General features: G+C 39.0%; 6 protein-coding genes and 2 long non-coding RNA genes across 28 annotated transcripts; 5 read left to right on the forward strand and 3 right to left on the reverse strand.

The window, feature by feature from the left end:
• Window positions 1-35,896: 35,896 nt before the first annotated feature.
• Window positions 35,897-118,764, forward strand: CHD9 (chromodomain helicase DNA binding protein 9). 8 transcript variants are annotated; one of them, XM_048958062.1, is made up of 41 exons: window positions 35,897-35,936; window positions 45,526-45,603; window positions 46,845-46,933; window positions 51,423-53,026; window positions 73,317-73,654; window positions 81,179-81,290; window positions 84,345-84,491; window positions 85,140-85,208; window positions 85,295-85,350; window positions 86,538-86,655; window positions 87,121-87,207; window positions 88,660-88,797; window positions 90,474-90,595; window positions 91,480-91,723; window positions 92,793-92,969; window positions 93,814-93,957; window positions 94,405-94,660; window positions 95,444-95,654; window positions 96,877-97,072; window positions 97,600-97,767; window positions 98,341-98,520; window positions 99,246-99,356; window positions 100,043-100,239; window positions 100,823-101,022; window positions 101,523-101,682; window positions 102,424-102,513; window positions 103,550-103,653; window positions 103,773-103,890; window positions 104,521-104,578; window positions 104,896-104,938; window positions 105,097-105,316; window positions 105,412-105,614; window positions 105,868-106,776; window positions 108,642-108,805; window positions 109,043-109,315; window positions 110,087-110,255; window positions 111,099-111,238; window positions 111,714-111,935; window positions 112,518-112,646; window positions 113,696-113,800; window positions 115,307-118,764. In XM_048958062.1, exons 4-41 carry the CDS (start codon window positions 51,590-51,592, stop codon window positions 116,168-116,170), a joined length of 8,679 nt encoding a protein of 2,892 aa, XP_048814019.1. In that variant the 5' UTR covers window positions 35,897-35,936; window positions 45,526-45,603; window positions 46,845-46,933; window positions 51,423-51,589; the 3' UTR covers window positions 116,171-118,764. The 8 variants fall into 8 exon arrangements, with proteins under 8 accessions (XP_048814019.1, XP_048814022.1, XP_048814016.1 ...); XM_048958065.1 differs by lacking the exon at window positions 35,897-35,936 and adding an exon at window positions 38,561-38,664 and having other exon boundaries at window positions 110,114-110,255; XM_048958059.1 differs by lacking the exon at window positions 35,897-35,936 and adding an exon at window positions 38,562-38,664.
• A 3,365-nt stretch (window positions 118,765-122,129) lies between these two features.
• RBL2 (RB transcriptional corepressor like 2) lies at window positions 122,130-142,597 on the forward strand. 2 transcript variants are annotated; one of them, XM_048958471.1, is made up of 23 exons: window positions 122,130-122,408; window positions 123,091-123,221; window positions 124,661-124,861; window positions 126,755-126,819; window positions 129,351-129,479; window positions 130,289-130,449; window positions 130,543-130,607; window positions 131,235-131,421; window positions 131,740-131,906; window positions 132,548-132,657; window positions 133,373-133,476; window positions 133,830-133,967; window positions 134,456-134,620; window positions 135,132-135,243; window positions 135,865-136,137; window positions 136,547-136,818; window positions 137,393-137,569; window positions 137,718-137,789; window positions 138,153-138,270; window positions 139,215-139,417; window positions 139,825-139,989; window positions 140,701-140,866; window positions 140,995-142,597. In XM_048958471.1, exons 1-23 carry the CDS (start codon window positions 122,214-122,216, stop codon window positions 141,075-141,077), a joined length of 3,459 nt encoding a protein of 1,152 aa, XP_048814428.1. In that variant the 5' UTR covers window positions 122,130-122,213; the 3' UTR covers window positions 141,078-142,597. The 2 variants fall into 2 exon arrangements, with proteins under 2 accessions (XP_048814428.1, XP_048814427.1); XM_048958470.1 differs by having other exon boundaries at window positions 122,131-122,408; window positions 140,701-142,597.
• A 3,099-nt stretch (window positions 142,598-145,696) lies between these two features.
• Window positions 145,697-157,788, reverse strand: LOC125699190 (AKT interacting protein). Of its 4 annotated transcripts, none has more exons than XM_048958474.1 (10): window positions 157,767-157,788; window positions 153,936-154,049; window positions 152,564-152,769; window positions 150,642-150,706; window positions 150,459-150,559; window positions 149,088-149,176; window positions 148,917-149,015; window positions 148,593-148,700; window positions 148,179-148,239; window positions 145,697-146,636 (listed from the first exon to the last, which is right to left on the reverse strand). In XM_048958474.1, the coding sequence occupies exons 2-10, from the start codon at window positions 153,975-153,977 to the stop codon at window positions 146,526-146,528; spliced, it is 882 nt and encodes a 293-aa protein (XP_048814431.1). In that variant the 5' UTR covers window positions 153,978-154,049; window positions 157,767-157,788; the 3' UTR covers window positions 145,697-146,525. The 4 variants fall into 4 exon arrangements, with proteins under 4 accessions (XP_048814431.1, XP_048814430.1, XP_048814432.1 ...); XM_048958473.1 differs by lacking the exon at window positions 157,767-157,788 and adding an exon at window positions 156,714-156,806; XM_048958475.1 differs by lacking the exon at window positions 157,767-157,788 and adding an exon at window positions 156,241-156,598 and having other exon boundaries at window positions 145,697-146,633.
• Window positions 157,789-192,980: 35,192 nt separating this feature from the next.
• Window positions 192,981-252,588, reverse strand: RPGRIP1L (RPGRIP1 like). Of its 5 annotated transcripts, none has more exons than XM_048958916.1 (24): window positions 252,144-252,588; window positions 248,752-248,801; window positions 247,802-247,940; window positions 244,051-244,346; window positions 242,516-242,615; window positions 241,621-241,764; window positions 236,533-236,638; window positions 233,722-233,868; window positions 232,972-233,045; window positions 230,147-230,412; window positions 227,401-227,507; window positions 225,901-226,080; window positions 225,116-225,233; window positions 223,755-224,207; window positions 222,525-222,676; window positions 220,112-220,475; window positions 218,542-218,756; window positions 217,953-218,036; window positions 215,376-215,538; window positions 214,137-214,234; window positions 206,502-206,685; window positions 201,598-201,682; window positions 198,958-199,091; window positions 192,981-195,752 (listed from the first exon to the last, which is right to left on the reverse strand). In XM_048958916.1, the coding sequence occupies exons 2-24, from the start codon at window positions 248,792-248,794 to the stop codon at window positions 195,649-195,651; spliced, it is 3,756 nt and encodes a 1,251-aa protein (XP_048814873.1). In that variant the 5' UTR covers window positions 248,795-248,801; window positions 252,144-252,588; the 3' UTR covers window positions 192,981-195,648. The 5 variants fall into 5 exon arrangements, with proteins under 5 accessions (XP_048814873.1, XP_048814870.1, XP_048814869.1 ...); XM_048958913.1 differs by having other exon boundaries at window positions 214,137-214,231; window positions 248,713-248,801; XM_048958912.1 differs by having other exon boundaries at window positions 248,713-248,801.
• Window positions 252,589-252,687: 99 nt separating this feature from the next.
• On the forward strand, window positions 252,688-477,233 carry FTO (FTO alpha-ketoglutarate dependent dioxygenase). Of its 6 annotated transcripts, none has more exons than XM_048958922.1 (9): window positions 252,688-252,822; window positions 291,569-291,646; window positions 296,696-297,356; window positions 302,867-303,010; window positions 310,016-310,095; window positions 311,693-311,836; window positions 317,588-317,707; window positions 348,434-348,558; window positions 470,478-477,233. In XM_048958922.1, the coding sequence occupies exons 1-9, from the start codon at window positions 252,784-252,786 to the stop codon at window positions 470,617-470,619; spliced, it is 1,533 nt and encodes a 510-aa protein (XP_048814879.1). In that variant the 5' UTR covers window positions 252,688-252,783; the 3' UTR covers window positions 470,620-477,233. The 6 variants fall into 6 exon arrangements, with proteins under 6 accessions (XP_048814879.1, XP_048814880.1, XP_048814881.1 ...); XM_048958923.1 differs by having other exon boundaries at window positions 296,699-297,356; XM_048958924.1 differs by lacking the exon at window positions 470,478-477,233 and adding an exon at window positions 381,747-381,785.
• Window positions 252,835-283,698, forward strand: LOC125699410 (uncharacterized). The gene is made up of 3 exons (XR_007379548.1): window positions 252,835-253,239; window positions 280,228-280,283; window positions 281,477-283,698. It is a non-coding gene; the product is annotated as an uncharacterized LOC125699410 (long non-coding RNA).
• A 16-nt stretch (window positions 477,234-477,249) lies between the features above and the next one.
• LOC125699413 (uncharacterized) lies at window positions 477,250-484,444 on the forward strand. The gene is made up of 4 exons (XR_007379551.1): window positions 477,250-477,339; window positions 478,029-478,488; window positions 479,553-479,668; window positions 484,262-484,444. It is a non-coding gene; the product is annotated as an uncharacterized LOC125699413 (long non-coding RNA).
• An 88,049-nt stretch (window positions 484,445-572,493) lies between these two features.
• On the reverse strand, window positions 572,494-575,222 carry IRX3 (iroquois homeobox 3). The gene is made up of 4 exons (XM_048958929.1): window positions 574,999-575,222; window positions 573,661-574,756; window positions 573,266-573,332; window positions 572,494-572,870 (listed from the first exon to the last, which is right to left on the reverse strand). The coding sequence occupies exons 1-4, from the start codon at window positions 575,218-575,220 to the stop codon at window positions 572,816-572,818; spliced, it is 1,440 nt and encodes a 479-aa protein (XP_048814886.1). The 5' UTR covers window positions 575,221-575,222; the 3' UTR covers window positions 572,494-572,815.
• Between the last annotated feature and the right edge of the window lie 1,494 nt (window positions 575,223-576,716).

Consider the following 576,716-nt stretch of genomic DNA (forward strand, 5'->3'; position numbering starts at 1 on the left):
GAAGTGGCAATGAATCTATGCTATCACAATATCCGATGTATAATTTGTGAAAGAGATTTCCTACCTCAGCTGGTTATGAATCAAGTCTCAAAGATTCTAATAGATCTGACCCAAAGTATGTTCTTTTACCACTTTATTCACTGCTAACAAATTATTTACCCAGGAAGATGAGAAAAACACTTCATTTCCATTCTCCAGTCTTCCCATTCTTGAGAAGGGTTGTCAGGCTAAGAAATAACTATGGACAGCCCCCTGTTAAAATGCTAGCAGTGATAATACACATTAATTTTCACCACTGTCTCATGAGTGTCTCCATGCTGAGCAGTGAATCATAGTTTACATATTGATGAGAACAGCATAAAGATACTTCCCTGTAGTTTCACACAGGCTGTATACAAGAATAGGACTGCAGGGTTCCCAAACTCTCACCTGAAGTTTCTGTACAAAAAGCAACACATTTATAACCCCCTACTGCTACAAAGAAGCAGAAAATAATCTGTTCCCCATGCCCATCCTGAACAGGACTAGTAATGGGTTTAAATTACAATGAGAAAGCTTCAGCTTCAACATGAACAAAAACCCTTCTATTAGTAAAGACCAGAAGAGATTGCCCGGGGAGATGGCAGAAGCTCTATCATTTCTAATCTCTACTAGCAGCTTAGAGAAACATCTGTCCTAAATCTTGAGCTTTGAACTGTCCAATACATTAAGCATGGCAAGGGTCCAAATAAGCTCTCGAAGTGGATGAGCTGTCCTACAATTTACATATGCACTGCATTTCAAGCCACATTAAGAACTACTCAGCAGCAGGTACAATATTAAAATCTGCATTTTATTTTAATCTCATTCCTAAAGGATCCAAAAGGCCTAAGAGATACAGTAACAGCATCATGAGTTTGATTATTAACAAACTAAGATCTATTTAACTTCCAGAATTCTACCTATGAGTTCAGTACCTATGAATCGTACCTACAAACTCCATACTGTTAAGTGTATTTTGCTATCAGTTTAAGGATCCTGAGTTTGACCTATGACAGTACCATAAATGTGACCATTATATTGAACTTTCAATAAGTGCTTTAGATGAAACAAGATGAATTCACTGTTTAAGTTAATGTTGAGAATTTGACTAAGAAATGTACTTTGTATAAGCAAGAAAGCAAAGAAAGAAAACTTTAAAGGAAGATTTAAAAACCTAATGACTTGAACATTTGGATGCTATTGTTTCTCTCCATAGCCTATGGCAATAGCATAAATCAGTAGCTACCTAACTGAAATAGAACACGACCTCTCCCAGTTGATTTTCATTTCACATCCCAATCACCCCACTGAATCTCAGCATGAAAGTTTTTTTAGTCAGATATTTAGCAATTTACTTATAACTATTAGCTAGATGACAGTTATGGAGCACAGTGACAAACTCAAACCAAAATTCAATATTATAATTACAAGTGGAATTCTGAAGAGCACAAAGTAAATGCTTGTGTTCAGGTGGTGCAAGACTTGCTAACTGTAGGATGTTGTGTTGTTCCATTTGATCACTTCATTTTCCTCCAGATTGGTTTAGTTTGAGGAGAAAAAAAAAGACACTACATACAGGGACATCTGGTAGCATCATCATGCACTGGGTACCAGAGAAGTAATGGATTGGGGTGTAACTTACTAAGATGGCTTTCTTTCAAGAGATTTTTCATTCACCTATCTACTGACAACAGAAACAAACCCAAGGATAAAACCCAAGTGTGAGGTTCTGAACACATCTCTTTTTTGTCACCTTGACTGAGATCACTGTTGCATTACCCTGAAACAGCAGTTCTTTAATTAGGCTTTGACAAAAAGGATGTGTATAAGTTAATGTTATCAAAACTCCATACCAGCTCATTACAGAAACACACCAATGTGTATATGCATATGCATGCATTACCAGCTGAACATGACTGAAAGACCTGGAATTTAAGCTGCTTCAGTATTATCACTGTTACTTTCAAAGAAAAACAAAAGGAAATTGATAAAGATAGTAGTATTCTTCAGCAAATGCTTCTCTTCAATTAATCTATCATACACAAAATCATACAAAACTGCAGTTAACAGAGCACAATGATCTAGACAAAGTACCATCTTTTCTATGCAATTAAGAACTGCTGCATGCACTGACAAAAAAAATCAAGTTTACATATACTCTTGGAAGTATAGTCCTCCTCATATGAACTTTCCATTTAGGAATTAGGAAGCTAATAGGACTGGTCAAAATACACCAACACATCTATCCAAATCAATCCATCACATCTGAGTTCCTAGACAAATAGGGCAACATTCTCAATCCTTCTGTTGAAATTGTGTTTTGTCATCAATTTCAAATTGAAAACAAATGCCATTCAGTCATCACTGCAGATTCCAATAGCTCACATAAATTGCAACCTACCACTGCATCATATCCTTTTAGGAAAGCTGTCAACATTCTTAGCATGTAAAACTATGTGTTGTAAAATTATTTCCATGTTACTTGTTACACAATATTTGACATGTCCTCCTTCCTAAAATGGTCTTTTTCCACGTCTCTGTTCTAGATGCAGCTCTCATTTGGCATTTAAGCACAGTTTCAGGTGAATTAAAAAGGACAGATATGGCAGCCCTAAAGTAATATATGAAAGTCTTATTGTATTAGTCATTTTTCCTGTCATTTTGTATTAATGTCATATTAGTCTAATGCAATACTAACATGATACTGAAATGTTAGCATATTACAGATTACTCAGTGTGTCAGGTTTGAGTCTGATCACATTACTTTGCTGTGTGTATTTCAGTGATGAAACCCTTCCCTCCCACCCCCTGAAACTCTGCGGGACTAACAGAAAACATAAGGCACAGGCTTGCAGCAGCTTAAGACTTGCATGATAGATATTAACATCTCTTTTGCCAAAAGCAAGGACTCAAGAGCAGGAAAAACGACAACATTGGTGCAGTTTAGATATTTGTTTGTACAGAACAGATATTTCTTCTCACTTTAAAAGGATTTAAAGTCTCTCTGTACACGCTGAAAAATTACCAGCAAGGTAGCATTTGGAAGTATTCTCATGGTACAGAAAACCCAATAAAGAAAAACAAAAGCATTGCATAGATGTTAGATAGAGTCTTATTTACATTTAGACAGGAACTACTAGTTTTGCTAATAAATAAAAATTGCAGTTTTCTCTGAATATATTTTCATTCTAGTGACCTAGCATCTAGCATGAAGTCAACCATATAATAGAGTCCTACAGAGGTGTAACTGGCTGCTCCTGGTCATGCCCTAGAAAACCCCAACTACAAAAACAAAAATACCAAAAATATTGGCCTGGCTAGTGATCATACTGAATAACAGCAAACAAAACAAGAACAACAAAATTCAATCAGTTCATGTCATCATTTTCTTTCATGAAAAGTATTAAAACTCTGTTCCTGGAAATGGTATTTGAATGACTGAAGTCACAGGTGAAGGGATGTTTGCAAGACTGGATGATGATAAACACCATGTATGTCACTTCCCCTTCCGATAAATTTTAAGCTACATTTCTGCTTCAGAGCTTCCAGTCATTCCCCATCGTATTTCAATAACTGAAATATTTTAAATATATGAACATTAAAAGAACTTTAAACAAAAGACATTTAAATAAGGGCATATTGGTAACAAATGCAGAATCCAAGAAAGTAGATTTGCATCTTAAAGGCCTTAGTTAGACTTGATAACATTTACTGCTTTAAAATACCGTATTATTCCAGAACTGTTATGTATGGAAGCTTCCAAAAAAATATCTTTTCTGCACTCAACTACATGTTGTGGTAAAAACTTTTCCATATATAAAAAGTTTAACACTCATATCTCAACTCAGTTCAATTTAAAATGATAAAGAAATTACTCTGAGTATATTAGAGATGTACAGACAGTGGTTAGTTTATTGTTTTTAAATATATATCTCCTCATATGTACAAACCTGCTGGTATATGAGGGTTGCTCTGAAAGTAATGCTTCCTATTGTATTATGCCAGCCTATGAGATGAGAGAGATGGTGGTGGGATGACAGTAGAGGTTGAATCTTCCCACCCTTTACATTTTGTTGCCATGTGACAGATGGCAGCAGAGGGGCAGTCTGATGGAATGGTTTCTAACAAGGGAGCGTGGATGAAGCAAAGGTGTGCCACTGAATTCCTCAGTGTGGAAAAATAGCACCCACTGACATTCATCAACACTTCCTGAACATTTGCAGAGACCAAAAAGTGTCTGTGAGCACAGTGAGGCAGTGGGTGGTACATTTCAGCTGTAACTACTGGTCACTTCTGCTGGCGCAGATTGTTACAAGCACAGCATGCAGCCCCTTTTTCTTTGCTGTCAAAAATGCATAGTGCTAATGGTGGAGATTATACTGAAAAATAGTGTTTTCTAGCTGAGAATTTGCTGTTTCTATGGAAATAAATAGGAGGCATTACTTGTATGTGCAAACTACATACAAGCAAGAATTAACACCTTATTTACGCATACAGTTTCCTAGCTATCCCAGACATAGATGGGATATTGTTCATAAATACAGCAGATGAGGAGTGTAATGCTATATTGCACAGCAGCAACAGTGGAATGACAAAGTAATGGGTGCAGCAAGTGAAAATATGATCAGTGCAGCAACTGTGGACACTAAGGAAAAAAGCTGCTTACCTTTGAAAGCCTTCAGGTAGGCAGGGATCTCAAGAAAGATCCCCTCACCTCCACTGCCAACCCTTAAATGAGGCCTGGGACTAGTCTTTCCATCTCAGGTACACTGCATACACCTGAGCTCCCCTGGCTTGGCCCTGCTTTCCCACCAGGTGCTCAGTCACTACTTCAAGCCCTGACTTTGCATTCCTGCTACAGAGGAGACATAACAGAACTATGCTATTTGGGCTTCAGAACTAAGTGATTTTAGCCTCAATTTTTCTGCAAGGAGTAGAAAAGGAAGTTTTAGTTTCAGTCTATAGCTTTAAGTCAAAACTCAAAATATTCATTTTTATATACTCAAACACCACAGGAAGCTAGACTACCAGTTTAATGTTGTTTCAATAAATTGAAAGAATTCTAAGCATATGATTTGATAAGCAGAGTTTCATTGAATTTGGATAAATATTTAAAGCTTTTCAGAGTCCCATGTAAAATCCAATAACTACATATTTGATCAAACTGCCATCTGCTGGGTATTCTTGGGATTTAAGTGGCATAGCTGAACACACATGCACACAGTTCTGTGTCTTAAAATATTCCAGCAAGAGCCATGAAAAAATATTTCCATTTTCGCCACGTGTTTTTTGCAGCTGGGCTGGCAATAAGCAACTGCACTCATTCCAGCAGCAGTAGTTTCAGCACCAGGGCATCTTGCAGACATCCTGCTCACCCTGTATCACCTGCTCATCATGCTCACAGCAGCACTCACTCAGCTTCACCAGCACCTATGCAGCAATTAAACAGAAGGGGATGTGCAATAAAATTCACATTGCCTGAAGCAAACATGTCTGATAACATGAGAATTCAGTAGATATGCTGACTGCCAGGTCAGAAGGACACAAGGAAAAAAGTGAAACAAATCCAGTGACAAGAGAAGCAAGAAACATTAATAAAGGAGTAACAGATTTGAACTATCTGCATAGAAAAAGCCATCTGTAACATGGGAGCAAGTTTCTGATAACTATTTTTTAGGACTTCAGGGAAATATTTCTCCTTGAATGCAACGAAGTTCACAGCCATCAAGAAAGAAAGCTATGCTGACAGTGTGCTAGGAAAGTCTAACAACCAGGGTCAAGCAAGTGCAAACAGAGCACTCCCAGAAAACTGAAACAAGAACTAGCAATGGTATGCTCAACTTTCAAGTGAGGTTTGCAATTAGTTAAGTTGGTCTTGAAGGCAGAAGAAAAAAAAAAAAGTGAAAACTTGAGGCTTCCAAAAAAAAAAAAAAAAAATAATAGCAAAGCAAGCACATAGTACAGAATTAATATCTACTGTATTAAACTTCCAGCACCTCCTGTAAGGAGACAGCAAAGGAAAACTACTGAATACAAACAGAGTCATCATCAATTGAGCTGATGTGACAGGCTGCTCCAGAGGGGCTCACTGAGAGGTTTCTTGCAACTCCTCCAAAGCATTTCATTCTAGGCACTGAGGCTTATCTGTTTTGCAACTCCATTATTTCACCTGTTGTTTCTTTCCTTGAAGTCTGATTACATTTTAAGTTTCCTAAACCACCTTTCTGAGCACCTGTTTCCAGCACACTCAGTGTGCTGTACAACTGCAGGTACCACAGTTCCTACAAAAAAAAAAAAAAATGCCTCAGGAGCATTGGGAGAAGATAGTGCACAGCAACACAAGAATAGGAGCTGTTTGGGGATTTGGTTTTAGAAGAACTAGTCGGAAAAAAAACAACCCAGTGTTTCAGTCCACTCCGCATATTCTAATGTTCCACTCAAAGCAGGACTGCTAGGTTAGGAGACTCCATCTAGCTGACAGATCAGAGGATAAGGAGATATGCATTTAAACATGCAAAAATCTTCATGGAAAAGTGTGCAGCTAGCTATGGTAACTAATGCCTGGGGATCTTCCTAAGGCAGGGCATCTGATGAGATGTACAACAGATGAAGAACCTCTAACAGACTATAGCAAAAAAATAGTCTGCAAGATTTTTTAAGAATACTCTGCAAATAAACATCTTTCAGTCTTCTGTATGGTTACTGTTTGGGTCTGCATGAATTATTAGCAAGACATGCAAGTTTCCCAACTTGAATGCTTCTGGTAAACAAGTATTAGTTGTACAATCCAGGGATATCAGGGTAGAGCAGCAGAGCTCAAACTTCAAGTTTGGGTTCTCATAATGTAACTTTCCACGCAAAAAAGTCAGAAGGGGTAAAATAAGGCTGCACAAACAAATTCAGACAGGTGCTGTTATTTCTCTTTTGGTCACAGGCAGAATTTGAGGAAACCTGAGGAATGCTGCAAAAAACTTGGGTTCCAGCAGATGGCCTGTGCTTCCAAAACAGGGAGATGTTGCCCTTCCTTAGCAAGGCTTGGAAGTTATGCTACTTTAACAACACTTGGAGCATGTCAGGCACAAACCCAAGTGAAGTTATTTGCTTATTTAAGCAAAAACTTGTGTAATTAGATTTCCTATGAAGGAAATGATATATGAAAATACATTCTAGCTTACCACCCTCACATACTTGTATAACTGTTTTCCTGAGAAGATGCATACAATATTCAGTAAAAACACTCATCAGCACAAGTGAGGGTAAGAATAGTCATCACATTACTACAACACAAAAACCAGGTGTAAACTGAACCAAAACAATTCAGGAGGATTCAGAAAATGCAATCAGGCTCTGGCTTTGTGCAATTAAGGTTAAAATCCTTACTACTCAGGGAGAAAACTGATGACATGACCAGTAAAAGACAGCCAGCCTGTTGTGAAAATAGAATATAAGAGACACATAACATCAGGTAGGTGAATAGGGTTTGCTTATTAACTACAGCTTCTCCCTAAAACCTTAAATTCACCTGGATGAGATGCACAGCAGCTATCACAGAATCATTTTGTTGAAAGGGACCTCCAGAGATCGAGTGCAACCCCAGCCCCATCTGACTTTGAATGCCCAGGCAAAGCACTGACCAGAACCTCTTAAAAATTTCCTGCACATTTACAAGCTCTGACTCCTACCAAGTATCCTGAGAAGAGCAGCACCACTAGCCAAACCATCCTGCACAGATTTCTAAGATAAGGGCCATAGGCAAGGAAAAGGGAAAGAGCAAGTAGGAAGTATTTTATTTTTCTGTTAAAATTCTCCATATTAGGAAATGATGGGCAAAATGGAATGGTTGCTATGGAGACCACAAGTTTCTCATTAGTGAACACACAAATTAGCTGGAAGCACTAGAGAGGACAGATGCTAAATATGTTCTTTCAGAACTCATTCATATTACTTCTCATATATTTTTCTTCCTCGTCTTCCTTCCTGACTTACACATGCAAATCTCTTCAACAGGTACCAAGGGTATTACTCAGGTCTAACACAGAGCATGAAGGGCTTTTTGATTTAGTTTGGAGGGCTTTGTTTTTTATATGAAATACATATAAAAATCACATACTAAAAAATAAATCTCGATTTATTAAACACTACAAGGGAGCTGCAACTTCTATGCACAAAGCTAATCAGCTTATTTAAAATTTAGGTAAGAGTCAGCATACTGTAAACTACACAGGTAAAATAACACATTGTTCTCTCTATTAATCTTGCATGTGTTCATGAACTGGTGGTAATCCCAAAATATTGCTGGGTGTTACTGACTGGTACAAATCAATGACGTCACAGAAAACTCAGTCAAAACTTGCACTGCAGAACCATTATGAGCTCCAGTATGAAAGGCCAATAGAAATCCAAGCATGCTAATTTCACTTAACCAAGTAGGGTCTAAACTAATACAACCAACATCAGAATACATATTACCCAAAACTGAACCAAAGGGCAATGAGACAGTGCAACAGAAACATCGTCTTCACCCTCAGTAAAACCCACTGATTTGATTTTGATTCATTTCTTTTCAAATATACAGAAAGCTTAACAATCAATACAGGTTGTTAAACAAAGGGACCATGCTGTAACCTGCAATTTCCTATTGCCTTTATGAGATAGTATGAAAAGATTTTGACAAGAAACAAGGAAATAAAAGATTATGTAGTGCAACGTTCCTTGTATAAGCCTGTATAATGCAGCGTATATTGAAGATTCAGAAAGTTCCACAGCACATACCTGAAAAAGAGACAGCTCAAGCGTTCCTGAGAAGCTTACTCTTTCTGAAGAAAGCAATCACATGCAACTTAATCCCTTAAGTGTTTGATTTTTATTTTTAATTAAAAATAAGCAGTTAAATTTTGCATAGAGAATTTGCACAGTTATCAGGCAATTTCCACTGAAATGCTTTTCTTAGGATAAATACTTGGAGAAACACAGTTTACCACCTTGTCTTCAGTAGCAAACTAAGGATAGAGATTATGCTACCTCTGTACTCCTGCCTTCAAGTTAGAGTTCTACTAAAAAAAATCTTTTAAAAAATTACTTGAATAAGAAATTACATTTTAAAGTCCTGTTTAGAACATTAATACTAGGACTTAAGAACTTCTCTAACACTTAGCTTAATAAAAAGTCCTACCAATAATTGAATAAACATTATTTAACAGCATTTAGATAGTGCTCAGAAAGCTACCTCCTAGTTTATTTTCTTTCCAACCCCAGTCATGTTTTACTCTTCCATGCATAGATGTAAATAGGTGAGGCAACAAAACCATTTTATTTAATAAAAGTGAAAATTAAAAACTACTTTTGCTTTTTTCCAAGAAATGATTCCTAATATCCACACACTAAATTACAACTCTTTGGTTGGGTAAGTTACAAAGCGGAGAGTCAGTTTCTCTGAACTAATAGTTATTAATAGCTACATTCAAATTTGTTATCCTGAACGGGGATATTTTAGAGAATGTTCTACTGATGTTCTTATTAGAAGTAGAGAAAATTTAAACTGAGATAAGCACCATCTTTTACAAAGTGGCTATTCATTTGAACAAGCAAGTTTATCACCTAACAGCATATGGCATTAAGTGTTAATTGCATGTGTAACCAATAAAGGAGGGAAAAATAAGTTAAGAAACCCAATTTGGGCTTTCTAAAGATATGGAACATAGAACTTGAAGTGTATTTTAAATATCATTGTTTTATCTTGCATGAGTGACCTCAAAATTTTATCTCATCTGCTTCAATACAAAGGTGATACTTCATAGTATGAAACATGGTATAACATCGGACAGATTTTTCCCACATGTCTACTATAACAAGGAACACTATTCAAGTTACTGTGCTTGGAAAAACTAACAAATATAGGGGCAAGGTGAGATTTCAGCTAACTTTGAGTACCTTAAAGAGCATTCCACCATACCACTCTTGAGTGAAACTTTGGAGTCTTTAACTGAAGAAATTTTTCCAACACAGCTTCTTAATGAGCAGCGCACAGGGATTAAACACACCAAAATCATCCATATGGAAATTCAACACTGCACAGAATATAAAATTACCCCTGGCCTCAATTCTGGGGATGAATTCCTCGCACAAATATTTTTTCTGCTGCTGAATTAAGTAAAAACCCTGCTCCTCAAGCTGCACTAACACTTCGCATATTCACATTGCTTTACATCTTTGTCAAACTGCTGCATTTCCAAAACATTTCTTTGCATTGTAGTTTTTAGCTACATCTTTGTTTGTTGGTTTTTTTGTTACATTTTAAAATTTTTCAAGAGCATTATCCATACAAGTGATTCTCTCAGTGCTGTAAAATCAGTATTCCTGTTTTCAGCATTTTTAACTGCTCGATGAAGGTAAAAAAATTTTATTCACTTATCTTGATAATTTGGTTCTTAGTATTTGCTATTACACATATTTACTATTATGTTCACACATCAGATGGAATTGAATGACAAGACTCATTTGTTTTCTTCTCCATTTCTGCCACAGAATCCAATATGACAGTGAACAAGCAATTTCATCTTTTTTAATGCATCTGTCATTTCTACAGTGCGCTCTTAAAAAAAAAACAATCTGTAGAGCTAAAAAGGTAAGGGTAGTATTTTATTCCTGCTTATCTGGAAGAAGGAAGAACGCAGGCAAAAAACTGTTCAAAGAACCTTGTGTCAATTTCCTCTTTCAACCACGTCTTTCTGGATCAAAATCTTGCCTTTAAGTATTTCAGCTCAACTTTCTGCTGATGTTCTAAAGCAAAATATCTAAAGCAGAATTTATGAAAAAGGACAACTGGTAGCTTGGATGAGAAACAAGTAGTTGCCCATTTTGGACATGCGAGATCCGTAGGAAATCTGTTCCAGAATGAAAAATTTACTGCTACACATGTTTAGCCAGCAATCAGCTAACATCATGATGCACAACAATGATGCTGCATTGTAAAATACCACTGTGGTCATGATTTTATGCCTAGTGCTGGAGCATTATAAAAACACAAGGGTTACAGAAACTTTGCTACAATTTTCCCCAATCTCAGTTTAGAAAACCTGTAGAAAAATAGCACTAAAGCTACAGAATTACAGAATAGAAACAGATTGACACTGGGACAACGTGAATCACAGTATTGTGCATGATGCCTACATAAATAGGAAAAAAATCTGTACCCTCAAGATAACAGCTACTAGGGGTCATCCAAAAGTCTGGCCTTAATTATTCAAATGGAAACACTTCAGATCTTTTATTCAAAGATTTTGACTCATTCAATTTTTGCTTTTGGTTAGATTGCTATTGTTAAGTCCATTAAACTGCAGTAATCTCAACATTGAAAATTCACAATTAAAAAGGTTAATAATGGCCATATACATTTACTCAAATGTAACATTCTTTCCATAATAACAAAAGGCAGAATGACAACCAGAAATGAGAACTATTCCTCACCTCAACAATAAATGTATTTAAAGAGTACAAAGACAGCAAAATTTTGAATTAAATAACTTCTGAATTTAAATTAGTATTAGGTAATAATTAAATTCTTAATAGACTTATTAGGCTTATTTCTGGTTTTGATGTCATTTTTCCTTCCAATTAACTCAGCTGTTAAGATTAATTTCATATAACTAGCAAAAGCAAAGATCAGAGCCAAGATTCACACCACATCATCCAGCATTAAGTGACGACTTCCACAGCACGAATAAAGATTTGCTGTCCATTCGTATTCATACAACAGTAACTAACAGTCCTATAAAATAATGTTTCCTAGACTAAGCGGAATCTAATACAAAGCCACTTAGAGGGGCCTAATGGTTTCTTTCACATCCTGCTTGCAAGGTATAAATAGATGGACACCTTAACTAGTTGAAAAAAAAAGAAAATCAGCAAAACATTCTACAACATTGCATTAGCATTGGTCTGTGAAACTGTAAAAGTATTCCAACTCCCACCTTCTTGTTACTTGATACTAGAATGGGATCTACAAAGAGAACCAAACTAAGGCAAGATGTAAAAAAAAAAAGAAAAGATACCTTACTTCTGGGGGGAAAAAGAATGATAATTAATTATGGGTCTCTGGAAGTAATACATCTTTAAAAACACATTCCTACTGCCACATCAACTGTCAGAGGAGTAAGAGAGTAAAAACAATATCTGAAACCAACAAAATTCAAAGACGGAAAGAAAGCAATTCTTTCACCTGCTGCTTCGAACTTGAATATAACTTGAAATCAGCTGTGAAATACATGAAATCTATTGACATGTCATTTCAATAAACCAAACGCTCCTTTTCAGTAGAACAAAACATTTTAAAGACACTGCTAATATGTATATTTCAGATAAAATTCACTGCTAGGGACAGACTGCCTGTTATGCACTCACTCTGCCCCTCATCCCTTAATACAAATGCAACTTTGTCTGAGACAGCTGAGAATAGCAGTATATCACCAGAGAAGAAAGTTTTTTCTTCCAAAGCAAGCCACTTAACAACTGAACCACGATACTCAGGATGAAACATGTCAATAACTATTTTGTTTTACAAAAGCCTGATGCTGTGAAGTTCTGAGCACTTCCAACTTAAATTCATAAGATCAATGCCAAAATGTTCAGTTGAAGGTTTAAGTGTGGGTTAGTCCAACTGTTTAACAGTGGTTGTTTTACCAACTTGGTAGCTGAACAGTGAGATTCAAGCACTTTTGTCCTACATACACAAAAAAAATTTCAAGTGAGAAGGCAGCATCTTCAGACATTTAGTGCCTTATGACCAACAGATACCTGTACTACACAGAGCAGTTCAGTAAGTTCATATCCTGTTTTCACAAGAATTTGAAGTACAATGTGTTCACTAACATTTCATTTGAAATGGCAACAGCACACTGATTGTCTTGAAGTGTAAAAGCATTACATTAACACCTTCAAAGACAGGGACAAATAAAATTCTATTGTAGATCTTCAGAATTTAAACATTTTCCATTCCAGATTTGAGACATCAGAAAGATAAAGACCATGAGGTAAAAGGAAATACATGTTGATATTCAAATCTACCCTAATGTTCAAGTAGACTTTGCATCCGTCAGCTTGATATCAACGCAGTTCTCTTACTAGCATTTAAAATCAATTTGGAGTTGTATGAACATAAATATTTTTGAAATACCAAGTCACACAAATTTTATTACATATCTGAATATTCTAGGAAACTCGTGCTTACTGTTTCTAATACAAGTTGAGGTTGCTTTCTGTTTGGTCTTTATGGGTTTATTGTTTTGTTGTTGTTGTTTAAAGGGAAACAGCAACAACAAAAAATAAACATTTGTTCCTTGTGCTTAATTGAACAAACAGAACCCAGAATAACAGCCTAGCCTAAGTGCTATAACCCACCTACAAGCAATGTGACCAAGATTGTTCAGACTCAAAAGTCACGCGCATGATAACCTGATTAAAAAAAATGGGATTTTCTTTTACAAAAGTAAAAACATCTAGTCAACAGGAACAGTAATGGCACAATAACAGATTTCATATAGCTCATGTTCCCATATTATCATCAGGACTCCTTTGTGGTTGGGTAACGCAGTCACGTTCCTTGAGAAGTCTGATTAGATGTTATTGGAGAGGAAGGAGCAATTTCACATTCCTTATGTTCAAATACATTGCAAATCCAACACCTAACAGCAAAATCAATACAACAAACCTTGTTTAGGATCCCTGTCATATCCTAGTGTCAAATATAACAGCAGACAGCTGATCGGTTTCTTCGTTGCTGTAGATACAGATATTGCTACACAATCAGAGAATAAAAGTTGCCAACTGCCAAGGAATAAACTGACAAAATAAGTAGCAAGATTTACCAGTTCTTCTATTCAAGCAGGGCATAAATAGTGTATTTGGGTGATATTTTAGAACTTACATGCATATGCAAATATGTGCATGGGTACCAAAAAACACTGGGTTAGCTCAATTTCTTTACATCATAGTGGCACAAACAGCGACTTTGTTGAACCATAGCATTCAGATAACTATCACATTTTTTGACTAGAGTTTGCATGAAATCAAAAGTAACACCACAAGATTTGTACATCATAATTCATACTTATTCCTTACATTTTTAAGCTACAGCAGTGCTTATGATTTCCACACATATAGTCTTCATGAGCAAAAAATAAAGAGCATTTTAAATATTAAAAAAGCCTCCAGTGAGCTATCAACTAACAGAGCTAACTAAACACCTTCAGTTTGTTCTTTCACTTTTTCTTTTTTTTTTAAAGCTAAATTGAGTTCTGATCTATTCTGCTTTAAAGAAAAAAAGTGTTGGTCTGATCTTGTCAGAAACATTAATGGAGCTACCAGGAGAGTAACCTGCAACTTTCCACCTGCTTAAAAGCACTATTAGCAGACAACCTCAGAACTGTAAGTTTACAATACCTCCTTCTTAATTACTAATTAGATCTTTTACATAGGAACAGCACACATCTGCAATATCAAAACCACTGAAAATGGAAAAAAGCAAGGAAACACCACTTTTCAGCATTTTGTTTTAGCTCAGAGGAACATAATCAGTTACTCCACACAGGCTTCGCAGCAGGGAAAAACAAAACATTTACAAACAACAGAAGCATAGAGAAAATAAAGATTAAAAGAATAAAGTTCTGATGCTTCCTCCCACCCTCCAGTGTAGCTCCCTAACTAATTCTTCCATAACACAAAGTATGAACTAGTCAGTTGCTTCTTCAGCTGCTTGAGAGATCAGCATAAAGATATAGATGGTGAGAACAAACTTCCATGTAAAATGAGAGCTGAAAGAATATCAGAAACTGAGAAAGTAGACAAAAAGAAGAAGAGGACAAAGAAGAACATCAGTTGTATATAGGAGATAAATCAAATAGGTAAACAACTTCTATCTTAAGGGAAGTCCACGTTGACTATCCACAACACTACAATGTGATGGAAAGTACAGCAATGATAGCAGAGCAGCAAAGACTTCAGCAGCAGCAAATGAGAACAAGTCCAAATGCAGCAGCCACGAAGACAAAAATGAAGGGAAAAGAAGCTACTTAACTCTGGAAGGTCTCAGGTAAGCAGGGATCTCCATTGAGATCTCTTTGCCTCCACTGCCAACCCTTAAATGAGGTCTGGGCAGGGGCTCCACCCCTTCCAGTACTCAGGTCCACTGCATGCACCTGAGCTCCCCTGGGTCAGCCTTCCCACCTCATGCTCAATCACTTGTTCAAGCCATAAGGTATCATTTTTACTACATTATCACAACTTGACATTGTCATCTTTCTAAGGTTCTGTCCAAACTAGTCATTCAACATAGTCAGCTCTCACCTGCTGAGTAGTAAATCTTGCCTTTCTTCTTCCCTGAAGTCTTCTTAATTCAGTACTTATTATCAGTCCACCTGAAACATCAAGAGAACACACAGCTCAAGTATTGACAAAAAACTTCAAGTGTGCTTATTTATATCTTATTCCCTTTTATGAAAATCAACAGGTCCCAGAGATCTGTTAACTTTTGTTAGTGCAGTTAAACACAAGCTTTAGCTAGTGCAAATACTTTTGTCATCACTATTCCCATACTTGAAATCTAACCTTATACCATTTTTCTATTTCAATCAAGGTGGTCTAAAAAACAACTGCAGCTGGTGATTCACAGAATTTAGACTTCATTTCTGCCATCAGTTTCACACTCCTTCTCAAAGTCTGATTGATAACAGTGGCAAACATCGTAGGAAATAATTTGCCTAACTTAACTATCAATCACAAGAGATTTTTAGCTATCACTTAAAAAATGCACTGACATTTTAACCAGTTTGTCCAGACTAGGAAAATCTTGGAGTTACAATGAATAACCAGTTGGCTGCAACGTTCACTAGGATCTGATTCTTCACTTCCTTTTATACCTGATCTGACTCTGAAACACTTCACATACTCATCACTTAATTCAAAGCTAAGAAGAACATGCAGAAAGGGGTTTCTCCAGGATTTGTTTAAAAAAAAAAAAAAAAAAATTGGTTAGAAACAAGAAAGTAGTTATTCCATAACATAGATAAATCTTCTCTGCTTAGCTTCTCTTCATAGAATTGCTTAACACACCCATGCCATGGTACAGCGCACAGAATAACATGATGACCTCAACACGCACCACAACAAAAACTCTGCCAGCATATCTGAAAGAGCACTTTGAAGGAAGATTCTGACCCGAAATCAGCAGGAAGGATCAGAATAGAATAGGACAGGAAGAAGATATTTATTAGCCCTTCAAGTATTCTGGAAGCTATATGTTCACAGCTTTAATCTATATACAACTAATCAGATCAAAGGTGTTTCTGACAATGCTGATGAAAGAGGCACCAGGTGGCTGACTAGCTCACAGCTTGTTACACAATAAACACTGAACTAGATGCATGTTGCACTGATCCTTTCACTGATGCAGTGGCCTGTTAATACAGCTGCCCGCGCTACCTATCAGGGTAGCTGCCCAGCATTTCATGTTGCTCAACATTTGAATATGGGTAAATACTTCTACTCCCCCTCTCACCAAGAATAAACTTAAAATACTCCTAGAGAGAGAAAAGGGAGATAGTGCTGCAGTTTCTGCAGAATGAGGCGCACATTCAGAAGCTCCTTTGTTTATACAGGTGATGTGCATGTATGCATATCAGAAACACCCAAAACAGAAAACTTGGTTTTGCCTAATTGCCAGGCATTTAGTGTGCTGATGGTGTTAACATGCTTACATGCCATCAAAAGTTTCTCCTCATTATGTACTTAATTCTGTGGGTGACAGCTGTGGAATTATTGGAACACCACTACCTATGAATTACAAGTTCAGTAGCATAGCAAAAAGTGACAACCCCTTTATTTTTCTAAAACAAAAAAGCTAGCCATGAATTCTGGAATCAAGGCAAATGCAAAGATCACATTCACTGCTGCCTCATTTACAATATTTAGCAGACAATAACTGTCTTCCCTTTCTCCCCCTTTTGCCAAATTTCACAGTTACACAACTATATATACTCAAATGTTCAGAATCCAATAAAGATACTAGTATTTAATACTAATACTTCCTAAAAAGACAATGAAGATGTCACATTATTTACTAGAAGACTAATTACCTTGCACAGGATATTCCACTCAGCTTTCTTTCACAGTTGTGGACTAATTTGTAATATTTAACTGTAAATTAAAGGCATTGAGCTATTATGGGACTGCCAGCCAACCTGGCCATACAACATTGTCATATTAGCATTAAAAACAAAAATGGAAGAAACAGGCAGGCATATTCTATGCAAGACTCAGTCAGCTACAGGACACTTTAATGTAAAAAGTTCAAATACAAAAAAAACAGATCAAATGTAGTACAGTGATAATGAAGCCTTAGTTTTCAGTGAAGAAGATGACAAATCTTTTGCAGATTTAGTTCTCCCTAATGATGAATACTTAGCAGAGCTAAGCGGGATGGGTAAATTAAAATCAATAACTGGATTTGCTATAGCATTTTAAAATAAAGAAACTAGGAAAAGTTACCTGGGATAATAGAATATTAAGCAGGTGTCTGCAGATGATCTGTCTAAAAAGTACTCTTACTCTATCCTACCCACAGGAGTAGGCTTCTAACAACCGCTTGGTTCTCCTGCAACAGTTAGTGTCTTATGGCTCACTAAGTTAGATAAATGGATAATTGAAAATCATGGGGACAAGCTCACTAATGATTAAAACAGACATTGAACCAGCTTTCAATGCATTTTTCTTCCCTACAGTTCAATTCTACCTGATTTAAATCTGCAGTTGCATGTTTGTGACTTATCATATATCAAAGAGCAATTTGCCTTCTTTTCAATTTCTACATTCTTCATACATGAGAAACATAACTAATGCCAGTATACACTGCTTGACAGATACCAGGTATCTGCTCCAATAATGGACAGTAAAACCAATGTTTCAGCAGTACATCACATTTCTCAAAGATGAGAGCACTCTGGAGAAGCAAACAGGTAGTCATACTGACACGCAGTCCTATAAATTGTGAAGTCTCAAGTGCATCATCCATAAAAACAGTCCAACCTTAACACAGTAAAGGTGCTGATACAATGGCAAGTCTTCTATTGAATTTTTTTTTTTGTAACTGAAAGTGCTGATGAGTTTCTTCTAGACAAAATTGAAAACCATGAGGTTTAAGTGTCATCAGGATGCTTCTTCATCTGGGAATAATGCACGAACCTGGGCAACAACAGCAATGTTATCATAGTGGGCTTTCCAAATCAATCACATGAAAGTAATGAAGAGAAAAGGTTTCGGAAGTTGATACTGACCTAACTTCACCTTAGGTTCCCTTTTGATTATATAGTATGATAATCACCACAAAAATGTTTACAAGTACAATGATTCTAATTGCACCAGGGAAGGTGTACTTCAGAAATATTGTTACTGTAAGAACAATGTAGGTTCATCACCCAAACATTAAATCAGAAGTGAAGAAAAAATAGATTTCTAAATATTAGCTTTAATTTATGGAAGATAACTTCCAAAATTAAAGGCCTACAATGGTTCTAGATTTCCTAAGGGAATAAAAATATTGGTACCTCAGAATAGATTGCTATCCCAAAATAAAAGAAACTGAAAGTGACCCCAACCCTACATACACCCTGTGTCTAGCATCCCAGATGCACTATAAAACATAAAACAAAACTCATGATCAAGAACTGTACTGTAAATTTCACTGTAAATTTCAACCTCATCTGATTTCTAATAGCTTCTACTTGTGCAGTCAATTCAATTTTAAAGTTCACATGATCTGCTCTTTACCTGGTTTTGTGTGTGTGCAGAAAGGGGATCTTACCACTCCTCAAACCAATTTGAAGCACTTACATTCTGATTCATGCCCAAACACAGGAAGATAACTGTGTTACAAGGAAATGTAAAAACTAATTGAACGAGATATCTGTAATCAGATCATTTTGTCTTTTTGTACCCTAGAAGTTTTCAGTGGGTAATTGAAACAAGCTCATTATGGCCTTCACTTAATAATTAAGCAGAAAGTTATCTCCTACAGAAGTAGGAAAGACTATCATTCCCACTCTCCCTTTCCCTTCTCGAAAGTCTAACTATTCCAAAATATTGCTAACAAGGCATGTCAAAGGAGATAACCATACTGCCCAAGATGAATGTCAGGATCTGAGGCCACTCAGTATTTAGTAGTGCACTTTTTGTATACAAACCTATTATTCCAATCTTTAGAAAAAGCATTTGTGCACTTCTGTACCAGAAGGCCTAAATGTGGAGCCTTCCCAGCTCAAGCAGTAACATCCCTCGTAATGAAGCTTCAACGTGACCAAAAGGGTGCTGACTTCAGAAAGTGCCCATTTAAAGTTCCCAAAGCACTGAGATGTTTAAATCCACGGCAGAATTACTCATTTTTATTTTTTCCTCAGCTGCCCTCATTTAACATAGTAGAAGCCTGCTTTTCCTGGTCTATTAAGACTTCAGTAAAATCATTTATTCACAGTTAACAGCAACAGTATTCACATTTGGACCTAAATATTAATTGACTGATAATGAGATGATAAAGCTGCTTCTCTGCAGGTGTACCAATCAATTTCAATGAAACTGAAGTATTTTTCCTTACTGCATCTGAAATTAAAAAGTGATTTATGCTTTCTAATAAAGTGATTCTCATTGATCTCCTCAAAAAAGTATCTTTCCATTTGCACCTTTTTTAAATTACAAGTTTCCATTTTCACAAAAATGATTTTCCAATATTTTTTACTCATTTACATTATGATTTTCTATAACACACCTTGATAGAATTCAAAAACCTTCACACAAATTTCTAACTTATGATAAACTTGAAATTTTCCAGTCAGAATTAATCTGCTTCAAAGAGTGTCAGAATCATTTCAGCATTTCTTAGACTTCTCCATTTGCACAAACTGTTTATTGTTGTTATTAGTTAGTGCCATTGCAAAGCTAATAAATGAAAGACTTTTGCCAGCCACCACTAACAAACTCCAGCTTGCAACAATTCAAAGTACCATTATCCACTGAAATCTTCTAGCAGATGTTTGAATTAACAGAGCAATTAGATTTCACTTCAAAATTATTGTCTTTCAAGTAATAATAATTAAGGAACAATGAAAATAATGCTGTATTCTGAACACATGTTCAAATATCAGCATCAGCACAGGGACCAGGAAAATTGGGTGCAGATTCTTTGTTCAGTACCAAGAGACTGCGAGAAGAATGAAAATATGGGGTACAGAGTAACATACATATACAACAGTACAGGGCACTCAGAAACAGAACAAAAGCTTGGCCTCAACAACTATTAGCTCTGGAGGACAGACACTCACCAAGCTGCAACCCACAGCATACACAAAAAAGCAGAAATACTTGATTAAAAAGGACAAATATTTTATATCTTAGTATTTAGAATATATCATGGTGTTAATTGCAAATAAATTGGCCTGAAACAAGCAGTTGAGTTCTCTTAGCTAACAGGATCATCACCTAATAACCATGCAAATGGCTACTACTGATGCTGGAAGTGACCACGAACACCACTGCCATCTCTCAGAATTTATCAGAGCAGTAAAAAAAAGTATTTAAAGAATCACCCAGTAATCCCCACACTTCAGACACCAGAAGCAGCCTAGATAAACCACGGACTTGAAAGTCACTGCCATCCCAAAAGCAATTTTTCATCAAAATACATAGTTCATAAGACATGACCTGCTTGAGCACAGGGATTTCAGGCAAACAATGCTCACGTTTAACATTTATTTTACCAGAGATGTAAGCCTATCAGGCTGGATCTGATGTCAGTGGTTCAGGCAGCAATCATCCATCCCAGAGCAAGCCACAGTAAAAAAACATAAGCCAAAAGATGTCACTGGTCTCAAATACATACATGGAGTCTGACAGAGAGGGTCATCACAAGCTGCAGATGGTTTAAATAAAGTGAACCAGAGCTAGAAAGCAGACTAGGACAGAGCATGCACGATCAGGAATCAGCAGTTAGAGAGCCACAGGTGTAAAAACGATTCCAGGACACAGGAACCAAGACTGTAAAGCACAATCTTAGTGAAGACCAAAAGAGCAGCTGAGACACAGCACTCCAAATCTTTCACAAGTTTCTCTTGAAGGATCTGTTGAGAACATTTTTCCACTACAGAAGGGTCTAGGAATTTAACAAAGTAATTACTATAAATACTTGCTATTTATCTGTGACTCTAACAGAATAAATTCATCTGCAAGAGGAAATTTTGGTTTGATAGAAGCTACAGACTCTGAGATATCCCCAATTAACAGACAAGAAAATGGCTTTCAGTCAGAAAGTCTGCTCACAAGTAACTGTGACTTTGCGAGTTTCCTAGAGCTTCATGCATAAACTCATGAATAAAATAATCAGTAGCTTTGCTCTGGTATAAGTATTTCATTTAAATAATTTTGTTTCTTAATAGCTACATCTGGCTATACCATATTACAGTGCTTTGCAAAGTAATTTTCTTATTCCACTTTAAGAGTGAAGCACATTTCAATTAAATTCGATTTTAAATCTACATTTTCAATAGAAGCTCTAAAGTTATTAAGAATCATCACCTACAAGAGTAAGACTGCAAGTGTAAAAATACTGTATGTCCAGCATTATTCTGAATTACTATGTTTCTCTTAAGCAAAGAATAAGTACATCTCTCAGGAAAGAAATGAATTTTGAAGTATAAAGTAACCCGTCTAGATAGAGGCAGCAATATTCCCTGACAGGCCTCCAAGCAGGATCCTCCACATCACTGGCCCCACCTTCACCGCTGAGCTCCTATTTTTAAGTAGTAATTTGCACCCATTTGGAGTAATTTGCAACACAAAAGCAACTGTAGAATTTTCCTTAAGAGTTCAACGGAGTGGAGATTCACAGCAAGTAGACTCTAAACAGAGCCTCCACAGCTTAGTGTTACAGAAAGCCCATTGCGACCAACGAGTACCTGCAAAAAAAAAAAAAAAAAAAAAAACACAAACCAAAACCAATCAAATCTATAGCCTTTCCAATTACAAGAGTCAAAGCTATTTAAGACAAGCTTCTTGCATTCTTCCTCACTTGTCGCTAGCAAAAAACTTGGGTACTCATTCTCTTGCAGTCTCGGCCTCAATTCCTTTTACAACATTGCCCTCCTGTGGTATTTCTGTGGTATTTCTACCTTCTGATCTTTTCCGAAAGCAGCTCAGGTGCCCTGCTTCAGAAACTGGAAAATTCTGGAGAAAATTTAATGGCCTCAGAAGTATTTCGGTACGCATTAAAAGTCTTACAGGAAGAAAAGGAGCTGGAGGATATGCAGATAAGGCAACACTTCATCAAACTCAACCTGCTGAGTATTTCATCTAGACAAACAGCACTGTTGACATACTGGGAGGACTGTCAGCTCCAAACAATAAAATGCCCTTAGAGCTTTACCTCATTCGGACTTGTCTGCCACACGCTGAGATCAGATTAATACAATACTCAAATAACTTTTAAAGCTATTTCATTTATGAAAACAGAATTCCAAAATACATCATTCAGTTATCGCATATATATATACATATAGCACTGAATATTCGTTTGGTATTACAGAACAGTCATTCAGTTCTGTAAATGTATCAGTTACCTAGAGTTACAAACCTTGCTTATGAGAATGAGCTTTTACCCTCAAAGATGCACAACATTCAAGAGTCTCAGTGGGCAAAAACAACTCAGTTTTCATCTTCTCAGAATGAATATACAGCAACAGCCTTCACAATGCCTATTTGATGAGTAAGCTTCAAGAAGTGCCAGGCTTTTAATAAGTAACAATCAAAAGTTAAAAACCTACATGTGGGATTGTGTGCACATCTACTACAAATGATAAGAACTAAAGGAACCAAATAAGCTACAACATTTACTTGGGTTAGGTCTTCAAGAACAGAAATTGTGGATTCATATTGTTGCAAAAACATGCAAAGTAGATTATAATTGGGAATTTAAACTGCCAGGTCATTATGATGTGAGGCATTGTAATTGTAGTAAATGCAAGTGTAAAACTGATCAACTAACACATTTTTGAGACTAACTCTGTGTAGTTCAATTCCTATGTACTGAAGTTGATTTGTGTTTATTGGACAAGACTTCCAGATTCTTCAACACAACTGCTATTTGTAATTGCCATTACAAGAAAAACTGTGCCAAATAATAGATACATACACGTTTCTTAAGTTAGTTAATGCCTTAGATTCAGGTTGCACTGATTGTTATTAGGTTACTCCACAGTCAGTTTAAGTTTCCAGGAGTCAACAACGATAGCTTGCTTCTTGTGCAACACAGGTATTTTTCTGAGTATTCACACAGGAAATTAATCAATTCAGACGGCAATCACACACCAGCAGCTGTAAATGCAGATTAGGCTGTGATCCTAAACAAAACTTGCTTTCATTTCCACAGTCTGTCAGTAACAAAGATCAATCCCATCAAGAGCAGAATATCAATAATTGAGTTGCTTACTTCGTAGTTGCAGTCTGTATTTGAAGAACATCAATATCCAATTGCAACTTGCTCCGCCACAAGCATTGTCCATTATAGCTAAATTCTGGGCAGCTTCAACAGTTGTTTCTGTACAAAGGTCTTCATTTTTATTTTCACTCTCAGGCTGTCTTCCAGGTTTTGGGATAGATTCCGTAACTGTTGTGCTTTTACTGGTAATGCAGCCCATTTTGGTCTCAGTCCAAAAAGCTTTGTGGATTTTTTTTTTTTTTTGATAGAACATTGTAGGATTGAAGAACAAGGAAAGGAACTAAAGCTAAATAGCTTTCCCTGTTGTATTGCTAAGGGTGTTTGGATCTGTGACAACACGCCAATCTTGCAAATCAAGCACTGACCAGTGAAGAGCTGTAGTTTACTGCAACCAGCAAAAGGTGAGTTTTCACAGAATCACAGAATTGCAGGGGTTGGAAGAGACCTCCAGAGATCATTGTGTCCAACCGCCTGCCAAAGCAGGTTCCCTACAGCAGGTCGCACAGGTCAGCATCCAGGCAGGTCTTGAACATCTCCAGAGAAGGAGACTCCACCACCTCCCTGGGCAGCCTGTTCCAGTGCTCCGTCACCTCACTGTAAAGAAGTTCTTGCGCATGTTTGTGCAGAACTTCCTATGCTGCAGTTTCCGGCCATTTCCCCTTGTCCTGTCTCCACTCACCACTGAAAAGAGTCCGGCCTCGCCATTCTGCCCCCCACACCTTAGATATTTATAGACCTGGATCAGGTCCCCTCTCTGTCTTCTTTTCTCAAGGCTGAACAGACCCAGTTCACTCAGCCTTTCCTCATAGCAGAGATGCTCCAGGCCCTTCACCATCTTCATGGCCCTCTGCTGGACTCTTTCCAAGAGATCCCTGTCTTTTTTGTACTGGGAGCCCAGAACTGGACACAGTACTCCAGATGAGGCCTCACCAGGGCAGAGTAGAGGGGGAGGATCACCTCCCTCGACCTGCTGGCCACGCTCTTTTTAATGCACCCCAGTAAGCCATTGGCCCTCTTGGCCACAAGGGCACACTGCTGGCTCATGGCCAACCTGTCATCCACCAGGACACCCAGGTCCCTCTCCGCAGAGCTCCTTTCCAGCAGGTCATCCCCCAACCTGTACCGGTGCATGCAATTATTCCTTCCCAGATGCAAGACTCTACACTTGCTTTTGTTAAACCTCATCCGGTTTTTCTGACTATGAAACTGTTCCTTACTAGTATTTTACTCCTAATTGAGTAATTCACTGCTTTGCCCAAGAAAGCCTGTTTGATTTTAACTTTTAAAACATCCTACAGCTCACTTACTAGGAAACATGGCCTTGCTACAGGAAATATCTGGGTTGTCACAGCAGCCTACCTGAATATTCTTTTAATCCTTTCTTGTATGGTAATTTGTATTACTACATGATTTTTATATTACCAGATTAATAGTTCAATATTAGCAGGTTTTTTAAAAACAGTAAAAACCTCCATGGTTTTGCTTCTATTGGTTGAATAGCATTCAGAGCCTGAAATGTCAAGGAGATAGAAGGGGACAAGCATCAGGATCACAGCTGAAAGATTAGCACTGTGGGACTAAGTAGGCCATACAGCCATAAGATTAACTCCTGGATGTTAAACTGCATGTTTTTCCTGCATTCACTCCAGAACTTCAATAAAAACGCCTTAAGGTGAGCTATCTTTATGTGAAAGACGTTCATATTAGGGAACAAAGTCACAAGCACCTCAAACATTCAGTGAAAATAGAGGAAAACGGAGTTCTTTTGAAGCAGACTACTGAATTTGAAGCACAATATTATGTCAAGAAAGCACATTTATCCCAGATTAGAGACAATCACAGATTTATGCATCTGGAGCAATTCCAAGCAGCACCACACAGTTCACCTCCATGACTTAATGTTTTCAGGTTAGTATCTCTGCCCAGTTATCAGAGACACTAATTACTGCTATCAGGCTGACGTCTGTTTGCTTTGTTTTAGAAACAGCTGTTAAGCAAGCAGGGTTGGGTTTTTTTTGTTTTGGTTTTTTTTTTTTTTTACATCATGTACAACCCTCTACTTTATTCAAGTAGTATTAGAAACACCCACTTAACTCCACAAGCATTGATAAGCCATGTCGCAGAGTAGGAGAAAGTTCACTTACAGAATACCTGTGGAACATTAGACATAACTGATTTAGAACCTTAAAACATGCACCAATTCAGTTCTACACTCCTACATCAGTCCACATTCGCAGACTTCCTCCTTTTAACTCAGATGTGTGAAGCAGCAGAATTGTCTTCCATGTAAAGACTTGAAAGTCTCAGACAAAATTCAGCAGTCCCCAGCTGTCCTTAAGCCTACCTACATAAGCATTAGCAACTCCAGGGTCTACTGCTCATTTTCAGAACAGTCTGAAATTCCCCACTAGATGGCAGCTGAACCCTACGTTGATCATGCAATATTATACAGCCTTTAGAAGCTACAAGAGCTACATTCAAAGACTACCTTTAAGAAAAATAAAACATTAGAGATGATACTGTCTTAAATTTTGACTGACTTACACTTGACCTACATTTTGAACCAAGAAATGAAAGCCAGTAGCGTAATACCTTTGGCACCAGCAAGTCTCATGAAACGAGGCTTCATCAAAATGCCAGATCCTGGCATAAATAAGCCTTGTATACTCCTGCTGGAGATATTGTAACTACTCATGGTTCTGAAAATGAGGCAAAGAGTATCACAGGAAGTAAGAAAAAGTGTTCAGGTGGACTTGGGCATGATGAGTCACAACAATATTCAAACAGTTGAAGATGTTCTAGTTTCTCAAATCCTTCCTTTCTCAAGTCAGCAGCAAGAATTAATAGACCCCAAAAGCTCCATTCGGTAGGAGGGCATTACATTTTCTACTTCACACGTTAAGTCAACTTTGTTGTACCATACAGCAGTAGAAGTTTTGGCCCTGGCCTAAGACATCAATCTGGTTAAAAAAGGTCTAGATAAGACAGGTAACATTGCACTGTAGCCTTCCTGATGTGAATGCATAAACCTTCCAGTGATCTTTCAGAACTGGTATTCCATACCTGGTAAGAATCTTTCCTGTTCAGGCTTTACATTTAGCAGCAATATACAACCATTCTGCTCCACTCTTGGAACCACTGCATTTTAACAGATTTATCACTGACAGTTTGTGGATTCAGGATTTTTTCATAGTCCATCACTAAGTACACACACAAGTAGCTTAACTGTATCCCCCAAAGAAACAAGGAGCTTTCTGACATGAAAACAGCATCCTCAATCTAGTATTTAATGTTGTGCCTAAATCAGATATTGAGTTGTTTTTCACAATTACAGAGATGGAGAGAAAAATAGTAGCTGTTTACAAACGAATTCTTTTGTACAAGGCAAGTCTCTGCACCACCTCAACTGTTAAACTGGAAGAGTACTTGCTCATTAGTTTACAAGTTTTTACTGATGTGAACCCTAAAAATATAGATCCATTGGAAAACAATCTTGTATTAAAATACTTAATGTACTTTATAGGAAAAGTATGGATTTTATGCACAGCTTCATACTACAACTGCATTACAAAGATAACAGGCCTACAACCATTTTGGGGCAGATGTCCTGTAAGTTCTTGAAAGAAAGCCAGCAAACTTCAAACATAGCTTGAATCCCAGCACAGACACGTTTCCAATCCTGCCCCAGCAGACTGCGCACATCATTTTCTCAGCACAAATGAGAAGTGTTTGCATAATATGAAACAACTATACATTGCTCCAATGATGGTATTTACTCAGCACTAGATACTGACGACAAGGCCTATTGTGTTCAGAATTGTCTTCCTGTCATGCATTGAACTAGTACTTCTATGACTCCCCTCCTACTGACTCATCAGCAGCAAGATCCACCTGGTCAGTACTTGCAAGCAAGAAATAGTTATTCTGCAGGTAGACAATCAAAATACTTCAGTTTTGTGATTAATAAAAAATTCCTTCTCCACAACAGTTCTTTATCAGAAGATTGAAATAGCTATATATAAAAGAGACCAATTAGTTTAAATTAGTAGATACCCAGGATTAAGTTAGCAATAAGATGCCAAAGGAACGCCTATGGAGTAGAGGCTGAACATTCCCACCAATATCCCATTACTTCATTGCTGTGTGACAGATGGCAGCAAAGGGGCAGTCTGACATGGAAACACGTATGAAGCAAAGCTGCGCCATTGAATTCCTCCATGTGGAAACAAATGCAGTCATTGACATTCACTGATGTGTGCTGAAGAGTGGACGTGAGCACAGCAATGTGGTGGGTGGTGCATTTCAGCTGCAGTGGCAGCTATGTGAAAGGCAAGACATGCACAGCTACCACACCATGAAGAGTGTCTTGATCAGCTCAATCACACAAATTGGCTAACTGTGGAGACCACGGTGAAAAATAGTGTTTTACCACTGAGAATTTGCTCTACGAAATAGTGTTGTGCTTTTTATAGCTGTTTTAGTTTCCACATAAATAAATAGGAGGCATTACTTTCAGAGCAACCTAAATAATGAATGTTGGAATATTTGAGAATTTTACAGAAGCAATTTTAAGAAGTCTTAAGAGCTTTTAGAATTTCCAGTGTTAGCTATGTCACGTGCTTTTATTGTATAGTTTATGAACAGAGATTTATCTCATTGTATTGATAAATGAGAACTTCTTGCTATTTGTTAGGTGAAGGAAAGAAACAGCAAGCCTACTGTAGGACATGACAGAGCTAAGGACCAAGAGTCCAAGCTTTCTCCTGTTTCACCACACTACAGTGTTAACTGTGCACAAACAAGTACACAAGTTTCCTACATTAAATTATTCTTTCATACCTCATTTTCTGTTTCATCACCGGTCTCATTACCTACCCTGAACTGCAAAAGTACCACCTCACTACCTACAATAAAATGTCAAATACACAAATAAGGTCAAGTCAGTGCCTGGAAACAGACATAAGAACAAGTACTTCAGAAGTACTTGCACTGAAACATAAAACATGCCAATTACAAAATGAGTTTGTCTGTAACCCAGTGAAAGAGGGAGATCTCATTCCTTTAGGTACTGACATTTTTCTCCACCCCAAATTAGCAAGTCACAGCATACCAGTGTGACACCTACATTTGCACACTCACTGTGACACGCTGATGTCCATAACTCCTTACCACACAGAATCACATTTAACTTAGTGGGTCACACTTTTTCCCCTGGAAAACAGTTTCACAGCTATTATAAAGGACTCAGCCTGTCACCCAGGCTGTGTGGTATCTGGTTTTGATGCCAGTTATCTTGGCATCATTTAAGACAAATTTGTTTCAAACCTCACTGTAACATCACTGCAACTCAGGTTTAACTGACAAAAACAATTGTCACTAATTGCAGTATCAAGTTCAGTGTTTTAACAATCTCCCTTTCCGATATTTCCATCAGAACACTGAATAAAACGCAAATCTATATTCTTCAGTTGAAAACTATTCCCGAGATTCTAAATTTATTCTACAAATCTTAGTTGTCAGAAGGCTTTCCTCATAGCACTGAGACTCTACACCATTTCTTCTTCACTTCCTCAGTAACTCATTTCCTTATTAAATATTTGGATGTCTTCATTAGCTCTTACACTGCTCCACTTTCCATTTTTCACCACAATCCTATGGCACATATGCTTTTCAGAAGGGAATAATATACTCAGAACAATTTTTCCCCCAGCAGATTTTTATGACTCCATAAGTTACTCGCATAATTTGGCTCCAAACATGCCTTGCCTACTCCATAATACATGCTTTTCCATAACACACAGATGAGTTTCTGTATTAATTAATGGAAGAAATTTTAGACCAAAAGTCATTATGAGAAAATAAAACCAGCTCGTCATAACAAATCTCTTCAGCAGGCAGTCCCTAAAAACCCAGCCATTTTTGGGCTGCCAGTCTAGCAACTCCACTGAGAAATCATCATTCTAGACTAAGGGTTTAAAGAAACTTCTTACCCAACAAATGCATGGGCTACAGGTAACCTGTACAAAACAAAAGGTCTCTGCTTCAGAGTTCAGACACTACTTAAAAAGTCATGTATCATATAATGTCAGTATCAGACCTTATACCTTCATTTTATTTTAAAGGACAGGATTAAATACACTCAACAAAAAAAATAGTTGGCAGAATTAGGAACAAGTCACCCACAACAGCTAATTATTCTTTCAGAAGTCAGACCTCGAGGCAAGAGGAATGCTATCAAGTGTAAAGCCAGACACGTTCTTCCAGCTGTTTGTCATACTTATTGGACATAATAAACTGGATATGCTGGAGGCTATAATTAATCTTTACTAAGTGAACACTCCTTTTATGATGACTTGTCTACTGAGCTGTCTAATAACACTTAAGGCTTTGATAAGTAACTAAACTGGTTCATTACAGCCAATCTTCCTTTTTTTTTTAAATGAGATAATATATTTTATTATGCCATGCACTTTACTCAGTCATCACCAGTTACAAAAGTTACATTCTGAACAAAAAGCAGATATTCCACTTCCAAGTCCTACATTCAGCTTTCTCCATTACTTCAAATAATTTGAAATTCAGTTCATACAAAAAAAAGCAATCTTGAGTGGCACAAGCTTGTTTAAAAATGAAAAGGAGCCAGACAGTGGCCATGCTGTTTGTCTTTTCTTGTTAGACTCCATCACTGATTATAGCTCACAAAAGTGGAGTTGCAGTGCCCTCTTGTGAGCAGACCAACCCCAATTTTAGAGAAGCTCTAGCAGTGATCTTGGGAAGTGACAGTGTTGCAGCACTGATGCTGCTGTCACAGCCTTTTCATAAGTAGAAGCATGACAGTTGCTAAGAAGCCGCATATATATGTGTAAATACATATATACACATAAACACATTTAACATATACACAGCCTGCCAATAACGATGCTCTTATCGAGAGAAACATTTAAAATTCATTGAACTTCTAAATATGAGAAACCACTATCAACTTCTTGGAGCCATTACTCCTTACCACAGCCTTGTTGTATTAAGTACTACTGGGGTTGGAGGGGGGGGATAAGCACAGTTTTTCCCTACAATTTTAACATTAGATAACCAATGAGGTACTAGAGGAAACAACAACTATTGAAGAAAGGAGGTTTATGCTTGTCTTTTTTTTTTTTAGAAAGGAAGAAAGATGCATCCTAATTCCTTGGCAGCTATGGAGAAAATTAAAGAAGTCTGTGCCAGCAAGATAAGGTCAAATAGAATCAATACTTAAGACCTCATCTTTAGTAAACTACAATTAGTTACCTAGAAGTGAGCACTTCGTCATCACGAGATCAAATTGTCACTACACACTTCATGAAATACAAGATAGGTATAAATATCTGAAAACTCATTTACTTTCTGTGGCACCAATAGCAAACCAGTCAAGTGACAGAGCAATCAGCAGCTTTCTAGGCTGCTGAACTATTGGAACTAACACATTGGAACTAACTTTCTGAAAAGTCTGTCCTTTGGCCAATCAAAATCTTGCTAGAAGATGCAGACTTGTTTCCTTTGCATAGGCCTGGTCTAGTGTATGCACTAATAGCCAATAATGCAATAAAAACAATTGCTACCATGCTAGCGTATACATCTCAATAGTTTCCACAGGCTCTTAAGTTTAGTTTTTGCCATATTCTTGCACTTCATGACAGTAAAGAAGGTTCACAGAAATGAAAGCACAAATTCTTAAAAGTTCATTTGATCACATTAACTTACCGCTTCAAAGCTGATGTTAAATATTTGCCTTCAGCCCAGAGAGCCAAGGTCCAAAGCAGCTTCATTTGTTCAGGCACAGATCCAAAGAATTATTTCAACTGAATTTAGGTACATGGGTCAAAATTGCTGCATAATAATCCCAATTAAAACCTCTGCAAGAGACATCTCCTTTCTACCTCCAGCTCCCTCTTGGAGAGCATCAGTACAGCAGATGGGGAGAGCTGCTACTACCTGCTACTGCTCTTACGGCACTCTGGTTCTCTAGAGATTCCCTACATCACTTAGGCTACATGGCTGTGGAATGCCACACAGCTTAGCCCACATCAGTTCTCAAGAGATGTGAGAAGTTTAGTCTACAAGTCAGACAGCCTGTTACTTGTTCCATACTGAAAATCGTAGGACAGGCTCAGCAAACTAAGCCACCACTGATGCGTGCCACACTAACCAGCATGACTCCTGGTCTAGACTAGATGACCCAAATTGATTTCTGCAGTGCATGTACTTCAAGTGCTCAACTACATGGCTTACTCAACTCTGTAATATTAGCAGTTAACTCATGATATCTTGAGAACTTCAAAGACAGTGATTTGCACATGAAATATACACAGTACTAGATTTCAGATGTCTTGAACTGAAGCTCTTGCTTCTACATGTACCAAGATGAGTTCACTGCAAAGATTCAATGCATACACACAACTATTAAAGACCAGGATTACAAATACAACATTCTCACTGACAGTTTCAAGATTACTGAAGTCACTTTGGTGCAAGTTTGAGTGGGACTTAAAGTCAACACTGGCAAGTTGAAGATCACATAAGATATTTTTGAAGACATTCTAGGGGGGTCTAATGATAGAAAGCAAGCACCTGGCATTCCTCCATCCTGCCAAGTCTCCAAATGGCAGCCCTATCACTGCCATACTGCAGCTCCTTCTGACTTGGTGCATCCCGCTAGCAGTGTTTAACAGAACTAGTCCCAGCATGCATCCCTGTGGTATCCTACAATCAATGTTTGCATAGAGCATTAGCCATTGCTCCTGATCACACAGACTAACTTTTTGATGTTTTGCATTGTGGAATTTAGTATGTTTTTAAGCTTATCTGGGTGTCTGCCCACACAGAGCATGAAGCCCTTGGACATACGGATAATGCCAGGGATAGTATGAAAAGCCTTGCTAAAATTAAGATAAATGGCATATTCTGCCCGCCTGCTATCCACAAAGGTAGATGTTTATCACAGAAAAACCGGTGCATATGCTACAGCATCGAAGACTGTTGTTTATCAGGAAAAAGAGATGAAAAAATACACTTCATAGCCAAAAATCACAGCTCTGAAGCAGCATTGCTATCACAACTATCTACAGAAACACCACAAGAGGGCAGCAGAAGATTTCTACATTCGTGCGGTCTCGCACGGCAGCTCGGAGCTCCCTCCCATTCACACCGCTCCGTCGCACACAGAGCAGAGCAGATCCTCTCACTCCAGACTTCCGATGGTAGAACTTTCCTGAGGCACACTGCACCACAACACAGCACTGTACAATGCAATTCGAGCCATTTCCAGAGTTTATTTAACTGGCTTGGTATTACAGACAGTAAAAGGACATTAAGAGTCAAGAGGAACAGAGTTCCTCTGTTATTGTTATTAACAGTTTGTCATTTGTGTTGTTACAGTAGCTTTCAGATACAGTCAAGAAATAGGCAGCATTTTACACCAGGGACCAGTATTAAAACTTCATGTTTTACTTTATTTCCTGCACTGCACAGGGCTGATGATGATATTCCTTCTGTACAAGATGTATTTGACACAACTTCCAGAAGCAAGAAAACAGAAGCAAAGCATCAAACTGATCAGTAGGCTCACTGTCACCTCATAGTCAGAAGATGACCCAGAAAAGCATCTTATTAAAAACAAAAATACCACAATAGCCCCCACCTCTACATCAACCCCCCCCCCATAGGCTGTTCTTTCCTCCCCTACCATTAAAAGGAGCCCATACACAACAAATCTTAGTAATTAGACTTACTGTGAATAAATCTTACTAAAGAGCATAAGATTCAAAACAGAAATACTAGATGAAGCTCTACATTCAAAGAGCAGATAGTATATCCATTCTTTCTACTAACAGAAAGAAGCACAAACAAATTGAAAACAAAATCAGGAAAGATGCAATATAACCAGCTTTAACTGCCACACTCATTCTCAACATCTAGTCTACTAGAACGATCCAACATCTCTTTTCAGAAGAGTCAAGTCACTTTTAGACTTGCTCTAGATTTCACTATGTATTCACAATGTATTTCTACAACTATCACTATCTCCATTCTCTCACAATAACCTTCCCTGTTCAGCTCTTACAGAAATAGAGAATGAAACCTTCACTCCTGGGTTCCTCTCTTTCTAACATAAATGCTTACAAGCAGTCTTGAGTCATCCTTCCTCTTTAAGGCACAGTCTTTGCAGAATATATTTTAAAACCCCATTCAAGGTTCTCACATCAGCACAGAGATTCATAAGTTATTATCAACCTATCAAGAGAGAAACTTCTGCTCTCTCAAAGTACAACACAGCAAACCTTTGATAGAAGTAAGTAAACTTTGAAAAGTCCAGCAATGCCCTAAAAAATGAGCTTCCTTGATTTCTTAATAGGATTTAATCTAAAATACTACTACTCAAATAACTTCAGATTTTAAAAAGCTTCCCTCATATAATGCCTACATCACAGCAGATTTCACTTCAGTACTATAATGGCTTTGTCAGTTACACATATTTCTAGCTGTCATTATGGCAAGCAGATGACTAAGCTGCAGATGTAGGAGTTTGAGAAAATAGTAATGGAAGCAGCACTCTGATATCTTAACTGCAGGTTTACTCAGTTTATGGTAGTCTCCAACTACCAGCCACACATCAAGGAGATACTATCCAAAATAAAACATTTCAGCTAGCAAGAGATCCCTGTGTTCCAAACAGGTTGCTTGTAAGTATAATTAGTAATCAGATTTTGATTCAGTTATTTATCAGAATACTTCATTTCTTCTTCCTGATTGAGACCTTTGGATACAGTTATTCTTCCCCTCCCAACACACACTCTAAACAATTAAAGCTTCCCATAGCATAAAAAATTACTCATAACCATAGCCTACTTTACAGCTGCATTTTCAAGGCCAAGTAAGAAACTAACTGCTTCCATATACTTTGCATCTGCAGTGTTTCACATCTGCAGGTGCAGAGCATAGCTGCTTCTTGTAGAAGTTCCTGTGCATATTTCAGATCAAAAATTCACACAAACTGCCAGCCAACAGCAGAACAAAACAAAGACCTCCCCAGTTTGAACTGCACAGGAATCTACAGCCATCACAGCAACCAAAAAGATCAATACAGTGGAACAGCAATACAGAAAATCTAACAATAAAGGGACCAGCAAAAATAGAAAAGCAATCACCCTTCTCTGAAGATCTAAACTTCCAGGAAAAACCTCACAAAGACAAGATCTCCAACCAGAGATCCTGCCTCAGTAGCAATTAGCTCTTAAATGAGGTCTAAGAGAGGTGTAGCCAGGCTCCACCCCTGCCTATCACACAGCTGAATTGCTTCACCTGCGCTCCCAGGGCTCACTGGGTCCTTTCCCCAGGTGCTCCATCAGTGGCAATGGCTCAATAGTTCCCTAGAGCTGTAAATCTATTCAGAGGAAAAATGACAGGAGCTTATCCTCATTTCACAGATTTGTTAATAGCTCCAGAAGTAATCTAGAAGTGTTTTGCTCCATATTCATGCTGTAGGTTGTGAAGGCAGTGCACCAAACAGCCAAAACATAAGGCCCAGTTTGCATGGCTCTTCAAGCCTTCACCTGCATCAGACTCCCACGGGCTTACACTGATGACAAAGACCTACATAGAGTTGCTGTAATAGCTGCAGCCTGTACTGGCAGTCACTCTTTGCTCTCCCAAGTCACACAGAGTGGCTACTGAGAAGGATCAAAGCAGTCACTGTAGCAACAACAGAATCCCAGCAGCTGATTCAGTGCATGTGAACTTCATTCCAGGCCTGACCTCAATACCCCTGCCGCAACTTTCACGTGCAATCAAAGCACAGGAAACCAGGCAAGTACACCAATCAATTTCCTCTGTAGATTTTTTTTCCTTGGAAAATTTTATCCCACACCCAGAGCAGGATAAAAGGAGTGTGTCCTTGTTTTGCAGAGTACAAGTCTTCTTCCTCTGTAGACAACAAGGCACACAAGCAGTAAGTGCCAAGGCAGAACAAGTTTTTATAGCACCGATGGGAGTCAAGAACGTAAAAATGCATGCATAGGTGAGATATCTGAAGAAAATAGAGGAGGGAGACACAGTAACCTTCCACCTTTACCAAACTTAAAAGGCATCATCTGCATGTTTTCATCAGTCAAAGCATTCGTATGGGAACTGTTGAGTCCCAGTATAACCACTGATGGAGCACCTGGGAAAAGGACCCACTCAACCCTGGGAGCACAGGTGAAGGCAATTCACCTGTGTGACAGGCAGGGGTGGAGCCTGGCTGCATCTCTCTTAGACCTCATTTAAGGGCTGACCCCCACTAGGGAAGGACCTCTTACAGGAGTTCTCTCCTGGGTAAAGCTTTCCCCTGTGATTATGGAATAGTCTAATGCAGGTAAGCAATCTTTTTCCCTTCCTTTATGGTGTTTCTCTATTGCTCCAGTCTTTTTGTTATCATACCTTTGTTAAAATGTGTTTCCCATTGTACTGATTTGTCCAATTCTTACAGTATTACACTTACCTTGTAAAAACATAGTGGTACTGGAAAAAAAAAAAACAGTTTCTGATAAAATGTGCAACATGCTAGGAGTATGGTAGTTTAAAGTAACAGCATCATTTCTGGATAGTGTTATGAGGAGAAAAAAGTTTGTATTAAAAGAAAATTTAGCACTATGTAAAAGCTTTGTCATAGTAACTCCCAAATCTGAGTAGATACGCGTTTAAGAAAATAAAGCCCATAACATCAGTCTATATTTAATTTTTTCATCTAATTAACTAGGGGTTTCCTACCTAAACTCTAAGGTCTTCATAGTATTCAGTGTCCTTTCAGCAGCAGAATAACCAGTCCCATAATCCTGCTTTTAGTTATTCATAAGCTTTATCATTCTAAATCTACGCTTTTAACTTATGGAATTACAATTGAAACTATACTATCTATAGCTGAAAGCCCTTCACACTGCTGCAAGTGTATTTGCTAAAAAAGTACTACAATTAGCTCCTAGCTATGCTAAAAGAATAAAGGGTGTCTGCCTTTCTGGTTAAGGACTGGCTTCTTCCTCTGTGGAGGACAGACAAATGTATGTGTTTACTTCCAGAAATTGCTAAAAAATGTATGTTCATTTGTTGGAGTTCCTATTTATGGGGTGGGGGGGGAATTGCAGAGGAAAAAATCTACAGGGCTAAACAAAAGAAAGCTTGGATGGATGACAACTTCAGTGTAACTGCTACAAGGAGTGCTAGTGAACAATGTGGGAGAAGATTGAGCTTTAGCTGTGAAGAAATGAGGGAGTGGGGAGAAAACCTTGTGTTGGAAAGCTAAACCATCCATTTAAATGCTTGTTTTCTGAACAAACAGAAAATAAAACCCCATATTACATTTCTATCTCGGCAAACTTAGGTGAGCTGTTTAGAAACTCTGAAATTATTTATGGCAACACACAGTCATGTATCTACGTATAGGGGATCTGTTGTTGGCTATGGTGAGAAACACTCGAAATACGTCTTAACTGTGTAAGCAGCAGGTTGCAGAGAACTGATATGCGTCCCTTGTTCTCTTGTGCCAGGAAAAGCCTGAGGGTGAGATTTCTCCTATCCCTGTGTATGTATGTATATATATATATATATATATATACACAGGCTCAGCACTGAGGTGTGGGTAAGAGCAAAAGCTCTTGCATTCCTGTAAGACTCAATTGAGTCCTTCACCCAACTCATCCTGTTTGCTGAAGCCCTCTCAGAGCCACTACAGACAGCAGCAAGCTGCCCCTCAGGACTTCTAAGTGATCAGGGAGCTTTCCTTCCAGCTTTCTGCTGCAAGGAATGTTCTGTTGGAAACAGGTCCTGCAGCAGGAACCTGTAGCTCCACTTGCGACAAGTTACCTCAGATAGTCTGAGTGTGTTTTGTCAGCTGCTGCTTCTACAGTTTGATCTTTCAATCAATATTTAGTATGTGGGGGACTGTGTTTTGTATGAGTGAAACAAACGTGTGAAGGTGGAGGGAAGGAATACAGTTTAGCTGTAAAACTCCAGGTGCTCTGGGCCTTCAACAACCCACTTCCAAAATGGTTTTATACGGTGCAGCGCCGTGCCCGCATTTGTTTACCTCCGGCACCCCTGCGTGCTCCCAGCTCTGCGCAGTACAAGAACGGTGCTAGAAGAACGGCGAGGCACGTCACCGACAGCTCGCCGCACCGCCTCTCCTAGGGAAGCATCTGGTCTGTCGCAGACGCTGCCTAATCCCGGGCTGCCGTGTAGCGACCCCAAGCACGCCGGTTCGGGCTCCCGCCGTGACGCGCTGTGAGGCGACTCCCGGCGGCGGCGCTGTGCTGCGGCGCGAGACCGCCCGCGCGCCGTGCTGCCGCCGAGGGGCCGCGCCGCCCCCGCGCTGCCCGGGAATCCCCCGCCGCCCGCGGTGGCGCTGCGGGCGGGCGCCGCTTCGCTCGGCGCTGGGCGGCAGCTCGCCGAGGAGCGCGGCCCGGGTCTGGCCTCCGCCGGAGCCTCTAGAGTAAACGCGCCCGGGATTGGCTTCTGCCGGCGAAGGGGGCCATATTGGATGGGCTCGCCCCGCCACCCGCGCACCATTTTATCGGCTCCGCCGCCGTCCTCCCCGCGCCGCCCCCCTCCTTTTGGGGGCCGCCCCCTCCCACCGGGGCTGCGGGGTGAGGTGAAGGTGTCCCGGGGAGGAAATCCGCCCGTCGCTCCCCGCCCGCCTCCTGCGCCAGCCCCGTCCCCGCTGCCGCGCTCCCTCCTCTTCCTTCCCCCAGCCTGCGGCCCCGCGCCGCCGCCGCTCACGCCCCTCTCGCTCCCCCCCATTCCCTCCCTCCTGCAGCGCCGTGTCAGCGCGCGGCGGCCCCCGCGCCGGGCGGCCAATCAGCGCGGGGGTGAGAAATATGCAAATGCGCCCCCCGGCCCGTCCCCGCGGCTTCGCTGGGGCCGGTGGGGTCGCGGCGCGGAGCGAGTGAAACTTCGCCCCCGGCCCGGCCGCCCCTCCCGGCCTCGCTGCGCTGCGCCGCTCTGCGCGGCGGGCGGGCGGCGGGGGGAGGAGAGCCGAGCCAGTCACGCCGCGCCGCCCTCGCCCGCTCCGCCGCCGCCGCCCGCCTCTCCCGGCCTGCGCCGGCCGCCCGGTAAGTGCCGCCCTCGGCCCGCGGGAATCCCCCTGGGGGTGGGGGAAGCCGCCGCCGCTGCCGCCCCCAGGCCGCCCCGGCGGGGAGCTGTCAGGCGCGGGGCATCGCCTCCGCCTCCTCCCCGCGCGCGTGCCTCCTGCCGGGCAGCGCCGCCGCGTAATGGCGAACCCGGCGGTGAGTACGTGCGAGGGGCCGGGCCGCTCCCCGCTGCATCCGAACAGGCCGCGCTCCCGGTGCCCGAACCCCTCCCGGCCCCCGCGCCCTGTCGGCGGCCTCCCCCGCCTCTCCTCCCGCCGGGGCACGGCGCGGCGCGGCCTGCTCTCCTCGCGGCCCCGCCGCGACCCGTTTCCGCCCCTCGCACCTCGGCGGCGGGGGCGGCGGCCCGGAGCGTGGTGCGGGCGTCGGACTGCGTGCCTCGCCGCGGGGAGAGTGACGGCCGGGGGGGGGTCGGGGGAGCCGAGTTCCGAGGGGAGAGAGCGGGCCCAGCACGGGTAGCGGGGCTGCGGGATGCCAGCCGGGCGGGGAGGCGGGAGGAGGCGGCCGGCTTCTGGGGGGTCCTCGCGGGGAGGGGGCGGCTGGCCGGCCCGGAGGGGGGGGGGGAAGGCGGGTGAGGATGCGCCCGGGGCTGCGTGGCAGGAGGGATGTGGCAGCCGCCCGGGCGGGCCGGCGGAAGGTCAGGCCTGGCCGCCGCGAGGTGACAGAGGTGGGCAGGAACTGGAATCGTTTCCCGAGGCGAAGCGAGGCGGTGGGAAGGAGAGGAGCCGCGTGTGGCGGCCCGCCGGCTTGGAGCCGTGACGGCAGGAGGTGTGGGAGCCGGGAAGGCAGGGCTGGCGCTGGGTGAGGCGGCTGAGAAGGCCAGGGCTGGGCGGGCGGCGGGTCCGTGAGGGAGAGGAGCGGGGGCACGTGGCCCCGGGGCCCCCTGCGTGGGTGGGGGCTCGGAAGGGGCTCGGCTGTGAGAGCACGAGGCCGGGGCTCGCAGCTGCCGGGTTGCAGGTGGGGGCGGCGGCCGGCCTCCTCTTGGCATGACGGGATCCCGGGAGCAGCTCAGTGCGGTGTGTGCTTGGCGTAGGGTGGATTGGGGGCATCTCAATTTTAACCGAGTGGAGCGATGATCCCATTTCTTCTTTAGGCGCAAAGCGGTGAAATGTGAAAACCTCCTAATTCCCCCTTGGCATGCGTTTTTGTGGGCAGGGTTAAAAAGTAAGCACAATTCTGTCACTTGGCTGTGTGGCTTTGACATGAAGGTTGATGCATGCAGTTTCAGTTCTTAAGAAACGTTTTGTGCTCCTTGCTTTGTGTAAGTGCCACGAATCTTTAGCATCTACAAACTTCAGTTCATGAAAGTTGTTTAACTTCAGTGGTGTGAGGAAATGCATCTCTGTCTACTTCTGCAGAAGAAATCTGAGCCCTTCAGCAGTATTATGTGTAGTTACAGGGGACAGAATAACAGTCTGCATGAAGAGAGAGGGGTTTTTGAGTCTTTTTTGAGACTGAGACAAGCAGCCATAAAAAGCAATCCTCCTCTCAGGAAAGTTAGGCCCATCAGGCATAAGATCTTCTAGCATCTGTCTTTACACCTGTGTTGTTTGACACCATCAAGTTCCTATTTATAATCGTTATGCTTATAATCATTTGTATGCAGATATAAATGTGCTTAGGATTCAAGGCAGGACTTTAGCAGTCAGTCCTCTGATGATTTTTGCCTGGATTTGCCTGGCTTTGGAGTTTGATGGATTGGTACACAGGTCAACTTTTCAACTGTATCTTTTATTGGATAAGCATTTCAAAATTAATAATTATTCCTATTTTATAAATTAACTGTTAAAAAAAAAAATGAACAGCAATCTTTGGGTTTTTATCTACTCAAATAGTTTCTTCCCCCTCCTGTGTGTATCTTTTCTTTCAGGCTAAATAATGTCTTGTTCATTCTTCTTGCATGGGGCTGATGGGACTTCCAATGCACCATGGACTTACTTATGCAGATTTGTCAACCAAAGAGCAAAAGCCTTTGTACGTGTTCTTGAAAGTTAACCAATACAGGGAGCTGTGTGCCAGGCCCTATGCATCAGTCAAGGCACATGTATGGGAACTGTTGAGTCACAGCCTGAACCACCGATGGAGCGCCTGGGGAAAGGACCCGGTCAGCCCTGGGAGCGCAGGTGAAGGCAATTCAGCTGTGTGACCGGCAGGGGTGGAGCCTGGCTGCACCTCTCTTAGACCTCATTTAAAGGCTAACTGACACTGGGGAAGGGTCTCTAGTTGGAGATCATTCCTTAACGCAGCTTTCCCCTGCAGAACTAGCATCTTCTGATACGGGTGAGCAATGTTCTTCCCTTCCTTTAAAGTACCTTTCTGTCATGATGGTCTTTCTGTCATCATACCTTTGTTGTAAAGGCTCTCCCTCTTATTGATCTGTCCAACTGCTACAGCACGCAAGGAGGTTAGTGGGAAATCGTGTAGGATAGAAACTTCAGGTATCGGCTGCTCTGAAATGACAGCGCATTCTGAGCTACGTGAATTTGCTTTGCATTTATAGCGTGATAAGGACAGGCACGCACATAGCTACAGTGCGTCTGCTGGTTTACTTTGTGCAACATGGTAGTTGGATTTATAACAATTTATGCTGCTCTTTGTGATGATCAAGCTCTGTTAACTCGTATCCCTCAGATGAAAGCTGTTCTTTTTACTGGAAAAAGAACTGTGATTTTAAGCTTTATATGTTTTCAAGAATTTTGAGGAATCTCAGCACCTACTCATTTCACATGAGCTGTGGCTGCTAAATGCTCCTGAAGATTACTCCAAGAATTCAGTATGGAGAAATGTTGCTGAAAGTACAGTGTGTTTTTTAAAAACTTGTCAGTGGTGTTATCTGGAAGGTGTGACAAGATCCCCTTATAAGAGGCCACTCAAGCTCTAAAATGGTAGGCAAACTGCTTTAGCAGGACCCAAAGGACCCAGAAGTCTTTTACAACCCTTATCATTCTGTGATTCTGTATGAAACGGACATTGTTCATTTGTTTCCTTTTTTGAGAGAGACAATTTAGTGATGTGGGTAGATTAAAACAAAAGTGTTGATGTCATGCTTTAAAATTACCTTGGTTTGTGAAACCCATAAAAGAAAAAAGATGTTCTTTTATTCTAAGATGTTTTTGTCTGTCTTAGAACTTCACAATTTAAATTCTCCCAGAAATGTGTTTGCATCCTTCAAACACTTTGAAGGTAAAGGTGAGCTGGACAATTCTGCATGTGTAAGGATTCCTTGCATTGGGGAGTTTTTCCCTTTATACCAGTCTTGAAGATGTAATTGTCCAAATGTTGGACCATTGTCTTTCTTGGAAGCTGCTCATGTGATTTAGGATGAGGAAAGAAGTTGCATCTGGAGGAGTCAAGTGGCATGACGTTATTAATCTTTGGATTGCAGCATTATATTTGTTTCTATCACTCTGTGTAAAATAACTTCTTAGTAAATCTTGGTACTTCGGTTCGTAAGTTTTTCATTTGAAGAATTTTTCTTGGTTTAACTGCAATCTAGTAACTTTTCCCACTCAGTTTCTTGACCAAATTAGTTCGATGGGTACTTTAGCCTTCTTCCAGTGACCTGTTTGTATTTCTCCCTTTTATGGTCTCCATTTTGTCAAACTAAGGGACAGTGTGATTAATGAACATTTAGAAATCTCACGCTCTGTCTCATGTTATGTGCTCTTATTCCATCTTTTAGTGCTTTTCCTGTAGTTAGAAATAGTCTCAGGAATGTAGCATATCTGCAGATGTACAAACGGGTGATGGAGAAACCAGTTGCCTAGTAAGCCCAACTTTCAAGAATTGATAGTTAAAGTTGTTGGAAATATTTTAGGGTATAATATCCTCTTTCCCATTTAGCAAAGTGGACTGTTGTGCTTGGATGTATTTCTGTTTCTCATACACCAACTCCTGGAAACGGTTTCCAGTTCTTTCAATGCTGCCTTTGCTCTGTCTCAGTTGTTAAGCTGTAAGAAATAAGCTACAAGAAAGGCTGCTTTTTCATCTAGGAAGTCAGCAGGAATATATGGGTGTAGCGTGGCATCCCTCAGTGAGGCAAAGCATTGATCTTCAGCTTCATTCATGGAGGTTATCAAAGAGATGTCAACTATTAATGTATTTAGGCCATCAGTGTATGAGCATTTTACTTTTTCTTTCGGTTTTTTAATGATACTTATATTTCTTGTTGTCTTAAAACAGCAGTTAGTTTGCAACCAGATGGAAAAACATTTGCATTGCTTTTCTGAAGACAATAATTTTGCCTCTGTTCTTTATCCAAATCATATTAGAAAATATAATAACTGACTGCCAGAAGATTTCCTTTTGCGATGTGTTCCTGGGAGTTTTTCCTTGTATTGCATGAGCAGTTTCAGAAAGTTTTATCTTTTGTTGCTGGAATTGAGGAAGGCTCCCACAGTGTATTCTGCAAATGGTACCTTTACTTTATTTGATGCTTACCTCAGTAAATAAAGTTTTAAGTTTCATAGAGGTGATGTATGTATGGAGGCACAAAAAGGTATTCCGTATCCTGGAGGCAATCTGAGGATTAAATTGGATGGGTATTTTTGTTTCTCCTGTGTTGTAGTGGAGCCCTTGTAGTTTGTGATTCAAACTCAGAATATCTTTCTTAGCATATTCTTGATGGACATTTGTGAGAAATGCTTGTATCGAATCTGCTTAGATTTGTATGAAGGGAAAATTGTATGCAGCCTTCTTCCCAAAGGATACGGAGTTGTGCAGCAGATGATTCACTTGATGGCAGCTGATGAAGTATGCAGTGGCATGTCAAGGCACTTGTTCTGTTGAGCAGTGTGGTCTCATGGTGCTCATGTCCATAGTATTGTCATGTCCTCATCTGGTGTAGAGACTTGAAATTGTGTTGTTTGGTGTTGGTTTGTTTGTTGGTTTTGGGTTTTTTTTTTTTTGGTTTTTGCAAATGTTCACTGAGGTTTCTGTGTTTGTGTTCGTCTTGGCTGCTGTTGGTCTGTACTTTCGGGTTGTTGCTTGGAGTTATTTGTAAAAGAGGCATGAGCCTCTGAGTTGTTCTAGTTGGTACTCCTAGGTCATAAAATTGGAGTAGTTTGTAAAGGTGCTTATCAGACTAGAACGTGGGAACGGTTGGGATTGAGTGTGCTAACAGGCCATGAGTTGGAGGAGGGCTGTGCTGTGAAGTCCTTTGTCTCTGAAAGTTTCTAATGAAATCTTGGTTTAGGCCACATGAAACAAGAAGGCTTTCTTTTCTGGTTTTCAGCGTGTTCATTTCTCCACATCTTAAAACTGCGCTATAGTTCCTCAAGTGAGATGCTGGTGTTCAGAAATACGTCTCATGCTGAGGCTTATGGCAAAAGTAACTGGCGATTAATTAGAAACTCTATAGTGCATGCATCAGGAATCCAAAGAGCACCATGAGGATTGTTTTTAAACTTAGAAGGAGAAACTTGTGCAACTCAACTGCCTTTCCAGTGACTGGAAGTGTGAGTTACAAATGTGTAACAGAACGCTGGGAAATGTTGTGATGTGTGTTAGAAAAATAAGCAGAAACTCTTAAGTTCTGGAATTTATGAGTCTTCGCAAGTACGCTTTGGAAAAACAAAGTGGCAATAATGTTTAAAGAGCAGAATAAGTTATTGAAATAGTTTCCTTCAGTAGTCTTGTGGCAGAGCCCTTGAACTTTCTGACATTTATTTTCAGTAAAATAGAATGTGTCGAGGATAAACTTCGAGTGTTTTACAAGAAAATTCTTGGAATTTTAGTTCTCTTCCTAGCTCACAAGCTGTTGTAGTTATTCTCCTTACCTTCTTCAGTATTGCATCACTGTCGGAGTTAATGCCCACAAAACGTAAAGGAGAAAATGGTTGTACACCTCAGCCACCTCTGTGCAACATGTAATGCCAGGAGGATGGGTTAAAACTGAGTGGAGACGTGATCTACTGAAGCAGCTCAGGAACACGTATATGTTCTGCACTGCACACCAGAATCTTTGTCAGACAGGTGAAGGAGGTAGTTGAAAATAATAATTTATTAAACTCTTGCTTTTAAATTTTAGAAAGAGTATTTTCCAAAGACCAAAGATATAAAAGCACTTGAGAACTTTGTGTGAAACTTGATAACTCATTTTATTGAGATGGTGTTTTAAGAAAGAGAAATGGCAGTTAAAATAGTTGTTTTAAACTAATCAAAATGCATAGTTTAGTTCCTGTTCCATTAATGTGTATAGAAGACTGCACTTTGGTGTCCAAAATGAAAAAAGATCACTGTTGTTCAAAACTTTTCATGAGTAATAGCAGTGCTTTAGGGTTCCTTCAGGAGCATAAGAAAATCTACCTGCACGTAGGGCAATACCTGCTGTCCTTTGACTATTTTATAACAAAGCTATGTTGTTGGTTGGTGGAGGATAATTTTTTTTTAAAGCTTCTAAGACAGCTTAATATGAATGTCTCTAGTCCTGGTTTACTTTATTTTTGGTTCTGTTTAATAAAATGTAAGCTTCCTCATGTATCAGTGAATTTTCCAATTAGAGCAGAATGAAGACTGTGCTCCAGAGGAGACTTTACAGAACTTTTTTCTTTTTTTCTACGATATGACATGTAACATACATATACATGTATATCTGTGTAACTAGAAGCTTGCATACAACCCAGCCTAGCTGAGAATCTTTGGAAATAGGTCCTACTTTGCATCTTATGAAAGCTTGAAGTTCCTTCGGTGTGCTTTTTTCTTGGCACTCACTATAATATCAATGATTGTTCCTCTGTCTGAAGTATTTATTATGTATTACTGTTAGAGTAATGTATTGCAGTTCTGCTGAATATGTATTTACGTTTTTTCTTCTTTTCAACATAGGGTTTTTCAAACTTCAAAGTACTCCGCAGCAGACACCATATTGGGAGCTATTCAAGCAAGTGAGCACTGGCCTGAAGAGTAAGAAATCCGTATCTTTGTTTTAAGGCTTTCTGGAGAATCTGCTTGAGAGAGGATAAATACGTTTTAGATAGAAAAGATCGTAAGCTAGTGCTTGTATTAAATGGTAATTTCAGCTGAATTAGGTTTCTGTTTTTTTACTGCTGGGCTCTTACAGGTAGGAGAAATTACCTGCTTTGCGAGTTTTCAATCTTCCTTTCTTTTTTAAAAAATACGTGTTTTGTTGCCTCTATTCAATTGATTCATACATTGTAAGGCCTTTATATTATAGGTTTGAACTACGAATTTTTAAACAGAAGTTTAGGGATCAAAAATAGATACTGAAACGCTGTGTAGTGCATACTAGAATGAAGTTCAACGTAACAAATGTCTCGATGTGAAGAGGACTTCTGTGTAATGAGAGCTCTGTGTGACATTACATGAACTTAAAGTGTAAGAGAACCACAAGAAGCAATTTTTCTTCCTGTTCTGATACAATTGCTGCTGTATTGTGTAGACGATAAACGTAGGTCAAAATATTTTTGTCAAAAGTCTCACCTACTGGGCATGTGCATATTGTGTATGAATTTGGGGAAGAAAAAAACCTGCTTCTTAAGTGTTCCTTTTAACAGAGTGGAGGCCATGTAGTTCTGCAACCCTAGAATAAGTCTAAGTTATGGAAAAACCGAAGAAGGGTCAATGTAATAATCTGTGTACTAAATAACACTCAACAAGAATTTCTACTGGGACATTGCAGGCTTTTGATAGCTGTCATAGGCAGTTTGTGTCTTTGACATATGTTAAAATGCTGTCTTAAAAGATGTGAGTAAATAATCTATGTATTAAAATCTGCTTCCTGATGAAGTGATACATATAGCATCTTTTATTTTTTATAAAGTTTAAAGATTGAACTATTACTATTCTAGCTAAGGTGCTTAAGGGTTTGTCACAAAGATATTATTTAGGGAGAGGAAAATGTATGTTTGGACAGCCTTTACGTATCCCCCTTCCTCTAGTCTAACTTTTTAAAGAGCCATGTGGGGTTGTTTCTCTCCCCAGGACTGTCCCTAAAATATAGGCACTTCACTTACTTATTTATAAGACATTTATAGCATCATGGCTACTACTGGTTGTAAATTATTTCTGCTGCTCTTGTTTTTATGGTATCTATTACATAATTGAGTTCTGAGTAGCGTATTTGCATAATATTGTAATTTCAAGTATAGCATTTGTGTGATTGGTTTATCATGTCTCATTTCCAGGTCTCTAATAATGAGGTACCCATCTGGAGTTAAAGCGCGTCTCTGAACTTCTTAATTCTTCGTTAAAGGGATGTGTTCTGTATTCATGGGTAAGGATGATTTTGATCTTTGCTTGAACCTTTTTTGTAAATTTCTTGTAAAATGTTAGTTTAGAAAATGTTATCCACTTAGATCCTGTGGGTTAATTGCACACTTAATATGGATTGGTAGATGCATGTGTTAACTCTTTATTTTTGACCCAAGCTAATCTTTATTTCTTTATTTCTTTATTTAAGTACAACTGATTGTGGCTCAGAACTTGCTGTGTGATTTTCAGATATCTTGCAAATGTATATAGAAAATTCAGTGATACACTTTCTCTTTGGTGTGGTTTTGCTTTGTTGCTCTTCAGTAAAGCTGCCTTCTAGAAAGAAGCTGTCCCATACACAGTGCCTGTTGATGTCTTTGGTGCTGATAGAAGTTTGGTATTAATTGCACTGGAAGATATATTTCATTTACGTGTGAAATATTGTTTGTGTTGGCTGACTTGAACTTCTATGAATGACCTTCTCATTTACCAATTTTTTCTTCTAAACATATAGTATTTGTTCCCAGGGGCTACTTGCTTCAGAAGCAAGGAGGAGAGATATTAGAAGGGAGTTGTACGTATGTCTTTAAAAATAATAATAATAATTAGGTGTGTTCTCAGTCAAACAGTCTACCTAATCAAACTTTGTCTTAATTTTAGTGATAGCAGTGAGATGAAATGCATTTCTTCAATCCTTATTTAGCTATAGATGCCACAGCACTATGGCACAAATGCTTAGTACTTTGAGTTAGATAATAAACCAGTTCATCTCAATGAACGTTCAAATGTTCTTTTTTATCTTCTACACTGCTTGAATTTGGAGGCAATTGTGCACTTCCTTTGTACATTTTAATTTTAACATGCACATTGATCTTTAAAACTGTAATAGACTATCATTTATATTGGAGCAGCAGGAAATAATGGGAAGTAACTTTTGTATTTCATTTAGTTCTGCTTTTGAACACAGCAAAAGCTTTAGTTGTAATTAAATCTGACAAGTAATGATAGTGTGAATGCCATTTATTTTTATTGTTGGGGAGGTAATGTCTCTATCATTTATGAATATTATTCAGAAGTGATGGGATTTTTGAGTATTTTTTTAAGGCATTATAGTGACTACCTCTTTTCATGCTGTGTTCTACCTGCTAATAGATGGGCAAGTGGTAAAAGGCACAGGCATGTCATGCTCTTGTATATTACATAGAATTTAGCAAACAGTACTTCTTCAGTCTTTGGCAGATCTCATTTGGAAGCAAATCTGCTGTACCTTGTTGCGTTGCATTCTAAAAAAACAAAACAAAACAAAACCCAAACCAGTGTCTATACATACAATGTAAAACTCTTGCCCAGTGTTGACTCTCTGTATTTACCTCTTCTATTTCTTCTGCATGTGATCTGGCTTTCTGTTATGATGTGCTTTTATGGCTTCAGTTTTAATCTCTTCTACTAACTAGTCCCTAGCTTCATTCTGCGATGGCTTTTACTGGCTAGCCATTATTTCAGCTTTTTAAGTGAAAAAGCGTGCTTTGGTTGAGACACTGAGTTGTAGAGTTGGCAGTTTGAAAAAACTTATGTTTGAACTAGAGATGCTTTAAAATATGTGAAGATGAAGAACCTTGAAATGTTTCAGCTTGTCTGAGTAATACTGTTGATGTTTCCCATTAGCTGTTGTTCAGTTTTTGCCCAAAATCATCACGATTGATACAGAATTGAGAGGCTAAATACAAAAGATGCTTAAATACAAGTAGGAAACATTGCTAGATGTCTCTGGGTTCCACAGTGTTTAAAATAATGAAACAACGTGCAAAATCGTGGAAAACTGAAAATGTACAAAATGTCCTATAGTTGGTAATTATTGTTGAAGAACTTTATGCAGATAGGGGCAGTAACTTCTTAAATTGATGTAGAAAGACCATATGCTTCTAATTGCTTTGTCACTTCATACCTCTACTGTGATGCTCATTTTGTTTTCTATGATTTTCTATTTTGTTTGGACCAGTAATAGGAAGTAATTCTTAGGCATAAATGTTGTAGAGGGATCCTACCAACTTTAAGCTGGATCAAGATTAATGTTAAATCAATGTAGTTGTAGAGAACTTAAATGTACAGTTCGTTGATGTTCTAAAGCAAATTCTGGTTATGTGGGGGCTCTAAAATGCTAAATGGTAGTTACAGAAAGAAATCAAGCTCGAGATTTAAGTTATTTTCCATGGTGATGTGTTTTTGATGTGAAATAATTAGTTCTGGCAAATCAAATTTTAGGAATGTTGGTAGGTTTTGTTATGTTACATTCTGCCTCTTTTACCATAGTTTCCTTGGTTGAGTAAGTGTTCAAAACTAGTTTCCCTATTCTGATTAAAATGTGACTGCAACAGGAGCTTACCTTGAGTGGGAAGTGTTTGGAGACTGGTACTTTGAAATACTGTCTGTAATTGCATTGTTAAACTTGAAATTGTTAAGGCCACCAGACAAAAGTTTTCAAAATAGTTATTTCCTAGAATGCTCTTCTGCCAGCAGAAGCTTCCAGACTTCAGGTCAATGACAGATCTGTTTGGGAAGGGGAAAGGCTGGGTGGAAGTGTGCTGAAGCATAGCTGTAGCTACCATCGTTTTCTAAGTGAGACTGAAGATGGGAGGAGAAAAGCGCTTAAAGGAAGCATGTGAGAAAGGTTTCCATGTCAGAACGTTTCTCTTACATTGATTTGAATATGAGAAGATAGAAATTTTTTTTTAAGGTAGGGTCAGAAAAATAATGTTCGTGTGTTAGTTTAATTCAGAAGTGTGCCACAATTTGCTTTCGTCTGCTTTTACAGTTTGCAAGCTAAGTGCTTAATGTTTGCAAATTCAAGAACGGCAAAGAGAAACAAAAATCGCAGTTGCTAAGTAAATTTGGAGGGCTTGTTTCTCCAAATTGCTGAAGTTTCCAGGCATGCTTTTCTTCGGGCTGAAGAGATACGATGCGTTTTAGGGATGTGGAAGTAAAAAGCTGGGGTAAAAGTACTTCTCTTACTGGGGAAAAAGAGCATGCTGGTAGCATGATTTATTTTTTTAACTTTGTAATAAAACATTATCTGGTACATAACGCTCATGCTAATTCATACTTTGATACATGTGCCTAATTTTGGTGTCGTTCAGTGTGATACAGGATCCATCTGTTCTCTTTCTGCACGGACCAGAAGTTTTATATACCTCATCCTAACTTATTAGCATAAGTTAGGTTTTATTTTGACCATGGTTGCAACACATTCAGTGGACTGAAAATAGAAGCTGGATGGATTTTCATCAGTTTGTCAAGGACTGTTTTATATTTCATAGGTTCAACAGGAATCTTATGCATAGGGAGAATACTTCAGATTTACAAGGTGTCCATTTCTGCAGGATTTTGCTCACTTTTTTTCCTTGGAGAATAAATTAGTAAGGAATTACAGTTGAAATAGAGGTGAATTTTAGCAGTTGCATTAGGAATTAAAAAGTGTGGCTTTTTTTTTTTTTAAACTTTTTTTCCTTATGGTAATTAGATAAGTGTATGGACAGGGTAAAGGAATGATTATTCCTTGAAGATGCTCATTTAAAATGACTGCTTCTCTATTCTAGATGTTTTCTAGTTATTTGGGGAGATAAATTAAAAGAGTTTCTGTTCAGACATTTCCTGTTCACTTTGATCACAATATAAATGGGCAGGGTTTTATAAGAAAAGTGGAAATAACCTTCCTTCTGTGCTCTCCTTTTCTGAAATCCTTGATTGGAAACTCTAATTGGTTGGTGATCAGTGATATTATAAATGAAAAAGCAAAACAACTGATGTTTTAAAATTAGGTAATAAGTGTTCCTGAGCTGAAATTAGTTCTTATAACTATGTTTATCTTTGAATCGCTGTACTCATCGTCTTGCTTCTCCTTGAAATAAGATACAGAAAACAATCCTATTTAAGTGAGATGAAATGCTGTTTGGTTTCAGAATCTTATTTAATGTAAGAACTGGAAGAAATGTAGCATCCCAGCTTTTCTGCTGAAGCTGGGGTAACTATTAGGAAGTGGAGTTTACTTCCTCTCAGGTTTCTTGTTTGAGCATAGTATACAAAATGTGCATAATTTTCTATGGTTTCTTTCTACAGCTGCTTAAGAATGATACATGAGTGAAAAATGAATTTTATTTAGTGTTTTCTGAAAAACACATTAAAGCTACAATTTGGTAGCTTTAATGAAAGTGGCAAAGGGGAGTCTGAAATTGTGCTAAGAGAGCAAACTGGGAGATAAAACTGGAACTAGTATATTTAAAACATCACAAGTTACACTAAATACGTAATGGTTAAAAACTGAAAGAGCTGTAGAGAGCATCAACTAACAGCAAGGATAACTCATAGATTTGCTTTAACTAAATCGCCAAATTATAAATGAAATATTGAAAATCCATTTGGTATTTTAAGGAGAGGCAACATGAGGAGAGTGTTCAGATGCAAAGCAATTATGTGTAATTGCCCTTTTTCTTTTTCTTTTTTTCACTCTCCCATAGGATGTTTTAAACACCTCAAGACGAGCGTTTCATCAGAAGCACTAACGGTTGCTGGCATGCCTTGGATAAGGTGGTGACTGCTGGATGTAATTTGTTTCTGTTTACTGCAGAGAGCCAAAACTGACTCCATTTGGAGTTGACAGAAATAGCAGTGCAGACCTACCAAGATGACTGATCCTATGATGGATTTTTTTGATGATGCCAATCTTTTTAGTGAGACCTTAGAAGGTTTGTCAGATGATGCCTTTGTTCAACCTGGACCTGTTTCGCTTGTTGATGAATTAAATTTAGGTGCAGAATTTGAACCGTTGCACATAGACTCATTGAATCATGTGCAGGATGCTCCGAATCAACAAAAGTTGAGTGACTTTGAACAGCTGAATCAGTACGATTCCCTGAAACTTCACCAAGTGAATCAGTCTTTTAATAGTTCAACAGACAACGTCTTATCACCACACTCTCAGTTCAACTGTTCACCAATTCATCCGCAAAACCAGACTAATGGGATGTTTCCAGATGTGGCCGATGGTAGTCCCATGTGGGGTCATCAAACTGCCACAACTGTTTCAAATCAAAATGGGTCCCCCTTTCACCAAGGACATTCTCAGTCTATGCAGCAAAACAAAAGCTTTGTAGCACACCATGACTTTGCCTTATTTCAGGCTAATGAACCACAGCATCAGTGTGCCTCGCTACGATCGCAACAAAGCAGGAACAACACGGGGCAAGATGCTCTGAGTCAGCCAAAAGACTTCTTGGAAGTTAACGTATCTACTTCTCACAGAGTCAGTGTTAACCACCCACCTCCAGTTTCTAATCCTTCAACTTCACAGCAGCCTCTGTCTGTTCAGCCGTTTTCTCAAACTGCAAATGCTTCATTACATTTTTGTGGGAATCAAGAAGGAACTTTTGGTGGACAGTCCCCAACGATTACTCCATGTTCTGTCAATAACGGCCAACAATTTTCATCTCCTTATTCTTACTCTAATAACCACATTTCTCCTACCAGCCTTCTTCAGTCTACCACAGCTCTTTCTAGTAGCCAGCAGACACATCCAATCTCTGATTTCACTGGAAGCGATGCCTTTACATCTCAAACGGGGACCAAGCAAGACACAGCTGAGCACATGTTAAATGCTAATACACCTTTGAATTCAAATAGTTTTCAAATGTTGCATTCTTCGCATCCTCAGGGCAACTTTAGTAGTTCAAAACTCTCTCCTGTGAGTATTAGTTTTCCAGCTTCTGCTGGTTCTGCTTCTCAGATAAGCCATTTCACTGACCCTATTGAGAGCAACGGTTTTACATCTTTGGATGATAACTTACTTCATCAAGTTGACGCTCCAAACGAACCATTTACAGGACTTGACCCAGATGACCTCCTTCAGGAAGATCTTCTACCACAGTTTGATGATTCTGCGTTTGTTCAGGATAGCACAAGCCATGTTTTAGAGCATGACCTAGAAGACCACATAACCCCACATCCAGTAACACAGTCATCTGATATTGTTCGGGCACAGTCTCAAACTCAGATCCATCCCTGGCATTCTTCAGTTTCTAGTCAGCATCTGCAAGACAGAAGTCGTGTAACCTTCCAAGGACAGGTATGTAGGGGTTTTGGAGCATGCGAGTTTACCTGTCTGGTTTGATTGATCTCCTATTGGAGCTTGTACCAAAGCAGAGTGATGAAATCTCAGAGCTTTTGGTGGTAATTGGCTCTGAGGAACTGCTAGTCTAGGAGAAGGCTGTTGCAAACCTGCTTTCTCTTCTGTTGTTTGCCTGCTGTTGTAGAAAACAAGATTTATATGACCTGAGATATTTATTCAGAGAAAATGAAGTCAGTCCTACTTACTGAAGTACAGCAGAGAAAAGTGTTTTATGCTTCAGGTGCAAATACTATGATTTACTGTATTTTAAAGTACTCATAGCAAAGCATTTTTTAAGAGCTTTAATAAGACTTATTGGTGTGGCTGATTTCCTGCAAGGGTTGTACAGTTTTATTGTTCTATTGGTCCTTTGCATGGTAACTTGGTGCTCGTGCTCATTAACTATAAAAATACTTTTTGTTTGCTTTCATGTGATTAGTAGTAATAGGAGAAACTATGCCTATTTTGTGTTCTTTTGGTGTTTTTTTTTTTTTTTTGTTACTTCTGACTAAAAAATCTCCAGTTCTTCCATAGCATCCACATCTACTGCATGGAGAACATGAATGCTTAAGACTTGCCTTTTTTTGTTCTAATGGGGTACAAGAGAAATGAACTGTGGAGATGATGCTTTGCATGTTATCTGAAGGAAATTAAGATTGTATGAGCATTGAGGAGTTTAGAAAAGCAGTGCTTCAGTGACTTGAGTATTTGAAACACAGTTTTATTGATTTATTTTTGAAAGCTTTTTGTCATGAGAAAGAAGTGAATTTTCAAGTAGTTCCAATTGGTTGAAATACAAACATTACAATCATTTCTTTTAGCATACTGACTCTCATCTCCATCTGTATCACCTTGTGTTTTGTTGGAAGTGTGTACACAGTAATAAATAGAAATGTAGGCTGGTGTTTCTGGGTTGCTTTGCTCTGTTGGAAAGAAGAGGGCCCAATGTATTTCTCTGGTTCAGTAGGTTGCTGGTTCAGCACAGTTGCTGCTGATGTTCAGGAAGCAGGTAACTTTCAGTTTCTACTAGTAAAGCTTTTGTTGGTGTTGTGCTGGTATGTTGTTAATAAAATACGCATACAGCATATGGAATGATGTGGTAAGGTGTCCTCATGCCAGTGGTATCTAGCAGAGAGCAGTGTGATGGGATCTAGATGATGCTGCAAGGATGGCAGTGCCCAATGTCCCTGCCATGGAGCTGGGCTCATCAGCTGTGGTGCTGTGGCACGTGGGAGTGTGGGGTGGGTGGGATGTGGAGTCCTGAAGAAGTGGGGGTGGTGAGAAATGCATGGGGACTGTTTGTGAGCAGCGTGCAGGATACAAGTCAGGTAGTGAAAAGTGAGTCCAGTTAAACCTTTTGGTGCTACAGCTCTTGTGTTGCACACAGCACAGCAGTTTCAAGCCTGCATCAGCCTCACTGACATGGGTTCAGTGCATTGTTTGGTAAGTAGGAATAAAGCTCTGTGGCCTGCAGGGAGTGTTTAGTTATTCTGGGGATGTTGCTTTGTTTCTTTTAGTATTGGGAGAGCAAAGCGATTTGACAATATTTAAAGACTTTGTCCCTTCACTTTCCCTTTTACTTTTTTCTGGAACTTTGAAATGAAACCAACAGAAAACAGTTATAAAAGCTACTCAGCTGTTCTTTATTACTGTTTGTTGATATGCAATAAGTTGTATGAGTTGGATTCTGACCTTAAGTTTATCTAATAGAACATATGTTCAGCGTTTCCTTCAGGAACTGGTCATGCATCAGTAGCTGTCAGACAATCTCAAGGCATGTAGGGAGGACAGAAGCAAATAATATAGAAGCCTCTTTAAACCTGAAATCTACATCATGTGAATTAGTAATAGAGAAGTATAACAGCTACTGATGCTACGTGTTTCAGGTGTCCTTTTCTTCTTGCAACTCCAGGAGGAATTTTGATTCCAGTTCTGATTTCTGTTGCTTCTTTGATAACTTTGTAGAATTTTGAGTTCGAGATCAATTTCTTTCAGCTTTTTTTTTTTTTTTTCTTACAAATGTGTGTAGTTAAACTAGAGAGGGGAAAAAGTGGTGTATGGGAGAACATGGATCTTAGTGAAGCTGGTTGTGTTTAGATCAGGAGTTAAGTAGGATGGGATTTTTTTTTATTTTTTTTTTTTTAGTATTTGTAGGAAGAAGTAAAGAAATATTTACCATTTAGCAATGCTTCGTACTGGATTTTCTATCCATAGAAGAAACAGTTACTGGGAGATTTGTTTTCCTCAGTTTTACTTTGATAATGATGGAGCTTTTTTGGACGATAACTTTCATTATATGAAATAGTTAATGAACTGTAGCAACCAGAATGGACCCAATGTTATTCAACCAAAGACGTTCGAATGCAGTTAGACTGAGATTATTAAAAATCGAGAGAAAATTGAATATTTTCTGTTCTGCTATTTGAAAGGAAACACGTTTATCACAGTTCAACTTATAAAGCCACTCTTTCAATACAAATTAATTTCAAAACTAATGGCTCAGTGTAATGGTGCACAATTAAAAGCAATCTAAAATATCTTATGCTGCTGTTGCACTTTCTATGCCTGCTGTAATTAGATTATGATTGTAAATATATTGTTGCTCTTAATTTTACATCATGCATTTTTCATCATAGTTTGATTATGAGAACAAAGTGAGGAGAAATACACAGGAGATTCATGTAGTCCTACCCTCGACCAATACAAAGCTTCTGTTCTTTTTACCTCCACTTGAAACTGTTTTGCAGATAGTCTATTTGTTTTTCATAAGTTTAAAGAAGGTGGCAGAACTGCAGGCCTCAGTGTTCAGTTTAGAAGTAAAAGGAAGTTGGAACGGAACGCAAATTGACCTGAGAGAACACTGCAACCATCACTGACTGTTATTTTGTAATAAGCTTTTTAATCTGCTCTAGATACATAAATGAAAGCAGAATAGTTGAAGTTGAGCTAACAAATAATATTCCATTAATAACTTCAAGTGCTATAGCACAAGGTGGCAGTCTCAACTTTTTTATTAGAGAATCTTTTTTTCCTTTTAATTGTGATTAAATGGTTTGGCACCTAACTTGATATTTCAGTGTGTTCATGACCTCCAGCATCCCGCATCTGACTTCTGGTTTCTTTTAACACTGATTTGAAACCTGAAAGTGCTTTTTTGCTTGCAACTTCATGCTTTCCTGCTGCATGTTTCAGAGCAACAGATGACACTGTTTTAGAAGAGAACTTGTGTTGCCCTTATTGAAACCTTAGAAACATTGGCAGCTCTGTACTTCTAAGCATATATGAGTATATGGAAGTGGATGATAAGCCTCACCAGGGAGGTCTGGCAACAGGTTCCTGTCCTGCCAAGTTTGTGTCCTGCAGCACATCACAGCCTCGCCTCTGGCTGTTGGCAAGTGCCTCCTTTTTGTGTCACCTCTGAGTTTTGTACAGGTATCCTTTACATCATTTCATTTATTGTTCTGCTGTTCATTGCTGTTGTATGCAAAATCTCAGATTGTGTCTTTTTTATGGAAGACGTGGAAAACAGTGATGTGTTTCTCAGGCAGTTATGGTAGGCCCAGCACTCCAGTTAGTTGATAGGTGCTGTGATAGAGGTTGCACAGAAATTAAGGATATAGTATTTTTCAGAGTGTATGCCTTATATTCTATATAGTTCAAGTGAACTTGTAATGAGAAACATTTTCAAATACTTAGTGATTGGCCCACGTTGCTTTTCTGTGAGAAAGAATGGTTTTTCTGTGCATGGTTTCTAAGCGTTCTGCAAAACGAGATGGTAAAATTATGACACTGTTGTTTTCACTGCTTGTGAAGCAGTGGATGACAGTTTTCAGTCGGACTAAGCATAATAAAATCTGTGTCTCAAAATTTTTCCTACTTTACATTATTTGGAAACTGAAATCCAGACATCTGTTGCAGTGAAAGCATTTGTATTCGATGGGGTTTCTTTTAATCTTGAAGTGTTTTCAGAAATGTAAAATAAAGTCCTTTCCTCCTCTAAAAAAGAGCCCTGAACCCTCATCTCCTTCTGAAATGCTGTTGAGCCTATCTCATATCCATTGGATCTATACTATACTTGTTCCTTAATTATGGTTAGTTTTATGGAGGGCGTTGTCATGTTAACAAATTTAAATCTCCGTTTGAACTTGCCTTTCAAACATTTCTAGGAGTCATATCCTATGAGTTCATATCTGTCTGCAGTTTTGACCTTCCTTGCAGCTGGAGTAGCTTAATAAGTTATCTCTGCCACAGTGAGGCAGCAAAATTCAGTTGTCATCTCCCAGCACCTAACAGAAGCTTATCATGCCTGGAAAAGTAACCAAAGTAATCCCTGACTTTGTTTTTGCCATCTTTTTCTGCTTTTTGCTTTTACTCTTTTCCATGATGCCCACGCATGTAGGAGGAAGTGAAAGTGGCAAAGCTGTGTCAAGTGTCTGCAGTTACCTCTGAGCTGAGCAGTGCAAAGCAAGCAGTCTTTCCAACTGGAACTGTATGGAATGTGCTTTCATTAGCAGTCTGTGGCTTTTTGCCAATGATGTATTCATCACTGAAGTTGGTGATTTTTTGCTAGCTTTTTAAGTGAACATGTATGAATCATTTTATTTTGTATATATTTTATCCAAGCTCTAGAGGAGCGTTTCTTACATTTTGTCATCTTAAAATGAGAAATTGCTTGGGATGGAGGAAAGGAAACATGTAATCATGAGATTAGTTTGTAACACACTTACTGATGAATATTTGTTACTATTTGTAATTTACACGTTTTTCATCTGCCTTGCTTTTCCTTGGGAATTGTGGCTCTATAATAAGGAAATTGATGGAATTTTAAAAACAGGGAAAATTACCAGGGTATTCACTTTACTATTTTGAACACCTTATGAGTTTGTCAGTTATGAGTGTTTAATCATTCTTCTTGGTTTTGCATCCTTTTAATTATTAGTAGTGCTTTGCTTACGTCTCTCTGAACCCTCTGCAGTTGTTGGATACGTAGGCTGCCTGATTCTTTCTGTGTACTTCCTCTTGAAAAAGAAATTCTTGCTGTTGTAATGGTTGTTATAATTTAAGATATCATTTTTTCCTGTGCTAATTGAATGCTCATTAGATGACTGCAGTAATTGTCTCCAAAATGTGCCAAAAGAGAAAGCTTTCTGTAAAAGGCAGTTAACAGATGGATCAGCGTACAGGAGTAACCCTACAGATCTTGAGGTGAGACTGGTTGACAAAAATAAGTAAAATAAAGTTACTTAAATTGATAATGTAGAATAAGTATGAATATCTGAATACTTACTGTTTACAAATAGATGTCTTGTTAGCATTGAAGACTGTGAAGCAGAGTAATGATATAACTGTGCAAGCTCAGAGTCTGGAAGTTGTACCTAATTACAGAGCAAGAAAGGAAAAACTTGTCTTCAGTTGTTTCCAGAAGACAGCAATCTGTTGAACTGAGCAACTGTTGAAGAGGCTGTTCAGTATATGGTGAAAGTATAAAGGAAAAGGTAGAAAGGAGAAAAAGCTCCTGTTCTTCTGTCGTGTGTTAATGCATCTTCTGTGCTATGAACTGAACTGCAACACTGAGGTGCCGGGGAATTTTTTGCCTTTATTTTAGCCAGACCTAAGGGGTAAAAGTTCCTGATTCGTTTTAGTGCTTCATGTACAACATTGTGTATTAGCAGTGATAGGGAGGGAAGGAGTGCTGAAATGGGAAGCTCGTTTTTTGGCAGTACAGCCCAAGTCATTGTATGCTGCAGTCACAAATGCCAAGTGGGTGTGAGTGGGCTCATGGTGGGACTTTCCATTGGTACCAGTGGCGAGTACTGATCCGTCCAGTGCTGTTATCTCAAATCTGAGTTGTTTTTTAATGGCTTCAGACACACCATTGCCTCCACAACTTCCAGAATTGCATTTCGTCTTGAGACAGTTTGTAGAAAAGTAATGTTCCACAGAGTGCTTGGAAATGGAAGCAGAACTTTTAAATGAGTTTATGAGTACTGTGGTTTTGAAGGCAAAGAATCTCAAGTACATTTGGAATTGATGTGGCTTTTGTCCAGATGTCAGTGTGTTTTGTGCACTCATGTTTTACAGTTTCTTTTGGCTGTAATGTTAATTCTAAACACATAAATCAGAACAGCTTCCAGTGCTTTGTCCACCCAGATGCCTTGTACGGCTGAGAGGTGTTCTTGTCTTGCTAGTTCCTCAAGGTACAAAATTTGCACGAGCCTCTGGCTGCATGGATTTCAAAGACTCTCGAGAGTGGATTGAATTTGGCAGCTCTTAAGGATGATAAATACAAGTGAGTCGATTTCTTGGGTGATGGAGCTGAGAAGTCATCTGTTGATTTGAATAATTTTGATAAATGAATCTAGGAGTGTAGCTTCAGACTAGGAGCAGTTGACAAGCCTTATATTTTTGAACACAGTATAATTTGTATTTATTTTTATTTTTTGAGTGTGGCAGGCTTTCTTTTGCGTGGGTTATTTAGCTCGTGCTTGCACTTGTTCTGTCTTTTTTTGCTCTCTGTGTCTTAGTGTGAAGGCACTTCCATTTGTATCTTAGGAAAGCGTTCCCACTTGGGCGTACTGCTGTTCAGGAGTCAGTCTGTAGTTGAAGGTAATTTCAATGTTGGTAGCGTATTGTATGTGTGCACGTAATGCTACTCAGTAGCATGCTGAACAGCAAACCAGAACTAGCTTTATAGATTGATAGGAAGTCCTACGTTAGGGAATAATTGTGGCATAATTGCAGTTTGTGTGTTAGAAAGAAAAGAGCTGGCCTTTCTGTTACAGAAAACATCTCAAATATTTTTGTTCTGAACATTTGTTTGCTTTTATTACAGCATGAAACATTGTTTCAGGAAGAGAAAACAAAGTTTTTAATCTGGTTGTTTTCTTAAAATAGAGATTGGAAAGGCCTTGCTCCCAGGTTGTAGCAGCAGCAAGCTGTAGGTTGGCATGCTGTGGCTGCAGTACAAGTGTACTTGCAGGAGCAGCATCAGGGATTGCTTAAACACTGAGTGGAGCACTGTGCACACAGACCCGGGGAAGCTCTCCAAAATTTAAGTTATTAAAGCTGCTTCTGGAGTCCTAAAGCATTGCAGTGCTGAATATTTTAATAATACTTAGAGCTGTGAAACTGAAGCATGATTTTAACATCTGGTCTGTTACAAGCTACATTACAAGTGAGAAAAACACCGCGAAAGTGCCAACTTTTCTGTGGCCTCAATGTATTGTTGTGATTATTCCGAAATAGTTAGACTTGGGGCCACTGATTTTAAGTCGTGCCGTCTTGATTCTATTATGACTGTGATGGTGGATTTCTAATAGTAACTCACTGTGTGTTCAGACTGGAGAAGTACTTGTCCTGTTGAAGCTGTCATTGAGGAAGGGGTTGTTTGATGCCTGTCAGCCCTGATTATGTTCAGTCAGACAGGTGTTGCATCATCTCTTCCTTTGGGGATTTTGGTTTGCGATGAAAAGCATGTCGGAATTAGAAGGTGATTTCTAGACATACACAAGTGTGCTCTGTTGTTCTTTCCCCCACCTTCCCTGTTTTAAATGGCTTTTGATGTGGTTTTTCATATCACGCCAGTGGCAGTCACTGCAAAGAACATCTGCCCACAAATCTCAGTGGCGTGGCTACGTCATCTTATGGCACGGATATGCATACAAGGACAGGGAAAGGCACCTTAGCATCTCATCTTTGTTGATGGAATTCAGTAGAGAGAAGTTTTAAATGTACAAGCTGAACAAAAATGTTTCTTAAAGTTTGTTTTACATGAAGCAATGCTGAAGTCAGAACTTCTCATTAAAAGAGCAATTTAAAAAAAAAAGCCAAATTTATTTTGAATTTTCTGTGTTGTAGCTCTTAACTTATGTTATCCTATGGAGTATTCTTTCACCTGTAGTCATATGGTGTTACGAAATGTGATCATGTCCTGGTCCTCTACAAGAGACATATTTAATGGGGCCAGGCTGCTCATCTTTTTGGCTTAGCACACTTTAACTGCACGTATGAGCAGGCTTTGACTGACTGGGGAGGTTCTCAGAGCAGGTGAGTGACCCATGCTCAGGTGGGGCAAGAGGCCCAGAGATGTGCTCCTGCCGTGCAGTGCTGTCAGTGGCCAATGTGCCAGCTTGCTGTCTGGTGGTAGTGGTTCCTGCTGCCTTTGGTATGAAAATCATTTGTCTTGATCTTCTCACTGGGTCTAGTCCTGTCTTTTGTGCTGAAAGCCAGGTTCTGCTGAGATAGAAGATTACTGCTATGCTTCTTTCTTTTATCTGTCGATCCCTACCAGAAGCTCATGCTCCCTGCTTTCTGTGTTTTCTGTGTTTTCTGTGGCTATTCCAGTGAAGCTTTTGGATGCAGCGTTCTTAGCCTAGAACTTCTTTAGTAGACTTCTGGGAAAGAGACAGTTTAGTTTTTCCCTTGTGGGATTTTTCCTTTGCCTGAAATTGAATCCTGCTGGTCTCCAGTAGTATCCTGTGACTTGTGAGCTCTGTTTTCAAACCAGTGCCTTTTTAATAAAAGCTTTTTCTGTGGGCATGTGGTTTCCCTCCTCTACTGAGGGAGTGGGTGTTGATCGGGGTAATTCTGAAAACTATTCAATAGAAGTGTTTTTTTAGGCTTAATTTATGCTGGGGAACCACTTTGGCACTGGAGGTTGAACCCTGGCATAGGAAGCTGTCAGAGCAATTCCTTGAAGCTGGTGGGGCAGATGTGGGTTTGTTTGAATTGCAGTGGCAGATGTCTGCCCCCTCTGATTTAAATGGAAGTATGCTGTGCAGTCAACACTGGTTTTAATGATAATACGTGACTTCCTAGCTGTTAAATTGGGAAAAGTGATTTATTTTTATGTTGGTGTCTTTTAATGTGCACCGTATGCTGATACTTGTTATGCTGCGATTAGTGACATTGAAGACCTATAAAAAAAAAAAAGCTATGTTCACAGGTTGGTTGAACTTCTACACTTATTTGCTTTTAGTGAATAAAAGTAAATAAGGAGATCTTGCTTGCAAGTCCTTCTGAATACATAGCTTATTTTGATTTAAAGATAGTTATTGTCTTCCTATTAATGGGATCATAGCTCTTTCACATCTGTTGTCTTCTTTTGTTGCACTTCATTGTTTTGCCATCAGCAGTGAAAATATATGCTAGTTTTTAACTTTCTGGTTCTTATTTTTTTTGTAAAGAGAGTGCTTATATCATAGAATCATTGGCAGGCATTGCCCAAGGCTGCAGCCAGTCACAGCACTCTGTTCCAGCAGCATTCATACTTCGAATAAGCTGCTTCACTTCACAATTTCAAAAGTGAAATTTACAGTTGTGAATTTACAGAAATTTCAATGGAAGTTGATAAATTATGCTGCTAGAAGAAGTTATAGAAGAGAACCTGTGTCTGTGTTCGTTTGAATCTGTTGTCGTTTCTCTGACCTGGCCCAGCTTGCCTTATTGCTTTCTGTGGGTAATTGCAGGGAGGTGCAGAGCCCAGAGGTGGGCAGGTCGGTGCTAGTTGTGCACTGTTCTTGCCTGTTTGCCCATAGCTTTCTTCCCCTGTGATGAAGCAGCTGCCTGGAAGGAGCAGGGTGCACCAAACTGGCCCACAGATGGCTCAGCATCTTGCAGCCCTTCCTGGCTGCTGTGGCTGAAGGAGTTGCAGGCTTCAGTCTGGGGCAGAAGAGAAGCTTGAGAGTTTGGTGGAGAGTATGAGGAAGTTGTGACAGTAGTGAACTTCACGTGGATAAAAAGTGCAGAAACATGGTGGCAGTTTGGGATGTGAGCCGACAGGTAGCAACTTCTTCTGCAGGATTTTGCAGCAAAATCTTGGTAATTTTACACTAAAGTCAACTTTTTTTTTTTAAGGGTTCTTTCTCTTGTATTTAAAAAAATAATAATGTAAAAGTAAACAAAATATCTTGATTTAATACTTTGGAAAGTAAACAGTGGCCAAAACCTGAAAACTTTTGAAGTAGTATAGAAACTCAGGGCTGTAAATCTGAGTATTACTTATGTTGGGAAAAGGGCTGGGTGTGCAGTGAATCAGTCAGATGAAAGCTGTCTCACATATTCAACTCTTTTGAGTCTATGCAGCTTTCTTCCTGCTTCTCTCTGCAGTTTTTTATGTGAGGAAGTTTTATACGTGCAAAAGGGGGGTGATCTATAATGTATGTAGTCAAGTGCAGGTAGCTGTAATGATCAAGCAATATTGCCTTGAGTTTTCATGGTGTTTGTTTCACAGTGTGCATCGTGGCTGGTGTCCGTTTGGGTATCAGGTCATTGACATGGATACTATTACTGCGCTGTCTGGAGGATGAGGGCACTCAGATATGATGGGCCAGTACTGCTGTTCTGTTGGACGCGTGGGGTGGGGATGCTGCTCTTGTATCTGGTGCACCTGTAAGTTGGGCTGTTAAATAACCAGCCTGCATCTACTGGGTACAGCCTCACTGCATACATTTGTATACTGAGCTGAAGGTAGGAACAGTTCCAGTAGGTCAGTGATAGCATGTCTGAGCTGTTGTAAAAATTATGCTTAAAAAGGGATAAAGCTTTTGGTAGAGAGTAAAACTTAACGCGTTCAGTAAGTTCTGTGTGCAGCATCTCTTTCTCGTGTCCTTATTATGAATGGAGCATATTTAACTTCAAGTATTAATTTTTCCCTATTTCTGATTACAGATGGAATTAATAAATGTAGTTTCTGATTACAGAATACCACTGGTTCTCTGGGTCTCCAAGCAAAAACAAGCTAAGATTTTTGTTCAGACCTTCGCTTTGCTTTTTGATCATTCTTGCAGTTTTGGAAAAATGCAAATGCTTAGCTAGCTTCCTCTTGTGACTCATAAGGCCTTCAAGTAAGCTGCTGTATTACTGCAGAGCTTGTTCCCTTCCAGACAGGCAGTTTCTGAAAGAATCTTTCCCATTAGAGGCTGCCTTGCTTCTTGTCAGTGAAAAGCTGATGTTTTAGACCATCGTATCGGATTTGTTTCTGTACTTAAATCTGAGCGTGTGAATTCTTCTTGACTTCAGACAACTGAACTTGCAGATTTGTCTTTCTTTTAGGATGGAAGTTTGAGCACATCAGAAGAAAAAAAAAGTAGAAAGCAGTAGTTTGTGAAGTTGATGGTTAGAAAGCTAACTACAGCAGTCTTCTGTTTTGTTTTTGTTAGACACAGAATTGAAACAGGTTTGAGAAATCAGAAGTACAGTAATTAGAGGCTTTTCAGGATATGTTACTCTAAATTATAAATGTGCTATATTAAACTTCTTTGAAAAAGGGAAGATGATAAACCCCGAGTTTCTGTGAATATACAATTTCCTTAAACCTTCAAAATGAATGCATTCTAATTTGTACATCAAAAATTTCCCTTTCAATCATAGTTCAGTACAATATTGTGCTTAAAATAATCCTGTAGTACAGGGAAAATGGAAAATTGAATGCCATGTGACACTAAAGCTAGAATAAAAATAGGTGTGAAGGATGGGTATTTTGGTCACTCGTACCAAATACCTTCTGAAGAAATAAGGATTACAGTAGGGTTTCCATGGTTCTTTGGCTTGGTTGTGCCGGGATGCTACGAGGCAACAGAGGGAGCTAGAGAGGCTCCTGCTTTAGCTGGAGGAAGTTAAGGATTTCTTTTGTGGGAGGATAAAATGAAAGAATGAGTATGTGATGATTTGGTGTCCAAGTGGTGGATTTTGCAGCTGGTGGCCACAGTGGTTGTAGCAGTCTTGGATTCTTGGAGGCCTAAGAAGGAAGGAGGTTGTATTTCATTTCCCCCACTGAGATCTCTACTGTCTACTTCATGGCATCAGAAGGGGCATTTCTGAGATGTCTGTTCTTCTAATTTATCTGAAGTAAATTAATGACTTAGAAATTGTGGGGAAGTTGGAAGCATAAATGTGCCAACTTGTCTGACGTAGTTGTGCCGCCTTGCTTTTTTTGCAGCAAGCCAGATAAAAATTGAGCAGCTGTCACTTGAAGTTTAATATGCATGCATAACTGTAACCTGAGAGCTTAGCTGTGTGTTTTAAAGCTAAATATTTCTTTTAAGTCTGTAGTCAAAGGATGGTGTGATTATCAAAGCTGCCTTAATAAGGGGCAAAAGCATTCCTTATTCTGTCAGTTGCGGAGGGCGTTCAGTGTATCTTCCTGTTGGTCTGGACTGAGCAACATGGCAAACAGGCCAGCCGGGTGAAGGTATTAATAATGTATTGCCTTGGGATAGCCAGTGGGATATGATGAAGTTGTAGTGGACAAACTTAGCTACGTATCATGTTATACTTAGCTAAGTTATCCCTGACTGTAAGCACATGAGGATGTCTTACATGTCCAGTTGTGAAGCATCCCATTGGGTGATGGTAGTGGAGGAATGGACTGCTACTCTGCACTGCCATCTTAAGTTTCACACTGTGCCTCTGTGCTGGTTCTGGTTGCTGTAGGGATGCTTCAGATTGAGGAGCTGTAAAAGCAAGCTTGCTGATGACTCAAAGCTGCTGTGAATGGATGTGGTCCACAGTAGTGATAGCGGCACTTTTCTGCTCGCCTTATCCGTGTTGCTCTCAGTGTGCTCTTTTAAAATTCAGCACATAGTAGCAGGAATAGAAAATGTTGCCAACAGTAAGTTTTACTTGCTACATTTTGTTACTATGTGTTAGATTTTCCAGAGACCCTGTGCTCACAATGCAGGAAGATAGAATACCGAATCATTTTGCAGTAGGACAACTTGCTCTGCTTGTGTTTCTATTTCGGTGGTGATTGTTCGTGTACTTTTATAATAAATATTTGAATATTTATCACTTAATCTTCAGATAAGTCGTATTGAGATTTCCTGTTGTTTGCTTCTATTTTATGTTGTGGTTTTGTTTTCAGTATTAGAAACGTTAGGAGGTAGTGCCATCTTAGTCTTATTCTGGCATTTTTCTAAGGGAGAACAGGCTTAGTAAGTTTTCTTGCTTTTGAAACCTGAGGAGTTCAGGAAAGACACATCTTAGTATTTTTGTCTACAGAAAAGCATATGTCCTGAAGTGCAGTACGAATTATTAATTACATCCCTAGTTGTACTTTACATTTACATTTGGTATCCCTTCAAAGAGTCTCTTTACTTTGTAGTTAAAACATAAAGCAAAAATAAGCCAACTGAGAGAATACCAAGTTTCCTACAGAACAGAGCAAAATAAACAGCTTATCCCACTTGGCTCCAATATTGTTATTGATCAAGTTCTAGCACTGTGAGAGACTACTTCAACTGATGTCTGTTCAGCAGTGAAAGACTGAAAATTAGTGCTGTTTCAGTTAGTGTTGTTATTTCTTTGGAGTTCAAGAGGCCTTCAGAAAAGAAGCTTTGCAGCATCCCACTAGGGACGGTTATGGAAGCTGTCTGAACTTCCTGACCTGTTAAACAGAAGTTTTCCTATTGTAAAAGCAGGTTTACCAGTAGAGGATAACTTACATGTACATTCTAAGACTGCCTTTGTTCTGAGATTTCAGTGGATCAATATATTTGTAGGGCTTTGTTTGGGGTTTTTGAACTCTGATGACCGGTCACTTCAAATCGGAACTGTGTTCTTTTCTTGTCCATAAGTACTTTGTGAAATATCTTGTGCGTTTACCTGACTTGTTTTGTAGAGTATTAAGTCAAATGCTGGTTTGTTAGATGGTTGGGTTTGATTTCTTGTTTGTTTGGCTTTGGAGTTACTTAAATGTTGGCAGGTAAAATCATTCAGAACTGTAGAAAAGTACCACAGGTAGCGGTGCTTTTTTTTTTTTTCTGGATCTGTTTGTGTGTTTTTGGAAATAAAGCTGAAACTTCTGGATCCATAGGATAGGCAGTAGAGGCTTTGCAAGATCTGCAGCGGTATGGAATGACTCTACAACTGATCTGAACCCTGGTAATTCAAATCTGTTGTGCATCCACAACTCCAACTGACTTGGATGTGATCATTGCGTTTTCTTCAACAGCTTTGTTTCATGTCAAGTGTAGCAGTACTTTCTGTGGGATACCCAACGTGCAAAAGTGCGCAGAGTTTTGGGCTAAGGTCAGTACAAGTACTCGGTGTTACTGGTTCTTCATGTGGAAAAGCAGCAAGGGCACTGGGACAGCTGGTTGTCTTTTTATATTTTGTGCTGTCATCCACATAAATGTAATATTTGGTTGAAGCCTTGAGGTAAACGTGCTTTAACTTATGGACTACGGTAACAAAATTTACATTCTGAGGTGACTGTTACACACAGATTAAACAGCTGCACTGACACTTGTTTATCAATGTAATAAATAAAGGAGACAACCAAGGTAATTTTTTTTCCTGCTCTTTTATCTATTTGTAACACTTAATTTCAATTAGGTTTCAATTGTCTATTTCTTAATTCTCTGTCCCTGAAATAGATATTTATTAATGACAATAATAAGAAAGAGAAGAATGAGTAATATTATCAGTATATTGCAAGAACCGCAGCTTAGAATGGTTCATTTCTTAATTGTTCCCCACAGTTGTTCGTAATATATACCTGCCAAAAGAAAGGAAAATGGTAAAACCCCATGGACAGTGCTCTTTGCTTGGTAGGTAGTATGGGGCAACTGCTGAAGAAGAGACTTAAAAGTCAACTCTTTGAACTCTTAAGAGTTCAACTCTTTGAAAGTGTAGATAACAGCAGGACAAGGGGAAATTGTTTTATGTTGAGGAAGGGAAGATTTAGGTTGGATGTTAGGGGGAAGCTCTTTACTGTAGTGTGGCGAGGTGCTGGAACAGGCTGCCCCGGGAGGTTGTGGATGCCCCGTCTCTGGAGGTGTTCAAGGCCAGGTTGGATGGGGCCCTGGGTAGCCTGGTGTAGTATTAAATGGGGAGGTTGGTGGTTCTGCATGTGGCAGGGGGTTGGAGATTCATGATCCTTGAGGTCCCTTCCAATCCGGGCTATTCTGTGAAAAGCTTGAATGAAAATTCTGAAGGGAAGTATGATAGCTTAAAGCATTTGCAGTTTTCAAATTCTGATGTGATCACAGTGTGAAAATAAATGACAATCTGATTTGGGCAGAAGCACAATACTGATCATCGTTTAGGTGATTCCTGTATTTGTGGTGTAGCTGGGATATTGATATTATTTCAGCGACTTGACATGCACAAAGGGATTCCTTGTTTATGAATTAACATGGACAGAGATGATGGAGTGGCAGTGCAAGAGGATCAGGTTTCCAGGTGGCTAATTTTAGCTGCTTTCAGCGTGGTTGGATGTCAAGGTCATCTTGTTCTGCCTCAGGTCCTGGTAGATGAGCAAGAACTGTGTTCTCACTCAGGACACAAAGTACTTAGTGGTCATGTCTTCCTGCTGATGCCTCCTACTACTAGAAATAAAAGAATCTTCAGAGGCACTGCAAGTGTAAAGCTCAGCTTTTCTGTTTTCTACAATAGGTAGAATCATTATTTAATTCTTAGCTAGTATTTCGATGAGCATATGCATGAGTGAGACCCTTTTAAAAAAATATAAATATGTGGAATATAATTAAGTCAGGAATGCATGATACACTAAAATACCAGGGAAAGGCATTGCAGGTCCTCAGAGGATATAGAGAATGGATGCAAGTCAATAAAGAGACTTGACCATAAAGACTGTGCACGGATAGAGTTGAAAGCAGTCCTGCTCTAGCATGAATGGCCATGGGTTCTGGCAAAAGCAGAAGAGATGTTTTGTTCATGGAGCAGGTAAGGCAGGATCTGGGAGGATTTCCTAGGAGATGGTAACTTCTTGTATGTTAAAAACATTTTCTTCCTAGGGCTTCCTTTGAAGTTGATACACGGGATGTGGAAAAACTACTTAATGTTGTAGGACAAATTTGAAGCGCGTTTGGGTTTTCAAAGGAAAAGAAGAAAACTGTAAGCATTCATGGCAGTGGTTTCCCCTTGCTGTGGGAAGTACTTTTAGGCAAGTGAAGTGCCTGTCTTGCAAATGCCATGCAGGTGTTGCAGAAATACCTTTCTGCAGAACGCCTTCAGCAGAGTACTGGTAGGAAATGGGATGATCAATGACTTCCTCTCTGGATATTGTCCAGTAACCTGATTGTTTTGACGTTAGTTTAATTAAGATACCAATCTGATGTGTAATGTACCTTCTACCTCTTATAACTGTTCGAGTCTTTGAATGCTGCTTATGTACTTTGAATAGTGGTGCTCACCATCTCCTGTGAATGTGAGGCACGTGTGGTGAAGTCTACAGCTGTTGTCTTACTTGTTCCACCCTTAATATCCCTTAAGGATAGCCCTTCAGTGTGAACAGCAGCACAGCCCATACGTGCTGCTCCTAATGGCTTTTGTGGGTGGCAGCAGCATGAACCTGATACAGAGCTGTGGTTCTTGACACTTCCTGCTGCCCACAGGACTCAGTGTAGAGCGGGCAGCTGACTGAGCCCCAGTAGTGCCACTGGCTGCTGTTTGCTGAAGCTGTTAGCAGCAGAAGATACCTGGAGCTGTTCTGAATCACTGCATTGTTTAGTGTTCAGCTATATTTGGATGACCATCTTCGCGACCATGAAAACTAGAAGCTTGTTTTTACAAATAAAATGCTCATTTTGTAAATGCGTGACTGCCTTGGGGCTTTCCTTTCCACTTTCTCCTACATCATCTTCAGTTAAAAATTCCTCTCAGTGCTGATGGATGGAATAGGTTTGTACGCTGCTGGCAAAAGGATGTGCACCTGAGGTTGTCTGATTTGTGTCCCTTCTCAGTGATGGGAGGGTTTTTTGCTTGGCAGAAGACTTCGCCCTTTTTGTTGTAGATTGTGCAGCTTTTGGGGATTTGTTTCCAGTGTACATGATAATTTATAACTGTTTGTTTATGACTGTACTTTTTTAAAATATTTAATCAATACTCAGAATAAAAGACCCCTGCAGAATTAGATCCTTACGTTGCTTTGATTGCCAGGTACATGCAGATACTGTTCTTTGTAAAGCAAGGGTATTTCTGGTTCTTGTAATCTCAAAACAATTGTGTTGCTTTGTGATTTTGTTTGTGTGTGTGACAGTGGTGACTTCCCTGATGCAGGTTTCATTACAGCTTTATTTAGCTTGTGATAGCTGGCTGGTGTCATCCTCCGTCTTCATGGATGTTATTCTCATATGGTAGAAATGTTCGTAGCAAAACTGAAAGAATATGTTTTCAGTTTTCTAACAAACAGCTTAGTGTTGCTGGTGTGCAGGACATGTAACTTAATATAGAAGCTATAGTATGGCCCAAGAAGTAGTGGGTGAGCCTCCAGGTTAAAACAGCCAGTCACCTCGACCAGTATGCTCCCAATTCTACATGAGGGAGGTAATAGAAGCTGGTGAGGAGTAATGTGCGGGGCAGCTTTGAGTAGGTATGTCATCAGAAACTTCTTTTTAAGGCAACTAAATGCTTAGGAAGATTACTTCAGAAAATTGCCAAAAAGCTACCATTGCCATTATTACCCACTAATTAATTTGGCACTTTTGTTTGTTTGTTTGTTTTTCTCAGCCCCAGAATGGTTCAGGAAAGTTTCAGTGTATGTTTAAAATCCTCTGATGTTACCAGCTTCAGTAGCTGGTGGCTGAAAGATGAAATTATACTGAGAGTGCATTAGGAAACTTCCTTTATTTTATTTAGCTGATCTCAGAATGCTAAAATAGTACATTATTTAGCATTTTGCTAAGCTATGAAATTGTAACCCTGAGAGATAAATGATTGCAATTTCTGTTATAGGTTGGATAACCGTAACATCAAAGTGTCTTTGCTTCAGTTCTAAAAACTAAAATGAAAATTTGATAGTTGTCCTTGTAGTTAAGCTGCATGTTTGCAGAAATATACTTGAAGGTAATGACACTGAGAACTAAAAAAATTCATCCCATGTATCTGTACCACTGAACAATGAAGTTCATCTTGAAATAAGGCTGAAGAAGTGAAATCCCAATCAAGTCATATTCTTGAACAGTCCCAAAATCCTAAGAGAAGTCATATCCCAGTCTATTTCCTGATTCTTCTTAAATGGGCTTCCAAGAAAAGCAAGGATGTTGATAGGGAATAGCAATGATGTCAAAGTTTCTTATTTTTCTAATGACTTTAAAAAAAAAATAATCAGAAAACCATACCAGCTGCTTGCTTCTCTTTGATACGTTGACAAGAATAGAATGAAAACTTATTGAGTCTATTAGAATAGCATCTTAAAGCCCTTTTGTTAGGCAGACATTATCACCTGGCCGTGTCCTGTGTGATCGAGCAGGCCTTCATCACAAGGTGTCTGATGGTCTGGGCAGAGGGGGGATGGGGAAAAGCAGGGTATGGGTTTCCTCCTTGTTCTGAAAAAAGCTGTGAATTCTGCAAAAGGACACTTACGTAATCGCTGTTGCTTGTTTGGAGTACAGAATTCAATTGCAGAAAGAAAAAAGTAAAAGATATATTGCAGGACAAAACATGTTTGAGGCCACAGCCCAAGGTTTTAATGCCTGTGTTGCAGCTTCTCCATCTCGATGCGAGACTCGTCATGTTGCAGGGAAGCCTTGGCCACAGGAATACGCAGTTCCCACAGTTTTCAGCTTAAGAGAAAATAGTATTTGCAGTTTTACAGCAGGAGATGGAAGAGGAAGAGTTAATCCCGATACCACATGTAGGGAAGAGCAGTCCTTTGGGGGTTAAATTGCAGAACCTAATGGAATAATAACTGGTAGCACCATCTGCTGGCCTACTTCCGCAGAAGGAGTCAGTATTTTTAACGACATCTCTAATATTCATGCTGATGCATTTTGATGCTTTGTGCATTCATTTCTTTCTGTGCTTTGTTGGAATCTGGCTATCTGCTTACAGCTGTGTTGGAAATCCTGCTCTGGAGGGGCGGCGGGCAGGCTCTGCCCTACCTGCGCCAGGCGATCAGCGGCTGTGTGCTCACCAAGGGAGGAATATGTTGATAAATCACAATGTGCGTATGTGGAGGGTTGTGCATATCTTGGCTGCAGCTTGCTAAATAGGCCATTTAGCAATCTTCTTTCAATGCTTTTCTCTTGAGCACTGCCTGGGGTGCTGAAAAAGCAGAGGGCAAGCCTTTGTCTGACGCCAAAAATGTCTTCAGTGAAGAGGCCAAGAGGAAGGGTAAGTGAAAGCCTGAATGAGTGGGAGGAGGAGGGGTTCTTTGGGCTAAAAGGCTAATGGGATTGAATAACCTTCCTTATTACTGGCTGCTGCGGCGGGAGCCGTGCTGCATCGCCATCTTGAGCTTGTTGCTGTTTGCTCGAGCCATGGTTATTTGTTAGAGCTTGTAGGCCTTGAGGTGGCATTTCAGTGATCCCGCGCCGGCCTCCCTCCCTGCCGCAGCACCGCTCTCTGCCTTTGATGAGGCGCGGGTAGAAAATGGATCCAGTGAAGTGCACTGGATTCAGCCTGGAAATGTGTTTGGAAATTCCTGGTGGCTTTTCTTCGTGCTGTAGTCAGAGGCGCCTTTACGGGTGAGAATGTAACATAAGTGTTATCTGCCGGTTTTTGTCTGTTTGAATAGGAAATTCTTTCCATTCCTTGGAGGGGGAGGGGAAGAAAGCAAAAACATGTCTTCTGGTCTGTGAAGAGCCTGGTGGTTGGGGCATTGCACTTGCGTGTAAACAGCCCCGCATTGGAGAAATAGCACTCAAAAGCCTGAAAATCAAAACAGGACGTACATTTTCTAACTCAGATACTGGCGCTATGTTGGTCGTAATAAAAATACTGCTTTCTGATCCTTTTATCAGGGAGAGCAGTGTAGGCTTGGTTTTGGATTGCTTTTTAAATCTTGATTCTGTTCTCATGATTCTGTTTAGCACCGCTTAAGCCTTGTGGATATGATGCTTGCTCTGAGGTATTTGTGCCCCGGTATCTTACCAAAGAAGAGATGCTAATGCTCTTACTTTGGGGAGGTCTTGGTTTGTTCCGATTTTATGAGGAGAATATTTTCTGGGGATGTTGGAGATGTGCATCAAATGTATGGGAATGCTTGAAAGGCTACGGATCGGTGTGAGGAACTACAGAGAAGGAAAGAATGCTCACAGAATTAGGGGAAGATTTTTTTAAAACTAATTTTAGGACATAGACTGGTTGTTTAAAGTCAACAATTGATGTACTTATTCTGAAACCCACGCCATTCTGTGGTAAAAGCAGAATTCCTTCTTTGTTGTGTCTGTATGCGTCTCTGCAAGTTTAATCCCGGATTTAAAAAGCTTGCACTTTTTCTTCTAAGAAATATTTAGTATCTTAAAATAAGGGTTTTTTGTTTACTTTTTGTCTCTTGCCGCAGCCTCCTTCCTCCAAGAAGACTGATGGTTCAGGATCACATACCAAGTCACAGAATACCCAGGTGAGGGCAATGTCTGAAAAGAAGCAGAGGAAAAAAGCAGACTCTGAAAGTAAACAAGAGAAGGCAAATCGCATAATATCTGAAGCGATTGCAAAAGCAAAAGAGAGAGGAGAGAGAAACATCCCACGAGTAATGAGTCCAGAAAACTTCCCCAGTGTTTCAGCTGAAGGAAAAGAGGAAAAGAAAGGTAGAAAAGTTAAATCGAAACCCAAGGACAAGGAAAGCAAAAAGCCAAAAACTGGTTCCTCATCCAAAACTAAAGAGAAAACAAAAATTGGGTAAGTAGGTTTAAATGTCTTCTTACTTCTCTTCAGATTTCTCAAATCTGTGATAAAAGTGCAAACTGCTTACTGATAATGTTCTCATTTACTGCCTACATAGAATTCTTCCTAATGAAGTCCATGTGTGGACTTTCTTGTTCAGGAACAAGAGTGCTTTGTTTTCTCTTCAGCTGAAATCATTTTAAAGCTGTCCTTTGAAAGGAATGGCTTCTGTATTTTAGATTTATGCCAGCATTACTTTATACTTACTTTGAAGCATAGACAGCACCAAATTATCTTTCATCTAGTGTTGTCATCTGTTCTGACTCCAAATTAAGTTTATCTGATAATATAAATGCTGTGTTTGTCAATTCTGGCTTATATTTTCGATGTATGGTGAACTGCATAGGACGAAACTGGAAGTTTAATGAACTTGCTAGCAGATGAATGTTCTTACAGATATTGTGTGCTGTATCAAAAATACAATGCATATTTGTATTTTAAGTATTTTGTGTTCTTTAGTAGTATCAATTTAGTGTGTCCTGTTAAAGATTCAGGATACAGCAGACTCAGCTGTATTGAGCTGGGCTCATACCGTGGGGGTAAGAAGCCTCCAAGAAACATGTTAGATGTCAGAGAGCTGCAAGGAATTCCATACCTGGCACACTTCTGACTGCAGAGCTAACCTAGTTCTCCAGGATACTTTTAAAGGAAATAATGTGATTTCCGACATGAAGCTTGTCAGTCAGGACTTGAAACAGAAACCTCAGCTATGGTTCAATTCTTTTTTGAAATCCTTTGCCCTTCCAGTGATAACAGAAATAGGAACTGGCATATCTGGCTAGATTGAAATGCCTCGTATGCATATTTCATGTTTAGACAGCATAAACGAATGCTCTTTTAATCAGCCCTTTTCTCTGCATTTCTGCTTTTATTACTAGTGTGATACTATTCTTGTATGCTCCAAATAAACTACTTCCTTGAGAATTAGTCCGATATTATAAAGGTTACTGTTCTAAATGTTACATGATTTTAACCAGAACTTTACTGGTCTTAATTTTTCTGTTTGCTTATGGATTTGCAAATGAATGCTGCTTATGCACCTGAGCATTTCATCACAATTCCTCCTCGATTCCCCATACCCCATCTCTTCTAAAGTTGAGTTTGGGATATATACTACCAAAGTTGCTTTCATATTTATTTGTGTTGTACAGCAGACATTTTGTGGGTCGTTCTAATCAGGAAGCTTACACACTACTGTTGGCTAGTGTCGTTTTCTGGAACCTTGGCGTGTGTTGCCCTAAGTATGCTTTGTAGCTGTTCATCCAAATAATTAACAGAAGCTGCTGAAAAATAATCCTTTTGATATGCTACATAATTCCAGTAATATTTTTTAATCAGAATAGTCAAATCAACTCTTCCCTGCAAGTAACAGTTCAGCATTCAGTTTCGTCTTCATGAAATGCTTAGCTGTGCACATCAATTTGCATCCGTTTTCTAGTTGTCACGCAGCAGTATCAAATGACAGGTAGACATTTGTCAAAATGTTTTTAACAGGGATGCTTGCGCTTGATCTGAAGTTTGTAGACAGCCTCCCATTTACGTCAACTTTAGGTAACTTGGCCACAAGCTGTGAAGGTTTGCATCCCCATTATTTACCACCCCAACTGCCTAAAGCTCCAGTAGTATCCTGTTGGGCAGTGTGATCAAGTAAACAGTGTGGGACAGGTAGATGAAGGGTCGATACTCAGAGGCTGTTAGAGAACTGTGAAGTGAGTCTTCTGGAGCTACTTATTACAAATTGTACAGAATTTACATGGATGCACAGCTGTCCAACAAAGTATATTGTTTCTGGACACCCACGTGCATTTTTTTTATATGAGTACTTTCACGTGGTGTTACGTTATGTTAACTCTATTTTATATCTTATATAATGCATGCATTTTTACAAATAACATATCAACTGCTTAGCAAGAGTATGTACTGCAGTGATTTTGAAGAGCACTAATTGCAAGAAGACCTTGACGTTTGTTTAAAAATAATCCTGTGAGTGTTTACTATGTCAATGTAACTATTGATCTTATGTAAGTAGAGCACTTACTCTAGGATGGCTAAAAACTGCCTATTCATAGAATAGAACTCCCACTGAACCTTGAAAGAGTTTTATCATGTTGAAGTAATACGTTAGAAGGCAGAAGCACCTTATTAGGTGAGAAGAACTTGAGAACGTGAGAACTTGAATTTCGTGAAAACCTTGGGCTTTCTTTGGGAAATAAAACTTCTGTAAGCTGTAGAAACCTCAAAGGAAAAGATATTAAAGGGGAAGACACAACTAAATTTTACATGCAACTCTTCTTGCTTAAATGCAAGCATAAAACCTGAAGACAGTAAAAAAGTCATTAAAAATAATAAAAAATAAGTTTATAGCAGTTGAAAGTTGTTTATCAGGTACAGCTCTTTAATGAGCAATGAAACCATCAGCTTTACAGGCAGTGAAGGTGTACACTGAAGAAACAAATGAAGTGTGCGTTAGGCTGTAGTGAAGAACTTGTGTAAATGCATCCGGCTTTCCTTTTAAAGGCAGTTGGGCTGTGACACATCCATCCCTGCAAAGTGCCTTGCTGCCCGCTGGGCCATCTCTCTGAAGGCGCTTGGAACTGGCAGTAACGGTTACAGCTCAGCTCCGTTGGGATGCTGGGAACCAGGCTGGGGGAAGGAGCTGTGCCTCTCAGAGGGGCTGAAGTCAGGCTCGTTGTTCAGGTGACCCCTGCTTGCTTTTAACTTGATCTTTCGCATCCCCTCTGTTATCAAACAGGGCCTGAGTGTGCCTTCTCTAGTCAATACTCAAACAGCAGGTTGTTACCTGGATTACGCTCGCAGGCACTGCTAGTGTGTAATGTGGCCTGTGCTGCTCCTGAGCAGGATTTAGAGTTAGTGATCCAGCTGTGAAAAGGATATGCTCTGCCTTGCTGAACTGGCAGAGTGGAACTGGCATGCTAGTTGCTGAACAGACTTTTATAACATTGCTTGTGCGCCAACGGTTTCTATTTAAAAAGAAAAAGTCTGTGTTTAGATGTAATGCGACACAGCTTTGCTGGCACTGAGCAGCCCTCGTCTAGGGTCACGTTTTGGCTACTGTGTGCTTGGGCACAGGGGAGATGGCATGATTTCAAACAGACCTTTTCTCACTAATTAAATTGGTTTGTCGTTGGGGACTTCATGTTAACTGTTCACATTTTCTGTCATGATTCCTTTGAGATCTGCATGTAGAGAAAATTTATAGTGTAATTCTTTCTGGTGGATCACAGTTAGTTATGAATTAGTAGCAATTATTTTCCAGGCAGGCTGTATTTTCTTTCTGAAGTCTCTACTTAAGATTATTAAACCTCTGACCTGTTTAAGTTGAAGAAGCAAGGCCTGTGGTTTCAGCCCACTGGTTTAGAACTGGATCCAAGAATTAGTAAAGTTCTGTGCCATAAAGATTGGTAAAGATAAATGAGTAAGTTTTTTTTTTTTTTTTTTAATTACCAAGCGTATGACAAGCTATTAGCAGTGTAAGAATGCGTGTATAATGTATTTAGGGTTACCAAATGTGTCACCAGTTACCTTTGGATGTTGATTACTGATCAACTTAACTTTACAATTAAGTTACTTTACAATTTTTGTGAGGACTTCAAAGCCACCCTTCATATGCTGTCCATTCAGCCATCTATTTAGGAACCTAAACACTTAATGTTTTGCATAGAGCTCCTAATGACATGCAAGCTTTTAAAATTGTTTGTGATTTCAGTTCATCCATTTAAGGTGATAGAATTTTTGGTTTAAATGCGTCTTTTACCACTTTATGTAAGGGATTGAAGAGTTATAAATTTGTGAACATTCTGTTGTTCAGAAAAGTAGATTGGCATTTAGATTATATCGCTCTCAAGTATTCCCACCTACTCAAACACAAAATTAAATATCACGGCCCTGATGAAAAGCAGCAGCTCTGCATTAGTGATATAAAGGGTGATATCATTAGAGTACCTATAACTAAATAAATCCCCCTCAGGCCTTAGGAATTAGATGTAACAGAATTAAATCCGGAGTGGTAGCCCTTAAATTCCGAACTACTGTCATTTATCAGAAATAGTTTCATCATTTAATGTGCTAAAGGAGTAGTTGTGGACCCTGGTAGAAAGTCTTTATATCCTCTCTTGTTGATGTGGTGCTGCTGAGGTGATCTGAGTCCTTCCTAACACCAGTTCACAGCACTCCTGCTACTGTGAAGGGGGAAGGAAAAGGAAACCATTCACATTATGCTGACCTTGCATCATTTAGGGCTAAATACAAGAAAGTCTAGAGAATTTCCTAGCAATCAGGCATTGTGAATTCTCTTATTGTATAATTTGTATAAGTCAGACAAATGCTGTTTAATAGGTCTGTGCACTAGTGGAAGAGATCTCGTTGAATCTTTTTATTCCACTCGATAGTAACCCTGTTTTTTTCATGCCTTTAAAGGGCACGAATGTAAAATTTCATCATCCTCCTGGGATGTGTTTGCACATACTGAGCCACGACTCCTTGTCATAGTTTCCTCTGCTTCCAAACTCAAGTTTTGATGCATCATTTGTGCTTAAGTGATGTATTCTTAAGTCTGCTAATTACTGCAAAATATTTGAATGCACAACACTATGGTCTTGTCAGGAAAATAACTAAACATTTTTTTTTTCTTGCATTATGATTCCCATTCTGTATGAGCTTGAAATGGCTGCTTGTTCCAAGTAAGACTAGATGAGTGCTTAAAAAAAAATCTGTCTGCAATCCAAAAGTTATTAATTAGAGATATATTTGGAGGAGGAGATAGTGGGTAACATGGTGTTAGTATTATTTATTAAACATATGCTGAAATGAGGAGAGCAGCTGTTTTTATACTACCAGTACATCTCCCATTTGAAGAAGATACGCAATCTTATCAAGGAGATATCTGCTTTGTATTTTGCTAATAGAATTTTTAGCAAAGGTTGTAGTGATTAAAAACACTAATGCTGTAGTTCTATTACTAGTAATTAAATAAAATACTTTGACTACAGATTAAAATACTTGGAAGGTGGCTTTTCACATACTAATAACCACTTATTTACTGCTTCTGTGTTTTAAGAATTAAAAGTGATGCGTTAAAGGTATGCTTTGAAAGTCAGCAGTATTGTGCTGTTTCTTACATGCCTAATGTATGTTTGCTGTTTTCTTTCTTTTCTAATACCTCTTCACGTTCAGTGTTTTAAGGCTTCTTCATAATTTTAAAGCTCTTAAAAATGCTGACAACTTTGCAGTGGCATTGTTCCCCTATCAGGAATGAACCAGGTTCTAACCGGCTGTTAGTTTGTAAGGAAGAAGTTGCAGCATCCAGAGATCTGCTCCTCAAATGGTGGTACTTTGAGTCGTAGTTTTGTAGACATAAAACACTTCAGGAGTTATGTACTAAGGATGAAAAGTAATAATATCTCCTGAGATGGCTTCTTTCTGGTCTCTTCCACTGTTGTGAGTTTCTCATCATTTTTATTTTACTTTGTTGATAAAGAAGAAGGAAAAAAAAAAGTGTTGAATTAATCTACCTTGCCTAATCATTTTATTTCTCTATTACATAATAAGATACTTTAAAAACACAAGTGAAAGTGAAATTGGAATGGAGTCTAGTGATATGATTTATTCTGAGTCTGCAGAGTGCTGTTTCCTTTTCACAGAAAGATAGTTGCTGTTCAGAACAGTTTGTTTCAGCTTGGCAGAAGGGATGGTAGCCAAGTATCTTTATGCTTTCCTGCAGAGATTTACAGACTGGCAAAGCAACTTGCTCTCAGTCAAAAAAAAAAAGCCTCAGAATTGATCCAGTTTTCAGGCTTCTGAAAATCATTGTTTTCACGTAGCACATTTTCTAATAAGTTTTTGGCCAAAATATGAACAGATTGCATTTTTACTAATAGAAATGCATGACTTTAGCACCATGCTGTCAATCAGCAACTTATAATATCAAAGAGCATGGTGGTTCTGGGCACTGGATCAGAAGGAAGCGAAACTATGCATATATTCCTCTTGTTGGCATCATATCCACAGAAAAGAAGAAACATTCAGAGCAGTGACGTGCAGGGAAGATATTAAGAAAATATCAGGAAGATGCACTTGAAGACAAGTACTGGGTGTAGGAAGTGGAAGATAAAGAGAGACAGATAAAGAGGTGAACACCAGGGACCAGAAGTTGGCTTTGAACAGGCAGCTCTGGAAACAGATTTGTCATCGTGCTTCTCGCACATTCATCGTGTGTTGCCAGTGAAGTTCAATTCATACTGAGTCAAAAAAGAAGTAGATAATGCTTTTTTTTTTTTTTTTTTTTTTTTTTTTTTTTTTAAACTGAATGTAACCTACTGGCTAACAACTGAAAACATTGTGACAACACTCATTTTTATGAAGGTCTGTAATCTTTTTGTCTGCCATGTTATTTTATCTATCCCTAACGTTTGGTAACTTCATTTTGTTTGTGGACTCCTAGTTTGATTGTCATAAACATCTGATGATTCTCCTAGATAGACTCTGCCAAAGAGGAGCAAGTGAGGAAAGTGTTTCAGCCATCACCTTCTCTTTGATGGCTTTCCAGGTGGACAATATTTGGTACCATTTTGGGATCAAACACATCAGTTATCTGTATAAAAGTTAGTGTCTTGTGTTTAACTGGTTCTGTAAAATGGCAGAGACCGTTTGTGTGTTGTGTCAGTTTTCTTATTTCTGTTATGCAGAAGTGATAATTAGATGGCATGTAAAATGTATTTTTAAAGAGCAGTGGTTGGCACATCTTGAATATGGAAAAGGAAATATTTCGACTCGTTAGATAAAACATTACTTTGTCATAATTTCTAGCATAACCTTTCAGTCTGTACTGATAAATCATTAGTGCTCATTCTTTAGAATTGATTTCTTTAGTACAGTGCTCTTAGAGAGAAATCTGTGTTTTGAATATGGATTATTATGGTGTTTTTTAAGACAAACAGATTGGTACAATTTCCTCTTATCTGTTCAGTGACAGACTTATACATACAAGCTACGCATGTCAGGCAGCTTTGAATCATTTTAGATTGTTGTCCAGGCAATTTTAAAAATATAAATGAGAAGAAATTTTACAATTAGAAGCTATTTGAACTAAGTTATTTACTGTCATCATCTGCAGATGACAATTATACTAATTTTATCTTCGTAGTTTCTTATTGTCAGTCTGGATTTTAGATTCATCTCAAATATTTGTTTATAGATGTATAGTATTTGATACAGAGAACTTTGAGATGAAGCTAACTGCTTACCTGTACAGAAACTCACTAACAGGAGTATGAAACATATTATCAAGTCGTACCGTTCTGTTCTGTGAAGTGCTTTGCATTCTTAAGGGTGTGGGGCTTTTTGATTTTTATAGTAACAAGAATTGAGGGTATTGGTTATAGATTTGGCACTGTTTTTAAGCTTGAAGTAAACTAGTATATAGCGTTCATTTAGATGGTTTTATTTGTTTTCCCCTAACAGAAAGCTAATCATCACGCTGGGTAAGAAACAGAAAAGAAAAAATGAATCTTCAGATGAATTGTCTGATGCTAAGCAGACTCCACAGAAGTCATTGAAAGATGAAGATTCACAGGTAAGTGATCAGAATCGTTCCCCCTTAAATTTGTATTTGTCTATAGGTTTTCTTTTTGAATTAGTTCTTTTCATACAGTGGCAGTTGACTGCCTCTTTCTGTCACTCATGTCTCTCTCTCATAGATGACAATCTTTATGCTATCATTTCAGCATGCTGGTAGGCTCTAGTTGTATCTATGAGGACTGTTCCAAAAGTAATGAAACCTATTTTATGATGTTGGCCCACAACATCAGAGACAGGTGTTGGTGGTATGGCAGTAGAGGTTCAATCTTCCCGTCGATATCCTGTTACATTTTGTTGCCTTGTGGCAGAGGGGCAGTCTGAGAAAATGATGTCTGACATGGAAGTGTTTATGAAGCAAAGATGTCATTGAATTCCTTTATATGGAAAAAATGGCGCCCATGATATTCATTGACACTTGCTGAATGTTCATGGAGACCAAACAGTGGGTGTGAGCACACTGGGGTGGTGAGTGTTGTATTTCAGCAGTGGTGACAGTGATGTGAAATACAAGCTGCGCACTGGATGGAAATGGAAACCTGTCACACCACAAAGTGAGGAGTGTCACACTCAGCTCATCTGAACAAATCACCTGATGGTGGTGCCTGTGTGGAAAAATAGTGTTTTATAGGTGGGAGTTCATTCTATCACCTAGTGTCATTGTTCTCTTTGCAGCTGTTCTAGTTTCCATGGAAACAAATAGAGGAGGCATTACTTTCAGAGCAACCAATGTAGAACACAGCTGAAGGAAGTGCAGGATTGAGGGCTGAAGTGGTAGTCATTCTTTTCAGGAATCTCTCCCTTTTAACTGTATTCACTGTTTTAATAGATAGCCCTGATATATTCATTCGCAAAATTCATGCACAAGGAAGTATGAACTGTGTAAGTGATTGTATCTTATTCATATGCATATTAGTAACAGAATTGTAACTCTCTTCCTTTGGGCAGATTCCATTAAAATGTAACATTTCATTCTGAAAATGTGCAGGTTTTTATTCTGTGGCAGTTTCATTGAAGGAGATGTAATCAGTATTTATAATAAATTGTTGAGTAAAAATTAATTGTATGATCTGATGATAATGTCAGAAAATAATCATCAAATGCAGAGCTGACCTTTAGTATTTTGCAGATTATAATGATAGGGGGGAAAAAGGGATCAGAAGCCATTTCCAGGAATGGTTTTCTATTAAAGGTGATAAAGTGCCTTGGGTAAATGTTACCTGGAAGGGAGCATGGAATGATTTATTCCTCAGGGTGTTTGTCTTAGTGTGGAAGGCCTGTTTAGTAGATGTAAAAGGAAGTAAAAAGTGGTTTGATGTTCTGAAGAACTATAGGTTAGTGATTAAATTCCTGTCATCGCATGAATATAAACTTGTGGGTCAACAGCTGTAATTCAGAAGACTGGAGACCTTTTCTTTTTGGTTATTGGTTCGGGCTTTTTGCTATTTTAGTTTTAGTATTAAATAGTTCTTGCATGAAGGGAAAGGAGTGGTGATATTGAGTGGTGTCATGGAAAGGAAAGAATTGTGCTGCTGAATGCCACATAACGCTGCTCTGGTAACTGCAGAGGAGTTGGGGAGAGGCATAACAAGAAGAACGTCCATTGCTTCCCTTCATCTCTGCTCTAATTCATTCTCTGTTTAATTTTTCAACATGGTCATAATTTTCTTTTCCTATTGCAAGTAGCTTTCTATTTCTAAGCCCATGGGAGCAGTAATTTTAGGTTATTCTCCCTAGTTCATTTGGTATGCTTAGTTTCTCAGTAAGTGTATTCTTTAAGTATGTTGATTTATTTTGTGCATCAGATGTTTATATTTATTTACTTGTGACCATATTTCTCAGTGCAGGGAAGTAATACAGCATTTCTCAAACAAGGGAGATTATATATTAACATTGGAGAGCGTATGTCTGCTGATGTTTTATTAATCATTTCATACATCAAATAAAGACATACTGAGAAAGCCTGAAAATGCTTTTTAACACCTCAGTAGGTTTTGAAAACTTTAACTACTTAATGAATAAAATGTAGCCCTTCAACCTTTTTGCTCTTAATTCCTACATCATTTTGCATAGCTCCTATTAACTAGCATTTTTAATAAGAATGTTCCTATGGTTGTTTTAAACTGTAACGTGACAATATGTTTTTTTACGTTGTTTTAAACGTTTTTATACATAAACGTAACGTGACAAAAACGTGAAGTTCCTTTTTGTGTTAAATTCCCCCACCACACCTCCCTCCCCTCAGCCTCCACACACACACTTTTTGTTGATAAATAGTTATTTTAGCTGCTTTATTGTTGAAAGCTGATTGTTTCACTGTCCGAGCATCTCCAGAAGAGCGATCTGATGCTCATTCTTTGATAAATGCTGTGTTGTGCATACTTCACTACTTCTCTAACTTACCAAAACACTTCAGAAGTTGTCCTGAAAGTATAGCAAGGCCTTTACCATCAACCAGCCAGACCAAGGGTTGAACTTAACAGCCAGGAAGAAAGTTCTGGTTCTGCAATCATGTTGTTACTGAATATCTGCTCTGCAGAAGCTTGTATAACAACAGGGATGTTGGGTTTTGGTCTGTTCACAACTTTTTCTTCTTCAACTGACTACTGCACTGTACTGAAATCACCGATGGCTTTTCCTAAATAAAAAAATTGCTTTGCTGTGTAGCTCACTATAATGAAATTAATTCAAAGAAACTCATTTACTTTGCTGATTTTATTTTGGTGATGATCAGTTCTCTGAAACTATTGAAATTGAAACTATTGATGCTGTCTTATTGAAGATCTGCTATATATCCTGATGTTCTGTGATTCCTTTTGAACTCTAAAAATAGAAGTATCGAACATTCCTATGAAAAACATAAGGGAAAAAGGTAAAGTTTAGTTGTTTGAAAATAATATTTAGTGGCTATTTTTTCTGTGATTCACATGCTTCATATGTTCCATCAAATTTTGGCCTTCGGTTTTGGTTTAACTTAAATATTCTGAAATTTGCAATCCATGTAAGAGGAAGTGTTTGGTAAAGCTTCTTAGCTTTCTTCTACTCCATGCAGAAGAGAAGATCAAATCGTCAAGTTAAAAGGAAAAAGTATGCTGAGGAAGGAGAAGGAAAACAATCGGAAGAAGAAGCTAAAGCTTCTGCAAAAATCAAAAAGAATTCTGCTCCTTTACCTGCTGAGCAGCCTTTACAGTTATTTGTGGTGAGTAAAACCCGCTTTAGTGTTCAGTGTAAATCTACGCTTGACTCATGCTGCACTGCTTTCATTTTACTTACGTGTTTAACATGTCTGCCAGAGTTGTTGCTTCTCCATCTTTGTGTAATGAAGGTCACAGTGTGTCTACTGCATCAGAATAATTTAGCAACAGAAAAACAATAAGTCTGTTTTTGGAAAGCATTGGAATCACCACTGCTTGTAAAGGAAATTTATATGACAATTGTGTATGGAGTCTGATGCTTTTACCTGTACTTTTGCACGTAGTTCTCTCTATAAATCTACAAAGCCTTCATTTTAAGGTTAAATGTCTGGAAGATTTTGGTTTAGTATGGGAATGTATTTTGCAGCCTGAACAGTAGTAATCAAATATCAATTGAATGAAAAAGACAATCGTATTCAGGTACTATTTTTTCCTTAAAGCAGACGTGTGTATGTTCAAGGAAGAGTGGAAATATTCACTGTGTGCAAAATTTCTCTACTGGCATGATAGACTGCTGCCTTTGAAAGTTGTAGTTACCTTTATTGTTGATCTTTTAACAAGCCACTCTTGTTTATGAAGCTTTTAAGCCTGATATGGTTGAAAAAAGAGCATTTACTGCTATTTATGATAGCATTGTTTTCCTATGTTTATAGGAGAATCCAAGTGAGGAAGATGCAGCGATTGTAGACAAAATCTTATCCTCTAGGATAATAAAGAAAGAAGTAAGTGATTGTCATTGGATGAAATTATATATTTTAAAATATGTTTCACTTCAGCATTTTACATTTCCTCTAAATTTTCTTCTTAGGTATCTGCTGGGATGACAGTAGAAACAGAAGAGTTTTTTGTAAAATACAAGAACTAGTAAGTATTACCATATTGTTCAGTTGAAGCTGTTGACTGAAGTGTGGAACCATATTCATATACCAAAGTTTTGTGCTACTGGAGGATGGCTTATGACCAGTTTTTGTCATTTTTCAGATTTCTCTTTGCAAACTTAAAATTGCTAAAAATCTTTGTTATGTTATGAATAATAATTGGCAAGTTAACACTGTTTTGAAACCTGCTTTGACCAGTAAGCTGCCAGCTGTGGTTGCTGAAAGAACAGAGTTTTTTGAAAATGTTTATTTATTAAATTCAGCAGGGGCAACGTTGCCTGAGGCTAAGTTTAATTTCATGAATTTAAATGAGCTGCTTTTAGATTTACAGTGTCGGGCATTTAGGAGAGGCTGGCGTAGGTGTCACTTTCTGTTTGGAGAAGAAAAAAGCTTTTCTAGTTATAGAAATGAATTTACATCAGAAGCAGGAAATAAGGAATGAAGAAATGGCTTTTTCCATATTGTCTTTTTCCCCATTTCATACCTGTCTTCTGTCCAGCTACTAAATCTGACTTCAGAAAAATTCACTTGAGGTACAGTTAGTTGGTATGGCTACCATTGAAATGGTGCTCATTCTTCTTTCTTCTTCGACCCTGCTTCTTCATGTCTCTCCTCTTAAAGGATCTGATTGCATTTTCCTTTCTGATGTGGGCTCTGCTGCTGCTGCTTATGCCCCTCACTGATTCTTTAGATTAGTTTAGCTATACTGTAGTACACTTGAAGAGATGCTCACGTTAAGTACGTGAAAAAGCTAGGCCCAGTTAAGTTTTTCAATCTCTGAAGGATATTCTTAGTTCTTTTTTTGTTGTTGCTTGCATCTGTGGATTTATGGATATTCTCTGATAAAATGTCAGAAATTGAACTTAAGCTCACTTTTAAATGTGCTTGCTTTTCCTCTCAGGCCACTTGAAAGAAATCTGTGAGTCCAGAGAGTTCTATGGACAAAGAAAAAATACTACCTTAACTTGATGCATGTTTGGAAGATAATAGATGATACAGTTATTTGGAAGAATAAATCTTTAATTGTTGCAGTGAATTCTGTCTTAAATGATGAAATATGTCCTCATTTGAATGAAATTTTGGTTTATAAACTGAATTATTTTAACTATGTTAAAAATAGATAGTAAGCCATGGCTTACATTAATATATTAATGTTAATCTCTGTAATTTCAGCTCTTATCTCCACTGTGAGTGGGCCACAGAACAGCAGCTTTTAAAGGATAAAAGAATCCAGCAGAAAATAAAACGGTTCAAACTAAGGCAAGCACAAAGAGCTCACTTTTTTGCAGATGTGAGTATGAAATACTCAAAATAAAAGTTATGATGAATATTTGCTATTAAAATGCAGCAGCTGAATGCTAAGAAGTAAATTTAGCCATTAGGACTGGGTTTGCATTGCAGCTGGGGGTTGTTTGTTTAACGTAATTGTAAGAGCAGGCCTTCTGGAGTCACTGACCTAACCTGGCTTGAATGGCTTGGAAAATATAGGATCATTGGGGTAACTACTTCCATGTGAGAATGAGGGAAAGATTATTTTTGTGTGGCTAGGTTCTCCAATATATAAACTTCCCAAGACAAAACTTTATGGCTAAATAAATAGTTTGGGGTTGTGGTTTGTAAAGCATCAGTAGTTTCCAATTATAGAATTCATTCATTCTTGATCAGATTTTGTCTGTGATGAGACCAAATCCCAGCATATGCCAGCTTTTTTGCTTTTTTTTTCCCTTTCAACTGATGTATTATTCTTACATCACAGATGGAAGAAGAACCTTTTAATCCTGACTATGTTGAAGTAGACCGGGTATTAGAAGTCTCTCTTTGTGAAGATAAAGACACTGGTGAGGTAAGTGTATCTTAAAGCATGTCAGGATGATGTACCTGACTAGTAATAGTATTTCTAGCAGATTTTAGAGTTAACACATTCATGATTTCATCATGATTTTAGTCCTCAATAATATTTTCATTGATCCACATCAATCTTGCCATTACCTTGCATTACCATGTTTTTTTAAAATAGAAATCGCAGCTCAATGGCTTTTCTTTTTACTAATACGTAAAAGAAGATGCTTACGGGGTTACTGATGCAAAGGTGGTAATTACCATGTGAGTTGAGACGGAAAACTGATCCTGTCTGTCAGGTAGTGACAAGGAGTCACTGTGGTAAAAGGCACAAGAAGGCAAGCAATAAATGTCTCAGATGGTGGTTCTCTCTTCTTCTCTCACTCTATCCTCAGGCTTTTGACAGTCAGCAGTTGAGATGCTGGCAGTGGGCTCCTTCCTCAGTGTTTAACAACGCTCTTCCTGCACCCAATATATGTTGGCTGCTCCAAAAGTAATGCCTCATATTTTATAGTTTTGGCCCAAAATGTCTAAGGTGGATGTTGATGGTGTGGCAGTAGTTGCTGAACCTTCCCATCAGTAGTCCATTACATTTTGTTGCCATGTGAGACATGGCAGCAGAGGGGCAGTTTGACCAAATGGTGTCTGACATGAAAGTGCAGATGAAGCAAAAGTGTGTCATTGAATTCCTCAATGCAGAAAAAATGGCACCCGCTGACATTCATTGATGCTTGCTTAACGTTTATGGGGACCAAACAGTGGATGCACCCAGCACTGTGGGGTGGTGGGTGGTGTGTTTTGGCAGTGGTGATAGCAACATGAAAAACTGGTCACATTGCAGACAGGTGAGCAGTTTTACAATCTCAGCATGTAGTCAGTCTCTTGTTCATTGCTGGCAAAAATGCGGAGCTAATAGTGGTGACTGTGTTGAAAAACAGTGAATTGTAGCTGAGAACTTACCCTGTCAAATAGTGTTACCGTGCTCTTTGTATCTGCAGTTTTCATGGAAATAGGTAGGAGGCATTACATTTGGTCCAACTGTTGTACCCCACCTGGAAAGCTATTGCAGAGCAAGAAAGCGAGATTTAAAAAATGGCTTAAGTAGCCTGATTTGAGAATGAAGGATATGTTCTAGGCAGCACATCTGTTACATTCTTTTGGGTTTTTTTGGTCATTTCTACATTTACCAGAAACATAGCAATTCATTTTCCCTAAGACTGACAGTTACATGTGGGTAAGCAGGATTAAAAAGTACTCTGAAGTTCTACAAGAAGAGAAAAAAAATTAAAAAAAAAAATGAGGAGCCAAGGATAAGTACACAGATTGCTCAGAAAGTATTAGAAATGTATTGTTCTTTCCAGGTATATCCCATAAGTTAGCTCCCCATATAGTAAGGTATATTAACAGTCTGTATATTAAACTGAAAGCTGATAACATTCAGAATTTTCTTCTGCAGCCTGTTGTTTACTATTTAGTAAAATGGTGTTCGTTGCCATATGAAGACAGTACGTGGGAGCTGAAAGAAGATGTAGATCAAGCAAAAATAGAAGAATTTGAACAATTGCAAGCTTCCAGGCCTGACTCAAGGAGATTGGTAAAATTATGCCTATTTTACTTGTCTGTCTTGGCAACTTAGATTTTATCTTCTCCACTGTAAACTTCTGTGTTAAAATGTGAGACTTACTGACATTCTGTGTAAAGGATTTGTGAGCTTATCTAAGTTACCTAAGGATAATATTTTCATCTAAATTGTAACTGTTAAAAAGAATAAACATTTGGAGAAAATATGAAGCATTACAACTTTTTAAGCTTTTAACTAAGTGATGAGCAACACAGTGAAAACGGCTATTATAGAATCTAAGCACCATTAAGATGAGGAGAAAACAGAGTAAAATATATTCATTCTCTTGTAGAAACCCAAGTGAAGTCTGGTGCTTTAGCACTAAAGGAAGTTGACAAGCAGGCCTGTCAAACAGATTCCATAATTACTTCCTGCTTTCATTTTTCTTCTTTTAATAACGAGATAGCTGAAAGGAAGAAAAATACATGTAACAAGGAAATGTGTGTTGTCTTTAAGTTATCAATCTTCTGTCTCAGAGTAGGAGGGGAAAAAAATACTACTTCTATTTAAAGTCCTGTATATGTCAGTGTCGTTGCTTACCCTGACTTAAGACATAGGAGTGGTACACCACACTTGCTCTAATTATTTTTTTTTATGTAACTGAATATGCACAGTATTTTAATTTGTAGGATTTTATTTTAATCTTCTTTTGTCTACAAATAATGACAGTAGTCATGGCTAACCTCTTAAGATTATATTTTTCATTTTTACGGTATTTATTTAAAACCCTGCTATTTTGGCATTTGAGAAGGCCTTAATAATATACATCTCTGTTACTGTATTTGACTTGGAGAAAAAGAATTATTGAAGTGCAGTGTACTACTGATAGCCATGACAGCATCAGCAACAAGTATTTTTTGTTCCAGGCTCCACCACGTACAAGCAAGTATTTGCTGAGTGCAACCCTGCCAGCGGGAGCGTGGCTCCTCCTGGTGTGGGGATGTGGGCAGATGCTTGCTGGTGGTGGAGGGGAGGAGGCAACAGCAGCTGCTGGGAGGGGAAAGCAACCCCTGCTTGGGGAGGGGGTGCCAGAGGATGCTGACACTGGAAGGACAGAGTCACGGAATTCAATTCCGAGTTGCCAGATAAGGCTACATGAGTCAAGAGTAAATACAAGCTTTCATAAACCATGGGAAATGTGAAAACTGCAGCTGATCGTACAGCTGATCAGAAAACATCTTACTAAAACTGTTTTGCTTGAATTTGTGAATTTCTTCAAGCTGTAACATAGAGCTTGTTGAAGGGTGTCTCGTGCAGAATCCTACTTAGTTGCAGTAAAACAACTTCATGGTTTCTTTGTTAGGTTGCCTGCTATAATTTAATTGCCAGTCTGTTGAGTACCCAAGCTTGGAGCCAGGGAGATTAAGATAACATATTTTGATACTGTTAGTCTGTTGTTTTGTGTCCTTAATATTTTTATAGTATAATCTCTAATTTTAAAAGTATTAATTTAAATAGGCAAATATAAATTTCAGTTTTCCACAGACTGGCCATTAGTAAGTAATGTCAACAGTGACAGCATCCCAGTTTAAAGGCTAAGAAATTTCCTTCTAAATTTGGGTGGCTAGGCTTGAGAAAAAGTGAGTAGAACTGTTTTGGGGGAAATAAAAAGGTACGTGCTAACTTTCATACTCGTTTTTCTTTTAAAGGACCGACCACCTCCAAACTCATGGAAGAAGATAGAACACTCAAGGGAATATAAAAATGGCAATCAGCTCAGGGAATATCAACTGGAAGGACTTAACTGGCTTCTATTCAACTGGTACAATAGGTAAATGCATGGATTTTTTGTTAACATAAATGTTTTAACACAGGGAGTGAGTGTTATGAGGAATTAATACTGTTTTAACTAAATTTATCTTTGTTTCTCTGCTTAGAGCTGAAAAGATACAATGGAAAAAAGGAATTGCTCTTCCTTTGAAACTTTGAAAACTATGTTTTTATCAACAGGAATAAAAGAAAACAAATCAAAAAAGAGTCGAATTCACTGAAGATATATTTTCAGTCATAACATTTTACTGCATAGTTGCATGGTCTACAAAAAAAATGTTTTCAATTCTCAATCATGCTCTCCGTAGCTGTATGAGCATGCATGCTAACAGAGTGAAGAGCTGGAATATGTGGCTGAGCATGAGCACCCAGTGGTTCTTTGCATAGTTGTTTGATTATATGCCTCAGTTTTGGTTTTGGAAATTCAGGGGAAGTTTGGCACTGATGCTTTGTTTCATCCTGTTTGTGTAATGGTAGCTGGGATGCTTTGTATTTGTGACTTGTATGGAGATTATTGATCACTAGAAGATTCATTATGGTGGGCGTGCTTACAGGAAAACTGATTGATTTGAATTTCTTTAAATTGGGGCAGATGTGGTCCCAAAAAAATAACCTCATGATATTTTCTCTAAGGCAACCTCATGGAACCTTCTGTTCCAAGGTTTTGCCAGTGCTAAACACGATTGAAAACTGTGGTTTTGTGCATTAACTTATTCTTTCACCTAAACCAGTGAACGTATGAGTGTCTGTTGCAGTACCTCAATTCTGAATATTGTTTTGAGCCGTTATATTTGAGCTTTGTTTTATAAATTGTCCTTTTGAGAAACAGCTTGAGCACTGTACTTTCTTTGACCTGAATAACAAATAAATGTATTTTACTTTCAGACGAAATTGCATTTTAGCAGATGAAATGGGTCTTGGCAAAACCATTCAGTCAATTACATTCCTCTATGAAATCCTCCTGTCTGGTATAAGAGGGCCTTTTCTGATCATAGCTCCGCTTTCCACTATAACAAATTGGGAAAGAGAATTTCGCACGTGGACTGACCTTAACGTTGTAGTGTACCATGGAAGTATGATCAGCAGGCAGATGATTCAGCAATATGAAATGTACTTCAGGGACTCCCAGGTATCGTAACATCACTTACGTGCACTGTCTTTCCCAAGCTACATCTCAGCTAGTAGGGTTGAAAAGTTCACTTCATATTAGCTGTACATATGTCTTACAGAAAGCCTATTTACATTCCCATTGTGTTTTTTTAAGCTTTTTATTTCTCTAAATCTTTATCATATTCTTACTGAGTAAATTTTGTGGAAGTGGTTGCAGCAAGATGTATGATGCTTTGGTATGCTGAGAGGAGTTCTTCAATCAAAGAAGTGATACAGATAACATGTGGAGATTAATGTGTATGCAGATAGTTGCAGTTGGAGTCTGAATGAGAAGAGCAGTAAGAACAAAAATAGAGCTGATTAAACTGTTTCCTTTATATAGCTGCTATTTTCATTACTAGCCTTGCTTGTGTACAGTTTGCTTTTCTCTTATTACTTCACGTTAACATTATCTAATTGGATTTCATAGGTTTTTTTTTAGTCTTCTTGTGCCTCTTTTATATATTTTACGTAGGCAGGTATTAAAAAAAAAAAAAGAATCATCACGTTTCTATATTACTGGTAAAGCAGAAACTTATTTTTAGGTAGCTAAAATTAATAAAAGAATGTTTTCCCTGTGAATTGCTGTGTACTATCTGTCATATTGAATGCCTTCTGTATTCTTTATCAGAGCAATGTAGTTGATCTCGCTAGGTTAGAAGTGTTTGTTTAGCTGTCAGCTGACATTTTTTCGTACATAACTGTGTGAGTGCTAACTGTCATATTGCTGTCACATTTTGATGGGTTGACTCATTTTTTTCTGTCAGCCTTTCAGATTTTTACAGGATTAAAAATGTCGTATTATCTACATGCATCCTCTGAAACTATTAGAAATTCATAAGTGGTTAGAAAATACTGTTGGTTAGATAATACTGAATTCCTATTGATGTTATGTAGATACAAGATCTGCGCAGTTAACGTCAGCCTAGGCTGACAAGCTAAGTTATAATATAAAATCTGGTATCCAGCTTAGAGTAAAATGTCAACAAGATCTTTAAATTGACTTGATTCAATGTAACATAACAAATTTTGCATTGATGAATCTCTAGGGACGTATTGTTCGAGGTACCTACAGATTCCAAGCCATTATCACAACGTTTGAAATGATTCTTGGTGGCTGTCCAGAGCTAAATGCAATTGAGTGGCGATGTGTTATTATTGATGAAGCCCACAGACTGAAAAACAGAAACTGCAAACTGTTAGAAGGACTAAAATTAATGAACCTTGTGAGTACTGCTTTTCACTTCTGTTGTTTAATTCCACTTGTTTTCTGTAAAATGATGCAGAATATGATAAATCACAAGATTGTTTACCTGTCAGAAAAGACTTTTTAAGCAGTCTTTCTGTGAAGAGGCAGGTTCCTGAAAGTCTTTTCAAATGTATGTGCTATTGAGACCTGATGGTTGTGTGGTTTTGACGGGTAAAAAAAAAAAGAATGCTCAGCTTTAACTGTAAGCAGAATCTATTTGTGATGATACTGTTCTGAAGCCTGTTCTGATTACCATGAAGGCTTCCTTTAATATGGTCTCCTTAATCTTAAAATAGTGCTAAGCAACTCCTGGAATTTGCTAAGGCAGGCTTATTATCTAATCCTGCAGTTTGGATTTTGCTTGATACTCTGGGAGCTTTACAAAAAGCAACTACTGCTGTGAGTCTTAGGATTTTTGGAGCATTGCTACAAGGTGCTCCATGACTGGGTTTGGATTGTTCTTTTCTCCAAACTTGACTTATTTTGATCTGCTCATCGCTATGTGTTGTCAGAAGTTATTTTGCTTTCTGATATATGTTTAGTGTTTATTTTTCTCAGTGTGCAGAGAGGGCGATTATATTTGTATGAAAATCGTGGGCCAAGTTGAAGCATTCATTTATTCATTATGGATGAAGGAAGACAAGATTTAAAGAAAAGCTGGTTGAAAATACTTACTATTCATCTACTACTAATCCATCTATCTCTGTATTTAGTGTTTAGTAAAATACAGAGCTGCTAATGTCAGGTTATGACACTCAGACATGATAACTTCGTAGCAAGCGTTTGCATGTAATTCATGTAATTTTTGTTTCCTTTTGTAGGAACATAAAGTGCTGTTAACTGGTACACCACTGCAGAACACAGTAGAAGAGTTGTTTAGTCTTCTTCATTTTCTTGAACCATTGCGTTTTCCTGCTGAATCAACATTCATGCAAGAATTTGGAGACCTTAAAACAGAGGAGCAGGTTTGCACGTTGAATTAGTTCATCTTGAGCTTGAGTATTTGAGCATGTGACTTGTAGGAGAAACTGTTAGTTTGTATATTAACCATTAATGCATTAGCAATAGTTAGAAACTGACATTACTTGGAACAATACTCTGATAAATTTTAAAGCGGAGTCTAAATTGCAAAATTTAAGTTATTTTCACCTTTTTTGGATAGATTTTGTAAATATAGCAAGTGAATAGGGAGAAGAATAAAACCTGAGATTTTCTGGCTTCATAGGCAGTTTGTAGGCATGATGCTTTTGAAGTGTGCCAAACATTTCTTTAGTAATCTGAGGTTAAAAATAAGATGACATCATACCTGGAAAACATTTTATGTAGGGATGGAAATAAAAAGCAGTGTAAGTTTAAAATTTTTTTGTATTTAACTACAAGTTGTGTGTCCAAAAAACTTTTGTTTCACTCAGGTTCAGAAATTACAAGCTATCCTGAAACCCATGATGCTCAGGCGATTAAAAGAAGATGTAGAAAAAAAGCTGGCTCCTAAGGAAGAGACTATAATTGAAGTAGAACTAACTAATATTCAGAAGAAATACTATCGAGCAATCTTGGAGAAAAATTTTGCTTTCTTATCTAAAGGAGCTGGGCAAGCAAACGTACCAAATTTGGTTAACACTATGATGGAACTCAGAAAATGTTGTAATCATCCTTATCTCATCAAAGGTAAGTACATGAGAAATCAAAATGGAATTCAGTTCTTGAATTTGAATTTCTGTACTTGATTTAAACTACTTAAGAGCTGTCGGATGAGGTGGAAACATTTTTGACAGACATTAGGCAAAGTGTAAGGCAGTTGTGTGTTTGAGACCTGAAATGTGAACTTTTTTTGTATGGTTTCCCAAGATACTTATAATTGATTATGATATGGAAATGTTATACCTCTTTGAAAGCAGCATTAAGAACAGCATCAAGAGTGAACTTATTAAAAAAATATTCTTTTACAGATTGTATCATCTGTGTCAGTTTTTGGTGCTTTTCTCACTTATCTTTTTCCTACTTGCAAGAAAATGCATCTGAACTTCTTAGAAATTTTACTGTGCTTTCAGTCAGATTGGGACTTCAGAAAAGGTCTTCAAAATACCACTCAAGACTCGTGTCTTATTTGAAATATCTCAGCTGTAAAAAGGGCTTTTTAAATGACTTTCTTATCCAACACTGAACAAGTTGTATTTTTCACTTTGCAATTTAGAGATACTCAGTTTTAGATGGTTCTTTTTTACAGTGTTGTTCTACTTAGGAGTGTAAGACTTCAAAAAGCATAGAAATAGATGCTCTTAATAGACATCAGGTCCATCCAGACCTATTATGTCTCCAGCAGTGGCTAACCAGGGCTATATAGAGTATATAGAGGCATTGTTGTGGGTTTTTTGGTAGTTTATTCTTATATGTATGTGAACAGATTTCTGTAGCTTATGCCTGTAGGTACTAAGAGGTACTCTTTGATAGGTGCTGAAGAGAAAATCCTTGGAGAATTTAAAGAAACTTACAGCCCAACTGCTCCAGACTTCCATCTACAAGCAATGATCCAGTCTGCTGGTAAACTGGTTCTTATTGATAAACTTCTTCCAAAAATGAAAGCAGGAGGCCACAAGGTCCTTATCTTCTCTCAAATGGTGCGCTGCCTGGATATTTTGGAGGATTACCTCATACATAAAAGGTAATACTGTGCATACTGTGTAGTTTATTGGTCTCAGTATTTTTGGATGTTATGGGAAACAGCATACCAAAAGCAGTATTTCTGTGTTAACTGTAGGTAATCTGTGATTCTGTGGTTTGGTTTCATAAGGCTATTTACTTGAACTGAGCTAGCATTTGGTATTTTGTATTTTATATTTGTGTTTAATATACTACTCTTAACTTTATAGTAATATTTAACAATACAGCATGAAATGATTCCTTTTTCTTTTCTAATATAACTAGATCTAGACTAGTATATCATATCTAGAAGTACAATCTTCTGAAATCCACAGAAACTGAAACTTGCTTTATGCTACTGTTTGATTAGAAATGTTAGCGGGTAAGACTTCATATTTAGCAGAATTAATGACTGTAGGAGATGGCTGCCTGCCACATAGCCTGTGGTCCTGTAGATTATCTGCTGTCCCATTTTATGCCTGATTAGAAGAAAAATGGTTGTAAAGCTTTTTGACTAGTTGATACGTGTTCAGCCTCCATTTACAATTTGTGGAAGGTACTTACTCCGTTTTTTAAGCAAGACAGGGGCGTTTTATTTGATATCTGAAGTTTTATTGGAGTCTTCCTAATTATTAAAGATAAGAGAAGTGGTATTTTTACCTCAGGCTTCTAATTTTGCCACTTTTAGTTGAGGAAGTCATAAATTCATTGATGCCTTGATAAAAGGCAGCGAGAGGTACTGTGAAGTTCTTTTTGTTCTATTTCTCCTGCTCTTGACAAAATCCATGTGTGGTTTGTTGAATGACAGCTCACCAAGTACTTCTTTGTAAAGGTTACTCAGTTACCCCTATCAAGATCAGACAATTTGGTATATAATACAAAAGTACACTGCCTGCTTCTGTACCACAAGCAGTGATTCAGAAATAGCACATGAAAAACTTCTAAATATATGTGTTGGCCTCCAGTTTGTAGTGCAAACTAAATGCCATGGTAATACATGTCTAAAGGTATGTGTTGTCAGATAATTGCTCTGATGAACAAAGAACTTTTCTTAAATATTTGATGTTAGAGCTTCCTGATGTGTGTTAGTAGTACAAATAGGCAAGCTCCATTCTGACTTCTGATAATAAAAGTTAGCTCATGACTTTTATTCACTGTAAAAATAAATATGCAGGCAGGAGATCTGTTCTACTCTTTAAATTACACAAATTTTTGCAATTTTCCATTTGTATGACAATTTCCAGATACTTATATGAACGAATTGATGGACGAGTACGAGGCAACCTCAGGCAAGCTGCAATTGACCGGTTCAGCAAACCAGATTCCGATCGCTTTGTGTTCCTTCTGTGCACCAGAGCTGGTGGTTTGGGGATTAATTTGACTGCAGCAGATACATGCATAATTTTTGATTCAGACTGGAATCCTCAAAATGATCTGCAGGTAAATGCATTGAACATTGACCTGCGGAGTCAAACTTGGTTGATATGAATTTGATCTCTTGGAGTATTCAGTCTTTATTTCGAACCTGCATCATTTTTAAACATTGAAGTGTTCTTAAGGCACGTGTTTAATGTTTACTGACGAGTGCTTTCTGCCTACACAGATGAAACCCAGATGACTTCATCTGGTCCTGACTTTCTCTTTTAAACTGACTACTCTTTTACATGTACAGCACAACAGTGTCTGAGTTCATAAAGATTTTGATGACATGAAAACCAAGACAGCACTAGATTTGGATTCTGCATATACTGAGTAATATAGAAATTAATTATGGTGTATGGCAAAGCAGCAAATCAAGTTTAGGAATTTAAGTAAATGGTCACTTGACTTCTTTCTAAGCTTGTACTGTTATTTTTAAGATTATGCTCGAACATGATAAACTTCTTGAATCTTATGCTATTCTTAAATAGTGTTTTTTATTCTTAAATAGTCTAATTTCTTACTGCTCTTTACCTTTCCTTCAAAAGGCTCAAGCCCGTTGTCACAGGATTGGTCAGAACAAAGCAGTGAAGGTCTACAGACTGATAACTCGTAACTCGTATGAAAGAGAGATGTTTGACAGAGCAAGTCTGAAATTGGGACTGGATAAGGCTGTCTTACAGAGTATGAGTGGAAGAGAAAACAGTGTTGGTGGTGTATGTAGACTTGTTTTCTAAAAAAATTAAAAAAAAAAATTTTTGTAGTCACGTGGGGCCTACTGTAAATCATAGAAGTTGGCATTTTTCTACTGCCTGCCTCTCTGCCGTCCTTTTTAATATGACTAAAAATAGTTGATATGACTTATAAGTGTTGTAGTGGTTATTCTGGAAAGTCTTTCCCTATTTCTTGCCTCTTAAGTTATGAGGTAAATAATGACTAAGTTAATACAATGGGAAAAGTGTCTGTTTGTATCCCTTTGTCTCCCTGCATTAATATGTGGATCTCCAATAAGATGAGTTGTATCTGGTTTAAAAGGGTAGGTTTGAAACCTTCTGTTCATCACAGTATTGAGTATAGCTACAACCAGAGACAGGTGCATGTAAAAATAAATACATAGCAAAGTATTTCAGCTGTTAACTAGACTTACCTGTTAATGATTAATAATTTAGATATTTAATTTAGAATATAAAAGCTGTAGCTAGGTTGCAGAAGCATTGCAATGAAGAAGAAATAAATATCACTTTGGGGGGATTTTCCTAGGCTTTTCAACACGTGTTTTATTTATGCAGATCCAACAACTCTCTAAAAAAGAAATAGAAGACTTGCTTCGAAGAGGTGCATATGGTGCCATTATGGATGAAGAAGATGAGGGCTCCAAATTCTGTGAGGAAGACATCGACCAAATTTTGCAGCGGCGTACCAAAACTATCACAATTGAATCAGAAGGAAGGGGCTCCACATTTGCCAAGGTATGGAAGCAGCAAGTTGGTCTTTGACAATATAGTTCTGTACGTGTTAGGAAAAAGAAAAGGGCAGACAGAAAACAGTTTTAAAAATGTGTGTAGTTCATACATAAAAATGTGTTATTTAGGATCTCTTGTATCTTGCTAATCATGGATTAAGTAAAAACCTAAAGAACCAATTAGGGGAATGTGATCATCTCTATCTTTTCATCACAAGAGTTGGAAAAAAGAATCTTTTTTCCTAAAAGCAGGGTGTTAGTTTTTTTAAGACCTTCTGAAACGTGGCGTATTCCATGCTCTCATGCTTTGATTGTTGGTAGTTTAAATAATCATTTGAAATTTCCCTCAAGCGAGTAATTTTGCATGAGATTAAATCCCCAAATGCTGATAAGCCTCTTCAAAAGATTCTACTTTTTTCCATTCGAGTAATTTAAATTCAAACTTAGAAGCAGAATAATCTTGCTGCTTAATGTTCTTCTCTCCCGGTAGTACCAAAAAGTTCATTCGATTTTTCTCATTCATTATAGGTCAGAATTGAAAAAATTAAGGGGGAGGAGAACTTTTGAGTTACTTCGCACTGTTAAGTAACTTCTAAAAGCTTAACAGCAACTCAGGAGGTTTTGTAGGAATAAAGTTACGCAGTCTTCTCAGTACTGGGGCGTTCAAACCCTACAGACTTCTCATGTATGCTCATGTATGCTGCTAGTAAGATTGAGTTTAATGTTTTGCAGGCTAGCTTTGTTGCATCTGGAAACAGGACTGATATTTCTCTAGATGATCCCAACTTCTGGCAGAAATGGGCCAAAAAAGCAGAAATAGATATAGATGCTATCAGTGGCCGAGTAAGTACTGTCATATTGCAGTTTTTTTCAAGTATGTCCTTGCTGTTTAATTCTTAGTTAGCAATGCAGAATTTTTGGTGTGCGTCTTTTTTTAATACTTCGATGTGAATTTGTTTCTGTGGTGGTTAGTTTCTGCATAGGAAATCAACCACCAATAACTTCAGTAATTTCCTAGCTCCCTGTTGTCCCAAAAGACTTTGGGCATTTCTGATATATTATATATATATTTATTTTTTTAAGTTCTGAAAACAATTAGAAGATGTAATTATTCTGATTATTTTCTTTTCTGACTGTGAAGCTCGTTCTGGAATCTGGAAAATAGCTCAGTGAAAGGCATAATGTCTTTGCTGTGACTAATGCTTGAAGACATTGCCATGCAGTCAGTTCCATAAAGGTTTTGTTGACCTTTTTTTACTGATAGAGGGTAACATGTAGTGTAAGTATTAAGCTCAGAGGAGGTATTGAGTATGGTTTGTAAGCAGCATGCTGGCATCATGGTACTAAACTTTTTATTGTTGTTATCTTAAATACCACAAAATATTATATGTGCTATACACAGATATCTTCAATGATGTGCAAAAGACCTATTTGTAACTTTAGAGACTGTTCATTTTTAAAGTAAATTCACCTACTTAAGCAAAACTTACCAACTGTTTCTCTAATGAGATTTGCTTGAAATTTTACAGAACAGCCTGGTTATTGATACCCCACGAATTAGAAAACAAACAAGGCCCTTCAGTGCTACGAAAGACGAACTGGCTGAATTGTCTGAAGTGGAGAGCGAGGGGGAGGATAAGCCCAAACTCCGCAGGCCTTGTGACCGTTCCAACGGATATGGAAGAACGGAGTGCTTTCGGGTGGAGAAAAACCTACTGGTCTATGGGTATGGCATATAGCATTCTTTGTTCTGGGAAACAATAATCATTTTAGAAGGTGCTTATATTTATGGAGTGACTTACACTGGCATAGATCTTGACTGGTTAATAAATGTGTGTGCATATTCACTTTGTATATAGCCTCCTTACTGTCTGATGTGATCCTGAGCATTTTAAGATTTACGATGTTTGCAAAAGTTCTAAGTCTTGCATTTCAATGAAGTTTGAATAGGAACTGAAAATCTAACCAGTCATTTCTAGTGTACTTAAGTCATGTGTTAGTTTTGTAAATAAAATCTTAGGTCTTCTCTCACCCACCCCCTCACCCATTCCCACCCCTTCGGAAAGATAAATGACTGTGATAAATGAGACTAAAACTATATTTTTTTCTTCTAAGCAGACTAATTTTGTTTAGAGCAATTTCAAACAGTTTGTTGGGGACACTTCTTTCATATTTCCACTCAGTAAGTTAAACAGAAGAAAAAAGTGGAATTCCTCTAGGATTTTTTGCTTTCCTTTTCAAAAAATAAGCCTGCAGGCTTCTGTAGTGTATGAATTTTAAGTGCTACTGTGTGTTTTTCTTTGGACTAGGTGGGGTCGATGGAGAGAGATTTTATCACATGGTCGCTTCAAGAGACAGCTAAATGAACAGGATGTGGAGATAATTTGCCGAGCTCTCTTGGCCTATTGTCTTGTTCACTACAGAGGGGATGAGAAAATAAAAAGTTTTATATGGGATCTGATTACTCCAACAGAAGATGGGCAAACACGAGAGTTGCAGAATCATCTTGGTAAGGTATTTTTTGCAGTTAAATAGCTTCACGTACACTTACCTCTGAATACTGCTGTAATCAAAGCTAAAAATGCTGCCTGAAAGTGTGCTGCTTGAAATGTACAGAACTTACTCCAGATACCTACATCAATTGATGGAAAAAGAAGTTTCACTTCTGCTTTGCTTTGGTTTTGATGGCAAATCAAAGTGCCAAATGGGTTGGTATACTGTGTGTAAGCTTTCTTTTCATTTCAATTTATAAGAACCTGCTCTTTGTCATTGTAGTTGACAACAGATTATTTCCCCCACTCCTTGTTTGTCTTGAGTTTCTGAAATGTATTTGAGAGATGCTCTCAGACAAGAAACAAAGAGGAAATGCCTCCTATTGAGATGCTGTGAGGATAGTGTATTCTCTGTGTTGCAGGTCACAGTATTGCAGCAGGATTTAGTAACAGTAACTGTCACAGGAGCTCTGTGCCTACCTATTGCTGTTACTGTATCATGTTTTAAATTATACAGGCCTGTCAGCACCTGTGCCTAGAGGAAGAAAAGGAAAAAAAGTGAAGACCCAGGCTAGCACTTTTGATATACACAAAGCAGAATGGCTTCGAAAGTACAATCCAGAACATCTGTTGCAAGATGAAGGATACAAAAAGCACATAAAACACCACTGCAACAAGTAAGCAGCAGTTGAAGTGTGAATGGTTTTTTTTGTTCTTTATGTGCAGATTTTTTCTTCTTGTCATTGTCTTCAACTTCAAGATGCTCCTTGTTTTGCTATGAAGAAACAAATTTTTATGGTGTTTATTAGATTAGGTGTTCATGTTTAAATAATTCTGTTTTCCTTTAAAAAAAATACATATATTTCAATGGCGAGGGGCTAGGCTGCTGAGAATGTGAGCTGGCTTGCTTGACTAGTAACAATGAATGAGCTTATTTTAGGTAAAGGAATACTCTATAAGAAAACTTGTCATACTCTGCTTGCAAACTTCATAGCTGTAGATATGAAGATTGTAGCTGTAGATATGTAGATGAGATAAAACAAGGAGAAGCCACATTAATTAAATTCCTAAGTGAGGAGGAATGAAAAGGAATATGAAAGATGTTTATTGTCAGCTCAGTGAAATATTTCTAAGGGAATCTTCTGAATAGGAAAAGGGAAATATTGTTTTTGTTCTTAACAGTATTTTATGAAGCAAGTGAGGGGTATTCTGCTTGATGAAAGGTTCTTTGTTTTGGTTTGTTTTTTGTAACGAAACACCAGCAATAAAGAAGTGCAAGGTGGAGGAACTGGAGCTTGTCTCCTCTCCTAACTGAAGGAAGTGTTTGAAAGTTTTGCGGTGTTATTTAAAAAAAGACAAAACAACAAAAAAAAACCCTTTTAGAGTACTAATACATGTTTCTTTTTTTTTCCCTTTAGAGTCTTGCTTCGAGTAAGAATGCTGTATTACTTAAAACAAGAAGTGATTGGTAATGAATTTCAAAAAGTGTTTGATGGAACTGATGCCAGGTGAGCTATATGGAGGCTTTTTTTGCTTGTTCATTTTAAGTGTAAACTTATGAAATGAAAATGAAGTCTTTCCAGATCTAAATAAGAGTAGTTGTGAGGAAATATTTGTGTATTTAGGCTCTGGGAGAAGTGCTTTCATTTGCTCTGTCCACAAAACAGTTTGTATCTACTCAATGTGGAGAAGTCTTGACTACTATGAAATGGGAAACCTATCAATGTATAGTACTATTAAAATAAAATAGGCTGAAAAAGTAAGTGAAAGATGAAATTATATACCTTACGTGCTAACTGGTGGGTTTTTCCTTGCATCTTTCTGCACACTTCTGGTTAAGTGCTGCATATTTCGTTGTTATTTTTTATTTAATTGTGGAAGTACTTCTGCCTGGGAATTCTTGCACTCAAAACTTCAAGAATTTGTGGTGGATATAAAGTTTTAATTTGACTCAGAAAGCTGTTATAAGTATTCACAAAGAAGTCTGTCTCATCCCATTGAACACAGAAGCAGATAATTTTTGGCTTCAAGTTTTGTAAACTCAAACTGCCAACCCAAAGTTGGCAGAATATTCAGAGAAAAATTATGATATGTTGTTTCTGTCTCAATACTCTTTCTCTCTTACTGGTCTCTGTCAAATATAAATTACCAAACTATGTGTCTTGTGTTACTGTTTTTATTGATTATAGAAGTGAAGAAATGCATTCCTCAGTTTCTTTAGGTTACCAAAACAATTTTTAAAGCTGAGCTACACAGTATAGCAATATTGTATGTACCTCGTAGCAGCATGGCCTTACATTTGTTAACTCTTAGTTGCTTTTAAATACCAAAGTGAAATCAAAAATTTAACTTTTCAATCCTGAGAATCTTTACAGTCTTCAAAACCTTTGAATTAGTTTGTTGGACATGGAATGTGTTATGTGTATTTGAAGAAGGTAGTCTGAAAACCCTGTATAGCATACAAATTCCAAAGAAGAAAAAGAAATAAATGTGTTGCTCCCTCTGAATTTTACTGATGTTGGTGCTGTTGGTGAATCTCCATAGTGAAATTGATGTTTGGGTCCCTGAGCCAGATCACTCTGAAGTTCCTGCTGAGTGGTGGGATGCAGAGGCAGACAAATCCCTTCTAATTGGAGTTTTTAAACATGGTCAGTAACACGAATGACTGCATGTGTACTCCCCTCCTCCCCCAAATACAAATGGCTGTTATCGTTTTTTTTTATAGTCCACTTTAAAAATTGAATTTTTGCCTTTTTTTCATTTATAGGTTATGAAAAATACAACACGATCAGAGCAGACCCGGCACTGTGCTTCTTGGAAAGGGTTGGCAAGCCAGATGATAAAGCAGTTGCTGCTGAGCAGAGAGCAAATGATTATATTGATGGGTAGGGGTACTTCAAACTGGGCATGAATGCTTTGAGTCCGTAACGTAACAGAGACTGAATTTGTGTGTCATCATTCTCTTCTTAGCTGGCTTTATACTAGTTTGGTGTCATTGTTCTGAAGAATACTACATTGAGCAGACTTAAGAAAACCATAACTGAACTATTTAAATTGGGAATTTCACAGTTAAGGAAAAATATAGCAACCAGGTGTTGAAAGGACTGTGCTTTGTGCTGCTGAAACAGAAATATCCATTAGGTTGTGAAGTTCAAAAGCTTTCAGAGGCAGAGTATTACAGATCTATTTCAGGTTGATTGGCTTGGTGTAGTATTTTTGTGCTGTTAACCAGTGACCCCAGTAGATCCATTTGAGTACTACTGATCAGTGCAGGAAGGGAGACCTTCCTTTGTTCCTTGCTTAATCAGTGATACTAGCAACTGTACTCATAAGGAATAACTTATGAGAGAGGAAGCAGGTTTCAAGTCAAAGTTCTGTGGAATGTTTTCCTTGCTTCAAATAAAAGATTTAACACAGTGTGTGTAACTAAATTTAAATGAGTTTTGTTTGTGACTGAAAGAGTGTAAGCTTTTCAAAATATTAAAATAGTTTCTTTTCTCTTGAAATTTTAACAGGGACGTCGAAGATCCAGAGTATAAACCAGCACCAGCAATGTTTAAAGATGACATAGAGGTATAGTAGGCATCTATTAATAGCTCCTTTTAACACATTAGGATGTAACATTTCCACCTTTTTTTGAGCAAATCAGTACGTTTTTCTATATTTGTCTGAATTCACAAGCCTTACTTCCTGTTTCTCTATATTTGGGCATGGAGAACAGGAGAAAATTCTTGTAGAATTGTGTTGTGTGCCTCGTTAGCCATTTAACCAAAATGCACGTTACTGTTGTTCTTTGTCATATTTGTTAGAATGAACCTTTTGTGGACAATTATCAAAATCCCTGGGGACGTATACGTTTTTTACTTTATTTTGCTTTTGTTTTTCTACAGGATGATGTTTCATCCCCAGGTGATCTAGTAATAGCAGATGGAGGTAAATAGACACAACTTGAAATATCTACACTTAATTTTTAATTGCTTTTTAATTCCCTTGGCTTTTAGCTAAAGTGTATTTAGATTGCCTACTGTAGAACCATAGGCAACAGCAACAATTAATTTTTTTCTTTCTCCTGCCACTCTGTTTTACTATAGATGGGCAAATGATGGAAGGTGACAAAATCTATTGGCCAACTCAGTCTGCCTTAACAACACGTCTTCGCCGCTTGATAACAGCTTATCAAAGAACAAGCAAAAATAGGCAGGCCCAGCAGATCCAGCCAGCATTCCCAGTACAAACTAGTATGATGCAGCCTCCGTATGAAGAAGTTACTCTAAATCCAAAGATGGCTGCCAAAATAGAAAGACAGCAAAGGTATATGCGTTACACAGTTAGAAGAAATAATAGCTGCTAACTGAATGATACGGTGAAGAAAATTACAGTATTTACTTTTTTCCTTGCTGGTAAAGGTGGACAAGAAGGGAAGAAGCTGACTTCTACAGAGTTGTGTCCACATTTGGAGTGGTATTTGATCCTGAACGGGGACGGTTTGATTGGACCAAATTCAGAGCTATGGCTAGGCTGCATAAGAAAACTGATGAGAGCTTAGAGAAATACCTGTATGCATTTATGTCAATGTGCAGGAGAGTCTGTCGTCTCCCCTCAAAAGAAGGTGGGTGTGTGCTTTTGTATCTTTAGTTTTCTCTTCAATTTCTGTTGCTAGTGTTTACCTTGAAATCACATGTTCCAGAATAAAAATGGAGGAAAAGAAAATAGGGAAAGATCTTAAGTGAACTGTAAAACTGAAAGCTTACAAAGAGCAGTATATCAAGTTACTTAAGCCATGTACTTGTGGTGTTGATTTGTGGTTGTATTTCTTTGGGTTTTTTTGGCCAGATTCTCATCTTTGTTTTGCTTTATTATAGAACTGGTAGACCCAAGCATTTTTATCCAGCCAATTACAGAGGAGCGTGCCTCTCGGACTTTGTATCGCATTGAGCTTCTAAGGAAGGTGCGAGAACAGGCTCTTAGACATCCACAGTTGTTTGAACGACTAAAGCTATGTCAGCCAAACCCAGACTTACCTGTCTGGTGGGAATGTGGGACTCATGACAGGGATTTACTTATTGGAGCTGCTAAACATGGGGTGAGCAGGACAGATTATCATATTCTTCGTGATCCTGAGCTCTCATTTATGTCTGCGCAGAGGAACTATAGTCAGAACAAAGTGGCACTGTCAAGGACTTCTACTCCACTCTTACATCAGTATCAGATGGCATTATCTGCTTCTCCTCTTACACCTCAGTCAAGATTGCCAGATGCTAAAGTGAATACTCCTGAGGACATGAAAGTTAAAACTGAAAATCTGAAAGAGGATGCTCAGTCATCTGAAGAGGAATCTATGTCTACAGAGGAGACGCAGACAGTAATGAAATCTGAGCCTCTGAGTCCAAAAAATGGCGCACCAGTACAAAATACAGAACACAAACCTAGCATGAAGATTGAAACAGACAGGCGCATGGTTGCAGCAAGGACAGAGCCTCTAACTCCAAACCCAGCTTCCAAAAAACAGAGAGTCAGCAAAAGAGGATCAGACTCTAGCTCTGACTCAGACTCTGACTCAGATAGATCATCCTGTTCTTCCAGGTCATCTTCTTCATCCTCTTCATCTTCCTCATCTTGTTCACACTCTCGATCAGGCTCTAGTTCTTCGTCATCTTCATCTTGTTCTTCAGCATCTTCATCCTCATCGTCTTCATCCTCATCATCGTCGTCGTCATCATCGTCATCGTCTGAAGAGAGTGATAGTGATGAAGAGGAGGCACAAAAACGTGGTATGTGTAGTCTTATTTCTGAAGTATGATTTTCAAACTGAACAGGTTGACTTGTTATGGAAAAGGTCCAAAAAAATTCAAGTGAGCTAAAGAATTTCAGATCAGTATTTTATTTCTTATTCGGTGCCTTGGATTGAGGTAGTTCAGCTTTGTTGACCAGTTAACTACACCAGCATACAGTGCATGTGGCTCACGTATGGGAGGAGAGTTGAATGGCCAGTGTTTTCTGGAAGTGTATTTTGTGTATGTTCCCTGCTACTGTTTCTCTTTCTTGCTTAATGCAGAGATTCTTTCGGTTTCCCTGTTGTTGTTTTTCCACTCTTGCTTACCTGTCTCTGTAGCTCCCTCATTGTGACTCTAGGAAATCTGCAATAATTCTGTACAAGTTAAAGAGTGATGTAAGCTATATTTTCTTGTAAGTTGGATGTAGCCAAGCAGTGTACTTATGCTGAAAATCTACAATTTAACACATTACTTCTAGAGATGCTACAAGCTGTACTCTTGCCATGTTCAAAATTAGAATGTGAAAAGCTTTCTCTACCCTGTGATAACAAACGGTAATAGGAAAGTAAAGAGAACAAAGTTAGGCATGGCATTACAGTATGAAGTAAATACGCTACTTTTTTCCTGGTAGCTCAGGCAAAATGATGTTGTGCGGTTAGATGGATCCTTATGTTTGAGGAAATCACAGATGGAAACCTTAGAGTTTAGTTGTTGGGAAAATGATTCTTGGGCAAGTGACACTTAGACAAAATGATGAAGGTGCTGCCTGTAGCAGTGGAAGGTTGTATTCAGAGGGAACAGTTGTATGAAATTTAAAAACAGTGAGAGAAAAGGAAGGAGTAAATGACATAGCTATTTCTAAATGGTGAATACTAAAACATGTGCTGCAAGTCAAAATATTAGTCTCACTTTCTGCCAACTCAGTCTGTTTAAGCAAGCAATCATGCAATCTTCAGATTGCAAAATCTTGTAAATCAGCCTTCCTTTTATTTTGGTTATTTTATTGCAAATTGGAATTGAAGAGATTGGAAAATGTGGGAAAACTTTTCTCAGTTTCATCTGAACTTGTTTTAAGCCAGGTTTTGTGGCATAATATTCTATGATGGTCATGGAACCTTTGGCTTATTTTCTATATTGGAAACATACTTTAAGAGAGAGTTTAAAAAAACAAACAAACACGATTTGATACATTGCCATTCCAAAGGACAAATTTGAGTTCTGTAGACTTGTCCCTCAACACTCCTGCTCTTTTTGCAGGGTTAGTATTTACCTTTTCTGGAAGCACCCTCATTCAGTTCAGCTGTTTTCCCATGTCAAGTGAAGCTTGCATTGTCTGGATGGAGGAAGAAGAAAAATAATTATGCGAATTTAAATGAAGTCTGTGGACATACTGGAAAGTTACTAAGGGAAAAAATGTCTGTGATTAAAGTGATTCAATTCTGCAGAGGCAGTTTTCAGGATGTGTAAAGTAGAGCATCTAGTGTTACATCCAATAACAGAAATGAGGGCACTTTTATAACTAGTATCCCAACAGATTTGCCACATTCTTGTCGTAGACATCTTTCTGTTCAATCTGATTCTCGCTTGCAATTGAAATACAGTACAGTAAGTAAGGACTGCCTTTCAACTTATTCTGTAGTGTGCCCATTTTCATTTTTATGTTCTCAAAAAGTTAACAGAAATATGTAGGAAGTGCATATGCTTGGACAAGTATCAGCAGTCCTACTCAACTCACCAGTTGTTGAGTATAATTATGTTTGGTCTTTCTCTGAACCTTGTTTTACGTGTTGTTCACCTGAGCTTCTTACTATGAGTGTTTTTTTTAACTTCCAATATGAAGTTATACTGGTGGTTTTATTTAGCAGAAGGAACCCCTCATATAAAAGCATATGATGAAGAGAGTGTAGCTTCTCTGAGTACAACACACGATGAGACGCAAGACAGTTTCCAGATGAATAACGGGACACCAAATTCCACTTACCTCCTACAAGGTGGATACATGCTGGCTGCATCTTACTGGCCAAAGGCAAGTTTATCATATTTGAAAATGAAGCATATAGGGGAAGGTGGGCTGTCACACCACTCTTCAGTTGAGTATGATAAAACCGTATCACAGAAGCTGTGGGAAGATAACTGGAGGGGGGAGCGGATTTTCATTTGAGCATTATTGTGCTCTTTCGAGCTGTTTTTGAATAGTCAAAATCTGTGGAGTTTGATCTCTAGTTTGCATTACTCTTGTAAAAATGCTTTCTCTCTTTTTTAGGATCGAGTTATGATTAACCGGCTTGATAGTATTTGTCAAACAGTGCTGAAGGGTAAATGGCCTTCAGCAAGAAGGAACTATGACAGCAATACAGTGGCATCTTTCTACACAACCAAACTTCTGGATAGTCCAGGTGCAGCTACAGATTACAGTGAGCCCGGTGCACCAACACCCCCTCTTGCAGCTGTTAAGGAAGAATATGATCAGTCACCACAGATGTCAAAGGTGAAGAAGCATGTACGAGAAAAGGAGTTTACAGTGAAAATCAATGACGTATGTTTATTTTTATTGCCCTAGGACCTGATTGCGATTGTGGTGTGCGGCATGCTTTACCTGCAAGTGGCTGCCTGCTCTTACTCTCACTTCCTTCACACACTTGTTTGTGGGTATTTGGGTCTGCTTTTTCTGGGCATTGAGTATTTGGGGTTTTTTCAGTTTTTTTTTCTTTTCAGTTTTCAAAACCTCTGGAGGGAAATTTTCATTATTCTTCTCTCTGAATTGAATTAAAATTCTGCTTCCTCAGCCAGCCTGTTTTATGCCATTTAAAAAAAAAAAATAATAATAATATATGAACAATATTTCTGCTTTTTGCCTTTTTTTTTTTTTTTTTTAACATTTCAGCATATCCTATTCAGCAAGCACTTTCTATTTTTCATGGATGTTTACAGGTAAATTTTGCACTTTAAAATGTAGGCTAGATGCTTCAAACATTTTTTTTTAAACCTGTATTTTGTGACCTGTTGATAGCACATAATACAAGAAACGTCCCCTTGTAATTGAATTTGATGCTTATTTAGAGAGTTCAGCATCTGCATTTTTTCAGTTAAGTGGGCAGGTAACCTAAAATTTATAGGCAATTCCATGAAGTTTCTGGTCAGCTTCCATCATGTGGAGGAAAAGTAGGACTAGTTTTAAGGCCTGGTATATGGCTTTTCTTCTTCCTCAGCTCCTCCGGTGTAAGCATTTGTATGTGAGAATCCTCATTATGAAGTAGTCATTTCTGCTTCAGAAGAGACGCTTCTAACCCTGGGATTTATTTAACAGGAAGGTGGTTTGAAATTGACTTTTCAGAAGCAGGGACTGTCTCAGAAAAGGCCATTTGAAAGCGAGGAGGGTGCACTGGGACAGCAGCAATACCTGGCGCGGCTACGTGATCTCCAGAATGCTTCAGAAACCAGCCTTGTCAACTTCCCAAAATCGCTTCCTGAATCAGGTATGTACTGTGAATTCCCAGAATGTCAGAAGGGCATAAGGATTAGTAATAAATCTTCTGTTTTCTGCTCTTCTGTTGATCTGCATGTATAGGCAGTGGAGAGAGATGCTGGCTGTGAAATGTATTCAAAACTACAGTGTAGAGCAATTGTGTGCAGGTTGTTAGGGAGTCTAGGCACCTAAGTTGGAGCATGGAATTGGACCACAAGTACTTTCACAGTCAGTTTTTGTGACGTTCATTTAGTTGAAGGATGCCATTATGTATAATAAGTCCTCCTGTAAGAAGACCTTAAGTACTGTAAAGCACGTCACTGTGTGCTGTAAGTGATCAATTAGTCAGAACATACTGTGTCTAGTTTGGAAGTGAAGCTGTAAAGTTCCAGGCTTATGCCTCTGTTATTTGTTTTGCACTCTTCATATGATTTCTTGTGTCTCATGTAATGAAAAAGTTGAAGGCAGTAGTCTGAAACAAGTTATTTGGCTTACAGCCAAACATTCAGAAGTTATTTTCATAATAAGCAACAGTAAGTTGACACTGTCAGTGTAAAATGAGCTTGAATCGAGCAGTTAAAATTTGGATTAAAATATTTGTAGCATTTGTGCTGGGTTTTTCCTTTAGGTCAGATGCTGATCAAATGGCTGTAATTCATTGAGTTAGCATTACATATGCGTACGGAAAGTCTCTAAAAATATCATCCTTCTATTTGTAGTTTTTTATATATTACATGCAGAAATTATCTGCCCTAGTACTGTATCAATTTCATTTTCTTTCATTATTCAAATACGCTCATTATTATAAATAATTTAAGCATCTGACATAAATTTTGCTGTGTAATTTGGTTAGGTACTTCCAGTCACTTAACAGCCAGCGCCAATGGAGTGATAGTTGATAGTCAACCTGTACTCAAAAAGAGAAGAGGGAGAAGGAAGAACGTGGAAGGAGTTGATGTTCTCTTTGTAAACAGAAATAAGCAGCCCAATCATGTAAGTAAAGTTAAATCTTTATCCAAAAATAAGATCCAGATAGCTGTTAATTCCTGAACTGCACGTAACTGTCAACATTCAACAAAAAGGTTTTTTTCTCAACTGTTTTTTTCTGAAATTGTTGTGAATTTTGTCTATTGCTACACAAGTAAGAATTGGTGGAGTTTTACTAAATGTAAAACAAATAGCAAGTAACAATAATCTTTTTTAAAATAGTATTGTTAAGCTGTAATTAGCAGCATATTATTAGAAACTCAGTGTATGGCATAGCAACACTTTTTACATCCTTTCCTGTGACAGGATCTGGTCTTATAGGGACTTAAAGGGAGCTATCTTCATGTGCATGTTTAGTTTTTCTGAGTTCTTCAGGTTGTGTTTAATGATCTGCAGGATGCTGGCCTTCATTGTATCGTAAATGAAGTAATTGTGATTGTTTTCTGTGGAACATTTAGAGCCATGTTTTGAATTTCTCCAGGTAAATCCAGGTATTAACTCGTGTCAGGTTGCTGCTGGAATAAGCCCAGCACTCAATTACACGCAGTCTCAAGGCATGCTTGATGCAGAGAGTCCAGTTCCTGTTATTAACCTAAAAGATGGAACGAGGCTGGCAGGTGATGATGCTCCCAAAAGGAAGGATTTAGAAAGGTGGCTGAAGGAACATCCTGGCTATGTTGAAGATTTAGGAGCTTGTATTCCTGTGAGTATACTCTCAGATCAACTAATAGCAAAATGTATCACATAAAATGTATTTAAGTTGATAATGCATTTTGCATGGAATTATTCTTCATTTGCTCTTTTGTATTGATTAGGAAGGAGAAGGTTGTTTTTTTTTTCTTGAGCAATTTGATTTTTGCCAAATACATTACAGATATAATTGCTAAGAAAGGTAACACTAAGCGAAGATTTGATCCTTGTCTAGTTTTACATAGGATTTCAAAAATATCTAAGAAGCCTCCTATTGTAGTGAAAATGATTAGTTAAGTAGAAATTATAGGAGCTGAAAAATAACATTACAGCATAGTGATACGAAAGATTATTTGTTTGAAGAATCTCATTACCTACATTACAATGGTACGATAGTGATGTTGTGAGTATGACTTTCTCATGTTATTTCTTAATTAAAACTTGGTTAATGTGGCACAGAACACAAGGAAGTATTATTTATGACATTCTCTGTTGGACAAAGCTCTGAAACAGAAAAATATTTCTGAAAGAACTGTACTGTTTTAAAAGCAACTATATCAGAAAAATAATTGACTTTTTAATTGCTTTATAACAGAGGATGCAGCTGCATGAAGGGAGGCCCAAACAAAAACGACACCGTTGTCGAAACCCTAATAAACTAGATGTTAATAGTTTGACTGGTGAAGAACGTGTCCAGCTCATAAATAGAAGAAATGCAAGAAAGGTATTCATATTAACTGTTTCCATTCATATGTCTTCCAAATGAAAAGTTACCTGAAATGACAAACTCCTAATATTTTAGCAAGTGTAATACTGCGTACAAGTAAGAGGTTTTGTGTACAGCTTTCTTGCAATACAAGGAGGGCAGCATGGAAGCAGGAAGGGGATTTTTGTCTAAAATCTTAACAGTGGAGGATAGAAAGTCAGGTGCTTAATATAGGTTTTCAAATAGGTGATTGAAGTTTGGGAATGGCATAATTCATTTGAAAATAGGATTTCAGGAAGGCTGAAAGGCCATATTCAAGAAAAGCATATAGAACATTGCTGTTTATGGAAGAAATGCAGAAAAACATATGGGATGGTATCTTTGAATGTCAATGGTAATCCTAGAGGAGCAATCCAGTGAGAGTCTTTGAGGTATTGCATTGACATCTGGAGCATTTTCTCCTGTTATGCAGCTGGCTTGTTTTTCTCTTAGAGAGTAGTTGCAAGAAAAGCAGTTTGTTTTTTATGCTGCTGTTAAGGTCAGAAGCTTTGGCACCTGTAGAGGGAGGAGAGGCAGAATTGGAGTCTTTAATCTCTTCAGTGCATTGAGATAGTTGCTCTGAGAAGGATCCTGTACAGGAGCTAGTCTCTTGAAAAATAGACACTTGACTTTTCTATAGTAAGCTATGCCCTGAGGAGTCTTCAAAGTTGATGATGAATAAATGAGAGATTTGATCTTAGCTTGCTGTAAGAGCCTGTTTTCATGCTGGCTTTTTGTTCTAATAGATTTCCACACCTTAGGTGAAACACTTCCTCTCTGTTATGTTTTTATTCTCAGTTTCCTCAGTTATAAGCTGCCCCCAACTTGTCTGCATCACCAAAATCTTCAAAACTCTACTTTGCATAAACCAACAGAAATCAATTAAATGCTGCATTGATAATTTTAATTAAGACTGTGTATGCCATTTTATGTAAAAAGTGAAAAACAAAACAATGTCAGTTAGGATTCTTGCCTTTCTTCCTTTTCAAAAGAGAAGCATTTACTGACTTCCGTCTTCTGTTTCCCAGGTGGGGGGTGCATTTGCTCCCCCTCTGAAGGATTTGTGCAGGTTCTTGAAAGAAAATCCAGAGTATGGAGTGGCTCCTGAATGGGGAGAAATTGTAAAACAGTCTGTGAGTATTTGCAGAATGAGATATTTGTGACATGGTGGGGGAAGGCAAGGCTTTCACTTCTGATATTAAATTCTGTTAAATGTGGAGTATGAGTCAGTGTTAGCTTTTTTCAGCCACCTTGGCTCCCGAGAATGGTGTGCTGGCACAGCTGTGAGTAGGAGGAAGAGAAGGGACAGTAACTGTTAACCCTAAATTAGAGATCAGAGATTTAGTTCAAGGTGCTATAATGCTGTGACATTTTAATCTTTTAAAGGTTACTTTGAAAGTTGTAAGAACGGTGTTTGGCTCACAGAATATTTTCTTATTCTTAGAGACAAGAAGATAAATCTGATTTTAAATATGTACTTTCACTTTTTAGTTGGTTTGCTTTTAAGAAATTAATATCACCATACAGCTATTTCCTTCTTAGCATTTCACTCTTCCTAGAGATTGTATTATTAGCTAGAAACTAATGCTGGGATTCCAGTAGGAGGAACCAAGGTTAATATGTGAACATGCTGTTAGGAGTAGGTCTGTACAACAACTTCAGTTTTGGCCACGCATTCCTTCTGTATGGATTATCAGTGGTTAGTGGTAAGAGCAGCACACTGCTTGGTTGTCCTACCCAAGTTTCTCGCTAGTAGCAAGATGTATTCAGTGAGTGGCTTTTTCCCAGATGCTTGAAAAAAGTGCATCTAAGTGTCTCAGGTTTGTAGGCAGATATGACCTCCTATGCATATTTGTACATGCACAGTGTTACATTCAGACCATGGTTAACATAGAGCTTACAGAAATGTGTGCATTTACGGACAGAATTTCTGCATGTTTGCCTAGGTCAAATAACTGTGCAGCTGAATGTTAAGTCTTAGGCCATGCAACCATAGACATATAAACAAATCTGTTACCGTATTCATTTTTCATTTTCAATCAATTGTTAGGGACAAATATGGAAAACTGCTACAGAGGAAATAATACATGTTTATGCAGTGCTTACATAAGGAGGGCATACGGAGGTGAGGTAAATACTATGAAATCCTAAAAAAGAAGCTATCTGAATTTCATTTTAATAGAATTGCACTTGAGTCTCTATTGTTCATTCTTGGGTTAACGGATAAGGTGAAGTATGAAGACATTAAGCAGCAACAAGCACTTTTTTAATGAAGCAGTGGCAAAAGAGATGATTGGAACGTGATCCGACTGCAAAGCAATGCCACGCTTTAGATCTTAACCTAAGACTGCTCCTCTGATTAGCTATATGTGATTTGATCTGGACGTAATCCTCAGGTGTTGAGTAAGCAGTGTGTCTGAAAAGGTGCCTCCTTTCTTCCCACTGTTGAACCGGGACTTTAAATGTTGGTGGTAGCACAGAGCCACCTCCAATCCCAGTCCAGAGATGAAGCTGCTTTGCTAACCACAAGAAAATTCTTTGACACGTAGCATGTGCTTGGTTTTTGTGGGCTGTTTTTCTTTAACTTCGACAACCTTACGCTTTCAAATTACTAAAAATTCACACTGCATCTCTTGCAGGGGTTTCTTCCAGAAGGTATGTTTGAGCGTATTCTCACCGGGCCTGTTGTGCGGGAAGAAGTAAGCCGGAGGGGAAGGCGCCCCAAAAGTGAGATTGCTAAGGCAACAGCAGCTGCAGCTGCTGCCACTGCTGCAAGTGTATCAGTGAACCCTCTGCTCACCAATGGATTGCTTCCAGGAGTGGATCTGTCTAGTCTTCAGGCCTTACAACAAAACCTGCAAAACCTGCAGTCACTGCAAGTAACGGCAGGATTGATGGGAATGCCAGCTGGCTTAACTACTGGAGGAGAAGCTAAGAACATGGCTGCCATGTTCCCCATGCTGCTGTCAGGGATGGCTGGATTACCAAACTTGCTGGGCATGGGAGGACTTCTGACAAAGTCTACAGAATCTATTTCAGAGGATAAAAAGGGAAGTGATTTGAAAGAGGCGGATATAAAGAAAGAAAGGACAGAAGACCAAAATGCAGATACTGGTGGTGAAAACTCTGTTTCAAGCTCTCCTTCAACATCCTCTGCTGCTGCAGCTGCCAATCCTCTCTCTCTTAACCCATTACTTTTGTCCAACATACTTTATCCAGGGATGCTTCTCACTCCAGGCCTTAATCTTCATATCCCAGCTTTGTCTCAGTCTAATATTTTTGATGTACAGAACAGTGAAAGTAATGACACAGGCTCAGCCAAGCCTACGGAAGAAAAGGAGGAAAATTCTCGGGTTAGAGATCAGGAAGACAAAGGGGGAACAGAGCCAAGCTCTCACAATGAAAACAGCACAGATGAAGGTTCAGAGAAAGCAGATGCTTCATCTGGATCTGATAGTACATCGTCTTCATCTGAAGATTCAGATTCTAGTGATGAAGACTGACCCCAGACTCTGCACTTAAATTATGAACTGATTTTGAATTTATTCTTTAATTATTTCATTGTAAATAACCCAGTGTTGAGTGCATCAATGATTTACTGACCGAACATTTCAGTATTTGTTTAGAAGTGCAAACTGCTTTCAGAGACGTTTTGCATGTAATATTTCCTGAAGTTCATAAGTTTCTGAACTTGTATGTACTATCAAATACACAATGGTGTAAAATTACAACAAAAGGCATTATAATTTTGTTGGGGGGTTAATTTTATGAAAATAATGCTCAAGAAAGAGCTGTATATTTAATATATTTGCAGTGAACACAGAATACTTTATGCATATTATTGATTTAATTTGAATATAGTTTTACAGCCTCCTTGACACTTATAATTTACAGATCAAAACTCAGCAATAATTTGGGCAGCTAATGAATGTCATGAAAGCTGTAGAATCTACATCACCATCCATTGCTTTAATTACATGAAAATGCTCTAGTGTTGTGATGCACTGCTGTTTCCAATTCAGGTACAAGTGTGTTTAAAAGAAGATAAATTTTTCCCAATCAGCCAATTAAACTGGCTACCTGTTACCTCAGCTGAGTTAGTTTAGGAAGTTTACATTGGTTTCTATTACTTGTTTTCAGGTTTTGTTTTGTTTTCTAAAGACATCTTGTATATCATGTTAAAATCTGAGTTGAGATAGGACTGTTAGTGGGGTTTTTTTCCCCTCACTGTGACCTGTTCTCTTTGACAGCAGTAAGGGGAAATCAAACCAAAAATGGTCTTATCTCATGCTACTTGGCACCATGTAGATCTATTTAGTTTACACCTTGCAAAGTTTTGGGCTCCCTCTGCAGAATTAGAAGTCCCAAAATGAGGAGTAGTTGCCCCAAGACTCAGAAGAGGCAAACTGTCATAAGTGCCACTGAAAAGACCTTTCAACACTGCATACTTCATGTAAAAATTGTTTGTTTGCTTTGTTTGTGTAGATTTCTATTTGTGTTTTATGTCATAAAACCTCCTGGAGTTACCAGTTAATAATGGTAAATTAAGTATAGATAGTTTTGAACTCCTTTTGAGTTTAAACTTCTCTGCAGATTTAAATCTGACTAAATATTAAATATTACCCCAAATCATTATTGGGATATCACTTCATATGTTATGCTGAGTTACCCACTAAAAAAAAAAAGCACTTTGAATAGTAAGGAAGACAAATTATTCCTAGAAACCACAGTAACAGGGCATAAGGCATCTGTTTGAGTCCAAAACCTTAAAACCCTTTACTATATAAAATCTGTCTAATATTTGATGTGTGATCTGATTCCTCCTTCTTTTTAAGCTGCTATTACTGTGACACAGTAGAGGCCCAGATTCACATTTGCAGAAGTTCTGAACTGACTGAGATTTCAATTGACCCTTGTTACAGCATTTGCGATCCAAGAACAGGCAAGTGTTAAGAGAAAACAGATACAGGTACTAGTAGGAGTCATTGAAAAAGCTTTACAAAGGGATAACTTTAAAAATAAAAGCAAAACTGTATATTTTGATATAGTTCTGTTGCTTGCTTGTACAGTAAAACAACTGTGTTGTTTGTTTTTTTTTTTCTACCAAGAACTTTACCAATGAAATCTAAGTTTGTATGTGCGAAATAACCCCACGATTAGAAGCAGTGTTACATGTAATACACAATTTTACAAGTACCATTTGGATTGTGCTGGTTACGTATTTTCCCAAATAGCATTCTGATTTTTGGCCCTTCATGCAGTGTCTTAGCAATAGTGAAAATTCAAAACTGCCAAGAGAAGGGGGTAGCAATTCTTCATTGTGGGGGAAAAAAAAAAGTATTGCATATTTAATACTTTGCCCTTTGTAATATAGCACTTTTATTTAACTAGGATGATCTATGAAATAGCCAAAGTTTTACAAACAGTTGTTAACTTAGTTTGCTGATGGAGCACATCAACAATACCATCACTTCCACCCTTACCCCACAAAAGAAATCTTAAATCTTGTGGCTAAAACCTAATTTATATCAGATTTATGAAATAAAGTATTTTCCTAATTATGCTCAAGTGAGTTTGGTTACCATTCTAGTGATTCTTTCTATGTAATAAGGCAATTATAGTTCCAAGTAATGAAGGCTGGTGTAGACTTGAACATAATATATTGGGTTTATTTTTCATCAGTTTGAACCAGAAGGGGAAAAATGTCCCACTGTCAGCTAGACTATATGCAAAAACGGTTGTATAAAGTTAAGGGTTATAAGGAAACCTCAGTAGAATTACACTAATACTGAAGTTAAGATTAAAAGGATATCCAAGGTGATGATAAAGTGTGTGTTGGTAGTTACTAAAAGAACCTTAGCTGTATTGCCTTGTATTTCTATCCCTTGTTTCAAGCTTCATGATCCAAGTCTTAGTCCAGTTTTTCTTTTGGACATTTGCAATATTTGCCAGTTGTGTTCTGTGTAGTCTGAATTTGCTTTCTGTAGTTGAACAAGCGTCTTAAAAAGTCATTTGTAATTTATTGAATTACTTTCTATGATGTTCTATAGAGCAAATGGAAGTTTAATTATTTTTTATTAAACATATTCTTTGACTACCCATGATGTCAGCCTCAATATGTAAAAAATAATGCTGTGTAAGGATTAGATATGCATCTTTGAGCAGCTAAAGTTAAGTTTCGGTGTTAAGGTCTAGAACAGAAGTTACTCTCAAGACCTTAAGAAAGTCAAGCCTAGGATGTCTATTTTTCTGCAAAACAATATGTTTTACTTTGAGTATCTTTTCTGGGAATCAGTTTCAATCAATTTCCTGTAAATTCTGTTGTCTTAGAAGCAAAAGGAGCTGATGCTGCAGCTCTTGGGTAGTTGTGGCGAGGGAGTAGTGTACAGTCATGGTTCTGGTAGAATGCTGACTTGATATGAAATAATGATGCATGTAATGTTCCAGGGTAAGCATTCTGGAAGTGGACTTCCTTTTTGTGTTTTTATTTTCAAAAATCTGCTTTACTTTTTTACATGTTTATTGAATCTAAGTTTGGGCACAGCACTTACTGTTTGTCATTTATTTCATACAGGGTGTGGATGCTTCCCCCGAATGCAGATTATCTCCTGGTTGTCATTATCTGCTGTTGTTTTCAGTACATCATTGCGCCTCAATTGTGGTATCCTTCTCACGTGTTTCTTTATAAGTCCTTCCTTTCTCAAATTTGCATGCAGGTGATAAAAATGCACGTGTGTATATGTGCCCTGTTCTTATGTTCTTCCTCATTTATGTTCTCCTTAAAAGCCCTGCAGAACACCTAACAAAATTGTTTTTTCATTTGTTTTTAGCAGGTCTATCAGACAACTGTCACAGATTTAAATATATATGATTTATTTAGTGATTTATTTAGCTGTGTGTATATATCTGTAAGTACTAGTGCAGAGGCAGCCATCCTAACAGATATGTATGTTTGCTTTGTTAACTTCTTAGGGTTTGTGCAGCTTTTTCTCCTGTGGTACAAGTAGGAAGTTTCTGCATAAGCCTTTGAGAAGAAAGAGATGATCGAGCCTGTTAAATTTCTGTTGCTTAATTAGATCAAATTTGTGAGTAGTAAATGGGAACTTCTTACTGAAGAGAGCTTTTCCTAGCTTTTAGTTAATAATAGTAATTCTAGATTTTAGCAATGTTTGAGCTATCATTTGAAGTCATAACTATTTACATAAAGGAAGGGTGTTGAAATGTATTATAACTTAGTGGTGTCAGTAAATTATATTTATTACTGCTGAAATTCTAGCCTGCTGGAAGCAATGAATGGTATTTTGATTATTTTTAGCTCAGTATTTTAAGAACATCTAATTGAAATAAGTACAAAGGGTTAGGGAAATTTTTCCATAAAATAAAGTAGAGTGAAGCCTCAAAACTGAGAAATATGTAAATGTGAATATCTCAGTTTGGAATTTGGTCTCGTAAACATGTTATGTATTCTCATGTAAGGGGTAAGTTAGCTAATATTCACATATCTTTAAAACAACAAAACCATCTGCTTAAGATTAACTGCAACATTTCTGTTCACAAAGAAGCAGGAGCACTTTTTACATAAGGCAATGAAAACTATTTACTTTTTCTTAACCCTCCTTTCAAGCTCTCTCAGTAGACACCACAAGAACGAAAGTAAGTTCAGAATTCTCATTGCTGTTCAGGTAAGGACTCTTAGGCTATTTCTGTGTGTGAGGGAGGCTGATTTGGGAAATATTTGGGATCTTAATGTCAGATTACAGTGTTTAGTACTGGTGAAAAAGATTGAAAACCTCACAGCATGTCCTCAAGCTCATTCCAATTCTCAAAGCAACTTCAGACCTGGTAATTATTATCTCTTCCACTTTTATCCTAGTTCATCTGTTATGCTGCTGAAGTAAAGCAGGTGGTCTGAGCTTAGCTTTCTGCTCCTGTAATGGAGGGTTTCTAACTCCTAATCCCAGGAAAGAATTGTCTATATATGCTGCTATTTTTTTTTTAACATAGGCACTAATTGTGACCTGAATAAATAGAAACTTTGTCTTTTCAGTGTTGTTTCTGAGAGTCATGAGGGGAAGATGTTTTTTCCTTTTCGGATTGAAGCTGAAATCTTCACATTATCACTGGTCTTCATCCACTGAGGCTGATAGTGAAATAGCAAGTATTGGAAGATTCCTGGTAAAGTTTTGCAAGTTGGCAAAAAGGCATCAGAAGTATCAGGAGACTGCACCGGGAAGATCCCAGGGAGAATACTGGAAGAAAGGTTTCCGTGATGCATATTGTTTCTTCCTACACAAAGATTTCTGAGATTGTATAATCTTGGACCTCTCTTAATAGGACAGCAGGCTTTGGTATCTAGTCTTATCTGGGAGTGCACCTTATTTCTCAGGAGTTAAACAACATTAGCCACTCCTAGTGAAGGTGACTAAAACTTCTTATTTGGGGCCAACATAGTTAGGGCCTGTGCTGTTACTACAGTTGTTTTGCCTCAATATTTGCTACACTTTTCGTACATTTTGGTACAAAATTTATAGCTTCTTATCCAATTACCAGGGTAGAAGTAAAATGGAATCCTGTAGTGAAAGTGATTCAAGCAATTAACATGCCAAAAAAAAAAAGATACCTCTTGCTTTCATCATTCACGTTGTGTACTCAAGACACCAGTGGTGTTCACAGTTCTTGTTGCCATTGGTGCTCCCAGCTGTGTGACAATGTGTCAAGTCCTCAAGCTAGAGCCTTGTTCTTTCTTTTTCCCCCTCTCTGAAACATTCATTATTGTTGGTTTTGGAATGGTGGTAGTAAAAAGGCCAACAGGCATTGTCAGTGACTCAGTACAGTGTCTGAGGGGTGTCTGTATTCCAAGTACCCGCTGAGGGCTGACCCAGCCCTTCAGGTGCTTTTGGGGACAGCCCTGCTGTTGGGTGTTTGCTGTAGGAGCTGTGCTGTGTTCTTTGGGAGCTGCCATCACTGCGGCCCTACACGTGCATCTTCCCGTGCAGCTGTTTGCTTTCGCACTACTCGGACGTTTTTCAAGCTGCTGTTCTTATTTGGTGGTCTGAACTTGTACAACTCAAATATATGTCGCTTGCTTTTATTTCAAATGTAGTGTGTCGTGTGCTTGTTCACTAGCACTGTTCTGTTATACTCACTGATTTCGTGCGGTAATTCTGCCCCGTATCTAGATACACGGCTGTGCCCTGGGCTCCCGCTGCCCCGCTGGCTTCCCCCGCCCCGCCGCCATTCCGCGTCCCGCGCTGCTGACGCCGCCGTGGTGACGCTGCAGGCCGCGGTGCACCCTGGGATCGGGGTCATAGGTCGCGCCGTCGCGGAGTCGTGACGTCACGTGAGCGCGCTGCGCCTGCGCAGAGCCGCAAAGCAGACGGGTCGGGCTTCTTCTCGCCATCCAATCAGAGGCGGCGGCTCGGCGGAGGGCGGGGGCGTGGCTCGGCGCCGGGGTGTTTGGATTCGAACGCGCGTCGCGAGCCCCAGGGGCGGCGGCGCAGGCGCAGTGAGCGGCGGGCGCGCTGCCCCCTAGCGCCGGGGCGCGGGATGTCGGGCGGGGAGGAGGCCGAGGCCGAGCCGGGGGCCGGAGGGGCGATCCCCGCCGCCCCGTCCCCGCCGGCAGAGGAAGGGGAGACGCGGCAGCGCTACGAGGAACTCTGCAGCAGCCTCAACATGGACGAGCGCGCCCGCTCCGAGGCCTGGCTCAGCTACCAGAGCATGAAGCGCAACTACACGCTAGAGGTGCGCGCGGGGCCGGGCGGCGGGGCTGAGGGCGGGGGGCGGCATCTCCTCAGCGCTGAGGGAGCGCGGCCCGCCGTGCGTATGGGTGGGGAGGAGGGGGTCGGGGTAACGGCCTCGTGCCGCCACGCGCGGCCGCTGAGGGGCAGCAGGGCGGGGCGGCGGGGCGGGGCGGGAGCGTGAGGCGGCCGATGGGGGAGCGCCGGGATGGCGTTGTTCCTCAGTGCGAGGGTCGGGTTGGGTACGGCTCGGTTGGGATCGGCTCGTGCGGTCAGCCGCCGAGCTGAGCGACCGTTGTGTGTGAGAGAGAAACGTGGGAACCATGCTTGTGCCGTCCCACAGACGAGGGCAGAAGGACGTTTAGATGAAATGGAGCGGTGGCTGTCGTTATTTACGTCTTCTCTATACACCGAACTGGTACAGAGCACCGTCACTTCACGGCCGATCCGTGGGGCAGTGGGGTCATTTCCTGCCCTACCTCACTGCTCTCACTGCTGCTTGGTGACGTGCCGACTTCTGGTAGCTGAAAGCACGGCACAGCTGTAGGGATTTCAGAACAAAAATGGTGTTGCTGGTGCAGCACATCCCATCTGTGGCACTGTCTTCATGTCTTGGTGCAGGGTGCAGAGCTGCAGGTGCCGGCAGCTCGGAGGGGGCTTGACATGCATTGCGTTCTGCTTCACAGGGCAATGAGCTGCACTGGTTGGCGTGTGCCCTCTACGTGGCCTGTAGGAAAGCCATCCCGACCGTCAGCAGGGGGACGGTTGAGGGTAATTACGTATCCCTGACCCGCATTTTGCGCTGCTCCGAACAAAGGTAACTCAGTTCAGACAATTTAAAGCACCTTGAAGAGTGTAGAAATTAAGAACAAAGTCCGTATGTCCTTGTTAGAGATAGAATTTATACTGCAGGGATCTTTGTGCTGTAGCTCATTGCCACACAGGTAGGGTAGTTTTTCATTCATGAGTTCTAAAATTCATAGAATCACAGAATAATAAAGTTACAAAGGGCCTACAAGATCATCTTGTCCAACCGTCCTCCCATCACCATTGCTACCACAGGCCTCTAAACTGTATCTCGTAGCTCCGCACCCAGACACCTCTTGAACAGGGATGGCGACTCCACCACCTCCCTGGGCAGCCATTCCAGTGTCTGACCAATTTCTGAGAGAAAAATTGGAGAGTTCCTATGCTCAAAAGTGAGAGAAGGTGACCCACGAAGAACAGTCTGCTTCTAAAGAGTGTACAAAGTGTGGGTTTCTCATGTGGATAGATGCTTTTAATTGGCTCTGAAAATGTAATATTTCTCATTTTGGTGAGAAGATTCCACTTTTTGTCCTTTAGTCTTTTATGAGACAAAAGTAATGCTGGATTCTGATGAACTTTTATCAAATGATTGATTGCTGTGGGCAGCCTGGTCTGGTGGTTGGCAACCCTGCACGTAGCAGAGGGGCTGAAACTAGATGATCATTGTGGTCCTTTTCAACCCAAGCCATTCTATGATTCTATGATTTTGTCCATTGAATGATGAAGAGAAAATTCCTGAAACTGATGACAGCAGTATGGTTGTGTGGTAGCAATTCACCAGATTGTCAGAAACTGGAATGTTCATATGAACGTGGAGTTCTCTTCCCCTTACTGTTGGAGTGCTGCTGTTTGTTGAAACAATCCAAAGAGTTACTTTTAAAATATCACTTTGCTAATTGGAGGTTCAAGGAATTGAGTACAGCGGAACAGTTTCTGCATTTTGGGTTACAAAAGACTGTTAAAGTTGAAAAAAATACGGGTAGAAAAGCAGTGAAAAGCAGTGTAAGCCAACTTTACACGTTGTTGGTACACTTCCTTTGTTTTTTCACACTTTGCAGAGTCTTTTTAGTGTTCGGCAGAGTTCAGATTTTGTTTCACTTAAGTTACTTATTCAGGAATCTGACTTTATAGTAACTGGGCTGCTGGAGAGCTGGTTGTGTCCTTGTGAGGAAAGCCAAGAACCGCAACATAGAGTTAACACAGTCATCAGCAGGGGCTGGCAGCGTGCTGTGAGTTGTCTCAGCTCTTGTTTGTAAATGAGGAGCTGGCTCTGAGCACTTAAAACTATTACTGTCATGTTTGCAATGTTGCTGTTATCAGTAGTTTGGAAAGTATAAGTTGTACTTTTGCTGTAAATAAATATACAGTTAGAGCACGTTTCTGCAAAACAAAGTGAAAACAGAAGCAAACAGCCAACCCTCTGAGAACTAATCTGTTTGATATCTTCAGCTTGATTGAGTTTTTTAACAAGATGAAGAAATGGGAAGACATGGCAAACCTACCCTCCCAGTTCCGAGAAAGGACTGAAAGACTGGAGAGAAACTTTACAGTCTCTGCAGTAATTTTTAAGAAGTATGAGCCCATTTTTCAGGACATGTTCAGATACCCTCAGGAAGATCCACCCCGTCAACAGAGAGGAAGAAAACAGAGGTATGGTTCTGTTATTGACAGACTGATGTTTGACCATTGCAGTTACAAAAACATGATGAAGTTGTTTGGTTGTTTTAATTGTATTTTAACTTATTTTCATAGTAGTTCTTTATGGTACCAGAGGTTGGGCCTTGCTTACAGTGATTTTGGAATCTTGTTTCTGGTCTGTCAGATCTGACAGGGTGCACGAAGCCCCAAAGCTGATAAGCTTGTGTGATCCGGGGAGAAAGATAAAAGGGAGGAATGAAAATCAGCCCTTAGGTGAAAGAAATGCTATTGTAGGGTGGAAAAGAAAAGAATATTGTAGGCTGAAAGAATCAGATCCCTTTATGATCTGTGCAGCCTCAGTAGAATGGCTTAGCATGGTGACCTGCCTATTAATTCCTGTACTTTTCTTTATAGAGACAGATCTTATGCATATTTTACTTTGTAATTGTAGCTTTATTTCTCTATTTCTCAGTTTCTTACCGTGTTTTCTTTTTGGCTTGATTGTTTTTGTGAGCATAACATGGTGGCAGTTGTGACCGATATTGAGTTGCAGATATATTGAGATGAGCACACGATGTTGAAATTATAGCACGTGTGCAGTTCTGCAGCTAGGAGAGAAAGCCCTGCAAGTTTGTTTGGATAGCAAAGTGTGAATTTGTTTTGAAGATTAAGTCAGAGGGTAATTCCAAGTTTTTGTGTGAAATGTGCATGCTTTTAACATTTAACACATAACCTGATGGAGTAACCAAAGAAATGAGTTCAGGCTGACAGAACTACTGCAGAAATTGAGATCATGACCTTGCTGTGAGTGAATTTGGCCTGAATGAAAGAATATTTTCCAGCTTTGGTATATAGTGCTAAATAAAATAAATAATAGTAAAAACAGAATTATGGAGCAAATGGTGCTTCCAGAAACAGAGAAAACCCAATAAAGACTGTTTGCATCGTGCAAACTTTTAGCTTTGAGGCTCGCACCTGTCTTATGGTCTAAACTGGTAGTGAGAATTAAAATAGAACTAATTCTAGAAGGACTGTGATCATACCGGATAAAACATATCTGCTGCCACCTTCTTGTCCATACGTACTGTCTGGAGGCTGGGATGTGGTGTGTGAGATAGCACTTCAGGTATGTGCTATATGGAAACAAGCAGGGGTGTTGAACAAAAAGGGGTGCTAGAGAAGGGTGGGGGCTGTTGCTTGTTTTTAAATGTTCCTTGCAGTAAGTATGTACTGCAAATGAGTAAAATAATACTAGTTTAGATGAGTTGATTACTGTGCCAGGATTTTCCTGTTTCCAAGTGCAGTGGCTGAACTTACTAGCCAGAATTATGAAGTTAAATGTTTAGGATGGGTGCTGAGGAAAACTGGTGTAAGTAGCAGAACTAAGAAGTAAATAGCCCCGGGTCGGTACAGAACTCCTGATGGACAGAGGGAAGGGCCTCATGAATGGCAGTCAAAACTAGTAGAACTTAATGTTAGTAAACCCCTGTATTTCAGAATTCTCCATAGTGTGTAAAATTCTACGGGACAAAACACTTTACCAAAGTATGTAGGTGAAGTCTGTGAGCAAACAGCCTGTTAATGGCAGCATGCTGTGTAATGCATGCCTTGCAGAACATACACACGTGCTTACATTGCTCAGCAGACTTCAGAAGGCATTCTGAGTGTGGTGCTCTGTTGGTGTCGTGCTGTTTGAATCGCGTGCTGGCTGAGGCTGGGGTTTCCGCTGTGTCTGCTGTAAAGCTCTGAGCAGCCACGGTGTTCCTTCAGTCCTTCATGTTTTCTGGGGGGAGGGCCATGGTTTTAGCTGCTCTAAGGCAAAGCTGGACTTTCTTTCAGAATGCTGGAATGTCTGTCGTAATTCACTGAGCTTTTGTGTCTTCTCGCTGTGTTTTTCCCCAAAAGGCGACAGCCGTGCACAGTGACCGAAGTTTTCCAGTTTTGCTGGGTGCTGTTTGTTCATGCAAAAGGTAAGAGATTGGAAAGAGACTGAATACTACAAAAAACTGGTCTGTATCAGTCTGTAAGCATGAGATAGCTGCAGGCCCTTAGTAGAAAGAGCCTTCTTGGAGCAGCCTGAACAAATGCACTTAGATTTCTGCAGCGGTGTGTTTTACCACGTGTCTGAGGTAAGCAGTGTGTCCCAACACGTCGGTAGCTTCAGCTGAAATACTGCTCCTGTGTTCCTTGTGTTTTGGCAATTTAGGCTGTAAGGGAAAATTAGCTCAGAGTTTTAGTGAATTCATATTTAGACAGCTGTAATTAATATAAAGTATTGTTTTATGGACAATGATGACTTTAAATTCCTTGTACGTTACCAGCAGTGGTGATAATGTGTAATGGATTTTTTTCTGTAACGTAGCAAAGATGTGTCATGAAACTGTAGCTGAGGCTACTTTCATGGCATTGTCACAGGTAGCATTGGGATTTTTTATCTACCCCTGCTCATACACACCCTTCAAAAATGTGCATACAGTAATTGTATTGAATAATCATATGCATTACTAAGTAGGTCTGCATCTTTTTCACAAGGGTGATTATCTCTTGCTTTTTGGACACGGCAGTAGGTATGTAAGTGGCTGTCTTGCAGGCTCAGATTCCCTTGGAATATACACATGGAAATGCTGTGTTAACAGGCTTCCATGGAAACAAAGCAGGGAGGAGCCAATATATTGCCATGCATCTATTGCCTTTATTGTAAAAGCACCCTTAAAGCTAATACAAATAGCAGAGGATTACAGTCATTTTTCTTCTTGATGACTGATTGGAGAAAAAGACAGAAGGGAGCAGAAGTAAATCCTTTTGCATGAGGGACAGTGAAGCCCCCAAAATTTTAGGCTTCAGTTGTTCAGCCATACAGCATAATTTACAGTCTTTCATCAGTAGGAATTGATTCTGGTACAGTAGGATGAGTTCACTGGGAATTCTTTGAACATAAGTTAGGTAGTATTCTGTCCCATCTGTAATTTCCAGAGAGTTCTTCTGGGAGAAGGATTGTTTGGGATTGCAAGGTCAGTCAGTGCAGGTGATGTGTCTCACTGGTTGTTTCTGAGGATAGACCACAGTAGGTTGTCTCAGTATGGAATTTCTGGCAGTAGCTTTGTCCTGTCCAGCTTAGCCTTTCTTCTCACCACAAAGCAGAGGGTTGCCAGCAGGCTTCATTTTGGAAAAGTTACTGGCAATACCCCTGGATCTTTGCAGGAGTATAAAAGGTGCTGTACCAAACAGCTGTCCTGTATGGAAGCTGCTGCTTCTGCACAGGCTGCATGCTGCTCCTGAACAGGAGCAGAGGGTCTGAGCGGGTCTTGTTCCTGCTGAGTTATTGCTTGGTACGTTTGAGTAGGTCACCATTAACTGCTTGTTGGTTGGCAGGCAGTTTCAGACGTACAAATTAACTTTGTGGACTAGAACACAGTGTTGATAACAGCCCATCAAGTTTTACAAGACAGTTTTTTTACATTACTAACAGACTGCAGAATTAACAAGTGACTAGTGGTAAATGCGTTAAGAGTACAAGACTGTGTATGAAGTGTATAAAGCAGTACAAAAATACAAACTGAATGTATACCACCGGAGGAATGAAATATTCCCCATTTGTTTGCTGTGTTTTGAGGGCTGGCAGTAATCCTTATCATGGCAACCACACATCAGCAGCAAGTCGAGGCTTGTCACCATGATCTTTCTGCAAGCTTCAGCATCTTGTGTTTGGTTTCACAAGTGCAGAAAGCACAAGACTCGTTCGTACGTTTGGTATATGCTGCAAAGTAAGGTAGTGACCTTCATAGCCATAGAGCTGCTCTTGTGTGCTGCTTTCATGAATTTATTTGTAGACTCTGTAACATTGTACTTTCTTTAAAATAGAAATTTAAAAAAGATCTCTTTTACATCAATATGACTGGTTTGTATTATTTCATGCTTGGCTGTGGAAGGGAGCACTGAACTGTTGTTTGGAATGTCACTGACTTCACACATTGTTTATGAAACTACTGGCTGTGTAGAATGAGATCTATTTTGACTTGGCTGTCAGTAGCTACTGCCGTGCCAGACTTCATGCTTGTGAGATCCTGTTACGGCATCACTTCGTTAAGGTATTAATTGATTGACATTTTGCTGTTGTATTTGTTTAGGACTTCGATTTCTGTCATGAAGATGTAATGGTGTGGAAAGAACTGATGAAAGTGTACAGTTAATACAAATTACATTTCAGCTTCATTATTTTAAATAGCTTCAATTATCCACATTGAAATTATTGTTTCACAAACATGGAATCAGGAAACTGAATGTAAATGTGAACCAAAGCAATTATATGTGCTTCATTTTAACTATGTGTCCATTTACTTCCTGTGTTTCTATCCAGATATTGACAATCTAGTCACCAAAACCTGTGCTTAAAATACTCCACTGTTGATTGGAAATACAAGTCTGGATAGTTTTGTTTTGCAAAATAATTTCAAATCGATGCTGATTTTAATTAATCTCATTTATCTTTCTTGTACCAAAGGTAATTTTCCCATGATCAGTGATGACTTGGTCAATTCCTATCATCTCTTGTTATGTGCTTTGGATCTAGTGTATGGAAATGCTCTCCAATGCCCTAACCATAAAGAACTTCTGAATCCCAATTTTAAAGGTATGTTGGAAAAAAAAAGAAGTCTTTATCTAAAATCTGCATGAACTTCTAAGGCAGTTGAAATGGATATGGAGATATGTAGTAGAGGGAATTATTTTCTGTCTGACTGTGCAGTTTTATTTCTACCAGCGTGACATAGGAACACAGAATTGAACTCTGTCGAGATCTCAGTGAACTATGGAAGTACCACTGAAGGACTTCCAGAGGAGAAGTGTTGTTAATGATATGTTAATGGCAGTGAAACTGTGTAATGACCCAGTCGTTGTGGGACAGGTCACATTGTAGAGATCCCAGGCAGCAGTTTGGGAAGATCCTGTGCTCAGACACAAAGCAGGTACCCTGACTGTTTCTCTCTCCCTTTTGGGTTGTTCCTTATGAAAAGAATGGAAGCACAGGCTGACTTGGTAACTGAACGCATGAGCGGATGGCGAGAAGCTTCCTCTGAACCTGGGTGTAACTCTTTCAATGCTTACGCCTCATTTTCAGTATCCTGTAGTATTCACTATCTTGTGGTGGCTTGGATGTGAGCAGGGACCATTATCTCCAACTTGAATAAATACTGCCACTCATAAGTGCTTCATCATTTTTCTGCTAGAACTGATATTTTCTATCACTGAATATCTCAGCTTTTTAGGTTTGTCACTTGAAAGGCAGTTTTGATAAGATGATCCAATTGAGGGCACACTGCATTTCTTTCAAGGACACAAACTTCATGTTTTAATTTCAGACTGCCTAGGCCACATAGCAAAGAGTTTGAGTTTAGTAAGGTATGAATATAAGAAATTAAACATCACTATTTGTACTTATAGGTCTGCCTGAAGACTTTCATAGTAAGGACTATAAAGCATCATCTGATCCTCCCTGCATCATTGAAAAGCTGTGTTCATTACATTACGGATTGGTTTTAGAAGCAAAAGGCATAAAGGAGCATTTTTGGAAGCCATACATTCGGAAACTTTTTGACAAGAAGGTTGGTCAGTGCATTCAGGATGCAGAAAAATGTTTCCCTCCTTGTTATCTTCAGAACTTTAACAACTGAAATGTCCTCTCTTTGCTCTTACAGCTTTTAAAAGGAAAAGATGAAAATCTGACTGGATTTCTAGATCCTGGAAACTTTGGAGATAGCTTGTGAGTCAGCCTGTGCTTTGGTCTGCATCTGTATCCCTTTGGGTTATTACCTGTGTCTTACCACTATTACTTTATATACATATTGCTGTTCATATATTATACTAAAAGGTGTTTCAGCTTTTTGGTGGCTGAGGCATTTTCAATATAGCATTGCTTAATGTCTGCTTCTGTTTATGTTTCCATGTTTTTTTCTATGTAATGTAAAGTGTTTGGAAGAAAAGGCTGTGGGGCACACTGAGTGGGGGCAGGGAGGAGGGAAGAACCAAGTGTGGTAATGTTTCATGCTTTTTAAACCTAGAGGTACTGAGCTGTGCATTTAAATGGCACAGAAATGGCAAGTGCAGTGTATGGCGATGTGATGCTGCATAAGTTCTGAGGAGTTTCCAGCCAAATGCCACCAGTTCTCTGCATTGTATTGCATTCCTCCTGTTGCCATATGAAATGACAGGCCATCAATTACAAAGGTAGAATAATGCCACTGTCATGTTTAAGGTATTGTAGGTTTTAACTGAGGCTAAAGTTTGTTCTGAGGCAGCCTTCTGACAGGGCAGAGGTGTGTTCAGTCAGAAAGCAGGTAAAGAAAGCACTGTCTAATTAAAGGGGTTTTCTCTCTCTTTTCCTCCATAGCAAAGCCATCAACAAGGCCTATGAGGAGTATGTCTTGTCAGTAGGAAATCTCGATGAGCGAATATTTCTCGGGGAAGATGCAGATGAAGAAATTGGAACTCTCACACGGTGCTTAAATACACCCTCAGGAGTGGAAACAGCTGAGCGAGTACAAGTGAAGCATAATTTACAGCAACACTTTGACAGAGTGAGTCTGACACGGTCCCTTGCTGGTTTTGTGGAGAAGGAGTTGTCCAGTTCTGGTGTTTCAGTGTGAGGTCATTTTGTCACTGCTCAGACATTTCTACATGAGTATTTGACACTAATATCCAGGTGACAGATAGACCTGTGGCTGCTGGCTGTTACTGAGAGCGAACTGGTTTGGGTTGTTTGATTCCTGCTCCCTTTTCCCAGATATATATTATAACCAGTTAAGAAACAATGCTAGCACCTGCCACCTCTAGGTCTCTCAGAAGCTCTACGTTTTGTAATAATGTACAGACAGAAGCTTTTTTTTCCTTTTTAGTCTAAATCGCTTCGGATGACGACCCCCCTCACTGGCCGCAGGTACGTGAAGGAGAGCAACCCCTATGTGACACCTGTTTCCATCGCGACCTACAGCTTGAGCCGCCTTCACACCATGCTGGCAGGGCTGAAAAATGCCCCCAGTGAAAATCTGGAGCAAATCTTCAGGTAAGCTTGATGCGTAGCTAACAAAAAAACTCATTTAAAGGTGAAATTATAATAACAAATGTTACTGTTAAATAGTGTGATTTAAGTTCTGGAAGTTTGAAGTGAAATAGGAGCCAGAGGGACATTTAACTTCAGAGAGACTCTTGTCTTTATTTCTACACAATCCTTGAGAGATTGACAGCTGTAAGAACACACAGCGTTCTCAACCCAACATTCTGAGCTTCCCTAACAGCAAAATGCAAATGCAACTGTTTCAAGATGTTTCTTATTAATTAGCCAGTTTCATTAACCTGGCAACTCACTCTATTCTGTAGGAGATCAAAAATAATTTCTTTTTCTCTGTGTACATAAGTCTTTGGCTCAGGTACAGTATGTTACAAAGCACTTGTTATATCACATGGAATGTGTTTAGTATTAAACTCTTAAGAAGAGCTGACACTCACTGAAGTATAATATGCTGTGGCTGTCTTGTAGTACGTGTGCAGCAAGGCTTGTGTGGGTGTGTTTGCGTCGCTATCTATCAAAGATATTTCACAGCTTCATGCTTTAATTGTATTGTAGGTCTTTTTGTTGTTGGTTTCTTTTGTGTGTGTGTATTTGTCTTAGCAGAAGTAGGACACTGAAACAGCTTGTATTTTCAGGGCATGTTCCAGAGATCCTTCACAGTCTATTGCAAGCAGAGTAAAAGAGATGTGTGAAGTATACTGCCAGAGCATGCAGTCTGAAGAAGAATTCAGTAATTTGACCAAAGGTGGGAAACATTTTACTTACATAAATTGGAATTTATGTGCATTTAAAAATACTGATCTCTTCTAAGTAAACTTTGTCTTATGTAGACACTGTGCTTTTGCACAAGAGTCTTTTCTATTTCTTTTCCTGCTAGTCTTCAGATAGAGCAACTTTCAACCCTGTATAAACTTTCATAATCATACTTGGCATAAATTACTGGAATTTGATATTCTTATGTTCTACAAAAGGGAGGAAAGAAAAGCTCTCAGAACTGTTTTTCTTCTCTCAAATCTAAGCGTGCTTTTCTGTCAAAAAAAGTAATTAAAATTTTTTAAGAATAGGTGCTTTGTACTTTGTGCTCATCAACCCAGTTGTTCACTTTGTCTTGCAGAGTGCTTGGATCCCCACAGAGGTTTTTCCAAACACAGTATTTTCTGATCTTGAAATACTTTTTATTTTAGCAGTAATAAGGGTTGTTCTTACACATGGTGTTTTTTTACCAAGTTCTGAGTTCAGTACGAAGCTGCTGTGCTCTGCAATCACATTTCAGTGCAGTAGAGAGATTCCATGGCTAACATTAACCCTTGAACATGAGTCCCGTTTAGTCCTGAAAGCAGCGTAGCCACAGCTGCACAGAAATCCACGCAATAAGCTGTTGTTTTAACTCTGTAGATTAAGATAAATAATGATTCTTTTATCACAATTCACAATATTATTTCTGTTGAAAATTCCTGCAGATGTGGCCAGCAAGCATTTTCGTCGTGCTGAGGTACTCTACTACAAGGTTTTGGAGTTGGTCATTGAGCAAGAGAGGAGGAGACTGGGAGATGCAGACTTATCTGTAAGGACAACTCCTCCAATTGCACCTTGTGTTTAAAGTTGGATCTGCAACAAAGAAAATATTTATAGGACAGGATAATGCTATTTTAGATGAGTAAATCTCTTGAGTAGTTGGAAGGCATTCCTGAATGGAAGAAAAGCTGTCCAAGAAATTATTCACCTTTGCGAACAAAAAGGATATATAAAATCTACAAAGAATAAGGATGTCTTAATTTGGATTCTGTCCCATCATGTACAAAAGCAAATGTCTAGTTAAAAACCTTCTAATCTCACTGTTGAGGCAGAACAGAAAGCATCATGCAGTTCTATTGTTACACTGTAAATGAAGCATTAAATTGGGCAACTCTCTTGCAGGCAGTACTGGAGCAAGATGTGTTTCATCGCTCCCTGCTGGCGTGCTGCCTTGAGATTGTCACCTTCACGTACAAGTTACCTGGAAGCTTTCCCTTCATCACTGAAATATTTGACATTCCAGTTTATCACTTCTATAAGGTAAAGTAAGAGCTAGAAATGTTGATCAAGTCCTGTGTACTCTTGGCTTATATTAAATAATCTCTTTACCTAAATGTGTATTAACTCTTCATTCTTAGCATTGCCCCTTTCTGTCTTGAAAGTATTTTACAGCTGGTTTGGGCATTTAAAGATCAGACTACTGGTAATCAGTTTCACAGAGGAGCAGTGTGCAAGTGACTAAGGATTGTCATTTATCTTGAGCTAGTGACCAGGGATCCTGAGCTGCTGCTGCAGCTGTTCTGCATTCACTGCTGCTGTGGGAAGATACACGTACCTGTCTTCTGATAAACTTGCAGCCCACCAGACAATCGAACCGTACTGACACAGTCAAATAATTGTACTAGTCTCTTCCTTGAAAATTTAGGATCTAATTTCACTGTAAGAAGAAATACATGAAAACAAGTATATTATACTCAGTCACTGGTTTATTCAGTACCACAAGGACTTCACTGCTCTCTGCATTACAGGTAATTGAGGTTTTCATTAGAGCAGAAGATGGCCTTTGTCGGGAAGTTGTAAAACACCTTAATCATATTGAAGAACAGATCTTGGAAAGCATGGCCTGGAAACAGGAGTCCATACTGTGGGACAGAATCAGAGATAATGACAACAAAGTTCCTAGCTGTGAAGAGGTGAGCACATCTCTGTACCCCTAACACGTCTGTTCAAACAGAATGGTGGAGAGTGGACATCAGCATTGTATGCCCAGAGTTCAGTTTCTCCCTACAAGCTAAGCGGGGCAGAGAAAGAGCTGCATGTGTTTGTGTGTGACCTGTTACCACTGTAGAGATGTCCAAACACAGGCATCCAGCTGATGTGATTCTCGCTCTGTATTTGCTTAGAGTAGGAGCACGGTGAATAATGAACACAGAGGAGGTATGAAACAGTCACACTTGAGAAGACTGCTGCAGGAGTCTGGTTAAGAACAGACTCTTAATTACAGTCACAGAATGATTATTACAGGATTGTATTTTCTAGAGTAGTACAATCATTACAAAGTTTTTAAGTTAAGTTTACAGTAATTTTTCAATGTTCTTCATTTTTCTTTTCCTCCGTATAGTTTCACTGTTCAACATTCATAGACTGGTAGTTCTAAAAATCATTTGTGCCACAGCCACACTAATAACAGTACAACTATTTCAGGTCATGCCACCTCAGTATTTTGAGAGATCTGCTGCCAACAGTGTTGTGGGTTCTCCACTGACACCAAGACGACTAAACGAGGTCCGAGCTGAAACCGGAGGCCTGGGAAAAGGTGAGCTGTTTTTTAAGCACAGTGTATTTATCACTCTTACACCATGCCCTGTATTTACAAATCTGAATGGCGTACAGAAGGAAGCTGCTCTAGTGGTTTATGTACAATTGTGCATGAATTAGGCACTTGTAAATGCTATTTCTGTTGTAACTTGCATAGTCACATTAGTTGTCTAAGACAGAAACATTCGTTATTTCAGATCAAAACAGTCCTGTGTCACTGGTTTCAGGAGCTTATATCTACAAACGACATCTGTGTACACACATGTATGTGTTTAAATAAGTACATCTGTTCTGATCAGCAGCACCCGAGCAGCTTTTTTGTTACACCAGATTAGAAGCTCCAATGTGTGTTTAGTTCTGTGAGGCTTTAGGCTTTTTCTGGGGAACTAAAGCATAATACAGTCTCTGAGGAAAAGATATTCAGTACAGTGTTATTTGAGATTGTCATCTCATAGATGTCATCTCAGAGATCAAGTCATCTCATAATCTGTAAGCCACAGATGTAGACATTAATTTTAAATGCTTCCAGTTGTCACATTTGGGGTCTCATCACATTTTTTTAAATCTATTTGTATTATAAGGGATTTTAAAATAAGATTTTGTTTTTTTAAATCCACAGGCATTTCATCTTCTCCTACTACCCTGTATGACAGATACAGCTCTCCTACAGCCCACCCTACCAGGAGAAGGTTGTTTGTTGATAACGATAATACCTCTGACAACGGAACTCCAGTCAGAGTTTCCCAGCAGCCTGTGGTAAATACCGTGCCTGTGCAGAACGTGAATCCTGAAGCAGTGTCAGTAACTCCAGTGCCTGGTCAGACATTGGTTACAGTAGCAACTGCCACCGTAACAGCCAACAATGGGCAAACTGTGACCATTCCTGTACAAGGTAAGAGAAGAGCTGCTGTCAGATGAGGCCAATTTCTGTCCAGATGTTAGTATACAGTCAGGGGATGGGGGGAAAACAGCACACCCAGAGCAGAAAAGCAGGCTTAAGAATTTATAGTGGGGAAGAACTGTATCAGTGGAATTTAGAGACAAGACACAGGGCACAAAGATGTTCACTGACTGTGGATTAGCAACTTGGTTACTGCAGTGACCTTTGCTTGAAAAGTTAAAAACTTAGAAAGTTGCAAGTACTTTCATAAAACATTTTGTCTCTATAGTATGCTACAAACTATAAGCAACTAATTTAAGTGTTACTGAACTATTAAGAAAAAGCTCTAACAGGAAACACCATCCACACTAAACAAACCACCCCACCTTGCTCTTATGTCAAACTCTTCCTTAAATTACAGGTATCGCCAATGAAAATGGAGGAATAACTTTCTTCCCAGTGCAGGTAAATGTAGGGGCCCAGCCTCAAGCTGTCTCTGGCTCCATTCAGCCCCTCAGTGCCCAGGCTCTCACGGGCACTCTGAGCACTCAGGTGTCAGGGGCAACGCTGCAGCTCCCAGGACAGGTCACTGTTCAGCACATCACCTCTGGGGAGCCAAGGCCAGCCCAGCACCTCACTGCCACAGCCGCTCGCTCCCGGAAGATGGGCTCGCTTTCCCTCTTCTTTAGAAAGGTACTTTTTAGCCTGCTTAGTTTGTATTTTGGTAGCTCTTCTGTGATGCTGAAATATTTCCTTACTTCTAATATTAATAAGAGAATATTTAGTTTCCAAGCTGACGTTTTGTTTGTTCAGCTGCATACCTGAAGGGTTGGTTTCCTATACAGAAATTTCTCACTGTCAGAGTAGCTGAACAGTACAGCCGTCACTAGCTGAGAAGTAGATTTACAGCTGTGGCTAGCAGCTGCTTAAACATGTCCATCTTCTTTAAGGCTCTTAAAGAAAGAATTTCACTTTTGAAATATTCTTGTTTATTCAATACAGAGGTTTCTATAGGTGCTGTTTTTGTACTTCAAGAGTATCTTGAAGAAATAATCTGGAGAATTGCAGAATTCAAAAACAAATGCTTTTTTAGCATTAGTACCAGTATAATAGTGTCTGTTTCTTGTAAGCAGAAGAAGATAGTTTCAGTATTTGTCATTAGCTTATCATCTGCACAAGTTTCACAGAGCACACATGTCCAAACTGCGCTCTAACCTGGATAAGAAGCAGTGCTGACGCGGTCCCTGCACTGTCTCTCTTCCATCAGGTGTATCATTTAGCAAGTGTTCGTCTGCGGGATCTCTCTGTCAAACTGGATATATCTGATGAGCTGCGGAAAAAAGTCTGGACGTGTTTTGAGTATTCCCTGATGCACTGCCCTGAAATCATGATGGACAGGCATCTGGATCAGCTGCTGATGTGCGCCATCTATGTAATGGCCAAGGTAAGCTGAACAAAAACACACGTTTTCTGAGGTTTGGTAGTTCAGAGATTGCTCTAACAACCCTCAAAAACAACCTCAGCAAACCAAATGGTGGGGGAAGAAAACAACCAAAAGCTACCACAGGAGGTCTAATACTCACTATTCTTAGGTTACAAAGGAAGACAGGTCGTTCCAGAACATTATGCGCTGCTACCGGACACAACCGCAAGCCAAGAGTCACGTAAGTACAGTTAGAAATCTCCTCGTTCCCGAAGCAGAGCTAAGGCATTTAATAAATGACATCATCTAATAAATATTAAATGATGCATTCTCAGAGCCACTGTCCTTAAAAATAGCAGTCGCACCCAAATCTTGCACTAGTGAAAGCTTTTTCTGTACCTGTAATTTAACTTATCTTCGCTTACAACCTCCATCAACAGTACCTACTGGATGACAGGTAGGAAGCTGCCTGCATTTTCCCCTATAGAAAACAATGTGATGTCAAACAGTGTTCTAAAAGCAGATGTATGGTGCAGACTGTTGCTTCCAGCCTGTGCAACTGCGCATCACTCACAGGTGCTGTGCTGCTCTTGTCTCCCTGCAGGTGTACCGGAGTGTGCTGATAAAAGGCAGGAGACGCCGCCGCCAGTCTGGCAGCAGTGACAGCAGCAGCCAGCAGAACTCCCCTACAGACAGAAGTAAGGAGAGAAGTAAAGAAAGAAGTGAGTGTCTCCAAATTCCAGATGTTCATTTTTAATCCTATTTTCAGAACAGTGTAGTTAGGGTACAAGTTGGATTTTGTGTCACCCCCCACACCAAACAGTTCCTTCTTAGGTAAACTTAGCTGCAATTAAGAACATACCAACAACGTGCAAGAGTTGTTTTGCAAAGTGAAGCTTAGCATTGCACCTCCTGTGACAGTGCAGTTTTGAATCTGTCACTGCATGTGTTTACCTTAAGTGTACTCCTCAGGTAAGTTTGGACACCAGAGAACATGATGTAGAGTGAAAGTAGCATGTCCACAGCAGTGCCTTTTAATAGTTCAGCAGAGAGGCAGCAGCTGGCTGGCTTCATAGATAAAAACCACCAGCAGCCCCTCCCAGCATCTGGTGCAGCACGTCTCATGTCTCTGGAGTGCGGACAAAGATTCTAGCCTCGATACCTGAATTAACACATTTTTCCTTGACTGAATTTTGCATAAAAAAGCAAGTAAAAGTGAGCATGCACATTCTTACAACCGGCTTTCAAATACTTGACAGTACAACCGTACATTTTAATGTTTTCTGTCACAGAAAGGGGACAAGGAGGGGAGGGACAAAAATAATGTATTCCACAAATTCCCACATTAAAAAAGCAAAAGTACCACCAAGGCAAATATTGCTACCATTTGCCGAAAGAAAGACTGACGTTCCTCAATTGAAGTTGGGCCAGCTGGCAACAAGGCAAATTACAGGGGAAATGCCTGAGAAATGGAATTTTAGCTCAGCTTCTACAGAAAAATCACTTTCAGCTCATGCACTAAGCTGTTAGAAATGAAGCGTTCCTGTAGCAATACTCAGCATTTCGCTGGCCTGCTGTAAGGGAGGGTGCTGAGCAGGATCGCCAGCACTGAGGGCAGGCGCCTGTGCCCTGCTGGGGATTGAGGAGTGTGCGCTTCTCTCCTCAGCCAGCAGAGACTCCAGCCCCGTGATGCGCTCCAGCAGCACCCTGCCTGTGCCCCACCCCAGCAGTGCTCCTCCTACTCCCACCCGCCTGACCGGAGCAAACAGCGATACTGAGGAGGAAGAGCGAGGAGACCTCATACAGTTCTACAACAGCATCTACATTGAGCAGATCAAGGAATTTGCCCTGAAATACACTTCAAATGGGGTGAGATAGCACTGTGCTTCTGTTAGTAAATAGATCTTATTTTACTGTGCGTGCAGTAGAGTACCCTTAGCTAACCTCATCTTAAGGAAAGCAAGAGTATTCATGACAAAAATTCCAGTTCAAGTATATAATCTGGTGCTGAAAGATTAAACCCTTTTGCTGCCTATTTGTTACTTCCTCTTGCTGAAATACACGGCACCAATGAATGTCATCCACCAGCCTCAGATACAGTTAAAAAGTAAAATACTAATATTTCCTAGATGTACAACAAATCCTGCTGTGTCCTAAGGAAAGCTGTGAGAAAAACATCTGAACTGTGCTTAAAATGACCAGCTTACAACAGCCTTGCTGTAGATACCTTACTGAGATTACATAGCAGCTGAGTGTTTTTTTTTCCTCCTGAGCAGACGGACTCCCCTCCGCTCTCACCCTACCCCTTTGTGAGAATTAGCTCTCCTCGCAGAGTACAGCTGACTCAGAACCACCCGGTGTACATCTCACCCCACAAAAACGTGTCTGCTCTCTCTCATCGAGAGAAAATATTCTATTATTTCAGCAGCAGCCCATCTAAGGTAAGACTAAAGGGGTTTAGTTTGGTTTTATAAATCCTGAATTCTGTCATTTACATTGGGATGTGATGGTAGAGAATACTGCACAACACTCCTTCTAGTGTACATTGTTGAAGATGTACTCTGTCACCAGATTGTCTCCAGATTGTCAGTCTACAGATCTAAGAAGCTGGAGAGCAATGAGGTATCCAAGGCACTTGTGTACTTTTAAATCTGCCCTCTGTAACAGTGCACGTACATCAGTGACACCACAGGATGGGGTGTTTGGCATGGAGGCTCAAACATGAACCACAGTCATTCCCTCTTATCTACTTAGTGAGGAAAAATGTCTCTTAGCACAAAAAGACTTACCAGGCGAACATGGAACAGGCTGAATCCTGTCATCTCCAGAAGCAGAAGCCTTCTCCAAGCAGCACCTTCATTCAGGATAGGAATTCTGCACCTATGGTGTAAGATAACATGCCATAACTACAGCTGGAAGGCCTTTCAGCTCCACATGCACCTGCAGAGCATCAAAAAACTTACACAAAAGGCTTGCTTGAGAAAGACTCTGGAATACAGTAATGAGACCAGCACAGTGGTTAAAAGGGTTAGTTTGTTACAGAAAGCTCCAAAACTGAGGCATTTGTAAGCCTAGAGTAATGGGACTAGCAAAAACACTGCTTTTTTTGTTGCCACAATAATGAGAATTTTTTTCTTTCCACCTCTCCCCAGAGGCTAAAGGAAATTAACAGCATGATTAGAACAGGAGAAACGCCAACCAAGAAGAGAGGCATTCTCTTAGAAGATGATAGTGAAGCACCAGCTAAAAGAATCTGCCAGGAAAACCACACTGCTCTGTTACGCCGACTGCAAGACGTAGCCAACGACCGGGGGTCCCACTGAGCGCAGGGGCTCAGCACAGGTAGGCCCTCTCTGCTGCTGGCAGCTCAGAGCATGCCATGGACTCACAAAGCCGTGCAGGCATCGGGATGCTCCTGCCAGCCCGTGGTGACCAGTCCCTGCTGGGCTGTGCCGAGCCTCTGCTTCCCCAGTGCCAGGGACGGGGAGGATGCGTTCTGAACTCTGCAGCTCCACTCTGCCTGTCATAAAGCTGGTCGGAAGGCAGGTGACCTAACTGCAGCCTTTGGCTGCACAAGGCAGTTCAAAGCTTTTTATTGCTTGGAGAACGCGTCCCTCGCACAGCTTTCTACCTAGCAGCAGGTATTTGCATCTATTTGCTCAACCAGTCTACTTACAGTGTTTTCATCAATGCTTGACCATTTTCAGCTTTGTAATAGGAAGTTGCATATGTATCAAACATGGGAGCATTGTACCAAGGCGCTCGTAGCCAAACGTGTCGTTCTGGGGAAAAACAAAAAACAAAAAAAAGGAAAAAATAAGCATTAATGACTGCCATAAAAATAATCATTTATAAGTAGTAGTCTAGCAATGTCCAGCCTTTTCTGCTTGGAAAGGGAAGATAGGAATAAGCTTTTTGAGAGCTGAAGGAAGCTACCTGTATGGATTCTGTATGTATCCGGGATGCTTTGTGTGCCACCAAATCCACCACGCTGTTTTGCTGTAACATCTGGGCACCCTGTTGTATAGAAGTAGCTAACTCCACTTACACACTGTTGTTAGCTGTGCAATGTTTTAAAGTGAACTCGTGTTCAAAAGGTGGCACTTTTGATAGGGCTGTGAAGCATTGGTTTTAAGGCAGATGAGTTTTGCTGTATATTTGCAATGGCACTTTCTAAATGTGAATATCTTTCTCAAGGCTGACTTCAGCCATTTTTCTTAATGGAAGCAATCCAATTTTTGTATTTATTTTCAAATTGACATCCCACAGCTCTCCTTCAGCAAACGGCATTAAATTCATTTTAACGTTACATGCATGCAGTAACAAATGCAGGAGGTCAGGGATGTGGGCTTTGGTCAAGAAATTTTATACGCTTGCGTTGTTTCTTCAGATTGCTCTGCTTGAGAGTCAGGAATCGGCCCTCACTTCCTCAGTAGAAGGAAGGTGGCCTCGATCTCTTAAAGATGCACACTGTGCTTTTGGAGTGGTTTTAAAGGACAGAGAGAGAGGGGTTTGGTTTTTTTAATGGACAGAATCAGGCTGCCTGGGAGAAATCTCTCTCCTGCTAATGGTATAAGAAAGCAATGCATATATTAATTAGATCTACTAATTGTTTTCATTTAAATTAATTCTAAAATACCAACCTTGTTGGTATGCTCAGACCTTTCCTGATAATTAGTGTCCTATGCCAGCTTATTCATCTTAAGGACAACTGGGGACAATGTTGTTGTTCTTGTAAAATTCAGCACACACAGATGCTAGAAGGTTTTATAAGGAAGCAGAACTTGAAAGCTCAGTGTTCTCATTCATCCCCGCTCCTTTGAATAACGGGAAGATTTAGGACTTAATTCTGCAGTAAAATCAGTTAAGGTAAAATAAAAGCGTCTTTTGTTCTTACCTGTGTAAGAAGGCCTGAAGTCAAGCAGTGGTGTAGATGTTCCTGTAAAAATATTTATGAACTTGTCTGACAATTCTTGTTATTCTGTACCATTTACATTAATTTGTATGAAAATATTGCAAGTGTATTTTTCAATAAAGAACTCATAATAAGGCTTGTGTGAAGAAAGCTTCATACGGGCAAAGCTTCCCCCAGTGTGCATCTGTCAAAGGCTGCGCCGACGGCACAGACACCAAAATAGCACGAGGCTGGGTGCTCCCAGGCACACCATGTACTGAATCACAAGCAGCTCAGTCAGACATCAGCACTCAGGGTGTCAGGTAACAGAGTGATGTTGCATTAACTACTCAAAAAAAAAAATTATTCTTGCACAGTTTAAGTCGTAGTTTTAAAATGTTTCCTGCTAGCATAACTTCCATTGCTGAAATATTCTTTACAGAAATCAGAATTGTAAGCATTACACTTCTGAGTGCTGTTAAAATCTTATTTCAGCCAAGTATTGACAGAGACTGCAACATTTTCAGTCCGTTTTTCATGAAATGACTGACAGCTGTAATAGGAAAGATAACAGCTGAGTGCTGGAGAAAAGCATTTGGCACCAAAGTGCAGTTTGGGTGCTGTCTGCCTGCCTTGCTCCTGGAACAGCTCCTTTTTGAGCATGAACTGCTTACAGGTGATCTGTTATTCTTCCCTTTTTCAATCTAAAAAAAAAGAGATGATGCCATTTCTTAATTTTGAACTAGAAATAAATTCAGCATTCTTTAAATATATACAATTATTTTCTCATAAGTAAACTGCTATTAACATGGGCTTCACTAAGAAATCCAGACTGCCCTCAAAGAAACAAAACTTGCTCAAATAACCATTATTTCAGCTCCTTTCTTGTTATTGCTTTTCCTTTAATTGTGGTCTTTTCTAAACCCCAGCAACAATCAGACAAACAATTGTACCACATCTCTGAATTGATGGGAGATGGTTACAGCTGTTCCGTATGGCCATCAATTTCCTGCATGCATTCCCTGTCCAACCCCACGGTAACTTGGTGTTTATACACCATCAGAATTAAGCTTTCCCTGCTGAAATGACAGAGCATCCCACAATTAGAAGGGATTGAATTTCCACACAAGGCCTTCAGTTAAGCAGCTTAGGAAATCTGTACCCAAATAACGATCAAGGTAACTAAAAAGGAACACTGCAGTTCCGTACTCTGCTTCTGGCTCCCTGCCTCACTGCTCCATTGCATTCAGTCCAAATTCTAGGCCCATTTTTTGTTCCACAGGAGTCCCTGCTTCACTAAATATCACAAATACTGAATGTGAAGCATGTGACTTTCAGCCTTCCCAAGAAAAGAGAACTAAGAGCAGCAGGAGAATGAAGGTTCACAGTATTTGAGTAGCTACACCACAGGCCGGTACAGTAGAACCCTTCACAGAAACCTTTTCTTGAAACAAAACCATCACTTAGCACATAATACAGCTCACCTTTCAGATCAGTTACTCCACTCCTGGCTTCCAGTGGAAGTTCCCAAAGGTCTTCTGGTGGTTCCAACACGCCTGGTGCTCCCCTGCCCCTTCAGACACAGGCCAGCAGAGCTACTGGAGGAGAAGTCTTAACCATGGTGAGTGACACCAGGATGTCTTTTCCTTCTGCACCAAGTTAGAAGGTTAGCCGTTCCTTTCTCAAGTCCAGCGCTGCTTTAAACTCCTCTTCAAGTACACAGTACTCCATTCTAGAGACTTCCCTAGCAGAGAAGCTGCAGGACAGCAGTCGTGCTTCACTGCCTGAACTGATTTGTTAGAAAGGGGCACACGCATACTTGTTACAAGGTACATATGCAATAGACCAGTGTGAAAATGAACAAACACATCTTTAGTACTATCAGGCATTTTCTCCCTGTAATGCAAATAACAACAGCCAGAGAAGTTCTCCTCACCCAGCACGAAAATCAGCTGCACTGCAATTAAAGAGACAGGTTATACAGCAACGAAACATTTTCCAAGCGTTAAGCCAGTTGTCCATCAGTTCAACCTCCAGTCCCAGAAATAATCTCCGATTTAAACTGTAGCTGCTGTGAGCACTGTGCCACACACGGGCTGAGAGAACACCCGTGTCTGCACACTGAAGTGCTGGAAAGGCACTAGGTGGACACGAGCTACCTCTTACTCCCTTCCTAACAATACAAATTACAAAGCATGGCAGTAATTAAGAGATACTAAGATACCTAAAAGCACTGCAGAGATCAAGACCAGAGAAAAGCTGAGCTCCCGCTCAGTGAAGATCCTGGGGAGCAGCGACCACAGCCATGTTGAGGTGACCCAGGAGCTGCACAGGGGACACCACAGCTGCCACCAGCACACACAGCCAGTGCTGCAGTTGGGGCAGGTGCTCAGCCTCCCAGACACAGGATTTTCAGTACAGCTGAAACATCACTATCAATACAGTTCCCGATAAAAAACCCACCATGCATTTGCAGCCATTAAGGATATTGAAGGCAGCTGTACTGATTTACATGACCAGAGTCCTCTTCACCACAACAGGAATTCCAGAAGTACAAGAGACATCCCAGCCAGCCCCAGGAAAGCACTGCATCTCCAAGGCAGAACCTTCAAAAGCCTCAAAACAACACACATTAAGACTTTTGTGCCTTAATTCGTACATCCTTAAGTGCTGTGCAGAAACCGCACACATCACCCTTTGGCACTATTAAATTAATCACTTGGGATATGATAGTATTTCACCTGTGCAGTCATTATACGTTTCCTTAAAAGCTAAGAATCTGTTCTCTAAGATAGAAAGGTTGTTCTAGGACACGCAGATTTAGTTTCTGTAATACAAAAGCTACAAACAAACCCAAAAACTTATACCATGACTACATACAAAGTCACCAGACCTTGTTTCTGGTCAGCAGGGTTTGCATTAATACCAAACATACGGATATGAGCATGACTTAAAGAAAAAAGGCACAACAGTGACAGGCTAGCACCACAAGTTCTGGATTTTAGAGAAATCCCGCTTTGCAGCAATAAGAGCTTATGCTGGATTAGGATATCAGGAGGACTCTCATGCAAAGTAGAAAACTTTGCCCTGAACTCACACCAGCTTCAGAAAGCTTCTCCTAGATGAGGAACAAAACCATTCAACCAGTCTCTTCAGCACACAACAGGACACCTACAAACACTTCTGTTGCCAGGCACTTCCAGCCCAGTTCCAGGCTTTACTGGGTGTCTAAAACACAAACAGTTGGACAGATGCAAAGTGATGATTCCATTTTATTTTCTTAAGATGTCACCAGTAACACACATTAGTCAAGCTATTCTATTTAATCCCTACAGCGTAGACACCTAGGGAATCTAAAATCCTCTACGATTTTATTAGCTCAAGAGACCACCATTAAAACCTTTGATTTTAGTGTTTATGTAATAAAAGTCTATTAAGCCTGACATTCTTCTTCGACCCTGTCAGACTAATGTGTGCTTTAGTGACAGCATCCATTTACAAATCAATAGTACGTCATCCACTGAGGATCATCCTCAGCTTTATCTCTGGAAAGTGCTAAATGGAGTCACTGAACCATCTATTTACAATTTCAAATCCTATCATATTTACAATAGAAACCAAAGTATTTAAAACCATTAAATATATTGTTTAACTCTGCTATATTAGTTTACATGAACACAGCTTACCTCTGGCATTCTGGCATCATATTTCCTGCTAGTGTTTCTGCCAGCCATTTAAAATTTAGGAAAAAAAAAACAAAAGCCATTTCCTGGAGGGAAAAAATAAAAGCTTAAAAGCAACCCCAAACCTCCAGGCATGTCAGAGCCCTGAGGAATTACCCACTCTAGACAGTCTTCAGATTGAAGTACTGCAGTGTTCAGAGATACTTCCAAACTCCAGGCAAGCCTTTAAAACCTAACGCATATGGGTAAAATGCTGACACTGAGTAATCCAAGCAAGTTTACTGGAGTCACTGCTGCAGTTCAGTTCTTACTAATCTGTAAACTGCTGCTTTGCTGTTTCTCCCTCCGTTACATTCCCTCCACCCATAGAAAGTGTTCTGTGCACCACAGTCCAGAAGAGCTAGGTAGGCATTGTCTTCTCCTCTTTGCTGAAAGGCTGAACTGAGCCAGGCTTTACCCATGACAGGCCAGAAACATGCATGCTTTTGCAGTGCTGATCTTCTGGTTTCTTCTAGGTAGAAGAAAATTGAAGTCAGAATTATTAGAAACCCTCTTGCATACCTTCCCACACATTTTCACATTGACAATTACAAGCAGAAATGAGGTCAGTATCATCTCCTCTCCTCAAAGAGAAACAGCTACTACTTTAATTTCTGTGAGTACACACGGCACGTGTAGATCTACACTGAAACTACAGGAGAGTTTTAATGACTTAGTTCATGTACAGTCACCCAATTAAACTATAAAGATTAAACAGATACTCCTTGGATACAGCATTCTGTTTGGAGAACGAGGCACAGCAGCACTGCACTGCTGTTTGCCAAATGTCACAGTTGTACAGAAAGAAGAGTCCATCCAAATCAAAGCACTTATATCATTCACTTGCTGTTAACAGCTCCAGCACAGCCAGTTGTTTCTCAGCACACAGAAATTATGTGGGTAATAAACAGGGTTGCAGCAGAAGGAAAAGAAGGCAGGACTGGGGAACTTACTTTTACAGGGAGGGCAAACAACTGCACTGGCATTTTGGAACAAGTCTCCTAAGGCACAGAAGCCTGAGCACTCTTGCTGTCATCAAACAACTCCAGCAAATAAAGCACCACATGTGCAGTTTGAAATGACAACACTGACAGTGCAATTTTTTGCCAGTTCAACACAGATACCAGCCACCATCTCAGAATCCTGAGATGCTGCAAGTTGGTTCACTTGTCATGCTGCTCAATGCAGACTCAGAATTGCTGCGTGTCCATTCCTGCCAGGTACTAGGAATCATTTAAAATTAAAAATAATAAACTGAATGAGAGGGAAAGTGTGTTTTCAGATATTTAAAGACTTAAACTCTTCAGAATGAAGGCTCATCTCTTTTGAATCTCTCCAAGAGAGAGAAGAAAGCCTCTTCCAGTTTTTGTATGCATTGCTTAGCTCAAAAGCCATTAGAAAGCTATCTTCACTCCTTCACATTTCTAGAGCAGGTAAAGGCACACTCAGCATCACTGCACTTTGTGCAAATACTGAAGGTACTGCTCTGTTGAAAACTGTACAAACAAACACACTCTTGCTGTATCCGAGTGCTCTGAGGCAGAAGTAACAGTCCCCAAAAGGTTTTCAAATTACAAGAAAGCCCTGAAGTTTTGATTCAGTCATTAAATATCTTTCACAAGAACAGAAGAAGAAAGTTGGAGGTTGTGAGGTTATGCAGCAGTACCAACCATGACAGGACAAGCTAAAAAAAACAGCCAGCAAATCTCTCCTTTCTTTTTCCTTTCCATCTCTAAATAAAAAAAAAAATCTGCCAAATTTACTAACAATTGTACTCAGCCTAACAAAGCATTCTACCCTGCTGAATGATTAATTGCTTAACACAGTGAAGTTAGAACAGCCACACAGCCACTTAGTTAGGACATTAATTCAGTTCCAGCACATCTCCAGATCCAGAAGAGAAGCAGAATAAAGTCTGCCTGGTACATGCTCCTCACAAAGAGACACAGAGCATTTCCTTCCTTTATCAGGCAATAAATCTTTTCTATAGGGAAAATCTGGACTTCATTCATACCTTCTGAGTCAACATCTTCTCTCTAGCTTCATCATGTATTGCTGGATTCCAAGGAGAAAAACTGTGGAGAAAATACAGTTCTATAACTCCACATTTTTGCAAGCACACTGAGAGAAGTAATACAGGAAAAAAAAAGCACTTTTACTTGGTTTAGTTTGCTTAACTTCAAGTCAATTACAAATCTGGAGTTTTTGTAAGAAGAACTTAACTACACATTGACATGGACCTCTTCCAACAGAAAAACACAGTGTTGGATAATCTTAGATTTATTCAAGGTACTCTTACATGGTATTCTTACAAAATAACAGGTCATCCAACTTGAATGTATTGGAAGGGAAAGGCTTCAAATAAAAAACAATACCAGAACTTGTTGTCAAAGCACAGAGATGTTGTCGATTCGCTCGCGGTACTCACACGATTGCATAGGGATCCTCTATTTTGGGCTGATCAAATAAGTGACTGCTGCATAGTTTGACACTGTCTACCACCTTACTTTTGAACAGTTGAATATCTTTTTCATACCTACAACAGAGAAATAAGCCGTGTCAAATACCTGCAAAAGGAGGTACAGGTTTGCCCTGGAAGCACAGACAGGCTGGGCAAAGCCTCAGCAATGGTTTGTAGCACAACGAGCTGCAGACATGGAGCTCACAAACAATTATACAGATCTCTTGATTCTGTACTTCTATGCCAAAGTCTCTTAAGAAATCACATCTTAAACACCTGGAAGATACTTACAGCACTGCAGCCTCGGGGTTCAGAGGACTGCTTGTATCAATCTTGTAAAAGACTCTGCGAGCATACATGAGCACTTGCCATATGTGATTATGATTTCGCCTAAAAAAGAACAAAACGAAGTGAAAAAAGGAAAGAACCTTCCAAACTGCATGTCGATATGTTGCCACTAACCTCCATTTTGCAAATGCTCGTTTCACGTCCAGCTCCCCAGACAAGGGATCCACCAGTGGATGGAAGACGGGCAGATCAAAAACCAGGCGCTGTGTTGGAAACAAGAAAACCCCAACGTTAAAGCAGTGGGTGAGGGGGCTTCAGGTCTTTTGTGTTTCATTGGTGAGTGAGATGTTGCTTCCAAATATCAATTAATTCCCACTATACAACAACAAAGCAACTGTGAAACTGTAACCCAGCACACCCACGTTACATGCAGGGCCCTGTCCTCTCGGACATTCTTAGCACTGAATCAGGAGACTAATCCAGCTAACAGCACAAGTACCAGTGCCAGCACAGGTAACAACATCAGATAAGATCAGATTAGGCCAGGAAAAAAAAAGAAAAAACCACAAAAAACCTTCAGCTGAAAGTTCTTTACATTCTTGAGCTACTATCTGTAATTTCCTTTATCCTACACATTTTCTAAGGGCCTTCAGCTCTGTAGTTTGTTTCTTCTTGCATTTGTGCATTCCTCTAAAAATAACAATAGTTAAATTACTTTCAACAGGAAGGCTTATAAAGTCCCATGCTAGCACAAGAATGATGGATATGTCAGAGACATTTAAGACTGGTCTTTGAAATAAACTGTTTTATACTAATTCTGTCCCTGTAAAGCTTTACACAAAGCTAGGTGCCAAACAGGGAGCTTCCTGACACAGCAGCTCAATCTCAGCTACAGCAGCTACGTACACCCACCCCCAACCTTCCTCTTAAATAAATCTGGCCAAGATGACCGGATGCTCTGCTCTGGAGAGAGTCACACTGCCACAAATGGCAGGAAAGGAAAGTAGTAACTTGGAAACCTTTCCCTAAAAGGAAAAAGAAAAACAAAGATCAAAGGTAACACCATACAACCCATCTCCATTTCGTGCTACTTCATCAGCTTTCTCCTCAAACTCTCTTAGTGCTTTGTTTCAATGTATTTAGAAAAGATACAGGCAAGAAATCCTGCAGTACAACACTGGGTACAGCGCAAGCATCTGGATTTCACATTCCATCACAGGCTGCTCAGGATTTGGATACATAAATGCTTAAACTTGAACTTCTTTGGCAAGAAAGCAACAACTCGAGAGTTGAGGTAAAGAACTGCTGGACTGCTTAATGCTCCAATGTATCAAACTCTGCACCAGCCTCAGTAATAAAAGCAGCAAGCTCCCTCCATTGATGATAGGAGATACGTACAGGATGCATCACAAACATGCCCAGCCAACTAAACAAAACCAGTTCAAAGAAGTGAGAAGCCAGCTGTTACACTGGCTGTAACAAAGAGCCAAACCTGAAGCAGCAGAGCAGAAGAAAAACCCAAGACACACAACCAGAGCCACTTACCGGGCAGTCTCCATCAGGGTAATTGTCAGGAATATAGACTGTAAATTTGAACACACCATCCTGGTACAGCCCGTGTCTTATGAATATCACTCCAAACCACACTGCAAGTGAGAAAGTTTTCTTGAGCAGAAGAATTTCAGAACATGAAATTATTCAAGTTTTCAAAGTTAAATTTAAACTTACTCAGTGCTGATCTGTAAGATGGCTGCACGTAGACACCTGGCAGCTTCTGCTTCACGACCAACGTACTGCAATTAGAATCAGCATTTAGGAGAGCTCCACAGCCACACTACTCCTACAGCAAGGTGACAGTAGTAAGGCCAGAATGTACTGCCAGTAGCCATACAGGAGGCTGTCCATGAACTTACACTCTGCTTTTCCTAGCTCTCCACTCTCCTACAAGGAGGAAACATCATTTCTCCTGAGAAAACTGTCAGCAGAAAAGTAGATATAAGTTCTTTCTCCAAAAGATGTACATAATGCCTTTATACTTCTCTGCTGAATGCCCAGTTTCCAAGTAAAGATGGAAAGAAGGGATGCAATTAAGAGATTCTGAATGCAGTTTTAGGCTTGCAGTTAATTCCAAACTTTTATCATAGCTTTAACTCAAAATTCTGAACAAGAACCTTCTCAGTTTAAGATAAGACTATGCTGCATGACAGACAAGAATCATGCTGGCGCAGAACAAAACCAATTAACAGAGAATAAAAAGGACAGGTGGAAAACAGAGCATGGTGGAAATCTACATCAAGCATTCTGAGCATCTCATAGCCAGGACGGACCAACACATTTTCCCATGCTAGCATTTATTTGCTATTTCATTTTTTGTGCTGATGATCAAATCACAACCGTCAGTCACCAGAGAGCAGTGAATTACATAAAGAGTTTCTGTTTCTTCCTTAACCTTTTAGGAAACTCCACTTCATAACCAGCACTCCTCCTGCAGAGCTAAAATGCGCTACTTCCACTGTTTTCAAATTCACAAACACAAGAATTCCCAGGAAGTTTAACCAGCTATAGTTGTAAGGCATGCAGATTCTACTGAAAACTATACATCATGAACTGAAATATTCATTTCATAGGCTTCCCAGTTAGTTGCTGTACAGGCCAATTAAATTGAATTCAGCGTGGTTGCATTAATAAACAATTAAAAAAAAAAAAAAAAAAAGCAGTAAGACATTTCTCTGCTAACAACTTTCATACTATATATGGATCTGTCCAGCCACAGGAACACCAATGCATTGTGGCACGCTGCAGAAGAAAACCATCTTTTGTGAATTAAGAAGTCAGCCTGAACAAGAAGATTCAATGTTTTGACTACTCACTTTCAATGCAAGGGTTAAATGCAAGAACTGAAAGTTAGCATTGCATCAGGACTCAAGGGATTTCATTCCAGCAGGCACTGAATACTTGAGAATCCAGTACATCTATTGCAGAGGAAGTCTTTCCAGCTTCATAGCAGAAAACAGCTTCAGTAACTTCATAAAACTAAAAGCTTTGCACACGTATAGGTTTGTATGTTGCACACTCTGCAAAGCACTAGACTGGATCAAAGCAACTGACCCAACAAAGGCACTTTAAACTGCAGTAACTCCTCCCTCTTATGATTCATTTTAAATATCACAGAGACAGGAAAGGATTGTCTCCCTAATACCCACTTAGCAAGCTGTATCATCAGGAAGCACTCAAGTGTTCCACATTTGAACTCCACTATCTGGTGGACTACAATCATAACCAACTTCCTACTAGACACCTGTTTGCTTCTAATTTAATAATGGTTCTAAGAAGTAGCTATTTCTGAAAAAAAAAACAAAACAAAAACAAGCTCTTGTCCAAAGGCACAAACATAAAATATATTTACTTAGAATGAGAAATAAGAATTCAGAAAATCACATCCAAACACATCCCATCTTCTCCTCAGCAATCTCTAGAGCGAGGTTGCTGCTCAAGAAAAACAATCTGATAGAACAGAGACGTTTACTGTGTTGTTCAGGGCAGAGACACCAGGCAGAAGCAGATCCCTGTGCGTTGCTTTTTCCCCCCGCTCAAGCATACGTTCAGTAACCCAAGAGAAGCTTTTCTTTTTTTTAACTGTGAAAACTTACAACTCTGCAAGGAGGGAATACTCCAAATAAAAAGGCCCATAAGAAGCATGTGTTCCATTTGTTGACTGGGACGACATGGCAGGAGAGGCAGGCTTGGTAACTGGCACAGCATTTTTTGGAACAGAAGGCAACTGTTTCTTCACAGAAGCTCTTGGAGGACTGCTTCTCAGCTCCCCACTCAAAGTTTTCTCATCAGCTTCAGGTCTCTGTTAGATTTAAAATAAAACCATGACAAAAGAGGTTGAAATGAAAAATATTTAACATAAGAACGTGTTTTAACATAGGCTTAAATCCTATTGCACTACTTACAAGCGTGGCCAACAAACTTTATGTTGGGTTGTTTTGGTTTTTTACTTTTTTTTGGGGGGTGGGAGGGGAGGGCATTGAGGTGTGTGCATCTTTATAGCTTTTGTTTTAACCCTAGCCTACAAGCACAAAAGTAACCAATGGTGGATAGGAAATCTGCAGGTTAAGATTGTATTTTTTTAAGAAACTTGAAGCAGGTAATATAAACCATCAGCTCAGAAGTCAGACTATTGCCTGCACGCAATGTATCAAGGTAAATCACTTCTCCACTGACAACCATCCTCCCATTCTAGACTTAACAAGTCTCTGAAAAGTAACATAGGAAAGCTGAGATGGGAACTTTCTACAGAAAGCTTCCTATATCTCACTTCCTGTCTATGCTAGGACAAACAGCCCCCTGCACACTGGGCACACAGCCCACTCCCACTGCGGGACAGTCGCTGTTTGACACCGACACCAAGACCAGTTCAAATGGTTTTGTTGTAACAACCTTTCCAAGCCCACTAACAAGAAACCTTGTACTTCATTTGTCACCCTGCACAACACTGCATTACACACAGATCTCAAAATCTTTCCACAAGTTGCCCAGACAAACCTGCAGGTTACAGAGTCGGGACTGGGCAGTGGTGATTTACAGTATGGCACTGTGAAGGGCTTGAGACCTGCACTGGTAGCAGTACTCTGGTCACAAGCACCATCAATGAAGTCATATATAACACTGAAAATTCTGAGAAGGGACTAACCCTACAACAATCATGCCTTTAGATACAATAAAATGTAGAAACTAACAATGTTATCCATGCAGCTTTGCCAACACTTCACTGCATACACAACATCCAGCTGAGGTTTATAGGAGATGGTTCTTACGACACTTGTTTATTAAGTCTTTCAACTATTTGAACAAGCTTATCTTCCATTCTTGAAAATACTTCAGATAACCCATTACAGCCAATTCTGAAGTAGAGTTCCTCCACATGCACATTCCAATTAATGCAGCTGACCCTTTGATGAACACAACCCAGCCCTCCCGATGCCAAATTGCAGTGGCTATTCACTACATCTCTACCTTGCGCCCAGAAGCTGCAGACATGCTCCAGAAAGGGTTCATAACGAGTATTTCAAATCAAAGTCCACAACTGTTCAATATCTTCTGTTTCTTCACACTTCTCTGGTTTATAGCCTGAAAATACATAGAATGAGTATGCATCCTCACAGAAAAGCAGGACTCAATATATCAGATAAAATTCCATAACCAGCTTTATATTCCTGTAAGAAATGAGAACTCGTAGTTAAGAATAACAGCTAAAACTGCCAAACCTCTACTATTTATTAGACTTCAGTACAATATACAGCTGCCTACAAAATATTCTTGCACTTAATCTCCTGCATTCTATTAAAAAGATGAGAAAGATTCTGCAAACTGTTCTTCATCTTGCCAAGCAGAGAAAAGACCATCTATTGGCTGAGCTCCGTCAATGAACATCTTCTGTGAGTACCATACTAAAAGTTACCACTTCATACTCATACCCAGCATCAGACAGTACTACAAGGCTTACTCTTGCACTCTTGTTAAGTGCTGTGCCTTGCATACACTCCAGACTTGGTGCGTTTCCGAAGCACTCCAGTTCAAAATAATCTCTGCCATCCCCAGTGAAAGGGATGATCCTCCCATTGAGTTTGCATCACAAAGATGTCATTTTGCTTTCAACTATGCTGGAACCCCGCCAGGAAGAGACAAAGCCACAGAACACGAATGATTTTCTGTAGCTATTTAATGGGTTCATTAGGAGCGCTAAGGCTTAGCACCCATTAGATCAGCAATTCAATAACAAAGACTTCAGCAGTATTCAGAGCTCCAGCGTTTTATCTACTGTCTAAATAACTCACACTGCTCCTCTTCATGTAAAGACCTTCAGCAGCATTTCTGTTCATTTGTCTTTAAAAAGTCTTGTTATCGATAGCACAAGAACTCTCATCTCTACAACCTCATGTCTGGCACTGTCCCCCTTTCCTCCCCCCCTCCCCCCCTCCCAGCCTCCAACATTCCACCCCTCCCCCCACCCTTTGGTGGTTACATTAAGTTTTCTGACAATTCACTTTGCTCAATTTCTTTAATAGGAAATCGTACAAAACTGGCCAAGGCAATTCAGAGAATGTGGCAAACTGAGAGAAAATAGCACAGGTCCTACTGTGGTCAACACTACCGTTTATTTCCTACAGTAAACAAGCTGCCACCTGTTCACACATTGCTTTGACTAGTTCCTAGAGAAAACGATAAGACAAGGAACAGAACTCTTCCCAAATAGGCAGTAAACGCTTATCTTGTTATAAGGAAAAAAAAAATAAAAAAATAAGCCAGAGTATTTACCCAGCAGGAATGGTTTAAAAGAAACCCTGATCTCAAACCGTCTAACAGCCATCCAGTCTATAGAATGGACCAGCATTAAAAAAAAACCAACAACACAAACACGAGCACCTTTCAGAAAAGTGATGCAAACTAATTCATTCTCCCAGCCCGAGATCATCTCAGGCAAACATTCCAGCACACAGCCCCTCCAGATATTTTTCCTTCTCGGCAGCCAGAGTCCCATCAGCCGAGGCAGCGCCAACAGCCGGCAGGGCAGCGCCAGGGCATGCTGTGGGACAGCAGAAACAGCCCATCTGTTCCTGCCTTTCCCATCTCCTATCTACAAAGCAGAGCCCTGCCAGAGGGATATGCCACAGGCCCTTCCTCTTATGTGAAACCTGGCCAGGCTCAAATAGCAAGATGCTCGCCTAGAAAAACACAAGGCATTTCCTCAGGGAATTTTAGGGTAACCAGAGAACGAAGGAACTGACATACGAAGAGCATCTGAGCGCTATGGCTCTGACAAGAGAAAACTTCAGGAAGCTGAGGTGCAGACTTGGAAATGATTAGCTGGACCCCAGGGTGCTTACTTGATAAGTTTGAGATGAAACATTTCCTGGTTGTTGGGTTTTTTTTTTGAAAACATAGGTAATATAAATTGCACTACCACAGAATAAGAGATAGGAGACACAGGAGCTGAAGAGGACAGAAAATGAGGTAGGAATGCACAGAACAGCCCAGCCTGTCAGCGGGAAGGGAGCTGCTCCACGAGCCGATCGCTGCTGCGGAGCTCAGCTGCCGGCTCCAGCTCGGAAGGCGGCTGTGCAGCTCAGCACACTTCCAGCTCAGCTGAAAAGCTCGTCGTCTCAGAGACACCTATTTACAAGCTATTAAGAACCGGTTTCGTCACCAAGCGAGGCATATTTTAGCCCTCATTAAACGACAGGAAAGCTTCTAGACGTTATTCTGCACCGAGATCTCACGAGGCGCTCTCCTTAACCTATCCGGCCGCCCCCAGCCTCACCTGCGACAGCGTTACATTCGATGGAGAACCGACGACCCCGGAAGAAGCAGCAACAGCAGGCGGGGCTCCCGCACAGTTCAGTCGGCCGACCCTGCGGCCACCGCGAGGCTCTACGGCACCGCACCCACACAGCGCTGCCCCTCCTCGCCACCGGGAACCAGGCGGCGCCCCGCATCAACCCTCAAAACTGACAACTCCTCCACAAGCGACTCCTCAGGAGTCACAAAACGCAACATTCGCAGCGCGCACCAACGCGGCCGCCTATGCTGCAGAATCGCTCCCAGCCGTCTCCGCTCAGCCGTGCCGCCCCACAGCACGGGGCTCCGACCCCAGCCCGGCCCAGCCGGCCCCCGGCACCTGCAGTCGTGGCGCCACCTCTCCTCGGCGCGGCCCTTAACGGGCATGCACGTGACTCCAGCCGCGCGCGTGCCACGGCCCGCCCCCCCCGGTATCCCCCCACGCCGTTCTCTCACCGCGTTCCCGCCGCACGCGCGGCCCAGGCCCCGCCAGCCGCCGTAACCACCGCCGCCGCTCCTCTCCCCCCCCGCCGCTGCCCCCATTTAAAGCCCGCCCCCCGGACTCGCACATCCGGGCCCGGCCTTCCCCGCAACCAATCGTTTTTCCGCTAGGGCTCGGCGGGGCGGGGCGGTGAGACAGCGGCTGACCGATCACGGCCGTCGTTCGCGTGGTGATGCGGTGAGGCACGCCTCTCCCCTCTCACGCCGCGCGGCTGGCGGCCGCACAGCCTTGCGTCCCAGTGCTGGGGATTGGCCCGAGGACACGTCAGTCTCCGGGAGGCGGGCCAATGGGACGCACCGACGCACCTGTCACTCCCTCTGCAGGAAGAAAGCACCGGGGCGAGAAATGAGAAAAGCGGCTCTCGCTCATTGGCTGGCTGCTCGGAGCGAGGAGGAGCGCGATTGGCCGGGCCGCGGACAGGGGCGGGGCCCGTGCCGTCTCACAGCAGGGCACACCGCGCTCAGTCCGTCCCTCCGCCCCCTCCTCGGCCGTGTCGCCATTGCGGCCCCGCAGCTCCGTGCTGAGGCTGCTCAGCGATTTCCGGCTCCGCGGCGTTGGGTTCCGGTTGCTGATGTCGTAGCGCTGAGTTACCCCCCGCACGGTCAAGGAAGGAAATCAAAAGCCACGGATTTCCTTAGAATGCAGCATCAAGCTTGCTGAGCGGCGCTGACAGCTGCAGCGTGACAAAACTGCTTTGTTCTGAAACACAGAGTGCAGCCAGACGGCTGTCCTCGGTGCACTCGGTGCTTCAGCACAGCTTGTTTTTCTCTCTGTCCACCAATTTCCATATCTGGTCACCTGCTCGAGGCTGTCTGGGCATACCTGCGTGTCTTTCACACAGAAAGCTAAATACAGTAAGGAATTTTTATTTAAATATTTATTTATATATATAAATAAAACCTTCAAATTAGCATAGGAAAAGGGCATCGGCCACGATTTTCCACACTACATAATTCATATACCCCAAAATCTCATATCCTCATAAGCTAAAATTGCCAAGCACCTACCTGTGTCTGCTGAGGAAAGAAGGCCACGAAGGCCACATCGTTTGAGGGACATTCAGTATAGCCTTTAGGTGTGCAGAGACTCCGGGGAGTTCTGATCGAGTCCGGAGCACAATTTCACCTCGTGGTGGAGCAGTTCTGGGAAATAATCCCAACTGGAAGAGCCACGAGGAAAAGTTGTGTATTTAATTAGCTGGAGGGGACGTTCGGCACCACTAGGTGGTGTTCTGAGGCTGCGGTATTCGGGTATGGCGAGGCATGGGGCAGTTGAGTGATGGAAATACTCGACTCTGAAGTAGAGATCAGGGCTGCCAGCCGCGGATAAACACGTATGCTTCACTCTCCCTAACGTGCTCAGAAATTCTATAGGGAGACCGACAAACGAATTTTGAAAAAAATACCCTGAATGTAATTACACAAAATATCACCTTATTTGACAACTATCAGTATTAACACGACAGTTTTTTCCCCACTAAAAATGCAAAGATGAAAGATGGTGTTTTCTCTTTCTCAAAGCCAACAAGTGGAATTACAACCACACTTAAAAACTTGTAGCCCCAAACATTTCTCTTGTACTTACAAGTGCAATTCCTCTGTGATGTGAATACGACAAGAAGCATTATCAACGCTATAGAAAACTAGAAATACAAGCAGTCAGGAAGTTAGTGTGGGTTGTCTTGGGTTTTGTTTTGAAAATAGCACACATCTATTTCTTGGTTATTTTAAAATTTCCCCATACTGATCTCTGTTTAATTACTGAGCGGCAAATGTGGAAAGGGCACATCTTCCTGTAAAACAAGAGCCACTGAATGCCTCTGCCCTTCTTTGCTAGGTATATGCCAGACAGGTGTTCAGTCTGTGAATGCCTCATGAAAGCTTGTTACCCAAAATACTGGTTCCAACACAGGCCATTAGAGCTGGACAAAAACTGCTGCAGTCTCATGATTCCTTGTAACACATCCTGAGTTTTGGTTCTCCTGAGCTGCTTTGGCACACTGCTCCATCTGGATTTAAAAAGTGTAGCATTTTTCTCAGTTTCAAACAGATTTACTTTAGCACAAGAAAAGCCTGTTAACAAAGCATAACAAAGAAAATATCAAGTTAGTAAAATTTAATTAGAATTTAGGGGCTACTTATCTTCAAGAGTAAAGGCAACGGAGTTCAGGTAACGAACACTTCTTTAGCTATTACTGTACTTCAAGCACTGTTCTTCCGAAGGGTTGCCCTACATCTTCAAAGAGAGGAGAGTAATGGTGATCTACACACAAATTCTCAGTTCCCTCAATCAATATTTTTTCACTGCAGAAACGCAGTACCCCAAGCACTACCAAGGCAAAGGGAAGAAGGAATGAAGTCTGAATGCCCGACTGAGGACTTTTGCAGTTGGCAGTTTTAGGCAATTAGGCAGTGTGACTGGCCAATGTACAAAGGAACTGCAGAGTGGTGTAACAGAAATATTTCCTTTACATATCAAATTTGTTAAGAAAATGTTTCTGCCAAAAAGACTAGGCACTGACGTTTCCTGGAAGACAAGCATACACTGGAAACTTTATTTTTTAAATATAGTAGTGTCAGTTAAAGGCATTTTTCACTTTTTCCCAACAAGTTTTTTTTTTTTTACAATGAAGTTGTTAGAACAGATGTAGCTATGGATGCACCTGCATGAAAATGCCTTTGATAATGTATTTCCCTTGGGGAAGAGATAAGAAGGAACAGTCTTAACTGCATCATCAAAATCTGTTACTTAGTTTTTAGGCTAGAATTGAAGAATCTCTGTGCTGTCAGCAGCAACAGTGTAAAACTTCAACTGCAAACTCACTATTTTAACAGAGGGTCGGAAATATGAAATATATTTCATATATTTCCCCATGGGAAGCCTTTTATCTTCTTAGACTCACTTCATATAAAAATATCTACACGTATGTAATATTCAGACTCTTTGGTATTTGAATGGCTGTTGATTTGACTGCTGGGGAGACTGGCTGTTCCTGAATAGCATTAGCTATCAATGACTAATTAAAGACCACATCACATTGAAGATAGCATAGCTTGAAGGCTATGTCTCATTGTGGAAATTCACACCTATGTATATCTATGGATGAATTACAATTCCTCATCTTAGATTTTGAAAGCCATTTTTTTAAACTATTTTTAAAAAGGTGCTAATTAGATACAGCAGTAGCTGCTATTTCCTTTTGGACAAAGTAATTTTGTTCTTGAAATACCTTCCTTATGTGGCATATTTGCATCACAATGATGTGAAACATGCATTCAAGCAGATATGTACGTAAAGTCACACTGAAGAATAACTAACGATTACAGAGTAATCAGATTAAAGAATCCTTTTTGAGAACTCAGTTTTGCAGAGAATAGTCATTAGAGCGCATCTGTATAAGACAACATGGCAAATCAGTGAACACAGTCCATGTAAACAACCTTTGATCAGCAGTTTCCACAATATCATTATGAACTCCAGTTTTTGCTGTAATGGTATGATACGATCAGTGAAAACCCAACCAACTCATAGCTGTGATTTTCCGGCTGAAAATTAACTTGTTGACTGAAAAATACCTACATAATTTCAAAGATAAGACATAATAAAGTAGGACTATTTTTTTTTCCCCTCCACTCACACCTGGAGCGAGATTTTTACACAAAAGTCACTTTCCTCCTTTCATCTTCTTATTACTTTCTGAATAAAGTGACATATTAAGCAGGCATGTAAGTGGTTGGTTATTTTAAAAAGATGCATATTTTAAAAACTTAGCATATGACTGATCAAAGAACTGAATATGAAGAGTAAGCTGAAGAGTGAGCGTGAATATGCAAAGGAAGCTATCATGTTCAATGAGAAACAGCTATGAACAGCTACCCAAAGACTGCACCTATCCCAACTAATACAAGTCCAAACTGAGATGGTTTACAGCTTTTTGGTCCAGAACAAATCTGTAAAACTTCACAAGATCCAGTTTTTAGAGAAATAATGCAGAATGCCCTCTACATACAAGAGAGAATATCCATCACTGACAAGTTCAAGCTCACAGCTCAACTATGAGAATTCAGAATTTTATTCCATCTTTCTCTTCAGGTAGAAAAACAACATCTCAACCACATGAAGCAGTACTGGGCTGCTTGCTTCAAAGGGAATAAGAAAAGGCAGGATATGAATATGTCACCTAGTAAACCTCCATGCAGAAAGAGATGTGCTTAATTAAATAGCATGCCACTTAGCAGCACCTCATATCCCATGCTCTCAACACATGCCATAATATCCTGTCTCTTTAGGGCTCACCCCATTCTTCCATGAGCTTATCTTACCCTCGTCATGCACTCTGCTGTGGAAGCTTGGTCACCTCTGTGTTCAACAAGTGACAGGTTTATGAGAAAGGTTGCTTCTCTTTCCTCCAAATAAAAACTACAGCCAACACTACCTTGCTCAGAGCTTGGAACTGGGGATAAAGAAGTTATCACTTCTCTATTACTTTTTTTAAACTGCTTTCTGTATTCAAATTTATGGCTTAAACTAAACAGAAATACCATAGAGAGTATACAAAGAAAACAGTTACTACATTGAGCACTTTCTAAAGCTGAACTAGGACACTAAACACTTATGTGAAAGGAAGTAAAAGACTTACAGCCAGCCTAACATCTTCCTGCAGACTGCACATCCTGATGTTTGGGTAGAAGTAAATGTGGTTACAGTCATACTTCCACTGGAAACAGGCATGTAGGAACTCTGTTATGTCTTTCATTTCCTCTCACCCTTTTAGCCAACATAAGCCGAGCTGATGAGTGGGGTGAGGAAGTACAGAAACATTTTGGTTCCACTGCAGATGGATCCCCTGCAGTGAGCAAGAGAGAAGCAAGGAGAACACAAGCTCAGATGAGTGGATATCTTAGAAATGCAATTGGATTCTGAATCTGTCTTCAGGTACTGATGAAGATCCTCAGAAAAAAAAAAATTAAACATCAATAGATGGAAAACCAAATGCCTGCTCGATAGGAAGCAATTTAGAGTCAAATAAGGTTTTTCTTAGCTTCTGCTACAGAATGACCAAGATACAGAAATTTCAGTCTGCTTGCCCAATTCTGACTATTTACAGCCAGCTTTGACCAGTCACAAATTCATGTTTTTAGGGATCCATATTGCAGATCAGTTAAAGGTATTGGCAATATATGGCTAACTCCAAAAGGATTTGAAGATGAGAAGAAAAGGATGATGAAGATGAAGTTGAGATTCTTCATCTACAAAGAACTTACTTTGGCCAAGAATTCTCAATGGAACATCTCTACGTCTGTTTTATGTACTTTACTTTTATTTCCATGCCAACTGCAGCTTTTTTTCATTGGTTAGTTGAAGTTTTTACTTCTCATTTTGTTCTTTTTATTTCCTCGAGGTACTGTGATTTGCATTTCATTCAGTCCTATCTTCTGTTTCTTTGAGAGTTACCAAAATCACTGTGTGAGGAAGATACATTTTTTTTCTCTTTTAAAGGAACAAGTAGAGTCTCTTCAGTTTTGAAGCATGGCTTGGCTGTTTGTGGTTTCCTTTTATTACGTATTTCATTCTAAAAAGCAAGAGTGTGAACTGAGATTAGATTTAAACCAAGTATTTCCAAACATCATGAGAATTCCTCTATCAAATAAAACTTTCAGCTTAATTATCCTTAATAATTTCCACTTTGCAAATCTAAGGTCCCCTAATGCCTTTGGAAAATGAAGATCATGAGAAAGAGACTATAAGAAGATAATTATGTCTCATTTTGCAGAATTTTAAACACCTTCTTCCAGATAGTAAATCTAACGTTAATTAATAGCAGGGTATAATATTAGATTCATCTGTCTCTTACGAAAATCCTGGATAGAATGTCCCCCGATGTAGTATCCTCTATGTTGTTTTATATATTAATTCCAATTTATAGCAAAACAAACTGCTAAAATGTGTCAGGGAGCTAAGAATTAAATAGCAAAACAAAGAGCTACTGTCATAATTGAATTAATTTTCATTATTTCATTACAAAATGTATAATTCCAAATTGATTTTTCCTTTCAGAGCCTCTGAAAGTCCTGTCCACATTTCTTTTTCAGTCTTTGGTCCAAATTATAAGAAGACTGATTTTCTTTATGAGTATAAACTGATATTAAACCATATACTACCATTAAAGATATTTATTTGAACTCTGTTACAAAACATCAATGGGTCTTGAGTTAAAAATGAAAAAGGATGTTGAATTGGCATCTGACTCTTATTCTGTGCTGAATATTTGGTTAGAAATTATTAGTAAGATGTTTTAACACTAATACATTTTTTAATGACTTTTCCTCTATTTTATTAAAACTTTTCCTCTATTCACTATTTACTTCCTCTATTTTATTGACTTTTCCTCTATTCACACAAATCATTAATACGTAGGTATGTATCATTTTCATACAGTTCTGCCTGTGCAATATGGAGGAATTTGTTTGTTAAGCTTTGTATTTTCTGGTGTACATGACCTGGCTTTAGTTTCTCCCACAGTTCTGAATGATTCACAATGATCAGAGGGCTGGAGCACCTCTCCCATGAGGAAAGGTTGAAGGAACTGGGCTTGTTTAGCTTGGAGGAGAGAAGGCTGCGGGGAAACCTCATTGTGGCCTTCCAGTGCTTGAAGGGAGCATATAAACAGGAGGGAGAATGGCTGTTTATGAGGGTGGATGGTGATAGGACAAGAGGGAATGGTTTTAAACTGAGACAGGGATGTTTAGGTTAGATAATAGTAGGAAGTTTTTACACAGAGGGTGGTGAGGCACTGGAACAGGTTGCCCAAGGAGGCTGTGGATGCCCCATCCCTGCAGGCATTCAAGGCCAGGCTGGATGTGGCTCTGGGCAGCCTGGGCTGCTGGTTGGTGACCTGCACATAGCAGGGGGTTGGAACTGGATGAGCATTGTGGTCCTTTGCAACCCAGGCCATTCTAGGATTATACGATTTTTTAGGAAACATGCATTAATACTTTTACAAGGTTTGTTTTGTTTGCCCAGCCCCCAGCTTATCACCAAGGAAATGATACAAGAACATATCAATAATATTGAGACTATATATAAAAAGAAGAAAGTGAGCCAACATTAAAACAATAGTAACACAGGAGCTACTCTTCCACCTGAGAAAACCATTATGCATATAATAGTTAACATCTCTTCCAAACGCTCATCACATTTCATAAAGCCAAATCAGACAGCACGACAAAATAACCTCTTTTAGAATTAAGATCTTCTTAATATTAGAGATTAGAAAGGATCAACAGCCACGTAAGGACAAGAAAATGAAACTCCTTCTTTCCTCTTAGTGACACTTGTGATTAATCCAAAGGAAAGATTTTATTTCAAAGCAGTCTTAGGGGATTCAAGTTTTCTGTGACTGATTTAAATCAGTCTGATTTAAATCTGATTTAAAACCTAATATTTACTAGCATAAAATATTTTATTCTTTTTCCATTGAATAAAATTGCACAGCATCAATGAGTCCTAGAATTAATTAAGTAGATCTGTATGTTGCAAGCAACGAACAAATAACCAACAATAACCAAGGGAATCAAGCAAAACAAGATTTTTTACAACTGCTAATGCAGGTTAAGATTATGATTGTATGGCACTTCTGCATCCTTGTATTACAGACTCACACAAAAAGGATCAAGTGGAAAGGGTCCTCTCAGGTTCACTGAGCCCAACCTCCTGCTCAGGGCAGGACTGGCTGGAACAGACTGCCAAGGAGCACATCCTGATGGGTTTTGGATATCTCTAAGGAACACTTTCTGGACATCGTGTTCCAGTGCCTGGTCACCCATGTCTACTTTTGGGCTTAAAACACAATATGAAAGGAAAGGTACATCATGGAAGTATAACTACCTAGGAAACTGATGTGTCTTTACCAGTCTCCTGTGATCTTTGATGAACATTCTATTACTCAAAAAAAAAAAAAAAAAAGAGAGAATAGAGAATGAGAGTTAGAATAAATCTGCACTGCTATATATTATGTACATATTATAGTACAGAAGTACAAACAGCCTACTCAAATAACACTGTTCGGCATCTGGCTGGAATGTGTTTCTGACACCTAAGTTTGTGTTTGAATATCTTCATATTACCCTATAACAACCATGGATACCAATGGTGGGCTGATAACAGACCTGATACAGTTTTCCCTAGGAAACTGAAGTTTCAAGCCGTAGCATACTTGGGTAATACAATTTCAATCCATTCCACAGTGGTATAGATTGACCAAGAGACCTAGTCAAAGGATGATCCCCTTCACAGGTATGCTCATGCAAACAAAATGCAAGCTACACACCAAATGCTCTAGCAAAGGCAAGTGGAAATACAGTCCTATATTATATCTACGGAAATGAATTAAATTAATGAAGCTCAGAATCAGCTGCCCATTACAACTGCCATGCCTCCCTACCTCTCCAAAAGCGAAGATAAATGTTAATACCAAACATGGCTCAGATATCTGATGTCATCACTTGTATCAAAAACAGATGAAGAGCCAAGTACACATAAAAATCTGGTGAAATGTCCTGTTAATTTTGCCAAAAACTACAGAGAAAGAACTCCATTAAAGAGGAAAAGAAAACTGGGAGAAAACACTGAGAGATAAACAACTTTTTTGTCTAGCATAGAAAGCCATAATTAATTTCAAATCAATTTCAAAAAGTAATTATATAAATATTTTAAATATTTCAAAATGAGTTTGAAAGACTCAGAGCTATTTTACTTAGCTTCTGGTAACATTGACTGGATGAAATGTACTGGCCTAACACAAAGTCTGGAGGTGACTTTATGGTCCTTTTGCGACTTCTCGTTGATAACAGGCTTTTCTGTTTAAATAAGGACTTTCTTTGTTCAGACAGAGAAAGAAATTATCCTCATGTTAACACTACAACAAATCACTACCTCTTTCTGTATCTGAAAACTGTTAGATTGAATTCACACAAGTAGAAATGATATTTTCAGGTTCAACTGCCTTAAAATATCAGTACTACTTCTGACATGCCAGCAGAGCTGTGAATAAATATGGCTGTATTCTTTCATAGGCAGTTTCAGTCCGGTGCTTAATTTTCAACATTAAGTACTCACTGTTTGGAATACATCTACAGAGAAAAGTATTTAAGTCTCCTATTTTAAGCCACTGAGACGGAATCATCCCCAAACCATGGGCTCATGATTGTCATCATATGGCAGTTACTGCTATATTAAGTGCACAGTGAAGGAGTGAAGGCTTGCGTTACAGACTCCTAATTTTCACTCCAATCATCCATCACAGCAGAATCTACTGGAAAATGGAGTACAAATCACCCCAAAATTTACAACAGTAAGTTGAGCTGGTTCTGTGCTCTATCATTTCCAGAAGTGGATGCCTTTGTTTTGCACCTCTAGGGCTGCTCATATGCATACATTGCTGCCTTTCTTCTGCTTCTGAAGCACAGTGTCCAGCCAATACAAAAACCATTACGAAGTATGAAAACTGCACATATTTCCACCACAGAACAATAACAAGATCTATACTTTGATTTCCTAGGAAATAAAAATTGTAGCTATACTTCCTGTCAGCCCATTTCTTTGAACATGTTCTCTTCATAATTTGGGTTTTGAATCTAGTTTAAATGGCAGTTAAAAATTGTATGTGGCAGTACACAATGAAATTTAGCTTGACAGCTTGGACATCAAAACTAAAAATAAATGACTTCACATCCAAATAATAAGTAATAACAATGTTAGCCTGCATAAGAATAGCAGGACTGGATTCAAATACAATATTAATTTTAGGGATATGAGTGACTAGGGAGAGACAGAGGAAAAGAAACAAATCCTTCATATAGCAATAGTCTCTTCTTATCCCCCAGGCAACTGGCTGCCTTTCACCTCAGCGGCAGAGCAATTATGTGGCATAATGACTGCAGTGCAAATAAGCAGAGAGATTTTATTAAACCAAATGAGCAAATCATCTGCGTATTATTGCGATTTGATTGACAGTGACAAGTGTCGAGCAGACACGGATGTGAATATGATAAAGAAGCTTGCAGGAAAGCTCTTGATAATGTTACTCTTGATAAAGTTGCTCGGCAAACCTCTCTAAGTAAATAAAGGGGAAAGAATATGATGCATATTAATTCACATAGTTTGCAACCTGCCACAGGACTAGAGGAAAAGTTGCAATAGGTTCAGCACATGGCATTTCATATGAATTCTAAAATTGCATTTATGAGTCTCATAGACTTTACAATAATATATTAATATTAAAAGTAAAGGTCATTCCACATAACAGTTAAGCTGCCTGAGCTTCAACCTTTATATCAATAACAGGCTCAGGCTGAGGGCAAGTAGAAAAAGAAAACAAGAAGGAACGATCTGAATAATGTAAAATGTTACTTTGAAGGACTGCTGCCTTTTGCTGGGATGTCCGTTTGCACACTTGTACTTTCAGTGGACATCTATGTTTCTAACTGGCCTACCATCAGATGGATTAAATCAATACATTTCATGCAGAGGTAATGTGACAAATTGAAATGGACCTTCACGCTCTGCAGAAGCTGCTCTGACTCAGTGGCTCCTGATGACATCAGAGGTGCACAGATTCTGAAGTCTCACGTCATAGCAGTCAGCACGGAGCTCAGGATAACTACTGGCACTTGCAATGGATTAACCAAGGTGACTGGGAAGCTTTGACAGCAACAGCTGTGGAAAAAAGCAGTAGGAATAAATGACAGTACTAACATCATCAATGGATTCAGGCTTACGGGTTTAAATTGAGCTACTGGATAAAATATGATAAATAGTTGGTTGTTGCTTACACCATTTTTTAGTTAGGACAGCATTATGCCCTTTGGTTAGCATTCTTTTGCCACTGAGATGAAGATTTTCAGCCTTGGAGAATTGTATCTGAGAGAAAATATTCTTGTCATTATAAAGCACACTGTAAAAAATGTAGAAAGCATTTCTTATTCTTGTTTCAATGCTGTTTATTATTAGTTATCATTATCATATTCAGAGTATCTATATGAATGCATTCCGAAAAGATTTTGCAAAGTTTTGTAATCTGAACTGGTTCCTACAGATCTTATGCTGTATTTTAACTATGCAGGTAAAATTCAGCAGAGGCATTCAAGAGCTGACATACACAGAACAACAAAGGCTTGATTAAAAGTGAAAACAACAACATTTGATCCTTCTACAACTGACTTATGCAAAAGATATCTCAGATACATGATGTGAGCCCTCTGATTAACAGTCCAAGTGGCATGAACAAATAAATAAATAAAAATAAAGACTTATATGTTGTGTAATTTATTTTTGTAATATTGTACTTAGACAAATATTACTTAACCTTCAAAAGCACAAGAAGACAAATTCCACAAAAAAGTAGAAATTTCAAAAAAAAACAAGTTAATGTACTAAAGTAACTCTTCCATTAAGCCCTACTGCTGGAGGTGATTTACCAATTTGTGGATTGTATGAAAAATCAGAACGAAGTTTCATGGTTTTAACTGGAGTAAAATGTATTTGAAGTATAGAAATCACTCTCTAGACACCAGGAAAAAAACTGTTCAGATAAAAATTTTCAATGCATTGAAATTGTTAGTGAGTTGTCTGTTTTTCTTTCTTATTAAAATATACTTTGAATATTAACTTTTTCTTCATTCTTTCTTTCTTTGAAGGTAGACAGGTTTAAGAAGTAGCACAACCTATAAAACTTTGGTGCACCCAATATTCTTCAAAGCCATCCAAGTTGACTCACTCTGGTCATTAAATATAAAAGTAAATATTCTGATTACTTTCAAAAACTAATTACCACTACCCAACATTTTTAACCTTAAAGCAGTTAAATATATACTTAAGTAAATAAATGTCCAAACACTAATTCTGAAAATTAAATTTTCCTCTAGGAAGAAGTCTTAGACTTTACAGTGAAATTCATTTTTAGGTTTTAAGGTTTAAACATGAAGTAGATTGTTTCAAAGTTTAAATTTAGCAATAACCAATTGAAACAACTACATGAGTTTTCTTGAAGTTTTTGTGAACCTTCTAACACAAACTACAACCACACCATTACTGCCACTTCAAAAATAGTGCATATTATGATGTAAAGTGCAAAACGTCTGTTAAGAGAGAGCACAGAACATCCAGCCATTAAAAACAAAAATACTAATCAACATAACATTTTCTAGAACTGCAGAAAATTGGTTTAGAAAATAGCCCTAATCTCTGTTAATTTTACTGAGATGTTGCGAACGGTGCTCTGAAGGAAATCATTTAAAGTGATAAAAAATTTAAAAATATGATAATTTAGGAAATCACACTGATGTATTCACCTCTTAACATCAGCACGCAGAGGGAGATTTAAGCTGGAGTATTAGAGAATTTCAAGACTTTCCCAACCACGGCAAAAAGGAGAAAGAAAATATTCAAACATCTCTTACTAAAGTTATTGACACTTCCATCATGCTTAAAATAGAAATGAAAATAAATTCTTCTATTTCTGTGAACTGAATGTGTTGAGAGTGGTGAAGCACCACCTTCCACTTCTAGCATCTGACTAGAACTTCTCCACTCTCTCCTTAGCCTTCAGATTCCCTTAGCAGTGTCAGCACAATGATAGGTGAGTGCATCCTCACTTTAAGTTCTAAGTAACTCACATCCACAAAACTACTGCTCTTCCAAAACTTTAGGAGAGAAAACCTTCCAAAGTTGTTTGGCACAGCACATTAGAAAAATGAATGCTGTACAACTCCTACTTGAAAAATTATTTTGACTTTCTTTTATTAAAAAAATAAAAATCACCTCTGTATATTCCATGCAAAAGAAGTATGGATATGCAAGAGTATAAGCTGAGCAAAAGCAGCTTACTGGTTGGTAATTATTGGGCAGATTGAAACGTTGACTCACTCAGTAGCCTGTCATTAAAATCTTATCCATCTTACTACTTTAACACAATATTTAAAGGTTACAAAAATTTGCAAATAGTCCATTATTGGAGTATTAAGAGAAACATTTTATACCTATTTCCTTAAATACTATTTTTTAAATTATTTAAAATTATTTCAAGAGATGCTTTGAGGGAGGTAACTTGTGGTGTTTACCCAAAATAATACTTCAAATCAGAACTGCAACTTAAATAACATCTGAACAATTGTGCCAAACTGATTTTTTTTATATATATTTTATTAAATGTCAAATAACAGCATTTTCAGATGCTTCGGTTTTCTAAAAAAGTTCAGTTGATATGCTTAAGAATGTATAATAATTAAGGACTTAAAAAAATACTTAGATAGGTCATAAGGAGAACGGAAAAAGTAGCATACTTCAAGCCACTTTTGCATCATACTATCCAAGTTAGCATCAGCCATAACATGCAGTAACTACATATGACAACCCTTGTCATCTTTCAGTGTTGTTTGTAAGAACTAAGTACTGTGTGCATAATGACAAGTTCAAATAACAACTTATCACAACTTACTAAAAATCATCTAGAACCTTTTAAACCAAAGGACTCAACCGCACTTAAGAAAAAAATAAGAAAATACATACGGAGAAGGCGCTGACATGACTCTCTCTTTGGGAAGGTTGATAACATTTGTTAAATTAGGACACATTTCAGAATGAAAAAAAAATAAAACATGGCTGAATTACAGGAAACTTTAGGCAAGTCTGTACTCTGAGAGCTCCAACTCACCTCTGAGCAGTCCAGTGAGAAATAACTCTGATGACAAGAAATCATGATTAGTTTCTGTTTCATGTGAGAAACTGAAAATCAGTAAGCGAAGCACTAGGGCTGAGTGTCACCTCCCAGAGGTACCACTCAGCATCGATCTGGTGCCACCTGTTAGCACCTGAATTCCGACAAGAGCAAGATAAGGCAGTATGACAGGCATTCAGCCACTGTGCAGTCAGTGAGCCTAGAGGAAAGGGTACTTTTCTGAAGCAGATCGTGTGGAGGTCACAGAATTAGCTAGTTCAATCACATTGGAGTAAACCCTGTGCAACAACAGAACAATTTGTAAAAACTGAAGGCAATCACAAAACACAATCAGTTTTCATCTCAACCCTTTCATGCTTTCCAGTTAAATACGTCTTTGATGTGAGAATCAGCATTGAGAAAACGAAAGCCAACTAAGCCCAATTACATTAGTTGCCTTGCTAGAATTTGTCAGTTGTTTCGGTACTTTCTATGACACTGACACTAATAAACTATAACCAAGATAGGAGATTGTTTTTTTTTAATTTTAGAAAAGTGCCAGATTAATGCACAGAACTTGTGAGGAAGGAGGAAAGCTAAGAACTGCACAAAATAGAAATCACCATCGCTCTTTACTAAACAAATCAAGTTTATAAACACTGGGGAAAAGCCCAGAAAAACAAGTGAAGGAAGATGTGGCTCAAAAGTGGCATAAGAAAGTACACAGAACAGATATTCATTATCAATATTCTATTACCAGCAAAAAAAAGGGGGGGGATTATTTTGAGAGGGAAGAAAGCAGAATGGCCACATCTGAGTGTCAGCACTGACCTTGTGCCCACACACTGGTGCACAAGTAGAGTCTGTTCCATGCCCAGCATCCCAGTCACATCCCCAGTCACCAGGCTGCTGGATGACATCCCAGACAAGTTAATCCTATTTATCTGTCAGATGATTTCATGTCAGCATGTTAAACTTGTGTTCTACACCAAACCCCCGAACTGTTACCAGGAATATCTCAAAAGGACTGAAGTAGGAGGTTGACAATAACACTAAAAGGGGATTTTTTTTCTCCCCTTTCTTTAATTCAGACACTCAGAGGAAGAAAAACATGCCTCCAGACCAATGAACATGCAATTTTATGAGAACGAGCATATGCTTAGCCAGTGGATGCATTTCTGTCGCTCAGGGTGGCACCAGAAGTTACATGCTATATTTTTCATTCTCTTCAGTGGTAATTTCTTGGTCATTTACCTCCTCAATAATAATGTTTAGCAGAGTAAAATAATGCTTTAGGCTTTAAGTCTTAAAGGTTCTTCCCCCGTTGCCCTCCTCAGTAGGATGACTGATTTCAGCCCTTTAGAAAAATAAGCTTAGTTATGAGACATTAGTGGCATTATTGCCTCCTTTAATATTCGTGACAGTCTCCCACAAATGTATCACAAGTTGGCATTTATTAGTGCTAGGCACAAGTAAGGGGCATGTTATTTGATTTGAATAACAGCTTGGAGCTACAGTTTGAGTCCAGAAATATATTAGTCAGAAACAATCTCATTTAATAACACAGAAACTAATAAAAGAAAAGTATTCCAACTGATTCAAAATTGAATTTATGAATATTGCTTAGCAGGATTAATGATCAAAAACTGAACCTGTTTGTCATGTTATAACAGACTTTTCGATTTAAATGCAAAACTAGAAGTCAATGAGTCCAATGGATTGTATATTGCTTTGAAGAAAACCAGTTCATTTTACACATAAGCTTTGAAATTGGCAATAAACTTTAATTACAGGGTCAGATAATCAAATTATAATCAAATAGCCTCACATAAAATCTATGTTTGAAATTAATGAGATACAATTCTACCAGTCTGTAATATTGTACCTCTGAAACTTACTAAAAGACATTTCATTTTCATTTAAAAGTCACCTTAAGGACTTTTCCCTCAATTTCTTGTGCATAGCACAATTTTATTTGGAAATGTCTCATTTTTAGACCACACAGTTCTAAAGATTTTTGCATATGGAAAAATCGTTTGTTATTCCAGAGGGTTTTTTTATTGATAACAAGAATTTTAATATAGCAACATTAGAAATCTTTCAAGTAGACGCATACTTACACATTTTTAGAGAAAGCCACAGTTCAAATAATAAAGCTGTATAGTTGTTCAAATGCACATACTTATTAAAATTTCCATTTAAGATCAAATTTTTCATGACTGATCTTAACTTGCAAATGCAAACACACACACTAGTGTGCACTACTGCATCATCTCTTTCTTTTCTGGTGTATACAACCATGATAATTTCTCCCTAAATGCTTTACCTAATTTGGAAGAAGAAATCTCTCTTATATTCAAAAGAAAAGATACAAAGAATAAATCCAAACTCACTCTGGCTTTCTCCAAGACTTGCTGCGTGGCTTCAGGCAAGTCACATTGTATTTTATAGCTAAGCTTTCTCAAGTGTAAAATGGCAGCTTAGCACACTTCTGTACAACTTCATTGGATTTATCATGGGACCTTATTAAATGTACTACCATCTTCAAAATGGAGATGCAGCATTTAAGGTAGACATTGTCAGACCTTCTTAAACATACAACCGTACAAGCGCAGAAAATGCCAAGTAGTTACCAATCAATCTACTCAACAACAATAAAAGTGCTTCATAGCATGTAATGTAATTTTTAAAAACCTACACCACTATCAGAAAATAACTTATAGCAGAAGTGCAAGATTCTACTATAAAGCAAAATATTTGTACTTTTAAAACATCAAGTTATTACAAGTTAAGAATTAACAATTATCAAAAATACTCTCCAGAATTAGTCACTTACTTAGGTGGACCACAGCAAGGAAAATTAGATGCATTGCCAAGAAAATCGCTCCTCAGTAGACTTGGATGCGAACATATAGTAGTTAACGTATCACATCTCGCTCAGGTTCCAATAGGGCACTGCAGTCTCCCTCATCTCCTAATTTACGGAGAGAATATCTCCCCCAGATCTTTATTCCAGGGAATCATTATAAAAATTGTTCAGTAATGAGGATTCTTTACCTTCATATGTGAAATTAATCTACAACTTTACATATCTCACAATTGCAAAGTTTATTATCTTTCCTAACTACTTTCCCTCATTCCCATCACTTTATGGTGATCATCTCTGATGCTCACACAAGCCAAACGTTAGCTCACTTCTGTTCTACCACATACAGCTATCATTTAGGCAAGTTATGCTGGCTAACATATTTAAGTCAACCAAGAACCAAACTGAAAACAGACACAAGCATTGCTAAAAGCAGAGCTGCTGCTAAGTGAGGTTGAAACTGTTCATGTTTTACATGGATCTCTGTCTGCCACGGACAGAAATGTCTCACAGTTTCAGTCATAACAAACTCATATTTTGTTCTCTTTGTTTTCTGTACAAATTCTGTACAATATGTACAGATTCTGTACATATCTTCATGCAGAAAAAATATATTACAAGTAACTTATTTCTGCAATACCTTTCACTGGGAAGTGAACACATGTGAATGCTATCGTTTTCCTTTCATTATCAATATACATTCCAAGTAAAAATATCAAGCCCAAACATTCAACAGCTCTAATTCCATCTGCATTCTGTACATCCTGACTTTTTTCCTCCCTAATGTAATGTTTTACAGCTACATGTTTCTCTATCTCAACCAGTTTCTCAGTGTTTTGGTCCCTCACATAGGACAAAAGACATGGGGACAAATATAATTCACCTAGTAAGTATCTAGAAACATGCAAGCAACTTTAATTGAATCTGGTGTTTGAGTACTCCCAGATCACAAAAGAAAAGAGAAAGTCTATGATTGACCCTTGTAAATGAGAACTTTAAATGCATTTGTACAGCAGCAGTTCTGGATGAATTACAGAGTGGAGCTTTACATGTCAAGACCTTCTTCAGATAGAAGTTTTGCACTCTAACAGTGACAAGGTAGAATGATTTACTCCTCTTTGAATGCAACACAGAGTTTTAACTGTTGGATTATTACCCCCAGGTTTTTTTGCCTGAGTTTTGAAACAAACAAACAGCACCACTGCACTCAAAAGCTTACGAAGCTTCACTTCATTTCCATTTGAAAAGAAACAGATGTGGAAATCAGGTGTTTCCTTTAATCCTGTGTACCTATAAAGAATGTAAAAAATATCTGAACAGATGGAAATTGTTTCTTTGCTTCTTTCTTCAAAGTCTTCATTAGCCATAATCATTATATTGAGGCAATTATGCTGAAATCCTCGTTATTACATCATTTATTTGCTATGAACAACTCTAAGTCTGTGGACCCAATGCATTCTGTTCATTATTCCTTATATATGTATTATTTTTTTATTGGATCCCTGAAAAGAATCCTGCTTTCTTTTCTCTTAGGACTGGACACCCTGTGAAAAGGACATGTAAGTGTCCTTACCTTCTAGAGTTTTTAAACATTCGCAGAAATTAATATGATTTCTTCTATGTATTTTCTACTTCATATAGGTTTCTTTAATTATTATTTAATTTTTAGGAACTTCGTGCAAAAGAATTAGTATCACACTCAATTCATAACAAACACCAAATGAAAGCACTTGAGGCTATTTTTAAAGGTTATGCTTAACCTACAAGTCTAAGCTATTGTTTTCTTTCAATGGAGAGAAATGAATCCATCCCAAGTGTACCCCATGAAGATTTGGTTAAATTCCTGATCTGAGTTACTTTGCAAAGGAATCTGTCTTTCTCTGCAGATCAGACAACTTAACAAACTTAGTAAATGAATTTAGATTTTCAACCTTAGCCCAAGTACAACTAGCCTCTCCTTCTAGCCAACCTCTTGGTTTCTTACCACCCACTTCATGAAAATGCTCAGAGTTGCTGAATTGTGAGAACCTCATGGCCAAGCACAAAATGCAAAATACCAGCAGCAAAAAAACACTTTATCAGCTGCCTGTTCACCTTTGGCACAGGATTCTACTTTCAGCAACTCACGGGACCAGAATATAAATAAAAGCTGTTATCCCCAAGTTCACTCGTTCCTTTGAGCAACCAATTCCCTACTGTCATGTTTATGGAAATACTTGCAAGTAGCAATCAAAATGCCATATGAATGCATCAGTGGCTTTGCCAAGATCGCATTCAAGTCTGTGGCATGCTGCGGTAGATCTGTAACTGCCTGCCAAGTTTCCCTCAAGATACCTGAAACGACCAAATCACTGAATGAGATGCACGTTCTGTCCTGATCATAAATTTCCAACTACGAATATAGTCTTTAACCATGAGCTACTTTTGCAATTATTTGTCTTCGGAAAACTCTTACCCCTCCATGCCCTCCCCCTGACCTCCCACCCTGGCAATAAGCTAGCAATATCTCAAACCCTTTGTGTTCCTGTGTCAACACTATCCCCAAACTGTAAGTGTTAGCAGCTGTGCTCGATATGAAAGGGTTTTTGAATCACAGAGAGAGTAAAACAGGAGCAATCACAAGAGCCTCTTTGACTCTCAAAATATTAAATCACGCACTGCTGATCACTGAAATGGTTTCCTTTTCTTACCCAACTTATGTAGTGGTTTTGCTATTTTGGCCAATCTACAAATGAACCTTTTGTAATAGGAGGCCTAAAAACTCTAAACATATGTGTGCATCCAAAGAGCTGGCAACATTTTGGACAGCCTCAGCTTTCTTCTCATTGCAAAAGTTTATCCTCACTGATTGTATACTGAAAATAATTCACTTGTTTTAAAAAGTGTTCACGTTACTTTGGATTAAGTTTTAAATTCATGCTGTAAAGTTACTGTGTTTATAAATATACCAGTTCCTGCCCACCAAGATCTTACCTAAATCAAAATATAATTAAGCTAGGCTGAAAATGAGAGCAAAAGTGGTGTGTCAGCCTGTAAAACATGGTGACGTGCCAAGAAAGACAAAACCATCATCTCAGATGATCACAGACCTTGTCCTTCTCTTTAACTAGGCTTCCTTATGTGTTTTTTTTTCTTCAGTTTGCCACTATCTCTGCTACATGAGAACAGCACAAACCTGTCACAGCATTAAAGGAATTATGTATTCATGAGAGATATAAAAAGAAAAACAAGAGAAACACCGTACCTTGAAAATTTCCAAGTATCTAGTACTGCATCTATTTTCTTTAGTCAAGCAGCAGGCCAGGCTGAGGAATTTTTATGTCTCTCTGCTTTATCTTCTGTAGGAACTGTAAAGAAATTTCCCTTCAGCTTACTGGTAACTGGTGAGGTGGGCATATTAGCATTCATTTTCCCCCTATTTTAAGTCTTTTGTTAGACCAGTCTTGTTGATTTGGAGCACCATTCCTTTTATCTGGATAGTTTATGTATAGTTCTTCTGTTCATCTAGTGAAATTAGTTCAGAGGCATAACGTTTGCGCTCACCTCCAACTGTCTTATCTTGACAGTGTTTTCCTATGGGAGCTAGGATTGTTTGTTCTCCTTTTGCAAACGTTGTTTCTTTTGTTAATATTTCTTCCTTTTTACAGACATTTAGGAAACAAGCAGGGATCCATTCCAACTTCTGTTACCAGAGGCTACCATCATCTGCTTCACAGTAATTACCTGTGTGTGTTCTCCTATGGCACACTACCCTGTTTACTGCAGTTAACAGCTCTTGAGTTATTGGAAGCATCTTAAGTTACCCCTCAGTAGACAACCATTGCTCAGACTTTTGCAGTTGTGTGGACAACAGCTGCAAATGGATGAAGAAAAAGCATTCACAATGTAAAGACCTTTATTTTAGAAGAAAATTGAGAACTGGGATTTTTGTGCACCAGTTATTAAACATTTCTCAACTATTAAAGAAAAAACCCACAACACTATTTATTTACATTATTTTAATTATCCAGTCTTCCTTTTCTATTTAGAATCTCGTGTCCAACATTAGTTACCAAACAGTTGCCCTGCTCTGACAGAATTCTTTTTAGATTCTTATATATTTTTAATTTCTTGTTAAAACAATCACCCCCTATTCTGTATACTCCTTGGCCACTATTTTGCAGTCAGTAGCTAAACTCTCATAAACTGTCCATACGCAAGAACTAAGAACTAACAACTTTTTATTACCATTTATCATATTTAAGTCTTTGCCCTGCTTTTTGTGTTATTTTCTACTTTTCCTGTTCTGTAAGCAAACAATTATTTTTTTTTTTTTAACCCACATAAGATCAATTATTTGAGAGAGTAGCATTCAGGCAGCAGTAGAACTTGCACTTACTAATCACTCAGTTTCCATTTTGCTCACAAGTGGGTGTTTACTCCTCTCACTGACTATTCCAAAACATGGAAAACCTGTGTCAGATTCCAACTCACATCTGAATGGCAAAAGAATGTCAAATGAAATAGCACTGTGTCAGCTGTCTAGTCACATAAATAGTGTAACTCTTTCTAAACTTCATCTTAATATTAGGGTAAGGACTACATACTATCTGTTTAAAATTAAGCTGCGTTAAATCAAAATAAAAGAAAGCCCATTTGTACATTTAAATAATGAAATGGTACTCATCATCTGAGGAATAACATGCTTAAAGGGCCTCTCAAACAAGAGATAGGGAGTAAAAATCTTTACTATTATTATTTTTTAAAGGAACTCGATAAATATATAAGGTGATACGATAAAATTTCTGGTGCCTTTTAGCCTTTTGCTGATAAAAACTACCTAACCATACTAACCATTTAAGCTAACCATACTAGGACATCAACACACATAACCTTATTTGTTGCTTTTCTGGAAATAATCAGAGATTGGGTGCTTCAACTTGGACTGAAACTCAGTTTGAAGTATGCTGACCCAAATTAAAGGAGAGAGTTTATGATGTTAAACATGGCAAATGAGTGGAGGCCCAGAATCAAGACAGATGCCATCAACAAGATTTTCTTTCTCGTGTCTGTAGGTGGAGCCATAACCTAAGTAAATACGCTCTTGGCAATGCAAGTTTGGAATTTTGCAGAATGTACTTGGAGGCTTTTCAGCATTTTTACATTATTGAGGTTTTAATTTTCAGTACAAACAATGTGTGAAGCCCGCTGTTTTCCTGGTTTCTCAATCTGCTGAGCCAATTCATTTCTCCTCAAAAGTCCGGAAGGAAAGAAAAACTGTTGTTCAACTTTTATTCTGTCCAGCAATTATCACCTAATTTAAACTTCTCTAACAATTCCTCTGCTTTAGGGCACCTCCAGGGCTGCCAGTCCAGCTGAATTCATTTAGAAAATTAAATCCAAACCTGACTATTCTTATTCATCCTCTACACCAATTGTTCCTTTTATCATTTTGTGCTACTGTACTAAAAGGAAAGGCAATAGCACATTTTGTGGATTTTATTGTGTTACATATAAAACATACTGCTGAAATACAGACCGTAGAGTCTTAGCGAGGAGAGAGGGAACACCATCTGACTGAAAGATGTTAGATAAAAGGGTAGCTATTTATAGGAGTAAAGTATGCCTACAGTTACCACTGTGACTAACAATACATGGCTCATGACTATAATTAATCCTTTCCTTCCTATGCCTCACTTATTCAAAAACCAAAGTATTGATTCCATGCAGCAAAGCAGCAAAAAAAAACCTCCATAAAACCAAGAAATGCAGAATAACTACTTCCCAACTATTTTTTGTTTATTTTTTGCTGCACACAAGAAGCAATTAATATCACTAATGTTCCCTGTTCAGGGAGTCAGAACATATGAAGATTATTGATAATGAATTGCTGGAATCAGGGTATGGGCATGGAAAGCTGCAATTACCAGAAACACTTTTAAAATTATTATTATTATTCTACAAAGTTAAGGGATACTCTTCAGATCACTTTAGATCGCACTTGGCAAATCTGCCTGGTTCTAAACACTGCATACCGAAGAGTTTGCATGGCCAAAAGTCACTCTCAAAAGAGCCAGAGAGATCAAAAAGATGAAACTATATAGCTCACACATAAAAGGTAGAAATAAGGACCTTGCACTGCACTGTTGGATTGAAATGGTGCATTTCACTCCCTTTAAGATTCGGCAGCTCAAGGAAACTGCAGGCCCACGTGTTGCCTTCTGTAGTCACAAGAGGGTTTCCTAAGCCACGCTCAAATGCGTGGGAACTGCAGATGATTCAAAAGCTATCAAGCCACCGCAAATCTTTATATCCCTATATTTATGTGAAACAAACAGGTACAGGAGTTTATTTTCAGACTGAGGGTAACTTCTGGTAAACGTTTGTGAAACTTCTGGTTTTACAAGCCATAACTATGCAAAATTATGATTTTTTAGTTTATGTTTATGAAAGTTATTTTCAGATTGTATCATAAATTTGTACAATTGTCAGTTCATGTTACTTCGCTCAGTGCTGGGACAATCACCACTTGAACTAGCCAGTACTTCCAAGTTCAACATATTTAAAGTGATTACAGGCTCAGAATTTGAATCAAACTTGAACTACTGATTAGGCAGGTCAATTACACATCCTATACATTTCATATAAATTTCACATTTAATGCCAGTAATAGCCGTGAAGGTGATTATCCAATTGAAACCTATTTGCTGATTCGGTTAACATATTATGTCAATAACAAAAACACTTGGGAGTATCCAGGTTTATTGCAAGGTAGTGGATTCTCAGATTAAAAATACCATTTTTTTACCTATGCTATTTATTACAAACTATTTTCTTCAGGTGGAACTGAGCTTTATAGGCACATAAGTTTAAGAACATATTGTACTGAATTGCATTGTATCCTTTTATTAATTTCTCTCATTTTGAAATCAGTTGTTTCATAGTCATTTATGAAATGCAAAATTGTCTATACAGAGATTTTTTTTTTTAAGCCAGTGAGCTAACAGTTACTTTCTTATCACTCAGAAAATTATCCTAAATGATTGATAATAACCCTCACCAGCTACTTTAAAGACATTAAAGTCATAAGACAGAGGGTAGCTGGTAATTAATGCATATGACTTTCTCTGTGCAAGGGAAAGCTCTCCGTGCAGATGAATGATATTAAATTTAGCCTGCCCAAATGCTGAGATGTGCTCCAAAATACGTTGTATGAAATATCACAGAAGCCTGTGTGCTCTAATTAAATAATAAAAAAAAAATCATACTCTGCCTAAATAAAATAAGATTAAACTGCTTTTAAAGGCTAACAATCCAAAAGATGCCCAAAAAACTCATCTGTGAGCTATTATTATTTTAATCTGTAATCACATGCACAATACAATCTAATAGATCTAGATATTATACAATGTTGAGAGACGTATGTATCTCTCTCTGTGTATAAGGATAAATAAAGAAGAGAGAGAAAAAAAGAGAAAGCATGTCAGTTCTGTACTGTAACTAGCTGCAGGGATAGTTGCTAATGTCCTCCATAAGTGCCTATCCTAAATATATATGTGTGTATATGATCACATACATATCTTTCATATGGGAATGCATAGCCTAACTCATGTGTCTGTAAAAATATCTAAATAGATCAGTACTAGGGCCAACTTCCTTAGATGAGCAGGAGTTGTGCTACCATTTACAATGGTGACAAAGTCAATATATTTAAAGCAGCACAATGTAGTTCAGAAACTTTTCCTTACAACTCTGGTGTTTGAAAGCACTTACTTTGAGTTTTCACTTCATGGTTTGGATCACAGCTGTAAAGAAATGTGATTTAACTGGGCAGTATATCTTGGGGTGCCTGGCGGATCTCAGACTGAATCACATATCTGCAGGTCCTACACCCTGAAAAAAAGATGTTACATAATTAGGTGAAACAAGTTAATTTCATATTTGAAGTCACTCATTAGCTAAACCAAAGAATCTTCCAAAATAAAACAGCTTTAGCAATTCATTTTATTAAGGTCAACACTTCAAAGCATTTATTTATTTAATATCTGCACTCTTTCTTTGATATATGGCAGTAGAACTTGTTTTCTGGTATTCTGGCTTCCATTAGATAACCTTTTTTTGATTTTATGCAAGACACATGGAAAAATTCATTACTGATTTACTGCACATTTCCACACAGAGTCAAACTAATATCTGATTACTGTTGAAGAAGTGAAACCCTGCTTGGCAGTGAATACATAAGCAAATTTCCAAACACGAGGATGTACGCTGCCTTGTGCAAGCAAGTCTCTGACAGTGAAAGTACAAAACATTACACTGCAGTATTTACTGTAAAAGGTAATAGGAAAATTTAAATTGAGGTTTCTTTTTATTTCAGAAACTACTACAAGTGAAACAGGCTTTGCAATAACAAACTAAAACTATTGTAATATATATTTCCAATACTTCATGCCACTGAGTTTTACAATTTATGCATACAAAAACAATTTGGGAGCTTTTCCTTCTTCTCACTAAGTGGAGAATGCAGCAGTTTATAATGTTAGTCATGAAAGAGAATCTCTAGTTATCAATTACATACTTTTATTTCCATTACTAGGTGTCAATTTGCAGTTGTCCATATTGCTGCTTCCAAGAATAAAAGCTATTTAGTATGCTCAGTATTGTGTACAGCTTTCTGCCCCAATCTACTCTTTTTTGAATTTCACTTAGGCCAGCAAGACTAGTTTTAGTACCTTCACAGCAGATGGGATGAGCTTTACCTCATTCCTGTTTTACATGTTTCTTTTGTAATTTCTGAGCCTATAGTAGCAATATATCACAGAAATTTGTCTCTTCTAAAAACCAGATTTAATTGCTCTCATATTTTGTTTCAGACAAAGCTAGTAATTAGAAGGTATCATTTCACTTAATCAGAAATCCACTCTGTGCTTAAAGACTTTAAAAAATAAAAACATAAAACAAACAAAACAAAACTTTGACCAATAATGCTGATTTGGAAAGTGTTTAACTACCAGGCATGGCTCACACATGTCTTTGCATCCTCAATGGCTTTATGGGCAAGATAGTTAACTTTGATGATATGAAAATGTCAAAAAGAATCATCAGAGAGAAAAAACTCGGGAAGATTTTTGAGGTAGTATGGACATAAGGAATAATCTTTTTTTCAAGAAGCAATAGTAAGTATAGCCATTCTCAATCAGCAGATGGTCCCCGTGAGTAAAAAGACTCTACTGGAAGAAAACAGAGTATTTGAAAGGGAAAATCATGCCTCTTGCTAGATATTCTGTCATGTGCACAGAGTAGTTAATCCATCTTTTAGCAAGATTAGCTGTCAGATTAACACATTATCCATGTGAGTCACAGTTAGTCGAAACCAAGGATGTGCTTGAAGAATGATGTGCACCCACATGAAGGAAGGTTTATAGAGGCAGACTTACAACAGCACTGTGGAATGCAAACCCAGCATTTTTTTTTTTCTTCTTCATTTTTTTGTTAATGCTGGCCAAAGCTCTGCAAACAGCCAGTTTCAACTGCTGCATCATGCTGAGCTGATACAAGCCTTGATGTGGATATGAACATCCTCATGCAGGCCTTGCATCTGCCACACACATATATGTATTAACTCCAAGATGCCTCTATTGTACTAGACAACAGATATTAAAAACATTAAGGAATTTACTTACTCAGAGTGCTCTTTAAATACATGATTTGTAGCCATTCAGGAGCATTCAAATTCTGCAAGGTCAAATTTAAATCAATTCCATTTAATAACAGAACAGGATGCAGTCTGTGAACAGAATGTGTTCTAGTATAAATCAAGGAAGCGCAAATCAAAGTTTGCACAAGCAACTGATGGGTGTCAACAGCTCTTTTGAAAACCACAATCCGAATATTCCTTCCTATTGTATCTGTCTCAGATACCAGGGTATGAAACTAAATGATAATTTCATCTCAATACAACAGTAACCCATTTGGAAAAGCCAGCTTCTGGAAACATTATGCTTTAAAAGATTGCACTGTAGCATGTGACTGCAGCTCAGAGCTAAAGATCTTTCCCTCACCAACATTCTGTTCCGCAGTTTTATTTTACTCTCCACTCTTTTTCACTGTGCCTTTATTTCTCACCCTTCAGGAGGCCAACAAAGCCCCTTTTTTGAAGAGCCTGCCTCTGTATCTTTTCTTAATCTTCCTAAGTTAATAACCAAGCTAAATGAAGACAAAGCCTGCTCTGAAACAAGCTTTGTTCCAATACATGAAGGTTTGGCAAGAAAAAGAAGCCTTCTTATGGAAGCTGCTTAGCTGACAAGTCACAGCCAAACATTCCAAGTGGTTTCAGAAGCAGCTGAGGCTTTTGTGCTGAGTCAGTATTTGCTGTCTATATGAGCAGCTAAAAGCAAAGAAAAAAAATTTCCCACTATCTTGCTTTGGCTCTCTCAATTGGGTCATGAACCATCTAAAGAGTCCTGACTTGATCTGCAGGCACGTGGGACAGCTGGTCTCTATAGGCAACACTACATAAGCAACTGAACACAGTTCAGAACATGAATGCTGCATATTTATCTTCTAAGGACACCCAGCTGCTATTTAAATATAGCCAACAACCACCTGTGATTAGACAAATCTGTACAAGTCAGCAAATTTCGCTCAGAAAACCCACCACCAAACCAGCAACAAAGAACACATACTTAAAACTGTACATAGAACAATTAAGGAATTGAATTCACTCAGAAGTGAGCAAGTGTCAGATCTCAGACCAAAGAGATAAGACAGAACAAATGATTGCATGCAGCTTTTCTCTTTCAAAACAAGCGTGAGACAATTTACTAATTCAAGTCAGAAAAAAAAATCTAAAACTTATTGCAAAATATTTGAGGGAGAGAGCAATTTGCTGAACAACAATTGTTTGAAAGCAGCAACTCATTTTGTTCTTCAAACCAAGTGGGCAACATGAACCCAACATGTAATATACTTTGTCCAAACAATGCAACTTCTGGTTTCAGGAGAGTTTGCATAAACCAAGCGTCTCCTTAATGTCCTTTAGAACAGTACAGGAAGAAGCAAGGACAATCCCAATTAAGTATTATTCTAATCATCCACATCCAGTACACTGCAATAAGAAAAAGGTGGAGTAACTGTCAGAAGCTGTGTACCTACAACCTCGCTCCTGAGAGATTATCCAATATATTCAGCCAGCTAATACAGGTGTCCCACCTATTTCTTTTTCTTCTCCTCTCCTCTCCCTCAACATCTGATAGTCAATAAATTCAAAAGTAGGGAGCGAAGCAACAAAGAGGGACACAGTTTGTGACTGAAGACCTCCTGAACTCACTGGGAAACCAAAATCATTCTAAGTCCTTGTTCAGGCCATTACTCAGTATCACTAGTAACTCCAGATATTCAACTTACTGGTGGCTCCTCCCACAAGCATTTATCTCCACGGAGAAAATATAATTACTAAAAATTTTTATTTTTTTATTTTTAACTGAATGGTTGACATAATTATCCTAGTAAAGAAAGATGTTTCATATTGATAAATGATGGTAATTCCCATCCCTTTATTTTATCTTAAATGAATCAGTGCAGGGGTTAGAAATCATTAGTTTAATGTTGATGGCAATGAAGTAGTAGAGTAAAAGGTGAACACTGAAAACAGGTTTTATATGTTTGAGGCAAGGGATATTTTTTTCCTCTGCTAGGAACATTGTTTGACTTGTTTCCTCTTATTTCATTCTATATTTCAAAACAGCATACTTTTCTTAGTAGACAACAGGAATGAAAGCAAGAAACTGTATTAAATAAATCTCCAAAGTCTCTCTAACAGGCTTCAGGCAATGCTGTACTTTTTCTTTCAAATATTTCCATGTAAAATCAGATGTTAACTCTCTGAGTGAACCCATGTGCAAACTCTTTATTCATCAGATTAATGGCTGTGGAGCAACAGGCAACAACACATTCCCATTCACATAAGGTATTCATGGCTTTCCAGAAAACTTCACGTTATTGCAACTACTTTTCAGTCAAGTATGTTGCACTTAGTGAAGAAAGAAAGAAATTATTAGAATGTTTAATGGGAAACTGCAGTAGATGTATTGACACAGGGAGGAATTTGTTTCTTTTTAACCAGCACATGTCTATTAATTTGACAGATGGATTTTTTCCTTGCCATACATTTAGGGAGGTGTTAAATACTTTATTTTATTCTCTACTCATTTTTTCTCTTTCTTTCCTCAGAAATACTGTCAGATACCTGCTTTTGAAATTGATCATCCAACATCTTCTCAGATATACTCGATCACATCCGTTGCTTGGTCTGTCTCTGTGAATGCTTACAAACATATTTGTCATGTTTTTTAATTTAATACAGATAAATTTACAGTGTATGTTCTGTTTACAGTGAAATCTTGTTAAACCAAATATTTTGGAGCCACACCACAGTTCAGATGAGAGGAAGTTCATACTTGTGCAACACAGCAGTTGCTTGTTCAAGTATATATTTTCATATCTACTAATGACTTCAAAGCATATGCACTAAACCATACATTCTTGAAATTATGATAGTGGCTGGAAAAACAGAAATAGGGGCAAATCAGCAAACCACAGAGTGATAATGTCACGACTGCATTACAGAATAGTTCAATTCCACTGTTACCCCAAACTTAAAATTGTGTACAGTTCATGGTGTCTGGCATTCAAGGAAGTCAAGAAAAACAAACCTCAGTAATTAGAACTCACAGCCTGTACCGTGCTCCATCTTTCATAAGGTCATTTCATTTTCCATTTAAAAGCATCTGCTATACTGCTTAATGTGGTACATGCTGAAGAGTTCCTTTGGCAACAAAGTAGAAACCCTGATGATGCAGGGTTAAGGAAAAGCTCCATGTCCATCTCTTTGACTATCCTGAATTCTGCAGTGTCTAAGTGTACCTAAAAAAATCACAACAGAGCAAGAATATATGGCACATCCCATTGACATTTTTGCACCTTCTACCTATTTTCAGCTCAAGACATTTCTGAGCCACAAGTGGCTTTAAAGTGTTTAGTAAATACTTTAGGATTTGTCTTACTTGAACTTGTTCAGTTGTCCCGTGCAGGCGTGCAAAATGTTTAGCATTGAGAGCAATGCTGAAGAAGCTGCCGCCATCTCCTCAACAGTACCAATGAATCTTCAGAATTAGAAACAGGTCTTATACTGCAATTAAGAAGCATAGAGCAGAGCAGCAAGGGGTACGAGGACTTGGAGAAAGAGAATATGTCACTTTCACTAATACACCACCGTCCCTGCAATTTCTGTCCTTGTACAGTCACTTGCACTATGCTATTAATGTGTCCTCAGCCCTCACCAACTGTAGATATGCATTTTCTCCTACTTTTTTTCCTTTCAAAATAATGTTCTGTGCTACCATTTCTAAAATGTGATAAAGATTCCTTACAGAAGCTGTAAATCAAGGACTAGATTTGAGAATACTATATTCGACAAAAATGATGTTTAAATGTTAATAATAACAATGTGGTATCAGTTATCATGTGCTAGAGAGTTTGGCATTTATTACTGAATAATTTAAGATCCTAACATGCAAATTGTTCAGACAGACATAATTTGAAAACAAACATTGGCATTTGTTTTGTTACCACTGCTGTTGTTCTCAAGCACAATGTTTGCAGTATAAATAAAAGCATATATTGTGACTAGGACAATGCTGTCTACAAAATTCCCAGTGGTTTGGCATTTGTGATTCATTTAACTTCCTTCTTTAAAGCATTTATGCATGTAACGGTTTTGAATTGTTAGCTCACTTGTAATGTTGACAAATTCTTAGTAAGCATCCACAGATTATTAAGCTGAACTTTCTACTGCTATTTAAAGGATCAACAGAATGTCAGTTTACAGTTTTCTGAAAAGGCATGTTTTAAAAACAAAGAAATAAATATAAAAGCTTTTACATCCACAAGATTTGAACATACAAAAATTATTGGAAGTCAGAAAATCATAGAAGAATACACTGTGGTCATCATATAAAAAAATCAGAGGTCAGAAAGGAGAAGTCTAAAAGAACTAACTAGAAACCAAAACCCTTTAAAAGGTTTGTAACACCCAAAATCGATACAGATTCCCTCAACATTATATATAAACTCCTACCGTGTGAAATCTCACAAAATTTATACTGCAGTAAACAAGTAGGAAAAAAGAATAAGATAATTTCAATTCTAATGCCTCCAATTTTTTATGCAATCACATGAACATCTGAACTGCTTCACACTCAGGTGTGTCCCTAAAGAGAACTGAACTGCTCCCTTAGTACTAATCAGCTTTGTGCTGCCTGCTGGTTTTCACTGGTCTTCGAATGGAGAAAAGACCGCAGTACATTTCAGATGCTGCAAGGCCATGCACACTGCTATATAGAAGGTCTAAGTTACTAAAAATCTTTGAATTCATTTTCCCCCCTTAATGTCATCTCCTCTTGTATGCACCATAACTCCATAAGAAATGTTATAATTTAGAATTAAGGTATGTTCTTTAAAGAAGCAGCAGGAAAAATACTCACAAATTTTATTGGGAAATTCCTGTTTAGTATGCAAATATCCTATCAGACAGTAGGGGGCAACTTTAACCCACAAGTCATACTTCATGTGTTCTGCTATATAAGGACATGAAGTAGGTACTTTCAATATTTACTTAAGTTTGTTGTGTGGTCTGTATTAATTTTGTAAAGCGTAACGTTTTGGTTTTTAACCCCTGCTCTGTTCTCTGGGCAGTATGCTGAGGAAATATCTGGTTTATGTAGCAGACAAAATGGTGCAAGATAAAATAAGCACTCAAAGCTGTTGAGAAACTGAAAGACAACTATATTCAACTGGCTTATTGTCACAGGGTTTGTGAGAAACCAATCTCAGAATATTTTTCCACACTTGCAATGTGATAAGCAATGCTTTCTTGGTGAAGCAGTTTATAGAAGTAATTTAACAACATAGAAAGTAGAGCAGACAGTAACATAAAAGCTATTAAAACCAGCAAAATATTCATTAATGCTGTTAACATGCAAAATTAACTGTGTTTAAAAATAAATTATTATTATTATTTAAGGATAAACCGATGTTCTGTGTTATGTGCCATGTTTTATATCACCTGAAAAATAGGTTTTGTTCTTAATTTTCCTGGACAGCAAATGCTAAATACAAAGGCATGACATCAGAGGGTATAAGCAGTCAACACAGTATTTTTTCATTGCATAACTATGACTTGTGGATTAGAAGAGTATAACAGTTATGGAATTTAATATGCAGTTAATTGATTTCCCTTTAATGCCAACTGTTAAAATTATCAGATTGGTGAAAGTTAAGAAGTAGGGTGTAGAGTGAAAGTATTTTCACATTAAATCCAGCCAATGGGAACATCTAAAAACCCTACAACCCAGAGCTAGTCTTGATAGAAGGTTCACAAAACGAAGTGGTTGGGACTGGAGTGAGATTTAGCAAATTTGGGGCAAAATCATGATTTCAAGTAAGGGATGTCAAACACTGGAAAGCAACTCATACAGAACTTCATGCTCCATTTAAGCTTCAAACATGAGGGTAAAGTACACTGGATGACAAGCTACAATAACAAAGTAAGAAACTGATTGCAGACCTTTCTTCTGAAGCGCCCTGAGACCCTTCAATAACACAGTACAGATCTGCTTTTTTTCAGCAGTGCAGCAGCTAGCAATTACTTCTCTGAACACAACCCCACCTTAAAACACAAAACTTCTGTTTCGGTTAGTGCGCCTTAGCTGTATTTTTCCTAATAGACAGAGCATAGCATAAACAAGGATTACAAGATGTGAAAAACATCCACCCTCCAGCATTTCCTGACATGAACTTGCATTTCATGTTAATACTCCAAAAGCATATGTGTAACTGGTACTAACCGTACTGCTTTAGAAAGAAAACTAATCATTAAAAACACAGAAACAACAACAACAAAAGAAAACAACCACCAAGCAGACATTTTACCACCAGACATTACTACTTCATGATCCTATAATTTGTGCCCTTTTACAACTTACTGTTTGGGGCTTTCTTTTTTTTCTTTTTTCTTTTTTTTAAACCCTTGGCTGAGAAACATCTTGCTATTTTACTGTCTGATGGGACTGAATGCCAGGTGAAACCAAACCACTGAGTTCCATTCCTTTTTCATTAGGAAATGAGGAGGTGCAATTCCACTGGCTGAGAACATGTCATCCTGGAGGGACAGCCTGCCAGATTGTGCTAGGTTATTCTGAAATGAGGGAAGAGAAAGCACACACCCATTACACACTTGCTTCTGCTGTAACCCTGGTTAAATATGTCCCATAAGTAAGGTGACAGCAGAGGTTTTTCAAAACATTTTCCTAATGTAAACACTTTAAACAGATGAATGGACAAACAAAAACGGACTCACAGAGCTCAGTATCAAAGCTCACTTCATCAAGAAAACTGTTTTCTTTACAATGTTTGCTTTTCAATTTGCCCTTTCATTTGTTTATGTTATTTTTTAGTCTCTCTGCATTACCCAGCATGATTGCAGTGTGATTTTCTCTGCCTCAGGCTCATCCCCCAGTTTCCTTGCACACAAAATAATCCATTTTCCTCAGGCACTGAATAGCTACCAGCCACTTCACTTACTCTAGGCATACTCAGCTCCAAGGTCTTTGACGTCCTCTCTGCACTTCCCTCCTCTCTCCACTCGCCCCAGCAGCAGCCAAGCTATTTATTGGTGTGTTCTGACCTCAACCTGAGAGAGAAGAAAGCAGCCTTGCTGGCAATGCTGAAGGTACCTCTGCTCAGCAATGGTCACTCCTCAGTGGAGGAAAGCCTCAGTTTGAGCTGAATCAAGGCAAGTTATGAAAGCTTGCCAATCCTTTCTGTTTTCTCCCAGATGACGGGCACTGATGTGTAGAATTAGCTTAAACGATCATTGCTTTCCACAACATGTGGGATCCATCAATAGCTATGCAGAGGTTATGTTGCAGGATTCTGTCCTATTTGTCAGATCCTGTGAATGCAAATGTAATCTCTCGTTACTCTTACCAGCTTATATGAAAAGCATGGTCACTTAAGACTTGACACAGATAACTGCAAATTGGTTTCTGAAATAAATCACTACCTTAACTTTTTTAGCTTAACTATAAATTGGCAACAAAAAGAAAAAAAAACCACCACAAAGACATATGTTCTTGCTCAGATTATAATAATATAAGCTAATATACACATGACTGATAGTGCTTTATAAATATTTCTACATTTCATCTATAAATTACACAAATTATACGAATTATACCACTGACATTATCAATTCACTGGAAAGTTTCCAAATGGGTCTAGGTTTGGTATTCTATGGTAACTGCTGATAACACATCCTGAGGAAGAACTCAACAAAACTACTGCAATCACTATTCACTTTTGAAGCAGGATAATAAGTGGTGTATCCTTTCATCTCTGTGGGAAAATTACCCTACACATAGTAATGCATTCTCAGTTATTCATTATCATTGAAGTCAAAGGCCATTCATTTTTGCAGCAATATAAGCTTACGTGTAAGTAGCCAGAATACTCACTGCATGTGAGCTGCACGATAGTTCTTCAGAAATAGACAAACTTCACATTCGCAGTATTTTGGGTGGGGTTTTTTTTTTTTTTGTTTCTTTGTTAATGCTTCTTCATTTGCTGCTGTTGTTTTTTCCCATTTTTTCCTTTTTTTTTTTTTTTCCTCTTTTTCTTTTGTAGTAGAAGCACAGTTGACATTTTTCCAATAGTTTTTCAAGGAAAGCACAGTTCTTGCAGCTTTAGTGCAGAAATCATTTGGCATTCAACAAGAATGCTGGTTTGTCTAAACAGAACAGAGATTATTTTCCAAATCTAAAAAAAAAACAAAACATTAAATAACTCATAGTTAGATTGCATGCAAGACCTGTCTTGCACTGTTGCAGTTATTGATGTTGGATTACTGGAGTAATACATATTTTGATACAGGGAATGGGTATGGGCAGAGTTTCCAGGCTTAGATTCTTGTTTCTTACAGCTCATGGAAGAAAGTTTCTCTGTAAATCTAAATTCCATTTGTTAAGCATTAATGAAAGAATGGCAAGAAGAACGTAATTTCAATGCAAGTATGGTCTTGTTCAGTTTATCTTGTTTATCTTAGTCTTCAAATAATCTAACACAACAAAACCAGGAATAAACCACAGTAAAACCAGAAAATATGTTACAATTACAAATCTAAAGAAAAATATCCAAGCAAACCAAATTGTCAGCAAAATCAGCTAGTTTCTGTCAGCTGACTAACAGGCAACATCTTTAGAAAGGAAGCTTTAATATCTCTAAAGCCTATGGATTCAAGATTTACTGTGAGTTTGGTGCTCAAAAAATTAAGACCCAGGTCTTTACTTTATATGCGACTTTCACAGTTTTGTCCTGTGAGTCAAGATTACATTGCAACATGAAAAAACAACCCTAAAAATAAAAAAAATCAAATAATTTGCTTGTATAATTACTTTGATTAAATCCACAAAGTTACCCCAGCCCAAATGAAAAGATGCATAGATAATCTAAAAATTTGCCAAAAATAGTGGAAAAAAACGAACACAGCATAATACGTTGAAAGCAATTTTTATCACAAGCAGAAACATCAATGTGGATTTATATTCTGCAATTAGTTTCATACCTGCATATACACACATCCAATTTAATATTAGCTGAAGGACCTGTACTTAGTCCAATTACCAAAAACTGCATAACCACAGTAGTGTTAAGAATCTCTTATTAAAAAATGGATCGTGTTATAAAATACACTGGGAAAAACTGATGGAGGATTCATTACCATCACCTACATTAAATCTAACCCATACGTAATACATTTCTCTGGCTTCAAAAGATGCAACACGAAGCTTATTGCATTACTGTTAAGTCCTAAATTATTTCTCAGTTATGATAGAAAACAAGAAAATGAAATTCAACAGCTCATTCTTAGTCTTGATATTTTTTTGTGACCTCCTGGGTTACAACACTGTATTATTATGCCTTGAATCAATAAAGAACATTTTAAAACAATATTATTAACATAAATACTGATCTTCAGTTGTAGAGGTTCTATCATAAGCAAGTTATTACTGTCATTTTGTTGTTGTTAGGTTATATTTACTCTTATAAGCCTATAATTTGATAAACTGAGATTTACTATACAGCAAAATTGATGCACAGATGTTACCTTGTTTCGTGATGTACTTGCTTTTATAATGTTCACCCTTAGGTTATAGGTTGCAACAGGTTAAAAGCAACATTAAAAAGAGAAATTTTGAGCTAAATTTAAGTTTACATCTCACATACCTTGGACATCATGAGAACAGAGGAATGGGAAGATGCCAGCAAAGCTAAAAGATGTAACAGGTAAAGGCAAACGGTACAAAACCACAAAACAGAGATTATCTAACCCTGCCCATATCAGTTTATAAAGGAACACTGTTGGCATCTTTACTCAACTTACACTTCAAAATAAATAAATATGTGGTACAAAAGTATTTTAATTAAATAGCATTTTAAAATACGGCAGTACCCAGCATCAATCAGGTTTCTTAAAATACAAAAAGGAATGTGTTCATTAACAATTTGCACACATTAAAAAAAAAAGATTTTTTTTTTTTGCATTAGTCATATATACAGATATATTTTTTTCTGCAAGCCATTCATAGCTAAAATCTGAGCAGTACTTGATTACATCAGCTTCCCCTGTACAGCACAGAACGTGGCCTTGAGGTGTAAGAGCATGTTGGAAATACAGACTACTTAACACAAAAACAAAACTTTCTCGTAAGCTCACGTGCTTATGTCACATAAGATAATACAATCCACCTGTTGGATAGATGCTCACTGAATATATCTTGCTTAGTAATAAACATGAATAGAAATAAATTTAAAGAAAAAAAAAAACAAAATAAAAAACAAACTTAAAAACCCAGATAATAGTGAGCTTTACCAAGAAACATGCTTAGGAATCTGAGGCAAATTATACTTGTTAATGTTGGAGTCACTGAGAACAGTTAACACAATGTCACCAAATGTCAACTGGAGTATTTTGCAGTAACTTACCAAAGAGGTCTGTGTTTAATGAATATACGAATGCTTGATTTCTCAGTTTTCAGCTTCAGATGGTGAAGATTAAATGCTAAGGGTGTTACTGTAAACGTTTAAGTGAGATGAACATCACTGATTTTCTAATTTTACCACATGGTTTGTTTCAGAAGAAAACAAGCACCACTTACATCGCTCTCCTGCAAGTCAGTAAACAGGCACACACAAAAAAAACTCAAGACAATTTGCTTCTTTGTTTACGTGCAGGATATTTAGTTTGGTTTGCAAAGTATGAGAAGAATAATAAGAACCTCCTGGCAGAATACCACAACTAAATTTCTAAAAAGCCACTCAGTTAATCTCGGTGTTGAATCTAGCTGTTTCGAATTACTGTGATGTATAGTAACAGTCTTATTGACAATATAGATGTACAGAGCCAAAAAAAGCTAGAAATAGTGGCCAAAAATGATGAACTAACAGCCAGCCCAAATGACAACAAACATATGGCCATTAACCAAAGAATGGAGGGGTTTAGGAATGCAGCTGTCTGTGGTCTCCCAAAAGCTCCAGAGGAATGAAATACTGCAAGGATTGGCAAAGTCTGGATGAGAAGTACTACTCCTGAAGATAGTAGGTCCTAAAATGGAGTCAACCATCAGTTCACGGTGGAATTTAGAGATTTCTGTGGTCAGAGAATATTCATTCCAATGGCCTCATAATGTACATCAACAAATTAATATTGTATGGATGTCATTTCAAAGCCTACTGAAGATGAAGAGCCATTACTGAAGCCATTAGAGCACAGATGGTTCAAACTATATGCAGATATTCATACTTGCATTTCTGCATTATAGCTGCTTTTTTTTTCCCCTCCTGTTGAACTGTAATGAATTGTCTCATAATCTATTCCATCTTCTTGCCATTAGCAGGCTTTGAATGTTCACAAATAGGAGCAAAGAACTCATTTTCCAGAGCTTTAATCACACAAAGAGGGAATGCCTAATTCTCTAAATGAAATGGTCTGTGATCACTGAAGCAGAGATTTAATATATCACGGCAAATTAGGTAGATTTTAATAAATTACTTATCTCCCTGAATACTTTACATATGCTTATGAAGAAACATAGCCTGTTTGCAAACAGTGGAAATCCACAGCACATAAAATCCTTTGAAGAAAATGACAAATAAAAAAGTAAATTAAAAAATGAAATGTATTATATCCTCGTTCTCAAGAGACAATCCTTTTGCAGCACTGGTTCACAGCTCCATTAAAAATATCAATTAAATCCTTCAATGAGATTGGTTAAAAGCTAGAAAATTAACTTTCCAAGATAGACACTGGTTATTCAGATACAACAATTCATTCCATGTCTGATAGAAGTTCTGAAAGTGATAGAAAACAAATGAAATCACAGTTGCTTGTCCCTACAGCTCAAACTAGGTGAAGCAAAATCTGATGCTTTATGGCTTCTTTTTGTGCTTTGACAGATGTTGGCTGAAAGTAAATCTTTTACTGTATAGAAAAATTATTGTGCCTGCCCTCCCCCTACTTCAAATCATGATAATCATAAACAGCTGATTATAATGTTAGCGGAAGGGCAAAAGTTAGTGAAAAAAAGGTTGCTGTAATTTAATAAGTCTTCCAACTAGCTTCATTTTTTATATTTAATTGATAGGAACTGTATGCATCAAAGAAAACACATACTGAGATTTAATGTGCATAAAATGGATATTAGCATTTTAAAGAGGCAGATTAACACATTAATCCAAGTAATTTTCATATATTGCTTTTAATAAAATCTTCACAGTATAAAATTCTTAATGAGGCTAATCACAGGCATTCCATTTAGCGGGGTGATTAGGGATAACATAAAAGTATTTTTAATCAGTTTTCTAAGGCTTATGGGTTTTTTTTTATTAAAAATTAAAAATTTGACTTGCATTTTTATTACTGTTTTATGTAGGAAAAAATGTTGAAAATGCAAATAAAGCACATCATTCAATCATGTAGGTATTAATTATTCACAAGGCGCTGTCCACTGTGGGGAGATACTCAGCCTTAGGGGGGAAATATAAAAACAAACAGACCGAAAAGTTTTGTAAACTTTATTATTATAAATTAAGAGTTCTTTTTGTATAAATTATACATTAAATATATTCTAAGAATTGTGAAGATCTCATCTTTGAACACTGTCAAGTATGTATTTGCAGAAGAAACTTCTGTAGGCAAACTTCCCTTCCATGCCTCCTAGTCATCTTCGCATTCCTCGTAGACTGAACGCAGTGCATGGAGGGCTTCCACTGTTACTTTAAGCTTACCAATTATTGCACTATCATCCTGCGAATCAAAAACTAGAAAGGAAACATCAGAAAACAGCATTAGTAAATTAATCTAAGGCTTTGGTTTTGTTCCGATAATTTTGCTTAGGATTTGGATAGATTAAATGGCACCTAGCATGTGCTGAAAGAACAAAAAAATAGCTTCCAGTTCTGGCACTCAGCCCTATAGGATTTATAAAGAAAGCTCTCAGCCAACTTTCTCATTAGAAGTAGGACCTAGTACTCAGCCTACTGGAACCTGTGCACCCTAAGAACTACAAAGTTCTTCAAACAAAAGCATTTCCATTGGAATTAATTTTCAAGTAAAGAGAACTTCCTGTATGAAAACTGCTTATGCAAATTGTTTATTTTCCATAATTCACAAATACAGATACTCAGATATCAGAATGCAAGCTATTAGAGACATACCCATGTATGTAAATACCACTGAAATGTAAAAAACATGCAGATGGATGTATTTTGTACAGCAAGTATATACATTATACAGTGCCTAGATGACCAGGACAAATCAGTTTGGGGAGCTATCGGTACTTAAATGGTAAACTGCTACTTTCCATCTGGTGCAGTGTAGGCTTCTGTGTGCTGTAAAATAGCAAAGAGTAGACAAGGATGGTGTTTATCCAATATACCTTCATCTTTGTGCATGTGTATTTTAAAGCAGTATTTAAAATTTTTATTTTACAGAAATTAGCTAATGTGATTTACAATTGCACTCTTCTACAGTATCTACATAAGCCCTGAGGGCCACATTCTCTGCTGCTTTGATTAAAAACATGCTAACAGTCAAGAATGAGGTTACTTCCCATTCCTGCATAAAAAGTAATGAGGCTGTCTAACATGACTCTAGGAGGAATTGGACTTAAACCAAATAATCTTGACAGCACATCTCCTCAAAGCTATGTGTACAGCAAAGAAACAGCAAGGTTATGTATTTACTAAAAAGATTGGGATAAATACTTGGGGAACACGCAGTGATACCGTGTGCTACAATGCCCAGGCTGCTGGGACAGCCAGAGTTAAGTTCAGGGAAAGAAAAACAAAGGATAAATGTTCCATCATTTACCTTGCTGACACAGCTATTAGAGGACAGACTGGATGCTATTCTTAGAGATGCAAACAAATTTTATGTATCTTTGGACAAAATGCCAATCTGAAGAGGAAATTTCAGTGGAAATCATTCTTTTCACTTATAAGAATAGTAGGGTAACTGATTGAAAATAGAAAATATTAATTAATTTCCCTCAGTTTTAATATTGTCACGTTATCCCCAAGACATACTATCATATGCCGTAGTATATGCTCATTTTCATCCAGTCCTCAAAAAGTATAAAAGAAGTTTAGAGCATCTAACTTTTAAAAGAAGGATTAGAATGACAGTGTCACATTGCCACTGGCAACAGCATTACCGTAAATCCATATGAAAAAGATACTAACTGTCAAGGGTGTGTTTTAACTATCAAGAGACACTAGAAATCTCCCTCTTGGAATAATCCAAACTTTTTATGGTGAAAAAGAAGCCAATATATTTTTTTATTTTTTAGAAAATCCAATCCATTAGATAAACTTTATAAGCTTCAGTAGTGTTTTACTACGAAACAAATTAGTATCTGCAGGGATGGGGAGATAAGAGCAAGAATAATTGCATTTGTATACAGTACTATTGCTTTCACAAATATGATATACATAAAGTTAAACAAAATAGTTTGAATACCTTATGACTGTAGGAAATATTCCTCTCAACAGTGAAGTAGCTGGCATTACATAATAATGATTACCTAAGACAACTAATACTAGTGTTCTTCTTATTCTAATAATTATCTCAGATGATAATTGAGAGTTTTAAGAGTTTTGTAAAAGATGTTTTTCAACACAACAAAATAACTTTTATGTCACTATTAAATCTTATCAAACAGGAATGGTGACAAAATGACGATAAAATCCACAACAAAGGCAAGTTTCCAATGAGAGACTATGAAACACCTTTTTGGAAGAGATACAATGCCTGTATAACTACTTGGAGAAAAATGACTGGTGGAAAAAGAATTAAGAGGTTCAGTCACAGAAAGAACTGCATCAAATCTGTGTATTATTTTTCCAGGATATGACAATTTAATTCTTCATAGAATTCTTATTGTGCTCCTTGAACTTTGATAAATACTTTTGGTATTTTAGTAATTGCACAGATGCAAATCATGCATGATAATAGGAATGGATAAGAAACTATTTCTTTCCCTCACTAATCAGCCCATCATTCGAGGTATGGTAATCAGACGTACGAGTGTAGAAGAATTAGTGCAGCTTCTGACCAGGACTAACAGTTCTTGTTGTTAAGAGTGATTTGCAAGCACAGGCACACTACTGGTAATCATGCTGCTCACTTACCTTTATAGGAGATTAACTGTTAACAGATACACTCCCAGCTTATTCTTTACTTAGCTTTACATATTGGAGAATGAGAATGGAGTGGAGCAGGTAATGACAAAAACAACAGATAGTCCTGTTCCTGCTACCCTGGAGATCAGAAAGGGCCAAACCAGACACCTTGCTATAAAAAGACCAAATAACCTTCTCTGCTTCATAAACCTGTTATCATAAGACACAGGAAACAGAAGGTTCCACATCTACTCACCTCATCTTGCTTTAATAAGTCACAGTGAAAGTTCAGTCAGTCTGTTACAGAAGAAATCTTACTTTAAACTGTTAGACCTAAACCAAAGCCACTGGTATTTCATTTTGACCAGAGACATGTTTTATACAGAGAATGCAAACTTAAGGTAAATCTGTAGATTACAGAATTACTTTAAGCACAATACAGAAATTAGCAATGCAGTATTTGTTAACACAAATTTTAATAACAAAGTTATATATATCTACAGTCTTTTTGAATGAAGCATACTGTACAAAATAGAGTCATAGTAAGCAGGCATGTCCTTAAAGTTCTTAGGTTTTATCAACTGATTATTCTGAGCTGAGTATGCTATTTTTCACTTCCTTTTCTTTTTTCCTTCAATTTGCATTCTAAGTAATAACAAAATGACACAGCTTTGAAAATTTTGTAAACTAATCGGGAGATCTCTAGTCGATATTAAGAAATTTCTTATTCAGACAACGTCAAACAGCTACTTAGACAATACTGCTTGAATTTCTTATGCAAAGAAGAAATTCAAGTAACTGCTGGTTTCAGTAAGGTAACAGTAAAATAGCCTCTAGAACTCACCAAAAATATCTTGCTCGATGACATCCCTTCCTTTCTGAAATATCTCTCTCAAGCTGACATAAGCAAAACCGATATCTTCACATTCAAGATCCTGTTTGTCTTCTGGGGGATCACTGACCACTGTAAACAGTAGGCTAAGCAAAAAAAGAAAGGGAAAAAAAAAAAAAAAAAAAAAAGGATTTTTACCTTCAAAAGGGCTTAAAATCAACTCAAAAACATATGAAGAAGGCAAAAAGGCTCTACATTACCAGTTAAGCATAAACCAGATCTCTCTATTAATGATGTGCAATGTTTTCAACAAAAACAATAGTTTGAGAGACCCTTCCTGTCACATTATCCCTCCCTCTTTACCATTATTTAGCAGTAGTAGTAGAAGTCACTTCGTTTCTTTGCACTTCTTCCCAAAACCAAGTTTATACCTACGTACTTTCAGGTATTTCAGAAAATTAATTTACACAACATTTAAAAGTAGTAAGGGGTATTTTTGTTTCTTTTCATTTTTCACACCACTGTCCAACACCATTCAAGCTGTCTGATGTGAAGAACTAAAAACAACCGAATGGCAATAATACTTAGTTTAGATTAAATGTCATTTATGTTGCATTGGCTAAAATCTTTGATAGCAAAGCTTGTAAGAGAAGTTCCACTACTTCGGTTCAGTCAGGCCACGCTTAATGAAAGTGTCTGGGCTTGGATGTATGTATTGCTTGTTATGAAGTAAAACTTTTCAGCTGTCCCCAGTTACAGTTCTTTTGTTTGCAAAGTAGTCTTGGAACTTGTTAACTGGATTCTTCTTGTAATGGTCAAAACCAGACGTGCTCCAGAAGTAGCCCTGCAGCATTCTGCTGCAAAAAGACAGTCAGTCAATAGGATCAGCTAGGAGTATTATGAATTATGAAAATCATCCCAAAATATGTACAGTGAATATCAGACCATTAGGAACAGACACATTGCTCTAGAGATTCTCTCCCACTGCCAGATAATACAGACATAGCCTTACTAAGTTCTAATCCATGCGTTTTTTGATTTTATAACAAGTGGTGTGAGACATGAGATTGCATGATCACATGTAATGCATCTATTTATGTTCTAATATGGAATTAATCATTACAAGCATCATTTCTAGCTACATTTGTGACAGTGAGTTCACCTGAAAACATACTACACAGTTCAATACACTTAATATACTATCACTGCTCCTGTAAGATGGCACAGTACAAACATCAATAAAGTGTCAGGCTAAAGCGCACTGGGGCAGCTTTCAATGATATTTACATCCTTGATAACTTGGTTTCCTGAACTTTAAAGCTCAAATGTAAAGTTCAGTTCCTGCATCAGCTGAAAAAACTCTGATATTAGTTTTGTAAGGCCTGTGATAGAAAACGTGTTGAAGATACAATTTGGCCAGGTTTAAAAATGCACAGAACTGAAAAGATTTGGTGTATAACAATCCTTTCATAAATTTTGTTGCTTGGTGGTACTCTTGCTAGGCTGAAGTAGGGAACTAGTCCAGTGATGGACTTCTTGCCTTGCTATCTAGTCAGCACAGAACCTTCACACAGTGAGAACAAATAAAACAACCTATGTATGTAACATTACTATGATAGTGACAATAAAAGATGAATGCTTCTTTTCTGGAAAAAGAGTTTTCTGCTGTTGTTGTACCTTAATTCATAAACAAAAACAGTCTGAACTTTTCAACTCAATCAATCTACATTAGATTTGGTAAATAAAAGACACTGCAGTATTTATAGGTGAAATTGTAGCCTAAAAGACTAATTAGTTTTCTTCACTGAATTATTTCCAAGGGGACAAAAAAAAGAACATTCAGTCCTCTGTTTCATTAAATTCTTAATAGAGCACATTATCCACTTTCCTATTCTATATGATAAAACCAGCCTTCTGCTTGCTTATGTCTTTTGCATTTCCAAACTTCAGAATTCTTTTTGTGATATTTTCCATTCCCACAAGGATCTTTTCATGGAGTTTCGTGCTCCATTTCAATAAAATCTATTTCCTGTCAAAGTCGTGAAACTTTGCTTTAGAAGGGAAAAAGAATGAAGAGGGATCACCCTACCCTACTATAAAAATAAATAAAAAGTATTTTAGAGATGGACAACTAACCCTACATTTCAAATAGAATCAACAAATGTTCTCTTCTGCAAATTAAATTTATATATAATAGCCAACCGTGGAATCAAATTATAAATAGGTTTTTGGAAATTCAAGGGCTAAAGAACACTTTCTAAAGCTTTCAAACTCTTAATTCTTTAAATTCAGAAAGCAAAAGCTGTACTACTCTGCTATACGCAGTTTTAAAATTCAGTGCTGATGAAATGCTGATGATAGACTCACGCTCTTGCAAATCAAGATTGTTAACAAAAATCTCAAAACATAGAACTAAACACGTAACACAGCAATAAAAGAGACAGTGATGTCCCACGCCACACAAACCTACTCCAGGGAAGAAACACGTATCCATCACCACTGCAAGATGTAGGTAACGTTCCCAGCTGAAACAGAATTCTCTCTAGTTCATTAGATATGTCAGTATAGTCAAGGAACAAGACAAGCCAAAAGGCAAACCTTAAGCGCTCTTTATAAAGACCTTTTATGGAGTTTTTCTGTGCTAATATGTACCTGTCAGTTTTTAGATCTGGCTTTTGAAGTATAGACTTGAGATACTCTCTTCTTGCGCGATTATTTGCCTTATCCACATGTATCACTGCAAAGCAAATTGGAATTAATATAATTATTTAAGACTATTTTTCATCTTCTACAAGAAAGATCATGAAGAAAAGAACAAAGAAAAACAAACATCTAATTCCCTTGTCTTTCCTAAGGAAAAGCAATAATGCCAGAATCAAATTTGAAAGGTCATGTGATCTAATGGCATGTCACTGGCAGGTTTATGTGCATACTGTCAAAAAAGATACAAGCAGCATCTAAGCATGCCACATAGCTGTCATTTTCTGTTAATGGCAATAGCAGTCATGATTTTAAAAGCCAGTGGTCTTTACTGCTTTATATTTGAAGGGATTTACTGTATTTTCTTCCACTGAGGAACCTAGTGATAATGATAACTTATGGCAGAATGCTTGTCCTTTTTGACAGCCTCAGTAATTTAATCCTCCTTTCCTGCCACAATATTTCAATAAGAGGAACAACTAGACCAATGGACTGAAGAAAATCCACAGCCTGAGGAGTATGTGTGAACGCTCTGAAAGCCATCCAATGTTTTCCTTTATGAACCAGCATTTCTTCTTTCCTTTTTTCTTTATTATTTTTTTTATTATTACCATTAATATGACCTACAGCAAAAAATAGACTTGCTTTGGAAAAACAGTAAAATAATAAAAAACAGAGCTCTAGGAAATTTTTAGGACTTTTTTGGGCATCTTGTATTAAGAAAGTTGCTCATTTCTTGCACATGCTATCAACCAACAAGTATTACAAGAGCTTAAACTACTCCAGAAGATTATTAAAAGCCTGTATGAGAAAACTGAAAAATCAGTATTAAAAGAACTAGTAAAGCAGTTGCAAAAATGTTTGAGGACAGAAGTAGCATGAATGCAGCTCTGAGTCATAAACACAGCTCCTAGGAACTTGGTTTATTTTTTGTTTTTGTTTTTGAAGGCAGCAGGAGTTAGAAATTTGTCTCTTTTTAAATTCCATAATCTTCACTATTCAAGAGCCTCATTTTCCTCTAGTAACTCTTAAACTACATTTTTTGCTTTAAAAGCAAAACAAGAAAAAAAAACCCCAAAAAACCAACCCACCTCTTTTTCCTTCTCCACATCAAATTAAGGTTTATTTCCCTAAATATTTTTATAAAGCTTTAAATTATTTCATGCTCTCGTATGTTATCCAAGTAAATTTATTTGTTTAACAAAAGTCAATAATTTTACCAAGGGGCAGAGTAATGGAATATAGATATACAAAATGGAGATAAGAAGGTTCATATTAATTCCTTGCAAAGGAATTTATTGAGGGTTATACCCCAATCAAAGAGTTCTTCTAGGAAGCACATCTTATAGAGCCACCAGTTTTCCAGTTTTCTCCAAAGCTGCTTCTCAACTCTTAGGTAATCATTACTAGAAAGTAGTTACTTAGAGAAAATAGCCAGCACTTGAATCATACAATGAAAGAAATCTACAGTTCAGCACCTTTTCCCCTACCAGCAGGGAGCAAAGCATTGGTGCTTGGATTCCTAAATTTCTACCCACAACATGGTGAATTTCTTGGACAGGCTAAAAGAAGCTGTTACTGCCATCTGCTATTCTTCTGGGTAAGCGCATGACTTTCCACACGTGCTAGTGACTCTCATGGCCAAGTACACTTGGGGCCATCACAGGAAACGATGGGAGGCAGCAGGGAGACAGATGGACAGCCAAGGAACTTCAAAGGAGCAGCCACATCAACAGATTCTTCCTTTCCCCAGAAGAATTCAAACTGGAATTTCCTAAGTTTGCTAATCCTGTATCTAAAATAATTTTGAAATGGAAGTCTGTTCACAAATCTAAAGAGTTTGAACTCAGTGGAACTCAGGCTAGCAAGTAAAATATTCAACACAAGAACTTTTTCCACATCTGGGGAAAAAAGTGATTAACCATAGCAAAAAGGAACTTACATTTTTACGTGGTGATGAATAACTTGCTTTCATACCACCCCATAATACTGCTTGAACTTAGCATTATAAGATTGCTCCAATGCACAGAACATCTTCTGTTTCTATCCAGTTAATTGCAAAAATCATTCAACATTAACTTGTGACAGTTTGCATCTAAAATTATCATTTCTAAGTTCATCCTAAAGAAGCACCACAATCTGAAAAACTACAGCATCCCTGAATCTTACCAAAAATCACTGCAATTCTAAATAACAACATAGTTGGTTGTGTTAGAGAATACTACTTCCGTAATGCAATTTCTAACAGAGCTAAATGTGCACGTGATGAAGCAAAGAGTTTATCACAACGATAAAAGAATGCCTCATATTGTGTTGAGCACTAATGGAAAAAAGGAATCATCACTGGGAAGCACGTCTACATTTCTGTTACGAAACTTTAACGCTCCTTTGGTCTTTTTATACTCGTACTTCAAGGTTGTCCATATAATCACATGTTAACTGAGAAAGCATTTTGATCAATGATTCGATTTTTGATAAACCTTCTTGTACAAACTGTTACATATGAACCAACAAAAGCAAAATACTTGAGCTGCTCACATAAAAAATAAAAATATTTATAATTAATGATTTTGGAATACTTACGGATGCACGTATTTTTTCTATGCAAAACCTAGAACACTAACTTTCCTTCTAAGTGCAAAGCACGTTTCTTTCTCCTGATGCAAATCTCATTTTTATTAAAGAAAATATTCAATTAATTTCAAATATTCAACATGTTGAGTTCTAACTAGATGTAAGAGAGAACTAAACAAATAAAAGATGCCGTAAAGCTACAGTAAACACACACAAATTTCATTTCTGTTATCTTGCTGGCTTTCCAACTGACAACATCAAACAGTAGACTCACCTCCCCTCCCTACCCCCACCACGTGCAAAGCTAATTTTAAGCAGAAATTGGCAGACTAACATGTAAACAGAACTCCACAAATAACAACCATATTACTACAATACTGTGGAATATAATCCTGGAGAAACTAAGACCAAAACCACTTTCTGATATTTATTTGTCAGAAAATTTTAAAGTTTAAGCAGTTCTACAATTGCAAATAGAGTAGCAAATGAAAAAGCAGTTATGAAGCCAAATTTTGACAAGCAGAAATAATACAATGTAGCACTACCAGTTCAGAATTCATTAGGAATTACAGACTCCGCAAAGCATGATAGTGTCTTCCAATATCACAGCTTGAAATATCTTTAAATTTCATAATTGTCTGAAAGGGCTGTAATTTCATTATTTATTCATCACTGGTTCTTCTTTCCCACCTTTAACTTATCTGTTCTAACTTTATTATGTTTTGCTAGTTGTACTTTGTGGAGCTGATAATTAAAAAATCTAATATTATGCTTAGATCATATCCAAAACACATGACTCTGGGTAATAACTTCTTTTTAATACTGTCTGAATGTTTCTTACATGCCAAACAATGATAACTCTAAAAGGAAGAGAAATCGAGTGCTAGAATGCTTTTGTTGGCTTATTGTGTTATTTCAATGTGGTTTTATAAATTTCATTTCAATAATTGCTTCCTGTCTGGCATATTTGGATAATTGTTTACAGCAGCTAGCAAAACGAACACTGTTAAACTAGAAGTTCTTATTTATCTGATGCCTTACTCATATTTCTCATATGATGACAGGACTCCCATTTGTTTAAATGGAAGTAAGCCTCAGCAAATGAAATGCAGTTTGTAGTGTTCTCTACTTTTTGGTGTTTGTTTTTCCTAAAGCCATACAAAGATTAGTGTCTTCCTCAAAGTTACAGAAATTAAAGCATTTCAAGCCATCCTATATTTTCCCTCATATAAGCATTTGCACAATAGCGAAGAAAATTCTCGATGCAACATCTACAGGGGTTACAATCTTCAACTTGGGGGTAATTCAATAGTTTGTGAATATTAGAAGGATATAAATTAATAGAAAAAAAATCTTTGCAGTCTCCTTCTAAAAATCAGAATTATGGTTTTAAAGATCTGACTGCAATACGATTTACAAAGCCATTTAAGAAAAAAAACTATTTTCAAAAGAATCCTTAATACAAATGTGTCTAATAGCGGTGTTTCCAAATAGCAAAATGATTCATCTTCTCCAAGATATTCTAAGTTAAAAATACATTACTTAATTAATGCTCAAGACAACACGAAGCACCCGGACCGACTCTTAAATGTAGTAGAATTTAATAGCAAAAAATTAAACAAAATGTTAATGAATAAGTAAATTGAAATACCATGGAATTGCTGGAAAAATAATTAATAGAAGCTGTTTCTCAATCATTATAACATTACGTATTTCAGGTGCTTTTCAGAAAATAGCATGGAGGATGCAAGATTAAGTAATTTGAAGAATACAACAAGGTATTAGCATTAAACACTGCTGAATAAACCACTTCAAAAAGTCCATACTAAGGGACTACTGGATAATACCAAGCAATGGTCAAGTCCTCTTTCTCTTTTGAACTGTTTTAGTTGTGTATAGTTATAGGGAATGCTCATCTGCTGTGTCATCAGGTACCAATAAAGACATCAGTTCGTTTTTTTTATTCAGAAATACCTAATTTGAGTTATATGAAATCTATTTTTGAAAATTCTAGACTAACAGTATGCTTACGTATGCTGTACTATCATTATTTCTTACAGAAACATAATTCAACAGTTTATTTTTTATTAGCTAGTTGCAACCCTAGCATTTCTTGAGAAAATTTGTAACAGTTCTGAAAATATTTGGGAACCAAACAAATACAACTGGAACACAAATAAATCCAACTACCATATAAAGGACTTAGACTTTACTGATAGGCTTTGATTTAGAAGAAAATTTAAAGAAGAAAATAAATCTGATTAGAAATTCATTACACTTACCACTGCCATAGTTATAGTGAACCCTGCGTCCACTTGGTGGTTTCGGAAGTGACACTGGGGTCTCGTGTGCAGTGAAATTGTAAAATCTGCATTCTACAAACAGTTGTTGTATTGTTTCATCTTCTACAATTCGTGACTCAAAAAGACAAAACGATATAATTTCAATCCGGATTTTTTCAGTTGCCTGTTTAAAGACAAAACACAAATACGAATTATTTTTCTTTTCTTGAAGTGCTAACTGAAACACAAACATACACGTGTAAAACATTGGGTGCTTTGTATGAACATTTACTGATTGATTTTGACATGGACACAATGAGATTCTAAAGCCCTAGGGTTTGAAGTTGAGAGTATTGCTGGAACAGATACTGATTTACAAGTGGTGTTGAAAACACTTTTTTTTTAATAGTCATACTCTGCTGGAGAAGGATAAGGTGGGGCTATCTTCATACATTAATTATATCTGAACTACGGATTTCAGTTGCCATTATTTATAACGATAAACAAAGTCATCTGTAGCTTCTTCCCACAGCCACCTGAAATAGGCTCAGAAATACGAGGTAACAGGAATTTGCCAGTGAAGGAGAACTTTTAGACTTCCATGCCTATTGCAGACTGTACTACAGTTAGTTCAATAAAATGACAAAGTCAAATCACAAAGTACTTGGGCATATTAAGTAACACTGTACATATATGGAATTCAATTTCACACACTGAACTTGTCTAGTAAAATCAAATACCACTAAATGGTAAAATTAACAATATGATAATAAACTATTCCAATTGGTCTCCATCAGCACCTTTAGCTAAAATGACATTTTTTTCTATTGCTTATAGAAATTGTTTCATATCACCTAGCAACGTCTGTATTATTTGCTTACAAGTATATTTTAATAAGTATTATTGTCTTTAAGTAGAAATGTCAGATCTGACAGGTAGAGTCACAGCTATTTCCCTAGGTAACTGTGATTTAAAAATTAAAAAAAAAGAAAAAAAAGCCACTACAATTTCAAAGTTGAAGTACATAGATGAGCATTCAAAGATGAGAGTCTTCAAACAATAAACAAAGCTCCTTGCAGTACAGAAGCATTTAAAAAAATACATTTATATTTTCTTATTTTTTTCTTTTCATCTTCACAACTTTATTAGAAATATTTCCCCTAGTAAATATTTCAATGAGACCTTATGGTAAACGTAGGTCATTTGAAGCAAAAAATTTTATTCAAAAGATCTGCATTCTAGATTCAGTGTCAGAACTGCAAATCAATGCACTAATTTATTATGGAGATAGCCTGTGTTTTTCCAAGCAAATTATATTATTAATCAAACTGAAAAGCAGGTGTATTCTATTGTAAAAATATCCATCATATAGAACAATTTCCATTGCTGTCAAGCCCTTTCAATATTTGATGAAGTAATTTTACCCCCTCCTTTCAAAAGACATTTCCTTTTATTATGTATCCTAAGACACTTTAACTAAAAACCCAAATCTGAATATTTCAATAAGGTTGTTTTATTATTCAGTAGATTCATGGAAATTTTACTAGGATGACAGAGAAAATTCCACACCATTCTGTCTCCACTAATCCAGGTACATGGCTTCAGCTGGCAATATTACTAGGATTAGCATAGAATGATGAAATATTTAAAGGAAATTTTTTTTCTAAAATCTAATAAATCAAATGACTGCCAAATGTCATTAAAGTGATGGTCTTTGACTTGAATATGCTTTTCATATTCAAATTTGAAAAGAAAGAGATGAAAGCCTGGAAAGGTTACTCAGTTTCAACTAATAACCTCAAGCACTCTACATTCACATGCATAAAAAATGAAATTGGCTCCATTGTCTAATCTTACTTCAGAAACAACTCTTTTCTTCTTGCACTGAACAGATGTATTAGCATCTGTATTTTAAGTGATATGTTGAGGTTTGTTTGCCCCAAACTATTTAGCAGCTACATCAAGCTAGTTTGTACAGGCTGTAGTTTAGGAATCAACTCCAAATACCATAGCCTATATTATTAACTGGTTCTTTTACATCACTTGAACTTGTTTGACATAATTAACCCTTGTAATTGCACACTGTAAGCAAAAAATGTTATAGTTTTTTTTAAGGAGAGCAAGATAAATCCAGGTATTGACAGTACTGCTAACTCAGAACAGAACAAATAACTCAGTCATACTATTACAAAGTTGTAACTATTACAAAGTTGTCATTATTATTACTTCTGTGGTAAACACACAAAAAACAAAGCCCTCATTTTATTAATATTAAGCACAAATACAGCATATATAAAGGAGAACAGAAGCTGACTTAAAAATTTGCAAATAAAAATGCAGGACTGATAAAGAACAGCATTGCTACTATGTCATATTTCACTACTAATATAAATCAGTTATATTATGTGGCCTGTGGAAATATACATATCATGCAATATATGATAGGAATTAATTTTTAAACAACTATTTACACTTATATGATGTAGACTGAAGTATTTCAATTTAAATCTTTAAGGTTTTCTGCTTCGTTTTGCTTCTTCTTTTGCCTTGGTCTTATTAGTTACCATTCAAGTGAAAAATGGACAGCTTGTCTTGATCAGTGTTTTGCACAGTTATATTTTGAAAGGAATAAAATTCTTCTTCAAATATTTTAAACAGAAGTCTAGTAAGAAATTTCCTCTAACAGAAAAATTGGATATACCTATAAAAATAAAAAGAATTCCAAAACAAAACTTTCAATGATTACTTCTGAGAAACTGGTTCAGTATGAGGGAAAAGAAATACAGGCAAGATTCTTAGTCTATGGCAATATTCCTTCTTTCTGTACCATTTTTCATGTCAAGATGAACATGTATTTTCTTATTTTTCTCATAATCGTGTAGATGTGAGGAAAGAAAGTAGGGTACAGCAATACTCCCTTTTCATTCTTCTAATGGATAGGATTACAGAAGTGCACCCACTTCAGACTCTCTTAAACATGGAGTGACCACTTTGTCACCCGTTTAATAGCTGTTTTAGAGTCCAACTTGCTGTTGAAGAAGGGAAAGGCACACACAGCCCTTGTAGGACCTCCAGCCTTTGCCATGTTTTATGAGTAGAACGCAGCACTATGAAATTGGCACAGCACCAAGGTTCAGTGCAACCCAGCCACCCCTATGAAAGCGGTACTGTTGCAGTCCTGTACCAACCTATAGCCATCTATCTATTGCACTCCCTCCAAGACACTTCCTTTTTTTGTTTTTCCTTCAGTGTTTCAACACTCCAACTTTATGCTACCAGATAACTGAGTATCAAATACCAATAGGATCAAAACTGGAAGCCAGTTAGCTACACATTAGTAGCAACTGGTCACAAAACTCCCTAATTCCAGTGCTCTGTAAAAGCCTTAACACATCTTCAATTTGTGAAGCATGATCCTTAGCTAAATAAGCATAAAAGACAAAAATGCTTAACAAAAAGAGCACTTATTCTATACAGTTCAGCTGTGTTCCTACTCATCAACATTTAAACTACAGAAATAAGATTAAACAAAAAGTAACAGTAATATGTAAAAAAAGCCTACAGAAAAACAAACATGACAGGATTCTGGCTTCTATATGCTCTCTTTATGTGGATCATAGACTTTGATTTGATTTCAATAATACATTTTTTTTTTTAAATTTCTATGTGAAATAAAAGCCATTTAGGAAAAAAGCCTGGTAGGAATGAAGTATCAGTATAGCTTTTCCATTTGCTAAGAGGGAAGTTAGAGTGACAAAATACAACAGATGGCATATTTTTAATAAAGTTATTCTTTAATTAGATGCTAAGACATTACATTTGTGAAGGATCCCCAATCTCCCATTATGCTCTTGTTTGAAGACAATATAAAAATTAATGGAATATGAGTCTCCCTTACACTACCCACAACATGAAAAAAGTTCTTGCTAAAGTATTCCAGATAATGAAAACCCAAATTTAGTTTCTAATCCCATGCAATGCTCAAGCTTTATCAGCAAAAAACACCAAGTTCTGTCCTGGATTATTTCTCTTTTTGATTACAGTTCCTGTCTAACAGTGACCATAGTACAGTAGGACCAGAATACAGCCCACAGTGATCTTAAAAATGGAGAACAGCTAATGCTGATTTTTCATTTTAGACCCATCGGTTCACTTTGACAATAGTGACTACAATGCCTTAATAAATAACTCACACTTTGCCTCAATAAACAGTTCTGCTTCATGAGTTCTAGTTCTTGTTTTGATAAACTAACTGCTGTAGTTATCAGGAAGTCAAAGTTTAAAATAGCAAATGATGCCCAAATCACCTTTTCTTCAATGAATGGAGATATTTCACAGGAGTAAGTGCAATATTTACGGAACTGTACAAAAAAGGCACAATAAAAAGTATTTATAGCTTTCCTATACATAAACTTCGTTTAAATATTCCCAACTTTCCACAACCATTGCATTGCACAGATGAATCACAATCAATTGCTGATGCTTGTTAATAGCTTTTAAGAGACTTCAGTATCTAAATGAAACCCAGAGATCTAAAATGAACCAACAATGACAACTTTCAATAAACCTCTGAGTGCAAGATAATGCACTCTCAGTATCTGCAGTGAAATACAGAGATGTAAGCACACCTAAAGAAAAAAAAAAGTGGGACCACCACCAAATGAACTGGTTTTGCCAGTAATTGCCTTATGGGCATATTTTAAGTTGGAAGCTGACAGCAGTAAATTATATTGTGATAACTGAATGCCGTATTATCTCCTCTACAGATTAAGTGCAGACATAGGGGTGAAAGGGAGGAGGAGTGAATGCGAAAAGAGGTTTTTTTAATATAAAGACCATGCCAAAGAAAATGCAAATTTCCAGTTTTGATGTCTATTTTGAGGATCTGAAACAAGGCTTTTAATCAACGTATTATACATCAAATTGATAATGTTAACTTCTGATTATTCAAATGTATGAAATATTCATAGAGAACTGTCCAAACTTTTACATTTCTCAGACTTCTTTTCTCTATTAATTATCATGCCTGGAAGCTTTTCAGTAAAAGCAGCAGCCATCAGCCTGACTGAACCTGACAAGCTAGCAAGGCCCAATTACACTGGCACTCTCTGGCACTTTGATGTGCTGGAAACGAAAAGAGATAGGGGCAAATTGTATAGCACATTATGTTAATGACTTGATTTAATCCAGCCACTAAACTTTATGTAGCCTGTTAAAAAAGATGCTAACACTAATTACACCACTTTGGAAAGGAAAGAAGGGGACAAGCATTTCATACCGACAAAGTGAAGCTCATAAATGTTGTAAATGAAATGAAACAAAATGAAGTAATCTATGATTAATTATACATCATAGACAAGAAGAAAAGAGAAAGAAGCAAGTGGTACAGCTAAGTAGTGGAAAATCTGTTAGATTCCCTTTATGATCAACATCTCTGAGAAATAACCATGAACTGTCTAATTTGCAACATGCAAAAAAGAAACAGTATGATCTTAAGTAGCTTAAACAGTTTGGCATACAACTTAGATTCATAGGATAATTAGCATAACAATCACTTAAAATCACAAGACTTATTTACACTGTTTGATTACCAGCAGGATACTTATCTCACAAGATAAAAGGCATTGGTTTTTAATCTTTTTAAAAATATGAATTAAGTACCAACTTTCACATGCTGCATTTGGTAAACTAGAAATTTCAAATACATCGATGCCTAATTTTAAAATCAAATTTGTATCGTGTTGCCTTCATAACCTATAGCTTTAATTTTATTATCCACTCTTCTTGCACTTTGTTACCTGATGAACAGATCTACAAAGAGGGAAACTTGAACTCTCTACTCGCTCAGAAATGTTTTCCCATGGTTTTGATAACATGAAATAGAGGATGATAAGGAATGCACAGATAAACCCTATTATTGTTTGACTTGGTACAGATGAGTAGCAGTCATTTAAGTTCTCAAAGTTACAGATGGAAATGCAATGTTTATACATATGTTTTTAGAATGTTTCATTTTCGAAAATACCTTCTTAATCTCCCTCTAGCTGATGTAACTGGTGACATTTAGCATTTCTAAAACCCTTCTACAATTTAAAAAAAAAAAAAAGCAATATTTCTCCTGAGAAACATTGCCTAAAATTGCTACTTACTTGGCTAAATTTCAAGAGCCTTTACTTAAATAACAAACAGAAAAATCAAATTACATCTAGGCTGACAGGATATAACAGTATGGCATATCCTTACTCCTATAAAAGGAGACTAGGACAGTCCAGAGAAGTCTTAACTATTAGAAGTACTGCAATCAATTTCAAGTGCTAGATGCCTGCTTTTCAATATTGTTTGGTGAACATTGCATAAATTATATTATAGAAGTACTAAATGGTCTCATCTTTATAAAGAACTATACTACTGAAATACTGTTTGAAGTACATTTTCCACAATGGTATTATGTTGTTGTATTTCATATACATGACTCTATGCTCATTAATTGCAGGTTTTTAGGACAAGCCAAAAGAATGCTACATTTACATGCACACAAATGGAAGCACAAAAAATGTGCTCTGAAATGATACTGTACCTGCACAAACTTTTTTGAAAACCAATCTTTAGTTTTTAAATTATTGTGAAGTCAAAGAAATCTATTTGGCTGCATTGGAACGCATGCAAGGTTTCCACACTATTAACAGCCTCAAGCTTATGCAATTTTAACAACATTTAATCAAATGAATATACTGGGATGAGTCAGTAGATGTACTACAGACTGTGACCAATTATTTTTTTTTCCCTTCTCTAAAAGCACCAAAAGTAAAAAAACACACATTTTCTTAAGTGTGGCAAAGACAAGACTGAAGGAGGACTGAAGAATGAAATAAAGATCTTCAGACATTCATATTAGAACATGCTTAGGGAGATTTTGTCCTTACTAAAATTTGATCTCAGATTTACACTAATTAGAAATCTGTAGTTCCAAGGTTTTGTTGGTCATAACAAATGCAGCACAGAAAGATACCAGTAATTATTAATAAATCTCCTAATTTTCTACAGTTTGTTTTTGGTTGACTCAACACAGGGAAGGATAATAAATGGAAATCCCAGACATGGGAACCAAGGTTTTTCTGGCAGCAAAAATCAAATTGCAACACTGGTAACAATGACAACAAATCAGGTTGCTAAAGAACAGCAAATAGAGTTAAAGGAACCAAAATGTTCAGAAACATACAAAAACAAATCATGTCATAGAATAGAACAGTTAAACTGTATGAGACCTTCAAAGGCCATCTAAGTTAAACTGCCTGCCCACATCAGGGCTAATCAGAAGTTAAAAATACCAGCGCCTTTCTCTCCACTTCCCATCCTCAGGAGGATGCAGAGAGCAATGAGATAACCTGCAAGTAATGTTTCCTCCAGAAAACTCAAGTGAGCCACTCCTCACAGGAAGTGCCTTCCAGCCCTTTTATGAACTTTGTTGCCCTCTGGATGCTTTCAAGTAGCTTAACTTCATTTATATATATATTATGGAATCCAGAACTGCACACAGTATTCAAGGTGAGGCCATACCAGTGCTAGATATATAGTCAGGCTTGACTTTTTTTTTTTCTTAGATTTAGCAGATCGCCATAAAACACTCCAACTGACCTGTATAATATTTTTGGATATTGGACTTGTAACAATACAGTCGTCGCTGTCAGTTTCCGATTCAATGGAATCATTTGTGTGTCTATCATCTTCATCTGCTAAAATAAATAAAAAAATGTAGTTAAAAAACACTGTGTCTGTAGTGAATCTGAGATTTGCTGGAAAACATGACAGTGATATATTAGCTACTCCTAATAAACACTGTACAATGGTGTCCAGTAAAGCACTTCCTTGCGGAAGGCAGGAGTGGCAAACTGACAAACTATTAATGGACTACATTGTTGTTGCCTGTTCTTCTTGTTTTCTAAAAAAATATGAACGTTTCCAAGATTAAAGTTAAGTTGTTAAGTAGTTGTTTACTTAACTAGAGTTAAGTAAAGTATCATTTTTAAGTACAACGATACAAGTCCTGTGAGGAACTTAAGTATAAATATCAGTTAGCTTAAAAAAGGACACGGCCTGAATTTTTAGCTCTTCTATGATTAGGTTTTATACCATACACAGCCAAAGAAATATTCTTTTTTTCTTAAATACAGTAATTCTGTAATGCAGGTAATTATTTTCTAGAGCATTCAGGCCCCTCCTTTCTGAAACAAATTACTTAAAAACGCAATAGGGATTCAACACCTTGATTTCCAATTTTACTAATGAATTCTTATGCAGAAGCTGTAAACAGTAATGTTAAATTTTAACATCCTGTTTGTTTCCCTATTTTAGATATGGCTTATTTTACTAACACACAGTTTAGCTCAAAGGTGGAACCAGTGACCCAGCTGTTATAATCTTGAAATAAATCTGCTTCTTAACAACTTTATGCCATAGATGTGATAAGGCAGACTGTCCTTTCACAGCCTGAAAGGGTTTCCAGTATCAGCACCGGCTGTTAGCTGCAGACAAAAGGAGCCTGTTCATTAAAACAGTCTTTATAACAGTGTAGTTCTAAGAGAGAATACGAAGACATTCAAAATAGAAGCCAGCTTTCTTTTAATTTTTTATGAATCTGGGTCAGATACCAGATTTTTGCATTCCATTACAATACAGTTTCCATTTGGGATGAAAATAACACTACCATATCCACCACCCATCTACAGCTAAAAGTACACCAGAATATCATTTCTGTCATGAACCTTCTCATAATGAGGCAGCTCCCACTGCTAGTAAGAAATGAGAGGGAAAAAAAAGAAAGAGACAGATTTATTAAGGAAATATAGCCACTTATTCATAAAGAATGAATTCTACCTTCTGATTCCAGTTCTTCAGATATTTCTGTCTCATTTCCAGAGGTAACTGAGCCTTGGCCAGACAGCTGCTCTTCTGGCAAACATGAATGGTCTTCTTTCTCTTGTTGAATTTCTTCAACAGTCTCCTCCACCTTAACATCTGCTAGATTTTCTTGTTTAACCTTACATATTACATGCAACATAAGAATAAATAACATCATAAAACATATCTTGAAAATTATGAAGGTTTAAAACATGAAGATTTGTCACTCACATTCATTATATTTTATGCCTTTTAAACAACTATATTGTTTTGGCAGTATAAGAAGCAATGAAGTTTTCATGTGCAGTAACAAATAAATGATGCAGAAGACCTACAATTCTCAAAGGAGAGGCAGTAAAAAAAAAAACAAAAAACAAAAAACATTTTGCTACACCACTGGAACCAAAAGCTTGCCAATTTCCCACAAGAATTTACTCTCACAATCAATTGGACTAATGCAGTATCTTCGCTCTTGGAATGCTATGTATTCAGCAATATTCCAAAGTCACTACTTTTCTGCTTCATTTCCCACCCCATTAAATGATGATAATTTTTTAAATCAAAGACAAAAGCTTTATCCAGACGTAGAAGGAAATGAGTAGATATGCCTGTCTTTCTAATGACCAAAAAGAAAAAGTCACAAGAAGGGATCACTTTTTCCCCTTCATATTTCATGTCTGACTTATGAGATAATCCTTAATGATAGCACAGTTTTTAATGTACGACTGAAGAGATAACGTAGATATGAAATTCAAAGGCAACATATTAGAAAGAACTGCAAAAATGGAATAATTTCATACCTCCAAAGCATTTGGACCAGTTAGATACTATATAATTAAAATATATAGGTATGAATTTACTGGTGGAGAAATATTTAGACAGGAAATTACATCCTCCTTTGCTTCTCCGCATTAGTATTGCTGTTCCTACTTTCTGCTACAGCTTCTATCTAAAACACTGGAGAATTCTTACAAATGGTTTGGGATTTCAATGGAGATAAATCATTCATCCAATTTTTAGTAAATCCTCTTTCCTCATAATTATGTGCTTAAGATCACAGAATCGTCTGAGTTGGAAGGAATCCTTTCAAGGTCATTTAAGTCCAACTTCCCTGCAATGATCAGGGACATCTACAGATACAGGTTGCTTAGCCTGACCTTGAACGTCTCCCAAGGATAAGGCATTCACCACTTCTCTGGACAACCTGTTCCAGCACCTCTTCATCCTTATGATACAAAACCTTTTCCTTATGTCCAGCATAAATGTCCTGTTTCAGTTTGAAACTTTTTCCTCTCGTCCCATCGCAATAGACCCTGCTAAAGAATCTGTTCTCTTCTTTCTTACATGGCCCCCCTTTAGATACTGATCTGTTCCATTTGTCTTGCATGAATACATTCGAGCAGAGTCACCACAAGATTCAGACTTCAGAGAAAGTCCAAATACTTTGTGACTTAGTATTAAGTACAGAACTCTTGTCTGTAGCCAGACACTGAGACTTGCTTTTTTAAAGCCAGGACAGCTGAGCACCCATTAATGAACAACTCTTGCTAGAGATCAAATAGCTAAATCTCTGCCTTAGACAACCATACTTTGTGAAAAATTATCAAATTTTAAGAGACTGCTGTTCAGATAGCTGAAGGTGTTGTGCCTGTAACCATACATCTGACATCTCAGTTGATTTCTCTCATATTGTACTTCATTCATATTTCTAGTCTGTGATATGAAGCTCAGAATAAAACTCTAGTCATAGTAAACTAAGCAATAGCAGAAAGAGCTGTGAACAGAAAATGTATGTTACAACTGAAAAATAAATTCAATCAAGGTATTTGCAAATGGAAAAAAAAAAATCTTCACAGCAAATTTTTAAGAATGCATAAGTTACTTGCAACGTAATATTAACAAAAATACTCATAACATTTTAATCATTAACTGTTAGAGAACCAACAATGAATGAAAGGATGTGATTAATACAGTCAGTGCCCAGCTAAAAATCAAATAAAAATTTAAAGCATGTTTGAATTACTTCCATGCAGATCCTTTTAGACTACAGAAGGATGTGCAAAAGACACTTTACTGCATGTCTTGAAATATAATTGTTTCCATAGCATGTGTAGTTGCAGCTGATAAAACTTGTTGTGCAGAAGTGACTATGAATGGTGTCAAATTTTGTATCCTATTGGTACAAAACTTCAAATTGGTTTCAATCAACTTAATTTCTACAGTCACTTAAATGTTTGCGTGAGTGGTTAATAGAAGTCACTTTAATAATCTGGAGAGCTAAGAAACAGTGCAGAGACTGTTAACCAGTCCTGTGGGAATCTGCTATAAACCCATGAAAATGGAAGCTCAAAAGCTGCAGAAGACAGCAAGCAATTTTGAGGAGCCTGTATTGTTTTCTAACCTCTATGCAGTACTACATTATCATTCACCGCCTTGGACATGCCACCTTTTTTAGCTGACTGTTCTCGATTACTAGCTCTACACTTTGTGCACACTGTGACCTAAGAAGGTCTCCTTGCTTCAATATGCACAAACATAATACATTAAACTTACTGTCACCTGTACTGAACTGGCATTCACAAATGACACTTTCTTGTCTGTTGGAGCTGTACGGCGTCTTGGTTTCGGTACGGGTACCTATAATATAAAAATAAAGGTGAAGTTCATTTATTGGCATATTTGAATCATCTTGAGTAAATTCTGAGAGACCCTAATTTTTCATTTTAGACAAATGAAATGGTCCTAACTTCAATTCTAAATAGGAGAGATGATGTAGTTTTTCTTTGAATAATTTCCCCAAAAACTGAGATCTCTTCCAGAATTAAGCCACAAATAAGTGTAACACTCTACAGAAAATCTATGGAATGCAAAGTGAGTTCCATGTGAGAAATTTTGTAGGACTATCCTAAGCAGTATCATACATCTGAAAGAATGAGTTACTACTGCTTATCTTCAAAAAGTTCTGAATACAAGAAAGATTTTACTTCCCAATGGAAGTCCAAGATGGAAGTTACATGAAGCATTTGTACTACGCACTGTTTTACAGTAAGGACAAATCCTGGTCATCAGAGAAGATCTAAGTGATCTGCTGCAGTAGGTCTTTCGTATCTCTTAGCTTTTTCAAGTTTGTTACACTACTTACTGTCACTGAAGAAGTTAAAGAAGGAGAGACGGTTGGAGGTTGCGTTTCTTCTTCTGAAACTAATTTAGGTGCCACTGATTTCTTAATCTGAATGCAATTCTCTGAGTCTGAAGCCACTGCGGCTCCACTCGGTGGCTGGTAGGCAAACTTCCACTTTAACATAACTCTGATAGCACCAGTAAATCTTCTTTCAGAATCTGTTATTTCAAATGTACCTGACAACAAAAAGTAAATTTCATCTGAATAGGCCGGATACAGTGAATTGCAGTGCAAAGCAAAACATGATTCAAGCACAACAGTTTTTGCAGTCCCCATTTTACTAAGTATTTCGTTATTGGAATAAAGCCACAATATTGTGTTTTTTTAGAGTCAAGTATACCTAATTAATATTAAAGATATTCAGAAATACAGAATTTAGTATGAACAGGACTACTACATCCTTTCAAAATGTCTTGTAGGTTCTCTGGTAACCTAATACAAGATAAGTATTTCTTACTAACATGGTTCAAAATTTTTAACTTAAACATTCTCATTTTCTACTAATACTTATTTTTGTTAAATAAATAAATTGAATTTTAAAATCCATCCATTGCCAAATATTTATCAAAGATGAAACATTAAATTCACTTGAAATTTTTTGCCTATTTTCCCTTTCTGTGGAGGTAATTATAAATTACATTTTACAGTAATCATATCGTAAAATTTTCAATAAACAATTCCATATGCATCTTATAGTTGGTAATCAAAACAATCATTAAGCAGGTTTTGCATTATATATGCCACAGCAAATTTGTAAATGATATTAATTTGTGGGTGAATTTCACACAGAATGGAAAAATGGGCCTGACAGTCCTGAAGTTTTATGATAGCAAAGGCAAAGTCCTGCATCTGCCCCAGAATATCTTCAAGAAGCAGTAGAGGCTGGGGGTTGATAAGCAACAAGCAGCCTTCCTTGCAGGGAAGAGAAAAAAAAAAAACTGGTCCTGTTTTGAGTAACATAATAGGAGCCAGTAAAGCTGTGTTTTTGCAACAATGAAGACCAACTGCACTCCACATTCCATCAGCCAGAATTCTTACTCTATTTAACACCTATGAGATGGCATCTGGAATACCGTGGCCACTCCTGCACAACAACAGACATTGACACATTTGAGCAAGTCAATTGGAGGACTACCAAGAAATTCAGGGAGTTGGAGCACATGACATAGAAGAGCCTCAAAGAAGTGGATTTGCTTGACCTTCAGAAAAGACAGCTCTGACTGGAGGTATGTTATTGCTGTCTGCAGCCACTACTTGTAGAATGTAGAAAAGATGGAACCATGGGTGCACAGCAGGAAGAGGAGAGCCAACAGTTAAGTTGAAATATTGGAAAGAAAAAGGTGCTTTCCTTCTTTTTATTTTTTTTTAAATCACAGAAGAAGTCAAACACTGGAACAAGTGCCAACCTGACAGTAGATCTCTATTCTTTGAGATACTCCAAATTTCACTAGGCGAAGTTCTAAAGATATTTAAAAGATATATTAAACAAGAAGTGAAGATTTTGTTAGGTTTGAAGAGATCAAATTCTTACCTGAGATAGATCTGTTAGATGCTAAGGGAATAAGAGGCACATTGGCTTTCCCTAAATAGCCATCTTCTCCCACTTCGGCATCATCAAATACATAAAATGTTAAGGATTCCCATTTCAAGTATAGGTCTAACTCTGCAGTCATTGGCATTTGGAAACACATACAGTCATCTATTTCTGGGTTGCTGCTGCTAGGAATGATGCGAGTATCATGGTATGCAAAATCGAAAAACTTGTAGACAACATACGAATTTGGCTGAAGATGTTTCTTTTGGGATTGTAGACGGTTACAACATTTTATTGTAACAAGGAGCTCATTTAAATCGCCATCTGTTGAAGTGCTGACTTGGTCAGTTCTGGGAATTGGCTGTTTTATATGAAAAAGAAGTTGAATTTAAAAATTAGAATTCTTATGTCGGCATACTAAGAGATACATAAATAGAACAAATAAGTTATCTAGATGACATCCAACTACTGTTTAACTTTCTATGCCAAAATCTAATTCATTCCATAAATTCAACTACAACCCTCTTTGATTGCAGGTGTAAGGAGATAAGAGATTATTCCCTTCAAGAATGTGATTATTTGCCTAATTCTTCTAAAATATTGTGACCTCTTTGCCATTTGATTATCATGGTAGCAAAGTGTTAAGGATGATTCCACTTTAAGTGGAATGATTATGCCACTTTAAAACCACGGAGTCTGATTTTGAAAGCTACTCTGTGTCAAGACAAAAAGAACTGCAGTTCTTTATACATGTACTGTTCAATAATTAAAATAGCACAGCAGATTTGCCTTCCCTTTTCTTTCTCCAAAACCTTTGTATTAACTAAGAAATGACAAAAATCAGCACACAAACAGCAAAAATATATGTTTGAAGTGGAATAAGAAAATGGGTAAATTAATAAAAATTAAAGAACAGCACAAAAGCCCAAATCATACAACTGTCTTTAAAGAAGCAATCCCCAACTACATTCACCCCATAAGGCTCTGCTTTCTTTTATGCTAATGTGTCACAGCTAATTTCATTCTTCGTACGTAATTATCTGGCTTACGGAACTCAAGAGTTCTGTCTTGTGGTATTTGGGGGAACATGAATCAATTTGATTTTGCATGATAACATGGTAAATATTTTTATTAAATAACCCACAATGAAATTGGTAGAGACAGCCAATCATGATAGTTTCAGATTTTCCTGAATGTGTAACATTTTACACTATTATTTCTAGGCTACAAACAGAATTGGGAAAAAGAGTCTTTATAGCAGTTTATGTATAGTTCACATTTCCATGATTTCTGCCACTCATAAAGGACGGAGTTTTATATTTATGTGTTTAACTAGTGAAAACCTAAATTTTGGAACACACAACTGAAGGTATTTCTGCAGCTCCAGACTAATAGAAACTGTAACATAATGTAACCACCTACACCATTTCTACATGACTTTCAGTTTCTGTATGAAGCATCTCTGAGAACTGCAGTGTTTCAAACATCTACTTTAAAAACTGTTCATTTCTGCAATTTCTCCTGTTCTATTTCCTCCTTAACAACCAGCATATTTCAATTGCTTGAATTTCCAGTTTTAGAATAATTACAACAAAATGCTCTGCTCCATGTGCCTTATCTTCGATCTGCGTTTGGATTTGTAACGTAGCTAGAAATAACAATAAAAAAAATAGAGAAAACTACAGATTTGAGCATTTCACAATGGCCAGATTTTAAGAGTCAGTTAAAAATACCTTGGAGTTAAAAATACCTTTGAGTAAAAACTGATTTAAAGCAAATGTTACACTGTTGTCAAGCCCAAAGATACTCTGAAAATACCTACACTGACCCTTCACAGAATTTGTACATCATACTTCCCAGCATACATTAGGGAATCAGTACAGATTTTGGTTCAATATAAACTCACATGGTTGTATAGTAAAGAACATTAAAGTCATGCTAGACATAGAGTTGTTTTTCTCAGTTAGTTTAGCAAATAAATCACTACCACATAAAGTTTTATATCACGATAATTCTCTTCATCAAGTAATAAATGAAATAAAAACAAAAAGTTTATTATCTCAATGTCAATGTATGCAAACATTATGAACTTTTAAAACTTTCTGAACAATTGCTTCATCTGTAATACCTCACTGAGACCTGGCTGGTTTAACATTCCTGAATAATCCACTACGATACAATGTAAACAAAATCTGGCTTTTACAGGTTAAGAAAAATAAATACAATATTTATGTAATAATTTCAAATGTTCTAATGACAGTCTATAAAAGCAACTGAAGTTTAAGACTTTGCCTCTTCAGCAAAACTCCAGCTGTGCCAATGTGGAAAAAAGAAAATGCAATGGGGAAAAAAAAAAAATAAAAAAATCCAAGAGTTAATCCAAAGCTACGTAATACAAAACCAAGCATACCTGGAATGGTGATCCGTCTTCCCTCAAACTGGGTGTTATATACCCTCGAGCTTTGGAGTTCTCTTTGTAAAGACCAATGGATCGATCCATAGGAGCTCGTAACCGGATCCAGTATTCTAAAGTACCAAAACCTTCGACATTTCCATTCACTCCTAAGGAAAGATGGAATCACACTTTCACTTCATCTTAGAATGACTTCAAAACAATGATTTAAATTAAAAGAAACAACAACACATCCCAAAGCCAAACCAAAACCCCACTGTAGATCCTACTATTTGAAGTATTTTCTACTGTAACCAGACCTTTTCTGCCCTTTTGATGCTTTGTGAGTATTAATTACAAGCAGACCTCTTACCTCTTCAGCAGACTTAACAGTTATAACTACAACCATAATTTCTTCGGTTACATATTAATGAAGGGTGAGGGTAGATAACTATGACATTTGGGCCAAGTATCAAGCACTGATATTTGACAGTCTTATAAAGCAGAAACATTTTAGGTTTTCATGCATATTACACTCATCAGATTAGTTATATATGTGAGAGTAAAATAATTTAGTTTCATTTAAGCTCATTACAAGATCTGATTGAAATTATTTTTTCATAGTTAAGTAAGTAGTTAAGTAAGCCACCTTGTACAAACAGTGATCTTAGAGAATGAAGGAAGCCTGCATTAAACAACTAAACCACAAATAACATATAAAGCAATAATGAAAAATGAAAGAGAATGTCAGATTTTGAAGATCTTCTCTGCAGTGTTCATAGAAAAACAGTGAAATATGAGTAGTACAACAGTGCAAACAAGAACATTGCTCTAACTACTTTTCTCCACGCTGTCATCATATAATTATATTGAGAAATGTAATACTATCTTAATAAAATCACCTTTACTTGTCTAATTACACTTGGTAAGTAACTTCTGTACAAGACAAAGAATCTCCTGCTATTTTTAGACAAGATTCTCTAATGCTATTTTCAGCATGTAGTAAACTTCTAATATGTCACATCAGGTAATTTTATTAATGTCATCTTTGTACTCATTGATTATTGGTAAAATTGTACCTGTCTGAAGAGCTAGAATCAACAAAAATGCTGCACATCCAATGTAAAAGTTTTTTTAATCCATTCCTTTTTCTTTTTAAATAGCAATACATAAATTAATTGGTGATCAAACATAGATTACTGGTCACATCATCACACCAAACAAAATACTTTTTCATATGTTAATTACCGACTAAATCCCCCGAGCCGTAGATCCTCCCATTCTGTTCCAGGGTTTCATGGAGGGCCACCTGGCATATTGCTACTGTTTCATGGTCTCTGCCATATGCATGGTGAAACTCAAGAGTGATACTGTTACTCCTCAAGTAGTTCAAGAAGCAGTCATCAATCTTCACGCGATGCTGAGAAGTGAAGTGATATAACTGGGTATTTCCATACAAAACAGGAGTTGTTTCAAGTTGGAAGTCATAAAATGTAAAACAACAAAAAGTTGCAGGTTCACGGTCACCAAAAGCATGCACAGCTGCAGAAGACAGAGTGATCTTGTTGATATGAAATTCAAAAAATCCCTGTCCTCTTTCTAAATGTAGAGTTGCATCAGATTTATTCACTGGATTGACTGGCAGTATTTCTGGTCTGGGTTTGTACCGTTTAGTACTGTAGACAACATCTCTCAGTTGGGCTGCAATAAAGAAAATGGGAGCTACAACATGACTGTTTAAAAATCAAATATAATTCATGCTTGCTCAGAGAAGTAAAAGTATAATTCAATTATATTAACAATATTAAATTCTTAAATAAAAAACAAACAACCGACACAAATTGCACACTTCAAATCAGACATCCATGGCTAGCTTAGCATGCTGAAAATACTCACACAATGCAGTTGCATCAGTATAACACAGACTGCTAGAAATTAATAACAGTAAAAAGCCAAAATGCAGAAGCCTCATATGATGATCAAAGTAAGTATTTTTATGCTAAAATTCAGCAGAAACTTAGGAAGTGTATTTTTGAAGGGTTGAACTACAAATTATATCACGTGCTGAGGAAAGAAAGAATAAATGGTTACGGAATTAAGACATAAATCATCATGCAGTCCTTCAGCACAGAACATGCAACTTGGAGACAAAATATGATGAATGTTGTTACATTGAGCTTAGTGAGTTATCCCGTTTTGGGCTTCCATTTTCTATTTATACTATACAATAAGGTCATTAAAACAATTTCAGATTCATGATGTTAAAATATTCTGTAGGCATATTATGCCATAACTTTGAGAGGTTTTGCAACACACAAAAAATTACGTAATTACTGAACAGCTAAATAAAAAAATTTGACCACAAACACATAATTTACCCATAGAGGCTTGGCCACTTATACTGCAACAGTTGCAGCATATAAAGCACCTTCTTGACTTTTATTTAATAAGTAACAAGTCAATAAAACATCATATAGATAACGGGCCATGGAGGACCTGATCTTTCTGTTAGTTTCAAGAATTAAAAGGCGTTTCACCCGATGAACAAGCTTTGCAATCTAAGAACAGTAAAAAAAAAATTGAAGGAATTAAATATGATTCAAAAATACCTTCAAGGTTTTTGATGCATTCAGCCCTATTATCAAGAAGATGGACATACTTTTCTATTTTTAACTCATAGCCTTTCTGTAGACTTTCCATCTTCTGCGCCATTGCCTCAAATTCAGTCTGAAAAAAAAAATTACATGTGAAAAGGACCACTGAAGCATATCTACATTGATATTGCACACACTTTTGGCTACAAAAGAGAAAATACAGTTAGGTTTAAGAATTTGCAGTAAAGAAAAATAGCAAATTTTAATTCAACACCACAGCAATCAGTTCTAATTTTAGCAAAATCTAAAATTATTATTGAGGAAAACTGACTAGTGATTCATTCAGAATAATATTCCTAATAGTTTTTGTAAAGATTGTATTATTAAACCTCAGATGGATCAAATGAAAACCAAAATATCATCTGCAATAATCCAGCACAAGAGGCTGAAAGCAGAGCGCTGTGGAAAAGGAAGCTTCATAGATAAGTGTGCGTACTGTTTTTCCTGTGTGGGCCTGATAAGAGCTCTGAGATAATCCCATGAAACCAAAAGCTTAAGGGCTCTAAACAGGGTGAGTTAAAAGATTGAAATTGCAGTTATTTGGATCTTGTGGTTTTTGAACACTTCTTTCAGCATGAACAAATTTTATGTTAGGTTACTTCATAAAACAGACTGGCTTGGATGATGAATTTGGAAGCTTGAATTATAACTTCATTTTTTCACGGTGGAACAAGTTCCAGTGCTACAGATATTGAAATGTTATCATTGTGTTATCTACCACTATGAGTGGAGTTTAATACCTTGTAACCTTTGGTAATCTTATGCTGTACAACTAACATATTCCTTGTCTTTTCAAGTTCGTGCACTGTTTCCACATGTATTAATTGCAGCTTCTTCATGGAACGTTCCAAATCTTCAGGGCTACCATCACCTTCTTTTTCCAAACATAAAAGGTCCTCATTCTGCTGCTGCTTTCGAACCTAGAGCAAATTTTAAAAATTACTAGAGAATTACTCTTGCAAAATATCTAGATGTTTTTGTGCATAGTTTAATATAGCACTGAAAGGAGGACACATGGTAACACAATAAAAATGCCATGGACCTGCACCCGCCACAGTTTTATTTAGTAATGTAAACTTCCAATTGTTGTACATTTCAAATGTATGAGATATTCAGAAGCAATCACTCTTCTCAATCCACCTCATTCATTTACCTTCTATATACTCGATAACTACGCTCCAGTGAATGCCCAAGCCTACATTACTGCTATTACTAATACTGATGTTTCATTTTTGATCTTCTTGCTTTACTTCTTTTGTTATCATTACAGAATTATTAGCTTTCAAGTAGCAGTAAGATTATCGTAAACTTTATAAATTTCAGTAAACATGGTTTAAATTAAATGCAAGTCTTCAAGAACAGTGGAAACTTAAAGCACTCAATTCTTTCCTGCTCACTTTCAATTCAGTTCTGACAAAAAATAAAACTACAACTTATGAGCAAGAGAAAAAAACCCAGCTTTTTCTATGTATTTCTCTATTAGTAAACATAGACAGGGCAACTAGTTAGCTGTGAGGTTGCTCTAGCACTTTTTCAGAGCAACAGTTAGAATGTGCTCAAAACAAATGAAAGAATTAAAAAAAGAAAATGTTTTTAATCAACATTACAGGAAGAACAAGATAGTGTGATTGCTCATTTAAATGAGAAAGAGCAAGTTTTTCAGAAAACACTACAGAATCTGGCTTGAATTCCCCTTTAGCGTTATTGCAAATCCTACACAACTCTAGGTATGAAATCCTAGTGAAATCTAGGTAACTTTAAATTTCATTCTCAAAATTTTCATCTTTCCTTTTGCTTCATTGTAACTGAAAAATAACCTGTGCACACATATATGCAGGAAGCATGAACTACTGCAGAAACAATCCAGCCCTTGAGAACCCAAGGCATTGTGTCCAAAACAGGTAACAGGAAATAGTGAACCAAGAACTAAAACATTTTTAAAAATGAAGAAGAAAAAAACAAAGAATTCTTTGCAAGTTATCTTTATGAGCAAGAGAGCTTCATTGAGTTCTGTTGCATCAACATCAACATAACATTCCTGAAAGACAAATACTCAGTGAAGAGGTGGTATCAGATGTGAATGAACATTGAAGAAATACATTCAGGATAACAAGATGCATTCTCACAAGACCACTAGACATGATATTTTGAATATTATTCTTTTACTTTCAAGAAGTATTTGCACTACAAATAAAGCACAGAATGTTTTTCTTGGTCGTTTTCTAAAAAGAAGATTTTACCTTGGTCAATGAATTCATGCGATTTTTCAGTTCATCTAGCTCTTGCTTACTTTCCAGGTAGCGTGATTGCAGGTCTTTGTTCTCCTGCATCAGCTTTTCCTTTTGATCTGAACATGGGGAAATAACAAAACATTGCTTAACTCAACTATAACCAAAATCAGCTTGCTTTTTCATATTACTATATGCATTAAAATGACACTGAAAGATGTAGAAACTACATCTACATTGAAATACATTCTACATTGAAATCTTATACTAGCAGCAAACTAGGAGGGAGCTGGGTAGGAACCTGCTTAGGTCTGGTAGATGTGTACAGATTAAAAAAAAAAAAAAAAAGACAACCTAACCATTCTTACATTTATGAGGACAGACCAATAGGCAAGGCTATATAGTATGACTTCACTGGGTTTTTGCTTTTGGGGAAGGTTGGGGAAGAGAAGAGTCTGAGTTCTCAGTCTGAATAACTTAACACAATTTCACTTCTGAGTCAATGAATAAAGAGATTTTCTATAAATACCCACTAATGCAGAGCTATTTCCACACTGACTTACCAGGAGCAACAGGAAGAAATTTGTTTTGTGATAGAAAAAACATCAGGATTAGAACAAATAATTTAGCTATAGCAGCCTGCGTTCTTTCACACAGAAAAGTTTTAAAAACACAGAAGCTTCTAAGGAACAAGTAGTACTTTCCTGTACGCTCTCCTCTCCAGTTAAGTTATTCTCTTGAGAACAGTGTATTTTCACCTTTTTTTTTCTGCTGCATTTTTTATATAATGCATTGAAATACCATGAATTCATATTCCAGATCAGAACGATAGAAACGTTAACTGTCAGCTTGACAGGCAAGCATTAGCTGTTGTAACTCCCATCTGCACTGGTGGGAGTTGATGGGTATAACATTACACACTTAGTTGAGAATATATACTATAGCTTTCAACAGATATTCCACAATATCATTTTAATGCTGGAATCTTTTCCCGTTGACCTTCAGGGCACGAAGCACAACTTCACTATTTTCACAGAATAGCTATTCAGTTTTGAGTATTGAACTCAGCAGGAAACAGGTGGCTGAAATACTGGTCTCAAGGGGTTGGGCATGTTTCAAAAACTGACATCAGGTTAGTTTTAATTTTGCAGAGTTTATATATCAAATGACATCTTCACTAAAAATAAATCATCTGTAGAACCATTCATTGATCCTTTACACAGTAGTCTTCTCACCCATGCATGCTGGGAGTCCGCAGGAGCCATTTTCAATTCAAATAGCAACTAACCAGTAAAGCTTTAATTCTCTGCAGTCACGAGAAAAAAGCAATGTATTTGTACATCTGAGAAGAGACTACACTAAGCTCAAAAAAAAAAAAAAAAAAAAGCTAAAAATAATCAAGTATATAAGAAAACAGTTAAGCCTTCTGATAAATACAGGAGTGAGACAGCAGTGAGGGTGGTAACTTGTAGACTCTCAGAAGTAATATATTCAATGGCTGTTGGGTGGGGGGTCTCTCACAGGAAAAAAAAGAATCTCCCATGCTGATGTTGTTTCTTTTTCCTACATTATAAACTGAGATCTGAGCTGGAGCTTTTTTCAGGAATGAGGAGACAAGATATTCCTCTTCAAGCACTCTTATCAAACTGTCACTGATTTTCTGTCGTTTTCTGTCCACAGCAGCAATCTTAGTTCACTGCTTTTCTAATAGCCCCAGTGAAGGTTTTACAGATATTTTTAATATGGCAAACTATTAAGGGTAAGCATGAGAGAAGTTTTGCATTAGTTCTAGGCATCCAGTTAGGACAAAAAGTAATTCAATTCTTCTGCTTTTAAAAATGATGGCATTGAAGACAGATACCCCAAAATATTACACTGCTTAAGTTTTTCCAAAGACAAAAATCCTATATATATATATATATATAGACCTTGAAGGGTGTTAGAAAATCCACTTAAGCTGTAGCAAATTCAATGCAACAGAAACTGAAAACATAGTATCCTGTTGATCTATAAGCCCTGAAGGCCTATTTTGGGAAGGGCTGGTAAAGGTGAACACGAGCCATAATCATACAAAGTACTTACAAGTTCTCTCACTTCATTCTGTTAGACTGACCACAAGTGTGCTACCTCTTAAAAATACACACTTAAGGAAAAAAATCTGTAGAGTATTTGGTTTACTTCCTGTCCATTCTCTTTCTGTAAACTTCTTGTTGGCACAATATATCACAATATTGAGATAACAGATTGCTAGGTTCTAAAGATTCCCTGAATTGTTCTACATCACAGGAAAAACACATATGAAATCAGATTTTGAGAACAAACCTGTTGTTACTGTAAATGTACACAACTGTGAATAAAAATGTGTGTACACTCAAAATACAAAAATAATCTAAATTCACTAAATTGAAGGGTCTATATAGATTTCATGTACCATTTATTGTACTCACACAATAAATGAATTTAGACTAGTGGCTTAAAAGTGGAAAAAGACTGTCTTCTTGCCTATAAGGGGGAAAATATTGACCCACTGAAGAATTAATGCAATTGGAGTTTAAGAATCTTCATTCAACACATAACCTGTATTAAGTCAATTTCTGTACTAAGGATAGTCATAACTTAAGCACGCTTTTCCACGTCCTTGTAAAAGTCAGCTTTGAATTCACCGCTACTAAGAAACTACATTTTTCTGCAGAATATATCCATACTCCAACACCAGAGAAATTCACATCATGAAAAAACAGTTACTTCAAAAATGTACCTCTCTCTACTTTGAGCTTGTCAAGGATTTCATCTTTCTCTGCTAAACTAGACTTGATAGCAGTCTCTAGTTCATTTTTCTCTGCTAAACTAGACTTGATAGCAGTCTCTAGTTCATTTTTCTCTGCTAAACTAGACTTGATAGCAGTCTCTAGTTCATCTTTCTCTGCTAAACTAGACTTGATAGCAGTCTCTAGTTCAGCAATTCGCAGTTTCAGTTGCTCTTCCTTTAATTTCCATTCCTGTTCACGGGTCACACTGAAGACACTGCAATAAAACATGTGGCATATGAAGAACTTTTCAAAATCAACTTCAACAGAAAATAATAAAGAAGAAAGCCTTTTGTGGCACAGAGACCGCTGTCATCATGTCTTAGGAATTAAGTAAACATATGCTGGTCTGCTGCTGTTGAAACCAAGGCGCCTTTCTCAGGCTGTGGTTAAAAAACATGAAAGAGTTTGTGGGATGAGCAAAGGAACTGGCCTTAATTTAGAGCTCCAAAGTCAGAAAAGTTGGCAACACACAACATTTGTGGGACTAGAGAAGGAATTCAGATGCGTATTCCAGAGTAATCCACAGCTTCAAACCTCAGCAACTGACAACTAACAAAACCATTCTTTCCGCATACAAAACCTCTTAATGCAGAGAACTAGGATCACCCACCTGATTTCTTTTAAATCTGTGAAAGATGCAGAGCCTAAAGTCAGTTGCCTGTTCAAAGAAACGCTGACCACAAAGTGACAACAGCTTTCTCATAATGTAGAACAACAATTCTGATACCGATTAAGAAATAATAAGTAATCTTTCTTCCACTTAAAGAAATAAAAAACTGAGGTGGGCAGACATTAGAATAATTATTTTTCCTGTAACACATTATTTACTTGTAAACTACCAATCTGGGTGTAGTAAGGATTGCATAGACACAGAATCAGAACTGCTGAAACCACAACAAAATGTGCAGTTAAGACTGAAATATAAGTAAAGACGTTACCTAATTTACAGTACAACTCCCAGGGGGTAAGAAGACATAGTAAATGCTGTGTTTTCTTGTAATTTATACATTGAGTACTATGGTCTTCATGTTATTATTATCAAGTAGTTTCATTATTGACCAGAAAAACGCCCTTCATCTTGAAAACAGTCATAAAGCAGTTTACTGACAATAGTATTCATTAATAAGTGAGTTCTCTCCACTATGCACTTTGGTGAAGCTATCTGGTTAAAAAAAATAACTTTTCTTTTTGTACTTCTGCCATACAGGTATTCATCGATCTATCCATTCATCTATCTATTCCAGAATTTCACATAACAAAAGCCACAACTGGAAAAAAAGAAACAAAGAGAAGAAAGAAATAGGGCAGAAGGGACAGCCCACATAGTTTGGAAGACTGTACATGCTGACTGAATAGCAACTGCCAGTTTTGAGGGCAATGACTACACAAAGTGTTTGTGAGTACATAAAAATGAATTTATACCTACAGCATATTTGAAGAATGACTTGAAGATTAAAGAAAAAATGTAGCTTGAATTCTCAGCTCCAACACCTTTAGCAAGAGTTTACATTCTCAACTCCCAGTCTTCATAAAAATACTTTCATCACTCCCTAAATTCTTTTTCTCAACCCATACCCAATCTCTATTTGGATTGAAAAAAAAACCCACCTATTTTTTGAGACAGTTCTCTAAATACGTACTGTCATACAGGATGATAGTGCCTCTCACAGCACGTGTGAACTTAACCAATGATTCCAGTCCTACAATAACATATACTTAACCTTGCTGTGCCATAGTTTTGAACATAGTATGCAGTAAATACAATGCACAGAACCCACAATCACTTTGGTAGGTAATGTTACACAGCTGCAGAAAAGACAGCATGGTTTACAATTGCTTAGACTTACCACTCTTCGAAGTGTGACTGGCTTTGATAAGGAAAGAATAAATCTTAGCAAGATAAGATATAAAATATCTTTAGTTTTCAAACTTTTAAAATTTTTGAGTTTTTTTTTTTACCATTGTGTCTAGCTATACATGCATTCAATATCTTTATGTACACTTACTTCACATAAATATGCAGCTACACATTACTTCAGTTTTTCAAAGATTATGCTGTCACAAAAATAAACAACACAGTAATGTTATTTTCTGATAGTAGTTCAGCATTTAGATATTTAAATGAACATCAGTTTGGCAAGAAGCCTATATAATGCTAATATTCATGTCCCTTTGAACAGAGCCCACTTCTGCTGTTTTCTCCCTTTGAATTTTAAGATTACTGTTACTTGAATTCATGTGCAATTTCTTTGCACAGTTACTGTATTCGACTGGAGACAGAGCCATCTGGGTAACTATAAATGGTCAACCACATCTGGCACCGCTTCCTTTGGAGAGAGTTTAAGCATTTCTAGATTTGCATTACAAGGTCATATGAAAACAATTCCTTCCAATCTTTAATCCAAATGAATTGTTTTCTTGCATAGTGACTACATAATAAGAGTCAACTGACAAATTCATACTTGTTCTTTGTAAACTTTTCAGATCTAATTTTCAGCCTTAGTCTTGGCAAAATTCCCATCAACTTTGAAAGGAGTTTCCAATAGAATGACATTTTCAAGAAAAGGGCTCGTCTTTTACAGCCCTTGTGAAAAAACAAACAAAAAACAACATCAAAAAAAAAAAAACACACGAGGAAACATTAATAACCTGGCACTTGTGGACACTGGCCTGCCCACAGCAGGCAACAGGCATGCTCTAATATGCTTGCATTGTTCTAACTGGCATCAGAAAAGGTTGTCCATTAAACAGTAGATTTAATTAAATGATTTACCTGTTTGATAGCTTATCATAGCTTTCCTTCAAGACTTCCTTCTCTTGCTCTAGATCATTTATTCTTTGCTGTAACTAAAATGAAGAAGAAAATTTTAAACGCAAAAAGATAGTAAGGAAATATCAAACAGTAAACTGTAAGAATTTAAAAAGATGATTACTTAAAACTTGATATTGTAAGTATTGTCAGGAAGTCTTACTAGTCTTTTTCATATAACCGTGTCTAATAAGCTACAAAATACTTCAAAAACTTTTTTCCACCATATCACGAGCTCTCTCATAATCCTCATGTGAGGTTGTGAGTCAGCATGCATGAGCTGAAGAACAACAGTATCTAGTTATTTTTTTGTCTTAAGCTGTAGAATTTATTTTTTTTTCTTTTGCATTAGAAATGCTTAATTCACTAAATAAATAGCAAAATACGATCAACGAGTCAAGTATTATGATTGCTTCTCCTTAACATACCACTTGTTAAGTATTAGAATTGCTAACGAAATTCTGTGCATTTCTTCAATGTCCAAACACTGGTGCAGTGATTACGCAGCTTGGCTGACAAGTATGGTTTGCAACTTTATGAAATGCAAGTAGCAACCATGGGATTTTCTCTCCAATGTGTTAGCTGTGGTATGATCAGGTCAGTCTTCTAAATACATTTGAAAAGTCTATTTACTCTTCAGCAATGAAAAGGTAGTTTCCCTTATCTGTGTATATCACCCAAAGCAGTTTCTAGCCATCTTGGACACAATCTCACCTCCTCTGTCCTTTGCTTGCTAATAGTCACCAACTGCAATTCGTTTTTAAGACGAAGGCACTTTAACTGCTCTTCTTTAAGCCGGAGACTCAGCTCATCACTTTTTGCTATTAACTGATCATGGCTAGCCTTCAAATTCCTCTCGTTCTACGAAAAAAAAAGAAAATCATGGGGAGGCGGAGTCAAAAAATATGCAGAATATTGTAACATGTTATCACTGTAATCAGTGATCATTGTAATGAGTGATTTTCTAACAGTGTTCCCTCCTGGCAGCATTTGATACATATTCACAACGTAGTCAATAGGAGACACTCTTGAACTAAGAAACTGGAAAAAAATTCAATTACACATGGCCAAGAGAAGGTAGCATTCTTGTTGCCTTCGTGAACGTTAAACCCCCCATTTAGTCATAATGAAAAGAACCAAGATATACATCTGTTAAACAATTAAAAGATTTTGCTGTGGTTACAGTGGTTAGACATGCTGACCAAAAACACTGCAGTAGCAAGCAAAAATGAATGCTGACCACAGTTATGTTAATCACAGAACTTGCCGCAGATCTGTTAACCCTTAGATGTAGATACATAACTGTTTCATAATCCCAATATACTAGGCTGTATTTCATCACTAGCAGTAATTTAATAAAGGACTTGTGATTTCTTTTAAGTTTTAATTTAGTCTAATTGTTACTATTAGGGCACATTTAACCAATTTTTATATTAAATGAAGGATACTGATAGAAACTCTATTTCCAGAATATTAGTTAATGTTACAGTGTCTGCATTTCATAATATTTAATAATACCTCATAAAATATTTTCATGTAAAACACATTTGAATTATGACTTGGGGGGAAAAAAAAACACCCTAAAAGCCAATCTCCTGTTTAATAAAATGTCTATATGACAAATACATGTGTAAGAACAGATAATGTTCAATGGTTATATACAAAAAACTGTAACCTTCGTGTTTTCCTTAAAATATTCCTAAAAAGTAATTAAATGAAGAAGCTGAATGCAAATCCAATGCAGATTGTTTAGGTTCACATGAAATACAAATATCTAGGAAAGAAAAAAGACCACAGAAAACCCAGTCAATGACCATATCTTTGGCCTCTCACATCTCATTTCTACATAAGAACAATCTGAAGGAGAACAAACAACAGTGGCAGACTCTTCCAGAGTGAGATAAAATATACAACTCATCAATTTTTAATAGTCCTTCTTCAGTGCTTCTCTTGCTCTGTCCTATATCTGTGAACTGCCTTTCAATAACTTCAAAAAATGGCAGCTTAAAAATCAGTCATCTACAGCTTTTCTCAGTTCTCTCCATTTTTTTTTTTATTTTTATTTTTATTTTTTTTTTTTTTGGTCCTTGAAATCACAAGCCTTGAAGATTCTTCTGTTTCCAAGTGTCTAGGTGAACTTGTCTTTCCCACATCTCATTCAGTTTTTTCATAAGATCTTTACCATTTCAATAACTCAACTCACTACACGTACAGGAGGAAAAAAAAATACAAAAGAAACCTTGGAAAAGCTGCCTTTCCCAGACCACTTCACTCTTATGTCTTCCCTTAATTCCAAAAGGGTTGAAAACAAATCCAGCAGTCAAGGTCTTGATTTCTACTTCTAGCTGATTCTGAATCTCCTCACTTATCAGTTCTCAATCTACTTATTTTTTTGAAACTTCTCATGAAAAGCTCTGAAAATGTCCTCCAGTAAAATCTCCTTGCTTCAACTTCATTCTTCTTCTGCATCTGTGCCTCTACTGATGGTTTTGCATTAACTTTCTTCATAAACTTTAACTTCCCTACTCCTCCCTCTCAGTGCATTATTTTCTTGGGTATTCTGTACCTGACAGTGCTGTCAGCATTTCGCTTTAGATGACACCAAAGCTGTTTTCTATTTAGTTCTCCTTGAAAATATCCCATGATTCCAGTCATGGTAACAACTGGGATGATAATTTCAGGTTTAATGTTCCTAGTCTAAAATTGCATTCCTTAGGGAAACGTACCTCAATATGAAATAAATCCTTTACAGAGAATGAATATATACCCCCCAGAAATACCGCACAAAAGAAACAGTTGTACTGATTGCCCAAGAGCATTATCTCTTCATAGTACTTGAATTTTAGTTGCATTGATTAGCATATTCCACATTACAAATCATGAAATCCTGGATGGTCAGTCTGCAATCAATTATACGATGGTGGTGTTCAGAGACATGATTCATCAGTGTTAAAGTTAGGGTAATACGGTTAGGCTGTGGTTGGACTTGATGATTTTGAGGGTCTTTTACATCCTGAGCAATTCTGATTCTATGATAATCAAGCATTTAAGTCAGATAGTTTCAGAGTCCTTTGTTCTTGGATGAAGATTACTAAATTTCCTTCATTCAACTGGTTACATTAAAATTCTTTAACAACAAAACTGCAAAAATGTTTGGTAGCAACTTCAACTTAAATATCACTACACGGAAAACAATTTTAGGCTCTTAACATCCCACAGTTTCACAACTTTTTGGCTGATTCAAGTTTAAACAAACTTTTAAGCAAACAGATATTATTCAGCTTTACCAATTGAAATGTGTATACAAACAATCATGAACTCCCTGCAAGCATACACAATTCTGCTAGCACATTTGTGAAGAAGCAGAAAAATATCATATCACTAGGATCCTGCATTTTCTGATGATGTTCTCATAAATTTTGTGTATTCAGCAATAACTTGGAATCAAGAGATGTGTATACTTATCTTCCATTAAAGCACGATCATATGAGAGTAATGCAATGTCACTGTCCAAATCGTAATTACCTCTTGAAGCTGGAGAAATTTGATTTCCAGATTTGAAAGAGCACTGCTTTTCTCAAACAGCTGTCTGCGGACCTTAATCATTTCCACATTGTCTCGAATGTTTGACCTTCAAAATCGTATTAAAAAGAAACACATCATGAGCTTGAAGATGACAAAATGACTTGTCCCATTATTTTTGTCTTGTTAAGTTGATATCGTGGAAATCAACTTTCTACAAAACATTTGGGAGAAGATCTAGCATGTGGTAGCCAACTTAATTTTGCCTTCTATGATTTACGTTACAGAATGTAAGTAATTCAGGATTCATAAGAGCAATCAATATGCAGAGATGTTGGTTTTATCATACACTACATAATAGAGAAAAAGAAAACAATCCATAACCTAGAGATTATTTGTTTTCCAATCAATTCTTTTCCACCTTTCAAAGCATTTGTTACCATTTTATGGAATTTTCTTTTACAGTTTACACCTATGAAATATTGTTAAGAAAACTGACTTAACAGAACAAATTTTGATCATTTGAGAAGTAATTTCTCATCCAATATTTATTTGTTTTAGGTATATCGGAGGAATTGTCATAGTGCCAGATTGGACCAAGAAAATAGACAAAAAAAATGTATTCATCTGTAAACCAGCTGAGAATGCAAAATACTTTCCTCTTATGCTTTAAAATAACAAAGTTCATTGTGTTCTGGCATTGCCAAGTTAATTGTCCTTACACAAGACATAAACATACTCAGAAATCCCCAAGAAACACTAACACAATGCTAAGACAATCATATGCTTAAAACATGTTATCTACATAAATTAAAGTTATGGTGAGTACAGACAGCAGCGTCGTCTCATGCTAGCTATTTAAAAGCTAATGTAGTGGCACGTTTTTATTAATCTTGTTCCACACATCAAACAAAGGCTCCGATGCCTTCAAAGGCTTTTTCTTTTCCTTCCCCCCAACCCCCTTCTTTTTTTTAAGCAGAGAGCTTTTTTTTTTTTTTTTTTTTCCTCTTTTAAGTGAAAAAAGGAGCAGATGATAGAGAAATTTATGATGTACAGATGTAAACCCCATGGCTCCTGACAATCAACATTAACTATTTTTTCAACGATGAATAAAGCACTACTTGATTTAAACAGGTTTTGGGTACTGATATTATCAGTAAATTAGTTAAACTCAGGTGAGAAAAATTACTTTTCATATTTTTATCCATTCTTAGAATTGTAACAGTATTTATCCCAGGAAGCTACATGACAAGGAGCACGCTGTTTAAGAGCAAAATAATTTCAGGTTTAGTTAAGGAAGTTAATTGAGGAAGATTATTTTGGTTTTCCATAAATGAAGTCACAAAACAGTAGAACAGAAGACAAAGTGATTATTCACACTCCCTCCCAGGTAGCTGACTTATTTTGCTCCCAGAACATCCTCCCACATTTTGTAGAGTGGTTTAAAATAGGAGATAAATAAGAATTTAAAAGACCATGTTACCTTTCTCTAATACAGGTAATATTTTCCTCAAAATTTCACAAATAACCTACAAGAATAAAGCTGCACCATGATCACTCATTCAATATTTTCTCTACTGCCCTAAAAGACAAAATTTCTGCTGCAGAACCAGGAGATACAAAGGCATATCTGCAGATGAAGTCAGAAAATGAAAACAAACTGGTGCCCTTTTGTAGCAATACCCTTGATTAATGAGCACGTTGATTTATCTCTAACATACTTTCTGCCACAAGCACAGAAATATGGAATATAAACTGTCTTTCCACTCTAAACTTCATTTAAAAGCTAGATTAAAAGACTGGAATTGAAATGCAGTTAGGAGAAAGTGACTCTTTAAAATACTAGGTCTTAAGTTTGGGGTTGATATTTGCAGAACAGTGAAAACAATCTCTTTTCCAGGCCTCATATCTTTTGGATTAAAACAATAGAGTAGGATCCCAACAATAGATTGGGGAGCAGCTGTGTGGAAATGGGGGTCCAATAGCAACCTTCAACAGAAGGAAATGATTAATTAAAGAATCTTGACCAGCACTGTACAAATTTATGCCAGTAATTCCCAGATGGCTAAGCTAATAAAATTGAGGTCTAATTAAACCACATCTCTTGCATCTAGTCTTTGCTTCCATATGAGCAGGACAGTGATACAAAACCAAGATTGCTCTTAGAGAGTCCTGACAGTTCTTTCAAATGGGACTTGCAGATCTCAAACATTCTCCTAATCACATTCAGAACAAGAAAAACAAACATAAAGAATACCACTGCTACACTTTTCAGGCTCACATATACTCTGTCTGGCAAAGTAAGCAAAAGGCTTCTAGGCTAACAGTGTTTAACCACGACTACACCAAAGAGCAAGACAGGACTCCCAAGAAGAGAAGTAAAGAAAAGAACAGCAATATGCAGTACCCTTTTATTTTACAACACTTGGGAAGTAACAAAATCATATACTGACATACATTATTGTTCTTTCCCTTACCTCTTGTCCCTTAAAGGAAGTGAAAGATAAAGAGAGAAAAAACAATGACCTTTTAGTAACACCTTTACGTTGTGTAACTGAAAACATAGTTGTAGAAAACAAAAACAGTGGTATCAATAGCTGGAAGCATACATACATACATACATTACGAAGGCTACTTTAATGCCAACATAAAAGTCTGTATTTGTTTGTCTAGCTGATAGAGCTAACCCCAAATGACAAAAAACATCATGATCTTTAGGAAAATAGGTTCAGCATGAGAAATCTGATATGGAAACACTAATTAAAGTTGTTTTGATATTTGATACGATTTAGAACAGCCCTATACATGCTGCAGTCTCTCAAAACAATACAAATACAATGAGGCTAACATGTTCCACATTTTAGTCCAGGTCTGCAATGTTATAATTCAAACACTGAAGTCAGCAGTACATCATCAAATATGATGTTTCCTGTCTAGAAATCCCAAAGTGTAGCAAGTGCAACTCCAGAACAGCCTTGCAGCAAAAAAAAAAAAAAGTCAAAGGAATAAAAAACCTGACAAATAAGCATCCTTATTTTTACAAAAGAAGAAGCAGAAGTAGTCAAAAACCTAGAAAACACAAACAGATATAAATGCCAAATACCTGTTTTACTGGTGCATTCCAGAGATGGTTTTTAAAATGATTTGTGGAAATTAGCATGAGAATACAAGGTACTGAAGCTTGCTGCTCACAAACTGTGATTATTGAGACTGAAAGTTTTAACTAACACACTGTATGTCACAGACAACAAAACATAAGATTATAATGCTTTCTGGCCACTTTTAATTTGGAAACACTCAAGCTAAATGCAATTGAAGTTTGTACTTAAGAAAAGGTTTAGTCCAACAACCCACAAGTTAGAGTCAGTGTTCTAATTCAAGTTCCTTGAGTAAGAATTAAGCCAGAATTCATTTCTCAGAAACAACCCCCACACAGTCACTAATGAAATACTGAAATAAACACTGGCTGCAGATGCGTTACAATGATCAACCAAGGTGGATGCTGTGTAACAGCTAAATTCACACAATCATACAGAATTGTAGGGATTGGAAGAGACCTCTGGGAATCATTAAGACCAATGCCCTTACTAAAGCAGGTTCCCTACAGTATATATTGCAGTGTATTGTTATGTCATTCTTGTGTTGTTATATAGAAATTGTAGTCAAGAAAGCTGGGTGAGCAAAGATAGCTTTAAAATATTAATGGGCTTCCTTCACTTACAGGACTCGGAATAACAAGCATCTTTCTCCCTTATTGCTGATAAATCCATGAGTATCAACTGTAGCTGCTTTACTACATTAAAAAAATCCTTCAGTTATTCAAATCACAACAATTTCATAATCAGCTAGCAGAATAAAGAATGCTTTCCTAAAGTTTGGAAGTTACATACAGGAAAACTGGAGAAAGCATCTTTCTTTTAGCATCTCACAGTTTCTAAACAATTATAACAAATTAACTCCCCTGTGTCTGGGGAGTTAATTAGATGACAGCCAAGTGTACTCTAAGAAGATACAAGGAAAAGTTGCCAACTGTAGAAAAACTGAAAGACATATGCTATAAAAGCAAAATAAGAGGACCTTACCAGTTACCTGAATTTCCAGTTTTTCCTCATAGCACTATTCAAAAACTTGTGTTGATGCAAAGAAGATTAGACGTTTTTTGTCATTCTTGTGTTTGAGTGAAACCATTAATGCAGCCTGTTCTTAGTAACACGGGATTTTCAAGAATGAAAGCTAATGAAAACCTAAAGATAAGTTCTACAGGTACCTACAATTACACGTAAACCTGCTGAGAACAGTAGCTATGATTCACTCAGTGCAAACAATAAGACTTGAAAAACATGGGAATTAATAGCTTTCCATTAACTATTCTAGCAGTGAAATTATGGGGGACACACCCTTCTGGTTACTAATACACATTTTTCAGCTTTCTTAGTGTCTTCAGCCAGACAAAGTAACTTTTAAGAACTTAACATATCTGTTATCAAGTTTGGTTTAGGTGACATTACTGAAGCACAAAAGAATGCACACATATAATAACGTGATCCCCTAGGAAGGCAAAAGTAACCATATGTCTCCCCCACATCCAAGTAAAACTTTCATTGACATCTCATGAGGAAGGAACAGAACAGGAACCTATTTGATCCTTAACACAAAAGTACCAGGTTGAATTTGAAACAGTAGGCAAATACATCTAAAGTTACACAATTCTGCACAAATTGTTGTAAAACTGGAAGAAGAAAGAGTGAGAGAAGAGATCAAATTCACAAACACTTTACTGTGAGACATTTCACAAGAATGTTTATCTGAATTTGTATTGAAGAACTGACAGATGAACCAAGTTGAATGATCTCAACTTCAGTGGAATCTGACTCAGCTGGAAATCAATTCTCCAAAATGTTATTTGTTTGCTTAAAAGAAAAATCAAGCAAAAAACAATCATCACAAAGCATTACCATAACTTTCTCCTAGCTTAGAACTATCCACAGTCATTTGGTACAATATGATATAACTTAGTTTCATTAAAGAAAAAAGAAACGAATAGAACACATACTCTAATGTAATGATGGAGATTTTCATTTTTCACAGTACCTTTGTTTTGCTGCCTCTTGCTCTTTCATATGTAGGGCAGATTCTTCGATTTCTTTTTCTTTCTCTCTCAGCTGACTCTCAAGTACCTCTCTAAGATGCTCCAGTTTCTCAATGCGCTCCCTTTGGGAATTGATCACAGTTTCCCTGCCAGAACAAGTATACTGCGTTCCAAAATCAGGTAAGCATTTAACAAAATAAATACATATTTCTCTGTACTCTAAAGCTTTTGAAGCATAAGCTACAGTTCTTCTTTCCCTCATATGCCAATTGTAGCCATAAAAAGTATCATATACTTTTCTGGTCACACTCTTGCACTTGGCTGCTCCACCCTAAAGTTAGAGCAACTAAGGGTTTTTTTTTTCCCAACTGTGTGAATTGAAATATCTGAAAGAAATGCTACCTGAATGTTTTTGACATTTTAACACTTTTTTTTCCCCATTAGAGTTTACACAATAAGAGAAAAACTGCTGTGAACACCTAGATTCCTGGCAGTCTTAAACAGCTCTTGTTTTCTTAGTACTCAAAGTGATTAGTATAGGATAAGGAGTAGCTTCTAGGCCCTTCTATAAAGCTACTAAAGATTTTTTCATACAGCATACTAGTATATATAAAAATATCTTTAAAATAAAATCTATCTGCTCAAATAGGGCTAAACCACAGAGACTATGCTAACATCAGTGCAACTCAAACATCAGTAAATTCCATTCTATCAATGGCATGTAGCTCCATGGGTTTTAGGGATAAGAACATCAAGGTGATAAAAACAATTTTTGTTAGCACTGAAGTTAAACAATTTCATTTTCTTTTAGCTTTGGAAAAGAGTAACTTTTTCTTCAAGAAAACCATAATTTCTAAGAGTTACAATGACAGAAATGAAACAATATGAATAACATACAAATCTGTTATTTTAGCTCTTGCATCCTCAAGCAGACTCTGGCCCAAACGTCGGGGAACAGTTTGGGGTGGTCTCACTTCTAAATACTGCAGTCCCGTTCCTAATAAGAAAGAAAAGAAAGAAATTTTTGTGATGTCAAATGAAAAAGCATTTTGCAGATAAATATAATGCCTACAGTAGGAACACTTAAAACATCTCTATAGATGCCATTAAAAGCATTTTCTTGTGAAATTCACATAGAGTGATAATTAGAGTACCTGCAATCGTAGCTATTAAAAAAATCTGAACTACAGGCAACACAGTATACACTGGTAAAGAGAGATGTTAAAATAGGTCTTGAAATATTTTTCTTTGGAAGTTTAATTTGAAAGACAGAACTGAGATGGTATTTTTAAAGAACAACAATTGAAAATGGTCTTGTAATCACTTGAGTTGGATCTGTTATTATGCCAAGAGAAATCCTCACAACATAACCCATCAACACTTGCTCTTCAATCCTCAAAGCAAGTAACTCATCTTTCCCTGCTAGCATTGGGCCTCAGTAAATTTATCATGTTTCAACTCTATCTTTGCATTATTTAGAGGAGAAAAAAAAAAAAAAAATATTAAGTGTAAAAATTTTCAACTATATTATTGTATATTCCATATACTCAAATTCAGAGCGGTAGAGCTCATTGCTTTTCATTAACTTTCTAAAAACATGATTATTGTTTGCAGTTTGGGCTTGTTGAATAATTAAGATAACCAAAATGAAGACCAGTGGCAAGAAAAGCACAACATAAGTGGCCATCAGCCAAATTCATAGTCTGGGGAAGTTCAGGAGACAATTCTGCTAACTTGGAAGTTCCAAATCCAGACCAATAAATTTGCCTTTTATTAATATTTAAAAAAAAAAATAGCTCTCAGTACAACTCCTGCAAATATTCTTATAGAAACAGAAAAGTTGTGAAGTGTAATTTCCAACCATAGTTACCAGAAGTAAATAACTGAGAACGAGGCTACCATAGCAAGTCTTGAAAGTAAAAAGCATCATTAATGATGGCTGCACTGTGGTATTTGCTTTCAGAAGTCCATGCATGTAATAGATCTTTTTTCCCCAAAGTCTAGAGAGTTGTGCACACACGTATAGAGAGATGAGAACAAACATTGAAATTAAAAGGCAAATAATGTGCAAACTACAGACGTAAAACTGTGTTATGAGAATGCTAAACATTCTCATATAATACTTTTATAAGACATTTAGAGATATTATAGGAAAGTCTCTCAATTTTAACTATCAGGAAACGTTTGATAACTATTTTATTTTGAAATCTGTACTTTTGTTTCACCCCTACTACTGTGGATTCTCAAAATAAGGACTTAAAACACAAGTTATCATGATTGCTATAAATACATGAAAAGGGGGAAAACAGTGATATTTCTGCCTGCAGGTACAAATGTACACTGAAATTCAGAAAAAGACATACTCTTCTTCAGCTAAGCAATAATTGGCGTTACGTGTATAAAATACTACGCTCAGTATACATAAATTTTACCTTTCTTTGCGTGTTCCAGTGTGCCAACAGCACCACTTGCTTTTTTGAGTCCAGTGTTAACGAGAGACTGAGCATATTTGTATTGAACAGGCCTATGGCTTTGAATATGGACCTGTTTGTTTGAAATGAGTTTGCTGCGGAGGATCTCATTTTGTTTCTCCAGATCATGAACTCTCCCCTGCAACTGCTCAATCGTTCCTTCCAGCTCCTCAGTACGAACCAGCCGCCTGGGGCTGCCACCAATCTGCTCATTCCTTTTTTTGTCTTTAACAAGCCGTATTAACCTGGTGGCCATTCTGGGGAAAATAATAAAAAAGATGAAAAAGAATGTGAAAAGTCAGCATAAAAAGCATTCTGTTGAAAAGAACATAATCACTGTGAAGATTTCAGCATAGAACCTGAATAATAAATTTCAGGTTTTGATATAACTATTACTGCCTGTGAAGAACTCTTTGAAGATAATTGAAACCACTGTGCAGCAATCTGCTTTATAGCACTGACAAATAACAGTTTCCTAAGGCTTATCATTTAAGGTTAGTAAAGGGAGGACACATATTTACTCCATATGCTCCTTAAATGCAATTTTTAACGCATGACCTTATATAGGAACCTCTGCATGCTGTTAAGTAAAGTTACAGATTTGGGATGTGGTGGGCCAAACTATAAAAGCTGCAATTCCACAAGACATTCAAATATTGAAAGAATGCTAGTAATATGCAACATTCCAAAGATTGATCATTTATAGCATTTTAGGATTTACATACACACTTCAGTTCTTAAACTATTAAAATGCATAGGTGGAAATACTTAAGAAAGTACTCAGAAAAAAGACTAAATATTTGATGTTACCATACTCAATTTTACATTCAGTAAATATTACCAGTGTGCTTCAGAGAACGAACAGTTGGCTGAAGAATATAAGTAGATACAGAGGGCATGGTTTTTATTTGTCTTTAAAAGGATACAAATTTTGCTTTTGGCATCTTAAGAGTTGCACCTTTGATTTCCTTTAGTTTTGACAAACATTGGTAAGCCAGAACAAAAGGCAGAGAGGGCACGTGGAGGTGATGTAATATACAAGAACAGAAAACATACCCAACAGTGAATGGAAAAAACTTGGCATATAAAGAAAGAAAAGGTGGCTTTGATGAGAAAGACAAGTTCAAGACTTTACAGAATTGGTCACACATCTTCAACCAGTCTCTAGTTTACAGGGAATTTTATTTTTGCAGGCTCAGAAAGAAAACTGAAAATAAGGACACACTTCATTTATTTAAAGAGGCTTGTTTTATTTTGGTATACTCGTGGACAGGAGCTTCTATTTAAAAGAACAAAAGCGAAACATAAAAAACCTGTAATAACTTTAGGATGTCACAGAATATTACCTGCCTGTAAACAGGCTTTTTGGTTTGGTTTTTTTGTTTGTTTGGTTTTTTTTTTTTTTTTTTTTTTTTTTTTTTTCCCCCCCCAACTCTACTCTCTACTGCAAATTCATTCCAAGCTTCTAGATACATGAGAGATGCTGGGAGAGAAATTCAGCTTAAGGAATTGATTCCTCTCTGGTGATCAAGACAAAAACAATATTGAGAATTTCTGGACTCTTTGTGCCTTAAATTATTAGTTCAGACATTCCAATCTGGACATTCTGTCTAATTTTACCCATGCAGATGAGTGCAGTTGGTAAACCATTTAACAAAAACACTGGACATGCTGTTTGGAATGAGCAAACAAATCAGTCGCTCCACCATGTTGTATTTTATAGTAGCCTGATGAAAAAGATGGAAGTTAAGCTAGTTTATTTGATCTTGACTCAGAGACTACTGAAATCAATTGGAAAGAACCTTTCAGACATTAAAAAGGTACAAAATAATAAAATAGTCTAAAATAATAAAATAAAGGAAGCAGCAGTACCTCCAGATGCTCCTTCAGGAATTCATTAACTTCAGACCAGAAGATATCTTAGATTTAGTAAATGTTAATTATCTCAATAACAGCACAGCATGAACACAGCACAACACCACAGAGTTCTGCTGAACATAGACTGAGATTGCTTGTACAGCACTAAATTTTAGCAAATCACCTAGAAGTTGCTTGTCTATGTTTGTGTACAATGGTATCACACATGATGCTACCCAGGGCTTCAGCAAAGGTATCTCTTATCCTGAAGAAAGGATTGCCAACCATATTTATAAAGGAGCTTTGAGGTTAGCAAAATGATAAAGGTCAAATGTTACTCAGCTTCTAGGAAGACAGAGAAGGACAAAAAACAAGGAGTGGAATGTTTCTGCAAGGATCATTTTGATTCTGAGGTAAAAGTGCTGATGAATAATTAGACTTCCATAGCCTCTTCTTCAGAATATCCATCGTATGTACAAAGATAGCACTATGTACTCAAAGTACCAGCTGCAAATTGGCAAATAGAGGCACAGCTTTACAGCTTCCTAGATGGAGCTATAAATACTGCCAACCAGGAAAGCATCCCATATACACACAGACAATCAGAGATTAAAACAAAAATAAAGTGCACTAAGTGATTTTTTTTTTTTTTTTTTTTGTTTTGCAAAGGTACTGATCTTACGAATCAGTATAAATTTTTTTACACTATGATTGGTGCATAACTGGAGGCTCCAATTGTGATTTCTGGATAGCTCACTGATCATAGTGTACAGCTCTCCTTGTTTCCATCTGCTAAGAAGAAGTTAAAAATGAAGTCTTTTGTTCCATATTATCCTAGTCAATAATTTCTTCATTAAGAACTGAATGACATAGACCTCACTTCAGAATGCATCTCAATTCTCATCTCTCCAAAAAACAGCCAGAATTTTCTTCTCAGTCCATAAAGACAAGGTAGTAGTAATTCATATACCAATTTCTCTATGAACATCTCACTTGTGAACAAGATTAAGCAACTTTGCTAAGAAAACAAGTATATGGAGAGAAAACGTTGATGCTTCCATATTACTTGTTCAAAGTATCTGTTGGAGATGTATAGAAAAACCCTTTACGGCTGTAACGACAAAAACATTACTGAGATATCAGCTAAAAGCGTAAGAGACACTTTTGTACTTATGTTTAGTGCTCGGACCACAGCTAACTATACTAAGGAAGCAGTGAAACTGATTTCCGGATTTCTTTAATTGAAAAGTACATCGTCAAAACAATCCAAACTTTACACCTACGTTTATTTCTTTAATTGTCATAACACAAATTAACAACACTGAAGCAATACAAACAATACACAAGAATATCTGCTTTTTTTTTTTTTTTTTGCAAGTTCATGTCTGCTTTTGAAACAAGAGACCTACTTCCCTTTTCTTCTTCTAATAGAAATCTCATATCCTCCTAAATTCTGATTGATCTTTACCATCATTCATGTCCACCCTGTCTTTCTTCAGTATCTGTTGACAATGTTAAAGGTGAACTCTTCTTTTGACTAAACCCTCTTCAATCCTCAAGCATGTCTATAAGACCTGATAGGTTGGCACAATAACATTATTTCCAGATGTTTCATTTGAACCAGTACAATTTCCATTAATTAGGAGAAAATAGGTTCACAGAGCAAGGACTGCAGAATGCACTACATGAAGATTCCATTGGGCAGAAGGGAATATCAAGCTTTCAGAGATCACTTTAAAGAGCGTTCTGGGAAAAATCAGCACAATTGTAAGTTTGTTCACAATTAATACCTGAAGTAGCAAAACAGTTACTCTGAACTGAAATAAAACCAAAACTAAAAAAAAAAAGCTCATACCTTTTAATTGTTTCCTCTTGCTTATTTGCATGCTGCTTAAGCAAGATGTTTTCATCACGTAAAGAAAGATATTTATCTTCCAGCTCCTTCTCACTGAATTGTGTCACAGCTCGCCGAGCTTTAACTTTGCGTGCAGGTGCTGAAAATTCAACCCAAACCAACATAAATTAAGATTACTTTCAATACCTGTAATGTACTTCAACAACACATAATCCAGTCTCTCACTTTGAAATATTGAAGTTTTCAAGTTCCTGAGTAATTCCATTTTTTGCATTTGTATGAGGTTTTTTTTTTCACATTTATTTGTATATTAATTACTTTTTTCTCACCTCTGACAGATTAAAAAAGTAATTAAAATGATATAGCAAACCAGTTATCTATTGAACAACAAAAAGGAAATTGTCTAGCAAATAACATGGTACTGTCAAAGACAGTAAAATGTAAGATGACCCTGTCCAGCCCTTTCTAATGTGTTTCAAAGTAAACATATTGTTTCAAAACTTGAAAAGATTAACTCAAAATTCTGTAAATTCACTCAGACAAAAGACTGAATCCAGTAATTCCATTCTAATAGCAACCTAGTAGCATGTCAGAATTACTTCCTACTTTTGGTTCCCATTTTGTTTAATGGGTCTGGCCTTGTTCTCAATTCAGCAAAAAAGCCTTCTTTTTTTCCAGGAAGGATGAAGAATATGCAGTTTGTAACATCTTGCAGCAGTGCCTCTCTTATAACAAGTAACATGAACAAAGAATGGGTCATTGTATCTTTTACCTTTCAGAATTTAATCCAGATTTGCAATGTTATTTGAACTCAATTTTCTGAGCGTGAATGTCAGAAACATTTTCAGAAAGAACCTAAAGAAGCCACGGATCAAAGTCTGTAACAGTAATACATAGCAGCTGGTACAAACCTACTAATCCTCCAAATCTAGATGGAGCTGAACCCACGTCTCTCACAGTCAAGTCTCCCCTGGTTCCAGCTACAGCAGACATGCCTTATCTGTGAACAACAAAATTCAAATAAAATTCTTTTCCATCCATAACTTAAGCTGTGAGGCTACAATTACTTTATCTAGAAGTAATGACAATGTTCTCTTAGTCTTCTTTCAATCATTGTCATCGTAGAAATTACTTTCTAAGACAGAGATTCTCCTATGAACAATTCTCATAAATCTGAACACATTTCTTTCTCCAGGCAACAGAAAACTTAGCTACACGACAAAGTGAGATTAGGGAAGTATTAATGTGAGAAAGCCCTATGTTAGTTTCAGAGTAACGTATGAAGATAGACGTTAACAACTACTGCTGCTTCTTTTCCAGTACATGCAACTAGATGATGGCCATAAAGTCAATTCAGGCAGAAACTGCATTAAAAAGGAAGAAAAAAAATACACTGCTCTTTGTACAATCTTCCCTCCCCCCCCTGCTGTTACACACCAATATAAACAGCCAATATAAATCCATATTAAATTTAAAAAGCACTGGGAAACTAACAATGATGCTAGGAAAGATCAGCATCAGAAGACCTAAGTGACACAGTACAATCCACAGACATTCCAGGGAGTGTCTGCTAACCAAAACTGATGCTAGAGATACACTTCTCTTCAGCCAGTAAAGTCTTCTATCACAAACAACTCTCTTCGTGACTTGTCCAGAAGGAAAAAAAAAAGGATTAACCTAAATGCAGTTTCCAACAAAACTATAAAGCACAAGTTACATTGACCAAAGTAATTAAAGACTTCAAATACTACCAGTGCAAATAAATAACATTATCTAATATCACGTAAGCATTCCTAATAAACTCCTACGTTATTTCAGCCTGACAAGAAGCCATACTGTCCTGTTCCTCACAAAAATTCAACTCCTTACACCACAGTAAGTTTTTTTTAACTCAACTCTGCTTCCAATCTTCTGATTATTTTGTTAAAATTTTCAACAAAGGATTATTTCCAGCTTTCACTACTTACAACATACTGATCACATTTTTCTTATGTTTGGAGCAAATGTTCCCTTCTCATAGTGGTATAAAAGCCCAAAGTGATTTGTGATTGCAAATGAGCCAAATTTTATTTGCAGTTTCATTGCTGCTGGGCACAGAAATAACACTTCATGATACTGAGGCCCACATCACGCTGACATTTTAACCAACAGAACAATTCTAATGACATGAACTGTCAAGTAGCTCCAAAATAATCTTAGCTCCCACCAAACTTCTTTGTTATGTGTCAACTCAGTGCTATACGCAGTCATCGACTTTTCTCAATCTAGCTTTCCTACTGAGGACATTATTAGGTGTCACTGCCAACATTATTACAGAAACCTTCGACGTCAGATGATCAGTCCAAATTTGCCTCATGATGGCACCAAGGAGAGGATGCAGTCCTCACACCTCTCTCCACAATGCGATTGCCTTGGTCACAGTAACTGGTTTTATTTTTTTTTCATTTTTTTGTGGTTTCACGGAGGTCAAGAACTCAAACACTTTACAACCACCACTCCACAATGTTTGTGGTCTATTAAATCAAGCTTCAAAAACTTCAGCACAGTAACAGCCAAGGGGGAAAATCTACCTGCTATTTTCAGTATGAATGAAATCCACTCACTGACAACAAAGAAACCAAATGAGCAAACAATACCAACAACTAACCAACAACCAAACACACATTTGTTTGTTGCATAAGTAGACAAAACTGTGTCAGCAGCAATCCATTACCAGATGCAACAAAAACACAGAAATAGTCAAATTGTAAACAAAGATAACAGGGCTGTGCATGAAAGCCAGTTTTATTAGCAAGACAACGTGACTAGCAAACAAATGGCAAAATAGAGCTGTTATAAATCTAAATTCCAGTAAACTCAGGTAATATTCTCGATATTCTCATGAACAGTTAGTTCTTCCATTATGAAGAGACAGAAACAAAACATTCAGCTTTCTCCTGTGTCCAAACGCAAGTGAAAAATTTCAACCTTTTTAATAAAAGTATATTTTAGATACACATAGTTTAAACTTGTAACCTGGTTTTAGGCAAAATAGAACTACAGACATAGCATCTGACATTAAAATTCATTCTGTTAGTAACATAAAATAACTGGTGTCTCTATGTTTATTTTCTTCTTTGGGGAATACATTGAACAGCAAATCTGCCCTACAGTTACTTTGTTAATATTAACACAATCTCAGCCACAAACACTGAAACAAGTTATCTTCCTTGCAGCCTTATTTCCAGCATCATGTCTAAAAGCTTGTGAGATTTTTCCACAGAATTCCAAATGACCTCTTCGGAAAGCACTTCCTAAGTGATTAAACCTGATGGAAGCATACAGCAATATGACAAGCAACTGTATTGAAGAGCTCAGTGTTTCTTAAAGCATAACAAAGCAAGACAGATTATAAAAATACCATCTGCAACTGGATGGAGCCGTGTGCCATCCTCAACCTCAGCAACTTAACATTGCTCATTTCCAAGAGATATTTCCCTATTCAGCCCTCCTGTTTCCCCCCCCCCCCCCCCCCCAAAAAAAAAACCCACATGAAATTAACTTCACGCATAAAGAGAGGAATTTGCTCCGTGTGTCTGGAATTAAACTATGAGAATCTAAAGTAAAGAGGTTAAAGGGCATAAGCAAGAATAAAAAGGGGATTAAAGTTACAGAAACACCAACTTACAAACTACAGCAGCTACTAGCCATTACTATCTGAAAAATTACTGCAAAACAACACAAGCAAATTTGCAGTGGTACGGAAGAGCAGATAGCATTAAACATGAGTGCTTGAAGTAGCAAAGCTCATGCTATAGGCCCACGTTCTCACACAACTCACAAAGCACACTGTTCCTCTACTATCGTTCCAATGGGGCAAGAGTGAAGGGGGGAATGTGGAAACTTCCAGAAGTTCTCAGCTAGGGGTGCAATAAGGGGCACTTTCAAGTGATATCTTTAAGACATAAACTTAATTCTTTCAACAAACGTAGACCTTTGCATGCCTTGGCCACAGTTGGGATGATGCTTTCCTCACAATACCACCACTGTGCCTCTGCTAAAAGGAAAAAAGGGGAGCCCAGTCCATCACAGTGTGCTCCCAGCCTACCTGTATCCTCAGCACACTCCTAAAAGATAAACGACTACACTTTATTAGCCTTCTCAACTAAAACAGCCGCACTTTCTGCTTGTTCAGAGCACACGCTATCAGCTTTTGGGCGTCGTTACAGTGGGCTATTCTGAGGACAGAAGGTTGCCATGGCTGCTAAGCGGCGGAACGCCCCGCCCTGATGCAGCTGAGGGGAAGGGAGCTCACCGCCCTGCCAGTCCTACAGAAACACCAACACCAAAGCCCGCCTCTCACCTTCCTCGCACCGTACAGGCGCTCCTCGGGCTTTTCAGCCCTGCCTCCGATGTATCTCGAGGGGCGGAGGGACGCGGTCTTATTCCCTCACGAAGGCACAGAGCGCTCTGCGCTTGTTTTTACCCTTAGGCACAGAAATAAACCCCTCTTCAAGTCCTACAGTGTTGGCTTTACTGGTTACACGTGTGCCAGACACCACAGCTGAGAAGAGCCTCGGCTACTTCAACAGCAAAGCACAGCGCGATGTCAGCGTCTCCTCGAGGGCGGCAGGCGCAGCCCCGCTCCTCAGTTTTCTGCGCAGGCGGCACAGCGTCTCCTCAGCGCCGCTGTTCTCGAGAGCAGCCTGCTCCGTACTCACAGCTCCCGCCAAACCGCGCCGCGTCCTAGCGCTCCGCTAGCAACTACGGTTCCTAACCGCTCTTTTTCAGTTCCGGAGAGTGAGGCAGCGCACTGCCTGATGGGAATTGTAGTTCTGGGTGGGGCCGAACGGCGCGGCGTCATTAGGGTCAGCGGTAAAGCGGCGTTTCCTGCGTCCGTGCCGCGATGTGTGCCGGGAGTTGTAGTGCTCTGAAAGGCGGGAGGTGGCGGAGCAGTGCGTGGGCGGGTTGTGCGCGTGACTGCTGCGCGCGGAGGCGGCAGCATGAAGAGAAGAGCTGGGGAGCGGGAGAAGGAATTGAAGGTACCTGCGCCTTGCTTCCTGCTCCCCTCCCACCCCTAGGAAGGCAGTGAGGGCGAGCCCCTGCCCCGGTGCTGCTGCAGGAGGATGGGCAGATCGGGGTTCGCTCGCTTCCGTGTCCCTATAGCAGCAGCAACAGCGGTTCGGGTAGGAGCTGTAGGGAGCAAGGCTCTTGCTGCACGCGCTCGTCCCGCACGCAGCTTTACTCCGCGGCACTGAGGCGGGCTGTGCGGAGCGGGGCCGAGGGGGCGCGCTGAGCGGAGCGCTCGGGGTCAGCGAGCTGCTGGGGCTGAGGGTTCCGCCACGTTTAAGGAGGGTGAGCAGCCTCGCACCTCGCTAAGTGTAAGGGATTTTGCTCGTGGGGCTTTGGGTGTTTCCATTAAAAAGGAGCGCCAGGTGCCGCGTGCAGGAATCATTGCGGTAAGTGTAAAATCTTGTCGACGACGTGTTGCATAGCTACACTTCTATCAACCAACTTAAAGCACTGCTTCTGTCTGCTAAGCCCGTCCTAAATAAACCCTTCCAGATCTCCCGCGTTCACGTAGCGCCGTGACCACGCGCCCGGAGCAGCGCTGTTTCGCGCGTTGCACTGCGCTGCGATCCCCGTGCAGCGCTGTGTTTGCACGGAGCGGCGCGTGCGGGAGGTGCGAGTTTGCAAAGTGATCGCAGGGCGGTGCTGAGCGGGAGGCTCGTTCTGCTGCAGGGTTACTGAGAGGTTTCTAAGGTAACGCTTCAGCTTGCTTGCGTGGGATGCACGCTGGTTTTGGTGTTGCTATTAAAGTCTTGCTCTTAGTTATTTCACTGCAAGGATTTGGTCTCGCAGATTGCATCTAAATGCTTTAGTAAATGAAAACTAAAAGGGCCCATTTTCTAATTTGCTTCTTAGTTCTACAGGGCCAAGCTGGCTTTCTTCCTCACAGTCCTCAGCTTTCCCTCTCTGCTGAGAAGTGTTTCAATCCTATTGTAATCTTTATATATTTGTAAAAGCACACACATGTAAACTGTCCCATCTAGTCCAAGCCAATTAAACTGCAAGAAAAATAGACTTTTTTTCTTTGTACATCCAAGACCAGAATTCAACTATTATTTCAGAGTTTATCCTAAACACATTTGGGAATTAGGATAAATCCTTATTGTTGGTAGGTTCTGGGTATTCTGAAAGGGCAACAAAAGGAGCCCTCAAAACGCCTGAGAACAAAGGGTGTGGAAGCAGGAGGGGTTATATGGAAACAAATGAACCTTTTCTCTTAAGGGATCATTGTCCTCCTGCAGTAATACAGACTGGTATTTTTTTATGCTCCTTAACTACCGCTGTTATCTTTGGGCTCCTTGACACCATGCTAGGTTCTCCCTTCAGTCCCTGAGTTGTTATGTTGTCCACTAAAAAGTCATAGAACTACAAAATGTTTTGGGTTGGAAGGAACTTAAAGCCCACCTGGTTACAATTCCCTGCTGTGGGCTGGTTCCCAGCTGCTGCCCGGGATCCCATCTGACCTGGCCTTGATCACTTCCAAGGGTGGGAGATGCACACTGAAGGTAGAGGAAGTTTGTTCCTACTGCATTAGCACCGCCAGGGGTTCCATCAAGAGGTCCTAATCAAAAAATGTTCTTCGTTCGCCCCAAATATGAGTGAGGTTAACCCAACCTCTCCTGGAGAGCAGGACTGAAATGCGAGGGAAGCGGTTGGCCCAAGGGGCTGGTTGGGTTTCTGCTTCTCCTGGCAATTTTTCTTGTCTGAAGAATTAAATCTTGAATAAAAGTTTGTATTTTGCAATATTTGTGTGCTGCTAAATGCTGTCTTTCCAAAGCCTGGTAACTGGCTTTAGCTCTTTAATTACGTGATATGCTTCTTTTATATGGTAAGCTGTTCTTTCTCTTAAATTTTCATGGCTATAACCAGTTTTGATTTATGCTGTTGTAGAGGAGCATTTCAGTTCCAAGGATGTGTGGTAGGGATGTCTTCAGAGTGCAGTGCCGTTATATAGCATTTTCCACTTTGTAAATCACCCCCATTGGATTGAGTAAAATGGAATGCCCAGTTGAAATTAAACTATATGTGGTGATCCAAGCCCAGGAGGGCTCCTTCCTGTAGAAGGATGCAAAGTCATTCCTGGGAAGAGGATCTGAAAACAAGCTGGGGAATCATAGCCGGAAGTGATCTGTGCAGCTGTGTTAAGCTCCATGTGTTGGTGGGTTGATGGTTGACGGTCTTGGTGAGCTTAGAGGTCACTTCCAAGGATTTTATGACTTTCTTATTCTATGATTTTGTGTTGGGGATGGATCACAGAGCACATGTCACCTTTGGGGATGTTGCATACCGTCAAATTCTCTAGTCTTTCCCACTGCAAATATTATGTTTAGAAACAGAGCTGTTAGAGGAGATGTTACTCATTAACAGGAGACGCTTTAAAATTCAGTTTTTATTAATCACTTCATAGTTATTTTTATTCTCTTTGCGTTGTTGTCAGAGCTCTGTTCAGCTTCCAGTAAGCTTCTGGTTCCCATGTTAAACAAAAGCAAACGTAAGTGTCTTGGTGGGGAGTCTAATTTTTTCTTCTTAGACTTGGCAAGAAAGCTGCAGTGCTGTTAGACTGTTATCTTGATTAGTTCATCTGTAACACATGGCTGGTTTCAAGACTTTGGTTGTCAAAAATGCTTGAAGTAAGTTTCAGTATGATATATGCCAAGTTCTAGGAACTACATCTATATACTTCCTCTTGCCACTGTTTGCATATTAAGGCCTTATGACATTGCCGTAAGAAAAATGGGATGCTCAGTTAGTCTGGAGTATTATTTTCCTTTACTTGAAAAGGATTACATTGATGGCCCAGTTCACAATTACCTTGTGTAGCTGTTTATGCTAATTCACATTGCTGGGAAACCAAAACCAGCTTCAGAGAATTTATTCTGCAGACATTGCTGTTATATTTGTACAGCTCCCAGTGCAGCTGGGACCCCAATCCAATAAAGTTATTGCTATACAAATAATAAATGCATCAATATGCACATATCTGAATATTCACAAGGCTTTTACAAAGATATTCATGTGTGATTTCACATTTGCGAGATGTTAGACGAAGTGACAAGGCAATATAAAGCTTTAAATAACCCAAAGCTTTGCATGTGTTTTATTTACAAGGAGTAGCAGGGAACACAGTAGCTTGGCTAGATTTTGATGAAAAGTTATGTTTCCTGCATCATCTTCATTTTTACTGGCTGGAAAAGATTACTTATTTGAGATGAAATATGTTGCTTCAACATATTAATTCCAAGGGGCAAAAAAAAAGTATTCTCAGAATACTTAAGAGATTTTAGGATCAGTGATGAGAAATATTACCCAGACCATGAAGTGCATCAACTTCATCTGTTCAGAGTTTGTTCAAATATTTCATTGTTTTCTTGTTTTTTCTTATTCTGCCTTTTAAGACATAAAACATTAAATTTTCCAATTGACAGACTAAATGGATTCCTTTAGGAGTTGTATTTGGGCAAATTAAAGTTAATGAAACAGCTTAGATACAGTTAAATAAGCTTGTTGTCATGTCATATTTCTGCTTAGGTAGATGGTGTGCGGGTTTTTTTTGCAGAATCAGCAGCCAATATGCCAGCAGCAATTTTGGTGGTAATCACATTATTGGTCCATCTCATTATTAATGGCACAATAATTAAGAAATAGTGTTGTTTGTAAAATAACACACGATGTGTGTATTGGAAATGGTCAGGTAGAAACCTTGCATATGCAGAATAAAATATAAGAAAGAACGAATGGCAAATGTTCCTCGCTTTTAAATTCATCACGCTCCTGCTGCTTAAATTGCCTCAGCTGCTAATGCTGGAACCATTACAGTAATGGACTTGGCAAATGAAGGAGAACCAAGACATACACACTTTATTACTGGAGGGGTAATTTTCTCTTCATCTGTAATAGCAGCAGTGCCTAGTATTGATCGGACCATCAAGATACTAATCCTCTGTAAAATTACTTGTTATAACTGAAAATGTGTAAATCCAAATCAGTCTGTGTCCTGACTTTCTACTTACTCTGGAATCCGGAGTGGTAGATGGTTTATTTTTTGTGATTTAAGGCCTTTATATTGATGGTAGTAAGAGCTTCCTTTGCAAGAGTGAGTGCTTAATCTTAGCAATGGCCCAGGGTTGTCTTTTTGTTTTAACTAGAACATCACCCACTTAATTAAGGAGTGCGTGTCTATCTTCCTTCTCTGAATTATGTTGGTACTTAAACTCCCCAGATTTATTAAACATGTTGTTTTACATCCAGTCTCTTGTTTTTTGCTGTAAATAAGAACAGATCTATGTTTTACGTCTTGTAACATCTTGGAGCTGAGAATAAGAGAAGAGTGGATACTGAAAGCATGAATTTGTGTTTTGTTGTCTGTAGCCTGTAAGGCCATTGCATGTAAGAGGAACATCAGAGGAATCAAATGCCAGAGGTCTAAGAGGCTTCAGTTTGCTTTGATGCTGGTGGTAGTGACAAAAACTAGCGAATGGGAGCTTTTCTTAGCATGTGCTATATGTGGGTATGCCCTCTTGGGCAGGTTATTAAATTTTTTTTTGTTTTTCACCTACATCATCTTTTTTCTCATTCATAGACGTGTGTGTTAAGATTATAAGCACATGTCTGATACTTGTTACAGCCTTTAACCAAGTGAAATTTTGATTTTTTGGCTTAGTAGTGTGCCACGAGTATAATCACAGTTACAGTGTACAGCTGAACAGGTGAACCTCATAGGGCATGGCTCCATTAACCCTGACCCTTCGTCAGACTTAAAATGGATTCCTGCCACATCACAGCAATGGTAGGTTAGGGAGTCCATGCTGGAGGTTCTGGAAGTGGGGTGATAAGCAGAACTGGATGATGATTTTGAAGAAATAGGTACTGTGCCATGCATTTTAGGAATTTTTGTTTTGTAGTAGATAAAAAAACATGTTGGTTTTGCCAGAGCATTTATCTGCTTATTCCCTCTCCTTTCTATTTCTGCCTTAATTGAACTTAACGTTCTCTGAAAAGATATTGTGGTACTTTTCTGGGCAGCCCTTCTCTCTACGAGAAGTAAACTTGTCTTCTGCAACTTTACAGGCACTGGTGAGCTCTGCTTTCTGTCAAATAATAAAAGGCTTAATAGGACCTTAGCAGGTGTTTACAATCCAATGTAAACTCAAGTTTTGGTATTCTACAGTAAGAAGACAGGCAGTGCATTCTGAATATTTACTGCATTTTCTAGTTGTGAAGGGGATTTCCTTTTACCTGCCTTTAAGCAGTTGTGGGGTTGGTTATAATGACTGGTGGTATTCAGAGTCTTTCCCAAGCCCTAAGTGGAAGTGCCAATCGTGGCAATGCAACAGAAGTAAATCCAGGAAAAGCAAAACCCTTTCCTAGGTTTCTTGCAGTCTGTCAGCTGTATCTGTGAGTGGTTTCAAGGGAAGGGCAGACGCAATTCCTGAAAGATGAGATTTGTTGATTACTTTAATTCTTTGTGCCTGAGAACACTGAACTTTTTCCCCTTCAATTAACGTGTGAACTGAGCAGTAGCTGTTAGCCTAGTTTCAGTTCATGTGTCAAACAGCATCTTCCCTGTTACTTTCTAGAGTACAGCAGAGCTTGTGTGATGGTATGGTGGTTTGGAGCATTTTCTTAAATGTGCTGTTCAAGTCTTCTGGATAGAAAATGATAGTACTGTAATTAAAACAAGTGTTTTTGAAGTTATTGGAGCATTACTATGGGAGGAAACCCTTTTACCCTATTTAGTATTCACTTATTTTGCCTTCATACACATACAGCACTTTTTATAAAAGAATGACATCTATGCCTGCTAGAATTTGCTCGGTTTCACTTTGCCCTTTTGTTTGCTGCTCATCCCACCACTTTTATTTAAGACTGTAAAGTTACTTCAGTGTAACTGCGGTTGTCACCTTTGCCCTCAGCTAATCAAATAGTTTACCTGGAGGGAAACATTTATCTCCCACTTTCATTATTATTATTTTCGTAGCTGTAAAGATATATATTTTATGTCTGCAGAAGGCTGTAACAGTGAAACGAGGTATTGATCTGCTGTATTTGGCAATTTCTTTCCACCTTGCCATCGATATCATGTCAGCCTCTGTCTGTACTGTGGTTGACCTCACAAATAGCTCTTTATGTTCCCATTGGATTCAAATGATATACTATTCTCAAAACTAAATCAATGAATGATTATAAAGTTTTTAGTATTATTTCATAAGCCCCAGGCAACTGGTACTTCATGTGGTGAATACTTGAAAAGATATCTGATTAAGAGATGTTGCTGATTCTGTTCAAAGGTTTAAAATTGTGTTGAAATCAAACAACCCATAGTACTAAGTTCAGGATCTGGTTTGCATATTTCCTTACAGAAACTACTGAAGCTTCTGCCTGTAATTCACTGGAGAGACTCCAGTCTACAATGGCAGGAGATTTTACTTCAAGCTAAACCACTGCTTCTGATACGTGCTGTGATGAGTGCAAAAATTTAATGCACTGGATCTTAGCAGTCAAAGATCATGAGTGGTAGTGCACTGTATGATGTGCTTTGAGGGGGAGAAGCTGAAGTAAAGATCAGAAAAGGTTTTAGTTGCCAGAAAGTGAACAGTAGTAAGTCTAAGCAGCTCTGCAGCAGAAAGCCATTGCTCATATTGCTGTGTAGTCATACACTTGGAGTGTGCTTTTTTCTTTTTGGTACTGTGATGACTAGTTCAGTGGACACGTACCTTTTATGTATGTTCACTGCTCTGTTTTTTGCCTCTGGCATATGAAATGTATACCATATTGGTGAGACTGGTTCTTTTGTTTAGATCTTAGCTCTTTTTTTCGTAACAATGGTGATAGTGAAACATTTGGGCAGGAAGAGGACCTGGAGAAATGTTAAGTTAGCTCTAACTTCTCCCATTCCTTACAGCAGAGTCTATTAAGCTTGGCAACCTTTTCGTATATATTCTTTCATTTCCTAAACTTAAAGCTACTGTTGTGTGAAACGTAGCCCTGTGATACAGTCGCACTGACACTGTCTTCATAAATCACCTCTGTGGTAGGGAATTTTTTTTTTCCTCTACAAGTTAAAGTACAAAAGGAAGTTTAGGAAGATATTGTTATCACAAGTGAATGGATGGCTGTGGATATGTTGCTTGCATTCTTTATGACTCAGTTGTGTGTATGCAGTAACTCCTGTTCCTTTTGGACAGGATTGGACTACCTGAAGTTCCTGAATGCTGGAAAAACTTCTGAATGTGGTGAAGTATTGGAACAAGCTGCCCAGGGAGGTGTTGGAGGCAGCATCTCTGGAGCTGTTTAAGAATAGCATAGGTGTTATTCTGGGTGATATGGTCTAGAGCCATCATGGGCATGAGTTGATGGTTGGACTAGATGATCTTAGTGATCTTTCCAGCCTTAATGATTCTGTGGTTCACTAGGTGCTGAGGTGTCCATGTGATAGAAGAGTCAGGAAGTGATGTAGTTGTGCAGTAATGTTATGCTTTTCATTAATGAACAGTTAAGTCAGGATGTCCAGAATTGGGGTCTGGAAACTTCAGAAAAATGCAGAAATATTTCAGGCTTGATTTGAACCCGATTGAGAAATGAAATAGAGGAAGTGAGTGGGAAAAATAGAGATATGATAGCGGTAACCATGCAAGTCCCCTCCTGCCCTTCTGGGGTATAGAATGCCTTGATGAGATTTTCCCACATTTATTTTTGCTTTAGATAAGGCCTGCTAGCCTATCTATGTAGGAAAGCCTTGGAATTTGTCCTTTTGTCTGAAATCCATTGGATTATGATTTTATGCTTGTGGTTTCCTTAAAGCCATTCATTGTGTTCAAGAAAGGAAGTTAGTCATCACCTTTCAGTGAAGTGTTGTCTGTATGGTTTGTGCCATGGAATGTGGGGATGTCATCCCTTCCTTAAGGTTTGAGAGGTGCACGTCTGCCTACATGCCAGAACAATGGCTTTAATGCTTCACGATCTAAATGTGCTCATCCTAAATAATGAAGTTTCACTTTCTCTTCAGTTTGTAATTCAGAGCTTGTGAATACGTTCCTTAATGCATTGGTGCCATGACAGCAGTTGGCACAGAGCAGTAGTGTCACAAACGGGGTGATGCCAGTGACCCGGTGCCGAGGAACAAGCCGTTTGCATGTCGGTCTGTTGTTCCAGGGCAGTGCTTGGCCCTGGAGGTGCGGGAGGGATGGGCTGCTCATGAAGAGGGCACGAGGAGCTAACCTGTATGATCCTTTGTCAGCGTGATTAAATTGGGTGTCAAGCATGGGTTTGTATGAAAGATGAGAGGCATCACTGTTTATCTAATAATAAAAAGTGTTCCTATTTTTCCTGGAGTCTTTTATATGTTAATAGAGGCGAATGCGAATATGGGAACATAATTTAAATGTATAAGTAAAAAATATACGTCTTTACTGCCAATGAGTTAAAAGTAAGATGTATGTTTTATGCAAAATACTGCAATTTCATTGTTAATCACATTGTTCAAGCCATAACTCCACACCAAACAGTGCTTTTAAGCAAATAGAAAATACTGCTACTGGACCATTTATAACAGAAAGGCTCAGGATATTTAGAGACTGATGCAAAGTGTTTATTTGCGTGCCTTAACGTATTCCTGTGTGGCAAAATTAATATAAAATGTGGGATTACAAATCCAAGTGATTGTATTAACCCCAATTAATAAGGCGCTCCTTTTTTCTTCTAGAGGAATCGCCGTTATTTAATAGAACAAAATATTTCCCAAATTATATCCATCATAAAGGCATTGCGTGAGAACTGAGAAATTATTGTAAAATATTTGAACGTTTTTAAATATTAAAAGAAAGAAGTAAAAAAGTTTGGATGTCTTTCTCCTCTTTCCTTCTACTCTGCCAAATCTGGCTTGTTTAAAACAGCTGCTGAGAGTTCTGTTTAACGTTGTACTTTGCATGCATTTGTGATTTGAAATAAGAAAAAGAGAAATTTATGACAGACAGTTTGAATGGCATGCTGTCAGTTTGGCTCTTCATGAATTGGCAGCGGTCTCATTTAGGACCTTGAGATACGTGTCTGCCTGGACAGAATGAGAGCGCTTTGCATGTTCTGCGGAAGACAGCCACTCCTTGCTGCCTCGCAGCACTCACTGGTGCATGACAGTTGCCCTTCATTGCTGTCTGCGTGGAGCTTAACCTCTGACCGCCCACTTAGTGGCTGTGCAGCGGCTGGAGCAGGCCAGGCTGCTGGTGAATGACGGGCATCGGCCTGCAACGTGCCTGTCATTATCGGGCTGTCAGGAGTAGCCTGCCGTTGGGCTCCATCACGGCTCGAAACCCATGTGCAGCAGTCCATAGTCCTTAACTTCCAGGACTGTCAACAGAACGCTCAAATGTGCATAAAAAATGCGTATTGAATATGTCTTTGATCATAATATAGGAAGATATTTTTTGTGTGCGCTAAATGTATTCGTGCGGCTTTCACGGGGCCAAGAGGTTGAATCTGCTGCCATGGTAAGAAGTGAACTGTTGTCTCCTGTGGTCTGTTTCAAATAGCACAATTTAGATTTGAACAGCTCTGCCAGTTAAACCCTCAGCTTGTCTTGCGTATCCTATCAGCTCTGCAGCCAGCAGTGTAAGCAGCACGGTGCTCGACCAGTGGTGCCTGAGGTTAGCTGTCAAACGGCTCTGTTATTTGGGATCTTGCTGTAATGTAATAGTATAGAAGAAGTTCAGGCTACGTGATTTGTGAAGTGGTTGTGAGAAGTTAAAATGGCTGAAATTTATTTCAGGTGCCCCCCCTCGCTTTCTCCCCAACAGTGTGAGAGAAGATAGGAATTTTCATAATAAAGTAAGAAACTGAAGGCAATGTAAAACAGTCATTTTTTTTTTTTTTCTCAAGTACAGAATACAGTGAGTAAAAGAGCATCAGAATTAATTGCAAAGACATAGGAAGGATGGACTTCACTAAGTAATAAATGCCTGCTGTTGATAATATTTAACGAGCAGATATATTTTCTAATAACGAATGCTAAAGGCTTTGGGGCTGAACCTCACCCTTAATTAAATGACAGAGAATTGTAGCACTGCACTAGTTAGGAACGTAAGCTTGGTCTGCAAGTGAATCCTTTTAACTAACTATCATATAGTAACAAATACGGAGAGTGGTTTCATGTTTGGAAGGGTCATATCTTGCTTTAGCATAATATTTACTAGTCACTTGGGCAGAACAAGCTAGCTGCAGTTTATTTGTTCAGTTTCTTCAGGCATCAGATCAGTTTATCTTCTCTAAATATCCCAGTTTCTTCTCATATGAAATGTTTTATCGAAATGACATCACAGTCTATAAATATCATGGTCTATCACAATTCACTGGAGCTTTGTCATAATGGGCAACGTATCCGAAGTGCAATGACTGCATTATCTTGCTAATTGCCTGTAAGATGCATTTTTTTGCCATTTTGAAATGTTTCCGTGCTAATTAAGCAAAGTCAACAAAATCGTAGGAAGTGGTTAGGCTGGTTCATAGCCCTAAGTTTTCCTTTCATTATATTGTGCTCTCCATATATTTTAAAAACCAAGTTTGTGGTTTCTGTGCTTACAATATCACTTGCAAGAAACATCACGTGCACTGCTCTAAACTATTAGTCTTAGTTGAAATAGCATTGTTCTTTAATAGCAGTCCAACTCCTTGACTTCAGTCTTTGATGCATTAATGTGCCTCGTCTGAAGTATAAAATGTGTATGTCTGCATCACTGTGCACATGTATGTGTGCATAAAATAAATGTACAAAGTTCTTGGACAAGAAGAGTGGTTGGTTAGTAGGCATGGAAATAAAATTCCTCTAAGTAACTGAATAACAGCAATTATTTTAAGTTTTAGTTGATTCTCTCTTAAGAGATCTGTACCTATGGATTACCTCCTGGTGAAGGATAATTAAATTTAGGCTATATATACAAATAAGCACATAAACAGTGAATGCTTAAATGATGAACCACTGTATTTGATGCTGTCTCAAAAGACAGAATTCTTTGTTGGCCTACATCACTAGAAATATGTTAGCAAAACTAATAGAAAGATTGCCTGGACTTTTTCTCAAAATAGCGTGTTCTTCCCATTTCAGAAAGATGTTTTTTGTTGTTTCACTGTCCAAATCAAGCTTGCATTTCTTGTGGGAGTTGGTTATATTTCTTGTAGCTGTGTTCCTGGGGGAAAGAAAAAGCAAACACATTCTTAGAATCTTTAAGTACTAATGCACTATTTCTCCTAATCCAGGGTTGTTCTTTTGCCATTTTTGAAGTAACATTTCCTTCTACTGCATGGAAGAAACTGACCATCATTATTCAGTTTATTGCATCTTTGAAATTTGTTTGAAAGAGAAGTCATTCTGTTAGCATTGTCCACATATGAAGAACCCTGCCATAAAAGCATCTTCCAACTTTTAGATAATGGAATTGAATGTTTAAAAGCAAAGGGACAGTGAGTAAAGATAACTGGCGTTGTTTTGTTTTGCTTGTGGTTACAGTATCTGGACTGAAAGCAAAATGTTTCAATCAAGCAAAGAAGCTCCTGAAGTTCACTTTGGCAGGGCAAGAGATGAACATGGGCTTTTTATTCCTACTTCCAAAAATGTTTGGAAACTGCGTGCATGCACTTGAGAGGTTAGGCATCTGTGATCCTCTTTGGTGTTATAGGAGAAAAATGAATCCTCTAACGCAAAATAAAGGAGGGCTGGGTACCTTAAGGGAAGTGCTTTGTTGTCACCTACAATCGCTGCAGTACAAATATCAGCTTGTCACAAAGGTTGAGACCTTTGTAGTGCATTCTTTCAGGATACAAATCTTCTCTCTTCTGGCTTTAATGCAATAGCTGTGAAATATCTGTATTAGGTAAAATAGAGGTTAAGGCACCTTTAGGGCACTGAATTCTTATCTCTTTTTACTAGCAGTGGTGTCAACATGCACTAAAATGTGGTGACCTACTCTCCTCTTTGATAAAAGGAAAATGACCTGTCTACTGTGGTCGGTGATAGACTTGCCCAAGGCAGATTATATTGTCACCTTCTTTAGTATTGGCATGTAGGAAAATAAAGAAAGGCCGGGATATTTCTGTTTACTGTAGAAGTATTTGACATTTCTAGCTACTGATAAAACACACTCAAGGGTAGAAAGAGGGAACTGGTATATGCATCTAAACAAGACTGCAAAGAAATGCAGAGATATTTTTATTGTGTGAGCCCTTGGTGTCACAGGACACATGATACTTATCAAGAGATTCCTTCTTACAGCTGCAGACACCCAAGGTTCAAGTTGTGCATTTAACCCTGCTTTTTGCTTGTCTGTGGCCTTTTTGTACACAGAATGCTGACATCTCTTGTGTGGTCTTGAACTTGTGATGTAACTGTGTACTGTGCAACAGACAGAGCTTAATCATGGATGTAGCCAGTACCAGCAGCTTCATGTTTGTGATGTGGAGACAGTTGTTGTCTGATCCTGGATCATTTCTTCTGTAACACTTATAGTTTGTAACAATTAATTTAGCAGTAACTATGAATCATTGCTTGTAGCTGTGAACAATGCGATGTATAAATAATTTAGCTGGTTTAAGCTCTAGACTTGAAACATCTCAAAGCATTAAATGACTTCAACCTGTAAGTAGAAGGTCTACAGTGTTCTGTAAATTAAACGAAGGTGATCTTCATGTTAATTTAAGACTGAAGAATTCTGTTGCTCTTTTTATTGATATTTAAGGTGGAATATGTTTTAGAAATGGTTAGCACCTTTGCAAGATGGTGATGTAATGTATGAAATCCTTTTTGTGTGAGTTCCTGCATAATAATTTTGTCTTTTGTTGGGAAGGTCGAAGTTTTTTTTGTTTTTCCTGAAGTGATGAAACAGGCCCAAATGAAATGTATTTACAGCATTCTCTTATGAATACAACGTCTTCCCACCGCTTAGGAGCTTTATGGGCCCTGTACTTGAATTGGTCACTTGTATCATTTGTTACTTCTCAATTTATTGTCTCAGATGTTCATGTTTCTTAAATGAGTACTTTAACAAAGTAATGGAAAGTGTAAAGTTACTGGGAAAATTGAAAAATAAGTTATTAAGATCTGTCCCCTTCAATGAGCTAATTTGGTTCTTGCTGATGAACTAATGTTATAGGAGTGAGACTCCACTGCACAGCACATTGGCTGCTGACATACCAATACTTCTGTTGGTGCTGGTTTGAATTGCAGTACAATATAATTAAACTAGGAAGTTCATATTAATTCTTATTTAAAGCAGATCAATGCAGTGTCGTGTTTAATCCTGAAAGTTCTGGCATTTTATTCCGTTTTTGTAGCCAGAACGATGTAACTGTCATTTTCCCAAACACGAAAACAACAATTTAATCCTTTCTCCTTTCATTACAAGCATGAATTAAAATACATGAATTAAAAAGAGAAAGAACAGTGGAGATGTAAGAAACTGGATTTATCTTGTGTTAGGAGTGTTTCTAAAGGTATCCTAGGAGGTAATAACTAGACATGGCTTTGCAGAACTTTCATCTTGAAATTTCTAGATGTATATGGAACTAAATAGTACATCGAGTACCACTTTTCTGGTCCTTGTTTTATGTAACTTGATTGAAGGAGCCATTTACGTTGCCAAGTTCAGGTATTTATCGTCATTTTTTCATAATCAGTATTTTTGCTGGTTTTTTTTTTTTTTTTTAAATATTTGTGCATTACAGAAGTTACATTAAGAAGTGGAGATAATCCAATTCCTAAGAGTAATTTGGAGATTTGAGTCAGTAGCGGAGCTGGGCAATGAGCAATGAATGAGCAAAACAAAAACTACCAAATAGGGACTTGCTGGAAGATGCCAGAATGTTCATATGAGGTAATATTTATTTTGGGAGATGATTAAATAAGTGGAAAACTGACACAACTGAGTGGTGGAGAATCAATAATATGTGAATTAAAATGCAAAGCAGCTATTGGGTTCCGGTGTGATATTGTAGCACTTATTTGACTGGAATGTAAGCAGCATTGTGTAAACTATATCATAAATGCATTTGCGTGTGTCTTGCTTTTTATAAGGCTTGCTGTCACTCTGAGAAGGAGCTAGTGCTGCAGTGATGAGTGAAGGGCTCAGATGCTCTAATTTCAGTTCTGATCTGTCTGGAGTGACTGCTGTGCTGAAGAGGGCAGGAGGAACAGCTCTTCCAAACCCAGAGCAGGAGAGCGCTTCTGCTCCTCTCTTTTTCATTTTTGTCATCTGAAGTCTTATTGGAGGTGGCTTTTAGTAAAAAGATTGTGGTTATGCTGTGTTTTATATTTGCATGAATTCAGATGAGGCTATTTAGCATGTAAGTAGATGAACGTCTTTAAAGGCAACTCTTTTTTCATCTGGGCATCTGTTAATACTTGTGAAAGATAACGAGCAGGAGAAGTACTTCCTGGGGGGGAGGAGTGGAAGGGCTACTCAGGGGTGAAATGTTACCATAGTTAACCAAAAATAAAGTTCCAAACATATTGCTCGAGAATTCTCATGGCCTGCCTGTGTGTAAGCCCCTGCAGGGACTTGGCCATGGAGTCCTTCTGAGAGACACCTGGCTGGAAGTCTGAATGGCTCAGAGCCTCTTCATTTATTTCTTGAAAACTTCTTTTGCATATGGAATCATCCCTTCCCCTGTGACCTAGGCCTAGTTTTTTCTCCTTTCCTATTTACTTTTGGAAATCCTTGGGATTTCCAGATTCTATCTGTATGTGCAAAATTGCAGACCTTTGCATGCATAATAAAAGCTCAATGACTTCTTGCCAGTGCTGTGATTATTTCCCATGCATAATACATTCAGTCATACTGTGCATATGCAGTGACAAAACAAGCAAAGGGGAATGAAGGATCCCTATGGATGATGTCTGGGAGAGAGTTCCTGTCTCGCTGTCAAACGTTTGCCTCTCTGAACTCCCTGTAGATCTTTCTCCTTGGGCTCCATGCCAACAGCAGCATCCTCCCCATCTGGTCTGTATTGTGAAGCTGGAGCTCACCTCAGTCTTTTTAGTCTCTAACTGGAGAGTTTTGCAAATCTACCAAGAGATAGAAAATGCAGAAGAGGTGGCGTTTCCTTCAGGCACCTTTCTGTAACAGGACCTTTGTATTTGCCACTCTTAGTGTTTTCCTGTATATGAAAAAAAAGTAGCACACTGATTACAGAAACGCTGCAGAAGTGTTGGTCAGTTGACTCAGTGCTAAACTCAGGGCTTCTGTTGTGACTGTTCTTCAAAATGTGCCGGACTCTTCTTGGTTAATCTCTGAGCATTACTCAGCTGTGTTTATAGCAGGCCGTATTGTTCTCTGTGCTTCTACAAATGATTTCTAGGCATTACCAAATGTGTAGTAGGAAAAATGTTAAAATATTGGAGGTAATAAAAAATTTAGCTAAGACCGCTGAAGCTCTCAAACTAGAAAATTACCTCAATCTCTGTTCTGACATGAGCAGTCACTGTTGCAGCCTCTAAACTGGGATCACATGCTGCCTGTAAATGTTAACAAGAAGCCTTAGATAACTTCTACTGACAACCCAGTACAGCTTTGTGACATTATGCTGGCAAAACTGTGTGTCGCATTTGTAGCTACATACGTGGGAAGGTACCGTGCGTTTTGCTAACTGTAGTGTTGAGGCAGGTGTCGTGATACGATGTCATGCTGCACGTAACTGCATCCTGGTGAACAGCTTATTTATCTATTTCTCATTAAGTTGGTAAATCAAGTAGTTTTTGCTGTTGTTTTAGATACGAACTGACAGGGATAAAATATAATCTGAATTCTGGCTGGTTTCCAGCGTTTATCAGTGATGAAAAATTGCAGATTAGTCTGCTTATATGATCAGAACATTTACACAAAGGATATATTGTTACAGTTGTCGGTTTAGTTCTGATTATTACTCACTATGTCTATTGCAATTTTCTCATTATTATTTTTATTGAGCTCCATGTGTAATAGATGGAATTACTTTGTCCACCATTTATTTTATGAATAGCCCACAGAAACATCAGTGTTAATAATATTATCCACTTAATGTACACAACAATTTATAATATGGGTAGAAGAATAATGTGATGCACTGTTCAAATTTTGTTGGCATGAGATAAATGGATCTAGTGCATTTCTATTGGTAAATGCACTGTAAAAATTCAGGGGGTTTATAAAAATGCAGAAAAAGTCAAAGTGATTGCAACTGCTGTTATCTAATATGTGAGTGAAATGATACTCAAAACCATATCTTTTTATGTTGGGAGAAAATTTTCCTTTTTGAAAGAAGGAAATGAGAACATCTGTTTTGCTTATTTATTAAAGATATATTCTGCTAAATAAGTGAACTAGGTGGGAGAACTTCAGCGATTTGGCTTCTTTGGCCAGTAGTGCAGGAGGTGGATATTAAGTGTAGTTAAGCTAAACTTAACGTCCTGGTGAGTTTTACATACAGCTCCAGTTAAATGAGCACCAACAGCAGGCTGTGGAGGAGGTGAAGTAAGGCCTCAACCAGTGTTCCATCATTTGGAATCCTTCCTTTGGGGATTCCAAAAATTCATCTTCTCTCAATTTTCATTTCCCAAATATACAGACTTGAGCAGTCTGAACAGCAGTATCCTTTCTTCAGTCAGTTGGTTGTGCTTTTTTTTCCCCCACCTAATTGATGGTAGTGGTTTATGTATTTCAGGATAAAAGAGACTGGACTGCCCCTCTAAAGCAGTACTTGAAGATTTCTGTAGGAAGATATATCAGATTGTACAGTTCTGCAGTTTTGGCACTCCTATTTGCATACAAGATTTGTCTATTTATCATCCATCTCTGGTTCACCTTTTCCTTTATTTTCTAAGAATATTAGCTAATTGTGTCATTGAAGCAGAAGTTACTTTTGCTTTTTGTGAATCTCTTGCACTGGAAGACAGGCACCAATCAAATTTTAGCTAAGTAGAAATGACTTTTTGGCAGTCAGCAAAAGCTTCTTAGTCTTTTCTACCTGATTCTGTGGAGCTTCTTCATCTTTAAGATGCCTTTTTGAAAATGTCTTACAGGTAGTAAGGATGTGCCCTGGTTTCGTGTAAGTGCATTGAAATATTAAGTCAATACATAGAAGTACAACCAGGAGTGGTTTTTTTTTTTCCCTGAATACAAAAGTATTTAAACAAAATCTCCATTGAATGTTATGTAAAAGCTATGCTGTTTGAATCTGAGAATGTAAAGATAAGGCTTTTGATGTGTTGAGGTACATGATGTGAGAGTAGCAGTTCTGATATCTTCTTTGCTTGGTTAAGACAAGCTTGATAGGTAGAGCTAATAAGTATTAGATTGACTTGTAAGGTTATAAAAGTGTTATACTAGGCTGAAGAAGGGCTTATGTATCCAAAAATCTAGTTTGACATTCTCCAGCGATTTTGGTTGATCTTACAGAAGACCCAGCTATTACCTTGCCTGTAGCCAGCATGGCCATGCAGCAGCCCAATGTGTTTTGGGTTACTTGGATCTCCGTGTCCCCTTGTTACATGTTAAATACATAGACACCAGTATGTACTTCCCAACAGGCAAGCTGTGCTATGCAGGCTAGTAATTTTTGTTGCTGAAATAGCATGATTCATGTATTGTTTAACTGTGTAGATGCCAAATGCATCTCAGAACTTGATTTTTTTTAATGCAGTTTACAAATTATACTTCAACTGCAGTCACTTGGTTTTACTGAAAGTTTGTGCAGGAAAGTATACTCTCATATCTACTAAATAATTATTTTTTTAAACTAAATGTCTACACAATCTTCTTGCCATAAGAGGTCATAAGGACATCTTCAGAGTTGACTTTCTTGGAAGTACTCATAGCAGATTAATCTGGCCATTCTGAGCTGCCTTTTAGTTCAGGGATTTCTATACACCAATTATGTAGTAGAACTTTGGACTGGCCAGCAGATTGCAGAGGGCTATGTGGTGTGCTGCTCTTAGCCCCCACAAGTACCTCATGTTTCAATAAGAGCTGAAATGTTGTGCTCCATGTGCACATGCTTTGTTTCCAGCCAGTTGTGCAGTATTGCCTACTGCTTGTTTGAAACTATCAACGATTCTGTGCAAAGTAAAGGTATGTGGCCATTATGTAATAATTAAAAAAAAAATCACAGCACACATCTGGTACTTGAGCAGAATTTTTATCTTCAGTGTTGTTCGGTTACTCTATCAGCTCTTTTCATGGATTTTTTTTTTTTTTTTTTTTTGCTTACCACAGAAAAATTACATCAAATGCAGGATAACAGAACACTGTCAAATGAAGAAGGTTTTATATGGACAGCATGAGACAGGAACAGAAAGATCCAGTGCACTAATAGGCATGCTCACATGAGCTACCTAGTCCATTGACAGTTTTTTCCTTTGTTCTCCCTCTCGACCCACTTTCTGCCAGTGATTTGTGACATATTTTGCAGGAGATCAAATAAGCCCTTGACACCTGATTGCAATGTAGTGCTTGTTTACAGTTGCATTTTTGAAGGACCTCTAGACAAGATGGAAGGTTTTACTTAAAGTAATTAAATTTGCATTTGCTCTGTGACAGGAATTTTCTTATATATGCATCCTGTTGAGCAACTTTTACTGTAATTGGCCATGAAGTACCAAAAGAAAGATGCAGGTAGACAAAATCATTTTTGCCTACTACTAAAATCTGTCATTGTATTTCAGAAGGACCGGCTTGTATCTGGGTTTGCACCAGGTTCTTTGAAATACAGGAAAGCCCACTTTTTGGAAGGGGGAAAGGAGAGAGTTCCCAAACATTGGACCTTGCACTGGATCCCCCTACACTACCTTAGTGGGGCTGAATTTCTATATTGCTTGCAATTAACAGTAATCTCCTTTATAATTACTTCTGCCTTCTGAAGCATTTGTTACTGTTTTGCAGTTGTCTGTCTTTTTTTTTGGGCATGGCTACCTTTTGTCTTTGGGCATCTTTTTTCTTTTGTCATCTTGATTTTCATGATCATAAGAGGTATATCTGATGTGAGGTGATGCAGCTGTGCCAAGTACTGGCAGTGTGCTCCCTCAGGTTGGCTCTAGGTTGGACCAGATGTGAGTGCTCCTACTTATATCTGCAAAGCTTGTTGTTATAGACAGGCTGCATTTATATGCTAGTTCAGGCAGAATGGATTTTTGATTGAAATCATTCATATGGAAATTTCTTTCTTTTTTTTTTTTTTTTTTTTTTTAAGTTTTGAAGCAATCTTGAAGAAAGAGGACTGGAGAAATAAGCCTTAGTAAAACTGATCATATTCAAACAGGAAATTGGAATTGGATAACAGATTCTTCTGACTCCTAATCTGTACTGACCAACAGGAGATCCTTTAAGAGCTTGCTAATCATAATACCAGTGATGGAAAAAAAGTAAACCTTTGGCTAGCACTACAAAAATACAAAAGAATGTGTTGTTTTTCCTTCACTCAGCCATTTGTTACTTTAAGTGTTTACTTGTCTTTTTGCCAGCAAAAATTCTGGAGTGGGCTCTGGCATTAGCTGTCAATTGTGCTTTGTTTGTTAGTTGATGAGTAGGCTAAGAACTCTGCTGAGGCTTTGCTCGGTGGTGTTCCTGTTTTCATCATACAGTCACTCTTTGTGGCCTGAAATGGGATGTGAGTCTGTTGTTCTCGGTACTACACAAATGATCTTTCCCAGATATGTGTGAAATGCTGGTGTTGTGACACATGGAATAGTTTGGTTAGTGTTACACAGCCCAAAATTTCTGTTGTCTTTTTTTCTTTCCCTCTTCATGTTATCATTTGGCCATTTAGTTCAGGTGAATAAGCACCAGGCTGTTGTATGTTGGCAGAAATTTCAGTATTTGACTTCACTTTATTCTAGAACCAAGTAAATAATTAAGCAAGCATTTTATTTAGGGAGATAGGACTTCTTGCATATCCGGTCCATCACAGAGTCTTTGGTAGTCTGGTAGTTGGCAGCAAGCTTCTCTACTGATTTTCCAGGCAGTACTTAAAACAATCACTGAGTTACTGAGTTTAGTTCTTTACTGAACTGCTCTGTAGCAATGCATGGCTCCCAGGATTCTCACGTTTGCTTTCAACATGAGAATGTCTTAATGTGCTACAGGTCTGTGCTAATTCTTGTAAATCAGCAGCTAAGATGCACTAAGCAGATTAAATGTAAGTGAATATCACTGTATACAGTTCCAAGTACAAACTCTGATTTGAAAAATAAGGCTGGACTTGATTAAAAGAGTTCACTGTTAGCTTCTTGAAAGCGAAAAAACTGTTTGCTGTGATTAGTTCTTATCAACTTTTGGTGACATGTTATGGCAAGATGCAACCTATCTGGGTGGAGTAACATAGCTGGTACTGCTGGGATTTCTTCTGTCAGTGAAATTTGAAGTAACATGTCCTGATGTCCCCTAATACCATTTAAAGTGGTTTTACGAGGACTAAGAATTATTTGTGTCTTGCATGACCTGTCCTTATTGCTACTTTTGAGTACAACATAAGTTAGAAGAAGTAATTATTTTCAGCCCGCTGACTACAAGCAAGATTAATAGCTTCTGAAAGGGCTGTAATGAAAGGCTGACCCAACTGGCTTTTGTATTACTCCTTGTTTATCCTGCACTCGTCTCTATCACCTTTGGGCTACAACAGAATGTAATTTATGTTAGCAGTGCTTCGTAGAAGGTGAAAGGGTGAAAGGCCATATTTTTAATGAGGATAGCCCTGATTGGGATTCAGGTTTAGAAATGTTGTGTGGTGGATTACAGTCAACAAAATTCATGTAAACAATGTAGTTGTAGAAAGGAGCAAGTAACTCATTTGACAGGAAATGGGACCTCGTTTTCTTACTGGGCATTAGCAAAGCTCAATTAGCAGAAGTTAAATAACAAGGAAAAGGGACTTGACTATCATAGTGCATAGGTTTTCAAGTCCAGTATACATTTTTAGTTTCAGTGTAGTGTTGGCTTTTCTGTCTGCAAAAATAGGGTGTTTTGGGTTTTTGTTTTTTTTTTTTTAGTACAATCAATTGTTTTACTCACTTTGATTCACTTTGCTAAAATACAAAGAAAAAAGCCACAAGCATCCAAAATAAATAAAGATGTGTGTATATATCTGATTTCTGCAGGGAACAAACAAAATGACCACTTGTCACAGAGTCATACAATCATAGAATGGCCTGGGTTGCAAAGGACCACAATGCTCATCTGGTTCCAACCCCCTGCTATGTGCAGGGTTGCCAACCAGCAGCCCAGGCTGCCCAGAGCCACATCCAGCCTGGCCTTGAATGCCTCCAGGGACGGGGCATCCACAGCCTCCTTGGGCAACCTGTTCCAGTGCCTCACCACCCTGTGTGAAAAACTTCCTCCTAATATCCAATCTAAACCTTCCCTGTCTCAGTTTAAAACCATTCCCCTTTGTCCTATCACCATCCATGCCTGTAATCAGCTGTTCCCCCTCCTGATTATCTGCTCCCTTCAAGTACTGGAAGGCCACAGTGAATTCATCTTGGACTCTTTTCCAAGCTAAACAAGCCCAGTGTCCTCGAGCTTTCCTCTCGGGAGAGGTGCTCCAGCCCTCTGATCATCTTAGTGAAGATCATCGCTTGTCCCCAGGGCAGATATACTGCACAGCCTCTCTGAGCTTGTCCCTGTTGAGAAAGGTTAACAGCAGAACTTTAGGAACTTTCCTTTTGGAAGGGAAAGTTACATTACATTTGTGAGGTATGAGAAGAAGAGAAAGATTTCTACTCTGTGTAGTCAGAAGCTGATTTTAAAGAACTTGTAGGATTTGGGTTTTCATCACTCAGGTACCCACCCTGAGTGAGTGCTGCTTCCCACGAAAGCTCCATCTCGCCTTTCATTTGTGCAGGTCTTCTTGCAAGTGACAAACTGCTTCAGTTATGTTTTGAAAGGGAACAGGAAACATTTCTACATTTGTGAGTTTCACAAGGAAACAACTTCTAACCTATATACACACATCACCTCTATGCAACATACGCACAGGGAAGAATGTCTGAGTTGTCCACAAAGTAACTAATGGGGACAACTTTGTCTCTCTGGAAGATAACTTTATGAAAAACTGAGCTTTTGTTTGTTGTTTCCTACCATTTAATAACTTCTGTGCTAGAATAGAAAATGATTGTTAGCTTTTCCTTAGCATAGTAACTGTCGATAGTTGTGGACTATGTAATGGTAACAACTGTTGTGCTAAACCAAGGTGGGTGTAGGATTTGTGTGGGATTTCAGTACAGAAGTTTGAGAGAGCAGCAGTTTAGGCTGCATAAGCACTGCAAGACTTCAGAGAGCTGCTGTGCTGGAGCTTTTCTTTCTGATTTCACACTTCAGGCTGTATCGTGCTGCGTCAACACTGAATATTGGTTTGTGCACCTCTATGACGAGAACTTTATACTTCATGGTGAAACGTGGAGACCCTCTTCTAGTAGGTGGGACATTGGGCTCCTGCCCCATCTGCAGCCATTTCTGCCCGTCTTTGTTGAGGGGTCAGCCTCCCTCTGTCACACTCCTTCTCTGCACTGCTCTCCCCTGGGCCTTCCTGCTCTGCTGTCTGTTAGCAAGGAATAGAATCACACAGTTACTTTAAAGCAACATAATGTTGGGACTCCCCTTCTTTTCTTCAGTGTCAGTAGGTCTTGAACTATTAATGCAAATCTTCAAAACGATTCTTTTAAATTTACACTTGTTTTACATTATTTTATAATTAAGTTGTAGTTTTTAAAGAGAAGAAAGGAATGGAAGTTTTTCAAGTGATTAAATATTAATTTTATTCACACTTAACCCTAATTTACATTAAGAATGTTAACTGAAAGGCAGATCTTGTGAATTCAACGTTTTCATTTCCTTCTAGTCTTGTTGATGAATAGCTGGATCTTGTCATATGTTCATAAAGGGTGATTGTCCTCTGGGATAGAAGGAATAATTGTGCTGGCTTGCACTTCCTATGACTGTCTGTGATACTTATGTTTCCTAATTAAAAAAAAAAAGTCAGTGGGGTTGTGTTTTTTTGTTTTTTATTTGTCTAAACTAAAGCAAAGATTTCAAACAAAATTTTATTTTGGACCATTTAAACATTTCCCTAAGTCTCATATAGTTAATCATTCTTCTTTCATTCTCTTAAAAACTACGACAGATATACATTTAAAATGCTTAAAGATTTTTCTTTTGTTCTTCTGAATGAGATTTTTATAAGCTCTACTTACTTAGTTGCTTCTGTAGAAGTTTTACAAGGCCTTGAAAGCCCAATCACTCCTGTATTGCCCTCATTTTTGTATGTAGGCAAAATTAAGACTGTAGATATCTAATTCTTGAGTTTATATATTTCATATCTAGATTTCACACTCTCATACAAACTTAGAGGCTGATCTGAAGTGATGTGTTAATTCTTGGTAGGTCTTTTTACAGACGTGGCAATTTGTCTTGTCCTTGTCTTTGGTCCCTAGTAGGACTCTTGGAAATCTGATGTCTAAGGAATTTTCATGGAAGATGCATTATGGGACAATGTTTATAGAATAATACTGTATTTGTACGCTAGCAAGTGATAGGTCTATTACATACAATGCTATGAACATGGCTAAATAGAAAAATGTTGCAATGCATGCAACTGCATATAAGGGACACACTGACCTTTTTATTTTGTTTCAGAGAATTACATAAATTAAAATGCACCCAGTACACTCTGACTTTTACTAGAAGTATCAGGTGCGATGGCCTATTGCATGTTCAGTGTGTACATGCACTGGAGGCAAACACTTGTGAACAATATGCAGTGTCATTACTTAAAAAAAACAACTTTTTATTGGAGAGATACTTTAACAGTTTTTCATACTCTACAGTTAGACATTCTCACAAAAGATACAGACCTTTGCATGGTGTTTAATGAATTATTGAACTTCAAAGAACCTTTGAGAAGTAGGGTCTGCATGGGATGGAGCAGCAGACATGAAAAAATGCTGTCCTCAAATGTATCTAGCAGTCAGTAATAGATGCTTGATCAGACAATACGAGCACTGAGTGAATGACGGTAATAGCATTAAATATTTACATATAGCAAAAGCCCCTTGACAGCAGAAAAGAGACAGTTTCAGCAATAGGGTGAATAAAACCCAGTGCAATATAGTAGCCTTTCTATATGACAGCCATCCGTTAATAACAGCCAGTATTTTTCCATGAGATGCATGTTAAAGTAATTGCTTGGGACTTATGGTTGTATTTCAGTCTAGCTATTTTATGTGGCCCTTCAGGAGCCTGTAAGTAATTTCTATTATACAAGACATCAGTGTAATCTAGTATGGTTGATATTTGAATAAGAATTAATAACTGCATAATGATAATGTTTAATACTAAACAGAAGTACTTTTTGGCCTGTCTATTACTAAAACTCAGCGTTGCTCTGCTTTAGCTACAGTTACTGTAGTTTTACACTGCAGCTGGTAACAGGAGCTGTCATGTGCATCAGCTGTTCATGTCCAAAAGAAAGCTCCTCTATGGCTGTACTCAAAAGAATTCCTGCAAGAAAGCAGGAAGCAATATGCTTTTCTCTCCTTCCCTCTTCTTCTAGAGCACTTTGATGGAAGTGAACCTGTTCTATTGGTGTCCAGCATGCCCTCATTTCATATTTCTGGGAACTACAAACTACAGCTGTAGAACAGTTGGTATTGCTTGTGCTGTGTTTTCCAAACTGGGTCCCACTTGCTTATCACGTGATTTAGGAAAGAAATTACTGTATCAGAAACACAGTACAGCAACTCAATGTTTATATTAAAGTGACAGCAGATGAATTGTGTTGAAGTTTCCTATGCTCTTTAATGCATTCTGAATTGCTATTGGCTACAAAAAAGAAACATGACTGTAAATTGATTCTTTTTTTAATACTCTGAAGCTTGTATTATTATGATTAACCTAGTAACAGTTAATGATCTGTAATTTCTAATAAAAACAATGTTGAAAACAAAGTAAAATGCAGCAACATTTAGCCACTTTTTGTTATATCAATTTATTTGTGATAGCAAAATGAGGTAGATTTAAGTGATCACTAAGGTTGTTTGATTTTTTTTTTTTTTATAAATATCATCTAGTAAAGAGAATTCTGTGCAAATGTTTTATGTTTTTACTTAGAATTGTTTCCCAGCTTGATGATTTTGTTATGAAAGCAATTCATTTCTTAATACGCGGCTGTCTGTGCTGAAATCATCCATGTTTGTAAGTAATCAGCGTCTCTGAGACTATGATCATGAACATGGAAAGTCTAAGGCCTTGTTTGTTTGAGCACTGATTAGTCATCGTAGATACAAGAGCAGATATAAATCTTTATGGAAAGAAACCTTAATCCTGGAGGCGTAATTTGAGAAGCCATGAGTAGAATTCTCTAACGTGTAAGGAATAAGATTATTTTGTTCTTTCATTTGCCATATAGAGTAGGGGCAGTATTGATTCTTGTGGTAGCAGTTCAGGTCCTGAAGTGTGGTGTGGATCAAATATCATACATATGTTTGCTCTACAGGTTTCTGATCTTTGTTTACTACTGTAAGCTACTGTCTACTACTGAGTGAAGCTTTCTCAGTTTTCTTTCTAAGGGATTTTTAATCCTGCAGTGTCAAGGCTCTTTGCATCATAAAATCATATCATTCCAGTTCAAATGACCCTAAGTTGATCTAGTCCAACCATCAACCCATTACCACCATGGTCACTAAACCTTGTCCCTCAGTACCTTTTGAATTTGGATTCAATTGGAAAATAAGAATTCCATTCCAAACAGCCTCAGTAAGCTTTCTCAATCCAAGCTTTCGCTTTCAATTTCATTTGTAATTATACTGGATTATTTTAGCATTTCTTTTGCATTCTGTGCCTTTTCCTTGACCTGAGCCCATTAATTTCTGGGTTTTGTTACCAGTAGGAATTTGTGCTGGAGTTCAACCTGCATCAATCAGTAGTCAGCATAAAATATTTCAGCTTCTTCCTGGACTAGGTTGCACCATAAAGTTCATTTAGTTTACCTTAAGCTAAGAATTCACGTGCAATACTCAGCAGAAGCACAGCAGGACAATGGAAATGTGAAATGGCTGCAGTCTCCATTACAGTAATAAGTGCAGCAGCAGAAGCATACGAAGTGTCAAAATGCAAACAGGGAATCAATGTGCTTAGTTTGCAGTCTCTGAAACACTTAAGCTATGAAACCACTCCGGATAATAAGTCTATTCAATTAAGGAAAACAAACCTTTTTGAAAATGATCTCAGTTGAAGGTTTAGATAGAGAAATCAGCGTCATAAAATACCCAAGTTCTCTTGGGCATAGTGCATGTACTTCAGTACGTACTATTTTCTGTTTCTGGAAGGTGTTTCTCTTTTATCTAGAAGAGCAACTTGTAATAAAAATGTTTAGAACTCCTTATCAGCCATTTAAGTATCTGAATGTTAGAGGACGTGGAGGAGGTTGTCGCATGTGACCCCACGTGCCTTCCCTCTGCAGCATGGCTGCTCCCCGCTGCTCTGGGCTCTCTGCTGAACTGCGTTCGCTTTTGAACTCTTGGTGTCCCATAAATCCTGAGAGACAATCAAGTTAAAGTGCACGTCACTAGGTGGCACTGAAACATCGCCGTATGCCAAGTACAGTCGTGAGCTCTTCATCTGTGCTGCTGGAGCTGCCTGGATTTGTAAGTGTCAGTGATTTGCTTTATTGTTAGGGGGCACTGTAATGTATTCGTCTCCATTCAAGGCAGCCATTTAGTGCCCCGAAACATGCCCTCTTACTGCTCTGGCCTGTTGACTGTGCTTATTTGGTGTAATAATTAGCAGAATTTCTCGCTAACGGTGGTACTTACTAACACCTCACATTTTCCACAGTGCTTCTGTACGTGATGGATCGTGCATTCTGTGAATGAAGTTAAGCGGGTCATAGCCTGAGCCCTGTACAACACAGCTATTTTCTGCACGATCGTAGTGAATAGATACATATTAACTTCTCTTTAATTCCCACTGTGTGTAACACAAACAAATGTGAGTCTTTCTGTAATGGACTATTGAAAACTTGTAAGCGTAGAACAGTTAACTTGTCAACTTTTGGAATAAAAGCAAGTGAATGAGCAGCTGTGGAAGGTAGAGTACACTGACTTTTAACAGTGGCATGCTTTAAGAGCCCGTGTAATGCACTGCCAAGGTTTGTACAGATTGCTGTGCTTCGTTTTGGTGCAACAGTTCTCTCATGCACATTAAGGGTGACCTTTTTGCTACTGATGTTCAAGCACTTATTCTAGCATTTGCAAAAAGGAAAAAAAGGACTTTTTTTTTTTTGCTTTTTATTAGCTGGAAATGAATGACTTGTAGAAAATTATTCTGGTGGTAGTACTGTGGTAGGGATCCCTCTCACCTTGTGTTATTTTTTTGCAGATATGGTGGAAAGAACAAATGGAAGTTAAAAATTCCCCAAGAATCAGTAAGCAAAGGTAGATGCTTTTAGTTCAACTCCTAAGTAAAAATCTAATGAAATTGCTAAGCAATGAATTCATTCAGGTTACAGTGATTTGAGGCATTTGTCATATAGAAGCTTAGCTCTGTGTTGAGACAACCGAGGCATTTCACACAGGGCCTCCAACAGTTTTCAGACTGTAAAAGCTTTCTCATTTCTAGTTAAGATGGGATTTCGAGTGTATGTAGTATTAAACATTGGCCATTAACTGTTGCTTTTGTCTGATAGCATTGAATTTTAAAATCCTCCCAATAAATATATTTATTTATTCTATGTTGATCTTTTTTTCTTTTCCCCACCTCTTGTGAGTTCTAGTTACCAGTGAAGTGATTCTCCTTTAAAAAGCAAGTAATCCTGCAGTGAATCCAGCAAATAAGAACAAAGGTGACTCTGGCAGCTTTCTCTTAACGTCAGTTCCTTGCCCTCAGCCTCTGTTATTAATGCATCTGCACTGCTGTCACTCAGATAGTTTTAACACATGCATACTATGTGTCAAAAAGAGTGGCCTAGATTTTAGAATTTCAGGTTGAGAGTACCCCACCATACAAAACCACTGCATCGAATTATGAAATGGTTGACTTAAGGTACTGTAGATGTTCTGAGGAAAATGAAATTTATTTTCATATTGAGAATATCCTCCAAGGAAGCAAGAGAGTTGAATTTGAAGTGTTCATCTATTCTCTTAGATAGAGACCTGCCTGTATGCCTTTAAAAATATTTTAGTAGTTCAGAACAATCCTTCTCTGTTTTACAGTCATATTTGATTTTTTTTTTCTTTTGTGGATTTGTTATAAAGCCCTTTATCATTCCAATTCCTTCACTTGTTCTAATTTACTGTGTGCTTTTGTCGTTCTTATATGTAATAATTTACTCTCTATATTTTAAAAGTGCCCAATTTTTTTGTACACTTCGCTTACTGGATCACTCCATGGGTTCAATTTTTAGTGTTTCCACAGAGTTGACTGATCATGTGCACTATTTCCTATCAATCTGAATGCAGCTTGAGAATCTGTTGCAGATCAGTGTGGCTGCCTTTCTTCATTTGAGAACCAAACAAAGTTTGATGAAGTTAGCACGCTTTGTAGGAATTGTTCACTTGTTGAATTTGGCAGTTGGGATATTGGCATGTGCATTAGTATAAATCTAGTTTATCTTCTTGTTTATCTGAAGAGACCAAATGGGACAAAGGAGAGCCGTGAGGAAAATTGGAATGGTCCTTGGAATGGTCTGCTCACCTGTCTTTCTCACCTTCAGAAATCCTACTTGAAAATACAGTTTGGAGAGGGAAAAAGTAATTTTTGAAGAGGAAGAAGACTTGACACCACCAAGCTCCTTCTCATTTGTACATTGCAGGCAGTGACAGCAACAGGACTATCTTGACTTTTAGGCCAGTTGGGAATATAAACATACGTGGAAAAAGAGAAGCCAAATGTCTCTCCTGAACAAATGTACGCAGAAGGCTTAAGAAACAATTTTTGCACATGGCTGCTTTAGTTGAGTGGCGCTTTTGCTCTGCACAATTAGAGCTGATCATTGCGAGCATTAGAAAAAGTTAATAAGAATGAAGTCTGTATATGCAAGAGGTAAAAGTGAAAACAGTCTTCGCAAGAACTAGGATATTTTCTTAAAAGCTTCGGTTGGGAGGAAAAAAACCACCACAAAGTAAACAGTTCTCAATTCTGCTCAACAAATGTATTCTTAAGCAAAATGTTGACTTACATTATGAAGTGCTCCTTGGTTTGGCACAAAGCAAAAGGCTCAACAGTTCTACTTCTCTCAGAGTAGATTAGTGCTCTCTTGTATTTTACCTGTTAGCACATCCTATGCTTATTCTTTAAATTGTGCAAAGACGATTTAAGGATAAAATGTGAGTGAAAGAAAACTGAAGAATCCTTTCTTTTACTGTAATACATTGACTTTATGATTGTGCTGTCAAGGTACCAAGCAGAATGGAATACAGATCCCAACAACTCCTGTCCAAGCTCATTTGAGCTGTGATGCAGAAGAGTTCTTAATACCAGCTTTAAGACTCCAGTGAACTATGTTCTTACAGAAGCAGGCCAGTGCCTCCTGATTCACTGACCACAGGTACATGGCAAAATGATGGAACAAAACCAAATGGAGGAATAAGATGCATTGAACTTACAATCAGCGTCTCTACTGCCTGCAGTTTATTTGGCTAGGCTGTATAAGCAGAAGTGAAGGAAATATGGATGATTCATTGCAGTCTGTTGGGAACCACTGAACTAAAACGTATCATTTAGAAAAAACATCCGAACTTGATATAAAAAGAATTCTCTTGATGGCAAATTCATCTCATGCAGTGGTACTGCTCTCCAGTGCTAATTATCCTTGCTTTTAAATTGAACTCCCTGTTTCTGGTCTAAACTTGCCTAGTGTTCTTTCGGACTCTGGGTTTTGCTAATCGTCTGCCAACTTAATGTTAAATGTTAGCTTTCTGTTCCCCATGTGGCTTATTATGGAGGCTGTGAGCAAAACAAAGCCGTCAAGCTAAACAAAATTAACTACAGTTGAATTTTGCACATCTGAATTGTTCACTTTGAGGGTTTTTTTTTTTCTGTAACTCATTCTTGCTACAAGAAGAAATCCTCTTCTTTCAATGAATGCAATACAGAAATATCCCTCTTCAATTTGGATGCCCAAAATCAGTAGGGTTTTATTAATAGTTGTCTTATTATGCCAAGGCAAGAACTGTGGTTTATAGGTTTAAGTGAGTGTTATTGTCATCATTTGACCAGTGGTATTGGTTATTAATATTAGATTATTATTATTACATTAAATTTATCTACCTTATGTTTTCCCTTGGCTGTAAAGGATGACAACACCATATTAGCTTTGTACTCCTGCGTAGCTTTAAAGATGTTATTTGTTGACTGTGCTTTTTCAGAAGAATGTTGACAATCTGTATGGCGCCACACTTGTGAACTGTGATTGCAAATCCACGATAGCTGCCTTTAAATGATTTTGAGGACTGGACAGGTGACTTGCACAGAACTTCTGCTCAAAGGCTTTTCTAGCATGAGAAACATTTATAGGAAGGTGTTTATTGTGTCCTTGGAAAGGACAAAGTACCAGGATTGCAGGAAAGAGGTGCTGCTTCTGCAGCTGAATTCTGGGGGACCTCATGTACCTTTCTGTTGTCTGCAGTGATTTTGTGAAGTATGATATATAGTCTCAAAAATAATCTCAGAAGTAACATTTAAAAGCTCTGTATTTGGTGAAATGCGACTAATACATGAGGGGAGTGTTCCTGGAACACATTTCTTGTTACCTTTAAGGCTTTGATGGCCTTACCATCTTTTTATTATGGAGTGAAGAAGCCTCTTAAATAATTAAATATGATGTCTAAGCTGGTTGTAGAAGTCTTCAAATTTTACCAGATTTGTGAGTGCTTTTATACTTTTTGTGGTGCCTGTTCTACTAATAAAATCTGTGGAAAATAACATTTATTCTGTTAAAAAAAAAAAAAGCCCTACGAAGATGTTCAAGTACTATGTAATAGACATGACAGTTACAGTTTGTGAAATTTAATGCTCTAGCTCCTTATTGATCTTTCCTGCAGATGACTTCATGGCACAAGCATTTGCACTTAGCACCTGTTCTTTCTGCATTAACACTATCTTTGAAATTGTTATCAGGGGAACATTGGAAACCAAACTTGATGCTAAACTTAGGGACTTCAGGATTTTTTTTTTTTTTTCCAAGCATCCATTTTATTTTCAGTTTACTTTTGACTGCTGTTTCTTCTGGGGAATATTTTAACACGTAAAATGTAGATATGGTTATAGACCAGGATTCCTGCGAAGCCCAGTATTTCCTGGAAATGATAAAAAGCTGCAAGAAAGTTCATTGCATCTTTGATCTTGCAGGTGGTTCTGATAGTTCATCTGTAAGCGGTGGTGTTTGCCTAGATCACATGAGGAATCTTAAGAATCAGCTTTAGTAATTTGAATGGAAAATATGCGATAGGATAAAAGGCTATAATCAACTGTACCCACAACAGAAATTGCAAGTTCAGTCTTGGTTTATATCTCAATTTCAAAAGGTATCACCTTGATCAGCAGGTCTAAATTTCCCACAGGAATATGGTATTTTCTTTCCTGCAGCCAGTTTTCTTTCGCACGCTGGTTGGCGGAGGGCATCTCCAAAGAGGAGTTGTCAGAAGTCATAGCTGATCGCATTCCTTGTAGTGACTTCAAAGCAATTGTTCTCTCACGACACAAATCCAGATGTCTGCTTATTATGGGGCATGCCTTCATGCATACATCTTCTTTTATTATGTAAGCTTAGTGCTTTGAACTATTTCTGTAGAAACCAAAGGTTCCATCTTAAGTGAGGTACAAATGCATTGGAGGGAAAAAAGACCTCATCTTAACAGGTTGTTCAGTGTGCAGGCAGCGCTGCCAAATGTATTCTCTTTTCACTGTTAACATTCCTTATAATTTATTTTTACTTTATCTGGTTCTAAAGTTTATTGAATCCTTTTCTATGCTAAAGGATTGCTCGGGATTTCACACCTGATCAAACCACTGTACTTGATTCCTTGGGACTGGGTGGATTGAGGTATTTTTGATGCATTGTGTAAAATCAGCTATTGGTGACAGTCACTAAGAAAGGTCTCTGCCTTCCAGTTCAGTGGAGGTGATCTGATTACTTGGTTAAGAAATGTGGTTTCTCAACGTATATTAACTATTTTTCTACAAAACTATGCAAAGTATGGCAAGCAGAAATGCCATAGTATCCTTAATCAGTTCCTTGTGATCCACAAACAAGATATTCATCCTAAAAATATCCACCCTTTTAAGTATTTTCTTTGATGCTTGTGTGCTCTTGCCCACATATAAATGTGAATTAAAAAAATTGGATACCTGATGGAAACTTGGTTGTTTTCACCTGAAGTTGGAAGGTTCTTCTTGTCAGATACAGCTGATCTGTTTGCTGAATGATGCCCACTGGAAGAGGATACACAAATGATACAGGGAACAAGGAGTGCATGTTGGTATCAGTATGATTGCGGGGATGGTAGAGGTTTGAGAGGTATGCTGAGGAGGCTCAGGGACATTTTGTCAGCAAAAAGAGGCTGCATTTGAATGATTTATCATTTAAAATTTCTATGATAGTTACATAAAGTACTAACCATGTGTGACATATCTACGCTCAACTGGATGAGAAAATGGCCAGTCCTGTTCCATTAGCAGCCACTGGCCAAAAGAGTAATGTTCCTGTAGGTTAAAACAACAATTAAGGGGCACTTAACATCTCGAAGCGGTCAGAGGGGGGATACTGTTAGCAAAGACACTTTTCACACATTGCTAAGCTGCCTCAGTGCATAAATTAACTCGTGGTTCAGTTACATCAGTCAAGTATGTTGTATGTATGCATGACTGGTCTGTGTGTGTGCCAGAACCTGGGCCTGCTGATTTATGAGGGAGGCAAAAAGACGCTGAAATGAGTAAGTAAAGCCAAGCAGTACCTTCACAGGAGAGAGCATCGAGCAGTCCTTTAGACAGCTGCTCAGTTACAGAGGTTGGTGGTAGGGCTGAGGTCTGCTTGCATCGCAGTGGGAGAGCCAGATGCATGGTGTTGTATTAAATGACCAGCAGGCTCAAGTACAGTGTTGTTCAGAAATGGAGTTATGGGCTGTTAGATATCACTAGTCATAGATAATCTGAACATTCGTTTATAGAGAATAATATAAATTCTTGTCATTAAGATGAAAATGGGTTTGGCATATAATATCATGGGGAGGGTGGAGGAGCTGTAGGATGCAAAGCACAGAATAGCGTGGTCAGATGCCTGCCAGTATTTCTGACAGAAGGAATGTAGCACAGGCAAGGCTGTTGGTAAATCTTGACTATAATGAAAGGTAATCTGGAAACATAACATTTTCATGTGAATAAATGGTGCTGTAAAATTGGCCAGTCCCTTAAGATCTTTTAATGAGTGGCATTTACACAAATAATTGGAAGAAAAAAATTCTGAAATCTAATATATGTGATAATGGAGAAATAAAAGCTGTAATAGTGCACTTAGAATGTATTTTTTATTACTCTAGGTTTGCTTCTGACAGAACTGTTCTTAGTGAGCCACTTGAAGGATCTTGGTTGCTCTGAAGTTTTAATAGGTAACACTTGGAAGGCTTCATACTTTAAAGAAATGTCAAATTCAAAAATCACATTCCTACCTTAATAGATACACCAAAGTTGGTTGTGGTTTTTTTGGTTGTTTTTTTTTTATTTAATAATCATGTGAAAGAATGTTGGGGGATAAGGCTGTGGAAGTTCCTGTGAAGTGATTGCTTTTTTTGTACATGGGATCTTATTATGGTATCACGGAATTTTGACCATATAAATTATTTAATCTTCCTCTTTTCTCTTACTTGAGAGGAACCCTTTTCTTCATCAGCAACCTGAAGTAAATCCACATGCTGTAACAGTTAGCTTAAAAACAACAACAAAACCACACAGACCCCACTGTGCATCTTTATGGAAGGAAGAAGTTAATAGAAGGGAGGGGCTTATGGAAAGGCAAATGTTTGTCTGAGCTTGAGGTTGAGTTCTGTTGTGAGAGTATGCGTTTTGTGTGGGGGAAGTAAAGGCTGCCTTTCTAATTCTGATAACCTCCTGTGAAACAAAGAGCTACTGATGAAAATAATATGGAGGTGGAGATGATACTTCCTTCATTGTTGATTAGAGGCCTTCAAAAAACAAACAAAAAAACCTCAGACCAAAACAACTACAACCCTGGGCGTTTGTTGACGGTGCTATTTTCAGCATACCTGGCACACTGGTACTTGCCTGAGGAGGTGATCCAAGCATTCAGCCTGTTCTCAGCCTTTTGCAGAATATAACAGATGGTCGGTCCTCAGCTTATTGAGTATATGATATCCTTGCCAATAATGAAAATATGACTGAGTGAAAATCAATTGTAGAAACAGGAAGACAACAGGAAGATAAATGCAACAGTGAGATGTTTGGTTTGCCTGAATTATCTTTCCATGCATGTTCTCCGTAGTGGGATTCATCTTCTGCTTTGTTCTCTCTAATACTGACTGTAAGGTGAAGGTACATACCCAACAGCTGAATGCAAATTGCTTGCATATGCTGCAAATGCACTTGTCTGAAGTTTCAAATTGCCCTCTTTTCTGCAGTATCTTTTTTGGGGGGAATAACGAGATGTCCCTTTTCAGAGCAATGAGGAACAGCCATGTTTTTGGGAAACGGGCTAATTAGAATAAATCATATATTGTCACTGCTTATAAGAGGGAGTGCTTGTTGTAGAACTGAAAGCCAACATGTCTAAATATTTGATAGGCATTATTGTCTGTCCATGTCTTGGATCTGTGTCTGACTTTTTACATCTGTATGGGATGTTGCTCCAGGCCCGGAGAGATTACTTGGTGTAGTAAAGCTGATGTTTTCCCCCGTGTTCATGGGAAATGCAGGGCAGCAAACAGCCCTGGGGGTTATCTTGGAGGCGAATCCTGCTGGCATTGCCTTAAGTTGGCTTCTGTGCATAATTGCAACTTCTACAATAATTTCTTGAGTGCATTTTATACTAAGTACTGGAAAAACAACTTTTCTGCTTAATGCTTCGAGATTGTTTATGTGTTAGAAGTTGTTGAGATGTTATGGCCTTAAATTTGTTTTCAGCAGCAATTTCAGTAGTACTTGAGTGCAGTTACTTTTCAATACGCTGTTTCAACCAAAATAATGATCAATCAGTTGGAAGGAGAAGATTTGATGAAACTCAATAGAAATTCTACCTTTGAGACAAACCTTTGTAGCATAATTATTGAAGTTCTCTTTTACAATGAAGTGAAACCTTCTAAGAATGGCATTGACAACCTGCAGGAAAATGTCAGCTGCAAAAACAAACTATGTACATGATACTGTACTTTGATATGTGACTTTGGTGTGGATTGGCTTTGTTGTAATTCCTTCTCCTGTTCTGTAATGTTCAGTGCACAACTTCTGGTGCCAAGAAATAACTTGTACACATTTTGGTTGAGAGATTCTGCTTATTGCTATTCCATGTGCTGAATTTTATACCCAACCATCTTATCAGTATATCCATTTATTACTAATGCGTGATCAGATACTGTTAGTATCTTCAGGAAGTTCATTGGATGCTCTAAAATTGAGTATTAGTGTTTTGATATTCATTCTGGTCTCTGAAGCCCAAGTGCAGCATTCGGGAAAGTTCCCTGGAGAAAGCACAACATGTGCTGATGTTACAGGGATGGTGCAGATGGCGCTGGTTGGTAGTCTATGAAGCTGTTCAGCAAGTAGTGCATCCTATTTTATTACACTGGCCTATAACAGCAGAGGTTGATGCTGGTGTTATGGCAGTAGAGTTTGAACTTTCCCACCAACATTGTGTTACGTTTTGTTGCTGTGTGACAGATGGCAGCAGAGGGGCAGTCTGACAGAATGGCATCTGACATGAAAGCGCGTAGGAAGAGGTGTGTCATTGAATTACTCCACGTGGAAAAAATGGCGCCCGTTGACATTCATCAACGCTTGCTGAATGTTCATGGAGGCCAACAAGTGGATGTGAGCACAGTGAGTGGTGGGTGGTGCGTTTCAGCAGCGGTGACAGTAGTGACCTCTGCTGATGCAGATCGTTATGAGCGTGGCGTGCGGGCTTTTGTTCGTGGCTGGCCGCAATGCATGGTTAATAGTGATGACTGTGTTGCAAAATAGCATGTTGTAGCTGAGAATTTGCTGGATCAAATAGTGCTCTTTGTATCTGTTGTGGTTTCCATGGAAGTAAATAGGAGGCATTACTTTCAGAGTGGCTCACGTATGTGTAAAAATCTGTTGTTTAAAACATAAGAACTGATGTGGATGTGTGAATAAACTGTTCTGGCATCAATAGTTTTTAAAATGTAAAAACAGTTTAGCAGTATATCTTTAAGATACCTTCAAAGAAAGGCAATTTTTTGTATGCGAGGGTTTACTTAAGGATTAGACGCGCTCTGTGCAGTGCTTATGTAGCAGTGCTTACACTTGGCATCAACCAGCTGGCGCAGCTAGATCCTCAGACTTCCTTTTTTTGACTTTTTGGAGGTACTAGAGAGTGGCTGATGCTTCTGACATCCGTGTGACAGCTTCTCGCATAGGAGATGAGCAGTGCGTTCCACCACCCAGCTGTGTGTATTAGTCTGTACATCAGCTGAGGCGCGGCACTTAGCCAGATCTGACAATCACATGTGAGCGCGTACTACCTATACACAAGAGTGCATTTCAATGTTGTGTGTGTTTTTGCCAGGAGGCTGAGACTTGACAAAGAAATTGTCAGAATCTCTCTTCTTCCCACCTCTTTTTCCCACAGTCGAGCCCATGTTTGAAATGCAGGATTTTTTTTTCGGCTGTTTAATGGGTTTTATTTTACAGCTGACAAAAGCAATCTAATGTTCTCAGTGATTTCATGTAATAAAATTGTAGCAAGCTTTTCATAATAGAAAAGAGTTATTGTTTTGGAATATACAGCATATTAGCATGTCATTTTCTGCCAACATAATCTGAAGCTGCATTATGCTCTGCTTCACTTGATGTCAATATATAATGTGTCCCCAATGGAAACTAGAGACCTAGAAAAATTACAGTTCTGCTTTCCAAATTCCAGTGCTGCTGTGTTGTCGGTCTTGTAAGAAGAACAGCAGATTGTGAATGAGGAGATGAGTATGTGAGAACTGTCTGCTCAGATTTCTATTTGGCTGCGCTGCTAGTTATAAACCCTAAAATCTCCTACACTGCTTTCATAATTTAAGTCTGTCTGTCCTCTGTCTTGGTGCCTAAATTTCAGTTGTTTGCCACCACTGAATAAAATGTGTTAGCGTTTTTCATAGTTCACCTGTCCTTGTGTAGGTGTTTGTTATGAGCCAGGAGTTGTTATGTATACTACTTCCCCTTCCTCCCTTTTTATAATAGGATTGCCAGAACGTAAAAAATCTGTTGTCAGTGTATGTGGAACATATTAAACAGTTGCAACCTGAAAAGATTATGAAAAGGAAAATTTATGAGAAGAATAAGAATTGTTGCTTTGTAATGATGAGCTCTCTATGGAATAAGCAATTTGCAGTGACATCTAAGTGATGAAATATGCAGTTTTTTTCTGCATAAATATGTTTTAGAAAACTGTTAGTTATCTGTTCCTCCATTTGTTTTTTGGTTATGATGATTTTTTCCTTTTATCACAACCATATTCCTTTAAAAACTGTGTTCCATTGTCATCTGTTCTTCCTCTTGCAACAAGTTTAGAGCGAGCTGCAGTTTCAGTTATTTTACTGGTAGTGCTCATGTAGCTGAAAATATTGCAATAAAAATGAGAATTGAATGCTTTTGTTATTTGGAATGCTCCAGATAACGAAAATGGCTTTATGATCTTTCAGTTGTATTCCTATTAGTAAGCTCTTGTTAATAAACAAAGCTTTGATAGAAACCATAAAAACAAAAAGAAAAAACATACATCTTGGAAAACTAAGCTTTTTTTCGTAGCAATTCATCAGTGACAGAGTTGGCTAAACATTGGGGGAGATTCTTGAAGCAGAGGTGAAGAGAAAGTTGAGAGATAGAGGGGCAGAGAAAACCTGCATGCAGTCAGCTGGATCTGAGGTCACTTCCAGCATCAAACCAGAGTTTCTGGTTTCTGGAATTGCACAAGTTGGTTATGGTTGGTTATGATGGTTTTCAGTAGATGGTTGTGTTTTCTGATTGTTGTGTTGGTTTTTTTAGTGTATTTCATTCATACGCCCATTTCAACAATCACTTTAGAATGTGGCCAGCATTTAGCTCATTATTTTAATAAAAAATTATTAAGCCATTCCATGGCATGTGAGTCTCATATCTATTAGATCCACAAAACAAAGTTTAAAAAAAAAAAAAAAAAAAAAAGAGAGAGTTTCAGTGTCCAAACTCAGCATAGGTTTGAAGAATAGTGGACCAACGTGGATTTTCATCTGTGTAATAAGGTTTGATTATCTAAGGAAGCGTTTGAGAGGAAAAAATACTCATTTTCTCTGAAATTACTTCAGGTGAATTGCTGTTAAGTGGAAAATCTTCACTGGTTTTTGCATCTATTTATTCTTTGTTTTTCCAGAACTGATGAGAAATAATGGGTCATCTGCCTTTTTAGTGCAGCTAGTTTTCTACTTCCTTTTATCTTGTTTCTTAGTCTGATTTTGTGTTCCAATATTCTTAGTCGAACTTTGTACTTCAATTTTTCTCCTCAAAACAGAAAAAGAGGCTCCTTGAAGAACTTGGAGAGGGCAAACTTCCATACCTGACCCCAGCCGATGCTGATTTCCATCATTTGGTAATGTATTTCTTTCAACTGTACTTGTTTTAAACTAAAGTGGCTGTTTAAGCTTTAGTGTAAGACACACTATAAATATTTTATGTGATAGAAGTATCAACTGTTTTGGTTCTTCATGATGACTGGTAAAAATAACATACTTTCAGATGGTGTGAAATAACACCTCTAGAATCAAAATAGTCATGAATGAAAAATTCAAACTTCATTTGTTTCTAGGATTTTGACGTGAGCAGTTTTTCAAGCTCAATTTTGCTTACTTCCATATTGGAAGCTATGGGAATTTGTATTAATAATTACTGAAATAAAAATCTGTATTATAAGAGTAACTAAATGTCTTATTTATTTTCCCAAGGTGTGTAGCCATGCAACTCATGTAACAATTCATCACTGTTTCTTATGCTTCATGGAAATAAAGCTAACTTTGTCTTTCTTTTAATGTTTTTGCAACTTGTTATATTTATGATTTGACAAGATTTGGCAAAATAGGAAAAATATTTCTTGGCTTAGTTCTACTTTTAAACAATAAGTAATCCCTAATTTTCCAGAGAAAAGGAATGGTGAAAACTAAAATGCATGCCTCAAATGAAACCAAACAGAAGTGAAAACAGGCATCTTCAAATGAAAGTTTTGAGGATTACCATGAAATGAGTAGAAGAATATTCTGTATCTGCCTTGGATCTTTTTAGGTCAGCTAGAAACCATATGGCAGAAATTGTAAGTTAAATCAGATCAAATCCAAACACAGTGAGATAAAAAGCATAGGAAAGAATCTCTTAAGTTGAACAGCTGTAGCGTTGCAGGAATGTCACCCGCCTTGCATTGACGTATGGCTGTATGTGGTAGCAAACTCCTCCAAGGATGAATTTCTCTTTTGCAGGATGTCAATGCCAAGAAAAGTTTAGCACATTTAGCAATTCTTCTACTGGACTCTGGATTACAAGTCAGAACAAATTTATCATAGGATGGCAGTTGTGATATTGAAAAGTTTGTTTATTTTCCTTACATTTCTACTTGATTTGAGTTCTAAGGTGCTTAGGAAAAGCATTGTTTTCTATCATCTTGGAGTGCTGACTGTAGTGGATGTAAGTTCTTGGTTGGGATCATTACCAGCTGTAAAAAGACTTGCAGACTTTCTGTTGTGGTGCACTTTTGTGGGAGTGGGAAAGGAAAGGTGACCAAGATCTTGTTAGAAAGAGTTTCCTTCTCTTTTCTGAAAAGAAGTTATTTCCAATCTTAAGCCAGTGTTCAGGAGGGCCTTTCTACTTTAGAGACTCAAGCAGCCTGCTGTTCTCTTCTTGCTACTCCTGTAATATATTCCCTCCTGATGGCTTTTTATATCTGCTCTTGCCCATCATTTTTTTTTCCCCCATCTTTTACATACGCAGTCTTACAGAGCTGACAGGAAAAGAGAAGCTATTGCTGAGGAATTTTTTAGTATTGAGTATTAGGAATTTATTTTCATCTCATTTTCTTCTACTTAAAAACAAAGAAATCTGTCTTACTCATGCCTTAGTGGAGTTCAGATTTGCTGCAGTTGCATTATACAGAGTTATAGTTTGTGTAGTGTCTGCATACGCTAGGGACTTCTAAGTATATTTGATAAACATCATGACTTTCAAATTCTTTCTAAGTTGGGAATTGTTGCTTTCATCAAACATGCAGATTTTACAAGTTCTGTGGTGGTAAAGAGTGGGTAAGAAGGGTAAGAGCTTGAAGTCAGCATATTGGCAAAACAGAATATCGCATGTGATAAAGTTCAGTTTTGGAGTCTATCTTTTCAGGAGAGACCTGCCTTGCTTCTGTAAGAATCTGCCCCTTCTAAAACAGAATGCTTTGAATGTGTTGGAAGGGTCAGTTGGATTGTAATTGAAAAGCTACTGTCTACTGACAGATATGGAAATGTACAGTCTGAACAAAGCTAAGCAGTTCCATCACTAGCAAAACTTCACTGGCATCTCTTCCAGTAGGTTTCATGGCTGATGAAGTGTTTCAGAAATGGCCCCCAAACAATTGGTGGAGCAATGTAATATTTAAGAGTGCTTGTGAGCAAATAAGTCTGTATTAAAAAAAAAAAAAAAAAAAGGCAATTTATGAATATGTGAAATACGAACTTATTTAATGAGGTATCATTTCATTCATTAAGGGATCCTTGTTGCTGATTTCCAGCTCTGTTGTCCCTTTGGTTTCCTCTGTATGGTGTCTGATACGGAAGTCAGAACATAGGTACACAGGTATACTTGAAATAGTGTGTGACAGTCAGATGGAGAATCAAGCATCACATGTGCCTTTTTTTGTCCTGTGGTTGCCAGTCACAAAACCACTTCTTTTTTTTTTTTTTTTTTCCTCCCAGGGAGCAGTGAATTGACCTTTAATACTTGCTGTCAGAGTTACAACATGCAGTACATGATTCCTCCCCCTTCCCCATCCCCCCAAAACAACAAGGTGTCCGGTATGAACCTAGCGTTCACCCTGTGCTCTGATCCCTTAATGCCTTCCTTATGTTAGACATAGCACAACGACTCGTTGGAGATTTAAAGAAGACCAAACTGTTTTCTTGTCATGTGTCGGAAACGTGTTTCCATTTCCTGACTTCTGAGATAGCAGTGTAGTGTTTCTTTAAGGTAGAATCTTCAGTGCAACATGTAGAATGTAATAATAAAGCAGTTCTTCTGCATGTAATCTTCAAACATCATCCAAAGGTAACGTGCTTCTGACTCCATCAACAGAAAGGTGCGGGAGCTGTTACCTCTGCAGGTTTTTTTTGGGAGTGGAATTCAATATTGTTACTTTGGTTAAAAAATAAAAAGTGGTGTGCTTCCTTTCTAGTACATGATTTCAGGCATTTAATTGCTGTTCATCAAATTGTTATTTTCCTGCTTCTCTAGTAGTTTGGAATTGTATTTGTTATTCATAGCAGCAGTGCAGTGGGTTTAGTGTTACGATAAAAGATAGTAAAAATGATTTCTGTATGTCAAGGTAGTCAATATCATGTGATTGTTGGTTAATCTGAGCTAAGTATATCGTATCTGCAGAATTATTAACGAAACAATTGATGCAGTAATTTTATGTCACAACATGTAATATTGTTATGAAGTATGATTATGAAATAACTGCAATTCCCATCAACCTGTACCCACGCATCTGACTGTAGCCTGTTCTGTAAATACATGAAATCTGCAGTTACTACCTTTGTTATTAAAGATTTTTTCCTTGTCCTGTTCAAATACTACAAACAAAAAGCACCGTCTGAAACAAGTTGAGTGGTTCATGACCTCTAAAGGAATTGTTCCAGGCTCTTGGCAATTCTTTCTCTAGTTTATTTTCAGTTCTTTTAGTGAAAGTTGGGGTCGAGTGTTCTGTGCTGCATGTTGTAGAAGGACCTTCAAATAAATATCTGGAAGTATTTTCAAGCTTTGGTATTTAGAGTTAAGCATGTAAATACTCTTGTCAGAAATTATTATTATCTGAAGATACTGTTATATCAAATTAACTTTTCCCCTCTTTCTAGGAAACTATTTTCAGAAACTATAAAAACATGTGAAGAAAGGGAGTTAGCTTCTCTCTAAGAACTGACAAGCAGTGGTGTCAGGTTCCTCAGATGGACAGAGATTTATATTTAATCATTACTGCTAAAATAGGCTTCCTTTTGCGTTCATGTTCTTACTAGATCCATGGTCATATAAAGTTAACATTTAAAGTTAAATGTTGTGACTTAAGGTGATGATGCTGATGTGTAACTGCTTGCATGCAGTAGAAAATGTGCATACTGAGTGATTGGTTTGTATTTTTAAATGCACCTTTTGAAGTTTCTTTCCTGAAAGTCAGGCTTAGATCCCACTTAAAAGAAGGAAGTATTAGTGAAATGGTTTTGAGGTTGACTAGGAGCCCACAGGTGTATTGTAGACCAATATAACACTTTTGTGTTAGTGGTTTTGTTTTGTTTAAAAGCGCTTTGAATGTAAACTATTGCATTGGAAAAATGTTTAGATCAGCTGTGTGCATCTGTGTGCTCTAGCCCTGTTCCCAGTGCCTTCAGGTTTCACCTTTCTTTATTTCTTTTCCCATAGCACCATCAGTATCTACTTTTCTCCCACAGCAGTGACTTAGTGAGAAGAGGAAATGAACTTAGTGAACAGTTCTGAGCTTCCAAAGTATTAATTGACACCCAGTAGAGTCACATTGCAGCTTTTCCCTTACTAAGAGCATTAGTTTGCATCTGTTTCTGTTATCTATAAATTTTAATTAAAAATACAGTTAATGTCTACTTAAGAACTTATTCTCTAGTGTGTGTGTTTTGCAAAACAATCGCAACAGTAGTTAAAGATGATTTACAGGCAGCCAATAAAAGCTGCAGTTATGTAATGCTTCCTTAGAAAGTCATATTAATGAAATAAAATTCCTCCCTGGAGTGGGAAGCGACGTTTTACATGCAAAGAAAGATGCTGTTGATTAGCAGTGCCATGCTTTGCTGGGAGTGGCTACGTACAAAACCTGCTGAATTCTGATCTCCAGGTGGTGTGGTCAGATGGAGATGTGAGAATGAAGGTTGTTGCTGGTAGGGGGATGAGAGTAAATAAGTTTGGAAATTTTTATAATCAAAAAAGAGCAGCTAGCTGGCATCTTGATGAATGTGACAGTAGAAAGGTTGTCAAGGATAGAATGGACTGCCAAGGAAGACTTCGAAAGAGGTGCAGTGCAGCAGAATGTTGTGGGTTTGTTGTTGGTTGTTTATTTATTTATTTATTTATTTTGACACATTGTATTTCAATTTCTATTATTTTTAGTACATGGATAGTTTAGGAAATAATTTAGTGGGAAAATATTGGTTGTAGCTGGACAGTTGAACTGGGTGATCTTCAAAGTCTTTTCCAACCTTGGTAATCCTATGATAAAGTAACAAATTCTGGCATCTGACATCTATTTCTTTACTATATTCTAGACTCATGCTTGATAATTTGTCCATTTATCCCCACACATTCTTGAATATGCCAAGTACTTGTTTAAAAAAAAAAAGAAGTAATTTTCTGTTGTTCTTGCTTTCTCCTTTAGCAGACGACAAGATATTCCAAGCTAATTTTCAGAAAGTCGGATACAGTACCTGAAGAGCTCCATCAAATGGTTCAAGAGGGCTTTTTGACCTTGCGGAAACACAATTGTTTTTTTCAAGATCTTGTAAGGATCAAAGGAAAAGATTTTTTTACGCCAGTGTCTCGTATATTAATTGGAAACCCAGGATGCACTTACAAGTACTTGAACACAAGATTATTTACAGTTCCTTGGCCTACTGAGGGTTGTGAAATTAAATATTGCAGTCCTCAAATACGTGATGCTTGTAAAGCATTAATCAAACTTAATGACTACTTGCATGTTGAAGCAGTCAAGGCATTACAAGGACAGAATCTGTTAGACACCAAAGGTATCAAAGACACTGCTATAGTAGATAGGGAGCAAAATTTTGCTACTTCGCTTATAGAGAAAGGGTCTTTTTCAAAAGATCAAAGCAGTTGTTACGTACCAGAGGATGAGTACACAAGTCTAAATAACAGAACATCTTATAACTTGACTTTATTAAATTATATGGATCCACTACAAATGTCATACTTGAAACAAGAGCCTTATTTTGGAATGGGGAATATGGCAGTGAGTTGGCATCATGATGAGAATCTGGTTGAGAGGTCAACAGTTGCTGTGTACAGCTACAGCTGTGAAGGTGAGTGCTTCTCAGCTTTGCAAACGTAACACTAGAATTCAGACACTTGATTTGAATTTGTAAATGTTACTTTGGGTATCATTTTTCAGTTGACTTCCAGTACTTCCAAAAATCCTTTGTTTCCTTCAAAACATGAGGAGAATTCACACTGATTTTTAGAGGCTTTGGCTAAAGACCGTTATATAAAAATAATAGCTTATATTTTTCATGTGCGATCTGTTGCTAATTTCTTTTTTCGTCTTGAAGTGATGGGTTGCTTTTCTTACTGAACATTCAGCTAAGATCACCATGTCTGTTTTCTTAGACATAAAATATCAGTCCGCCTAGCAAACTCAGTAAAAAAAAAAAAGATTCCCTGACCAGTCAATGTCAGATTCTACCTATCGCATCCAAGTAATGTAATTAGTCTACTTGATTTTCTAAGCATAAATAAACTGTATTTTAATAAGCCACTGTGGCACTTGAAACAATGAGGATCTGTAGAATCCCTTTGTATGAGGAAGCTGGACCTTTCAGAGCTTTACAGCTGGTACAGATTTGCTCTTCGTGGAGGCAGAATCCCCAATCTGTTCAGAGTTTAAACAGCAGGAGTCCTGGGAGCTGAGTGATCTTATGGCATCCAGGTAGCTCTTTGACTGCTCAGAGACTCACAACTTGGTTTGTGTGGTTTTCTTTTTACTTCCCTTTGCATTTTGGCATCATTTGTTATGTGGTTATTTCATGAAGTGCTATTAAAGCATGTAATGCTATAGATGAAATAACATTACTTGCTTGTTCATTTGTTCACTTTTTGATGCCATAGTGAAAGCATAATGTTGGAAACTTTATTCAGTGTTATTTAAAGTAGAAACTGTTTTTAATGTGCCAGTGAAGAAATCTGAGAGTCAGCACAAAGATGATGGAACAAGCTGATATTGTAATTAGCATCAGTGTTTCTTTTATTGTTTCAAGTGTCAAACTATCACGGCCACTTTGCATGAAGTATGTTTTAGAGCAGCAAAATAAGATAAATGTTTTGCTGAATGCTCATCTAAATAGTAGTTCCAAATTTTGATCCATTTAGGATTTATAGTAGTACATTAATTTACATACATCACATGGGAATGTTGAGGTTAAAAACATGTTCAGGATTTTAAGATAGTAAGCTAATAACCGATTCTTGTTTCCTGCTCTATTTATAAGAGTGAATTGCGATCCAAATACTGGTAGAAAAAGAGTCTTTTCAAAAACTGAATTTTATACATGAACATATTCTGATGAATATCTCTTGCTCCTGTCCACATAAGTTTTGTTGAGCTTTATTGCTCAGCAGAGCATTAGCTGGTGCTAAAAATGTCTTTTGAAGTAGAGGTGTTTCAGATACCAACTCAACAGAGATGGAGAGTAACCAAGTCACTGCAAACATCCATCATTTTCTCACCCGAATTTCCCAGGAACTAAATTTGAGGTTAGAGGTGTAATTTTCTCTGGATGCTTCGTTGTGTCTTGTTTGGCTTCTTTCTGTATGAAGTAAAACAAATAAATGAAACAGCTTTGTTAGCTGGCAAGGCAATGCTGAAAAGCTTAGCAGAGCTGAAGTCAGTTCTATTGATGAGTGATCCAGAAGGAGCTCTCAGGCTTGTTCCTATCACTGAACCGGATGGCTATTACTTTGCTGCAGGAATTGGGAATAAAAATAATTCATATTTACTACTGATGTCGCTCCCTCACTGGGTTTCAAAAATAAGATATTCTGAACTTGTGGAAGTTGTTTTGAATCAGAATAAATCTGTATTTGTAGTTGACAAATAATCTTAGCTATGCTTTGCTTAATGGATAAAAGTCATGGAGTAGTGTTTTGTACAGGATGAGAACAACGATATTAAATGGCTTCTAATGTCGAAAGTATAGTAGACATATTGCTTGTTGAAAGAATAGAAATGGTGCATAGAGAAATGTTACCTTGATATATTTAGACACAACATTCAAGGTGAAAACCGATACGAGCAACGTCAACAAATATTCCAATTCTTTTTTTTTGTGAATGTCAGTTGCGAGAGAAAGCAAGTGTTATGGATATAGATATATAGATTATTAGTGCCTAACTAACCTCTTCTGTTGTGGCATTTCAGTAGTAAGGCAGATGAAATATCTCTGGGTAGAAATTCATTCTTTCCTGACAGCTACTGAGAAACAGAGTATGGTCTGCTTTTTTTACTTAACTTGTACATGCATGTGAAAACTGCTGTGGAAGACTGTAATAATTCTGATGTTTATTTCATTAAACCTTGAAAATGTGCCCAAATACTTCTAAATTCAGGAAAAAAAGGTCTGTAAAGGATTATTATTTTTTTCTATATTTATTTAATAATGGTCAGTTGGATTTAATGACTATACTGGATGTTTACATCCTTGTTTTAGTAATATGTTGGCAGTGATTCCATCCTCTCAGAAATAATGTTTGATTTGAAGTTATATTTAGAATATGGTCTGAGAGAGAACATTTAGGTTTCAGACTGCCAAAGACTTCTTGGAGATTTTGATACCAAATAGCAAAGAAGTGTTTCAGGGCTACTTTTACTTTCTTCTGCTGACGAACCATAACCAAACAAGATCCGGGCAAACACAAATTTCTTTTTGTTCTAGACCTAAACAGGACCCAAAACTGACAGGATCAGGTCTTAGAGCTGCAGACTCTCCAAAATTGGAGCTGTCTACCTAAAGCCTAGTGATGTGGCCGATTTTATTCAACTACATTCTCTTTCATGGTTCTATCCTTAGTGACAGGTTTGAGCTATTATGTTGTGGCAAGCTTGTTACCCAGTTGCACTGTTTTGGAGTACAAGTATAAAGGTTTCTTGCAGGCCAAATTCTATAACCATTAACAGAGTTCAAATCTGCAGATAGTTTAATCTTATTTCCTCATTAATTGCTGCTGCGTTGGACCATTTCTGTACAGTTTACTCCAGAATAAATGGATGTTCCTAATGTGCTATGTAGATGTAAGGTCCACATGATTTATTCTCATGTACCTAAGGTTTAGATGCATTCAAATGTTTTCACTTACATATGAACTGTTAACTTCTATACTGCATTCAGTCATGCCCAAGGGATGACAGAATTTTATGAAAATTTCACGTTATGTAAAAGTTTGTCAGTGCTACCTGGAGATACACCACAAGTGTTAAGATGGGCTTTGTGTTTTTTCCACTTCTCGAATAGTTTGCATTTGAAAGCTAGTAGCAGCTTGCTTCCATTTGTTACCAAAATAGCATGGTAAGAGCAATCAGTTTCAATTGCTGCTGATAATTATAAGGTGCAATAATTGAGAATACAGAGAAAAGGAGCCTGTGAGCTACATTTGAACTCTGTACTTAAGCAATAAAAAATTTATCAAACTGCAAAAAATAAGTCATTTTAACGAGCACATTCCAAAGGTGCTGGATTTATGAGGAGACCCCAGGAAACTTTCATTGAAATTGCTGTCTCTGATTGTAGTTCTATATTTTATTGGTGCCATATTGTGAACAGTGCCGCTGCCAAAGTGAATGGGAAAGCAGCATAACAGAGAGTTAACCCAGAAAGGTTACCTCTTTTTATAATATCCATGATGTATTGCATTAAAAATGCCTCGAAAGCCATCTTATTTGCAGTTTTCAGAAAACTTTTTTTTTTAATTGTTACAATTTATCCAAATGGGTCAGAAAATATGAAAGCCCCTCAAAGACTTTAGTATTGATTTTTCTGAGTGTTTACTCACTCTTGTTTTCTCATTTGTGTGTTCCCTGATAGAAAGGCCTAGAGCTGCTCCTGAGCCAGAGCTGCAGCCAAAGGAGAGCAGCAGCAGTCAAGAGGAGATATAGGGAATGGGTTTTACAGTAGGAGTTTCAGCTGAGGTCTGAAGATCAGCTTTTTGAGATGTTTTGGCTCTCTGCTTCCTGCTTCTAAGCAATACTTAATTGACACAGGAAGACAATTTATTAATTATTAAAGGTTATCTCCAGCTAAACAAACATTGCAGTAACAATGTGAGAGGAATGACTTGAATGTTTTGGAAGTGAGAGTTCAAGGTCACTATATCTGCACATGATATAGTCAGATGATAAATCTGTGTCATGGTATTTTTCTAGAATTAAATGAATACTTATGTTGTAGAAAATCTTATACAAAAGCGCATTTGCAATGGGCAGTGAAAGAGGCACATGAACTGCTGCTAACTAACAAGCAGTAATTATGCATTCTGCATTGTTGATGACTTCTAACAGTTGACTGCCAATCTGTGCCAGCTGCTTATTAAAACTTCATCCTCCCTCTGTCAAAATGCTCTGTTACATTAGCCATGAAAGTGTTACACCATGGCTCCCAAATACCTTGTTATAAATGCTGGCTGTATCTTTCAATTTGTACTGTGGTGAAGTAAGCTTCTGAAAATAGTTCTGAGGGATTAAGCTCTAAATAGTATTTTTATGCAGTGGATTATTTTTTCCCCAAGCTCCACATGTTCGTGTTACTTAATGATAAGAAAAGTGTTTTGACTAATGCATTGAAGTTTCATGGCTCTTCCACGTTATCTGTCATGTTTGACTAATAAATTTGAGAAAAGAATGACAGATAAGATTCCTAGATTATTTTGTGAACCTCGTTGGTCTGGATGCAGTGTTTTGTGCATGTAGTGGAAGTGCTAAGTCAAGCTTGAAGTAGTGGTTGAGCACCTGGTGGGAAGGCAGGACCAACCCAGGGGTGCTCAGGTGCAAGCAATGTACCTGATTGGAAGGGGTGGAGCCAGGATCCACCTCTTCCCAGACCTCATTTGAGGGTTGGCAGTGGAGGCAGCAGGTCTTTCTGGAGATTTCTGCCTACTTGAGGCCTTCCAAAGGTAATCAGCTTCTTTCCTCTGTTTCTGTGTCCCTGGCTGTTGCATTTGAGCAGATCTTCACTTGCTGTAGCCTTGGACGTTGCTGCTATGCTGTCATTGCTGCACTTCCCATTGCATTACAGCATTATATGTGCACGTTATTTCACTTTGCTTCAGTGTATGATTTAGTGAAATTACAAATATATAAACAAACCTGCAATTTGACTTGAAATGATTTTTAGAAGTCAGCTGTTCTTATGTCAGTGATCCACCTCTTTCATCTTTTTCTTTGCTTGTAGCTCAAGTAATTAATGAGAAAAGCTGGTATTTGTAGATCTCTTGTTATGCGTATTGATAGTGTCAGAAAAACTTAAGTCCTTTATGGACTTTGGTTTGACTTTTACTTTGTAGTTAACATGAAGTTTTCATCGTAGTAAAATTACTTGCAAGAAAATTCTTAATCTCTTATGATACTTTAGTACTTTTTTTTTTTTTTTTTTTTAAATCTTGGAGAGGTTGCTTACACCAGATGGAGATTGTGGAAAATTTAAGCCTATTCAGTCTGTACCAATGTGGGTTATCATTGTGTGTTGTTAGACCAGGTATTGTATTTTATGGTTGTCATCTTTTCTTATGATTTTTTATGTTTCTTTTTTCCCCTTGTCTCTCTTTAAAGATTCATCAGCTGAAGAAACGAGTGATTGGAACCTGAAGGGAAGAGACCCAGCTGTTTGGCACGTAGGCTTGAAGGTAGCATGGGACATAGAGACACCTGGATTAGCAATACCACTTCACCAAGGCGACTTCTACTTGATGCTTGGTAATTTTCAAGGGCTGGGAAGTTGAATGTTCTGTTGAAAACACAGAAGCTGGTAAACTTTCCCTCCTTTCTTTCAGTTAGTAGTCTCCTAATTTAGCAGAACAGATCTGCCTTGAATATAAAGCAAACTCCTCCTATTCTGACCAATTCCAATTCTTTTTCAGGAACTTTCTCTTACTGTGTTTCTTTTGCTTCAATGAAAAACAAAAACAAAAAATTGAGTGCTTTTTCCCTGTCTGTTGTATAGTTGGAGTTGATAGTTCAGGTCAGATTGTAAAACATAAGTAGAATTTCTTCAGATTTTGTGAGAACTTGAGTTGTCCCTGTTCAATTCTTAGATTTGTAGATGCCAGTTTTTGTTGTTCTTAATGCAGTTTTACTCAGTAGCTCTTAAGAAATCTGTCTGTCTTGTTTAACAAAAAAAAAAAATCCTGTTCATAAGGTTTGGGTTATGATTTGGCTACATACTACACAAACAATGACTGCAGCAGTGATAGTTTGGTTCCACGATTCCTGAGATATCCACTGTACTTGTCTGTGGATGTTTTATTGGTCGCCTATTTTAGACATGAAGACACGACATTCCCTTCGTTTGGCTGCACTTTTCAATGTGTGTATTTGAACGTATCCATTTCCTGCTAGTGGGATTAAACTAAGATCATAATGAACAAAACTGACATACTTTAAGAGTGAGACTCAATGTCTCATGTTCAGAGGATTGGAAAAAAAAAATGCAATTAAACTGAGCTCGTTTACTTGAAGCTGAGCTCAAACACAGAGGTTTTCTGGGTAAGTTGAGGACTTTGGTTGACACTTGTTGGCACAAAACTATTATTTTCTCTTTTGGCTTGTGTTTTTCTTGTGTTTTTGTTTGAACAAATTGAATCATAACTCACAGAATCAAAAATATGAACCAACTCTGACATGGTTGTGTTTGCCTGCAAAGCCAACCCACTTAACAGGCGCCTTAGAAGAAGGAGAAGCGTTTTGTTCCCTGTTTGTGTCTTGGGAAGTAGATACACAGGGCTCCCTTAGGATGGTGTATCACATAGCCAACTTATTGGGCTGAACAGTTTTCTTCATTTTACCTTCTGGCCTCTCAACAACTATGAACAAAGTTTAATATATGCAATATCCTTGTCATCTTAAACAGTACTGTTTTTTATAGTTTCCTCATCAAATCATGTGCATCATTGTCAATGAAGAATCTGTGTAAAAACTGGGATGCTTGTCTGAAGTGCATTCTGGGATGCCTCCCTTAAGTTTTAAGGGATGCCTTCATAAGTGCATTCATACATGAACAGAAAAAGTGTTATGATGTGAGCTTTGATACAGTGGTGTAGATTTGCAGGTGTGTCTCCCCTTTTGTGTTTGGGAAGATATGGGGCAGTAGCATGGAAGAAGACAGGCATTTCGTATATGGAAGTGTAGTTTAGATGGCAGATAAACATTCCTAGAAAGGCAGTTATGAATCTGTTCAATTCTGGTTTAAGCATCAAGTAAAACTTTCATCTCATCTTAACTGACTGGAAAGTTTGTGCTTAATGCTGGTCAGCAGATTCAGAAGGAAAGTAATAAAGCAAGGAGTCTGACCACTATTTGTATTGCACTGTATTGTGAATTATAGTCGACTGAGTTACCAGACCATAAGGATATTTCTCATTCTTGACGGAATGTATGTACTGTAACTACAGTCTTGGGAATGCTGCATGAAGGTTGGCTCAGAAAATTAGTTTATGTAACTGAAAACATGATTATCGTGTTCAGATGGAAACAAAGGTTGTGTTAAACATTCTTCAGAAGATAATGTGTAAATCACTTTCTTACTAATGCTTCGCAGAGAACTACGGTTAGCTCTGTAGACCAGGTGTTAAATGGTCTCTCATGCCTTCGTGTTTTTCTCTATTACTTAAATAATACATATAGGTAGATGTATTTGAGTGTTTCTAATTGGCAGTCGTCTGCCAGTATTCTCAAACTTCTGTTTAGTTTCAGTGTATGTTTTAACTGCCTTTATCATGTTCTGTTGCTTGAGGTGAGAGACGGACAAGATTGGTGGATGTATACAGTTCTAGTTCTTTTATACCATACTGGTTTTGTTAACCAACTTCTCAGGGGAGACATCTTGAGGATACTTCTAAAGGATAAAACATGATTTTTTTTCTAAGAGGTAGCTTGACAGTAGAGAACACAAGTCTAGCTTATTTTATCTAGTCCCTTTAAACATTAGGCCTTCCAAAATGTCATTTCAGTAAGTGTAATCATCTTGCTGGCATTTTATTAAAAGCAGTGGAAGCAGCCTGCAAAGTAGAGAATGTAGTATTATGATGAGTGTTGCACCTCAGGGTATCAGCTGGCAGCATCTGTTGATGTAGAAGGGGCCAACTGGTAGGACTGTGCTCTTTCTTATGGGCTTTGATTCATCCAACTGGAGTGACTAACTTGCAAGCACTGCAGGTCTGTTATTTCAATTTCTGAAATGGTGTAGTGCTTACTTCTTTATGTTGGAATTGTAAAATATTGATGTGTCAAATTCAGTATGCTGCTTGTAGCTGAAGTCGGGTTCTAATAATTCCTGAACCCATAATACCTCAACTGTTTCCTAATTTTGTCTTAATCTAATGTATGGAAACATGGTAACTTAATGATTCTTTGAGAAGAGTGCAAATACAGAAATTAGTGAATCCTAATCTATGGGTATTTCATAGTACTATAAAGGATATTGAAATTTGTTTTTGCATTTATGGTAGACATTTAGGAGTTCAGCTTGTTCCCTTCTTCAATACCTCCTCTATTCTGGGAGGGATTTAAATAAAATGCAGTCTTAAAATTTACACCTTTGTTCTCAGCATTCCTCTTCAGTTTAAATAATAAGCCATAATACATGTTGGTACTAACCATAAGGTGATCAAATCCATGCATTTGAAGGTATTACAATAGTATTAATGTATTTTACTTAATCACAATGAAACAAAATGCATAATTATTCAGTAACTTGGGCTTTTTTTGAGGTTACCCTTTCTTGATACAAAAAGATTTGCTGAAGGTCTGCAAGTCTACTGCCTAAAAAACCTCAAATCTGAACTTTATATCACTCACAAAACGGAAACACTTTAGCCCAATTTAGAATAATATATTGGTCTGCAGAGGAAGTGCATACTGAACCCTGCTGTCTCAAGTACACAGTCAAGGGGTGTCTAATATGAAACGTGTTGGGTGCATGCAATAAATCCAAAACGTGTGGAGGTGAGCAAAGGGCCCCATCTGCTCTGCCCTAGAGCATGCTTAAGTAGGGTTGTCATGGTCTTAGTATTAAATTGGAATCTTTCCCCTAATCTTTGACTTAGACACAACCAGATTGGCAAGCAGATTTACAATTTTCACTAATTTTCCTACCATGACTTCAAAACGTATTTAACAAAAATACACTCTGGACTTTTTCAAAGGGAGAAGATTTACTTTTCTGCAGCTGTTTCCCATAGATCAAGCTCTTGCTTGAAGGTTAGGGTTTTAGGAACAGCATGAAGATGAATTTGGAATCTTATACCCCTCCCCACCCACTAGCAGATTATAATCGAAGGAGCATCAAAAAATTATTTTCATAACCATCTAGAAGTTGGGTGCACACATTTCAGAGGTTGGCTTGTGGTTAGAGATAAGTATTAAATGGAAACACTTCCACGTGTATATAATAGCTCATTAAACTATTTCTAGGTATTTAATCTGCTTCTATTTCCACAAACTAACTTGAACCCTTTTTGCTCCCTAGCATCTTGAATGTGTTGGAGTTTTTTTAACCCCATGGTTTTCTCTTGACTCCACGTTTAATCCAAATGCTATATTCCTTGATTATTAAGACTTCGAACCCCAGAAACTTGTTGTTACTGAACTTTGATCATGAAGTTTGGCAAATTCCAGACATCTTAATTTAGTTCAGCCTCTCAATTCATTTGGTGCTTTGTTTGTGCACGCTTTCTCGTTTAAAAATTAAAAATATTTCTTAATTAGGGCCAGATCATCCTGCTAGCTTTCTGATAGGAAAGACAAGTGCTGCAAGACAGACTTGATTGACCTGTAACTTTTTGTGGAAGGAGACATAGCCTTTCTGGCATTTTCTGCTGACATACAGTACAATTAGCTTGACTTGGTGTTCTGTTGTTGAAGCATTACTAGGAGATGGGTGAAAGAAGAGTTGGTTTCTGTCATCTCAGTCGCTGTAACTGAATCCAAGACGGAGTCCCTTATGTCCATGAGCACCACCTGATTTGTGAGCCTGAGTAGTCATAAGTGTATTAAAATCATTTAGTGCTCCTAAAGTCAGAAGTTGGTAAAATGGTACGTGTGTAACTTCTTCCTGGCAGTTACTGCTATCTTTTTTAGTATGGATTTGCAAGTCATCAGCCAACCTGAGTGCTGTTATGTGTGTAGTTGCGTAGAAAGTGAATTGATACGAATTGTAAATAATGGGAAAATGATCTTGTTTGGAAGTTGCACTATAGCATAGTAAAACAAACAAAAAAAAACAATAAGAATTCACTTATGCAATGTAGTTACAGAAATGAATAGCACGAGTTAATTTCACCTGTATTTGTAGGTACTTGGGATGAGTGGAATATCCAGGCTTTGGGCTGTGCTTTAAACCCACTGTACATTTTACCTGCTTTGTGAAATTAAGAGGAATGTCCAAATACAAGAATTCTTCCTGAACTTTTTAAGAAGTTAATAAAGACGATGTAAACTGCTGTTGCTGTTCAGAGCATTTTATGAAGTGTGGTTTGTGCCTTCCTGAGAAGTTCTTCAGCTAGAGGAGCTGCATTTTTGGCTTTTATTCAGTGCTCCTTTCAGTAAGGATCAGCTTCAAATTTATTTCTTTTTATTTTGCAGTTTGTTACTTAAGACAGTGATGTACAGTATGCAGTCATTATTTTTGTGAGTGATTTGACTCATCATTCTACCGATGCTCAGCCAGTTAAGTAGCAGAATTTAAATATTCATGCATGTACGTGCATGCATACATCATACATACTCTTTTTAGTTTGCTCTTTTGAAAGAGGCTGTACAGGAGCAGGGATAATGTCTTCATGGCTGTGATGCTTTATTTGAATAAGTCTGAACTCCTCCACTTTTCCATGCAAACTCTAGGAAGTTTCTTTTCCTTAGTGGTTTTTTTCTGTGTCAGTTACAACTACACATGTCTTGCATGGATCAATGTATTAGAGCACCATGTACCTTAAACCTTTTTGTCTGCAGATATGAGGAATAAGGTAACAAATTAAAAATCCTTTGCGTGCCCGTGTTTTATACAAGTTACGTTATCTGAAGTTTCTGTAGTTGGTGATTCTGTGAAAAAGAGTTGTATGCATTTGCAAGTAATCGGATAATCTACTAAACAGCCTTGTGTCTTTTTGGTGTTACATCTGAAAAGCCAAAATCCTTTTGCACCTGACCTCTAAATTATTTAAACAGGTTTCAGGTTGATAACTGTTTTCCAAAGTGGCTTTGGCCACCTGTATACAATCACACTTGTGATTAATTTCTTTTAATAAATCTCACCCAGATTTGTCTCAGTAGTCCTATAATGCGATCTGACCATAAGGTAGCAGATGATTCATTGGGAAGTGTGGGCCAGAAGGTGCTGGAAGTAAGAAAATAAAAAATCCCTTTACAAGAAATACAGATTTTGCCATATGCACTTGTGCAGTAGATACTGGTGGTTTCTTTGATTCCTGGGCACTTCAAATATAAAACTGAGTTTATTTTTCTGGCACTTGAACATTGGGTATCTGTTACTGAGTTTTGTTACTTTAACACAAATGAAACTTTTAGAATATTGTTAGTAAGAACTGATTTGAAGTTAGCATTCACATAATGGAATTCATATATGTTTTAAGAGTTTTTTGATAAACATTGAAACGAGATCTCAATGCCAGAATCCACTGGAATTTGTAGTGAGATGAGGACCTAATGTCTGAAGGCAAAAGAGATGCCATACAGGCTCTTATCTAACCACAAATGTGGGAGAACTGAAGATAAATAACTTGCCTGCATGCAGCTTTCAGAGCAGGAGGGATACAGAGCAGTACTGACTCCAAGTTAACTTGTTTATGGATTTATTAATCTGTACTAACTTATGTAAGTGTAACTCAGGACTTAATTTACAGCACTTGTCCATATATTCTCCTGAGCCTCTTGTTGAGTTTAGAGGGCCACATAATTTTAACACTGAAACTGAATTTAAAGCACTTCTTGAGTGATGCTCAACATGACATTGAATGTTGCTTCTAGATGTAGACCGAAGTTCTTCAGGGCAGTGTATTTCCTCTATGTGCTATTTTCTCAGAATTTGAGCTTTTGGTAGCTAGAATAATTTCAATGGAAGTCAAACCAAGTAGATTCTGTCTGCAGTGGTTTTCAGAGCACAGTGATTGGGCTGTTTTCTGGCCAGCTTGCCCACTGCAGTCTTTGGCAACCCCTGGCCAGCTACAAGAAAGCCTCAATAAAATGTCAGGGCGATGGCTTACAGCAAGTTGTGCTTTCTGGTGTTCCCAGCTTTTTTTGTTCTGAGCTGTGAATCTCAGAAGAAAAAAAAAAGATAAAACAACATGTCTTTTGTCTTGTGTTCCATCCTTTTTGTCCTTTTTCTTTCCTATTTTTCCCCCCCTTTTTTTTTCCCCCCCACAAGAAATGTTTTATTGTTCAATTTTGAGAAGAAGAGGTTGCAGTTTCCAAGTAATCTTTCGTTTTTCATGCCTATAAGGGGTGGGAAAAACACCACCTCTAAACTAGAGAAACTGGGAGGCAGCAACTGTATGAGAGTTGTTTGTAACACTAGAACAGTGAATAGCTATGCTCTGCTGATCACTACGAAGATTCTACTGACTGAATTCTTCATTTCTATCTGTAAATGCTTAGTGTAGTGTCTTTTATCCTGGCTGCGTATCAGTTAGTTTCTCTGAGTACGTATATAATTTTTCCTGTACTCAAGGTTTCCTAATCTTTCCCCAGATGATCTCAACATGACACATCAGCACTGTGTTCTGGCTGGCTTTTCACCTCGGTTCAGCTCCACTCACCGAGTGGCAGATGTGAGTATAAAGTATGGTTTTCTACTTGGTCATTTGTCAAACTAATGCTCCAGGACTGTAAACGTAGCATCGTGTTGCATCTGCCTTACCCAGAACTGCATTGGATTACATTTAATCAGACTGTTTCCTTGAACCACTGTTATTTGTTTATTGTTGGATTGAGGTATGGTTGTTTCTGTTATTAGTAATTTACCTAAGTTTACAGTCATTCATGTAAGATGTGAATTAGGGATGTGCTACAGCCCACCTCATGGATTGCTTAAAAAAGTAGAAACAACTATTTTTACCTGAATTTTTTTGTTCGTGTCCCACTCCTAGCTGGCAGGTGTTATTTATGATGAGGTAGAAATGCTCAGTACACACATCACCGATATCCACAGGCTAAAATAGCCTTTAGAAGAGCAGGAGGACTAAGATGAGTCGTGAGTATGCTTTAAGCTGCATCCTTCTGCATTTTGCGTGTTCTGGGATGGAAGAAGCAGGGAGATGATAAAGTGAGCCCCTTCAGCCAGTCATTCTGGGTAGCAAGACTTTGGCATTGAACTCAAGTGTAAAGATGCCTTTGATTACTAGACCACCCCATTCCTTCTCCTGTCCATAGTTGTAGCAAAAGTTTTCTTTATGTGGTATTTAAATGGCAATGTATACAGAAATAAAATGATAGACTACATTGTAAAAAGATATTAAAATTAAAGCGTATTAAAAAATTGCTGCTTTATTTTTTGAGCAAACCAAAAGGTAACACTACTGAAGCAAGAGTGATACGTGTATCCATATACATTTTTTTCTTCCTAGTTTGTATAATAGTAGAAAAGCGATATCATCAGACACTGGCAAATACAATAAAAGTGTAATAAAAAAAGCCTTTATTTCCCAAATTATACTCTGCTTACTTGAAGTGGACTTTGGCATAAAGCAGTAATGCACTGTGCAGTTTAAAAATCGATAGTTGTGAATATTATCTTATTTTAAGAGTATTCTGACCTACAGCTTCTGCCTGTTATTTTGCAAGAAAATGCATATTTTCAATTTTAAAACTTCTCTATTAAGTGATTGTGCTCTGTTTTTGTAAACTATTGTGGTCTCAACCTATGTATAGTTTTTTGAAAGGAATTTTAAGTATTTTCTTCTAGTTTATTGAAAGAAATTAAGTAAAAACAAAAGCAGCATAATTGCAGGTCTGTTCTGTTCATGTTACCAACATCTTCTAAACAGACAGCATTCTCAGACTGAATATGAAATTCTGTTTAAGTTTTACTGGGAGCCTGTACAACTACACACGTGCAACTGATGGAAAATGCAACCATATTTTTATCTGCCATAATTATAAAGTAAATTGAAAATTAGTCGTATTCTTTCTCCAATCTATGGTTACTGATTGGTTATGTTGAGCAGTCTTTTGTGTAGTTTATTCTAACAACGCTATAAACAAACCAGTGGGCATTAAGCTTTTGTTTAAAAGATCATAAAATGCAGTTACAGAAATGCAACCCTTCTGCTCCTTCACTTTCTTTCAGAACTAAATGGTTCAGTATTGCTTCAGTTCAGTAACATCTGTGTTCTGACATGGCTCAATATCTGTTCTTATTCTGTTTAGTGTTCAAGAGGAACACTGGAATACATATTTGGACAGTGTGAACTGGCACTCCAGAATTTACAGACTGATTCTAATTCAATGGCTTTATCTCTGAAATCAGTGGAAACTGCAGTTGTAAAGCAAGTGGAAGAAATACATAATGAGGTGAGAAAACGTGCATTGGAAATGCTGCAGCTGGGTTCTGAGAGGTGCAGTCTGGTGCTGTGTTCAACAGCTCACAAAGCGTGGTGCTGCATAAGTTCATAATGTGCTTTTTATGATTTATTAATTGTTTACAGCCATTGGGAGTAACTCAGATCTGATACTTTCATTGCCATGAAGTTTTCTTTTTTGACTTTTTAAGATCCCTCTGCTGGTAGAGGTAAGGAGCAGTTGGTAGGGTTGGTTTCATTGTGCCAAGTCTACCAAATCATTGCGTGGTGGACAAACCAAATGACTGGGAGAGGTGTGAGGGGCGGGGGGAAGGGAAAGAAAAATGCACGTGAGATGTTTTTAATTACTTGTCAGGTATTAAGGTAGCTGCCATTACTATTTTTTTTTACTGAATGGCAGGTGTGAGATGATTGTGAATGTCTGCCTTAAGGTGCATCCTGAAGAAAAGGTAATGGAAATAATTGTAACACACTACAAGTCATTCTGTGCTATAAAACGTACAAGGGTAACAGTGCACTTCTGTAGAAGTTTGAACCTGACAGCGTTTCATGGTTTGAAGTCTTAGCAAGCACGTTCATTTTAAAACCTCTGTTTGGGGAGACAGTAGAGATGATTTCTTTTTTCTGAAAGTAGGCAGTATCATGAGTGCAACTTTGCTTTTTCTGTGTTAATGACAGCAACATGAGACAGTAGGTGGGTCTTCTCATGGTGGTGACATTTCCAAAGCTGGTTAGTTACTTTTTTTTATTTAAAGAAGACATAGGCAGGGCTATGTGGTAGGAGTTTGAAGTGACATTGTGTAGTTGGTCTGGCGAGTTCTACCTGAAACAAAACTTTGAGCTTTTCTTAACTAAAGCACTGATAATCTCTTCAAAAGCAGCAATAGAAAGCAAAACACGAATCTGAGTCAATTTTTCTGAAGTATCAATTACAGCACTTCTATATTCAAACATTTTGAAGGAGCTAATCTTTACTACTACTAAAATAAGCATGCTCAGCATTGTATTAGAACATGTGTAGTACTGAAATAATTTTGACTGGAATGAGATGTTTTTGTAAAGGGTTTAAATTATCTGCTGAGGAATGTGATACCGTGCGTTGCTACTGAAACTTGGTAGAACGTATTTTTATTTGTTCAAAGCTGGTAAAAATGGGTATAGTGGTAGCAAAAGATTTGCACCCTTGACTTTTAGCAGAACAGCTCTTAGAGCTATTTAAAGAAGTCTATGCATGCAGGGCTTTACAAAACATTAATCAGGCTCAGTCCATAAAACTATACGCATATGTGGTTTGCACAGCTAGGGCCACAAGCACAGCTGGTGTAAATTTGCATGGGTCCTTTCACATCAAAGCTCTGTGCCGTTTACATCAGGTGAGAGACTAGCCCCTGGTGTTTGCAGTCACCTGAATAATTTTGCTGTGTGACATACAGGGATGTTTCCTGTTACGCATATGGGATATACTGTAAGAGAAATCATTGTTTAACTTGTACATATTGTGCAGTTAATCTTAGTAGTCACATACGATCTATATTGCCTTTGAAAAGAAAACCCACTTGCCTTTTTTTTATTTCCTAAGGTCACCTCTTCACTTGAAGTACAAATTTCATATGTTGAAATACAATTTAAATTTCATTTATTAGCTGAGCAAGTAGACAAAGTTTGCTGTTGCTCACCATTGTGTTAAATGCATCTTCTTCAAACATCACTGAGGGGAAAACATACAGATCTGTGAGGCTAACACAGGTTTTGCATATGAAAACTTCCTGCATTCTTTTCTTACTGTATGATAAATCTTTGTATTTTTAGGCACATTATTGAGGCTTTAGGCTCATGTTGCGTATGAAGAACAAGAGCATGTTTTCTTCCTTTAAAGAATTAAACTGGTTAACTACTGATGAAAGTGAGTCTTTCATCTGATAATTGTGATGATGACCAAGTGATTTGGTCACTTTTTTCTTTGCCCTTTTAGTTCTGTTATTTTAAGTACAAAAAAAGAAAAAAAGAAACTGAAGTAGCTAAAGCCACATACAGAATTGATGAGGAACTGTCACCCAGTTTTGCCTTTGAATTTCTGTTTTGGTGTGCAGCTTATCTACCTTTGGACCAGAGATCATGGGCCTGAAATTAAGTAGTGTTTATTTCCCTAGAGTAGGTGATACAGTTGCATTCTACTTACAAATGTCTTAACTGAAGCTCCTCACATGTTTTAATTCAGAGAGAAAGTGCCTAACAGCACATCTGAAAGAGTGAGATGTGATTCTGTGCCTTCACTTCTGTATTTCTGGACAGGAAAATGGACTTGCTATGCTGAAAAAAGGGAATTAGAACTGAAGATCCGGAGTAAAGGTGTAGTTTTAGTATTTCTATTTTTGTGGTGAGTAGGGAGACCTCTAAAAGAATAGAGTTGAGCATCTGGGGAATGTCTTTTCTGATTGCTTGTTTTCCCGGAGTTCACTTGTTGGAGACCTGTCTTGGATACAGGTGATGTTAGGGATGAAGTGCAGTTACTCTTTAAAGCTATCAGATTGCTGTTTGGCCAGTAACCTGTTTTTGGGGTGACAAAGACCCATTGTTTACCTTGCTGAGAGCAGTGCTAAATTTGTGTGCAGAAGCCTCAAGGATCCTTATTCAGCAAAGGCAACTTAACAACCACAAGTTCTCTACGAAATAAAACACCCGAAAAACTTTTTTAGGATGTGTTATGTTTAAAATATGTCAGGCTTTGAAGTACTTAAGTTTGAAGAAGTGAGGTGTTGTCCTCACTGGGGTTTTGGCTCAGCCCTGATTATTGTGATGAAAATTTGAGACTGAATTGGTTGCTATGTCACTCCTGAGTACAGTGACTCTTGACTACAGCAGATGTGTTTTCATAGCAGCAATAGGTATATCCCTCACAGTTTGTCATTTGTACACCTGCAGGGTTGTGGAGAAGCCTGGGTAGCTCAGTCAAGGGTATGTGATGTTAGCTGCTGGGTCACTGCTAAGGAAGGGTTGCAGTGTTTGCAGCAAGGAAGGTTAAAATGCTTTAGCATGCCATGCTGAGCCTACAGCATGGTTGGTGGCTGGGCAGTACAGGAGAGCAACATATAGATCACTTACATCTGTGGCATTTAATAACCAATACCTCTAAGTAAGTGACTGAGGAGCACTGCCTCACAAAATGTCAAATGCCACTGTTGGCCTTTTGCTACTCAGTATTGACTATAACCTAAAAGTGGCCTTTAATCATCACCAAAGGACAATCTGAAAATCTGCTGAGGTTAAATGTATGAGGCCTGATTCTGGGCTTTCTTTCACAGATGTAAGTCATAAGTCAAAAATTAATTAGAAGACAGAAATCTTCCTGGAATGTGCAACATATGTATTTTCTTTCCACGTTAATATGTTTAAGTTTCATCCTGTGCTGTTGTGTGGACTGCTTTCTTATCTGAACTAAAGCTAGCTCTATTATGTAGGATTCTCTAAATTAAACTCAGGAAAACACTTGGCAAGAAGTTAACCTGCATGTTTTGTTGCAGATGAACGTCAGTACCTTTACCTTTAGTTCCACTAAGGCTAGAATTGAGTTTTTATCTCTCTAGCATCTTTTGTTTTTTCTTGGTATAGTTCCTCTTCTTCATATAAAGAGGTGGATGGAAGCGTGCCTGTATGATTGCCTTCTTCCTGCAGAAAGAGATTAATGACTGGAATCCAGTTGAAGAGTTACGCTAATTTAGAGCTAGTGTTAATTTTAAAATACCAAACAAACTTAGCATAACTGGTATCTCTGCAGATTTTTAGCAAAAGTATACATGCTTACTAATTTCTGAAGTATTGGTGATAGAGGAATTTGTGCCTCATCAAGATGACTTTTTCAGAATCAGCTGTCACCTGCTCAGAGGCAGCAGCTCAGCTGTCAGTCTGCTTGGTGGCTCCGTTGGTGGGTGAAATGTTGGTCTTCTCTTCCTCCCTCTTCTTTTAACTCAGTTTAAAGCTAAATTGAGGCACCATGAGATGAATATTGACCTGAGCGTAGAAGCCCCAGTATGTGTCAGTCCACATCACTTAACAGCCACATTGTGCACCACAGGTGGTGCTCTGACATCTGATGAGATCAGGTATCCTGCAGAAAATGAACTAGCCTGTTGCTCTTGTGTTTGCTGTAAGGGATCAAGATACATTAAAGATTTGGCCAAGATATCAGACTTAGGCTGAAATTACAGAGTAATGTAACAGGTCAATATGATTATAGTTAAAAATCAGATTGACTGAAATAGGTTTTTATCATGATGAGCCGTATTTTGTAGCATTGGCTTTCATTTTTTTAAAAATAGTTTTTCTTTGATTAATGGCTTAATGTGATTCATTTCCTGAATCATATTTGCCAGGTATCTTGTGTTATTGCCCTCTCAGTGAAAGCAGCCAGCAAAAACAGAGAAGAAAAAAGGAGTAGTGAGTACTCAAAGCTCTTGTTGAATTGTTGGCGTGCTCAGCCATCCTGAAACATTGTGTACTGATTTTTAATGAAGCATAGCTTGGTGCTTCATAGGCAGTAAATACTACTTCAGCTGTTTTTATGATGGATGTATGTCCCCAGACTTCTGTACTATAAGCCACTATGGTTACAGTCAATTTTTGAAAACATTCTAAGGTTTGCATCTGTCAACTAATCATGTTATATTTTACTAACAAAGTTAACGTTCGTTCTAAACATTTCAAATTTAAGTTTCTTTTACTGCGGTCATTAACATGCATTGACCAAGCACTGAGTTGATGTTAGCAGAAGCACTCTGAGACTTCTGTAGCCTGCTGCAAAGAGTTCGGTGACAGCTTTGGGCAGTTTTCTTGACTCCTTCACCTTGTCAGGTTGCCTTTGTTTGCTGTGGAGTCAAGCAGGATAAATAAAATCTTTTGTGGAAGCAGGTAATGACTAAAGCAACTTCGAACTTGGTGTGAAATGCAACTACCACAACAAAAATAAGTTCATAATTCTAAAGGCTGGAACTATGGATTGCTGTTAAAGATAGCAATCGGGCTCAGCAGGAATTAGGGTAAACAGAATTATTTTGCTTGAAGAATATTTGATGAGCTATGTATGACTATCATCATCTTAAGTCATCACTTAAAGCTGAAGAGCCGCTCATATGAAATTAAAAACCAACAACAAACAAACTACAACATACCGTATGATTTGTATTTCATATTCTGAATAAAAGCATTGCTTTGCTTGTGATAAAGCTTTATTGCACTGTTGGGATAATGTTTTCTTTGTAAAGCACAGTTTCCACGTAAACAGAAAAGCAGTCTGGCCTGTTCTTTCCAATGTGCCGAGCAGCAGACAGCTGCCTTCCACTCTCAGTATGCACAGGGCAGGTTGGCTGTACAGGAGGTTCAGTAGAGGGAGCACGAGCCTGGCCGCAGCACTGCAGCTCATCCTGAGCTGCTACTGGCAGCTTGTCTGGAAACCAGACTGCTTGGTAAACTTGAGGAAACTATTTTTCATTATAAAGCTGTGCTCGTTATACATAGCAATTGACTAGGCTGTATTCTAGCACAATTTATTGCTGCAATTTTATTCTATACTTTGTATTACTAAATAAAAATAACTGTGCATAAAGACGTGTTTAGAGATGAATGCTTCAGTAGTCTTGTCATTTTCCAAAGGATTGTTCAGTTACATCTGTACTCACATACTACCCCAGTTCAGCCCCAGTTAGTGACAAATAAATGATTTACACAACCATGTGTTTTTGTCTTGCAGGTCGAATTTGAGTGGATTAGGCAGTTCTGGTTTCAGGGCAAGCGGTATCTGAAATGCACTGACTGGTGGCTTAAGCCTATGGCTAAACTGGAAGAATTTTGGAGAAAAATGGAGATTATGGTAAGTACTGGTTTTATAGTCTGAAGCTTTTTGGAGTTTAATTCTGAGAGCACTAACAGTTACGTTTTTAATTATACTGTAGTAATAGGATTTCTGCTTTATTCAGAACATATGAAAAGTAGAATAAGTGTCAGCCTTCCACTGCTTCCTCTTGTTTCTCTCCCCCAGTAGCCAAAACAAATATGAGCAAAATAAGATCCAAAACCCAAGAGGATATTTTAATTGTTTCCTGACTTGGCTTGTTTTTAAAGTTTGGCATTGTCAGAAGTTGGTGGGCAGATACTGCATCACACCAACTGGCATCTGAAGCTGTGCAGTGCCACTTTTCCATTCGGCACCAAGATAGACAGCACAACTCTGCCAATCACAACAGCAGTGACTGTGCCTGGGGAAAGCTTAGGGTGAAATCTGATGGTGTGGAGGTGCACCTATCTGTTAGTAGTTTATGGGTGCAATTAATTACATCCTGGCTAGGACCAGCTAGAGGTGATTAGTTTATTCTATAACTAGAGGTGGGATAGCTGCTGTGTTTTCAAAAGAGCGTCGTTGCTTTCCTTCAACGCTGTCTGTGTGACCACCCTTAGCTTGCTTGCTGTTGAGAAGTAGAGACTCAGCTGGGAGACTTTGCAAGAGTTCAGCACAATTGCCAATATACCTGCTTCTAGCTCTGTAAGCAGAAGGAACTACATGGGCAATCATGTCTTGCTGGTATCCTTACATCTCCACGAGAAGCTTCTTTTCCACCATTTCTGCTGGTCACTATGTAAGCCTCAGCTTGTCCCTGGTTGTCTTGGAGGAGTTCGTCCTGTGGTTGAGGATACTGAATATCATTTGTACTTGAAATTTTTTTTAATTTCTGGAGGCACAGTGCAAAAAAGAGGCTGCTAATTGAGTTTTGAGGGAAATGTTGTTACTCTCTAAGATGTTCACAAGTATCTGGAAGCTTTTCATGGCAACAGCTGATTTTGACTTTGGAAAGTAAGTGTGGGGAAGTGGGATGTTTGTATGTGAAATGAGTTGCTGTGAGGAATTGCTGAACTTTGGACTGTCATACAAAAAAGGAGGGAAAAAAAATTGGAGTTGTTTATCTTTGTATTTTTCCTCATCTTTCTGTTCTCAAAATCAGCTAATCTGGAGTGACCTTTATCATTAAAAAAAAAAACACCCTTTGGTTTGTTTTTCTTGCAAATGACAACTTACACTCTTGTAGCAGAGGCTTAGATGAGGTAGAGACGAGAATGTTTGATTGTTATTTTATATCCATTGTGTGTTGAGAACATGGAAAAACAGCAAAGCAGGGAATTCTCTAGGGTTAGGTTTTCTGCAATTGGTGTGACACTGCCATGTGTCTCTAATTAGAAACATGGTGGTGTCAGTGTATCTCCTTTCAACAGGCCTCGAGATGATATTTATCAGCGAGCTGATGCTTGGGCCAAGACAGAAGCTGCTTCCAATTTAAATTTTAAAAATTGCTTTAATGTTTTATGACTTATAATACACTAATCACAATTAATTTCAGCTATTGACGGAGACAGAAGAGAATGTTAATTGCGAATGTCTGTTTTGTTGGGTCTCTAAGTAAATCTGATGCTTACTGTATTTTGGATTTGGACGTGGGGTGGGTTGGTTTTTTTTTTTTGTTTTTAACCTACATTTTGTCCTTTGTGTTTCACGAACTGACAGCAGGGGGCAATGTTGAGCCGCAGTTTTAATGCAACAGGAAGCACTGACTTCATAAAAATGCATAGAAATGGAGCATTAACATCGAGAATTATCCCTGTTGCTTCAAGTTAGCTGTAATCTGTAAGATTCCATAACACAGGAAATCAATTGTGGGTTAACAAATTCAACAGCAATTTAACATAAAAAAAGTGCAGTGTTTTGGTGCATGCTTAACTTCCACAGCATTAAGTTAAATCAGAAAGGTATTTCTGAAGGTACCCGGCAGTCTGCAGGCAATGCTGTTTCCCGAAATTTATTTTAACTGAATGACTCTTTTAAAGGTAAAAACAATAAAATAAAAAATTCCTTTGTGTAATGTGAAAAATGCTTGAAGTATGCATGTCTTGCAGTTGTGAATCTTGTCTTCATAGACTATTAATCTTAAGAGGAACTATTTCTTAAAAGAAAATTCTGAAGCGGTGTATTTTTCTTTGTGTGAGCTTAACAGCTCTTGACTGGAATTTTTTGAATGTGTCTGGAGTAATACAGTGCTGGGTTCCCTGTGTGCCTTTCTTTCCCTTGTTTGGTAATGCAATTGTGAAGAAGGAAAGAAAAAGTTCTCCAGAATTTCCAAATCTGCTAATTGTAACTGCCCCAGTATCACAGCAAAGTGCAGTGCCTCAGGAATTCAAAGCCAGTATCTTCAAACCTTTGGGCTCTATTTAATGTTTCTGTACATTATAGCAAGCACACCATTTTATCGTGATGTTTAGTCCTGGCATTTCTTTCCCTGAGGATAGTTTTACTTAGAGCTCGCTCTTGTGATGTAAATGTTAAACCTTTCATTTGAATGACATTCTGATAAAACATCACATTTCCTGCAATATTACCTCATGAATTTATGAACCATTAAATCTAAAGCAGTTTAACCAATCTTCTTCTTTTCCCCCTCCCTTGAAAATATGAAGGCTATTCAAGTGTTTGAGGTGGGTTTTTTCTTAAAAAGTCATCCAAGATTAACACGTTATCATGTGCAACATCAGGATAAATGCTTGCTGAATTCAAAGGGAGAGTTACCATTTGAAAAAAAGACTGTACAAGCTTTGCTTTCTGAGCAAAGAGAAGTCTGAAAAGCTGAAATCTCATGTGATGTGAGGAAGTCTTGCTGTAGCTGTTCTGAGATTCAGTGGAGAGACAATTTGTCTCTCAGGGTCTGATATCATGCAAACCTCGCAATCTGACATTTATTTTAGCTATGGAAATGTTTCAATGCTGTGCCAAATCAGTAAGCACTGTACAAGTCCTACAGCCTTTTTGTTGTTTATTTTGTTTCAGGCTGATTCACATTTGAAAAAGTAAATCAGTGGAATGAGAAGTAAACATATGTGATTATACTCAAATACCAAATCTTTAACGACTTCTTTTTATATATCCAGTGCTCCTTTATTTCTTTCTTTTTTTCTCTTTCTTACGATGACCCTGGTAGTGCTGTATGGTATGAATTGTATTTCCTGCTTTGACAGTCCATTTAGCAACGTAGCAATGTATTTATATGGCAGTTGGCCTTAATAACCTTTATTGACTTCGGTGGGTAAGAGCCAAGACTGGGATTATTAAAATGTATCAGTTTCCCTGCAGTATAAAAGCACAACATATATAATTATGTGAGGTAGGTTAGGCTCCATTTAATCCCACCTATTTACGCAGGGATTTGGCAAGTTGAGAAAACTGTAGTTCTAAAATACAGAGGGGGAAAAAAAAACGTATGAGCAACTTAGCTTATTTAGCAGCATCACTGTTTTCCTGCTCTTAAGGGTTTACTTAAAAGAATGTAACATAGATCCTAAAGAATTAATTTTTAATAGTATAACTGAAACACAAGTAATTGCTACACCATTTGTTTCACTTTTCAGCATCCCAAAATGTAAGTATTGATACTGTTATGCCATGTACCTTTTGATTTACAAATGCTGTGTGCAAACAGTAGCGTGCACATCCTGTGTAGTTGTAATGAGCAAACTGCCATTCAAGTTAGCTGATAGCTCTGTGCACCACTGGTTCACCTTAATTTTTAAGTTCCTGGAGAAAAAACAAACAAACAAAAAAAAAACCCAGGAAACAGTACATTAACTTATCATAATACTTTTACTGTTATTCTCAGTACTATATTTTATCTGCTTATGCAACTGAATGGAAATCAGGAAGCAGAGATATTTTCATTTAAAATTGTTTTTCTTTCCCTTCTGGGATTTGTTTCATTCTTCGGTACTAATGCTACGTATGAAGTATGCTGTAGTTTCTGCTGTAAGCCACTGTTGTCATGGGCTTATAGCCTGATGGTCTGGGCTGAAACTTGAGCTCCAGAATCCCAGCCCAGGGCTGTAATATATTTCTTCTTTCTTTTTTCTGCTCTCCCCCCCCCCCCCCCCCCCCAAATTAAAACAAGGGCTTAAATATATGTTTATATCAAGGCATTTCAGTTCCAGAAGAACCACTGCGAGCTATAAGATAAAATGTGCTTCTAAAAGGAATTTTATAAGGAATTCTCTTAGCTTTTCTAGACTTCAGCACTCTAAACAGCTAACCAATTATACTGGGGGCGAAAGGGGGGGGGAAACACACAGGAAGATAATGGGATCACAAACAGGCTGGTTGTTTGTTTAACATTTTCAGAAAATGCAGAGCAACTTAACTGATGTTTGAATTGCTCTGACCTTGGCAGCCAAATTTCAAGAATTCTGAGCTATGATTTTAATTTCTTCTAGCTTTCCCCTTGTGCTTGGATACTGCAGCGTCACACTGCGTTATTGGAGGAGCACGTGGTGATGGGTGATAGTGTTTGCCTAATGAGATGTAAAATGTAGGCACAACATGGGAGCTAAAAGACCCAAATTTTAGCCATATCTCTTGTCTTTTGGGGCTGTTCTTATCTGTTTAGACCAGACCCTTTAAATAAATATGTTTTTGGCAGGTTTTATTGTATGTACACCAAGAGTCAGATATTCCTGGAAATTTATCTTTGATTTCAAACAACAGCAAGACAACCTGATCCCAAGGACTTGTTTTTCTTTTTTTAAAATATTTTTGACGTTATTTTCTTTGACCTCAATATTTTTAGGCTTCAGAAATAGGAGAAAGGATTCAGCATTGTGTTCAGTCAAATCTTTTTCTTTAAAAAAAAAAAAAAAAAAAAGTCTTGCACATCTTTCAGGAAAAAAAAAATATTTACAATTCTGAGGGAATTCAGTCTTAAGCTTCCAAAACAAAGTGTGTGCTGAAAGCACAAAGGGCTGTGTTTATGATTCTCTTTGAAGTGTTTTTGCAACAGGATAAGGAAAATTTTAGAAACTGTCTGATAGTGTTCAGGGTAAATACTTAAACCCCTTTAGAGAATTTCACACACAGATACTGTGCAGCAGAAAAAAGGATACTTATGTTTCCTAAAGCTGCTACAGCCTACAGCTTTGTACTTAAAGACAGAGGTGTTGAATAGAATTCTACTGAGGATACATCCAGTGACAATATCTACAGGAACATCACAGCAAACCAGTGGATAGCACTTTCTATTTTTAACCCTTCTGTGAGCTGGTTGATATCTAAGCTGGGTTGATGCGAAGCTCTCTAACATTTCTATTATACACTGGAGCTGCTCAAAGGGCATTCTTCCATCTCACGTAGCACACTGCGAAAATTGCTCTGAAAACATTTGAGATTGTGAGGCAAAACGGCGTGAGCCAGGAAGAAGAGTTTAGGACAGGTGACCTCACCTTATGTCCTACAGGGGAGTGAGATGCTGTGCCTCAAAGAGCCCAGAAGAGGGTTCAGAACAACTGGAGTGCTTACTCTCGTGTTAAGCTCTTACTATAATAGGGCTGCTTTTTCCCTATGTTTGTACACAGTCAGATGTATATGACCATGTGTGATATATACATATACTTGCTATAAAATGAGCTCTGTGTTTGGATTGTTCTTCTCCCTGGATGCACTCAAGGCTGGGCTGGAAGGGGCTGTGAGCAGCCAGGTCTGGAGGGAGGTGTCCGTGCCCATAGCGGGGGGTTGGATCTAGATGATCTTAACGGTCCCTTCTAACCCAAACCATTCTATGGTTTAAAACATAAATATGTGCTACACAGCAGAAATCAGGAGTCATGCAAGTAAGTTATGCCCAAGTTTTGTACCCAAATTGTTGTATAAATTGATCCGTGTCTGAGCTGAGCACAGTGACTTGCACTGGATGCTCCATCCCCCGCAAGTGTTCTCAGACTGGATGGCTTGCCAGATCATGCATATGTATGTACACACAAATGCATACACAGATGTCTGTTTTAATTGATTTTCTAGTATTAACTTTGTAAATTTGTGTAGATTTAGGATCCTATAGAATTTTCCTTAGGTGAAAAGCATTTTATAGAAAATAACGCTGGGGGAAATAGCTTGCAGTTCTCAGCAGCAGGAACAGCAAATAGAGGTTATAGAGGGTGAAGACTGCTCTGGGTAGCACTACAAACACCTGGTGTGTGCCAGAGAGAGGAATATCAGGCCAGAGTTCCTCCTGCGCTCCTGTGAGTCAGTGTCAGTGCTGGGAAGGTCTTATTATACCCTGATATTGCCCTTCTATTGTCAGTGGGAGCTGTGATGATTTCAGTGAAAGTGAAGTTGGTGTAATTGGGCCACAGTAGATTGTATAGAACTCAGTGCTGTTGGCACCATTTTCTCCCAGAATCTTGTAATGCTCTGGAATAACACAGAAGCGTTTTGTTAACAGTGAGCTGTTTGATTTATAAGGCTTATTATTTTCTGTGGAAATGGTGAAGCAATATGTAGGTTGCTCTTAAAGTAATGCCTCCTATTTCCACGGGAACTGTAACATATACAAGGAGCACAGTAACACTTCTGTACGGAGCAAACTATCAGTGACAAACACTGTTCAACACAGTCAGCACCATTAGCTCTGCATTTTCACGAGAAGTGAACAAAAGCCTGCATCCTGCTCTCGTAAAAATCAGCATCAACAGAGGTGAGTACCTGTGTTGTCACCACTGCTGAAACACTCCACCCACCACATCCGTGTGCTCATAACACTGCTTGGTCTCCATAAGCAATTCAGCAAGCATCAATGAATGTCAGTGGGTTCAATTTTTTCCTCATGAAGGAATTCAATTCCATATTCTTGCTTCCTATACACTTCCGTGTCAGATGCTGTTTGGTCAGAGTGCCCCTCTGCTGCCATCTGTCACACAGCAACAAAATGGAATGGAATACTGGTGGGAAAATTCAACTTCTACTGCCATACCAGCAATATCCGCCTCTGCTGCATTAGACTAACATAATACAAAATAGAAGGTGTTACTTTCAGAGCAGCAATGTAGTACTCAGCTATTGCTTCTCTTGTCCAGTTATTCATTGCAAATCCTCTTATGTTTCTCAAAAGGTTTCTCATATTATAAAAACTGAATAAAGGACAATATTTGCACATAGATGATTTCTTTTTCAAATTAAATTTCCTGTGTTTTTGAAATGTCTGTATCTTCAAGTTATGTAAAGTTATCAGCTATATAGAAAATGATTTCTAGTTCTTATTTATGCAGTCATAGAGGTGATAAGATACATGTTTGTGAAGATATAACGTTGGAAGAAAAATTGGGCTTCTTGAAGCTAAATTACAATGGCTTGGTGGGAGTCAATTTTAACGTGATCTCTATAAGCTAGGGGAAGTATTCCTAATGAATAGTATCATCTATGCTGCTGTGGTTATAATTTTTTTTTTTTAAGTGCTACAAACGTTTTTAAACATGGTTTTATTTCTGTTGTCTATTAGTGGCTGTGTGCCCTTTCAACTTCTCAAATGACTTTTGTAAACTAAGGTGACATGTTCCAGAAGTTGCCATTGCTGCATTGATACCTTTTCTTTCTTTCTCATTTGATCGTTGGTCCTAATTCCTAACAAGATCATGGGGCAATTATGTTTTTTCAATCTGGTTTTTAATAGTTGCTTCATCTTTGATCAAAATTACAGCTCTTATTTTATGTAAAGAAATAAAATTTGCCATAGGAAGCATCATGCTCTGTTGGATTAGGTGATGATTCTGTCTCTGATTCCGTTTAACTTGTGCAAGTAACTGAAGTGTAACTCAACTTGAAGATCAATCTGGAGATTAAAATTCTGAAGTCTTATTTTGGTTTTAGATTGCAGACTTGTTTCTAATCATAGGTTCCTCATCAATGGAAGGAGGTTGTGATATTTTTGCTATAACTAAAAGAATTATTTATTGGCTGTGTCCTATGGAGAGAATGTTTTGCAGTTGAAAGGACACAACAAATTTCTGCCTCCCCCCTGCCGTGACTGGAAATTGTCTAACCGGAGCCACATTTCAGATGTTTTGTTTTTATTTTCAGATGGGCAAGTTCTGTCCATTGAAGTATGATAGCAGGAGCTTGCTGTGTTCTGCCTTACCGTGGTTCTCTCCAGTTCTAGCCCTTAGCTGTTTTTGAATACATCCTTTTTGCACTTTTCTTACAATACATCCTTCTACTTGATCATTCTGAAGATCTAGACATAATAGAATATTTTCTTTTCTGAAGCAGGAAAATAATTGTTTTCTATCAAATATGTCTAATTAACAACAGATTTCAACAGATCTTTTTGAACTGGTAGGGAATCTTAACACTGCATAGTTCTTACAGCAGAGGCTTGAATATAAAGTTCAAGTGTAGTAAAAAAAAATCTGAATTGTTTCTGTGACATAATGGACTTTAGTATCACAGCCAGACTAATGATGTGTCTTCTCATTAGGAGTTTTTGTACTGTAGACTGATTTGGGGGAACGGTAAGAATAGGCCATATCTATGCTTGTGAGTAAGCATGCCTCAGTGGAGAGCTGTTCAAGATGAATCTACTTTGATGCCTAGCATGCAGTATTTTGGGAAGTGTGCTGTTAATAACTGGAAATACTGCATCAGTTCATATTGTTTAGCTGCCTGGGGATCGATATTGTTCTGTAATAAACTGAAGTTGATTATTTTATATACATGTGTATATATCAATTCATTTGTATTCTACTAATTGTATTTTTGTCAGTCTTCAAGCTGTTTGCTAACCACCTGAAGATTAAAGTTTCACAGGATTTGCTAGCTAGCAAGAAGGCCAATGGTTTCACAAGGATTTGGTAAGACTTAGCATGGATAGGTGAATTGGAGGATGTTTTCTTCCAGACATCTTTCATTCAGACACAAAACAGAGTAAGTTTACTCATTGCCCTCTACTGCTCCTTCTCATTTTCTTCTCAGTTTCCTGCTTCCATTTCAAGAAATTATTTGCAGTAGTATGACTTCAGTATTCACCCCTTTGCTCTACACTAGTGATTAGTTACATTTCTCGTGGAGGATTTGAATGGAAATTAAGATTAGCCTACGTGAACCAATTGCTGGGCAGTGCTGAAGCACTGGTGTTACATGTACAGGAGATACACCTATTCCCAGGGAAGCAGTGATGAAGTGACATGATATTCTGTGTTCTGTCTATGAAGATGCTCAATGCTGGTAGTCCTGGCTGTGTGCTAGTTTGAAATGTCATGATACTTCTGGAAGGAATAATAAAGAAAAAAAAAGGGAATGATTAATGTTTCTCACTCTTTAAAGTCTTCTCGTGTAATTGGTATCTTCATTAACACAACGTTAAGGTAGCTGATGTTGTCTCTGATTCATAGCAGAGAGAGGTTATTATGGCAATGGTAGCTCTACAGTAAAGGTTTTTCAGACCATTATTTAATTACTGATCTTTAATTGGCTTTCATGTAGGACATATTTGATGTGCCTGTGTTTGTAGGACGTGTTTATGGTTATGGTCAGTTCCAGTAGTGGTCATTTCACTAAGGAATTTTGAGTTTGCAGCATTGAAGCTTGAGGGCAGGGATAATGATGGAAATGACAGCTGAATCAGTCTTCGAAACTCATGAGATTGACAAAAACATTGAACGAAACAAAAACAAAAGTCCCACTGGTTTCTCTGAGAAATTTCGCTGTTAAGAAACACAACAGAGGACCGATCCTCTATTTTTTCTTTCCTTTTTCTTCATTTTTCATTTTCTAGTTTTTCTGGTCGAATACAAAATACTGTAATTGAATCACTGCATTGGCTGGCTTTTTCCAACAAAACAGCAGATTTAGGGGCTTAACTGCTAGTTTCAAAAGTAATATATAGAGAGAGAGCATACAAAGACAAAAATTGAGCACACAGATATATAATCCCAAAGGAATAAACTGACTTGTACTAGACAAGCTGAAAGCTGATTAAAATATTTCTCATCCTTTGGGTATGCAACAGCTTTTGATGATGGAGAGTGTATTAATATTCAGCTTTGCTGCTGTCGACACTTCAGACAGGTCCCAGGAAAGACTCTGAAGTGGACCAGGTTTTCACACTCTGCCAGAAATCTTTCTGAGACACAGAGCAGCACCCTTGTACCAGTAACAGCCAAGATAAGCATAATGCTGCTTAGCTATGTCTTTATTTTAGAAATTGCTTTTAGACGTTTTGAAAGGATTGAAAATTTTAAAGAATTCTTTTCATGATATAAACTCATTTAGATACAATAAAGGAGGAAGATTAATCTTAATTGTTTAAAAACAAGGCTGCTCTAATCTGTTCAGTTTAAAATCCATTTGTCAGAGTTCTTTATAAACATACAAAGATCGCAATACTAATATAAGAGACTGAGGACTTCAGAGACTGCTCTTAATGCAAATGTTCTCTTAACTTCATTTATTCCCTTGTAATTAATACCTGCTTGCCAGACCAGAATGGGGTGTAAACAGCTGCTTTATCAGCTGATACTTCTTTTGTTGGCATGCTGACATATGGGGTGTTTGCTTTCTACCCCCTCCTCAGTGCCTAAATGTACACAGTATCTCTGGAAAACATGTCACACGCTCTGTGAGGTGCCTTTAGGATGGCTCCAGGGCTAAATACTTCCTGTAATAGGTGAAAGAGCATGGCTTAATCAGCTTAGTGAACTTAATTAAGCTGTACTTTTTCTTATGGTACAGCCCTAAAGTATGTTTCAATTAAAAAGTGTATGTCATGGTTGTGGAGTGACACGAATTTGGAGAAATCTGGTCAGGTTTTATAGTGGGCTTGAAAAAGGTGAACTTTGCTAGTTATTCTGTAGTATGAAACAGTGAATAAAAGGAGAGTGCTTCTTTTACTGAAGATTTAAAAGGGAAATGCTAATGCAGTTCAGAATGCAAAAGCTTCTCGTACTGAAAATGTTTATTCCCCTCTCCCATCTAATTTTAACACTTTTTTACATGGGAAGAGCTGTCTGTGTTAATGCCAAAATACCCTGCCTGCGTGCAGTTGTGTCACCAGGCTTTGCCTACTACCTTCTTCACTCCTTGGAAGAATACTAACTGGTTTGGTGTCATTGTGAGGATGTGATCTTCTCTCCTGTGATCTCTGTGTCTCAGCAGAAAATGGAATTACAAGCTTAAAGTGATTTGAGCTGAGTTGTTCTTCCTTGAGCTGAGTTGATCTTTGTGTTCTTCTTGACGTGCTCTATGTTAAAGAAGAGGTCTGATTTGGGGAAGTAAGCAGGAGAGCAGACAGCAGGCTGCCAGCAGTATCCAGAGGAAATGTGGGAAAGAGGATGGGAACAGTTCTGTTGGCATCAAAGATGATCTGAGAGAGGAATCCCAGGACAGGAGTATTGAAAAGCTGTGGAGATGGGAAACTTGAAGCTGAAAGCATAGGTGGAATGGGCTCCTGGGTACAGTGGGAACAGAAAAGGGACTTAACAGGAAGATCTTTAGTGTTTGCAGAAGCGGGAAGAAAAAAGAAATGAATGGCAGTAGCACTGAGGCAAAATGGAGTGGTATGGCTTAGGAAAAATAGGATAGTGGTAGCCTTGCAGTATGGGAAGTGTTTATGGAGTTGGAGGAAACCTGGACAATTTCAGATATTGAGGGACTTGAAAAAGATTTGGCGAATCCTTCCACAGAGGGTTGGGTAGCTGTGCCTCCTTCAAGGCAGGATATTGTGGGTAGCAATCTCTTTGGTGTTTTTTCATCCAGTTTTAAAAGTGTATATGTTGATGGAAATTTCCTTCTTGATGCCTTTTATGTAATAAATGTAATGCTAGATTTAATATGCTACTGGAAAGCCAAGCAAGGGAGAAATGGTCCTTCTTTCAGCAAGTAATAGTTAGGTGAAATACAGAAAGATACCTAAGGCACGTTAAGAGTGATTTGATTTTAATCTAATGTGTAAAATAACCTAGGAAAAGAATTCAGGAAGGTAATGTGTGCTGATTTTTAAAAATGTAAAGGATTATATAATGTTCAAAATGTGTGAATTGTTTGGTTTCATATGCTTAAACACAGAGACACACACATGTTTGTACACATATGTTGTACACAGTGCTTCCACAGTGCTTGAAGATGCAGAATCTTACTGAACTGATAGAATGTGTTAGTTTCTCATCTTAGTGCCTCCCACTGGCTGTGTATAATTCTCTGATAGACTTTGGTGTGGTTCTTGATTATATGGGGTGTTATAATTTCCTGATGACTGATTATGTTATTTATAATGCAGAAGGTGTTAATCCTTTGGTGATTAACACTCTATTTGAATTACCAGAGGTCAAAGGTACAGTTTTTTATTTGGTCTTTTCGCAGGCTTTCTTCCTTCTACTGCAGGTTTTGTTCATTCTTTTTTCTTCTTTTTTTTTTTTTTTTTTTTTTTAATCTGAAAATTACTTTGAGATAAGTCAGGGCAGTGGGGAACAAACAGAGAAGCATCCTCCTTCCTTTGGGACCCAAAGCTGTTCAAGCTGAAGTCATGAGAAAGTCTATTTCCTTCGCAAGAAATAGATCCTACAGAAGTTTCTTTAATCATTTTGAAGAGCAAATTTATTAAAGACTGTATTTAATACACAATCACACGTACTTGGATGGTAACATGTACATACGTGTAAATATGTACAACTGTCATTTCAAGTGGTTTGGAGATGCTCTAGAGATTGCTGGCCAGCTGTCAGCTACTCTCACAGTTGCTGTGTTTTACAGAATTGAGAAGGTATTTTATGGGCCTTGAAGTCTTTCAGAGCTTGTGAAGGGATGGAAGTTAACCTTATCCAAGTATTTCTAGCCTTGTTAAGACCACAGTCGTCTTTGTGTTTTGTTGAGCTGGTCTGGTTACAGGGCTGAAGCTGATGAGAGAAGGTTGTTGTATACAACCCTGTGCTTGTGTAAGCATGAAGGCACCTCCAGGATAATTCACTTTTCTGCAAGTTTTCTGAATTGCCTCCAACTTCAAAGACTTTCTAGTGGTCTACATCAGTTGACCCAAGTGTGCTATTGGCTTTACACACTGTTATGAATATGGCTGTAACACATGGTCTTGACTGGAGAGGCTGAAGCAGATGCTTTCACCTTCATTATGTGGGAATTCCATCTACTGCAAATATGGGAAAGCATGGGGATTTAGAAAGACCTGCAGGAGTTCCTTCACTGGTGTTTTTCCACACTAAAACCTTTGTGCTGATGAGTGAAGCTGTTAGAAGCCAGTTACAGGAGCATTGTGTTGGTAGCTGCTAGCCCTCTGAAGTGATTAAACCTTGTATATAAACAAAGAAGTTAGTTAAGGAAGGAAGCATTACCATTAGGAAGCAAAAAATGAAAGGAGAGTGGCTCGTCTGGTGGGGTCTGTATTTGAGTGTCAGGCTGTAGTATGTTTACAGTTCCAATTATGCTGATCTTGGAAATCTAAGGGACTGCCTCCATATTTTCCAAGAAGCATAACCAATCCTGACTTGTTTCTTGAAGAGAATTCAGCATCAGACTAGGTTGATTGAGTATTAGCAGTGAACGTCTAGAGGAGCTGGAACCTGGGTTCACTGGCATCCAAAAGCTCTGTTTTAACTCAGTCGCTGGCTGTGGCCTTACTGCCCGAGCTGCTGGATGAAGTCATTCAGTCTGTCAGGAAGTTGGAACAGATTATAACAATATATGTTTAATCTGTGCACCAAAAATTGTGGGTGCTCAGTGCTGCTCTGTGATGAAAAGAATGTCTGTTAGGGATGCTCCAGCTCTTCATACGATGATTTTGTTTTACTGTGCCAGCTTTCTCTCTGCTGTTCTCTGGTGTTTTGCTCCGAGCTTTGTGAGGTGCTAAGATTAGTGCTGTTTTGCTTTTGTCGAAATCTTTCATGTTTGCTGTGACAGATAGGTGAAAAAGTAGTATTTGTTCTGCTCCAGCATGTAAGGAATCCAGCACAGACACTGAGGACAATTAGTCCTATGTTGTGGGATAAAAAGCAGACATGCTAAAGTTGTAGGGGGACTTTTTTTCCTGTACGTGCTCCTAGGGGGATCTTTGCATATAGCACTGTGGCTTCCTACATGACTTTTCTTTTTAAGATTATTTAACTTCTGTTTGCCATTCAGTTGCTGGCCTGTGGTTAGCTTTGTTTCTCTTGCACAAATACAGCACGCTGCACTGGCTTCATTTCATTCCCTTTTTTTTCCTTTCTGTTCCCTCAAAGTTTTGCTCACATTTTAATAGTTCCATTTGAGTTTAGCTGTGTTTGTTCTAGTTCTGCAGAGAGTGAGTAGTGTGGTACTACAAAACACGTGGAAAGCAGAAAGGTTTGGAGGTGGGTTCAGTAGCAGACAGAATTCAAGGCAAACTGGTTTGTGAGCTGAGCAGAGAAATGCAGAGCATAGCAGGAAAGAGGGAAGAACAGGGAAGGGAAAAGGCTGAAGAGTATAATAATGGTAAAAAGTGTGCAGAGAAGAGAAGTAAAGTATAAAAAATCTTGGAAGTGCAATAGATACTTGAACAGGAAGAGTGATGATTTATAATCTGGCAGTGTACTTTTAAAACTTATTTTTGTAGTCAGCATAATGAAGCTAATGAAAGTGTCTCATCTTTCAAGTCATTATTCCTTTGCTTTGCTCCCTGAGGTGAGAAGAGCAGCAGTTGGTGGTAGAACAGGAAGGAGAATACTTGTTTTTAGGGATCAAAATATTCTCAAATTGCCAGTCTAATTTTAGTCCTTTTATTTGGGGGAATCTTGGGCCAAATACTGTGGTTGGTTCTTTGTCTGTAAGAACTGTAAGGAATTCATATGAAAATCTGTTTTTTCCTGTTGAAATTCACCTGTTGGGCTGCAGTTTTTAATATTGCCCTAGGAAGATACGTAAACTATAATAACAAATAGCCACTTAAAAATGTGACTCATGCGAATGTCCTTTGTTCTCTTTATATGTCAGAAATGGCTTCGTCTGTTGGTAAATTTCTGAATCACCTTTCTTGAGAAGCTGTTCTGCTGTGACTTTGCTGTAGCAGAAAGTCCAGCCTTAAATCTGCAGATAGAACAATTGCAATGGTGTGCCTGTATGAAATTGTAAGCGATGAACTGCTTGATTAAAAACACAATATCTTTGTGAAGATTGTTCCTTGTTTTATGTAAATCAACTTTTTACTACTCCGGGTGAGGAGGGAAAGGAACTAGCAAAACAAGGAACATAGAATTGAAGTTCTAACATTATAAATGTCAGCACTTCAAATGTGAACGGTAAGATCCAGCTTGGTAACTAAGATCTACTTCAGGAAGGATGGAAAAGGTTGTTTGCTGACATTGCTCATATACCTAGAGCAATGTATTTAGAAGCTCTTTTTATTGAAGATTATATTGTGTCTAAATACGTATTATATTGTGATTTTGATGGTCCTGTTTCAAAGTCTGCTGAGATCTACTTCTGTTTGAATATCATGAACAGCTATTTCTTTACTTGGATTGAACCATAATTATTTGCTAAAGTGCTGTAATCTCTTCTCAGAACAACTGTTTGAATGGTTGGTAAAATGGACACTGACATGATTCTCATCATTAGGGCCAGGAATCTGTTACTGTGAATCTGTGATGCTCTTCTGATGACACTTTTTGTAAGTAAAATTCATACAGTTAAGTTACTACACAGTCAAACTGTGACTGCTGTGGTCAGAAGACAGCAGGTTTCTGTATCTACAGTGTTTGAATTGGTCCTCCAGTTCCTGGTTTTCCAAGGATATAAGTGATGGCTCCATTGTGAAGGTTTTAGATCACGTTGACAGCTGTGGAAATTAAATGTAGCCAGCAAAATCTTTTTTCTGTCTGGCCAAGCAGAGGAGAGAACAAGTGAAAAAATTCCCTGGGAAAATTAGTTCTTGTGAAGAGTGGAGGATCTCTTCCTTTTTGCTATATTAATTTTATTGAATTCTCCAATAAGTAAGACTAGCTTTGGTTTCTTTATGTGTTATTCACACGCACGTTTATCATTTAATGACTTGGAATATGGCTTCTAGGCCACATTATAGAACACATGGCTAAACTTTCTCTAAACACAGGGAAAATTTCTCTTCAGGATAGCTTCCAGGACAGTTGCAATGATTGAGAATTGGAAGGAGCTTCAAGATGCCCTGAAAATCTATGAGAGAAAGATTGGTAGTTTCCTTGAAATCTCTCTTATAATTTCTATGAACATAAGTATTACCTCACCCTGCTTTAAAGTACCTCGGTATGTTGAGTCTTATGTAGGAATCGTGGTTTCAGAGCAGCAGTTCTGACACTTGCTTCAGCACATCTGCTCACTCCTGGCACCTGGTTCAAGCCTGTGCTGCACACTTCAGAGGAGACCAAAGGATTCTGCCTGTTCAGGTTGCTCCTTCAGCCAGGGCTTGGGGTACTGGAGCATGCTGCTCTCAGTGAGCTCCCACTGCTCCTCTCTAGCCCAGTTCTTTCTTGTTTCCACGGCAACTTCTTAAGTAACTCCATCTAGCAAAGTATTCTCTGTAGCAATTCGCTGTTAGAAGTAATTTGATAGTCTTTCTTGTGACCTATACCAGTCACTGGCTGTTTCTATTTGAGCTGAGGACTCAAAGAGAGTAATGGAGTACTTCACTGTTTCATTTCTTGCTTTTTTTTTTTTTTTTTTTTTTTTTTTGCCAAGATGGGGGAATTTATGTAGGTAATGTAGGCTGTGGGATATTATTTGTGTATTTTAAAAATCAGTGTATTGTGACCTTTAGGATCTATAGACTTATTTTTATTTTTTTGTGTGGAAAAGCTCTCTTAAAAAAAAAAAATAAATGTTTATTGCAAAGTAAATGGTTGAAACTGTGCTGCAGTTACATGAAAGAGACAAACAGACATTCATTATTTCCTGACTATGTAGATTTTATGGGAAAGTAAAGGAAGCAATGGCTGGGTGTCGTTAAGAAGTAGCTAGTGGAAAGCAGTGAAATGAGCAATGAGACTTGTAAAGTGTCCTGAAAACTGAAACACCAGTGTACAAAGTACTGCTTCTCCTTGCAGATATAGGTGCCATATGGCAGCGTTAAGGGGAATGCGGAGTAGGAGACAAGAATCCTATTATTCCTCACACTTCCATTTGTTTACTGTTTGCATCTTCCTGTGCACAGTGTTTACTGACAAGGCACCTGTCAGACTCTCTGGAGTTTCTTTAGTGCCATTCCAACTTTGGCATTTCTGATTATAGTTAGTTTTTGCAGTAGTTCTATAATCAGGGTGTTTGTGGGTTTTTTGTAACTATTCTTAGATTGAAATCCATATTCATTTTCAAGGGCCATAACTCTTCCTTCTCTTACAGCCTTTCGGTTTTTCCTTTGTTTTCCTTAAAAAGGCCATCTGCCATGATTGTGGTATTGCTATCCTTGAAACTTCTTGGCCTGCTCTTTTTTTCTTACTCTGTCTCTGGACCTCCTTCTATAGCTGCCCTGTGTATCTTTGGAACTAGATGGACTGACTGATGGCGCTTTAACACGTGATGTTTAAAGGATCAGGTTTCTGGAAAACAGCTCTGTGCTTTGGGTGTCTTTGGAAGGATGCACCTGAGAATGTAACCCATATCAACTCTACATGAATTTCAGTAGCTGCAGAAATGTCATGTTCTCAGCTGCTTCACCCTTCCCATTTCCTAAATAACACACACGTCCACTGGCCAGAGTTTTCATAACTTATAATACATTTTGTGTTAATTTTGTATTTCTCTGGAAAAAAAAATCCTTAAAATCTTTAAACTATAAATCTACCAGTAGTCAATAAAATTGTTCTTTGTTTTAATAGTCCAAATTCTTGCTCCTTTCTGCTTTGCTGTTTTGTGTTGTTTGCTGAGGTATTCTTGAAAATTTCCTCTTCTGATGACATTCTGAAGTTAATGGTTTGTTTTTACCCCCAAAACAAGTTATATAGCATGCAAAACTGGAGAAAATATGCTTAGCTGCTCTCTTCTACTGTTACTTATCCAAAAGCTGGGGAGGACATTTCTGTATTTGGTTTTGCCCTTAGCTGAGGCTATCTTATAGCAATGATTGCTATATCAAGAGAGAACAAGAGAAGCTGCATTGAAAGGGTGTATAGGAGGCCAAGAAAATTGCACAGAATTTAACAAAATGTTATAAAGGGAGTCCTTGAAGCACAAATTTCGTCTGTTGTAATTCTGATTCTGAAAATTAATACTTATTTGTCAATCACAGCTTATCAGTCTGCATAGTGGTCATACTGGCGTTATCACAAATACTAAACGACCCCCTCTATCCACTTTCCCGTTTTTAGCATCACAAAGAATTGTATTTTTTTTTGCACTTCTGCATTGCAGGGTTTAGTGCAAATACTTGAACTTTCCCATAGTCTAGGAAACGTGGCATTTTAAGAAGTATTTCATAGCTGAGAAAATTGCTGCTATGCTAGTATAATGATTTTGCAGCACTTTCCTCAGTGGAACACATCATGGGGGAAAACCATCCAAAGGACATTCTAAGTTCTGTTCTGTAAAGAAGTGCTCAAAATGACATGCAAAGCATTAGGGGATAGAATCCACCCAATACAATCTCAATTTTAGATACAGGGGGGAAAAAAATGAAAGATGAAACTATTCCCACTAGAAACATTGTAAATCTGAGAAAATATATAAGTTTTCCTCTCTCTGCCATACATCAAAGGCATAAAACTTGAGAGATTAAAATATGTTTTTAATCTTGGTTTGATGAGCAAAACTTTCGCCATAATATTTATTATGAGAGGCTCAACTTGTGTTGCCTCTTCCCTTTGTTCTGTTTATATATGACTTCCTTTCTTCCAAAAAAGTAGGAAGTATCGCTTTCACAAAGCTGAAGGATATTGCAATGGTTTGTTCATTTAAGCTGAGTCGTAGGCCCACGTGGCAGGCACAAACTTTTCTTTTATTGTCCTGGGTCCCAGAGGAAGAGCAAAGCTTTCTGATGGCTTCCCATGAATGCCTTTCATTTGTGGAGGAGTTTCACTAGCTTATGCTGACTGTACGAAGATCAAACAGGCAGGGAAATTGTGGTTTTGAGAAACTTAGCCAAGATCTTTGTTATTTTCTCAGAAGTTTTTCTTCTCTAACCCTGTTTTTTAAGGACAGTATTAAGACAATTCATTGTAGTGATGGATGGAAAAAGAGCTTGATGAATCGTTTTCTGTTTGAGTACTTTCTTAGTTACTAGAAAATTTGTCAGTGTATATTATGAAAATGCTAACCATAATTGCAGTCCTTCTTTATTGCATCTGGAATCAATGACATCCAAAATTAAGCATGAAAAATTGTTGTGGCTTCTTGGTCCTGCAATTGCATCTACACTGGGACTGTGCACCCACAGAATTTTGCTGAAATCATGCAGGTTTTGCCTGGGCACAAAGGTCTGTCAAATATATTTGATTACAGGAGCTGACCTATTGAAGTCTCTTTTGTTTCAAGAATAGTTTTTTTTTTTTCCAGTTTTTTCAGCTTTCCTCTTAAAGATTTCCATTTTGCTTAGCTGTTAGTGAACGTAAGTATTGGAATGAGATATGCAGACCACATCTTTTTAACTGCAGTAATGGCATGTTTTGTTAGCAATACACAGATTTCATTGTGTTGCTCATGCAAAACCTCATGTTTTTCATACAAATTTAGGTTTTGGTGAAGGATTATTTCAATAAAACTGAAATGACTTAGGTTTCTGAAGTAAAACACGTAGCATCTATAGAGGTCAGATGTAGCTGGAACTTGAACAGCTGTACAACATGCATCCTAGATTGTTTTTAATTGTCTTCCCTTTCTCTAACAGCAGTAATTCTTGTTTATATTGTCAAGAACCTTTCTACCAAGTACAAGCGCACCATACTTTAAGGTCACATGCTTAACCCTACTGCATGGTCACAATGTAAATGTGACCCTTTGTTTTCATTAATGTATGAGGGGTGGATGCAAGGCAAGGCTGTTCACAGGGTTGAAATAGCTTATTGTAAAAGTGTCTTACAGAAAGCATATTTTGTCTCCATACCACAGTTGTTTAGCATTTCTCCTGTGCACCCAACCGGCAGCCAGTTTGGTAATGGATTTTGTGTCATTTTGTTCTTTTGACCTGTGATACTTTCTTTGAATTCACCTCAAATAATAAAAACCAAAGGTTTTCCTCCTTTCTAATGTCCTGGAAGTAGTAAACAAAGCTTGAACTAATTTGTTTTTTTTCCTTTATGTGACAGTTTATCAGTTACTGTTAATGCATTGCTGTAGAGGGGTAAGGTTGACTTTATTAAAAAAAAAAAAGTCAAAATAATGCTTGGTGTTTTTTCACCAGTTGGAAAGTAAATAAAGCATATCTTTTAAAATGACTTCAAGAGATTTCAGTAAGTTTGTGCCTTTCAATCTCTAGTTACAGGTATGGTGGAAAGATGCAGTTGAAATCTTCTGGATTATTTTGGTTTTGATGGTCTGGAATTGGCCCTGAATCCCAAGATGTTTGGAGATTTCAATTTGAATTACTATTAGAATATGTGATTGACATCAGCACATCATGCAGGTGACCTAGGTGCTGAATATCAGACTCTTCAGCAAGTGACTTTTGATTCAGAGAGCAGTTGTTGAGTATATGTGCACAGCAATCTACTGATCGTACTGTTTGTTTTCTTTGTTAGGCATACGAATCTCATGGTGAAGTTCTTCCCTGATTGAATGATTTTTCACTAATCGAAAATCATTACTCAAACAATTTTGATAAGTAGTGGAATGTTCGGATGCTTGGCCTTTTAAGCTGTTAAATCTCTCTCAAGCCTTTATCTATAAAAAGTGAATGTTCATGGAAAATGAATATAGCAAAATTACAACATTTAGAGCCTAATTAACTGAAAATATTTAAGGAAAGTTTTTTGTTTTAGTGGTTGTTATGTTTTTAATGCACTAGAAGGGGGCAAAGTAAATGTTAAAATTTTCTAAATTGATTTATTTTTCCCTTGAGCTACTCCCTCTTCTATCCTTGTGAGTATCCTTATAATTGTTGGGTTAATTACTTGATAATCTGCCTTTTAAGGATGAAAAATGAACCTTTTATTTCCTTTCTCCTGAGGAGATAAATTAATTACGGAGGGCTTTATTTCTCCCTTCCTCAGAGTGCAGAAGAGAGCAAAAATCCTTCCCCAAATTCACAATGAAGTGAAAACGCAAACCCATGTGAGAAGGAGACCAGGGAATATCAATGGAAGAAAAGTGGTGTTTTAATAGCAGAGACTATTGGCGTGCTGATACTTGTCATTCGCTCCAATCTGCATCTCTGATGGAAGGGAAACATGAACAAAATCCAAACTTAACTCTGTCAAAACAGCATAATCAATAACTGGCCATGATTTGCATTAACCAGTTTTCTAGAGTGTGTGTTTTACAGTTGTATCGTGTTCAGGAGAGGGGTACGTAGTGAGAAGGGCTCCCATCCCATGGCACACTGGAAGTCAGTCTGTGCACAGTCCCTTCTTGGAGGAGCCCAGCGAGGCTGTAGGATGAGCACAGCAGAACTGAGCCTGCAGGTGTGCTGTGTCTTCTGTGCATGCCTGCACTGGGAGCCTACAGGCTTGCACACTCAGAGCAAGGCTGAGTGTACTGAGTGTACTTTGCATTTAATTTGTTTGTTTTAGTAGGAGGTTCTTCTTGTAAAAAGTGTAGGCTTCTTCCGAGCAAACAAATCCATCAATTTGGTCAGACACGATAAAGAAGCATTACCTTATTATGAAATGTTACCTTAGTTAGCATCTTACGTGTACCTGGACTACTGAATTCATTCTGCAGATTTCTTTTTCTGTCCCTTTTGCCTTGACAGCAAGAATGTACTGCTGCCCTTACATGAATATGAATGTTAAATCTACATGAAAGTGTGCTGCGGTGCTACTGGGGTAATGAAATTATTACTTGTGCCAAATGTGAGAAAACTCCCTATTGTAAACAACTTGGTGAGAGTCCCATTACCAGAGGGTGATTCACAGACACGGTACCTTTCATACTGTGAGGATGATAAAGGCACTGAATACATATGTCACTAGAAGATATGTGGTTATCTTGTATGTGTACTGAATTGCTACTAACTATGCCATGTGTCCTAGATAAACCGTGCCCACAGGCACTTCTGGACGTAAGTGGCTCGCTGTTAATTTGCTTGTAGCTAGCAGCTTCTTCATTTTGCAGTATTTAACTCATTCGGTAACTTAAATCTCTGTACTTGAAATTATTTCAATAGAACTAATGTCACCAAGAATGTCCCAAATACTTGCACAGTTTTTTACAAGCAATTGTGCTAAAAAGTATTGTGGTAAGGCGGCAGGTGGTTTGATGGCAAATGGCAACAGATGGAGACTTCAGTCATGTTAGTGAACATTAGTGCTCAAGACTTTCTCCGTATGAAATATGTACTTCAAGGAAATCAGTGATATGGCTGGTTGCACTTTTAGCACTAGCACTGAGAGTTGCAAGCAAAAATGCGATCACAGATTCTGTGTAGCTTAGCATACTAAGGCTCCAGTATGAGTCCAAACAAAGTCTTGCTTACCTTTAGAATTATTTTGTTGGAATTGGTGAAATTATATGAGGGTTCAATTCAAACTAGTATTCATTTCAAGTAGACTTCATTTGGGTTTTAGTGAGATGGCATTACCCACTTGAGGCCTTGAAGCCTGTAATTTTTCTGTTCTTTTTTGTCCCTAAGCATCTGGTAATGTTAATTTTGACATGCGAAGAAAATTGCACTTACTTTTGAGTTCTTTTGATTATTTTTTTTTTTTTCCAGCAAAGTCATTTATATTACAGTTCTTCCATGCTTGGAACTGCACATAATCGGTGGTGAAAGCTGTTCACTATGTTCACGATGTTCACACATCGGTGGTGGCTAGCTGTTCACTAGCTGAGCAAACTCATACAGGTTGAACCCAGTGTGATTCGGTTCTGCAGAATGTAAGCTGTCCCAAGAGCTCATCAGTGGACTGAGTCTTGTATTGCTTCTTAGCTCAACGGATTTCAGCGATAGTGAATAATCACTGAAGCATATACTGCTGTGCAGTTCTTCAGAACTTAAGTGTTCAGTGTAACTACTGTTTGCATGTGACCAAAATGGGAGAAGGGAGGTGTATACAAAGGAGTGAATTATTACAAAGAACACTTTCTGCTTCAGTTCTTGTTCAGAAAACATATGTTCAGCCATGCAGGCAACAGTTGGGGTAAAGACACACTGTAGGCTTGGAAACAAAAGGCATGTTCTTTTCTTGCATTCACAATGTTTTCAAACATATTCACTTGTTAGGGACTAGCCTGTCAGCTGGATCTTCTTGCAAGCCTGATTTCTTTTTCCTGACTTCTTTCAAAAGCTTTTTCCCCCACAATGTTTTACACTTCATATAATCCACTATGCATGGTAGGCCTGCTTCTGTCTTTGTGCTATTGATTCAGACAGAGGTGGAGGGGCTGTGCTCTGGGAGAATGTGGCTAAAGGGTAACCTTTCACTCACCCATACATCTGAAGGTGCAAAGCCACTCTTATTTCAAACGTTGTGAGTGGGTCAGTTGCTCTTTCTTGATGAGTTACTCTTCACTTTTAGTGCGCTGCCAAACTGGTTAGTGCAGCAAAAAGATCTTTAAAGTGCTGTTCTTTATACTTTTTTTTTTTCCTCCAGACTTTCAGATTATCTTTGTAACTGCATTGAATCATCCCATAAAGTTCTCTCTCTGCTGGAAATTCATTCAATTTTGTTATGCCAGAATTACCTAAAACTGCTTTGTCATAATATAGTTTCAATGCATTTTTTGTACTTTTCCAAGTATGTAATTCAAGACTACAGTATAGATAGAAATACATAGGCATAAAAGTAATGGTTATTTCCTTTCTTGTGTAGGAATAAGCTCTGCCTAGTTTAATTTATGACCTTTAAACTCATATAAGTCCAAAATGTACTGCTTTAGCTCCACAGGTATAGTTAAATGGTACAACTTTCTAGTGCAGACAAGACCTAAAGTTTTTATGGAAATGTCTAAGTGATCTACTCTCTGTAGGTTTTTCTAGGTCAAACTACTCATCTATCAAGTCAGGTATTCATCCTTTGTTGTCAGCAGTGAATACCTCAAAGAGAGACAGAGCTTCCTACATTTTAATGTGTGTAGGTTTGTTGTATTTAGAGCTTAAGCATATGTCGAACTTCAAGCATTCTACTCTATAATTGGGTTATGTACTTGCTTAGTTCAGATGTGCTTAAGTGCTTTTGCCAACTGTGTGCTACTGAGTATAAGGGTAGAGAAGAATCTGCAATTTGGCAATGGTTTCCAACCAGAAACTTGAGACTTTTTTTCCTTTTATCCTACAAAAGATATATTAAAAAAAAAAAAAACTTCCATAAATTCCCTATTCTTTTATATTTTATATACAAACACAGTCAAAGTATTTGACCCAAATATCAAGTAACAAATATCAAATAACAAACTATTTTAATATTGGATGCTTTCTATCTACTTTAGCATCCTTTCTGACTCTTTAGTAACTTATTCTTGTATGAATTTCTTGTCTTAGAATATGTCAATGTTTCATGTAGAAGAAAAAAAAAGTTGTGTTATACCAACTTGTGGATTATTCATGTATTGTGTTGGAATGCTGTTAGCGTTAGCTGAATTCAGTGGCCTGGGAAATTACCACTAATGAGCGTCCAGTTATTAGGGTTTCCCACATAAGGTCCTTCAGAGCATGAGGATAACTTAGACAACTAGAAAATCCACTGCCAAGAAAACTCTATGTAAATATTTTCTAATGGAAGGTGCCAGCAAATGCATCCTTGCCAGCATACGTCAAAACTGCCAAAAGATCAGTGAGGATAGGGATTAACTTTTTAGCACTGTCATCTTAAAAGCCTTGACGGGGAAACATTATTTAAACATTTTTCTTGACTGAATATGACTGAAAAGATGTTAACGGTAGATAAAACTAATATAAAGTAGCTAATGATAGTGACACGTATTCCAAGTCTGCAGCTTTTTCTTTTCGCTGAGCTCTGTCAGGCATCCCTGAGAATACTACAGCTTTAAAATAAATTGGCCTACCTTCTCAAATGAAATTTGATGATTTGTCTCCAGTCTGATAAAAGAAAGCACACGCTGGTGTATTGCCTTCTTTCAGGAATTTTTTTGTTTTGTTTTATTGGCTCTTTAAAGGTAAATTATGTTTTAGATGTTGCACTGACTTCTTTGACTCTCAGGAAGAAAACAGTTAATAATAATTTCTTCCCTTTCAGCTCCCATGAGCCTACCTTCATTGTTACAGTTTGCGTATAACAGCTAGTAAGAGTAGAGTGTACTGAATCTTAAACAAATCTATTAGGATCACGATGGCAAGAAACTGGGAAAATGGCAGGAAAAAACGAACAATGATTTTGTAAACCCTCCAAAGGTCAGAAAAAGGCTTTCAGTAAGTATGCAGAGGCTAGAAATCAAATCCCATTTCCTATCATAAGAAACCAGTTGTTTTAGCAGCAGTGGTTAATGTACTGTATGTGAAAGATTTAAGACTAGTTGGAAAGCTTTGCTTCTGTTTTATTAGGCTGCTATTGAAAAGCCAACAGCATAACTTCAACTAGGTGCTTTGAGATTTCTTAATGGGCTGTCAAGGGCAAGACACCAGGTCTGTGCTATACTAGCTCTTTCCTGTACATTAAAACAACAGGGGCCAAATGATCATATACAGAAGTATGAATTACTTGATGCTTTCTCTGTTCCATATGGTCAGCCATGTCTTTGGCAATTAATCATGTACAGAATCAGTTGAGTGCTCTCTGAAGCATTGAAGTCAACATTTAGTTGTACCTGTGCCAGTGGGGGCAGTGGGGGTTGCAAGCGTAAAATAGCAGCATGAGGAGCTGCTGGCGCCGAAGTCAGAGCAGCTGGCTTCTATAAACAACACTTTTTTCCTTTTTACCTTTTTTCTTTTTTTTCTTTGACAAACATGAGCCATTTTTCAATATCATCCAAAACATGAGGTTGCTGAGTGAAACTGTGATATCTGGCATAGTGGATTAATAAACAAAGGGCAAAAAATTGGGTTTAAAGTGTCCAAATTCCTGGGTGATAACTTAAACCATACTGGGTACTTCCACATATCAGTGAAAATGAGTGCATTTACTCATAAAATATAAGGAAAAAAATAATAATAAATTAGCAGTAAAGAAGAAGTGAGCAGCGGTTTGTAAGCAATTACTGGCTTTTTTTATGGCATGGAAGTTATGACATGTTAAATTAACATGGCTTAATAGATTTCAGGTTCTATTTTTCTCTAAAAGGCATGCTGTTCTGGTTTTGCAGACTTCCATGGGGAAATTTTTTTTGCTCTAACAATAACATAAAGTCACAAAAATAATGAGAAACCAAAAGACTTAAAAAACAACAAAAAAATTTCAGTCCTGTTTACACATCTCAAACTTAATGCTTTTCCTTCCTGTATTTATTGTTGGCTACTGAGAGATGACTGTGATGTTGAAGTAGAATTGATTAATAAAGATTCAGAAGCCCTATCCTATTTAAACTCATGATGAGTAATTTCCATCTTAACTCTAAGTGAAAAAATTTTGTTTGTTGACCTAATAAAGTGGGTCCAGAAGATGAACTGTCCCAAGTGCCACTTTAACTTTAGTTTAGACTGAGGGCTAGTTTGTTTGACAGGATATTAGGCTTCATGTCTCAAGCTACATGTTTCTAACCTTGAGAGGTCTGTATTGAAGGGAGGAAAATGAAACTTTAAAAGACTAAAAAGCTACCAGTGTGGTTGTTGGAGTGTTTAGAAGTTCCTCTTTTGTTCATTTTTTTCATTGGTAGTGGCTTATTTATGTTCAGACAAAGTTTCTTCTGCTATGCATGAAGGCGAGTATACTTGTAATCCTGTTACAATAGCTATAACATTAATAAAAGGCATCCTAAGATGAGTAGTAAGACATGATCATAAGAGTTTCTGTTCAGTCCCATGTCACTGATATGTTTTGTCAGTGGAAATGAGATGAATATGATAGTGGTCTATTAAAGTCTTGTCTATTGCCTTTCTAACTCAATAAAAAATATGCCCTGATGGTTGCTGCCAGGGGTGTCAGTAGAGCTCTAGATTTATTGCCACTGTGCCAGGAAGAAGATAAAGGACGTAATTTGCTAAGCAATCTGTAACATATGAGGCTATTGCCAGCTGATATAGATGTATGTATATCTATTTATGTACATACATATGTAATGTGCTTATATGGGTTTGGTTTTCTTGAGAAGTGGGTTTTTATTTTTAAGGCTGTGCCATTTAGGAATTACAAAGGAAATGCCCTTACTGCTTCAATAGATCAATAAGGAAAAAAGGGCAAGATGTGTTTGAAAATGTTCACGGTAGTGCTCATTGAGGAGACGTGCTGACCAATGGGACGAGAAGTTGTTTCCCTCTAGTGATAAGCAATTTGTTTAATCACATTTCTTAGGATGTTCAGGATATGTTTTTGCTAGCTCAGGAAGCAGAAGAAAGAAAGTTTCAACAATCCATAAACATTACCACCCTCAAGAATCTCTGTGAGCCCAAAGATGAGATAAGACAGGCTGTAGGGCTGGTTGTGCTATTTGTTTATTCTGCTGTTCTGAGGTCCCAAGTGTGCTGAACAGCACTGAGCCGGTGCGGAGTCCAGAGCAGCAGTGTGAAGGCTTCACTCAGCATCGTGCACAGGGGGCCTCTGCAGACAATTATCTGTCATTAAAGAGCATTAAAAGAATCGAGACACGGGGTCAGGTTTTCTTTGATGAGATGTGCAACTATAGGGATGTTCAAAAGAAGGTCATTCCTGCTTTTAGAGCAGGGTGGTATTGGCTGGGTTTCTGTTGGATTTTTATCAGTGTTGATGTGAGGAAATGGCTTTCCCAGCTGATAAGATCTTTGACCGAGTTTCTTGAACCCTTGACCTTTATCAGTCAAGGTATATATTGAACCCCCCCCATTAAAAATAAATCCCAAAACAAGTTATATGGAAAAAAAAATCTTTCAAAGGAGGATGTTTTGTAATATAGTTTTACCCAGAATGCTGCTTTATCTTACACAATTTGGGATTTTTATTGAGACAATAGGAATGGCAAGTTATTAAGAAATGTCTCTGTAAAAGCTACATATCAAACCCTGCCCTCGCATTCCAGGCAACCTTGCTGCCCTTAGCACTTGTAGGAAACAAGTAAATCAGTTAAATTGCTATGAATCGTTGTTGTATGTTGCTTAATAGTACTATTTCACCCTCGAGGTAGCCACAACGTGCTTGCAGGGCTCCGTAAAGAAGCGTTTATGATGTCTGTGTCAAACTGTGTTGGACTTCGTCTGTGTACATCACCACAGGACTGAAAGGTGTTAGTAGAAGTCTGGCACAATATAATTGTTCTCTCCATAAAAACTGAAGTGTTTTGTTCCCAGATGTAGCTGTAGATGTGGGGGACTTCAGTACCAAAGTGGCAGTTTTGCCAGGCTGCCAGCATTTTTACAAAAGCATTGTGTGACTGGACCTTTGGGGAAGCGGTCGCCCATTTTTGCAGACTCCAATGGCATCCTCTTTTCCTTAGGAACTACCAGTTTCCTATGGTCTGTGCTTTACACACTTATTTAGGGGATCTTGATGTTTGCAGTCTGCAAATAACTACTTTCAGATTTGTCAGGCAGAACATCGTTAATCTTCGTGACTTTTCTGCAGTCTTGGAGAGAAATAGACTTACACTATCGCCAGCTTTCCCATCTCTTGGGGATTTCCTTATTCTGCTGTGATTAATACAGCCACCCAAAAATTCTGAAAGGGAAATCCTAGTGTGCTGTGCTCTGGTAGTACGGTGAGTCTGATGGTGCTACTATGCAGAGATAAGCCTAACTATACTGCTGTGTCAAAAATCTTGGAATACAGAAGATAAGACCTTAATAGGCAAATTTATTTTGAATGATAAGGAGAGTTCACGTTCATCTCTTGAAGAATGTACACATCTTCATCTCATGTGAGTACGTTTTGAAGACCTGTGCAGGTGCTGCAGATGAGCTGAGGATCAGGGTTGGTGAAGTTGGCAGGTACTAGAACTTTTGGAAGAGATGTTGTAGGTCAGTGCAAGGGAAACCCAGGTCAGAGAATCTTATCTGAAAATACTCTGTCTTCTTGTTTGCTTTGCAATGTCATAGCAGGGTCAAGAATGTGATCTGTACAAAGTTATGGACATCGGGTACTTTTTTTTCCTTTTTTTGTGCGTGTGTGTGATGGTGTTTGTTTTTGTTTGGATGATCTTTTTGTGTGTGTGGTTTTCTTTGCCTTTTGGAAAGCCAACTAAGAGAAATGGGAGGAGAAGGACAAGATGGATGCTTTGTAGTCTTTGTCATCTGATGTTAGTGAAATGTTTTTCTATCTATATGAATCCTGGTGTGCTTGTCGTTTGCAATCCTTACTGTGGTTTCAATGTCACTGCTACTTTACATAGCATAATATGCATATTCCAACTTCTGGGGAAAAAAAAAAAAAACATTTTCCTGTTTTCACAACCTGGAGATAATGATGATTTATCATACAGGATTCCTGGAGGAATCTGTCTGTACATTTGGGCCAGGCAGGCTCTAAAAGAAACTGTGTGCCATGCCTGTTGATCATGTGTTCGCTTGAGAGAGGCCATGCTGGAGGTAGCAGATGATATCAGTGATACTGGAGTTGTGTTTTGAATCTGCTCAGGTTTGAAACACATTTTTAGCTTCCTTTTCTGTGAAAAAAACTAGGTTTGCATAAACATTCTGCCCGTTTCGTCTCATCCTTCCAAAAGCATTTAGATACTTCGGTCTGTTTGTAAAACATGCTAATGAAAATTACAGCATCAAAAATAAATGAAAATCAGTGGCTGATTAAGGTGAGAAAGGCAAATATATTATTCCAAATGGGTGAAAAGATTGCAAGTTGGACTCTGTTTCTGTTGTGGTTGGACATCCAGCCAGTGGAGGTCCACAACAGCACACATGTTGGTAGAGATGGGTGTCAACAGATGCTGTTTTGTCATGAGGGAGTTCAAGTTTTCTGACTGGATGATGAAGGACAGATGTGCACTTTTGTAGGCCCGGCTGTTAATGCAACGTTTGGAAAGGCCAGTATCTTGTGTTCTTCAAAGGCTGAATGTAATTCTACTCTACAGCTAGGTCCACTGCATGTATATATTTTTTTTTCCAGCAATTTGTAATGTATTCTGTAAATGAAGGGGAAAAAAAAAAGTGTTTCTACCTGTTTACTTGAAATATTTCATAATAAGATGAAAATTGAGCATGGGTACACTGTAAGAAATTTACTTCAGGAGACACAATACAAACAGGAATTGCCATCAAGGTTAAAAGGGTAGGAGGAGCTCTCCCCAAGTGCTGTAGTAAGGCAAGCACTTCTGATATGATGTGATATAAGAAAATGTTTAAAAGAGAATGAAATTGTATCTTAGGAAAATGAGCTAGAATGCACAATGTCTTACTGTGTTACTTAAGGCAATGAGATGTTAAGGTTTACCTTATGTGCCACGTACATTGATTAAATACCAAATATATGGTGGCCATTTCTAACCATCATTTACTGTATTGATTTGTCAGCAGTGGAGCTGTAATAAAAAAAAGTATTGATTTACTGTCCTTATTTGCTTATGGGCTTTTTATTAATTTTACACATTGTTTCCTATTTCCAGATTATAATTTTAATGTGTTTTTTTCCTTTTAAGACGAGCCTGGTCCTCCAAGAAGTTAGAAAAAAGGAACAAACTGACAAACAAAGGAATGAAACCATCAGCTGCTTACTGCTACTTCTTACTGAGCGACAAAGGCTGCGTAATGAATGGACAGCAAGGTGAGAAAACTGAGAAAAACAGTGAGATAGTGAAGTTAGAAACAAGCCTATAGAACTGCTTTGGGGGAGGAAAAAAGTACCCCAACAAACTGGCATTTAAAACAAGCCAGCAGTTTAAATTTTTAACTACAGTTTTTCCCTTAATAGAATAATTAATGTGTCTGCTTCTGAATTCAGAGTTCCTTTGTGAGGTGAAATACTCCTTTACTGTGCTTATGTAGTGCAAAGTAGGTGGCATAAATACTTGAGGATTACTCTAAGGTTTTCCTTATGCTAGTAACAATATGAGTAACAAAACTCCCAATGGGCATGGCAGGCAAAGACGTGTCCATCTTGTCTGTTTTCTTCATGGTGCTCACGTTTCTTGTGGTGTCCTTCTTGAGTTAACCAGATGGCGTTCAGTAAATTGGAGTATCTGTATTCCTAGAGTTCTCATTGTGCAATTGTTTTGTTATACTCAAGTTCTTAAATTGAACATACTGCCATGGCAATAAAGCAGGTGTTTACACTAACAATTTTTGAAGGCTGTTTGTGTATGTATTTGAAAGCTTATGATATTTTTGTGTAGTCAGTTGAATGCATTTGGAAACATGCATTTGTTCCTTTAGTCTTCTTGTAAATAAGTCAATTCAAAGAAGAATTTGTTATATGCCACCTTGTATCTTTCCAGTATCTGTCATCTTTTTAGCTACCAAGTTGAAATCACCTTTTTCATATTTCTAAAAGCTGTGGATTTTTACTCATGTAATAATTTCATAATTTTTCTTACTTAAGATAAATAATTATTAAAAATGATAGACTAGTAAATACTTTCTTCTAAATGCACAGCCTCCTATAAAACCAGGAGATGTCCTGTGCTTGCAGTGAAATACAGCTTTTAGTTAAACTTCTCTTTCAGACTTGTTTAATCAAAATCAACTCTATTTGGTAGGACTTTTTACCTATGCTAGACTTAGCAATTGAGAGTTGTGTATTTTCTTCTAATATCTAATTTAGAAAAGCTCCTGATACTTGAGATTGACTTTAAACTGTCTGTTTAGGTATTGGTTCTGGCACTTGGCTGGATTTTCTATTCCCAGTGTTGTATGGACTTTCTAGAATCACAGAAAGCTTTGAATAGGAAGGGACTTAAAGATTAAGAGAGGTTTAGTTAAAAACATTAAAGATTACTACATAGTAGCAGAAATTAGATGCTGTAAATTATAAATTTGTTTTCTTATGGGTATATGATTTTTGTATACTCTGAGTTAAGAACTCAGAGTCAAAAAGAGTCACTAAGGTGAGTCTCTATAATATTGTTCATATTACAATGTAGGATTTGTTTCCTTTCAAAGGAATTCAAATGAGTTTTATTGTTTGTGGGTTCGTTTGATTTGGCTTGTTGGTGTTTTCTGGTTTTGTGTTTGTTTTTTTTTGCCTACTGCTACCATACCAAATAATGCAAATAGTTTTGAGTACATTGGAAATTGAGAAAATCCCTTAAGACTTTTTCATTGGATTCATGCATCCTTCTTGTGAACCAGAGTAAAAGTTTTCTAGAGATAGCAAAAGCCTGAGTAGTTGTAATGAGTGGAATATCTTTCTAGGTTTGTTTAGTTTAACAATAATTTCCTAATATACTAAGTCGTCAGGAGGCATAGCAATCTAGAGTCATTTAAAAGCAATGTGGTTACAGTGTTTCTGGCCTCTGCTTTTACAGTTCCCAATTTAATCAGCGGCTGGAGCCAGCGGTGCAGTTGTATCCGCAGCCTTGTCTGACACAGAAATGCCAAAGCTCTTGTGTGGGGGCAGGAAAAGGCTTAGAAGCAGACAAAGTGCAGGCCTCCTTGAGACTAAACACCTGAAAGAAAATTTCAAGAGCACGGTGCCTTGAAAGTTCTGAAAGTGTCCTTTGAGTATTAAATATCCATAATCCTTTTTCTTTCCATTTGATGTTTCCCATCCCAGTGACCTATCTGAGTCTCATCCATATGATCTGCATGAACAGGCTGTTACAATACACCTCCCTTGGCTTCATCAAAGCTCCAGCGAGATGTCTGGAATGAGGCACTGGCTGTGGTAGCCATCAAGCAGCAGTGGTGAAAGTTATAAAACGTCCGCCGTGGTGCTGGCAGGGCTGCCCATGTTTTAGAGATCAGCCTATTGTGTACTTTGGAATTACATGAGAAAAATGTGCTTGGACAGGAAATAATTAGCACTTGTCAAAGGGCAGGCAATAGGTTACAGTATTTTACTTTCAACAGGCTATCAGGGGATCAGCTAGATTAGATAATAGAATTTTTTTTTTTCCTCTGGAAGTTAAATACAGATGACTCTAATTACTTTACAGTGTGCATTAGAGAGCACATTATGAATAGTACAACTCCAAGAAATTTAGGTCAATGAAGGGAGGCAGCTGGCGAAATCTTTACCCACACTTGGACTTAGTAGTTAGGTAAGCATTCTGTTCTGTCATGTGTTTTATTTGTCACGGACGCCTCAAGATTTAAAAAAGAAAGAAGAATTCTGGAAATTGTTAGTTCAAACCGATTGAATCTTGATATTTATATTTTTTCAGAGGAAAAATGTCGTCTTAACTGTTTTGGTGTGTCACTGTCTACTGAGATAAAGCACGTCCTTGCATCATTTGTTTTTAAGTCATACCAGTGTTTCTGCATTAGCCAATTGCAAATACTCTGAGCTCCTATTTCAGCACGTAGCCTCATCTGCCCATTAGTACACCAAGCCTTACAGCTGCCCTTTCATACACTATTTACTTGAAGATGCCGTTGGTACCTTACATAACTGTGCAGGTCTTCCAAGGATTCGAGCAGTGCTGAGTGGCAGTGATCCCAAATACTTCAGGTAGGACTCACTGGATGTTCTCTAAGTGTTAACAGAAATGGTCCAGAGTTCCCAAAGCCTCGGATTTGTTTGTGCTGTGTGATAGTGCCTGATGGACAGGTTGTTATAGCTGTAAAGAGCTGCTCAGCCCTTTGAACTGACCCCTTCCCGACCTCGGCTGGAAGAGGTCCCCCCTCAGCACACCGAGTTTGGGGAGCCCAGCTCTACTGTAATGAACGGGGGGTCAGGGAGCAGCTGTGGGTTTGGGGCGAATCATGCAAACCTGCCTAGGCTTTTTTTTCACTGTATGATAATGAAAATTGTTACCAAATTATATGGAAGTTTAACAGCAATAGTGGGAAAGAGAGGGTGGAGTCTTTTGCATTGGGTTTGATAAATGAAGTGTGAAGTTACCCATCTGGCTCTAGACAGCCCTCTTTTACTCCACGAAAAGGAAACATTTAAAAATAACCATGGTACATCTAGAATCAATGACCCATACAGAGAGCTGGAATAGATCAAGATTTAATGGTGACTGTGGAAGAAATTATCATTTGAAAAGTGAGACAAAGGATGAAAAAGTACAGTTCAATATCTGCACCTGATTCGTTTTCAGAAAAGGTCTTAATATTTTTAGTCTGCTAATGATGCTATTGACAATTTTTTTCTATTTTACTTTTTAACTGGAATCAGAAGAGTTGTTATCCTTAAGAAACAGTTTGGCCAGAAAATAGTTTTTTAAAAAAGAGTACTTGAATTTCTGGAGAGAATGTTTCACTTTGCTGTGTCAGCAAATGCCCAGCAGAACTGGGCAGCGTGGTTTCATAAAAGTTCTCTCATTTCTCCTCTTAAAGAAACTTGTATTGAGTTACAATAATATTGTCCTAAATGCTTGGGTGTCATACTCTGCTTAATTATTAGGGCTGTTTTGCTGTATTTTTTTTTAATAAATACACTTACAATGAAACCAGTTTGTCATCAAACAATGATAGATTAAATTAGAGGATAATGTTTAACTACAATGAAAGTATTAACTCAGTGGAAGCATTTTTTAAAGTAAGTCTTCATGCAAAAAAAAAAAAAAACAACAAAAAAACAAACCTAGTCTGAAATGGTTTTATTATGAGGCAGACTGCTGTCCATTATGCTGTTTCATTGAGTGCAATTCGCATCACGTCTCTAAAAGGAAATTCAGTCAGCTAAGGGAAAGTGTAAATCTTTGGATAAGATCTAATGAGGGAAAAAGTTTGAAAGGAAAAATAAAAGTATTTGTGATAGTAATATTTTCATAGTTGTGCTGGTTAGATTCTGGAATTGTAGTAGTGTTCTCTCTAAGCCATCTCAGTAACAAATTGATACAGTGAAAACATAATGGTTTGGACCAAAGTAAACACAAAGTTGTACTGGTTCATGAGATGGACAGCAGAGAAGTGTTAATTGATTATTTCCTGTAAGGATCAGTAGCTTAAATCCTTGTCTTGTTGAAATGGCACAGTGAACAAAATCTATTTTATGAAGTCTTTGCTACAACATATGCTAGATCAGATCACTGTGTATTGTCAGAGTTGTTACATTCTTCCATCTTTTCATAGCTCTTCAAAAAGAACTTCTTCTTCATGACAAATAGTATGAACTTCTGGTTTCCAGTCAAACCTCAACTGTAGTTCCTCTCTGCTTCTTGGTCACCATACTTGATCTTCTCCAACCCCTCTGGAAATGTGTAGGTCACACCAGTCTTTTACATAATGCTATAAAGGTTCATATTTTTTCTAGGTAGAGTAAGTGGCTTGTCCTACTGCTGAGATAGTCTTACCTCTCAGCAGTGATAGTTGGATTACTACATGGATATTTTGTATGTGAATTTATTACAACTCTATTCATATTTGCCTGTGCGTAGTGTGAGAACTGAGTCCCAGCCTGCAGTAGTCTTGTTGGATTCAATAAACAAAAAAGAATGTGAGAGTAGAATCCTAATGAAATAGTGTGCACGTAAAGCAAGACACAAACGGGAAGAGTTTGATATATTTTGTTGTTCTGAAGAAAACGTTATTATTTTTCTTGTGACTGATCTCTTTCACGCTTAGGAAGGTAAATGAGGTGAATCTTGCTCTTTGCTCCAGCAGGAGAAAGTGTTGGATTACTTACAACTGCTTCAAGTTGTTTACATCTCCTGTGATTGTTGTGTGTGATCTTAGAACAACAGATTTTTTTTTCTATTGGGGAAATCCAATGTCTGTTTTTCTGACATCAGTAGGGATCTCCACACACAAAGCTCTGTGAACTCCAGTGGGATTTCTGTTGTAACTGTCCTCTCCAGACAGCACGTGTGCCAGCTGGAACGGTTACTCAGTGAGTTAGCTACAAGCATAACAATTAGCAGCAAACTAAGACAAATTTTGAGTTCTCCTTTATGAAATTGAGGGGGGAGAGGGAGGAACACAACAGAAAATTTGGATTTGTTTGATGTTTTGTTTGTGTGTGTGTTCTTTAAGAGAAGAAAAACTATTCAGCACCCATTTTGAAAGTGAACACGTTGTGATTTTGCTGCTGAGTGCTGTGTGTTACTCAAGAAGATGCCTTGAGGCAGACTGAAAAACAGTCTTGGAGCTTTTAAATGAGTGTAGGAAACACAGACTTCAATGAAGTGGTCAGGTCTGTTGCTGTAGCCGTGCTCAGACATCAGCTACCCTGGCTGCCCTCTGACTTTTCTCTAGTTGCCCATTATCAGGTTGCTTTGCTTCATGTGCCACCCTCTGCTCTCTGCTCTCTGCTCGTTTTCACCTGTTTTGTACTAGAAGTCTTTGAAGCAACCCAGTTTGGCATCAGTAGGCATGAGTGCTTCCCAGGGCAGTGGAAATACTGCTTGATTAAATGCTGCTCTTGAGCAACCACTCTTATTTTCTTTAAAACTCTTTTGACCCTTTACCCTTAAAAAAAACTTTATTTACAGAGAATTCTACATCTTACCTTGTGATGTCATTATAGACACAGCAGATAATAGTGTAAAAATGCTCTTTGATACAAGGACTTGAAGCAAGTAGTGATATAGGATGATGCAGTAAGAAACTCGCGAAGTTCAGCTCTGTGTGTGTGCCAGGCTCTTCTATTATGCCACATTGTGAAGGATTGTTTACACTGAGGTTTGTTACCACTTTAGTTTTAATGCTCCATTACAGTAAACCCTGAAGAGGTGCATCATCCCATTGCTGAATAACTACAGGTTATTTTTGACGTATCGCTCTTTGGATGATTTCATGCTTTTCTTTTTGATATGTTGGAAGGATTTTTCAAGTGATGCTTCCAAAACTGACAGATGGCATAAATTTAATCTTTGTTTATAGTGCAATTAAAGTTTCCACAACTTAAAAGTGATAAATAATTTTCCTACTCTACCAAAGTGCGCTTGGTTATTTTTATGTTTTAATAGTTGGGCTAACTTTTTGGAAGGTTTGGATTTATTTCACCTGGACAGGCCTTTTAAGTCAGCACAGGTGACATTTCCTTATTTATTTAAGCTTTTGTGCTCATGGTACAAGAAAGATAGTTAGTGTTATTTTTCCAGCAGTTTGACAATGATTTACTGACTACCACTGGGAGATCTGAATGCTGGAGATGCAGGTTATTGCATTTCCAGACTACAGGATACTGGGGAGCAAATAGATCACAGAGGTGACAAATTTATAATCTGTGGAGACAAAGCGTTAGCCACATCATCAGACAGTTGAACCACAAACTAGTGTTAGCATCAGCTGTCATCATTCCTGTAAGAGAGAACAGTGTGTGCCAGAGGCAAGGGAAAAGAGAGGGGCAGGGAGAATCCTGAGTATTGTGCAGTGCTCCATGGCTGCCCGTTCTAGCTGAAGGCATGGTGTTGCAAAGAGAATGAAGAATACTCAAAGGTGTATTTGGCTTTATCCACTGAGGTTTCTCCTGCACTGTGGTCGTGGTATGTAGTATGCCCCAAACACAGTTTGCAAACTTTGTAAAAATCAAAACTCTGTCTAAAAATACTCATTTAAAATTAAATGGGTCTAAAGATGGAATTCTCCCTTACATTAAAAAAAAAGATATCTTATTCAATTGGGACTTTATTTATTAATAAGTTGTCATCATTCAATTCGGTTTTATGATGGATAAAGCTAAATGAATTTGGTGAAATAACCTGTATGGATTATCAATGCAAAAAAAACCCCAAAAACAAAACAACAGAGGATGACAAGGACTAGTCCCAGCCAAATGACACGCGTTTGTCTTTGCATGAGACATGTGAGCAGATGTTTACATAAGTTCATGACTTCAGTCCTAAATGCTGTCAACCCTGTTATTAAAGTTTTTCCACACATATAGAACTTGGTGGCTCCAGGGATTGGTAATGAAATACGAAGCCTTTTGTTTTCAGGTCAATGGTTCAAATGTGGTTCAGGTAGATAGTGCCAAAGATTATTCCCATTGGATATCTGAGTTTGATGGCCTATGTAAAATGCATTGGTTCCCCAATCCTTGTAGGCAGGTGTGTATATCACATAAAGCAACTGTTACAGCTGACACTAATTGGTACCCTTGCCGGCATTCTGAGAGCAGCCAAAAATTAAATGGATGTAGACACTGAGCAAGATGCTGTCAGTGCCCTGGGCTGCCTAGAGCATGGCTGTGAGGTAGCAAGAAGCCAATGGATGTCAAGGCTGACTGAAAGCAGGAGGGCGTTGGTCTGTTGCATTGCTCTGTATTTTGACTTGCACTGGAAGTTATGGCAACACAGATACACATACACAAATCATCCCACACTGGTGGGGGAGCACTGTGGCAAAGCACTGGGCAACAGCATGGATAAGAGGGAAGTGGAATCCAGCGGTGGGATGGAGGTGTAACTCATCAGAAATTAAGAATAACTGGAAAATAGAATTATTGCTTATTTTGACTTCTAGAGAACTCTTTCTGATGTTCTAACAGTTTGTTTTGGCTATAATATTTTACTATTTATTTTGTCTGATTTTTCAATTCTATATGTATAGTTGTTGGGGAATTCCTAAATTATAAACTATGATGATGTTTGAAATAGCTAACAAAGGAAGTTGTCATTTCTTCCTCTTGAGATGTTCTGTAGAATCAGAGATCTTAGAGACCTGTTACACAGCATGTGTTGTTTTCATACTCTGTCTTATTTTTGTAAATGACAGCAGCCCTAAATGGGATGTGTAAGCAGCAGTAGCAGAAGAAAATCCTACCATAGTTTACTGAAAAATATGACTAGTTTAGCCAACTAAGACCACCTATAGAGGTATGTAACACTCCAGATTGTAATTTATAACCCTTAATTATATTTCATATCATCATATGCTTAGAGATTACTCAGCCTGGGTGGGTGATGCAGCAGGTGGGACTCATAGGTAAGAAGCAGGCTGAAGTAACACAGCTAAACATCAAAAATGTAATTCAAAATTAAGATAAGCGAACCAAAAAGAAAGCATGAGTTGTATCCAGAGGATTAACTGAGAATGAGACTTTCCAAATGCAGAGTTTGTGGGGCAGATTGGAAAAGGCTGTCAGGTATTGAAGTGAAAGCAGTAATATCAGGAGGAAAGAGAGAGTTCAGAAAATTTTTAAGATTTGCAAGTAAGAGCTTGTTCCACTCTTTCTACAAAGTTAAGCTGAATGGTTCCATCAGATATGCCTGTGGATCTGCTGAAACTAGATTCAGCTCCAAGTTATGCTGGAGAGGGTTTTTGTATAACTTTATTGGTCTTTCACTTCTTGCTAGTTGCATTTGAGCAAGTCAGCATTTTCTCATTTTTATTTTCTGTTCAAAATTATCAGTCAGATAACTTCTGACAAGGTTCTCTGTCCTGCCAAGTAATTTGTGAGTGTTGTGGTTTAACCCAGCAGGTGGCTCAGCACCACACAGTGTTTATTCACTGCTTTCCTCCCCCAGTGAGATGGGGGAGAGAATAAAAAGAATAAAAGAAAAACAACAAAACAGAACTCATGGGTTGAGATAAAAACTATTTACTAAGATAGAGAAAAGGAAAAGGAAAATTGTGATGACTATATATATATGAAAAAAAATATATAACAAGAGATGCACAAGTAATTGCTTTCCAACCCATGGCTGATGCTTTGCTAGCCCCCAAACAGGGGAGGAGAGCAAGATGAACTCACACATCCTTCACAATCCCTCCTTGATGTCATATCTCATGGAATATCCATTTGGCTGATTTAAATCAGCTGTCCTAATTCTGTTCTCTCCCAGCTCCTTGGGTCCTTTGCTATGAATGGTCTTGGTGCTATGCAGCACTGCTTAGCAGGTGACTAGAAACACTGGTGTTGATATGAACATGTGAAAACAATGTGAAACAATTCCAATCCCAGCTGAAACTATGAGAGTGATAGCTGTGGAAACAGAATCTATCTGAATTGAGTCTACACAAACCCGTAACATGTGAGAGTTATTTTGATAAGCCAGGTATCATTTATTGAAATAGATATTCCTGTTTGGATCTGAAAATAAATATTTGGTTATCTGAAGTGAATTTCTGTTATTGCAAATACACAATTTACAATCAGGAATTTTCAAATATTAGATTTTAAAATTGGCCATTTCTGCAAATCTTACTGTCAGTGCATTGATTTGTTGAGTAAATAAGTTGGTAAATCCTGTACGTTATTTGAAATCTTTTCCTAGAAATTTGATGCAGTTAGTCATTATTTTGCAGTATCTGTTCAGTTTGCTTTCCCAGTAATATTACCCAGCTTTCTCTAAGCTGGATAAAGGAAGTTCTTTTTTTTTTTTCTGTTTATTGAGCCCCAAACAATATTTTAGTTTAATTTTAGCAGTAGGGTATCTAGTGATAGTGATGGTGCCATAGGGCGTGCTGTATTTAATAAGGCCAATATTTGGTCTTTCTGACTTCTGAAAAATCTGATAAGCATGACTTTCAACCTTTTGGTAAAGGTGGATTTGAAAATGTGTTTGGGAAACGAGACATAATTGATGTATCCACCCACTGACTGTACAGCATGTCTATTTTAAGACATAATTTACCTACAAATGGCCTAATTATCTTACATTAGGCCATCCTGAAACCACTTAGGTATCTTACCTTTGTTTATCTTCGGAGATGTGTACCAATCCTAAACCCGGGTCTCTGGTTGGTAGTGGGCAGGAAGTTGGAGGAAAAGCAGAAGAGGATTTGGGAGGTGTGAGGGTGTCATGCTGGAGAAGGTTTTTAACTGTTTTGCTTGCCTGTAGGTGACACTGTTGCCTCATTTATCTGTACATTTTCACATATCTTGTCCAGGGACAAAAAAAAAAAAAGTTTCATTGAAAGAATTTGAGAGACAGTCAGATAAATACAGTACACTAATGTTTCCTTGAGCCTTAGTTAAAGCCCAGAGTCCTAGATACAGCTAGATTAATGGCATGTTCTTTTTCCCAAAGATGGCAGCAGCTCATAACATTACTTCTGATTAACTCACTAGCATTGCTTCTTTAGCACGGTGTCCCCTTGACAGGCAAGTTGCTAAAAGGATTGCTGTGCGTGTTTCTGAAGACTAATGTAATAAACCAGGATGACAATATGCTGCTGGAAAAAAATATCTTAATTTGCTGCTAAGTTATGGCAATATAAAGTTAAAATGTTTTTCTTTACTCCAGTCATTTAAATTAATAATGTGTGCCATTAAGCCAAATCTCACAGAGGATTCTTTTTCCTTTGCTATTAAGTATGCTGGCTGTGGAGAAGATGAAATATTCTGTGAGGCTCGAGCAATCTTCTGTCTCTGAGCTACAGTGTGCCTGCTGCCAGATGTTCAGGTGCTGCTGCTGCTGCTTTGACATGTATATCTCTTCCAGGCAAAAACCAATATATACATCAGCCCAGGTGCGAGGTGGCCTTGCCAGGAAATCTGCCTCCTCCTAGCTGTGACACTCGTCCACTCCCCGTCAGAATGTGTACCTTAGGAGGGGATTGCAATTAACCCCTGGAAAGCGCGGGTTTCGCTGAAGTGATGTGCGCAGTAATGATATTGTTAGCTTCCTTAATTTCCAGTTTCACCATCAATTATGCCATGTGTTTCATCCAGTTGGTGCTACCCTCCCAGTGTTAATTATAACCTACAAGACTGTTACAGTTAATTTTATGGCAAGCATATTGTCTCTTCAAGGCTCCGCGGCAGCTCATAAATTATCTTGAAGGTAAAATGTAACTTGGGGAACTAGTTATGAAAATTCCATCCATCTCGCTTAGGAGGTGCAGCTGCTACTGTCAGCTGCCTAGCCACCGCGTTGTGAAGGAATTACGGTGGGTCAGGCCTGGCGGCTCAGCCCGGGCTGTCACGGCACGGGAAGGCTGTCCTGGCCTGTCAGACAGGGGCCTTCTGCCAGTCCCTGGTGGCTGTGCTCTGCAGGCAGCGAGAGGCAGGCAGGGCAGGTGGATGGTCCCCGAGCTGTCTCTATTCATTACTTTACAGAAACTTGCTTCAGGTAGGCAGGTACGGAGACCTTGCCACCGTTGTCATAATGTTAGGCATCATCCGCAAAGTGCAAGATAGATAACTCTATGAACAACTCGCTGTTCTGCTGGGCTGCAGCAGCCGGGTGGGGTGATGAGCGCCGCAGCCGCACGTGAAATAGCTCGCTGGTTTGTAAAATGACTGCGGGTTTAATTGCAGCAGCCGCCTGCTTTTGGAAGAGCACATCTGCTTGCTTTTATTTCGCGCTCACCGTGTGAGGAGGCGCGATTCCACTGCGAAGCGATTTGTGTTAGAGCTTCGCATTACGTGAATTAGCATGGTTCTGTAGTGGAGTTATGACATCTGTGTGTGTATCCTGGTTTTACTGAAGGAATTGCAGACTTTTCTATGGAGAAAAAAAAAAAAAAGCAACCAAGTATTTATAACAATGAACTGAGCATTCAATGCTACTTACATTTTTGTATTAATCTAATATTATTTCTGTAATGCCTTATTTTTCTCTTTATAGCAGATATATAAGGCTACCGTAAAATATAATCCCTCATCCTGCTATCTCTTCCTTTAGTATTTAGAATTTCAATAGTTCTAAATGCTGTCAAGTTTGGGTTGTTGGTTTTTTTTTGTTTGTTTTTTGTTTTTTTGTTTTTTTTTTTTTTAAAGAATGAAACCTCAGTACAAATCAAATTTCCTGTGGAGCTTTTTCTCTTCCACTCTTTTACGTTTCAAAAGGACTTCTGTGTTTACAGTGCTGTTTCCTAACCTCATTTACAGCGGGGAGGGCACATGAGAAGGAACACTGAAAGCTGACACTGAGCACATTTCCATAAGCAACCGCTGTGCAGATGTGAATGTACAGACCATTGTGAATGGGTAAATGTTGGGAATTCAATTGAGGAGAAAATGATCCAGCACAACAATGAAAACCAGTGAGGATAATGCATCTAAATATGTGTTATTCATTTGTGTTGATGGTCTTCATTCAGTTTAATTATTAGTACTTCATTTTAATTATTGTTCTTTTTACAGTGATAATTTTTTGAAAAATAATGCTGACTTTGTAAATTGGGTCTTGTATACATTTGCAAAGTGGGAGAAAAAGGCTGATTAAAGAGTGCATATTAGTGTACTTCTAATGTGTGCTCATTGTTGCTTTCCCCTTGGAATTTACTGTAAATGTGCCTTGTAATGTCTTTTAGACATTCTTTTCCCTGAGGCATCTCTGTGCTTTTCAGAGTCTGCAGAGAAGAAGCTCAGAAGTTTCAGCTGACCAGAATTTTGTATTTGTTTGTTTAGCTTACATGGAGGAAACCTGTGCATTATGCACAGCCGTGGGCAAAGTGAAGTGTAAAGTCCAGATCACCTCAAGAGCAGACCCAGAGGCATTGCCCCTCAGAGGTCAGGTTCCTTCTGGGCTTCATTCTCCCCTCCCACGGAAAGAGGTAGGGGAGAAAAAGGATAACTCTGCTGCTAACATATACCCTTAAGTGTGGCGTTGATGCACCTGGTCATCTACGTCATTACCTCCTACGCTGCAGGTTGCCAGTTTCTGCACAAAGGTTGTCCATCAGTTTGCCAAAGCACTCCCTCCTCTGTGGGCTGTTAAGCACCACAGCTGGGAAGTATCTGCTGTAATACAATTCTCACTATTTTTTTTATATATTTGCTAAGGTAGGGGAGGTTGGGGACAGAGAAGTAGTCTGAGAATTTGATGTCTCCTTTTGCTTTCTGAAGGGATGATGAAACTGTTGAACATCTGAGAGCAATATTTATTTTACATAATACTGTATGAAAGTGTTTTAATTATCATCATCACAGTCTCTTTTTAGGTTAATTTTACATCATCACATCACTAAGTCTAAGAGAACTGCTTTTGATATAAGTGCAAATAGGAAGAGTCAGGATGCAGGTCCCAGTATATGTTCTTTCTGACTGGTACTTTGGCATGTATAATAGTCATTAACAAATTCTCTTTTAAAAATAAGAACTCTTTTGTGCAGTTGAAGAAGAAAACCTATCTCAGAATGAAATGCCTTTGTTTCTTGGTTTTTGGCCAATTTTAGTAGGAAAAAAAAGTCTGTTTGGAAAGCAACTGAACAATGTACATAGCTAACTCCAAAAGTAATGCCTCCTACTTCTTTCCATGGAAACTACAGCAGGTGAATAGAGCACAATAGCACTGTCTGATAGAACAGATTCTCAGCTAAAAAAAAACTATTTTTCAACATAGTTCCCGCCATTAGCTGTGCATTTTCACCAGTGATAAGCAGGAGCCTGCGTCCCAGTTTCGCACCATCAGAAGTGACCCACTGTTTCATAGCTGCTGTGAATACAAGAATGTTGTTGCTTGCACAGTCCAGCTCCTTACTGTGCTCACATCCACATTTTGGTCTCCCTTAACGTTCAGCAAGCATCAGTGATTGTCAGTGTGTGCCATTTTTTCTGCGTGGAGGAAATCAGTGACACGCCTTCGTTTCCTCTGCCCTTCCATGTCAGACACCATTCTGTCAGAGTGCCCCTCTGCTGCCATCTGTCACACAGCAATGAAATGTTTTGCAGTACTGCTGGGAAGGTCCAACCTCTACTACTGTACCACCAACATTCACCTCTGACGTCGTGGGCCAACGTAATTAAATAGGAGGCATTACTTTCAGAGCAGTGTCATACTATTGTGATTTTTATTTTCCAGAAAGAATGTGGTGGCTGTGAAGTAATAGGAGATGGAGTAGCTTAAGAATTGACCATGCAATTGTTATAGGCAATAGTTTTTAAAGAATGCTTTTTCTTGCTAAACGTGACTCAGTGTGGTCTTTTGTATTTTCAAAGCAGGAAGAAAAAGGATTTTTAAAATAGCCCCAGTATTTCATAGTCCTTAGACTCCAAAACATGCTTGATTTTTTTTCATGATTGCAGATGCTTTTATATATAAGACAATCATTTTTTGATGTTAAAATTCATTTAAAACTCAAACATTAACCAATTGAAGTGAGCTATCAGCGAAATGAATTTGTAGGAATGACGTCATTTTGTTGCTAAATTATATGTAAATATTGAAAGGATTAGAATCTGATAGCCTGCAGAGATAAGTGCTGAAGCTTAATGCTTCAAAATTTTTATAGAAATCATAATTTTTAATATTTCTAGTAGCAAAAAAAATAAAGTAAATTGATTTTTCTGCTTGGTAATAATTAGAAGTCCCAGTAATGCAGGACGATCTCTGCATGCATTGAATCCTCTGAAATCAATGGAGCCCTCAATGAAGTTGATCCACCTGTTCATTCAGTTTGCCCCATGTAAGCAATGCATGGTCACTGGTCTTCTCTCCTGTTTTACACCATTGTAGCACTATATATAATGATGTGAAACATTTCCTTTATTTCACAACATTCTCATACTTTGATACTCTGGAAAGATCAGTGTCCTTCACTGCTCAGCTGGGCCTTCTGGTGATCCACCTGCTGTTTGTGTGTTAGAGCCCTTTTACAACTTGCCTTGGCTGAGAGGCTGAAACCTTTCAGAGTGGGATTGCTTGGAGTACCACAGTCGTGTGCACTTTTAATTGTGCAATTAAAGTCACTGGATCGAGAAACAAATTCTTGATGCATGTTTGCTTCCTGGCTCAACAAAAGTATTGAACAAGATGATTTCTAGAATGTATGTATGCTTTAAAGGAATTTAGATTGCAAATTGTAAGCAGAATTGCTGCTGTTTAAATTTGAACCTGTTGGAAGCAAACTACTGTAGGTCCATGTCTGACTTGTGCTCAATAGTATCGTTATGAAATACAGACCTTTTTGTCTAACTGAAGCTTAGAAGCATTATGTTATCACACTCACACTATTGCTGATTTTGAAAAGTGCAAATGGACTTTTTCTGCACACTAATTGCAAAGGGATGCGGGAGATACAAATGCAGTAAATCCTTTTTCCTTCTGCTTTCACTAATTTTTATCTTAAAAAGGAAAATGTAAGAAAGAAAAATACTGTCAAATATGAGAAGAAAACACATCTCATTTTTGTTTGTATGTAATTCTAAAAATGGATAATTAAGAGGTATAATTAGTTATGAATACGGAAGAAGAATTTTGCCTACTCACTTTTTGCCTAGAGCTTTGTGCTTTATTTAGGCATATTACCACGCACACACACGTACCCCTACAAGATTTATTGGCGTTTGTATGAAAAAATGAAAGGATTTTCATGTTTTGTAAGAAACTTAATACACTCTCGCAGATGGCCAAGCTCAGGTGTGATTTTAATTATGAGATAAAACAAAGCTCAACACAGTAGGAAGTAGTCTTAATAAACGACCTGAAGCTCTTGTCTTCATGTGTCAAAAAGCCTTTTTGTTGCATGATGAAATACTATTTTTATAATTTTTTATTAACTGTTTTTTAAAATGTTGGGAAAAAATACAAGGGCTTCCAAAGCTCATCTGAATTATTTTGGTCCAGAGAAAAATAAGAATGTTCAGTGAATTTCTTGTTTCTTCCCAATAAGTTTAGGCTTCTGCATGAGAATGACAGGAAAAAAATACATTAACAAGGAAACATGCATAGATGCAAATTACGTTTTATCTGCTTACAAATAAAACCTCTTCTTGTTGCGTGTTGTTTTTGCTTGTTGATGAAGCACCTTGCTTAGTAATAACAAAAACTGGGAGGGTTTGCTGAACACTCATTTCTGATGTTGTAACATCAGAAATTAAACATAACTTAAACCCTACTTTGGTATTTAGCCTTCATTATTAAAATAAACATATTATGATCCTGTTGTTAAATATTTCTGATATATTGCAATAATCTTGTATTGTTTTTCCCTTAGTGGGGAATTATGAGGACCTCATGTTAGGACCTCAGTGTCCTGACAAGCTTAATTATCCACAGATAATGGTTTTCAGCAGTAGCTGTTCTGAGCATCACAACCTCACTGTTACGGGCTTAATAAATATTTGCAGACTCAGGTGCAGAGCACCTATGTACTACAGAAACAAGCAGCTGGGCTTGCTCTCCGGTGCTATACATCACATACAGTGCCTCATTTGTTTTAGAAAGCCTAATGGCACAAATGGCAGGCTTTGTCCTGTGGTGGATGGTGCTAATATGTTTACTGTAGGCATGCTAGCTACTCTTTTGTGAGTCCTTTCGTTGTCTTTTATAATTCAAAAATAGCTTGGAAAGCTGCAACTCTTGGAGCTTCTTGACTGTTTATTGTGTATTGATGGAATGATTAAAACCTTTGTTTTAGAGATCAGCACTTCTGTAACATGACTGGCAGCCTTCTAGGCTTCAGTTTGTTGGCTGCAGAGACACGATGGGAAAGCTTCAGCAATTAATAACGCTTTTCATTAATGATTTCATAAGATAGGTATATTACATGTTACAGTGCTATGTTCTTAGTACAGAAACCTCTTTTGTAATGGAAAAACTGTATGCTAGTGATATTTAAAAATGTTGGGGTAAGTGGCCTCTTATCTTCACTGATGCTTGTAATCTTGTTCAAACTTCAGAATGCATTTAGTTTTACACATGGGGCTGCACTGCTCTCTAATTTAGTTGGTGATGCATGTTGACTTTGAATGCTAGTATGTATGTATAAATTTAAGGAAATCAATCATCTCAATTAGAAAATAAGAGCACTATTCCATCACTTTATATAATAACAGATAGAGAAGCTTAGCTTAGAAAGTACATTTTGTAAATAGAAGCTGTAATTGCTAACTGCTGTATGGTTTGATTGACTTATGTCATGAAAGTAGCAATACTTGAAACATTACCCTGCAAACTGTCATTCAGTTCAAGAAAAATTATTTCTCTTCTTCATATGTTTCCCCATAGATACCAATGCTTTCAGCAAAGGCCTAAAAAGGAAATGTATTTCTTCCTGCAATTTCCCACCCTCCCCCTTGCCCTGCTGTCCTTCGTCTTAATCCTTTCTTATTTCTGGATTGTAAGGATTACATTGTACTGATGTACCTCTCTTCCGGTCATGTACACGGAGGTAGAATGGAAGTGATAGTCTGGAATTATTGAGCAGTGACATGTTTAGCTATTCATCGTGCGCTGGGTGTGGGAACATTAGAGAAGTGCAGGGTTCGTACCCTACATTATGATTGAAGTGAGGGTTAGGATGTTCCTTAACAAACTAACACTTGTTATAGTGGCTTTGGTGAAATCTTGAGGAAAGAGTTTTTGTTCATATTTGTCACCATGAGCGTGATAGATTGTGTCTTTCTACTTGCTAACACTGCTATGCTGATGGGCTCCTGCGGCTGGCCATGCTGGTGGCTGGGTGGCCAGGCCATGCAAGTGTCCTTAAGGTCAGATAAAATCCAGAGTAGCCAAAGTATAGTATTTAAGTATAGTCCACCAGCAGTCTGTAGTGCTGTTTCCCCATCAGAGCGAATACACAGTGCTTGCTTCTCAATTTTTAATGATACAGCCTTAAAAGTCACTTGAGTGATGCATGCATGACTTCTGGGATTAAAATTCAGCTTTAGATTAATTGCAATTGTATTCACTTTAAATTGAGTGCACTTCAGGATTCTGCTTGTAACCGTGCTGTTGGTAACCTACATCCTTTTGAGTCATTAACAAAACGTAACCGATCTTCATCTTTTTTTTTTTTAATCTTCAATGTAATCAAGGCAAGAAGCTTTTGACTCACAAAAATAAATGTTTTCAACTGTTTGTTGTCAGATCCCACAATTTTCTCTACAGCAGGCTTAGGTGAAACAGAAAACTGATATGCTGAACCACTGGAATTGCAGTCTTGTAATTTAGAAATATCCATTTTATCCCTTATAATTTCTTCACTAAGATTCTTCAGTCTGAATCTGCTATAGGTAGGAGCCAAGACAAACAGAAAGCATTTAGAGTCATTCAGAGCAGTTTGGATTCCATGAGAATGTAAAGCCTTGGCTTTGGTTCATGCATCTTACAAAGATCAGGAGTGCATTTAAGTCATAATATTCACTGTGGCTACGTGCTTCTGTAACATCTGTAAGCTTTTATTTTCAAAATTATAAAGATGTGAAAATAAGTAGGCAGTAAATTCTCTTAATTTGCCAGCTAAAGAGCTTGGTGGAAGGACCTTTACCTCCCCTGACATAGTGCATATAATGAACTTTTTCCAGTCCTTGCTAGCAGGAGCTAGAACACAGCAATAGCATCAGTGTGTAAAGGGAAGCTCAGGTGCCTGTCTGCTCTGCGTGGGGCATTGCCCTTGCAGGACTGACGTCTGTTACGAGCTATGATCTCTTAAAATGCTTCTGAATGCACAGCTAACTTGCTGTGCTTGTTAAGGTGCTGCAGCAGATAGTAGTTGCAGGAGTAAGCCATAATTTTGTTCTTTCTCTCATTTTGGTGCGCTCTCTCTAGACCAGCCTATTCAAGCTGCACATGCAAGCACACATCTTTGTACTCAATTGATACCTGAGTCCTTTTAGGGAGCGGTTTGTCAGAATAACATTTAGAATTTGTCTCGCTAGCCCTGTCATTTTACGTTAAATAACTTGAAATGCAGAGTTTATCTTGGACTATTTATTCTATGTTAGATAGCACTTCGAAATTCCTGGATAAAATTGCTAGGTAATACATTTAACAATTAAAAAGGAGGAGCCTTCATGTTTGCGAAATGCACGTTGAGAAAGCAGTATGGCAAAAGCATTGTAATAGACTTGTATATAGCTGGGAGTTGGAGCTTTTAATGATCGTAGTTATCTGTTGGTGAATACCTTTCAGGTAGAGGTATAGCAGTGAATAGAAAAACGCCATAATAAATAGAAATAGATACATGGAGAACGTGTCCCTCACCACAGTGTGTATATGAGGATGGGCAGATGAAATAATAATCAGCAACATCTAGTTTAAATGCATGTCACAAAAGTACACACTTATATCTGTCAGACTGCAGTGCATATTTCTCTGTGCAGTAGATTAATACCTAGTTTTCTCTTCTGCGTCTTGTAATGTTTGCTATGAATTTCAGTTCTCAGTAGATGAATGCAGTCCAAAGACACAAGTAGTACTGACATCCAGGATTTTAAATACCCATAGAAGTTCTTTGTCATCCATAGTAATGACAAATTGATAGGAAGTCTTTGCCTCAATTGAAATATACTGTGTGTGGAGGAACTCAGATAGGCTTTGAAATAGCTTAAAAACACATAATTTTTGCAGAAGACCACTAATACCAGTTATTAAAGCATCAGTGTAAAATGCATGTTTCTGCAGTAGGATAAAGATAACGTTTTGATTTGTAGGCCAGCAAAGTTTTGGCAGCAGGTATCTGAAGACTTAGCTCTTTAAAATGTTCGCTGATGCTTTCTGTACTCCTGTGCTTAAAGGTAGTATCACCCATGAAAGTATTCTGAGTTAAAATTTTGTTCTTTGTTCCCACTTTAAGCTTACCTTTGAGAAAAACAGTTAATAAACAGATTAACGGACGATAGCAAATAATTGCATTCTGCATAGCTCAGTTTGTAAGTGTTCACACCAATCTCTCCAAGCATTGAGAAGAAATAGTTTTAAAAGAGCATGGATGCTGTTTTGTTGGCTGAGAGTGTTCTAATTCTACACAGAATGAATCCAATGGATTACAAACTCAAGAATTAATACAATACTTTTCAGTTACTGCACACATCTTACTCTGGGGCTAGATAACCTTAAGACAACCTTTCCACATCTGGGGTCAAGCACCAGTAAAAGTTGTCTTATGCTTAGACTTCATCTGGGCTGGCATTTCTGACAGACGTGCAAACAGATGCAGGCATTGTTGCTAATGACAGGTGATTATAAGTGGCGTGGGTGCCAAGGTAATTAAACCATGCCTTGACAGGAACATTTGGTGATACGGTATTTCAGCATTAGAAAAATTGTTGCAACACATTTTTCCCTGCTAGGCTGTAGACCTGAATATCATTCATTTTGATTCTTTGGCCACAGTACTCCAAATCTGGAGTTTTACTCACTGCTTGAAGTATAGAAGTATTCATTGTACGAATATGGGCAAAACCAGCCAGCTGAATAGAGCTGGTGCTTGTGAGAAGGGTTTTGGAGCTTGGATTTGAAGCATCTGGTTCTAAGAAGCCTTTTAGCATATAAATACAGTATAAAAATCCAGCACGGGAGGATTGAAGGTGTGTTATCTTCCTTCACGACAAGATAATGGCTACTGTGCCAGATTTATGAATGGCTGAATTATTGTGCTATTCTTTGTTATATATTTCTTGTTGGACGTCTTAACTGCTTTTATGGCTGCAAATCTTAGTTTCTAAATCTAGTTAAGGTTTTGCGTGTGAATGTACTTTACAATAAAATGAAGATTATTCTCAGAATGGAAGTAGGGGTTGCTTTAGAAATGATGTATTTTACTTGATATTAGAGCTCTTAGAGACTTAAGGTGGTTCATCCTTCGATCGTGGAGCAATTTCATAGTTTAAGATGGCTTTATTCCTCATTCAGCTGTGTTGTGTTGGTTTTTTTTGTTTTGTTTTTTTACTGGGAGTGAATAATGATAAAGTTCCTTATTTATCCTGTATTTCCCAGGAACTCCTTATTTAAAATGAATCGTTTGCGTAGTGTACAAGAACTGTGGAATAAAATGGTTATAATTCTATAAATGAATCTAAACTGATTTTGTAAAATGGGGGATGTCTAGTTTAAGGATATTTTTCCATTATTCTGAATGGAATTCTTAACGATTGTAGGACGAAAGTCTGCACTGTTGGTGTACCTTTGATATATTCTTCAGCTTTGAAGCTGTGGTGTTTGATATAATTAATCTCAGCTAAACTTCAGGACTTCAGCAGCTTTGGGAGAGGTCCTGCCTATTGGTCAGTCAGGATAAGAATAATTTCACTCCTCCTGTTGATCTGAACATCTCTAAAGCAGCACAGGAAGCTGCTCCAAATAGGAGACTGCATGAAGTATAATGGTAGCACTTGGGTTGAGTACACAGCCAAGAGAATTGGGAATGTAGTAACTCTTTTCATTTTAAGCTGGAACTTAAAAATTATATTTAAAACATAGTGAAATCCAGTCAGTTTTCAGTGCTTATTTGAAAAGAGTTAAAGGGTGTGTTAGATACCTTGCTTCCACATTATTTAGAAAAGAAGGCAGAATAGGGTTAGATCCATTAAGATCACAAGGCAAATTTTTAACACCCCCTGTTGCTTTTGTTCCCCCATCTCTGGGGCCGAGTGCCCCAGACTTCTATCTGCTGTTTCTTCCAAAGACCATGCTAACACAGAGTTAATGTGCAGTTCATACATTTGTAGCATTTCCAGCCTCAAGGCTCTGGATGGATTCTGGCCAAAATTTGCGTGGTCTGAGGATGAAGTATGTTGGATGGAGTCAAGTATGGTGGCAATAACGGTGTGCCTCCTGTATACCTAACAAACCATAGAAATGCCTTTGAAAAAACTGAATTAGGGGATCATTTGTGACGATAAAGCTGAAGAGTGGGAAAATATCTTCAGCATCTTTGATTGTAAAATTTCTACATGCAGGAGCATTTCAGAAGTTTCAAAAAGCTGGGATGCTTTGGGATGCTTTCCCTTGTCCTTAGCACAGGCTATGCAAAATATGATTCCTGTTTTCTGTGTGTGTCTTGTAACTATTGAAGGAACTGTTGGAGAGGGAAAAGGAATTGAATTGCTATAGGTGAGGGAAGCGTAACATATAGAAATAGTATTAGTGTCTTATTTGGGTCCGTTATGAAGTGAGTGTGCTTATGCATGCAATACTCTATATAACCTTTGTTGTAAGGGTTTTAAGATTTTAATGTGACGTGCAGGTAGCCTTGCAGCTGCCAGTTTATTTTACTTCTGATGTTTCCTGCTTGTTCCTGAAGCAGATATAAACTATGGATATTTTTTTTTTGATCTTCCATTTGCCAGACTTTCATTATATCGTGGCTATAGTCCCAATGTCAGCACATAAAATGTTAAACATCGCTGGTCTGAAAGAAGCTTCTATTGTCTTCTACTTCTGGTGCCTGGGGATTCTTTGCAGTCTTGCAGTGGTGGTTCTGTCAGCGTAATATGTCATGAAGCATTTCTCAGTAATGACAGACATTGAATATGAGTGACAGGAACTCTGACCGAGTGAAATGGGTTCAATTACCAGAGATGTAGGGTTACCTGAGATAAAACCAAATGGTCCAATTGTGCTCGGGTTTGACCCTTTGACACCCAGCTACCCGGCAGCAAAGACAAATGGCTGATTAACCATCCCCTAACTCTCCTTTTCTGTGATAAACTTGTTTGGATTTCCTTGTCTGAATAAAAATCTAAGTGTGGCATGTTTCTAAAAGGAAATATGATAGGAAAACAATGGGTGCTGGTGCTAGTCATTTTCTTCCCTTACTGACACAAAACAGAAAGCTGTCATTCTATCTTGGAATGTATCTAGGACATAGTGTCCAGAAATCAATACAAGATAAATGATTGCTCTCTTAACCTCACCTTTCTTCTGCTGCCGCGGTTACGTTGCTCCTGTTCACCTGTAGCCATCCTGACGCCAGAATAAATGAGAGAACCTGCTGTGAAAAGTATCTTCTTGGGGGCTTTGTATGGAGGTTTTTGTGGGTTGCTTTTTTTGGTCAGTTCTTTGTTTTTTGTCAGTGCTTTTTTTTTTTTTTTTTTTGGTGGTGGTTTTGTATTTTTTTTCCTTTTCTATTTGGTGGGAGTGCATGTGGGGGTTGCTAGTCAGCATTGAGTGCTGTTTTACACTTGTTCTAGTCCAGTGCCTACAGCTCCCAGATAGAGTTATAGCAAGCTCCCTAATTAAACTGTCGCTGTCTGCCCTCACTTGACTGCCTTTACAAAGTCATTTAACTAACAGACATTCCTGACTATTAAGGCTAGGAGCAGCGTGTCTCCAGTGCTGGAGATAAAATGAATGAAATTTGTTAATCTCCACTGACACTTGATCCTAGATGTTGAACTAACACTGTTGCACCTGAACTTTTTCTTTATTGTAATTACTTCTCGTGTTATTATTTCATAAAATAAATTGGAGGAAAATTTCAACAGGTGTTAAAGTATTTGAGTTGATTTATGGATGCTGAGTGAATATGGCATTCATCTCATGCATTCTTCAAAAGCACCTTTCAGTGGATGTTCAGAGCTGGATTCAAGGATTGTGCTAGTAGAATACTTTAGTAAGTTGATGCATTTTCTTCATTGTAGAGGAATGGCATTTCTAAATCCTAGGCTTTTTATAAGGACAGAAAATTTAACCTTCATAATTTTATCCATTGTTAATTTGAACAAATACTTTGAGTGAAATATAAAAACATTTTAAAATAACACATTAAAATAATTGTATGATAATAGTAAAAGTAGTTAAAATTACAGAGCAAAATGCAGCTCTTTTTAAGGAATGAGCATTAAAAAGAAAAGACTTTTATTTTTGTTTATATATTTTGCTTTATCTTATCTCCTGTATTTGTTCTAAGTTCTTTTTCTCTGATTCATAGATTTTCAGGCCAGAAGGGACCATTATATCATCTAGTTTGACCTCCTGTGTATCATAAGACATTACATTTCACTTGGCTGTCCCTGTATTGAGTCCAGTGATTTGTTCTTATCTTCAAATGCATGTTTTGAAATTGTGTCTATTGGTTTGAGGACAGTGGGGAGTGGAAAATCTACCAATTCTCTTGAATGTAGTTGTTAATCATCCTTCCAATTTAGAATTCCTAATTTCTGTCTAGTCATGGAATCATTTATGTGGGAAAATACCTCTAGGATCAAGCATTTAAATGTTTTCAACCATCTTTCAAACTTCAGTCCTAACCGTAATATTTTCAGCTAGATAAGGAAAGCAACATTTGTGTCCTGTGTTTTCTCTGAATGGAAGTACATAGGTTGCTCCAAAGGTAGTGCCTCTATTTATTTGCACAGGAACTGCAATAGATACAAAGAGCACAATAATAGTATTTGATGGAGTAGATTCTCAGCTCCAAAACACTCTTTTTCAGCATAGCCCCTGCCATTAGCTCTGTGTTTTTGCCAATGGTGAACAAAAGTCTGCATGCCAGGATCGTAATAAGCTATTCAGTTCCGTTGTGTATCTGTGCAGTTACATTATTTTAGAAAATTATTCATTAGTTTTCTGTTCACAAATATTAAATCTACACCACACAGATAGAATTCTAGGGAACTTCTACTGATCATCAGGTGTTATCTCTGTTTTTAGCATTTGTCCTTTACAACTAATAGTTGAGAAGAAAGGTGTTTCCCGATTTCTTCTTGAAAGAAGATTTTGATCAGATGGGATTGGATTTCTTGAAATAGGATTACTTGTGACCTTTCTGCTCATCCCAGAATGAGCCTGGATATGGTTCTGTATGCTGTTATACTTTTACAATAGATTAATACTGAACTTCAGACTGACTCAGCAATACCTATCTACACAACATTGTCAAAATAGTCTCTTAATTGCTCACATCTTCTAATCTCTACGAATTTACAATCCCAGTGCAACTTTTGTGTCAGTCATTGTCTCCAGTGGAGCAGTGGTATTGCAGCTGAATGAGAACATGATGTGGAGCTCCAAAAGTATAAGCCCACTAAGTTTACTTGAGCGTAATCAGAAAGTTGTACCATTCCTTTGAAGAAATACACTCTGCATTTGTTTTATTTATTCATGTGAAGTGTGCCCTGCGTTGTGTAGAATTTACTGTTTTAAGCAGACATTCCTGAATTAAAGCAGAAGTGAAGTTAACTAATCTAGGTAGGGCTTTTGTAGGAATACAGATGGTTCTATTTTCAATTTTGTGTGTTATCTAAAAATATATATATTTTCTTATAAAACTAACAAGACTGACAGAATTCTATGAAAGCTGCTTCACTTTGCAGATATGATTAGTGATACGTGGTTGACTCGTCTCTGAAGTGGACATGAACATGTGTTAGCAGTATAAAGGTGCTGATAGTCATAGTTTATTCATCATTCATATGAGCAACTCAGTTGATGTAAAGCAACTTAAGCTGATGATCATTACTCTGTTCTGAGGGCAATGTGTGTTCTCATGTTTTAATGTATTTTCATTAGTGCGAGTTTCTAGTGTTGACACAACCTGAAGGTGTGCAGGACCCTCTTGCCTTGTAAGAAGCACTTTTTTGCATTAAGTACACCACATGCTTCAATCAGTTTGGTCTGCTGAGGGGGCCATTGGTGACACCTGGCCCAGAAGGATGCCTGTCCTTGCCATGTCAGCCAGGAACAACATATCGCCAGAATCCAAGGGAGGTGGTTCTCTTGCCTGTGATTTCATGCCAGCAGTGTTTTAGAAAAAAGCAATCCAGTGATAACTTTCTGTTTCCCTAATGTACTCATTGATCTTCACCCAAACCTGAACACAAAATATTCTTGTAATGAAACTAGCTTGAATTTAAGCTTCTCATGAAGTACACTTCTGATGAGTCCTTCTGAACCATCTTCAGGGCACCAGTTCTGTGCTGTCATTGCTGATGTGGTGAGGGGGCCTTCTGGGTGGTTCTTTAAGCCCCAGAGGAGTTAAATCAGCAAATCCAGGAGGATTGTGTGCGCGTGCATTTACCTGGAGATTCTTGTTGTGTAGTCCCTTTTCTAGCGTAAGAGAAACTGTGAGTTAGAAGTAGCAGTATTTTTGTCCTAGCCTGCATAGGTAGTATTTTAATGTGACATTAATCACAGGTTAACCCTTCTTCCAATTTTGGCTCTGTGTTACTACCATAGGTTTTGCATGTGGAAAATGCCAGCACTTAGCAATAACTGTGTGTTAGAATTAATAAACGTTAGTAGTGTTTGCACATGACAATCGTGCTATGATTTACAGCTTTACAAAGAATTGAATGCTAACCTATGTTTTAGTAAGCAGATTGCATCCATTTTGTAGGTTTCAGGGCTGAAGGTTAAAATGTGAGCATAAGGCTTATGTCTGTGCTAAAACAGAATACAGTGCAGCCAAACTATCAAGTGCAGTCTTCTGAATTCAGCCTTTGAGATGCTGGTGAAAATTGTCTTTATATTAAAAGGTAGTAAATGCAATCCTTGGCTTAAATGTGATGTTCTCTGACTGTAGCATTGATTTTTATAACTCTTATACAAAGTGCTGGAAAGGAAAGAAAATCAGAACGGAGCTGTCTGCAAGTTATTATATTTGGGTTCTATCCTGTAAACTTATATCAATAAAGCTGACTAATCTGGAACTATTTTCAAGAGATACTTTTTCTCTTATTCATAAAACATTAAGATTTATTGTTTGTGGCATACCCTTGCTGGTTGAAGTGGTATGCAGCCAGTTTTTGCAGCCTTAATTTTGTTCCCACTGAAGTCAGCAGCAAAAATTCTTTGGTTTTTGGGGAGGTAGATGATCCATCATGTAAAAGTTAAATATGGCAAGGAAAGAATATGATTGAGAGAATATTAATCTGGTGAGGTGGATATCTATTGTGATGTGTCTTTTTTATATAACTATCATACCATGCTAGTTCATCAAATGTGCGTTGTAGAAGCATGCAAATCTGAAAATTAGATTTGACCGGTAGGTAGAACTACTCAGCTTTATTGAGGAAATAAGATACCTCGGACATTTGGAGTAACCCAAAATTTTTCCATTTTTCAATACAATTTTTGTATTAATATTCTTAGAAGTTTTGGAAAATAAGCTCTTCATTTCTTTGTAGTAAGAGTGATGCTTTATTGCAGGGGTTCTACAGAAGCCAAGTAGCCTTAGAAAAATGTTGTGCTTTGTCAGTTGCTCTGCAAAATGGAATTCGTTTTGTTAAGAGAATGCAACTTTTTCTATCTTTAAATACTGTGAGTAGCCACCAGCCTCAGATAGGATGGGGGGATGCTCTGGTCTGGTAGGTCTGCAAGCTGGAGCAGCTCTCAGTAGGACTTCATTCTGCGGGTATCTGTAAATGTGTGCAATTCTGCTAATTCTCATTTTAAAATAATTCTGTTGCTTTAAATCTGCGGTTCCCCAGTTTCATCTGTGCAAATAAAGCTCCTCCTGCAAACCAGCCAGGAAAACATATGATACCATTTGCGATTGCAGAATGCGGCGTGCTGTTCTCCTGTAATTATAATGGCCGGAGCAGTGTGGGGTTGGTTAGCCTTCCTTAGCAATCATTAATCTAGCGAGTCTCGGTTCCCGCGGCCCATCTTGGAGAACAGCAGTCCTTGGCGCGAGGCACCTTGGGCCGTGAGCTTGTTTGGAGCGAGGGCTGTTTGCTCCGTGCTGCTGCTCGCTGCTCCCCGAGGAGCCGCCAAGGCTTTTTCCCTGCCTTGATTGCTGCTTGCCCTCTGCCTCCCGCTCGAGCTTGTCCCTTTATTTCTCCTTGTTGTGAAAGTTTCTTTCTGTGTGACTGGGAGTCTGTTTAGCAGACCATATTGCAAGTGAAGGTGCATCGTTTGTTGCCTGGTTTTGGCAAGGCTGGGCAGTCAGCTGGGATGTAATTAAGGCTCTGAGAACAGGCTGTCTTCTCCACAGGAAGGGCATGTTAGATGTTGCTGGGATTTGGGGCTGTCAGTTTGGCCAAAGCTGGAAACTGAGAGCTAGGGACAGTGATCTTTTCTTTCATTTATAATCCCTTTATGTACAGTGTGTGCACTTGGCAAAGTTTACATATAACCTAGTGGCTGAAGCTTACAAGCCAATGCGGCTGAATTAGCATATGTTACATGTATATTTTAGTAATATTTTAAAGCAAGTGCAAATTTCCAAAGTGAATTATGCATGTATGACAGAAATAGGGTTGTGTTGCATTGGGTGTCAAATCCCACAACTTTTTGTCAAGACCATGGATTTTACATTAAAAAGGCAGAGAGACTAAACGAGGTAAAACAGTTTTAATTTTTAACAGTTTGGTCCAGCCCAAGGAACTGCTCTCTGACAGTTATAACTGACATTTGAATAATTGGATTAATTCAGAGAAGGGCAAATCCGGTATTGATGACTGAGCTTGTTCTATGTATTTTTTAACTTAAGGATGGAGCTGAATGGTTTAATTATTTAAAGGGCGCATCATGCAATATAAAATACTGTGGTTTTGAAACTTTGGTCTCAATCGAAGCAGGAAAAATATTTGCATTACTTCATTCTTTACATTTACAGGCTACGAAAAATGTAACGGATCTTATTGTTTTGTGCTTTTTAAGCCAATGTAAAGAAACTGGGAGAGATGGAAATTACCCTTTGTGGCCCAAAGCATCAGCAATGGAAACAAACACCATCGAGTTGACTAGATTCCAGTCTTTTTTACAGACATGTAAACCCTCAGTAATAATCACATCACTTAGCAATTGCAGAATATCCAATTAATGCTATTGCATGAAGCATGTCTTCCAGTTTTCTAAAACCACTACTAAACTCTTATTTAGTCTTCCTCTTTCCATGAGAAAATTAATACTTAAAGTAAATGTTTTTACTCCACTGAAAGCAAGGCTAGGAAATCTGGCTGCTCTCAAAGGTAGCTGAGAAGCTCATCTTGATTGTGGCTGTTTACCCAGCAGAGCATTGGTGGCATTAACACTTGAGAAAGAAGTGCTGGTGCACAGCTTATGATACTAGCTGCCTGGAAGTGAGGTATGAAACATGCCTGTGAAATGACATGTGCATGGATGAATGTAAGACAAGTTCAAGTTCTTTGTAAAGAGTTATTTTTAAAGGATTTTATCGAGGTATTGAAATATTTTTATCTTGCAAAACAACTCAGTTACATCTTTCCTAAGCACACCTTTTTGCCTTAGCGAATTTACATGTTACATCACCATAAATTCTTTTGTGTATGATTCTACCACTATAGATGGTAAGCAAACATACTCTTTAAGCTAGTTTTGTACATGGCAGTCCTGAGGAGTTTCTGTACATTCCTGAATGCTTTTTCATTTGCTTTGCAAACAAGGCGGTCCAGCTTTCTTGTATCCAGACTTGCATTCCTTTGGGAATTTTCAAAGCCTTTTAAAATTATGGGGGTTTTGGTGGTGGCTTTTTTTTCTTTTTTTTTCTGGGGCAGTCTAAGTAAGTCCCAGGAGTGAAGTTGCCATCTGTCCTCTATATTAAAAGAATCTTCTATATTATATACCTGATGGCCTTGTCCCAGAGATAAATGTTGATAATTAAAAGGACAACATTTGTCCTTTATTCTAAATAAAAATGTGTTGTTCTGAGCAGTTACAGAGCACGTGAGTAATTTTCGGTTATTTAAACCCATATTTCTAGGCTCTTTGTCACTTTGAGGTTTCTTTTTCATTCCAGAGTTTGATGAATATTGGAAATATATTGAGTAGTGTAATAATCTAAGCATGTACACGTGTGCTTTAAGGAAGGCTGAACAATTCCTGTAGAGTAGAGATAAATTATTATTGGAGAGAAGTCTTTCTTGTGGTACGGAGCAGAGAAGGCAGAGGGTTGAGAGTGGGAGATCTTGAGACAAACACCTATTTGGGGATTATTTCCTCCATAAAAATTCCAAGTTAGAAACTTCACCTTTCCCATCAGGAAAGCGGCCTATTTCGTTGCACAAACTTCTTTTCCAATACACATTTGCCCAGGAACAATTCTGCATCTTTACACTTCAGCTGTAGCTCATTAGTGCCCATAGTTGCTCCCAGTGGTCCCTCCGTTCAGTGAATATCATAGTGCATGTGCGTTCAGCATACAAAGTACCCATGTTCTGAACACCGTGTTTCTGCAAGTCAAGAGTGGTGATTTGTAAGGAGCATCCACGTTCGTGTCTTCAACACTGTGTCTGTTTGGGGTTTTAATACACTGATGTAAAGATGAACGTGTCTGTCATAAGAGTGAAGGAAAAACAAGGGTGTTGATGTTGCTTTAATAATCCCTTGTGCTGCTCTCCCCTCCTAATGGTAAGCAGCGCCTTGCCAGCTCAGGCCAAGGATCTTTGTAGCTGTTTTGCACAGTGCTGGACAACAGCAGGTACCGAAAGTAGAAAATGGTTGTAAGAGAAGCATAGACTGATTCTCTCTCTGGATACTGATCCAGCTTTAGTGATCTGGGGATAACGGTTTCTGCTGCAAAGATGTTATCTTTGCATTTAATTATCCTGCACGGATATTTTTCTGAGTGAAATTATGCGATTATTTTTTACGTGCGTTGACTCTTAATATTTACAAAATCTTCTGTATATTAAAAAAAAAAAAGCTATCTCCTTATCTCCTTTTACTATTTTTCTTATGTGAGTAAATAGCTAAAAGCAATTCCCTCAGTAAGTTTATTTATTCAGCTATGATTTTATACAGTTCCATTGCATCCTCCTACTGTGGTAACTTTTCTGTGCTGAGCAGTCTGTAATGTAATCATTCTTCAGAAAACCTCATTCCATGTCTTTGGTAGTGGTGTTTGCTCTTCTTTCTTCTAATTGCAGTGTATCTGCCTTGAGGAGAGGAACCCAAACTAGTCCTTGGTGCTTCAGCATCTAACTATAGACAAGCATCACTGTGCACTGAGGAGTTTGTTTTTCTTCCTAGGTTGAATTTTTTGTTAAATGAAATGTAGAAATTGTCCTGGATGATTTTGTTAATTATTGTTTTCACAATCAAGTAGATGTCTAGCCTTCAGGCATAGAAGTGTATCTTCATTCAGCTGTGTGCACCATAAAATGTATTCGGTTTCAAGTGAAGTCCGATGAGAGTTTATTACCCATCACACGGAAAAGAATGAGGATATCTATGATCTTGTTCCTAGGCAGAATTCTGGTGCTGTGGAATCGGTGTACATCCAAAGGAACTTCAAGTATCTGTTCTAAATTGAGATTGTATTCTGACTGGAATGCCTTGGATACAGAAGATTTATGAAGAAGTAAATTTCAGGAGCTGGGCTAACAATAGTCCTTAAAAATCTCTTATCCCTGTGCCACTTGGCAAAGAATGCATTGTTCCACATATGGCAGCCTATGCCTTGCTCATGGGGTAAGGAAGAAGAAAGCTAATACTAATTACAAGGGTAGTTGCATACACTGAGCTGTATAACTCAGGCTGGATATTGAGCAGAACACAGGGTCTGTAAAAGTTCTACGGGATTTTTTAAGGCGTAAAGGATGATCTTTGGTCATCTGGGGAACCACATACAGAGAGCTGGTCTGATGTGTGCCATTGCATAGGAGTGACTGAAAACTACTCTGTGATTGCTATGGCTTTTTAAACCCAAGTACTATTATCAGAAATGTTTTTATTTCAGAGCTGATCAGTTGATTATTCCTTCCCTAAGGACAGACAAAAAACTGCTTAAATCTGTTTCATTCATCCGGGTGAGGTACTCTCATTTGTTTGTGTGTGTGCCCTCTGGTGGCACAGCACTGCTATCAGGCCTGTTGGAGGGCTGGCTCAGGGGTACCCCGACACTGGTTTTCTTTAAGTCTTATGGTACCCATGATGGAACATTGCAGGAGAAAAAGCAAGTGTCCTGATGCTGAATTACTTCAGGGTTGTTTGTATAACCGTTTCAACCACCTACCCTTCAGTTCAGTAGTATCTACGCTCATCTTCACAAGTGTTTCTAGACCCCAAGTTTGAGATTGATTTTGAATGTTCTTCAATTTTGCAGTTTACCTGCTGGTTCCCTGGGTGGAAAATAATCAGTAATGAACTGGCATTTCTTTTTGCACGAATTTGGTTTCTTCTCTAGCCACCATCTCCTGTCTACTGCTGAGGTGGGAAAGGCTTGAAAAAGCAACAGGTAATAATGACTCTTAGAGGTGTCAGAGTGAAAAGTGCTTCCAGATAAAGTCTTAATGTCTGTGTGGATTTACCTGCATTTAAAAATTTTGCGGTTATTTTCATTCCAAGATGTGAATGTGAAAGTGCAGGTGTGAAATAAGCCAACTTATTGTGTATAGGAAGTAGAAAGAGGCCATGTGTAAAGAGTAATAATCACTGGGAAAAAAAAAAAAAGAAAAAAAAAATTATATATATGAATCTATATATGTGTAAAAAGAAAAATATCATTCAATAAAATGATGCCCATGTATTTTAGAAGATATTTCTAACAGCTGTGTAAAAACATTAATTCACATAGGGGATACAGCTGTAGGTTACAGACTAGCACACTGGATGGAGGTTAATTTTCAAAGAGTGCTGCTGAGTAGGCACTCTTGGGTGCGGAGAGTTTACCACTGATGTGATGAGTACAAGAGGCATATATTAGGCAGTTACAAGTGGCTTTCTTCATGTATCCTTCTTCAGCTTCATAAGAGCTGCTCGGTCTTCTGTTGATACCAGGTTGTAATGGTAACAGTACCTAATGATGAATGATATTCCATAGTGTATAAAGAATTGTTGGTCCCTTTCTTCTTCAAATCATCCTTCGCAGTCTTTTCTTTACACAAGATGCATAACAGAATGGGAAGCTGTCTCCAGTTATAGAGAACTTTATCAAAACCTCCTGTTCCTCAACAGCTACTAATGCACTAAGCTTTGTTACCTTAATGTTTTCCAATCATTAATACTGATTATTGAAGGTTTCATCCCTGTTAATAGAGGGCACGTTTTAAATTTTAGATCATTAACATTTAAATAGATTTTAATTGTGAAATGTAACAAATTTATTCAAGTAAAGATTTAGTTTCTTCAATTAATTTACATTTATGCATTGAGATCTTTCACTAAGGCTATTCTCATAAAACTTTAAGGGTCCCAGAAGGATCTCTAGTTTTTAATCTGTTCATTTTACTCCTTCTTTTTTCTACATATTATGCCTTTAAAATTGCTGGTCTTTTTTCCACATAGTACTTAACAAAACATTTATTTTAATCTTTTGGGCACAGTTTTGTTCCAGCAGATTTATATAAATAATGATGTGAAATCTAAAGATGTGTGTGTGACTAGATTCTAAATTTGTTCTACAACTTTTGGAATTGATCATCATCTCCATTATAATATACAGAAAAAAATAAGTGCCCAATGATGGAACAGACAAATCGAGCAAGGAACCAATATCTGGGAATACTGCTCCATCCTCACAAGTTTCAGAAGCCCAAATGCAAACAGGTAAAATGAGTTTGATATTTTATCTCATCCCCCACTAGCAAATTCAGACAGATGTGTTCTTATGTACTCCTTTATCTCAGTCTGGTATTTCTCTGGAAGTATATTATCTAGGATGTAGCTACTTCACATATATGTAGCATATGAATATGTAGGATAAGTTTCTAAAAATTCATGCATATGTATGCTCCCAAGTAGATCACTGGAGAAAAATCAGGTTTGTATGTTACTATATGTTCATCGTGTTCTGTGAAGTAATTTTCTGCATTCCTTAATTCAACGTGCAGAACCATAGACTCAAGGGATTGTAGAAAATGGATCAATCCTTTAAAGTTTTTAAGTTGATATCAATTCAGAAAGATATTTCAGGGACATCACAGCCAGACATTCTGTGGATGTAGGAAAAATAAAAACTGAAGTAATCGTTGAAGAGGAACTTGAGATCTAAAATTTGTGGGTTTTTTTTTTTTTTCCTTAAGATAATAAATATCAGTGTTTTGGGAGGATTTTGCCAATAAGGGTCGAAAAGCTGAGAGAAAAGAGAAGGAAAAAATGGAAAAGAAAGGGTGTGAGGGGGGAGGCTAGTAGTCAGTTGACACAAAATACGATGCAAAGGACTCACTACTGGAATTTACTAAACATTAAGGAACAAAAGTGTATACATTTCTGGGGGGTAACCTGACTTGTGCTACAAAAAGCAGCTTTACAAAAAGCAGTAGTGTTTTTCTTGGTAGTGATTTATTCTGTCAGGCTATATTGATTTTAATTGTGTAAAAGGTATGACAGAAAAAACAGAAAAAACAGCAGCTTCAGTGTGATGCTGGTTACCAACTCGTGGTTAACAGACTTCTGGGTACAACTGTTGGCTTCAGTGCTGGCACCAAGCAGAATTGAAGTTATTGTTTGTGGGTGAGAGAAACTCATTTCAAAGTGTGGTGTCCTGGTAACTGGGGGAGGATGTGGAAATCTTCACTGGATAAATTTTTACTTTCTGATAGCAGTCTTCTATATGAAAAGAAAAAAAAAAAAAAAAAAGCAAACAAAGCTACAGAGCTTGAATTAATATGCATAGAGGAAATTGAGCTAAGCTAGAAAGGGATGAAAATTACCTCAAAGCTTAAAAACAGTAAGAATTCAAAACAAAGGATATTTCCCCCACAGACATAGAGTGTTTTATAAAACAAGTTTTTATTTAGCATTTCAGCAAAACATTTGCATTTCCATGTTTATGATTCTACATCTGTCCATCACCAAACACACGCATGATTTTATGCCTTTGAGTCTGAGCTTAAGACAGAAGTCAATCTGATTTCCAAGAAGGAAGGTCTTTCATAATAGAGCATCTTGTTAGTATTGGGCTTCTGTTAATGTGAAAATAAGAATATTTACTGCATAGGGACTGAGTTCTACCCATAAAATATCTATGAAGGAAATAAATATTGTAAAATGGGAGCAGTGAAGTTGTATTGGCACTTAAAATGAGGTCGGAGGCTGGTTCGTCCTTTAGAAGTATCTGTGTTCTAATGCATATGGACTGCATGCACTGAACCTTTCGAGACAAAGTAGCTACTGTTACTTTATTGCAATAATAAAAAAAAAAAAAAACATAGGGTATTTTATTTCAAAAGATCTTAAGATTTCTATAAATAGTAGTATAGAGTTCAGTATTATGAGAAAATGAAAGTTTTCAGAAAGATGATTTATTCTATCCAGACCACATGGCAAAGGCACCAGAATAACATCTGCCTGGCAAGTTAATTCATACTGCTTTTAATGAAGACAATCTCTTTAAAATGAGCAAGAAAAAGCAGTGCTTCTGCAAGATAAATGTATCTTTTTTCTGGTTGAACCATGCCTAATATAAAAATATGTAAGAGTGTCTTTACTTAGCCTTAATGCACCAAAAGAAGAGACGTGCAGCATGACATATGTAGAGGACAGGAGCTCCTACAATCTCAGCAGCCTGCTGTCATCAGCTAGGATTCCTGTTGTTCTAGGTTGCATAAGGGAGGCTGAAAGATACCAAACCCTTGTACCTTATATCAGAGATGTTATGTGATCTATCATTTCAAGACAGGCTACTAAGAATAATAGGACTTCCTATTAGTCCTCTTTCCTGCTTGTTTACAACAGCAACAGCGAGAACGCAGACCTGCTTCCTGACTTTGCATAATCCCCTCTATTGGTTTGTGCCTTAAGAGCAGTGTTATGTTCTGGCTTTGACTTTTCTTTTGAAGATTATTGATTTTTATACATATTCAAAGTGTGTACTTTGCATTAATTTTCTGTACATATTAAGTCCCTGTTTGTGATGTCTGGATGCATAAAAGAAAGAGAAGAGCAGGTCATTAACAAAGCACAAAGGAAGGGATATAGATTTTTGAGGACTCTGGATGAGAATTTCACTCGTGTCCAGTTGATGTATACTGAGTACCTGTGATTAAATGTTGGGAGATCTGAACTTCCATTGACCTTGCTGGGAACTGACATTGTTTCAAGTGTGTCTCCTACCATTTAAGCAACGCCCAGGTTTCTGCCCCAAATTACACATAGGTTTGTGTAAATGGGTAGGTTGAATAGTTTGTACTCTTTACTCAAGTTGTTCTGCCTTCAGAGCTGCTGATAGATTAAACACGTTGTGTTTTGCTATCCCTCTGAATTTGCTGTAATTCAAGATTTAAATTCCAAGGCTCACAATGAGAGCACAAGAGGTGTGGTTTATCAGGGAGTGGCCCCCTTGAGTTAGACTGGAATCTGATTGAACTCCTGCTGTTTCTGGTGTCAATAAGAAGATCTCACAGGAAAAGTCATCCCTAGATGCTGTGGAATTAAATATTCTTTTTAAGCAAATGGTAACTTTATAGTTATATGTATGTACACATGCAAAGTCAGCTGTGTGAAGATGCAAAAATTGGTGGCTGAATTTCCTTGTGAAATCTTGTAAGGGAACTGAGATTCTGCTGGATGAGGGGAAAACAGAATGATAAATTCAGATGTTTTGATACTAATTATCTAAGAGACTAATCAAGAAGTTAAGACCTCTGGAGAAGTCAAAATTATGTGGATTTGAATATTTAAATAATTTCCTTGGTACTGAGAAGCTGCAACTTCTGTCCTGTCTAGGTTCTCTTCGTTGTGCATGTGTGTTAATGTAATTAGCTTTTCATTCTTTTAACGTTTAATTCAGGTTCAGTCATAATTTGTGGTCTGCAGGTACCAGGGGCTTCCATTTGAAATTAATGTTTACATCAGCATTATTCTAAAAAAAAATTCAATATTATCCTTCACAGTTTAATATAAAATAGTGACATGCTTCTGTATGTCTGCACCAAGCTTTGCTCATCAGGTTGTTGAGCCTCCATCAGTCTGACCTAACAAGTAAACAGAAATGAATCAGGATACAAAAAATTGCCTTTAGCAAAGTGGAAATGTACCTGTGAAACCTACACATTATCTGCCTCGTGATGGTAGATATCAATTTCAATGTCTTCTGCCCAGTTACAGAAGTCCATACAATTGGCTTGGGAAGCCACACATGGTAAGATGAGCTCTGCCAAACACAGTGTGAACAAATTAGGTAAATAGAAGTTAGGATTCATTGCAGATAAAAATGTACAATTGCTTCTTTCTTCAAGTGGTACACTAATGGATGATATTTGCATAGGATATGCTTGTAATGGAAATACATCGATCCAAAACAGTATTTCTTACCAATGCTATTCATAGTTTTGCATTTATGTTTGGGTTTTGATATTTTAGCCCTTTCTGTTTAACTTGTTTGAATGAAAATTAGATAAATTTTCCTTTCTTTCTGACCTAAAAGAGTTCATTCCAGTCTTTCCACTGAACTTGCTGTTTTGATTAGTCCCCTAATTGTAGCTCTAGTGAACACGTTTGCATGGGGAAAGATAGAAATAAATACTGTATCTCTTGTGCAGACTGGAGTCTGCTAAAAATAAAGCACAGACTCTGATTGCTCTGTTATGACATGATTTCTGAGTCCAGCCAGTTCAGACAGGTCTGCCTGAAACTGTAATCAAGCTGATTGTATTGCATTGGTATTCTAATTTCAATTTGGAATTTTGCTACATAATCTCCAGTAGGTTATGTCTAATCTTTGAGACCCAAAAGCTTTGTATAAACTCTGGATTTGCCCCCATGTGTCTCTGCTAAACTGAGATGTGTCTTCTGGCTGAGTTTGCAGAGACATTAAATTACTGAGTAAATCAATACAGCGTCGTTATGTCACTGTATCTCCTTCAAAGACCAGCTCAAATTTTGTATGCTGTAGCTTTGATCCTTTTCATTTAATTCTAAGTACACTTGTTATTATAGTAACTGTTGTTTGTATGTTATTTTAGCTTTTTACTTAAGTAGCTATTTAGCAATTTAAATGAAAATGTAATTAGGTTACATCTGTTTTACATGCATGTAATACCACGCAGATGTAAACTTATATTAAAGACATATTTTCTTTTTGGCAAAAAGACATAAAAACAAAATTGTAGCAATCATGCAATACATCTTTTTTTTTTTTTTCTTTTTTTTTTTTCTTTTTCTGATAGTGCACACAAGATGTATTCCAGTGTTTATGTTGTGATGGCAACAGCCCTTTCTATTTTTACAAGAGGCAGCACGGGAAGCTAACTGATACAGCCGCGTATTTTGGTTGTACAAAGACAAGTTGACTGCTATTCTGGTGTAAATCCAATGGAACTCTGTTGTTAAAATCTTTACCAAACTCATCAAATTCAGTAACTCAGTCTTTTTGGAGCCAAATCCCATTCTAAGGGTCTCCACAGAAATAAAGAATCTTTGTAGGTTTACACCGTTATGAATGAAAGTGATATTTGGCTTTCAATAGCTTTATTATAAAGATGAACTTCCTGCAGCACTGATCTCACAAGGTGCTGAGTGCCTGCAGCTATCGTTGAGTTTGATAATTTTTTATGCCCTGAGATAAGAGATAAAAGCTGTGGATTCAATTCCAGCTCCCTTTGTATAGGTGCTGTAGTACTGTCTTCTTAACACAGACTTTTTCCTGCCTTGTTTGCTCTTTGCTTTTCTGAAAGTGGGCTCTTCCAGGCTGATTCCTGCTCTGTGCTTGCACGCTGCCTAGCATGATTTTGGGATTGTGAGACTGGTGTAAGGCAAGCTGGGAGGGTAAACAAGATAGGGTACCTGGCATCTCCCTACTGATTAGAGTCTTGTAAGCCCTCACAGTTTCTTGGTAATAGCCAATTTGTCTATCAGTAGGTTAAAAATACTGTGCCATTAGGTTAAAAATACTGTGGCATTAATATGTTTATTCTGTAGAGTAGCACTGTTTTGATGGTAAGAAATGATTTGAAACCTGTGTTAGTGAGACTTACTAATTTAGCATTACCTTTACAAGCATAGGTTCAAGCTAATTCATGCATTTTACCTGTGGGAAAGATGTATTTTAGGAGACTATTATTGTTTAATCATGTATTTAAGATCAATAAGTTTGCCTTTTAAAGAATAATTATTCTCTAAACTTAAGAAAAGTCTTCCATTCTTCCATGTTTTCCATATTTCTTTCGTGTGGATGTTTGGTAGCCTGATTCTGCAGGCAGATGAAGACTGAATGGAGACATTGTACAGTGCTATAGTCAGTATAAATTTAAGTTTATCCCTGTTCCTCATTATTAAATACTTTAGTGCTACATTTTGCTGCTCTCAAGGGTGAATTTGATCCAAAGATTGTCTCAGAATAATATTCAAACTGGTCGTTTATTGCTAAATTGATAGGAAGCCAGAGAGATTTGGTGTTACAGTATTGCTTGGTCAGGCCTGCTAGTTTTGCTACAGTTTGCATTTGTTACAAGGCTTGTATTTCAGTAGTGTGTAACTTGATTGCTTTGTTTAAATTAACTAAGACCATGGCTTATCCATGAAAATCCACTGTCCAGTCTAGGCTACAAAAATATAATTAAATACTTCTGTAAATATTAACAATTTCCTAAAATTTGCATAAACGTACAGAGCAATTTAAACATGGTAAGGTCTTTTCACATACACAATGCTTCTATTCCATGGTCATCATTTCATAGAATTTATCTTCTGTTTTTGTGCTAACCGAGCTGGCCCAGATCAGTTTGAGGCATAATGGTGCTCTCAGATTTCTTCCTTGCATCGAAAGAGGAGGTGAGCTCTGCACAGGGGTGCCCTGCTCACTTCTTATGGCAGCTCCAGATAGCAGAGGTCTATGTGCTGTGCCTGCTCCTGGGCAGCCCTGTCTGCCTGTATTACAAGCAGATTGTGGCTGCTCTGACTGGCGAGGAAGGCATCCCAGAGATGTGCTGGTGAGGCCCATGCTGCTCAGGTGCTTGGTCTGGAACCCGCCACTGTGCCAGCCCTGCTCCCAGGTGTTCCTTCATCTGTGCTGTGTTGCAAAATAAAGATACTGAGCACGTTCTGTATTTCTAATTAGAAATAGCATGTCTGTGGCAGCAAAGAATGCGTCTTCATGATTAATAATTACGAAAGCATTTGAGGTAGCGTATGACATATTCCATGTTACTGCAGTGCTCCTTGCTGACAAGGTAAACGAGTGTCTGTTGTGACTGCCAGAGTGGGGAAACCACACTGAAACCTGGACTCAGGATCAGATCATGTTTTGCTAACAAAACAAGATTGATTTATTGTGTTACATCAGGGTTAGATGGACCTAGTACTGCTTCACCACATGCTATTTCATTCCCTTGTCTACTAAGTATGCAAGTACAAACAGCTTTAACACAATTCTTTACCTAGAAACAAGCCTGAGGCTTCATCCAAATACTTTTAGCATATGAAAATTGAGCTGCTTTGAACTTGTATGTTTTTGATAACTGCTTGGTATGCTTCCTGGAGGATCACCTGTAGGCTTTTCTTTCCAAATCCTAATCCCTTTGATTAAGTGCCAGGACAGATAGCTCTCATTGAATAACTCCAGTCTCATAATTCTTCCTTCATTCAGGGTTGAAAGGGAGCTGCTCAAGCTTCAATAGGTAAATCCTCAGATTTAGTAAAAGTAATTCAGACACTTAGAAACTGAAATTGTTTTATTCTGAAACAGGGTTCAGATAGGCTACTGAACATTTACATACCACTTGCTGCCAGAAGCTGCAGGATGAGAAAACAAAACAATTTTATTTATATATTTTTATTTTTGCAAGAAGGATTAAGAGTAGGAAAACTTTGAGAACCAGACTTTAAAAGACAACCTGGCATGGAAATGTAGACCCAGAAATAGGAATACAGTTACTTTGCTTGACTGCTCGTGTTTTGTTTTTCTGCAGGATCAGACTGTGGTGCCGGGCTAAACATTCCATTCCTCCCTTAGCCCTCCTTGTTAATAACCACCAAAATAGCGAGTGTGCAGGGGAAAAAGTCTCACTCTTTTTATCTTTACAAGCATGCCTGCTGGGAACAAACCTGAGCCAGGTCAAGATGCTTCTAGTTAAGTGTTTGTGGCAGGAAAGTGTGGCAGGAAATAGAAATAAACCTGTTAGCTGCTGGTATCTTGCACTAAGAGGTAGCTGTTGCATATACATCTTTGTACACGTCAGTTGGTGCATGTGCGTAATAACAAAGCCATGCTGTCTTTACAGGAGTTATTGTTCACCTAGAAAATAAGAATATTTTCACATGAATAATTTCTCTTTGTTAATCCTGGTATGACTAGAATAGTTAAGAGAAACTCCAGTCTGTTCATCTGACACTGACTTTCATAGCTGCTTTAGCCTGAGAAATGGCACCTTTAGTGGAATGCAACCTGCTGAAATAACAGATAAAATGGAGCATTATAGCACAATTTCAGAGAACTAGCCTGTTCTGTGAACAAGAGATGGTGCTTGCATTGATTATAACCATACTTTGCTAGATTTGTGCAAAAACAACTGGGTGCCCAACCACGCACCTTGGCAGCTGTAGATTTTCAATTCAGTCTTAAAACTAGATGAGTCCAAAATCCCCCTGTAAAAATGAGGTTGGAGTGAAACTTACTATGGTGAACTTCTCTGCCTCCCTTATATGTTGCTGCCATGGAAGGCTATGATGTTATTTCTGCAGCTCTTTGCATACAAATGATGCTAGGCATTTGAATAGACTTGTTACCATTAAAAAAAAAAAAACGTTTGTTCTGAATTACAGACCTCAATAATGAAATCTAAAGAAAGTCAACCTCCATAAATCCTGGGAAGTTCTTACCTTTCAAGGGAAAATGATTTTTCAGCCCGTTCTTTCTCAGATATCTTGCTTCAAACAGGCATAACAGTCCCTCTCATTATGAGTCAGCACTTAGCATTATATATGCTCCTAGAGGAGGTCGTCAGTCTAATACGGTGAGGTTTTGCAAGTTCTTAACTCTTATTTTTTGATTTCTTGGCCAATTTGGTAAGTTAATCCAGTAGGTCTTACAATTATTATTAGGGCAGAGACACTTTGAGGGTTCTGGTTAATAGGATAATAACAAAAGTAGTTCGGTTAAATAAACTTTGAAGCAGAAAGCCTGAAGGCCTCTTGTTATTGCCTCGTTAACAAGAAATGTCGTTAAGTTATTATTACTGTCCTGTGGTGGTTCTCTCTTATCACTCCTGCATTCTGATCAGCAAGGATAGTCAATGAAATAGCAATAAATTTTAAGAAATTACATGTACCTTTGCAGGACTATAAATTAACACTGAAAAGTGAGATTTAATATTTGAGCATACGCTTTTGAAATGGAGAAAGATTCTGCGCGTTCTTACGACAAAGCTTTGGAATGAAAGCAAAACTTTATGACAAATTTTATTACACCTGTAAATCTGAGAGCTTTGCTATAGTTTTTAATTTTTATTTTGCCTCTATAACTATTTTTATACCCTTTTTATAGTTGACTGGTCCAAGGTTTAAAATAAGTTCTACTGGGAGTCTATGCCCCATTAGTCTTTTATAATAAAATGTGGACCTGGCTAAAATAAAACATGATGCCTTAAGAGCAATTAAGAATGGACTTCTGTAGATAACTGTAACATGAAATACAATCACTGTTTTTATTAATGGATTTGGGAAAAGGAGTTCCATGATTTATAACAGAAGAGTGGGTTACTTCACATTTTTATTTCTTTTATTTTACATCTCACTTTTCAGAAAACCTTTTAAGACCCCTTGAAATAATCAAATTCTGAGTTTCAAATGTTTATCATGTTAACATGAGCCTTGGTATCTGTTTTATTTAGGTAGTGCTGTGATGTCAGCTCACAGGGTGTCTTTTTTTCTTTTTTTTTTTTCTTTTGCTATTACTCATATCCCCTGAAAGTGTTATTTTTGAGAGAAAATCTTGTTGAATGTTTTATAAGAGTGATAAAATGTAAATGCTGTGCTTTGTACTTTGTGCCATTATAATAACGGCAGGATTTGTAGGACACAGGCATAATCTAGTGGGCATTGTCAAGAACACAAAGCATAGCATCTCATTAGCTCTTAGGTTCTTAAAAACCCTAAATACAGTTGACAGACATTTCTCTAATAGTATAATACTGGTTTCTATGCAAATATTGGACTAAGTTTCTAATAATGTGAAGTCTTTAAGATCTGTGTTTAATATGGCTGACAAATGAATCTGCACTGTTACACTTGGAGAAGCTAAAGTTTGTTCTTCAAAACACTTAGATTTCGAGGAAAACTCTCCTGTTCAGATTTTAATGGAGGGTCATACACTGATTGCAAGCGAGGTACAGATTTGGCCTCAGTGCAAATGAGTAGAGGAGGAGCAGGGAGTGAGAGGCTGGTGAAATGCTGATGTTTCTTCTCATGTCCTCAAGTCTGTAAGCGCTGCAGTGATATTGCTGCTGAGCTCCTTTAGAAGCTCTGTTTTTCAGGAATTCTGAAACCATCCTATGAGTTTCTGCTGCCAAATCGGTTAGCTGAGGAGTGTGACACATCTGCCATTTATATCTCAATATGCCTCTTCTTACACATCTGCCATTTATACCTCAATATGCCTCTTCTTACACATCTGCCATTTATACCTCAATATGCCTCTTCGGGGACTTGCAAAATCTCGAGTCTCCACAATCCTGGCTGCACAAATTTAGAAGCATGTTCTCTAGACTTTGTACCAGTATCCTTATATCTCAAATAAGAAATAGATTAGAATGTGTTAGTATGTGTGAGAAAAGATTTGAATAAAGGTAGTTGACTGAGTCTTTCAAACTTGTTTTTCCCTAGCAGAGCTTGTGGATATCTTGGAAAGCTATTAGCGTATAAAGAGAAGGGCTGTAGCCATTTTGCATACAAAGACTGCTGGCCTTTAGCATGTGCAGGATCAAGGTGGACAGAATATGTGCCTCAGAAACAGCAGAGCTTGCATTCCTCCAGGCTGGGTAAGTTAGGAAGCCTAAATCCTGATACAGCAGAGCTAAAATTCATGGCTGATGTTGGCATTTGGAAAAGCAATCTAAATAATGTTAGCTGAGCCTGTCTTAAACTAAATATACATACAGAGCTTATATACAGTATATATTGATATTAATTCAGTGTACATGGATATATTGTGTACTTGGAGGGGGGGGATCCCCTTCTGTCCACTGTAATCAGACCTTCCCTGGCTCACACAGCCCCATATTTTTGGAGCATGCTGGCTCATGGTGTGGCCAGAAGTGTCACTCTGAGCTCCTGCTGCTGCTGGGACCTGGCTGAGCAGCACTGGTTGGTCTCCAGGATCTGAAGTAAATCCTGGTGGAAATCTGTATTGGTCAGTAGACTCAGAATTCAGCCTTCGTGTGCAATCAAAAGCACATCAGTCTCTGTCTTTGAGCAAAGTTCTGTGGATTTATCCACTGATTCATAGGCTGGAGTGGGAGCGGACAGGATTTCCTCAGCTTAGCCTACTGCAGAAAGGTAATGAAGAGTATTAAAGGCAAAGTCAAAAAGTTTTGAAGGTGTGTGTAGGAGTCTAGTGCACAGATGCTGTTTACAAACCATAGGGTTTGTGCTCCGAGTTCATTCCGTGCAGCTCTGAAATGTACCGTGGAAAATCTGAGCAGGCTGAAGGGTAAATAGCCTGAGGAAAAGGTCTGAGATAGATCCAGCCATCCACCTGTGCAAATCCACATACCCACCTCCAGAAGACAGATGAAAAGCAGAATGACTGGATGGGGTTCTGTAAGCTTCCAGAAATATCTTCCTACTCTCCGGAGTTCTGTAGGAAAAATTGGTCAGTCATACAGCAGTGTAGCGTATGCCTCTGAAAATAATCATCAAAATGAGTAATTACTGCCATTTTACTATGGCAATTTATTTTGTATTAACAATATTTTCATTCTACTTTTACTGTTAATATCCACGTGGCCAGTTTCCAAGAGGTAGTTTATTGTTTATGCTGTGAAAGTGTACTCTAATATGATGTTTCTGTTATGACGCTGTCAACAGGGTTGGGAGAGCTGCATAATGATTTAATTATGACATTTTTTAAACATTAAAGCAATTAAAGGCGACTTGCAGAACAAGTCAAACTGTTAACTATGTTCCTACAGCTAAAAAGCATTGTCAGAAACAACTAGTTCCTATTTCAGAGAAGGGGAGTGGCTGTGGTTGAAGGCAGGGTATGATTATTGCTCATCACAGAAAAGTTTTTCTGTTTTTTTCCCTCTTTACTATAATACAGTAATTAAGCAGTTTCTATAAATGCAAAAATTGGCCCTTTTTAGCTTTTAGAATTTTAAAACACTTCAGACTTCAAAGCCAGCGCGCATTGAAAATATTGTGGGTTGTATTAAACAAAATGCGTGCTTTGGGGTCTTATTAGTAGGTCTGACTGTTTGGGAGTGAGTAGGACTGAGCTGTAAGATGCACAGAGCCCTTCACTGGAGACTTGTGTTGCTGCACTTCCCTGTGTAGTTCCTTCACTCACCCTAGCTGCTGCTCAGCCTTTAATCTTCAAGACAGGGAATATGGTTCAGACAGTAGCGCTATACTTTAGTCTTTGCTGGAGCTTGCCAATTTTATTCATATTTTGCATTATTTAAGTTTCTTAATATGAAAAAATACAGGGCCATGTTGATGTCTGTGAGAACTTCGCTGTAAACTTCAGAAAACCCAGGGTTTCGTTCAGGAGCTTTGTAGAAGTCTTTCTTGTTTCAGATGTGGTGCTACAAATAGCAGCTGGGATCACAGAGAGCACACGTAATCCATTTTGGAGAAGTGATCTAAAAATCGTATGGAAAATTAGGTACAGCTGGGGATTAACTATGTACAGTTGGGGGAGGGTACAGTTCTGGATTAGAATTTGAAATCTAAATGTCTGGTTTCGTTGTTTCTCAATGAATATGACTGGCCAGCACCAGGTAATGATAGTTTATGGCACTTGCCAGCAATATCTGTTATTGCCATGATGCATTCTTGGCAATTCTGTTGTTATTTGTATTCCATTTCATATATGAGTATTTGCTGTTCTCAATGTGTATTTATTACAGTATTCCATATTTTTTAAGTGGAACAAAACAAATTGGAGGAATATAGGGAGGAATAATGATACAGTTTGAAACCAGTAACTGTATTTGTACATGCACTGGGTTTAGTTATTACACTTTCAGTTGGACTGTTGCAAGATATCAGGAGACATCTCTGAGTAGATATTTTTTATATTCCTTTTAAATAGAGAGTAAGTGAGCAAGGCTTTGTTTGTATTTGATTTATAGGGCTCACCATTCACACTCATCACTCATGCACAGTAACACATGCCTCCAGCTCCCTTCTTACGTCCAACAGCTGTTCAGTTAGGATTGCTGATTTGCACATCTGCATTGGCTTTTTCTTCCCCCTACTGTACTGCAACTCCTAAGTCCATATACAGCTGTTGCATGTGATGGGATGCTTGATGTTTTGAATATCTGCAAGCACAGAATATCTGGGGTAAAGCTGAGTTGTTGCAATTCCCATGTTAAAATGGTTTGTAAATGATCTGTACTTTCAACTGAAAATTTGTTTTCCTTTCTGCATAGTTGATGAGTATAAGTAGCACAAAGGATCTTTAATCAACTTCTTTCAAGTGCTTGCATTCCCTGCTAAGAAATCCATTTGCTTTCTCATTGATAGAATTTACCTGGTGTTTGGATGTGCCTCTGCACTGATGCTCAGTTTGCTGGTTGTACTGAGACACCTCATGCGGTTGATGCCTTGCTCTTAAACACCATAAGCGATACGGAATATGCACAGTGGACTCCTATAGAGAAATATTTCTTTAAATTTTAGTTAACAGCTTTCAGACAAAGCAAATTGCATAGAGAACACAGAGACAGACATTTGGGCTTTCTGTAATTTTTAATTGCCTCTTTTTTCATTTAGTTAGTTATGAGCTTATGAGCTAGTTGTTTGAAGTATTGAAGGTTGAGTTTTTCAGTGTTCTGTCTTTGTTCTGGGGACTCTGGCTGAAATCTTGTAGTCCTTGCAGGAACGCTCTCAAAGAGGATGGGTGAGTCTGTGAAATGTGAGAAAACATTAGTTGGCTTGTACAGACAGGAGAGCAGACTCCGTGCATAAGGTGCATTTAAAATGACATTCATTCATAAGCTAAAGGATATGTTTGCACTACACTAGCATGTTGTGCTTAGAGGATGCTGGGAACAGCAAACATCCACAGATTTTTAGTGGCTTATTTTAGTGCATGGAAACTGGATTGAGGTGCTCTGTTAGGAATGTCCTTTCAGCAGATGTTAAGTATGCTTTTCTCCTTCAGTTAAGGACAAGCGTCAGGTTATCTTTCAGTAAAACTAGATCTTTTTTGCTAGAACAGATACTGTTGTGACAGTGCTCCAATGCTGTTGTTTCCTCCTTCAAGGTACATAATGAATGAAAACATTTCAAAGGCATGATCTGCTTGCTGTTGAGGTGTACGTACTTTGCTACTTTAATCCTCAAATTTCTCTTGCAAAATTTATTTGAAAGTCTGTAAAATTATTTTGTGTGTCATCTGTAGAGCACAAGGAGAAAAGGTACCATCTTTGCACTGGGGAGGGCAAAGAAAGAACGTTTCAGTTATGTAGTAAATGGAAATGTTCTTTTTGTCAACAGCAACAAAAAGTCAGCTATTTCCATGTAGAGTATATTAACAGGATGTCACATTTGACTGCTGTCTTCAGAGTTTCTCTGCACAAGGATTAATTTAATCTTTGTGGTGGTGTTGGGTACTGTGCCTCTACTGGTTTTACAGACTCACTTTTCTGAGAATACAGTTGCTTCTAGTCAGATGGAAAGACTACTAAATAGATAGTTATGTTGGTAAAATACAGTTCTTTTCCTTCTCTGTGAACTTCCAGTATTTTGACTTTCTATAAGAATGGACGTGTTGAAAGATGAGCAGCTCCTACTGATTACAGGCAAACTTTGCCAGTCGGCCATTTCCAGCTGAAGGTTTCTCAAGCAGCTACATGTCTGTATGTGGTAAGGAATTCTAAGCTGCAAACAGTTACTGTTAACATAAAGTTTTCTAACTATAGAGTTAAGTAACATGTAAAACTCATTTTAAAAAAACAAAAGGGTTTTGTAGACTTCTGGGCTTGTTATATCCATGCTGCATCTCTGTGCCGTTCAGGAAGGAGGTATTTTGTTGCTCTGGCTGGGCCCATGTACAGTTACAGCAGGTGCTTTTAAGAAGTAAAGTTTGCATCTGAAGCATTCAAGTTAAGGAGACTTCTGTGCTCCAGCTGTAGAGGTTCTGTGAAGTGTACCTGCTGGAACAGCAGCTGAGCAGGACAGGCTGAGTCCCCAAACCAGAGGAAGCTATAGGAAACCATGGTTTTTTTGCCTGTTTTCCTAAGACCTTAAGGAAAGCTGTTAGAGGAGAATTTACATAGTGAAATCAAGTTCTTGGGATTTATTTTTTTTTAATAAGTATAAGTTTAAATAGAGGTTAGAGCCACAAAAACAAACAAAAAACCCACAGTTTGAAGGAAATGAATTAAAAACGTTTTATATTCAAGTTGCTGTGTTTTAAAGCAAGCATGTAAAAATAAACATGAGTCAGTGCTACCAAACAGACTTATGATGGATGAAAACCTTTGGAAGAAAACCAGTAACATTTGGAAGTAGACCAGTAACTTAGCAGCACGCTTGTTTACAGCTGAAGTTTTAAAGCAAGTCTCACGACTGAAAGAGTTAAACACCTGGAGCAAGTCTGCTGAACTGCTAAGCTGGCTTTTGGCAGCAGTAGCAGCATGCAGAGTTTTTCTCCATTACGGTTCAGTTCAATGACTAATTCATTCAAAGCTGAGAATCCAATTGAGAATTGAAAATGCAGGAAAGCTTATTTTCCTCTTCGAACCTTTAAATAAATTGATATCTAAGAGGACTCGAGCTACAGGCTTTAAAGATTGCCGGACATGAAAGAACAAGTTGATCTATCCAGTGCACTGCATTTTTAATTAAAAACAGCTGTTCAAAAAATTATTATCCTGTGCTTTTTCAATTCTTTTTCAAATGACAGATGAAAATGACACCAATTAAATAAATATTTAAACAATTAGTAATAGTTTACAAATTGCTAAAGTGTATCTAATGGCCCAAATAAGTATATATAATAGAGTTGACAAATACATGTCATGTATTGTGCTGAGTTATAGATCAACTTTTAACAATTGTTGCTATTCAATTAGGAGCAACAATTTTGTAAGAAAACAGCTGGAAGTTGCAATTAGTGCTTCTCAGCTTCTCACAAAGGTTCCCTTCCTTTGATGCTTCCTCTTGTGTTTACTTAGGTGATGCTGTTCCTCAGAGCTAAAACTGGTCTGCTCTAACAAAACGCAGGGTTCACATGTCAGACCTTGGGCGCTACAGATAGCAATAAGTGATCCATAAAAGTATCTCAGGTTGGCCTATATAAAAATAAATACTTCTTTACCAAGGCTAGAGGTCATTTATGTTTTGACAAATGATATTCTTTAACTAGATCTTTTGTATTTTTCCTGTGCTTGTAAAAGAAAGTTTAGACAAGGAATAAGTCCCACGTATATTCTCCAAATAAACATCATATAAACCGACTTCCCAATTTGTTGAATATGTTTGAGAAGTTTGGAACAGAGGTTTAGATAAATAATAGACTCACGGAGAATTGAATTACAGGAAATTCTCAGTTTGAGGTTTTAATTTTATTTTTTCCTCACCCCTTGATTCTAAAAGCAAGACATGAGTTAGAATATTTTTAATCCATTATCTATTGTTGGCCGTGCTCTTACAGTTGCCTAAACAAAGTCTTAAAGCAGAGTTCACTGTCAAATATACATATTATAAATATACTATTATTGGTTCAGTATTAATTGAGAGGATTTGTTGGTAGAGAATTGCAATTATAGATGAGTAATTTCCCTTTCTAGTTGATGCTCTATTTCATCCTATAATTTCAAGTTTCATTTTCTTTTCATTCTTATTTCAAGGGATATTTTGAATATGAAAACATCATGTCAAAACTTAGCTGAGCCCTTCATCAGGCTTTTTAAAACCTACGTTAGAATTCTGTTTCTAAGATAAACAGATTTGGATCAGAAAGATTTTCAACTAGCTAGTATTCATTTTGGCTGAGACTTGAAGCAATGTCTTTAATCATATTTTTGTTGATTATTTATTAGTTTCTGTGGGAAATCAAAGGATGGACAACCTAAAATATGTTTTCCATGAAATACATCATGAATCAGAAGCTGTAGCAAAGAATTTCTAGGAAGTGTCTTTCATGTACTTCTGTGAACTGAATGAAGGATAAAATATACATCTTTAGTGTGTGTATAGGATGCAAATGAAGATTGACCCAAAAATGGAAAACTCCCCCATCTGGCTGGAATCACATTTGTAGTGCTTTGCTAGAGTAAGAGATCTGCCATGGGGAGAGGAGTATTTTGTTTCTGTTCCATGCCATCTGAAGGAAGATGGTTAGAACTAATTCAAAACAGCGAAGCAGCTAAAGCCAGGGGCTTGAATTAAAGTGCATGATGAGATGGTGACTACCCTAGGAAACTTTGCAAACATGTGCTTCTCTTATTGATATGCAGTTATTTACACAGGGTAGCAAGGAAATGGCTCATCATCCAAATATTATCTGAAAAGGAAGGTAAAAGATGCTATATGCTGTATTGTAGTAATCAGCAGTAGAAAAAAAAGTCATTTGAAAATATAAGTGATAATGCAAAACTAGTTCTGGAGTTCGTATTTTCTGCTGGAGAAACAGGAAGTTCTTTAGCTTGGGAGAAGCACCACTATCCAACACATAAAAAAGAAGCATGTAGCCCGATCCCAGCTGACAGTTTGTGCTTCATGGTGGGTTTCTCTAGCTTCTTCAGCCTGCAGTGGTTTCCGTCTGCTTTTCCCTTCCATTCCTCTCTTGATCCTTCTGCATACACATTACCTAGGTTTCCTGCTCCTTGAGGAACAGCAAATCTGGGTCTACAGTAATTTTTTTTATAAGGATTGACCAATATCCATCAAGTGCTATGGCAAGGTGTTGCTTGCTGCCTGGAGAAGACTGAAAATACTACGAAAGTGCCCCTGCACCAGGAATGAAAGGGAAAGAATAAAGTGGCAAGGAGATTCGGTTCAACTTTGTAGTGGAGTTTGATTTTTGCTTTAGAAAATGTATGAAAAGTTTAATAAAAGCCATTGATATATTAATTTAATCACTAAAGGCAATCAGTTCTATCAGACTTATTTCCAATTCAAGTGGCTAATAGATTTTTCTTTATTTGTATTTGTGTGGGTGTAGAGATGATCCTATTTTATTTTCCTCATCTTTCCTTCATAAGATGAATGAAACTAAAAACAAACTTTTAATATGTTTTTCTTTTTTTAAAATAATACATCTCCCTTTTGATTTGCAAAGCAATCAAGTATCTTCTAAGAATATCATCTCTTCTCTGGAAAATATATTGATTTTTTTCCAAAAACATTGTTTATAGGGGAAAAAGTCACAATTTCTTTTAGTTGGTTAGTATTTCCTTCTGCAGATTTCTGAAGGGCAGCGTGTGCTGCAGCAGAAGCACAGAGGTTTAGTCCTGGGTTTGGGACTGGGAGGTATTTGGCAGTCTGAATAGCACTGCTGCTAAATGCAACGTCATTCACACACCGCTAAGTTTCCTCTTAGCCATAGGTGAGCTTTTGTGAATGACCATGAAAATTCTGCAGTACTCCTTTCTGGATGACCTAAATATGCAAACACAAATAATGTTTTCATTCAGCATCCCAGGGCAAAATCTCCAAGGGAGAGAAAATACCGGCTAGTAGCCAAAATGTGGCATAGTTAATATTTAAAGACCAGCATCATTTTCAGTGTAGAAGCTCTGTTTAGCCCAACACTGACCTCCCTTACCTGGTGGTCCATTTTGATCCTAGAAGCCAAATGTTTGAGGAAAGCAGCAACTACTTACCATTTTCTTTACTGGAAATAAATTGGATGCAGACTTCAATATCTCTAGATTTGTCCATATATCTTCTGTCAAGAAGACCAGAGATGTTACTGCAATTTTTTTTCACATTTATCTCTGTGTTAGAGCATGCCTGGTTGTTGTGTTTTCCCTTTTCATAAATGCTTCTTTCTTCTTTATTGAACTTAAGTGATTTAAGGACACTGGGGAGCAAGGATTTTTTTTAATAGTCATTTTTTAGTTTCTAGATGTATTGGTGAGGAAACAAAGATTACCTTGTTCATAAGGGAATTGGTGCCCCAGGTTAATGTCCAGGTGTTCTTTCAACTGAAGTCTGAGACTAATTTCTTCCTGGCCCTCTGGAAACCAGCTGAAGCAGTAGGACCAGCTGGTCTATCTTCACTCCTGCATACCAACATCTTTCACTGATTCCCAGATTTCCTTATATCCTCACTACTTCCTCTAATGCTTGCAATCTTTATATAGCAGTTTGAAGATAGCTGCTGTTACGCATAGCATTGGTGATACCTGAATCAAAAAGCTGATGTTTTAAAATATATAGAGAGATTCTAAAAAATCTCTTAATTATCCTCATAAACTCCTTTTGTACAGTGGTCATATATTTGAAAACCCACCTGAGGTTTGCTTACAGAAATGCCTTACACTGAGTATTATTTGGCTTGAATCTTATGATTTGGATTGCATTTCAGCAGCAAATGCTATAAGGGAGAGTGCCTACTGTCTTTCTTTCAAAGGTTTAGTTTCTTGTATGCACACACATCCTTACCTGCTGCTGCCTGTCAGAGCACACAGTTTCACTTCTCTTTTGCTTACTACACGTAGACGTCAGCTATAGTATTTTAGCGTGAGCAGTAGAGGCATGTGATGTTTCTGTACTGCATTCTGAACTTTCTGATCCATTTCTTGTGTATTTTTTTAGACTTCTATGCCAGGATTATACACCTCTTGTATTCACCACATAGCGCACAGCCCACTTTAAGAAAGGAAGTAATAAACATAAGATGGAAGGGCTGAGGGGGGCAAGGGGACAGCAAGGGGGCAGCCACTGGTTTCAGCTGCTTCTTAGTAAAGAATTCACTGACCCTGAGGCTACTGTGAAAGTGGAAGCTGCAGAGCTGGAGTTTCTGTGGGAAAAGCTGACAAAGAAAGCGATCTTTGCAGTGCTGTTGACCTGCAAATAGGATAAAAGGGTGCTCACTGTATGACTGGTAGTGAATGTTACCTGGGAGTATGTTGCTTAAAAAAAGAAATTTACCCTCATAGAGTAAACACCAAATTGGAAAAATAGATCCTAGAGGTCATTAGGGAAAAGCTGGTTCAGAAATTTCACTGAAAGGCTTTAGTCCAAATTCAGATAACTTCAGGCTTTTCAGGTGAACCAAGATAGAACTTCACAGTTCAGAGTATCACACTTTGTGTGATGTTGCTTGTTTTTATGTATGGAATAACCTGTGAGAAAGCAGGTTATTTGGTCGTTTACATTACATAATTGAATTTTGAGCAAATAACACATAACTGAAGGACTAGTAATTAAAATGTGGAGTCAGAAAGAAGTCTTGTTCACCAGCATGTAACTCCATCTTTGCTTTCACTGCAGTAGTTCAGGCTTCTCTGTCCCTGGCAGCACTACAAACTTTAAAATTGCTGTTGGCAACTATGGAACAAGGAAGGTGGAAGCCATTTATAATAGTTTTTATAAAGAACTGTCGTTTGGACAGCTCTTGTAAGAAAACCTCTGAGGCAATTCCTTTTGTGTAGTCTCTAAAAACTTCAGTTGTGGCAGCTGAGCTATGTTAATTCCCATGTATGTGTACGGTATGTTCTGGGTCTTCTTCAGTCCCACAAGAGCATTTACAACATCACTGCGTGTTCTAATTATATAATTACACATTTACACCACTTATGTCATTAAGTATAATTGCACTTACTATATGAATGTGCCACAGTGGTGTAAAAATTACTTTGAGAAAAAGCAATGCAACAGAATCTTAATTAAAAGACCATTATGTAAGACAAGCTTACCAAAACTTAGTCAGTACTGAAAGCAAAGAAAATCCTTAATACCCAAATACTTAAGCAATTTCAGTGTTTCCATATGCATGCACTCGTGAGACTTTTGCCCTAACTTCCAAGGGTGTGCATTTTTTGTGTGCGTTATAGCAGTCATCTAATAGCTTTGTTATACAGAAATACTACCAGTGACCAAGACCTGTAGTTCTGGAGGTAGTCGGATAAACTTTAGACAGTGAATTCTCCCATGAAGTTTAGCCAAGGCAATACGAACAAGCCGACTGGATGGTCCGACAGGAATGCAATACAGAGGTTGGTTCTGAACTGGTGTGTGATGTGAGTCTGCAGGTGGCACTCTCTGTTCCTGGTTCACATGAATTTCTAGGACTGGTGGAATAACAGTACCTTAAATGAGGCAAAGTTCTGTCTACTAAGTATTGTGGCAATCTCTAGCACATATTCTACAAGCACATAGGTGAAGAGCAGGGTCGTTGTCCAAATTTCCGTTTCAGTTCCCCACCTATTTCATTTGGACTCAGATTTGTCTTTCCTAAACTGCTGCTCTGTGGTGAGCAGCTGCTGCCTTTTATTCAGACCTGGCTGGAGTTCAGTGATTTATCTCAAGTTGAGAAGCCGGTCTAAGACAACTCATCAAAGGCTCAACAAAAACAGGTTCTTAATGGGAAGTAATTTTCCAATCAACATATAACAGAACTGTAGTAATACACTGGAGCATGCTTTGATGTAATTTAAGACATATGGTTGCTTAATAAGAATGTCTAATTGTATAGATTTAATTCGTATCTAGCTGAGGAACAATTCTGACTGGCTTCTAAGGTGTTATGAGATACTTTTGAATGAGAGAAATTTAAATTCAAGATGATATCTTATAATGAAAGTGGAGACGTGCTGTATTAGCATAATTATGTATCTCTAGTTGTAAATATTTATACAACAATAAAACGAAGACCAAATTTAGTTATGTGCCTCTTCCAAGAGCTCAAGAAAAACTAGTTCTTCACCAGTTCTAGGAGAAGTTTATACTCCTAATTGTAAATAAGCTTTTGGAGGTTTTTTAACTTGCTTTTCTGGCATAATTATTGTCTTCAGATATTTCTCTCCTGTGTAGTTATGGAATCCCACAAAATTTCTTGCATGGCTAAAAAGACTGAAACCACTTCATTTTGTGTGAAAAGCTTTTAGGAAAATGGTTTTAAAACTCACCTGTGCCTTTCTTTCAAATGAAAGGCATGGGAAGGGACATTGCTGTGTATCTCTTAACATATGGGCTTAATTACTGAGCAGAGAATTGAACCGCGCTGTTTCAGATTGGTTACGGTGGTAAAATCTGCCTTGTGCTGCGCTGCAGAAGAGGAATGGATAAAATGTTCTTTGAACAGTCAAGATTTTTTAAAAATGTCAGTGCAGAGGGCTTGCATTTGTATTTGGCTTTCTAGACCTGCCTCTTGACCTTCTAATTACTTTATTTGAAACAGCACTGAGGGTATAATAAAACTGGAGGTTGTCTCTCGTTTGCTTTATCATAAATTAAAGCTGTTAGTTTGGTGAGGTGAAAGTAGAGGCAGGGTGTTCATTACCGCTCAAGTGACGGCTTGTCAATAGCACTGCCTTTTAGTTTGTTCTAGTCAGCACTTGCTGTGCATTTTGTTGGACCACTGGGAAATAAATACAACAAGATTATACATTTGGAATACCACAAGAGTTCATGGGGGAAAAAAAAAACACCCAAACAAATGATAAATTATACACTTGGTAGAAAGTGACATGCTATCTTGTGCTATTAACAACCAGAGATAATTGCAGCGAATTGTAATTGCAGTTTGCAACTTACAGTACAGTGTGTCCAACATCAATCTTAATAGTGAACAAAGCAATTTATATTAAAAGTTAATTCGCTTGGTAAGTTTCGGCTGTATACAAGCGAGCTAACAGATGTAGCTTTTCAGAAAGTTCAAAGGCATTTGGAACGTGGAAAGAAATGCTAATGTAGTAAGCCTTAGAGAAATATTGCATTACTACTTGTAATGAAAACAAATGTATGCCATTATATCCCAGTTTGTGTTTATTTAATAAACTGTACAGTTCTGTACATTGAAGAAATTATGTTTCTGGATGTAACAAAACCAGATTTTTACTCATAGATTATACAGGAATAACAATTATTTATGCAGAGTAAAAGAGGTCTGGAAATTTGTGTATATTAAATTTTAGCTTAATGCTTTCCTGAAACCGCTAAAATAAGTGTGTGTGAATGGTTATATACTTATATGTACGTATTCATATGATTTTTTTTAATCTAGAGCTTTGTTCTTGAATTGTTTACTAGTGCCCAGGGTGTTTCACAGGGTTGCTGATAATTACTCTAGATTTTGAGTGATATCTTTAATCTGGTTTAATTACAACAATACCTAATGTGATACTTAATTTTGTAAAAGCTTCACCTCCCTTCTAACGGAGATGATAAATGTACCTCCACTGACTGCCTCATGGTGCCCCAGTGTCTGCAGGAGGTTCCTCATGCCGCTGAGGTCTGATTCATGTGGGTTATCCTCAGCCAACACTTCACCTTTACTTGGGCAGGTGTTGCCATGTTCTCAGTGTTGTGGTCAGTCCGTGTTGTTCATCAAATGGCAGGAAATTCCCTGAGCTGCCCAGCTGTGTGCCAAACACCGCCTGTTCTGCTAGGTTGGTTGGCTGCCTGTTTAAAGTGGGGAAAAGACTGTGGGTTGTTGGTTTTTTTGTGAGGAGGAGGAAGAGGTTTTAGTTACTGTATCTCCTTGCATATCTCAGAGCAGTTCAGATGATTCATCTGACACAGGAAGAAGCACCAGTCTTCATTTTAGTACCACCATGCTTTTTTGTAAACATCCTTCTGGAAGCAGCGTTAGTTGACATATAAATTTCAGTCAGATTCTCACCTAGTGTGAACTATGATAGCTCTGCTGGACTCAGAGGAACAAAGACATGTAACACTAGGTAGTGTTCCAGAAATTTGGGGAATACCTGGAAAGTTGGACCGAGGCTATAATTCATCTTTATGACATCTTTGGATAGGTTGGGTGTGCATTCGAGAACCCACACAGTTGCTGAGATATGTGGCACGAAGCTTTGTTTGTCTGTGAGGAGGTGTGGAGTTGTCCAGAACTCCATAGCTCTGACAACAAGCCATGTCCTTCAGCCAGCGTTTGGGGTTTGCCTTCAGGAATGATGTGTTAGGAAGTATAATCTTTTTCTATGGTTATTATTATTCATTTATTATTATAAAGTGGAAGTAAACTGGCAGTATTTGGTGGCAAATACTGGTTTGCAGCTTTCAAAATGAGAGAGAGAGAAGGTAAAAATACCTTTGTTCTTTCTGGTAATGAATTTTCTCCTCTAAAAAAAAAAGTGTACGGTATCTGACATAAATTGGCAGGAAAAGTAATTTGAGCAACTCCACTTAGAAATGTTGTGTAAAGTTTTGCATTTGTCTTAGAAAGACAAATCTAAGTGGTGTTTTCACAGGTGGTCCTTCTGGACGTACGGTGTTCAATTCAAATCATATTTACTTTGTTTGCTTTTGCTGAGGTAAATGCAGGATTATTAAAATATAAAGTTACCTTGTATGTTACTTCTTTTTATCAGGAAAAAGCGTCTTTGCATCTGTGAACATATTTACTAGTGAAATTCATTTAACAGGGCATGTGTAGATACAAGAGCTGCTCTGAAAGCACTGCCTCCTATTTTATTATGTTGTCCCACGATGTTAGAGGTAGATGGTGGCATGGCAGTAGAAGCTGAAGCTTCCTACCAGTACCTGTTATATTTTGTTACTGTGTGTGACAGATGGCAGCAGAGGGGCAGTCTGGCCAAATGTCTCACATGAGAGTGCATAGGAAGCAAAGGTGTGTCATTGAGTTCTTCCTTGTGGAAAAAAATGGCAGCTATGGACATTCATCTACACTGGTCGAAGATGGGGCAGCCCATCTGCACTTAGATGTGTTGGACAATTTAGGGATAAACATATGAGAAGTGGCTTTGGTTCAGACCAAGTGTCCATCAAACTCTCTGTGTTCTGTCATTGGCAGATGCCTTGTGAAGGAGGGAGAAAAGGTATATATGGATCTTGACCTCCAAGCATGAATGAAGGAGGTTCTTAGCTGGTTTGTTGAGTGCTCAGTGTGTGCAATGCTGTATTTGTGGTGGTTTGTCATACAGGTGTGCCTTGTAACAGTCAGTGCCTTTCTGGAGCCTTGAGCCGAGGCCAGGAGCGCTGGATGTGCAGCAGGGCATGGCTGGCAGTGCTATGCTGAGTGCAGAGCAATGCTGGGCTGTGGGGGAAGGATGGGAAAATGCAGAAATTCGTATTTCTAAAAAGCTCAGCAGCTAACCCTTTCCATTTCAAAACCTAATTAAAGGAGACAAGTTCTCACAGGTGCTCAAGTGCCATCTATGTAGTTACTCTGCTCATATATACATTCCATAAAAAGATGTGCCTATCTTTTGCTCCAGGCATTCTTTGAGCAATGTCAAAAGTGCAATTATACAAATAGACTACTTGGGACCCTCCATTCACCTGGTAATTAACATAAATCATAATCTGGCAACAAACCTTATTCCCAGTCTTTGTTATCTCCCTCCAGAACACTTACGTAGCCAGACATCCCAATTACTGAGCTGTTAGAAACTCTTCTCAAATTGAATTTTAATTTTTTTTCTACACATACAGAGCTACACAAGAAAAAAATACTAAATATTAATTTCATGAACTGAATGTGGCATAGTATTACCCTTTCTTTCCATAAATATCATCACTTTGTCTTTTAATCAGTATGTTTAGCACCTACTGCAGAGAACGAGTTGCAAATTATTAGCAAAGGAAACTTGGTGTCAGGAATTTATTAAGAATGAAAATCAGCCGTATGAGAAAAGCCTAAAGAATCCTAGGAGTTGCTGTAATAGAATATGCTGCAGAACACCTTTTAATGTAATTGAAATTGAAATAATTGACAGCATTCCTAAAATAGAAAAATGTGATTAACAAAAGGGAGCCAGTGTGCTGTCCTCAGGATTCCTTCAACACTGAGAATGTTGGGGATGAGGAAAGGAACGGAAAGCGGAAGGCACATAGCAAAGGTTAAATTGAAGACTTGCAGGAAAAGGACAAAGGTCATAAAACATACATGTAGGATGGTCAACTTCTGGCAAGAGGAGCAGAGAAAGAAAGGCTTTTAAAAGTTCTTTGTACAGAAGTGTTAGTGAGACTACAAAGCCACTGCTGAATGAAACCAGAGAGGGGAGTAAGAATCTAAGGAATTTTACATTCATCAACATGTTTTGAAAAATCCCTTCATTCTTTACATTTTTTCCTTCTTTTAAGCAGGACGACAGTAAAAATAAAACTGACTGTGAGACAAGATGTGAATGACTCAAATGTAAAAATAATCAGATCTGAGTGACGTGTTTTGTGGCCAGGAAGGATCAGAATAGCAACCCTGATCAGTTAGAGTACTGGAACTGGCTGAGGGGATTTACAAGTGCCGTTTGGAAATGGTGGCAACAAGTTGGGATAGTTTTAAATTCCAACTTGGTATTATTTCTTCACAGACTTCAAATGAATCGTGTAGGCATTTCCCTTAATGCACGCATCTTGGTACAAATTTAGTCCCTTCTAAAAATGTAGTTTCGTTGTTATAATTTCTGCTCACCAGTAATAAGCATCATTATGTGAGGCCTTCTGTGGTACATTCTGCCAGTAGATCTGAATAATTTACAAAAGAGTTAAATAATAATATCCTTCAGGAAACCATTGAACAGAGAAATGCAGTAACTTATCCAAAGTGACTTAGAAGTATCATCATATGTTACTTTATTTAATGTTATTAAATTATTAATTCAAATTGTAAAACCAATGGTCTCATGTTTAGAACATGTCATGTAACACTGAATTAAAAAAAAAAAATAATAATAATAATAAAAAAATAAAAACAATTGTAATACCTGAAGCAAGAAGTTCATCTAGAAACCATTGTCTGGAAATATTTATATACCATTCTAACAAAAGCAACAACAAAACCCCAAAAGATATTCCTGTAAAGAATTTATCTAATGTTGTCCTTCTGTTGCAGAGGTGATTGCTTAGCACTTGCCCATAAGATGGGTTCGTGAGCACAAGCATGATACTGCACATCTCCTGAATCTGGTTCACTGGTTGGAGCGTTAGTCTGGGAATGTCCATCAGTCAGCACACATCAGAATAAGCTTCAAATTTGAGCCTGTCTCTTATGGGGAGAGGAGAGGGAGCATCTGTTTCTTTGGAGATCTTGTTCTGTTTTGTTGAAGCTGCAGCTGTACTTGCAGATGCTCAAGGAGTGAACAAGTCCAGCTATGGCTAAATCCACAAGCAGCACCAGGCCAGGAGGACCAGATCCTCTACCAGCAAAGCTTGTCAAAACAGGATCCAGGCTGAACATTTGGTGTCGTTTCTGTGTTAGGAAGAAATACAAACAAGTCTGGTGAGCACTGAAAATAAGAAATGAGTTTTTTGTCAAATACGCAAAGCTGAAGAAGTTATTGAGAGCTCAGTGTTTACTGCAGTGCATTTGTTTTGGGGATCTCAAGCAGCTCTCTGATTTCTGGCTTTATAAGAAAGATGTCTGGGGGGATTTTTTCAAAGCAGGCATACAAGTAACAATTAAACAAAGAAAAGTTTAGATTATTACATATAGTTCCAGCACTTCTTAGTTGTTCAAAATATTTGCAGCAAGTTCTGTGAAGTAGAAAATGAAGGGAATGTGCCATGCAATTTTTCTTTAGCCTTTTTGCAATGCAACAGGGCAATCGATACAAATCTTTGCAGTAATCATATATTGATTTTCCTAGAATATAACTCCATTTAAAGCATTTTTATCCCCAGGAGTGAAAGCATTGGAGGCTATCAAAGGAGGAAGTAGCTTTCCTTGACCCCATCTGCAGTTCACATTGATTAACAGAGGCTTGGTAAAATAAATAAATATGTGTGAGAGAGAGAGAAGAAAGAAAAAAGAGTCACAGAAAGGTTAATACAGGCTGGAGAGAAACATCATTACAGTGCATTAGGGTTTTTGTAAAATTGTTAGGTCAGGATAAGCTAACAAGTGACTTCGAGAAGGTGAATTCTTCATTAAGTCAGAGCTGAATATTACAGTACCTATTTTTCACTGACTCTGCTGCAAATAATAGGGGGTTTTCTAGTGGTCTACACACCTGCACATCCAGGTATCAGTGTTAACAGAATTGAACAGGAACTACTTTATTGCTGTTTTGCCTTGTAAAGGAAGCTGTGCTGGACAAATTCATAGTGGGGTGTGCATTAGAAGAAGTTGGATAATTTTGCAAAATTCAATTTGCTAATTGCAAAAATACAATTGTAGATAGTTTTTTAAAGTCGCAGAAATAGGATAGATGTCTTATCTATAGTTGATTTTTGCAACAATTATAATGTCATATGTTCTTTGGATATTTGAATAACACTGAATACAGTAAAACCCAGAAAATGCAATATGCAGAGACTGTGTGCCATGATTGTAGATGGGACTTGTTGGTTTATTCTGTGTGTCCTAAGGACAGTGCAATCCATCCTACGCAGCATTCAGCTCTGTACTTTGGCAGTCTCACATTCTTTTCAGCTGTTTGCTTCAATGATTTCCTGGCCCTCATCCTCCATTTCCTATTCTTTTTTTTTTTTTTCGTGGCTGAAGCTAGGTTCTCATAGATCAGCTTTTATTAAATTAAAAGGTTCATGTGGCCTCATTATACTTTTCAGTGTGCTGTAGTTGATACTGTTTATTTTACCAGCAACTCAGAGCTTTTTTGCTTCAGGCAAAGCAACTACTACATATTGTCAGATAAAGTACCTTATCTGTCAGCAGCACTCTTGTGAATTAATCATAATTCAATAGGTTCACTAATCAAGATTTGAGATGAATGTTTTGATAGAGCAATCAGATTTGTCTAATCTATCATTACTTGACAGTTGCTTTAGGCAGAGTGCTAACTTGGCATTAGTACCTGTTTTTGATCAGTTTGGCATGGCTCCACCAGTCAGTAGCATCACTTACTGCAGCAATGGACTGCTGTGTGGATACTTCTTGCAGTTCCTTTCCATCTTCAAGAGAGACTGGAATGAAATTGGGGTCTGGAAGCTCTCACCTATCTTGTAATGGATACTAAAAAAATTCTGATCTAGGAATTCATCTAATTGTCACAAATAACAAAAGTACTCAGAGCTTGTTGGCAAATCTGATGCATAATTTATAATAGTGTATGCAAACAGTACTGAAAGGGTCACTGGAATAGAATGGAGATAAAGTTAATATATTGTTAAGTGTTACTAATTATGAATCCAGTCACGTCTGATGTCACTAAAATTTGTTTTCTATTTTGCCCAGTTAAACATTCTTGGGGGTAATTTACAACATAGCTTGCAGCAGTTTGCTCAATTTGAAAGCATAAATGAAAGCTTTCATTGTATATTGACATATTTTTCTTGTTAAGCAATGTTTAAAGTACTGATACATGGTGCTGTAATAGTGGGTTAGACTGCAAGTGCAAGTTTGGTACATTGTAGTCAATAATGCATTAGTGTGGGAAAATGAAGGATTGAACTGACGTATTTTTTTAATATAGGTGGGGTCTTGTCTCCTTGTAGAAGAAAAAGGCTTCAAGCATCAGTGGCTAGATGTTGGCCCTGTTCCCATTTGATTATTTATTTTTAGGAAATAAGTGAGTGATGTGAATGCAATTTATGTGCAGACCCCAAGTTTCATGATCGACTCAACATATATGATTTCCGTCGTGTTAATTTTAGGGTACTGGTGATTTTGGGTCAGGTAGCATTTGCATGTTAATGTGATGGGAAGTCCATTGTGAAATGTCGTCTGTTCGGACTGCGTGGTTGTAGGTGATGCTTGTTCCCGTGCAGCAAACTGCCGTGAGAAGCATTCAGCATTGAAATTCTGTTGACGCCCTTAACGCAGAGGTTAAACCATTCCAGCAGGATGTCAGAATGGTGGTAGAACCAAGCTCTTGAACAGATCAGTTGGTGAATTCAGCTGGAGGTTTGTCTGACTTACACTGAGTCTATTGCAGACAGAAAGGACAGCATCTCCTCTCAGTAATGATCAATGGGGTATTTTCCCAGCTCATCGCAAGTGAAATGCCTTCAGTATCTGCTGCTAGTCAAGAGGAACTTTTCTGTGTTATCTTGTCAACAACTAGCTGGTCAAAAACAAACAACAACACCAAAACAACAAAGTGCAATACTCAAGTGCAAAGAAAAATGAACCTCTAATTTTATCTTTTTCAGCAAATTTAGGCAATTTAATAAAAAAAAAAAGCTTTTGTCTTTTTGATAGTCAGTACTCTGCTAAAAGTCAAAGTGATTATTACTTGTACTTTCTGCTTGTAAACACCATAGAACTGTTTCTACGGAGTGATGAAAATTACATTGACTTTGCCACCATAGGATTCCTTCTAATATCCTGTCAACAGTCTCGTGCCCTGTGCTTACTGCTGTGCTCAAATCCCATCTCTCTCAAACATTTAAAAGGCACAATGAAAGGACATCCTTTCCAATATTGAACTACTCCATTGTTTCATTTGTGCACTGAACTGCTGTTGATTACTTCACAAATTCCCTCTACCCGGTAAAGTTAGAAAGATTTTTTTATACAAATCTAGACAAAGAAAGCTTTTTAATGATCAACAAAGTATTGAGTATGTAAAGTGGTTGATTAAATGTCCTTGCTTCCTCCATCAAATTCTACAAGTCAAAAATCTGATCCTGAGATTTTCCACTGAGTCAAGGCCCTGCTGTCTTGCCAGCCAGCTTTGACTTTGTTTTCTTCTTGATAAAATCTAGCATGGCATGCAAGAATGCCTTGCTTGTATGTGAGACGAATGATGGTCCTGCATGCAAACTGCAATAACATGAGATTAACATAGATCAAAGATTTACTAGAAATATTGACAGTAGACAGCCTCCACACAGTTCATCTGGATTTTTCCCGTTTTGCTAGTTAACATATCAGACTAATAAATAGCAATGAGTCATTTTGTTGTTTTTTCCTTTAGGTTGCTAATAAATGCATTTGAGTTGACAGCTTTATAATGCTGAGGAGATTAAAAAAAAAAGAAGTTCTTGATAAAAGGATGCTCCATGTGAGTACTTGTATGCATTTCTGTTCACATGGTCATATATATAACACCTGTGTGATCCCTCAGGCAATTCAGTTTCTCATTTTTCCTGCCAGTTTGCTTGCTTCATTTTGATCTATGTTTGCTATCATTTGTCAAATGACACCTTGAGCATGTTTTCACATCAGTTGTTTTGAGAACCTGAATGCTGATAATTACATCAGTCCTGCCCCATTGCAAGAGGATAGACTAAACAGTCACCTGGGACTGTTTTTAACAGTTATTTAACAGTTATTAATTTCTGGTTTTGATGTGCTGTAGAATTGCTGATTGCTTATCCATTTTTCTCATTGCAGTTTTGTAAGCAGCAACTGGAATGCCTACATTAAGTGCCTGCCCTAAAGGCCTCAGTGCTGGCTCTTGGTTCCTTATGTTTTCAACTTCTGTAGCTTGGAAGAGAATTCCCCAGAGCTCATGCATGCAGATGACCCTGCCTGCACATCACTAGCTCTCCACAAAAAAACAGTCCTTGTGTCATGACTCACTGAGATTCTTTAAGGACTAAGTAAATACTCTTTATAGTGTGAGGCATCCTTTAACATTTCCATCATCTGAACGCAGCCACTGGTCATTCTATCTTTCTTGAGGGCAACTTTCTCTCAAGCTCACTTTATATCCCGTGAGATCTTGATAGCAAAGATGTCATCTGCAAGCACTCCTATACAGCTTTGCACAAACAAGATCCTTGAAGACTGCCCACCAAAGATACTGGTCTTCATTTGAGTCTAGTTTTCCCTATATTTCACACTTTGAGACTGGAAATGTTTGATGGAAGGAAAGTCTTGTCTTTCTTTGTATGTGGGATTAAAAATTTCATCCAACTCTCGTCTTTTTCTTTAGACAAAAGGTGTAAAAATATTATGAAACAAACCAGAAAATCAGTGAAACAGATTTGTGTCATCTTAAGAGAAGCATTTAATATCTCTAGACAGTAGGTGAAGTTCCATAACACGAGTCTTAAATAAAACAAGATAGCATTAAACAAGATTCAATAGCATTAAACAGTGCTAGTGCTTTTAAAGTATCTTACCCCAAAGGGCTTAGTACCACAATTTTCCAAGTCTTTAATTTATCATGTGCTCCACGTTTTACTACTTTTCCCAGATTTTAGTTATCTCAGCTCCATTTTTGAGTGCTGAAAGGTTAGAAGGTGCACTGCCAAGGCTGTGAGTGTCAGGGCACCTCCAGTTCTAAAACGTTTAGACTATTTGAAATCAAAGAATAAAATATAAACGAGTTTATTTCTGAACTCTTCATACCTTGTTTTAGAATCCAATATGAAACCTCTTTAAATACTGTAGCACATAGTGAACATTTACTTTATGTATTTTTGAAAATTTCTTGCCAGGGATTTACTGTGAGTTCAATAAAACAAAAAGGTCTCTCAAATTTGTCATTGTCAGCCTGAACTTCAGCCTGTGGTATGTAGGTTTTTGTAGTTGTTTTAACTAAAATTTTGTTGCTACGCAAAGAGATAAAGCAGTAAGGTATTCACAGCAACAGAAACGTGACTCCTTGTGCTGTTTGCAAGCATCTAGATACACATGAGTATATGGAAGACACAACTCTGTTGTTTAAAATTACTCATCCTTACATTTATGTAACACTTTTTATCCCAAAGGTCCTGAGGCACTTTAGAAAACTCCTTACATGTGTCGTAGCATCCAGCATGCCAGTAGGTAACTGCAGAACTCAGTACCCTTTTGAAGAAGTAAAATTCTTCTGTAAAATACAGAACACATCTGGTTCAGCTGCTGCTGAAGTCTTTGAATCATTCTTGTTGGGAAGATGTGAGGAAAAGTCTGGAAATGTCATTGCTGTCTTCAGTAGATTTAAGAAACGTAAAAAGAAAAAACGCTTTGCATTTCCCTCCCCGCCCCCCATCTATCTGTAATTTCACAAAATCACTTGTGTACTACTTATGATTTAAGATCCTAAAGTGGCACCTGAGCTACTCAAGCCATTCTAGTTTCACACCAGTTGCATGTACCTAACCTGAAAATTTTCCATTTAAATGGACAGGGTCATAGTGAAGAAGCTGGAGTTTGATTAGGAGTGGAATGAATGCTGTTACTTTGGAGAAAAATAAGACTTCATTGTTAAGACCCATTCTTGCTTGCAGCGGCTGTAAATTGAGATGATAATGGTGATTTTTGGTAGTGAAATGATGCAAGCTTTGAATAAAACAAAAAAAAAAAAACAAGAAATAACATACACTAAAATATATTAAGTTTCTCTGTCTATCTTTTCCTGTATGAATGTGAGGAATATCTTACATATATCCCAGTGGTATGTGTAAGAAATGCTTTCAAAACCTTAATAGATAAATGAAGTGGAAATAGATTTTCTCCTCCATATTAACCTAAGTAATTTTCTTAATTTAGTTCTCTGTGCTCAGGTTCCTAGACAAGTCCAAGTGACCCTTTTTTTCCCTTTTGTTGCTATCTTTATATTGATCTAATTTTCAAAAAGATGCCCAAGGCTATATCCCCTAATGCATGTGAAAACAACTGTAGCAGGGTGTTGGAATCTAAAATTCACCTGTATGACTTTGCAGCTGCTGGTTTTCATCTGCAAGCAGAGGTGCCTAATGTAGTTAGTGCAGTCAGGGAAAAGTGACAGTCATTTGCAAGTTGTGCCATTTCCCATGTAGAAACAGCAGCTCTGCACTTGTCCAGGGATGGAGAAGTTGTTGGCTGTGGTGTGAAGCCCCCGGTACCAATTGTACCAGCTGTGCTCCGGGTAGGAGCCTGTCAGACCAACAGGTTCACTTTCTTCCTAGTGCTGTATGCTATCTCAGCAGCTTGTTTAGATGCTACAGGAATACTTAACCCGGAATAAAAGAGTATCACTTTTGATTTTTGAAACTTTTAATCCAAAAATGCAACTGCTTCAGCTTTATTGGTACTCTGTGAGAAAACTATGAGATGCAGTAAGTGTGATAGATTGTTCCCAAATGTTGCACTGCTGGGTAAGGCATACAAATGATGAAATTGTGATCCTACAAAGGTAGAAATAGCTTATGCTCCAAGTTCATTATGGCTAGACTTTCAATGAAAGCATTTTTTCCAATATGTTATCCTAGCTTAATGCTTCTTCTGTGTCTCACTTGCAAGGGTATTAGCTCCATCTGCGTTAGCTTAGTGTTTGCCTTTCTCAGTGTTTTAAATTAGGTTGTAATAGAGGATTCCTGGTCTGTAATGAGAGATCTGTACTGCTGTGTCTGTGCGCAGCCCCTTTTTAAACCCAACTGTGCACCTTGTAGATGAAGTATTTCCAAAATTCCAAAGCATTCTGGAATGTGATCAAAATCTGATGTGTCTTCTGCACCCTGTATGATGTCAGATAGCTCTGTGCCTCAGATCAACTGGATCCGCGTAACCCAGATCAGTGCAGCCCCTTTCATTCTGAAAGTGCAGTCATTTCCTCATACCTTCCAGATCCTCTGCAGTGGGATCATGGCATGAAAAGTTCTATTGGAAAGTGCTGGCAAAGGATTATCAAGAATAAGATAAAATGCCAGCAAAGTGTTGGAGGGCCACTGATTCACCACAATGATACTTTTCTCAAATTCCAGTGGATTTATTTTGGCTTTTAGAAATGTGGTGCTCAGCAGCAGCCAACAAATGCACATTTTCAGCTTCTGGCAAACATCTCAGTGAAAAAGCTTATTAATTTCTGATGGAAAGTCTTTGGTTAAGAAACATCACATTTGCTGGCAGCTGCGCGAGTAAGTTTAATTTTTGTAATTAAAATGCTTTGATACATTTGTTCAATTTAACTAAAAATGTCAGCAGCAATGTTGACAAAATTTAGAGCTTCTTTAGTCTAGAATATGTGGTAAATATTTTTGTAAATGGATTCATCTGTTCTTAAGTGAAGATACAACTGTAACAGGAAGCAGGGCTGTTTTGCAGTTTTGCCATTAATAGTCCTGCCAATGTTCACCTTCACTTTGTAGCATGAATCACTGAGGATCTGGGGACTTCAAGTCTGGAAAACTCTGATGCATTCTAATATGATTTTTTTTTTTATATAAAAGTGTTCAGCTTGGGAATGTCTTTCAGCTTCCACACCCAGCATCCATTTTGCAAAATCCTCTCCAAAAGATATTTTAAACCACAATTATCCTTTATGGTGTAATGTCTTTCAGTTGCCTTTGCAGCTCCCTGGATGTGTTAGCGGGTTGGGGTGGAAATGAAATATCTAATAGGTAACGTTATTCTATAACGTATCAAGAAGCAGACTTGGAAAAGCAGTGATTCTTTTTCTCTCCCCCTTACAAAAGCGGTGGGGAAAAAATAAGGCAACCATCGCTATGGTATATCATTGAGAAATAACCATAGTTCTGGTTTATCTATTGCATTGTTCTCATGCAAATAAAGTAAGCCTGGATGAGTTTCAAGAGAAATGAATATGCTATGGAAAATATTCAAAACATAGATAATGCTGCATTTTTTTACAATGCTACGTAAGTATTCTGTAGGTTATTTGAAATAAAAAAAAAAAGTATAGCTGAGCATTGATTAGGGTACAGTAAATCAGACCAAATATTAATAACTTGTGTTCTGCATGAGCATAATTTTGAGTCGATAATAAAATATTGTTAATCAGTGGATTGATTTGGCCATAAAGCAGTTGTATACTGATGTAACTGAAGCATTAAATTTTAACATTGTCATCTCTGGGTATGTCAGATCTGATTATGAATTCTGCGGGATTGATAGTAATGAAAGAAGGGTATTTTGAAAGATCACCTACTGAATGGAAAGGGTAAAACGTTCTCTAATGAATGTGACGCACAACGATCAAAGCCTGCAGTAGCTACTGTGCCAGCCATACTGCTGCTAATGGCTCTCATTGCCTACCTGTCACTGAACTGTAGAGAGGTGGAAAAGCCGTTCAGAGGACAAAGTAACGTAATGAAGAGATTGTTTTCCCAGACATATTCACGATATTTGACGCTCAGGATCATTTTTGACACCATAGTTGAACTATTATGCACTGGTTTTAGATGTTCAACTTTTATTCATCTTTAAGCTGTAACTTAGGAGTGGTCCTGGTTTAATTTTACAGGAGGTGCTACTTGGCGTGTTTGGTGCATCAGCATAAGCAACTAGGTTATTTAGAGCTAAGTGCTTTGCCAGTCATTGTGAACAGCTGATCTTTTTCTTCTTAACAGTGGATTTTCTTCAAACGATCTTTTATGATTCAGAAAGCAAACCGAGCTTAGTAGGCTAATTTTAAATTTCAAAATCAAAAGGCATTTCAGTTTGGGCACAAGGGAAGAGGTGATCTTCTTGCTTCTTCAGCACCTCTCAGATTCATTGGAATATGTTAATTAGCTCCCCAACGACTGAAAGGACTTTGAATTGTCAGTGGCACACATACAACATGTCGAAATATGGGAAAAGCTGATTTTTTTTGTCGTTGTTGTTTTGACCTGCAAGGTATCAGCAAAGTAAAATGCAGTATATATTGAGTATGTAGCTGTAAACAGTTTGCTCCTCCTTTTTTGTGTTCGTATTTTATGTAATATTTCTTGCTCTCAGTGCTCCATATAATCTTAAAATAAATCTAATCCTATTTGATAAGAAAACTAATAGGTTTTTTGCTTTTCCTCTCTTCCAATCAAATCAAATACCTTATCAACCTAAATGTAATTGGGGAAAGTCTCTGGAGAATTCCCCACAGCCTTCGCCTGACTTTGCCCAGAATGCTTCCTCAGCTGCCAGGGAGAAGGGAATTCCTGTGAAGAAAAAAATGGCAGAGATCTGGTTCCAAGTGGAGATCTGACTCACAAACCAGTGTTCCCTCTCCTTCCCTCATAGGCATTTCTCCTATGTCCAGGTGGAGCAGTTTCTAATCTGGACAGATGGAGAAGAGAGAAGGGGCACTTAGGTAATTTTCACAATGTTTTGGAATTTTACAGGACAAATTGAATTTTAAAATGTTCTTAGAAGACAGTGGAAGTACAAATGGATGTTGTGAAGCTTTATGGTGTTTGGAGCACCACTATTTAGCAAACAAATTGTGCGCTGGCTACTATTTCCAAATAGACATGTTTTAGATACACAGAACACTATGGAATTGTCACTGCTGTGTTTTCCATGGGAAATGAAGCAATCACTCAGCAGAAAACAAAACCATTCTAAAGCAGGTGGTGTGGTGGCCACTGTGAGCTGCAGAATAAATAGGATGTATGCCAGAGCAACAGCAGTTAGCAGAAAAGTTCTGTGATGTCTTAACCCAGTAATGTTGTATTGCGTGGTTAAACATATCAAACAAAAGCAGGACATTCAAAGACCAAAAGTCTGTTCTGAAATTTTTTAAAATCTTTGCCCATAATAACATATAGAACTCCATCTGTAATTGGGGTGGCATCATGTGTAGTGATGCACTGATCCCTGAGTGCCTGAAGTGAAGTGAATGGTCCAGACAGACTGGGAAGGACCACGGAAGGTGTGGCCCGGATCTGGGTTTGTTAGCTCTGGGCACGTGCAGGGTAATGTTCCTCTGCAGTGCACATTGTTTCATTCCTTTTACTTTTGTAGAATGGGATTTGCTGAAAGGTGTGAGTGTGAGCTAAATGCAGTTTCTGGTCATTTTGATCGTGCTTGTTTCCTTGTTTGTGTGTGGCAAAAACAACTGCAAGAGCCTCGTGATTTTATCAGCCTTAATGTGGTAATCTGTCTGACGCTGTTTCCTCTTTGTCATTCTGGACACAGGAAGGACTAGGAAGAGGGAACTACTCACACTTGCTTTAATAATTCTATTGTAACATGGACACATGCAAGAGCACACCCAGCTGCGCCCCGCGGTTGAAAGGTGAAAGGCTCATGACCAACGGTAGTGAAATTAATTGAGCCAAAGTGTTTGTGCACAGTCGGCATGCCTGTATTTGCGTCAGTCAGAGGAAAAGCTGGGCAGAGATCCTTTTAGGAAGAAAAGGAAAACATATGTTATTGTATTGAGAGAATGTTTTTATGAGAAAGGGGGATGCTGCTTCATTAATAACTCTGACATGTCACACCAGTTCTGGTAGGTCTGATAGATTAAACATGAACCTCTCGTTATTCAAGCAGCTGAAATATATTGGCTGCTTTACCCACCTAATATTTATTCCTTGCACAGTATAACTACAAAATTGACATCTTCTTTTAAAATTGTTTGGCTGTAATAAATATAAAACTTTCATCGCTGATGTAAAGCATTGCTAGCTGGCATCATTTCCTATCCCTTTTTAATTATTCTTGACACTGTGGAGAAACATCTAATATAAATCTGTAATGTGCTCTGATGACAAACTACACGGTTGGAAGACCATGTAATCTCTCCACAATTAATTAAAGTGCATGGAGGTTTTTTTTCTCCTCCTTTGCTTTTTTTCACCCCCCCCAGCAACCAGATGCCACTGACTGGCTCAAATAGCATTGCTGTCAACTGTAAAAAATTAAGATTCAAACCCTAAGAAAGGTACTTAAATAAAGAAAACAGATGCCAGGTTATTTTTCGATATGATGGCATACATCTTGGTGGAAGGCACTATTGTTCAACATCTGTAGCTTCACGTACTTAATTACTCACATAACTTAGCAAATCTGTCGGCAGCTTATTTCCACAAGTATCTGTCACTTCAGCAAATCTTTTGTTAAAAATTGGACGGTGCCAATCACTGTGAGTAGTTCACCACCACTCCGAGAGCAGCTAAATGAAATGGGGCTCGGCTGCTGTTTGCTCTACATGGACTGTCTACATTTTGGGATTTCAGTAGGTGTGAATCTGCTTCAGAAGAGCTCCAGCTCCATGCTAAAAACAGTCAGCAGCACCATTGGGCTCATAGCACACATGGAATTGATCAAATGCAAATTAATAACAATTTTTGGGCAACCTAAGAGTGCTGCTGTAACATTTACGGACTGTAATAACACTGTGGATGCAAGACAGGTTAATAAAAGGTGTTTATTAAATATTACTGTGCTGCCGTAAAGCTTCTGGAGGCTGAGGCTGTAGTCATAGGAAACTGCAGGTGCAGGTTAGTTTGCAAGACAGCAACGAAGGTTCGTATATTATTAATTAATTATGTGTTTAAAAAAAAAAAAAAAAGTATAATCACCTCAGTATTATTTAACATCAATGTTTTTAGAAATACAGTTGAAGTAAAATGTTAATATATTTTCTGCTCTCTCTATAAAAATGGAATAACACAGATGTGATGCTAGTGTCAGTGATTTTCCTTCCCGCATAACAAGTGTATTTAGATCAGTAAAGTAAAATGGTTTGGAGTTACACTGAGTGACTTAGGAAGACTCCACTGTGCTTGACATTTTATCAGTTTTAATTGTTTTCTTACCTAAAACGAATTTTTCAAACATCGTAATATATATTTTTGTTGATGGTGATGGGGCCTTGTGCAACCATTTTGCCAACAGAGAGTTTCTACCCCCTGCACAGCTGCCAGGTGAAGGTGGACTACGCACATGTCCCAGCAGCTGACCTAAGGCTCACAGCTCCTTAGTGCTGCATAAGAGTGTAACTCAAATAGCTGTCTTTGAGAAGTAGTGCTGTCGGAAGGGGTGCACAGAGAGGTCTGTGGCTCTGTCAGGTTTTGGAAAGGCTTCTTTATGAAATAGGGTTAGAATTTGTAAACTGTTCTTTAAATTCCTAAGTCTGCATGTTTCACTTTGTGCCACCGTTTGCTTGCTCCTGATGAATGGTATAAATCAATAAGCTTACATCACATTTCCTTGCTGCGTGATATATTTAAAATAATTTTTATGCTCTTGCTGGAGATGGGATTATTTTTCTCCTGCTCCTAGACGGTTGGCACAACCACAGGTTACACTACAGTGTGCTTGTTAGCACCCTTAGAGAGAAACCTCCTCTTTTTCAACAAAAAGTACTGACTCAACAGCTTTGTGAGCAGTCTGATTGGCCATGCAGTGTTTCCACTGAAACAGTTTTAAATAGAACAGTGTGGACCACAGAGCAGTTCATAAATGAGGAATTTGGCTGCAGTGCGGTAGTTTAAATCCATATAAAGCTGGTATAAACAATGCATAAGCTTTTCTGTGCTAATGGTTTATTCGGTGTTTTTAGCATACTTTGAGTTCTATTAAGGGCTATAGTGTATTTTCAGTGATTACATTTTTGGAATTATTTTATTTAGGGTTATATACAAGATAATCATATTATTGATACTTGCACTATAGTTGTGGGATTTCGAACAGTGTTACAAACTGCGGATCACATTTCACTATCAAGTACATCCAAGAAATCCCATTAGTTTCACTCATTTTAATGGGCTGTAACTGAGAGCGCATGCAGAGATCCATGTGAGCGCCTTTACCCACAGGACACTTCTTGAAACCATCTGAGCTGCAGCCACTGCTCTGGGAGAGCATCTCAAGGTTGCAGGAGGTTGGCTTGGCAGCATAGGGTGGGTGGCGGAGCAGTTCTCTCTAAAGAAATTCTTGATGAATAAAAGATAGGTGGCATGTAACTCGTATATTAAAGGCATTCCAGTTGGGCAAAATCAGCATTCTAATGGTACAGTAAGTGCCAGGGGATTTTAATGACCACAAATGGTTAGGAACTTGGTTTTACATCTCATCTGACCAATAGTTTATGACGCGCTGTGGTTTTTGCTGTTCCGTAACAACATGTTTCTTGGATCATTTAAAGTATTTGGCTAGCAACACCTCTGAGGCATGAGTTAGCTCACAGTAATGCATAACTTTGATGTGTCTTATTGTTAAATTATATAGTGCATACAATATTTCATTTTATTTAATACAAATCATTTTTATTTACTTAAAAGAAGCAAGCTGTCTTATTATATGTGTTTGGCTTAGAAACAAAGGAATTATATTCTTTTAAGAGGTGTTTTATGTTTTATGGTTACTGAGAGAATACATGGCCTTTTAGTAGGCATTTATATAAGTGGGATCCATGTCTCCACTCCATTATATATTTTCAAATAATTGAAAGTGCTATACAAATGCCATATGATAGCCTTATAGAAAGGAGGGAAAACCCATGTGGCTTAAGATGTTGGGATTAAAAAAAAAAAACTAACTTGTTTCTTGGGGAGGGCAGGAGGCAGGAAGGTTTATTGGGGTAATTTAATTTCTACTGATGCTACAAACATGCATGGGATGAGGACGTGGGAGTTCAAATGCAGACGCTGCTTGTACTGCTCCCCATCATGACCTGTTCTTCATTGAGACAGTCAATTGACACAGACGCCAGTGCACTTATTACTGAGTCTACTGTAAATTAGACTTTCAGTCTTGCCAGGGAGAGATATTTTTCCTGTGTTCACCGCTATCACACATCACATTTGAGGGAGGGGAAAAGGAACTTTTTAAAACAATAATATCAAACAACTTGGAAAAAAATGTTAAATATTACCATATGAAGAACTGATTAAATTTGTATGGTTTTCTTTCAGTAAAAACTGATATGTGATGAAACACAGTGCAGCTGGATAACTTGTTTTGGCTAACGTTCCAGTGTTCTCTGATCTCTTTACCCAGCTCTATATATAAAAAAGAAACCATATCAGCATTCTTGTTCCTATTGTACAAGCACTGTCTAAAATGCCCCTTTTTCATTTACCCCTTACCATCTGGACTGTAAAAACTTAACGTGAGTTTGCCAGCGAGGTAGTTGATCTGCATATCTTCTTCCTATTCACAGCTCCTCTTGAATATCATCATTTCTGTAAGTCTTGTCAGTGTTGTCATGGCAGTTTTTGTGCATTTAATTGGAAAAACTACTAGATTTGGATATTTCCAGTTCAGCACCAGCATGCCAGACCATGTTTGGGTTTCTTTTTTATGTAGCCCAGACACACAGGTATGATCTGATACCAAAGATAGGTCTCTATACTTAGTTGTTGTCTTGTTCTGTCCCTTAGAGTTTATCGAGTCTTCTGCAGGGTCATTAGTTTTACTTCTGTTGTATATATACAGGGTTTATGTTAGTATTTTTAGCGTGTTGAAGAAACTCAGGAGCAGTTCTTCCATGAGGGTAAAGTTTTCAAACAATGAACTCACTCTTTAAAAGCATAAAAATGTCGTTGAGTTCATAAACTTAAGTGTGTCAATATTAGGGGTGATTTTAAAAAAATGTATTCAGAATGAGTACCTCTGTACCTGAAATGCAGGGCTGTGAAACCGGGCTAGTTTGTTTGTTTTAAATTCTGTTCTTCAGCCAAATGTCCTTATATTGCAGGCTTTTTGCCTGGCACAGGAAGATCAGACTTCCTGCTCATTGATGTAGATAGAATTTTTCTTTTATTTTGGGAGTGGCAGGGGGTTGCTGCAAAGTTTAATTTTCCATTTTGTTAACTAAGAACATATGCCGAGGGTCTTAGACTCTCTGAAGCACTGACTGACGTAAAATATAATGGCAATCCAGCATGGGCTGAGGTTGGAGAATCTTGGATGTTGTCCCACTAGATACTGGAAGACTGCAGATTTTTTTAGCTGCGATAGATAGCATGGGTAATTTGCTCTTCACTTTGGCACACTCTGTTTAATTGCAACTACAGCAGAGCAAAACCATCTGCTGAAGTGATCAAGGTCAGAGATTTTGAGTTATGAGTGTTAGAGAAAGTCATAGAGACCGTTCTTCTTGTCATTCCTTGTGGTGGAACCCCACGGCTATATCCCCAGTTCTAGGTATATCCTGGTTGTCTCTATTGTTTGATAAGTGCCAACCATGTGTTGGTCCTACTGCCAGCCCTGTGCCGCTGCAGCTGCTGGCATATTGGGCTGTGTCTGCTTGCTCTGCTTGTTACTGTTGTCCCTAACTCTTGCATATTTTTCAAGGTTGATTGATGCAATGCTGTGTTGGAAAATAGGAGAAAACTAAGAAAAGCATCACAACTGTTTTACTCCATCTGAAGAGGCTCTAGGTACAGAGTACACAAACTGGAACATGTAGAGCTATCAGATTTCCCATATTTTCTACCACCAAAGCTCTTCCTTAGCTCTTTTTCTATTATTTCTGCCATCAGATGGGACTTTTCTTTCTTGAGAGAAGTCTGTGCGTGTAATCCTTGAACCAGCAGTGAAGGCCACAGAAGGAATTGATTCCTCTATTCTTGTTTGCCACTGTGCGTCACCCCATGATGACCTCCATACCATTCTTCATTCTTAAACATAAGCTTGCTCTGTTGAGGGAATTATAATCCCTCCCCTCCTCGACAGAGAAATAAGAATATGCGAATATTGCCTAAATCAAGTGGAAAATATCTGCAGTACTATTAGTACTCTCATTCTACAAACCCCCTTCCATTCCTATTAATTTAATTTTCAGTAAAATTAATGAACTTCTATATTAAAATAGATAACTTTCCTGCTGCACAGGAAGAGGGGTTACTATTGTTTATCTAACATCAGGAAAGAAAAGATTGCAATGTGCCTTTTCTTCTCCAAAATACTAATGCCAGAATTCTGGTGTTCTGATGGCACTCTCATCATGTTTAGTTTTTGTGAGCATGATTGTTCTACCTCTTTACTGTCACCACTAGCACTGCACAGTTATGCATGTATGTTTTGTTTCCACTTGGAGTTCATCCTACAGTACACAGAAGTATTACAGAACCTGTCTTTCTTTACAGATCCTTAAATGTAGAACTGAAGGCTGGTATTTTACAAGGAGCATTCTTCTGCTCTTTGAACAAAATTCCTATCCAATTGTAGCCATTTTTTTGAACATACAAAGAAAGATCATGGCCTTTTATGCCCTTTAAAACTTGCTTCTTTCATTTTTCTATCTTATCTTTGCTACCATAACTTTCTTTACATTCCTATCAGTTAATGCCACATTTGTATTGACAACTAACTTTGTAGAATGAAGAGCATCTTATCATAAAAATATAGAAACTGAGTCAGCAATCCAGTCTGAACTGTGCCCAGTTTAGAAAGCTTAGAGGAAGAGGAGAGAAGACACTGGAAAACAAAAGCTTTTTTCCCAGATCTCAACCTTTATGCGTATTTGTATGAAGATCTGGTCTAAGTGGAAGTTAAATTTATTAGAATGCAATAGAATACTGTAAAAATGACTTAAAAATTCATTTCCAATTATGTACTTGTATTTTAATTCACAAGTGCCTGTACTAATTCTGATTCCAGCATGGCCTGATATACGTGCTAAGTTCTGACTGACAGCCTAGAATTAGAATTTCAGTTTCTACAAATAAAAACAAATGAGTTAATAGACATTCAGTACTGAGTAGTCAATTATGTATGCACTGTGGTACCTTTAGTCACACAAGAGGAATGCTTTGTTATGTACTTTATAGTAAGGTTTATTGTTTAGATTTACAGGATAAGTAATGAACCTCATGAAGTCAGTAACTTTTTCAAAGTTCAGTAGCTTCCTTCTATAAGGACATTGTCCGCCCTGTAAACATTGGAATATAAAAGAATAAAAATAATCTTCAGAATTACTAACACCCCTAAAATACATTAGATTGCAGCACAACCCCTCCAAGCAAAGTGCTGTGTGTATGGGATGATAGGTTTTCATTGGAAAAATTGTTTGAATTTTAGACTGTTTTAGGATGTCTTTTACATGCATTCCTTTAAAATAATATTTGTTCTGTGACTCATTGAAAGGTATCTGTGATACTTCTGAGAAGTGGTTACTGCCTGAGCTTTGTGTCTGCTATCTTTTTTATTATTCTTTTAGTATTTTTTAAATACTGTTTCTGACATGATACAGAGATGGCAGAAGTGACCCAGAGAGGGTATGAATCAGCTGAAACAAAAGAAAGCAAGTGCAAGGAAATAGCAAAAGAAGTATTCTTCTATCAGTTCAAAGTCATGTCCATCTGCTCTTAATTTATCCTCACGCAGAGGTTGGATCTTTCACTATTGTTAGGCCACACAATGAATCAAATCCTGTTTCCTAATTTCCACCACTCTAAGTTATAGTTCTAGGAAATGGAATTCTCTTCCTGACAGCTGAGAGAAAGCAATGAGGTGAGGAGAGGAAGAGGCAGCTTAGACCTCTTTCATGAGACATACTTAGGTTCCTAACTTGGCTTACAGAAGCATCGACATTCCTACTTGTGACAATCTGTAGATAAGGACTTTCTCTAGCCATTGTGTACCATCTTTATTTGGATATAACAGAGACTAATCTGCCTCTATTTTTGCTGGATGCCATCTAGTCCTTTAATTTCTTAGAAATTAAAGTGAAAGTGGTCTACTTCTGGATACAGAAGAAAAACCAGATGGCTTGCTTCGTGCATTATTTAGCTGCCCTCTTCCAACCAAGATTATATGAAAACCTCAAAGTATCCCATCTCAGGTTTTCTTTGATGATTTCAGTATGTTCTATTTCTGTATTTAGATGGTTTAGTATTAAGAATCTATATAGTTTTACAGGAATTTAAAATAAATTTTGGGTTCAAAAAATCTGGAAACGAAGTTCACGGATCTGCCTTAAGATGAACTGCTTCTCCCAAGACGTGAGAGCAGTTTGGTGCATTAAGCCTTGCTGAAAGGTAAGAGGCCTGATGCTCTACTGTGTTCCCCGTGTATCTGTACACCAGGCAGGACAGGAAACGCGTGTAATGCTAGTGTTTGTTTTTAGCCTATAACTGCTGAAATCCATGTCTGATACCTTTAGTTTCACCAACCATGTTTTAAAATACAGATAGCATGTTGGCCCAAAATCTGGACCACAGGGCACTCTGCAACCCAATCCCATTTGGAGGAAAATAACAGCTGCACAACCGGGAAGGGCTCTGAGCCCATGCGTCATGTTTTGCTGTAAAACAGCAGCCATTGCAGAATTACCTTTATTTATTGTGTTGAATGTCTGCAGCAGACCTCCCTTCTCCAAAAAGCATGTTAAGAAGATGCAGTTGTCTCAACTCTCAGAAGAGCCTTCCAAATTAATTTTTAAAATTTGAGTAATTAATTTACTTAAAACATTAAATTTAATGTAAGCTGTTAAATGTAAATGCTTCTCTTTCAAGGGGAACCTAAATCATTGGCACGTTGGGGTGCATGCCTGCTCTGCCTGACACAGCGCTCTGCAGGCAGCATGGCCCCTTTCCTTACCCACCCTGGTGTGGGTTTTTCTGTGAACACTTTTTGCTCTTTGGTTATTTGTTGTAATTATCAAGTTCATTTTTCTCTAATAGATGTGATTAAGTATATTTAGCACTGTGTAATGAGTTTTCTGCCTGGTTGCGTTCTGGCTAATAAGGAATTCCTCAGAGTCCCTCTGACAGCTGCTGAGGATCCCAGGTTTGGGCTGCCACCAGAGACCTCTTCCCTGAATTGCTACCATTAGAGAAATTAACTCGGTTAGACTAACCATAAAATCTGGGCTGAAATTTGATTACTAATAGATCTCACGGTAACTTTCAGCAGCACAGATACTGTGTGGGTTTTTTTTGCACAGAAAGTCCTATAAAAATCACAAAAATTGAAAACTGACGCATGGTGGATACACAAAGTTCTGATTAAAAATACCAGTGAAAGGCAATAATAGCGACAATAGCGCTACTATTACAGCAGTCCTTTTCTAATTCTTGTGAGCCCTGTGCCGACTTTCCAGCTGCTGGGTACCACTCCCTGCTGTTTCTGCACTGGCCCCAGATCTGTGGGGCTGGAGGGAGGCAGCGCCGTGCAGCTGGGATGCGCTGCTGTGCAGCAGTCGCTTAGCAACAGCCACTGCCTCTTCACGGACCCTCCAGAAGGGGGATGCAGAGACGGGAGGATGCAGTGGAGGATGTAATGGGAATGCAGAGACAGGAGGACGGAGAGATGGGAGAATGGAATGGGGCAGGAGGTGTTGCACCTTTGGCAGAGCCAAGAATCCGATCTTCCTGCTGAGGGCAGTGACTGTGAGAACAGCCTTCTGCCAAAGGTCCTTGCAAAAATGGAGAAGGATAGGAAAGTGGTCACTTGGCTTTGCGAATTACGGGAACAGAATGCAAATAAACTGTTTTCTTGCTAACTGCGAGCCTGTGTTACATTAGGAGGTATTTTCTGCTGCTGCACATAATGGTTACAGAAAATGCGTAATCATAGCCATGTGTCTTCTATTTATCACTACAGTTGAGTACCAAATTCGCAGAGAATAGGGATTGAAAATTAATGCCAAGTACCTCTTAAATTCCCTGCTGGTATGTTAATTACCATAAAGACTGCTCATGGTAGGGTTAGTGGTAAAGTAATAATTATGGATGGGTCTACAAATTTAAATTCTTTCAAGATCTGAACAACTCTGTTTAGGATCACACAGTATTAATTGCTAGGCACTGTATTTCAACCCTGCTTTATTTCATCCAGAGAAATACTTAGGAAAGGCTCGAGGGGCTGCTGAAGTATCAAAGTGGTGCTTTCAGCACCTTGCACCCACTCCCTGAATCCCTTTAAATGCTCTGTGTTTGAGCCTCACCAATGAGCAAGGTGTCACCATTTGCTGTGTCATTTATTTCAACATCTGAGCCTTTAGAAAGCACAAAATGCAGAAGGGAGTAGGGAGGAAGCTGTTGATGCAAATATAACCAACTTTGTGAAGGGGCTCTTATCTACAGCAACCAGTGACATGCTGGGTGTTTCCAAGCCCTGGTTATTGCTGCTCAGCAGCACTGCTCTGCAATTAATGTTGGAGCACCCCGATAAGGCGGATGTATAGGAATTAAAAACAGATAACATTAATGCAAACAAAGAAACTTAAACCTTTTGACCTCCTTTGTACTTGTTTATTTCTGAGCTGAACCTTAGCAGAAGAGCAAAAAGAGGCTGCATTTCAGTGTGGTTTTATTTGGAGGGAAAAATACGTTTAGAAATTTGGAAAGGCATGCCTAATTGTACTGCTTCCCTTCTACACTGATGTATTTTGCAAATGATGCCACGTTATTCTCATAAGCCTGCTCCTAAAAATCGCCATAAAAAACAACAGTGCATATCATAAAAGCAAAGAGGGTTTGATCCAAGCAGGAGTCTGCCTGCTCATTTTTAGAAGGTCAGATTGATAGACAGTATCTCACGGGCTAGATAGTGACTCTATCAAACTAATTCTTAAACACATAGTAGTACAATGAATTATTCCTCTCTTCGAAGTATGGTTTATGACCTTTCTGCCCCAGGTATTATTGCTGATTATTATCTGAGAATGAGTGGTAGCGTGCTTTTTGTTTCGGTGTTTTTTGTGGGTTTTGTTTTCTTTTGTTTTTAACTCGTGTTGGTTTTTTTAAGCAAATATGGTTTGTGAAGCTTTTAGTACAACAGATTTCTGATGAAATAATTTTCTCTTATAGCACGGTAATAAAGAACTGCTCTTCACTTTGCTTTCACTCTAGAGGTTATTGCTTAAAGTAATATCTCAGGTTGTACAGATAAGTATTCCTGTGACCTTTTCTTTTCTGTTATTTTCACTCTGATTTGCAGAGGTGTGAGCATTTTAGAATATTTTAATTTATTTTGCAAAATCTTCTCTTACTAATTGCCAGCTTTTCAAAATGAAAATGGTAGAATTCGTCATATGAAGCCACATAAAAGATGGACCTATTTTGTATATAGAATATTGCCTGTCCTTTAGATCTATGTGTTTTGCTTATGGAATAAACCAAAGTAGGAGAGATAAACTAATATTTTGTATAAGCTCAGCCAGACAATACACATGATAAAGATGTTTCATCTTCTTATGTATGCAGAAAATATGAAAAATTGTAGTTTACACATATTTTCTCAATTCAAGTGTAAAATTGGGCCCCTAGATTGCCCTGGGCCACGGTGGTTGTGTTAAAGAAGCACTATTTACCTAGCAGCTGAGTGAAAAATGATCAGAATATTAGACTCATCTAGGCCACATTAAGGAGCCATTGCATTTCCCGACAATTTTATGCTATCTCAATATGAAAACAGAGCAATTTCAGCTCATATCAGGTTATGATCGGCAATTACAGTTGCATAATTCACCTAGTCGTCTCTTTTCAGGGCCTTTATTTTCCCTCTTGGTGACATTCCTGAGAAAGTGCCTGATAAAAATGTCATATATCATCCTGGCTTTAAAACTCGTAAGGGGGTAATCTGCTATGCCTTGCTGAGCCTATATTCATCACTAGATTTTTGACTTGGAGGGGTCATGACACTCATAATTTCCTTTTTGATATTGTCCTCACTAGATATGACAAGGGCTGTAAAGGCTCGGATGTATGCTGTGGTTAAGAGCCGTTCCAGTGGGGCTCATCACTAGCAATAACAGTGCATTACTGTGCATTGGGCAGGAGTTGGCCGTTTCGAAGATAATTAGATTTGATGTCAACATTTCTTTATCACCTGCATCCTTTTGTGCATCTGCGTGTCAAGTTGTTATTTCCGGATTTATTAGCACCCTCAGAGCTACTATCTATCTGTCAGCCTGCATGGTGTTTGTGTTGACAGTTGTAAAGTTAATTACTAGTACTAATGAGCATCGGGCTTTTGGTGGACATGGCATTTTGGGCATTTAAAGCTGTAATTAGATTTTTTTTCCTTTGTGTACAGCCACAGGAAAAATGCATAATAAGAAAAAGAAACCCAACCCGAGCACCCTGACCTCAAATCTCTCTCTCTCCAATTTGACATTGTTTACAGTATCTTGAATTGAGGTGCCTTGTGTTGCTTTTTTACTGTTTTTTTTTTCTCATCATTAACTCCATGAATATTTATTTTATCACATCATCTGAACTCAGATCATTAAAAAATAAATAAAAAGTTCAGATTTTCAGATTTTCAGATTTTCAGATGGCTATAATGCAAAACATGCCTGGAAAGTACACGTATTGGTATTTTCCTGTTCTGTAAGTGTCTTTGTATTTTAGTACACCCTGTGAATGTGGCTGTTGTTAAAAATGAATTTTCAAGGACAGCAAAATTAGTCCATCTCCTGGATCCCTCCCATTTTAACGCAGTAATATATTAACAATACAGAGTACAGAGACACTCATTGCTTTTTACACAACTGTAAATCCAGAATAATTTCAGTGAAGTGGGATTAACGCAGGTGGAACAGAAAGGAGACTTTTCATACGTATTTGCCTCGTGTGCATCCTAAATTCCCTATCCTGTAAATCCCATTACCAGATCTGTTATATGATGTTCTGAGTAACGTATAACTCATGGAATTTAGAATAATGGCACTTATATGTGACATATACTTTATGTAAGTATATTGTTTATTCTACTGCTGCAACTAAGAACCACTCCCTTGCTGCTGTTTCTATTTACTTTATCATTATCTGCCATTTTGTTAAACAACTGCCCTGCGCAGGCATCAATCATCTATAAAAATACTCCGGCTCCGAGAAAATTTCACCCCAGCACTGAAATGATGAGCTAACCATTTTCATCTCTTGTTGAAGCATTGAGATTTATTGGGCTTTGATGGGCTGCGGCCCAGCCATCGCTCTCTGCTAGCAGCCTCCCACTTGCATTTATTCTTATTGCTTTTAGCAATGCAAAATGGAGCTCCCTCGTCCCCGAGCCCTGCCCGGCGAGGTGGGGCGCGGAGCCGCCGTGTTATTGCTTTCTATTAGATAAGGAGAGGACACGCGGCAGCGCATGGTGATTCAGATGATTTTCTTATTTCCGTTTAGCGGCGATGACAGAATGTCATAGTGAAATGACTTCAAAAGTCATTTTTCCCTCTGCCCTGGTTCTGCAGCCCTGTCCCTCGAGGGCACTTCCATTGTACAGTTATATTAATTCTGCTAACTTTCAGACTTCATTGCTGACAATAGGCCTTTTGGCTTTCTCAGACTATTACATTAAATTTCCCATCAAACCATGTCAGCCTCTGAGGTCAAAGATTCCAGGAGATGCTTCAGATATTTTGCCTTTTGACTCTGTGGGCAGGTATTTCTAAATTGCTTCTGGCTTTGTTTCTCCAGTGCTGGAGCACTCCTGACCCCACCTGTGAGCTTGGGGCAGCAGGCTGGGCTTCACCCCACAGCATGCTCTGGTCCTTTGGGGAGGCTTCATCCTCCGTGCTGAAGGCATCTAGTCTTGTCCCAGGCTGCATGTCAGGGGAACTTGTGCTGCAGTTTGCTCAGCGTCTGTATACAAGATGGGAATAATAGTCTGTAACTTCCAGTTAGGGTAACTGGGGCACAAGCTGTTGTAGCAAGATGCAGGAAGGCCTGGAGTACGGTGGGTAGTGCCTAGGGTCACTCCTGGAGGTGTTTGGAGTAACTGGAGAACGGTGCACTTAAAGCAAAATGAACACAAACAGGGCTTGTGTGGGAACCATCAGAATCCTGCACTGCTATGCGTGACCAGAGAATGGTTTTCAGGCTGCCGAGCAAGGTGTCTTGTTAAAGCATTCTGTTTTATATATTCATCAAGGTTCTCAGCCTTCTTCGATTGTGTAAATTGTTTTAACCTGGTGGATTATTATTTTTTTTGCTCTTTGGAATGATTTTTCATTATGGGAAAATAATATTTAAAGCAGCACTTGTCTGATGAGGATTTTAAATTCAGTAAAGATTTACACCCAGCGCTGAACTGGAGAAAATGTTGCTGTAAAAAAAGGTGTTAGTGCATGCAGAATACAATTAGGAGGAACGTGCAATGAAATGATAGGCAGGAAGGTAAAAAATAGACTTTGTGTGATAGAAAATTTTCAAGAAACCGAAGAGCTCTGATGGCATGGAGAATTCTACAAATGCAGTACATACCGCTATCTTACTCAGCACTGGGAATTTATAGTCACAATTCTGTATTGAGAAAACAGGAATTTTGCAGTGTTCTCTTCCCCTAAAAACTGTTATTTAAAAATAGGGCAGAGGAACAGACGTTCCCGAGGGAAAGATTTCCCCTGGAAACAAAGTACGCCTGGTTTTTGTGGTCCTGCTGAAGGAACGGATCAGAGGGGCTTGGTGCTCTGCAGTGCGTTCTGCCCGCGTGAGGGAAAGCCTGCGTGCGTTCACAGCAACGGGCAGCTGGCAGGGCTGGAGAAAGATGAGCTTGGAAAGGCAGTGTCGATGTGTTACTACCTGCTTGCAGCCATAAGGATAGGGAATCATTTGTGACACTCTGGGGACAATTTTGTCACCCTGACAGTAATGCTGTTATGCACCAACTTGACACACAGGAAGAATCCATAAAGACAGATAAGTAACTGTGAAAGTGGCTGGGGATCAGCCGGAGTGCCACCACTCACCTGCAGTGACAAATAGATAGTCATGAAGGATTGGAAATCCTGCCTGGTGCAGAGATATGTCAGTCCAAAGGCAGCGGTGCTTCGTGCTTACACGAGGGCTGGGGTAAAAACACACAGAGGGCACACACACAAAGAGCTGCAGGCATACATACGTGGAGGTTAACTTGGATGTTAAAAAAGTGCCCTGCTTCTGCTTTGTAGCCTCTTTATTTGAATACTTATTTGAAGTCTTTCACAATCGGGCAAGATTCTTATGCTAATTACACTGGGTTGTAGGCTGATTCCTGCCGTCTTAATTGAAATCAGCATAGGTTAACATTAATGTAATGAAAATAAGAATTTGGCTGCTGTGATTTTAGTGGGAGCCAATAAATCCTTTTCCAGGTGTCATTTTTTTTTAATAATTGTTTTATACCAATAGAGGTCCCCATCTGCAAATCAAATGGAGAAAATTGGGACTGTTCACAAATACATTCTGCTTTTTATAAGCGTTGTACTTCAGCCGTTGATGTCAACCATGAGACCTAAAACTCAGTATCCAACCTTTTCCTGTTTATTATGTTAAAGAGAGTTTTAATTCCTACTGCACTGCCTTTCCCTTTTTTGAAAAAAATACTGACCAGCCGTTTTCAAAATATCCTTTTGAAATGATAGTTCTGGTGCTTTTTTTGTTTGTTTAAGACAAAGAGATGTAATCTAACCTTGAAGGCCACCTCTGAATTCAGTCACTCTTCATGACCTTGTTTTCATTTCTCTTATTAGATAATCTGAAGTTTATTTCTTAGAGAAGATGTGAGCATGCAGAAGTGGTGTTTGGGGTTCTGCTTTGTTTAGTTTACAAACTCAGCTTTCTCCCTTTTTTTTCAACCTAGATTTTGCATACAAGAAATTGTCCTTTTTGAGACAATCTGTAGTTCATTCAATCCCCACGCTGGCAGGCAAAAAGAACTGCCACCCTTAGTCTTTCCCACAGCCAATGTGCTCCAGGTTATTTTTTTCCATCTTTTTAATTTTTTTCTTCCCAAGTGGAAGTTCACTGTCAAGCCCAGAATTCCCCTCACACTGCCAGTATCTGGGCAACTTCTGCAGTGCTCGGAACAGGTACTGACCCCCACCAAGTACCTGCACCTCGCCTGGGGTACAACACTGACAGCCCCACGGGCCAACTCCAGCTCCTTTGCTGGGCATTTCTAGCTTCCTTTTTTGTCTCTGACTAAGTCTTGGGCACAGATTTTCTGAATGATTTACCTAAGGCGGTGGCACATTTGGCTGAGGTGAAGATTTATGTGTTATTCCAAGCCCAGGAATTTCTTAAGGTGCAGCAAATAATTGAAACGTACATAAATTCTAAGAATTAGCAAAACAGTGTCTAAATCTTTTCCCATTTTATCATATTTTTGCAGAGTAATGGTTATTTGAGCTAATCACAATATGTCACGTTTTTTCATCAAAAAATGCATTTTTTTACAAAGTTAAACTCCTCATGGAAAATATCTGTTGATTTTATATGAATTTGATCTGACATAAAGTAGTTCAAGTTTCTGACTACTCAAAAACATTTCATTAAATGTTTTTAGATTAAAAGTTGTCTTCCATTTTGTTCTAATTGTCCAGCTTTTTGGCAACAGCACTATTTAGCAACAGCGTTGTACCTTTGATGCATTTTGGACTTTGTGTGATAAAGCCATGCAGTGGTGTGTAGGAGTTAAATGACTGTGAAAAAAACAGAGGAGGTGCAGTCTCCTGTGAGGAATGTCGACTGCAGTGTGAATGTGAGCATCAGGCTCACCTGCCGTGGTTCCCATTAAGCCATGTGTCACCATAAGTGATACCATTCCGTGGTTCAGCATTTCACTGACTGAACACCAAGGGTTTGCACTCAATTCCACAAATCAGAGTGAACATTGCAATTTGGAATTGTTTGGGCATTATTTGATTAAAAAATGCAATACATAAAAAAGCAATGGAAATCTGAAGTTTTCCTCTGGCATGGAGATTTGTGTTTTCATTCAGCTCTGTGCAATATGCCATTGGCAAAGCAATTCTCTTCTGTACTCAATTGCTCTTGTTGGTTGAACTGAACGCTAATGGAGGAGCTTTTATCTCATTCAGAACATATTAGTTAAGACCCACAGAGCAAGAGGATACTGCCAAAAGGTCTCTCGCATTGACAGTAAAACTTCCAGCTCTAGAGCTCATCTCTTCCATTTCCATCCTAATCTTGGCTCTGAGTCTGGTAGGGGAAATGCAGTTATTTCCTGTCACCTCTTAGAAATATGAAGAATATTTTCACACTGTGTTCTACAATGCGAGTCATAGCCTGACCAAACTTCTTTCTGCAGTCTGAAATCCAGCACTGTTTTAGTTTCTACTGGATTGTTTTGTTTAGTCTAGAAGTATGAATCTCACAATGAATACCTCTTCAGTTTAGACTGGAAATGACCAGAATGCTGTGGTTATTTGCTATCAGGAGATTCAAAATGATAGCTTATGTGACATGTCAGTTATTGCAGCACTTTGTGATTTGTCACCTGTGGAAAGTTTTTAGTGAGAAAGCCCATGGAAAGCCAGTACTTGTCATGGTACTGTACTTCGGTATGACACTTCAACCAATAAGCCAAGCATTGGTATGACAGCAAGTTAAAGTGTTTCTGTATTAAATTTCACACCAGTTGGACATTTATTCCATAAATCTTTATATGCACATACATGCAGAAGATGCATAAGGGTCCATCTAGCTGAGTACCTCTCTCCAGAAGTGATCACAAACAGATGGGTAGGAATAAGTAAGGCAGGACAATGATTTATGTTATCATATTGTTTATGATATTTAGTCCCTCAAATATCCTCTCTAATAGTTAAATTCTTCTTTCAAGTCTTCTGTCTTATGCACAATAAACAGTTCTCTTTCCTGGACTGTTACCCAAGTTGTGGCTGCTGCTCTTGGAATCATATGGGTGCAGTTGGGGTAGAAGGAGGGAGGGAAGGGTGAGACTTGATCCTTGTCATGGGATGGTGAAGTGGAATTTTTTTGAGAAGCATTGGGCAGCAATGTGTAACATAGGAGATGGAAAGAATGGGGAATCCTGGACTAGGGGTGGCAGCATGTAGGCAGAGCTCAGCTTTACCCAGGTTCTGATCACAGGCAGGTGGCATAACACAGGCAGAGCTACTTACACTTAGACGTGTTATCAAGGCATTCTCACAACATGTGTTTTACTTTGTTAATCCTACAGTGTAATGGAAACCAGGTACAGCTTCTAGTGCCTCTTGCCTTCGGCTCTCTTGGTCTTCTGTGCAGTTATGCACCTCTCAAGCTCTACAGCATTCTTCAACAACTCACTTTACTGTTTCTGTGCTCCTTTTCCCTGTGTTTTTACTGCTGTCTTCCACAACCTTTATTGTTCCTCTCTGTGGAGAAGGCCACCCAGCTGAAAAACCCAGTTAAACCTGAAATAATCTTTCATTAAATTAATTCCTGGAAGGAAATAGACTCTTCCCACTCAGTGGGAAACACAAAGGACTGAGTGTTTGCTCTCAGAAGGCCGTGACAAGTCTCCTCGCTCACTGTACCAATGAGAAACACAGAATGTGCTATGATATATCTGTGCTCCTTCCTGTGAAGCCCTGGTGAGGAGTGGTCTGCTTGGCTATTGACTTCCTCGCATCTGCTTCATCGTTGGTATGCTCTTGGTTTGCCTTCTGTGAGGCAAAATTCCTGTGTTCTTTAGGAACGATGATATTGGATGTCCATGTAACGACTAAACCAGCACTGTATAACCTGTCCAGGGGAAGGGAGTGGAAGGAAAACTGGCTCAGTGGGTGCATTTCCAACCTGTGGCTGAAAGCTTGGGAAGAGAGCTTTCCCCTGAATCTGCTGTGCAGACACAAATAATTGTTTCACAGGAATTATTAATAGGAGCTGAAGTAACAGGACACCATACAGTTTCTTCTGCAAAGGAGCTTTGGGCTGTGCACAAAAGGAGCAAAGACAGCGTTACTGGTAGGGCTCACAGAGGTCAAACCGTCAATTGCAAACTGAGTAGACTGTAAATAACATGCATAGATCACAGGCATGTATATTTTTCCTATAGTTAATTATGCAAATCCAGTATTCTATCTCAGATCATATCTATGACCATACAGTGCTTTTCTTTTCTGTGGAAAATTCCCATTTTCTATTCTCTCTTCCCAAAATGAGCTTTTTAGCAGAGTTTCAGAACTTCCAAACTGTGTTTCTTGCTAATTTATTTCAAGAAAGTGTATTTTATGGTCTTATCTACTAATTCTTTTGATGAAAACACAAGCGAAACTCAACCAACTTGAACAGGTCGAGTGCCACATCTGTGCAGAAGATAGCAGCACACTTATTTATGGCTCAGAGAAACAGAGTCTAAATTAAGGCAGCTATTGCTAGAGTGTGGATAAGCGGCCATTATGAATTATCCTTAATTATAGCGATTTCCTAAACTAATAAACCTGCTAAATCTTTATTGCAAAGGTTAGTTTACACAGTGCATATAAAATCCGCATGTGCTACGCATCAACCACCAGCTGTCTGACAGTGTGTTGCTATTGCAGTGAGTGTTCACATAAATTTTATGTTGGTTATATTAACAGTCAGTCCATATCACTACCCACAGATGCCAGTAGACATAAAAATTGCTCTCCAGTGAGCCTAAATATCCCTAGAAGCTAGTTGTGTCTAATGTTCCATGTAGTATTTGTACGTGAAAGCAGCAGATTGAAAAGTTATTTACAGATGAATATTTCAATCCAGTTAGTTCATACTGGCCTACTTAGCCTCCTTTGCTGGTTTATTTGTATGCTAAATAATTCACTAAAGGTTCTTGTTTACTTTCAAAAGTATTTTCTATGAAATGCAAACAGCAGAAGCAACTTCAGGTGCTCGAAAGGCTAAACAGCCCTATTTTCAAATGCTGGTCAGGACCACAGACAGAATCTTGCAGATGGGCTGTCACTCACAGTTTTACCCATTTAATTGCTATTTTGCTTTGTTTTGTTTTTTAAGAATTTGCTGAGATTTGATGTTTTCATGTGAATTTTTGGCAAGATTATTTCTTCTTAATTTATCCTTTTTCACGGACAAATGGGAAGTCCTTCAGCGTCTTCCAATTAACCAGACAGTGCTGGCAGCACAGAGCACATTTTGGACTATTAGAGAGCTCCTTGACAGTGTGCAGGACCAGCAGGTGCAGTAGATACGTGCTTTCCCCCGCTGAACAACATAAACACTTTTTTTTTTCTCTCTTTTCTGTATCAATTTCTGTAGTAGTACATCATTTGCTTCAGTTGTGTGGTGCAACATTGTGCATTTGATTTCTTTGACTCAGAGCACTGGACAAACCCAACCACTGTTCCCTTACTGGTACCCAGGGAGCAGGAACGTAGGAGCACTCCAAACACAGCACTGTCCAGACCCCAGAGTTCATCCATGTGCTAACTTTTTTATTTTATGATATTGATTTTATCATTTTTGCTCTTTGTAATAGGAGTTGGTTTATCGATATTTACTCAACCCCTCTTTGTGCAAGTGCTGCATAGTACTTTGTTGCAAGTATTGACATACATCTGCTGGTTGCATCACCATCATCAGCTTATTTCACCCAAATGGTATTCAGATGCTGTAATTGTTTCTTGGTATTGATTTTAGATTGCCTTTATAACGTGCTTCCGAAGACCATAGCAGACGTGGTGAGTCTGGCTGGAGTTTCAGTTCAACCGTTACAACAAGAATATGAATCACACCTATTAAAATTGCAGCAGCTTAATATTTTAAATCCAGATTTGCTTTACAAAGATCTCCCAAGCACGACTGAGACCAGACAGCTTTTGGGAGATCATGAAGGGGTATCTTAATGCTTCCCAAAGACTAGTTAGTTATTTTTGGAGGCGTTCTGAGCTATTAATGAATATTGTAGCACGATATTAGGGATGCTATGTTGTCAGTGGTGACCTATTTTTTAATAAAATATACAGTTGCTCAGGCTGAAGTTCACATCAGTGTTTAGGATCCTGATATGTTGTTGCCTGCATACTTTTGTTAAATGAGGCCTTTGGGGCAAATTTCATCTCGAACAATTGCTAGAAATGGATGAATAGTGCAAAATACTTTCTGCAGCTATTTCACATCACCATAGGAAAAATTAGAGTAAAGTAGTTGCTGTAAAGAGTAGGAAAATTTCTTCTTTTCCCACCAAAATGTGAGCTGCTAAATTATTATTGATTGGACTGCTAGTGCATTTTCTGCAGCAAATGCTGTGTTACCATAATGGTTATAGAATTAGATACCTGTGGTTAACATCTCCTGGATGAACTGAACAATAGTTTCTAAAATTTATGTATTATGCTGCTTTTTGAAAGGTGAGTTGCATTTTGCATTTAAAAAAAAAAAAAGGAGCAGTAGATAAAATACAATGAAATACAGAATCCCTAAGAAGGTTAATGAGGCTTTGCTCCGAAAGCACTTGGGCAACTTTGAAAATTCCACTTTGCATTAAGGAGAATAAAATAATAATAATAATAAAATATTTCATAAACATGCAAGAGAGTACATTTATGGTCCACAGGGAACTAGTTTTCCCCAAAAGGAGCCAAACTGAGCATTGTTAGTATTAAAATACAAAACCCATCTACATTTGCCAAAATATCAGCAATCAAATTCAGTCCTCATGTGACTGCATCAGATAGAAAATGTTAGCTGGCAGTAAAGGCAAATCAGCAGTGCTTTGACAACAGACAAGGAAAAAATGCCTGTATGAAATATTACTGTACTTGGTGGGAGATATCATTATTTGTCAGAAGCTGTCCTGTATGTCACTGCTGTCCTAGTTCCTACCGAATGCATGAATTTAAGGACATTTTTCTGTGTAATTTTTATATGGGAAAAAAAAATTGATTTCTCTGGTGTAGCACTAAGACACAAAGCTCATGGGGAGCTACCTTACGTGCTTTATGCTGCCTTGTATTTTGATAAGTGAGGCTCAGCGTTCACAAGTCTGCTCTGTGTGTGGGATGCTGTGGTTGGCAGTGAGGGGCACAGCACCTTCCCACTGATGCTCAGCTTCCTGCTCCGCAAGGACACTGCCTGAATTCTGAGGATGTTTCCTCCTGTGCTAGGAGCTCAGGCTGGGCCCCGGCATCACCAGCTAATTGGGCAGAAACCAGCACTAGGAACTGTGAGACGCATCTGAATGGAGGCAGACAGGCATCCTGCGTCAACTAATTCACCCACATAACACATCTTTGAACTGTCTAAGGCATACCTAACTGTTTACATGCTACCAACAAGAGTAAATAGTCTGAACAGAAGGAAGAGACAGAGTTGCTGTGAATAAAGAAAAAGATTACAAGACAGCCCATCTGCTAGCGAGTACCTGTCACCTCCAGTTACAAACCCAGGCAGCCCTACCTCAGAGCAGCCAGAGACCAGTTTGTTATTCAAACACGAGAGAGAGAACGAAGCTAACTTAGCCCTCCGCTCTCTGTCTGATATGGTGTCAAAACATCACTTCCAGGGAATCTCGTGGACAGAATAGTGAGGATGAGTTGAGTCTTAAATGCTAACAAGAAAGTAGCTAAAAGAATGTACAGCTTCAGCAAAGCTAACTGGCTATCCTCGCTAATAGCTGGGGAAGGGATTGAGCATGCATCTCATCGGGTGCAGATGAGAACGCTGCCAAGGCAAACACTACTGGCAGAGGGAGAAAGAATTATATTAATAGCTAAGGTAATCTTGTTATCCTTAAGAATCCTGATTATAGCCTTTTTAAAAAGCCAACCACCTGTTTATTTTGTCATTGCACTGTAAGGCTGACAAAGGCACTTTCAGAGGGCCTTAAATTAAATAATGTTCTTTTTGTACTACCTATTGTTCTGTATGAACATGCATAATAGGCATTGGAATGCCTGTTGTCTTTGGAAGCCTTTCATTGTGCCATCAGCCAGGTGAAGTTTCTGTCCTGTCATTAACATCTTCAAGGTCAGGTAGAGTGGTCACAGTCAGTTTTCACTGCTTTTATAACGTTTTTGTTTTATCTAGCATCCCTTGGAGAACAGACAAATTGGGTGCATGCATGTAGCAAGCCATCTTGACATTGATTTTTGAAGCTTCATTAGATAAATGCTGACATCACAGATTGATGTCTCTTTAAAACAGTGCCTAGCACAGAACCATTGGGGGAATCAAAAATATTGACTTGCTGTGTTTGTGCAGAAGGTCTGCTGGAGATCTCCTGCGCTAATGGGTCCATCAATTCAGGTGTTCTTTAATTATTCTAATTGTGCACCTTGGAAAGTGACTTTGTTAGCACTTCTGTCTAGGTAGTCGCACCTTTAAGAGAAGAAATAACATTGGGTAGCAGTGACTTTTATCTACTTTGTCATCACATCTTGAATTCCTCAGTGATTCTTTTTTTTTTTTTGCTTTGTTATGGGTTAATATGCCTGTGCAACATGGTGGTAAAAATGAATAGGGACGCAGTGATGGACCAATGCAAAGGCCAAGAAGCTATATGGTACTTTAGAGAAATACATGCTGGTAAAATAAACTTGATGGTTTTGTTCGTGTTTAACCCTTCACCCTGTTACCATCAATAGATTGAAGACATCATTTGTATCTGCAAGTGTTTGTTTAATTAAGACCTCCTAAAAATCTTTGCTATTGATTCATTCCATTATCTTATTGATTAGCTGCACTGGATCATGTACTTGCTCTTTAGTGGAAGGCAACAGTTTCAGGCTGCTGTCATTTACCCACAGATGTGAACGGTAAGCAATGTTCAGCATCCATGTCTGCCAAAGTGTCTTGTGTTTTAATGAAGCACTGGCTGCAATTCCCTGTATTACATGAGAAAAGCCAGTTGTCTCCTGCTGGTGGTGTGACCAAGCATAAAGGTTTTCTTCTAGTTATTCATAAAGCAGCTGCTTACCAGGGAATGTTAGAAAGTGCTGTTTTGCATTTGTATGTTACTTTCTAGAAGCTTGAAGTCAGAGCAGAAAATTAACACTGGTGACTTGTGTATTTCATTACCACGCTTCTGTATTTTGTATTTCCCATCCTGAAAAATAGCGCAAAGTAGGACTTTGCTCTGATATGGTGTTGTATTTGTAACTTGCAGCCTCACCTAGGGAGTTTGCTGCATGACCTAGTATTAATATATGTGTGTATCTGATAAAAGCATCGCACCACGACCTCTCTGAAGACTTCTCTCAGGAAAATAATTCAGTCGGCACCATTCAGACCACTCAAGACTTGGGCTCTCTTTCTACGCAAGTGTAGCTGCCTGCGTGTCTTGTTTATTAGCTGTTTGCTGTCTTTTTATAGGGCAAAATCCCTTCCCTACACAGCGTGATGGCAATGAGGCATGGAGCACCTTATTTTAGAATTCTAGAAATGAGTTTCCATGTTGGGAATGGGAATCTGAGTAGGCTGAGTGGTGGTCATAGAAATGCTCCTGCCACCCCTCAGAATTGTAGGGGCTGCCATTAGTAGCAAGAGGGAGGGTGGGGACTGACAGTAAAAATATGGGTAAGTTTAAAGCAAAAGAAAAATCCTAGCCCTGTATTTTCTCCTTCTGTCTTGACATTTGAGTGACAATCCAGATTGGTCCAGAGTAACTGCCAATATGTCAGTGGAAAATTTAAAACATTATGCATGCCATATTGAAGTGTTTCATAGGAAATAGGGCGCATAGTCTTTATTTTCACATGCAGCTCTTTCTTGACATTTCCAACGTGCTGTATGTTCTGTGGGTGGTCTCTTGGTGAATGCCAGCAGGTTCTTTGTTGCCATTGTGAAGGGAGGTCTCAGAGCCCACCTTCTACCCCCCGTGACAAAATAGCTACTTTTTTCTTCCCTTTTATATATATATATAAAAATGAAAAATCCACTTGGACTGTTTTAAAATTCTAGTTCAACTGAGACTTTTGTGTTTAGTTAAGTTTATATATCTGCTGGCATGCGCTGTTAATTTAAGCCAAACCCTCAGCTTTACCTTGGCAGAGAGACTGATTTTGTTGGGTTCCTGTACCCTGTTAAACGAACTAGTACCAAAACAACATCTAAAGGACAAATGGCTGTGTTCTGATCGTTTTTCAGGATCTTTGATGGCAGCAGTAAGTCCTGACTCAGCTTTTGAGATACCTAAGTGTGGTAATTTTGTATGCTTCATGTTATTTCTAACTTCATAAATGCTAAAATTAAATAACAAAATTCTTTAGGGCCTTGTTCTTAAAGCCACCTCAGAGAGCATTCATGCATTTTTATTTTTTTTTGTAAGTTGCATTTATTTGCAAATAATACCTTCTCCTGTTTGTTAGTGTGTGTAATCGTAATATTTTTAACTTTAATATGTTATTTATTGTATTCAAGAACTTGCCAAATTCTGGAATTGTACAGAACAGAGTAGAAAGGACTACACTGCTGCATGAATCATCTCATTTTTCTCCTTTCTGGTCCAAAATGGTGAATCTGTTTAACTCCATTAGCTTCCTCACTTTGGGTCTGGGAATCTGGTGATATCTTGGAGGATTTGTCTCAGCATAGGCCTAGGAATGAATTCTGTCTTCTGTGGGGAAACACAGCAGAAGGTAAATGCTTGCTGACAGGTCCATGGAAGATTGAATGACTAGGAAAGCAGACTGCTAAAGTTTTTAGCACCAGATCAAGGTAGGGTGTTGTTCCTTCGCTTGACAGAACTTTCTCAATTAGCAGTCTTGGCAGCTGTGTAAGTATTCTTTCTGTTCCATTTCTAGCTTGGCTTTTTTGCTTAGCTTTGGTCTACTCCTTTTTCTTGGTTCTAAGCACTTTCTGTGATTAGAAAACAGAGCAAATACTGAGCCAGAGTGGGCTTTGTCCAATCCTTTAGCAGTAATTGAAATGTTGAGAGAAAAGCTCCATGATGCCCATCTTTCTTCATCTACCGATGAGCCGATTGAACTCAATATTTGTAAATTACAATGCAGTACTGTAAATTTGCTTTACATGGTCATACCCTAGATGGCTTTAAATTAAGTGCAGCTGGGTACTACTGAGGACCTTGTTTTGATCCCAGTTTTGCAAAATCTTATTCTGTATGCATCAGTTAGGTGTCTTGCTCAGGGATGCTTATAGGAACTGCATGGCAGTGTTGAATTATGAGTTAGACTTTATTAGCTTTTATTTGTGGAAGTAAGGAACAAGGCAGCTTCAGCTGTCAGAAAACAGCAGTTTGGTTTCTCGCTCTTCTAAAATGCAATTACTTTGTCATATGAAGCAGTTCATATGTATCTCTGCAACAAGCTGGAAATAGAAGTAGTCAGTGTTGATGCAAAGGGCAGGTGCGAGTCTCAGGAAAAACATCAAGGACAAAAAGTCAAACTCTGAAAACTTACAGCAACCTCCAGCTCTAAAGACACTTGAGCACAGGCTTGTGAATGTGTCTTCTGTTCCCAAAACATATTGGAGTTTTGTGGGGTTTTTGGTGTATATTCAGATGAAATTTCCAAATGGATGTTACTTCTCTTGAAAGTATTACAATGATTTTCTTTTTTTTTTTTTAATTTGGAAATGTCTTTCCAAAAAAATCTTTGAAATGTTTAATAAGTTGAAAATGACCTTTTCCACTAACTTTTATGGCTTCAATAAATTAGGATTTTCTGGGGAAAACATGTTTCATTGAAAAGATCCCAGCTAAATCTAGTGAAGATTTATTATTTATCATGGACCAAATCTTGTTTTCTGTACCTACATAAATAGTTAATGAAAGTGCTTCCAAGCATAAAGCATGAACTATTTGGACCAATGTTATAAAGTGCTTTGAGCTGGGAGGAATAGGAGCTGGAACATGGAAGTTACATTATAAGCAGAGTTATTTTTGTTCTGTAGAAAAACTTCTAGTTGTCAAAGACTGTAAAAAGAAATTCTTTCTTTCCCTTTTGAATCCTGCAAGAGTTAACTTCAACACACATTACTCATATCTCATTGCAGTTGTCAGAGGCTCGGTGACTATTTTGATTATTGAATTTAGGCAGAGATCAGTTGAACAGTTTAAATCTACAAATAAAATTTCCCAAATTGTCAAACTGAGTGTGAGCTCCCACTGGAAAGGACTTATTTTTGAAGCTGACACTTCTGTGTATAGTATCTTGCCAGTTTACAGCTCTTCTGACTGGAGTATACTAAAGGATTTCACTAAGCAAGATGTCCTGGTCTTTCATGGACAAGCTGAAAGTTGTCTCATTAAGTATGTTTGAAAAAAAATTAAACCAAAGCCACGTGGAACTTACTTTTTAAGCATATTTAGTGGAAATATATACAAGATAACTTAATAAATGGGGATCAGAGTAAAAGTAAGAACCTGGGTAAGTACTTGGGAAGTTGGCCTGTGCTGGGCCCCTGGCTACTCTCAGTACTAGCAATTTCCAGATTAATTTTCAGGTGGAATGCTGCAGAGTGGAGTGGAACTATCCTAAAATAAGTGTTCCGTATCCACCTATTCCTTGACTTCCAGTGTTTCCTTGATTTCCAGCTTTGACTATCCTTGTATCAAGTATGTTAGCTAAAAAATGACATAGAAATCTTTTCTTCAAGTTAGATCAAGTCAGAATTTTTATTGATGTGAGTAGGCTTTTGTTTGCATCTGCTTATATTACTGCTGAACTTGGTGCAAATAATGTGGTAGTTCATGCCATACCAGTGAGGGAAAAACATACACAATAGTAAATCTAGAAGTAAATAAACAAAAGACTCTGTAGAATTTTTTCTCTGTAAAGCATTGTCTTGTGGAAAACTCTCTTTAATTTCATTTGTTTACACTCCATCTGAATCCAGGTATCTTCCCATTAGGATTTCTTGGAGGCTATAGCAAGCTGAAATGGTCATTGCTGCAGTTGCTGATGGGGGTGGGGGTTTTGTCCTTTTCCTTCCAGAAGCATACATTTCTTATGACTTTTTAAGGGCTAATCCTGTAGCCTTTCATTAATGGGAGGTGCAGACTCTGGAAAAAGGATCCAAAGGCATGAGAATGCATGTTGATTTTCATTCTATCCAAAAGATGGGACTAACTGTACTTTTCCCCTTAGAATTATGCCATCTCTTTATAGCTGGGCAGATATATTTTCACCTGAAGATGCAGCAAGAGCAAACTTGTATGAATTGCCTTTGTTTCCTGGCCACTTATTGCTAAAATGCAGAAGTTTACTTTTAATCTTGTCTATACTTTTACAAAATCCCTTGGGTGAAGAAGCTGATTTATGTACAGCTTAGCCTGAAGCACTTGCGTCACTGTACGATTTTGTATTGCTTGCTTAATAGACCACAAAAGTCAACATCTCTTTGGAAGAACAATTTGTGCTTAAAGTAGTCACAAATTCCAAGAGGTCCTGTTAAGGCAGGATGTTGTGAGAAACCCAGAGCTGGAACAAAAACTCTTGTTTCCTAATTATAATGTTAATACTTGGGAAACCTGAAGCCACTTTGTCTTGGTTTATGTCAATAAGGGTTTGGGTTTTCTTCTTTCTTGCACATCCTGCTTTGGGAAGTTGGAATTAAGCCAGCAAATTTAGCTGCAACATAAGAAAATTCCAGTTGTCTGTTATTATGGAAGCATATATTTAATGATATGAACTCATAAACTTCACTTCTTGTGTTTAGAGGATAAATGAGATTGGAATGGACTTCAGGAGTTTCCTGTGCCAGATTCTTGGTTAAAGCATTGTCATCAGTGAGGTTGGATCAGATTGTGCAGAGTTTTAAGTGGGCAGAGTTCAAAAACCTCCAAGGATGGAGACTCCACAGTTTCTCTCAGCAACCTGTTCCACTACTTGGCTGTCCTCATGGAAAGAGAGTATTTTCTTATATCTGGTCAGAATCTCTCCTTTCAGCTTGTTTCTTCCGTGTTGTCCTCCTGCTGTTCTAGGATACATTTTCAGCAGAACTGCACCACAGCCTCATCTATATCCTTATTTCTTCCCACTCTTCTTTTCCTATGTCGAATCCCGTGAGATTCCTGTTGACCCATTTCTCCAGTCACTTTTGTATGGCTGTCCTACCCTTGAGAATATTGACTAGCTCCCTCTTTTCACCTCCAGTTTGGTGTCATCAGCAAGAAGGATAAGTGATAAGTGTCCCAGGTTACTCCTAGTGTAGAATTCTGTGGTATTTTGCTTGTTTGCAGGAATCCAAGATAAGCTCTAGCCACTAACCACTACCTCCTGGTGGCCCAGTCATCCAGACAGATTTTTATCTTTCTAGGTGTCCATTCTGCTTGGGATGGTCTTTTTTCCTACAGTGCTTGTTTGTAAGTGCCTATGTAACCAAGACAAATCTCACACAGAACATTTGGTTGTTCATTGTCTTAATGAAGTTGAATGTAAGTATATGCAATTAAATCATTAGTCTTACAGGAGCATAAAAGTGATGTATAGCCATATTCATGCCAATTTTTAAGTAGCACTTTAAAGTTTTCATATTTGAAAGATTAAAATAATAGTAATGCTGTACCAGATCTGCATAGACTGCAGCATGAATGTGATAATCACTATTAAGAGCCAGCCAGTTCACACTTTGTGTCAGTCAAGATTTCATGTTCCGTGGACCTAGAATAGGAGATCTGCTAGGTTCAGTTCTGAACAGATTTGTTTAATATTAGTCATTAAAATTGTTGGGTATTTTTCTCCCCAAACATTAGTTATGTGAAAGAAGTCTGGTATAATATGGCTTATCTGTGTTACTTATGCTACCTTCACTAATTTTTATATGATGTGGCTTGTATACGCTCATTCCAAAGAGAATATACTTGGATACATATTTGGAAAGAGTATATACTCTTAGCAAAGTGCACAGTATACATTTACACAGGAAATTAAGCACTGAAGCTAATGGAAGATTGCTGAGAAAAAGCTCATTGTCAGCATGTCATGGTATTGCAAGCTGTATCAAACTCATGCATCCAGCATTAGAGGGTTTTAGAGGAAGTGCTTGAAATACTAATACTAATGTATGGTTGCCTGGTTTCCTCTTGTTTATCAAATACAAAGCCACACATGACCAGTTCCAAGAGATGGATGTAACCCCCAGATGCTATCAAACTCTTGAGTTTTTCTGACAGCCACAGATAAAGCCAGCTGATATGTAGAATAACACTTGGTCTGTTCCTTCACACAATTGAAACTGCTGTTCTCATCGGGTCACATTGAAATGAGTTAATTCTATTTCTGAAAAATCCATATCTAATAACTTACATAGATTCTTACCTGTTTCTGTTGTGGTGAATAAATTTATTGATTTTAGGCAGGAACTAAAGCTCTTCCAGCATCCTTCTGGAGAAGTCATGAATCATTCCTTGTGTACATTCATCCCCATATTACATATATATTTCACTCCACAGATTGCTACTAATGCAAGCTAACTTATGTAGGCTGTATGGATCTCTCTGTAAGAGAACCAGTAGTTCTGTTGAGAGGCGTGTCGGAAGATGAATGCGTGTTTATTTACTTTGTTGAGCCAGAAACAATATAAAAATTTGGGGGGCATTTTGTTAAAAGCCTTACTGAGGTTTACGGTATATAAGATAGTAACATATAGCAAGGTAAAATGTCTTGATTTCATTTTAATCTCCACCTTTCCATCAAAAAGTGTTTCTGCAGTCGTGTTTTAATACTTCTAAAGAGGAAAAGAAATAACAGCTTTTAAGAGACCACATGACCAGGTGCCTGAACGCATTTTTAGGAATTTTGTAGGCAACTTTTCTGTACAGCTGCTGAGGAAAATCCACACGTTGCCACCTTTCTGCATGATAGCCATCTGAGCTGCAGTTAATCTGCTTACAGTTGTGTCTTGAAATAATAACCGTGTGGTTAATCGGAACAGAATTAACCCCCTTCTGCACCTTCATAGTCCCACTTGAATATTCATGACCTGAGTATATATAGTATTCTAAACAAGCATCCCTTATATATTTTATTGAAAGGATTTTAGACAACGTCACTTAAATAAGCTTGTTTGCAGGGGTTTTACATTGTTTCTTTTTCTGCGTTAGCATTGTCATCGTGGGGTTAATTTGACCATCCTGCTTTGGAAGACTCTCACGTATCAGTTTAACTTTTTCATTAAAATTACACCACTCTTCAACACAACATGTATTTTGATGAAGTTGGTGCTGTGATGTTTTCCTTTTATTCCCAAATAGCAAATTCATTCACTGATCATTATGAAGCTATTAACTCCTGAGCGCATAGTGTCACTTACCATTTACTATCATCAAGCCTCTGTAAAAGAGAGTAGATTTACCAAGACAGTGATCTGCTTGCCAGCTATTTTGTACCTTGCAAGACATTGCTGTTTGCATGTAAGACTTCTTCAGTCATTTCATCAATTTAGCTGGGGTGTCTGATCAGCATAAGCTCAAAGTATGTCATGTTCCCAATCCATACTCCTTGGTGAGAGTAAAGTGCTGAATGAAACAGATCCAAAATAAACTCTTATACTAAGCAGAAAAGAGCAGCAATCCTATTATTAAAAAAAGAAAATTTAAAGTTCCACCGTAAATTCTTTTTGTTATTTCCTGTCAGTTTGGGGCTCGGGGAAAGGAGGCATAAATGCCTTTCACCTATTTTGGACAAGTTCTGGTCTTAATATTGTAGGTAGGCAAATGATGGCTGATGAGGTAGGTAGGCAAAATTGGCAAATATTGTCCAAATCAGTAGCAACTGAACTGGTTTAATCATACAAGATAACATACGTGCCCAGAAAAGCTAACAAATAATTTGATGTGTAACACTAATCATGCTGTATGTTTTCGGCACCTAGAAGCATTAATTGCTAATAACACCATAAGGAGAAGAAAATAAGGCCCAACACAAGCAGCAGTGTCTGCCTCTCACTTTTCTCTCAAATTGAGAATTTATAGTCTCAATTACCAAAGTAAAATAAGCTGAATATAAACAAAACTAATGAAAAACAAAACCACAAAAATGCTTCCTATGCTAACAAAGAAGAGGGAGCAGTAATAACTGAATGAGTCCTAAGATAATACAAATTACAATAATATGCAAAGGATACTGCTGACGTAAAGTGGAGCGAATTATAAGTGCAGCTAAAGACCTTTATGGTTCTTTTTTCCACCATTTTTCCAACATTTAATTAAATCTGTTGATGTTATTACGGGGTGCACAGAGGTCTGCGTAGAAACTCTAGGAACAGTTTCATCTCAAACAGGGCACTGGCAGAGGCTGCCCAGGGGGTGGTGGAGTTACTGCCCTGGAGGCGTCCAAGAGAAGGGTAGGTGTCACACTGAGGGATGTGCTCTAGAGCAGTCATGGGCATGGGTTGCTGGTTGGACTAGGTGATCTTAGTGGTCTTTCCAACTGTAATGATTCTATGATTTTACAGCAGAAATTACTTACGTGGTCATTCCAAAAATGCGGTATCAAATTTGCAAGCAGTGTCCAGCTCAGATTTCTCTTGCATGCCACAGTGCTCTACTTCATGAAAGCTGCCTGTGATTCCTACCTGTGATAGTTTGTGACAATATGCCTACTGTTTAAGGTTACTTGCATGGATCAGCCATTAATTAATTTCTTTGCAGGCAAAATCTCTGATCTCATTATGTTGTCTTTAAAACTGAAGGCCTCAGATTTTCTTTTCGACTTTGATATCACCGCGAAAAGTGTGTTTTTTAACTTAAAGTGCTGTGTCTCTGGGGGCTGATTTGGTTGTCTTTGAAAAGCGGGCACTTTGGCAATCATAAAGCAATATTCACATTTTTATTTTAAACTTGCAGAATTCAGTATACAACCAGTTGGTTGTAGAATAACCTTCACGTCCCTAAGATAACCTGTGCTCTGTGGATTGCCTTGCAGTGGCACACAGAAGAATTCTCACGGGCAGCCTGGTCCCGTGGCTAACCACACAATCAAGTCAGTGATAACATGACAAAATCATTTTCCTTGCCCTGTGAGATGTGATTCTTCTTCTAGGGGATATGTGCATATTTTAGCTAATAGCTCTGACTCTCCTTGTTGTTCTCCTTTATGGTTTTTATAGCAGCCGCTTGTGTAGAAGTTTGTATGCTGATCTGTGACTCCTGTGTAGTGCATTCATGCTCTGGGATGTTTCTTTTCAGAACAGGTTGATTTTTTATTATTTTTTTCAAGATAGATGGCCATTACCGTTACATGAGAACAAAAGTCACACTTGATATGTTGCATATACTATGAGTTTAATGTTTTTTCCATTGCACTTCATTTCCCTAATGCTACCTGCGTTATTTTGAGACATACGCATCCCTGTCTTCTGTCTTTCAGAGTTAGCTTCAACTTGAGCAATAAAATCCGGGTGCTTTTTAGAGCGTTAAATCTGGCGAGTGGAAATTTGTCGTGATGTCTTTCAGGACCACCAGGTGTATGTCAGATAGCGGGAAAGTTGCTCCGCAGGTAACTCAAGTCTCTGTGAGCCAGCCTGGTACACGAAGAAGCCATTTGTATCCCACTGAGTCCTGCAGTGCTGAGCAGAGTGCTGAGATTTACACAAGTCCGATCTCTGCAACTGATAAGATGGCTGCAGCAGGGTAGCAGCCGTGACCCAGGGCAGAGCTTCTCTTGCTTCAGCGCCAGTGGCACTGGTGGGGTTCTGGAGGTGGGCTTTTACCTTTTATGTTTTTCTTTTTTTTTTTTTTTTTAACGCTGGGTCAAAGCTACGGTGAAGGGTGCATTTTATTAAACTAGGCAGCTGGAAAGCCTCTAGGTGGAAAAGCACAGGGAAGGAAACCAAGTTTCCTCTTGGGCATGCAGTGGAAACGCTGGGTCAAAGGTAATCTATTGGCAAAGGTCCTGAACGTCTGTTCCCGTATATTACTTAGGGTTGCCCCAATGCTTTTAGACAGAATTATTGTCAATGGTATTGATTAGATGTTCTGATAATCTAGCAAGCTTCCTGATGTGTTAAATTTCCTTCTTTCACATGGCTTTAAGTGTGGAAGAAGTATATGTAACTGCAGAAGTAACTCTCAGTGGACACCTCCAAAGTCTGACCGCTTGCCATCAGCTTGTGCTGCGCGTGCCAATTCCAATTAGTCAGCTGCCAGTCACTCTTAATACTTCCTAGCAATTCATCAAATCTGGATACCCCTGCTAATACACTATGTGCTTCTGGAGTTTTGACTTCTGTATTTATCTGATGAGATTACACAGCTTGGTATGAAAATAAAAAGTGCCTGGATTAAAATTCTGCTGCTCTTAATTGTGCATTCAAACTCAAAAGCAGGTAAAGAAAACATGGATTCCGAGATAGCAAATTTATCTCTAATTTGTCAGCACAAATGCAGAAGTACCATTTGAACCTAGAAGTTAAAATTTAAAATGCACAGTGAAGAAAACCTGACTTCACATAACCTGATTTCTTATACATAGGCATGTTGGTATTAGTTTATGTATAAATTCCTACAATGGAAGATATTTTCAAGATGTAAATCGATTTTCAAGATCTAAATCTTTAGCTTCTGTTCTGAAGCAGTGACAGTGCGAGAGGGACAATGTGATTTTACAGGACATCTACCCTTTACAGCTGTGTTTATTACATATGTGCAGTAACTTTGAGATATTCCCATTTTCCATCACCATGCGTGAGCTCAGATGTCATTAATTGTGTCCAGAAGACCTCGTGTGACATCACACCTGACCAACATCCTGGGCCATCATGGGAGCAATGCTGAGCAGCCTGGGAGCTCTGTGACAGTCAGACAAAATGAGGCATTGCAGCAGGAAATGCGTTAATGATTGTATTTCTACATCAGCAAATGCACAATGAAGGGCTAGATTAGTAGAGATGAAAATTTTATTGCAAAACTGCCGCAGCATTATGAAAAACAAAATGATTTCATTGGGCAGTATTTCTGTTACCATAATCCTAACGATAAACTCCGTTACAATAATAATAGGAGAAAAACTAATTGCAGTGAAGACAGGACAAATCTTTTTTAATCCTCGTTGTCATCTCAACTAAATCCAAACCCATTTGTATTAACCTTTGCTGACAGAGTCACATGATGGACATAATTTCTTGTAATTTACCAGCAGTAGATCTAACCTTTCTTCATCAAATATTCATAAAGGCATGATTCTCAATGATTTTCTGTCTCTTTTCATATTTACAGCTTGTTGTCTCCTTCCTTTTTACTATAATTTGAACACAATTGAAGTCAGATGGAATTAAAGTTAAGTTGCTTTAGTGGCTACAGTACCTGAAATGAAAGAATAACTAATTGAAGTTTCTTACAAGTAGAGATCATGTTTTACTGTGATGTGACTGCACTAAGCAGTCCAAATGTCCTTTCAAGATGGTGAAAAAAATAAATGGCATCATTTCTTGTCACTTTTATAATCATTTAAATCGTGTGTATGTGTCCTGTATACACGTAAAAACAGACACAGAACTAGAAGTCTTATTGGATCCTTGCATAATGTGTTTGAGTCATGAAAAATAATCTGTGGATTTGATTTCTTATTTAGGTGTCAATAAGAATTACCACTGAAATCAATCTAATTATGCTAGTGTAAAACTGATATGAAGGGTTCAAGCTAAATCAACTTGATTAAGACAGTGCAGAGTGGTATGAGACTTGGACCAGATGTTTTAAAGCCATTTCATCACAGAATTACATCTCTGCACACCTATACTCTATATTGCCTAGAACTTTCCATCTACCTGTGGCATCCATTGTAGGGTTAGATTCTGATTTGAAAGTGCAGAATCTGGTATTGACAAATAGAGGAAGGTTAGCCTGATAGAAAGGAAGATTTGAAACCAAACAATTGTGTGTGGAAGAAGGGGTCACAACCTAGAGATTTTTTTCTTTTCCTTTTCCATTTCACTGTATTTTTTTAGATGCCTTCTCTCTGGAAGATAAATGTAACCTCTAGTTGAGATAGTGGAAGGTTTCTGTAGGGTTCTAATGTCTCAAGCATGTAAAGATATAGAAGGAAACCACATAGGGTTTCCCACGTTTTATATCATGTATGTAATTTTTTTATTGTAGTCAGCTGATTATGTTTTAACAGGTCAAACCTCTTGCTCTTTTGGGAGCATCATGGAGGACATTGTATAGAGAAAATTCACTGATATGTGTGCTTGGTTTTAGTCTGTTTGCACTCTAAAGAGAGAGCCAGCTTACTTCCTGCTGATGCATTCCTATTACATTTTTACAGCTGTCGATGGCTACAAGATAAATTTTGCACCATAACTTTTAATTATATTCTTCAGCAGACACGAGTCTTGACAAAAACTTTGAGCTGGCAGTCTTTGCATTTAAAGTTGTGATTATCAATGTAATTGTAATGATGCTTGCGATAATTCCAGTCATCAGTTGGTGCTTCAGATGAAGGCACTCCAACCTGCAGAACTGTTCGTTTAGAAAGGGTGAACAGCAAGTTAGCAGCCTGCTAGGAAACTTATCTTTACATCAGTCCCTTAGCAAGGGCAGGAGGTTATGGGGACTAATCAAGCTGTTCTTCTGTCTTGTGGGCATCCATTGAGGCCCTAAGGTATCCCAGATGACCTTGGTCCTGTAATGCACTGCAAAGAAGTGACTTTCTCCATTAACAGTTTGTTTGTGAGAGCTGGAAAGGTGACTTGCAGTACAGCTGCTTTTTCCTGGTTCTTCCATAATGATATTTTGAACAAACAGATGATGTCCTTTGATTTGATTTGACCTTGTATTCCATTCCAGGAAACTGTAAGAGGAACAAGGTAAATGAAATGATAAACATACTATGGAATTATGCTTTCTTATGAATATTATTTTGAGAAATTACATGACAAGTCATAATTTCAGTGAAATATATGGTTATATGTATCTTTCAGCCAATTCTCATTTCAAAATAGTTCTTTTATTAAACAGATTTATAGATTCTTTGTATCAGCCTGAAAAAGGGATAAGAGAATGGAGCATACGGATGTTTGTACACGTTTCTATTCCCCACATCAGAGTTTGTCTCAGTGTAGAGGTATTGTGTTCAAAGACTAAACTGATATTTGGGACTTTGACAGTAGAAGTCATGTCTCATTCTGCTGGAATACCCATTCCAATTACACTGTGTAGTTTTACAGCAAGATGAATTACAAGGAGTTTTCAAAGCAAGCTCATTAAAGAACGGATGTATAAAAGTTCGAGCATCATTGTATTTAAGATTTTTCTGTCAGCTGTTTTGACTTCTATCACAGCTTACTAAATTTCAGCTTTTTATCCCTATGTTAACTGTGTAACTGCATGGTTTCCAGGCAGGAGTCTTGTCTTGATTTGGAAATGTCAGAAATGAAGAATATTCTGTTTCTTTAATAGCTTGTCCCATTCTGTGATTGACCTCATTGTAAAAAACAGACATACTTTAATTTCTCTGGGTTCTGTGTCAAATTCCAGCTTCCTCTTCCAGACTAGAGAGCTTTTTCACACAAGATATTTTCCTTCCATCAATCAGTTTTAAATCTTATAAGTGAAGCAAATTGAGTTAATCACTATCACCTATTTTCTACCTATCTCCACAGTCGCTTTTCTGTGCTCTCTTCAATATACTTCTGAAAAGCTGGAAACAGCTTATTCCTTTTTATTGTCATTTAGTCTATGTAGCAAAAGGCAGAAGGATTAGGTATGATGCTAGGAATTAATTTCAAACTGTCTGGAATACCTGCATTCTTTTGAGATGCAATGGTTTTAGCATTGTCTCATCCATTTTCCAGTCATATTCACTCAGTCTGTGTCTGTAGTTCTGAAAGGCTTTCAGTCCTGATCACTGGGCAACTTGTCAGCACTGAGTCCTTTCTGCATATTTTTTAACCATTCTGTCAGGCTCTGTGCTATCTGCAGAAATTATCAGGCATTGGATCATTCACATTTACTTTGAGAATACTGATGAAAGGGACTAATACTGGCCACTGTGTCAGCCTCTGGAGGAATCCCTTACGAGGGACACAATTCAATAATGATCTGCCATTGATGTTTATCATCATGTTAATTGGTAACCATTACTTACTTCATGTAGTCTGTGTTCACGTTCAGTGCTACTTGAAAAAATGAAAAGATCATTCACAAGCTGGAATACATCAACTCACGCTATTTCTCTGTTGTTTCTCCTGGTAAGTGAACTTGTCTTAAATGGTTTATCCAACAAGATTGTTTTCCAGACAAACACACTGATGGTTGGCATGCTTTATATCTTCATATTTCCTGTCCAAGGAACCCTAGAACAACGTTCCTACTGCCCTGTTATCTGCTGCAGGGCCTGTAGGTACCTAGGAAGCTCACACCTTTGTCATTATGGTAGCTCTCCACCAGGCTTCATGATTTCCAGGATTCTGTTTAAAATCAGCATTGGGCCACAGAGTTCTTCAGTTTGTTAGTAAGTTAATAACACAGCAGAGTGCTGGGCATTAGTATCTCTTAGAGGCCTGGCTTTAGGCAAAGACGAATATTCTTTATTTTTGGTTTGGAGCATGTTGAGAAAAAAAATGGCCTGAACTGTGCTAAAAGCATCATAGCACAACCCCTGGTGACTTCTACCAAGAGATTTTTTTTTTTTTACACTGATAGAAGATTATTTGATTCTTAAAATCTGAAGATGCAGAGAAAAGCTTAATGTTTCTGGATAAAAAATGTGAAGAGTAGAACTGGAAAACAAGACATTTTAACCTCCGTCCATAATGCGAAGTTGTCTTCTCTAAAGTGTTCTATCCTTCCAGTTATATCACAAGTATCTTAAGAAGATTAGTAGCTGGCTAAAATTATGAGACAAATGTGAATGAACAGTAATTTTCTAACATCTTGTCTGTAGGGGTGGAGGGAAGAAGTGCATGAAGCAGGTCTCAAGCACAGAAGAAGAGCTTGTGGTTACTGTTTGATTTCACCAGTGTTTCACTCTGGCTAGTCAGACAAACCAAGATGAGTAAACGAAGCCTGGTAAAGTCGTTAAGGCTCAGAAAAGGTAAAACTGCATCTATCTGAGAAATAGAAACTACAAATTAGTAACAACTCAGATGTGCTTTAGAAAGGAAACAGAAATAAAGGATATAGGTTTGCACCAAAAAGGGAGATGGTGTAGCCTTTGCCAAATCCCCTAAAGTTTAAGTTAGTAGTGGTGGTGATGGGTTGATGATTGGACTAGATGATCTTAGTGGTCTTTTCCAAACTTAATGATTATATTATTAATTCCTTGACATTAAGAGGAGATAGAATTACAGCATTTCAGTAAAGAAGAGAAGTGAATATATACTTTGCATTTTAGATTAATACAATCACAGTATTATTTGAAAAAGCAAACTAAATAGGAGGCATATTAGGTCTGTTGCATGCTCAGAGAAGTAGTGTTTTGTGTGACTCAGGAAGAGAAGATTTCATCAGCAGTTCATTGAAGGGAATGATGGATGTTGTTCAGTTGGCAAAAAATAAACCAGGAAAATGGAGTCTGAAAAACAATGCTTACAGACAAAACAGAACATGAGGAAGGACAAGACAATCCACTTCTCATGAAGTTCAAATATCTGTTGTCCAGCAGGCACAGAATAAAGGAAGACCAAATAGTAGGTCTCTCATGAGAATAGTGAAATGGATACTTTCATTAAATAGGTCTTTATTTCCCATGAATCTGCCCAAAGCACAGGCAAATGGACAGCTTATGGCACCTAGCAAGAGAAGACTTCTCTTTACTCAGACTCAAAAAATACAGTTATCATCAGAATTCATACCTGACATGTGGCTACTGTGCTGGTTACTTGACAGAAATCTGTGAAAAATGCTGTTAGTACATTATTATTATCTACAATAATGACCTGCATGACTTCAAATAACATGTGGACAAATCATGCCCATGGCATCATGAATTACAGAGATGAGAGATGAAATGCAAGGATAGGAGCAGGGTAGGCATGGAATGGATACCTCAGGTTCTTAAAGAAAGTTGCAGTTAATCATGTATGTACACGAGGTAGTGCGTCAAGCAGTGATGTTGAGACCACCTGTAGGGACCTCGCACAGTGAAGCTTTTAAGCTTGATCTGAACTTGAAGTAAAATAATTTGAAAGTTACACAGAACTAAATCAGATTTAAATATACGTCTATGCATTTTGCTCAGAAGATCGAATCAGATCTTTAATTAACTCATGTAACAAGTCTTTGGATCCTGATAAACATTTTAAGAGGAATTATGTGACACAAGAAACATTGCAGGTCAGTTGGCATAGCAGATGTCAGCTTTGCTCATTAACAAACCTCAGTTTTTGTAAACATTTTATAATAAAGGATTAATCAAGAGAAAGCACATAAATGTTTGAGGACAGTTTTGAATTGTGCCTTGCAAATGCTCACAAAACCCATCTGAACTTCTCTTAGGGCACTGGCACCATATACTTTATTACCGTTACAGTGTTCCCTATGGTAATAACTTTACCCAGGGAGAATTTGAAGAGTAGTTGTATTATCTATTGAAAAGCAATTTTTCAGTTTCTACTCAGGCAAGATAGTTTTAAGAATAACTCTGAAGTTTACTCTGAAGGCCATTTCAATCGTCCATAGATCTTATGATATTATGTTACCTTCTTTCATTTTGAATTCACAGCATAAGAAAGAAATAGAATGACATAAATTGGATGTTAGCAGAGTTTTGAAGACAGACATCAGAAGAATTCAAGAGAACTCAGCATTATTTGTTTTTTTCTATCCTAAACTAAAAAGAGAACAAAACATCAAAAGCATCAGTTAGTGAGAGATAGCTCAAAGCCAGGACTATCGTAACATACAAAACAAGTGAGCTGGCACCACCAAAAGGCCTAAAGTCTGAGTCTGTGTTTTAAAGTCACTGATTTTGCAATCAGAAAGATTCTTTACACTGTAGAAAAATGGTATGAAGATCTGCATGCATTCATTGTAATGGACATTTTAGATTTTACCTACTATTAGCATTCTGATACTAATCATAGAATCATGATACTTATTTGGACTCGAGTGAAGAAGTCTTTATGATGCTGAGAGAATTGAGCTCCACTGGATGTTATGGATCTGGAACATAACTGGATATTATGGATCTGGAACATAACTGGATGTTATGGATCAATATCCTGCCCTTTTTTTTGTAAGTACTCGTGGTAGTAATGCCTGTGAAAACGGGGCAGGATGAGATGTATATGGTTTGACTGCAGTCATATTCTACATAGGAAAGTGTGTTCCAGTCTAATATCTTTAAGTCATCATTCAATCTATACTGGAACTTTAGTTGGTGTTAAAAATACTGCAGAATTCTAAAAACTGCATAATTTTGAAGTGGATTCTGATGCTGAACTTTCATACAAAATTTCTTCCCTTAGTGCAGTTAGATCACGTTTATTTACCTTGCACTTTGAAAATGATAATTATTTACAAGTTAAAGAAGAAAAGGATATTTGACACCTCTATATAATGTTTTCAGTTATAAAGGGTAAGCAGAAAAAAATCCAGAGGTGTTGTTAGTACTGAGGATATTGTCAGTATAATGACTACAGAGCAAAGTTAAAGGATAAGTTTTTACTGTTTGTAAAATACCATTTGTAGTACCCACAAAGTGGTAAGATTATATCCTAAAAGTTCCTTGCTGTCTTCTATTACACTCACAAACCTACCGAAGTAGGTTTGAGACATACACCAAGAATATATAGACTTGTCTCATACTTCATAATACACTCCACAGAGAAGCATCCTAAATGCTCCCAAGCTCTTTGACATTCCACTTAGGGTTAAACCATCAGCAAACTTCAGTGATAATGAGACTCTCAGCTGAGTTGGGAATTAATTATTTTTTCTGCATCTTGTTGATCTCACTGATTATAATTTGCACGTTAGCAATGGCTCTCATTTCTCTGCATGATCACTAATTACTAATCATTTGCATTGATTTCAGTAGAAGTTACAGTGTTTGGGTAAGGTTTTACTAATAGACTCCTTTTATCCTTTGTTGTTTCCATATGATTTTATTTGTCTCTGGATGTACTGTAACATTTTGTGAGTCATCTCTGCCAGGATTGGAATTTTCTTGATAGTATATTTGATAGTAATTTATCCATAATCACTGGAACAGGTTGCCCAAGGAGGTTGTGGATGTCCCATCCCTGGAGGCACTCAAAGCCAGGCTGGATGTGGCTCTGGGCAGCCTGGTCTGCTGGTTGGTGACCCTGCACGTAGCAGGAGAGATGAAACTGTATGTTCACTGTGGTCCTTTTCAACCGAGGCCATTCTATGATTCTGTGATTCTATGATAAGATATCACTGCATAAAGCAGCAGCCATTGAGAATTTCTGTAGTGCTTCAAATGTGATTAGTTACTTGAGGCTTCTTTTATTCCAAAACTTTACTCCTGTTTTCAAGACTGCCTTTCTTGTATCTCTTCCCTCATTTCCCTATTTTTTCCCTTTTGCTTCTGTTTGGCATCATGTTGACCTGAAGGAAACTGGTTTAGTCCATAGGATCTCATTGCTTTTATCGTATCAGTTCCAATATTTGTTATAAAAATCCAAGTGGCAGGCTACAACTGTGGTGCATAACATGAGGAAGGCAGTGTAGATCCCTGGCACAGTAAACCATTTTTTCATTTTGTTCCCTAAGCCACATAGGAGTTCAAAGCCATGTCACTTGGTAGAAAGAAGACATGAAAATGTGGTAAATGCTGTATTTCCATATATGTGTGTATGTATGCATATAGAGAGATACGTACACAAGCATATTTATGTCACATTACAGATCTTGATTTCACTCTGCAACTGGGAAGCTACTCCTGTGGTTGTTAGGCTTTCCCATTTGGTACTTGCTGTCTGTCTATTATAGTTTTCTTTTGGTTAATAAACATGCAGATTTCCAAAAATGAAGCAAAACTAGTGGGAACTGCATCTTAATGCGAGGCTGAAAGCAGCTGGACACCTAGGCTCCTGGGCAGGATGTCTACTTGGTATCACTCTCCCTAAAGAACTTACATCAGCAAAGAACTGTTTGGTGTGCAGCCATATGCAGAGTCCTTCTGTATGCAGAGTCCTTCAGTGCATATCTACAGCCTGCTGTTCTGTTTGCTCCCAAGCACTGCCCCTTCTGTGTCACCCTTGCTTTGACCTTGATGGAAGCTGTGAGATTTTGAAGAGGGATTTTGTTAGGTGCATGCAGGAGTGATGCAGGAAGCACTTGGGGCTGGAAGGGTTGCAAGGTTTTGATGCTGAAAAGATGTGGACCATTTCTGTCCAGCCTGTTCTGGGTATCAGGCAATATGGTTGCTGTTGCTTGTGCTCCGACATGCTGCTTTTTATTTTTCTTTCCACATACAACAAATATGGATTTGTCATACAGCAGTTGATTTCTTATGGCATGAAAAGTTGTCTTATGGAGAAACGCACCTCCTCACTTTCCTCAACAAGGAAAAGTTTTTAGTTTGTTTGCATTATTCTAACCCAAGACATCTTGGAAAAGTGGGACTGCCTATTTTAAACCAGGGAACTCTAAGCGGAAGCCCGTACTCTTGCACTGGCACCTGAAAACACTACATTTGTATTTTTCCTTGGCTGTATGACCTGCACATGAACAAAGTGCAAAAGACAAAAAGGGAAGGAAAAGAATACTGGAAGCATCATTAACTTTTCCTGTGGCATTCTTTTGGAAAAGATGGTGTCTTTAGAAAAACATGCCATATGCGTGGCTCAGCCCCAAATCTTCCAACAGTCTAATACTGGCAAGGGAGGGCATCTGTAACCCCCAGGGAAGAAGGCTGCTGAGATTTCGTTTTCTTGTCTTTGTTGGTTTTTATTTCCATTTCCTTTTCCTCTCTTTTTCAGTCATTTAATGCCATTCTGCACAACAGAGGGGAGCATCTGGCCACAAATAAACACCCAATAAAATAAGTGGGGGAGGTTCACAGCTCCCTTGGTGCTATTGTGTCTGTCTGTCTGGTTGTGGACTCAACAAGATAACCATGCATCAATTTACATTGTCCAGGCTATCTTCACAACCAGAAGTTAGAAACCTTATTTTAATAGAAGCTTAGATTCTAGAGAATAGTGTAAGATCTCTCCAAAGGTTCCAAATCAGCAATTCCATCTGTGTTTCTGCAAATGTAGAGGAACAATGTCCCAGGTGATTATGCATAACGGAATGAAAACAGTTATTTTAAAAGTGCATAAAATCCATACTTTGGGGAAAACAAGTCAGCTGTGTTTATACTCAGTATATAGCAGACATTTTGTTTCTTTGTCTGAAAAAAATTACAGGAAAGCAAGGATTGCAAGTGAAATAAAACAGCAGATTGTACTGTATAACAGAGGGGACTGGAGCATCAGATACCTCAGCAAAGGCTTACAGCATTCTAGGTTCCTTTTGAGAAAATAAATTATATTGAAGCTTATATATTTCTATGTTGTTTGAAGTTGAAGCCAAATGTTCTCAGCACAGAGGGAATAATTCAAATCCCATTGCTGATAATGAAAAGTATATAACTAAATCTATGTCTGTGATGCTGAAAATTTCCTCCTAAATGCTGTCTCTTTTGGACTGATGGGATTATTTCCAACTGTTGGTATGAAGGGGTGTGTACATAAATATGCATAAACATGCTTCTTGTGCAGTCAGGATACATTGCTTCTATATGGATTATTCTAGAAATGGGAAACAAAAGCATCTGAGAAACAGGGCTGAAAGAGAACAATTTGTAGACCCATAGGTTAAATTGGATTAAACTTCATCTTTCAGCAAATGCTGTGTTATTTATTCAGTGCATCTCTTGGGGATTTCCCTACCTCCTACTCTTCATAGAGAGTAGTGATGATTCCTAATTAAAAAATCAAACAAACGTGAAATGGAGACTGCCTCACACAGCTATTCTCTTGTGGGAATAGGAGGCACAGTGATTTTCTCATGGGCAGTTTCTATGTCTGTTGGAGCACGGGCACAAAGGAAAGGCAAGGTTCTGTCTAGGGAGGTCAAGTGAGCGTCGCTCATCAGCCAGTAGTGTCCTTGTTGGCCTTGCTGTGCCTGCATGTGATGTACCAGGAGTTCCCTTTTGGTAGGGTGGAGTTGGTGGACACGATAAGGAAGACTACTGATAATCTCATCAGCAGTATCTTCTGGGTAGATTTCTGTTTATTCATTGACCCACAATAGAGATGCGGTTGGATTCCACCAGTGCCTTGGTTGCTGTTATTGCAATATTTGGAGGCTATTTACAGTTTACGTTTTTCTCACATTCACCTGAATTACAATTTAAGATAGAAACTGTGATTTCCAAGTTCATTTTACTGTCACTTAAACTCCTGTGGTATCAGGTTCATTTATTTCTCTCCTACCTCTGTGGATTCACTTTGTAGAAGTAAACACAATGGTAATGTTGACAAATTTCAGGCTGTCCTACTAGGTCACCTGTGATGCCTTGGAATATTGCAGCAGAGTCCTCATTCCAGTGAGTTTAGTGACTTGGGGGGAATAAAGCTCTTGAGTTAATGACTGTAAAATTTGGTTTCTGAGTAAAGGCCAAGTTGTACAAGTCATTATCAGCTTTTGAAAGATTATAGATTTTAAATATATATATATATATACATATATATGTATGTATGTATATAAAAATAGTTTTTCCATGGATTAAAATTCAACAGGAAGTGCCTCCATCCTTTCCCAAATCAGGTATTTTTGTCTCCATTTCTGGAAAAAAAAAGTCATTTTATCAATTTTGTCTGTTCTATAAATGCAGTTCCTATTCTCAGCCAGGAATTGTTTATGATTGGGCTCGGGAGTAGTTACAGCATGTGAAAGAAAATCAGGAGTGGCTTAATGTGAATGGGACAGACTATTTGGGAACACACTGGGGATTTAATGTTCAAAAGAGTTAAGCACTGTGCTCTTTCCATCTGGCCACTTCATTTCACTGCCTGTTTGGGACCAGTACTTCTGAAATCTGCTGTGCAAAGTCAAATATTGATGTCATTTGTTCTGTTCTTAAAAGACAAATTAAACCTGAAAAGGTTTTAGTTGTGCACAGTCACAGTACAACAAGCATGGAACAACTGAAAGAAATACTCTCTGCCACGGTTTATGGCTTTCTGATTGGTTAATTAAAAAAGCAAATGAAATCTTTGGTTTAAAGTTTAGATTGAACTCAGTAACTTTCAGTTAAATTCCAGTTTTGGCAAGAAAAGAGAGAACTTTCTTGGTGATAAAGAGAGAGCATTTCCATCCATATGAAGAAAATATCTTTCATACTGTTGAATTTCAAAATACTTATGTGCTTTCCATCTTTCATTTTTTTCAGTAAAAAGTTTTTAGGGTATAAATTATGAAAAATTAACTTTAATAGCAAAGGGAAGATTTGTAAGCTATTGGTGTGATTATGGTTTAATGAGTTGAAAGAAATCAGAAATTATTCCAGGCCAACCCTGTGTCATGCTAGTGTATTAACTGGCCCACATTTTCCACACAACCTTCAATTATGGTGATGCTCCAAATGAAATACTCATTTTGTACAAGCTATTTCCTCTAAGCCAAACTGGAAGTCAAGTTATCAACATTTTTAAACTGTGGTTTAATTTCCTATGTAGATCTCATGCACAAGGGAGTCCAGCAGTGCTCTCCTTGTGATACAGTTGATGGATACTGGAGTCAGGGTACCATTGCCATAAAGGCTAACATGCATTTTGCTCCCATGTGTAATCACCCTCAATTTTTGACCACCATATTCTTCCATACAGGCAGGAAGGAGAAAAGAGGCTTCACTTGCCCCTCTGACCTTAGAGGTCAGCTCTCCTAGCTGGTCAGCCAGCAAAATTCCCCATTCCTCACCCCTGGTATGTAAGGGACATGCTGACAAATGGATCTAGGTGTAAAATTGTTCTCAACGGACTACCTGGTGGCCTTAAACCTAAATCAGTAGCTGGAAATTTTCACTTGTCACTAGCTACTGTGACTACATAGGTGCCTGAAACAGAACAAAATACTAAGGCATATTGTGGTTTCTGAAATTGCTAATGCTGTAATGGGCATCCACCTGGAAAGCAGCTGCCTTTTGGATTTATCCCCCCATTCCATTTCACCATGGGTGACATTTGTCCTTCCACCTTTTAATTTTTCATGAAGATAAATGGAAATCCAGTTCTTCAAATAACAGGGGTGACTTTTTCAATCCTATTTAGAGACTTTACTTCAATATCCTGTCCACGTCCAAAGGTGAAGGAGAATATATGTATACAGCATCAGTTTGACCTTCTCCATTCTTTACTGAAACATTCAGCTTGATAAACCGGAATATTGCTTTTTCCTCTGTGACAACTTTGAAGTTACAGGACATCCCATCTGCTGGGTGCACATTTTACTAGCTGATACAATGCCATTCAGTTGAGGTCTTGTTCGTGCTGCAGTTTCAACTTTGACTCAAGGGAATTTTCCATACAGGTGAATGAGATCCACTATTAAACAAAAAAATCATGATTCAAAATCAACACATTTGCATAATTGTTGTACCACTTTAGACAGTGTTTGTGTACAATTAATGTTCGTCTTAGTGGGGTGATCTGTTTTTAACCTGGGCCATCTTTGTTTTTTTAATATTTTGGAATTTGGAATAACAGTTCAGTAATGCCTATTTCTAGCAAGAATAGGGAGGGAGAAAACAAATATAAAACGTAGCAACAGCAGCTTCAGAAACAATGGAGTAAGCGTGTATGGGAGAATGTGTGTTTCTGCACGTGCAGGGCACATATTCCTCCCTTTCTGACCATACCAGTGCACAGGGAAGATGAACAGGCCTACATTCTTTGACTTACCTTGTAAGGTTCCACGTGGTCTCCTTTGTAACTGAATTAGTACCATCTAGGAAATGAGACTGTTCGGATCATCTCTTACTTAACATGCCTCTGCAATCTGAGCCACAGATTGACCCCTATTGATTTGATTTGACTACACTCCTGCGGAGCAAACAGTGCAGTGGAATCCAGGACTCTAATTCACAGTACTTTATTTAAAGTTCTTAGGTAATAACTCTTATTTGCATTAATCACACACCAACAGAAACCAAGGCCTCTTTCTCGCTGCATGCTTTCCTGTTCCTGCCCCTGAAGCCAAAAAGTAGCTGCTGTGAAAGAAGAGTGTTTTAAGTATATTGATACTTGATACTAAATACTTGCAAAACTTAGATGTTAGAAAGAATGTTTTTCAAATCAATGGCTCACACATTACTGTAAAATCTATTGATTAAAAACAAAGCATAATGTTAGTCATTTAGTCGGTAGAGTGATGCAATACTGAAATAAATTTATCCTTTGACTTTTGCATTAACCTCTTATTGACTGCTTGCATACTCATAATTAACACACACTTTAGCTAGCTTGGTTAATTTCAGCATTGTGATCACTGTCCTCTAATGTAGCTGACACCCTGATCATCAAAATGTCAGTGCAGCCCAAGGGACCAGAACCAAGCGACTGTTCCAGTGAATGTACACCTGCTGTGGTGAAACCAGCCACCTCCCGAGGGAAGGAGCCGTGCACTGTCACACAACAGTTTGCCATGACTTTTATCTGCATGCTCCTATTGGTAAATACGAGTGAGCAGTTTACATGGCAGAGTGGGGAGAATGTGCATGGCAACAGCCCATTGCTCCTTCAATACAGGCTTTTTAACTTGAAACTGGCACCAGTTTTGTTTGGTTTAGCAAGAATGCAGGGACCGTGGAGCTTTGTGCATTCTGTACATCTTCAGGCATCCTTTTCTGTGCTGGTAAACCTGTGTTATCAAGGTGTTGGAGCTAAATTGCTTTAAAGTAAATCCAGGTAGTTGTTTCCTTCTGCTGCTGCAAGTGAGCTTTGAATGAGGCCCCTTAATTTTGGCATCGGTACTTTTCTTCCATATTTCAGAGCATGTGGTATTTCCACTCTTAACACACTTTGTGTGATAATATTCAGACATTAAATTTACTCTCTTTTAGAGGTTTGACTTTATTAACAACTCAGCCTGTTTTTAATTAATATATAATGTTTGAATTAATGTATAGTATTTTCAATCTTACTGTTTTCCCACTACCACCATGCTTTGATAATTGCAGTGTTGAAATTTCAAGTGCCTTTGATTGCTCTGCTTTGGCTGAAAATTTTGTTATCCTTCTGCAGACTCTTAAGGTCCTTAACTCTGATACAAACTAAAGAGCATCGTGGGAACAATTTTTCCCACAGTCGTGGAGAAATTTATTAAAATCAATAGTAATATATTAATCTGGACAGTTCTTGCATCATAACTCTGAGCGGATCAGCACGTACCTGGAAGAGTGCACTCAGGCTTGTGGTGGACTGATAGTGCCATGCCAGGTCATCAGGAGCCGGCCCTGCACCCATAAGCACAGGCAACCTGCAGTGGCATTAACTCCGGTGGCTCATAAGTGCACAGGGATTGCATGTTTGGTAAAAGCAGGTCACACTCCCTGCTGTTCTTGCTAGTGATGTAAAGCAAAGCAATAGAAATACTTCAGAGGAGCTGTGGTTTGCAGAACTTGGAGTATGAAGGCACTGTTCCCGTTTCTCGTAGTTCTGCAGTACACTGATATGTTTGTCATCAGACTTGTGCAGGAAACGGTTGCTCACGGGCTGCCCTGTCCAGCATCATTGGTGACTTCTGGCACATTTACAGAGACACAAATGTCCAAAACCCAAAAGTGAGGAACAAGCAGTTTGTGAGAGAGGGCAAGGGATAAAAAAAAGTGCTGAAGGTAAAAAAGGAAAAAGGGGTCTAAATGGTGAAGAAGCCAGGAGGCGGTGTGCTTTTCCTCTCAGTGAAAATCCTTTTGTTAATAGCAGACAGTGAGAGAATGTTTATTATTATAAATGGAGTTTTGCAGACCACGTAATATGCCTGCAGTATTTACCAGCTGAGCTTCTTGATTTGTCATCTGCAATAATCTGTACATGGCTAATTTATCCACTCTTAGATTGAAATGCTTAGACTTGAATATCTTATACTACCCAGCAAATTGAGCGTATTATTGTGTGCCAAGACAGAAAATAAAGCAAGATTTTAAAAGCTTCATAGAGTTGTGCTGTAATTAGTTTCAGCTTTCCCTGCATATTAATTTTCTCCTCTTCCTTTATATAATTTGGGAAATGTCTTCAGAACATGATGGCACAATCAGTTAAGTACCTCTCAAAACTCGTACACTAAACTGCATTTGCTCTAACAACTATTACAAAGCAGCCTGCAAAACAAATCCTCTGTTATTCTGTACAGTGCGGCTTATCAATGCAAACAGTTTAATATTTATGCTAAGAGGATTGTCACAAGTAGCTTCTGTTCCTTTAATTCTTGTTTTAAATAAATAATGAGAACATTTAAACACATTACTCTTCCCAGGGCCCTGAGGTCGGCTAATCTTATTATTTATGAAGTGATGTGCTACATAATAGTACTTAGTGCATGTTAACAGATGCTATTATCAGGGGCTGATGTGGAGAGCTGAAGATATATTGGAATGTTATGTGTTAATACTGTCCTTGTAGTGTAATGTACGATGGATTGAGTGCCCAGGATGCTGGTGCAGCAATTAACCACACACCAACATGGGTGTAAAGCTGAAGTATGTTTTCTCATGGGCATTACACTGCCATTAATAATTCCCAAGAGAAGAAGGCATCTTCCATTTGGAAACAGTCACTTCGAGAAGGCTGATGGTGTAGACAAGGAAGTTGCATGTGTCAATACTTTCAGAGTTGATTGTACAGAGATGGAAGATGCATGTGTATGTTTAAAACAACTTTTAAATCGTCACAACGATGTTTTATAAAACATGATTTTTTTAAATGCCTTGTGCAAGGTAAAAGTTTACAATTTGTTTCTTTACATTTGAAGAACTATGTCGACCTGCAGTCCAGACAGAAATTCTAACAATGCATAGCATTTTTCTTTGTCCTGTCCTGCTATAAATGTTAACTAATGAATGATCTACATGTAGATCATTTGAGGGAATGGGAAAATGGAGGAGGAGAAATCCTTATTGAAATGTGACGATTTTTTGTGGTGACATATTGTATTACAGCCTAGTCTTAAGAGATGTATTGGTTGCCACTTCGAAAACTTTCTTCTGCAGACTGCAGTTCAGCTGAATATTATAATTAGACTTCACTAGTATTGATGAATAATCCATTTAATAAAAAACACTGTGATTTAAACATTTTCTCAGGGGACTAACATAAGCTAACCTCTTAATTTAATTTTATTGAAGTTTTGCCCACCTATTCATCATTGGAAGTTGTTATTAACCTCCATTTCCATTTATCTTTATAGAATTTTCTCTTTTTATATTGCCTTTTTCAGAGCTAAGCAGGTTGATACACTTGTAAATCTCCTGAATCTACAAAGCTAGTCCGGCTTCTTTAATATTGTTTAATCTATCCCCCCTGACCTTAATGCAGTAAATTCAGTTTAATCTTTCTCAATAATCTAGTGATACATTGGAAACCGGCAAACATTCAAATCTGATAATGGTTTAATCACATGCTTTAAATAACAGCCGAGATAATGAAAAAATAATTTACCATATAAAGGTGTACTAACTGAGTTTTCTGTGATTGGCTTTTTGAGAAATCCCTATAGAAAATACAAAGCCTACAACAGAAAAGAGCTTCACTGTAAATGAACAACCCATTTGGTCAGAAGATGCGCTTTTTTCCTTTTCATCACTCTCTTTAAGTTACTGCACAAGCATATCCTTGCTGAGTATTCAGTTTCTTGCTCTAGCTTTACTTAAGTCGTTCTTCTGCTTACCTTTTGTTTCAGATGCCAGTCAGAACCAGCAGAGAGCTTGCCAGAAGAGCAGAAGCCAGAATGCCATCCCTTCTGGACAAACGAAGAAAGCAACATGCCTCTGCCATTTGATCTTGAAGAAGTTATTGTCCATCTACAAAATCTTGTTCAGTAGGTGGGATATCGGGACACCTTCCAGCCTAGAATTAATAATACTCAACATTTGAAGTTTTTTTTCTGCTTTCATCTTTTCTGCTTTAAGGTTCCTTGGTCATTTGTTGTTTTGTTCTTCAATGCAAATTTTATCAGTTTCCATCTTAGTTCCTGAGTCACAACTAAACAGACTGGGTACGAAATCTATAGAAAGAAGCAGCTTTTAACATCTGAAGTCTGGAACACCAACTTCAGGACTTTCCTCTTCTACTCTAATTTCCATTGACAGTGTAGCCCATGTATAGCTGTGTTTCCACAGGTTCCCCTGCCATGCATCTTAACTGTCTAGATTTGGGGCAAGTTAGACTTGCCTGCTAGTCTCAGCACTGCACATTTTTACATGCTAATATAATATTACTGAGAACAGCTGGCAGCACTTGTCCTGGTAGGTAAGTTTCAAAAAAGCTTTCCAAACTAGAAACCTCCTGCCTGGAACCTCATGGGTACATGCACCTTTGAAGGACAATGCTTTCAGGTTCAGCCCAAGGGGTTCATAGTACTACTGCAGCAGGACAGCTTGCAGATTGTCTTTTAGGCAAATTGGAAGATCCCATTGCTACGGTCGTGCTCTAACTGATGCACAATTACATCTATCATTCTTTTAGAAGAATGGTATGATCTGTCCTTTACACCTGACCAAAGGGCTTAAGTCAGGGAGAGACTTCCAAGGTTGTATCTACATGGCCTCAGTTTCCTGGAACTCAGAATTCAGTTCCTAAACTTTACATAAGTTCTACCTATTGATAGTTCTTTTCTGACCCCAGCTTTCCCAGTCTATTGTCCAGGGCCAGTGGACCTAGGGTTTCCATTTTTGGGTCAGATCCCCTGACAAAATAGTTTTAGTTTGTATGACACCAGGCATTGCAACATCTGTGTTGATCTATCCATGAGAACAAAACCAGAAGCCTATGAGAAATGAAGCTGTTTGTGATCTAGTTTGTAATAACATGCTATAAAAAGAACAATGCTGTGTTGGATGATGTCCTGAATGAGAGAGAGATTTTTCATTTGGATAAGTTGCTCTTCTGACTTGAGCTGTGTATGCCTTTTCCCTTGTATAAAAACAGCTAGAAATTATATTGCAGTAAAACAGCATTCAGTCTATACTACCTCTATAGAATAGAAAAAAAAAAAACAGTGAGACTCAGGACTTGACATTGCCACCAAGAAACAGAATATGCCTCCTGTGTTAATCTTCTGCTTAAAATCACTGTTGGGGCCAGGCTTACCCAAAGCATACCAGTATACTCTATTGGCAAAGTGTTCTGCGTGTGGATGGGGCTTGTACTGCAGAAAACTGTACATTTCACAGTATAACATATGCCAGACCTCCCTGCAGCTAAGGAAGCTGTGCCAGCAAAAATTCAGTTTTAGTGGTATAAAACTCTGTCCACACCTACCAGCTTTTGCCAGGACAATTATATCAACTAGAAGTTGTACCTCTTAGCACCTCTGACATAGCTATGCCAGCAAAACTATGAAGACCTGGATCAAGCATTTTTGTTGTGTTCCCTGCCTTCTGCTAAAGCTGTTAGCCAGCCTGTAGAAGGAAATACACTCTTTGAAGAATAAATTATTTAAATTAGATTTAATTACATTATAACCTTGATCTGCACATTTATCTGTTGTCTTCCACTCAACAAATTTCTTAAAATTTTGAAATACTGTTATGGGCATAGTTTTTCTTTCCTACACTAGCTAGAGCTGGCTTTAGTAGTGGGCAGATAGCATATATTTGGATGAATACCACACTAAATAGTGTTTGCTTTGGAAATCACCTAGAGAAAAGCTAGAGAAAAAGATGAGGATGTGGCAATTCGGCTTAAGGAAAAGGCAGTTCTCACAGAAACAAATACTACTTTGGAAATGAGAAAGATGAAATCAAATGAGCTAATGATGTAACACTGTTAACACAGGGTTTGAGGGGATTGTTTGTTTGTTTATGCTGTTACTTCATGATTATTTTGTGTTTAATTAAGCTAGAAACCACGGGGATCACAGTATTGAAATGAATCTGACATCTATAAAGGGTAGAGAAGGCACAGCAATGTTGTTGCTGAAGTGGAAGCTATTAAAAAATCATTGGCAAATAATTATTTCCAGCAGCAGTGAAACAACACTGTTTTATTTTCTTGTACTGGGAGAGTGCTGGCAGCAATAACACAGTGTTTAAAACTACGTGATTCTAGGTTTTGTCTGTGCTTAGGATTAAAGCTAGTGAATTAGCTAAACTAGTTCTAGCCTTAGTCCAGTTAAATAGCACTCATTTAAGCCAAGGGTGGTGATGACAGAAAACTGAAAAATTCTGGAATGGATAGACCTAAGATTCAGTGGCAAAATACCAATAATCAAGTGGTTAAAAAGAATTAAAGCTCTGTGTTACATTCAAGTCTCACATCACCTGAATCAGTGAAACATGATTGAATTCAGTTGAAAGGCAGAAGTATAAGGAGGTTTCATCTCTCCAAAGCCCACAAGAGTTGATGGCAAAGACATGGGTAATGTTGATGGAACTGTTTGAAACATATAGGAATGCCAAAGGGTGTCCCAAGAGAAGAACATGGTTAAAGGTAAATATCTGTAAAAGAAAACTGAAAGACCAAGCATGAATTGTTACTATGCTTGAGATACATACTAGAAGCAGAGAAATACTTTGAAGTTTTCTTTATTTTATACAAATAATAGTAATATAGTTCATGTTGCAGTGATACTTCAGCAGTCCACTTGTATTCCAGCACTAGGTAACGCATTATGGTTTTGGATGAGCCGAAACGCACAGCCTCTAATGGATGCTCTGTGTACAGCAACTGGTTACCAAGTCTGGATGCTCTAGATGCACAAGGACCAAGGTCAGTTTGTTTCAGGGAAGAGGTGAGAGCATAAGTTAGCTTCTAACATTAGTTCAGCTATTCTTTTAAAACGGGAAAGTTCATGGCTTTGTGTACATGTACTTTTCATCAGCCATGAAAGAATTAAGGAGAAATAGTTCACTTGCACACGCATGTCAGGCAAAATGGGTTACAGAAGATACAGATCAGTTTGCCTGTCTGCACTTGCCTTTAAACAGTATTCATCAATTTTACAAAAGCTACTGACTAAACATGGAACCAATACAAATGAAATGCTCAAGGCAAAGGATTTCTTTAAAAATGTGATAGAGTTGGTTTTGCACTTGTAAAAAGAAAATGTTGGCAGAAAATAAAGATCTTCTATTGTTTCTGTAATGTGGGAGATGAAAGGTAAAGGCCATTTATAAGTATTTGATAGGAAACTGCTGTGTTATGCCATGTAAATTAGAAATGTTTTAATAATGCTTCATTCATATCTCTGCATATGAAAATATTTTATCTTGTAGGTCCTTTCTTGTTGTTAAAAGGTTAAGTAAATAAAAAATATGAATCCCAGTGCACTAAATTTTAAAGACCTTATGCTTATGCTCTGAACTTTACAGAAGATCCTGATTATCTAAAATGCAAATAATGCCACAGGTACTCACCAAACAGAAACTGCCAAGGATAGGTAACTTGTAGCATAATAAATACTCAAACCAGTTGTCTCACTCTCATTCAGATGCAGTCTTCAGTTTCACAGATAATGAAGTAGATTTACTTAGCAAGACGTACTTGAAAGTCATGCTAGACTTCTAATTGCTATGGGACAGGCTTAGGAATTCCAGTACCATAATGCAGCAAAAAAAAGATAAATTAATACAAAAATCTAACACAAAAGATACTAAAAAATTATAGTGTGTTAACAGTGGACACTGCTCCTTTATTGGTTGGTGCAGTGCAGGTCCACTAGTCCTGGGACACACAGTGGACTTCGGGTTGATGTATCAGAGATTAAACTAGCTGATGGTAAAGATGGGATGAGGGAAGGAGAAGAGAAATGAGATGCAAGGGATGTGCATTCACAAGAGCAAAACTTTATTAACTCATATGGGAATCATCCAGCAGTAACTTGTACAGTGCAGGCCATGACCTCTCCCTTGATTGTTACCACCTGATGCACAGTTAATGTTCAGTCCTTAACCCTCCTCATGCCCCCAGCAGCTGGTCCACATCTCTTTGGCAGGAGCTGACCACTACCTTCTTCTGCCAAGGTTACAGAGTTGGGAAGAGCACTCGTATACTGCAGGAACAAGCTTAGCCTCCATATCTAATCTAGCACACCTCTGGCCTCCCATGCCTCCGTGGATTGAGTGCCTCCACAAATCTGTTTCTGTTCAGATTTGAGTTGTTGGAACTCATCATCTGCATTGCCCCGTTGGGCTGGTGAGCTGCCATAGGGAAGGGCCAGACAAACAGAGCACTGTCTGCAGGAAAGTTCCTTTTCCCCTTAAAGGCCACTGCACTCCCCACAGCAGGTCAAAAAGCTCAGCTCTGCACTGATCACTTCACTCTACTACCAGAGCAGAGGCAATCCTCAATAGCAAGTTGTCTTTCTAGTACAAACTCAAACTCATCACCGTTAATGTTACTAGGTGTCACAATCTGCATTCATCTTTCCTATTCACCTTAACCTGGGGTATTCATTGAACAAGAGAAGATAATGTATGCATTTGCAAAAAGACTGTACTTAAGCTCCAGAATTGGCTGAACAATATGTGAAATAAAAGCCATCTGATCACTGATAAAATGAGCACATTAAAATGCAGATGTTTGGCAGTGAGTATTTCACATATGACATGAAAATTATGCTTCATCTCCTCATTGCTTTGGTGATAGCGCTCAATTCACATGATAGAACAGGACATACTAGTCTACAGTCTACATCCTCTAATACCCTATTGGTTTTACAGTGCTGAATTTGGACAAAAAGTTGCTCTCCTCCCCCTCTATATCACCAAATACTTGCTTTCATGCCAACACATCTTGGTCTGATTAGTCTCCTTGATTAGAGGCTAAAGTAAAAAGTCAGGTGTATAGGATTCCCATTATCCTTTATTTCACCAGTTCTAAGAACAGGTCAGATAGAGTTATTTCATTGAACATGTGAACAATCAACTTCTGTTTACCATTAACCTTCAGTTTTCTTTTCTTAAAATCAAATCAGGGCTTGGTAGGCAGTTATTTTCATACATGGCCCTTGATCAGTGGAACAATCTGTCAAAAGCCATTAAAACCTCTATTAGGCTGAACTGCATTCAAAGCTAAACTACCCAATCATTAAAGGGCTGGGATGATTGTTTTTAATACAGTATACGTTTATTTCTCTCTCTGAGTAGTAACAACTTTGAAACTGAGCATATTAACTAAGGCTTTTTACTATCGACAAGTGCTGAGAAGCTCGGTTTCTTGTGGAACATCAATATCTATGTAAAAGAGGAAAAAGTGAACACACTGAAATAACCTTTATGTTCTCAGAAACGCCTCTTCATTTGTTTCCTTTCCTTGCATCCATCAAGGATGCAAATGGAATGGGAAGACATTTACCAACGTACTTTGCTCAAAAGTTTCACTGGAAAAAATAACAGCTAATTACAGTAATATATTTAAGTGACTTGTGATGTTAATATCTCAGGATGCTTTGCACAGAGAAACTGAGGTAGAAGTCAAATCTGAGCGCTAGTGCTGGAGCCGAGTGTGCAAAATACCTCATTGCTGGCATGTCTCAGTTACTTCCAGTTAATCAGCTCCACTTACAGCTTAAGGATGCTCTCATAGAACTATTTTTCTCCAAAGATACATTTGAAAGCGGAGCTGGAATCCTTCTCCCTCATACAACATTTAACGTATTATTTAATGGCATAGCATGTGATAATCCATCTCGTGTAACAGAGATCTTTCAGGCTTCCTAATACTTGATTAAACTTTTGAGTGAATCTTTTAGTTGCATTCCAAGTCCCCGAGCTCTCAGTGGGAAAATGTGAATTTTACTGGAACTATTAAGTTATTCCATGGAGAATATGCAAGAGTATTCAAGTACAATGCACACTCTTTTAGCTGTGTTTTAAATATGCTCAATGGGTAGCCCCCAAGGTGATAGAGCTGCTGTGCTAGGAAACTCTTAAGAAAATCCCCTGTGGGTATTTGGGTGCTATTTATCAAGGTGAAGATGCATTGCTGGAACATGCTGGAATGCTTGTTATGCACCTGTTAGCACTTTTTGTCTGGTACTTATTTTGTAGTCTGGTAGTACTTTACTGAGAGCACTGCTTCCCTAGTTATTTTGATGAACATCCCAGTAATTTATTACTCAAACATTATCAAAGCATTCCACGATCATTTCATTGCTGTTCTTTCCCTTCTGCCTACCAGTGCCCTTTTTTCCCCATTTGTTTCATTATTAACAGTACTGTTATTAGCAAGTTCTGTTCTTTGTTAAACTGACGTGGCTTTAAAGCAAGAAAGCGTATAAAGTAAGTATCAGATAGCATTCATTCAAATGCATTTATTTTCCAGCCAATTTATTTGGATGTTTTTGCTCGTTTTGCTTATTTGGTATTGCTACATCTGATTTGTATTAAAGACTATTTATCTAACACTGAGAAACGTAGAGTGATATTTAAGTTTGTATCATATATTTGCTACGTTAGTCATTTCTGTAAAATAAATTACTTAAAGAATCTGCTGTCTGTCGTTTGTCCTCCAGAGTGTGATAGCTGTTATCATCAATTCTTCACTGTTGCAGTGAGTGGAAGAAGAAGGACTAAGAGAAGTGTACTTTTCACAGTATTGAGGTGCATGAGCAAATTAATTTTATGTAAGATTCCTATATGATGAGTAGTGGGAGGTAAGCTTCTTCAAAGCAGCAAACTCACAGGTACACTGAGCCTGCTCTTCAGGCAGGCTCTCACTGGGGTATCTCCCTCTACCTGAACTCTTCTGCAAGTCCAAGTCAGTTGCCATAGGTATTCTCATCTGTTAATGATGCTGACAGTTTATTGATTGGAAATGGATAAAAGGTAATAGGGAACTTTTTTATTATCTTTGAAACTCATTGAATTTAATCTGACTATAGCACTTATCTTCTGGTCTGGAAGGCAAATTAATTTCTTTTATTTGAAGACTCATACCATAAGTGGATGTGTCTACCTTCCCCACATGCACACCCCATAAAGTTCTTCCCTCAATACAAAAGTGTAGCTCTACCACTATACTTAGAAGATATTCTTCTGACTGTGCAATTTTACACTTCCCATATTCAGTGCAAACTCTTACCTTAAGTGAGCACTAGTAATGCAGTGCCTACCAGCACTGCATCAACCTTTTTTGAGCGTATAAGCATGTGCAGTAGTTTTTGCAGTAGAAGTTGCTATGAAAAATATAGTTATATTGTTATAGTTATATTGAATAAGACAATATCAAAGAAATGTGTATTGCACATAGGATAAAAAATGGTGAGGTTTGTGATGTCTGTTGTTTCTAGACTTTGTGCAGGTCTCTACTACCTCAAAGGAATTTGAAGTCCATGCTAAGCCAGATACAGGCTTCAGGGCAAGACAAGGACCAGTCCTGCAAATTTCATTTGGTACTCTGAAGAATGCCATTGTGGAGCACAGCAGGCTGATTTGAAGTATGCATGCCTGTGATGCTAAGATGCACTGCAGTGTTCTGTGATACTTGGAGCGTCCTTAACACCAAAGGCTGTGTGCCTAGTTACTCTGCATTGCTAGATGCCAGCCAGGAGGTGACACAAGTGTGAAGAGAGATGGCCAGGTCATTCCCTGCCAGGACTGAATGGAGTCTTTTAGCCAAAAAGAGTTAACAGAAAGCACCATTCACATATTCTCCAGCTGACAGTCAGCAAAGCATCCATTCCAGGAGCTATGAAATCTGATTTCTTAGCCTAGAACATTCTTCCCTTGGCTTCAGAAGTTTAACCAAAAGTAAGTACATGGGTAACTGGATGAAAGGACACTTTAGGAAACCAGAACTATTTTTACACATTTTCTAACAGTTCATTGTTACAGATGTTACATTTACCTAGCAAGACCAAGATGAATTTCCCTTGCATCAAGATTTCCTGAAACTGATCCTGTTTTTTTCCTGATTGTCTCAGAGTTTAGGTTACCTAGATTTTCACTCTATCTTTTTATAAAAATGGGCAAAATGCATGGCATTGGTGACCTTGCCAAAAAAAAAGGGTGCAGTCCTCAGGGGGTCTTTATGGGGTGTATGCAAACACAAGGAGACTTTGCTCCTCTTCATTCAAAAACAGGCATCTTCTGGGGAGAGTAAGGCACTCTTTCAGTCTCTGCAGTCGAGAACAGCTTTAAATGAGGCAGAGACTAATCAGGATGCCTCCCCTGCACTGGTGGCTGGCGAGGGCCAGGTGCTGGAACGGGGTTGAAACAGCCTAATAGCTCCTGCACCAGCCAATCTCCTGCGCTGTGGGAGATAGCTGTCCTCTAAAAAGTAGAAGTGAAAACCTGCCTTTGGAAAGCACTTGCTTACAAAGCCTCTCATGCAAGCCAGACCCCAAAGGGAAAAAATAGCTCAGCATATTTAAAGCCAAAAAGAAAATAGAAAAGTTTAATTCCAAATAACTTGAGATTCATCACAGTTTTTTTTGTTGTTGGGTCAGTGGGAAGGAGGTGTTCCCAAGGAGAAGCCCCTGTATTCTTTCTGTATCAAATCTATCATACAAACTTAAGTCCTCTTTGGGGTGAGAGACTTATTTATCTTTCATTGTAAAGATTCTAGTGTCCTGTACCTACAGTTAGGACTCTGCACACAAGAGTTGCACAGAATATATACAAAAACACTGTCCTATAGCTAAAATATATTCTCCCATCCATTCAGTTATAAGAATTTCTGAACTAAGAAGTTTCAAGTTATATTGCATTGCAGGTCTGCAGTTTATCAATCACTGCCTACTTTGCTGTCACACAGTGACACTAGAAGTGGTTTCTACTACAAATTTTTTACAATGTTGACTTTTTTATTCCAGGATGATTCAAATTAAAAATAACAAATTCAAAATAAGAAATCTTCATTGACTTTGCAAATAGGAAAAAAAGAAATAGAGAAAGTTTATGTCACTCTGGATACACGCTTTTCCAGCAGGTGAGTCCTTTCCAACTAAAGAGTCCATGCGTGCAAGTTTTGATCTGATCTATATGATATCCTCCATAAATACTTCTGTTCTACACAATTATATTTTATTTCAACAGGTATGTGTGAAATTTGCTGCTTAAGTATCACTACCACTCTGAAACTAATGGCACTTGTAAATCAGCTTCTGTTTTCATCCTATTCCTAGTTACATCTTAATTATTAGGGTGCAAATATTGAGCGCCGAAAATATGAGCCTTCATATTTTCTGTTCAAAGGATTTTACTAACATCTAATAGATTTTATAACTTCTAATAAGAAGAGGAAGTGAAACCCTACTTGGCAAATCATAGCTGCTTGATGGATTTTGTAGCCTTCTGGCATTTCGAACCCTGGGAATGTAGAAGCTGCATGAGGAGCTGTTGCTGGGTTCAACTAGCTGCACCAACTGTTAAGGTATTTTGGTTTCTCTTTTATTGCTTAACCTCTGGGGCCTAACTCCAGGCTACCTGATAAAGCAGTTGTTTGGGAACTTTAAACCTTACAAGCTCTGACTTGATAGACATGGAACGAGGTCCTGTATTAAACATACATTTTAGAAGCATAATTTCAAATCTGGAAATTGATTGTGGCTTGACCTACTTATTTTGAAGAGCTTACTGTTTCTTACTCTCTTTTGCTTTGCTGATGTTATTAGATCTATTGTTATTTCACCAGAACTCCCAGCTGATAGAAGAAAAATCAATGCACTGCAAAGCTTGTTGGGCAACAGCACTTTCATTACAGTCAGGGCCACAATTAACTACCTAAGACTAAGTTATGACATTTCCACTTTTAAAGGTTACAAACTCTCATATTATGCAGCTTCGGTGTTTTCAGAGGGCTGGAATCAAACACAAATAAAACAGGCTGGGAACAGAGAAATCTTTTTAAAAAATTCCATGTTGAGTGCTAATTTTTTAGTACATGCTAATATGAGAATCACAGACCATACGAAATTCCTTTCCAATGCTGATTTTTAAATAGGGTAACACTTCCCAGGCTTTTTTATTTATCTGCATACCGTTGTGCTCACTCATTTTAATCACACCGTGGGCACACCGACCTCGCAGCTCCACATTGCCCCTGTGGTACAGAGCAGTACCTGGAGGATGGCTGAGGATGCGCCCTGCCTGATGCAGTGTCCTGAGCTGCTCATCCTGAATTGAGTTTGCTCAGAGGTCTGCAGTTCAAACACACGTCTGCCCAGCTAATGGGGTCAGAGTGTCTCCTTCCAGTAATGGATTGGTTCTCTCCCAGGCAAAGTGCCTCTAAGAGAAATTGAGAAAAGATCCGTCCCTAGATAAGATTTGAGGCAGCCCAGGAGAATGACAATTACAGCTTTTGCTAACAATATTGCAAAGGCAAAGCCATGCTGTGTAGGAAGAGTAGGATGACTCAGGGAGCTTTTCCAGTGACTAGTAGAGAGATCCGTGCTATGGAACAGATTTGAGAGAGAAAATGAAGCGTGGGTAGGTGGCTGTTTTGTTGGAGAAAGTGAGGGGTGTCTCCATGTGGGTAAAGTCTTCCTGTGCTGGGTGGTGCTGCTGCTGGTGACAACAGGTGTTTGTCTGGCACGTGCAGAACACAGGAGCTCAATGGATAATGAGCAGGAAGAGAAAAATCTTGTTACACGTACCAAAGTTTGCTTTCTGTGGCAAGGAAGGAGTTAAGTGTGCAGTGATCTAACGCAGGCACAAAATAGTCACAGAGAGCTGCGGGAGCAGGGGAACCTCAGAACCCCAAACTTGGAAGGGGCTGACTTAGAGGCAGTGATTGGGTGGAGCGGTAACAAACCTCTTGAGTACCTGCCCTACTTCTGCACAGCTGCCACTGCAGTGCTTGTTCACCAGCCGTGTCACAGAACCAAACACCCCTCAGTACTGCCCACAGGGAGCAGCACTGATGTACCGGTGTTGGTGTATCCAAGGCAAACCCTCCATGCTTGCACCAGTAACCACTGGAGCATCGAGTCTGTAATTACTGAACCGGCTGCGTCATTCCTCCTTAATTCATATTTACTGCACATTCCTTTCAGAGCCTCACTGGGTAAAAGATAAAAGAATACAGGCTCCTGCAGTGTAAATATATCACAGTGCCAAGGAGTAATGAAAATACCTTTCCTGAAATGCAGGATTTTCTATTATTTAGAAACACCGTACATCATTATTTTACAGAGAAGTGAAATATGTATAAAACGTTTCTGTACATTTCTCCTCTAAGACTACTGCCGAACCTTTCCTTCCCTTTTTAAAGCAACCATTTAATAAAGTCTGACACTTAGTAGCAATGTTTTGAAATAATTTTTGCTGCTCTGCCAGCAGTTGGCTTTACTGTGAATCTCTAAAGACAAATCCATCTACAGCGAATCTAGCAAAATTCAGCTCCGTGTTGTATGTCAGGGTTGAGGACTGGTTGTCAGCTCTGGCACTGTCAGATTTTATCTTTAAATATGACAGGCAATTTGTTGAGGGAGCACTTCTGAATGACAAGATATAGTAGTGTTGTAAAACATGGCACCTGTGTGGTATGCCCTGCTTTTGTGGACATCAGAGGCTATTGTTTCCTTTGCTATTAGACAGCCACAGTCTCACAATAAGGTGTGTAAAATGTTCACAGAAACCTTTTAAATAGACTAGCAGGAAAGTAGATACCCTCCGGTCATTTAAGTCAGGCCATTTATCATTTTATCTTATAAAACACAACATTCACTAAAATACAATGTGAAGAGAAAGCCAAATGCTCTGCCGAGCTACATTGGTCCAAGACCAGCATTTGGCTGTTACAAAAGTGTTTCTCTTTAAAGTGCCACACAGTAGAAAAATTAGGATTTTAACTCCTTCACAGATAGCTGATGAAACATTAATACACCTCATATGTTTGCTTTAAAAATAAATAAATGGGTCATAGGGGATAATGGCTTACCAATAAATAACAGATCTAAGTAGCATACGTAAACTGAAGGCACACAGTGGCTGAGCCACTGCCAGATCAATGGAGGGCTCTTCCACACTGCTGGAGCAGTGTTTTTTTGCTGGTGGAATGCAGTTTTCTTAAGAACAGGTATGCAATATGAGAAAACCCAGCAGCAATCTGGTGCTACAGAGTCACTGTGCGAGCACATCCCAGGTTCTGTCCTTGAGCAATGCTGACTCTCTTGCCCCACTGACAGCAAGGGATGGCAATATACTGGAGGAACTGGGAGGGGGCTGAGTAATTCTTTTAAAAGAAAAAAAAAACCACCTTTAGACTCTTTTTTTGGTGTCTTTCTGTTGCCTAAGACGTGGCTGAGGTACTGTGGACTGAACGCCTCCTGTTCCTGCGAATGTGTGGCAGCAGGGGCAATGCCGTCTGCACCCTCCTTGGGACAGTATGAAGTGTCTGCGCCCTGCTTGCACATGAGCCAACCCATTCAGAAACCCAGCTCTTGGAAACATCTGTGTAGCAAATGCCCCTCACTGTCCTTGTTTATTCACATACAAGTGAAACTGCTTTAAAGACAGGGAGAAAATACAGGTCTGCTGTATGGAAGAACATATTTGCTGTGTGGTGTGCTTTTTAGTGGCACTCATTGTCCCCATCATGAAGACCGAGGCTCTGTTGAGACTAATTTCTGTGCAGATTTTCTGCATCCAAGAACAAGGAAAATATCAAAAGATAGGCTTTTAATGGGGAGTAACGCTGTGATCAAATCCTATCAGTGTTCTGCTGTCAGTTGAAAGGCATGCGGTATTTGCTATTTTACCTAAAGTCTGAAGTCCTGGAAATGAGTGACTCCATAATAACATTGCTTTAGCTTTCATGTAAGAAGTAAATAGCAGGACTTCCCACTCACAGCTGAGTGGAATTGAAGGGAACTCTGCAAACTCAAACACTAGGTGGCAAATACAGCGATCCCTATTTAAAACATATAGTAGAAGCAAAGCTACAATCTTTGTTGCTGCAGGCCTGCCCAGTTAATAGCATTTAGTGGTACTTGTTCTGGGTGTGTGTTTAGCTTTATCATGGCAGCTTGAAAAAAAAAAATCTAATGGAAGCTAATGGGCAGTAGCATGGAATTAGTGGTTAAGGTGCAATATGTGTGCAAGTGCACCCCTCATTGGAAGGACTTGGCATGGCTTAAATACCTTCTGCGTTTCTCATTCTGAGTACAAATGAACTGCTGTCTTCTCAAATAGGTGTGTATACCTTAAAGGAAATTCTGCAGATGAAGAAAAGAGAGCCTGTGCTATGTCCTTTGTGAGAGAAAAAACTATTTGCCATGTTTGCTCTTAATGCAATTTTCAACTTCGTTAGAAGAATATGATACATTTATTTTTAAAATAGAATCATAATAACATAATTGCGTTCAGATGTTTTTGAATTCACCTCCAATATTTTTATGATTCCTTTTTATATACAAGGTTATAATTTTGGAACCACTGGGAAAACCCTCAATACATCTTATCTAAGTTAAGATCTTCTGACAATTATATTCATATTCTAATATGGTTTCCATAAACAACAGAAAGCAAAAAGCGGCTCCAGAGGATTAACCATTCCTGCTGTTCTTGATATTTATTTCAGGATAAGATGAGCTGCCTCTGAAGAAGCCCATCCAATCCCCTTGAATCTAAGCAGAACTAAGGCAACTCGTGTGTCTAACTTTCAGATAGCTAAATGCAGCCAAGGAAAGTCCATCTGTAGTCATCTAAGTGCTTTGACTTTCCCTTCGATGCTTTTGAAGAATGTTTGCCTCCTCTACATTCGCAAGCACTTGACCGTCAGTGGTACGTTAACTTCATAATGGAATCTAATTCAAAGGGCTTTTAAAAACAAGGAGAACATTTTATTGTAACTAATAGTGATGGATGATTGCTATGGTCACACAGAGCAACATAAATCTTCATGCCATGCCCAGTGCTAAAAAGCAGACAAATTCAATAGCTTAGGGAACTCGTGTACTTTTAGCATAGGAAAGTCATACAGGGAAAGGTTTTCAGACCTTTCCTCCATTAGGAGGGCAGATAAACACTCAGTGAAGTAATTTGGCCTGCCCATCACTGTGTAACGTGCCCCAAAATGAAGTGCTGCACTGTATTTCCACTCTTGTCAAGCAAGTGGCCTTACCAGCAATTTTAGGGAGAATGTAATGAGAGAAGAAAACTCCTCAAACATTCAGGCAACCACATACATCAGAATTTACTTCCCCCAAATAATTGGAGCAGCTGTATGTAATTATAAGTTATCTACCTGCTGAAATTCATTAGAAATTGGATATAAAGTCCTTAACATATTCTCCAAATGTGTATGTATTGGTGTCTACATTGTGCGGCTATAGAAAAAGTATCAGGATTAATGAGCAAGGGTTGGGTTGTTTTTTTTTTTAAGTGGAAGCTGAAAATCAGGTGAACTGATCAGTAATAAAAGTGAGAGTAGCCCTGTGTCACAAACCATGTGCTGTTAGTCTGTGTGTAACCTCTGGCTGTTGTAGAAGTTTCTTTTCTAAAATGTAACTTGAATATTTGTATTACAGGAAAACTGAGATGTGCCAATTAGTAGGGAGTGGTTCATTGTATTAAGCACTCCACAAATGTAACGCACTGGTGAGCATGCTTTAGTACTTCCTTCCATAGATAGTTCACAAATGTAGTAATTCAGTGCTATGTGCACTGAATGGGAGTAGTGGTGTTTGTGGGAATAGTAGGTGTTTGCTTTAGCGGGCTCCTTGTGTCCTCAGTTTACCTATGTAAGTCATGAAGGTGGTTATCATGAAAGTGTGGGCTTATATGGGAATCAAATTAATAGTGAAGATTCCCAGGAATGGCTTTTTTTGGCAGGAGAAACTGGCAATTGATTGATGTATAAGCCACTTCCCTCTGGGCTTGAACTGTGAAGGATGTGGTCATCCACAGCTATAGTAACTGAGATGGCAGAGGGAATGAAGGAGTGAGTAGGAAAAGGAAGTAAATATGCACAAACTCCATTTACTTTTCTCAGCTGCAGCTGGAAGTGTGCCAGGAGGGAACTCCTGGAAGCTGGAAGAACTGGGTGGACGTGCTTGGAGGCAGGAAGGTAGGTGGGAATGTTCCTCCACACTTCTGAATTTACTGTGGTGCTTGCAGAAAGGAATGCTTTTGGTAGAAAAAGTTAAGACTTACTTTCTGTGATGAATAGAGTAACCAAATTCAGGCAAGGACACTTTTCTGGATGACTGTTCCATCTATAGGAATGAAGCTTTGGTAGCGCTGTAGACAAAGCTTGGCTTGAGAAGGCTCATTCTGACATGCTTCAACTGTCTGCTGAATATGGAGAAGCCCCTGGGAATGTATTTCCAGCATTTGTCCTTCCCTAAATTGTGCTGAATTTTGCACTTATGGCCAACTTTAATAAAATGTGAAAGAGAAATTCAGGTCTCAAAGATAAACGTTCAGAAATATCTATGAAGAGCGTAGGGAGCAGCAAAGAAACAGATGTATGGCAGTGTCTCCTCCAAGGAGCAGCCAGCAGGACATGAGCAGCACCGTCCCTCTGCAGCAGGCAGCTGGTTCAATCACAGCAAGTTTGGTCTGCCCAGAGGAAATACTAACCAACATGAGAAGAGCTGGGCTGATGGGTATTGGGTAGGGGCAGGAGCTTCGGTGACAGAGAATTCCAATCCATGGGAAACTGGGCTTCATTAGTTCTGCTGCTCACAAGGCAGCTTCTTTCTGGTAACCCTATGAAAACGACTCTGTTTTACACATATAAATCAAGGGTAATATTATTTAAAGTGCTTCAGGTACATAAAAGCTCATGTTTTTCAAGCTTTCAAGGATTATGCATAATAGAGACACATTCTTAACTCACGTGTGCATGTAATAGTGTGGCACTTGGAGCAGATTTGGGATAGGTATTGAGCTCTTCACCCCAAGTCAGCCAAGCTGATCTGACTGACCAGTTCAGGTGCTTTGCATCTCAATTTTCTAACTGTCAGAGCAAAGGTTATGTCTGAAGAATAAGTCACTTAACCTGCTTTCCTAATGAAGTATGATGTTTGCAATTGAAGCATGATGTTTCTATGTTTGCAATTACACTCTGTGCACACAGAGATACGTATCCTAATCATCCAAGGACCTACTTAAACCAAATTTAACTGGGGGAAGAGGTAAGTTTCTGCAGGTTTTGTGAGTGAGGGCAGGAAGGAGGCACTATTAGAACTAGTAAGGACGTGATGTTTTGAGAGCTCTGTCCTAGCAGAAATCAGGTACCCTACATTACATTACAAGACAGAGTTCTCGAGAGCTCTCACAGAGCAAGTGAGCATCCATGGATTGTATGGTTTAGAAAGCTTCTTGTCCTTTTATTGTGATAAAGCTTAAAAAGTAAATGAACACCACATCCAAAACAATTGTTCCAAATTTTTATCCTCAAATGGCGATCTTGCCCTTGCTAAGTAACACATGCAGCAGGCTACTCACTGGTATGTGTGGATGTTCTGGATCACTGTTATCCAGGAGGGAAGCCAGCTGTCTTCATTGCTGTGGGGCTGTTAAGCTGCAGGATCCCAACCTGGTCACCTCTGTACTCACAGAACGGGAACAAGGAAAGGACAGTTGGCACAGACGTCCTAATCTGAGTGCTAGGATGAGGAACAAATAGCTTGTCAAATCACAGTATTATGAGAGATGATGTTTGTGTTACTCCTACAAAGAGTTAGCAATTACATTGCAGCCTTGTTTTGTTTTGCTTTTCTTTAAAATCAACTGAATATCAATCTACAATCAATAAAGAAAGTTGCCTATAGGCACTTCTGCCTTCAAATCTGCTTCGTGGATCAGCTGCTGGTAATTTATACACAGTCAATAAGACACATTTCAAAAGAGAGTTTTTTCTCCCAAAAGGCAAAACTGCTCTAATTTACAGCTGGTTATGAACAGGGCAAACAATATACACCTGAAGTAAATGTAATTTCTAATTTACAAGCAACTCCAGTGAAAGATTAGATCTGATCTGCTCTCTATGCAAGTAATCTATGGATATTTATATTATGATAACTGGAGAGCATAAATTGCTTTTGTTTTTCCTTTTGGGGATCTCTTTCATTTGTTTGTTTAGCAAAACCTGCAGGGGAAACTAGAACAACTATAATTACAGTCACAGTTACAAGTTGTGGGGTCTGTAGATAATAAGCTACAAGGCATTTCTATTGAGCTTTTTTATTATTATTTAGTTAAAGAATGCTTTTTCCCAAGACAATCCATCTGTATTTTGTAGGAAAGAGAATCAAAGCAATAGCTGTCAAATATCAGCGAGATAGCAGATTTACAAATTAATCCCATTGCTTGGTATTTCCACGAAGGTTGAAATCCATAATTGGTGCTAGAAACTGTAATTAACTTATTAGAAGCACCCAGACAGCTAGGTGTGCAAAATGGCAGCAGGTGTGTAATATCATTAGAAATACTGAGTATAAAAAGCACCTCTGAGTTTTATCCCTTTAGTTTCACACTACCAGCTGCCAGTTTGATTGGTTAAGTAGTTTTGGGCCATGCAATACTCTTTCTTTCGGATTGATGTGTTTATTACTTTTTATGACAGGGGATCCCAAGGCAGATGTTCAATAAAGAAACAAGCTGCTACAGACCAGAGTAAAGAGATAGGTGGTGTAGATGCAGGAAATTGGGAAAGTTATCATATGCGCTAAGTTGTTATTGAAGATTTTGCTCCCAGCATTTGTAGCAGTTGTGTTATATGCTCTTCCACAGACAGTAATCTAACAGGGAATTATTGAAAGCCAAGTGCCAAGATTTTAAATTGCGCTATATGATCTGGAGCTGCTACTCAAGCAGAGAGCAGGAGCTTGGAAATTATAAAGATGTGGCCCTGCCATTTTCAGAAAAAAGAAATGGGTGTGAGCTGTTGGAACTGGTTTGCTTGTGGAAAGCCTTTACTCACTGAGATAGATACGCAGCTGAAGATCTTCTCTGCACCTCATGAAACCATTTATGTTAGTACAAAATGAGTGAAAATCATTACCGGAAAGGAACATAGCTCAGAATTTGGATAAAGGGTGAACGAATCATAGTTGGATAGAGGTCTGATTTATGTATCAGTCAAAGCCCAATTCTGTTCTATTTTTGCTCACCAGCAAAAATGTGGGACCATCACATTTAAGTGAATGGGGATGCTCAGATGGAGACATGAGAAGAGCACTAAGAGAGCCAGCTTTTTAACTCCTGTTCTCAGCTTGGTTTGTGTTCTGCACAGCCTTAAGGAGGACAGAAAATAGAAGTTTTTCACTGCAGTCAAACTTTTGAACTCTCCTTTAGGAAAAAAGCAAATACTTGCTAAGGAGACTTCTTGGTGGTGAGCAGCCTTTCCTTTCATGCATTTTAAAAGGAAGCAATTGAATGTGATTGACATAAAAACTTCCTTTTTAATTGATTTGGTATATTTTGCTGGGTTTGTGACTTTAATTTAGGATATTACAACCAAATAGGAGGAGAGCTATTGATTCATGACAAAGATTTTATTTCCTAATTTGATTTTTGTTAATGCCTGTAAAGCCTCCAAAAGCAGAAGGTGGCAAACAAATTTGAATGACATGGAGAGCAAAGTTTCCTGCTCTGTCCGTGCTCTTTAATCCGCTGCTTTCCTTTAGCTTCTTAGCAGCAAATATTCACGTCATCCCTGAAGGAGTGTCCTTTCCCATGTGTGCTGAAGGCTGAACACCTCACTGTGCCTCTTGGCAGCTCTGATCTGCTTTCTGCCATAGCACTGTCATCTCCTGACCTTTCTGAGGCTCGGCTCTTCAGCCTGTGGTGAACACAGTGCTGCTCTGCCTTCTCCTGCAAACAAAGAAGGTGTGACCAGCCCTGCCATTCCAAACCTTCCCACTCCCACGTGTGTTAACAGTCACTTGAAACCTACCTTCCCTCCTTTTAAGGCTGTTGCAGCCTGCCCTGGAGGTGCTGCCTTTCTGTACCCTCTGCTTTTCCTACTTGTTTATAAATTAAGGCGCCATCTGTGAGAAAAAGTAAAGGAAACATGTAATGGTTTCTTTCTGTCTGTGGAGTGAAATGCTTTTCCAAACCTCAGAAAAGTCCTGAGGGCTGCAAGATTTCCCATGGCCTGAAGAGGCGGATGTGGTGGCTGAGGCAGTGCTCCCAGCCCTGCCTTTCTTCTCTCAGTGGAAGCCTTAAGGGGAATGCAAAAGAAAAAGCTCATGAAGTGATTAGATTTTGGGTAGTTATTAGACTATGTATTTGAGCAGGCTAGGCCACAAATTATATGATCTTTCGAATTTCTGTTGGTTGCAACACAATTAGCAATAGACACTAGGACAGGTCAGCGAAGGCTAGCGCTGCAGAAATGGTGAAACATACAGGGCTGTGAAGTGGTGACAGTGAAGTAGTGTTATTGTGAGGGGTGAACACAAACCAGAGAGGGCTGTGTTCCATTGGTGTGTCCCAAAGCACTGAGAGAGAGAGCCAACGCAGGCCCCAGGAGCTGAGGGACAGAGGGACGAGGGAGATGAGAATCATGCTAAAAAGCAATATGAGCAGTTGTGGGAAGTGACGTTTTTAAAACAAACCACTGTGGTTGCTGCATTGTACAAACCTAATAAGACATAGTGAAAAATATTGGATTTATTTTTACAAGTTAAAAGTGACCTTGTTGGCCTTATGAATGGATTCACTTCTCACAGTACCTCTTAAGGGCATTAGGGTTATGACTAACTCATAAAAATAAATCCAATATTTTCCCCTTGGCCATGTCATATCCAGTGTTGGAATTCAGCTGTGAGAACTGGTGGGGCTCTGACTTTCATTTAGTTTGACCTCCCATTATGAGAAGTACCTGGCTCTCAATCCTGGTGGGCTGCAGCATAATTCCAGCAGCGGTCATATCACACACTGAGTGGAAATAGAGAAAGAATCCCAAGAAGGCCTGGATAATGGAGGGTTATATAACATAATATGTAACTGAAGACAACGTATAAAAGGAGGAAGGGTTTCAAATACTGATAGTTTTTTTTCCTTCCCTGTTTTTCATTTGACCTTAATTGCAGATCAAAACCGGACTGTCCATTTAGTCATATAGTGTATATGGTGAAAAAAAATCTAAGCTGTTGGCTTAACTCACGCAGATGCTCCTCTCTGCTGGACTCAGAGGAACAATTTTTAAAAATGCAGTCAAGAAAATAAGCAGAGAACAAGTGGTTTAAAAAATGTACTTGAGGGCTTTAAAGGTGATAGGCACACCAAAGTGGTGTTTGAGATAGCACAAGAGCTCTACTGAGCAGTGACCTAGTCCAAAGCAGTTGGATAAAAACAGTAAAAACTGCTTTCTTCAGTACTCTTGAACATTCAGATCCAGCTATGGGTCTGAAGCTCTGCTCCTGTACCTTATTAGGCTCTTCACTGAAGGCTTGTATCCATTTCATGCATACATGTGACTTCAGCAGAGAGTAGACATGACGTGTAGATGAGGTGTGTGCCCATCATAAGATGTGCCCTTGTTATAACCCACGTATTCTGTGTGTCTGCCCTGCCTGAAAACCATTCCAAACCAGGCTGAGGTAGGTCCATCCTTCCCTTGGCTGAGTATCTTCTGAAGGTCCAGTGCACGGTGCCGGGCAGCTGGCTCTAAGTGTCCCAGCCCAAACAGGAGTTGGACCGACTGGCTTCTAAAGGTCCTTCCCAACTTTGGCCACTCTGTTATTCTCTGATATCACCATCTTTAATCCAGGCTGGATGGCCTGCTTTGCTTTGTCAAGGTGGACAGAAAACTGGTTTCTTCCCTGTGACAGTCCTTGCAGGGGTAAACCCTTAGCTGGCATAATTTGGGTCAAACACAAGCTTCACAGTGTAAAGAATGTATAAATCCATTTATTTCTGCTTATCTGAAACCAGGTTGGATTCCAGCCTTAGTTGCTGCAAGGTTAATTTTGCCATTGTTCAGTGTTGCCCTTTTTCCTCTCAACTTTTCTCCCAACAACTTGAGCAGCATGCTGAATTAGAACTGTAGAAAATCATGAATGACATGCATATGTTGGAGGCATTTTTGAGGTTGCAGGGCCAACAGTAAGTATTCACACTTAAAATACTGAATTTAGGTTTATATGCCATGGAAATGTTAAGTACCTTCTTTGATTTGATTCCTCTGCTTCTGCTTTTCCCATGACTCTTTCATTACATTGAACAAGTTCCATATCTGTAACATCCAGAAGTTGATGAGTTCTCATATTGCATTTCCTTATTTTCCCTGAAAAGTTTCAATGAGTATTATTTTACCTGTGTTATTTTGGTGTGTTCCCATAGTCAGATCAATCATGGGAAAACTTTCATTCCTCAGAAACCTACAGGGTCCAGAGATACAGGGTTCCGTGGGCCCGTGAGCTGCCCAGTTGCCCTCTGAGCAGCAGAGCAGTTTCCCTTTGGAGCAAGCCATGCACCTCAGTGCTAATGTCATGCCTTGAGCATGCGAATGCTGCGCAGTGAGCAACACCAACCTCTGCAATGGTCACTGCATGCTGCAAAGGTGCATTAGCAATTGCACCGTAACTGTGGATTTAGCTTTCTTTTCATGAGACGCCACAGACAGGATTTAAAGGTGCTTTTCCTAAATGTGACAGATAAGCCTGCTGAAGTAGCTAAACCTCTTGCTTATATAAACTGGCAGTGATGTTACCTTGTATAAAATATGCTTAATTTTAACCAATGCATATTTGAGTTATAGTCTCCATAAATATTTGTGAATACATTATGATAAAATCTAAAACCTTGGCAACAGTTAAAAGAAGAGGGTTTGCAGATAAAAATCAATATTGCCTGCAGTATCCCAAGAGAACACACTGCTAGTGAAGTTTAAATTAGCTTTGCCCTAAAATCTAAGACATTCCTGCAGCACACTTTAAAGCATCTTAAAGTGTGAAAGAGTTAAGCTAATTACTGTAGCATTTGAAGACAAGACATTTGTAAAATTAATGGGCTAAAGTCTGTAGTCTTTCATTCAGCAAAAATTCCCACTGCAGTTGTTGTGTATTCATAGAAGAGCTGTAGAACTTGGTCCCCTGCTTTAAACAGTGGCATCTATCAAGAAAACATTCCAAAGACCTTTTTCAGCAAGTCATGCAGCCCGGTTGGAGCAGCTCCACAATGCAAAAGGCAGTGCTAATGATCCAAAGTCCACACTGTGGGCGTCTGGGGGAGCCAGGATTGCAGTGACAGCACCAGGGCCCCAGGCCGAAGGGCTTCACCTTTCCATGGGAACCTTTTTGGGTGCCCAAATCCTGCAGAGCTGCTGTTGTTGTGTACTGGAGGCGAGCAGAACCAGCTGCTGTGAGCACAGGGCTGATGTTCACCTGGGAAACACGGAGCCCTGCCTGGTTTGGTTACCAGCTCTGTTCTGCAGCTTCGTTCTTGCTCAGTGCTGTAGTTCTCACACTAGGACATGACTACAGAATACAGATAAACAGGGAGGAATTCAGTTAACAGTTTCCTTTGTGAGGTGTTACAAGAATGCAGTCCTCTGTTAAAATATTTACAAGCAAAGCACTGGTCCACTGCAATCCACTGGCTCCACTCGCTGTAGAAAGCACTGACCCCTGAGCTCAGGCTTAGAAAGGCAAGTTGTTTGCTAGCCAGGTTGATCCCGGCTGTTTCTCCTCTAAACCATCCAAGTCAGTCGTGCGATCCCAGAGAAGATCGCAGCAACTTGTGTTGCCCCTTAACAAGCAGCCTTGTTCCTTCCAGGCTGCAGGGACATTTCTCCCACATCTGGTTTTTAGCTGAAGATTTTTACAAGGCATTCACAAATGTGAAGAAAAAAAATTTGAATATTATGTGAACATTCGCCCAGCTGCATCTTGCCATGCTTTATTTTGGCTGTGGAGGCTGCTAGTTGGAAAAAGGTCAGGATAACTATAGCAGACTTCTGGGTTCTTGCTGTTTGAGAGACTCCAGACTTTGCTCACCTTAAAAAAGCATTGGTCTGGTTTCCTGACAGGTAGGACTCAATTAATGGAAATTAGAAGTTGGTTTGAGATTGAGCATGGGTGTTTGGGTGGGGGAGAGGATTGCTGCCTGAGAATTTACTGTTTGGACTCTCTTTCTGCTCTAAAATGCTAAGGTACATGTTTCACATATTTATCTAAATATAATTGCCATTCTGAGTGCTGGCCAGATGAAAAGAAACAGTGCACCAGATGCAGTACGCACGCATCTTTCTCTGCCCTTCATCTTTACAGACAAATACACTGCATCCAGTAGCTTCATTTTCAAATCAGGTTGCTTCTCTTCCTCCAGTTCGAAGATGGAGTGAATAACCAGAGCTAGGCTGGTGGAGATAAGTACAGAAACTTCTTCAGACTTGCAGGAGAAGTGAGATAATTGCACTCCTTACAGCTTTCAGCCAATACAGTTCAGTTGCGCTGGCCCAGCAGCTGTTAGCATTTCATTTCTTCCCAGCTGCAATTTGAGGAAGGTTTTAAAATAAAGTTTTCCAAGCGTTCCTCAGCCTTTTGCGGTGTTCTTATGGCTTGCTGCAAATTCCCGAGTAACAAGCCTTTATTACTGCAAAACCTGCATTAGAAATTCTCACATGGTCACTGTGCAGCTCGCCAGTTCTTTTCAGTTTTTTGCAGGGTGTCTTCAGTGTCTGTGCACTTACAGATGGATCGATTCTGACCGCGTTCTGAATCTGTCACCTTTATATTCTTTCAGCTTTTTTTGTTTTTTGGGGTTTTTTTTTGATGCATCAATAAGCTGTGAGTCTTTTACCTGCTTTACTGCAGCTGCTTAGTGTCTCAGTCACCCTTCAGGCTTGCAGCAGGAGCCTTCAGCCTTCCTCTGTAGATGCCTGTCTGCAGGCAGGTAATAGTGCTGCGAGCCCCAGTCCTGGCACGCAGGACTTCCCCTGTTCATCCCCAGCAGCTGCCCCTTTAGAGCAGGCTGGGGAGCTCACGGTCTTCTTGACAGACTCCAGAATGTCCTCTCTGAATTGTTTCTTCCCTGGGGCAATCTGAAGGAATTTGCCTCAGATGACCGCATTCAAGCAAATCTCACCCTTGCATTTCACTTTAGTCAATTTAAATCTCACACTTTATGCTGTAGCCAAAGCCATTAGCCCATGTCATCCTTCACTGCAAGACGAATCTGCTTCTATCTCATTACAGCTCAGCTCTACCACGGGGTTTGGTATACACATACAGAGTTATACTGAATTATTAAGGGTTTCACGTAAACTAGCAAGGTTTGGGAAGTTTTGAAACTCTGTGACCTGTAAGGGGTAGGTACTAAAGATGTCACGCAGCAGCTGATGCTTTTAATACTCTGTGCTGTAGCAGTTAAGCAGAATGGGAAACTGGAAAAGATGGCCCTTCAAAGCTGTAGCAATGATATAGAATTTGAGATAGATCTATATATTCTGACTTCGGACAATGCTGGCTCTATTGCATCTTGTCTGCAACAAAAAATTAAAGACCTTTACCTCTTATGTACATAAACAATGAAATCCTTAAATCTTCCTTGTCAGATGAAAGTCTGGGCATTCCATAATAATGTTTTTCATGTGCCTTACAGTAGGAATGATTTTGAGCGTTCAACTTTGCCTCAGTAGGTCAGAGATGATATTCTTTTTATACAGGTCTTTAATATAAGCAATATTCTCTCTCACCCCTGACTCATAATACAGCAGTTTTCCTTCAAAGCGTAAATTACAGTGAAGCCACAAAAGGGTCATTAATAGACTTAGTAGAGTCAATAGTGAGGGTATCATGTGCTGCCTGTTTAATATTAAAGGCAAAGTCGATGGAAGTATGGCCTTAATATATGTGGGCTTTGTGAATAGCAAAGAGATTGTGCAGAAAGTTTTCGCTTAGAGTGTGCAGAGAGATGAAACAGCTTGCAGTGGAGCACAGTGTTGGGGTTCATTCCTGAAAACCTGGAAAATATGTTTCTGAAGTTGAAGGTCAAAAACTGGTAGTGAGGATTAGCATGGTGCCATCCACCGTATTTCATACTTGGAATTGTAAAGAATTCTAATGGAAGGAAAAGATTTGCAATTCCAGAGCTGCCATTTAAGCAATAATATCCAAAACACGGGCTAATCCTATCCTTAAAACTAATGAACAAAAAGGCCAGAATGCCATAGCAAAAAATCCTCTACAGAACATACTTTGCAAGAAATCTAATCAGACACACAGTATAACTTTATTCCACTTAGAGAGTGTGAGACTTTTAGAGGACCAATTAAAAGAGACTTAAAATGCAATTAGAGGAGAAATCGCTTGGCAACAAGACATTAACTATCTCTCCAATCAGCACTGTGTTAGCAGGCCTTTAGGAAGAGATTTGCTGGTGGGTGAAATGTTGGTGAGACATAACAGCATGGCTGAACTGCAGCAGCTGATAGGAGGCCAGGTGAAACTGAAGGGCTGAGGCTGCATGTTCTGTGCTGAATGTCAGTGATAGCAAGTGGTGGGAAGAAAGGCAGATTGGTAGAGTGGGCTGCACTGGAGAACAGAGACCTCAACTTGTGGGACATCTGCCCTCTCAACAGCTCATACTGCCATCCAACCGCTCTGCAGCAAAGCAGCAGCAGCAGGGATTTACTGAGCAATGTGCCTGGCCACCAAGCAGCATGCACAGGGTGTATATGAGCCCAGAGCACTCTTAGCATTGGCAATATGAGCCTTTGTTATCTTGCTATATAATGCACCTTTAGCTGACTGAAATGTCTTCAATCAGGTGACAGGAGGATGCACAAATGTAGCATGACTGCTTGCTGGACCAGGGCCTGACGAACTTTATGTCAGAAAATGGCCAGTTTTGGTCTTTGGAGTTGTATAGTTTGATACTTCAGGGATATGGCTTGTGGTCTTTTCTGAAAGGATGCTCAAAGTCTTGCCAATTACCTCAAATACCTCTTCTGCTTTCTTCTATGTAGGGTCCTGTCTGTGCAAAGGGCTTCTCCAAGGCTTTGGCTGCCCCAGCTACCCTGCCCAGCCATCTCTTTTTGTGTGTGTTCCAACAAGGATAAGTTGTTATTTTCCTTCGCCAGCATTCTTTGTGGTTGAGATTTCCTTTCGAGGCTATTAAACCCTGACTTCTCTTTGTTACAGGGAAGAACTAAGTGGGAAAACCAGAGGAAAATGCATATTACTGGAGAGTCGGTGCCACACTAAGGGTGGGGACAAATTCTGCTGTTCTGAATCTGGCCTCAGCCTCAGGTGGCATAGCTACACTCTGATTGCACATTGTCTGGTAGCTGCAGATAAAATGTGGATGGGAGAAGGAGCTGGGGAATACCATGTTTGCAGCTGAGAGGCCACTCTTGGTGCACAGGTAGCACATGGAGGGGTCAGGCATTTTTACCCTTCTGACAAATGGAACTGCCTGTTTCTACAGATGCCCATGCAGATTTCTTTTGAACAGCAGTCCGTCTGTCCTTGGGAGATGGCAGAGACTGGTGTCATGCCTCAACTCTGCTTCTCTGGGCTCCTTAGTAAAGCTGCAGGACGACAGAAAGGTGGGGAGGTGTTATCAGCACCCTGCTCCTGCACAACGGGCTTATCCCTCAGGTGCACCTCTGCATTAGGATGAAGTGATGTTCCTGATATTACTTAAGGGTTCTGTACATTGGATTCTGAGTCTTGGAGCCAGAAAACAAAGAAGTCTGCAGAAGGTAAGAACATCACTTGTACTAAGAAAATGCCAATGGCAGAATTAAGGCTTCTTTTTATTATTATTATTTTTTTTTTTTCGGATGACAGATCTTAAGCAGTCAATCCCAGAACCTGTTGCACATTCCTTTTTCCTGCTAAATAGCTGTTAGCCACATGCTACTCCTACTTTGCCAAAATGAGCATTTATTTATTTTCCCTTTTCCACTGCTGATTATGCTTCAGAGTCAGCTTGGGCATTTCTTGGCAAAAGGACTCCAGATTTGCATAATTGCAATTTTTTCAAATCTTAATAACAGTTAATTAGGTTTTTTGTGTGCGTGTGCATGCAGGGAAATAACATAAGGGAAGGCATAGCAAAAGCTTGGCCATTTCACTTGAAGCCATGTTGTATGGGCAACAGTGAATAATTAAATACTCCATGGCACAGGTAGAATGGAAGGAAGGCTGTCTTCCCCCAGCTGCCCTGAGCACGGCGTGCTGGAAGGGCACGTGTTCCACCCCACTGTGTGAACCCCGAGCTGCAGAGCCTCACGGCGAGGCGTGGGGCTGACGTTCTGATTTAGAAGCATCACAGAAAATCTTAATCAGTGCAACCAAATTAGCAGAGGGAAGCAGTTACACCATGTTCCTTGTTTACGCTCATCATTTTTAATAAATTTTAAATGCTTTTACAGGTGTGGAAATACGGATATTACCAAGTTAATTTTCTTAATCGTAGATGCCTTAGATTGAGATGTGACATCCACCGTGGTTCCCTTGCTCTATCTCACAGCTTCCTGAGAGCTATCTAGTTTTCCAACAGCATCTCTGTGGTACTGGTCTCTTGATTGACGTATCTCCAAATAAGCCTTTGAATAGCTTTCCATATTGGCCTTGAAATAATTCAGATGTCAAATTACCTCTTGCCAGACTTCCTGACTCCACCAGGCCCCTTGAATATGTTTTTTAAAGTATTTAGGGAGAAAATATTAAATTTTTCTAAGCTGGGTCAGGGTTCATAGCATTTGCTAATAAAGAGTCAGGCAAGGAAGATATTTACTTGGGGAAGGCTTTGAGCGTATTTTGTGCAACAGCTGCAGGTTGGGACAGCCTTTGGTTTGTGTTTCTGAGGTTTGCAAGCCTCCAGCTTTTGGCATCTTTGCATTTTTCTCCTGTTTTCCTTTCAAGACAAATAAGGAAACAATTTCAGCCTTTTCACACTGAGCCTTTTAGCAAGATCTGTGTATGCAAGCCTCAGGTTGAACTGCTTTGCAGTCTGACAAGGTGCATGCTTCTGCTTCTCATTTTGTTCTCTTTAAAATGCACTTACAGCTGCAATGCCTTGAGAGGCACAGAGCTCTCACTTTGTGCAAGGAAGGCAGCCAGGAGAAATGACTCTTTTTGTTGGCTTTGGTGCACAGAGGCAGCTACATCTCCCTTGCTGCTGCATAATTGGCTGGGTAAGGGTTGTCCTAATTACTGGTTTCTCTCTCTGAGCGGACGTTATTATTAATTCCCTACTGACATTGTTCTACCAAATATTGCGCTGCTCAAGGTCCAAATGCTGACCTTCAGCAAAATAATCCCATGTGTGTATTTGGAGCACTTTGCAGTGGTGGTGGGAAGTGATCTCCATCTTTTTCTTCAGAGGATTAGCAGGGCAGCTCTGGGGTGGCTGCAGGAGCTCATTGCTGCATAGCTTTGTGCATCCAAAGAGGTCAAGCAGGGAACAGGAGCTAAGTGGCCTTCTTCTGCTGTACTAAAAATCTGTCTCCAGATAAAGGTGATGCCACTGGTCCCTCTGGGTGGCCCTGCTGTGATCAGTACCCTTTGTAATCCACACAGTAGTTTTCTGCTGTAGGACTTGGTGGAAAGCAGGATTTCCCTGGTAATCACTCTGGAGGTTGTCTTTCAAAATGCTCCATCCTTTTGGGTTTTGTTGGTCTTATATTGGAATAATGGTGAATGATGAAACCAATTAGGTTTACAAGGATGTTGTTGTCCAGCTCAGTGCTGTCACTAGTTAAACCTTGTAGGTAGATGGGCATGCTAGCTAGGACATGGGAAATGCAAATGAAATTCAACCCTTTCTTATATTTCCTGTGTTCATGGAATAACAGATACTAGGAAGTAAAACTTGATCGCAAACTTAATTATCTAGAATGAACGCTTTACAGGAACATGTCAACAAGGTTGCTAGCTGATTAAGTATTTCAAGTCCGGAAAGAATCTTTAAGCTTCAGGTATTTTTTCCCTGCAAAATGGAACAGCTATGACACGTGCGGATGGAAGCTGGCTAGTGTTGCCTATATTTTTAATGAAATGAAAATCAGAATGTTCCTGCAATACTTCAAGCAACACACTAAGAATGGGAAACAAAGGTAACATTGATTTAATTGCAGGAAGTAAAGATTACTCTACAGATATATGCTTTTTTAATTGCCCTGCTTTTATAATATGCAGTGTAATTGTAAATGTGGAAGGAAATGTGGCTATTTAGTATCTACCCTATTAAATTGGACATCCTCTTGTTCAGGCCTTCTATCTCAGCTGCCCGTTGTAGTTCAGATGTTGTACTGGTTGTTCCATGTCCAAGAACCACATGAAAAACTGGTTAGTGGCAGCTTAGCGCTATTAAGGCCGTGTTTGCTGCAAGCAGGTAGCATTTGTCAGGTGGCACAGAATTGTTGCAGAACCATCGACCTAAAATGCCCACAAGCGGTGTTTCCTTTAAAAGAATTTCTTAGCTTTAGCCTTATCTTACAACGTAGACTGGAGTCATCTGAAAAGTAAATAATCAAAGGGAAGTTATTACCCGAGATTGCTTACGGTGCTCTTAAATCCTAGTCTGTGTGCGGTGCTGAAGGTGCTGTAGTTAATTTTAGAAACAAGCATGTGACAATAGTTACACGCTATCAAAAATGTTTAAACTCAGTGACGATAATCCCAGAGTAATTATACACTGCATTCCAAAGAGGCAGTTCAATGCGCCTCACAGATCGGCGGCAGCCCCAACCTGTGAGCAGAGGCACTGGGCTTGTATGACTGTCACGCAGAGCTCTCCCAAATTACTATGCACTTCGATTAACTTTCAGTGACCGTGTCTATAGGCTGCCTGGTTAATGGTTTTCTGTCAATACTGTAAAAATGCTAACCTGTCTTTACATCTAATCAATGTTGAAATGGCTCTTTACATAAACGGTCTATTCCTTTTCTTCATTAAAAAAAACCAATCAAACGGGATTGAACTGAACAAGCAGTTGTAAAAGAAAAGAAAAAAAAAAAACCAAAACAAAACAATAATTAATTTTGAGTGTGTATTTTGAAGTAGTTGTCCTTGACTATTTTCTTCATCACCATTTTTTAAAGGGCATTGAAAATCAATGTTTCACTTTACTATCATCCATCTTTATAAAGTAATAAATTAAGTGGAAAGTATCGATATTTTTGACTGGGTTTTTGAAATTTACATACTAATGACAATTGCACCCTTGTGACTGTTGATTTCTGTTGCTGTTTACTGACACCGACTAGAAGAAAATTTCATCATCTGGGGACCATATTTCCTCTGAAGGAATAAGACAGTGTCATATCTCTGGTAATAATATGCTCAAGATCTTAGTCACTTCTTTTCAAAATGCAACTCGCCAAGTGCAAACAACAGCAAGGGGAACACTGCTGACACACAGCCAGCCCTCGTGGCCCTTGGTGGCAGCCAGCCCTGGGGACAGGACAGCACTTGGGAATGCCTTTGGGGGGTGGCTGTGCAGCACTGTCAGCATGCAGCATCTGGGTGGAAGGAGAGCCGCAAGCATCCTAAATCCAGTGCACAAAGCAAAAAGCTTTCATGCTTTCCATGATCCTTTTAAATATATTATTTAGAATATAGACACTGTTAGAGAAGAAAGTTAAGAGGGGTTATTTTTAGCAGTGTGTGAATACTTGAAAAAATTATTTGTGAGTGTTATTGTAAGCAGAAGATGCCAGTTGATTGGACAGTATTTGCTGTATCTTTGTTTGCTTTCTGGGAACGTTCTGAGCTCTTCTCTTTGCACAAAAACATTTCTTTGCGGAAAGAACTCATGACTATGTCTTATTGGTGCCAGAAGTGGATGGTCATCCTGTGTGTGCTATGCCAGTGTGGGGATCAGATGGGAGAGAGGGAAATAGTGCGTGGCTTAGGTCAGGAGGTTGCCCAATATTAATGCTGAGTTTTTGCTGTGCATGAAGAGCATAGACTCAAAGCAATGGTGGTGGGAAAGCAAGCAAACAAACAAACAACGAAAAAACCACCCTACCAGTAAAGCATTGGCAGTGGCTTGCTGACATGACTCATTTGCTGAGTAATTCTAAATAGCAAATAGATACACAAGCTCGCTGTCTGTTTGCAGATAATTTGTGAACAAGAGAAAGGAGTTACAAGTGTTGAATAACTTGTTCATTGCAAGTATCCCAGTTCTGGTTATTTTCTACTGTTCATTCACTACCGAATAAATTCTTTGAACATGTCTTCCTTGTCTTGATTTGCTTAGGCAGGCAATTCTATTTGTTTTCACTTTTGGACACCTTCCTATTAAGAGTATGACTTAGTTTATTGTCTACTGATATCCATTACTGTGTTAGCCCTCCCATTTAATAACACAGAGGTGGAAAACAATCTACTTTGAGCTGAACAATGAGACCGAATATTGACAGGGCAGCCTTGCTGGATTTTCTGCATGCAGCAATTTGTGTTAGGGGTGTTCATGGGAGATGGTGTAAATACTGTACTGGAAATACAGTGAAACATGGAATGGCTTGTGTTGGAAGGGACCTCAAAGATCACCCAGTTCCAAGCCTCTGCTGCAAGCAGGGTTGCGAACCACTAGATCAAGCATCAGATCAGGCTGCCCAGGGCCCCATCCAGCCTGGCCTTAACACCACCAGGGATAGGGCAAAAATCAGTGACAAGTAGTACTCCAAAGACCAGATTCTGAAACACTTTACTGAGCATCTTACTGAAGGTGTGTCTTACTGAAGCAACTCAGCAAATGTTGATAGTTTGGCTTTAAAGAGAGATTTGTTGCACGGCTTAGGTTGGAAAGAGCCACTGGAGGTCACTAGTCCTGCTCAAGGCAGGTTACTGTGAGCTCTAAAGAGATTGTTGAGGGATTTTTCTCCTTAGTTCTTGAAAATGTTCAAGGATGTGCACATGCTCTCTGGACACCTTGTGCCTGGCTGGCCTTTGAGCCCTGGGGGGAGGTTTCTTCTCAACTCTCATCCAAAGCCCTCACTTCATCTCCTGCTCATCTATTGCTGTAGAGGAAGGGAGCAGGCTCGGTGCAATACGTTCAGAACTAACCGTGTCCTTCCCAGTCCTGAGCAGCTCTGTGGGAGCCCTGTGAGCAGAGCCCTGAACTGCCCGAGCAGCACTACACTCTGGGCATGGCTCACCAGGAGCACTGTACTCACGGCAGTGATTTTTTCTTCCTCCTCTGAGCAAACAGTGGTTCAGTCATAAAGGCTAATTTGCACAGCAGTATTGATTGCCTGCAACGCGCTCAATTCTAGTTTAGATTCCCTGGGATAAAGACACAGCAGCCTGATGTGTTTTTTCCCTCTGGAACTTGAAGGGTGCTGGAAAAGACAAACACAAAAGAAATTGTGCACCAAGGTACAGACAAACCATATGTTAGCTGCAGTTCTCCCCAGGGCAAGGTGCTAAGTTTTGTTTGCATTTTGCCAAGACAGCAATAAATTGCTTGTTTACAGATGACAGGAAGAAATGGGATGTCTTTAAAAGCAAGCTATGCACGCAGATGCAAACAACACACGGACAGATGCACATATTTGAGCAAAGTGAAGTTAATGCCCTTTCCTGTACTCCCCCTTCTTGGGGAGGAGGGTCAGCCAATCCTGAGGATCATTATGCAGGATTATAAAAATATTAAGGCTGATGAAAGTTGGCTTTCTCCAGTTTCAGGCTGAATGGTGCTTTGCACTGTTAGATCAAACTGACCAGGATGTGCCTCGCAGCCCTGTCTGTGTGCAAAGGACAGAAAGTATGAGAGGTGTGGAGAAGGACTCACTTTCATCAAAGTATCAGTTTCCAGGATAGTTTGGAAGCCCACAGCATTATTGTATTACACATTGCACAGAAGCGTGCCTTGTTCGTTTTTTTTTTAGTGTTTTAGAAATAAAAGACTTTTCTTCCAAATTGCGCTGGGAGGCAAATTCTTCAACAGTGTAATAGAAAATGTTAGACAATATTCCTTACTGGAGCTATTGACATTTTTGGTAGTCGTGACACTTTGATTTTTCTCAAAACATATGGATCAAGCCTGAGTGTGTTATTGGACAGGAAGACCTGATGAAAGGCCTTCCTTTATCTTTCTTTGTATTTTTTTCCCCTCTGTTTGTTCATGGCTTTCTCTCTGAATATAATCGTGGTTTTCTTATGCTGCCCAGGGAGTCGTTATTGCCTTACTAAATATTTTATAGTGCACAGTGCACCATACCTGCCAACCGGTTATTATTTGTTATAGAAAAAAAATGAAGGGGTAGCATGTGAAAAGGACTGTGTGTTCAAATTTCAAAACTACACACAGAATAATTTTAAACCCTTAAATTAGATGTCAGGCTGGTTTCAGTTTTTGGATTTATTTTTTTATTATTATTATTTGCTTGAAAAGGGTTTGTTTATAGTTTGTTTATTTTTCCCCTCTCTTTCTGGTATGTGTTCCTCGCTATGATTCCAAGCACTTGTTTCCTCACAGTTTCGTTTCCTATTTGTTCAAAAGGGAAAAGTTCAAAGCCACTCTGGCAGCTGAGGGAAAAGCTTGCTGAATACTAACCCTCAAGTGTCTGTCTTGTCCTGACCTTGAGAAAGTAGCAGTAAACTGTTCCATTGCAAACACCACATGTGTGTTTTGTTAGACCAGGTTAGGAGGGGTCAGAGCTCACCTGAGGCTTGGGCTGCAGATTTAGACTCCTTTTCAGCAGCATAATGTATTTTTAAAAAGGGACATTCTCGCCTTTGTATGGGCCTAATATAGGCTCTGTTTAAAAACCTGTCAAAATCCCAAGCACACACTCCATAAAATATAAATAAGTACTTACTGTTTGCAGATGTTGCTTGTTTTTCATAATGTTTGTATTTGAAGTCCCGAGTCCCCGCTTCCTGTCAGAGCCAGCCCTGGTGCTTTAGTCCATTTATTTCTGAAGGAATGGGAAGAACTTCAAAATGCAATTTCTCAATGAAGACACTTTCTGTCAGATCTGTCAGCATTCGCAGCACAATTACCTTTTTTCAGGCTAAGGCTTGCGTTTATGGCTTTGACTGCACGCACCTCTCTTCCCCCCAGCTCTGCTAAAGCAGTCATTGTTTTTAAAAGGCTCCCAGTTGCAATAAATTGTGACTTTAGGTTCTTTGAAAGCACCAGGGTAACTCGGCAGACCTTTCTCCGATTTGCATGTTTTAATTCGTTTGATAACAGATACGAAGCGTATTGTCAGGAACAAGTCTGTCCTGGGAAAAGGGAGAGATCAGATTTTTCCACATGCCATCTATCAAGCGTCTCCATGGGTAAGGTGAGCTGTGCTGAGCCGTTCCTCAAAGAGTGAAGCAGAGGCAGGCAGCAGGGGTTGTTTCGGGCTCATCTCGAAGGAAGAGCAGCACTTCCTGACCTGCTGTCAGCAGAGCAGGTAGAGACCATTTTTGGGGACGATCCAAATTTCACTTAATCCAAAGAGAATTTCCTCTGACTTGGACTGAGCTTTTCTCCTGCCCGCATCTGAAGGAGCGATGCGTTTGATGGATAGTTTATTTGAAATTGTTGAAGGGGTCACTCAGGCTCTCCCTCACACCAAAACAACGCGTCAGCTGGAGGACCTCATTGCTACTTCTCGTGTTTTTTGGCACAGGAAGGTGTTTCAGAGGTGCCGAGGTGTGCTGGGAGCATCACCACTGGCTGTACCCAAAGGCCCAGAGCAACTCCCTCTGCAACTGCCCTGGCTCACAGCTCATCCACATTGCTGTATGCATTTCCCTGCCATGTGAGTGAATCTCACCTCGATGTTCCCACTTTAGTCACCATCTTTCTAGGTGAAGTTCCTTCTCCCCACCTCCCTCCTGCAGCAGTTTAACCTTTCTGCTAACGGCAGGCTCTTTGGTGTGCAATGCCACCTCACTGCTGGCAAGGAGAGGAGAGAAGAAAAGCCTCTCCTTTGTATTACAAATTCAAAGGGTCATTATTCCTCCGTTCCCCATGGACAAATGTGTGAAGATTATTGTGGCAAGTTAGTATTTATTCTGAAACCCTAATATGATCCTCTTGAACATTTTAATAATGCACTCTCTGGGGTCCGTGCTGCAAGTGTTTAAAAGGCAGCGATGTGCGTTCGCGCTGGCTGACTGCTTCTTTGCTGCAATAGTACAAGTTATGGCTTTCCTTTTGATCAGGCCCTGCTTAAAAAAAAAAAAAAAGTCCCTTTGCCCCCATGCTCACTATCCCAGATTTCTTTTATCAGTTACATTGATCTAGAAGCAAGGACAAGGCCACGGCATTACATGTCCACATTTGTTACACTGATTTATGAGTTTCTTAATTCTAAAAACCTTACCTTATCAATGGCCTCAGGAAGTCCTAAATCCCTGATATTAAGCAGAGAAAGAACATTTAGAATCAAAATAGGTGTCCTGTGTTGTTTTGTTTTGTTTTGTTTTACTTGGAGACAAATATGGGATAAGCAGTGTTCACGTGCAATTTGCTTCTTTCTCTGCAATTTTAAAGCTTTTTTAAGCATGCCTTGGTTCTGTAGCACCTGATTATAAACATATGCAGGCGACAATGTGCATACATGCTTGGATCGGGTCAGTGGAGTTTTCCTTCATCTTTAAAGCTCAAAAACCATAAATCAAGATGAAAATACTCCAGCCAAGAGCTTTACCAATTGATACAATTTTAAAATAGGCCGCTGCTAAGGCTTGGGGGAAAGCTGACATGATGACTTTTATAATAGCAGAACGTTTAAGGTTATAGAAATAAAAGGAAGAGGATGAAATCAGTCGCGTTGATCTTAGCCTGCAGGCTCTCTCAGCTAACTCGAAGCTCCAGCAATTATTTCTGCTCTGGCTTTTCCCCCTTTTTTCCAGCAGTCTATTTGAAATGAAGCAGAACCAGCCATGGCAAGCTTATCAGTGTCGTTAGCTGACAGGGAGCACATCACACCTGCTTTTACTTGCTAGTTTTTCAGGCACTTTATGCCACAGAAGAATGTTGATTTTGTTCTTATAATGTGTAAAGATTCATTTATTTCACCTTTTGAACTTGGCAGAGCCACTCAGTTTTGATGGGAGCTTTTTTCCATCCTGGCACTTGGGAAACCCTGGCAATTACTGGGCTGTGGCCCAGGGCTACCTGGCTGACACAAGAGATGATCACATCCAGCAGGCAGTGGGGCTGGCCCAGCTGCAAAACACAGCGTGCTGAAAGCCCATGGGACCAAGCAGGGCTTGTGGTGACCGGGGCTCAGATGTGCCAGTGTCCCTTTGGCCATTTGTGCAGCTCTGTTCTGAGAAAAGTGTCCCACGAATGCTCCCCACAGCATCAGACAACAGTGAGGGCTCTGTGCTCTGCAGTACCACTGAAAGAGGTGTCCATAGAAAGGGTAGCAAGAAGGGTCCAGACAGCTTCCCTTCATACTTATTTGCCATCTTTTTGGTTTTAGTCTTAGCTTTTCCACTTTATCCTTACAAACAAGCTTGAAGATTACATTTATTGCCCGATGCATACTTATTTTAGCAGCTCCTGCTCATCCTGCTATGTAATAATGTAAGATTAGGAAGATCATAATCCATAATAAGAGGTCTAGCCCATCTTTTCCAAGATCCTGTTCCCATCTGTGGTACAGATAAGTCATTCTTCCCATGCACTCCAGCAGAGTGCATTTAATCACACGGAGCAAAGGGATTCATCCATGTAATGGGTGCCGTTATAGATATTCTGTCATCTCCATTTCAAGCCTTTAAAGCTTGCTTTTGAATCCCACTGCCAAGTGTGATAACGTAAGCCTTGCACAGCACAGGGGGGCTGGAGAACTGGTATCTGTATGTCATCCATATGCTGGCCCACCTTGCACTGCACAGCAATGCCCATGGTGCACACCCCACAGCAAGCAGTGGAACCCTCTGCTGCCTTTCAGGTTTTGAATGCATCCTTGTGGATGAGTTTCCTTACATTTGGTCTTTGGGCGTGACTGCATGGAAGAAATGCAGAACAAATTTAGACCACAAGCCTATAACATGAACACCTTTCTCCTCCTTGCAGATGGTGTGGGCTGTGGTAGAGCCTTTGGTGGGGTCCTCCAGGGTCCTGAGCACAGCAGCACCTGTGCTCTGTAGTAACAAGGCACAGGTCACCCAGTGCTTGTTTCCCTGAATCCAGTGGTAAACACCTCACAGAATGGTATGATAGATGTGTACAAAACACTTCAATGACCACAGTCATTGATATGGTGAAAACAACCACGCTCTGCAAGCTGGCTCCTTTATCAGCTGTTGGGGAGGGTTTCCCTGTGTTTTGACGCATATTCCTGTTTGTTAGAGTGCCATGCAAGTGTTTTTAACAAGTCTGGATAATTTGTTTTGCTTGGCTAGCTGTCAGGATCTAGGTTTTATTAGTATTATTGTTATCATTTTGAAAGCAGGCTCATTTTAATAGGCAGTCATTCCGCAGTATTACTGCTAGCATTTCTCTGTTCCTGAAGTATTGTCATGCGGTTCGACCTGAAACAGATAACCAAGAATATATTTATTAAAAATTTCACTTTAAAATATTTGATTATCGATTAAACATAAACTTTGAACACAGCAATTGCAAGGTCAATTGATTTCAGAGCTGGCCTGTCCTCTTGAGGGAACGCCTGGCAAAAAGGGCCGCTTTGCAACACGCGCAATCTTTATCCCTTCCTTCTCCCACAGCTTCTAAGGGTTCCAATTTTCCAGACTGTGTAAGGATAAAGGAATTGTAATGTGCAAGAAAGCATTGTAAGACCGCTGCTATTCCGTGATCAGCTGTAACTGTTCAGCACAATACGTTACACGCAGGCAGAAAATATGCTCCTATGTGCCTTTATGGATTATGCGTTGATGAATATTTATTACATCTCATTATTGCGAAATGTTCGTGCAGGAGCATCTGACTGACAATTATTTTATTGCTCTTTATTTGTTATCAGTTTTGTTTTGGCAGGTGCTTGAAAACTGACATGCGTTGTTCTGTCTATATTTGGCTTTGGAAATCGGTTTAAAATGTATAAATTTAAAGAAATTACCCAAAGCAAACTAATCTTTGTTTGACCTTAGGTTATGTTTTGTGGTATCCTAATACCACCTCCATTATTCTCTTTGGTCTTTAGTTTATACTAATGGGCTGATATTATGCTGGGCAACTTTAATTAGGGTGTCTGTTGCTTAGTAGGCAGCATTCTTGCTTTCAGGCAAGTATGACATGCTGTACAGGGGAGACTTAATTCCTGTTTAGGGAAAAACCTTAATACATCTCAGTTGCCAAGTGCATAGTGAGCAACCAGTCTTAGAGAGGGGAAAAAAAGGGAAAAAAAAGTATTCTCTCCTAGATACAAAACACCCATAATCCCATTAATGTAAATGAGTGATTACTCATGTGCATATCACTGGGAGGATCACATTGTCAGGAGATGCCAGAATTTTAGATGAGATAGAAATAGCACACAGTATATCATTTAATGAAGACCCCAAATATTCTTCTGAAGGAAGTTCCGCATTACCGTCAAGTCTGAATCCCTGGGTTTTTATTTTTATTGTCTCATTAGAATTATAGGAAAAGTAATCTCTGAGACTCTATTGCTACATTGATGCTTTTTTTCCCCTCAGTAGCTTTTTAGATTTGCCTTTCAAATGTAAGCTTGGATTTACTGCAGGTGACTGTAATGAAAGGTGAGTTTGTTAGATGACATTGTGGGTGCACATACATTTCTGGAGGTATTTTGTTGAAACGTTACAGTCCCTAGGACACATCATACAATGCAATATCAGTGTTACTGACATATCTGCGAAAACAATCACAAAGATAAAGAAGGTGCTCCATCATGTGTTCATTTCCATCAAATTAATAATACATGAAGTTCATATAGTACAAAATGTCAATTATTTATTTTTTGTATATGCGCAAAACAAGAAGAACTGCGAGGGAAGAATTCTTGTCAGAAAATGAGGATATGAATTTAAAAGGTTCCTGAAATTGCTCCATTTTTTAAAATAATATTTTTTACCATCTACAGAAGATACTATAAAAATAGGTGTTTATATTTCCTTCAGTTGGACATTTTGTGAAAGAAAACAGATCTGCTTTAGTCCTTTCAGAATGTACATTATAAAAAAATAGAATATACATTTCTATATTTCTAACCTCTGTATGAAAGGAATGGAAATGGACTATTTTGGAAAAGGCTAGCAGTGATTTTTAAGTTATAGTAAGACATTAAGACTGGGAAAACTCAAGTGCACAGAAAAGCACTGTAAACGTAATGAAGTTATTGATTTTAATTTTCTGGCTTTCTCATTGAAGAATGAAGCATCTGTACACAATAGTGCATAGAGGAGTGTGAAGGAACTCGAAATCTAGAGCACATCCAGCAGAGGTTATTTTTCTCAATAGCTTTAAGATAAATAAATTCCATTTTTTTCTTATGCCTGACTGGGAACAAAAAGCAGCACGTAGGCAGCATTAATTTTGCTGTGTTCCCACAAGTAGAAGCGTATATGTGTGGACATACTCTCATGGTAGTCAGGCACGAACAAGCTGCTCAGTTTAGCCCAGTAACCAGTGGAAATTAGCTGTTCTGAAAATCCAGACTCCCCTCCCCATTAACAAACAAAAACATACAGAAGCTCAACTTCTGAATGCTGGGATTTCTGAGTAAATCGAGTGGTCTTGTGTGGAGCAAGGAGCTGGATTCCATGATCCAGGCTGGATGTGGCTCTGGGCAGCCTGATCTGGTGGTTGGCAACCCTGCACATAGCAAGGGGTTGAAACTAGATGAATTTTGAGGTCCTTTTCAACCCAGCCCCTTCTATGATTCTATGATTCTGTGATATTTATGAGTTTCTTCCAACTCAGGACGTTCTGTGATTCCACACCCTGGACTCTCTATCTGATCCACAGCTTGCAAGATTTTTGTTATCTTTAAGACAATAAAAGAGCAAATAACTTGTTGTCTATAAGTGACTAGGCTTTTTGAAAAGTTTATTTTCTTGAAGAAGCCCTTCTTTTTTAAAGCAAAGTCTTCACAAAATCGTATTTAGCTTTGATAGTTGAATGTTGTCGGAAGTGTTGTCGAAAGCATAACTAGTCAAAACTGCTACATGGAAAGCACTGACTGAAACAGTTTGGTTTGGATTGTGACATGATTTTCTGTGAAAGATTCGTATTCTGTGCAATTTAAAATTTATAAGAGTCAAGATTTTCATTTTTTATGTATAAAATCTATGAAAAGACTTGGAGGGCTAAAAAAGCAGGTCAAAAACCTTGGGCTACAGTCTCATCATGAGGACATACAGGAACTGGATATTCTGGTGGTTTGGGGTTTTTTTCCTTTTTTTTTTTTTTTTCTGTGTCTCCAACTTAAATAGCTACTTGCTTTATCTCCTTGCTTTTGTCTTCCATCTCTACCATAGTGCTGTGAAGATTAATCCATTAATGATTGTAAAGTGCTCATATTCGTAGTGGTGGTGCAGTCATGACAGTCTGAGAACAAAAGTGAAGCAAGCTATTTAAGGAGATTCAGTATCTCCTGTTAGTTAGAGGTGTTATAGATGTTACAGTTACATTAGACATAATTATGAAACAACAGATAGGTATTTGGACACACTAGGTCTGAAACAGAAGCAGCAACTTTGAAACATTCAAATAAAATGTAAGGAAATTCAGCTGACTCTGGCAGCACTCCTCACTCTGCCATCAGCCACATGGGATCCAGTCTGCCATGCAAGCTGGGGAAATACCCAGAACTGCACAGACCTTGGCGTGCTATTTCTCCCAGTATGTGCATTTGTGTGAGGAAAGGAGAGTGTGAGGGAATCTGCTGTCATATGTACTGTTTTGAGAAATGTTCTCATTGTGAGTTTAGGATACTCACAAATGGGAGAAAAATATCCTCAGACAAAGAGACCTTCACTTCTGATCTGGCAGAAAAGTGATTGCCCTGAGCAACCAAATGTAACTCTGGATTGTTTATAGTTTATTCCAAGCACAGCCCGTGGGATGCAGTCCACCCACCTTTCCATGATGGAGCTCATCGTGGCTCCTGCCAGAGGGTTCCCAGTTGTGAGCAGGATGCTAGGCTGGCCTCTCTCTGCTTTGTTATTGTTTGGTATCTGGCAAACAGCAGCTCCAGGAGATAGCAGAGGATCACAGCCCTCTCAGCTAGAAATCTCAGGAAGCTGAGAGTTGCTGCAAGCAGGATTCCATCTGGTCATGATAGCATCTGAGATGTTGAGATGTTTTCAGTTACAGACACAGGCACCATGTTGTTAGGATCTGGAACAGCTTTTTCTTACTAAGGCAACTTGTTGGGCACAGCAGCATGGCTTGGGTAGGTGCTGAGTGCTACTGGGGGAGGCAGAGCCCTCTTGCAGCATCCACACTACCACCAGTGAAGGATATTTCAGTGAGATATACAGCATCCCACAAGGCTTTTTTCATTATCCAAGGAGTCTCATTTCCCTTCTCAAGCACTTTAACTTGGCTGGAGCTGTGTGGCTGTACTGTGGTTGAGGATTTACCAGGCTTAATTCCTTACTCTGGTCACGGTGGGTTTTCCACCCACACATACTGTTCTCATAGCAGTATGTCACCATGAATTTCGCTGAGTTGCTTCTCATTTAGGGGGTTGGACTCAATGATCTCTAGAGGACCCTTCCAACCCCTACAATTCTGCGATTCTGCGATTCATTTTATTGCTGGGCAAAAACAGGGGCAAATCTGTAAGCCAGTACATCTGCCATAAACACCTCTTCCATCAAGGTTGTATGTATCTTAAGGTAATTAATACAGTTTTCACATCTTACAACTCTTTGAATGAAATTATAGGACTGAGAAAAGTACTACGAACTTTCTTTCATTTCTGATATTTGTATTTCCCTCTCCTTCTCTTGATACTTGACACAAAGTATAGGGACCTGCGCTCTGTGACTGCACCAGTTCAATTCAAGGCAGCCCCATTTGAAGTGCAGTAATGGGCTGGCACAGCAATGACCTGGCAGCGGCTGGAATGGCCCTGTCAGTCCTTTGGGAGCAGACCCCAGGCACTTGCTGTGACAAATGTATCAGCACCAGGGCTTGCAATGGCCTGCTGCAGCCTCTGTCAAAGAAAATCTTTTATACCACAATTATTATTAACATTTCAGCCCCACGTAAACTGCATTTTAAATCTAATTTTGAAATCAAACTTAACTTCATCAACAGGATATGGACTTTCAAAGCTGTTGGTGGGTTGAGTAATGAGTGGCTCAAGAATAATTAACAAGGAACAAATGATTATGGATTCCTTTTTCACACCCGTGTTTTTCAATTCTCTAAGGTCATATTTGCAAGCTATTTATTCTACATGTTGCTGCAATGTACAGTTTGGTATCTGATCATTAGAAGATTAACATTTTCTCAGTTGCACAGTTCTAATGTGAAAAACGTTTTTCTTAACAAGGATTTTCTGGTCTGACATACATGCTCCAGAGTATCACAGATGGTCCATACATTTGCAGCAAACTTATGGTACACGAGACCTACAGCACGCGTCCTGCAGAGCTGATGGGTGCTTGTTCTGCATGGTTGATCTGTACATGCTTGGGAGAGCTTTGGTTTGCAGTTCTGGGTGACCATCAGCTTGGCAGTGGTTTCTGCTCTGGCTGCATTGCCAGAAGTCCTGGAACAATATCCAGAATCCTTAAATTCAGCCCAAGTAAAATTTCCAGGTGGAAAAAAGAAGGCAAGTCCATGGCAACACCCTCATAACCTGACATTAGATCTTCTAGCACCTGGTAAATCTGTTCATACTTTCACACATAATTAGTTTTTTTTTTGGGGGGGGGGGGGGAGGGGGGGAGAGGCTGTGAAGTGAATTTTGCAATGATAACTTCATATCTAGAAGAAAAACAACTTTTTAACCAGAAATAACCATGTAGAGCAATTGTATTTATGTTACTTGTTCTCATGGAGCAGTGTGCCTGGCCACAGTGCTCTAGCAGTGATATGGGGCTTCTTAACTAAGAAATTGTTCTCTTTTTTTTCCCTCCCTGTGCCAAAAAAAAAAAAAAAAAAAGAAAAAAAAAGAAAAAAAAAAAAAAAAGAGTAGTTTAGTTTTCCTGTAGTTTTGAGAGCATCTTTGCAGTCCAAAATGAATGGGTCTTTCTGTAATACCACTAAATTGCCTCTGAGTGTCTCTATAGTTCATCTCCTCCTAGAAACCAGCCAAGCAGGAATAATGCAAGAGAAATGAGTCACTGAAATTTATTGGTGTCAGCTTCAGTTTTGTATTCACAACGTCTTCTACTGTTATTTTTAAGGATATTGCAGATTGAAACAAGGGAGGATCAAGTGTCCCAGTTGTGTTTAAAGGAAGTAAATCTTTAAGAAATGATTGCGGAACAGATGTTAAATAAATGATTTTGAGTTAAGATCTGTGACAGAGCACTGTGCCTAGGGAGATTCTTTAATAGCAAAAATCTTACTGTGACTTAGACCTATAGCTGTATAAAGGCAAATCAGACTTTTTTTTTAATTGTTTTAACTACATAATACAGTAATTTAACAAATTTAACAACAAAAAAAAAGTATAAAAAATAATCATTGAGTTGAGTCTCCAACATGAATGTGATTTTAAGCCAAAAATCACCTTTATTAAAAGTGCCTTACTATCTGGCAGGTGAGGATCTACACTAAGGGCTTCAGGTTGGAATTTGGTTACATGCAGCCCTGAGATGGGCACACGGGTTAGATTGAGTGTAACTGGGAATTGTGTGTACCGTCATTGGAGTGGAAAATAGACCTTGAGAACAAGTCTACTATTTGCTATCTGGCTATTGCTGAGTTTTTAATGCACATATCTGTACAAAAGAGAATGAATTGTTTGTACATGTAATGTTTTAGGAGAGAGCTACATGTAGGATTGCACAGAGCAAGATGTAATTAAAGTAAAGGCCCTAATGAATATCCTAACTCCTTTATACAGGGAAAAAAAGAAAGAAGGCAAGGCATACTAGGTTTTGTTTCAGAGGTGCACTAATTTTTGTTAGTTCCACTCCATAGCATATACGTCCACATACATGTAAGAGTTCACGGCTTTGAAACTGAAGTCTTGCTGGTTTTCAGTTTTGCATAAATCAGTTTGTCAGGATGAGGTGTTATGACCCTCCTGTTTCAGGGCAGTTCAGTTCAAGGACAACACTTATGTTGTGAGACTTACACATACCTTATACCTTGCAACTGAAGCAGCCATTCATGGGCATAGCAGCAAATCTTCTGTTTGTTGAAGCAACTGAAACATTCACTAAATGAAATATCTTCTTATTGAAATGTTTTTTGCTGCTGTATTATATACTGACTCGCTTTTGTGTCAGTTGTATGCAAAGATCGCTATGGAGAAAAATGAAAGCTGAATTTGTGCTCTTTAGTCTGATGTTTACAGTAGAAATATTTCCCAACCTCAAATGTAGCACCTCTCCTCAACTCAAAGAACAATTAAGCATTCATTCAGACCTGGAGATTGTAAATACTTTTGTTGTTAGGGTAAAACTAATAGCGTTACAGCATAAAGTGAAGTACAAATGCAAAATAGTTTACCTCTTGTATGGTAGTAGCAATGGCTACAGTACATACAAAAAATGCAGCTTGTTTCACGCTGACAATGGAGGTTATGAACTTCCTAATTATACAGGAGGATAGAAAAGCATTTTAAAACAGAAAAGTACGTATTCATTCCTCCCAAAGAGACTTGTGTACCATTCAGAGAAGGACATAATTTGGTCTGTACTATATAGAAAGGTATCTTGTTCAGTTCTCTTTGAAAGAACTCTTGCGTTTATTACTTGAAGCAGAATGTGTTCTGTAATTGGTAATAAATATTATAAGGATTCATTCTAACATTTTCATATGCTGGTTATAATGAGTACAACAGCGTGGCTGAAGAAAACAGGAGATTTTAAAGTCGTAGATCCTAAGCCATGATTTTGTTTTGTGTCTGTCCTGCAGCCAGTGCATCCCTGTGCGTGGAGAACTAGGGGGTTTCTCAGTGACCCTATGCAGATGTTCCCTGAGCAGGCCAAATGCACAATTGGCTTGAATTAGAGCTGCCTCCCATCACATAGGCAAGTTTACTAAATCAGATTTCACCTGTCTGAGAACTAACCCAAGGCAGTAGGCATGGTCAACATACCAGGCCTTCCTCCACCATTCCCCACAGACCGCTATAAGTCCTCTGTGCAAGAGGCTGAAACATCCTGCAGCTTACATTTGTTACTTTTCTTTGTATAAACACATCTGCCTTGGCAATGGTCTCTGTCTCTAACCCTAGGAGCCTAAGACCAACAAGGCAGCTCTGCATCAGGCTGGCTAAAACACAGTTTGAGCAAATATCCGCCTCGTTACTGGAGTCCTTCACCCTTATCAGAGGTGGGCTGACTGTGTTGGTGAGCAGTATCTCTGTCACTGATGTGGAATTAGAGGCAGATAGAACATCTTGCAGTGCCAGCAATGACACAGGACAGCTTAAGGTAAGAAAACAAGGATGCATGTGTTTAGAGTGCACCCAGACATTCAGGTGGGCAGTGTTACTTGACCTGGAAAGTGCACTCTGCTACTTTCAAACTGTGGAAACAGCTATGCTGTCCTGCAGCCTGACAGATGGAAGCAGGGTCAGGCAGAACTGAAGGAAACTTGACCTCTTCGAGACCATTACGAGCATCGTACAACAGCACAGGAAGGGTAGTGTTTTAATTGTATGTGCATTTGAACTTCTCCAAATGTACTCATGCTTACTGAAACAATAACCCATGCTCATTCTTTTCTGTGAAATTGGTCTAAAGAAAAACTTTAGTTTGTAGATGAACAAACTCTTAGTCATCCACACAGAGAGCAGTTCATATAGTTTGTGATGCAGGTTTGAAATGTCATGGCTCAGGAATGCACTAGAAAAGAGGAAAAGTAACTTGAGAGTATCTGCCACATGAAGAAGTGGATGTTCTGAGCAATATGCTCTCCCACTGGAGTTGAAAGTCATTCTTCTTGAGTTTGATCTTTTTGGGGAAAAGACTTCATGTGTGCAAACACTGGCACACAAAGTTCACAAGCAGAGTTTGTGAGAATCAGGTGATAGCTTAGGTGTTCAGCTCCTTGAGATGCGCAGTGCACAGGACCTGTATATCCTAGCCTGAATGACTGTTGAAAGCAATAGGAAATATTCATGGTTAAAGGACACAGCACTTCAAAACACGAGGCTTACATTTGTGCACACAATGGCAGTCATCCAGAAATTAAGCAAACATGTCAGAGATAAAATTTGCAAGTCACATTGTAAAATTGGAGAAGGAATTTCCACAAGCACTTATGGTGTATTCTACAAAGTGAACAACAACAGACATGTTTAGTGAAATAAAACATGTTTAGGCACAGGCTAGAACATGCGTTCCACAGTAAAATAATTGTGTTCTACTACATTATGAGGCAATTTAGCTTTTATTAAAAATTAAAAAAATGTGTACAAAACAGATCTGCAGAAGGAATTCATCCCTTGCCAAATTTCAGGTTTTAAATACAGATTATTTGATTACAGAAGAGTACTTGAAGCTACTGATGTGTCTTATTTTCTTCAAGTAATTTAAGAGCCTAGCTGATGTTTCTTAAGTTGGTATTTTATGAAATTTCCTTCAGGAACAAACCCTCTCATTCCAGATTTACCCCAAGTACAGATTTTTCTGTGACCAAGTTATAAGCTCTTAACAACAGCAATACAAATATATTACTATAGGAATCCCATTCTCTTTAATTTTTCCTTTTTATTATGTTGCAAGGACAGATGCAAAAAACACAAGCCTCTTGATAAGGAATTTTGAAGAGACAAAGATAAAACCATGCCAAAGAAATACTGCTGAGAGCTAAGGCACTAGGAAATCTAGGTGCAAGCGTGTGCCGTGGCTCTTTGGAGAAGGTACAGGATGTCTATAAATTCCAAAACTTTTTTCCCCTATATTTTCAAGCTTGGATTTCATTGTTGTATTTTCCCCTGTACACTGAGCAAAAGGTGGTAAGGTAAAGGCAGCTAATAATAGTTTGATTGTGCAAAAGTGAATTTTTGTATTTCACCTCTGAGCTTTTAAAAACTCTGACACAGATGACAGAAGCATGCAGGTTAGACATGCAGGTTTGTCATATGCTTCTTCTTTTTAGTGACCAGGGGATAATTTAGTTACAGAATACATACAGGGCTTGATGACTGAACACTCATGCAGCTTTTGTAATGATAATACCGGAGTTTTTAGTATTTGTAGATGTGAAGTGGATGCTTAAAGCTGATGAGCTAGATTCACCAGTAAAACAGCTGTGGAATGGTTCTCTTGCGTTGAGTATCCCCTAACTTTACAGGTGGTGTTTCTCCACTGTTTATCCAAACCTTTGTCTAACAAACTGCCAGATTCAGCAGGCAATCTCTTGTTAGCGATATTGCAGCTATCAGTGGGATCATATTATTTATTGGGGCCTCAAAGAATCCGTTGTGAGGCAAGCCCTCTAGTTCTGTGGCTATCTGAACACAGAGCAAGAAGAAGGTTCCTAAAACTGAGGCTTAGGCAAGAATGGGTGAGATGCTTTTAGCAAGATGGCTCTGCTATCGCCTTTTTGATAATTTAATGCTTGCTCGCTGTCTTTCCTAGCTGAAATTGGTATGCAAGAAAAGATGCATCAAAGTCAGCAATTAAAGAGGCTTCATCTAACTTGCTCAGACAGTTGAAGTAGCCATGTTTGATTTTGTTTAGAAAATCATTAATACCTTAACAGAAAGCAGGAAGCTTTGATCAAGATGTGGTAGATACAGATCAATATAATGTGTAAAGATTTTATTCGGCTGTGGTATTGACACCTGGTAAAAGAACCAGTTTATGGCCAGTTCTCTCAGAAAGTTTGCATAATTGTTCAATACCAGCCTAGTGTTCTACATACAAAATAACACAAGCAGCATTCATGTTCTGTCTTATATTACCCCTGCAAAGGTTGTTTATCTGTGTTTCAAAGGATCATTTAAGGGTACTTACGTGGCCAGTTTCACTGATGGGTATATCAACATGTGTAGAACCAGCCAGGGACAAGAGGAGCCAAGCTGTGATGCTCGGCCACAGCAGAGCAGTCAGCCACAGCGCCCTGCCTGCGCTGACAGGGGACGGGAGTTTCAGGGACTGCCCCAGCGTGGATCCTCACCTTCCTGAAGGCTGCTACCTGCTGTGCCTCTGGCACAACTGTGCGTGCTCCTCCGTTGTATTTTGTCAGGATTATCTGGTTTAAATTAATCACTTAGTATTTTCTTACATCACTGGCTTTGACAGAGCGACGAGGAGCAGCCATAGGCAGAGGTGAGCATCACAGGGCGCAGGCACCCGTCACCTCACACCGCCTCAGCCAGGGCCCAGGCACTGGAAATGCACTTTTTGTCTGGCTCAGCTTACTTCGGTTGTTTTGCAGCATCATAGCAAATTGAATTCACATCCTACCTTAATCCAGAACTAATTCCTTACTTATCTTCTCAAGTTATTTTCTGGTTTGAACACCAGGCCGTGGCCCACATTGCCTGGCTTAGAGATGCTTGCTGTGCAACAAACCTTGCCGTCATATGGCACACACCACTCCCAGCAGGAACATGCCACTCATTGCCCTCCCTTTGGGCTGCAGAAGAAAAGCTTTGGGTGTGTTGTTGGAGAAAAGGCCAGGCAGCCACGGAGGCTGCAGCCCTCACCAAGATGACCCCTGCTCCTGGCCATGGCTGCAGGCAGCCACACTGCACGAGGGTGCAGGCAGAGGAGCGTCCCTGATGTGCTCTGTAAGTAGCCTAGTGGAGTGAGGAGTTCTTTTCTTCCCTATGGGCTGGACTTGATTTGTTTTGGGACCTGGGTGAATATCTGAAGGCCTCAGTTTGTCCATGCTTGTTGGTGCTGGGTCCACCCTGTGCCTAAGTGTGCTTTTCTGGCTCTGCAGCCCTGACACTGCCACTGCTCTTACTTTCCTGGCAGGCTACATTCATAAATTAGTTCTCCCTCAGTATCTTTAGATGTATCTTTTCTTCTTCCTGAAGCTGTGAGTACTTGCAGAAGCTACAGCACCACCTAATCCTTCCTCTGATCTTTGGCTGCAGACCTTCCTGGCACAGCAGCCCTTACCAAAACTATTAGCTTGTTTTGAGTGTAATAAGAAGAACTGTCTTTTTCAAATGGATTTTGCAATTCTTGAGGAAGTTCAAGGAGGGATGGGGTCTCTTGAATGTGTTTTGTCAAACCAGTGTTGCTTGAAGCTGTTCTCTTTTGTCCTTGTTCTGTTAATGTAGCTCCCCCATTGCTCTAGGTCTGTGCGGCATTTTCCTTGGAAAGCAGGCATTTGCAGTTCTTTATCTCACTTGAACTTTTGGTCACATAAGTGTGTTTGGTGTTCTCAAGAGAAAGAGAGCTTTAAAGAAGTGTTGTTTTTAGTGAATAAGCAGGTTAGCAGTAATACAGTATTTAATAGAAGAGAAATGTTCAGCAAATATGTCTGTGTGAAGTTACACAGCAGCGTGATGACTTGAGGTTTGAATTTGCATTGGCCTCAGCTCTGCAGAGTATCACTGGGCTCACTGCAGCCAGGAGGAGTCACACACTGCACTGCTCAGCAGTGTCCCATCCCTCCATGGCTTTAGCCCTTCCCCACAACATGAAAGTAGTACTGTTTGCTGAGGTGGATATGGCAGTGGAGACAGAACATTTGCAATGTACTTTGAGGATAAAGGCTTGGTCATCTGTGTCTTGTGATAACTGGTACTTTTTTTGGACCCCAGCTTAAAGATTTTGTTTAAAAAATGCAGACAGAAATGTGAGGCTTGCCTGGTTCTCCTGGTTGTGGAGTGGAAAAAAAGAAAAAAACGTACAAAAGATGTGGCAAAGTTATCATCAGAGAAATAGGAATAAAATCTAGAAATAATTTATTTTTTTCAGAAAGTTTGTGATTTTTATGGTAATGATTAAAGAGATGATAGTGGTGTCTTAATCAGCAGAACTCAGATACTGCAAGGACTGTTGCTCAATATAGAGAATCCATATACTTGAAGACTAGATAGTACCTATTTTGAAAGCATGCTCAAAGGAGCAGAAAAGCTCAATAATTCAGTAAGCTTGACACCTCAAAGAGGCTAGGAATAGGCTGAATCCCTCTTCCATAGTAACTAAAGGAGCACTTATATGCATATATACTGTACCTTTTCAAAGCACATTGCAGCTGCAGCTCTGATGTGAGCAGCCTGGCCCCCAAAGAGGGAGAAGGATACATCCTCACCTCCTAGTGGTAATGCCTCACCTCCTGCTGCCCAGAACAGGGAAGTTTTCAAGGCCAGATAAGAGCCCTGCATTGCCCAGATCCAGAGCCCTAATAATGACAGTTAGCCATCTCTAGGAGTGAGAATAGTCCTGTTACTTCCAAATGTACATGCTTTGGCTTTTCAACTAGAGTAAGATCCAAGGCTCAGATGGGATGAGTTAGAGAATGAAAGAAAGACCAGAAAGTACATGAATTAACCCCCAGTTATCCTGCTTTCCACGTCCTTTGAAGTATTCCACTTTTTTTCCCTTCCCAGAAAAAAACACTGGGGACAGAGGAAGAGCAATAAAATATTCCCAAGCAACCTCTCACAGCTACAAATAATGAATATTTCATATTTTGAGTTATTTATGTTTTGTGTGCTCCCAAATAGCATTTAATTTCTTCTCTTCTTCCCCTCTCTAGCTTTAATTAAGTCTCATCCCTTGCCTGTCAAACTTCATTGCCCCCTTTGTAACATCTTGCTTCCAGGTGAGTTTCCCTAGGCTTACTCAGTCCTTGTTTTGGTTTTAAAAGTAATGCAGAAGAGATTTTTTTGCAAGACTGTGTGCAGTCGAGCTCTGACCAAATGACTAGCAAGGTACTTCCCCTTAGTGCTTCTCCCTGACTTAGAAAATGGAACTAACTTTCAGAATAAGGTAAAATAAATAACAAACAAGCAGAATAATTCAGAGGAGTTATTTCAGTTTGTCTTGAATGTCACCTGCTTTGTGTCTACCGTGAAAATGGTAGGTGTAAATTCGAGCTTTAATGTCTAGCGTTCCCACACACTGATTTTATTCCTCTATAACACATCAGTCATTTGGCAATAGATTCATCTCAAGTGCTGAGTCCACTCCTGGAGCTGGAGCTGTGTGTGGCCAGCGTTTCCCTGCTGGTTGCATCTGCAGGGCTGGGGCTTCCAGTACCTTCAGTGTCTCTGGAAATTTCCCACACCTTCTTTATGGAGCAAGTCCTAGTTTGCACCGCTTGGGATGATGGTGCAAGCCAATAGCCTGTACTCATTTCAGGGTGTTAATTGTATATCAGAATGTATTGAATATAATGAATTTTTGCCATGTGTACTCCACAATGGAGAGCAGTTCTTATGCTGCTCCCACTCACTTGATATGTCCAAAGACAATCTTCAGGGTCAGGTCCTTGCTTTTGTCAGTGATTTCCCAGTGGTAAGACAAGTGTACCTGCACACTTGAAATATAGAGCCTTGAAATATAGTAAGCCAGATATTTCCAGAGGGAAAAAAATTACTATATATAAAGTACAGCAGCACATACTGTTATTGTTAGCAGTGCAGATAGCTTATACAAGCTCTCCTTTGGTAGCTGAAACACCACGAAGAGGAGGATCCTGGTATGTGATGCCACACATGTTAGGGGAGCAGGAGCAGGGGGAGGATGTAGCAGGGATGGCAGTTGTTGACTGAATTCCTTTTCTCTTCCATCTCCGCATGTCTCCACTAATTGGGGTCCAGAAGTCCTCCTTGTTCAGGGCCACTGCTGGGCATAGTTTCCTGTTAACAAACATGTGCTGTTGTGTCACAGATGGCTCCAGTAGGTAAAAGCTGATGAGAGCAGTCTGACTTGCATCCTCTCCGTACTGTTTATTCATTTCTACATGGGTGTTGTCACAAGCAGCAGTCTAGTAAAGTGGACATGTCTTTCACTCATTTGTATTTGAGAAAATACATTTGAAAGACTCAGTTTTACAGGTCTTTTGAAACTGGCTGTCCAGGGTGAAAAAGTGTATAGGATTGAATTATTAAAAAATGGCAGTCCATGGTGGGCTACACTGTGGATTTCTAAGCAAGCAGCATCATTTATAAGACTTACAGTTTTTTACAGTGCATTATGTGCTGCACTACACATTAAGACTACTTGGTACCTTTCCATCAAAGCTTGCTCCAGTATTTTCTCCTGATTAGGAGCGGCTGCTCTTCATCGCAGGGTCTTTGTAGCTCTAATAAAGCCTGATTTCTCCTAGGCAATCTGGAGGCATTCTGGGACCACGCAGAAGGCTGTGTCCTCTCACTCCAGCACTGGCCTATGACCTTACAAGTAGAGTCAGTCAACATGCTACAAAGCTTTCCTTGCCATTTATCAAATAACAAAGCAAACCAAATTACATAGTTTCTATAGCAGACCACTACAGTATGTAAACTGCAAAGGCGGCTTACACCACTTGCTCATTCTGCAGTGCCGACAACATGAAAGGCCCTTTCGTTCCAGAGCCCAGAGCCCATATTTGCCTATCTCACCTATTACCAGGCAACAAAGGGGCTGCAGAGGTTGAGCAAGCAAATGGAAAATGAAAATGGAGGAAACAACAATTGCCTGGCTTCGAAGAAATGTTTGTCTAAAATGTATGCTGACATGTCTCGAGCTGTTGGTAGGTGCCAAAGGGCCCCTTTCTCAGGCTTAGGAGCTGCTCTCCCTGTGCAGCAGTACAGTTCAAGGAAGGTTGAGGCGATGTCTCCTTTTACTATGTAACGTTTTTATCCTCCTAAGCTGCAAAATGATTGATAGTTGTCATGATCGATCAGTTAGATTAGTATTTCATCTTGGGCATTCCCAGTTGTGCACATCATTACATCTGTATTTTCAGAGACGTGGAGCAGTATTGCCAGTACTGCCAAAATCAGCTCCTCTGGTTTTGGAGCAATTAGGGCATACCATCAGATGAAGTTTGCCATTACTCTGACAGTCTACTCAGAACCGTTAGCAAGGTAAGCTGTGGACAGACCTCCTCTGGAAGGTCTTACTGGGCTGCCTGTGGGTTTGGCTTCTGTCAGCTGAGTGCTGGCTGGCGTAGGCTGGGGTAGCATTAGGCTGCTCACATCACGTCAGCAGCTTCTGCTCCTTTTGCCTGAGCTCCATCAAGTGGCTGTACCCTCCGCTAAGGTAGGAGTTACAGGTGTCTAGTGTTAGTCACTTGCCTGCTGATGGAGCTGTATTTGAGAGGAAATGCTTGAACTCAGCTTAGGATGTAGGGAGTGGAGTGTTGTGTCCAGTTCTGGGCTGCCCTGGAGAGGAGACATGGGCACACAGGAACAAATTCAGAAAAATATCCTGAAGATGATATGATCAGAGCATCTGTCACACAAAAAGAGGCTGAGAGAGCTCAGATTGTTTAGTCTTGATAAGTAGGCTTGGGAGGAACCTCATATGTGTGGATAAATACTTGGTGGCGTGGGGAGAAATGAAGGGCCAGGCTCTTCATGGAGGATAATGAAACAAAAAGAGACAAGGAGCATGGGCCGAAATACAGCAAATTCTTTTTTAATATAAGAAAAAAATATTCTTACCAGAAGGATCATCAAAAAAAAAAAAAAAAAAGAAAGAAAGAAAGAAACAGGATGCTCAGAGAGGATTTGGAGTTCTCTGTCCTTGCAGATATTCAAAACTCAACTGGACACGGTCTTGGGCATTGTGCTCCAGCTGACCTTGTGGGAGGTTGGAGTGGGTGATTTCCATGGGTCCCTTCCAACAGACCCACTCTGGATTATTCTGTGGTTCAGCATGTGGTGAGTGCAGAATCTCCTTTGGAACTGAATTTTAGTGCTGCTAAAGAGCTACTAAGAACAGACAGAACATGGTTGAGGAGGCAAAACGTCCTCCCCTTTGAAAAAAACATCCACTGAGAAACTTTTTAGCTTTTTTTTTGAATCAGTAAAACAGGTTTTTTTAATGGAAGGAGCTTATCTAAGCAGAAAGCAGAGAATCACTCCCAAGGAAAGAGAAGCAAGGGATGAGTGCAGAGGGATGAATGGTGATTGCACAAGAGTTGGCAAATGCAAATATTTCCAAATATAATGGCATTAAGTGTTCATTGTGAAATTAGATCAGCTTTTTAAGAGCTTCAGGGTGAAATAAAACACAGTATTCAGCTAATTAGACAAAGTTAAAAGATAATGTTAAACACTTTTCCTTCAAAAAGTATTTGTCTGCACAACCATGCATTTTAATATAGAACTGCTGGAGATGGCAGTGTTATCGAGTGATCTGCCATTAAAGGAATTATAATTCAGGTCTTTTTAATTCCCTATTGTGGAAATCTTTAAATTAGAACATATCTAAACTGAACAAATCTGTAGTTCTCCTAAGAACAATGCTGACACAGTTCTCTGATGTTCATTAAAAATTGTTATGCCTTGATTTCTATATAATGAGACGTGAGGAAATTTGACAATACTTGCTGGGTTTGGTGCCTGACCCAGCTCCTTGCTAAAGCATCTGCCCAACATTAAACGTGTAAGGAGTTTAATCAGAGATGGCGAGACTCGTGATGGGCTGAGATGGACTGAAACACGATGGCCTCTAGTTGCCATCCTTTACTTTGAGCATCATGAGTCAAAGGCTATCTTTTAAAAAATATAATTCAAGTCATTAGTCATCAAAAGTGTATCGAGTTGAGAATATTAAAACTGACATGAAATGAATGGTTGCTTTGATAACTTGCATATGTGCATTTAAAACCAGGCCTTAGTCTTGCATATGCTTATCGGCTGTTAAAAGTGCATTGCTCAGCAACTTTGAGGCTCTTTAATAGACTGTAGAAACAAGAAGGCTTGCTGATGAGTCTCCTCTGTAATTAAAAAATATATAATAATCAGAGGCAGGAATGTTGTGTACTTTCCATAGATATTTTATAATCATTCACTAACATAAAGCAGTTTAAATGTGTTTTTTTCTTGAGCCAAAGGAATGTAACGTTTCATATTTGTAACTTTAAATACTGCAAGACAAATAACATTACTATGAAGAGTAAATATTTCTATTCTGTTCTATCTGTTTCTTTCTTTTTTTTTTTTTTTTTGTGCTAAAACTTTTTGATTTTGAAGGCACTGGTGCAGGACTGCGGCATAATTTGAAACAGGCATTTGGTTAGCATTGGAAGTTTCATGTCTTTTATTCATTCTTCTTCAGCTTGGATGAGAGTTGCTTTCCTCCTTCGAAGGACATCACTCATCCAGATTTTTTGTTTTGCTCTTTGTAGCCCAGATTCTGGTGATACAAAAAGGCCCATTATGTGCTTATCCTTCAGTATGTGTTTATGCGTTTATGCCCTGTCCTTAAGCATGGCATGTACCCTATGTAAGCATCCAAATGTGTACTGGTGCAACTTCTTGAATTAAGGGCCAGAAGCATATGGTAATTAGATTATAAAATGTACTTGTCTATCCCTGGGGCCCATAGGCATGCTTTCAGCATTTAGTATAACATTTTCAGTATTTGCTGCAAACGCAGTCACCACAAAACAAATCTGAAAATAATTCCACAACTCATGCCACATGTCTGCAGTTCCACACGTACTGTGCGCAGAGGGAAGCAATGAGGCGCTCCTCTCAGACCCTCTAACGCGATAGCGCTCAGCCTTGGGGACAAATCTCCACGTGAGCAGGGTCGCCCTGTGTTCAGAGCTTTGAAGAGGTGCCTAACTGTCTCGCAATCTGTATAACATAAGGATCCACTAAGATGCATTTGTTCAGTTAATTAAAAGTATGTTTTCAAGCAGTAATTGTGGGGTCATGCACTGCCGTTCAAATATTTGATTTCATTTAATTAAAGTGTGTTACCGTTCCTTACAAATGCATTCTATCCTAAGAATTTTATCTTAATGCTTTTATTCAGGATGTATCTGGATAATATTGTGCCTGGCATGAATGTGGTTATTAGTTTACCAAAACTTTTTTTCAGAATTGCGAGAGAATTTTTTAGCCTGTCTCAAATTAACAGAGAGCTCTTAGAAGGAACTCATTGTTCTGCATTTGTTTGCTGATGGAAAGGCACCCACCGACTTCTGTAGAACCTGGTCTGGGTGTAGAGATGAAAAAGATGTTACAAGTGCTGGGAAAATGGAGAAAATTGAGTAATAGTCTCTGTAAAGGATCTGCCTAATGCACTCCTGGTTTCACTGGTCCAAAGATGAGCTGTATTACCAGTCAACAACATCCCAACCCAAGTGCTCGTCTCTATTTTGTATTATTTTCTACCTCCACGCAGCTGCACAATAATTTCCCAATCTATTTACCTAACAGAAAAAAATAAAAAAAGAAAATGGAAGATAGGTCAGATATTAACTCTGAGTTATTAACTCTGAGAATTATATGGTGATTTCTGGGAAAAAACAAAAAATAAAAATCATGCCTTAGACAAATGCTACTTGATTTGGGACTACTTTTGTTGTTGCTACAAAAAATAACAAAGAGTAACTGAAGTTTCAGTTGGGAACAAAGGAAACTATAGGAATTTGCCTTTTTGCTAAACCCAGATCCTATCAAATTGGAAATGGCTGGTAATGTGAAAGCAGCATAATGCAAACTTGCAGTGTGTAAATAAATTCAGTTTGCGTTTTTTGTTTGATTGAGGGTTTTTTTTTTCCTTTTTTAAATTACTTGTTTTGGACAGAAAGACAAATTCTTCCAAGAGTAACTTCTTTCACCTTTGCATGATATGAATGTAATTTAAAGTAGTCCTGGGTTCTTTGGGTGCACTGATATTAAGGATTTGGACAAGAATAAAAGCCATTGGGGTGAAACATCACATATCTGGAGTAGCCTGTCTGTAGTAAGAAAAATATTGATTGCTGTGGCAGAAAACTGTGATATCAGGTCACCTTCCAGCCATTGATTGTTGATTGTCTTCTTCCAAGCTGCCAATGGTGACTGCATTAATTGTGCTGCTGAATGTAGCGATTTCTTATGTTTCCACCATTGTACCTCCATCCATTTTCCTGAAATGATTGAAATGTAATAACCATAAAAAGGCTTGAAATAGGAGCTAGAGAAGTTGGAAAGAATAATGTTTTTTAAATGCGGATCGACAACATTAAATAAAATTAGTGTCATTACATTTCCTCTGGCAAGACTTAGGCAAATTTGAGAACACGGACAGGAGGAAAAAAAAAAGAAGAAATAAGCCAGGAAGAGATGTAACGTGCTGCTAGGGAAAGATCTCTGGAACATGGCTAAAAAGGAGGAACTGGTCTGCTGGTCTGCAGGCCTTTGTTAAATGTTTTATTTTGGCAGTTTGTTTCTGTTCAAGTTCGGCTCACTGACATCTATCTGTCTTTACTGCCCATGTACATACTTGCTTGTGTGACTGTTTTGTCTGTTCTTCTTTATAAATATGCACGTGTGTAGATGTACAGGTGACAATTTATGACTGAAAGGCTGATGTTTTTCAGTTTGTAAAACAAGAACAAGTGAAAGGCTGTAGAAGCTTTCATAGTTTGCAGGTAAATAACTTTTACAGCACAGAGCTATGGCTGGAGTTACATGACTCCAGTTGTGGTCCTTGTGTGACTATACAGAGCATTCCCCTGCTCAATCAAGGGATGTTCTCAATTCATGGTTAACACCCAAATACTTCAGCTGGGATAAGAGTCCTGTTGCACAACATCACGTGCACATACCCAGAGATGCTATGTTCCAGTATTGTGTGTAATGAGCACTAATTGTAGGTGAAAGGAAAGGAAAAGCTTTTCAGGAGTGCATCCACAAACTCCTACAATGACATGTGGATCATGAGCATGGGCAGCACATCGTTACATGCCCTCCCCTCCAGCTGGAAGAGTTCCACAGAGGAAAGGGCTTCATTTTTCAAGAGGGGAAAGCTGGAACACAGCAAGGCTTCAGAAGACATCAGAGGAGAGGTCTGTGTACCATCCTTAGTCCTGGTATTGGCAGTTTGTATGTTTAAGTCATGTAATTTGCCTAGGTCTGTGATTTCAAAGTATGGGTCATGGAGTGCTGAGCAAGCTGCCAATTAGAGCCATCTTCCACTCACCTGCAGCACTGGCCTTGTCCCACTGTCCTGAAAGGAACATTGCGCATCCAGACAAATCCAGAAACAAGACCTTTGCTTGTCCTTATTACTCTTCCAGATTGTTAGCTCATTTCAGCTACGATAAAAGCTGTTTCCCAAACCAAATGTACTGTTAGATAGCAGCAGCATTGACAAAGTGTCTCATTTGAAATCATAGAGGCATTCGTGATTCCATGCAGTGAAACAAAACTCGGGATTTCTTTAGGTATTGGTTTTATTGAATTATGTACAATATAATGTTGATGTTGCTTGTTAACCAGCTTCTTAACATAAGAGCCTTCACCATACGTTTTTAATATGAAATGTACTCATACATTCATTCGATTCTTAATATATTTAAAGGTTTGCAAAATAAGGGAGATGGAAAGTATTCATTTTTCACCGTAAGTGAGCTCTTACAGAGAGGGCAGGCAGGATTTCAAGCAGAGCTTGCTGTGCTGGTGCTGTAAGTCCAGGCACCTTACATATGCCAGAAAAAGAGCATCTGTAAATGTTGTTACAGGGAGATAGATGTACCATGAAGTTTCAAAGGCCTGGAGAGGCATGTGGAAACTGCCTCTGATAATACAGCTGACAAATTAGCAGTTTCTGGTGAGAGGCTCTTTTAGAAGGCTTTCCTTTTCTTTTTTCTTTTTTTTTTCCCTTTTACCTAAGTCTGGCCACATGAATTTTGGACATGTGGGAAAACTAGACTTAAAGAGATGATAATTCAAGTTGTTGCAATAACAGCTCCAAGACCCAATTTGAAAGGCCACCCCCTGCCCCCTCCCTTAACTGGCTTGAAATGCGATACCTTTCATAAAAATAGTGGGAAAGAAGCAACTCTCCTAATCCCTGCCTTTGATGGTGGTGTGGACTATTCCTAAGGGAAATTTGTCCAGGGAGGCTGGTTTCAAGGCTGGTGCTATGGGCCAGATACATCTGGTGTATTGACCTTGTATTCATTTTCTTCTCTACGTTGATCATAAACCAAATTTTAGTACCTTTGTATCCATCCTTCCTACAGACAGCTGCAGCTTTGGGATGGTGTTTTGTTTAGATATGGTAACAGCTGTCCAAGTGTCACAATTTGCCTATTCCTTCAAATTATACTCACTCAGAGACGGTTCTTTCTTTCTTTCTTTTTTGACAGAGAATTTATTAAATAAAAATGAGCATGGCGGTATTGTTATCTGGGAAGATCAGATGTGTCATGTAAGCTGTAGGGTTGGGCACCTGCCATCAAATATTTAAGACAACATCTTAGGATAAAGTGTAGCACGATTTTTAATTTTAAAATCCCTTCTTGCAGCAGAAAAAAAAATCATCTTAGATTCTTCATTTCTAAAGAAAAGAAGACTTAAAACTACATTTGATAATCAAATTCCCCCACCTATGTCCTTACTCTTCATCTATTTAAAAATAAGCAGCAATACTTTTCCCCAAACTTCAGTGCATTTACCTTTATCTGTTCTTCTTGTTTGTTTTGAAACTACTCAGCCAATCTTTATATTCCTCAAATTCTCTGCAGCCAACAGTTTGGGATGTGGATAAAATACCAAACAAGTGTCACCGCAGTGTTGTACATAGTGCTCAATGGAACATAAATTCCGAATTAATGTCAAACTAAAGAGCTGCATGCATTTTAAAAAATGTCCTCAATGACTTCGTTCTTTAGTAGCCAGATGAGGAAAGAATGCATACAGATTACAAGGTGTTATGAGCCTTTCTAGCAAAAGAAGTAAACGGAGTTGTTCACTAAGGTGATTGGCTTGTGTTTTGACTCAGAAAACTGCAAAACAAGTTAGAGAGGGAAGAATGGGATTTGCTGATCTTGTTCAGCAATGCCCGTCTGCTCATTGCAGCCTGGTGGGAAGAAGTAAAGATTCAGCTCTGTTTCATCTGATTCTGTAAAAGAAGCAAAACAGTGGTGCGTGATTTTGATGCAGAAGGACATCTGTAACTGACGAGAGGTTTACCGACGTATTTAATTTCAGTAGCAGTAAAAAGAGCCTACTGCTCAAATCATTAACTGGCTAGAGCTCTGGCATTCCTTCCTACGACTTTACAAGTTTACATTAAGCGTGCTTTTGGTTGTCAGACTCCTGTTGTGACATATTGTTTGAGTCAGACTTCATCAATCTACAAAGCATTACTTGAGGTCTGATGGCATGTGCGCGCACCCAATATGGTGTGTACAAATGGCAGTGATACAGAATTCTCTAATTACTACTTTTCTTTTTAACCCTTAAAAATTTGGGGCATTAAATTTCTGACCTGAATTTTTTCAGAAAGCAATTAGTTGCTTTATCTGCATACAGGAGATAAAATATCGTGGCATTGATGATTTTTCATGTGCAGATGTTTTGCTTTTGGCACATCTGTGTGCAATAAATCCATTTTCTGTGTAGGAATGGTATTTTATTGTATGATTTAATATGAAACCTTGAATAAATAGTTTAAATTGAAATTCCTTGGGAGCAAACCAGAATAGCAATAGCTATGAGTACTGCCTATATCCTTTTTTTGCACATTAGTACGATAGCCAATTGCTTTTAAAAAGCATCAGCTTTACTACTATTGCTTGACAGACAAACAGATAAAGCATTCTTATACAGTCCATCAGCTTTCAATTCTTTCTTCTGTTTGTCTTTTTCCATCTGTGCAAGCCCAACAACTGGGGCTTGCAGCTAGACCGTGGCATTGGCAGCGAGGAGCAGAAACAGGAACATGGTGGAGCAGGAGCGTCAGCTGTGCTCCATCCACATCCTGTCGCCCATCTGGGACCCTGGGGCAAGGCGAGATCTCCTCTGTTGTAAAGCCTATGTAGATTACATAGGTTTGTACATCTGAACAAATGTACGTGGATATCTGTAGAGAGCAGTGTGCTCTCCTCAGGCCAGGCAGAGCAAGGTTGTGAGAGAGGTGGTTAACGCTCAGCCCAGTGGTTCAGCCAGAAGTAGCTTTTGCATCCCCTGTGCTCAGCTGCCAAAAAGCCAACTGTACTGCCACATTAGCACTTCTGTTTGAGAGAGGCAGTTCAGAGTTTAGTGTTCATTTCTCGCACTGGTCCCTACAAATGTGGTGATTATTGGGCTGTGATGCCCAACTTTTCTGTCCGTTATCTGTTTGCATATGAGAGGTAATTGTTGGTTATCTACATATATAAATGTATATGTACATATAAGCAGAGCCATTCAGAGATGTTTGTTTGCTGGGAGTTTATCTCAGCTTTCTGAAGTATTTTATATGTAAGATCTGTGTCCTGGTGCATGTTGAGCATGCATCATATCTCACAAATATATGTGTCTAGACACCATTCTGATTTTTTAGATAATGCTCTAAATCCTTGTAAACTGATCCCTGGTAATGCACTCAGTAGTAACCCTAGGCATCAAAAGTTCTTTTTTAAAAAACAAATGCTGGTTTAGAATAGAAACATGTTCCTCTTTTGAAGTGTATGTTGTTATCAAGTGGTACCAACACCAATGTTGTGCCTTTTATTCTGTACGGTGCAAGGCATGTGTCTGTGTGCAGGCCTGCCATGCCTGAGGAGTGCTCTTTGTGCAGCTGACCAGCAGCTTTCTTCCTCAGCTGAGCTGTGCTAACAGCAAGTGGCACTTTGGTCAAGGCTGAGCAGCTAAGTGGAAGCCAGGGTACCAATCCCATTTCCAGCCTTAAGGGCCGTTCTGTTTGCATTGAGTCTCCAGTCCTTGCCCCATTACTGGCCTGGGGCTGCACAAAAGACACCCAAGTGGGCCATAGCACCAGAAGCTGAGAGGCAAGCAGGCCCTGTGTGTTACCAGCAGCAGCATAGTGCTGCATTGGCAGTCCCTCTGACCTGTGCTCCTGGAAGTAGAAGGGAACTTCAGCAGGTTTGCAGGGTGTTGCATTTGCTCATAGGAATAAGAGACCTTAAAGAGCTGTGTCAAGAGAGATGTAATGACCCGGTAGGTGAAGAGCCAGGTAAGACAGTGCTCTTGGTTTCTGTCTCAGGCTACGCCAGATGCTTGCTGCATGACCTTGGGTGAAAGACTAATTCTCTCAGTGTCTCAGTTTACGCATTAGTGAAATTAGAGTAATGATACTTACCTATCTCACTGGGGCTTTTTGAGGCTTAATTAATTGATATTTGTAAATCACTTTGCGATCCTCTAGTGAAAGTTGTTAGAGAACTGCCAAGTATTTATCCACTGTTTTTTCTCCTGCTAGTCTGCACTCATCCATCTATTATCTAAAAGCATGCTCACGACTAGCAACAGATAGTAGCCAAATTGTTCTTAATGGGAGATGTATGGAAGCTTTTACAAAATTGCTTTTGCAAATTACCATGCTTTTGAAGTACCATGTGTGGGGATGCAGTGAAATACAGTGCAGACAAGTGTTGGTGTTACTCGCTGAGCCAACTGGGGCTGTGATTTCTTGTATAATATCTTTCAATGAATCCAAACATGCAGGAATATTTTGAATTTCAAATGGACCTTTCTTTTAATTGATTTGCCTTTAGAAAATTCTTCAGGGCTCCTAAATTTTTTTTCCTGCGGCTTTCATTCCAGGTAGCCTTTCAGTAACTGGAATGTAAATGTTTCAGATTGGGGCAGCAGATGAACACGGAAATTTGTTATCGTCACTTATTTTGCTCTTTCTTCTCCCTTTGGGGCACCCAGTGGGCTGTGCCATGCTGTGGGCTCTGCAATGGCAGCAGGCTCCCACAGGTGAGAGTGTGAGAGTGCCATGACCAAGCAACAGAAAGTGTCTCACTTGTCCCCTGGTCCCCTCTTGCTCTAAGCCCTCCCCACCTATTCTGCAGCTCATGGGGGTTCCTGGTGCATCAAGGAGTCAGGCCAGCATTCACTGATGGAGGCAGGAGAGGCATGGAGCTCCCAGCACATCAGCTGCACCAGTAGGGGCACAATGCCACCAGCGAGCATAAACCACACCGGGGCTGCTTTAGGGTGAGCTGTGGCAGCACATGGCATCACCATGCCTGTTTAGCTGAGCACATGCTAGTATCAGGAAGGGAAAAAGTTTAATAACACCGAAATAGGAAAAACTATAAAAATGGAACAAAATTCCCATCCCCAGAACTCTGAATGCAGAGCCAGCCTTTACAAGCCTGCTGAGCCCCTGATAACTTCCGTTCCCAATAGTACATCTCATCTCCTGTTGGTTTTCTTTTTCAGTAGCTACAGCTGGAGGAAACAAGAACATGCTAAGGGTTTTATTTCTTGCTGGGATTAAATGTAGAGATACTGATATTTCCTGCTGGAAATAAATTTAAAAAAATAAGATCAACACAGCATTCCCAAAATGAATGGGACTGCTCAGTTCTCTTGCCTTGCAGGCCCTGTCTCTTCCTGTGGCTGCAGGAAGCCAAGCTCCTGGCTGCCCTTGGGGAGTTCTTCCTGAATCCAAAGCAGCTGAGGGCTATCCTTGAGACCTGAGCATTGCACGTGGCACTGAGCAAGAGCCCAGCATTTCACATTCCCTCCTCTGCATCTCAAAAGTTTGCTCTCCTAATTTAAAATCAATATGCTTCCACAGAATGCTTCTTTTTCTACCAGCTGGTGTATTCTAATGAAAACGATCTCATTGGGAAATTTCCAGGCAGATGTAATACTGGGGCCTGTGCTCCTCTGGTTCCATTCTGGCATTTCAGGAGCATCTCTGAGCTGCCAGCTTAACATCAGCCCCAACTTCTGCAATGTTAAAAGTGTTACAGGCAACGTATTGGAAGGAATGTGGAGAATCCTTCTAGGGGATTGTTGCTGTTGGTACTCATTATTCAGCACTTGGTAAAACAACGGTTCTGGCTGTAACTTTATTACAGGTGAATACAGTGTGAGAATTAAAACAGTATGATTTTACTCAAAACTGAATCAAAAGCAAGGGTCAGGGGAGTTTTTGTAAATGGCATTTATTACTTTGTACTGTATATGCTGTCCTTCCTTCTGCGTTCAGCTTTCTTTTTCATTTGTATTCTTTTTCTTTTATATGGCCATTTGAAGCTTTCCATTTTTTATACAGAAGTGTGTTCATACATCTTACCATCTTATCACACATCTGGTGTGTGCCAGCTGTGCCCCTTCCACATGGATCTCAGCAGAACATCTGGTCATCGCTGGCCATCAGCTGGTGGTATCACCACTGCTGGTGTCACAAAGATGTGCAGAGTCTCAGCATGTTTCACATTTAGGTCACAATATGTTTCCTGTGATAGTGAAATACTTGCTTGTTTTTTTAACCTAAATCCATCCAGTGATGCAGCATTGGTCTCAGCACCAAGTATGGATGAGTTCTGTAATTGAGCTGCTGCTCAGGGTGGGAGCTATCAGCTCAGTTGTGATGGGAAGTCCTTAAGTTGGCTTTGCTGCTGGAGGAAATCCATTTTGCAATTGCGTTCTCAGAAAACTACATAGAAGTAAGCACTGCTATGGACAGCTGAGACATGGGGAGCTTTGGTTTTTAACTACTGCTGGTACTGCACTTAGCAGGCTGGAGAATGAGTCATGCACCAAAGGCCCAGTTTGCTCTAATGGAGGGATTCATTTTGAGTAGTTCTACTTGGGTGAGTATCTTCCAGGGACTGTTAACAACAGGGGGAAGTGCACAAAATCACCCCATAATACAACCTCATAAGAATGCTTTTACCTTCTGTGAATTAATACTCCTGCCACTGTTGTTTGCACTGAAATGTAATGCAAGCTGGAAAATTTCCCAGGCTAGTCTAGAGCAGGTAAATCATGTGCAAGATTTTAATTTCCTAACATTAAACAAATGGCCTTCAGATGAATGAATAGAAATGTAAATAGCAATCTGGTAACAATTTGGTGATTGATTTTTAACTTTGATTTCTTTTGGAAATTTATCCTTTATTTTTATGAAAGTCTTTTATGGTAGGTGCAGTTTATTGGCCTTCTTAATGATGGCTGGTTTCACTATAGAGAATAAACAAAAGGAAAAAAACAGACTTGAGCTGTTCTGGAAAATAGCTAGAAAGTAGGAATGGACAAGAGAAAAAAAGTCCTCAGATCCTAAATAAGTGATAAGGCACTACTGAACCTTGCTTCCATTTAGAAAAAATGCATAATGTTCAGAACAAGCCCTCCGAAGCTGACAGCGCTGAGACATTCAAAGCTCAGACCAGGCAAAGTACTGGGAGAAACATGGCTGTGTTCTCCACCCTGTTTCTCTACTGGTTTCAGTTGCTCTTGATGCCTAATTTGTGGCAATTCTTTGTCCAAAGCACAGTGTGTACCATTAGTGTGTTTTTCCACAATACCAGTCCTGCAGTGCCAGCCTCAGTGCATCCTGCTTATTTGTATTTTCCTGTTAATGAGTTTGTTGGGATTTTTTAGATGGTGGGAATATGATCATAAGGAAGGCTTGGTTTAGGGCTTCAAGCTGAAAATGTGAGCTAACTTCATGGTCCAGCCATGTCAGTGGAAGACCCCAAAAGGAGATGTTCACCATATTAGACCTGCATCTTTGTGCTTCCAGGTGGAATTTCTGCACTTCACAAGGCTTTGGTATTAATACGTAATCTTCCCACAAAGACATCCAGAAGGGGCATCCCAAAGTATCATATTTTATGAGTTTTGATAGAAGGTGTTTATGAGGGAAGGGGAAGGATCAGAGTATTCAGTGAATTAGGCCTAGACACAGACCATGGACAATTACACAAATGAAAGAACCCCTCTCTTGAGATTTCTTTCTTGTCCCCAAGTACTTCTGATCACAGAAAAGTCATGTGTGAGGGTGTGAGACTGTGATGTTCACTGCAGGACTGAAGCCCTATCTTGTCAAGGACCACTGAGGTACTCAGCAAACATCTGTTGTTGCCATATCTGGCCCAATATCTAGTTATAATGTATTAAAAATAAACACTCTGTGAGAAATGAAACAGGATTTTTATCTGTTGGAATTTATGAAGCAAATAGCATGCGTGCATGTGCGCGTGCACGCGCTGTTCCCCAAAGAGTGCTGCTTAAATGATTGTTTGCAAAGTGGAACAGCTATGGGGAATTCATTTGGAAGCTGGCTTAAAATACAATTAGCTTGCTGTGCAAAAACCATCATGATAGCTCTGGTGCTTCCTTATTGACAGAGACTGCAGGGGTAGCAATGAAATTATAAAATAAATCTCCCAACCAACCATCAGTGTTCATTTGAAAGAGGGCATTCAGCTACAGTCCCAAAATCAGCTGCAGTACATTCTACCGAAGTACTTTGACTATAATTATTGGGATCCTGAATGAGATAAGAATGGCAATTTCATTATCAGATAACGTTAACATATGCTTAGAAGGATTCCAACTTGATAAGAATCATGATAATGTTTTCTACTCAGTGAAAATATCAACATCTAAATATTTAATACAGCCACAGAGAATGTAAATGAAGTGAATTTTCAGAGTAAAATGAGACGAAGAGCTTCCCCTACTGCCGTGCTTTCCTTTTAATTTTTGATGACTATTTGTTCTTCTGAAGCTTACATAAGCACTATCACAAAATCCTGAAGCCCTCTTCTTCCCTTCCTCAGCGATACGACTAAAGGCACGTTTAGCTCACATGCTAATTCAGGAACACGCCTAACTGCTACTCTGCTCAACAAAACTGTGCCACAGCTTTACGATGTGAACTAATTTGTGAGCTGAGAATCCTCCATTCATTCTGCTCATGAAACCCAGCCGTACTTTATGTAAGAATGTGGAGAAGAAAGACAAACGGTTTATCCTCTAAGCCACCCAGCATCCTGTTCCTGATATTTCAGTAACATATGCTAACATATGCTTTCCTCAAGAACTTCAAAAACATGCTTTTAGCAGCAATGAAAATAGTACCATACATCGAATTCAACTTTAAACCTCATAGTTTACCTCTAATACCATTACCTCATGTATAGAAGAAAATGTAAATCTAAAATATGCTGGTGATTATAACCTTTCTTCCTGACAGACACTGCAATATAAATGCACATAAATTGAATTTCTTCTTTAAAGAAATCTGAATACCTTTGGAGCATTTTAGCAAATCATCTCCAGCCCTTATGGCACAACTTCAATGGACTGTGGAAAAGTGCTCTCCCTATGGCATGACTCTTGCAACAGAAGGACACAGCAAGGCACAGACATGCCAAGAAAAATAGAATGTACTCCATTGATATTCAAAATTTATTTTATTAAACTTTCACAAAAGACTGAAAAACTGGAAGCTGGTTTTATTAGAAAAGGCATTCAAATATTAACTCTATGAGTGCTGTTTGCATTGCTCATCTGGAAGGAATAACAATGGAAGATACACAGTTTGACTTTGCTCCCTCAAATTGTTGTTTGATTCCTTGTGTTAACCATTAAATCAGGAACTGTGAGAGTGGATAAGCTGTTAGTGGGGGATCCTGATGCCGATTCTTATCTGGTAGATAAGAATTCCTCAGAGGGGTTCTCCCTCAGGGGAGAAATGAGTGCATTTGAGCAATCTTGTGCTAATTAGCAAATATGCCAATTGGTGGATAACAGCCGTATTTCAGCATCCCATTTCTATGGGAACATATGGCAACGTTCCTGAATACCGTCAGCTGTTGGTGTTTATCTTAGAATAAGGATGGGAAATAAAGATGCCAAAAAAAGTATTTTTCATTGCGGCAAATACTAATATTTCCATAATATGTTGGAAGGATAAACTCACTGAAGTTTTGTGAGTGTTGGGCAGAGTGGAGAATGGCCAAGGTTTGCTCTGAGCTGGCTGGATTGCTTTGCTCCAGTCAAAACCAGGCAGGTGTTTATTTTAGCAAGGTGAGATGCTTCAGAGTAGTAATGTTTTTAGCCTCATCCTGCATAGTGAATGCACATAACTTATGGCAGTCTGGGGGACTGAAAGAACTGCACATTGATGGAGGCTTGTCACATGATATATTTTAGGATGATCTACTGCCAGGTAAATTCGTGGTTTAGGAAAGTTACCTCGGTGATGAAATATTACCCTTAGCCTTCGGCTCCACATACGATACAGACTTTCCAACTTCAGAACTGTAGAAACTGGTAAATGCTGCAACTTGTCAATAAACACGATGTGTTTGAGCGTCAGCGCTGCCCCGCTCTGTCGTTGCAGTTAATGGTCTGTGTGAGCTTTGATTCCTATAATCACCTGGTTTTGGAGCATTATAATTTATGCATAAACATTTATTCACAGCAAAAATCAAGTATGTGACCTAAGCCAAAAAACGTTTTTTAATAAACAGAGCCTGTTTTGATGCAGAGTTTACTATTTATGTTTTGAAGAAATAATTTTTCATAGAGATGTTATGAAAGAAGACTTTGGCTATTTGTTTTTATGAATGACAGTGCAGGGACATCCAGGATGCATGGCACAGCGACATGGTGCTGGATAACCAAAGCTCCTCCAGAGTCCTGTGCCATGTGAGCACCGTCCAGGTCCACATCATCAGCTATGCAACCATCCTCTCCATTTCTCCACCCAAGTTAGAAGAGGCAGTGGGTAAAAGCCTCAAAGCTTCCCAGTAGTTTAGGGCCAGATTAGAGTTGAGGCTGCAAATGGCTTTTAAAATCTGCCCTTTAGACTCCTTCTCAGTGAGACAGTGAAGGCACTTAAGAGTCTGAGTCTCATCGAGAGCCACTGGGATTTAGACCCTGTGTGCCAGAATAAGTGTCTAAAGGTTCAGGTAATCATTTCATTTATTGAATGCATGCAGACATTTTCATGCTCTTTCAGACACCTGACTGCATTTGGGAATTTGACCCCAAGACGCATCTGAATGTCCTGTGCTTACAGCATGAGCTGATGCTGTGCCAAGTCACCTGGAACACTTCATTTGTCTTATGCTAGCAATTTAAGTAAAACTTGTTTGAGTATTTAAACAAGTGCCTTTTAAAATCTAAATTAATTTCCTAATCCTAACTATGGCAAAGGTGGGAGAACAAGCGCGTGTGTTTCTGGCCAACGCTCTGCTTTGGTTGCTGCAAGAGCACTGCTGGTGTTGATGCAGCAGTAGTTCTGTGGTAACATGGGCAGGCAGGGAAGCATTGTGGTAGGCAGGGAGTCATTGTGGTAGGCAGGACGCTGCCTGGAAGGTTTGCCTCATTTTCTGTCCCTGCTGCATCAGTCCATGGCTGAACACTGTCCACTGATGATGTCCATAGTCTCTGCTGCAGTGAACATTGTGGCCAAAAAAAGCTTGATAATGTTGAAGATGATAGCTTCAAAACCAGAGGGAATATAAAATGATCTCTAAACTTGCAATCTTTAGGTCCAGTGAATTTTAAGACAAGCTTCTAATTTTGGCCTCTGGCCACAATGTGTGAATGTTTGGGGTTGGTGATGATGTACAGAATGATGGTCATTTGAGCATCTGTCTGTCAGTACACACATTCGAGAGATCAGTTCTTCCTGAAGAATTCTTGTTCCCTTCCAGTATTGATTAGCTGCTGTCTTTGGTAGGTTATTGTTTCTTTTGGAGATCTGAATATGTTTTAAAAATAGATACATAACCTCCCCTTCCCCCAACCCCTGCAGAGTTGGTCATCTGGAGATGATCCTCAGTCACAACTCCAGGCTCTTTCAGAGGTTTGCAATAGAAATGCTGACAAAATGCTAACTATGCCATAATTCAATAGCTATGTAAATATGGGACATAATGTACTTAATATGCTAATCTCTGAGTATCAAGAAGAAAAATCTCACTGGAGCAGAACTCAGCTATGGTGTAACAACGTTTTGCTCGCGGGAAAGAAAGGGAAAGAATTGCAAAGCCTGTGAGAGCGGGCTGCTTCTTCTGGTTAGCCCTGGCATTTCTGGGAGAATAAACAGCATTTCTTAATTTTCACTTCAACCACTAGCTGTTTTTCTTTATGGTATGTCCTGCCAGTTAGACTTGATTCTGCCATGTTTTCAATGATTTATTTTTGTTTGACAATAACGTAAAACACAAACCAGCTGATGCTAGGTTTTAGGTCCATTAGCTGGGAACCACAAACCTATGCCATGTCACTTTTTCTTTTTGTAGTGCTGTTTCAAACTTACTGGCATAATTGATTGATCTTTTTCTTTGTCTGGATTAAATGATGCTTTTGGCCAGAGTTCCATACCAGGAAGCCAAATTTTCTTACTCTTATGTCTCCCATCTCAGTGTTGCTTGAGACTAACTATGTAGTACTCAAATGCCTCATTTGTAAACACACAATTATGGACACAAAATGCGCTTCTTAATGTTTCCCCAGTTTGACTCTGCTGCTAGCCTAGTGATGGCTGCTGGTGTAGGAGCCAACTCATTTGTGCTATGCCAGCACTCAGAAAAATGCTGGATAATGTGCAAATACTTCAACCTGATGCTTTTAAAAAGCCAGTCCCTAAAGAATGTACTTGCAGATGGGGTTCTGTTAAATACATGTATCTACGCATACACTCTGCATGCCACTACATGGATTTTGGCAGGATCCGGTTAGCAGAGGTGCTGGCAGATGATTCCTGCAGAGGCCTTTGCATTGCAGTGGGACTCCCAGACATTAAACAGGAGAGAGAATGATAGCGATAGGACAAGGGGGAATGGTTTGAAACTGAGACAGGGGAGGTTTAGGTTAGATAATAGTAGGAAGTTTTTCACCCAGAGGGTGGTGAGGCACTGGAACAGGTTGCCCAAGGAGGCTGTGGATGCCCCATCCCTGGAGGCATTCAAGGCCAGGCTGGATGTGGCTCTGGGCAGTCTGGTCTGGTGGTTGGTGACCCTCCACACATCAGGGTGTTGGAAATGAATGAGCATTGTGGTCCTTTTCAACCCAGGCCATTCTATGACTCTTTGATTCTATGATTGCCCAAGAGCCACACTCAGCCCATGGGAGATAGGGGTGTCAGACAGCCCTGTCCTCTTCTGCTGGGCTGCTAGGCAATGCTACGCTGTGCCAGTTCAGTCCTGCACCCCCATGCTCCCTCTGTAGTTGTAAGAGAAAGGGAAAAAGATCTCCATGAACTGCAGAAGGAAATGGGATGAAATCAGACTGTGGAAACCTTTTCCATGTTTTAAATCTTCTCTCTGCGTCTGTGGGCTGTTCAGATGTGTTATAAGCCAGCTAATACTTGCTTCTGAGAAGCCTGTAGGATAGACAGAAGATCTGGAAGGGAGGTGGGATGAGGTGGAGCCAATCTTTCAGTCTTGTCGGGGTTCTGAAGAGGCTGTCTATACACTAAAGCGTGCAGGCAGCTGGGTGCTGGGCAGGAGGGCCTGGCGAACTGATTCTAGTTGTGCAGGGAGGCAGGTTTTGGCGAGGTCACAAAGCAAAGAGTAAAATCAAAAGGAAATACCATTTCCTCCGCTACAAGATATTAATATCCTGTTCAATTTAATTTCAACCTTCTGTTATTGCAAACCCTTTAATATGTAGTGTCACCTTGGCAAGGATTTTCCGACAGTATCAAAAGCGAGTTTCCCCCTGACTGTTGTCACAGAGCCTGCTGCAGCTCTGCACAATGCAGCCACCCAGGCAGCAGTCATGGAGGTGGCTGCTACAAGGAGAACTGTCCCTCTGGGCGAGGAGCTGCCCCAGCCTTGCTCAGTTGTGTGCTGGCTACCAGCTGTGCCAGAAGACTGGAAGTGAGGAAGCATTGGTGTGCCTTAACAAAAAATGGGAGGGAATGAAATCAAATGGTTTGAAATGAACAGTTGCCACCTAAGATGGCAGATTGCTGGTTCTGTGGATATACAGCCTGTGTATGATCAACAAGAGCCCAAGTGTGGGGTAAGTGCTGAATTGATACTCTCAGGCTGTGCAATCCTGCTGCACATGAGTGTGCAGTGACAACCTGGCTGTGGCTGAGAGACACAGCAGGTACACACATCCCCATGTTTCCTTGTGCTGGGAAGTGAAGCAGTTACACATTAGTAAGCTAGAAGTGCTTATTCTCACACTATTATTTAAGGGAGAGGTGCTATCCCACTTCAATTAATATTGATTATTCTGATCAAGTATAAAAAAGCATTTTCACAAAGAGACTTCCTGCCTTTACCATGCCATAGATCTCATGTTAATTTGCCCAGTGCTTTTTTCATGAAATCATGCAGTTTTTAGTTTCCCAGCTTGGTTTGTCCCTAGTCATCTGCTGGAGACCAGGAGCAGGACACCAGAGCCTTCTAAGGACTCAGGACAAATGATAAAACATTTCAGTGTTCATTAGTATTAATTTCATGAGCAAGTTCTAAATTGTTCTTCCAGTACTGAAAAGTGACAAGATCCAAGAAACTGAGGATAGAAGATGTTAGCAATTCTCTTTTGCAAATCCATTTGTGTTAGGCATGAGATTTAGATTTCCATTTATATCCTGGAGAGCCAAATAAATCAATGTTTCATGAAGGCCTTTTTTCCTACTTTTTGAAGATATTTCTCCATAATGGTCCTTTTTCTTTATGTTATTGAAATATTTCCTTTGGAATTACCCCCGTTTCACAGTAGACACACTCTGAAGTCAGCAATCACACGACTTCAGCTGTGCCTATTTCCCACTGACCAGCAGTTTTGATGAGGTAGCATTTTATTTAGGTATTTGGTGTTGAATCAATAGCTTCACTAACTTTCCCCTCCATTCATCATCTGCCTCATCTGTGTTTTGTTTTGTGTTGTTTTTTGTTAATTTTTAATTAGAGGGTCTCCATCCCAGCAATGGAGCTCTCAGCATCCATTCCTGTTTCCCTGTGCAACTTAGGAAGGGTTCTGGGCTTTTCTGAAGTTTCATAATAATAACCAAGCGCAGTACCTGTAACTCAGCTCACTCTGCTGGATCTGTAGCCATCACCCTGAGATTCAGTGCCTCAAGCTGATGGCAGCTGTGCCTTTGGCATCCCACTGTCCCTACCACATTCCTGGAGCCGACCAAAAAGACACAAAGCAGAGCCCCCAGAAATGTCCAGCACTGCTCTGACTTTTGGCGTTATCGTCACAAAAATGTTTCATTTGGAATTGTTTGACATCTCTGGGATCTCGTGGTGGTGTGACAGGGTCAGGTTCACCGTGAGGTTTCTCTTCATTTCAAAGCCGTCCATTTCTCATTCAGTAAGTTTTGCATTTTAAACCTCAAAACAAATAACCTCGCTGATTCTCACCTGCCGTGTGACTGTGCTGCAGACTGCTTCATTGTCTGTTGCCTAAACCAATCACAGATTAAAATAGAGAGAACAAATTTTGTGTACAACAGAAGTGCTTTTTTTAAAGTGCTTTGAGAGCCTCAGCTGAAAAACTGGTATTTTAACCACCTTGTCCAGCTTCAGTATTTTATCATTTGAAAATATAAAGTGTGTAGGGGCTTTCTTTTACTAGTGACTTGGGAAAGTATAAAATCAATGCTTTCTCTATTTTCTGACTTTTATTAGCCTAAGAGTGGGAAAGTATACTTTTAAAAATACATACACCCTATTTTTGTCTTTCAGCTGTTGAGAAAGCTTTGCTATTGCCCAGAGACATGGGAAACAGTGATGGATAGTCAGAGAGGGCAACCCATCTCTTTTATTCCCACTGAGCTCCATAATTTGTAATGCTTATTGTGTCTGAAGCTAAATCTCAGGCATTCCAGAGCCCGGATGCTGTGTGCCACAAGGACTGGAGCTCCGGGCTGGGAGGCAAAAGCCGTGGAGCCAGAGATTGGAGACCAATCTGAGGGTGGTAGGACAGGGATCAGTGCTCCGTGTTCCTGCTCCTTGTGCAGAGTCTGCGTCAACAGAGAAGGGTGTCATGTGCTGCCAAACCTGAGTAAAAGCCTCATGCACTGGTACAGACTTCAATGGAGAGTCCAGCCTTTCTCACTGCCCTGTTTTCCCCACCGCTCCCCCACCAGCCAGGTGTGCATCGTGATGCTTTCCCATGCACAAGATCAGTGGCTGAGAATTGAAGTGACTTGTTAGCGGCGTTCTTCAGATTTGGGTCCTGTATGAATAATATATTGATAATGGTTTGTTATTGTGCTTTGGTTTCCTCTCAAGCATTGTCAACTGTTGTTCTAAAGTACATTAAAATGCAGAAGGAGTATTTTGCAGTCAGGTATGGCTCTGCTAGAGAGATGTAATGGGGAGAAACAGGCTTCAGCTGCTAGGCAGGCAGTTGTCTTGATCGTACATATGTCTTAACTTGTGGAGAGACAAAAGTAGTCTTCATGCCAGGGATGTCTGAAAACTCACCGAGTTGTCATCTCAATAAGCTATCAGTTAGGACCGTTGTCGTTTTGTTACTGTCTCTTGTGTGGCTTTATTCACCTCTCCCTGCACTTTATTGCAGGGGAAGTCAAAAAAGTCCTAGGTGTCTTTTTGATTTTTATTTCTATACAGCCTTAATCTGTTTTACATCTGTGTTTGACTGCAGAAACGCAAGAAAGGATGAAAATGGATCAATCCACGGTAAAGCAGTAGGAGAGCTATTTAGTACTGTTGAAATAACTCCTGCCCTATCCTGACAGATCTCGGTGCTAGAGCTTCAAAAACACTAGCCGTCCTACAGAGCTGTGTGGTTTTTTTTCCTAAGTGAAGTACTAGTATTCCCTCTTGGTACATTTCTGAAACTCTACATATGTATGTTTGCTAGAAATATTTAGGAGAAACAGCTGGACATTACAAGAAAGCTGTCTTCTATACTTAATCTTTCTATATGACCCAGTTCATATTTATAGCATATTTTCCTTCAGCTTTCCTCCTTCTAACCCTTATCCTCTCAATCTTCTGCATTTTGCATTTCTGTCTAGCCATACTTTCTAAGAGGAGACCACAAAAGATGCAGTGCAGAACATTGTCTGTGCTGAGGCCTGATCCTGTGCTGCCAACTAACAGCCCCATGGCTGGAGCTGCCAGGGAACCCACAGCCTGGCAGCACCAGGATTCCTGCCCTGCCGTGTTATACTTGCATTTACAGATGTAAAAGGAGAAAAATTAAGGACGAGTCATTTGTAGCCACAAAGTATTTGCAACTATCTTTGAATTAGCACTTCTGCAGTGTTGCTGAATGCCTATCGTGAATCACCTCCTTCAAGCTAGGGTTCCTCATACAGCATGGCTCAGTCCAGCAGAACATGGGTGACCTTCCAGGTTAACTCCAAGCCATTTAACTGGGCTCAGGCTAGATAAATAAATATCCTCTAAGTCACTGTTGCTCTTAGGTCACTGTCTGGCTAATGCACAGAGAATATGGAGAATCCTGGGAGGATTTTTTTCCCCTTCTTCTGTGGTTCAGTCTATGGGGCTGAACAGTTGCTTCTACTTTGGGATTGAGTTGAACATTTCAATAGCTTATATTTTAATCAAAATCAGACTTGTGTGTATGTGTACATTTTCCTGCAACCAGCCCAGCAGAATTTTCTTTAGGGTATTTTGAAATCATTACACTTGATGGGTGATGTGGTGCCTTCTGACATTCTGAGACAACATTCATCTTCATTACAACTAAATTAAGTCATTGTTGCTGTACTCTAAACAGTATAAACAAATCAAGTAATAGGTTGCTACAGAAAAGCTGCTAGGAGTATCAAGCCTGTAAGGATAACAAATGTCCATATTTTGATGAAGAAAATGAGTAAAATAAAAAAACCCATCCCCTGCCTCAGCCTCCTCCATAAGAATTCACATCCTCCCTCAGTCCCTGAAGTTCCTATTTTCTGCAAAGAATAGGCTGCTGAAAGTTGCTTATCCAAGCCTGAGCACTTTAAGTTTCCAATGTCCTTGAGTATGAGGTTTGTATCACTGCTTTCTAGCCATTCACCTGTACAGTGATGAGACAAAATTAGTTGTCTTTTGGTAAGCAGCCTTGCAAAATGGGGCTGGTCTAACCCCATTGATCAGCAAACATCTGCGGTTATCATTCCCTTTTTACTATGATGCAGACAATCCCAGGCTTTCTGAAGGGGAAGGCACTCTGCCAAGCTGGTTGGGGTTCATCTCAGTTAAAAATCTCCAGTCCAAAGCAGCCTGAGGAGCACCCCTATGTGATATGCTCTGTTTTTTCTTTGGGTTGGAAGATGAACATATATTTTCCCAGTGAATTTGTCATGTAACCCAGGTTACAATAATCTAACCTGAAAATACTGAAGATACAAACATTGGGTTGTTATCCCAGCAGGAGAGTCAGGAGTGCAGTGATTGCCTCTGCTCGAGCACTCAGTACCAAAGATGGATCTAGTGAGACCAAAACACAGCATCATATTTTGACCTGGACAAAGCCCTGCAGATGAAGGTGAGCCTGTGTACTGCTTCATTCTTCCAGGGTTTTCTCCTTTCCACCAGCATTGGCTTGTCAGGGTTTGTTTTAAGCCAGCTGTTCTTCTTCCAGATTCCTGTCTCCCTCATGCACTAAGAGGTCTGGAAGACTATGCTGGCTGTGCTGGATGTAAGGGATATGTCTTGGGATGTTGCTGGGCTATTAGTCCATATCACTGCATAGTAATCCCCTGAGAGGACAAGTAATAAATGGACCGGACAGTAGTTAGCAGCTCAGAGCAAACTGGGACTAGACAGTAGCTATGAGGTTGTTGGCACTGAATGCAGGTTTCCTGAGGATGGGCTGGGCTGCCTTGGTCACAGAGCTCACGTACTCGCCTTCCCAACCTGCTGTTCCAAATCAAATAGGTTTTTTTCTTTCTTTTCTGGGATAAATAAATCACACCATTTTTAAAAATCGAGCTGCATGTGAATTCCATGAGCCAGCAGAGTGGAAAATCTGACAGAGAAAACATGTATTTGCTTTTCTTTTTTAAGAGTAGCAGGACTTCTCTTACAAAAACAGTTAATCCACTGTTCTCCAGCTTTTCAAAACATAAAGCCCATGATGTATCTGTCTGAAGAAGATGTGGTAAAAAATTCCTCTGGGCACCCTTGGCTGCGGATGTCGATGCTCTGCTGTAGCAGGCTGTGCACGGCTGTGCTCGAGTCACCTGGGAATCCTCCTCTGCCACAAACCCACTGTGCAGCCGTACAAATACCTCACAGAAGCACGATGGAGATGTGTATTCCTGCTCTTCCCAAGAGAAACAGTCTCTTTACTGCACGTTGTGGATGCAAAAGTGAGCATTAGTGACGGAATAGGTTCTTTAAAGGTTTTTCTAACTGGCCTGGGACACGGGGTGGCCCCTCTGGAGCTGCCAGTCCCAGGTGCCTTCTGGAGCACTGCATGACACTGATCCCCTTACACTGGCTGGTGGCACGAATGCCACAGGTTAGCCTTTGGATAACATATAGCTTGTGTCTAAGCCAGCATTAGATTTAGAAAACAGAATCATTTCCCAAAGCCCAGAGGGAGCAGAAAGGGAAGCAAAAGAGAATGGTTCTTAAAAAGTCTTATGTTTCTCTTTGGAAGAAAATTACCATCATCTATCTTTCCTTTCTTGCAAGCTCCTGGAACCTACTAGTAGTGCCCTGCTGCTGGATTCTCAGACTTCTATTTTGCTGAAGAATATCTCTCTGCTGCAGGTGCCAGTGTCATTTATCAGAGGATGATGTCAACATTCCTGTGTCATACATGACAAATGACAGCAGAAAGGAGTGCCCCTTGAATTCTCTTACTTTCACATGGCTGTTTCCTCATTTACTTTCTTCCCTCTGGTTAAATGACACTTTATTTCCTACCATGTGTCAGCTCAGACTGCTATTGCTTTTAGAGAGGGCTGTGTTCAGATCCAGTCAGTACCAGACACCCAGCTCCAAATTCACTGAGTGTGAATATAGTCGCACTTCAATGGATGTGAACTTAGCTCTCCTGATTTTGGGGCAAACCCTGCCTAATCTTACATCCCTGAAAATGCCAGTGAGTTTCTCTGACGGGTTCTCAGTAGCAGAGCTGAATGGATGTGAGAACATCTCCCTCATCCTCTGCTTCTAACACTTCCTAAAAGATGACTGGTTTTGAGCTAATGACAACCGAACACAGAAGCATTTGCTTTGCAAAGCAATTTCCTGCTCCTGCATCAGTGGGCACTTGGCAGCAGAAATCCATGCGCTGGCCCCGCTGAGGCCTGGGCTGCAGCTCTCTGCTCTATGTGTGCCTGATTTAAAAGGTAACGTGGAAATTAATGGGATCAGCATCTGATGGTGCACTCAATAAGTGGAGCAGACCAAAATAAAAGCTTGGGAAGAAAACAGGGAAGGCAGAACATATATGCTGCCTCTAATCCTCTTTTTCTTCTGCTTCTTTCTATTCTTCTTGCTGGAAGAAGGGATTTGGACACTTCTCTCTTAAGCCATGACTGTACAAAAAGGACTTTATTTTTAACTCCTGTTAAAACCCTTTCTTGGACTCAGCAGCAACAATTTTAACATGTTAACTGACTGCGATAACCCGGAGGGGGGAGCTTAGGGTTTATCTTGACCAGCAAATACCTCTTGAAATTGCTACTACTTTGACTACCATTTGTTAATGTGTTGGTACAGACAGTGTGTGCTTTTAAAAACACACACCTGTACTCCTAATGACAGCGAGGCCTTGGGGAAGGAAGATGATTCACGGGACTGCTGTGCTCTGCTCTTTCCACCCACTCAGCATTTGGTCGTGGTGTGTTTTCCCCTGTTCCAACATGCCAAACTCGTGATTTTTAGTACCAGGCTTTTAAGCTAACCAGGAGCACGGCTCCTTGTTCAGCATTCAGTCCAAGGGCTGGATTTACATAAGAGCTTGGGGTTCTACAGGAACCAGGGCTCTGTTTAACATGTGCTGAAATAGCATCCCGAAAAGCAGGCTTTTCCCATCCTGTGCTTGCCTTGCACTGCACCACTCCAAACACAGAGATAAACAAGGAATTCTGCAGAGAAACCAATGCAACAGAAAAGGAGCATAAATAACTGTGGCTTTTCATCTGTGCTATCATTTAGTTCCTTTCACTAATTCATCTTCCATCTAAAGCCAACAGAAGGAACAAAGCCATTTTTGGACTTAGAGGAGTTTCTGGATCTTTTCTTTAGGCAAAACTGCATTTTTATTCTATTATTAGCTTCCAGATGTTCCAAGCAGCCTCTCTGAGAGAACAGACCCGCTCCCAAGACCTGAGGGAGACCTGGGTGTAGGACAGTGACAGCAGGAATTTAGATGGACCTCATTCATTATGTGATCATTCTTAACTTTAAGCATAAATTTGTATTTGGGGGCAAAAAAAAAAAAACTCCATCTAAAGTGAGTTCAGCAGAAGGATATCATCTGCCCTGGGACTGGTACTGGTAAAATGGGTGGAATTGACCCAAGCCTGCATAGCTCTCGGTGCTTACTGGAGTATCATTGGGGGGGGGAGAGGGCATCGTTCGCTCAGGGGTGCAGGAGTGACTCAGATGTTTTCATACATTTATATTTTCAAAGGTTTCTTCAGAAGGAATAGATTTAGCAACATACCACTCCTTCCTTTTTAATATGAGAACGGGACTTTTTTTCTGTCCACTTCTAGTTTTTCCCCAAAGCAGGGGTCCGTTAGCTCCGGGCTGCACCAGTCCCAAGGGCTGTGATCTTATCTTAGGCTGCCAGAGATCATTATACACATCACCATCATGTTGCTATGTTGTTGGGGTTTTTTGCCTTCTGTTTCATTTTATTTGTTTTCTACAGGAAAGAAAAAAAAAGGAAGAGGTAGTAAGGTTTCTCCAAGCCCTCAGACTTGTAACCTGAGACAAAAGCCCTCTATTTCTCTCACTCTTCTCTTCCCACTCTGCCAGCTGAAGTACTGGTTTTCACAGGATGGATTGATGATATTCCTGCTTACACAAACTATGGGTGGCAACTGAGCCCTCCAGTCTGTAACTGTCTGAACTCAAACAGTCCCAATATTAATATTCTTAATGGAAGGGCTTTCATTTTGGTTTCTTTTCCGTGGCCTGAGACTTATCCCTCATTCTCCAGTTACTGATACATATCTGATGTGCGCCCAGCAGGTAACTGCTAGGAGTCACACTAGGTCAGGCTCACTTTGAAAAAGGGAGGAGGGTCAAAGGGAGGAAAGGAAAACTCCATTTTTCACATCTCTTCATCCTGTCCTAGCTTTATTCAGTATCGCTCAGCCCACAGTAATTTCTTTAATCAAGCCAGTTTACCGGAACTGCCACTATCTTTCCTTTACTTTTTATGTGGCTCAACTCAGACATGACATGGAGTTCTTATAGCGAATGTGTGCTAGCACTGTAGTGCAGACATTTACCCAGATTGCTTGGGGCAGCAAGCACAGCTTTGCTCAGGTGCCCAGCACACAGAAGCTGTTGTGCAGGAGGAAACACACAACACTGCTGGGTCCTATGAACTTGCCCCCCAGTTCACAGGACTCACACCCACATGTCGTGTGGCTCAGAAGCTCTGAGCTGCTCCATACCTCAGAGACAGGAGTTTGCAGGTGTAAGGTGCTGAAAGCTGCTCAGAGGTATCTCAGTTTTGCAGCACCTGATGGGGCTGAATAGAGCATGCAACTGTATGCCTGCAGGGTCATTTTGGGCAGTTCCTGCTGACTTACAGCTTCCTATGGCTGAAGATCTGAATTATTCAGGTTTTCCAGGAGCACAGTCCTGATGCCAGACATGTAATGTAGTTTGAGCATGGGAGACATACTTAATCTTATCACCACCTTGAAGCTAAGTGTCACAGGTTGGCCAGCCCCACGCTGGAGGGTAGGATTGGCTTTCTTATATTGTTTCTCATGCATCACCATTGCAAAGCCTGTGCCTGAGCATGTCTTCTGGTGAGGTGAGGGCACAGAGGGATCCAGTCAAGTCAGCCCATTTGAGTAACTGGAGCAGGATTTGCAGCAGCCAGCATGCCGAGTAAGGAACACTTGGGAGGTGCTGAGAGTCCTCTGGGAGCTGTGCCCTTCCTGGGAGTCAGCACATAACAGAAATCCAAAGTCATACAAGGATTTAAGTCTCTTGGATTGGAGGGGCAGAGTGTCAGAGTGAGGGCTCCATGAAATAGAGCCTCAAGAGGAAGCAGAACTATGCCCAGTTCTGTAGAGAATAGACTCATCATTCAAGTGCTCTTCCAGTGCAGGTGAGATGCAGTACCTAGTTGGCTGGATGAGTTCAAGTTCATCCCGTGGGAGCACTCTAACGAGCAGCACTTTGCTTTTGTCCTGGAAGTCTGTGTGCTCAGCCCAGTGCAAGGGAAGGGAGCCAAAAGCAAAAACTGCTCAGCTCTGCCTGAGCTGGTGATACAGCTTCCTTTGTTAACTTGAGTTTGTGGTCTTAGTCTGGTGTTTTCAGTATGTAAGAATAACTCCATTATGTGAGACAAATTAGACCTTCAGCAGTGAGCAGTATTGACTGCAGAGATGTAGTTTCTCACCTGTACTCCACTGAGTCAGGAGCACCCTTCTAGCCCCTAACTCAGAGCCAAAATCCACGAGTATGCCATGTGTAACTGCTGATGCTGGTGTTTTTCCTGGAGTGGAATGAGGACTGTGCATGTCCGTACCACCTGTTCCTCACCACTGTTATTGCAAGTTTTCAAGAGTACCTACAGACTTCTTCTGAGGTCAGATTCTGGACAAGAAAAATAACTGGAGATTGGCTCCTCACATGAAGAACTTGTGCCTTAAGGAAGCAAGACAGGCAAAGCTAAGGAGAGGAAAAGAGCAGTGGAATGATTTATTCAGGGTCACAGTGCAGGTCAGTGGCAAAGCCAAGATCAGAGTCTACTTTCTGATTTCTGCCAAGCCATCACATAGAGCATGTCCACAAAAAGGAGCGCTTCAGAAATATATGTGCAAATTGTAGGAGCTCCCTAATATTGGAAAATATCCACTTACAACAAGGAGTCTTACCGATCAACCTTAATAGCCCCTCTTTCTGCTGGCATTGTTTCTCATTACATTCCAAAAGCTTGTGCAGTTCACCAGCTCTTCATTCTGGGCTTTCCACTGCTTGCTAACACCAGAGGGGCTTCCACACATCTTATGGTAACAACCTTTTATTTGCCAAAACCTCTTCAGTGAGATGACGGATAATGGGAGGAAGTCAGATACGTTTAAAATATACTTTGTTTTAACAGCACTGAGACACTTAACTTGTCAGCAATCCAATTATTAATCAGATTAATGGACTTTTATAAATCCACTGCATCCTCAGGACAATTGCTTGGTTTATGTATCATGCATACAGAATAAGGTTGCTCATGAGCTGTAAGAACTTTAATATGGAAACTAAGACTAAGGAATAATCCTTGGCTCGCTCTGCTACCACACCTTGCATGCAAGAATGCTGATCACTGCTGTAGGAGCATCATTTAATTAAGGTTTTTAATTATTACTATTTCTGAGCATAATGCTATTGAAGAAAATCTGTCAGCATTTAATTAAGGACTAAATACAGTCACTCTTTCTAGCTGGTTCAGTACCCACTTAGAATTCCTAGGCAGCCAAAAAAGGATACTGGTGGTAACAACATTAAAGACATTTTTGTAAGGGAGTTGGGATCTAATTTGTGTCTGGAAATTAAATTTATGTCTGAGATTTTTAATAATCATTTAGGAGATGTTGAACCCCCATCTGTATTTAGAAGTAACGGGAAGAGGTGACCCCATCAGGTCTCCAGCTTTCTTAGGGAGAGAGGTTTTGCAAAATAATTCAAGTTGATGTTCGTCCTGAGGCACTTCAAGCCCCTGGAATGCAGAAGAGTGAGGCAAAAGCAGCTCATCTGCTGCAGCTTGTGTCGTGCTGTGTCACAGCCAACTGGTTATGCCTATTTCTTACTGAACACGGCTGCGTTCCACATACAAGATTTAATCCTACTGTACTGCTTTATAAACTAAGACTTTGAAAATTAGTTTGATAAAATTCAGGATTTCAAAGAGAAGCTGTGAAATGAATAAGATGTGAGTTCTGACCCCCACGAAGAAGGCAGGTCCAAAGCAAATCATGTGAAAGTAAATATTAATTACTTTCAGTTAATTTTAGCTCAGTTCTGGATATTGGTGTGTTCAGAACAGCCACTTCAGAAGTCACTGATGTCAGTGTTGTGATAGCATTTTCCCCTGGTCTGTGGATCACAAGCAAGTGAAATGAGCAGAAGCTTTGCTACAGACGGAAGAAGATGCAGGCAGGGCACTCTGAGGTCTGGGTTATGTTAAGGACATGTAATAGTGCTCTCCAGAAGAATTTTCTTTCTTTACATCAGATGCTATGTAAGCAAAAAGCACAAGCATATTTGTATCTGTGTGGGAGTGAACTTTTTAGGTGAGGAAAGCAAAGAACTAGGAAATATCTTGTGACGTTCCCCTGAAGGAAAGCCAGTAATAGAGGTTATGTGTGTTAGCTCTTCATATGACCAATTCAAGCTTAATTATAACTCAATTTGCACTTCAGCATTGTTACTACCGAAATTTGCTCGTACACCTTTGTGCACTGCCTGAAGTGCTGCATGGCCTGATGAGAAGGGCCAGCTCACTTCCTGCTGCGGGAGCCCTGGGAGCAGAAATAATAAATAACCGACCGCTCCGAAGGAGCCATTAAACTTTTTCCATCTCGGATGAAGTAAACAGATATTGTACCTGGAAATGCAAAGTCGTTGTCAGGTCCGTGTGTGTGTTTAATCACTGTATATATTTCCCCCGGAATGATTTATTAGTTCCCTTTGTAGTTCTGTCACAGAGTTTACTTGCCATTTCAACCCGAAATAGCCATTAAATCATTTTTTTTCTCCTAGCAAGAAGTAAATCTGTACTATTTGCTGATTTGTTTATTGCTGTCTGGAAAGTTAATCCTTCTCAAAGTCAGAGATTTTAAATATGTCAGATTGTCTTAAAGCTACACACCACTTGTAGGGGTGACATTATGTGTGTTAGGAGAAATTCATTTTGGAGTACTACAAATGAGTCCTTTAGTAATACCCAGGAGTCATAATGTCTGTGACATAATGAACCCTCCTAAATTACAGCCTACACTAATTAGATCAGTTCTTGCTACATTCCGATCTGTGAAACAGTTTACTGAAGAGGTGGTTACCTGCACTGAGCAGACACAGGGCTGCATGTCAGCCACATTTCTCCTCCAACATGGCTCATCCCAGGCTGCCTCACCTGAGTGCTGTTGTGCTGCTGTCCCTGTTGCAGGTGGCCGTGGGCATCTGGAGCTGCAGCAGTGCTCTGGAAGGCATGGCAGCCCTGTGAGCAGGAATCCAGCACTGTCCTCATCTTCCTGTTGCCAGTGTAATTTATGTGATTATTCTTCTGCTGTCTCTTCTCAAGAAATATACGTTGTCTCTCCATTACGTCTGTCTTTATGTACTCAGTGGTGTGATCATATTATTGCCGGTCACATAAGGCAGTATATTCCCTCCTGCTGCCCAGTCTTTGTGCTCCCTCCTGCTCATACAGCATAGACCCCTGTGCAGGGGTGACGCTCCTGACCAAAGGCACGTGAATCTTGGTGGGGAAATGCTGCTCTGGACTCTGTGCCCGACCAAACTGTCAGTAATTTTGCTGAGAATAGACATCGGTGGGAGGCTGCTCTTACACTGTGAGAGCTGGCACCGAGCTGTCAGCGGTACGAGCTGTCTGCTGGTCGCTCGGTGCTGCCTGCTTGGAAGGGGGAGCAGACAAAGGTAAAAGGGGGTTCCTTGTTTTTCATAAACAGATCCTACCAAGCAGAGGTTGGGAAAAAAAAAAGAAAAAAAAAAAAGAAGAAGACAATCTCAACAGCAAACTGAAAAATGCTTTGTGCACGCTTCAAGATACAGCTAAAAGCCACAAATGGGAAGTGACCTCACACATTTTGCTCACTTGTTTGCTTTGCTTTGCTGGGCATTATTCTAAATTTGAGGTCTTGCATGTTCAGAAATAGTCTCGCTATTCCAGAAAGCGCAGACCGGCCTTCAGCACACGTTGAATTGAAACCGTGCTTCTTCCCTGCACCCAGAGCAGGGGTGCACGTTCTTAAGGAAGGGCTGTGGCACGTTTGAGTGCTATCGCTGCGCCCTTGTGCTGCGCTCCTCTGCTGCCTTTGTGAGCCTGCGGTACTTAATGAGGCTGACGGGCAGGGGAAGGTCAGAGACAAGCAGGAGACCTGTTCTGACTCGTTCCTGCTGCACTTCTAGCTTGTTTCTTACAGACCAAACAGTACTTTTCTTTTATTAAAAAAAAAGAATTAAGAGATGACAGGCTGAAACTGCCTACTTTCCTTTTAGTGTCAGAAGACATAAATAGTTTTAGTCTGCGGTGGTTTCTGATTGAATATCCTTTTGAAGTAATGATAGCTATAATTTAAAGCAACAGTTACCATATTTTCTTCTCTCCCTGACATTCTTTGATGCCCTAAGTATAAATCTGCTTAAAATAGCTACAGCGATGCCTGGGCGTACTACAGGATTTTGGGAGGCTCTGCCTCTAATTGCCATCATATGTACCTAATATCACAGGCATAACTGGCTGATGACAACGGTGCTGCAAGTACTTTCTCGGCAGAAGAAGAAAGGTAAATTCAGAGGTGCTCATTTAGTTTAAATTGTTTGCGAAGACTCAAACTTCTGCAAAGAGCTTGGTTTTAATTAACATAAATGCAGGGCTGTTTGGGCCTGGCTGTATGTTCAGCTGGTAAGGGGTATTATGATCTAATACAGCATCAGCAAATTGCTGACTTTCAGGGACAATTACAAATTGTTTTGGCGTATTAAAAAAAAATAATTCCAGATTTTGTTATTGTGTCACACATATATGATGTACGTGGTTGATTTTTTTTTTCCAAAAGAACTGATACTACTTGGGAAAATATATATACAATTTGAGAGTGTTTGAGGGCATCTTTCACTATCTACCAAAATTTTGTTAAGCAGCTCCAAGCTTGAGTTCTGTGCTATTGTTGCTAGAATAGAAGCTGAGTCTCTGCAGGCATATTCAATTCTAGAACACATCAGTGCTGTCCTCCTGCAGAGTGGTAAAATGGTGAGAAGGCACAGTGCATTAAACATTAGATATTTTAATTATTCCTTACTTTCTGTTGTAATAATGTTTCCTTATTTCACTGAGTGGTCATGTTTGGCACAGTGGAGCAGAAATGCTAAATGCAAACCTACAGGGGTATCAAAGGCCAAGATACCAGCTCACAGGTAGATGGGAAGAATCAGGACAGGTAGTACAAGGGAATAAGGCAGATGAAGTTAATTACGTGATGTGCAACAACGCTGTATTGCTTGTCAGATGGGTCACCCAATCACCAGCAGTTTTTGCAGTTTGCTGTCGTGTAAGCTTTCTCTGCCAGGACCACCACGTCCTGCCTGCCTCCCTTGGTAGGACACACACTGCATTGTTATGGCCTGATGTTTTTTCCTAATAACATAAAGTTCAAATCTCTGGTAGCTCCACTGACTTCAAGAGTAAATGTGTAACTTTGTAAACAAGAAACAAGAAGCAATCCTGCTGCAGCAGCATATACTGCTCAGCAAGGGCTACTTTCTTTGCCTGCCTCGATGCGTGAAGCACAAACAGTTTGCAGTGCTGTTACGGAGACTTTCAGTGCTCCAACCCTGATGCTTCTCCCTTTTTTTCATGACAGAGCAATAGCAGAACACTGCTTCTGGTTGGCTTGATGGACTAAGAGCTGTTCTGATGCACAGCAGTGGAGAAGCTAGACCTGCACTGCTAGGATATAAGACCACTGATAAGCAATCCTCCCTTTCCCCTGCTGATAAATGGATAAGGAGGGGTGTGGGTCCAGCTCTACAGCTGTTGCCCTAAGCTCTGGCTTCTCACAGGTGCAAGATCATGGTCTGACTCCAGCACTGAGGGGAGGGGTTTCTCTTGAAGTCCTTCAATACAGGTAGGACAACACAACGCAATAAGGCTTGAGCCTGAGCTGGCTGTGTACAAGTTCAAATAGGTTGGCAGGAAAGTCTTCAACTCCTTTGTTTGGCCATAAAGGCATTCTATTTAATCTGTCATGGTGAATTTATAACTCTTTTTATTCTTTGAACAAGCAGTTGTTTCATTTAGCTTAAAACTCTGGTTCTGCTGCATGACAAGATGAGTGGTGGCTTCAGGGCTATCTGCTGGCATCTTCCAGACCCTTCCTGAGAAGGCTAAAGGCAGGATGGCAGTCTCACAGCAAGCTGAGGTTGGGTGATGGCCTGCTCTGCTGGAAGAAGGCTTGGGGAGCCAGGGACTGGGCAGTGGTTCCGACTGCTCAGCAGCAGAGCTGGGCAATGGGACTACACAGGAGGAACAAACCGAGCAGGACTTAAACTAAGTGGCAGCTAGGTGGAAAATACCATTCTGGGGCTAAGGAGAAAGACTTTCCCCATGGGAAAACACTGGAATTTAAGGCAGAAAGGGAAGATAAAGGACAGATTGATTTGTCTTTAAGAATGGTTTATGTAACAAGCATGGAACTTCAGGAAGATCAACATGTAAAGGTTGCTGACCATTCCACAAGGGTATTGCAGACATTGCATAATGTCATCCAGGGAGAGAGCACATCAGAAATGAGGCAATCAGAAAACAGATACAACAAAAGATAGTTGTTTGATGTGTTTCAGAGGGGAAGTTTCAGCTGTTGAAGCATTTGTTGGAGGAAGGATGACTGCCTGTTCAAGGGCAGCTGTGCAGAGGGCAGCAGAGCTGGGGCTGTGTGCAGGCAGCAGAGACATGGCCATGGAGCGGGGCAAGGTTGAGCCAGGGTGAGAAAGGCAGCATGCAGCTGGCTCGCATGGCCCTTTTGCTGGAGCTGACACAGGCCATGGGTCTTCCAAAATGTGGCTGTTTTCTGGGAGGGTGTTGTGCTTTGTTTTAACAACTGATCAAGCTCCAGCTAGATTTCATTGTATTTGAGTGAGCAAATGAGGGCAGACTGGAAAACCTGGGGGCTTTGGGAGCAGAGGTGCCATCCCCAAAAGCTGTGTGCCACAGCTCATGTGCCTCAGCTAGTTGTGATCACAGCTGAACTCACGTGCTCAAGAAGCTGAGCACATCATGGTGAAAAACTGTGGGCGGTAATGGTTACAAAAGGCAGAGGGCTGCAGTGGGAGCTGAGCCCTGAGCCTTGAAAGGTGGGGAAATGTGATGCTCAGCTGGCCCTGGTTGTGTTGAAGGCAATAGGAGGAGGATCTTCAAGGGAGCAGAATCTGGCCTTATTCTCGCTCCAGGCTAAATGGGAAATTATCCTTTATGTGATTTTTTTTTCATATTCCTGTAAGTTCTCAAGCCAGCATTGTATGGTTTTCCTACTTATTTCCTTTTGTTCCTATTTGAACATCTGTCTGAAGTAGTGTATTACATACTAATTTGTTCGGAGCTTTTTTTTTTTTTTTTTTTTGGCATGGTTGGGTGTGATTACAGTCTTCCACTTCATTTTCATTAATTTGCTTCATTCATCTGCTTTTCATCTTTTATTGATCCTCATAGTATCTGTGTGTGAAAGAGAGAGTGTGCATGCAAGCAGGATGAAGCTCTGCATTTGTTTTTGCAGCCCCTGACAGTGCTGGGGGTGAGCTGTGAAGAACTGGCAGTGGGCACCTCAGCTCCAGCTCCTGCTCTCACGTGGAGCCCTGCTCTTTGTGCCACCCGTGGGGCAGCAGCAGATAATGTGCCACATTTCTGGGAGGGTCATGTCAGCGATTATCCTGGACAAGGTAGCGTAGGTAAAAGAAATAGCAGAGGAGCCAAATGGAAAAATAATACCAAACGGCTTTGCAGTGGCTTGGTAGCTGTCAGTAGGACTTGATTGGAGAGAGCAATTTAAATTATGACGTCTATGCAATTAATAGCTCATTCCTTGGACTAAAAGAGTGCAAGTCCTGGAAGCATACTGCTATTTACTGAAACTGCATTTTAAATGGAACATTTTCTGGTGTTTTAATGCAAGTGAAATGTGGAATCTCTTTATTTTGTCTCACTTCGGCTTTGAACAAAATGAAAACAACCTCTGCTTGTGCTGAGGCAGTAAAACCGAGCGGGCGATGGCACTTTGATTCCAAGCAGACTGACCCCGTGACTCGAGGCAACTCCAAGGCACCGTGGCCATATGGTTTGAGACAGGCTCTCGGCTTCATTGTTCTCACACCCAGCCAGGCTGGATGTGGCTCTGGGCAGCCTGGTCTGGTGGTTGGAGACCCTGCACACAGCAGGGGGGCTGAAACTAGATGATCATTGTGGTCCTTTTCAACCCAGGCCATTCTATGATTCTATGATCTCTTTAGCCTGTAGGAAGCACTGCAAATGTATGTATCACAAACTGAAATAAACCCGTGGGTACTGCCCCCTGAGAGCACTGCCAACAGCACCCACCAGAGGCTTTCACCTAGGCTGCCCATGCATTCGGGTTTGGCATGTCCCACTTGTCGTTGTAGAGGGACACATCCCTTTGCTCCTCTTGCTGTAGGTTCTCCTCATTGATGACATGGCAAGCACGATGAAGTTGCTGTGGCAGAGAATGTGCTTCACTTCTCCTTTCATTCCCTATCTCTCACATCATAGAGTATGCCGATACATGTGTTTTGCCTAGATCCTACCCTGTAAAGTTGTAGAGTAAAGCTCTCCATCACATGTCATCGTTGTCTATAATTACTGTTCTGTCACTGTCCTGGAGAGGAGCTGCTCCTGTCACCCCATCATCGGCTTCCTTCTCATCTTTTTGAAGCCTCACTTTCTCTTGTAGGTATCCAGGCACAGGCTGATGATAGGCTCTGTGATGTTTTTTGATCTTTCCCCTCATACCCTTGGATCTCACTCACCAATCTTCCTTGCCTTTCTGTCATTGCTAATAAATTTTCTTTCTGTTAATGTTATCTATATGCTAATATCACTAAAGGAAAAAATAGCAGCAAACACTAATTTCAGCGCCGAGAGACATCACCTTGGTTTGAGTGGTGCACATCCTTTTAGCAGTAGCAGTCCATACAGTTCTTCCAGGTGCACATCTGCCCAAAAAAGCCATTTTTAACAGTAGTTAGGCGGAAAAGCAAAAGGGATGTTGTTCATATTTACTGAAAGGCTTGTTTCTAAAGTCTTTTAAAGGGTTTTTGTCGTTATTGCCCTGTGCTATAGGCCTATTCTTACATTTTTAGCTTGGCACAGCTATGATCATTAAGATGCATTTCGGCCCCACTATTGTTCTGTTTGTCAGGCAGTGTTTTTAATAGTCCCACTTATTCCTTTTTCTTGACATATTTTATATAAATATTCTAAGAATATGTTTGATTTGTACCATCTCATCTAGAACCTTTTAAAATTCCTTCTCAAACTAAAAGCATACCATTACTTGAAGAAAAATAAGCATGGTACCCTTATCACTCTGGTACTGTTTTCTTCTAAAATATCTTCCATTTGGAAGTCTTTACTGTAATAACTGGGATATGAGCACAGAGGCTGGAATTTTCCCAAATAAGAAAGCTTTAAGCCATAATTTCTTAGTACAAAAGCTTCTTTTTTGTTAAATTATATATAAGTATTTTCAGCAGGACCTCCTATGCACAAGTATGTGGCGAACATTCATTTTTGCAGTATCAGCTGAAAAGTATACCTTCAACACCATTTATATTAATGTCACTATTACAAACAAATTTTGCCTTTTTCTGAGGGTGAGATGGAAGTATGCAGGCAGATACGCACACAAAATGTGTATCTGCTTTTTATTTTGGGGATCCTCACTCTCTGGTCCCTCCTCTAAGACCTTTGGAAATCACTGTGTGGGAACACAAGTTCCTGAGCTATAATTTGGACAAAAGCACAAGCTATAGACCCAGCACACAAATGAGGGCGCACGCCTTTTTCCAATCTTTGCCTCCAATGATTGCTGTAGGTGACTTGGAAATTGAGGTATAGCATTGCTCATTGGAAATTAGATGCGGCACTGTTCACTGCAGACAAATCCAGACACCAGCCCATGGCACTGCCAGCTCTGTGGGCTCAGGCTCTTTTCTTTTTTGCCCTCTTCTGCACCTTTACAGCCATATTAAGAGGAATGAAATCCATGCCATTCTTCAAAAGAAAAGGCTGCTGCTGCAACTTGTCACTAACAGCTCCAGCTGAGATTTTTCAAAGGAGATTTTGGTGGGATTTGGGTGCCTCACTGCCCTGAATTCCTTTGGAAATCCCAGTCTAGCAGTAGACTTGTGAGGGGGTGTAAGATCTGCCATCTGGGGGGGATTTCCCTCTTGACTTTGCACAGAGGTGGGGCATCACCAATGAGCAACAACTGTAAAGTGGCGCCTCTGGCTGCCCAGTGCTGGGACAGCTGAGTTCCCAGCAACCACTGCCCTGGAAGAGGGTCCTGCCCACTCCTCGGGCCCTGGCATGACATAATGCTGCGTCTTCCTTGGAGCTCTCTCAGAAATATTTTTGCTGGCAGGATTCCTAAAGCACTGATGAGACCGCAATTACTACGCACTTTATGGCTCCGGTCTATAAAAGTGAGGTGGTTTTTTTCCTGCACATTTCCCATGAAATTCTTGTGAAGGGTGTGTAAGAAATGCCCGATCCAGTGAAGAAAATACCAGATGATACATTTGCTTTTCAGCATGTATAGAGTTTAAATTAGCATAGAGAAGCAACTGAGAATCAACTATTGTTATGGTAAAGCACTTCCTTTCATCTAGAGTTATATGTGATCCCATAATAAATCCAAATGTGTGTGATTGTTTGTTAGAAAGTGAAAATTTTAATTAACAGTGTGGCTAGCGCCGAGCTTTGCTCTCTCTATTATCTCAGTATATTGAGTTTTGTGTAACGTGAGCATTCAAAAGCTAAACCTGCATGAAATCTCCCAACTCTGAATGCCTCTTCCATGTAAGAATTTGGTGTGAATCTCTGGAAACTTGCTAAGTCCCCGGGGGGGATAAGATTCCACAGATCTAACTAACCCTGAGGGTCATGTTATCACACAGATTAACTATTCTCAACCAATTTCTGAAATTCATTAGGCAGTTAAGGCTTTCTATCAACATTAGTAATGTGTACTTTCTTTTTCTACTTATTTGTCCTTAAATATTTTTATTAGGTCCCTGACACACAGTGGCCCTTCTTCCTCTTATTAATCAGCTTCTCACATGTCCCTGAAGAAGCATCTCAATTTCATGTGTTCAGCTGATTATTCTTCTAATTATCCTTTTCTAAAGGAATCAGTGCACCATCCCACGAGTGGTGAAATATAACACTGTTCCACACCACTCCATTTACGTGGACATTATCAAGAGGTGTGTTTTTTGTCAATTCAGACTATTTTTTTATGTTTTGCAGAAGAAAATAAGAGGTGTTTATTCCATGTTTGTTCCAGAAGTGAGTGAGTGTGCTGTAGACTTGGCTGAATAAAGCAAGCTCAGGTTCTGTAGGAAGTCACCAAGAGTCAAATTCATCAGAATGAGGATTTTTATAACATCTGTTGTCAGATGAGGTCTCTCCTGGTTAAATGAATAGATACAATGGACAGTGGCTGCATATGGAGATGCCCAGCAGAGTCGGGGTGAAGCTATGTGCTGGTCCCTGCACACACTGGTGGGAGCAAACCCATGCCTGGAGGAGGCATCCTGTGGCACCAAGTCCCACCTGCCCATGCTGGCACTGCAGTGTACAATGTCCAATGGTTTATCAAGCTGATCTGAAAATGAAGAAGGGCTTGTTGGGTGGTTTTTTGGGCAGCATGGCATGGGCAGAGCTCAGCCTGTGCTCCAGGAAGCAGCTCTGAAGGGAAGTTCTACTTCCTTCCCAAGCAGCTCGGGCGCAAATAGTTTTCTCTTCCAGAAAGCTTCTGCAAAATGATAGTCTGCTCTTACACCAAACCATTTAATAAGTTTAATTAAATGGAAGCTTATGATAATTAAACCAAAAGCCTAAGGGCCCTGTTCTATGAGGACTTACTCCTTGCATAAGACCAATTTCCATATAATTTAGACAACAAAATAGCGGAACAGTGCTCTGCCATCTAATTTATATGAAATTGGTATTCTCTGGCCCAGATTTATATTACACTGTAAACACACTTCTCGTATCTGAGCAGAAGTGAGATAGCTCAAGTACGAGTATTGGAGAAGAGGAGAAAGAAAAGATGTTTAAAAGGGATCCCCCGCCCCTTTTTCTTTAAACTGAATGCACAAATTAAACCCGTAATCTGATAAACTCTGCATGAGGATCAAATATCCTGAAAGAAATTCTTTAACCAAGCGGGTACTGTAGGTTCTTCTTTCATAACAAATTTGCATATTTGCTACTTCTGGGTGTTTTCTTGAACTAACGTCTGTGATGAATGCAGGGAAAAGCCCACGCTCCGTATTTTGGAATTCTTTAGCGTCTCCCCGCGTGTCCCAAAGGAACGGTGTGGTGCATTATCTCCTCCACCACCTGTATTCTTATTGCACTTCAAAACAAAGCTCCCATACTACAAAGAGTCGGTGGGGCCTGATCCTGCACTACCTTACTCCAACTTTGTGCAGCCCACTGGAGACAAAGCCGTTCCTCTCACTTAAACTGAGGAACTGAACGTCCCCAGCCCTGGCGCTGGCATTTCTGGATCTGTCCCTGCTCTCCCTTACCAATAGTCACAGGGAGGGAGAATGTGGACCCTTTGTGCACTCCTCCCATGTCTGGGTGAGCGGCCGTTGGTATTTGATGGGTTTTCTGCACAAGGGGTTTCATGTTGAGGGAAGCTATAGGGCTATTGCTGTAGGAAAGGGAAAAGCATTACTTCAAACAGACAACACCAACAAGTGCACTGCTGCTTCCTATTAGGTACTGATGATTAATTGCTTAGGGTTAGGAGATAACCAGGTCATAGTCTTAGGAGACACACAGTTCCCACTGACCCACAGCTAGAGTCTATTTGTAGAAGTAGCAGAGATACCATCTTTTGTACCATAAATGAGATTATAATTGTAGTTTGCAATGTCCATCCCTCTTTATCCAAGGCTTCAACACACTCACAACACTGACCTGCTGTTTTGCTTTCACTACAGAGTAAATACAAGAGTTGGGGGTTAAAATTCAGCTCAGATGAGCCAAAATTATTCCTTGTAAGAGCAAGCATCTGGAACACCTCACTTGGTTGATGGCTGCCCTATTTATTGATGAGCTTTAACCTGAGTACACAGAGAAGCTTTGCATTTTTGGGATCATTTTTGACAGTGCCATACTTGGAAACCCATTTTCTTTGCAATCTTCAGAAGTGGCTTACAAAATATGTAAAGCGTTTAAAATTTGTGACGTTTTCTTGCAGGTCCAGACTTTGGCACTGTGACATACATTTCAACTTCAATACCAGATCACTGCAACACACACACACAAACCCATGTGGCTGGAGCCGCTGCAGTGGCAGGAGGAGCTGATGAACCCTGCACTTGGCAAACAGCACTAGCAGGTCAGATTCAAAGTCTTTTTCATTACTGGGGTACATTCTAAACCAGTAGAAATCCAGGCTCCCTGAGGACCCCACATACCATGTCATACTGAGTCAGAGGAGCTGTGCATGGCAGTTATTTACAGTATGAGCTGAAACGTGGGCATGTGAAATGGTTCTGTGCTGAGAGACAAGAGCTCCACTCATCTTGCGGTACCTGGTGGTAGGCAGAAGGCATCTGCCTGTCAGTTGGAATCTGATGTTTTTCAGAGAAGGAAACTCCTGATCCTAGAACAAACAACTGGGACAGCTTCTTGATACTACTAGCAGGCTTGCTTTTCCTTTCCTTGACTTTAATTTTTGACAGATTAGGAGGATTCTTGGAATAGAAGAGAATATCAAAGCATGAACCCGTTAGAAGGTTTTGTACCCAAGCATTAACCTAGATCTGTATCCCCCATGTTCTTTTCTCCTTTCTGCTAACAAAATGAGAGCATGACACCATGCCCAGCTGCACTTTGAAAGCTCCTGGAAAACTTTTCAATGATGGATCCAGTTCTGGAAGATCTCACTGGTGTTGGTTCTTGCCTGACCTTGTAGCTCCCAGCTATGGGGTGAGGTGCAGAGGAATAGGAAGGAGCCACCAGCATCTGTGTGAGACTGGGAAAGAAACATACGAAAGCCAACTAGGGAAGGAAGGTGACATGAGGGTGGAGTGGATAAATGCTAGTTCTCTTCCCATGATGCCTGCTGACACTCTGCTGAGCTCGGTTCCCTTAAGATTTGTTTGCTGGGGCCTCTATACAAGTGCTGAATGCCACAGATGCAACACTTAATCTTCTGCATCACTCATGAAAAATCCATTGAGAACACCAGGCTCTTGTATTCTGTGCTGCTGAAGGTCCTAAGATCCCTCATAAGCTCTGTAGAGAGCACAAAGGATATTTGCACTGCAGTTACAGAACACAGACAAGGAATAATGCAATTCTTATCATGTTTTCTTGCAGATAGAAAGGTCTACATTTCAGGTTGGGCTCAGATCCTGTGTAGGTGTATGTAAGTTTCAGGGAGACCAGTAGTTATCTTCTACTCGCATCAAGTCAGAGTGTGGCCCATAGCATTTGTTGAATGGCCCAGAAAAGCCTCAGTGTATCCTACAGGAGCAAGGCAGCCTGCTACAAATAGATAAACAAAAGAAGGGCTGAACGGAGGTGCAAAACTGAGTTTGAGGGCAAAAAGCAGTCCTAGTCAGAGACTGCATAGCTCCAGGTCTGACCATCTTGTTTTGGACATGTTTCCTTAAGGAATAGGACAGAAGTAAAGTAAGAAGTAGGTCATATTAGCTCACAGGCAGCACCAAGATTCCAAACAGTGCTGATAAATAGTGTAGGAGGGTGAGAAAGCACAGTGCTGTTTGCCCTGGGCCCCTCAGTGCAGCGCGAGGTGCAGCTGAGCCCCGCACAGCGCGGTGCGGTGGGCAGTGGCCTGGCTGAACGCCGTGCTCTGCCACACTGAGGCTCTTTTCATAGGACGGGTCTTCCAGCATGCCACATACACAGAGCCTTCCCTAGGAGGTCGTTACCTCCCTGTTATTTTGCACTTCCTTCTCAAAAATCTTCAAAGTCTGGTTTTTAGCATATATTTATTAAAAGTTTTTCTTGCTCTTCCAAAGCTTAGCAGAGTCGCCACTCAAAAACCCAGCATCAGTGCAGGCCGCTCGGCTGAAGAAAGGAGGCGAGGGAAGCTTGGCTTTGCTGGGGTGGGGTCGGGGGGGAGAGAAAATAAAGAGAAATCGGCTGAGCTTCAAAGGGCGCATTTCCATAATTGCCCTGTAACTTTGGCAAAATAAATCTGAAGGGCTGAGAAAAGCGCAATCTCTCAGATGAGTGCACTACAAAAGCCCCAGAGATCCCCGGTCCCACTTGTTACCATTCTAATTCAGTGAGAGAATTCGGTCCCTAACCTCGGCAACAAAAGCCATGAAATCACCGTCCTCCCATGCCGATAGCCCACGCCGAAAGAATAAGACCTTATCCAGCCTTTGTCTGCCTCCTGCCCACTAACATTCAGGACAAATCAGAATAGCATTAGGCAGGAGAACAACTGCCAGAGCAGCAGTGCGAGTCCGCAGCTCGGGTTCCCGTCCCGAAGACGTGTGGTCCCGCGGGGACAGCGGTGTATTTATTTCAGGTTTGCTCTGTGTAACGACGGGCACTTTTTGCAGCGCTGCTTGAATCTGTGTGCACTCTGTCTCGGCTCCTCAAATGAAATGTGCACGAATCCTACTTCAGAAGTGGGAAAATACACTCCAGGAGCACTTCTAGGACTTAATCTTCCCCTCCGTAGCGCCCACTCTTTACAAAAACAACGCTGGCAGTTCTAGATAGAACGTAAGAAGGACATGTCCCAGCGGGCTGGCTTTTCAACACGAGCCCTGGCTTTGCTGCTGCAGCCACAGCCCAAACTTTGCGATTGCTCGGAGAGAACTTTAGACAAACAGTGGGCCTTTTACAGCAAAAGCCCAATCTCCCGTCATTCGGCCCCTCTCTGACTTTTTTACTTTCTCAATAAGACGAGCTTTTGTGGCGATGTGCAGCGCGGACAATCGGGACAGCCTTATAAAGGGATTTGGAGGCGCGCACAAAGGGCAGCGGCGGCATCAAAGCCGGCCCAGCAGCACAATAGAGATGACATTTTTACATCCCAGGGCTCGGGCAGGCAGCGCCTGAATGCTGTGTCCATAGCAGTGTCAGTAAACAATGAGCAAAGTGGGAAAGGGGTGAAAACACAAGTCAAAATCTTTTTATTGAAGCCCCCTACACATTCATTGGGCATTTTTAGCCCTGCATTTGAAAGCTCTTCCATTTACTTACTCTCCAGATTCTCCTATTTAACTAACTGACTGATGATGGCTCCATTTTGATATCCTAAGAAAAGAATGAGAATTCTTCCCGAAGTGAATATATTAATTCATAGGATTTAATTGCATTTTATTGTCAGTAAAGAAAATATTAACTGTGTGGTGCTGTCCTTAAAGGGACACCGTCATCCTTAAAACCACCTTTAAGAGCCCCATGTAACAAACACCAGCCCTACCTGTAGTACCAGTTCTGCCTCTGGCTCTTAGGAGCGACATTTTCCTTTGCCAGTTTCCTGCATTTTGTTTATTTTTTGCACACCAGAAGTAGGCCAGAGCGTGGCATTGTTCCTAGCTGGTTTATCTCCCCATTCCTTGAGCCTAGGTGCCTCAGTGCCTGCACAGGAGGTGTAAAAGCAGAGGTCTGACCCCCTCCTTGAGCCACTCGGGTAATCTCAGTGGCTGCGCTGGATGCCAGGAGGGAAGGTGTGAGCACCAGCACTTGCTGTCCTGGATTTTAATTTGTATTTTTTTCTAAAATTATATGAACACAATTCTGTTACTTTGATTTAGTACGCTGGAGGGAAGCTGTCTAACAGGTGTACATTTCTGGCACTGTCTTCACAGGGAATCTCTTGCAAAAGCCTCCATCCAGCTCGGGCACGAAGGCTGCTGTTCGATAGCCATCTTGAATGTCCATTTTCATTAAATTATTTTGGAATAGGGATGGTCTAATCTCTCAGTGAAGAAGTTTGCGCTTTGCCTCTCTTGGAAGCAAGTTAGACTGTAACAGAGCAAATTGATGTTTTACTCCTTGTATCTAATTTCACATTACATCTATGTTTTTAGGCACTTAAATTTTGCTGCTAAGGTGTCTTGAGTATCCCATAGCCCGGTGTGAGTTATACTAATGATTGCTGAGAAATTCAATAGAGTGAGTCATGTATTTCTAGGCAGAGAGAGAGAGACATATCTTCCTTCCACTGTTTTGCTTGAAAACAGGTATAATATGAATGTATTAAAACCTCAGTTTCACGCATACCCAGCAAGTAATTTTATTCCAGCCTGGCTAGCTGGCCTACTGACATGCATTTTCACCACTGCTAAAAATAATGAGGAATCCAAGTGACACACATTTATGGGTAGGAGTGCCATCAGATCCCTTGACCTAATTGAGCATGCCTATACACCTTAGAGTGTTTTGCATAACCAACTTAGACAGCAGGAACATTTCCAACCAGATTGATTGACATATTTTATTTCTAACTTAAGGTTAATCATGACCAAGAATGATTCATTTATACCTTTCAAACTTTAGGAATTGACATGGGAGACAACCAAGCTGCAGACTCCAGAGTAAGCAATCGCATGAAGGAAAAAAATAGATATTAATATAGATTATTAACCTCCTTAGCTGCTAAGGTTGATGTAATGAAATGGATTAATTAGCTGGTAGGGGAGTTTCTTTATTTTATAAAATAAAAGTCAAACAAGATTTTTGGGGGGAAGGTTTTGTCCCAAATCACTCCCCCAGCAAACATCTCCGTGTGAAACCCTCCACAGAAGCGAGGAGTGGGCTGTTTTATTTTTATAAACCAGGTGGACAAGAGCTCATCTCCCCACAGTAACCCAACGAGCCGTGAGAGCTCTGGGTCTTCAGGCACAAACTGCCTTCAGATAAAGAGCAGCGCTTTCCATGTGCCCTGCCTTAACCAGGAACAAAGCCGAACAGACCGTAATAAAAGTGCTCTTTCCAGCACGCGTGTATGTGGCTGCTCTATGCTGAAAATGTCCTTTAGCACTTTTTAACCATATTCTCTAGTGTGTCAGCAAAGAGACTCCATCAGAGTATTTAACATTGCTGGGAGCAAAGGAATAAAGTGGAGTCACTGTTGATTATTACTCATTAGCCACAAGGACATCCACTTAACATGTGAATAAATGAATGACACCATGTCCTAATGGAAATGGCCTCGGTGTACCTTTAAGCAAAATGTTGTTTAATATCTTCCATTTGCTGAATAGAAAAGAGGCCTGTTGGACATGCATAGTTAGCAAGCAGCCATTGTTGCTTTGTTCCAATTTCAGCATTTAATAAAAAAAGATGTTGTCTCGAGTGCAGCGAGGACTGGCCCCAAAAACGTGGGTAGCAGCACAGCCTCCTCCTCACTCTGCAAATTCAGAAATTCACCAGCATTGCAAAGGGTTAATATCCATAAAGCAAACGAGCCCTTAGAAGGTGCGTGTTCTTCATTATGCTGCTTTACATTCAAACATATAAAACAAAGAGCATCTGATATCTTTATTGGTTCTCTTAGATAAAATGCAAGCAAGCTATAAGCCTTAATTTTCGTATTACCATTTGTTAACAAGGAAGATAACGCTCTCAAAAGTACTTGATTAGGGCTCCCTTTGATTTGTATCTTGTTATGATTTTCAGGGCATATATTTTTGTATTGCTCCTTCGGTACACTGATAGTTCTGATCAAAGCGATAAAAAGAGGTATTTTAAAAGTGTGAGTGTGAGCCGTACAGGTAAAGCACACAGTGTGAGCAGCATCTGAAGGCTCCGTGCTGGAGCCTGCTTGGGAAACAAATCACAGCGATGAGATGCACGTCCCTATCCGAGAGCCGTGCGCTGGGAGCCCTTCTGCTCTCCAGCCCTCTCAGCAGGAACTTTCGTCATTTGCAACTTTTTTTCTTTCAGTTTCTAAAACGTAGCTACTGAGAGCAGTTGTGCACAATGCTAAAGCTATTTACTGTATCAAACATCAGATCAGTACCAGAATACGGCTTTCCAGCTTTAACTTCCCGAGGAAAATGAAAGCAAGAGCGTGAGCTGACGCGTCAAATCTGGGGGGTTATTTTCATGCCCGTTCTGATTCCTGGCTGTAAAACCTACGCGTGTGTCGGGGGGCTTTTCCTCATCGTTTCCATTCTTCCTGTGCAGAGCTGGCTGTACGGGGCACCTCTCAGCTCAGGCTGCCTCCTGCCCTGCCCCACGCTGCCCGCTCTGCCCTGCACGACCACCAGCCCCACCGCTCTGCACTGCGCTCCTCGGGCGCAGGAAGGCGCGGGCAGGAGATGATTACATCAATCAGTGTCAGGGCTGGGAGCCGTGATTTATGAATATGCATAATGAGCTCTCACCTTTGAGAAGGACTAGCTAGGGAGATAATTGATTAGACAGGAAAAGAGCAGCCAGCAGCGAGGAGGGAGGAGGAGAGGCCTCTTGGAGCTGTCGCGGGCCGGGCTGGGGCTGCGGGAGGCCGTCAGGCTGCGCGAGTGATAGCTAAAAAAAACACGAGCAGGGTTTTTAGTGTTTTGTAGAAACACGCATAGCAAAATGTTTCCTCACCAAATGAATGGGAATTTTCTCCACTTGGGGAACCCCACAAGCACCACCACGGCTGCTGTCCCTCGGGGAGCCACGCAGGCAGCAGTCGCAGTGCCATGGCTGCTCAGCACCAGCACCCTGTGAGCAGGGGATGCTGTGATGCCAGGGGGGTCAGGGGACACTCATTTTCCCATTGTGCTCTCATTATTTTCTTCCACCCTTTTTTAAAGCGTCTGTCTGACCACTGGGTGAAAGTTTCTATGGAAAAGCTACCAGGACGCCCAAAGGAAGGGGATGTGGAAATTTGCCTCTAGCTCTCTCCCCCACCCCTCCCATTTTACATGCCATTAATCTTTCCTTTTTTTTTCTTTTTTTTTTCTTTTTTTTTCTTTTTTTTTCTTTTTTTTCTTTTTTTCTTTTTTTTTTTTCTTTTTTTTTCCCCCTCAGCAAGAACTGGCAAAGGGGAAAGCAAAGATACAAAGTGCAGAGAGCCGGGGTAACATTTACATGAGAAACAATCCGCTCTCCAGCACCCACCCACGGCGCTTCCCTTCGTTTCAGGAGCTGTCGGAGCGCAGGAAGGGAACGGTTCCTGGCAGAGGGACAGCACTGCGAGGAGACAGACGCGTTTCCAGGGCCAGAGAGAACGTATGTGAGAAGGGGACGTGGGGGGAATGGGGCCGAGGGCCTCACTGGGGCACGCGGCCTGCATGGGAATGGGGCTGTGGGACGCGCGGTACGAGCACAAACACACGGATATGGGTGTGAGCACACGCACTCCAGTATTGCTGCGTACCGACGGCGAGGACGTAAGATGCAGTTTATGGGCCTAGCACAACCCGCTCCTATAAATAATACATTCCGATCACCGTGGCCTCAAAATGTCAATACCGCGCAGCCCCGCACATTTGCATATCTTGAACCGTCTCAACTTGAAGCATGTCAGCTATGTGCTTCTGTTTGTACTTTAACTTCATCCCAGCTCCGGCCGAGCCCCGCGCCGCCCCTCGCGCGGCTCCGTCACGCAGCGATCAGCGCCGTGCCCGGGGCCGCGAGGTTCACTGCGGGACGGGGCGCGGAGGCCGAACGCAGCGCGGGTTCCCCGCGGGGCACGGCCCGGCCGATCCCCCTCTCCGCTCGCCCCTCAGCGCCCTCCGCCTCCCCCGCGCGGCCGCCGCCAGGGGGCGCTGCGGCTCCAGGGAGAGAGCCGGCCGGCCGGCCGTGCCCCGCTCTCAGCCCGCCCCGGCGCTCCCGCAGCCGCCCGGCCGCGCACGCAGCGACCGCGGAGCCGAGAGGCGGCTGTAGGCAAAGTGGCAACCGTGTCTTTATTAGCCAAAAATAGATACTTTCTCGTACAATTTGGTTCACACGTATGTACAGGTTTGACGGTATGTACAAAACCAAACAAACAAACGAAAAAAAAAAAACAAACAAAAAAAACCGAGACACCGAACGGACGCTCACGGGACTTCCACCAACCGCACGGCCCGGTACCCGGGGGGGAGCACAGAAGCGGGGCTGTATTATTATTTTTTTTTTCTTTTCCTTTTTAGTTTTACCATACGGACATGCGTAACGTCGTAACTATACAGAGATTTCTTTTTACAATCATTACAACAACGATAAAAAATTAACTAAGACGATGACAGCGCCGATAGAACCATGGCGGCATCGAGCTGGTTCTGGGGCCTGGAAAAAAAACGACACAAAAAAAAAAAAAAAAAAAGAAAAAGAAAAAAGAAATAAGATTTAATTGGCTTCAGCTCGGGCTGGGCCGCCGTGAGCTCTGCGATTATAATTAGCGCTATTTTTGTCGGTGGCATTTTTAAATTATTTAGAAATACAAAAAGTTGTATGGGCGGCACAGCGAGCGGCCGCAGCCGCTCGGGCACAGCGGGGCTGTTAGGGCCGCTCCCAGCGCTGCCCCGCGCTGCCCCGCACCCCGTCCCGGCCGCTCTATGCCCGCCGCCGCCCTCCGGCCCCGACCGCGGCGCAGCCCGCACGGAGCGGCCCCGCCAAGGGAAGCGTCGCACGGAGCTACCGCGCACCGCCGGCTGCCCGCGCCCTCCGGAGCCGTCTCTTACCGCCTCTGCACTGGCTGGAAAGCTGTCTTTATTAACTTTTTCTCTACTTCCAAGGCACTAGATCGATCTAAAAAGAGAAGAAAACACAGCGTTCCTTTACAGCCCCCGATGTATTCGCCCCATGCCTGAATTAAGCCGCTCGACTCGAGATCCCTCCTCGCCAACTTGCGCACGCGACAAAAACGACGGCGGCTCCGCCGTCTCGAGGCGGTAAAAAGGAACCAAACGGAAAAAGCCGCCCGCACGGCCCGGCCTGCCCCGGCGCCGCGTCCCTCCGCGCAAACCCCGCGCAATCCCCGCGCACGGCCTGCTCGCCGCCGCCGCCACCTGCGCCCGACGGCCGCCGCGAAGCCGAGCGCAGCGCCCGCCCGCCCCGCGCGTCCCTCAGCGGTCACCTGCTCCGGGGGGCTCCGCGCTCGGCGCCTGCTCCGCGGGCCGCGGGAAGGCGGCGGCGGCGGGGGCGGCCCCCAGCCCCAGCAGGTGCGGAGTGTTCAGTAAGGCCAGCGGGTGCGGGGCCGCGTGGTGGTGCGGGGAGGCGGCCGGGAAGGCGCGGTTGGTCCAGTTGGGGAACTTGCCCAGCGGGCAGGAGGAGACGAGTCTGTGGGGCGGCGGGGGGGGCAGCGGCAGCGGCTGGGGGGCGGCCGCCGGCGGGGAGCCGGGAGACTTGCGGGGGTTGTCCGGGCTGGTGGCCGTCTCGGCCAGCGACCAGATCTTGGGCTTCGGCACGGTGCCGGCCGAAGCGGCGTCCGTCGGGGAGGAGGCGGCCGACGAGGAGGCGGAGGAGGGGGGCGAAAGGTGCGGCGGCGGCGGCGGCGGCGGGGCGGGCGGCGGCGGCTCGGGGCCGGCGGAGGGCAGCTCGCAGGGCGGCCGGCGGTGGTGGCGGTGGTGGCGGAGGTGGTGGTGGCGGAGGCGGAGCGGCTCCGCGGCGGCTGCGGCGGCCGGGCCGAGGTAGCGCTCCTCGGAGCCGGGCAGGTCCTCGAAGCCCTCGGAGCCCTCCGAGTCCGTCTTGGAGTCGGAGTGCAGCAGGTCCGCGTCCTGCAGCTCGTCCTCCAGCTCGTCCTTGGCGCTCTCGATGTTCTCGGTGTCGATGTTCTCCAGGTCGATCTCCTCCTCGTCCTCCCTCTTGTCCTCTTCCCCCTCGTGGTCGCTGCCGTAGGAGTTGCCCTCCTCGTCCGTCCTGCTGCGGGGGGCCCAGGTCATCTTGTTCTCCTTCTTGAGCCGCCGCCGCGCGTTGGCGAACCAGGTGGAGACCTGGGTGAGAGTCATCTTGGTGATGATGGCCAGCATGATCTTCTCGCCTTTGGTGGGGTACGGGTTCTTGCGGTGCTCGTTGAGCCAGGCCTTGAGCGTGCTGGTGCTCTCGCGGGTGGCGTTCTTGGGCCGCGACGGATCCCCGAACTGGTACTGCCCGTAGGGGTAGAAAGCGGGGTGGTGGTGCGGGAAGGCGGCGTGCTGCACCCCGGGGCTCTCCTTCAGCTCGTACTGCGCGCCCTGCAGCGAGAGGGAAGGGGCGGCGGGCTGAGGAGGCGCGGGGCCCGAACGGCCCCGGATCTGCCCGACCCGCTCCTTCGCACAGCCGCCGCGGAACCTCCGGGCGCGCCGCTCGGCACGGGCGCGCCGGGGCCCCGCGCCGCGCTCCGCTCCCTCACCGTCCGACCGCGCCGGGCCGGGCCCGGGGAACAAAGCGCCCCGCTCCCGGCACCCCCCCGCCCCGACCCCGGGGGGGCTCTTACCAGCTGCGGGAAGATGGGCAGTTCGGCGGCGTAGGGCAGGAAGGCTCCGTAGCCCTGAGCGGCGGCGGCGGCGGCGTAGGGCGCGCCGTACATGGAGGAGAGCACGTTGGAGAGGGTCCCGGACGGGGCCAGCTCCGCGCCGCCTCGGGAGCCGCCGCTGCCCGGGCGCTCGGCGGGGTACAGCGGCCTGATGTACTGGTAGCCCAGCTGCGGGAACGACATGGTGCGGGGGGGGTGGGGAGGGGGAAGGGTAGGGAGGGGGGGCAGAAGGGAAGAAGGGAGAGAAAGGGCAGCGAGCGGCGGGGCTGGCCGCGGGGCCGCCGGCACAGCTCAGCGCTCAGCGCCCGCCGCCGGCTCCGGGCCGCATCGGGAGCGGAGCTCGGAGGCCGCGGCTCCCGCCTGGCTGCGGCCGCGCTGCGCGCCGCGCGCTGCTTTCTTCTCGCACTTTTCCTATTGATCTGAGTGGACCCAGGTCAGGTCCTAACAGATTGCCTGAGATTATTGGGACTCCGGGCTCTGATTGACATTTCTAGTCTCCCGCAAGCCCCTCCTATTTCTTTTAAGTCTCTCTCTCTCTCTCTCTCTCCCTCTGCCTCTCTCTCTCTCTGCCCGGAGCTGCTCTCGCCGGGTTTGTCACCGGCTCCTTCTTTCCTTTTTTTTTTTTTTTTTCTTTTTTTTTTTTTTTTTCTAAATCTGTTTACTGACGTCGCGGTCTTTTATTTGAGTTGCTTTCCAATCTCGTTTTAGCAGTCGCCAATCAGTTGTGTGTTTTACAGAGGTTTAACCCTGCCTCATGGCATTCTAATTATATAGAGACAGATTTAGATATAATTTCTCCCGGACTCCCCCAAACCCCCCCGTCCCCCCCCAGTGCCGGGTGTCGGCCACGAGTGGCACACGGGAGGGACGGCAGAAGTTGTGACGTTTAAAAATAAAGGCTCCCCCAGCTTCCCCCCAACCCCCAGGCACACCTCCCCCCCCACTCCCCCGGCGCTTTCAGCTTTCCAGATGTACAGCCCTGCGCTGCCCGGGTGCGTTTGGGGCTCTTTATGAAGATATTCCCACCTTCCCCCCCCCCCCCCCCCCCCCCTCCCCCGGCTCTGCCAGCGGTCTCATCGCCCAATACAGCTTTAAAAGTGTGCTCCGTTCAGAAATAACAGTTTAAAAAGAAGCGTTTCCAGAGGTACCCTGAACGTTCTCCCGCTGTCCGGAATCTTTAAGGAGCTCCGTGCGTTTGTCTGGGCGAACAGTGGGCAGATACAGTAGAAAAGCGAAGTTAATTTTCCTCCTAATAAGGGACTTCAAAGAGTTGTAGGTCACAATTTTACATCAAAGGCAGAAAAGGAGGCAAATTAAAATCTTAACAAAGGAGAGACGGGAGCAGCCCTCTGGGCCATTAGTAAATAAGTGGTGTGAAAAAAGGGACAATGACAGGCGCTGGAATTAAACTCATTAACACCTTTTTGTCTTGGTGCGAAATCTCTAATTAGGAAATTTATGATCATTTTGCTTATTCCCTCTGTTCTGAATCACTACAAGGCTCCGAAGGAAGGACCTGAACGTGCTGCTTTGGCAAAGGCGGTGCTGGAAGGAGCCATAGGGAGGGAGGCGAGATGTGCTTTAATTACTGAATCAGACGTTTTGTGGCCGACACGCGTGAAGTTTCAGTTCTTTCTCCCCTCACTTCGTCCCCCATCCCCGGCTCCCGGGGTAGAACA

The sequence above is a fragment of the Lagopus muta genome, chromosome 12 (assembly GCF_023343835.1).
Source record: "Lagopus muta isolate bLagMut1 chromosome 12, bLagMut1 primary, whole genome shotgun sequence".
Taxonomy (NCBI): Eukaryota; Metazoa; Chordata; class Aves; order Galliformes; family Phasianidae; genus Lagopus; species Lagopus muta.

Bases quoted from the DNA above. Each gene is read 5' to 3' on its own strand.
- CHD9 (XM_048958062.1), top strand. From the start codon at position 51,590: ATGACTGATCCTATGATGGATTTTTTTGATGATGCCAATCTTTTTAGT. The intron at 81,291-84,344 runs GTAAGTGATCAG...TACTCCATGCAG, and splicing joins TGAAAGATGAAGATTCACAG to AAGAGAAGATCAAATCGTCA. The intron at 95,655-96,876 runs GTAATACTGTGC...GACAATTTCCAG, and splicing joins GATTACCTCATACATAAAAG to ATACTTATATGAACGAATTG.
- RBL2 (XM_048958471.1), top strand. From the start codon at position 122,214: ATGTCGGGCGGGGAGGAGGCCGAGGCCGAGCCGGGGGCCGGAGGGGCG. The intron at 133,968-134,455 runs GTAAAGTAAGAG...TCTGCATTACAG, and splicing joins CAGTTTATCACTTCTATAAG to GTAATTGAGGTTTTCATTAG. The intron at 140,867-140,994 runs ACTGAGCGCAGG...AGTCCCTGCTGG, and splicing joins AGCCAACGACCGGGGGTCCC to GCTGTGCCGAGCCTCTGCTT.
- LOC125699190 (XM_048958474.1), bottom strand. From the start codon at position 153,977: ATGAACCCTTTCTGGAGCATGTCTGCAGCTTCTGGGCGCAAG. The intron at 148,240-148,592 runs GTGAGTACCGCG...TTTTCTCCACAG, and splicing joins GAGGATCCCTATGCAATCGT to TTTTTCTCCTTGGAATCCAG. The intron at 146,637-148,178 runs GTATGAATGAAG...TCTTCTACCTAG, and splicing joins AGAAGATGTTGACTCAGAAG to AAGAAACCAGAAGATCAGCA.
- RPGRIP1L (XM_048958912.1), bottom strand. From the start codon at position 248,794: ATGTCTGCTGTAGCTGGAACCAGGGGAGACTTGACTGTGAGAGACGTG. The intron at 206,686-214,136 runs GTCAGTTGGAGT...GTCTTTAAACAG, and splicing joins TATCCAAAAATATTATACAG to GCAACTGAAAAAATCCGGAT. The intron at 195,753-198,957 runs GTGAGTTCTAGA...TTTCCTTTCTAG, and splicing joins CATCGAGCAAGATATTTTTG to TTTTTGATTCGCAGGATGAT.
- FTO (XM_048958922.1), top strand. From the start codon at position 252,784: ATGAAGAGAAGAGCTGGGGAGCGGGAGAAGGAATTGAAG. The intron at 297,357-302,866 runs GTGAGTGCTTCT...CTCTCTTTAAAG, and splicing joins GTACAGCTACAGCTGTGAAG to ATTCATCAGCTGAAGAAACG. The intron at 317,708-348,433 runs GTAAGTACTGGT...TTTCCTTTTAAG, and splicing joins GGAGAAAAATGGAGATTATG to ACGAGCCTGGTCCTCCAAGA.
- IRX3 (XM_048958929.1), bottom strand. From the start codon at position 575,220: ATGTCGTTCCCGCAGCTGGGCTACCAGTACATCAGGCCGCTGTACCCC. The intron at 573,333-573,660 runs GTGACCGCTGAG...TTCTCTTTTTAG, and splicing joins CGCGGAGCCCCCCGGAGCAG to ATCGATCTAGTGCCTTGGAA. The intron at 572,871-573,265 runs GTAAGAGACGGC...TTTTTTTTCCAG, and splicing joins TTCCAGCCAGTGCAGAGGCG to GCCCCAGAACCAGCTCGATG.